Raw genomic sequence first — 576,716 nt, 5'->3', positions numbered from 1 at the left:
GCACCTGGAATGTGAACTTCTTCATGTATAATGCTTCAATCTGGAGCTTAATTTGTACAGAAATATTTTGACTGTTTCTGAATAGGGCTCGTCCTTCCACTGACAATGCCCCAACCGGATTCTGGAGTTGTCGGACGGGAATTAAACTCCAACCCTTCAAGGCTTTAAGCCCAAAACTTCCAGTTAATCTGATGCCTTCACTTGCCATGGAGACAGTCATGGTCATCTGTGGAGAGGAAACACTAACGCCAAGGACAGCCTCTCCTACAGGCCTAATGTCTAGGGATTCTCCAACCTTCTCTGGACAAAGACTGTCAGGGGGTCCCAAACAACCGCAGCGGAACCGCAATCCGATTTTTTGACTGAGTTCTGGCCTGTGCTTTGCCTGACAAACATCGTCATCCTTCATGGATTCTGTGTGGATAGCTGCCTCTACAGGCTGGGGAACAGGAGGTATTTGGGAGGACAGAACCTGGCGTGATGGTTTACCTCTATGCCATGCACGTCAGGACTGCAACTTGAGGTTGGGAAGAGAAGTATTCTGTGGAGCATTGTCTTCCTGTGTGGATTCTGTGTGGGCAGCAGTCTCCTCAGGCTGGAGAGCTGGTGGGCTACCTACACACATCACCCATCGGGACTGCTCCAGGATATTGGGAAGGGAAGCTTTAGCAGAAGCTTCAAGGTTAGGGTCATCGAAGAACATTATAAAGGCCACCAGGAAGGCCTGCAGGTCAAAGACGATAGGATCCCTTGCTTCCCATAGGGGGGTGATCCAATTCAAGGCATCACCCGCTAAGTAGGACATCAGAAATGCTACTTTAACCCGATCAGTGGGAAAATAGTGAGCATAGAGTTTGAAATGCAGCATGCATTGCTCCACAAATGCACGGCTTTGTTTTTGATCCCCATAGTACCGTAGTGGATCCGCAGGAACGAGTGCTGATAGCTCCATTTGGGCTGCTGTGTAAATCGCCTGGACCTCAGTTTGAGGAAAAAAAAAAAATTTCTTGGTGTACGTATTCGCCAGACAAGGATTCAAATGTCTCCGGGAGCGAAGGGCCGTGGGGCTCAGCGAGGACCATGGCCTGAGCAAACTGTTACACATGCGCCTGGACTGACTGGCGTGAGCATGGTTAGTGATTCCACTGGACCATGAACAGAGGAGTGCCTGGAGGAGCGTGACTAAGTATCAACTCGGTCTGACCAAGGTCGCACGGCGGCTCAGTCGGCTCCCTGAACCAGGGAGGACCCGAGCAGAGGAACCAGGTGCTACTCCCGGTCAGACCCCGGTCACAGCTGTTGACCCACACCGGGGAATGCAGGAACAGGCAGGTTAGACTGGCATACAGACAGGTGGGTACTGGCAGGCATGGCAGGTATGCAGACAGGTGAGTACTGGCAGGCACGGCTGGTATGCATACAGGTGGGTACTGGCAGGCACGGCTGGTGTGCAGACAGGTGGGTACTGGCAGGTAGAAATGCAGCCAGGATATGGAACAGTACAGACTGGGATACAGGAACAGAGCTGCTGGTGCGGTTGACAAGCAGAGCAGAGCAAAACCTGCAGGTGCAGTAGACAAGCAGAGAAGAGCAAAACCCCCAGGAGTGGTAGTCAAGCAGAGCAGAGCAAAACCCACAAGTGCAGTAGACAAGCAAAGAAGAGCAAATCTGCAGGTGTGGTAAACAAGCAGAGCAGAGAAAAACCCACAGGTGTGGTAGACAAGCAATGCAGAGCAAAACCCGCAGGTGCGGTAGACAAGCAGAGCAGAGCAAAACCCTCAGGTGCGGTGGACAAGCAGAGCAGAGCAAAACCCGCAGGTGCGGTGGACAAGCAGAGCAGAGCAAAACCCGCAAGAGCGGTGGATAAGCAGAGCAGAGCAAAACCTGAAGGTGCGGTAGACAAGCAGAGCAAAACCCGCAGGTGCAGTAGACAAGCAGAGCAGAGCAAAACCCGCAGATGCAGTAGACAAGCAGAGCAGAGCAAAACCCGCAGGTGCGGTGGACAAGCAGAGCAGAGCAAAACCCGCAAGTGCGGTGGATAAGCAGAGCAGAGCAAAACCTGAAGGTGCGTTAAAAAAGCAGAGCAGAGAAAACCCGTAGGTGCAGTAGACAAGAAGAGCAGAGCAAAACCCGCAGATGCAGTAGACAAGCAGAGCAGAGCAAAACCCCCAAGTGCGGTAAACAAGCAGAGCAGAGCAAAACCCGCAGGAGCGGTAGACAAGCAGAGCAGAGCAAAACCCGCAAGTGCGGTAGACAAGCAGAGCAGAGCAAATACACGCAAGGTACTTACAATGAGGTAGTGAGTGGAAACTAAACTCGCAAGGAGAAATACAGAGACAATGAGTTGGAGCTAGGTGCAGGTTCAGACACTGCAGGAAAAGGGAAGATATGGACATAGAGACAAACAAGTAAAGGGCTAGGACACTGTTCAGACAGGAACTGAACCAGGAACAAGATACAGGAATGAGCCTGGGAACTCAGCCCCCAGGGTGGCGGAAACAGACTAGAAGTCACAGATACAGGTAACGGGCCTGGGTATACAGCCCCCAGGTTGGCATAACAGACTAGAAGTCACAGATACAGGTAACAAGCCTGGGCATACAGCCCCCAGGGTGGCGGAAACAGTTAAGATACAGAACAGAACTTGGCAATTCTGTTGCACAGAACACACTGAAAGAAAGTGTTGCTCAGGCACCTCCTACTGGGTGGAGGGGGTTTAAATATCCAGTGACTCACAGCAATAGGCTTGGGACGCATTAGGACTGTGCACACAGTAACTATAAAAAACAGGCAGTAACCGCGCCGCCGCCCTAAGCAATCAGATAAGAGACATACACACAGCAGGTACTGGAGCAAAGTGTGCAGCCTGGACTGATAGGTAAGATGGCAGTCTTGCATGGTGGGAGGTGGAAAGCTATGCCAGCACGCCACCAGGGAAGTTACAATGGGATAAAGAAATTGTCCAAAATATCAATGTAAACTTGGGCATTTATTGAAGATGTAATGACAGCCATCTCCCCAGTGCCTTAACCTGAGATGCAGTCAAATATCCTCAATGACTGTGGAAATTTTCATGTTCTCTTCATGTAGTCATCTTTATAAACCTCATTGGAACGGCCCCAAACAAAAGTTCCAGCATAATCACCTTGCTCAATGCAGATTCGAGATTCATCACTGAATAGGACTTTCATCCCGTCATCCACAGTCCACGATTGCTTTTCCTTAGCCCATTGTAACCATGTTTTTTTCTGTTTAGGTGTTAATGATGGCTTATGTTTAGCTTTTCTGTATGTAAATCCCATTTCCTTTAGCCGGTTTTTTACAGTTCGGTCACAGACATTGATTCCAGTTTCCTCCCATTCATTCCTCATTTGTTTTGTTGTGCATTTCCTATTTGGGAGACATATTGCTTTAAGTTTCCGGTCTTGACTCTTTGATGCCTTCCTTGGTCTTCCAGTATGTATGCCTTTAACAACTTTCCCATGTAGTTTGTATTTGGGCCAGATTTTAGACACAGCTGACTGTGAACAACCAACATCTTTTGCAACATTGCATGATGATTTACCTTCTTTTGATTTGATAATCCTCTCCTTTGTTTCAATTTACATCTCTCCTGTTGGAGCCATTATTCGATTCATGTCAGTCCACTTGGTGCAACAGCTCTCCAAGGTGTGATCACTCCATTTTAGATGCAGAATAACGAGCAGATCTAATTTCATGCAGGTGTTAGTTTTGGAAATGAAAATTTACAGGGTGGTTCCATAATTTTTTTCTCAGAATTGAGTGATTCCATAATTTTTTCTCTCTGCTTGGTCTGAAAAAAATTACCCTTACTGAGTACAACATTTTTAATCTTGATTTCTTTTAGTGTTTCTTAAAGCCCTAAAGTTGCCATTTGAAATGACTTTAGTTTTGTGCCATGTCTGTGATCTGCTTTTTTTCAACAACATTAAACAACTGAATGAACATCCTCCAAGCCAGGTGATGCCATAATTTTTGCCAGGGGTTGTACTAACAAAAGATTTATTATATGTAATTAACATCATGTAAGCCACATATTTCAATGGGGATGAATCATGTCTTCAAATATCACGCAGCTAAAATAAATCTTTGAAAAAAAGAAGAAAAAGTGTAATTAAAAATTCTGTCTATACATTACACCAAGATTGACAGAGAGAGTCATCAAAAAAGAAATATTAGGCAAACAATCACTCCTAAAGAGTCACACTCAATTTATCATCAACATTTAGACCATATGGTTTCAAAGTATTAAGTTTCTGGGATCCATTCCAGCTCTAAAATCTTAAGTAAATGTAATCTATCCCCCCCCTCGCCTAAGTGGTAGTATCTGATCAGGTCTGGAACGTACCATGGGGGCTTTGCACCTGACTTCTTTGTGCTGCTTTTGGATTTTATTTGTTTTTTAGTCAGATAGATAGATATGTGATAAGAAAGATATATAATTGTATTTACTTTTTTTTACAATTTGTCCCCAAAAAACTTATAGCAGATCCTGGGGGACTTAAAATTCTTTTTTCTTTATTGTACATATTTTCCATTGTAGCTGACGCATCCCTAGAAGCCCCGGCTACAGGGAAAACATCTGGGTCAGCTGTTCTGGGTGAGCTAGGACCCGGTAAGTCTGTGTCAGGCAAAGACCCAGTGATCTTGTGACCGTAGGGTATAATAGAAGCCAAGGCTGTGTGTAAGTTTCTATTCAGTACAGGACACTTATTTAGCACTTTGTGTCTGAAGGAAAGAAGACAAAGAAAGGAGATAAACCGCTTTTGTCATCTCAGGGGACACTCAGCACTGCGCATTGTGAGCTCAGCGTGTCAATGTTCATGCTGCGTAGCACTATTCTAACGAGCGCAGGAGGGGCATTTGGATCACCGCCTGGGAACAGAGACCCAAATTCGGGACTGTCCCGTTGTATCCAGGACGGTTGGGAGCAATGCTTTTTATGGTTAATAATTGCAAGTAATGTTGACTCATACTAGAAATTCTGAAACTACGAGCCACGACAGGTGTTACCATAGCTCCCTTGTTATACAAGATATTGCAGCTGTAAGTTTCTCTACCAAGCTACCCCAAGTAAACAACTACCAATTAATTAAAAACTGAATCAGGAACTAGATTATTAATGAGTAATTAAATAGAGATTAAAGATCTATTAACCTGAGGTTCTGTCGTGGTGATTTAGCTGTCAGAAGATGCAGAGACTGGCTGTTCTGAAGGAGTTGATGAATTCAGGCTCATGGGAGGCTGTCAGAATGATGAAACAAGCAGAAAGCAGGCTAATAGATTTATCTATTTCTACCTGGCAGATTATAATAGGATATGGAGTCATCCTGCTGATCTGTGGGTATCTGCAGAAAGTATGCTATACAAAGAATGTCATTAGGCGAGACGAGGAGAATTCTCAACTGCAAATTTAGACAAGGAGGTTAGTTGACAGAAGTGCATCTAACCTGGTTGCTAAGAGCAATATGCTGTGTACTTGTATTGCTGTCGAAATTGCTTCAGGCACCCATATAACTTCATTTTAATAGAAGAAAACAGTGTGTCTCAGAATGATTTAATTTGCATTTAATAGTTTAGCCTGTTTCTATGCAATGCACAAATACTAGAGTGAATTAAACAGCAGCGATCCAAAACATACTTGTAGACGTTTATAAAACATAATATTGTTTACTTTACTTGTAAACCCCTAAATCATTATATATATATAGTAACTAAATGTATGTATTTATTACATTTAAATAATTTTATTTTGAATTACATCATTAAAAGAAATATGTCACAACGTTTTAATTACCCAATCTGACAGCAGCATGAGACTCCAATTCCATAACTGTCACTTACACTGTGAATAGGGAGAAATTTTCAATTCAGTGTTGTGGGGACTGGGCCAGTTTTCGACAATGTGGGGCCATGGGCAAAAATTAAAAATGGGACCCCAAAAGCTAACAAGTTACACCATCACCCAGAGATATTTAGGCTGCACTTATATGAGCTGAGTTCAGAACGTTAAACGAGCGCAGTTGACAATATTCAAGTGGTTTGGTGCTTGTTTACTGGCCTTGTTACATGGGCTAATGAAGAATTATGGGCACACAATGATTGCTAATAGATCAATCTGTCCTATGCAGAATCATAGTATTAAAAGTGCACCTCCAATTTACACCGGACAATATGCTGCAAAGAGCAATATTTTGTGATCCAGAAAAAAACAATCCAATCATAATTTTTCTTGTTTGTTGGACAATTGTCGACATATTTACGACTATGAACTTTTGTCTGCCTTGCGGGTATTTGTAAATGTGGATGCTACTCATATACACAGACAGTTTGTGACACAATCCCTGCATGTACTCAGAGGCTCGTACTCAACGAGTGATAATAAATGGTTACACATCTAATTGGAAGAGTGTTTCAAGTAGGGTACCACAGGGCTCTGTCCTGGCCCCATTGTGGTCCAATATTTTTATATATGATATAGAAAACAAAACTGAAGGTAAGCTAATCAAATTTGCAGACAATGCAAAGCTAGGAGTAATAGCTAACACTAGAAAAGACAGAGAAAGGATTTAGAAGGATCGAGATAAGCTTGAACAATGGACAGTGACAAACAGAATGATATTTAACGGAGAAATGAAAGATTCTACATCTGAGCAAGAAAAAGTAAAATGACATCAACAGAATGGGAGGGATAGAACTAAGTAACAGTACATGTGAAAAAAAGACTTGGGTATACTAATAGATCACATACTGCACATGAACCAACAGTGTGATGCAGCAGAAAAAGGCAAACACAGTTCTGGGATGTATTAAGAGAAGCATACAGTCTAGATTACGTGAAGAAAGTTCAGAGCAGAGCTACCAGGATGGTGAGCAGACTGCAAGATATGTTCTACGAGGAACAGTTAAAGGATTTGGGAATATTTAGTTTGCAAAAAAGAAGCCTAAGAAGAGACTTTATACCTGTCTACAAGTATCTGAAAGATTGTCTTAGTGTAGAGGGGTCATCCTTACTCTCATTTGCACATGGAACCACAAGAAGCAATGGAATGAAACTGAAAGGGACAAGATACAGAGATACAGCTTAGATATTAGAAAAAACATTTTGACAGTGAGGGTGATCAATGAGTGGAACATGTTGTTATGAGAGGTAGGGAGTTCTCTTTCAATGCAAGTCTTCAAACAGAGGCTGCACAGATATCTGTCTCAGATGGTTTAGTGAATTCTGCATTGAGCAGGGGGTTGAACACAATGACCCTGGAGATCTTTTCCAACTCTAACATTCTATGATTCTATGTTACACACACAAATACACATACTATGTTGCACACACATACTGTATATATATATATATATATATATATATATATATATATATATATACAGATAGCGAACACACACATGTAATCACAGAGAACATACTGTAGATACACACATATATGTATACATAAATATATTCACAAAGCATATATATTAAACACATAAACATGTATATACAAAGCACATATGTAAACACATGAAAACACAGAGCACATACATACGTACACACACGGTATAAGGATTTTTATCTATTTTTTACATGTAACAGTTATTATGCTATGGAGTTTGGAAATAATCCAATCTGTAAAAAGGGACATTCAATCAAATTTGTCAGGATATAGCCTCTAACAGGCAAATTCAAATTTTGCCAGATCTGCTCATTTTAAATACACACATACTGTATTTATATACGTAGAGCACATATACAGGCATACAGTTAGGTCCATATATATTTGGACAGAGACAACATTTTTCTAATTTTGGTTCTAGACATTACCACAATGAATTTTAAACAAAACAATTCAGATGCAGTTGAAGTTCAGACTTTCAGCTTTCATTTGAGGGTATCCACATTAAAATTGGATGAAGGGTTTAGGAGTTTCAGCTCCTTAACATGTGCCACCCTGTTTTTAAAGGGAGCAAAAGTAATTGTACAAATTTAATAATTGCAAATAAAATGTTCATTTCTAGTACTTGGTTGAAAACCCTTTGTTGGAAATGACTGCCTGAAGTCTTGAACTCATGGACATCACCAGACGCTGTGTTTCCTCCTTTTTGATGTTCTGCCAGGCCTTCACTGCGGTGGTTTTCAGTTGCTGTTTGTTTGTGGGCCTTTCTGTCTGAAGTTTAGTCTTTAACAAGTGAAATGCATGCTCAGTTGGGTTGAGATCAGGTGACTCACTTGGCCATTCAAGAATATTCCACTACTTTGCTTTAAAAACTCCGGGGTTGCTTTGGCTTTATGTTTTGGGTCATTGTCCATCTGTAGTATGAAATGACGACCAATCAGTTTGGCTGCATTTGGTTGGATCTGAGCACACAGTATGGCTGAATATATCAGAATTCATTTGGCTGCTTCTGTCCTGTGTCACATCATCAATAAACACTAGTGACCCAGTGCCACTGGCAGCCATGCAGGCCCAAGCCATCACACTGCCTCCGCCATGTTTTACAGATGATGTGGTATGCTTTGGATCATGAGCTGTACCACGCCTTCGCCATACTTTTCTATTTCCATCATTCTGGTAGAGGTTGATCTTGGTTTCATCTGTCCAAAGAATGTTCTTCCAGAACTGTGCTGGCTTTTTTAGATGTTTTTTAGCAAAGTCCAGTCTAGCCTTTTTATTCTTGATGCTTATGAGTGGCTTGCACCGTGCAGTGAACCCTCTGTATTTACTTTCATGCAGTCTTCTCTTTATGGTAGATTTGGATATTGATATGCCTATGACGCACCCCTAGGCCTGTGTCGCGCTGCGTTGCGCACGCGGGAGCTTACCCGGAGCCGGATCTTTTGAGGGTTGTAGTCTCGTGGCGGTGATCCGGTCCGTGCCCAGGGAGTCAGACTAAGTGGCGCTGTATCAGCGGTAGATGTTGGATGACTACGCCACCCGTTGAATGCAGCTTTGGAGCTGCCGCTGCAGAGCAGACCGCTGAGGCCGATGGAAGGATGGTGCAGCGGGGATGGTATAACCCCCAACGGGAGGGGTATGGCCTCAGGGCAGCCGACGTGGATGATGGGGGTAGCAGGAACCACTCGGAGACAGTACGGTGTAGTTCAGGGTCTTTACTGGTGACAAAGATAGACCCTCCCGGAGTACTGGCTAGCGATTGGGGCCTGGTCAGTCCTTGAGCAGATGGGATCTCCCCTGGCCAGGCGGAGTTGTAGGCCTCCCAAACTAACTGTACTCTTCTGGCTACCTTGCTAGAGGCGGGTATAAGTAGCCCACGTCCCTGAGTGTACCGTGTGGTGCTCACCCGTATGGCCGGTGACTCGGGGCCTTCTAGTAGCTTCCGCTCCACGACGGCAGTGCTGGTCCCATGCGTGTGACCGTGCGTTCGGGTTTCTTGGCCAGAGGACCTGAAATCCCCTGCCTGACGGATTCTGCTGCTGGGTAGGAGTTAGTCCCCACAGCCTCGGACTCCGGGTCCGGTAAGAAATCTTCTCAGTCAGGGCGAGCTCTGCAGCTGCCAGCCCCTGACTCCTTGTAACACTGCTCCCACAGAGCTCCTGTTGTTTCTTCCCATAGCTGCTTCTCTTCTCTGTCTCTACTTCTGGCATGGCCCAGGAGCTGGGCCCAGCCGGAGCCACAGCTCCCTGTCAGCCCTCCTGGCTGAACTCTCCCTCTGAACTCTCTAACCCTGCCTCAGCCCCAGGTTTATATAGGGGAAGTCCTTCCCCTCCCAGGACTGGGCAGGAGGTGTGGCATGCATAGGATTCCTGACCAAGAGACCTCCCACCTGCTCTCAGACGTAATATCTCTATCACTGTGGAAACCAGACCCCTGGGGTGCCACATTCCCCCCTAGTGAAATTTAGTACTCCGGGACTAAACATATTTTTAGAAAAACATAACAAGGTATAAACAATAATAATACAATAAGAAAAACACATAGAGATGGTTACGGCGTGTCCGCAACCGGGTGCAGTCTTTGAAGAAAACAAAGGTGTCCATTTCACCAAAACAGGGAGACGTAACCAGGTAGGGGTCTGTCCTGCCCCGAGTCCTTAACAGTCTTTAGTCCATTAATGGGTTACGCTCCAACCATGTACAAAGGATTCCCGGTAAATCCACCAAAGACTCCCATAAATTACTAGAAACACATAATTATTTACAGGATATGGCCGCTCTCAGTCCTCGGCCAGTGGGGATAAGGAATGGCTGCTCACAGTCCTCAGCCTGGTTTAAGATAGGGGCACATGGGGAACAATTCACTAATCCCAACGGGGACCATATTTTAATTAGCAGCAGTCCTTGTACCCTTACGGGTAACTATTTACAGCTCTTTATTCACGCTACTTCCCTTCAGTAGCTATGTCCTCTTTGTGCTCCCTCCTGAGGGTAGTCCTCAGACCCGTCCGGGTCCTCTTGGCTTTCCTCGTATTGGTAGTACTGCAGCTCCTCCTCGGTTAGCTGGGTTAGTATCTCTGCGACAGTCCTCCTCCCAGGTGGCCAGGACTTTACCTCCCTTTGGGCTGCCCCGGTTAATTGGGCCACCAGGATGCTCACTTTTTGCTCCTCTGTGAGGGGGTACACCTGGAAGAGGCTATCCAGCTTTTCTCTAAAGTCATGCAGGGTATGTGACTCCCCTGAGTACTGGGGTAGCCAGGCTGCCCCCGGGATATAGGGCATGGTGAAAGGCATGACCGCAACAGCGGTGGCGCTGGCGGGGGTTGAAGCGGTGAAGCTCTCCTCCGTATCTGACATCCTTCTCCCCCCTAGTGGACCGTGGCCTACCTTGCGATGATCCTCTTCCGTAGGCCGCGGCTCCGCAGTGGATCGTCAGGGTTGAGGACCTTCCGTCGCGCTCCTGTGATGTCGGCGTCTGCTGGGCTCCTTCCAGGACCTTATGCAACGTCCGGACGTGAGGCGGGGCTTCAGTTGTCGCGTGCTTTCGGAGTCCACGCCCCTCTTCTTCCCGCGCGGCGTCCTCAAGATGGCGTCCAATGGTGGGAAAACTCCACGTATGGCGGGAAGAAGGCTGAAGATGGCGCCGGATGGCGGGAAAACTCCACCGATGGCGGGAAAGAAGCGGAAGATGGCGCCGGATGGCGGGAATCTTCACCACAGGTAAGTTTGAACAGTCTTTTTCAGGCACGCAGTACCCGGTGGTTGCGGGCACGAAATCCTGCCGACTACGCCAAAAGTTGACGCACCCCTAGGCCTGTGTCGCGCTGCGTTGCGCACGCGGGAGCTTACCCGGAGCCGGATCTTTTGAGGGTTGTAGTCTCGTGGCGGTGATCCGGTCCGTGCCCAGGGAGTCAGACTAAGTGGCGCTGTATCAGCGGTAGATGTTGGATGACTACGCCACCCGTTGAATGCAGCTTTGGAGCTGCCGCTGCAGAGCAGACCGCTGAGGCCGATGGAAGGATGGTGCAGCGGGGATGGTATAACCCCCAACGGGAGGGGTATGGCCTCAGGGCAGCCGACGTGGATGATGGGGGTAGCAGGAACCACTCGGAGACGGTACGGTGTAGTTCAGGGTCTTTACTGGTGACAAAGATAGACCCTCCCGGAGTACTGGCTAGCGATTGGGGCCTGGTCAGTCCTTGAGCAGATGGGATCTCCCCTGGCCAGGCGGAGTTGTAGGCCTCCCAAACTAACTGTACTCTTCTGGCTACCTTGCTAGAGGCGGGTATAAGTAGCCCACGTCCCTGAGTGCACCGTGTGGTGCTCACCCGTATGGCCGGTGACTCGGGGCCTTCTAGTAGCTTCCGCTCCACGACGGCGGTGCTGGTCCCATGCGTGTGACCGTGCCTTTGGGTTTCTTGGCCAGAGGACCTGAAATCCCCTGCCTGACGGATTCTGCTGCTGGGTAGGAGTTAGTCCCCACAGCCTCGGACTCCGGGTCCGGTAAGAAATCTTCTCAGTCAGGGCGAGCTCTGCAGCTGCCAGCCCCTGACTCCTTGTAACACTGCTCCCACAGAGCTCCTGTTGTTTCTTCCCATAGCTGCTTCTCTTCTCTGTCTCTACTTCTGGCATGGCCCAGGAGCTGGGCCCAGCCGGAGCCACAGCTCCCTGTCAGCCCTCCTGGCTGAACTCTCCCTCTGAACTCTCTAACCCTGCCTCAGCCCCAGGTTTATATAGGGGAAGTCCTTCCCCTCCCAGGACTGGGCAGGAGGTGTGGCATGCATAGGATTCCTGACCAAGAGACCTCCCACCTGCTCTCAGACGTAATATCTCTATCACTGTGGAAACCAGACCCCTGGGGTGCCACACCTACCTCCTGGAGAGTGTTGTTCACTTGGTTGGCTGTTGTGAAGCGGTTTCTCTTCACCATGGAGATTATTCTGCGATTATCCACCACTCTTGTCTTCTGTGGGCACCCAGGTCTTTTTGCATTGATGAGTTCACCAGTGCTTTCTTTCTTTCTCAGGATGTACCAAACTGTAGATTTTGCCACTCCTAATATTGTAGCAATTTCTCGGATGGGTTTTTTCTGTTTTTGCAGCTTAAGAATGGCTTGTTTCACCTGCATGGAGAGCTCCTTTGACCGCATGTTTACTTCACAGAAAAACCTTCCAAATGCAGGCACCACACCTCAGATCAGCACCAGGCCTTTTATCTGCTTAATTGAGCATGACATAACAAAGGGATTGCCCACACCTGTCCATGAAATAGCCTTTGAGTCAAGTGTCCAATTACTTTTGGTCCCTTAAAAACAGGGTGGCACATGTTAAGGAGCTGAAACTCCTAAACCCTTCATCCAATTTTAATGTGGATACCCTCAAATGAAAACTGAAAGTCTGAACTTCAACTGCATCTGAATTGTTTTGTTTAAAATTCATTGTGGTAATGTCTAGAACCAAAACTAGAAAAATGTTGTCTCTGTCCAAATATATATGGACCTAACTGTATATTCACAAAGCACAGCCACACAGATATGTATATACAGAAGACATGTATACAGACATATATGCATACAATAAGCAAATGCATGCATACAGTTATATGAAAAAGTTTGGGCACCCCTATTAATCTTAAGCTTAATGTTTTATAAAAATTGGTGTTTTTGCAACAGCTATTTCAGTTTGATATATGTAATAACTTTTAGACACAGTAATGTTTCTGCCTTGAAATGAGGTTTATTGTACTAACAGAAAATGTGCAATCTGCATTCAAACAAAATTTGACAGGTGCATAAGTATGGGCACCTCACCAGAAAAGTGACATTAATATTTAGTAGATCCTCCTTTTGCAAAAATAACAGCCTCTAGTCGCTTCCTGTAGCTTTTAATGAGTTCCTGGATCCTGGATGAAGGTATTTTTCACCATTCCTCTTTACAAAACAATTCCAGTTCAGTTAAGTTTGATGGTCACCGAGCATGGACAGCCCTCTTCAAATGATCCAACAGATTTTCAATGATATTCAGGTCTGGGGACTGGGATGGCCATTCCAGAACATTGTAATTGTTCCTCTGCATGAATGCCTGAGTAGATTGGGAGCGGTGTTTTGGATCATTGTTTTGCTGAAAGATCCATCCCCTGCGTAACTTCAACTTTATCACTGATTCTTGAACATTATTGTCAAAAATCTGCTGATACTGAGTGGAATCCATGCGTCCCTCAACTTTAACAAGATTCCCAGTGCCGACATTGGCCACACAGCCCCAAAGCATGATGGAACCTCCACCAAATTTTACTGTGGCTAGCAAGTGTTTTCTTGGAATGCTGTGTTTTTTGCCCCCATGCATAACGCTTTTTTGTATGACCAAACAACTCAATCTTGGTTTCATCAGTCCACAGGACCTTCTTCCAAAAAGATATTGGCTTCTCCAAATGTGCTTTTGCATACCTCAGCCGACTCTGTTTGTGTTGTGCTTGCATAAATGGCTTCTTTCGCATCACTCTCCCATACAGCTTCTCCTTGAGCAAAGTGCATTGTATAGTTGACCGATGCACAGTGACACCATCTGCAGCAAGTTGATGCTGCAGCTCTACGGAGGTGGTCTGAGGATTGTCCTTGACTGATCTCACCATTCTTCTTCTCTGCCTTTCTGATGTTTTTCTTGGCCTGCCACTACTGGCCTTAACAAGAACTGTCCCTGTGTTCTTCCATTTCCTTACTATCTTCCTCACAGTGGAACCTGACAGGTTAAATCTCTGATACAGCTTTTTGTATCCTACCCCTGAATAACTATGTTGAATAATCTTTGCTTTCAGATCATTTGACAGTTGTTTTTAGGAGCCCATGATGCCACTCTTCAGAGGAGATTCAAACAGGAGAACAGCTTGCAAGTGGCCACTTTAAGTAGCTTTTCTCATGATTGCATACACCTGGCTATGAAGTTCAGAGCTCAATGAGGTTACAAAACCAAAAAAAGTGCTTTAGTAAGTCAGTAAAAAGTAGGTAGGAGTATTTAAAACAAGAAAATGATAAGGGTGCCCATACTTATGCACCTGTCAAATTTTGTTTGAATGCAGATTGCACATTTTCTGTTAGTACAATAAACCTCATTTCAAGGCAGAAACATTACTGTGTCCAACAGTTATTACATATATCAAACTGAAATAGCTGTTGCAAAAACACCAATTTTAAGAAAACATTAAGCTTAAGATTAATAGGGGTGCCCAAACTTTTCCATATAACTTTATATACATAAATGTATACATAGAGCACATACACACATATGTGTATAAACAGAGCACATGCATATATACATATATTTGTATAAACACATCACTTACATACAGAAACATCTTTTGAAAGTATTACACCTTGTAAACGCTTTTTGTAGCCAGCCAAGAGTCTTTCAGTACTTGTTTGAGGGATTTTCATCCATTCTTCCTTGGAAAATTCTTCCAGTTCTTTGAGAATCCAGGGTTGTTTATATGCACTGCTACTTTGAGGTCTAGCTACAGATCTTCAATTTAAAACCTTTAGGTTATGCCTTTGAGGTAGTATATTGTTAATTGTGATGTGTGTTTAGGATCATTATCCATTTGTAGAAGCTATCCTCTTTTCAACTTTAGCTTTTTTACAGATGGTGTTACGTTTGCATCAAGAATTTGTAGAAATTTCATTGAATCCATTCTTCCCTCTACCTTTGAAATGTTTCCCATGCCATTGGCTGCAACACAACCCCAAAACATTATTGATCCACCACCATGCCTAATGGTTGGCCAGATGTTCTTTTCCTGAAATTCCGTGCCCTTTTCTCTCCACACATACATTTGATAATTGTGGCCAAAGAGTTCTATTTTAACTTCATCGATCCATAGGACTTCATCCAAAATGCATCAGGCTTTTTATATGTTTTTTTGCATACTTATGATGTTTAATTTTATCGTGAGGATGCAGTAGAGTTTTTCTTCTGATGACTCTTCCATGAAGGCCATATTTGTGCAAGTGTCTCAGAACAGTAGAACAGTGCATCATAACTCCAAAGTCTGCTAAATCTTTCTGAAGGTATTTTGTAGTCAAGCGGGGGTTTTGATTTGCCTTTCGAGCAATCCAATGAGTAGCTCTCACTGAAATTTTGCTTGGTTTTCCAGATTTTATCTTGACCTCCACTGTTCCTATTAACTGCCATGTCTTAATTACATTTCGAACTGAGGAAAGGGCAACTAGAAAAAAACGCTTTGCTATGTTCCTGTAGCCTTCTTCTGCTTTGTGGGCCTCCACCATTTTCATTTTCAAAGTGCTAGGCAGCTGCTTATAAGAACCCATGGCTGCTGTGTTTTGGCACAAGGTTAGAGGAGGCTGGGTTTTTATAAAGCTGAAAAATTTGCATCACCTTACCTTTACTAAAGAGAGTGAGCAAGCCACAACCCTTAACAAGCTAATTAAGGTCTGAAACCTTGGTCAAAGTTATCTGACCACAGAAATCTACAAAGGTGCACAAACTTTTACATGACCTCATTTTCCCTTTTTGTAATTTTTAAAATGGCAAATATTTAAAAAAACATATATATATACAGTTGTGCTCAGAGGTTTACATACCCCGGCATAATTTTTCCTTTCTTGGCCTTGTTTCAGAGAATATGAATGCTAACAAAAAAACTTTTTCTCCACTCATGATTACTGGTTGGGTGAAGCCATTTATTGTCAATCTACTGTGTGTTCTCTTTTTAAATCTTAATGACAACCAAAAACAACCAAATGACCCTGATCAAAAGTTCACATATCCTGGTGATTTTGGCCTGATAATATGCACAGAATTTGGCACAAATGGGTTTGAATGGCTAATAAAGGTAACATCCTCACCTGTGACCTGTTTGCTTGTAATCACTGTGTGTGCATAAAAGCTGAGTGAGTTTCTGGGATCCAGACAGATTATTGCATCTTTCATCCAGCCACTGACATTTCTGGATTGTGAGTCATGGGGAAAGCAAAAGAATTGTCAATGGATCTATGGGAAAAGGTAGTTGAACTGTATAACACAGGAAAGGGATACAAAACAATATGCAAGGAATTGAAAATGCCAGTCAGCAGCATTCAAACTGTGATTAACAAATGGAAAATCAGGGTTTCTGTAAAATGCAAACCACAGTCAGGTAGACCAACTTAAATTTCAGCCACAACTGCCAGGAAAATTGTTCGTGATGCAAAGAAAAACCCACAAATAACATCAGCTGAAATTCAGGACTCTCGGAAAACTAGAAGTGTTGCTGTCTCAATATACACAATAAGGAGGCACTTGAAGAAAAATGGGCTACATGATTGAGTTGCCAGAAGAAAGCCATTACTGCACAAATGTCATAAAGTATCTTGCCTACAATACGCCAAACAGCACAGAGACAAGCCTCAAAACCTCTGGAACAAGGTAATTTGGAGTGATGAGACCAAAATGGAACTTTTTGGCCACAACCATAAACGTTACCTTTGGAGAGAGGTCAACAAGGCTTATGATGAAAGGAACACCATTCCTACAGTAAAACACGGAGGTGCATCGCTGATGATTTGGGGATGTGTAAGCTACAAAGGCACAGGAAACTTGGGAAAAGTTGAAGGAAAGATGAATGCAGCACATTATCAGCAAATACTGGAGGCAAATTTGCACTCATCAGCCAGGAAGCTGCGCATGGGACGTACTTGGACGTTCCAACATGACAACGATCCAAAACACAAGGCTAAGTCGACCTGTCTTTGGCTACAGCAGAACAAAGTGAAGGTTCTGGAGTGACCATCTCATGCTCCTGACCTCAATATCAATGAGCCACTCTGGGGAGATCTCAAGCATGCAGTTCAAGATAGACAGCCCAGGAATTTACAGAAACTGGAGGCTTTTTGCCAAGAAGAATGGGCAGCTTTACCATCTGAGAAAATAAAGAACCTCATCCACAACTACCACAAAAGACTTCAAGCTGTCATTGATGTTTGAAGGGGCAATACACGGTATTAAGAACTGGGGTATGGAACTTTTGATCAGGGTCATTTGGATGTTTTTGGTTATCATTAAGATTTAAAAAGAGAAAACACAGTAGTTTGACAATAATTGGCTTCACCCAACCAATAATCATGAGTGTAGAAAAAGTTTTTTTGTTTGCATTCATATTTTCTGAAACAAGGCCAAGAAGGAAAAAATGGTGCCGAGTGTGTATGGTGCCGGAGATCCCAGTATGCGTAGACACTGAACGCATACCGCGATCTCCGGCGCCATACTTTCATACTTACCTTACCGGGAGGAGCGTTGCCGTGGCGCCTCTCTTCGCCGGAGTTCGGAGCAGGGTGAGGCGTCGGAATTGGCGCATGCGCATAGCGCTATCCGGTGCCTTTTTACTGAAGACACATTTGCAGTGTGTCTTCAGCAAAATGGCACCGGACAGCACGGTATGGGCTTGCGCGTACTTCGGCGCTGCACTCCTTCTCTGTCCTCCAGCAGAACAGGACACAGCAGCGCTGGAGCACAGCGAAGAAAGGTGAGTATAAATGTTTATTTTTTTGTATGTGTGCAGCGTGAAATGGATGAGGGGTGCCATACATACCAGGCTTGGGGGGTGAGGGAGCCACCCATACCAGGATTGGGGGATGAGGGGTACCATACATACCAGGCTTGGGGGGTGAGGGGTACCAAGATTAACAGGATTGTGGGGATGAGGGGTACCATGCATACTATGATTGTGGGGTGAGGGGACCATGCATACCAGGATGAGGAATGGGGTGTCATGCATACCAGGATGAGGGGTACCACACATACAAGGATTGGGGGGTAAGGGGACCATGCATACCAGGATTGGTGTAACATACCTGGCGGCGTCCTTGCATGGTGGTCCATCTCCCACTGTGCAAGAGGGCGCACTTGATCTCCTGTCCAGAATGTCTCTCTGGCTTCCCTCCATGCTGTCTGTTTGTGTCTGTTTCTGCTGCTTAAGGGCGGCGCCCGATCACTTCCTGCCTTTTGTACCTGCTGTGGGTCACACCCCTTGTGCGTCCTCAGCCTATTGCTGTCTGTCACTTGGTATATAGCTCAGCAGCTCCCTTCTATCCCGGCCTGAGCATAGTGTTTCCTTCAGTGTGTGCTTGCACTCTGAAGGTGCCAGGTCCCGTCTCTTGTCTCCTGCTTTTTGTATCAGTTCCCGTGTCTGAACTGAGTCCTGTATGTCTCCTGCTTTGCGGTATCAGCTCCCGTGTCTGAACTGTGTCCTGTATGTCTCCTGCTTTGCGGTATCAGCTCCCGTGTCTGAACTGAGTCCTGTATGTCTCCTGCTTTGCGGTTTCAGCTCCCGTGTCTGAACTGAGTCCTGTATGTCTCCTGCTTTGCGGTATCAGCTCCCGTGTCTGAACTGTGTCCTTTTTGTGTTCTCTGGTCTGTCCTGTCTGAACACGCTCCTTGCCTGTTCGTTCCGCCTTCTAGTGGCCGATTTCCTGCATACCCGCCTGCCTGCATACCAGTCGTGCCTGCCTATACCCACCAGTCTGTGTGCCAGCCTACCAGCCTGTTCCTGTATTCCCCTGTGTGGGTCAACAGCCGTGTCCGGGGTCTGTCCTGGAGTAGCACCTGGTCCCTCTGCTCGGTTCCTCCTTGGTGCACTGGCGTCGTATGCCGTCGTGCGACCCTGGTCGGATCGGGTGAATACTTAGTCACGCCCCTCCAGGCATTCACTCTCCGGCACGGTCCAGTGGAATCACTACAATCACACGCACACGCCGCTTAGCCCGGGCGTGTGCATAACAGCTTGCTCGGGCCATGGTTCCCGTTGAGCCCCACGGCCTTCGCTCTTTGAGAAGTTTTTCCAGCGAATACATGCATTAAAATAAAATAAATAAATTTTTTTCCCCCTTTAGCTGAGTTCCAGGCGAATTACGCACCCGTCCAGATGGATCTATCAGCCCTCGTTCCTGCGGATCCGCCACGTTACTATGGGGATCCAAGACAGTGTCGTGCATTTGTGGAGCAATGCATGCTACACTTTAAGGCCTACCCTCTCTATTTTCCTTCCGATTGGGCTAAAGTGGCCTTTATGATTGACTACCTAGCGGGTGATGCCTTGAAATGGGTCACCCCCCTATGGGAAGCATGGGATCCTGTCATCCTTGACCTGCAGGCCTTCCTGGTGGCCTTTCGTATGGTCTTCGAGGACCCTAACTCTGAAGCCCCTGCTGAAGCTTCACTTCCCAATATCCCGGAGCAGCCCCGACGGGTAATGTGTGTGGGTAGCGCAATAGTCCTCCAGCCCAATGAGACTACTGCCCACCCTGAATCCTCACAGGGTGACTACGCTTTCCGGAATACTTCTCTCAACCTCAAGAGGCAGCCCAGACGTGCTAGACTTAGAGGCAAGCCGTCACGCCAGGGTCTGTCCTCCCTGAGACCTCCTGACCCCAACCTTGAAGTCCCTACTGAAGCTTCATCTCCCTGTATCCCGGAGAAACCCCAATGGGTAATGTGCGTGGGTAGTGCACCAGTTCTCCTGGCCGAAGAGACTTCTGCCCATCCAGACTCCACACAGGAGAACTTCCTGCACCCGGCATCAGATGCTTCTTTCTCTTTAACCGGTGTGCATGTCCAAGGATGCTCCAAAGCTGTGGTTACCTCAGAGTCTGTGCACCTCTACTACCTGGCGGAGGATCCCCTGTTGCCTCCTGAACCCTCCGGGATACCACTCGATGACAAATGGAGAGAGACTTCTCTACACCCGGTACTCAATACTTTGTCCGCTTCGTCCTGTGAGCCTGACAATGGGTACCCCAAAGTGGTAGTTACCTCCGAGTCTCTACACCCCTCCGACCAGGCGGAGGATCTCCAGTTGTCTCCTGAACCCTTCGGGGTGCTACCTGGTAGCGAAAGGACAGAGACTCTCCTATACTCTGTACCTGATACCTCGCTCGCTTCGTCCAGTGAGTCCAACTTAGTGTACTCCGAAGCAGAGGTTACTCCTGAGTCTCTACACCCCTCCGACCAGGCGGAGGACCTCCAGTTGTGTTCAGAATCCTTCGGGGTGCCACCTGGTGGTGAATGGACAGAGACTTTCCTATATCCTGGATCTGATACCTCGCTTGCTTCGTCCAGTGAGTCCGACCTAGTGTACTCTGAAGCAGAGGTTACCCGTGAGTCTCTACACCCCTCTGACCAGGCGGAGGACCGCCAGCTGTCTCCAGAACCCTTCGGGGTGCCACCTGGTGGTGAATGGACAGAGACTTTCCTATACTCGGTACCCGATACCTCGCCTGCTTCCTCCAGTGAGTCCGACCTAGTGTACTCTGAAGCAGAGGTTACCCGTGAGTCTCTACACCCCTCTGACCAGGCGGAGGTCCGCCAGCTGTCTCCAGAACCCTTCGGGGTGCCACCTGGTGGTGAATGGACAGAGACTTTCCTATACTCGGTACCCGATACCTCGCCTGCTTCCTCCAGTGAGTCCGACCTAGTGTACTCTGAAGCAGTTGTTTTCTCTGAGCCTCTGCACTCTTCTGACCCGGCGGAGGACCTCCAGTTGTTTCCTGAATCCTCCGGGATATCACCAGATAACAAAGAGACAGTGACTTTTCCTCATTATGTACCTGATAACCCGTCTATTTCTTCCTGTGAGCTTGACAAGATGTACCTCGAAGCAGAGATTACCCTTAAGTCTCTGTCCCCCTCCAACCCAGTGAACGACTGGCCCTCGAATTCCCTGCGGAAGATTCTGGCAGGCCTGAAGAAGAGGGGGCGTAAGGGGGGAGGTACTGTAACATACCTGGCGGCGTCCTTGCATGGTGGTCCATCTCCCACTGTGCAAGAGGGCGCACTTGATCTCCTGTCCAGAATGTCTCTCTGGCTTCCCTCCATGCTGTCTGTTTGTGTCTGTTTCTGCTGCTTAAGGGCGGCGCCCGATCACTTCCTGCCTTTTGTACCTGCTGTGGGTCACACCCCTTGTGCGTCCTCAGCCTATTGCTGTCTGTCACTTGGTATATAGCTCAGCAGCTCCCTTCTATCCCGGCCTGAGCATAGTGTTTCCTTCAGTGTGTGCTTGCACTCTGAAGGTGCCAGGTCCCGTCTCTTGTCTCCTGCTTTTTGTATCAGTTCCCGTGTCTGAACTGAGTCCTGTATGTCTCCTGCTTTGCGGTATCAGCTCCCGTGTCTGAACTGTGTCCTGTATGTCTCCTGCTTTGCGGTATCAGCTCCCGTGTCTGAACTGAGTCCTGTATGTCTCCTGCTTTGCGGTTTCAGCTCCCGTGTCTGAACTGAGTCCTGTATGTCTCCTGCTTTGCGGTATCAGCTCCCGTGTCTGAACTGTGTCCTTTTTGTGTTCTCTGGTCTGTCCTGTCTGAACACGCTCCTTGCCTGTTCGTTCCGCCTTCTAGTGGCCGATTTCCTGCATACCCGCCTGCCTGCATACCAGTCGTGCCTGCCTATACCCACCAGTCTGTGTGCCAGCCTACCAGCCTGTTCCTGTATTCCCCTGTGTGGGTCAACAGCCGTGTCCGGGGTCTGTCCTGGAGTAGCACCTGGTCCCTCTGCTCGGTTCCTCCTTGGTGCACTGGCGTCGTATGCCGTCGTGCGACCCTGGTCGGATCGGGTGAATACTTAGTCACGCCCCTCCAGGCATTCACTCTCCGGCACGGTCCAGTGGAATCACTACAATCACACGCACACGCCGCTTAGCCCGGGCGTGTGCATAACAATTGGGAGGTGAGGGGACCATGCATACCAGGATTGGGGGTGAGGGGACCATGCATACCAGGATTTGGGGATGAGGGGTGCCATGCATACCAGGATTGGGGAGTGAGGGGACCATGCATACCAGGATGAGGGGTACCACACATACCAGGATTGGGGGGTGAAGGGACCATGCATCCCAGGATTGGGGTGTGAGGGACTATGCATACTAGAATTGGGGGGTGAGGGGTACCATGCATACCAGAATAGGGATGAGGGGTACCATACATAGCAGGATTGGAATGATGGGTGCCATGTATACCAGATTTGGAATGAGAGGTGCCATGCATACCAGGATGAGAGATGGGGTGCCATGCATACCAGGATTGGGATGAGGGGTGCAGTGTATACCAGGATTGGGGATGAGGGGTGCCATGAATACCAGATTTGTATTGAAGGGTGCCATGCATAGCAGGATTGGAGATGAGGGGTGCCATGCATACCAGCATTGGGGGGTGAGGGGACCATGCATATCAGGATTGGGATGAGGGGTGCAATGTATACCAGATTTGGAATGAAGGGTGCCATGCATACCAGGATTGGGTATGAGGGATGCCATGCTTGCCAAGATTGAGGATGAGTGATGCCATGCATGCAAGGATTGGGGATGAGGAGTGCCATGCATACCACTTTTGGTTGGTGAGGGGACCATGCATACCAGTATGAGGGGTACCACACATTTCAGAATTGGGGGGTGAGGGGACAACGCATACCAGGGTTGGGGGGTGAGGGGACCATGAATACCAGGATTGAGGGGAGAGGGGTGCCGTGAATACCAGAATAGGGATGAGGGGTACCATACATACCGGGATAGGAATGCGGGGTACCATGTATACCAGGATGAGGGATGAGGTGCCATGCATGCCAGGATGATGTGTACCATGCATAGCAGAATAGGGATGAGGGGTACCATGCATAGCAGAATAGGGATGAGGGGTACCATGCATACCAGGATAAGGGATGGGGTGCCATGCATACCAGGATAGGGATGAAGGAGCCATACATAACAGAATTGGAGATGAGGGGTGCGATGCATACCAGAATGAGGAATTGGGTGCCATGCATACCCGGTTTCTGGGAGGAGGAGGCCATACATACCAGAATTGGAAATAGGGGTGCCGTGTATACCGGGATAAGGGGTACCATACATACTAGAATAGGAATGCGGGGTACCATGCATACCAAGGTAAGGGATGGGGTGCCATGCATACCAGAATAGGGATGAGTGGTACCATGCATACCAGGATAGGAATGCGGGGTATCATGCATACCAGGATGAGGGATGGGGTGCCATGCATGCAAGGATTGGGGGATGAGGGGTGCCATACATTCCAGAATAGGGATGAGTGGTACCATGCATACCAGGATGAGTAATGTGGTGCCTTGCATACCAGGATGAGGGGTACCATACATACCAGGATAGGGATGAGGGGTACCATACATCCCAGGATGAAGGATGGGGTGCCATGCATACCAGGATTGGGGGATGAGTGGTGACATGCATACCAGGATGAGGGATTGGGTACCATACATACCAGGATTGGGGGATGAGGGGTGCAATACATACCAGGATTGGGATGAGGGGTGCCATGTATACCAGATTTGGAATGAGGGGTGCCATGCATACCAGGATCAGAGATGGGGTGCCATGCATACCAGGATTGGAATGAGGGATGCTATGTATACCAGGATTGGGGATGAGGGGTGCCATGTATACCAGGATTGAGGATGAGGGGTGCCATGCATACCGGGATTGGGGATAAGGGGTGCCATGTATAGCAGGATTGGGGATGAGGGGTGCCATGCATATCAGGATGAGAGATGGGGTGCCATGCATATCAGGATTGGGATAAGGGGTGCAATGTATACCAGATTTGGAATGAAAGGTGCCATGAATACTAGGATTGGGGATGAGGGGTGCCATGCATACCAGGATTGGGGATGAGGGGTGCCATGCATAGCTGGATTGGGAATGAGGGGTGCAATGCATACCAGGATTGGGGATGAGGGGCCATGCATACCAGGATAGGAATGAGGTGTACCATGCATACCAGGATAGGGATGTGGGGGGCATGCATACCAGGATAGGGATGAGGGGCATCATGTATACCAGAATAGGGATGAGGGGTACCATGCATACCAGGATGAGGGATGGGGTGCCATGCATACCAGGATAAGTTTGAGGGGTACCATCCATAAAAGTATGAGGGGTACCATGCATATCAGGATAGGGATGAGGGATGAGGTACCATGCATGGAAGGATAGGGAAGTGGAGTGCCATGCATACTAAGATGTGGGTGAGGGGCCCATGCATACCAGGATTGGGTATGAGGGAGCTATGCATACCAGGATGAGGGATGCGGGCTGTCATGCATGCCAGGATTGGGTTAGAGGGGTGTCATGCATACCAGGATTGGGGGTAAGGGGTGCCATGCATACCAGGATTGGCGGTGAGGGGTGTCATGCATACGGGGATTGAGGGTGAAGGGTGCCATGCATACCAGGATTGGGGATGACGGGTGCCATGCATACCAAGATAGGGATGAGGGGTGCCATGCATACCAGGATGGGGGTGAGGGTCCCATGCATACCAGGATTGGGTATGAGGAAACCATGCGTACCGGGAGGAGGGATGAGGAGTGCCATGCATTCCAGGATTGGAGGTGAGGGGAACCATGCATACCAGGATTGTGGGTGAAGGGTGCCATGCATATCAGGATTGGGGGTGAGGGGTGCTATGCATACCAGGATTGGGGATGAGGGGTACCATACATACCAGGATGAGGGATGGGGTGCCATGCATACCAGGATTGGGGGATGAAAGGTGCCATGAATACCACGATGATGGATTGGGTACCATACATACCAGGATTGGGAGATGAGGGGTGCCATACATACCAAGATGAGAGATGGGGTGCATGCATACCAGTATTGGGATGTGGGGTGCAATGTATACCAGATTTGGAATGAGGGGGGCATGCATACCAGGATGATAGATGGGGTGCCATGCATATCAGGAATGAGATGAGGGTGCAATGTATACCAGATTTGAAATGAGGGGTGCCATGCATACCAGGATTGGAGATGAGGGCAGCCATGCATACCGTGATTGGGGATGAGGGGTGCCATACATACCAGGATTGGGGGATGAGGGGTGCCATGCATACCAGGATTGGGGGATGAGGGGTGCCATGCATACCACGATTGGGAATGAGGGGTGCAATGCAAACCAGGATTGGGGATGAGGGGTGCATATATTCCAGGATTGGGGATGAGGGGTGCCATGCATACCAGGATTGGGGGTGAGGGTGCCATGCATTTTATGAAAACTATAACAGACAGTAAGTGCAACATTGTTAAAATCAGGGACTCTGTGCATTGTGCTGATCTCAGATTAGATGGCAAAATTCTTGTGACAAATTCCCTTTAAGAGAAAAAGATAGTAGAATTTTACACTACATTTCCATACACACAGGTTTGAAATATTAAGCATGAGTCAAATGGGTTTACCAAGTTATCAGAATATATTTTAACCTTTTCTCCATGCCTTTCTGTACTTTTTTTGGTCCTGGTGGATGGATATAATTCCACACAATAGAGTAAATGGGAAATATTGCAAAGATGTAGGCACCCTCCAATACTGGCCTTTTAACCCCATAAAATACTATAGTCAAAATTGTTTGTTGGGCTTGTATCGTTCTAAAAAGGGAAAGAGCTTCCTCTGCAAACCCATTAGCACACATTAGGGTTAGTGACACCCTGGTAAGATACTATGGTTTGCAACAGCTTAGCAAGGGGATCTAGGTTTGTCATGAACCTGAGCTAGACATTTACCACAATATTTTTCATTCCTGTATATGCAATGAAAAACCAATTCCATAGTAGTAAAATAGTAGCAAAGAAACAAGACCTCATACTGAAACAACACGTCCATTTTGAACTGTCCTCCCACCTTTCCTCCCGCTTCCTCTTCGACCGTTACTACTGCAATCTTCTGCTTTGTGGTCTTCCCTCTTACACTCTCGCACCTCTCCAATCTATCATAAACTCTGCTGCCTTTGGACTCTACCAGTTACTGCACTTTCTCATTTTCCCATCAATTTGTAAGTTCTGTTCAAGCCCCTCAATGACCTGTTGAGTAACGTTATAATGTTACTTATACCACATAGTATTTGAAACAAAAACAATCCTACCACCCCAAAAAAAAGTTAGAATTGTTTAAAAACATCTATGCTTTATTCATCCACACCAGGTCCATTAATGGTACAAGTTATCAGCTTTAGCAGAGTGGCTGACCTCACATATTTGCTGTAGCATTGTCAATGTGATGTCATCACTATAGTTAAAAACAGACACTGTTTGCAGTGACAGAGACTCAGTGATTGTCCTGAGGAGGATGAGAAAAGAACAGTTTTTTTTTAAAGCAAACTGCGCCTTGGTACAGAGGTTTTGTGAAAATTGAACACATATTTATGTCTTAAATCTTAGGAGACTTCAAAAGTTATACCCATCTTCACTTTTAAAAAGCACAATTTCCCCTGCCAGGCCAAATTCCTAGTTGCTTGCAAAGTGAGTACTTCAGCTTGAATAATATTTCTGGGCAGCATGCATGCTTGCTCCTAGGGGTAGAGTGATATGAGCAGCACACAAGCCATTCTATAAAGTACAAATCTTGATAGATGCAGAAAGGTGGCTGAGAATAGGGGCTAAGGCTGTGTGTCCACAAGGTGTTTTTTAAGCGTTTCCACAGCGGCAATTCCGCTATAGAAACGCTTAAAAAACACTTAGTAGGGGTCTGCCATGTTCCCCAATGACAATCCACATGTGCTGTGCACATGCTGCGGAAATTTCTGCTGCGGATTATCATTGCAGAAAAAAACGCATCAATACCAATAATTTTGCGGAAGCGGTGCATTTTCACCGCCATTGACTTGCATTGGAACGCATGGATTACGCATCACTGGATCTGTACATGCGGGTTACTTGCGTTTCAATGTGCGGAAGGTACCCGGGTCTGGAGAAGAGGAGACTCTCCTCCGGACCCCGTTACCATAGAACCTGTAAAAAAAAGAATAGAATAAAAAATACACATTATACTTACCTTCTGATGGCCCCCGGTGTCTTTGTCCTGGCTTTCCGGCAGATCGAGGTGGACTCAAGGACCTGCCATGACGTCATTTAGTCATGTGACGGGTCACTCGACCGCTGACGTCGGCAGGTCCTTTCAGTGTACCGCGAGCTGCCGACAAGCCGAGACGCATCGAATAAAGTCTCCGGGGGCCATCAGAAGGTAAGTATATATTTATTTTTTATTTTTTAGCATTCTTTCGGTCACACTATATAAATCCATGCCGGCTGCAAGGATTTATATAGCGTGACCAAGTTGTCAAGCACTTTCCAAGTGATGCTAAAATCGCTTGGAAAGCGCTTGTCAACCCGCATGCGGAAATGCATGTGAAGAACGCTTCACATCCGCCTTTCCCTGGCAGGAAAAACGCATGTACAATCCGCATGCATTTTTTCTGCCTGGGAGCTGCAGAAACGCTCAGGAAAAAATCTGGAGCATTTCTGCATCGTGGGCACATAGCCTAAGGCACACTCCTTAGGTCCTGGCTTTCTCTGTATAACAGCAATATAGTGACAAGTGATATAGTGGGAGAACTGGAAACCTGGGGGTGGATAAAAAAGTTAAGTAATATGCAAAGTTGCCTATTTTTTCAATTACTACATAAACAAGATATAACCCATTAGGGTTCACTCCTCTCCTTTCTCAATGTTGCATGAAAGTCTGCCTTTAGCTGGTGAAAAGGAGTCATTTCTCTCTATCACTATGGCAAGTATTAGAAGAAATGAACCTGACAATACAGTGATCAAATGTGACATTATGCCCATGAGCTCTGTATATAATATATAGTATATAATGTAAGTGTACAGGTGATACAGCTACTTAACAGTAGTAGTTACTTGTCTGTAGTTGAAGTCATTCATATCCGCTTTCCTTCTTCATCCGGCACAGACAACTATCACTTCTTCCAACCAGTAGTAGTCTCTGCACAAAATAACAGACAGTCATCTTTAGCTGATAGCTTCTATAACACATTCTCCATTTTTGCCCCTACTTCTACACTGCGCCAAACGAAGATAAAAAGTGACATAGTGCCATCCTGCACATTAAAAGGGCTTTCCTTTTGTTCCCCTCATTTCATAATGTCCTCTATCCTGGGTATCTTTATTTAATATTTTTCATGTCCGCCATCATGGGGCCCTTTCTGTAACAATGTTAATGTCCCCCTTCCTGGACCCCTTGATTTAATCATTTCTCCCATCCTGGCTCCTTTATTTAATAATGCCCACATTCTGGGCTCCAATCTTCCCCGATCCTGGCCCCTTTAATTAATAAGGTCCTCCATCCAGAGACCCTTTATTGAATAATTTTAACGTCCCCCATCCTGGGCCCCTTCCTGTAATAATGTTAATGTCCCCCATCATAGACCCCTTTATTTAATAAAGTCCCTCATCCTGGGCCCCTATGTTGCCCCATCCTGGGCACCTTTATTTAATAGTGTCCCCTATTGTGCCCTCTTTATTTAATAATGTCCACCATGTATCATGTAATCTTACTGGTTATGGATTGTTACATCTCTACAGGACAATCAGAATCAATAACAGCACAAGAATACATTACCATAACCACCAGCAGTACAGAAATACAAACCAGAATCAACAGCAGTATAAAAATACATCACTATAACCCACGTCAGTACAGAAACACAACATCTCAACCTACATTAGTACAGAAATACATCACCAGAACCACCAGCAGTACAGATATGCATCACTAGAACCCTCATCAATTCATAAATACATCACAAGAACCACTATCAGTACAGGAATACATCACCAGAGCCATCATCAGTACATGAATACATCACCAAGCATAGAACAGTGATCAATCGTAGTGTCAGGTCAGCCTCATATACATTTCTATTGTATGAACCTTCAACTCCAAGTTAACAATAGCTGTTGTTATCAGTTGACATCAGACTATGGACAATTCAGTTACCACACTACTGGTGAGATGCAGGCTGTCTGAGCAAAAGGTCTGAATACTTATGACCATGCGATATTTCAATTTTTCTTTTTTAATAAATTTGCAAAAATTTCTACAGTTCTGTTTTTTTTCAGTCAAGATGGGGTGCAGAGTGTACTTTAATGAGTAATGGCTGATGGCTGCAATGAAACAAAGAGTGAAAAATTTAAAGGGGTCTGAATACTTTCCGTACCCACTGTATAGTGGGTCCGGAAAGTATTCAGACCCCTTTAAATCTTTCTCTTTGTTTTATTGCAGCCATTTTGTAAATTCTAAAAAGTTCATTTTTTCTCATTAAAGTACACTCTGCATCCCATCTTGACTAATAAAAAACAGAAATGTAGAAATTTATGGAAATTTATTAAAAAAGACAAACTGAAATATCACTTGATCATAAGTATTCAGACCCTTTGCTCAGACACTCATATTTAATTCACATGCTGTCCATTTCCTTGTGATCCTCCTTGAGATGGTTCTACTCCTTCATTGGAGTCCTGCTGTGTTTAATTAAACTGATAGAACTTGATTTGGAAAGGCACACACCTGTCTATATAAGACCTCACAGCTCACAGTGCATGTCAGACCAAATGAGAATCATGCGCTCAAAGGAATTGCCCAAGGTGCTCAGAGACAGAATTGTGGCAAGGCACAGGTGTGGCCAAGGTTACAAAAGATTTTCTGCATTACTCAAGGTTCCTAAGAGCAGAATGGCCTCCATAATCCTTAAATAGAAGAATTTTTGGACCACCAGAAGTCTTCCTAGACCTGGCCATCAAGCCAAACTGAGCAATCATGGGAGAAAAGCCTTGTTGAGAGTGGTAAAGACGAACCCCAAGACCACTGTGGCTGAGCTCAGGAGATGCAGTAGGGAGATGGGAGAAAGTTCTCCAACTTCAACAATCACTGCAGCCCTCCACCAGTCGGGCCTTTATGGCCCTATGGAAGCCTCTCCTCAGTGCAAGACATATGTAAGCCCTCATACAGTTTGCTAAAAAACACAGGAAGGACTCACAGACTACAAGAAATAAGATTTTATGGTCTGATGAAAAGAAGATAGAACTTTTTGGTGTTAATTCTAAGCGGTATGTGTGGGGAAAACAAAGCACTGTTCATCACCTGCACAATACAATCCCAACAGTGAAACATGGTGGTGGCAGCATTATGCTATGGGGAAGTTTTTCAGCTGCACAGACAGGACGACTGGTTGCAATTGAAGGAAACATGAAAGGCCAAGTACAGAGATATCCTGGATGAAAACCTCTTCCAGAGTGCTCTGGATGTTAGACTTGGCCAGGTTCACCTTCCAACAAGACAATGACCCAAAGTACACAGCTAAAATAACAAAGGAGTGGCTTCAAAACAACTCTGTTACCATTAGAGATGAGCGGTGTTCGACTAGAACTGTTCGCCAATCTCAAATTCGAGCTGTTTTGGGCGGTGTTCGAGTTGTTCGACGAACCCGAACGATTTGCAAAAAATTCGGCTGTTCGAGGTTATGTTCGATAACTGTTCGTGCACCAAAAGCTTGTCCTGCATGTCTGGCGCTATTTAGAGCACCAATCATGCAGGGATTGTCTGTCACTCACTGTAATGCCACAGCCATGGTGGTTGTGGCATTACAGTGATTGCCCAAATCGATGGGAACAGTGCTCACAGTGAAACATGAAAAGCCGGCAATTCAGCAGCGGCATACACCGGTACCCGACAATTTAGAACCGAAAGAATAGAGCTTCACACATAGATTAGATAGATATAAACATGTCAGCCACATATATACGAAGTACAGTGAAAGTGCTGCTTACTGTACTTGTCATTTAGCGTAAAGGATTTATCAAAAAAAATAATAGTGTTTTCATGCACCGTCTCTTTAAAAAAGCCGGCCGGCAATTCAGCAGCGGTACCCGACAATTTATAACAGACAGAATAGAGCTTCACACATAGATTAGATAGATAGAAACATGTCAGTCACATATATATGAAGTACAGTGATAGTGTTGGTTACTGTACTTGTCATTTAGTATTAAAATAAAGGATTTATTATTAAAAAAAATGGCGTGGGGTTCCCCTTAATTTTAGGCTCTAGCGGAGGTTAAGCAGACGGCTGGGGCAGATGTTTGAAGCCTGGGAAGGGGGTAATACCCACGGAGCTTCCCAGGCTACTAATATCAGCCCCCAGCTGAATACATAGCCTTTACTAGCTATTAAAATGGGGGACCCCCCAAAAAAAATGACGTGGGGTCCCCCCTAATTTAATAGCTAGCAAAGGCTAGGCAGACAGCTGGGGGCTGATATTAATAGCCCAGGAAGGGAGCCATGAATATTGGCCCCCTCCCAGGCTAGAAACACCAGCCGTCAGCCGCCCCAGAAATGGCGCATTCATAGGATGCGCCAATTCTGGCACTTAGCCTCGCTCTTCCACGCTGCCCTGGTGCGGTGGCAGGGGGTAATAGGGTTGGGGTTGATGTCAGCTTATAATGCCAGCTGACATCAAGCCCAGGTTAGTAATGGAGAGGCGTCTATAAGACACCCCCATTACTAACCCCATAGTCAAAGTTAAAAAAAACACAAACACCCAGAATAAAGTCCTTTAATTGAAATAAAGACACAATCCTTTATTGTTCTAAATTAAACCATACTTACCGTCACGCCCATTCCAGCTGAAGCCAACGATCTCCTGCAATAAAAGAAAAATAATAAAGCAACCTCATCCTTACCTTTCCATGGTTCCCACGACAGCTTCAGCTCTGCTACATCGAGATGACAGGCTGGACCGCAGCAGAACGCTGCCATCCAGCCTCTCATCCCGCAGACACTGAGAAGCGCAGGCTTACTTGCGCTGCTCAGCGTCTCTCTGTGACGACATCCAGATGAGCCGAGTTCATGTCCAATGAACTCAGCTCACCTCCTGCACGTCACTGACAGCGTGGGAGAATTCTCCTGCACTCAGTGCTTCAGCGTGAGAATTCTCCCGCTGAAGCGCTGAGTGCAGGAGAATTTTCCCACGCTGTCAGTGACGTGCATAAGGTGAGCTCATGTCCAATGAACTCAGCTCACCTCCTGCACGTCACTGACAGCGTGGGAGAATTCTCCTGCACTCAGCGCTTCAGTGTGAGAATTCTCCCACGCTGAAGCGGTGAGTGCAGGAGAATTTTCCCACGCTGTCAGTGACGTGCATGAGGTGAGCCGAGTTCATTGGACATTAACTCGGCTCATCTGGATGCCCTCACAGAGAGACACTGTGGAGCGCAAGCAAGCCTGCGCTTCTCAGTGTCTGCGGGATGACAGGCAGGATGGCAGAGTTCTGCTGCGGTCCAGCCTGTCATCTCGATGTAGCAGAGCTGAAGCTGTCATGGGAACCATGGAAAGGTAAGGATGATGTTGCTTTATTATTTTTCTTTTATTGCAGGAGATCATTGGCTTCAGCTGGAATGGGCGTGATGGTAAGTATGGTTTAATTTAGAACAATAAAGAATTGTGTGTTTATTTCAATTAAAGGACTTTTTTCTGGGTATTGTGTTTTTTTTTAAATACTTTACTAGAAATTCATGGTGGTCATGTCTAATATTGGCGTGACCCCATGAATTTCGGGCTTAGGGCCAGCTGATAATGCCAAGCTGGCCCTAACCCCTTTATTACCCAGTGAGCCACCGCATCAGGGCCCTGGATGAGTTGGGTACAGCGCCAGAAGATGGCGCTTCTATGAACGCGCCATTTTCCGGGGTGGCTGCGGACTGCAATTTGCAGCGGGGGTGGCCCAGAAAGCTTGGGCCTCCCTGCGCTGCGGATTCCAGCCCCCAGCTGCCTAGTTGTACCTGGCTGGACACAAAAACAGGGCGAAGCCCCACGTCAATTTTCTTTAAATTATTTCATGAAATAATTAAGAAAAAAAGGGCTTCCCTATATTGTTGTGTCCGGCCAGGTACAAATAGGCAGCTGGTGGTTGGGGGCAGCCCGTTCCTGCCTGCTGTACCTGACTGGACACAAATATAGTGCGAAGCCCCACGTCAATTTTTTTTAAATTATTTCATGAAATAATTAAGAAAAAAGGGCTTCCCTATATTGTTGTGTCCGGCCAGGTACAAATAGGCAGCTGGTGGATGGGGGCAGCCCGTTCCTGCCTGCTGTACCTGGCTGGACACAAATATAGTGCGAAGCCCCACGTCAATTTTTTTTAAATTATTTCATGAATTTCCTGAAATAATTTAAAAAAATTGAAGTGGGGCTTCGCACTATATTTGTGTCCAGCCAGGTACAGCAGGCAGGAACGGGCTGCCCCCATCCACCAGCTGCCTATTTGTACCTGGCCGGACACAACAATATAGGGAAGCCCTTTTTTTCTTAATTATTTCATGAATTTCATGAAATAATTAAAAAAAATTGAAGTGGGGCTTCGCACTATATTTGTGTCCAGCCAGGTACAGCAGGCAGGAACGGGCTGCCCCCATCCACCAGCTGCCTATTTGCACCTGGCCGGACACAACAATATAGGGAAGCCCTTTTTTTCTTAATTATTTCATGAATTTCATGAAATAATTAAAAAAAATTGAAGTGGGGCTTCGCACTATATTTGTGTCCAGCCAGGTACAGCAGGCAGGAACGGGCTGCCCCCAACCACCAGCTGCCTATTTGTACCTGGCCGGACACAACAATATAGGGAAGGCCTTTTTTTCTTAATTATTTCATGAATTTCATGAAATAATTAAAAAAAAAGTACGTGGGGCTTCGCCCTATTTTTGTGTCCAGCCAGGTACAACTAGGCAGCTGGGGGCTGGAATCTGCAGCGCAGGGAGGCCCAAGCTTTCTGGGCCCCCCCCCGCTACAAATTGCAGTCCGCAGCCACCCCGGAAAATGGCGCGTTCATAGAAGCGCCATCTTCTGGCGCTGTACCCAACTCATCCAGGGCCCTGGTGCGGTGGCTCACTGGGTAATAAAGGGGTTAGGGCCAGCTTGGTATTATCAGCTGGCCCCAAGCCCAAAATTCATGGGGTCACGCCAGTATTAGACATGACCGCCATGAATTTCTAGTAAAGTATTTAAAAAAAACACAACACCCAGAATAAAGTCCTTTAATTGAAATAAAGACACAATTCTTTATTGTTCTAAATTAAACCATACTTACCATCACACCCATTCCAGCTGAAGCCAACGATCTCCTGCAATAAAAGAAAAATAATAAACCAACCTCATCCTTACCTTTCCATGGTTCCCACGACAGCTTCAGCTCTGCTACATCGAGATGACTGGCTGGACCGCAGCAGAACGCTGCCATCCAGTCTGTCATCCCGCAGACACTGAGAAGCGCAGGCATGCTTGCGCTCCTCACTGTCTCGCTGTGACGGCATCCAGATGAGCCGAGGTCATGTCCAATGAACTCGGCTCACCTCATGCACGTCACTGACAGCGTGGGAAAATTCTCACGCTGAAGTGCTGAGTGCAGGAGAATACTCCCACGCTGTCAGTGATGTGCATGAGGTGAGCTCATGTCCAATGAACTCAGCTCACCTCCTGCACGTCACTGACAGCGTGGGAAAATTCTCCTGCAATCAGCGCTTCAGCGTGAGAATTTTCCCACGCTGTCAGTGACGTGCATGAGGTGAGCCGAGTTCATTGGACATGAACTCGGCTCATCTGGATGTCGTCACAGAGAGACGCTGAGCAGCGCAAGCAAGCCTGCGCTTCTCAGTGTCTGCGGGATGACAGGCTGGATGGCAGCGTTCTGCTGCGGTCCAGCCTGTCATCTCGATGTAGCAGAGCTGAAGCTGTCGTGGGAACCATGGAAAGGTAAGGATGAGGTTGCTTTATTATTTTTCTTTTATTGCAGGAGATCGTTGGCTTCAGCTGGAATGGGCGTGATGGTAAGTATGGTTTAATTTAGAACAATAAAGGATTGTGTCTTTATTTCAATTAAAGGACTTTATTCTGGGTGTTTGTGTTTTTTTTAACTTTGACTATGGGGTTAGTAATGGGGGTGTCTTATAGACGCCTCTCCATTACTAACCTGGGCTTGATGTCAGCTGGCATTATAAGCTGACATCAACCCCAACCCTATTACCCCCTGCCACCGCACCAGGGCAGCGTGGAAGAGCGAGGCTAAGTGCCAGAATTGGCGCATCCTATGAATGCGCCATTTCTGGGGCGGCTGACGGCTGGTGTTTCTAGCCTGGGAGGGGGCCAATATTCATGGCTCCCTTCCTGGGCTATTAATATCAGCCCCCAGCTGTCTGCCTAGCCTTTGCTAGCTATTAAATTAGGGGGGACCCCACGTCATTTTTTTTGGGGGGTCCCCCATTTTAATAGCTAGTAAAGGCTATGTATTCAGCTGGAGGCTGATATTAGTAGCCTGGGAAGCTCCGTGGGTATTACCCCCTTCCCAGGCTTCAAACATCTGCCCCAGCCGTCTGCTTAACCTCCGCTAGAGCCTAAAATTAAGGGGAACCCCACGCCAATTTTTTTAATAATAAATCCTTTATTTTAATACTAAATGACAAGTACAGTAACCAACACTATCACTGTACTTCATATATATGTGACTGACATGTTTCTATCTATCTAATCTATGTGTGATGCTCTATCTTTCTGTTCTAAATTGTCGGGTACCGCTGCTGAATTGCCGGCCGGCTTTTTTAAAGAGACAGTGCATGAAAACACTATTATTTTTTTAAATAAATCCTTTACACTAAATGACAAGTACAGTAAGCAACACTATCACTGTACTTATTATATATGTGACTGACATGTTTCTATCTATCTAATCTATGTGTGAAGCTCTATTCTTTCTGTTCTAAATTGTCGGGTACAGATGCTGAATTGCCGGCCGGCTTTTTTAAAGAGACGGTGCATGAAAACACTAATATTTTTTTTAATAAATCCTTTACACTAAATGACAAGTGCAGTAACCAACACTGTCACTGTGCTTCTTATATGTGTGACTGACATGTTTCTATCTATCTAATCTATGTGTGATGCTCTATTCCTTCTTGTCTAAATTGTCGGGTACCGGTGTATGCCGCTGCTGAATTTGCCGGCCGGCTTTTTTAAAGAGAGTGTCTTCTGAGCAGTTTGTCAGCTTTTGGACACCTTTGCAGGTGTTTTCTATGTGTTTCTATGTGTTTTTGTTTGCCTGCCATTGGTTTTAACGGTGTTCGACGGTGTTCTAAGGTGTTCGACGAACAGTTCGACGAACAGTTCCTCGAACATCCCGGTGTTCGACGAACCGAACCGAACCCGAACACTACGGGGGTGGCTCAACACTAGTTACCATTCTTGACGGGACCAGCCAGAGCCCTGACCTAAACCCAATTGAGAATCTCTGGAGAGACCTGAAAATGGCTGTCCACCAACCTTCACCATCCAACCTGGCGGAACTAGAGAGGATCTGCAAGGAAGAATGTCAGAGGATCCCCAAATCCAGATGTGAAAAACTTGTTGCATCATTCCCAAGAAGACTCATGGCTGTGCTAGCTCAAAAGGGTGCTTCTACTCAATACTGAGCAAAGGGTCAGAATACTTATGACCATGTGATATTTCATTTTTATTTTTTAATAAATTTGCAAAAATGTCTACATTTCTGTTTTTTTCCAGTCAAGATGGAGTGCAGAGTGTACTTAAATGAGAAAAAAAAGAACTTTTTAGAATTTACTAAATGGCTGCAATGAAACAGAGTGAAAAATTTAAAGGGGTCTGAATATTTTCCTTACCCACTGTAAGCTGGATCTCCGGGGGGCTTACAATCTTGTTTGCATCAAGGAGAGGGATGAGTGGAAAACGGCCTTTATTACCCCCGAGGATCATTATGAGTATTGTGTCTTGACCTTTGGGCTCTGTAACACTCCAGCTGTGTTTCAGATGCGTGTGAATGATATTTTCCATGATCATTTGGGGTTTTTGTCATTGCTTACATTGATGATATCCTCATCTTATCCAGAGACCATGTGTGCACCGTCCTGAAAAGATTGAAGGATCATTTTCTTTATGTCAAAAAATAATACTTTTTTCAAAGTGCAGGAGTAGGGGTTCCTAGGACTCATTCTGTCCCTCACAGGGTTTCAGATGAACCCTGAGAAGGTAAGGGCTGTGTAGCGGTTGGCACAACTGGCTAACCTCAAGGGATTGCAGTGTTTTTTTGATTTGCCAATTATTACTGGAGGTTTATTAAGGGCTTTTCCAAGGTGGTGAAACCACACACTGATCTTACCCATAAGGGGGCAGACGTGTCTAACCTCGGACTGAGGGCCATTAAGGCCTTTAATACACTTAAGAAGGCCTTTTCCTCCTTTTCCTCTTTTCCTCTGCTTCCTCTGCAGTTTTGGTCCAGCCTGATGTCAATAAGCTTTGTGGTGGACACTTCTGAGGTAGGGGTGCTCTCCCAGGGTTTCACCACTCTAACGCATTTGAGGCCTTGTGCGTTTTTTCTCTGAAATTCTCTTCACCAGAGTTCAATTATGACATCAGCAATCATGAACTTCTTGCAATAAAGTTAGCTCTGGAAGAGTGGAGACATCTCCTTGGGGGAGCTAGTCACCGATTCACTGTGCCTGCTGACCATAAGAATCTGTTGCAAAACAGTTGCAAATCATGCACACGGGAGTGATTCAAACATATCACCGAGCAGCTGTAAATACTCGGAGCTCGGCCCGAGCATACTCAGAACAGAACATACTCGCTCAACACTAATTATTAAAGAAGGTGGCTACCCCACTTGTGACCCAGTATACTCCTCTTCCTATTCTGAGAGATAATACTGAGGAATTTGAGATAGAAAGTATTGTGGACTCTCTTAGAGTTGGGAACTCTATTCAGTATTTGATGTATTGGAAGTGTTGGAAGGGGTACAGTCCGGAGGAGATGTCATGGGTCTCAAGAGGTAATATACATGCCAATTTATTATTTCAATAAGAGGTTTCCAGACAAGGTGGGCAATGAGAGCCCAGAGGTCTCTTCTAAGGAGAGACTTACAGTTAGTAACCATGGTTCTGTTCTCCTACCTGGGAATGGAGCAGGTCCAGTGCTACACCACTCCAGTCACAGGTGCCACCACTGTCCTGACTCTAAAGGTGGAGCTACTACGCGTGCATGGACACTGGCCCAATCTTATGGAGCATCTCCTTTTGGTTTTGTAGATTGTGTGAGGACACGGGACGCTGTGCCGCTCACTGATTTCTCCAGTTGCCAGACAACACAGAAAGCTGTGGTGTCTGACACTATGCAGTGGTTTGATGTTATCCATTCTGCTGTTCAAACTAGCAGGTAGTGGCTGTCTGGGGATGATTGGGAGGTATTCAACACTTGATAATTAGGCGGGCTATTTATTCCTGCTCCCTGCTCAGTCATTTGCTGTTTATTGCAGTTCCTATGTGTTGGGGTGGTGAGAGGTCCTAGCATTAGTTTTTCTATCTTTTCTGGGGTTTTCTCATTTTCTCTCTAATTACACTTCCTGATGTTATTGCAGAGGTACTCTGGTACTGGTTCTTGACTAGACACCGACCGTGTCACCAGACGCCAGCTGTCCGGCAACAGTGGACCTGGTAAGGGCCCTGTCAAAGTCCCTCTTCAATTTACTGAGAGCTGGGTAAACAGTATTCCCGGACCTCAAGGGCTCACCTAGCTTGGCAGCTTGTGCCAAGTGCATTAGTGGCTGCCCATTTGCTGGTTTGATGCCAGTCTTGCTATGTCCCCCTGGAAAGTGCAAAACAGGAACTAGCCTGATTTCCGTATGTGTAGTTAGGAAGCATTTTTTCCATTAATATGGGGCAATTAGCTTCTGCCTTATGGGTTTTTTGCTTTACTCTGGTCAACCTGTTACATTATATCTTGAACTTAATAGACTTGTGTCTTCTTTCCACCTTAACCCTCCATCAGAGGCAGCTTATCTGATAGGCATAAATTAGTTTTGTTTCTCTCTCCTCTCCAAATTATCAGAAAATCTCCCCCTTCCTTTTTATTTTCTGTCTTTACATGCTCTTTAAAAGCTGATCTCACAGTGTTACAGCAGACCTTCTGGAGAGCAGATCTGACCTTTGTGGCTTCTCACTCATCTCACATTTGAAGGTTAGTATTTTCTCTTTTTAGTCATCACAATAGTTTGTTTAGCTTGTTTATGAATGAATAATGTGAAGTTTGTGGAAATAAGCAGGATTTTCTTATAAAAAGAGGATAGGCTCTAAGGCTCATTGCTCACTAACATGTCCCCTCTCTCTCTCACTTCAGATTCTCTGCTGAAATGTAGAATCTGCATTAGCCGAAAAGTTTTTGTGTTAGCCGAAACACCAAGCACTGGCCAATGGTCATCTTCTTTGCGATGTTCAATGTGGGTGATATCAATTCACAAGTGATTTACCTTGGCAATCAACTGGAACAACAGAGTAGAAGAATTTACCTGAAAACATTGGTTAATGAACTGGTGAGTGGAGAGTTACACCGAAGAAGTCTGAAAATGAGTGAAAGCTGCTAGCCTGATTGAAAGCTGTAAGAGTTAGCTGTTAGAGTGAGAGTGAAGGCTGCTAGCCTAGAGTTAAGGTTGCAAGCCCCTCTAGCCTGCAAGTCCGACTGAAAATATTTCATCCCAAAGATGATTGAGAAAAATCAAAACCTCTCCCACCTCCCAAAAGAAGTAGATGCACCACCTGCACCGTTGAATCTAATGACACAAGGATGTCAAATTATGAGTGCAAAAATGTCACAATGAGATCTGCCTGTCCCATGAAAATATGATCTGCCTGCCTTTATTCTCTAAGTAAGTGTAACTGTGTTTTTTCTGCTGAACATGTAACCTCTGAATCTGAGTGAATAGTAATCAAGTAGCATATAAGTACATTGCCATAAAGTTTTTTTTCCTAATTTTAATGTTTAGTAATACTTTTTTCTTGAAAACTGGATGCTATTTGGCAGTATTTGGCAGTAGTTTGATACTTTTTGTTTTAATATGTTTATGATTATTCAATTTTTTTGCCATCTGACTTTGTGTACTCTTTTTAATACATCTCTATGAAGGTCACTGATTACTTTAAGAGTTCTGAAATTGAGATAATTAGATATTATAGATGGTTTTATAATCTGTGCCTGTCAGGCACACTGCACCTGAACTTGGGTGTGCCAGAGGTGCGTCTGGCGGAGGGTTAAAACTATGAATCCAAAAATATATGGTGAATAGTTCCCATTCCTTTTGATATCTCAGAAATAGTTGGGAAACATTTATGCAATAAGACTGTTGTATCATACCAATGTGTGATGATCTTATATTGATATTCTTTATAGTAAGCTTCTACTGCTCAAGACCAGATGGTCTGCCTGACAGGAAAGGGAAGCTCCCAAATCAAATAGTACTCCCACTTAGACATGACTGATGACTGATTTATTTTGCAGGTGGGTTGGTCAGTAACCAAGACTCTCATGGAGGGGTTCTTTTCTTAAGCTACTGGTATTTAGTCTAATTTAGTAAGTTCTTTTTCACTTGAAGGACCAGAAAGGTAAAACATTCTCTGGAAAGTGGATCCACAATGTCTGCAAAATAAAATTGATGAGCATTGTATGTCAGGTCATGGCTGACATCAGGCTATCAGATAAGTATGGCACGAAGAAGACAGAGGTCATTGCCAACTTTGGAGAAGATCAACATGTATTTATTATAACTGACCAACAAGATATCTTTGGTAAGCGCTGTTGGGCCTAATATCTGTATTGGTGGGCTGGCTGAGGCCATCAACCATAATTAATGAATAAGGATTGAAGGAGGCCATCCACAAGTTCTCGATCTCAGACCACTTTTTGTACGCCAATAATGAAAACCAGTATGTGATCTGACGATGATTGACTGCTAAATAGAAGCAATAGACAACTGCCACAGATAACCCACCATGCGATTTTTTATCCCTAATGAGTAATGACCTTTTTGTGACACTATGGTTTTTATCGATATCAATAACATTTAATAGATAAGACAGAAATTTTACTAGATCGGTCCAATGCAGTAGGACAGCTACCTCCCTCCCAAAAATATAAAATACTAGGAGAAATTAATTTGAACAACAAAGTTTTAGTCTCCTGAAAAAGCGGAGTGAAATTTAGTATAAGGTGACACACAAGTAGGTTGGATATGTCAGCATTGTGGCTCTGTGGTTAGCACTGTTGCTTTGCAGTGCTGGGTTCCCAGGTTCAAATCCCACCAAGAACAATATCTGCTAGGAGTTTGCATGTTCTCCCTCTATTTGTATGGGTTTCCTCCCACACTCCAAAGACATCCTGATAAAGAATTTAGATTGTGAGCCCCAATAAGGACAATTAAGCTGATGTCTGTATAGTGCTATGGAATAAATGGTGCAGATAAAGTGAATAAGAAAAATAAAATAAATAAATGTGTCCCTAAACACTTTAAAATTAATTCTTACCAGAAATAATTATTTGACTAATGCGGATTTTTCAAATGTGGGGTAGGTGAGTTTTATGAAAAGATCATTTGGTTTTGCTTGTGTTCATTTTCTATCCAAATAATAAGCTATTCTTCTCAATTCTGTAAATGTGAGCTTAAATTTGGAAAGGGAAATTTTAGATTGCACAGAGTCAATAGTATGTCTTCATCAGAGAGTAAAAATTTTAACTTGTGGTCATGCACAAATATACTGTGCATATCAGGGTGATTCCTATTCGAGAAGCCAGTAACTCTATGTAAAGCACAAATAAGAGGCAAGAGGAGGTATCCCTGCCTAGTTCCTTTAAGAATTAGGATTCTTAGTGTAATTTAACTACAGCAATGGGGAGGAATAAAGGGCCTGTATGACCTGGAGAAAAGTGCATAAAAACCAAAGCGTTCAAGGGTTGCCAGTAGGAAAGACCAACTTAGTCCGGGAATACCTCCTCAGTGTCGAGGGGCTGAAGTACTGAGAACTTAGCTCTATTCACAATCACTATATTCTTACTGATATTGTTGTCTGTGTGTTCATGCATCACAAATCATCATGTTTGTTTCTTAAATTCAGAAGGTTAGAGACCAATATTTTTACCAGCATATTCATGAATACTTACAAATTTGCAGTAAGGAAAAATACAAATAATTAGCTAAATCCTTATGATGCTTGGGTATCCCTTTAATGCATGAATTAAAGAGTAACTACTGTACATTTTTTTTAAATAATTTTTACTAGCACAGAAAGTAGTTACCAAAAATAAAGTTTACATAGGGTAATGACAGTGTGAGAAGAACGAATATTCCTTGATAATGGGATTTCAATGTAAGGTAATGACTTCAGATCAAATTCCCAAATGTTATAGCCAGTCTTTACAAATCTCGTGATGGAGGACCAAGTTTGTGAGATTGCCTATAACATTTGGAAAAAAAAACATATTGAAATCCTTCAAAAAAAGAACAGTAAATGGTTGAAGACGACTATGTAAGAAAAATTAAATGGAAAGAGTTTGGAGAAAATATGTTACAAAGAATAATGGTTATGTTCTGTAGGAACTTTGTCAGAATGAAGAAACCACCATTAGAATCAGGTATTGAGGAAGTTATCTATAATGAACAGTTATACAAAATCATAATCACAATTGATGCTTTCTTCCTTTCCTACGTCACCACATAGACTATATGAAAGCTTTTCAGTACTAATTTCAATGACCCAGACCTTGCATGGTGCTTCTACTGAAGTAAAATTATATTTGCCTTTAAAGAGGACCTTTCACAACTTTACAGGAATGTACAGTTTATAAGGTCAGAAGTTGAAAAAGGTCCTCTTCAGAAGCCTTCAAAACTCAAGGAACCAGGCATGAATATATATTAGAATTTACTACCTTGACACTGCAAATAACCAGCTGTACCATGGTAGGTTTTAGAATCACTAGGTGAAGTGGATCATCCAAGCCCAAGGTCTGGGTAGGTATACGGGCCAAGGGTGTCGATGCAGGAGCTAGGTGGAGCACACTGAATACGATCAACTGAGGGACTGGAAGCTGCAGGTAGACAGATGAAATGCTAAAAACCCGCAGGGAAGCAAATGGAAAACATTCAGTGGACTGCAGGCAGGCAGGTGGTAATGCTGGAAACCTCTGATAGGCGAGAGATGTGGATTCTGGCAGCCTCCGTACCTTAACCCCTCAACCCCCAGCCTGTTTTCACCTTCCTGACCAGGTCATTTTTTTTAATTCTATCCAGTGTCACTTTATGAGGTAATAACTCTGTAATGCTTCAACATATCATAGTGCTTCTAAGAGTGTTTTAGTGACATATTGTACTTCATATTAGTGGTAAATTTAAGTCGGTAAGACTTGCGTTTATTTCTGAACTTATAAAAATTTTACATAAATTGTGAAAATTTTGCAATTTTCAAAGTCTACATTTTTATGTCCTGAAACAAGATATTTATTATCTATTTTTTGGGATATTACTAACATTTGCAATATGTCACTTTTAGTGATCAGCGAGCATGTTCGCTACTGCTTGGTGCTTGCCCAAGCATCTCACTGCTTGACATTCCTTGGAATGCAAGCGCAAGTATGCAGCCAGCCACCCACCCACCCACATGCTGCAATACTATATTGCCAAATTTTTGACAGCTGCTTGCACTTGAATTGAATGACCCCACTTTCAAAACTACACCCTTCAATGAACTTATCTAGAGCTGTGTTGAGCACCTTATACCCACAGGTACTTCACAGAATTTTATAATGTTGAGCCATGAAAATGAAAAAAATATATTTTTCCCTCAAAAAGGTTGATTTAGCCCCAGGTTGTTCCTTTTCACAAGGATAACAGGAGAAAATGGAAGCCAAAATATGTTGTGCGATTTCTACTGAGTATGCCGATACCCTACATGTGGTGGAAAATTACTGTTTGGGTACATGGCAGGGCTCAGAAGGGAAAGAGCACCAAATGAATTCTGGAGTGCAATTTTGGCTGAAAAAGATTGTGGATGCCATGTCAAATGGAAAGAGCCCCTGATATGCCAAAACAACAGAAAACCCCACACGTGACCACATTTTGGAAATTACACCTCTCGAGGATTTAATCTGGGTGTATATTAAGCCTTTTTACACACAGGTGATTCACAAAATTTTATTACATTAGGCTGAGTAAATGGAAAATGTTTCATTTTCTCCACTAAAATGTAGCTTTAGCCCAAAGTTTTTAATTTTTAAAAGGTATAATAGGGGAAATGGACCATACAATTTGTTAGATAATTTCTCCTGAGTACGCCATTACCCATTATTTGGTCAAAAACTACTTGTGAGGCACCGTAGAAAGCTCAGAAGGGAAGGAGCGCCATATTGGAGTTCATAGTTTGCTTGAATGGATTGAGGGTGCCATGTCACATTGTCAAATACCCTGAGATGCCATAACAACAGACCCCCCTACGAAGGACCTCATTTCATAAACTGCACCCCTCAATGAATTCATCTAAAGATGAAGTGAGCATATTGACATCACAGGTGCCTCACAGAATTTTATACCATTGGGTGGTGAAGAAAGAATACTTACATTTTTATCACCAAAATGTTGTTTTAGCACCAAGTTTTTAATTTTTAAAAGGGCTAATATGAAAAAATGGACTTCACAGTTTGTTGTGCAATTTCTTCTGAGTGTGCCAATGTAATTGGGAACTACTTTTCAGGCAGAATGCAAAGCTCAGGAAAGCCATATTGTATTGCAGACTGGGCAGTTTTGTTTTTCGTGTGCCATGACACCCTGAAAGAGCCCCTGAGGTGGCAGAATAGTAGAACCCTCTCAAAAGTGAACCCATTTTACAAACGAACCCTCTCAATGAATTCATCTAAGAGGGTTGTGATTATATTGACACCACGGATGTGTTACAGAATTTTATACCATTGGGCAGTGAAGACAAAATTATTAAATTTTTACCAAAAAATTTTGTTTTAGCCCCATATTTTACATTTTCACACAGGGAAATGATTAACACTGGCAACAAAATTGGTCACTCAATTTCTGCAGAATGTGGCAATACCCCATATATGGCTGTACAGTACTGCTTAGCCACACGGCAAAACTCAGGATGGAAGGGGTGCTCTTTGACTCTTGGAGAACAAATTATCGTAGAATTGTTTGCAGACTCAATATACAGAGCCCCTAAGTGCCAGAAGAGCAGAATTCCTCCTCAAGTGGCCCCATTTTGGAAATGACACCTCTCTTGGAATTTTATCTTCAGGTGTAATGAGGATTTTGACTTCATGGATGTTTTCCAGAAACAAGCAGTAGTGGATATTACAGAGAGAAAATTGCAAATTTGTCATTGTAGTGCCCGTAAATTGTAGTGCCCAGTATATTGTTGTGCCCAGTACATTGTTTCCAGCTTGTGCTTCTGGAGACATGGACCCTCTAGATTAGGCGGGCTCTAATCACTTCAGAAATGCCAAATATGTGGATGCTTAGTGTAGTTAAGGCACACTCTGGGGCTCAGAAGGGAAAGGAGTATTTTGATTTTGGAGCTCAGAATTCGCTGGATATCTTTTGGGGGGCAAATAGATTTGGAGCTTTCCAGATCCTTTGTGGTACCAGTAGCATGGTACCAGGCTATTAAATGCTGCAATCAATAATGATCATGGAATTTAGGGAGTTAAAATGCCCGGGGGTTGCAGGCATCTCTCCTGGCAGTGACAGTCAGGTCTTGGCTTTTACTTAAGCTGTGCTTCTGGTGGTGATACCTTGGGCGCAGCTCCTGGCCCCGCAAGATCGCCATGATGTACTTTACCCACATGTCAAAGATCGGGAACCCATATCCAACCAGTATGTATTGGTACGTCAAAGGTCGTGAACGGGTTATAGTTAAGATGACGTCAAAATTCTCTAGTAGGTATTGATCACAAATTGCAATGTGCTGCTCTGCAACTGTAGATAGAAGCTTGGAGACTTATTTATGTGTTGCGTCATGGTCATTCTCTAAAGTGTCACCTCTTTTAGAAATGTGTTGAAAGTCCTGTCACTATCTGTATAAAACAAATGTCCTTACCTTCTATAATAGAAGATTTGAAATATTCTTTGAAAGTGAGTTTTTTCATATGAAAACACCAAGTGGTTTTATTAGGGATAGCATTATCTATGTCAGAGTCTGAAGCTGATGTAGCAAGCCATGTGCAGTATGTCTATTAGGGCATAATTGAGAAAAGTTAAGGGTGCTTAGCAAAGGGTGCTCATCATGTTCAGAGTGAAACCAAGTAACTGGTTTAGATTTTGGCTAGTTAGAAGTATGAGGTTCTTCCCTTCTGTCTCTGTTCTTTTGTGGATAAAGGAGCTGGTATATGTGAAGTGTTTTGCCATCCTTGTGTGTTTTATTAGGCTATGTGCGCAAGTTCAGGATTTAAAGCAGAGATTTCTCCGTTTTTTCTGCATGTCTTTGGCAGGAAAAATGCTTGCTGAGGAAAAAAACACGCATTTTCTTGATTTGTTTATGTGTTTTTGATGCATTTTTTAATGCGTTTTTTGAAGACTTTTTGTACTGAAACGCATGCTGTTGGGAGCTAAATAAAGTTATTTGAAAAAAGAAATGTGAGACATTGCGTTAACCCTTGGATTACCATCACAACTGGGGTAAGTATATTAGTTAATTTAAGAATGTGTCTGTTGTATTTAAAATAAAGTGCTTGCTCTGTGTGTTTATTTAACTTTTTACTTTATTTTAATTAGGTCTGGTAATGAAAAGGTCTGATTGACACCTTGTCATCACCAAATAAAAGAGCTGGATGTCAGCTAATCCCATATACTCAATCTCATTAGCATTTCCATTCATGTAATTTCTGGGGCAGCTGAGAACTGCTATTTTTAGCACAGGAAGGTGCCATTAGCCAAACATGGTCCCTGGCTATTATTAACAGCTCACAGCTGTTTCGTTAGCTGCTAAATCCCCACAAACAGCAACAAGAAGCGCTTTGGATGCATCGTAATTTTGCTGCATTCAAAACGCGGTGTTCTATTACTTCACTTTTGTTGTTTATGCAAGTGAATCCACTGCATATAATGACACTTCAATCTGTCAAAATCTGCAGCTGAGACTAGCATATCCGCTACAGAAATTGACATGCTACGGGTGAGCTTGGGTTCGTGGCCACGATCAGGAGCCACTGTAATCTTGAAGCTGTGTTTTTGTACATCGTCAAACCTCCAGCATCCAGATGGTAAAGCATAGTGGATGGTATTTCGAGAAATCCCATGTCCATTATGCATGCATCTGAGGCTGCGCATCCGTGGACACTGACATTCAGGGCATCTTTCAGGACCGCATCATGTCAAATTTTCTTGCGGAGTCGCTAGTCTCTGCAACATAAATTTGACCACTAGAATGTATAGAATGAGTTAAATCCGCATGGTTCAGTGAACACACGTGGATTTACCTGCTTTTAATAAAATGCAACGTTTTGGACGCAGCAAAAATATGTTGAATCCAAAGCGCTGCTACATCCAGATTGTGGGCACATAGCCTAAAATTAAAAAAAAAATGGCGTGGGCTCCCGCGTAATTCTTATAACCAGCAGAGGGAAAGCTGACTGCTGGGAACTGATATTAGTAGCTGGGGAAGGGGCCATTAGCCAAAAATGTTCCCTGGCTACTAATAACAGCCCACAACTGTTTGCTTAGCCTTTATTGGGTAGATTGCAGGGGGACCCTAGAAAAAATTTGATGCAGGGTCCCCCTATAAAATCTTACCAGAAAAGGCTAAACAGAACGCTACGGGCTGATATTAATAGCTAGAGACAGGGCCATGGATCCTGGCCTACTCCGCGGCTAATAATATCACCCCGCAGCAGACCCAAATCTGTCACTTAGCCTCCGCTCTTCCCGTTGCCCTATAGCGGTGGTGAGTGGGGTAACGGGGTTGAAGTTCATGTCAGCCGTGTTTTGGCAGCTGACATGAAGCATTACTGTGGCCCAGCTCTGTGTGTCTTTAAATTCTTAGTGGGGTTTTTCCTAAAATTGGTAAGCCGTTGGACTCACTGCATACCCTATAACTGTTTAGCAGACTCTCTCCTTTCTAATGGGTACATGTCGTACTTGTTACTGTGGCCCTGCTCTTTGTGTCTTTAAATTCTAAGTGGGGTTTTTCCTAAATTTGGTCTGCCGCTGGACTCACTGCATACCCTATAACTGCATATCAAACTCTCTCCTTTCTAATGGGAATTTGTCATTGTTGTGGCCCGGCTCTATGTGTCTTTAAATTTTTAGTGGGGTTTTTCCTAAAATTGGTCAGCCATTGAACTCACTGCATACCCTTTAACTGTATAGCAGACCCTCTCCTTTCTAATGGGAACATGTCGTACTTGTTACTGTTGCCCTGCACTATGTGTCTTTAAATTGTTTGTGGGGTTTTTCCTAAATTTGGTCAGCCGTTGGACTCACTGCATACTCTATAACTGTATAGCAGACCCTCTCTTTTCTAAGGGGGACATGTCGTACTTGTTACTGTGGCCCTGCTATATGTGTCTTTAAATTCTTAGTGGGGTTTTTGCTAAATTTGGTCAGCCGTTGGAATCACTGCATACCCTTTAACTGTATAGCAGACCCTCTCCTTTCTAATAGGAACATGTCATACTCAATACTGTGGCCCTACTCTATGTGTCTTTAAATTGTTAGTGGGGTTTTTCCCAAATTTTGGCAGCCCTTGCAGTCACAGAATGGGCATTGCCACTATAGGAGACCCACTTCTTTATAATGGGAACATTTTTTTTACTGAGACCCTCCTCTGTGTCTCTTCAAAGGGGTATTGGGTTGCGTCCGAATTTTTGGCAGCCCTTGATGTCATTGAATATGAAATAAGAGTATAGGATACCCACTTGTTAATAATGGGAACAACAAAGCAAAGCCGGCTGATGGCTAACAATAGCGAGGGCCGACTACTGGCCTTTTAAGAATAGTAAGGGCCGCCTGATGGCCCTATAAAAATAGGCTTTGTGACTTTCAGAGTCCCTCCATCATAAATGAAACAGGATGTGTCTGATGATGTGTCACACACCACTTTGCCAGATAAGGTTGCAATATGTTAAAATGACATTTTGCGGTGAATGCATTTGTCTTAAAAAATAACGTAAAAAAAAAAACCAGTAGGATCTTTCTTAAGTACAAAAAATAGAGTCGCCAATGTTACCTCAATGTAATCACATTATTCAGCTCCTGTACCTCCTCCATCTTGGAAATAACCATGTCAGTCACAACTAGAGATGAGCGGTGTTCGACTAGAACTGTTCGCCAATCTCAAATTCGAGCTGTTTTGGGCAGTGTTCGAGTTGTTCGACGAACCCGAACGATTTGCAAAAAATTCGGCTGTTCGAGGTTATGTTCGATAACTGTTCGTGCACCAAAAGCGTGTCCTGCATGTCTGGCGCTATTTAGAGCACCAATCATGCAGGGATTGTCTGCCACTCACTGTAATGCCACAGCCATGGTGGTTGTGGCATTACAGTGATTGCCAAAATCGATGGGAACAGTGCTCACAGTGAAACATGAAAAGCCGGCTATTCAGCAGCGGCGTACACCGTTACCCGACAATTTAGAACCGAAAGAATAGAGCTTCACACATAGATTAGATAGATAGAAACATGTCAGTCACATATATAAGAAGTACAGTGACAGTGTTGATTACTGTACTTGTCATTTAGTGTAAAGGATTTATTAAAAAAAATATTAGTGTTTTCATGCACCGTCTCTTTAAAAAAGCCGGCCGGCAATTCAGCAGCGGTACCCGACAATTTAGAATAGAAGGAATAGAGAATCACACATAGATTAGATAGATAGAAACATGTCAGTCACATATATAAGAAGTACAGTGACAGTGTTGATTACTGTACTTGCCATTTAGTGTATAGGATTTATTAAAAAAAATATTAGTGTTTTCATGCACCGTCTCTTTAAAAAAGCTGGCCGGCAATTCAGCAGCGGTACCCGACAATTTATAACAGAAAGAATAGAGCATCACACATAGATTAGATAGATAGAAACATGTCAGTCACATATATATGAAGTACAGTCACAGTGTTGATCACTGTACTTGTCATTTAGTGTTAAAATAAAGGATTTATTTAAAAAAAAATTGGCGTGGGGTTCCCCATAATTTTAGGCTCTAGCGGAGGTTAAGCAGACAGCTGGGGCAGATGTTTGAAGCCTGGGAAGGGGTAATACCCACGGAGCTTCCCAGGCTACTAATATCAGCCCCCAGCTGAATGCCTAGCCTTTACTAGCTATTAAAATGGGGGACCCCCCAACAAAAAATTGACGTGGGGTCCCCCCTATTTTAATAGCTAGCAAAGGCTAGGCAGACAGCTGGGGGCTGATGTTAATAGCCCAGGAAGGGTGCCATGAATATTGGCCCCCTCCCAGGCTAGAAACACCAGCCATCAGCCACCCCAGAAATGGCACATCCATAGGATGCGCCAATTCTGGCACTTAGCCTTGCTCTTCCTACTGCCCTGTAGCGGTGGCAGTGGGGTAATAGGGCTGGGGTTGATGTCAGCTTATAATGCCAGCTGACATCAAGCCCAGGTTAGTAATGGAGAGGCGTCCAAGCGCATACTTGCGCTTGCATTCCAAGGAATGGGGTAGGGACAACTGAAAGCTTCACTGGGACAAGGACGAGGATGGTGATTGTTGCAAGTCTGCAATGACAGGTGCATGGCGGGAGGCATCTTCGCATGTGCCAAGGATCACTTATGATGGGCACACTCTTAGGCAGTGACCTGTGAGTCAGAGATGCTTCCATAGGTCTTCCCCAAGCTGTTCCCATGTCTTTTCAGCACTGTATGCATGTGTCTGATGATGTGTCACCCATCACATGGCCAGATAAGGTTGTAAAATGTTAAAATCACATTTCCCAGTGAATGCATTTGTCTTGGTTGAAAGCATTGCAAAAGTGCAAAAACGCATCAAAAACGCTATGTGTGAACATAGCCCAAGGTGTGAAGGAGTATTTTTGGTTTTGGTTATTTATTTTGTCTTATATACAAATCATTACCCTGGAAAGGATGTTCCTTAACATATTTCCCAGAAAAATCCATTTTGATTTAGTTTTTGTATGTTTTATTGTGCGTCCGTAAAAGTGGCATAATACTCTGACAACGTTGTTGACAGCAGTGACCTGGGAGTCAGAAATGCTTCCAGGGGTCTTCCCCATGCTGTTCCCATGTCATTTGAGCACTGCTCCCGTCTATTTGGGCAATTTGTAGGTCCTCTGCAGACCGCTGGGGAAAGCCACCAGAAAAATACTCGAGTTTCCCATAGACTTACAATGGGCTCGTTGCTCGTGTTGAGCACCCGAGTACTCCAATTTGCTCAACCCGAGCAACGAGTTCCCAAGCATTTTAGTGCTCGCTCATCACTAGTCACTTCACATCAGCATAATTTTTAAAACATATTTTTTTGTGTTAGAAAGTTAAAAGGGTTAAAAGATTAGTAGCAATTTCTCACTTTTCCAACACAATTTGCAAAAAATATTTTTTTAGGGACCACAGCCCTTTGAAATGACTTTGAGGGGCTTCTGTGACAGAAAAGACATAAATGTTACACCATTTTAAAAACCACACCCCTCAAAGTGCTCAAAACCATATTCAATAAGTTTATTAACCCTTTAGGGGCTTCAACAGAATTAAAGCAACAAGGAAGGAGAAAATGAAAATGTAACTTTTACACCACCAAAATTTTGGTTAAGCCCCAAATTATGCATTTTCAATGGGGTAACAGGAGGAAATTGACCATACAATTTGTTCTGCAGCATCGCTGATACCCCACATGTGGTGGAAAACTACTGTTAGGTTACATGGCAAGGCTTGAAAGGGATGGAGCACCCTTCAACTTTTGGAGTGCAAAACTGTCTGGAATAGCTAGCAGATTTAATATTTTGGTTGCAGATCCTCTAATATGCATAAACAGTGAAAAAAAAACACAAGTGACCCTATTGTGGATTTAAACCCCTCAAGGAAGTTTTCTAGAGGTGTAATGTTCATCTTAAACCTGCTGATGCTTCACAGAATTTTATAACAATGAGCTGTGAAAATAAAAAATCACATTATCCCCAAAAATATGTTGTTTTAGCCCCAAATTATTCAATTTCATAAGGGTCACGGGAGAAAATGGATCATCCAATTATTTGTGCAAATTCTCCTGAGTAGACAGATACCCCAAATGTGGTGGAAAACTCAGAAAGGCTCGGAAGGGAAGGAACACCATTTGACTTTTGGTGTGAAAAATTGGCTGAAATTGATAGCGGACATCATGTCGCATTTGCCGAGCCCCTGATGTGGCTAAACAAAGGAAATCTCCCACAAATGACACCACTTTCGAAACTACACCCTTCAAGGAACTTACCTAGTGCTGTGTTGACCACCTTATACCCACAGGTGCTTCACAGAATTTTATAATGTTGAGCCATGAAAATGAAAAAAATATATTTTTCCCTCAAAAAGGTTGATTTAGCCCCAGGTTTTTCCTTTTCACAAGGATAACAGGAGAAAATGGAAGCCAAAATATGTTGTGCGATTTATACTGAGTATGCCGATACCCTACATGTGGTGGAAAATTACTGTTTGGGTACATGGCAGGGCTCAGAATGGAAAGAGCACCAAATGAATTCTGGAGTGCAACTTTGGCTGAAAAAGATTGTGGATGCCATGTCACATTGAAAGAGCCCCTGATATGCCAAAACAGCAGAAAACCCCACACGTGACCACATTTTGGAAATTACACCTCTCGAGGAATTAATCTGGGTGTATATTAAGCCTTTTTACACACAAGTGATTCACAAAATTTTATTACATTAGGCTGAGTAAATGGAAAATTTTTCATTTTCTCCACTAAAATGTTGCTTTAGCCCTAAGTTTTTAATTTTTAAAAGGGATAATATGGAAAAATGGACCATACAATTTGTTACATAATTTCTCCTGAGTACGCCATTACCCATTATGTGGTCAAAAACTACTTGTGAGGCACCGTAGAAAGCTCAGAAGGGAAGGAGTGCCATATTGGAGTTCATAGTTTGCTTGAATGGATTGAGGGTGCCATGTCACATTGTCAAATACCCTGAGATGCCATAACAACAGACCCTCCCTATGAAGGACCTCATTTCATAAACTGCATCCCTTAATGAATTCATCTAAAGATGCAGTGAGCATATTGACATCACAGGTGCCTCACAGAGTGTTATACCATTGGGTGGTGAAGAAAGAATACTTACATTTTTATCACCAAAATGTTGTTTTAGCACCAAGTTTTTAATTTTCATAAGGGCTAATATGAAAAAATGGACTTCACAATTTTTTGTGCAATTTCTTCTGAGTGTGCCAATGTAATTGGGAACTACTTTTCAGGCAGAATGCAAAGCTCAGGAAAGACATATTTTAGTGCAGACTGGGTAGTTTTGTTTTTCGTGTGCCATGACACCCTTGAAGAGCCCCTGAGGTGGCAGAATAGTCGAACCCTCTCAAAAGTGAACCCATTTTACAAATGAACCCTCTCAAGGAATTCATCTAAGAGGGTTGTGATTATTTTGACACCACTGATGAGTTACAGAATTTTATGCCATTGGGCAGTGAAGAAAAAACTATTAAATTTTTACCAAAAAATTTTGTTTTAGCCCCATATTTTACATTTTCACACAGGGAAATGATTAACACTGGCAACAAAATTGGTCACTCAATTTCTGCAGAATGTTGCAATACCCCATATATGGCTGTACAGTACTGCTTAGCCACACGGCGAGACTCGGGATGGAATGGGTGCTCTTTGACTCTTGGAGAACAAATTATCATAGAATAGTTTGCAGACTCAATATACAGAGCCCCTAAGTGCCAGAAGAGCAGAATTCCTCCTCAAGTGGCCCCATTTTGGAAATGACACCTCTCTTGGAATTTTATCTTCAGGTGTAATGAGGATTTTGACTTCATGGATGTTTTCCAGAAACAAGCAGTAGTGAATATTACAGAGAGAAAATTGCAAATTTGTCATTGTAGTGCCCGTAAATTGTAGTGCCCAGTACATTGTAGTGCCCAGTGCATTGTTTCCAGCTTGTGCTTTAGGAGACATGGACCATGTAGATTAGGCAGGCTCTCATCGTTTCAGAAATGCCAAATATGTGGATGCTTAATGTAGTTAAGGAGTATTTTGATTTTGGAGCTCAGAATTCGCTGGATTTCTTTTGGGGGGCAAATAGATTTGGTGCTTTCCAGATCCTTTGTGGTACCAGCAGCATGGGTGTCCACCTCTGTCCCAGGCTATTGAATGCTGCAATCAATAATGATCATGGAATTTAGGGAGTTAAAATGCCCAGGGAGTTGCAGGCATCGCTCCTGGCAGTGACAGCCAGGACTTGGCTTTTACTTAAGCTGTGCTTCTGGCGGTGATCACTTGGGCGCAGCTTCTGGCCCCGCATGATCACCATGATGTACTTTACCCACATGTCAAAGATCGGGTGCCCCTATCCAGCCTGTATGTATGGGTACTTCAAAGGTCATGAACGGGTTGTAATTAAGATGATGTCAAAATTCTCTAGTAGGTATTGATCACAAATTGCAATGTGCTGCTCTGCAACTGTAGATAGAAGCTTGGAGACTTATTTATGTGTTGCGTCGTGGCCATTCTCTAAAGTGTCACCTCTTTTAGAAATGTGTTGAAAGTCCTGTCACTATCTGTATAAAACAAATTTTCTTACCTTCTATAATAGAAGATTTGAAATCTTCTTTGATAGTGAGTTTTTTCATATGAAAACACCAAGTGGTTTTATTAGGGATAGTATTATCTATGTCAGAGTCTGAAGCTGATGTAGCAAGCCATGTGCAGTATGTATATTAGGGCATAACTGAGAAAAGTTAAGGGTGCTTAGCAAAGGGGGCTCATCATGTTCAGAGTGAAACCAAGTAACTGGTTTAGATTTTGGCTAGTTAGTGTAACGGGTCTGTGAGGTGGAACCTCTGAGCAACTATACAAAGGGGCAGTCCTTGTAAGGAAGCGGGTGGCTCCCAGGGAAGGCGGGGAGGTAGTCACGGCAAGTGACAGTGACAGTCTCTGGGTAGAAGGGCAGGAGGTCACGGCAAGTGACGGGGACAGTCTCTTGACAGGCGGATGGTCACGGCAAGTGACAGCAGGGTAAGAGTCTCTAGACGGGCAGGTGGTTACGGCAAGTGACAGCAGGGAAAGAGTCTCTAGACGGGCAGGTGGTCACGGCAAGTGACAGCAGGGAAAGAGTCTCTAGATAGGCTAGCAGGCAGGTGGCAGGTGAGTGCTCCCAGGTGAGCGGGCAAGAGTCTCTGGACAGGCAGGTGGTCACGGCAAGTGACGGCAGAGCCTCCAGGTAGGCTAGCAGGCAAGTAGCAGGTGAGCGCTCCCAGGTGAGCGGGCAAGAGTCTCTGGACAGGCAGGTGGTCACGGCAAGTGACGACAGAGCCTCCAGGTAGGCTAGCAGGCAGGTTGCAGGTGAGCGCTCTAAGGTGAGCAGGCAAGAGTCTCTGGACAGGCAGGTGGTCACGGCAAGTGACAGCAGAGCCTCCAGGTAGGCTAGCAGGCAGGTAGCAGGTGAGCGCTCCCAGGTGAGCGGGCAAGAGTCTCTGGACAGGCATGTGGTCACAGCAAGTGACGGCTAAGCCTCCAGGTAGGCTAGCAGGCAGGTAGCAGGTGAACGCTCCCAGGTGAGCGAGTAAGAGTCTCTGGACAGGCAGGCAGGTATCAGTCAGGTATCTGGCAGGTACTTCCTGGTCCGCAGGCGGACTGATCCATAGACTGACTGGCAGGTGCTGGTAGGCAGACTGTCGGACCACAGGATAGCAAGCAGGTAAGCAGATATCAGGCAGGTATCAGGCAGGTATCAAGCAGGAATCTGGCAGGTGACTGGCAGGTAACTGGCAACGGGACATTAGGGCTGAAGCAGAGTTGAAAGGCTTTGCAACAACATTGCTCGGGCACCTCCATTTTGGAGGAGGCGCCTTATATATGGTGAGGTCCTCCGGCCATTGGCCGGGGACTCCTTAGGATGGCGTGCGCGGCTCCTTTAAAAGAGGGGAAGCGCGCGCGCCCTAAGCACAGGGGCCGGGAAGCAGCGCACGCTGCCAGCAGAGCGGGAGGAAGACGCCGGGCACGGAGCGGAGAGGTGAGGGAACGGCGTCCCTGCCTAGCAGGAGGCAGGGTTGCCGACGCTACAGTACCCCCCCCTTTAGGCCCCTCCTTTTTTAGGCCAGACAGAAATTTATCAAGGATGAGCGGGGTTTGGATGTTCTCCCGGGGCTCCCATGTTCTCTCCTCATGACCAAACCCCTTCCAATCCAGTAGAAAAAATGTCCTTCCTCTTACCCTTTTAGTGGCCAGAATGTTCTCTACCTCAAACTCATTTTCAGCGGAAACCGGAGCAGGAGGCGTACCTGTAGACTTGGAAAAAGAGTTAAGTATCACAGGTTTGAGTAGAGATACATGGAGTTAGGAATCCGCAAATTGGCCGGGAGTTTCAATTTATAGGCCACTGGGTTGATTTGTTTGATAACTTCCAGTGGGCCGATGAACCGAGGCCCTAACTTCTAGGAAGGAATCTTGAGCCGGACATATTTGGACGAGAGCCAGACCTTATCTCCAGGACGGAATTGTGGTGGATCCAGACGTCTCTTGTCAGCCTGTTTTTTCATCCGCTCGGATGACTGAAGAAGTGCGGATCTGGTACTTTCACAAATGGAGGAAAATTCGTTAACGAGAGATTCCGCAGCCAGATTGTCCACCGAGGCGGAGACGGGAAACGGGATCCGAGGATGCTGACCGAAGACTACAAAAAACGGGGATTTGGAGGAAGATTCACTCTTGTGATTATTGTAAAAAAATTCGGCCCACGGTAAAAGATCCACCCAGTCGGAATGGTGAGCATTAACAAAGTGCCGGAGGTAACTGGTTAAAATTTGGTTGATCCGTTCTACTTGGCCATTGGACTGTGGTTGATAAGCAGAAGAAAAGTCCAAGGTGACCCCCAGCAGTTTACACATGGCTCGCCAAAAACGAGAGGTGAACTGAACCCCTCGGTCGGATACGATGTGGAGAGGAAGACCATGAAGACGGAAGACATGATGAATAAAGTCTTTAGCTAACTCTGATGCTGACGGGAGACCTGGCAGGGGAATAAAGTGAGCCATTTTGGAGAAGCGGTCAGCGACCACCCATATGTCCGTACAACCGGCAGAGACAGGGAGGTCCGTAATAAAGTCCATAGCTATATGCTGCCACGGGGCAGCAGGTACAGGAAGAGGAAGGAGATGGCCGGCTGGCAGATGTCTCGGAACCTTGTTGCGGGCGCAGGACACACAGGCTGAAACAAAGTCTATTACGTCCTTGTGCAGGGTAGGCCACCAGTAATGCCGGGTAATAAGCTGGAGGGTCTTTTTCTGACCAGCGTGGCCAGCTAACTTGGACGAGTGTCCCCAGTGTAGAACCTTCTCACGATCAGGAACAGTTACGAACTTTTTACCGGGTGGAAGACGATTTAGATTCACGGGTGCCACCTGCATTACTTTGGCAGGGTCGATGATGTGTTTAGGCTCCTCCTCAAGATCAGAGAAAAAAAAGGATCGGGATAAGGCATCAGCTTTGATGTTTTTGTCAGCCGGGCGAAAATGAAGAATGAAATTAAAGCGAGCGAAGAACAAGGACCACCGAGCTTGGCGCGGGTTAATTCTCTGGGCACTCTGGAGGTAAGCCAAGTACTTGTGGTCCGTGTAAATTATTACCGGGTGATGAGCCCCCTCGAGCAGGTAATGCCACTCCTCCAGTGCCAGCTTAATGGCCAACAATTCTCGGTCTCCTAGAGAATAATTGCGCTCCGAAGAGGAGAAGAGTTTGGAGAAGAAGCCACAAGTTACCATTCTTCCGGAAGACGACTTTTGGGTAAGCAGAGCTCCGGAGGAGGAGGAGGAAGCGTCGACTTCTAGAAAGAATTGTTTGTTGCCATCCGGACGATGCAGCACAGGGGCGGAGGAAAAAGCTCGTTTTAAGGAAAGGAAGGCCTCCTCTGCTTCGGGCGGCCATTCTCTGGGATTAGCGCCCTTACGGGTGAGCGCCGAGATAGGGGCAGTCCGGGAAGAGAAGTGTGGAATGAAGAGGCGGTAGTAGTTGGCGAAGCCCAGGAACCGCTGAATAGCCTTCAACCCCTCTGGTCGGGGCCACTTCTCGATGGCAGACAGTTTCTCAGGGTCCATTTGTAGGCCGGTCTGAGAGATTATGTAGCCCAGAAACGGAAGCGAGGTCTGCTCAAAGAGCCACTTCTCATATTAAGTGTAGAGGTGGTTCTGCCTGAGCAGGACCTGATGAACGTCCCTGCGGTGAGTGAGAAGATCCGGAGAGAAGACCAAGATGTCGTCCAGGTACACCACCACGCAGGAGTAGAGAAGGTCACGGAAGATGTCATTGACCAACTCTTGAAAGACGGCGTGAGCGTTACAGAGACCGAAGGGCATTACAAGATATTCATAGTGGCCATCCCGGGTGTTGAATGCCGTCTTCCATTCATCCCCCTGACTGATACGGACCAGATTATATGCCCCACGGAGGTCCAGCTTGGTGAAGATTCTAGCCACCCTCAGACGGTCAAATAATTCAGGAATGAGCGGAAGGGGGTATTTATTCTTCACTGTGATCTGATTAAGGCCTCTATAGTCTATACAGGGACGGAGTGAGCCGTCCTTCTTTTTGACGAAAAGGAAGCCTGCTCCCGCCGGGGAGGTAGATATCCGGATAAATCCCTGGGCCAGATTCTCCTCAATATATTCAGACATGGACCGGGTCTCAGCAGCGGACAAAGGGTAAATACGCCCACGGGGAGGAGTAGCGTCGGGCATCAGGTCAACTGGGCAGTCGTATGGTCTATGAGGGGGTAATGTCTCTGCTTCTCTTTTATTAAAGACGTTGGCAAAAGACCAATAGGGAGCCGGTAGGCCGGGTAGATTGGCTGGGGTAGGAGATGGACGAGCAGGATGAACGGGAACTAAACAAGTCTTATGGCAGTCCTGTCCCCAGCGAAGAACTTCTCCGGTCTGCCAATCAAGCACGGGTGCGTGTCTCTGGAGCCAAGGTAGGCCTAGCAAGAGGGCGTGAGAGAGTCCAGGCAGAACATGGAAGCAGATGCTCTCAGAGTGCAGCACTCAAACCTGCAGAGTTATGGATTCGGTGATGAGTTGGATGGGATGTGGTAAGAGGCCCCCATCCACGGCGGCGACAGACTAGGGTACAGCCATAGGTTTGGTGGGAATGCGGTATTTCTCTACCAGGGACTGAGAAATGAGTTTTCCGGCAGCTCCAGAGTCAAGTTGAGCCAGTTCAAAATAACGGTTCTCCCTGCAGATGATAGAGACCGACAGCATTAGAGATGGAGAGGGTTTATTTCTGTCTAGGGTGACCTCTCTGAGCGATCCTAGACACAGGTGTTTCCCGACCTCTCCGGGCAGGAACGGATCCGGTGCTCCTTACTGCCACAGTAGAAGCAGCTCCCCTCGGCACGGCGAAATTCTTGATGGGTCTTAACCGTCTTGGTCTGGTCGACCTGCATAGGCTCGGGTGAGTGCGCCGGAGGAGTAACGGAGGAAGTGACGGATCTCTGGAAGGTAGGGGCAAGGCATGGAAACCTCCTCTCACGGGTGACCTCTTTGGTGCGCTCCTGGAACAAAATGTCAATCCGGGTGGCAAGTGTAATTAAGTCGTCGAGAGTGGTAGGAATGTCCCGAACGGCGAGTTCATCTTTAATACGGCCAGACAGACCCTCCCAGAAGACGGACACCAGGGCGTCGTTATCCCAGGCAAGCTCCGAAGCAAGGGTACGGAACCGTATGGCATATTGGCCCACGTTGAGACTTCCTTGGCGGAGGCGTAGCAGAGATGAGGCGGATGAAGTCCTCCGTCCTGGTTCGTCGAAAACCTTCCAGAAAGCCGAGAGAAAGGCTGGCAGATTGGACACCAGGGGGTCTCCTCTCTCCCATAGAGGAATTAGCCAGGCCAGCGCCTCCCCCGTGAGATGGGACATGATGAAGGCTACTTTGGCTCAGTCGGTGGAAAGCTGGTGTGCCAACAGTTCGAAGTGCAGAGTGCACTGGTTAATGAAGCCCCGTGCCTGACTGGGATTTCCGCCCAAACGAGGCGGGGCAGTGAGGCGGGGACCGGGAAGAGATACCATGGAATTGATGGGCAGCGGTGCTGCCGGGGTAGGAGTCGTGCGACTGGAAGCTGGTCCCGAAGATGTAGTCAGTGTGTCCAGACGGGAGTTAACACTACGCAGGTGGCTCAGGATGGACTCCTGTTGGGACCTCTGATGGGACAGTTCATGGCATAGGTCCGAGAGCGAGGGAGCTTGGGTGCCACCGGGTTCCATGGCCCGAGCAAACTGTAACGGGTCTGGGAGGTGGAACCTCTGAGCAACTATACAAAGGGGCAGTCCTTGTAAGGAAGCGGGTGGCTCCCAGGGAAGGCGGGCAGGTAGTCACGGCAAGTGACAGGGACAGTCTCTGGGTAGAAGGGCAGGAGGTCACGGCAAGTGACGGGGACAGTCTCTTGATAGGCGGATGGTCATGGCAAGTGACAGCAGGGTAAGAGTCTCTAGACGGGCAGGTGGTCACGGCAAGTGACAGCAGGGAAAGAATCTCTAGACGGGCAGGTGGTCACGGCAAGTGACAGCAGGGAAAGAGTCTCTAGATAAGCTAGCAGGCAGGTAGCTGGTGAGCGCTCCCAGGTGAGCGGGCAAGAGTCTCTGGACAGGCAGGTGGTCACGGCAAGTGACGGCAGAGCCTCCAGGTAGGCTAGCAGGCAGGTAGCAGGTGAGCGCTCCAAGGTGAGCGGTCAAGAGTCTCTGGACAGGCAGGCAGGTATCAGGCAGGTATCTGGCAGGTACTTCCTAGTCTGCAGGCGGACTGATCCATAGACAGACATGTCAGGTGCTGGTAGGCAGACTGTCGGACTACAGGATAGCAAGCAGGTAAGCAGATATCAGGCAGATATCAGGCAGGTATCAAGCAGGAATCTGGCAGGTGACTGGCAGGTAACTGGTAACAGGACCTGAGGGCTGAAGCAGAGTTGAAAGGCTTTGCAACAACATTGCTCGGGCACCTCCATTTTGGAGGAGGTGCCTTATATATGTTGAGGTCCTCCGGCCATTGGCCGGGGACTCCTTAGGACCGCGCGCGCGGCTCCTTTAAGAGAGTTGAAGCACTCGCGCACCCTAAGCACAGAGGCCAGGAAGCAGAGCGCGCTGCCAGCAGAGCGGGAGGAAGACGCCGGGCACGGAGCGGAGAGGTGAGGGGAACGGTGTCCCTGCCTAGCAGGAGGCAGGGACGCCGACGATACAGTTAGAAGTATGAGGGATTTTTTCCTTCTGTCTCTGTTCTTTTGTGGATAAAGGAGCTGGTATATGTGAAGTGTTTTGCCATCCTTGTGTGTTTTATTAGGCTATGTGCGCAAGTTCTGGATTTGAAGCAGAAATTTCTCCGTTTTTTTCTGCATGTCTTTGGCAGGAAAAATGCAAGCTGCGGAAAAAAACACGCATTTTCTTGATTTGTTTATGCGCTTTTGATGCATTTTTTAATGCGTTTTTTTTTAAGCCTTTTTGTACTGAAACACATGCTGTTGGGAGCTAAATAAAGTTATTTGAAAAAATAAACGTGAGACATTGCGTTAACCCTTGGATTACCATCAGAACTGGGGTAAGTATATTAGTTAATTTAAGAATGTGTCTGTTGTATTTAAAATAAAGTGCTTGCTCTGTGTGTTTATTTAACTTTTTACTTCATTTTAATTAGGTCTGGTAATGAAAAGGTTTGATTGACACCTTGTCATCACCAAATAAAAGAGCTAGGTGTCAGCTAATCCAATATACCCAATCTCATTAGCATTTCCATTCATGTAATTTCTGGGGCAGCTGAGAACTGCTATTTTTAGCATAGGAAGGTGCCATTAGGCAAACATGGTCCCTGGCTATTATTAACAGCTCACAGCTGTTTCGTTAGCCGCTAAATCCCCACAAACAGCAACAAGCAGCGCTTTGGATGCAGCGTAATTTTGCTGCATCCAAAACGCGGTGTTCTAATACTGCACTTATGTTTTCTATACAAGTGAATCCACAGCATATAATGACACTTCAATCAGTCAAAATCTGCAGTTTAGCGTGTACAGAAATTGACATGCTACGGGTGAGCTTGGGTACATGGCCACGATCAGGAGCCACTGTAATCTTGAAGCTGTGTGTTTGTACATCGTCGAACCTGCAGCGTCCAGATGGTAAAGCATAGTGGATGGTATTTCTAGAAATCCCATGTCCATTATGCATGCATCTGAGGCTGCGCATCCGTGGACACTGACATGCAGCGCATCTTTCAGGACCGCAGCATGTCAAATTCTCTTGCGGAGTCGCTAATCTCTGCCACATAAATTTGACCACTAGAATGTATAGAATGAGTTAAATCCGCATGGTTCAGTGAACACACGTGGATTTACCTGCTTTTAATAGAATGCAACATTTTGGACGCAGCAAAAAAATGCTGCATCCAAAGCACTGCTACATCCAGATCATGGGCACATGACCTAAAATTAAAAAAAAAATGGCGTGGGCTCCCGCGTAATTTTTATAACCAGCAGAGGGAAAGCCGACTGGGAGCTGATATTAGTAGCCGGGGAAGGAGCCATTAGCCAAAAAATGTTCCCTGGCTATTAATAACAGCCCACAACTGTTTGCTTAGCCTTTATTGGCTAGATTACAGGGGGACCCTAGAAAAAAATTGATTCAGGGTCCCCCTATAAAATCTAACCAGAAAAGGCTAAACAGATCGCTACGGGCTTATATTAATAGCCAGGGACAGGGCCATGGATCCTGGCCTACTCTGCGTCTAATAATATCACCCCGCAGCAGACCCAAATCTGGCACTTAGTCTCCGCTCTTCCCATTGCCCTGTAGCGGTGGTGAGTGGGGTAATGGGGTTGGGGTTCATGTCAGCCGTGTTTTGGCAGCTGACATGAAGCCCAGGTTAGTAATGGAGAGGCGTCTATAAGTTTTCGACACTTTTTCAATAAAAGGCACGGCCAGAATAAAGTATTTTAAGTAAAATGACACACTGTTTTAAAAATTTTTTATTATACACCCAGTCCCCGAATCCCTCAATCTTCTGTAAAAAAACAAAAATAAAAAACAACCATATCCCTTACCTGTCCGCTGTCACGTATTAATCCAGATTGTCCCTCGGCAATCCGGGTCACTTCTAAAACAGTCAGATCAATCACTGATGTGACTGCTGTAGAAGACAGCAATGTACACAGACAGGAGTGTAAAATCACTCCTGTCAGTATACATTGCTGCTGTAGGAGTGAGTTCACCTGAGTCCATCAGTTGAAGATGAGCTGATCAGCTCTGGTGACCTCATACTGTATCAGTGATATGTGTGAACATTTTCAGAAATGTTCCCACGCTGCACCGGTGCCGTAAATTGAGGTCCTGGAGCTCATCAACTGACCTTCAGCTGATGATCTCATGTGAACTTAGTCCTAGCAGCAGTGATGTACACGGAAGTGTACCCCCGGCCGCCGGGTGGTCAGGACACCGGGGAACATTGCGAGGACATCGGCAGGAAGTCGGAGGATGCCGTACAGGTGAGAATAGTGTTCTTTATACTTTTTTACATTTTTTTTTAAACACAGCGCACACAGCCCCGGCTCGGCTGAGGAGACTACTGGTCCCCTCAGCTGCGCCGCTTTCGCTGTAATCAGAGGGAGCGGCGGTCGGATGATGAGAGAAGTAGTCTTCCCCAGCCGAACCGGGGCTGTGCGCGCTGTGCGTAAATTGTATTGTATGTGCGTTTTTGCAGCATATTTGACCCATTGACTAGTCAAATACGCAGCAAACAACAACAGCAAATCCGCAAATATATTTATACCCGCAGGTTTGCTGCGGGTCAATTAAAGTCAATGGACGGGAAACGCTGCAGAATCGCTGCATACAATGGACACTCTTTGTATTTAAACACAATGACAATTCAGAGTGGAAAATTCCTCATCATGTGCACAGCACATCAGGATTGTCATTGCATTAACTGGCAGACGGATTACATAGTGTTTTTGATGCATTTCCAAGCGGAAAAAACGCAGGGAAAATGCACCAAAAATGCTACATGTGCACTTAACCTAAATGTGAAGATATATTGAGAAAAATCATTGCCCAATTGTAATAGTCATACTGGAAATCTGCATCAAGAGATAGGGCTGCCTTAGCCAGAGAGGGGATTACTGAAGTTCGTAATTAAATAAGTCTTCTATTTTCTGTGGTATCGTTCTGGAAATTCCCTTCAGTTGTGGCATGGATTTAATTTACTTTCTCTTCGCCTCTAGTGAGTTTCTGGTGGCTGTGTGGTTGAAGATATTCTTTTGATCTGATGAGCCACATGTCTAAAGGTTTAATAATAATGCCAGCTGAAGTCATATGCACACTTTGAAGATTTGTTTCATTTTTGTTGTGGTTTTTTTTTGCGTAGATTTGTCAACATTTTTAAAGGATTTCCTAGTGCCAGCAAAGTGAATGAGAGTTCAGAAGTCTCATACACACGGTTATTTTTGACATGCAGATTTGATGCAGATTTACTTCTGCAGAATGTCAATTCTTTTAGCATTTTTTCTGCAGATTTAACTCATACTAGTTAGTGGAGAAAAATCTGCCACAAAAACGCATGTAAAAAATCTAAGCAAAAATGCTCTTATTTTACGCTGCGCTTTTCCTGCCAAGAGATGAAAAATGGGTGCAAAAATATCTGCACTAATTACTTAACATATGCACGTACTCTTCCAATTACTAGGCACCTCGGCCTTTAAATAAGTATTGAGTCAATCCACGATAGTGTGAACAGAATGAAGGAGTAGATGTCATGCAGCAGTTGACTGCTATGTAAAACAGTGAGGTAAAGGATCTCTGCAAGGCTCATTTTATTTCACTGGATTCTGGGAACGGGCCCTCCCCCTTAAAGGGAATCTATCAACAGGTTTTTGCTATGTAATCTGAAGACAGCAGGAGATAGAGGCTGAAACACAGAATTCAGGGATGTGTCACTTGTCAAAGTGTGTGCTGTTCTTTACTAACTGTAAAGGATTTCTCACTAAAAGATTAACATTGCCAGACTACATTTGTCTGGCAATGCCCCCTTCTGTGATAAGCACTTCACTGTCTATAAACATTGTATATACAGCTCTGCTTCGTTCTAAATCTAAAAGCTCTGATTGTGTCAGAACGACTGTACCCAGTAATCTAAGTGATACATCGTTGGATTCAGCTTCTCTTTGCCTACTTCATGCTATTCTTAGATGAGGTAGTGAAAACCTGCTGACAGTTACCCTTTAAAAAGTGGCATATTTTAAAAATCCATATGAAGACCAAAAAACAGAAACAATAGCAGCATTTTAAGGACAGAACAAAAACATATGGAATAGTGATAAAGCATATGCTCTTGTGAATGTTGCCTTAGGAATTGATTTGAAGGGGTGCAAAAGGCCACACTTATGAGCTTAACTGAGACAGAAACTGTCTATTCAGGGCTTTTGTTTGAATATGTATGAGTGCAAACACATTGTTAGGAAAATTCAGATAGTTTAAGTGAGTGCAAGTTCTGTTCCTTATCCCCAAACAAATCATAACAGTCTTTTATAGTGTAATAAAAAATGTATTGCTCCCATGATAACATAACTTATTATACTTTCATGCCCTGCTCCCTTGTCATTGCAGAGACTTGCATTGGGCTTCTACAATTTAGCTTGCTTTTCGTGTGTCATGGTCTCTTGTTTCCTATCCTGGGAATTGAAAACATTCTGTGTGCTTTACTAAGAAACACAGAATGGAAAGCTTGTCAGTGCTTAGGCAATATATATAGCCTTAATGAGCATAAAAATATGGTAATGAACATGTCAGTTTATCAGCACTTCTATTTAAGTCATCCAGTTCCATCTCTTTTGAGAAGTAGAGGTTTTCAGTGTTAACATATTTAGAATGTGCATGAATAATAAATGCCTGGAGTATGGAGGAAAATGAAATCTGCAGTTTAAATATTTGCTTCATTCCATTTTACAGAAGAGATTACTTCTAACATAAAGTTAAGCCATCTGCATTGTTATGATGCCTAACATCTAGCACCAAACAATTGATGAGTGTAACTAATGTTCAGTTTATTTAAATTTAGAAAATGCAATATTAGCTATACAAACTTATACTTATTTTATGGATAAATGCAATCAATCAATCAGATATTGATCTATATACTTTGAGTTATAATCTGCAGATGCTGTTTTTTTTTTAATAACATAGTAAATTCTTCACCTCAATGACTTGCAGTCAAAAAAAAGTAAAGGAAAAGATGTACCAATAGTGTTGTAGGATGCATAAATTAACATATTGCAGCAATTTGTGACAAATTTATCAAAATGACTATCAATATGTTCACAAGACATACAGTACATTAAATGTTCAGGCTAAGATCATGTTGTTCAATGACTTAAAGGGAATCTGTTATTAGGATGAATCCTCCTAAATTGTCTATATGGGCACGTAGAAATTTGGAAGCTGAATGAAACGATACCTTGATATCTGCGATCTGATGTCTTATTCCAGAGACATCCAGGGTTTGTTTTATATGTAAATGAGCTATTAAGATCTATGGGCTGCTCACTGACCTACATGAGATTATGCCTCCAAAGTTTATTTTTTAATAAAAGGGGATATTACTAGTGTGAGATATGTAACTAACATAGAACAGGAGCAATAAAATTTGTCTCCTTATAAATAGTGATGAGCGAGCGTGCTCTGCACTGCTCATTACCCGATTGAGTATTAGGCTGCTCAGGCACGTTCGTTACTCAAAATGCAAGCCACAAAAGAAAGGTATAAAGGGACTACAATATTATCAAGTGTAATTCATATATTTTATTACATTCAAATACAGACAAATAAAAACAAGATAAAGATTTAAAAATGTATAAAACATAAATAAAATTCAGCTCTGGAGGGGGAGGGGGATGCTCACAATAAATATTGCACATGGATCTCCTATATAAAGAAGTATAGATATTTGTATGCCAGCCATAATTGATTAACAGTAATTCGATATATAGTAATTAAATATACATGATCACCTCTAATAGCAGCGAAAAATAAATAAATATATTGTAAAGAACATCAAGGAATATCAAAAAAATCAATATATATAAATAAACATAAAGTGCTTGTGCAATAAATATATATATGTAAATTGATTATCAAGTGTATAATTACCATAGAAAAAAGAGGGATATAATGATTAGATGCTGCTGGAAGGATGGAACCTTAATAAGACGTTTTGGCTGCAAAGAATTAAGTCATATCTGAACCCCAAAACAGGGGGTTACATAGATAATATATCAAACAAAGAAGACCATGATAATAAAGGTAAGATTGGATACATACCCCGGCCCCCTCACACAACTCCAACGCCATTTCGCTCCTCTCTTCGTCAGGGAGTGTGTTGTGAGGGGGAGTGATTGAATATTCAAGGCATGCCGCTGCTGGCCATAATTAATAATTGCAAGCGCCTTATTATCGAGTGCCGCCAGTCGCGCATGCGCCCTCGCAGACACTTCCGGGGCAGAGGGTCCGGAGCGCGTCTCTGAAGGACGTGTTGCCATTCATGACATGCTCACGTCCCCAACCACTCCGGAGGTCCGCAAGGCGCATGCGCGCTGTGGCGCAGGATGCTCACAGCAGCCATGTTAACGTGTGGCAAAAAGCCATAGCGATGCCCAAGCACAAGGTTACAAGAGGTAAAAGGAAAGAAAAACAAAAGTACATGTACATGTTTTTTCAGAACATATATAATAATAATAATAATAATAATAATAATAATAAAGAATCAAGGACTCAGTGGGCACCTGAAAAAAATAAAAAAGGAAATATCCAGTGCAAAGACAAAGCCAAAGTGAAAGGTAAGTATAAAAAGTATGTATATATATATATATATATATATATATATATATATATATATATAATTATTATGAAAACAACCAACATAAATTGTACAGAAAGAATAATGAGGAGAAGGAAGGAAAAGAGAAAGAAAGGAAGGGAAAAAAGGGGAATAAAAGAAAAGAAAAATACTGAGTATAGAAAAAAATAAATATACCCATAGATGAATATATATACACATATATGTAAATGCAAATGTGTATTGAGACTAAACATGTGTAGTGCAAAATTTATGCAAAATAAAGTGCTTATTGTCATAAAGCCATAAGTAAAGTACAAATCAGTAAAAATATATACATATATGTAAATACAAATGTGGGTTAGAAATAAAAATATATAAAACAACATTTATGCGTAATAAAGTGCTTGATGCATAATATCACAAATAAAGTGCATATAATATGATAGGTATTCAAGAAGACACAAAAGAACCATAAAAAAGCAAAAAAAAAAGGGGGGGAAGGGGTAGGGGAAGGAGGGGGGATGGGAAAAAGAGGGGATGAACAAGAGAAATGAAAAAAAAAAATGGGAGGGGGCGAGGAGTTTTGGAAAATAATAAAATGACAAGGAAAGTCAGAACGTGCTGAATAACCGATGAAGCAAAACTATTATAATTTATTGAAAAATTCATACACACCAAATAAAATCATGACCATCCACATATATCCAAATGACCGATTACATACATACTAAAAGAGAAGGAACAAGGAGTAAATAAAAAAGACAAAATGTGAAAACATGTGCATAAATGCACTGCGCTCACATTCATGCTTCCACCAATAAACATCAGAATGCACACATCCCAGATACAAAACTCATACATCCATGCACACACCAAAACCAACCATAACCCATAACTCCAAAACAACAATCACTACAGCCATAACCACACATGTCCATGTACCTAATGGAACAACCTTAACTTCACGAATTGGAAAAATACAAACTCCTGTCCACACCTCAACAGGAAAATGCATGCGTAAATATATCTATATATAGATATGTAATGCCATGCATATATAACAGCACTCCGCCCATCAAAAAAGAAAGCCAATAATGCACAAACAAAAAACTGGATGAAAAATAAATATGAAAAATAAAAAATATATGTAAAGGACATTGGCCACAGTAGAGTCACCTATATCTCAAAGCAAGAACGATTGACTTATAAAAAACTCCCAAAGCCCCATTGATTATTTAGACCATCTGGTCTCATACTCAATACAATAATCCATTTACATTCCATCTGTAACATTTTTTTGGCAAGATTTCCCTTTCTGATACTTGGATAAAGTCGATCTATTCCTCTGAATTTTAGTAGCTGTTCCTGATGCGGATGATGTTCTCTGAAATGTCTGGCCACAGGTTTCAATTTGGCAATGGCTTCCAAGTCCTCTGGTTGTAATTTCATAGCTGATTTAATGTCCTTCATGTGTTCCAAAATACGGACTCACAATTTTCGTGTTGTCATTCCAACATAATACAATCTAAAGGGGCAGATGGCCAAATAGATGATATATGATGTCCGACAATTTATATAATGCTGGATTTTATACTCCCGAGTGCCTGTTGAATCAGAGAAGTTGTTAGTCCTCTCCAAATATCTACATGCCTTACACCTCCCACATTGCCAACATCCCCATTTCGGGCCCTTGGAATCAAAAATAAATTTAGAAGGTGGTATTCTGTGGTGACTGTGAACCAGCATGTCCTTGATTTTTTATTAGTCAATTGCTCTTGCTTTGAGATATAGGTGACTCTACTGTGGCCACTGTCCTTTACATATATTTTTTATTTTTCATATTTATTTTTTATCCAGTTTTTTGCTTGTGCATTATTGGCTCTCTTTTTTGATGGGTGGAGTGGTGTTATATATGCATGGCATTACATATCTATATATAGATATATTTACACATCCATTTTCCTGTTGAGGTGTGGACAGGAGTTTGTATTTTTCCAATTTTTGAGGTTAAGGTTGTTCCATTAGGTACATGGACATGTGTGGTTATGGCTGCAGTGATTGTTGTTTTGGAGTTATGGGTTATGGTTGGTTTTGGTGTGCGCATGGATGTATGGGTTTTGTATCTGGGATGTGTGCATTCTGATGTTTATTGGTGGAAGCATGAATGTGAGCGCAGTGCATTTATGCACATGTTTTCACATTTTGTCTTTTTTATTTACTCCTTCTTCCTTCTCTTAGTATGTATGTAATCGGTAATTTGGATATATGTGGATGGTCATGATTTTATTTGGTGTGTAAGAATTTTTCAATAAATTATAACAGTTTTGCTTCATCGGTTTTTCAGCAGGTTCTAACTTTCCTTGTCATTTTATTATTTTCCAAAACTCCTCGGCCCTCCCATTTTTTTATTTTTTATTTTTACTTCTCTTGTTCATCCCCTCTTTTTCCCATCCCACCTCCCTCCCATTCCTCCCTTCTTCCCCCCCCTTTTTTGCTTTTTTATGGTTCTTTTGTGTCTTCTTGAATACCTATCACATTATATGCACTTTATTTGTGTTATTATGCATCAAGCACTTTATTACGCATAAATTTTGTTTTATATATTTTTATTTCTAACGCACATTTGTATTTACATATGTATATATTTTTACTGATTTGTACTTAACTTATGGCTTTATGACATTAAGCACTTTATTTTGCATAAATTTTGCACTACATACAAGTTTAGTCTCAATGCACCTTTATATTTACATATATGTGTTTAATATTCATCTATGGGTATATTTATTTTATTCTATACTCAGTATTTTTCTTTTCTTTTATTCCGCTTTTTTTCCTTCCTTTCTTTCTCTTTTCCTTCCTTCTCCTCATTATTCTTTCTGTATAAATTATGTTGATTGTTTTCATAATAAGTATATATATATATATATATATATATATATATATATACACACATTTTTTATACTTACCTTTTACTTTGGCTTTGTCTTTGCACTGGATATTTATTTTTTTGATTTTTCAGGTGCCTACTGAGTCCTTGATTCTTTATCATTATTATATATGTTCTGAAAAAACATGTGCACGTACTTTTGTTTTTCTTTCCATTTACCTCTTGTAACCTCGTGCTTGGGCATCACTATGGCTTTTTGCCACACGTCAACATGGCTGCTGTGAGCGTCGTGCGCCGCAGCGCGCGTGCGCCTTGCGGACCTCTGGAGTGGTTGGGGACGTGAGAGTGTTATGAATTGCAACACGCCCTTCAGTGACGCTCTACGGACCCTCTGCCCCGGAAGTGTCTGCGAGGGCGCATGCGCGACTGGTGGCACGCGATATTAAGGCGCTTGCAATTATTAATTATGGCCAGCAGCTGCATGCCTTGTATATATTCAATCACTCCCCCTCACACCACACTCCCTGATTAAGCGAGGAGCGAAACGGCGTTGGAGTGGTGTGAGGGGGCCGGGTATGTCTCCAATCTCACCTTTATTATCATGGTCTCCTTTGTTTGATATATTATCTATGTAACCCACTGTTTTGGGGTTTAGATATGACTTAATTCTTTGCAGCCAAAACCTCTTATTAAGGTTCCATCCTTCCAGCAGCATCTAATCATTGTATCCCTCTTTTTTCTATGGTAATTATACACTTAGTAATCAATTTACATATATATATATATTTATTGCATAAGCACTTTATGTTTATTTATATATATTGATTTTTTTGATATTCCTTGATGTGCTTTACAATATATTTATTTATTTTTTGCTGCTATTTGAGGAGATCATGTATATTTGATTACTATATATCCAATTACTGTTAATCAAGTTTGGCTGGCATACAAATATCTATACTTCTTTATATAGGAGATCCATGTGCAATATTTATTGTGAGCATCCCCCTCCCCCTCCAGAGCTGAATTTTATTTATGTTTTATATATTTTTAAATCTTTATCTTGTTGTCTGTGTTTATTTGTCTGTATTTGAATGTAATAAAATATATGAATTACACTTGATAATATTGTTGTCTCTTTATACCTTTCTTTTGTGGTTTGCATTTTGAGTTTGAGGTATTTGGATTTATTTTTTGAAATTTGTGGTATTTCCTTCTCTTTATTGGATTTATTAAACGTTCGTTACTCAGCCCAGTATCGGGGGTGCACGAGCGCAATGCTAGAGTCCCTGTCCTGCATGTTTTGCAGCTGTTAGACAGCCACTCAACATGTGGGGATTGCCTGTCATACACAGTAATGCAGTAGCAATGTTGGCTACTTTCATTACTGTGACTGTCCAGCCGCATTGCATCTTTGGGCCTATTTAAGGCCATTGGACCTGATGATTTGCCCACTGACCTCTAAAATTAGAGAATAAAATTAGTAGTGAATATTCATTAAGCATTTACACCTGCTGAACTCAAATATAAGTTATTTAAAAACAAAAAAGCACACACAAAAGTAACTTATTAAAAAAAAGCACCCCCGACAATTCCCCTCATTTACCGATTTATTAGAAAGTAAAGTTCCCGCAAAGGTCTGATATAGTCCACGGCACCACGATTACTGCTCCGACTTCCTCAGCATATGAAGCTTCATTTGCAGAATGAAGCTTGAAATCCTGTAGTAGCCACTGCCGCTTTTCACACTGAGGGTAAAGCAAGATCCGGCCTCTGTGATGAGCGGTGACATCAGGAAGGTTACCACCAGTCACAGACACTGTGTGACAGTGTGGAAAACAGCATCTGTGGCCGGCCGTAACCTTACTGATGTGACTGCCAGACACAGACACTGCCGAGTATCGCGGAGAGCTGCGAGATCTGGCAGTGTGTGCTGGTATGTCAGCCTATGAACCCTGTTCTCTGAATGGGGCTCCATATGTTGGAATTTTGGATGGGGCACGTCGTAGGACATCAATGTGGATTACGGTGCATCCATTGGACTGCGATGGACCGGCATGGAATTTTTTTGGGAAAATAGATTGGTGAAAGAGGGTGTCTGTAATTTTTTTGTTAAAATAAAGGAATTTTCTGTGTGTGTATGTGTGTTTTTATTGATTTTTACCTACAGGGTTAGTAATGGGAGTGTCTGACTGCTACCTCTACACTACTTACCCCAGGGCTTGGTGTCAGAACCAGCTGATGACTTAAACCCCTAATCCCAATAACCCAATTGTGATCACACCAGGGCCATCGGGAAGAGCTAATAAAAGGCTGACAGAATTGATGCATCTAATGCGATGTGCCAGTTTGGGTGGCTGAGCACTGATATTTTAGGCTGGGAAGGGGCAAATAACCATGGCCTTTCCCAGGCTAGTAATATCAGCCCACAGCTGTCTGCCTTGGGAGGACCCCATGCCATTAATTTATTCATTTATTTATTCCTAGAAATATATGCTGGCTATTTCTCTATCTCTCTGTATCATCTATCTAATTTACCTATACATTACTCTATCTCTTTAACTATGCCTTTTTCCTTATTTTCAAATAGCTTTAAACAGCATTCATTGCTGTACAAAAACGCTGGTAAAGAAAGCAATAAAAAGTGGTAAAAATGCAATGTATGCACAAGCTGGGGAGTTCCCAGCTATTGTGACACCTGGAGGCTGTGGACAAAAATTACAAAAGTTCACAGCCTCCAGGTGTCCCAGTAGCTGGGAACTCCAGTAAACTTAATGTCTCTATTAAAGGCTCCCTTAATATTTCCGGGCCTTACAGCTGCTGCGAAACCCAGTGGCTGTGAACTCTGGTAACCCTACTGGAGTTCACAGCCACTGAGTTTCCCAACAGCTGTGAGGCCCGAAAATCTTAAGGGAGCCTTTAAGGGAGTCTTTAAGGTTACTATAGTTCCCAACTGCAGTGACACCTGGAGGTTGGGAACTAATGTGATGTGCCAGTTCTGGGGCAGCTGTGGGCTGGTATTTTAAGGCTGGGTAGGAGCCAATAACCATGGACCTTACCAGCCTGATAATATCAGCCCGCAGCTGTCTGCTTTGCCTTGGCTGGTTATTAAAAATAGGGGGACCCCATGTCATTTTTTAAAAAAATTTATTTAATGATAAAAATGACAAGGAAATATGGTGAGAGATGGTGTTTTTTTGCCATTATACAGGAAAAAATGTTTCCTAACATTTTTTCCTGTAAAATCCATTTATCTTCAGTTTTGTAGTTTTATTTTCTGTTCGTAAAAGTGGCATATTACTCTGACAACATTGTTCCCAGCAGCGACCTGGGAGTCAGAGATGCATCCAGGGGTCTTCCCCATGCTGTTCCCTTTCAATTTCAGCAGTATTTCAATCTATTCAGCGATTTTCCGCCCCCCCTCCCCAGACCTGATGGTAGGGTATGTCAGAAAAATGCTCAAGTTTCCCATTGACTTCCATTATGCTCATTACTCAAAATGAGCACCCCAGCATTCCATAGAATCATAGAATCATAAAATGGTAGAGTTGGAGGGGACCTCCTGGGTCATCTGGTCCAACCCCCTGCTCAAAGCAGGATTCACTAAATCATCTCAGACAGATATCTGTCAAGCCTCTGTTTGAAGACGTTCATTGAAGGGGAACTCACCACCTCTCGTGTCAGCCTGTTCCACTCATTGATCACCCTAACTATCAAAAAGTTTTTTTCTAATATCTAATCTGAGTCTCCTCCCATTCAGTTTAATCCCATTGCTTCTAGTCTTTCCTTGTGCCAATGAGAATAAAGATGATCCTTCTACAATGTGACAGCCCTTGAGATATTTATAGACAGCTATTAAGTCTCCTCTCAGTCTTCTTTTTGCAAGCTAAACATTCCCAAATCCTGTAACCGTTCCTCATAGGACATGGTTTGCAGACCAGTCACCTTTCTGGTTGCTCTTCTCTGAACTTGCTCCAGTTTGTCGATGTCTTTTTTAAAATGTGGTGCCCAAAACTGGACGCAGTATTCCAGATGAGGTCTGACCAAAGAGGAGTAAAGTCCGATAATGACTTCATGTCATCTGGACTGTATGCTTCTGTTAATACATCCCAGAATTGTATTTGCCTTTTTTGCTGCTGCATCACACTGTTGACTCATGTTCAGTCTATGATCTATTAGTATACCTAAGTCTTTTTCACATGTACTGTTGCTTAGCTCTATTCCTCCCATTTTGTATATGCTTTTTTCATTTTAAGTGCCCAGATGTAGTACTTTGCATTTTTCCCTGTTAAAAAGCATTCTGTTAGTTACTGCCCACTGCTCCAGTTTATTTAGGTCTTTTTGAATACTCTCTCTCTCTCTTCTCTAGTATTAGCTATCCCTCCTAGCTTTGTGTCATCAGCAAATTTAATCAGTTTACCCTCAATTCCTTCATCTAAATCATTGATAAAGATGTTGAACAATACAGGTCCCAGAACAGAGCCCTGTGGTACCCCACTTGAGACATTCATCCAACTGGATGTGAAGCCATTTACGACCACTCTTTGAGTCCGATCACTAAGCCAGTTATGAATCCACCTAACAGTTGCCTTGTCCATTCCATACTTGGTAATTTTTTCAATAAGGATGGTGTGAGATACTTTGTCAAATGCTTTGCTGAAGTCAAGATATACTATATCTACAGAATTTCCCTGATCCACCCAGTCAGTGATTCTGTCATAGAAGGAAATTAAGTTAGTCTGACATGACTTGTTAGTTACAAACTCATGCTGACTCTGGTTAATCACTTCATTCTTATCCAGGTACTTACATACATGTTGTTTAATAATTTGTTCAAAGATCTTTCCTGGTATAGAAGTTAGACTCACCGGCCTATAGTTCCCTAGGTCCACCTTCTTCCCCTTTTTGAAGATAGGAACAATATTTGCTCTTCTCCAGTTTTCTGGGACTTCTCCTGTTCTCCAAGAATTTTCAAAGACTATGGAGAGTTGTTCTAAAATTTCTTCTAAGATCTCCTTCACTACTCTGGGGTGTAATTCATCTGGACCTGGAGACTTGAACTCATTTACGATTTACTTGATTTGAATAACATGCACCCATGCATTTTAGTGCTCGTCCATCACTACTTATAAAGACATTTGTTTTTGCTCTCTGAGCTGTGCTCTATCTCAACAATATTGCAACCCTACCTGCCTGTGAGCTGGAAGCTGAAGCTAAGAGGAACCTGCAGATGTGTCAGGTATAATCACACACAGCTCTGCAGTGAGGTCAATTGATCAGAGAGTGGCCATTACTCATCACACTGGTAATGCTCCTTTTAATTTAAAATAAGCTCTGGAGGCAGATTCTCAGGGAATCTATGTCCAGCCCATAGTCCTGAACAGCGCATTGCATATAAGAAAAACATAGATTTCTCTAGAATAGGACATTGGATTACAGATATTAGGGTACCATTTTATTAAGCTTCCCATGACCTATATGCCCATAAAGATGGCTTAGGATTGATGATTTTACTGACAGATTTCCTTTAAATGATATTTCTTAAGCATGTGTTTAATTTCAATAGGTGGAAAAACTTCATCATAATTTCCAATCTGCAAAATATATAATTGGAGCACTGCAATCCACCAACAATTATCATAAAATTGTTTTTATTTTATTCAGTACATTACATTCAGTACATTAAAATAATTTTTCCTAGCACACCAAAGATACTCGGCTAGGACTTAAGTGTGCTCCGATAATCACTTAACCGAGCACATTAGCGCAACACTGGTAACCTTGACTATGCATATCAGCAACATTAAGCAGTTAAACTCACATTAGTAAATTATATTGAAATTACCCATAAGAAAGTGCAAGTGCTAGACCCAAAGTTGCCCCCAAAACACATTTTGTGTGTGATTTTCAAGGGATTCGAATTACATATGCCTTGCTAATAATATATAGTGAAAACAAGAAGCATCAGCTGATTAGCACATACAAGCAGGGACCCATCATGGATGTAGTCACTTTGCTTTTGGCATTTAAGATGGAGCCCATTGGAGTCCTGGGAGAAAAAATCCATTTGACATCACCAATATGTGCACACCACAGCAGCAACCTTCAGGGAAGCGACCTGGCGTCTGGGTCACAGTGCGCAAGCACATGCCGATGGTCATGTTTTAGAAGTTCCCTGGAAGGCGTCATGGTGGATATATTAATTCTATGTGTTAAATATCATATTAGTATGATCTAAGAAGAGTGAAGAACTAACAGAGAGAACAGCCCCTTAATGTGCTAATATTGGTGAAAAAAGCGGGATTAATAAGTATCCTAACTGCAAAGAATATGCTAAAAGAATACCGGCATAAAGCGCTAATAGTGCTAAAAAAGGGTGATAATAAGTTTATGCTATCAACACCATAATGTGCTAATAGTGCAAGAAATAAAGGGTACATAAGTGTTACAATGGCAAATAATATAATGAGAAAATGTGAAAGTGAATTATTAGTACATGTAACTATAATTGATCATAATTAGTCCTATACAGTTTATTTACTATTGACAGACAGTCTTTCATGATACAATCATACTAAAAATAAATGAAGACAATACAAAAATTAAAATCCAAAACAAAAAGAATATCATTTGTATAGGAATGCAACAAACAACATTTTTAACTGAGCCCATTTGATACCATTGTATCAACGATCACAATCCACCAGCATTCTAATCCAATCGCCATTCACTGGCAGTCTCCACAGAGGTAACATCTTGGTTCCTTTTTATCTACTGTATTGAGAGGATTCACCATTTTTGTCACACAGTGGCTTTTAAATGTTTGCCATTCTTTGCAGTCAATACGGTGTGTCAGAAAGAGTTGATGCTAATGTTGCATCAGTCTTTAGAATAGTCCAATATATAGATAATATTTTTCAATTCATTGCCCATTGTCAAGTATGAGTGGATTGAAATCTGAATTTGTAGTGACTGTATTCATGTTTTGTCGCCTCATTCTTTGCTTCCAAGACTATAACCCGTTGTTATAAATCTTTCCATTTGATCACATGCCTATCATTCAAATCTGTCTTCAGGGGATCAGATTCACGTCTTCCTGAGAAATTGACCAACTGGGACAGCCTTTATAGTGTAGTATATGAGGTTGGGCTGAGGAGGCATATTGTATATTTAAAAAATGTATCCTGAGACTGTAGACTGACTGTAGACTGAGGTCTAACATTACCCCTTAGACCTCAGTCCAGAGCCTCTCATCTAGCCAAATCAGTTCTCATACTTTGCACTGAAGAGGGCCAACAGCCTAAAACACCATGTCTGCAAATTGAGATTCTGATTTGGCTTTTATCCTAAGTCATCTTGCACGACTCGTTAAAGGGTTGATTGTGACTTTTAGAATTGCTGCTTCCAATATGTGGCGCTATAGAGTTCAAGTGCTCTTTTTATCTGAAGAAGCAATTTGCATATCCTATATTTATTGAGACAATTTGATATAAAATGGTTTCTGATTTAAACTGTTTATAAATGAACATACTGTACATCAGCATCTCTTCCTTGCCAAATTATTAAAAGACGGCTCACATAGGACCATATTTGAAGAAAAATCTCACAGAAAAAGGCTTGTAAAGGGCTCCAGTCACACATATGTATAATGCACAGTGTTCGGCTAACAGCCTATTAGTGATGCCCATTAGTCATGAGCGAGCACTAAAATGCTCGGGTACTCGCTGCTCGAGTGGTTGGTCCAAATTCACTGTAAGTCTATTAGAAACTTGAGCATTTTTCCGGTGCCCCCCCCCCGGCAATCTGCAGAGGGTCTAAAAATTGCCCAAATCAATGGGAACAATGCTCAAATTACATGGCAACAGCATAGGGAAGGACCCTGGAAGCATCTCTGACTCTCCGGTCACTGCTGTCCACAACATTGTCAGAGGTATTATGCTGCTTTTACCGACTTACAATAAAACATACAAAAACTAAATCGAAATGGATATTCCTGGGAAAAATGTTAAGGAACACCCTTTCCAGGGTATTGACTTGTACATAAGGCAAAATGAATAACCAAAAACAAAAATGCTCCTTCAAACCTTGGGCTATATTCACGCGTAGCGTTTTTGATGCATTTTTGCACTATTGCATTGCTTTCAATGGTGAAAAATGCATTCACGGGGAAATGTCATTTTAACATTTTACTACCTTATCTGACCATGTGGTGTGTGAGACATCATCAGACACATCCTGTTTCATTTATGAAAGAGGGACTCTGAAAGTCACAAACACTATTTTTATAAGGCCATCAGGTGGCCCTTACTATTCTTATAGGGCCAGCAGTCGACTATACTTTGATGTTCCCATTATTAAAGAGTGGGTCTCCTATACTGTTATTGCGTATGCAGTGACTGCAAGGGCTGACAAAAATTTGGACGCACCCCAATATCCCTTTGAAGAGACATAGAGGAGGGTCTCATTAAAAAAAATGTTGCCATTATAAAGGAGTGGGTCTCCTATAGTGGTAATACCCATGCAGTGACTGCAAGGGCTGCCAAAATTTGGGAAAAATCCCAATACCAATTTAAAGACACATAGAGCTAGGACACAATTAGAAAGCAGTGCGTCTCCCATACTGTTTGCCTATGCAGTGAAGGCAACAGTTGCCAAAAATTTGGAGGAACTCCAATGTCCCTTTCAAGAGAAGTAGAGGTTGGAGGGCCTCCTGAAAATGATGTTCCCATTTTTAGGAAGTAGGTCTCCCATACTGTTTGCCTATGCAGTGAATGCAACGGCTGCCAAAAATTTGGAGGAACTCCAATGCCCCTTGCAAGAGACGTAGATATGGTGATATTGTAGATATTGTGGTGATATGGTGGGGGAGGATGAGGAGAAGGAGGAGGACAAGAGCAAATAGACAAAATCAGGAAGCCTATACCCATGTCTGGGTGTGAAGATAGAGGCCACCCAGAAAAACTCACCAAGCTTGTCGAGCACCGTGATGCTCGGGCGATCATCAAGCAATGACGAGCATGTTCGCTCATCACTAATGCCCATACTATTAGATCAGGCAGGCTGCCCAGTAACATTTAAGTGCAACCCACAAAGACAGACACCTCAGCACACTAAACCAACACTGAAGGATCTGACTGTATCATGTTTAAAAATGCAAAAATTAGAAATGAGAAGATGAAAATTGATGTATAAAATATCTGAGCTTTTGGTTGATATTTTGGCCAAAATACGCAATTTCGCAACCCACGTCAAGGGTCCTGATTAGAGATGAGCGGTGTTCGACTTGAACTGTTCGCCAATCTCAAATTCGAGCTCTTTAAGGCGGTGTTCGAGTCGTTCGACGAACGCAAACGATTTGCAAATAATTCGGCTGTTGGAGGTTATGTTCGATAACTGTTCGTGCACCAAAAGCGTGTTCTGCATGTCTGGCATTTAGAGCACCAATCATGCAGGGATTGTCTGCCACTCACTGTAATGCCACAGCCATGGTGGTTGCCCAAATCGATGGGAACAGCGCTCACAGTGAAACATGAAAAGCTGGCAATTCATCAGCGGCATATACCGGTACCCGACAATTTAGAACCGAGAGAATAGAGCATCACATACAGATTTGATAGATAGAAACATGTCAGTCACATGCAGGGTGGTCCAAAAGTAGGTGGCCAGAAAATAATAACATTTATTTTGATTTATATATAAAATTATATTTACCAACACAAGCATAACATTGACAATTAAATTTTATTCTGAACAACAATACAAAAGCCCTTAAATTTTATCAACGCAGGTGCTCAAACTGTTTTCCATTACAATTTGCACAGCTTTGAAGTCTGCCTCTTACGCTTCGACAAACTTTTTTGCACAAGTCTCTTTGGGTATTAATTTCTTGAAATGCATCTCTTATGTAATTTTTCAAATCACTGACACTTTTTGGTTTTCGACTATAAACTTTTTCCTTGAGTACTCCCCAAAAGAAAAAATCCATTGGGGTCAAGTCTGGTGAATGTGCCGGCCAATCAAGTGGGCCACTTCGGCCAATCCATTTATTAGGAAATGTTTCATCAAGATACTTGAGGACTACTCTTGAATAATGTGCAGGGGCCCCATCTTGTGGGAAATAAAGGTCATTTGAATTAGGCTGTTGCTGTAACTGGGGAACAACTTGATTCATTAGAATTTCGAGATACTTATCTCCTGTGACTGATCCATCAAAAGATATTGGTCCTAAAAAACTAAAACTTGAAATACCACCGAAAACATTGACACCAGGCTCATTTAGTTGCTGCTCTAATGTTAAATGCATGTTCTCATTATACCAGCAAATACAATTATGTCTGTTAATATGGCCGGATAATTTGAAAGAAGCTTCATCACTCCACATAATGTTATCTAAAATTACTGGATATTGTTTGATAAATCTCCCCCTTCAAAACCTTATTACACTTTTTGTCCACCTACTTTTGGACCACACTGTATATATGAAGTACAGCGATAGAGTTGATTACTGTAGTTGTCATTTAGTGTAAAGGATTTATTTAAAAAAATAATAGTGTTTTCTTGCACCGTCTCTTTAAAAAAAACGGCCGGCAATTCAGCAGCGGTACCCGACAATTTATAACAGAAAGAATAGAGAATCACACATAGATTAGATAGATAGAAACATGTCAGTCACATATATAAGAAGTACAGTGATAGTGTTGATTACCGTACTTGTTATTTAGTGTTAAAATAAAGGATTTATTAAAAAAAAAATTGGCGTGGGGTTCCCCGTAATTTTAGTCTCTAGCGAAGGTTAAGCAGACGGCTGGGGCAGATGTTTGAAGCCTGGGAAGGGGGTAATACCCACGGAGCTTCCCAGGCTACTAATATCAGCCCCCAGCTGAATACCTAGCCTTTACTAGCTATTAAAATGGGGGACCCCCCAAAAAATGACGTGGGGTCCCCCCTATTTTAATAGCTAGCAAAGGCTAGGCAGACAGCTGGGGGCTGATATTAATAGCCCAGGAAGGGTGCCATGAATATTGGCCCCCTCCCAGGCTAGAAACACCAGCCATCAGCCGCCCCAGAAATGGCGCATCCATAGGATGCGCCAATTCTGGCACTTAGCCCCGCTCTTCCCACTGCCCTGTAGCGGTGGCAGTGGGGTAATAGGGTTGGGGTTGATGTCAGCTTATAATGCCAGCTGACATCAAGCCCAGGTTAGTAATGGAGAGGCATCTATAAGACACCCCCATTACTAACCCCATAGTCAAAGTTACAAAAAAACACAAACACCCAGAATAAAGTCCTTTAATTGAAATAAAGATACAATTCTTTATTGTTCTAAATTAAACCATACTTACCATCATGCCCATTCCAGCTGAAGCCAACGATCTCCTGCAATAAAAGTAAAATAATAAAGCAACATCATCCTTACCTTTCCATGGTTCCCACGACAGCTTCAGCTCTGCTACATTCACATGACAGGCTGGACCGCAGCAGAACGCTGCCATCCAGCTTGCCATGCGGCAGACACTGTGATCCATGTGACGGAGAAAACACAGTCTTAAATAGCTGGATTTCTAGCACTCTAATATGGAAAGGACCTGGCTGTATTCTGCAGTGCCAACAAGCAAATGGCACAGAAAAACATTGTTCTCTGGATTGCTTTTTAAGCAAATAATGAGGGTTAAGATCCAAAAAAAAGTATTCCTGGCTCCTGACACCTGAGCCTTTGTATAGAAATATCTAACAGCAGCAGAAGGCAGAATTAGAAAGGTGCCTCTTGTGCTATATGCACTACAGTCTGCTATATACACTGTCTGCCTATAAACACTGCCTGTCTGATATCTCTGCAGATGGATTAGTCCTCAGAAGGACTGTTTGTTAAGATGGATATGTGTAATTTACGTTTTTTCTCCCTATACTACCTAATACACAAGCAAATCTCTCCCTGAAGTAGCAGCACCTCTCCCTACTCTGCCTGATTCCGGAGTGACTGTGACGAGCACAGCTACGCCCGGTCTGATATAGACCTGATGACGCTGTGCGGCCAGCCTATCACTGTAATGCTACAACCACCATGGCTGCGGCATTACAATGAGTGGCAGGCAATCCCTGCATGTTGATTTGCGCTCTAAATAGCACCAAACATTCAGGGAGGGTCCGCGAGCATCCGCCTGAGCATCTCGCAAGTACTCGGCGAGCTCCGAGCATCTCGAGTACTGAGATGCTGGGGCGAGTACTGAGTACTTTTGAGTATGCTCACTCATCGCTAGTAATTGGTACCAGGGCCGGCTCCAGGTTTTTGTGGGCCCTGGGTGAAAGAGTCTCAGTGGCACCTTTAACACATACCACGATTCATGATGCACAGATACCGCAGAGAAATATATATATAGTACAATACCGAAGATTTCACTTCTTACATTACATGAGCGATATCTATTGTAAATTCTACAATAGCTCAGAAACCAGCGAAGCCTCACAGAGCACAGTTCAGATTGGACATTATAGTCCTCCATACAGTATTATGGGCCCCATATATTGCTCCATGCAGAATACTGGTCCCCATATAACTCTCCATACAGGATACTGGCCCCCATATAACGCTCTATACAGGATACTGGCCCCCTTATAACACTCCATAGAGGATACTGGCCCCCTTATAACGCTCCATACAGGATACTGGCCCACATATAACGCTCCATAGAGTATTCTGGCCCCCTTATAAAGCTCCATGCAGAATATTGGCCCCATATATTGCTCCATACAGGATACTGGCCCCTATATAACGCTCCATACAGGATACTGGCCCCATATAACGCTCCATAGAGTATACTGGCCCTGTTTTAACACTCCATATAGGATACTGGCCCCCATATAACACTCCATACAGGATACTGGCCCCCATATAACGATCCATAGAGTATACTGGCCCCCTTTTAACACTCCATACAGGATACTGGCCCCCATATAACACTCCATACAGGATACTGGCCCCCATATAACGCTCCATGCAGGATACTTGCCCCCATATAACGCTCTATAGAGGATACTGGCCCCCTTAGAACGCTCCATACAGAATACTGGCCCCCAAATAATGCCCCATGCAGGATGTCACCCCCTTTAAATTCCCCATGCCGGATGTCACCTCACCCCCAAATATAATGCCCAATGCAGGATGTCACCTCTCCCCCCCATATAATGCCCAATGCAGGGTGCCACTTGTTCCCCCCATATAATACCTCATACAGGATGTCACCTTTCCCCCCCATATAATGCCCCATGAAGGATGTTACCTTTCCCCCCCATTTAATGCCCCATGCAGGATCTCACCTCCCCCCCATATAATGCACCATGCAGGATGTCAATTCACCCCCCCATATAATGCCCCATGATGGATGTCACACCCCCCATTTAATGCCCCATACAGGATGGCAATTGTTCCCCTCTATTTAATGTCCCATGCAGGATGTCACCTCTCCCCCATATAATGCCCCAAGCAGGAAGTCACCTCCCCATATAATGCCCCATGCAGGATGTCACCTCTCCCCCATACAATGCTCCATGCAGGATGTCACCCCCCATATAATGCCCCAAGCAGGATGTCACCCCCCCATATAATGCCCCATGCAGGATGTCACTAGTTCCCCCCATATAATGCCCCATGAAGGGTGTCACCTCTCCCCCATATAATGCCCCATGCAGGATGTCACTTGTTCCCCTATATAATGTCCGATGCAGGATGTCACTTGTTCCCCCCATATAATGCCCCATGCAGGGTGTCACCTCCCCCCATATAATGCCCCATGCAGGATGCCACTTGTTCCCCCATATAATGTCCCATGAAGGATGTCACTTGTTCCCCCCATATAATGCCCCATGCAGGATGTCACCTCTCCCCCCCATATAATGGCCCATTCAGGATGTCACCTCCCCCCCCATTTAATGCCCGATGCAGGGTGTCACCCCCCATATAATGCCCCATGCCTCCATACATATAAAAAAAAATCAAATACTCACCTCCCTTCTCCTCACCTGCTGCCGCTGCTCCAGAGCCCTCACCCACGTTGGCGTCTTCTCGCTCTGCGCTGTGACGGCTCAGGAGAGGATGTGATGTAAAGACGTCACCGTACCCTCTGACCTCAGACGTCACAGTGCAGCAGACGCGGAGGAGACCGGAGCTGCTGCAGAGGCACGAGGAGTGGTAAGTATTTTGCCGTGGCCCTGAGCAAGCGCGGGAGAGCGGGTGCTGACACCGGCATCGTACCACTCACGGGTCACATAGCGCGCCGGGGTGCCCAACGGAGAGTGGACCCCCCCGCCTGCTCACGGCCCCAGCACTTGTCCGGGTCCACCGTGTGCTGATGCCGGCCCTGATTGTTAATTTTGTGTAGGTTATTTGTAAATTTGTTAATTTTCTGAAAGAAAATTGCAATTATGAAATTAAAAGAATTTGTTTTTTAAAATGTTAATTTATTACTTTCTGATAATTTTTCCTTTATGTCCTGCCCTGCGCAAGAACTGAACACTTGGGGAAGTTTTGACTTTACAGGGTGTGTATAGTGGTCACCTAGTCATACCTGCTGTTGGCAACTGAACATTGTGTGAAAGGTTCTGTGTTTAGGCCACACCTATTTTCTTAGTAATATAGCAATTCTTCCAACCCAAATATTATTGAACAATAATGGAAAAAATAGAAAATTTTGGTATATCGATTAGGGAACATATACAGTATATATATTTATATATATATATATATATATATATATATATATACATATATATATATATATATACATATATACTGTATATATATATATATATATATATATATATATATATATATATACATATATACAGTACAGACCAAAAGTTTGGACACACCTTCTCATTTAAAGATTTTTCTATATTTTCATGACTATGAAAATTGTACATTCACACTGAAGGCATCAAAACTATGAATTAACACATGTGGAATTATATACTATATATGTTCCCTAATCGGTGAAGCTTTTTCCCAATAAATGTTTGGGGACCATAACCAGTCCCTGGAAAAGTCAAACACTTTTTCACACCACTGTGTATGTGTGTGTATACAGTGGTGGCCAAAAGTATTTGCACCCCTGCAATTCTGTCAGATAATACACAGTTTCTTCCTGAAAATGATTGCAATCGCAAAATCTTTGTTATTATTATCTTCATTTAATTTGCATGCAAGGAAAAAACACAAAAGAGAATGAAGCAAAAATCAAATCATTGATAATTTCACACAAAACTCCAAAAATGGGCCAGACAAAAGTATTGGCACCCTCAGCCCAATACTTGGTTGCACAACCTTTAGCCAAAATAACTGCGAACAACCGCTTCCGGTAGCCATCAATGAGTTTCTTACAATGCTCTGCTGGAATTGTAGACCATTCTTCTTTGGCAAACTGCTCCAGGTCCCTGATATTTGAAGGGTGCCTTCTCCAAACTGCCATCTTGAGATCTCTCCACAGGTGTTCTATGGGATTCAGGTCTGGACTCATTGCTGGCCACCATAGAAGTCTCCAGTGCTTTCTCTCAAACCATTATATAGTGCTTTTGGAATTGTGTTTTGGGTCATTGTCCTGCTGGAAGACCCATGACCTCTGAGGGAGACCCAGCTTTCTCAAACTGGGCCCTACATTATGCTGCAAAATTTGTTGGTAGTCTTCAGACTTCATAATGCCATGCACACAGTCAAGCAGTCCAGTGCCAGAGTCAGCAAAGCAACCCCAAAACATCAGGGAACCTCCACCATGTTGGACTGTAGGGACCGTGTTCTTTTCTTTGAATGCCTCTTTTTTTTTTCCTGTACACTCTATGTTGATGGTTTTTCCCAAAAAGCTCTACTTTTGTCTCATCTGACCAGAGAACATTCTTCCAAAATGTTTTAGGCTTTCTCAGGTAAGTTTTGGCAAACTCCAGCCTGGCTTTTTTATGTCTCGAGGTAAGAAGTGGGGTCTTCCTGGGTATCCTACCATACAGTCCCTTTTCATTCAGACGCCAACGGATAGTACGGGTTGACACTGCTGTACCCTCGGACTGCAGGGCAGCTTGAACTTGTTTGGATGTTAGTCGAGGTTCTTTATCCACCATCCACACAATCTTGCGATGAAATCTCTCGTCAATTTTTCTTTTCCGTCCACATCTAGGGAGGCTAACCACAGTGCCATGGGCTTTAAACTTCTTGATGACACTGTGCACGGAAGACACAGGAACATTCAGGTCTTTGGAGATGGACTTGGAGCCTTGAGATTGCTCATGCTTCCTCACAATTTGGTTTCTCAAGTCCTCAGACATTTCTTTGGTCTTCTTTCTTTTCTTCATGCTCAATGTGGTACACACAAGGACACAGGACAGAGGTTGAGTCTAGAGATGAGCGTTGTTTGACTCGAACTGTTCGCCAATCTCAAATTCGAGCTGTTTTGGGCGGTGTTCGAGCCGTTCGGCGAACACGAACGATTTGAGAAAAATTCGGCTGTTCGAGGTTATGTTCGATAACTGTTCGTGCACCAAAAACATAACTGGATTTTTTCTCAGTAATGATGAAAATTAATGTTAATACGCAGTTTGAGTGTACAGCGGGGTGGGGGGATGGGCAGGAGATGGATCTCTGCAGGAATAATGAAGATCTCCATTTTTTTTTCTCTTTCCCGCATTTACAGTGGGGAGGTGCAATCTGTCAGCCTATCAGCAGCGCACACACGGAGCGAAGTGCTTTATTTCACACAAGCAAGGGCATGTGTCATTGGCAGTGTATGTCACATGTCCTTGCCCTATAAGACCAAGCCATTTTCCCCGTCGCCACCATTTTCTCACTGCTGCAGCTGCGTGTTAGACGGCACCGCTGTTGCTGTGTGCGCTATACCTTGTTAATTTCAAGCCAATTTTCACACAAATCTACAGATAGCTTGGGAGTAGGGAATAGTTGTAAATGCAGTCCTTTTAAGGACTAGGTTACAGCATTTCCTGCGACTTTTATCAGGCAGGTCTGTGCTCTTAAATAGATAGATTGTGGGAGTAAAGATTAATTGTAATTGCAGTCCTTTTCAGGACTAGGTTACATCAGTTCCTATCAGTTTTTGCCAGGCAGGTCTGTTCCAGTGCTGTGCAAGTTTTTTTCACAGCATTTGGATGAATCTAGCAAAGCTAATCCTTTTTGGCCTATTGCAGAGTGTGCTAGTCAGTGGATTAGCCTATCTGTGTTGCAAGATATACCACCTGTGTATAGAATACCAATTTTTTTACTGCACCTAGTGAAGTAAAATCTTTTGGGCATAGCATCATTCTATTAGTCCATCTATACTGACCTCCATCAGGTTGCAAATTGAATATAATTTTTTTCTGCATCTAGCTCTGAAAAAATATTTGGGCTTCTAGCAGTACGTGGGACTTGTTCTATTAGTCCATCTATACTGACCTCCATCAGGTTGCAAACTGAATATAATTTTTTTCTGCATCTAGCTCTGAAAAAATATTTGGCCTTCTAGCAGTGTGTGGGACTTGTTCTATTAGTCCATCTATACTGACCTCCATCACGCTGCAAATTCAAAATAATTTTTTGTCTGCATCTAGCTCTGAAAAAATATTTGGCCTTCTAGCAGTGTGTGGGACTTTCTCTATTAGTCCATCTATACTGACCTCCATCAGGTTGCAAATTAAAAATAATTTTTATCTGCATCTACCTCTGAAAAAATATTTGGGCTTCTAGCTGTGTGTGGGACTTGTTCTATTAGTCCATGTATACTGACCTCCATCAGGTTGCAAACTGAATATAATTTTTTTTCTGCATCTAGCTCTGAAAAAATATTTGGCCTTCTAGCAGTGTGTGGGACTTTCTCTATTAGTCCATCTATACTGACCTCCATCAGGTTGCAAATTAAAAATAATTTTTATCTGCATCTAGCTCTGAAAAAATATTTGGCCTTCTAGCAGTGTGTGGGACTTTCTCTATTAGTCCATCTATACTGACCTCCATCAGGTTGCAAACTGAATATAATTTTTTTCTGCATCTAGCTCTGAAAAAATATTTGGCCTTCTAGCAGTGTGTGGGACTTTCTCTATTAGTCCATCTATACTGACCTCCATCAGGTTGCAAATTAAAAATAATTTATATCTGCATCTAGCTCTGAAAAAATATTTGGCCTTCTAGCAGTGTGTGGGACTTTCTCTATTAGTCCATCTATTCTGACCTCCATCAGGTTGCAAATTAAAAATAATTTTTTGTCTGCATCTAGCTCTGAAAAAATATTTGGCCTTCTAGCAGTGTGTGGGACTTTCTCTATTAGTCCATCTATACTGACCTCCATCAGGTTGCAAACTGAATATATTTTTTTTCTGCATCTACCTCTGAAAAAATATTTGGGCTTCTAGCTGTGTGTAGGACTTGTTCTATTAGTCCATCTATACTGACCTCCATCAGGTTGCAAACTGAATACAATTTTTTCTGCATCTACCTCTGAAAAAATATTTGGGCTTCTAGCTGTGTGTGGGACTTGTTCTATTAGTCCATCTATACTGACCTACATCAGGTTGCAAATTGAATATAATTTTTTTCTGCATCTAACCCAGCCAATAGTTTTGGCCTAATACCACAGTTTGGCCACTCTGCTCGGTTCCCATCCATTGTTTTTTTGTGCAAACAACTCCAGAGTTGTGAATTAGTTAACCACCAAAATGAGTGGAAAAAGGCCTGCTGCTGGTGGAAAGGGGAATAGGCGTGTTGGGAAGGGGAAAAAAGGTTGTGTCCATGGGGTAGGTGTTAAAGCAACAGTAACATCTGCAGAAGAAAGACCATCTTCCAGCCAAACTAAAATGTCTACTTCTTTTAGCGGACAATGTGATAATATCCCTTTCTTATGGCCACGCCAATTGCTACAAATTCCAGATGAGGCACAAAAACAGCAGGTGCTTCAACGGATATCAAGTGCTCCTTTAAGTGGGCTCTCCTCCACATCAACTTCAACATCACAAATACTCCAGTCCTCAAAGGTGTCACCCCAATCGCACTTGCTTCCTCACAGCTCCCAAATCTCCAGCTGCCCGTCTGAGTATGAGGTAGAACAGATGGTTGAGTCTGCAGAGCTGTTTACTCATACTATAGCCTGGGAATCAGAGGTCGACTCCAGCACTTCTGTGAATCCAGACGAGGAAATGATCTGCACTGATGCCCAGAATCTTTATGAGTCGGATCCAGGACCAGACGCAGAAGGTTCTGACCATAATGTAGACCCTCATTCCCAAACTGTAACTCCTGTTGGTGGAGACAATGAGGAAGACGATGATGAGACTCAAATACCTGATTGGAGCGACAACTTTAGTTTTTTGTCAGGGCAGGAACAGGTTGGCTCTGAGGACGACGGGTGTGATAACGCACAGGGTGATGATGATGAGGTTGGAGATCCCACTTACTGTCAACCCACAGTCAGCCAAGAGATGAGGTCAGCAGAGGAGGTGGAGGAAGATGCTAGTGACGACGAGGTCAGGTTGCGCCTTCCTGGACAGAGACGTAGTACTGGAAGCACGTCAACAACTGCATCCTCAAACACAACTCTGCCTCTCACCACAAGTCGTGGTGGCTCTTCAGGTCGCATGGGTGCTAAGCCTTGCATAGCCTGGGCATTTTTTCAGATCGATAAAGATGACCCAACTCATGTTATCTGTAACATTTGTCAGCAAAAGCTAAGTAGAGGCCAAAAAATACATAGTTTGAGTACTTCATGCATGAACCGGCACAGGGACATGAAGCATAAGTTGCAGTGGGAAGCTCAGTGTGCTACAATGCGGCCTAGCCGGCCGGGCCAACCACTGTCTGCCATATCTTGTGCATCCGCGGCCTCTTCATCCTCTGTGACTGGGGGGACAGCAGTCACACCTGTTTTGGGGCGCAGACCTGCCACCTCTTTACCCGCAACAGCCAGCGTGATTGGCAGGTCATCATTTTCTTTGGAGGTGGTAACACCAGCTGGTGTTGAGCGCTGTCCGACATCGATAGCACCACCTTTGGATCAAGGCAACCTAACATGTCCGCCTGCATCTTCCTCACAGACCGGCAGTTTGCCGGGGACACCCTTATCAACCCCGTCTAAGCACAATAGCCAGCCCTCGGTCCCTCAGATGTGGACAAGTAAAAGACCATTTCCTCCTAGCCATGAGAAAGCTAAGAGGTTGAATTTCACCATCTGCAAGCTCTTGGATACAGAAATGCTGCCTTTCCGCCTGGTGGACACAGAGGATTTTCGAGACCTTATGTCCATCGCAGTGCCCCAGTACCAGATGCCCAGTCGGCACTACTTCTCAAAGAAAGTGTGCCTGCGCTCCACCAGCATGTCGCACACAACATCACCGCTTCTTTGAGAAACTCTGTGTGTGACAGGGTGCATTTCACCACAGACACTTGGACGAGTAGGCATGGACAGGGGAGTTACATGTCGCTGACTGGGCACTGGGTAACTATGGTGACAGCAGGACAAGGGGCTGCTGTCCAAGTCTTGCCATCCCCACGAGTTGTGCGTCAATCCTCTTTATGTCAAAGTTCCTCCACTGCTTCTGCCACCTCAACCCCCTCTTGGTCTTCCACCTGCACCCAAAGCCTGTCTGGTCATGCCACAAGCTTTCTAACTGCGCAGAAGGGATCCTGCACACCTCCTTACTATGCTGGCAGTAGGGCTCAACGTCATCAGGCGGTTATTACTTTGAAATGTCTGGGAAATGTGAGTCACACAGCTGAGGAGTTGTGGTCAGCTCTGGAGAACCAATTTCATGAATGGTTGTCTCCACTGGACCTGAAACCAGGGAAGGCCGTGTGCGACAATGCTGCAAACCTGGGTGCGGCCCTTCGCCGGGGCAATGTCACACACGTGCCTTGTATGGCTCACGTGTTGAACCTGGTTGTCCAGCAATTTTTAGCCCACTATCCCAGACTAGATGGCCTTCTGCAGAGGGCACGGTCGCTGTGTGCTCACTTCCGCCGTTCGCATCCCGCAGCTCAGCGACTTACATCTCTACAGAAGTCGTTGGGCCTGCCACTTCACCGGCTAAAATGCGATGTGCCTACCCGGTGGAATTCAACTCTGCACATGTTGCAGCGACTGTGGCAGCACCGACAAGCCCTGGTGCAATACGTTCTGACGTATAGCCTGGGCCAACGAGATCCAGAGTTGGGGCAAATCACGCTGGAGGAGTGGTCTCAGATCAGGGACCTATGCACCCTTCTGCACAGTTTTGAAATGGCGACGAAGATGTTTAGTGCTGACGATGCCATTATCAGCATGACTATTCCGGTGATTTACATGCTGGAGCACATGTTAAACAGAATTCGGAGTCAGGTGGTGGCACAAGAGGAGGTGGAGGAAGTAGAGGAGGAGGAGTTGTATGCGGAAGGGCTAAAATCTGCAAGGTCCAGACGGTCGGCAGCACCAAGGCGGCAGGCATGTGAGGGTGGGGGACATGGTTTTACCAGGGCACATGGTAGCAGCCAAACTAGTGAGGAAGGTGCAGGAGCCCAGGAAGAAGTGGAGGACGAACTGATGGAAGACTCATCAGATGAGGGAGACCTTGATCACATTTCTGTTGTGCGAGGTTGGGGGGAGAGGACAGAGGAAGGAAGCATGATTGTTACCTCGCCACCAACACAACAGGGACTTGGTGCTCCTGGATGCGCAACACACATGAGTGCCTTCTTGCTGCACTACCTGCAACATGACCCTCGAATTTTGAGAATTAGAAATAATCCTGACTACTGGGTTGCCACACTGTTAGATCCCCGGTACAAAAGTAAATTTGCAGAAATTATTCCTGCCATAGAAAGGGATGCACGCATGCAGGAGTATCAGCAGAGACTGTTGCAGAATCTTACATGTGCTTTTCCACAAAACACCAGTGGTGCACGTAGTGAATCTCACAGTTCCAACTTGCCAACCATGGGACCGTCAAGTGTTCAGCACTCAAACCGTAACAGAACCACAGTATCTGCTGGTAACATCAATTTTGCGGAATCATTTCACCACTTTTTTAGCCCATCCTTTGCAAGGCCACAGGAGACAAGAAGTCTGACACATAGTCAACGCCTAGAGACGATGGTACAGGAGTATCTCCAAGTAAACATTGAAGCCATGACTGTGTCACTGGACCCTTGCTCTTTTTGGGCTTCCAATCTGGATAAATGGCCAGAGCTAGCCACTTACGCCTTGGAGATCTTGTCATGCCCCGCAGCCAGCGTTCTGTCTGAACGTGTGTTCAGCGCTGCTGGTGGTGTGCTGACAGATAAGCGCACGCGGCTCTCCACTGATAATGTAGACAGACTCACGTTCATAAAGATGAACAAATCATGGATCCGAAACGACTTTTCTACCCCTGTGTCATCCTGGGGAGAGTAAAAGCTTGATGATTGGTTAAAATCACCCTACCAACCATTTTAAGCTTTCAAATTACTAATCATGTTTATCTGTATCTTGGCTGGAAAATAATTTGGGCTTTGTAGCAGTGTGCAGCACTGATTCTCTTAGGCCATCTATAATAAGCTCCACCAGATTTAAAATTACTAATCATGTTTATCTGTATCTTGACTAGAAAATAATTTGGGCTTTGTAGCAGTGTGCAGCACTGATCCTATTAGGCCATCTATACTAAGCTCCACCAGATTTAAAATTAATAATAATTTTTAGCTGCATCTAGCCCGGAAAATAATTTTGGGGCTCCGAGATGCGCAAGACACATAAGTGCCATCTTGCTGCACTACCTGCAACATGACCCTCATATTGTCAGAATTCGAAGTAATCATGACTACTGGGTTGCCACACTCTTAGATCCCCCAAACTTTTTGATCAACCTTTTCATTTTAATAAAGACCAAAAAAATGGTCATTTTTGAAATTATAAGCATTAGCAGGTTATTAGAAACTGAAATCCAACAGTTTTCAACTCAAAACTTTATTCTAGGTGATGTTACATTTTCACATAGGACCCCTTGTTCGAAAGGAGCTTCTGAACTCTCTCGTCCATTGAATTTGTCAGGTTTTGGATGGTTTCTGCTTCAATTGTTTTGCATGAGGACAGAATACCCTCCCAGAGCTGTTGCTTAGATGTGAACTGCCTCCCGCCATCATAAACACTCCTTTTGATGATGCTCCAGAGGTTCTGAATGGGGTAAAGGTCAGGGGAGCATGGGGGTCACACCATAAGTTTGTCCCCTTTTATGCCCATATCAGCCAGAGATGCAGATGTTTTATGTGCAGCATGAGATGGTGTATTATCATGCAAAAAAATGATCTTGCTGTGAAATACACGGTTCTTCTTCTTGAACCATTGCAGGAAGTGCTGTTTGAGAAAATCCACATACATTATGGAGTTCATCTTTAGCGCCTTCAGGGATCCTAAAGGGGCCGACAATCTCTCTCCCCATGATTCCAGCCCAAAACATTACTCCATCTCCTCCTTGTTGGCGCTGTAGCCGTGTTTGCATGGGGTGTCCATCAACCAGCCATCCTCCACTCCATCCATCTCGACCATCGAGCGCTGCACGGCACTCATCCGTGAACAAAACAGTTTTGAAATCAGTCGTCATGTAATGTTTGGCCCACTGGAGCCGTTTCTGCTTGTGTGAAGTGGATAGAGGAGGTCGACAGGATGGCGTATGCACAGCTGCAAACCTCTGAAGGATCCTGCATCTTGTTGTTCGGGGGACGTTGGAGGCACCAGCAGCTTCAAAAACTTGTCTGCTGCTATGACAAGGCTTTTTTGCCGCGGCTCTTTTAACCTGACGTAATTGCCTGTAGGAAAGAGTCCTCAATTTGCCCTTATCAGCACGCACACGTGTGTACTGTGAATCAGCTACATACTTCTTGATTGCCAAGACACTTCATCCTGATCATCGCACAATGTTGATTGTAGTCATGCCTTGACCTAAACACTCCACAATTTGTTGCTTCTCAGCAGCCGACACATCCTTTTTCTTTCCCATTTTGGCAGAAAATGTAGGCTGCTTAATAATGTGAGACAGCCTTCTTAAGTAGTCTTGCCTTTCATTGGACACACCTGCCAAACTAATTAGCACAGGTGTCTGCAATTGCTTACAGTGATATAAAGAGCCCTGACACACATCACCATCAATGAGTTTAACTGACAAAGAAACAAATTCTTCCCTTATCACTCCTAAACACTTTTTGCATAATAATTTGGAACACAGTGTAAATGTGCTTTTCCACAAAACACCAGAGGTTCACGTAGTGAATCTTACAGTTCTAACTTGCCAACCGTGGTCTGTATGGAGTTGTTCAATAAAGGGCCCAAAATTAAGATAACATAGATGGGAGAGGTCTCTATGAATAGGAATTCCTAAGTATTTGATACCCTGTGTGGGCCAGGCAAAGGGAAAGTTGGACTGGATGGAATCCTATATGGATTTGGGGAGGGAGACATCGAGGGCCTCAGACTTCGCTGCATTGATTTTAAAATTTGACCATGTAACAAAGTGATCTATTTCAGCCATAACTGCATGGATGGATATATGTGATTGAGTGATATATACTAGGACATCATCAGCAAATAGAGAGCACTTGTACTCGGTGCCTCCCACCTCAATCCACCTAATATTGGGGTTATGGCGAATTGATGAGAGCAGGTGCTCCGTCACTAGGATGTATAAGAGAGGGGACAGAGGACATCCCTGCCTTGTCCCATTGGTGATTGTGAAAGGTGATGAAAATGTTCTGATGCACCCCCTGGGCCTTGGGACACCCGGAGCCGGACCCTTTTTGGTGGATGCTGGTGGTTGTAGTCTTCGTGGCGGCGACCCGGTTCCGTGGCTCAGGGTGGTCAAACCAGTGGCGGAACTATTTATGTGGTTTTGATGTTTAAATGTCCGACTACGCCACCCGTGGATTGAGGTCAGAGTGAACCGCCGCTGCAGGGCAGACCGCTGAGGCTGGTGTTGAGGGTGCAGCAGAGCGTAGCATAACTCCCCACGGGAGGAGTATAGCCTCAGGGCAGTGTATGCGGAGGATGGGGGTGATGGTGCAGGGCAGCAGCAGTAACGACATGGAGTCAGTGATGCAATCCAGGGCCTTTACTCACAGTTCTTATTATCCAGACCACGTCTGCAGGTAACGGCTGCCCACGTCGTACTGTGCTCACCAGGTGAGGGGCTCAGACAACTCCCAGATAACTTTGGAGCGCTTCACATGACCCCCTTTGTGTGTCCTTTGTCTGGCCTTTCTCACCAACCCTTCTGTCCGGCTGCCTCGGGCCTCCTCTTGGTAAATTTGGCGCCAGTTTCCCTGACCCTATGTGGTGCCTTCCTAGCGGGTGTAGCGAGGGGCTGCGCCATATAAAATGTCTCCCCCTTTGGCCTGACCCCTCCACGCAGGTGGATTCGGGCGTGCGGTGGCGACTCGCTCGTCTACACCCCTGGGATCCCTTCATTCCTCGTTCCTGGAGCCTTCTCCGCTCCTCTTCCTTCCTTCTCCCTCTTCCAGGCCTGGGCCTCTGTTACTAGGCCCGCCTCCGGAGCAGAGCTCATGCAGAGCCCCTGCTCCCTGCCACTTCTGCTCAGACTTCTCTGCACTGAACTAAGATGGTGCCCACCTTTTATACTCCCTTCTTCTGCTTCCTCCCTGCTCCTGCACTACAGGGTTCCCCTTCCTCAGTGTTCCCTCCCCCCACTCCAGCCAGGGACAGAGACTGTCGTGCCCATCTCAGAGGCATATTGGTCGCCCTGCCCCACGGCAATGTGGTGTAATGCATGCAGGTGTCGGGTCCTGATCCACACTCCATCCTTACCTGAGAGTGAGATATCACACCTCTGGGTGAGGTGCAATACCTCTGTAGCAACTGAGCCCTCAGGGTGCTACAGTTCCATTTATCTTCAGCCTAGGTGACGTATTGTGATACAGGGCCGTGATTTTGGCTATAAAAGGGTCCCCTAGACCCCTACCCCAAGCTTTTTAAGAGAATCATATATGGCGTGCCAGGAGACTCTATGGAATGCTTTCTCAGCATCCAACGAGAGTATCTAATTACAAATTTTTAACTGCATTTAGCCCAGGAAATACTTTGTGCTATTAGCAGTGTCTGCTAGTCAGCGGATTATCCCGGCTGTTAAGCAAGCTACACCACCTGTAGTTTGGACACTTAATTTTTTCAAAGGAAATGCTTCGGGACCACGGGATACTCAGTGAAGAGCATCAGGAGGCACCCCAAGGCATAGGGGCTGGGACTGGCAGTAGGATGCCTTGCGGTGGACAGCCAAGCTCGATCCTTATAAAAGCTTTTTAACTGCAGCAGCTTTAGTGGACGCTACTGGAGCTGGAATTACGCGGCTGCTGGCATGAGACTTGCCCTCCAATAGATCCTTGTAAATGGATTTAAAGTGTATTCATTCAAATTAGAGAGACAATTTAAATTAAAAAGCTTAGAGCTGCCTCCACCACAGGGGGGCTCGCTCGACCCACCAGCGGACAGGCACCAGTATTGGGAGAGGGGGGCTGGCCGTCAGGGTTCACCGCGGCTCTGGCACAAACCCGGCGACACGGAGGTGGCACGGGCAGGAGCGGACTGAACGTGTCGGCTTCTCACTTTTTGGATTTTAGAAGGGCATGACATGCCTATATCTGTGTCTCCCCCTCCTTTTACTCCTCCACCTCTTTTCTTTTTGCATGACTATATGTACTTGTCACTTTTCCATGTGTTAGTTGTGTCTTCTGAGCAGTTTGTCAGCTTTTGGACACCTTTGTAGGTGTTTTCTATGTGTTTCTATGTGTTTTTGTTTGCCTGCCATTGGTTTTAATGGTGTTCGAAGGTGTTCGACGAACAGTTCGACGAACCGAACCGAACTCGAACACTACGGGGGTGGCTCAACACTAGTTGAGTCAACTTTAATCCATGTTAACAGGCTGCAAGTGTGATTTAGTTATTGCCAACACCTGTTAGGTGCCACAGGTAAGTTACAGGTGCTGTTAATTACCAGAATTAGAGAAGCATCACATGATTTTACAAACAGTGCCAATACTTTTGTCCACCCCTTTTTTAGGTTTGGTGTGGAATTGTATCCAATTTGGCTTTAGGACAATACTTTTTGTGTTTTTTCATTGAAGACAAATTAAATGAATATAATAATACCAAAGAATTTGTGATTGCAATCATTTTCAGGAAGAAACTGAGTATTATCTGACAGAATTGCAGGGGTGCCAATACTTTTGGCCACCACTGTATACCCCTGTATACCCTTATATACTACAACTTGGTTATTATTGCCTTGTTATCCATTTATATGGAAATATGTGATTTAATGTTATTTTTGACGTTACCCTCCTCATGAAGTTACTGGTGTGTTTTTTATCTAATTTTTTTAGAGCTGTGACTTTATTCAATAAAAGTTAGATTTTATGATCTGATATACTCATTTCCTTGTTTTTTGGATTAATATCCTATATGCAAGTAGTTGTTATATATTGTTGGAGTTTTGTGTGATCAATATCACTATATATAATGGATACCATTGTGGGACTTTTGTAAATTAATATTTAATATTCTGTTTTATAACAGATTTAGTTCCAGGATAATGGTCCTCAAAGCCAGGATGCAGTGCTGGCAGGATAAGGCCTCTGATTTATTTAAACCCAGTACTTCATCTGCTTTTAATGCTACACAGAATGAACATAAAGAGCTTTTTAAAAAATATAAAAATTTACCACAGAAAAAGACCAAAATATGGTGGACCAAAGCTTCTTTGGACAATTACCTTAAACAAAAAATTATACCGAGAGGGTTGAGAATCCAGCTATTTCCCACATTTGGTCTTGATGATGTTGAACTTAACAAGAAATGGGAAATGGCAGCTTCATCTTGCTCATTGATATTTTTTGCAATTATCAACGAAAAGAATACTACTATATTGGGAGAAATAGATCAAGAACTAGATCAAATCCATAAACAAATGTCTCGTGATATTTCAGCTGAATTGTTGGACAAATTCTTTCTGGATATGAACAAAGAGATGGAAAAGTGGGAGGATAATACTAGTAAAATAAAATATAAAAAATACTTACGTGATGTTGGTGATTATGAGAATAAGAGAGTATTCCGCTCGCAATATAAAAATGTGGAGGACAAAAATAAGATGATAAGAAATTCCTCTATGTCGTCTATTTCATCAATAGCCAGTAATGCTACTTCTGCCTTTGAGAATGAAATTTCCACCAGTCGACCTATCCGGACAAGATATGGTGGAAAGAACAAATCACGTGAAGACTATGGATCTATTCATAGCCACAAACGTAACAACCAACCGAAGGTAATAAACCTATCCACCCATATCCTTACACAATAACAAATTCATGTGTTGGAAAAAGGCCTAATGTTTTCTCCTCCTCAACCCTTAGATGCCTTTACGGCCATAAAGGATGTGCATCTTTTTGCAAGAAAGCTCATATTTAAAAGATTTCATGAAAAAATGACCTTGAGTCTCACGTTAAATACTGAGGAAGAGGGCCTCCTGAAGAAGGTCGACGAAACGTGCTTCGGAGCGGTGGGTCGTCTTGTTTATTCACTCTTTCTTTCCATCAGGTAATGGACATTTTGGCCTATCCTGTGTAACTATATGTGATTATATGCAGCTCGGGTTTATTCTAAATCATGGATGTGAGCTAATAACACCAATTTCATCCTAAAAGATTGCTATGCAACTTTATGTATTTGCTTGGTATGTTATAGCCACTGGATTTGATGTATACCCCTGTATACCCTTATATACTACAACTTGGTTATTATTGCCTTGTGATCCATTTCTATGGAAATATGTGATTTAAAGTTATTTTTGACGCTACCCACCTCATGAAGTTACTGGTGTGTTTTTTATCTAGTTTTTTTAGTGCTGTGACTTTATTCAATAAAAGTTAAATTTTATGATCTGATATACTCATTTCCTTGTTTTTTGGATTAATATCCTATATGCAAGTAGTCGTTATATATTATTGGAGTTTTGTGTGATCAATATCACTATATATAATGGATACCATTGTGGGACTTTTGTAAATTGACATATATATCTATGTATATATTTAAAAGCTATTGAACCCTTTTTATGCCTGGGTGACGAGCATTTTTATTGGAACATTCTTATGCTATGTTAAAGGGAACCTGTCACCAGTAGTGTTGAGCCACCCCCGTAGTGTTCGGGTTCAGTTCGGTTCATCGAACACCGGGATGTTTGTGGAACTGTTCGTCGAACACCTTAGAACACTGTCGAACAGAGTCGAACACCGTTAAAACCAATGGCAGGCAAATAAAAATACATAGAAAACACCTTGAAAGGTGTCCAAAAGCTGACAAACTGCTCAGAAGACACTCTCTTTAAAAAAGCCGGCCGGCAATTCAGCATAGGTACCCGACAATTTAAAACAGAAAGAATAGAGCATCACACATAGATTAGATAGATAGAAACATGTCAGTCACATATATAAGAAGTACAGTGACAGTGTTGGTTACTGTACTTGTCAGTTAGTGTTAAAGGATTTATTAAAAAAAATAATAGTGTTTTCATGCACCGTCTCTATAAAAAAGCCGGCCGTCAATTCAGCATCGGTACCCGACAATTTAGAAAAGAAAGAATAAAGCATCACACATAGATTAGATATATAGAAACATGTCAGTCACATATATAATAAGTACAGTGATAGTGTTGATTACTGTACTTGTCATTTAGTGTTAAAATAAAGGATTTATTAAAAAAAAAAATTGGCGTGGGGTTCCCCGTAATTTTAGTCTCCAGCGAAGGTTAAGCAGATGGCTGGGGCAGATGTTTGAAGCCTGGGAAGGGGGTAATACCCACGGAGCTTCCCAGGCTACTAATATCAGCCCCCAGCTGAATAACTAGCCTTTACTAGCTATTAAAATGGGGGACCACCCAAAAAATTGACGTGGGATCCCCCCTATTTTAATAGCTAGCAAAGGCTAGGCAGACAGATGGGGGATGATATTAATAGCCAAGGAAGGGTGCCATGAATATTGGCCCCCTCCCAGGCTAGAAACACCCGTCTTCAGCCGCCCCAGAAATGGCGCATCCATAGGATGCGCCAATTCTGGCACTTAGCCTTGCTCTTCCTACTGCCCTTTAGTGGTGGTACTGGGGTAATAGGGCTGGAGTTGATGTCAGCTTATAATGCCAGCTAACATCAAGCCCAGGTTAGTAATGGAGAGGCGTCTTTAAGACACCCCCATTACTAACCCCATAGTCAAAGTTAAAAAAAGCACAAACACCCAGAATAAAGTCCTTTAATTGAAATAAACACACAATCTTTTATTCTAAATTAAACCATACTTACCATCACGCCCATTCGAGCTGAAGCCACCGATCTCCTGCAATAAAAGTAAAATAATAAACCAACATCATCCTTACCTTTCCATGGTTCCCAGGATGGCTCTAGCTCTGCTACATCGACATGACAGGCAGGATCGCAGCAGAACGCTGCCATTCAGCTTGCCATGCTGCAGACACTGAGAAGCTTCTCAGTGAAGCTCCTCAGTGTGTGGCTGTGATGGCATCCAGATGAGCCGAGTTCATGTCCAATGAACTCAGCTGACCTCATGCACGTCACTGACAGCGTGGGAGAATTATCCTGCGCATGCGGTGAGCGTGAGAGAATTCTCCTGCGCTCAAGGCAAGTGCAAGCACAGGAGAATATTCCCACGCTGTCAGTGACATGCATGAGGTGAGCTGAGTTCATTGAACTCAGCTCACCTCATGCACGTCACTGACAGCGTGGGAAAATTCTCCTGCGCTTCCCGTGAGCGCAGGAGAATGCTCTCACGCTCACCGCAAACGCAGGAGAATTTTTTCACGCTGTCAGTGACATGCATGAGGTGAGCCAAGTTCATTGGACATGGATTCGGCTCATCTGGATGCCGTCACAGCAAGACACTGAGGAGCGCAAGCATGCCTGCGTCATGGCAAGCTGGATGGCAGCTTTCGGCTGCGATCCATCCTGTCATGTGAATGTAGCAGAGCTGGAGCCGTTATGGTAACCATGGAAAGGTAAGGATGATGTTGGTTTATTATTTTACTTTTATTGCAGGAGATAGTTGGCTTCAGCTGGAATGGGCGTGATGGCAAGTATGGTTTAATTTAGAACATTAAAAAATTGTGTGTTTATTTAAATTAAAGGACTTTATTCTGAGTGTTGTGTTTTTTTTAAATACTTTACTAGAAATTCATGGTGATCATGTCTAATATTGGCGTGACCTCATGAATTTCGGGCTTAGGGCCAGCTGATAATGCCTAGCTGGCCCTAACCCCTTTATTACCCAGTGAGCCACCACACCAGGGCACTGGATGAGTTGGGTACAGCGCCAGAAGATGGCGCTTCTATGAACGCGCCATTTTCTGGGGTGGCTGCAGACTTCTATTTGCAGTGGGGGGTGGCCAGAAAGCTTGGGCCTCCCTGCGTTGCGGATTCAAGCCCCCAGCTGCCTAGTTGTAACTGGCTGGACACAAAAATAGGGCGAAGCCCCATGTATTTTTTTTTTTAATTATTTCATGAAGTTCATGAAACAATTTAAAAAAAATTGACGTGGGGCTTAAGCCTATTTTTGTGTCCAGCCAGGTACAGCAGACAGGAATGGGCTGCCCCCAACCACCAGCTGCCTATTTGTACCTGGCCGGACACAACAATATAGAGAAGCTCTTTTTTTTAAATTATTTCTTGAATTTCATGAAATAATTAAAAAAAAAAATACGTGGGGCTTCGCCCTATTTTTGTGTCCATCAAGGTACAACTAGGCATCTGGGGGATGGAATCCATAGTGCAGGGAGGCCCAAGCTTTCTGGCCCCCCCCACTGCAAATTGCAGTCCGCGGCCACCCCATAAAATGGTGCGTTCATTGAAGCGTCATATTCTGGCGCTGTACCCAACTCATCCAGGGCCCTGGTGCGGTGGCTCACTGGGTGATAAAGTGGTTAGGGCCAGCTTGGTATTGTCAGCTGGCTCTAAGCTCGAAATTCATGGAGTCATGCCATTATTAGTCATGACCACCATGAATTTCTAGTAAAGAATTTAAAAAAAACACAACACCCAGAATGAAGTCCTTTAATTTAAATAAACACACAATTCTTTAATGTTCTAAATTAAACCATGCTTACCATCATGCCCATTCCAGCTGAAGCCAACGATCTCCTGCAATAACAGTAAAATAATAAACCAACATCATCCTTACCTTTCCATGGTTCCCAGGACAGCCCCCGCTCTGCTACATTCACATGACAGGCTGGATTGCAGCCGAAGGCTGCCATCCAGCTTGCCATGCCGCAGACAATGAGAAGCGCAGGCATGGTTGCGCTCCTCAGTGTCTGACTGTGACGGCATCAAGATGAGACTAGTTCATGTCCAATGAACTCAGCTCACCTCATGAACGGCACTGACAGCGTGGGAAAATTCTCCTGCACTTGTGCTTGCCGTGAGCGCAGGAGAATTCTCCTGCGCTCACCACTTGCGCAGGAGAATTCTTCCACGCTGTCAGTGACGTCCATGAGGTAGGCTGAGTTCATTAACCTCCACTAGAGACTAAAATTACGGGGAACCCCACGCCAATTTTTTTTTTTAATAAATCCTTTATTTTAACCCTAAATGACAAGTACAGTAATCAAGACTATCACTGTACTTATTATATATTTGACTGACATGTTTCTATCTACCTAATCTATGTGTGAGGCTCTATTCTTTCTGTACTAAATTGTCGGGTACCGGAGTATGCTGCTGATGAATTGCCAGCCGGCTTTTTTACAGAGACGGTGCATGAAAACACTATTATTTTTTAAATAAATCCTTTAACACTAAATGACAAGTACTGTAACCAGCACTGTCACTGTACTTCGTATATATGTGACTGACATGTTTCTATCTATCTAATCTATGTAAGATGCTCTACTCTTTCTGTTCTAAATTGTCGTGCACCGGTGTATGCCGCTGCTGAATTGCCAGCTTTTTATGTTTCACTGTGAGCACTGTTCCCATCGATTTGGGCAACCACTGTAATGCCACAACCACCATGGCTGTGACATTACAGTGAGTGCCTGACAATCCCTGCATGATGTGAAAAAATCCAGTTAGGCATTTGGTGCACGAACAGTTATCGAACATAACCTCGAACAGCCGAATTTTTTGCAAATCGTTCACGTTCGTCGAATGACTCGAACACCGCCCAAAACAGCTCGATTCTAGTTCTAGTCTAACACCGCTCATCTCTAGTCACCAGTAGAGATGAGCGGTGTTTGACTCGAACTGTTCGCCAATCTCAAATCCGAGCTGTTTTGGGCGGTGTTCGAGCCGTTCGGCGAACACGAACAATTTGAAAAAAATTTGGCTGTTCGAGGTTATGTTCGATAACTGTTCGTGCACCTAAATCATATCTGGATTTTTTCTCAGTAATGCTGAAAATTAATCTTAATACGCAGTTTGAGTGTACAGTGGGGTGGGGTGAGGGGCAGGGGATGGATCTCTGCAGAAATAATGAAGATCTCCATTTTTTTTCTCTTTCCCGCATTTACAGTGGGGGGGTGCAATCTGTCAGCCTATCAGCAGCGCACACACAGAGCGAACTGCTTTTTTTCACACAAGCAAGGGCATGTGACATTGGCAGTGTATGTCACATGTCCTTGCCCTATAAGACCCAGTCATTTTCCCCGTCGCCACCATTTTCTCACTGCTGCAGCTGCGTGTTAGACAGCACCGCTGTTGCTGTGTGCGCTATAATTTGTTCATTTCAAGCCAATTTTCGCACAAGTCTACAGATAGCTTGGGAGTAGGGAATAGTTGTGATTGCAGTCCTTTTAAGGTCTGTGCTCTTAAATAGATAGGTTGGGAGTAAAGACTAGTGTTGAGCCACCCCCGTAGTGTTCGGGTTCGGTTCGGTTCGTCGAACACCGGGATGTTCGAGGAACTGTTCGTCGAACTGTTCGTCGAACACCTTAGAACACCGTCGAACACCGTTAAAACCAATGGCAGGCAAACAAAAACACATAGAAACACATAGAAAACACCTGCAAAGGTGTCCAAAAGCTGACAAACTGCTCAGAAGACACTCTCTTTAAAAAAGTCGGCCGGCAAATTCAGCAGCGGCATACACCGGTACCCGACAATTTAGACAAGAAGGAATAGAGCATCACACATAGATTAGATAGATAGAAACATGTCAGTCACACATATAAGAAGCACAGTGACAGTGTTGGTTACTGCACTTGTCATTTAGTGTAAAGGATTTATTAAAAAAAATATTAGTGTTTTCATGCACCGTCTCTTTAAAAAAGCCGGCCGGCAATTCAGCATCTGTACCCGACAATTTATAACAGACAGAATAGAGCTTCACACATAGATTAGATAGATAGAAACATGTCAGTCACATATATAATAAGTACAGTGATAGTGTTGCTTACTGTACTTGTCATTTAATGTAAAGGATTTATTTAAAAAAATAATAGTGTTTTCATGCACTGTCTCTTTAAAAAAGCCGGCCGGCAATTCAGCAGCGGTACCCGACAATTTAGAACAGAAAGATAGAGCATCACACATAGATTAGATAGATAGAAACATGTCAGTCACATATATATGAAGTACAGTGATAGTGTTGGTTACTGTACTTGTCATTTAGTATTAAACTAAAGGATTTATTATTAAAAAAATTGGCGTGGGGTTCCCCTTAATTTTAGGCTCTAGCGGAGGTTAAGCAGACGGCTGGGGCAGATGTTTGAAGCCTGGGAAGGGGGTAATACCCACGGAGCTTCCCAGGCTACTAATATCAGCCCCCAGCTGAATACATAGCCTTTACTAGCTATTAAAATGGGGGACCCCCCAAAAAAAATGACGTGGGGTCCCCCCTAATTTAATAGCTAGCAAAGGCTAGGCAGACAGCTGGGGGCTGATATTAATAGCCCAGGAAGGGAGCCATGAATATTGGCCCCCTCCCAGGCTAGAAACACCAGCCGTCAGCCGCCCCAGAAATGGCGCATTCATAGGATGCGCCAATTCTGGCACTTAGCCTCGCTCTTCCACGCTGCCCTGGTGCGGTGGCAGGGGGTAATAGGGTTGGGGTTGATGTCAGCTTATAATGCCAGCTGACATCAAGCCCAGGTTAGTAATGGAGAGGCGTCTATAAGACACCCCCATTACTAACCCCATAGTCAAAGTTAAAAAAAACACAAACACCCAGAATAAAGTCCTTTAATTGAAATAAACACACAATTCTTTATTGTTCTAAATTAAACCATACTTACCATCACGCCCATTCCAGCTGAAGCCAACGATCTCCTGCAATAAAAGAAAAGTAATAAAGCAACCTCATCCTTACCTTTCCATGGTTCCCACGACAGCTTCAGCTCTGCTACATCGAGATGACAGGCTGGACCGCAGCAGAACGCTGCCATCCAGCCTGTCATCCCGCAGACACTGAGAAGCGCAGGCTTGCTTGCGCTGCTCAGCGTCTCTCTGTGACGACATCCAGATGAGCCGAGTTCATGTCCAATGAACTCGGCTCACCTCATGCACGTCACTGACAGCGTGGGAAAATTCTCACGCTGAAGCGCTGATTGCAGGAGAATTTTCCCACGCTGTCAGTGACGTGCAGGAAGTGAGCTGAGTTCATTGGACATGAGCTCACCTCATGCACATCACTGACAGCGTGGGAGAATTCTCCTGCACTCAGCACTTCAGCGTGAGAATTTTCCCACGCTGTCAGTGACGTGCATGAGGTGAGCCGAGTTCATTGGACATGACCTCGGCTCATCTGGATGCCGTCACAGCGAGACAGTGAGGAGCGCAAGCATGCCTGCGCTTCTCAGTGTCTGCGGGATGACAGACTGGATGGCAGCGTTCTGCTGCGGTCCAGCCAGTCATCTCGATGTAGCAGAGCTGAAGCTGTCGTGGGAACGATGGAAAGGTAAGGATGAGGTTGGTTTATTATTTTTCTTTTATTGCAGGAGATCGTTGGCTTCAGCTGGAATGGGTGTGATGGTAAGTATGGTTTAATTTAGAACAATAAAGAATTGTGTCTTTATTTCAATTAAAGGACTTTATTCTGGGTGTTGTGTTTTTTTTAAATACTTTAATAGAAATTCATGGGGGTCATGTCTAATACTGGCGTGACCCCATGTATTTTGGGCTTGGGGCCAGCTGATAATACCAAGCTGGCCCTAACCCCTTTATTACCCAGTGAGCCACCGCACCAGGGCCCTGGATGAGTTGGGTACAGCGCCAGAAGATGGCGCTTCTATGAACGCGCCATTTTCCGGGGTGGCTGCGGACTGCAATTTGTAGCGGGGGGGGGCCCAGAAAGCTTGGGCCTCCCTGCGCTGCAGATTCCAGCCCCCAGCTGCCTAGTTGTACCTGGCTGGACACAAAAATAGGGCGAAGCCCCACGTACTTTTTTTTTAATTATTTCATGAAATTCATGAAATAATTAAGAAAAAAAGGCCTTCCCTATATTGTTGTGTCCGGCCAGGTACAAATAGGCAGCTGGTGGTTGGGGGCAGCCCGTTCCTGCCTGCTGTACCTGGCTGGACACAAATATAGTGCGAAGCCCCACTTCAATTTTTTTTAATTATTTCATGAAATTCATGAAATAATTAAGAAAAAAAGGGCTTCCCTATATTGTTGTGTCCGGCCAGGTACAAATAGGCAGCTGGTGGATGGGGGCAGCCCGTTCCTGCCTGCTGTACCTGGCTGGACACAAATATAGTGCGAAGCCCCACTTCAATTTTTTTAAATTATTTCATGAAATTCATGAAATAATTAAGAAAAAAAGGCCTTCCCTATATTGTTGTGTCCGGCCAGGTACAAATAGGCAGCTGGTGGATGGGGGCAGCCCGTTCCTGCCTGCTGTACCTGGCTGGACACAAATATAGTGCAAAGCCCCACTTCAATTTTTTTAAATTATTTCAGGAAATTCATGAAATAATTAAAAAAAAATTGACGTGTGGCTTCGCACTATATTTGTGTCCAGCCAGGTACAGCAGGCAGGAACGGGCTGCCCCCAACCACCAGCTGCCTATTTGTACCTGGCCGGACACAACAATATAGGGAAGCCCTTTTTTTCTTAATTATTTCATGAAATAATTTAAAGAAAATTGACGTGGGGCTTCGCCCTGTTTTTGTGTCCAGCCAGGTACAACTAGGCAGCTGGGGGCTGGAATCCGCAGCGCAGGGAGGCCCAAGCTTTCTGCCCCCCCCGCTGCAAATTGCCGTCCGCAGCCACCCCGGAAAATGGCGCGTTCATAGAAGCGGCATCTTCTGGCGCTGTACCCAACTCATCCAGGGCCCTGATGCGGTGGCTCACTGGGTAATAAAGGGGTTAGGGCCAGCTTGGCATTATCAGCTGGCCCTAAGCCCGAAATTCATGGGGTCACGCCAATATTAGACATGACCACCATGAATTTCTAGTAAAGTATTTAAAAAAAACACAACACCCAGAAAAAAGTCCTTTAATTGAAATAAACACACAATTCTTTATTGTTCTAAATTAAACCATACTTACCATCACGCCCATTCCAGCTGATGCCAACGATCTCCTGAAATAAAAGAAAAATAATAAAGCAACATCATCCTTACCTTTCCATGGTTCCCATGACAGCTTCAGCTCTGCTACATCGAGATGACAGGCTGGACCGCAGCAGAACGCTGCCATCCAGCCTGTCATCCCGCAGACACTGAGAAGCGCAGGCTTGCTTGCGCTCCACAGTGTCTCTCTGTGAGGGCATCCAGATGAGCCGAGTTAATGTCCAATGAACTCGGCTCACCTCATGCACGTCACTGACAGCGTGGGAAAATTCTCCTGCACTCAGCGCTTCAGCGTGGAAGAATTCTCACACTGAAGCGCTGAGTGCAGGAGAATTCTCCCACGCTGTCAGTGACGTGCAGGAGGTGAGCTGAGTTCATTGGACATGAGCTCACCTTATGCACGTCACTGACAGCGTGGGAAAATTCTCCTGCACTCAGCGCTTCAGCGGGAGAATTTTCCCACGCTGTCAGTGACGTGCATGAGGTGAGCCGAGTTCATTGGACATGAACTCGGCTCATCTGGATGTCGTCACAGAGAGACGCTGAGCAGCGCAAGCAAGCCTGCGCTTCTCAGTGTCTGCGGGATGAGAGGCTGGATGGCAGCGTTCTGCTGCGGTCCAGCCTGTCATCTTGATGTAGCAGAGCTGAAGCTGTCGTGGGAACCATGGAAAGGTAAGGATGAGGTTGCTTTATTATTTTTCTTTTATTGCAGGAGATCGTTGGCTTCAGCTGGAATGGGCGTGACGGTAAGTATGGTTTAATTTAGAACAATAAAGGATTGTGTCTTTATTTCAATTAAAGGACTTTATTCTGGGTGTTTGTGTTTTTTTTAACTTTGACTATGGGGTTAGTAATGGGGGTGTCTTATAGACGCCTCTCCATTACTAACCTGGGCTTGATGTCAGCTGGCATTATAAGCTGACATCAACCCCAGCCCTATTACCCCCTGCCACCGCACCAGGGCAGCGTGGAAGAGCGAGGCTAAGTGCCAGAATTGGCGCATCCTATGAATGCGCCATTTCTGGGGCGGCTGACGGCTGGTGTTTCTAGCCTGGGAGGGGGCCAATATTCATGGCTCCCTTCCTGGGCTATTAATATCAGCCCCCAGCTGTCTGCCTAGCCTTTGCTAGCTATTAAATTAGGGGGGACCCCACGTCATTTTTTTTGGGGGGTCCCCCATTTTAATAGCTAGTAAAGGCTATGTATTCAGCTGGGGGCTGATATTAGTAGCCTGGGAAGCTCCGTGGGTATTACCCCCTTCCCAGGCTTCAAACATCTGCCCCAGCCGTCTGCTTAACCTCCGCTAGAGCCTAAAATTAAGGGGAACCCCACGCCAATTTTTTTAATAATAAATCCTTTATTTTAATACTAAATGACAAGTACAGTAACCAACACTATCACTGTACTTCATATATATGTGACTGACATGTTTCTATCTATCTAATCTATGTGTGAAGCTCTATTCTGTCTGTTATAAATTGTCGGGTACAGATGCTGAATTGCCGGCCGGCTTTCTTAAAGAGAAGGTGCATGAAAACACTATTATTTTTTTTGATAAATCCTTTACGCTAAATGACAAGTACAGTAAGCAACACTGTCACTGTACTTCGTATATATGTGGCTGACATGTTTCTATCTATCTAATCTATGTATGATGCTCTATTCTGTCTGTTATAAATTGTCGGGTACCGCTGCTGAATTGCCGGCCGGCTTTCTTAAAGAGACGGTGCATGAAAACACTATTATTTTTTTTAATAAATCCTTTACACTAAATGACAAGTACAGTAAGCAACACTGTCACTGTACTTCATATATATGCGACTGACATGTTTCTATCTATCTAATCTATGTGTGATTCTCTATTCCTTCTATTCTAAATTGTCGGGTACCGCTGCTGAATTGCCGGCCGGCTTTTTTAAAAAGACGGTGCATGAAAACACTATTATTTTTTTTGATAAATCCTTTACGCTAAATGACAAGTACAGTAAGCAGCACTTTCACTGTACTTCGTATATATGTGGCTGACATGTTTATATCTATCTAATCTATGTGTGAAGCTCTATTCTTTCGGTTCTAAATTGTCGGGTACCGGTGTATGCCGCTGATGAATTGCCGGCTTTTCATGTTTCACTGTTGGCACTGTTCCCATCGATTTGGGCAATCACTGTAATGCCACAACCACCATGGCTGTGGCATTACAGTGAGTGGCAGACAATCCCTGCATGATTGGTGCTCTAAATAGCGCCAGACATGCAGGACACGCTTTTGGTGCACGAACAGTTATCGAACATAACCTCGAACAGCCGAATTTTTTGCAAATCGTTCGGGTTCGTCGAACAACTCGAACACCGCCCAAAACAGCTGGAATTTGAGATTGGCGAACAGTTCTAGTCGAACACCGCTCATCTCTAGTAAAGACTAATTGTAATTGCAGTCCTTTTCAGGGCTAGGTTACATCAGTTCTTATCACTTTTTGCCAGGCAGGTCTGTGCCAGTGCTGTGCAAGTTTTTTTCACAGCATTTGGCTAAATCTAGCAAAGCAAATCCTTTTTGTCCTCTTGCAGTGTGTGATAGTCAGGGGAGAAGCCTATTTGTGTTGCAAGCTACACCACCTGTGTATAGAATACAAATTTTTTTGCACCTAGTGAAGTAAAACCTTTTGGGCATAGCATCATTCTATTAGTCCATCTATACTAACCTCCACCAGGATGCAAATTCAATATAATTTTTTTCTGCATCTAGCTCTGAAAAAATATTTGGGCTTCGGCTTGTAGCAGTGTGTGGGACTTGTTCTATTAGTCCATCTATACTAACCTCCACCAGGTTGCAAATTCAATATAATTTTTTTCTGCATCTAGCTCTGAAAAAATATTTCAGCTTGTAGCAGTGTGTGAGACTTGTTCTATTAGTCCATCTATACTAACCTCCACCAGGTTGCAAATTCAATATAATTTTTATCTGCATCTAGCTCTGAAAAAATATTTGGGCTAGTAGCAGTGTGTGGTACTCATTGTATTAGGCCATCTATACCAAACTCCACCAGCTTTGAAATTAATAATAATTTTTAGCTGCATCTAGCCCTGAAAATAATTTTTCTTCCCAATAGTGGTAGCAATAGAAATATGGGGCGCGAGCCTGGCTAACAAAAATTTTCGCTTCATAACAAAAGACACCAGCCTAGCGCACTGCATTAATAAGATGGCATCATCGTCTCTCCCAGTGCTAAGCCTACTACGCCGGCTAGCATTCCTGTGCCCAAAACACAATGTATGGGTCCGCGCTAGCGACGATGCTGATGGGTATAAAGCTGCTGCTAACGCTTTATCACAATTCAATTGGCAGATTTTCACAGAGCTCTTCCCCAATGCCCACCCAACGGGCAACAGTTGCCCACCCTCCTTATGGGATCTTGTGGCGAATAGTTGATGCCATTAATCAGAGCGTCAGTTGCCCAGTCGACGCATACGGTAAGGCATGGGAAGAGTGGACTCGACTAGTAGCAGGCAGACGGGTTGACCAATGTGAACAAGCCAGATCACAAGTCACCATAGAATTTCTCCACCAGCTAATGATGAGGGGCATATCAGGGGCGTCAGCGCAGCGGTGTCTGACCGGAGTAGCATTTCACTTCCAACTACTGAATTGGGGAGATGAGACAAAGATTCATCATCAGACAATCCATAAAAGGGTGGAAAAGGGGTCAGCCAAGTCAGGAGTGTAGACGTCCCGTCCCGTGTCACTAAAACTGATTTCTCACATCATATCCCTAACACCATTAACATGACACTCACAATTTGAAGCAACACTACTGTCTACTGCATTTGCGATCGCCTTCTTCGGGGCACTATGCATAAGCGAATTAGTCCCTCAATCCAAAATTACCACCAGTGGAGGCTTATTACACCAGGACGTAGTCAGAGACAGTAATGCAATACGTCTACGCATACGCCAATCGAAAACGGTTCCAGCAGGCAGGGGCACTTGGGTACTTTTACAGCCCACAAACGGTACACTGAGTCGGGTAACAATAGTAAAAACATATATAACCATCAGATCACAAAGTAATTTCTTCCTATCACACATTGATGGAACGCCATTATCAAGATTCCAGATCCAAGCTATATTTAATAAATGCATAACATCGGCAGGGAACCACCCCAAAGATTACGGGACAGACTCATTTAGCATAGGCGTGGCCATGGAAGCAGCAAGAGCAGGACTGTCAGAAACGGAAGTTCAGAGGATAGGGAGATGGCGATCCATGTGTTTGGCGAGATACATAAGACTGGACTTGTTATCCTAACGTGGTTTGTTTCTTTTACAGGTGATGCTAAGCCAACAGTGTGGGTGATAGGCCACTCGTATATATATTGGGCAGAAAAAAGGGCGAAAGTCTGCCCAGGCGGGAGGAAATTAGAGTTTCATAACACATATTTCAACTGGAGAGGTTTTAGAGGCCTGCTATGGCCACAGGTTCTAATGGAGGTAATCAAGGTAGGGAGAGCGGCAAGAGGTCTGGTCATCTTAGTTATACAGGCTGGGGGAAACAACCTAGGTCATCACAAGAGCGCATAACTAATGGCAATAATGAAACTAGACACTGAGCACTTCAGAGAATTTTTCACAAAACTAACTATAATATCGTCAGAGATTGTGCCGATAGCTGCATGGCAAGGTGCGCGAGACATCACGGCCATTGAACGGACAAGGCGGGTAATAAATATTCGGATGGCAAAATTTAGAAGAGACAGAGGCGGTGTAGTGATACGACACCGACAACTGGAAGGAGATGAAGCAGGCCTCATACGGCCCGACGGTGTTCACTTAATGGATATTGGACTGGACATACTCCTGTCAGGACTCCAGGACGGAGTGGAACAAGCGTTAAGAGTGATGGGTGGGGGTCAGAGTCCTGCATACGAGTACGCAGGATTCTCCGTGGCCTGGAAATAGAAAGGACATGTTGGAGAGTTACACTTGTTGGCCAACTTTCTGGAGTGGAGACCCAGGGCATGCTGCAACAAGCTGAATTATTTTAGAAATAAAATGACTTTCTAATGGAATGAGTATAAAGAGTTAATAAAGCTGTGACCGATCCTCACCCATCCAGTTGTAAGAGTTACATTATTGTATTGTCAAGGAAAAGGGGGCGGTAGGGGGCTGAGCGTCTGGGTTTGGTTGGGGGTCCCCACAGTCTGCCTAGGCTAGTTGCATTTGAAAATTCTTATTAGACACACAGGCGGTGCAGCTTGCTTCGGAGCTGGGCTACTATGCCCAAAGTATTGCCTAGGCTAGATGCAGTTAAAAATTCTACGCTGACTAGCAGACACTGAAGCTTTGAAGCAGACCTCTGAGTAAACAGCTCTTCAGACTCAACCATCTGTGTTTCCCTAAGCCATAGTGTACGTAGTTTCTTACAGTTAAAAGGGGGTTGGGGAGCGACCCAACCCACCTGAAATTGACGATGCCAACGTCACGTAAGACACAGCACGGGGACTCCAAAAAGAGTCTCCATTTTTTCCCAAAATTGTGGCACAGACACCACTTAACCCTAGAACGCATACCTGTGGCCTCGCAGGCCCGCCCTGTTAATTGTTTTCTATTTTCTGCAAGATTACTTTAGTTAGAATTTTGAAACTCTAGGTATTCTTCATGAATATAGTTGCTTGTCATTTGAGTTTGAGCTATTCCATGTAATTTGCACATGGTCCTAAAAGGCCCCAGGTATGTAAAAGCGTAGATTTTTATGGTCATGCATTCTAGGGTTAAGTGGCATCAATTGCCCCATAGTTGCTTAAAATGGTTGGTGAGGTGATTTTACCAAATCCTCAAGCTTTTAGTCTCCCCAGGATGACACAGGGGTAGAAAAGTCCTTGCGAATCCATGATTTGTTCATCTTTATGAACGTGAGTCTGTCAATATTCTCAGTGGACAGCCGCGTGCGCATATCTGTCAGCACACCACCAGCAGCGCTGAACACACGTTCAGAGAGAACGCTGCAGCGCATGACAAGATCTCCAAGGCGTGAGTGGAGAGCTCCAGCCATTTTTCCAGATTGGAATCCCAAAATGAGCAAGGGTCCAGTGACACAATCATGGCTTCGATGTTCACTTGGAGATACTCCTGTACCATCCTCTCTAGGCGTTGACTATGTGTCAGACTTCTTGTCTCCTGTGGCCTTGCAAAGGATGGTCTAAAAAAGTGGTCAAACGATTCCACAAAATTGCTTTTACCAGCAGATACTGTGTTACTGTTACGGTTTGAGTGATGAAGACTCGACAGTCCCACGGTTGGCAAGTTAGAACTGTGAGATTCACTACATACACCACTGGTGTTTTGTGGAAAAGCACATGCAAGATTCTGCAACAGCGTCTGTAGATACTCCTGCATGAGTGAATCCCTTTCTATGGCAGGAATTATTTCGGCAAATTTACTTTTGTACCGGTGATCTAAGAGTGTGGCAACCCAGTAGTCGGGATTACTTCGAATTCTGACAATCCGAGGGTCATGTTGCAGGTAGTGCAGCAAGAAGGCACTCATGTGTCTTGCGCATCCAGGAGGACCAAGTCCTTGTTGTGTTTGTAGCGAGGTAAGAATCATGCTTCCTTCCTCTGCCCTCTCCCCCCAACCTCGCACAACAGAAATGTGATCAAGGTCTCCCTCATCTGATGAGTCTTCCATGCCCATCGCCAGTTCGTCCTCCACTTTTTCCTCGGCTCCTGCACCTTCCTCAACAGTTTGGCTGCTACCATGCGCCCGGGTTAATCCCTCTCCCCCACCCTCCCATGCCTGCCGCCTTGGTGCTGCCGACCGTCTGGACCTTGGAGATGTTATCCCTTCCGCATACGACTCCTCCTCTACTTCCTCCACCTCCTCTTGTCCCACCACCTGACTCTGAATTCTGTTTAATGTGTGCTCCAGCATGTAAATCACCGGAATTGTCATGCTGATAATGGCATCGTCGTCAGCACTAAACATCTTCGTCGCCATTTCAAAACTGTGCAGTAGGGTGTGTGGCGCCCCTGAGGGTTCAGTCGCCACAGAGTTACTGCATCTCACCCAGAGGTGTGGTATCTCACTCTCAGGTAAGGAAGGAGTATGGCTCGGGACCTTAACACCTGCATCCAACACATACCCGCAGTGGGGGTAGGGCGAGATTGCTCCTAAGGGAGAGCACAGTCCCAGGTCCCTAGCTGGCGGGAAGGTCCTATGTAGTGGGTGTGGGTGGAGAAAGAAGCTTAGGGGAGCACTTGACAGGGAGAGAATAAATAGGAAGCCATCTTAGAAAGAGCAAGTCAGTCAGAGGAGGAGAAGTTACAGGAGCAGAGGTTATGCATGAGCTCTGCTCCGGAGGCGGGCCTAGCCTGGGAGGCCCAGGACTGAAGGAGAGAAGAGAGGAGAGGGAGCAGGAAGGCTCCAGGGACAGAAGGGACCCTAGGGGTACGGGCCGTGCAGAAGGCCACCCGTACGCCTTCTGCTACCAGGAGGTAGAGGGGTCAGGCCAGATAAGGGGAACCGGTCCCTCAACTAGCGGAGAAACAGCAAGGCTCAACTAGAAACCAGAGGCTGCAGCATTTCATGTACTGCAAGTCAAAGTCCACACCAGTCTCACTAAGAAGGTAGCCACATAGGACCCAGGGTACGGAACACACGTCGCCCGCCAAGGCCCGAGGATACTGGATAGAAGTGTCACTGGGTGTGAGGTGCAGGGAGAAGGCCAGAGAAAGGACACACAGAAGGGGGTCCTGCTAAGTACTCCGGAGCTATCTGGGGGTGGACTGAGCCCTCACTGAGTACGCACAGCACGACGGGGGAGTTTGCTCTGGTACCTGTAATCAAGACGGCAACAACTGTGAGAAAAGATCTTGGGACTGCATCACACGGACTCTGTGTTCATTACTGACTCCCTGCACTACAACCACCATCATCCACCCACAGTGCCCTGAAGCTTCACTCTTCCTGTGGGGAGTAATAATACCATTGCTGCAAAACCACCAGCTTCAGAGGACTGTTTGCCCCTTTGACCGCACTCCACAGGTGGCGTAGTCGGACATTATAAAACACATATATACAAATTACCCTTGGATTGACCGCCCTGGGTCACGGACTGGGTCATCGCCACAGTGACTACAACCCCCAGCGTCTACCGGCCAGGCTCCGGGTACCCCACGGCCCAGGGGGCGCGTCAACTTCATAGATCCCTGATCTGAGACCACTCCTGCAGCGTGAATTGCCCCACCTCTGGATCTCGTTGGCCCAGGCTATACGTCAGAATGTATTGCACCAGGGCTTGTCGGTGCTGCCACAGTCGCTGCAACATGTGTTGAGTTGAATTCCACCGTGTCGGCACATCGCATTTCAGCCGGTGAACTGGCAGGCCAAACGACTTCTGTAGAGATGTAAGTCGTTGAGCTGCGGGATGCGAACGGCGGAAGTGAGCACACAGCGACCGTGCCCTCTGCAGAAGGCCATCTAGTTCGGGATAGTGGGCTAAAAATTGCTGGACAACCAGGTTCAACACATGAGCCATACAAGGCACGCGTGTGACATTGCCCCGGCAGGTTTGCAGCATTGTCGCACACGGCCTTCCCTGGTTGCAGGTCCAGTGGACACAACCATTCATGAAACTGGGTCTCCAGAGCTGACCACAACTCCTCAACTGTGTGACTCACATTTCCCAAACATTTCAAAGTAAACACCGCCTGATGCCGTTGAGCACTGCTGCCAGCATAGTAAGGAGATGTGCAGGATTCCTTCTGCGCAGTTAGAAAGCGGGTAGCATTACCAGACAGGCTTTGGGTGCTGGTGGAGGACCGAGAGGAGGTTGAGGAGGCAGAAGCAGTGGAGGAACTTCTAGATAAAGAGGATTGATGTACAACTCGTGGGGACGGCAAGACTTGGACAGCAGCCCCTTGTCCTGCTGTCACCATAGTTACCCAGTGCCCAGTCAGCGACATGTAACACCCCTGTCCATGCCTACTCACCCAAGTGTCTGTGGTGAAATGCACCCTGTCACACACAGAGTTTCTCAAAGAAGCGGTGATGTTGTGTGCGACATGCTGGTGGAGCGCAGGCACACCTTTCTTTGAGGAGTAGTGCCGACTGGCTATCTGGTACTGGGGCACTGCAACGGACATAAGGTCTCAAAAATCCTCTGTGTCCACCAGGCGGAAAGGCAGAATTTCTGTAGCCAACAGCTTGCAGATGGTGAAATTCAACCTCTTAGCTTTGTCATGGCTAGGAGGAAATGGTCTTTTACTTGTTCACATCTGAGGGACCGATGGCTGGCTGTTGTGCTTAGACGGGGTTGAGTAGGGTGTCCCCAGCAAACTGCCGGTCTGTGAGGAAGATGCAGGCGGACATGTTAGGATGCCTTGATCCAAAGGTGGTGCTCTCGATGTCGGAGAGCGCTCAACACCAGCAGGTGTTTCCTCTTCCAAATGAACTGACGACCTGCCAATCAAACTGGCTGTTGCGGGTAAAGAGGTGGCAGGTCTGCGACCAAAAACATGTGTGACTGCTGTCCCCCCAGTCACAGAGGATGAAGAGGCTGCGGATGCACAAGATGGGGCAGACGGTGGTTGGCCCGGCCCGCTAGGCCACATTGTAGCACAGTGAGCGTCCCACTGCAACTTATGCTTCATATCCATGTGACGGTTCATGCATGAAGTACTCAAAGTATGGATTTTTTGGCCTCTACTTAGCTTTTGGTGACAAACATTACAGATAACACGAGTTGGGTCATCCTTATCGATCTGAAAAAATGGCCAGGCTACGCAAGGCTTAGAGCCCATGCGACCTGATGAGCCACTACGACTTGTGGTCAGTGGCAGAGTTGTGGTTGAGGATGCAGTTGTTGCCGTGATTCCAGTACTCCGTCTATGTCCAGGAAGGCGCAACCTAACCTCGTCGTCAATAGCATTTGTGATGCCCCGCTGCGCTTGGTATCACAGATCATAGAAGAGTTCATTGATGGAATCCTCCACCAGAGCCCCCCATAAACATTCACACATCTCCACCTTCCACCTCAGACCAGCAGAGGGAGCCCGTTAGGGATATAAATAGGGAAAGTGGAGCTAGGCAGTTCAGTTCCTCTGAAGAGTTCCTGCAGTAGAGAAGCCTAAGAGAGGTCAGTCTGCAGTGGAGCTCAGTCTAGTCTAGAGAACTCAGTTAAAGCACGAGGCTCCTGCTAGCTAGATGCAGGGAGCCCAGTTAGAGCTTAAGGTGTACCGGCGCCATAAGATCGGTGAAGCGCGGCAAGCTGCCTTTAGTGTGTCTAGCCTAGTGAGGGCCCGAGTAGGCCGAAGGCGAGTAGCGACTTAGTACATAAGGGGCAGAGGAGCTTAACCAGATCACCCCGAAGCATTTACGAGACACCGGATCCGAGCTTACCGGGATCTCTATGACCCAGTAAGGCATAACCAGAACCCCTGGAGAACTACAAGTCCCAGGATCGCTAAGGTGCTGATACATAATAGAGCCAGGATACACTTAGGCCCCGCATACTGCGAGTGTGAACTCCAAGACAAGGCCCTACCATAAGGTCAGCCAGCGCAGGACAGAGACAAAGTTAGGCCTAGCTCCAGGCAGGTCAGAAACTTACTACGCAGAGGCAAGAAACAGGAGGCCCTACACCCACTCATTGTGGAGGATCCTGATATGCACCCTTCACCGTACAGTGCTCCGGAATGTGCCTGAATTTCCACCAGTAAAAGGTACTGAAGTGACTACCGTGTCCGTTCCCGTTCTTGCTCTGACCAAGCTGGGTCTCGCCTGTCCTGCATTCCCCCTGCATACGCTTTTCTGAGGCCTAGCTCCACCTGAGCTATACCATCGCGCTGCCTTATCACCGGCCTCAGTGGACTGCTGCAGCGCTGGTGCTTCTCACCAGATACCACAGGTGGCGTCACGAACTCTTATAAAATTAACAATTATCCACCCTTTTAAAGAGTGACCCCAAGGTATGGGCCCGGGAGCCGACCACCGCGACATATCCAAGGCCAGGCAAAGGCCCGGGTACCGAGTCATCCCCATCCCCTGGGCTAGTCACATCCTAGTCACATCCTCCTCCACCTCCTCTGCTGACCTCATTGACTGGCTGACTGTGGGTTGACAGTAAGTGGGATCTCCAACCTCGTCATCATCACCCTGTGTGTTCTCACACCCGTCGTCCTTAGAGCCAACCTCTTCCTGCCCTGACCGAAAAGTCAAGTCAGGTATTTGAGTCTCATCATCATCTTCATCATTGTCTCCACCAACAGGAGTTACAGTTTGGGAACGAGGGTCTACATTATGCTCAGAACATTCTTCATCTGGTCCTGGATCCGACTCCTAAAGATTCTGGGCATGAGTGCAGATCATTTCCTCGTCTGGATTAACAGAAGCTCTGGTGCAGACCTCCGTTTCCCAGTCTACAGTATGAGTAAATAGCTGTGCAGACTCAACCATCTGTGTTACCCCATACTCAGACATGCAGCTGGAGACTTCTGAGCTGTGAGGAAGCAAGTGCGATTGGGGTGACACCTCTGAGGACTGGAGTATTTGTGATGTTGAAGTTGAGGTGGAGGGGAGCCCACTTGAAGGAGCACTTGATATCCGTTGAAGCACCTGCTGTTTTTGTGCCTCATCTCGAATTTGTAGCGATGGGCATGTCCGTAAGAAAGGGATCGTATCATATTGTCCACGAAAAGAAGTAGACATCTTAGTTTGGCTGGAAATGGTCTTTCTTCAGCAGATGTTACCCCCCCCCCACCGCGGGGGGGCTCGACCCACCAGCGGACAGGCACCAGTATTGGGAGATGGGGGCTGGCCGTCAGGGTCCACCGCGACTCTGGCACAAACCCGGCGACACAGAGGTGGCACGGGCAGAAACGGACTGGCCGTGTCAGCTTCGCACTTTTTTGGTTTTAGAAGGGCATGACATGCCTATATCTGTGTCTCCCCCTCCTTTTACTCCTCCACCTCTTTTATTTTCGCATGACTATATGTACTTGTCACTTTTCCATGTGTTAGTTGTGTCTTCTGAGCAGTTTGTCAGCTTTTGGACACCTTTGAAGGTGTTTGCCTGCCATTGGTTTTAACGGTGTTCGAAGGTGTTCGACGAACAGTTCGACGAACAGTTCGGCGAACATACGGGTGTTCGACGAACTGAACCGAACTCGAACACTACGGGGGTGGCTCAACACTAGTCACCAGAAATAACACTGTTAATCTGCAGATTAATCATAAAAATGGCGCTGGACATCAGGCTGTGCGCAGGCGCATCCTCCAGCCTTGGCCTCCTCCCGGTTACCTTGAGGCACTTGACAGTTTATTAACTCTTGATGAGTCCTTTGACTCTGGCCACACTGCGCAGGAACAGCCTAATCCAGCTTTGGACAGAAGAATGCAACCAGCATTATATTACCGAAACAGCAAAGTCTGCACGTATGTATATGACAGATGAGGCTTATGCAATGATCTGTTCTGATAAAAACAGCGCTAGTGAGACAGACGACTAGTTTTAATTAGTTCTAGCAATGACAAGTCTCATGAACAGAGCACGGGTGAGAACATGCTAGTGCTAGTGCCACTGTAAGTGACTGCGTATCCAAGGAATCCTACACTCCGTGCGTGACAGAATTTATGTCTGCCACGGGCGTCCTTGTGGACATTTCAGGATTTAGGGGGGGTCTATTTCTTACACATTCCTTGCATATATTAAAGCTGTCAAAGAGTCTCAAATCAGGCACATGGGTGTGATTCAAACATAACTCTGAGCAGCTGTAACTACTCGGTGCTCGCCCGAGCATACTCGGTGAAAGGGTTAACAAAACATACTCACTCATCACTAGCAATGGCCCGGCGATGATTTGAGAGTATTCTGTGAAACCTACACTTCTCAGAACTCTGTAGATACTCTGTGCTCGCCCGAGCATGCTCGCTGAAAGGGTTAACAGAACATACTCGTTCATCACTAATAATGACTAGTGATGGGCGAGCACTAAAATGCTCCCGTGCTCGATGCTTGGGTCGAGCTAATTGGAATGTTCGGGTACTCTACCCAAGAAACGAGCCCAATGAAAGTCTATGGGAAACTCGAGCATTTTTCAGGCGGCTCTCCCTGGTGGTCTTCAGAGGGCCTAAAAATTGCCCAAATGTATGGGAACAGTGCTCAAATGACATGGGAACAGCATGAGGAAGACCCCTTGAAGCATTTCTGACTCCCAGGTCACTGCTGTCTACAACGTTGTCAGAGGTATTACGCCACTTTTACGGACTCACAATAATACATACAAAAACAAAACCAAAATGGATTTTCATGGGAAATATGTTAAGGAACATCCTTTCCAGGGTAATGACTTGTATATAAGGCAAAATAAATAACCAAAACCAAAAATACTCCTCCATACCTTGGGCTATGTTCACATGTAGCGTTTTTGATGCTTTTTTGCACTTTTGCATTGCTTTCAACCGTGACAAATGCACTCACCGGGAAATGTCATTTTTACATTTTATAACCTTATCTGGCCATGTGGTGTGTGAGACATGATCAGACATATCATGTTTCATTTATGAAGGAGGGACTCTGACAGTCACAAAGCCAATTTTTATAGGGCCATCAGGCGTGCTTTACTATTCTTAAAGGGCCAGCACTCGGACCTCGCTATTCTTAGGGAGCCATCAGCCGGCTATGCTTTGTTGTTTCCATTACTAAAGAGTGGGGCTCCTATACTGTTATTGTTTGTGCAGAGAGCGGCAGGGCTGCCCAAAATTCGGGTGCACCCCAATACCCTTTTGAAAATTTGGACGCACCCCACTATTCCTTGGAAGAGACTTAGAGGAGGGCCTCCTGAAAACAATGTTCCCATTATTTGGAAGTGGGTCTCCCATGCTGTTTGCCTATGCTGTGAATGCAAGGGTTGCCAAAAATTTGGAGGCACTCCAATACCGCTTGGAAGAGACGTGGAGGTCAGAGGGCCTCCTGAAAACAATGTTCCCATTATTAGGAAGTGGGTGTGCTTGCCTATGCAGTGAATGCAAGGGATGCCAAAAATTGGGAGTGTAACGGGTCTGGGAGGCGGAACCTCTGAGCAACTATACAAGGGGGCGGTCCTTGTAAGGAAGCGGGTGGCTCCCAGGGAAGACGGGCAGGTAATCACGGCAAGTGACAGGGACAGTCTCTGGGTAGAAGGGCAGGTAGTCACGGCAAGTGACAGTGACAGTCTCTGGGTAGAAGGGCAGGTAGTCACGGCAAGTGACAGGGACAGTCTCTGGGTAGAAGGACGGGTACTCACGGCAAGTGACAGGGACAGTCTCTGGACAGGCAGGTGGTCACGGCTAGTGAAGGCAGAGCCTCCAGGTGGGCTAGCAGGCAGGTAGCAGGTGAGCGCTCCTAGGTGAGCAGGCGAGAGTCTCTGGACAGGCAGGTGGTCACGGCAAGTGACGGCGGAGCCTCCAGGTAGGCTAGCAGGCAGGTAGCAGATGAGCGCTCCCAGGTGAGCGGGCAGGCTGGTCCATAGACAGACTGACAGGTGTCGGAAGGCAGACCGTCGGAGCGCAGGCTTGCAAGCAGGTAAACGGATATCTGGCAGGTATCAAGCAGGAATCTGGCAGGTGACTGGCAGGTAACAGGCAGGAATCTGGCAGGTGACTGGCAGGTAACTGGAAACGGGACCTGAGGGCTGAAGCAGAGTGAAGGCTTTGCAACAACATTGCTCGGGCACCTCCATTTTGGAGGATGTGCCTTATATATGGTGAAGTCCCCCGGCCATTGGCCGGGGACTCCTTAGGACGGCGCGCGCGGCCCCTTTAAGAGAGGGGGAGCGCGCGCGCCCTAAGCACCGTGGCCGGGAAGCAGCGCGCGCTGCCAGCAGAGCGGGAGGAAGACGCCGGGCACAGAGCGGAGAGGTGAGGGGAACAGCGTCCCTGCCTAGCAGGAGGCAGGGACGCCGACGCTACAGTACCCCCCCTTTAGGCCCCCCCTTTTTTAGGCCACAGAGAAATTTATCAAGGATGAGAGGGGCATGGATGTTCTCCCGGGGCTCCCACGTTCTCTCCTCAGGACCAAACCCCTTCCAATCTACCAGAAAAAAGTTTTCTCCTCTTACCCTTTTGGTGGCCAGAATGTTCTCTACCTCAAACTCGTTCTCAGCGGAAACCGGAGCAGGAGGCGTACCTGTAGACTTGGAAAAAGAGTTAAGTACCACGGGTTTGAGGAGAGATACATGGAAGGAGTTAGGGACCCGTAAGTTGGGCGGGAGTTTTAATTTATAGGCCACCGGGTTGATCTGTTTGATAACTTCCAGTGGGCCGATGAACCGAGGCCCTAACTTGTAGGAGGGAATCTTGAGCCGGACATATTTGGACGAGAGCCAGACTTTATCTCGAGGACGGAATTGTGGAGGATCTAGGCGTTTCTTGTCAGCGTGTTTTTTCATCCGTTCGGACGACTGAAGGAATGCGGATCGGGTACTCTCCCAAATGGAGGAGAATTCGCGAACGAGAGATTCCGCAGCCGGATTGTCCACCGAGGTGGAGACGGGAAATGGGATCCGAGGATGCTGACCGAAGACTACAAAAAACGGGGATTTGGAGGAAGATTCGCTCTCGTGATTCTTGTAAGAGAACTCGGCCCATGGTAGGAGATCCACCCAGTCCGAATGGTGGGCATTAACGAAGTGCCGGAGGTAACTGGTCAGGTTCTGATTGATCCGCTCCACTTGACCATTGAACTGTGGATGGTAAGCGGAGGAGAAGTCCAGAGTGACGTCAAGCAACTTACATGTGGCTCTCCAGAAGCGTGAGGTGAACTGAACCCCGCGATCTGACACGATGTGGAGGGGCAAGCCATGGAGACGGAAAATGTGGCGGATAAAGTCTTTAGCCAGTTCGGGTGCAGACGGGAGACCCGGCAGGGGAATGAAGTGCGCCATCTTGGAGAAGCGATCAGCGACCACCCAAATGACCGTACAACCGGCAGAGACAGGAAGATCCGTTATAAAGTCCATAGCAATATGCTGCCATGGGGCAGCAGGTACTGGAAGAGGAAGAAGGCGACCGGCTGGCAGGTGTCTCGGAACTTTGTTGCGGGCGCAGGACACACAGGCAGAAACAAAGTCTATTACATCCTTGTGCAGGGTAGGCCACCAGTAATGCCGGGTAATGAGCTGGAGGGTGTTTTTCTGACCGGCGTGGCCAGCTAGCTTAGACGAGTGACCCCAGTGTAGGACCTTCTTCCAATCAGGTACAGTTACAAACGTCTTACCGGGAGGGAGACGATTTAGATTCACGGGAGCCACTTGCATTACTCTGGCGGGATCAAAGATGTGCTTAGGTTCCTCCTCTAGATCAGATACCAGGAAGGATCGGGACAAGGCGTCAGCTTTGATGTTTTTGTCTGCCGGGCGAAAATGAAGAACAAAATCAAAGTGGGCAAAAAACAAGGACCACCGGGCTTGGCGCGGGTTAAGTCTCTGGGCGCTCTGAAGATAAGCCAAGTTCTTGTGGTCCGTGTAAATTATTACCGGGTGAAGAGCCCCCTCGAGCAGGTAACGCCACTCCTCCAGTGCCAGCTTAATGGCTAACAATTCACGGTCTCCAATAGAATAGTTGCGCTCAGAAGAGGAGAAGAGTTTGGAGAAAAAACCGCAGTTTACCATTCTTCCGGAAGATGACTTTTGGGTAAGTACCGCCCCGGCTCCGGAGGAGGAAGCGTCAACTTCTAGGAAGAATTGTTTGTCGCCGTCCGGACGATGCAGCACCGGGGCGGAGGAGAAGGCCTGTTCTCAGGAAAGAAAGGCCTCCTCAGCTTCGGGCAGCCATCTTCTGGGATTAGTACCCTTACGGGTGAACGCAGAGATAGGGGCAGTCTGGGAAGAGAAGTGCGGTATGAAGAGGCGGTAATAGTTGGCGAAGCCCAGGAACCGCTGAATAGCCATCAACCCCTCTGGTCGGGGCCACTTCTGGATGGCAGACAGTTTCTCAGGATCCATTTGTAGGCCGGTCTGAGAGATTATGTAGCCCAGAAATGGAAGAGAGGTCTGCTCAAAGATGCACTTCTCATATTTAGCGTAGAGGTGGTTCTGCCTGAGCCTGAGCAGGACCTGACGAACATCCCTCTGGTGAGTAGGAAGGTCCGGAGAGAAGACCAAGATGTCGTCCAGGTACACCACCACGCAGGAGTAGAGAAGGTCACGGAAGATGTCATTGACCAACTCTTGAAAGACGGCAGGAGCGTTACAGAGACCGAAGGGAATTGCAAGGTACTCATAGTGGCCGTCCCGGGTGTTGAATGCAGTCTTCCACTCATCCCCCTGACGGATACGGACCAGGTTATACGCCCCACGGAGATCCAGTTTGGTGAAGATTCTAGTCCCCCTTAGGCGGTCAAATAATTCAGGAATGAGCGGGAGGGGGTATTTATTCTGCACTGTAATCTGGTTAAGGCCTCTAGAATCTATACATGGACGGAGTGAGCCGTCCTTCTTTTTGACGAAGAAGAAGCCTGCTCCCGCCGGGGAGGTAGATTTCCGGATAAATCCCCGGGCCAGATTCTCCTCAATATATTCTGACATGGACCGGGTCTCCGCTGCGGACAAAGGGTAGATACGCCCACGGGGAGGAGTAGAGCCGGGTATCAGGTCGATTGGACAATCATATGGTCTATGAGGGGGTAATGTCTCCGCTACTTTTTTATTGAAGACATCCGCATAAGACCAATAGGGAACCGGTACACCGTGTAGACTGACTGGGGTAGGAGAAGGACGAGCAGGATGAACGGGAACTAGACAAGTCCTATGGCAGTCCTGTCCCCAGCGAAGGACTTCTCTGGTCTGCCAGTCAAGCACGGGTGCATGTTTCTGGAGCCAAGGTAGGCCTAACAAGAGTGCGTGAGAGAGTCCAGGCAGAACATGAAAGGAGATGCTCTCAGAATGCAGCATTCCCACCTGCAGAGTTATGGATTCGGTGATGAGTTGGATGGGATGTGGTAAGAGGCCCCCATCCACGGCGGCGACAGATAAAGGTACGGCCAGAGGTTTGGTGGGAATGCGGTATTTCTCTACCAGAGACTGAGAAATGAGATTTCCAGCAGCTCCTGAGTCAAGTTGAGCCAGTTCGAAATAGCGGTTCTCTCCGCAGGTGATAGAGACTGACAGCATCAGAGATTGAGAGGGTTTACTTTTGTCTAGGGCGACCTCTCTGAGCGATCCTAGACACAAGCGTTTCCCGACCTCTCTGGGCAGGAACGGATCCGGTGCTCCTTACTAGAGATGAGCGGTGTTCGACTAGAACTGTTCGCCAATCTCAAATTCGAGCTGTTTTGGGCGGTGTTCGAGTTGTTAGACGAACCCGAACGATTTGCAAAAAATTCGGCTGTTCGAGGTTATGTTCGATAACTGTTCGTGCACCAAAAGCGTGTCCTGCATGTCTGGCGCTATTTAGAGCACCAATCATGCAAGGATTGTCTGCCACTCACTGTAATGCCACAGCCATGGTGGTTGTGGCATTACAGTGATTGCCCAAATCGATGGGAACAGTGCCAACAGTGAAATATGAAAAGCCGGCAATTCAGCAGCGGCATACACCTGTACCCGACAATTTAGAACCGAAAGAATAGAGCTTCACACATAGATTAGATAGATATAAACATGTCAGCCACATATATACGAAGTACAGTGAAAGTGCTGCTTACTGTACTTGTCATTTAGTGTAAAGGATTTATCAAAAAAAATAATAGTGTTTTCATGCACCGTCTCTTTAAAAAAGCCGGCCGGCAATTCAGCAGCGGTACCCGACAATTTAGAATAGAAAGAATAGAGAATCACACATAGATTAGATAGATAGAAACATGTCAGTCACATATATATGAAGTACAGTGACAGTGCTGCTTACTGTGCTTGTCATTTAGCGTAAAGGATTTATCAAAAAAAATAATAGTGTTTTCATGCACCGTCTCTTTAAAAAAGCCGGCCGGCAATTCAGCAGCGGTACCCGACAATTTATAACAGACAGAATAGAGCTTCACACATAGATTAGATAGATAGAAACATGTCAGTCACATATATATGAAGTACAGTGATAGTGTTGGTTACTGTACTTGTCATTTAGTATTAAAATAAAGGATTTATTATTAAAAAAATTGGCGTGGGGTTCCCCTTAATTTTAGGCTCTAGCGGAGGTTAAGCAGACGGCTGGGGCAGATGTTTGAAGCCTGGGAAGGGGGTAATACCCATGGAGCTTCCCAGGCTACTAATATCAGCCCCCAGCTGAATACATAGTCTTTACTAGCTATTAAAATGGGGGACCCCCCCCAAAAAATGACGTGGGGTCCCCCCTAATTTAATAGCTAGCAAAGGCTAGGCAGACAGCTGGGGGCTGATATTAATAGCCCAGGAAGGGAGCCATGAATATTGGCCCCCTCCCAGGCTAGAAACACCAGCCGTCAGCCGCCCCAGAAATGGCGCATTCATAGGATGCGCCAATTCTGGCACTTAGCCTCGCTCTTCCACGCTGCCCTGGTGCGGTGGCAGGGGGTAATAGGGTTGGGGTTGATGTCAGCTTATAATGCCAGCTGACATCAAGCCCAGGTTAGTAATGGAGAGGCGTCTATAAGACACCCCCATTACTAACCCCATAGTCAAAGTTAAAAAAAACACAAACACCCAGAATAAAGTCCTTTAATTGAAATAAAGACACAATCCTTTATTGTTCTAAATTAAACCATACTTACCGTCACGCCCATTCCAGCTGAAGCCAACGATCTCCTGCAATAAAAGAAAAATAATAAAGCAACCTCATCCTTACCTTTCCATGGTTCCCACGACAGCTTCAGCTCTGCTACATCGAGATGACAGGCTGGACCGCAGCAGAACGCTGCCATCCAGCCTCTCATCCCGCAGACACTGAGAAGCGCAGGCTTGCTTGCGCTGCTCAGCGTCTCTCTGTGACGACATCCAGATGAGCCGAGTTCATGTCCAATGAACTCGGCTCACCTCATGCACGTCACTGACAGCGTGGGAAAATTCTCACGCTGAAGCGGTGAGTGCAGGAGAATTCTCCCACGGTGTCAGTGACGTGCATAAGGTGAGCTCATGTACAATGAACTCAGCTCACCTCCTGCACGTCACTGACAGCGTGGGAGAATTCTCCTGCACTCAGCGCTTCAGCGTGAGAATTCTCCCACGCTGAAGCGCTGAGTGCAGGAGAATTTTCCCACGCTGTCAGTGACGTGCATAAGGTGAGCTCATGTCCAATGAACTCAGCTCACCTCCTGCACGTCACTGACAGCGTGGGAGAATTCTCCTGCACTCAGCGCTTCAGTGTGAGAATTCTCCCACGCTGAAGCGCTGAGTGCAGGAGAATTTTCCCACGCTGTCAGTGACGTGCATGAGGTGAGCCGAGTTCATTGGACATTAACTCGGCTCATCTGGATGCCCTCACAGAGAGACACTGTGGAGCGCAAGCAAGCCTGCGCTTCTCAGTGTCTGCGGGATGACAGGCTGGATGGCAGCGTTCTGCTGCGGTCCAGCCTGTCATCTCGATGTAGCAGAGCTGAAGCTGTCATGGGAACCATGGAAAGGTAAGGATGATGTTGCTTTATTATTTTTCTTTTATTTCAGGAGATCGTTGGCTTCAGCTGGAATGGGCGTGATGGTAAGTATGGTTTAATTTAGAACAATAAAGAATTGTGTGTTTATTTCAATTAAAGGACTTTTTTCTGGGTGTTGTGTTTTTTTTAAATACTTTACTAGAAATTCATGGTGGTCATGTCTAATATTGGCATGACCCCATGAATTTCGGGCTTAGGGCCAGCTGATAATGCCAAGCTGGCCCTAACCCCTTTATTACCCAGTGAGCCACCGCATCAGGGCCCTGGATGAGTTGGGTACAGCGCCAGAAGATGGCGCTTCTATGAACGCGCCATTTTCCGGGGTGGCTGCGGACTGCAATTTGCAGCGGGGGTGGCCCAGAAAGCTTGGGCCTCCCTGCGCTGCGGATTCCAGCCCCCAGCTGCCTAGTTGTACCTGGCTGGACACAAAAACAGGGCGAAGCCCCACGTCAATTTTCTTTAAATTATTTCATGAAATAATTAAGAAAAAAAGGGCTTCCCTATATTGTTGTGTCCGGCCAGGTACAAATAGGCAGCTGGTGGTTGGGGGCAGCCCGTTCCTGCCTGCTGTACCTGGCTGGACACAAATATAGTGCGAAGCCCCACGTCAATTTTTTTTAAATTATTTCATGAATTTCCTGAAATAATTTAAAAAAATTGAAGTGGGGCTTCGCACTATATTTGTGTCCAGCCAGGTACAGCAGGCAGGAACGGGCTGCCCCCATCCACCAGCTGCCTATTTGTACCTGGCCGGACACAACAATATAGGGAAGCCCTTTTTTTCTTAATTATTTCATGAATTTCATGAAATAATTAAAAAAAATTGAAGTGGGGCTTCGCACTATATTTGTGTCCAGCCAGGTACAGCAGGCAGGAACGGGCTGCCCCCAACCACCAGCTGCCTATTTGTACCTGGCCGGACACAACAATATAGGGAAGGCCTTTTTTTCTTAATTATGTCATGAATTTCATGAAATAATTAAAAAAAAAGTACGTGGGGCTTCGCCCTATTTTTGTGTCCAGCCAGGTACAACTAGGCAGCTGGGGGCTGGAATCTGCAGCGCAGGGAGGCCCAAGCTTTCTGGGCCCCCCCCCGCTACAAATTGCAGTCCGCAGCCACCCCGGAAAATGGCGCGTTCATAGAAGCGCCATCTTCTGGCGCTGTACCCAACTCATCCAGGGCCCTGGTGCGGTGGCTCACTGGGTAATAAAGGGGTTAGGGCCAGCTTGGTATTATCAGCTGGCCCCAAGCCCAAAATTCATGGGGTCACGCCAGTATTAGACATGACCGCCATGAATTTCTAGTAAAGTATTTAAAAAAAACACAACACCCAGAATAAAGTCCTTTAATTGAAATAAAGACACAATTCTTTATTGTTCTAAATTAAACCATACTTACCATCACACCCATTCCAGCTGAAGCCAACGATCTCCTGCAATAAAAGAAAAATAATAAACCAACCTCATCCTTACCTTTCCATGGTTCCCACGACAGCTTCAGTTCTGCTACATCGAGATGACTGGCTGGACCGCAGCAGAACGCTGCCATCCAGTCTGTCATCCCGCAGACACTGAGAAGCGCAGGCATGCTTGCGCTCCTCACTGTCTCGCTGTGACGGCATCCAGATGAGCCGAGGTCATGTCCAATGAACTCGGCTCACCTCATGCACGTCACTGACAGCGTGGGAAAATTCTCACGCTGAAGTGCTGAGTGCAGGAGAATTCTCCCACGCTGTCAGTGATGTGCATGAGGTGAGCTCATGTCCAATGAACTCAGCTCACCTCCTGCACGTCACTGACAGCGTGGGAAAATTCTCCTGCAATCAGCGCTTCAGCGTGAGAATTTTCCCACGCTGTCAGTGACGTGCATGAGGTGAGCCGAGTTCATTGGACATGAACTCGGCTCCTCTGGATGTCGTCACAGAGAGACGCTGAGCAGCGCAAGCAAGCCTGCGCTTCTCAGTGTCTGCGGGATGACAGGCTGGATGGCAGCGTTCTGCTGCGGTCCAGCCTGTCATCTCGATGTAGCAGAGCTGAAGCTGTCGTGGGAACCATGGAAAGGTAAGGATGAGGTTGCTTTATTATTTTTCTTTTATTGCAGGAGATCGTTGGCTTCAGCTGGAATGGGCGTGATGGTAAGTATGGTTTAATTTAGAACAATAAAGGATTGTGTCTTTATTTCAATTAAAGGACTTTATTCTGGGTGTTTGTGTTTTTTTTAACTTTGACTATGGGGTTAGTAATGGGGGTGTCTTATAGACGCCTCTCCATTGCTAACCTGGGCTTGATGTCAGCTGGCATTATAAGCTGTCATCAACCCCAACCCTATTACCCCCTGCCACCGCACCAGGGCAGCGTGGAAGAGCGAGGCTAAGTGCCAGAATTGGCGCATCCTATGAATGCGCCATTTCTGGGGCGGCTGACGGCTGGTGTTTCTAGCCTGGGAGGGGGCCAATATTCATGGCTCCCTTCCTGGGCTATTAATATCAGCCCCCAGCTGTCTGCCTAGCCTTTGCTAGCTATTAAATTAGGGGGGGCCCCACGTCATTTTTTTTGGGGGGTCCCCCATTTTAATAGCTAGTAAAGGCTATGTATTCAGCTGGGGGCTGATATTAGTAGCCTGGGAAGCTCCGTGGGTATTACCCCCTTCCCAGGCTTCAAACATCTGCCCCAGCCGTCTGCTTAACCTCCGCTAGAGCCTAAAATTAAGGGGAACCCCACGCCAATTTTTTTAATAATAAATCCTTTATTTTAATACTAAATGACAAGTACAGTAACCAACACTATCACTGTACTTCATATATATGTGACTGACATGTTTCTATCTATCTAATCTATGTGTGATGCTCTATCTTTCTGTTCTAAATTGTCGGGTACCGCTGCTGAATTGCCGGCCGGCTTTTTTAAAGAGACAGTGCATGAAAACACTATTATTTTTTTAAATAAATCCTTTACACTAAATGACAAGTACAGTAAGCAACACTATCACTGTACTTATTATATATGTGACTGACATGTTTCTATCTATCTAATCTATGTGTGAAGCTCTATTCTTTCTGTTCTAAATTGTCGGGTACAGATGCTGAATTGCCGGCCGGCTTTTTTAAAGAGACGGTGCATGAAAACACTAATATTTTTTTTAATAAATCCTTTACACTAAATGACAAGTGCAGTAACCAACACTGTCACTGTGCTTCTTATATGTGTGACTGACATGTTTCTATCTATCTAATCTATGTGTGATGCTCTATTCCTTCTTGTCTAAATTGTCGGGTACCGGTGTATGCCGCTGCTGAATTTGCCGGCCGGCTTTTTTAAAGAGAGTGTCTTCTGAGCAGTTTGTCAGCTTTTGGACACCTTTGCAGGTGTTTTCTATGTGTTTCTATGTGTTTTTGTTTGCCTGCCATTGGTTTTAACGGTGTTCGACGGTGTTCTAAGGTGTTCGACGACGAACAGTTCGACGAACATTTCCTCGAACATCCCGGTGTTCGACGAACCGAACCGAACCCGAACACTACGGGGGTGGCTCAACACTACTCCTTACTGCCACAGTAGAAGCAGCTCCCCTCGGCACGGCGTAAGTCGTGACGGGTTTTGACCATCTTGGTCTGGTCGACCTGCATAGGCTCAGGTGAGTGTGCCTGGGGACTAACGGAGGGAGTGACGGGTTTCTGGAAGGTGGGGGCTAGACGTGGAAACCTCCTCTCACGTGTGACCTCTTTGGCGCGCTCCTGGAATCGGATGTCAATCCGGGTTTCAAGTGTTATTAAGTCGTCGAGAGTGGTAGGAATGTCCCGACCGGCGAGTTCATCTTTAATACGGCCGGACAGACCCTCCCAGAAGACAGACACCAGAGCGTCGTTATCCCAGGCCAGCTCCGAAGCAAGGGTACGGAACCGTATGGCATATTGGCCCACGGTGAGATCTCCTTGACGGAGGCGTAGCAGAGACGATGCGGATGAGTTCTTCCGTCCGGGTTCGTCGAAGACTTTCCGGAAAGCCGTGAGAAAGGCTGGCAGGTCGGACACCTGCGGATCTCCTCTCTCCCACAGAGGATTTAGCCAAGCCAGAGCCTCCCCTGTGAGGTGGGACATGATAAAGGCTACTTTGGACCGGTCGGAGATAAACTGGTGGGACAAGAGTTCAAAGTGCAGGGTGCACTGGTTTATGAAGCCCCGAGCTTGAGCGGAGTCACCTCCGAAACGAGGAGGTGCAAAAAGCCGGGGTCCGGGACAGGATACCATGGTATTGGTGGGCAGCAGTGCTGCCGGGTTGCGAGTCATGACACTAGCGGTGGTTGCAGGTGGAGCAGACAGAGTGTCCAGGCGAGAGTTGACATTCCGCAGGTGACTCAGGATGGACTCCTGTTGGGACCTCTGACGGGACAGTTCATGACATAGGTCCGAGAGCGAGGGAGCTTGGGAGCCACCGGATTCCATGGCCCGAGCATACTGTAACGGGTCTGGGAGGCGGAACCTCTGAGCAAATATACAAGGGGGCGGTCCTTGTAAGGAAGCGGGTGGCTCCCAGGGAAGTCGGGAAGGTAATCATGGCAAGTGACAGGGACAGTCTCTGGGTAGAAGGGCAGGTAGTCACGGCAAGTGACAGGGACAGTCTCTGGGTAGAAGGGCAGGTAGTCACGGCAAGTGACAGGGACAGTCTCTGGGTAGAAGGATGGGTACTCACGGCAAGTGACAGGGACAGTCTCTGGACAGGCAGGTGGTCACAGCTAGTGACGGCAGAGCCTCCAGGTAGGCTAGCAGGCAGGTAGCAGGTGAGCGCTCCTAGGTGAGCAGGCGAGAGTCTCTGGACAGGCAGGTGGTCACGGCAAGTGACGGCGGAGCCTCCAGGTAGGCTAGCAGGCAGGTAGCAGATGAGCGCTCCCAGGTGAGCGGGCAGGCTGGTCCATAGACAGACTGACAGGTGTCGGAAGGCAGACCGTCGAAGCGCAGGCTTGCAAGCAGGTAAACGGATATCTGGCAGGTATCAAGCAGGAAACTGGCAGGTGACTGGCAGGTAACAGGCAGGAATCTGGCAGGTGACTGGCAGGTAACAGGCAGGAATCTGGCAGGTGACTGGCAGGTAACTGGAAACGGGACCTGAGGGCTGAAGCAGAGTGAAGGCTTTGCAACAACATTGCTCGGGCACCTCCATTTTGGAGGAGGTGCCTTATATATGGTGAAGTCCTCCGGCCATTGGCCGGGGACTCCTTAGGACGGCGCGCGCGGCCCCTAAGCACCGTGGCCGGGAAGCAGAGCGCGCTGCCAGCAGAGCGGGAGGAAGACGCCGGGCACAGAGCGGAGAGGTGAGGGGAACAGCGTCCCTGTCTAGCAGGAGGCAGGGACGCCGACGCTACAGGGAGGCACTCCAATGCCTCTTGAAAGAGACGTGGAGGTCAGAGGGCCTCATAAAAAAATGTTCCCATTAGAAAAGAGCGGGTCTCCTATACTTGTAATATCCATGCACTAAGTGTATGGGCTGACAAACATTTACCCCTGGGGGGTATACATGAGCATTCTGTATAAAAAAAATTTTTTTACGGGCATCATAAACACCCTTTAAAAAAATTAGGTGGGTGTTGCATCACCCTGGTGATATTGTGATGGAGGATGAGGATGAGGAGAAGGAGGAGGACAAGAACATTTAGACAAAATGAGGAAGCGTATACCCATGTGTGGGTGTGAAAAGATGCATGGGAATACACCTCTCCAAAAAAGACTGGATTTGAGTTTATTTTATGCTGCAATCATTTGGTGTTGTTGAGAAGTCAGGCCCAATCCAGCCCTTGTTCATTTTTACAAGAGTCAGCCTGTCATCATTTTCAGTTGACAGGTGGATGCGCTTATCAGTTATAATTCCACCAGCGTCACTAAAAACTCACTTGGATAAAATGCTAGCAGCAGGTCAAGGCCAGGACCTCCAAGGCGTATAGAGCCAATTCATTGCACGTATCTAGCTTGGATACCCAATAATTAAAAGGCACAGAGGAATCACGGAAGACGTTGGTACGGTCGGCAAGGTACTCTCTCAACATCTTCTCAAACTTTGCACTCCTTGTGAGAGTATCCCTCAGGGCTTGGGCAATGGGTGGGGCTGATAAAACTCTTCCAGAACTTTGACAGTGTTCCCCTGCCTCTGCTGGCAGGAGGACATCGGTAAACCAGGGGAGGAGTCCTGAAGAGATAATTTACATATTCCTATTGCATTTTGGGATAAGTGAAGAGTCTCCGTGAGCTCAAAGAACACTGGATTTTGGCCGTTGGAGCTGAAAGGAGGACATCGGTAAACCAGGGGAGTAGTCCTGAGTAGATAATTTGCATATTCCCACTGCATTTTGGGATAAGTGAAGAGTCTCCGCGAGCTCAAAGAACACTGAATTTTGGCCGTTGGAACTGAAAGGAGGACATCGGTAAATCAGGGGAGGAGTCCTGTGGAGATAATTTGCATATTCCCACTGCATTTTGTGAGAAGGGAAGAGCCTCCCCGAGCTCAAGGAATACTGGATTTTGGCTGTTGAAGCTGAAAGGAGGACATCGGTAAACCGTGCGCCTACTGGCGCACGAATTTTGGAGCGTTTTTCACTGTTTTCATAACAAATTAACAATAAGAACATGGAAGAGTCCAGGAGCCATTTGGTGAGCTGCCTATTCTGCTACATGTTCACAGACATGCCAGTGGAAAAGCCAAACTTCACATGCCAGAAATGCAAGCTTGTGTCCCTGTTGGAGGAAAAGTCGCGAAATCTAGAAGAGTGGTTAACTACCTTGAAAATCATTAAGGAAAGTGAAGAGTTGTTAGACAGAGCAGAATTATCTCTTCATGATACAGAAAGAGAAGAAATTCGAACTGCACCTGACGAAACAGAGGAATGGAAGCATGTAACCAAGAGAAGCAGGGGGATCGAGAAGCAGTCAGCACTCATACTGCTCAGGAACCAGTACCAGGCTCTCACGCAGGAGAACCACGAAGAAATACAGCAAGATAAGACTTTACCCACAATAAATAACCTTGTAAGCCCTTAGAATCCTCCTGGATGGAGAAAGAAAAATGTTGTGAAGAAAAAACGGAGAGTAGTGGTCATGGGGGATTCCCTGTTGAGAGGAACAGAGGCCTCTATCTGCAGACCACAATATATAAAGTCCAGGCTCAACCAATGGAGTGAAGGTGCCAGGAACTCAACAAGACTGAATAATATCTACTAAGGTTCTGGCACTCGAATAATGATGGAGAGTCAATTGATGTGTTTCAAACAGGTGGATGCTTTATTAGATTCTCCAAGTTAGAGGTAGCTCAAACAGGTGCCCAAAGTTTCAACCCCACTGGGGTTTTCATCAGGGGCTTCAAAGGAGCTTGAAATTGGAGCATAGACATAAATATATACATGAGTATTAGTAAAACAAAAAATATACACATGAAAACATATCAAAAAGTAGTGTGTCCCTGTCGGGAAAAAAGAAAACAACGAAGGAACAAAAGGGAGAAATATGTACCGTAATACCAGGTTGGACCCTACTTAATCAACAAAAGGAAAGAACTGGAGGGGAACCGGGACTAAGATAGTGATGGCAGTACCTATGTGGTAGAATCCACAGCGTTCCGTGGGATCCTGGAAAATAGCGTGGTGTAAACCGGCCTCTTAGGTGCAATTTGCTAGAACAGAAGGGGATCCCACGGAACGCTGTGGATTCTACCACATAGGGTCCAACCTGGTATTACGGTACATATTTCTCCCTTTTGTTCCTTCGTATGTATTTATGTCTATGCTCCAATTTCAAGCTCCTTTGAAGCCCCTGATGAAAACCCCGGTGGGGTTGAAACGTTGGGCACCTGTTTGAGCTACCTCTAACTTGGAGAATCTAATAAAGCATCCACCTGTTTGAAACACATCAATTGACTCTCCATCATTATTCGAGTGCCAGAACCTTAGTAGATATTATGCTATCTGCAGACCAGACATAACCTCAAGAGAAATGTGCTGTCTTCCAGGTGCAAAAATTAAAGATGTGTCTGACAGGATATCAAGACTCTTCAGACCTACAAATCACTACCCATTCCTGCTAATACATGTGGGGACAAATGACACGGCAAGAAAGGACCTGGAAACCATCTGCAGTGACTTTGAAAACTTAGGCAAGAAAGTGAAAGAATTGGGAGTGCAGGTGGTCTTCTCATCCATCCTCCCAGTGGATGGCCATGGAACAATGAGGTGGAATAAGATTCTACAGGTGAACAACTGGCTAGGTCAATGTTGCCATCAACAAGGATTTGGATTTCTGGATCACGGAATGAATTACCTATATGATGGACTACTTGCTAGAAATGGGGTGCACCTTACAAAGACTCGAAAACGTGTATTTGGAAGTCGCCTTGCTACACTCATCAGGAGAGCTTTAAACTTGAACAATGTGGGAAGGGAAGCAAAAGGCCAGAAAAAGCTATACAGCTGACAAATACTATTGAGATCTCTGCTATTGGAAGTGGAAAGAAAGAACAAAGACAAAAAAATCTAAATAATGAAAATATGGGAAGAAGAGAAACCAATCACAAACTAAAATGGTTTTATACAAATGCACAAAGCATGGGCAACAAACAAGGAGAATTGGAACTACATGCTATTATAGAATTTTGGATAACTAGAGGAGGAAGCCATGTGGAGACTCAAACTTCAAGGTTAGATTTCAGAAAGGCAGATTTTATGCGACTCAGAAAGCGAATAGGAGGGATCCAATGGCTGGATGTCCTTAAGGACAAAAATGTCCTGGAAGGATGGGAAATTTTTAAAAATGAGATTCTCAAAGTACAATCGTTAACAATCCCGAAAAGTAGGAAGAATGAGTGGCATTTAAGGAAACCAGGATGGATGAACACAGAACTTAAACACATGCTAAAAAGAAAGAAAGAAATGTTTATCAAATGGAAAGAGGGAGGCATATCTAAAGAAGATTATAATGCAGTCTGCAGAGCCTGGAGGGCACGTATCAGCTTAGCTAAAGCTGACAATGAATTAAGGCTTGCAAGAGATGTCAAAAGCAATAAAAAAGGATTTTGGGGGTATGTCAAAATTAAAAGAAAAGTCAAAGATGCTATAGGCTTTTTACAGGATGAAAATGGTGAAATGGTAAGAAAGGATGTTGAGAAGGCCGAACTTTTTAATTCCTATTTTGCATCAGTTTTCTCTCAGAAAGAAAATGTAACATCAACTGATCTTCACTGTCCTATTAAAGGAATAGAAGAATCCAGGTTATCCGTAAACAGAAAGATTGTGCGGGAATATTTAGCTAACATAAATGAGTTCAAGTCTCCGGGTCCAGATGAATTACACCCCAGAGTGCTGAAGGAGATCGTAGAAGAAATTTTAGAACCACTCTCCATAATCTTTGAAAATTCTTGGAGAACAGGAGAAGTTCCAGAAGACTGGAGAAGATGTTGTTCCTATCTTCAAAAGGGGGAAGAAGGTGGACTCAGGGAGCTATAGGCCGGTGAGTCTGACTTCTATACCAGGAAAGATCTTTGAACAAATTATTAAACAACATGTATGTAAGTGCCTGGATAAGAATGAAGTGATTAACCAGAGTCAGCATGGGTTTGTAACTAACAAGTCATGTCAGACTAACTTAATTTCCTTCTATGACAGAATCACTGACTGGGTGGATCAGGGAAATGCTGTAGATATAGTATATCTTGACTTCAGCAAAGCATTTGACGAAGTATCTCACACCATCCTTATTGAAAAAATGACCAAGTATGGAATGGACAAGGCAACTGTTAGGTGGATTCATAACTGGCTTAGTGATCTGACTCAGAGAGTGGTCGTAAATGGCTTCACATCCAGTTGGATGAATGTCTCAAGTGGGGTACCACAGGGCTCTGTCCTGGGACCTGTATTGTTCAACATCTTTATTAATGATTTAGATGAAGGAATTGAGGGTAAACTGATTAAATTTGTTGATGACACAAAGCTAGGAGGGATAGCTAACACTAGAGAAGAGAGAGAGAGGCTTCAAAAAGATCTAAATAAACTGGAGCAGTGGGCAGCACCTAACAGAATGGTTTTTATCAGGGAAAAATGCAAAGTACTACATCTGAGCAATAAAAATGAAAAAAAGCATATACAGAATGGGAGGAATAGAGCTAAGCAATAGCAATGAGCGAGCATTAAAATGCTCGGGTACTCGTTGCTCGGGTTGAGCAAATTGTAATACTCGGGTGTTCGACCCGAGCAACGACCCCAATGTAAGTCTATGGGAAACTCGAGCATTTTTCAGGCACCTCCCCCCGGCGGTCTGCAGAGGGCCTAAAAATTGCCCAAATCGATGGGAACAGTGCTCAAATGACATGGGAACAGCATGGGGAAGACCCCTGGAAGCATTTCTGAGTCCCAGGTCACTGCTGTTAACAACGTTGTCAGAGTATTGCGCCACTTTTACGGACTCACAATAAAACATACAAAAACGAAACCAAAATGGATTTTCCTGTGAAATATGTTAAGGAACATCTTTTCCAGGGTAATGACTTGTATATTAGGCAAAATAAATAACCAAAACCAAAAATACTCCTCCACATCTTGGGCTATGTTCACACATTGCGTTTTTGATGCATTTTTGAACTTTTGCATTGCTTTCAACCAAGAGAAATGCATTCACCAGGAAATGTAATTTTAACACTTTTCAACCTTATCTAGCCATGTGGTGTGTGACACATCATCAGAAACATGCATACAGTGCTGAAAAGACATGGGAACAGCATGGGGAAGACCTCTGGAAGCATAACTGCCAAAAAGTGTGCCCATCATAAGTGATCCTTAGCACATGCGAAGATGCCTCCCGCCATGCACCTGTCATTGCAAACTTGCAACAATCACCGTCCAATTCCTTGTCCCACTGCAGCGTTCAGTTGTCTGTACCCCATTCCTTGGAATGCAAGCGCAAGTATGCAGGCAGCCAGCCACACACCCACAGGCTGCAATATTATACTGCCAAATTTTTGACAGCTGCTTGCACTTGAAATGTGGCCTATTAAGCTCGTGGAGGGGGAAGCTTTTCGCAACCTCATGCCGGCGGTGGCCGGGGGTTTATATACTCGGTCCCCAGCCGCCACTATATTTCCCAGTATCGCCTCCTCCTTCCACAAGCATGGGTCTCACAACATTACCCGTGCCCTCCCCAGTGCACTTACTGGGAAGGACCGCCTAACCACAAACACGTGGACAGGTGAATGTGGCCACGGACGGTATGGAGCCAGTCCACAACTTTTTTTGCTGACAGTTGTATTTAGCTCGGTGAAAGGACTGGCATAGAGGGAAACCCTATTTAGCCTGCATGTCATTTCTCACAGGAAGTCCTCTAAAGCTGCGTGCACATGAAATGTGGCCTATTAGGCTCGTGGAGGAGGAAGCTTTTCACAACCACATGCCTCATGCCTCGTGTCCATACTTGGTCCCCAGCCGTCACTATTTCTCCCCGTGTTGTCTCCGTCTTCTACAAGCACCGGTCCCTGAACATTACTGCTGGTACTTTTCTGTGGGAATTTGCTTGCCTTCTACCAGCCTGGAATATTTCCAGTAAACTATGGTATTAGCACTGCCCCCAGTACCAGTAGCTAAGCCATCCCCAGTTTCCTTCTCAGGAATTTTATTTGGTAGACTGAGTGGCTGCCCAAATATATTTTCTCACAAAGGAGCCGAAGATAGAGTGGCAGTAGGTGCAAGTTTTTCCAGCCTGCTAGATATTAGAGGGTGAAAGGCAGCACATTGGATCAGTGGTTAGCACTGAAGATTTGCAGTGCTGGGATCCTGGGTTGAAATCCCAGCAAGGACAACATCTGCAAGGACTTTGTATGTTCTCCCCGTGTTTGCGTGGGTTTCCACCTCAGTAAAAAAGCAGCCATAGAGTGTCCGGGAACCTGTCCACACACTTTTCTTAGCAAGGAATGCTTCTCGGCAGGGTTGGACGGTCCCACCAGAGAATACTCTGGTGTGCCTTGGCTTCTACCTCAGGAGAGTTCATGATAGCGCTAACTTTGCAGTGCTATGGGGCTCTTGAGCGGGGGAGAAAGGTTAGCCCTCAGAATCTAATCCTCTGGTGGGAACAATGTTTTTCAATCTGAAACAGCTTATCAGTGGGAATTATATTTCACCACAGCCATATTCTTTAGCTCAGTGAAAGGACTGGCATAGAGGGAAACCGTATCTACCCCGGCTGTCATTTTTCCGTCACAAGGTTCTGCCCATTGTCACACACGACCATGCCTGGCTGTATTTTCAGCGGTGAGAGCCACAGATCAGGCTGCTGTGTTACAGCTTTCAACAACTCTGCAACGCTGGGCGGTTTGTCACCTAAGCATTAGGCATTTCATCTTCAGCACAGCCAGTTGCCGCTTGGCCAAGGCAGTGCTGCAGTGCTGTCAGCTTGTGACTGATGTGGCCTTTTCGGAGATGGAGGAGGAGGTGCATGAGCTGAACAATGTGATTACAAATTTACATGTTGTTAAATTTGTGATGCTGTTTTTTATACTAAAGAAAGATCCTATTGTTTTGTTTTTTTAAAGTTTTTTTTTAAGACAAATGCATTCACTGGGAAATGTCATTTTAACATTTTACAACCTTAGCTGGCAATGTGGTGTGTGACCCATCATCAGACACTTCCTGTTTTATTTATGATGGAGGGACTCTGAAAGTCATAAAGCCTATTTTTATAGGGACATCAGACAGCCATTACTATTCTTAAAAGGCCAGCAGTCGGCCCTAGGTATTGTTAGAAAGACATCAGCCCGCTATGCTTTGTTGCTCCCATTATTAACAAATGGATCTCCTATACTGTTATTGCGTATCCAGTGACTGCAAGGGCTGCCAAAAATTTGGACGCAACCCAATACCCCTTTGAAGAGACATAGAGGAGGGTCTCAGTAAAAAAAATGTTCCCATTATAATGGAGCGGGACTCCTATAGTGGTATTGACCATGCTGTGACTGCAAGAGCTGGCAAAATTTGGGAAAAACCCCTCTAGGAATTTAAAGACACACGGAGCAGGGCCACAGTAACAAGATGCGGCATGTTCCCATTAGAAAGGAGAGGGTCTGCTATACAGTTATAGGGTGTGCAGTGAGTCCAACGGCTGACTAATTTTAGGAAAAACCCCACTAAGAATTTAAAGACACATGGAGCAGGGCCACAGTAACAAGATACGACATGTTCCCATTAGAAAGGAGAGGGTCTACTATACAGTTATAGGGTATGCAGTGAGTCCAATGGCTGACTAATTTTAGGAAAAACCCCACTAAGAATTTAAAGACACACGGAGCAGGGCCACAGTAACAAGGTACGACATGTTCCCATTAGAAAGGAGAGGGTCTGCTATACAGTTATAGGGTATGGAGTGAGTCCAACGGCAGACTAATTTTAGGAAAAACCCCACTAAGAATTTAAAGACACACGGAGCAGGGCCACAGTAACAAGGTACGACATGTTCCCATTAGAAAGGAGAGGGTCTGCTATACAGTTAAAGGGTATGCAGTGAGTCCAACAGCTGACTAATTTTAGGAAAAACCCCACTAAGAATTTAAAGACACATAGAGCAGGGCCACAGTAACAACAAATTCCCATTAGAAAGGAGAGATTCTCCCATAATGTTGGCCTATGCAGTGAATGCAAGGGCTGCAAAAAATTTGGAGGCACTTCAATGCCCCTTGGAAGAGACGTGTAGGAGTGCCTCTTAAACAAAATGTTCCCATTAGAAAGGAGCGGGCCTCCTATGCTAGTAGTGCATATGCACTAAGTGTATGGGCTGACAAACATTTTCCCCTGGGGGGTATACATGAACATACTGTATCGTAAAAAAAAATTTAAATCATAAACACCCTTTAAAAAAAATTATGTGGGTGTCGCATCACGGACCACAGTCACCCTGTTGATATGGTGGTGGAGGATGAGGAGAAGGAGGAGGACAAGAGCAAATAGCCAAAATCAGGAAGCGTATACCCATGTGTGGATGTGAAAAGGTGCATGGGAATACACCTCCAAAGAAAAGACACTGGATTTGAGTTTATGTTATGTTACGCTGCTATCATTCGGTGGTGTTGAGAAGTCTGGCCCAATCCAGCCCTTGTTCATTTTTATAAGAGTCAGCCTGTCAGCATTTTCAGTTGACAGGTGGCTGCGCTTATCAGTTATAATTCCACCAGCGGCACTAAAAAACCCACTCTGATAAAACGCTGGCGGCAGAGCAGGCCAGGACCTCCAATTCCTAAAGAGCCAGTTTATTCCACATACCCAGCTTGGATACCCAATAATTATAAGGCATAGCGGAATCACGAAGGACGTTGGTACCGTCGGCAAGGTACTCCCTCAGCATTTTCCCAAACTTTGCACTCCTTGAGAGAGTACCCCGCGCCCCAGGGCCTGTCCAATGGGTGGGTCTGAGAAAACTCTCCCAGAACTTTGACAGTGTTCCCCTGCCTCTGCTGGATTGAAGTTGTGTCTCTCTCGCTTGTACTCCTTGGTTGTCCAACGAAGTGTGCCCTCTGCCGCCAGCGTTTTCAGATGGGAATTTTTTTAATAGTTCCACAACAAGGGCCTTCTGGTACAGCCCCATTTTTGTAGACCTGTCCGCCTCAGGAATAAGAGATATAAAGTTCTCCTTGTAGCGTGGGTCTAGAAGTGTCACCACCCAGTAATGGCTGTTACCCAAAATTTTGAGAACGCGAGGGTCATGGGAAAGGCAGCATAACAGAAATTCAGCCATGCGTGCCAGACTACTAACAGGCAAGACTTCCGTGTCCTCACCAAGAGGATGACTGACCATGCTCTCCTCCTCCTCCTCTCTGTCCTCTGTCTTTCAGAAGACAGAGAAGCGGGATGGTGATGCTAATTATGGCGTCATCGCCACTCACCATCTTTGTGGAGTCCTCAAAGTTTTGGAGGATGGTACATATGTCTGACATCCATGTCTACTCCTGAGGTCTTATGTGTGAAGTCTGAACTGAATACCGTTGGCCTTGTTGATGCTGGTACTTAAAAACTGCCCTCATTTGCTCACAAGTCCTTCCCAACATCTGCAGTGTAGAGTTCCAACGCGTGGGGACATCACACACCAGTCTGTGAGTCGGAAGATGCAAACGCTGCTGAAACACAGCAAGGGTGGCGGAAGCTGTAGCTGACTTTCTAAAATGGGCACACAGGCAGCATACTTTAACAAGCAGATCCGGCAGCTCCCGGTAGGATTTGAGAAACCGCTGAACCACGAGGTTAAGCACATGGGCCAGGCATGGTACATGTGTGAGCTCGCCTTGCCTCAGAGCCACCACCAGGTTCCGGCCATTGTCACACACGACCATGCCTGGATATAGGTTCAGCGGTGTGAGCCACAGATCTGCCTGCTCTTTCAGAGCTGTCCACAACTCTTCAGCATTGTGCGGTTTTTCACCTAAGCATATTAGCTTCAGCAGAGCCTGTTGCCGCTTGTCCGAGGCAGTGCTGCAGTGCTTCCAGCTTGTGACTGATGTGGTCATTTCAGAGATGGAGGCTGAAGATAAGGAGGAGGCTGAGGAGGATGAAGTGAGGATCTGTAGACCATGGGTTCAACCCTGATTGACCTAGGGCCCGCAATGCTTGGCGTCTGGAGGACGTGTTCCGTCCCAAGGTCCGACTGGTTCCCGGCTTCCACCATGTTAACCCAGTGTGCCGTCAGCGAGATGTTTCATCCCTGCCCACAAGCACTTGTCCACGTGTCCATGGTTAGGTGGACTTTACCAGTAACTGCATTGTTGAGAGCACGGCTAATGTTTTGGACACGTGCTTGTATAATGCGGGGACGGCACACACTGAGAAATAGTGGCAGCTGGGGCCGAGTACCGAGGGACAGCCGGCACTATCAGGTTGTGGAATGCTTCCGTCTCCATGAGCCTAAAAGGCAACATTTTGAGCGCAAGCAGTCGTGAAATGTAAGAATTTAGTAGTGTGGCCTGTGGGGCGTTGGCTGCATATTTGCGCTTGCGTTCCAAGAACTGGGGTATGGACAACTGAATGCTGCACTGGGACAAGGACAACGATGTGCTTCCTGATGCTGCTACTTAAGAGTGTGCAACGACAAATGCAGGGCAGGAGGCATCTTCGCATGCACCATCGACAGCGGATTGGCTTGTATCCACAAAAGTGGAAGGAGCAATGGTGCTACCCGCAGACACTATTCCTGGACCCTGGGGTTCAGCCTACAAAGTCGGGTGCTTTGCTGCCATGTGCCTGATCATGCTGGTGGTGGTCAGGCTTGTCGTTTTGCCACCCCTGCTGATGCTGGCCTGGCAGGTGGTGCAAATGGCTTTTTGAGGTTATCGACAGAGTCTTTAAAAAACAACCAGAGTAGGGAAGACCTTACAGTTTTACTGGCAACTTCCTTCGTGTTGGTGTTACGGGGAACGGTTTCCTGCCTTCTGTCTGCGGCCACCACACTACTTCTTCCTGCCTGTTGGGGTTCCTCCCTCTGTGTGCTGCTGTCCTCGCTATGCACGTCCTACTGCCAGGTTGGGTCAGTTACTATATCGTCCACCACCTCGTCTTCCACTTCCACACTCTGGTCCTCCTCCTGACTTTCTGGCAATTGTGTGTCATCATCGTCCACCTCTTGTGACACTTTCCCACAGTTGCCTTCGTGTGACCGTGGCTGCTCAAATATTTGGGCATCACTACACGAGTTCTCCTCTTGCCCCGCTTCAAGTGGACCGGGCGAGAGGCCGAATCTATAAATGGAAAAGTGAACAGCTCTTCAGAGTGTCCAAGTGTTGGATCAGTTGTCTCTGGGTACTCGGCATGGTGGGAGGAAGGAGTATCAGGGTGAGGAACATGCAGTCTAGACTCACGGCTACTGAGACTTGACCGTGTGGAAGATAGGGTGGTGGTGGTGGTGGCTAAGTGACTGGAAGCATTATCCGTTATCCAACCAACAACCTTTTGACACTGCTCTGGGTTCAATAGTGGTGTGCTGCGGTCCCAAAGAAATTGGGACAGGAAGGTCAGGCGAGGAGATGTGGGTGTTTGTTGTGGCACAATTTTGGCTTGCCCACGGCCTTGTCTTCCGTCTCTGCATGCACCATTACCATCACGTACAGTTCCCCGTCCCTTGCCACGTGCCTTGCCCATTTTAAATGGAGGACAGTATCTTCCACGCTCACTACAAATGACTGAGTTTGGAGCAAACTTATTTGTGAGCCATTTGACAGAAAAAACACAGTTTTAAATACCTGGCCTGTAGGTAAGTAGTTTGAATAGCAAACTGCTGTGAATTGCTTCACTGACACACTGAAATTTTTTTTTTATTGAGGCCAGAAATGGCAATATTTTCTGAAAACGTATATGTGAACCGTGTGACGCAGAAAACACAGTTTTAAATACCTGGCCTGTAGGTAACTATTTTGAACAGCATTCTGGTGTCAATTGCTTCACTGACACACTGAAAATTTTTTTAAATGGAGGCCAGAAATGGCAGTATTTTGAGAAAACGTTTATGTAATCCGTGTGACGGAAAAACACAGTATTAAATACCTTGCCTGCATGTAAGTAGTTTGAACAGCAAACTACTGTGAATTGCTTCACTGACACACTGAAATTTTTTTTAATGGAGTCCAGAAATGGCAGTATTTTCTGAAAATGTATATGTGATCCGTGTGACGCAGAAAACACAGTTTTAAATACCTGGCCTGCATGTAAGTAGTTTGAACCGGAAACTGCGGTGAATTGCTTCTCTGACACACTGAAAACATTTTTTAATGGAGGCCAGAAATGGCTGTATTTTCTGAAAACGTATATGTGAGCCGTGTGACGGAGAAAACACAGTTTTAGATACCTGGCCTGTAGGTAACTATTTTGAACAGCAATCTGGTGTCAATTGCTTCACTGACACAATGAAAAAAATTGTTAATGGAGGTCAGAAATGGCAGTATTTTGTGAAAACATATATGTAATCCCTGTGACGGAGAAAACACAGTTGTAAATACCTGACCTGTAGGTAACTGTTTTGAACAGCAAACCAGTGTCAAAAACTTTGCTCACACACTGAAAGAAATTTTTAATGGAGGCCAGAAATGCCCGCAGTTTCTGACAACGTATATGTGAGCCGTGTGACGGAGAAAACACAGTTTTAAATACCTGGCCTGTAGGTAACTATTTTGAACAGCAATCTGGTGTCAATTGCTTCACTGACACACTGAAATTTTTTTTTAATGGAGGCCAGAAATGGCAGTATTTTGTAAAAACGTATATGAAATCCGTGTGATGGAGAAAACACAGTTTTAAATACCTGGCCTGTAGGTAACTGTTTTTATCAGCAAACCCGTGTCAAAAACTTTGCTGACACACTGAAAGAAATTTTTAATGGAGGCTAGAAATGGCAGTATTTTCTGACAACGTATATGTGAGCCCTGTGACGAAGAAAACACAGTTTTAAATACCTGGCCTGTAGGTATCTATTTTGAACAGCAATCTGGTGTCAATTGCTTCACTGACACACTGAAATTTTATTTTAATGGAGGTCAGAAATGGCAGTATTTTGTGAAAACGTATATGTAATCCATGTGACGGAGAAAACACAGTTTTAAATACCTGGCCTGTAGGTAACTGTTTTGATCAGCAAACCGGAGTCAAAAACTTTGCTCACACACTGAAAGAAATTTTTAATGGAGGCCAGAAATGGCAGTATTTTCAGACAACGTATATGTGAGCCGTGTGATGCAGAAAAGACAGTTTTAAATACCTGGCCTGCATGTAAGTAGTTTGAACAGCAAACTACTGTGAATTGCTTCACTGACACACTGAAAACATTTTTTAATGGAGGCCAGAAATGGCAGTATTTTCTGACAACGTACAGTACAGACCAAAAGTTTGGACACACCTTCTCATTTAAAGATTTTTCTGTATTTTCTTTACTATGAAAATTGTACATTCACACTGAAGGCATCAAAACTATGAATTAACACATGTGGAATTATATACTTAACAAAAAAGTGTGAAACAACTGAAAATATGTCTTATATTCTAGGTTCTTCGAAGTAGCCACCTTTTGCTTTGATGACTGCTTTGCACACTCTTGGCATTCTCTTGATGAGCTTCAAGAGGTAGTCACCGGAAATGGTTTTCACTTCACTTGTGCCCTGTCAGGTTTAATAAGTGGGATTTTTTGCCTTATAAATGGGGTTGGGACCATCAGTTGTGTTGTGTTGAAGTCTGGTGGATACACAGCTGATAGTCCTACTGAATAGACTGTTAGAATTTGTATTATGGCAAGAAAAAAGCAGCTAAGTAAAGAAAAATGAGTGGCCATCATTACTTTAAGAAATGAAGGTCAGTCAGTCCGAAAAATTGGGAAAACTTTGAAAGTGTCCCCAAGTGCAGTTGCAAAAACCATCAAGCGCTACAAAGAAACTGGCTCACATGAGGACCGCCCCAGGAAAGGAAGACCAAGAGTCACCTCTGCTTCAGAGGATAAGTTTATCCGAGTCACCAGCCTCAGAAATAACAGGTTAACAGCAGCTCAGATTAGAGACCAGGTCAATGCCACACAGAGTTCTAGCAGCAGACACATCTCTTCAACAACTCTTAAGAGGAGACTTTGTGCAGCAGGCCTTCATGGTAAAATAGCTCCTAGGAAACCATTGCTAAGGACAGGCAACAAGCAGAAGAGACTTGTTTGGGCTAAAGAACACAAGGAATGGACATTAAACCAGTGGAAATCTGTGGTTTGGTCTGATGAGTCCAAATTTGAGATCTTTGGTTTCAACCACCGTGTCTTTGTGCGACGCAGAAAAGGTGAACGGATGGACTCTACATGCCTGGTTCCCACCGAGAAGCATGGAGGAGGAGGTGTGATGGTGTGGGGGTGCTTTGCTGGTGACACTGTTGGGGATTTATTCAAAATTGAAGGCATACTGAACCAGCATGGCTACCACAGCATCTTGCAGCGACATGCTATTCCATCCAGTTTGCGTTTAGTTGGACCATCATTTATTTTTCAATAGGACAATGACCCCAAACACACCTCCAGGCTGTGTAAGGGCTATTTGACCAAGAGGGAGAGTGATGGGGTGCTACGCCAGATGACCTGGTCTCCACAATCACTAGACCTGAACCAAATCGAGATGGTTTGGGGTGAGCTGGACCGCAGACTGAAGGCAAAAGGGCCAACAAGTGCTAAGCATCTCTGGGAACTCCTTCAAGATTGTTGGAAGACCATTTCCAGTGACTACCTCTTGAAGCTAATCAAGAGAATGCGAAGAGTGCACAAAGCAGTCATCAAAGCAAAAGGTGGCTACTTTGAAGAACCTAGAATATAAGACATATTTTCAGTTGTTTCACACTTTTTTGTTAAGTAAATAATTCCACATGTGTTAATTCATAGTTTTGATGCCTTCAGTGTGAATGTACAATTCTCATAGTCATGAAAATACAGAAAAATCTTTAAATGAGAAGGTGTGTCCAAACTTTTGGTCTGTACTGTATATGTGAGCCGTTTGACGGAGAAAACACAGTTTAGAATACCTGGCCTGTAGGTAACTATTTTGAACAGCAATCTGGTGTCAATTGCTTCACTGACACACTGAAAAGATGTTTTAATGGAGGCCAGAAATGGCAGTATTTTGTGAAAACGTATATGTGATCCGTGTGACGAAGAAAACACAGTTTTAAATACCTGGCCTGTAGGTAACTGTTTTGAACAGCAAACCAGTGTCAAAAACTTTGCTGACACATTGAAAAAAAAAATTTGTGTAGGGCACAAATGCATTATTTTCTGAAAACGTATATGTGATCCGTGTGATGGAAAAAACACAGTTTTAAATAGCTTGATTTTTAGCACTGTAATATGGAAAGGACCTGGCTGTATAGTGCAGTGCCAAGAAGCAAGTGGCGCAGAAAAACGGTATTCTCTGGATTGCTTTTTAAGCAATTTATGAGGATTAAGATGCAAAAAAAATTATTCTTGGCCCCTGAGACCTGGGCCTATTTCTAGAAATATAACAGCAGCAGAAGGCAGAACTGGAATGGAGCCTCTTGTCCTATGTGCACTGCAGTCTGTTATATTCCCTGGCTGCCTGCCTATATACACTGCCTACCTGATATCTCTGCTTATGGATTAGTTAGTCCTCAAAAGGACTGTTTGTTAAGATGGATATGTGTAATGTACGGTTTTTCTCCCTACACTTCCTAATACACGATTAAATCTCTCCCTGACACAGCAGCAGCTCTCCCTACACTGTCTGATCCGGAGTGACTATGACGAGCATGGCGGCGCCAGGTCTTATATAGACCTGATGACACTGTGCAGCCAGCCAATCAATGCAATGCCCACAATCAACATGGCTACGGCATTAAAATGCATGGCAGGCAATCCCTGTATGTTAATTGGCTCTCTAAAGAGCGCCTAACATGCAGGGAGGGGACCCGAGTTCCCGCCCGAGCAACCCGGAATAACTCACCGAGCGCCGAGCTTGTCGAGCACCATGATACTCGGGCGAGTACCGAGTAGTGGCGAACGCGTTCGCTCATCACTACTAAGCAACAGTACGTGTGAAAAAGACTTAGGTATACTAAGAGATCATAGACTGAACATGAATCAATAGGGTGATGCAGCAGCAAAAAGACAAATACAATTCTGAGATGTATTAACAGAAGCATACAGTGTAGATCACGTGAAGTCATTATCGCACTTTACTCCTCTTTGGTCAAACCTCATCTGGAATACTGTGTCCAGTTTTGGGCACCACATTTTAAAAGAGACATTGACAAACTGGAGCAAGTTCAGAGAAGAGCGACCAGAATGGTGACCGGTCTGCTAACCATGTCCTATGAGGAACAGTTACAGGATTTGGGAATGTTTAGCTTGCAAAAAAGAAGTCTGAGAGGAGACTTAATAGCTGTCTACAAATATCTCAAGGGCTGTCACATTGTAGAAGGATCATCTTTATTCTCATTTGAACAAGGAAAGACTAGAAGCAATTGGGATGAAACTGAATGGGAGGAGACTAGTGATGAGCGAGCATGCTCGCCACTGCTCGGTATTCGCCCAAGCATCTCAGTACTCGAGATGCTCGGAGCTCGCCGAGTACTTTCAAGATGCTCGGGCGGGAGCTCGGGTCCCCGTCCTGCATGTTTGGCGCTATTTAGAGCACCAATCATGCAGGGATTGTCTGCCACTCACTGTAATATCACAGCCATGGTGGTTGTGGCATTACAGTGATTGCCCAAATCGATGGGAACAGTGCTCACAGTGAAACATGAAAATCCGGCAATTCATCAGCGGCACACTCCGGTACCCGACAATTTAGAACAGAAAGAATAGAGCATCACACATAGATTAGAAAGATAGAAACATGTCAGTCATATATATAAGTAGAGTGACAGTGTTGGCTACTGAACTTATCATTTAGTGTTAAAATAAAGGATTTATTAAAATAAAAAATAATGTTTTTGTCTCTTTAAAAAAGCCGGCCGTCAATTTATCAGCAGCATACACAGGTACCAGACAATTTAGAACAGAAAGAATAGAGCATCATGCATAGATTAGATAGATAGAAACATGTCAGTCACATATATAATAAGTACAGTGATAGTGTTGATTACGGTACTTGTCATTTAGTGTTAAAATAAAGGATTTATTAAAAAAAAATTGGCGTGGGGTTCCCCATAATTTTAGTCTCTAGCGGAGGTTAAGCACACGGCTGGGGCAGATGTTTGAAGCCTGGGAAGGGGATAATACCCACGAGCTTCCCAGGCAACTAATATCAGCCCCCAGCTGAATACCTAGCCTTTACTAGCTATTAAAATGGGGGACCCAAAAAAAAATGATGTGGGGTCCACCCTATTTTAATAGCTAGCAAAGGCTAGGCAGACAGCTGGGGGCTGATATTAATAGCCCAGGAAGGGTGCCATGAACATTGGCCCCCTCCCAGGCTAGAAACACCAGCCGTCAGCCGCTCCAGAAATGGCGCATCCATAGGATGCGCCAATTCTGGCACTTAGCCTCACTCTTCCCTGTGCCCTGTAGCAGTGGCAGTGGGGTAATAGGGCTGGGGTTGATGTCAGCTTATAATGCCAGCTGACATCAAGCCCAGGTTAGTAATGGAGAGGCGTCTATAAGACACCCCCATTACTAACCCCATAGTCAAAGTTAAAAAAAAACATAAACACCCAGAATAAAGTCCTTTAATTGAGGATTAAAATTGAGGATTAAAAAAAATGAACTCAGCTCACCTCATGCACATCACTGACAGCATGGGAGAATTCTCCTGCGCTTGCCGTGAGCGCAGGAGAATTCTCTCACGCTCACCGCAAGCGCAGTAGAATTCTCCCACGCTGTCAATGACGTGCATGAGGTGGGCTGAGTTCATTGGATATGAACTTGGCTCATCTGGATGCCGTCACAGCCAGAAACTGAGGAGCGCAAGCATGCCTGCACTTCTCAGTGTCTGCGGCATGGCAAGCTGGATGGCCGCTTTCGGCTGCGATCCAGCCTGTCATGTGAATGTAGCCGAGCTGGGGCCGTCCTGGGAACCATGGAAAGGTAAGGATGAGGTTGGTTTATTATTTTATTTTTATTGCAGGAGATCGTTGGCTTCAGCTGGAATGGGTGTGATAGTAAGTATGGTTTAATTTAAAACATTAAAGAATTGTGTATTTATTTCAATTAAAGGACTTTATTCTGGGTATTTGTGGTTTTTTTTTAACTTTGACTATGGGGTTAGTAATGGGGGTGTCTTATAGACGCCTCTCCATTTCTAACCTGGGCTTGATGTCAGCTGGCATTAAAGGCAGACATCAACCCTAGCCCTATTACCTCACTACCACCGCTAGAAGGCAGAGGGAAGAGCAAGGCTAAGTGCCAGAATTGGCGCATCCTATGGATGTGCCATATTTGTGGGGCGGCTGACGGCTGGTGTTTCTAGCCTGGGAGGGGGCCAATATTCATCGCACCCTTCCTGGGCTATTAATATCAGCCCCCAGTTGTCTGCCTAGCCTTTGCTAGCTATTAAAATAGGGTGGACCCCACGTCATTTTTTTTTTGAGTCCCTCATTTTAATAGCTAGTAAAGGCTAGGTATTCAGCTGGGGGCTGATATTAGCAGCCTGGGGAGCTCGGTGGGTATTATCCCCTTCCCAGGCTTCAAACATCTGCCCTAGCCGTCTGCTTAACCTCCGCTAGAGACTAAAATTACGGGGAACCCCACGCCAATTTTTTTTTTAATAAATCCTTTATTTTAACACTAAATGACAAGTACCGTAATCAACACTATCACTATACTTATTATATATGTGACTGACATGTTTCTATCTATCTAATCTATATGTGATGCTCTATTCTTTCTGTTCTAAATTGTCTGGTACAGGTGTATGCCGCTGATGAATTGCTGGCCGGCATTTTTAAAGAGACAGGTGCATGAAAATTGGAGGGCACTAGTGTCTTCCAAGTGCCCTGCTATGTTTTTCATGCACCCTCCTATATACCCTGCCTGTCTGCCTATATATTCTGCCTGCCTGACGTTTAATTGAGCACCGTTCCCATCGATTTGGGCAATTTTTGACCTTCTGCAGACCGCCGGGGGGACCACCAGAAAAATTTTTGAGTTTCCCATAGACTTACATTGGGCTCGTTGCTCGGGTCGAGCACTCGAGTATTCCAATGCGCTCGACCCGAGCTTCGAGCACTCGAGCATTTTAGTGCTCGCTCATCACTAGAGGAGACACAAATTAGATATCAGAAATAATTTTTGACAGTTAGGATGATCAATGAGTGGAACAGGCTGCCATGAGAGGTGGTGAGTTCTCCTTCAATGGACATCTTCAAAGAGAGGCTGGACAGACATCTGTCTGAGATGATATAGTGAATCCTGCTTTGAGCAGGGGGTTGGACCTGATGACCCAGGAGGTCCCTTCTAACTCTACCATTATATGATTCTATGATTCAATGCCGCTTGGAAGAGACATGAAGGTCAGAGGGCCTCCTGAAAACAATGTTCCCATTATTACGAAGTGGGTCTCCCATTGTGTCAACCTATTCAGTGAATGTAAGGGTTGCCAAAAATTTGGAGGCAATCCAATGCCCCTTGGAACAGACGTGGAGCCAAGAGGGCCTCCTGAAAACAATGTTCCCATTATTAGGAAGTGGGTTTCCCATTGTGTTTGCCTATGCAGAGAATGCAAGGGATTCAAAAAATTGGGAGGCACTCCAATGCCCCTTGGTAGAGACGTAGAGGGCTTCATGAAAAAATGTTCCCATTATTAGGAAGTGAGTCTCCCATAGTGTTGGCCTATGCAGTGAATGCAAGGGCTGCCAAAAATTGGGAGGCACTCCAATTCCCCTTGAAAGAGAGGTAGAGGAGGGCTTCATAATAAAATGTCCCCATTAGAAAGGAGCGGGTCTCCTATACTTGTAATACCCATGCACTAAGTGTATTGGCTGACAAACATTTACCCCTGGGGGGCATACATGAACATACTGTATAACAATTTTTTTTACGGGCATGATAAAAACCCTTTAAAAAAATTATTTGGGTGCTGCATCACTGACCACGGTCACCCTGGTGATATGGTGGTGGAGGATGAGGATGAGGAGAAGGAAGAGGACAAGAGCAAATAGCCAAAATCAGGAAGCGTATATCCATGTGTGGGTGTGAAAATGTTCATGGGAATACACCTCCCAAAAAAAGATACTGTATTTGAGTTTATGTCACCCTGCTATCATTCGGTGGTGTTGAGAAGTCTGGTCCAATACAGCCCTTGTTCATTTTTATAATAGTCAGCCTGTCAGAATTTTCAGTTGACAGGCGAATGCGCTTATCAGTTATAATTCTACCAGCGGCACTAAAAACCCTCTCTGATAAAACGCTAGTGGAAGGGCAGGCCAGGAGAGAGCTAGTTCATTTTACATATCCAGCTTGGATACCCAATAATTATAAGGTGCAGAGGAATCACGGAGGACGTTGGTACTCCCTCTGCATCTTCCCAAACTTTGCACTCCTTGTGAGAGTACCCAGCGCCTCAGGGCCTGTGCGATGGGAGGGGCTGAGAAAACTCTCCCAGAACTTTAATAGTGTTCCTCTGCCTCTGCTGGATTGGAGTTGTGTCTCTCTCGGCTGTACTCCTTGCTTGTCCAACAAACTGTGCACTCTGCCGCCAGCGTTTTCAGATGAGAATTTTTTTAATAGTTCCGCAACAAGGGCCTTCTGGTACTGTCTCATTTTTGCAGACCTGTATTCCTCAGGAATAAGAGATATAAAATTCTCCTTGTAGCGTGGGTCTAGAAGTGTCACCAACCAGTAATGACTGTCACCTAAAATTTTAGAAAGCGAGGGTCATGGGAAAGGCAACGTAACATAAACTCAGCCATGCGTGCCAAACTGCTAACAGGCAAGACTTCTGTGTCCTAACCAAGAGGATGACTGAACATGCTCTCCTCCTCCTCCACCTCCTCCTCCCTGTCCTCAGACCATCCACGCTGAACAGACTATATGACAGTTGTGCAGGTAGTACCGTCTATAGCGCATGAAATTAGCTCCTGTTCTTTCTCCTCCTCCTCTTCCTCATTGTCACCCAATCCACGTTGGCATGAGATGAGGCTGGGCTTTGTGTAATCACCCTGTATGGTTCCTTTCTCCATCTCATCGTGCTCCGACTGCAATTCATCCTATTTGATTGTGAGCAGAGAGCATTTGAGAAGACAGAGAAATGGGATGGTGACGCTAATTATGACATCATAGCCGCTCACCATCTTGGAAGAGTTCTCAAAGTTTTGGAGGAAGGTACATATGTCTGACACCAATGTCCACTCCTGAGGTCTTATGTGTGGTGTCTGAACTGAATACCGATGGCCTTGTTGATGTTGGTAGCCAACAACTGCCCTCTTCTGCTCACAAATCCTTCCCAACATCTGCAGTGTAGAGTTCCAACGCGTGGGGACATCCCACACCAGTCTGTGAGCCGGAAGCTGCAAACGCTGCTGAAGCACGGGCAGGGCGGCGGAAGCTGTAGCTGACTTTCTAAAATGGGCACACAGGTGGCGTACTTTGACAAGCAGATCCAGCAGCAGTGGGGAGCTTTTGAGAAACCGCTGAACCACGAGGTTAAGCACATGGGCCAGGCATGATACACGTGTGAACTCGCCTCGCATCAGAGCCGCCACCAGGTTCCGGCCATTGTCACACATGACCATGCCTGGCTGTAGGTTCATTGGTGACAGCCACAAATCTGCTTGCTCTTTCAAAGCTGTCCACAACTCTTCAGCATTGTGTGGTTTGTCACCTAAGCATATTAGCTTCAGCACAGCTTGTTGCCGCTTTGCTGAGGCAGGACTGCAGTGCTTCCAGCTTGTGGCTGATGTGGTCATTTCAGAGATGGAAGCTGAAGACTGTGGGGGCAACTCTGATTGACCTTGGGCCCGCAATCCTCGGCTTCGGGAGGATGTGTTCCGTCCCAAGGTCCGACTGGGTCCCGGCTTCCACTATGTTATCCCAGTGTGCCATCAACAAAATGTACCGTTCCTGCCCAAAAGCACTTGTCCATGTGTTCGTGGTTAGGTGGGCTTTCCCTGTAACTGCATTGTTGAGGGCACTGCTGATGTTGTGGGACACGTGCTTGTGTAATGCGGGGAAGGCACACCGGGAGAATAGTGGTGGCTGGGGACCGAGAACCAAGGCACGGCCGCCGTCATCAGGTTGCGGAAAGTTTCCGTCTTCACAAGCCTATAAGGCAACATTTTGAGTGCAAGCCGTGGGAATTTAGTAGTGTTGCCTGTGGGGCATTGGCTGTGTATTTGCTTATTTGGGGTTTGGACAACTGAAAGCTGCACTTGGACAAGAACATGCCTGCTGATGGTGCTAGTTGAGAGTGTGCAATGACAGGTGCAGGGCAGGAGGCACCTTTGCATGCACCATGTACAGGGGATTGGCTTGCGCGCACAAAAGCGGAAGAAGCAGTGGTGTCACCCACAGATACTGTTCCTGGACTACTGTTCCTGGAACCTGGGGTTCAGCCCACAATGTCGGGTTCTTTGCTGCCATATGCCTGATCTTGCTAGTGGTGGTCAGGCTGGTAGTTTTACTACCCCTGCTGATGCTGGCCTAGCAGGTGGGGCAAATGGCCTTTTTGGGGTTATCGGCAGAGTCTTTAAAAAACAACCAGACTCGGGAAGACCTAACAGTAGCACTGGCAACTTCCATCGTGTTGGTGTTACGGGGAACGGTTGCCCGCCTTCTGTCTGCGGTAGAGATGAGCGTTGTTCTACTCGAACTGTTCGCCAATCTCAAATTCGAGCTGTTTTGGGCGGTGTTCGAGCCGTTCGGCGAACACGAACAATTTGAGAAAAATTCGGCTGTTCGAGGTTATGTTCGATAACTGTTCGTGCACCAAAATCATAACTGGATTTTTTCTCAGTAATGATGAAAATTAATGTTAATACGCAGTTTGAGTGTACAGCGGGGTGGGGGGAGGGGCAGGGGATGGATCTCTGCAGGAACAATGAAGATCTCCATTTTTTTTTCTCTTTCCCGCATTTGCAGTGGGGAGGTGCAATCTGTCAGCCTATCAGCAGCGCACACACGGAGCGAAGTGCTTTTTTTCACACAAGCAAGGGCATGTGTCATTGGCAGTGTATGTCACATGTCCTTGCCCTATAAGACCAAGCCATTTTCCCCGTCGCCACCATTTTCTCACTGCTGCAGCTGCGTGTTAGACGGCACCGCTGTTGCTGTGTGCACTATACCTTGTTAATTTCAAGCCAATTTTCGCACAAATATACAGATAGCTTGGGAGTAGGGAATAGTTGTGATTGCAGTCCTTTTAAGGACTAGGTTACAGCATTTCCTACGACTTTTATCAGGGAGGTCTGTGCTCTTAAATAGATAGGTTGTGGGAGTAAAGAGTAATTGTAATTGGAGTCCTTTTCAGGACTAGGTTACATGAGTTCCTATCAGTTTTTGCCAGGCAGGTCTGTGCCAGTGCTGTGCAAGTTTTTTTCACAGCATTTGGCTGAATCTAGCAAAGCTAATCCTTTTTGGCCTATTGCAGAGTGTGTTAGTCAGTGGAGTAGCCTATCTGTGTTGCAAGATATACCACCTGTGTATAGAATACCAATTTTTTTACTGCACCTAGTGAAGTAAAATCTTTTGGGCATAGCATCATTCTATTAGTCCATCTATACTGACCTCCATCAGGTTGCAAATTAAAACTAATTTTTATCTGCATCTACAGTACCTCTGAAAAAATATTTGGGCTTCTACCTGTGTGTGGGACTTGTTGTATTAGTCCATCTATACTGACCTCCATCAGGTTGCAAACTGAATATATTTTTTTCTGCATCTACCTCTGAAAAAATATTGGGCTTCTAGCTGTGTGTGGGTCTTGTTCTATTAATCCATCTATACTGACCTCCATCAGGTTGCAAACTGACTATAATTTTTTTCTGCATCTAGCTCTGAAAAAATATTTGGCCTTCTAGTAGTGTGTCGGACTTTCTCTATTAGTCCATCTATACTGACCTCCATCAGGTTGCAAACTGAATATAATTTTTTTCTGCATCTAGCTCTGAAAAAATATTTGGCCTTCTAGTAGTGTGTCGGACTTTCTCTATTAGTCCATCTATACTGACCTCCATCAGGTTTCAAATTAAAACTAATTTTTATCTGCATCTACAGTACCTCTGAAAAAATATTTGGGCTTCTAGCTGTGTGTGGGACTTGTTGTATTAGTCCATCTATACTGACCTCCATCAGGTTGCAAACTGAATATATTTTTTTCTGCATCTACCTCTGAAAAAATATTGGGCTTCTAGCTGTGTGTGGGACTTGTTGTATTAGTCCATCTATACTGACCTCCATCAGGTTGCAAACTGAATATATTTTTTTCTGCATCTACCTCTGAAAAAATATTGGGCTTCTAGCTGTGTGTGGGTCTTGTTCTATTAATCCATCTATACTGAACTCCATCAGGTTGCAAACTGAATATAATTTTTTTCTGCATCTAGCTCTGAAAAAATATTTGGCCTTCTAGTAGTGTGTCGGACTTTCTCTATTAGTCCATCTATACTGACCTCCATCAGGTTGCAAATTAAAACTAATTTTTATCTGCATCTACAGTACCTCTGAAAAAATATTTGGGCTTCTAGCTGTCTGTGGGACTTGTTGTATTAGTCCATCTATACTGACCTTCATCAGGTTGCAAACTGAATATATTTTTTTCTGCATCTACCTCTGAAAAAATATTGGGCTTCTAGCTGTGTGTGGGACTTGTTGTATTAGTCCATCTATACTGACCTCAATCAGGTTGCAAACTGAATATATTTTTTTCTGCATCTACCTCTGAAAAAATATTGGGCTTCTAGCTGTGTGTGGGTCTTGTTCTATTAATCCATCTATACTGACCTCCATCAGGTTGCAAACTGAATATAATTTTTTTCTGCATCTAGCTCTGAAAAAATATTTGGCCTTCTAGTAGTGTGTCGGACTTTCTCTATTAGTCCATCTATACTGACCTCCATCAGGTTGCAAACTGAATATAATTTTTTTCTGCATCTAGCTCTGAAAAAATATTTGGCCTTCTAGTAGTGTGTCGGACTTTCTCTATTAGTCCATCTATACTGACCTCCATCAGGTTGCAAATTAAAACTAATTTTTATCTGCATCTACAGTACCTCTGAAAAAATATTTGGGCTTCTAGCTGTGTGTGGGACTTGTTGTATTAGTCCATCTATACTGACCTCCATCAGGTTGCAAACTGAATATATTTTTTTCCTGCATCTACCTCTGAAAAAATATTGGGCTTCTAGCTGTGTGTGGGTCTTGTTCTATTAATCCATCTATACTGACCTCCATCAGGTTGCAAATTCAAAATAATTTTTTTCTGCATCTAACCCAGCCAATAGTTTTGGCCTAATACCACAGTTTGGCCACTCAGCTCTGCTCGATTACCATCCATTGTTTTTTTGTGCAAACAACTCCAGAGTTGTGAATTAGTTAACCACCAAAATGAGTGGAAAAAGGCCTGCTGCTGGTGGAAAGGGGAATAGGCGTGTTGGGAAGGGGAAAAAAGGTTGTGTCCGTGGGGTAGGTGTTAAAGCAACAGTAACATCTGCAGAAGAAAGACCATCTTCCAGCCAAACTAAAATGTCTACTTCTTTTAGCGGACAATGTGATAAGATCCCTTTCTTACGGCCACGCCAATCGCTACAAATTCCAGATGAGGCACAAAAACAGCAGGTGCTTCAACGGATATCAAGTGCTCCTTTAAGTGGGCTCTCCTCCACATCAACTTCAACATCACAAATACTCCAGTCCTCAAAGGTGTCACCCAAATCGCACTTGCTTCCTCACAGCTCCCAAATCTCCAGCTGCACGTCTGAGTATGAGGTAGAACAGATGGTTGAGTCTGCAGAGCTGTTTACTCATACTACAGCCTGGTAATCAGAGGTCGACTCCAGCGCTTCTGTGAATCCAGATGAGGAAATGATCTGCACTGATGCCCAGAATCTTTATGAGTCGGATCCAGGACCAGACGCAGAAGGTTCTGACCATAATGTAGACCCTCATTCCCAAACTGTAACTCCTGTTGGTGGAGACAATGAGGAAGACGATGATAAGACTCAAATACCTGATTGGAGCGACAACTTTAGTTTTTTGTCAGGGCAGGAACAGGTTGGCTCTGAGGACGACGGGTGTGATAACGCACAGGGTGATGATGATGAGGTCGGAGATCCCACTTACTGTCAACCCACAGTCAGCCAAGAGATGAGGTCAGCAGAGGAGGTGGAGGAAGATGCTAGTGACGACGAGGTCAGGTTGCGCCTTCCTGGACAGAGACGTAGTACTGGAAGCACGTCAACAACTGCATCCTCAAACACAACTCTGCCTCTCACCACAAGTCGTGGTGGCTCTTCAGGTCGCATGGGTGCTAAGCCTTGCATAGCCTGGGCATTTTTTCAGATCGATAAAGATGACCCAACTCGTGTTATCTGTAACATTTGTCAGCAAAAGCTAAGTAGAGGCCAAAAAATACATAGTTTGAGTACTTCATGCATGAACCGGCACATGGACATGAAGCATAAGTTGCAGTGGGAAGCTCAGTGTGATACAATGCGGCCTAGCCGGCCGGGCCAACCACCGTCTGCCATATCTTGTGCATCCGCGGCCTCTTCATCCTCTGTGACTGGGGGGACAGCAGTCACACCTGTTTTGGGGCGCAGACCTGCCACCTCTTTACCCGCAACAGCCAGCGTGATTGGCAGGTCATCATTTTCTTTGGAGGTGGTAACACCAGCTGGTGTTGAGCGCTGTCCGACATCGATAGCACCACCTTTGGATCAAGGCAACCTAACATGTCCGCCTGCATCTTCCTCACAGACCGGCAGTTTGCCGGGGACACCCTTATCAACCCCGTCTAAGCACAATAGCCAGCCCTCGGTCCCTCAGATGTGGACAAGTAAAAGACCATTTCCTCCTAGCCATGAGAAAGCTAAGAGGTTGAATTTCACCATCTGCAAGCTCTTGGCTACAGAAATGCTGCCTTTCCGCCTGGTGGACACAGAGGATTTTCGAGACCTTATGTCCGTCGCAGTGCCCCAGTACCAGATGCCCAGTCGGCACTACTTCTCAAAGAAAGGTGTGCCTGCGCTCCACCAGCATGTCGCACATAACATCACCGCTTCTTTGAGAAACTCTGTGTGTGACAGGGTGCATTTCACCACAGACACTTGGACGAGTAGGCATGGACAGGGGCGTTACATGTCGCTGACTGGGCACTGGGTAACTATGGTGACAGCAGGACAAGGGGCTGCTGTCCAAGTCTTGCCGTCCCCACGAGTTGTGCGTCAATCCTCTTTATGTCAAAGTTCCTCCACTGCTTCTGCCTCCTCAACCTCCTCTCGGTCTTCCACCTGCACCCAAAGCCTGTCTGGTCATGCCACAAGCTTTCTAACTGCGCAGAAGGGATCCTGCACACCTCCTTACTATGCTGGCAGTAGGGCTCAACGTCATCAGGTGGTTTTTACATTGAAATGTCTGGGAAATGTGAGTCACACAGCTGAGGAGTTGTGGTCAGCTCTGGAGAACCAATTTCATGAATGGTTGTCTCCACTGGACCTGAAACCAGGGAAGGCCGTGTGCGACAATGCTGCAAACCTGGGTGCGGCCCTTCGCCGGGGCAATGTCACACACGTGCCTTGTATGGCTCACGTGTTGAACCTGGTTGTCCAGCAATTTTTAGCCCACTATCCCAGACTAGATGGCCTTCTGCAGAGGGCACGGTCGCTGTGTGCTCACTTCCGCCGTTCGCATCCCGCAGCTCAGCGACTTACATCTCTACAGAAGTCGTTGGGCCTGCCACTTCACCGGCTAAAATGCGATGTGCCTACCCGGTGGAATTCAACTCTGCACATGTTGCAGCGACTGTGGCAGCACCGACAAGCCCTGGTGCAATACGTTCTGACGTATAGCCTGGGCCAACGAGATTCAGAGGTGGGGCAAATCACGCTGGAGGAGTGGTCTCATATCAGGGACCTATGCACCCTTCTGCACAGTTTTGAAATGGCGACGAAGATGTTTAGTGCTGACGATGCCATTATCAGCATGACTATTCCGGTGATTTACATGCTGGAGCACATGTTAAACAGAATTCGGAGTCAGGTGGTGGCACAAGAGGAGGTGGAGGAAGTAGAGGAGGAGGAGTTGTATGCGGAAGGGCTAACATCTGCAAGGTCCAGACGGTCGGCAGCACCAAGGCGGCAGGCATGTGAGGGTTGGGAAGATGGTTTTACCAGGGCGCATGGTAGCAGCCAAACTAGTGAGGAAGGTGCAGGAGCCCAGGAAGAAGTGGAGGACGAACTGATGGAAGACTCATCAGATGAGGGAGACCTTGATCACATTTCTGTTGTGCGAGGTTGGGGGGAGAGGACAGAGGAAGGAAGCATGATTGTTACCTCGCCACCAACACAACAGGGACTTGGTGCTCCTGGATGCGCAACACACATGAGTGCCTTCTTGCTGCACTACCTGCAACATGACCCTCGAATTGTGAGAATTAGAAATAATCCTGACTACTGGGTTGCCACACTGTTAGATCCCCGGTACAAAAGTAAATTTGCAGAAATTATTCCTGCCATAGAAAGGGATGCACGCATGCAGGAGTATCAGCAGAGACTGTTGCAGAATCTTACATGTGCTTTTCCACAAAATACCAGTGGTGCACGTAGTGAATCTCACAGTTCCAACTTGCCAACCGTGGGACCGTCAAGTGTTCAGCACTCAAACCGTAACAGAACCACAGTATCTGCTGGTAACATCAATTTTGCGGAATCATTTCACCACTTTTTTAGCCCATCCTTTGCAAGGCCACAGGAGACAAGAAGTCTGACACATAGTCAACGCCTAGAGACGATGGTACAGGAGTATCTCCAAGTAAACATTGAAGCCACGACTGTGTCAATGGACCCTTGCTCTTTTTGGGCTTCCAATCTGGATAAATGGCCGGAGCTAGCCACTTACGCCTTGGAGATCTTGTCATGTCCCGCAGCCAGCGTTCTGTCTGAACGTGTGTTCAGCGCTGCTGGTGGTGTGCTGACAGATAAGCGCACGCGGCTCTCCACTGATAATGTAGACAGACTCACGTTCATAAAGATGAACAAATCATGGATCCGAAACGACTTTTCTACCCCTGTGTCATCCTGGGGAGAGTAAAAGCTTGATGATTGGTTAAAATCACCCTACCAAACGTTTTAAGCTTTCAAATTACTAATCATGTTTATCTGTATCTTGACTGGAAAATAATTTGGGCTTTGTAGCAGTGTGCAGCACTGATCCTATTAGGCCATCTATAATAAGCTCCACCAGATTTAAAATTAAAAATAATTTTTAGCTGCATCTAGCCCGGAAAATAATTTTGGGGCTCCGAGATGCGCAAGACACATAAGTGCCTTCTTGCTGCACTACCTGCAGCATGACCCTCATATTGTCAGAATTCGAAGTAATCATGACTACTGGGTTGCCACACTCTTAGATCCCCCAAACTTTTCGATCAACCTTTTCATTTTAATAAAGACCAAAAAAATGGTCATTTTTGAAATTATAAGCATTAGCAGGTTGTTAGAAACTGAAATCAAACAGTTTTCAACTCAAAACTTTATTCTAGGTGATGTTACATTTTCACATAGGACCCCTTGTTCGAAAGGAGCTTCTGAACTCTCTCATCCATTGAATTTGTCAGGTTTTGGATAGTTTCTGCTTCAATTGTTTTGCATGAGGACAGAATACCCTCCCAGAGCTGTTGCTTAGATGTGAACTGCCTCCCGCCATCATAGACACTCCTTTTAATGATGCTCCAAAGGTTCTGAATGGGGTAGAGGTCAGGGGAGCATGGGGGTCACACCATAAGTTTGTCCCCTTTTATGCCCATATCAGCCAGAGATGCAGATGTTTTATGTGCAGCATGAGATGGTGCATTATCATGCAGAAAAATGATCTTGCTGTGAAATACACGGTTCTTCTTCTTGAACCATGGCAGGAAGTGCTGTTTGAGAAAATCCACATACATTATGGAGTTCATCTTTAGCGCCTTCAGGGATCCTAAAGGGGCCGACAATCTCTCTCCCCATGATTCCAGCCCAAAACATTACTCCACCTCCTCCTTGTTGGCGCTGTAGCCGTGTTTGCGTGGGGTGTCCATCAACCAGCCATCCTCCACTCCATCCATCTGGACCATCGAGCGCTGCACGGCACTCATCCGTGAACAAAACAGTTTTGAAATCAGTCTTCATGTAATGTTTGGCCCACTGGAGCCGTTTCTGCTTGTGTGAAGTGGATAGAGGAGGTCGACAGGATGGCGTATGCACAGCTGCAAACCTCTGAAGGACCCTGCATCTTGTTGTTCGGGGGACGTTGGAGGCACAAGCAGCTTCAAAAACTTGTCTGCTGCTATGACAAGGCTTTTTTGCCGCTGCTCTTTCAACCTGACGTAATTGCCTGTAGGAAAGAGTCCTCAATTTGCCCTTATCAGCACGCACACGTGTGTACTGTGAATCAGCTACATACTTCTTGATTGCCAAGACACTTCATCCTGATCATCGCACAATGTTGATTGTAGTCATGCCTTGACCTAAACACTCCACAATTTGTTGCTTCTCAGCAGCCGACACATCCTTTTTCTTTCCCATTTTGGCAGAAAATGTAGGCTGCTTAATAATGTGAGAGAGCCTTCTTAAGTAGTCTTGCCTTTCATTGGACACACCTGCCAAACTAATTAGCACAGGTGTCTGCAATTGCTTACAGTGATATAAAGAGCCCTGACACACATCACCATCAATGAGTTTAACTGACAAACAAACAAATTCTTCCCTTATCACTCCTAAACACTTTTTGCATAATAATTTGGAACGCGGTGTACATGTGCTTTTCCACAAAACACCAGCGGTTCACGTAGTGAATCTTACAGTTCTAACTTGCCAACCGTGGTCTGTATGGAATTGTTCAATAGAGGGCCCAAAATTAAGATAACATAGATGGGAGAGGTCTCTATGAATAGGAATTCCTAAGTATTTGATACCCTGTGAGGGCCAGGCAAAGGGAAAGTTGGACTGGATGGAATCCTATATGGATTTGGGGAGGGAGACATCGAGGGCCTCAGACTTCGCTGCATTGATTTTAAAATTTTACCATGTAACAAAGTGATCTATTTCAGCCATAACAGCATGGATGGATATATGTGATTGAGTGATATATACTAGGACATCATCAGCAAATAGAGAGCACTTGTACTCGGTGCCTCCCACCTCAATCCACCTAATATTGGGGTTATGGCGAATTGATGAGAGCAGGTGCTCCATCACTAGGATGTATAAGAGAGGGGACAGAGGACATCCCTGCCTTGTCCCATTGGTGATTGTGAAAGGTGATGAAAATGTTCTGACGCACCCCCTGGGCCTTGGGACACCCGGAGCCGGACCCTTTTTGGTGGATGCTGGTGGTTGTAGTCTTCGTGGCGGCGACCCGGTTCCGTGGCTCAGGGCGGTCAAACCAGTGGCGGAACTATTTATGTGGTTTTGATGTTTAAATGTCCGAATACGCCACCCGTGGATTGCGGTCAGAGTGAAACGCCGCTACAGGGCAGACCGCTGAGGCTGGTGTTGTGGGTGCAGCAGAGCGTAGCATAACTCCCCACGGGAGGAGTATAGCCTCAGGGCAGTGTATGCGGAGGATGGGGGTGATGGTGCAGGGCAGCAGCAGTAACGACACGGAGTCAGTGATGCAGTCCAGGGCCTTTACTCACAGTTCTTATTATCCAGACCACGTCTGCAGGTAACGGCTGCCCACGTCGTACTGTGCTCACCAGGTGAGGGGCTCAGACAACTCCCAGATAACTTTGGAGCACTTCACAGGACCCCCTTTGTGTGTCCTTTGTCTGGCCTTTCTTACCAACACTTCTGTCCGGCTGCCTCGGGCCTCCTCTTGGTAAACTTGGCGCCAGTTTCCCTGACCCTATGTGGTGCCTTCCTAGCGGGTGTAGCGAGGGGCTGCGTCACATAAAATGTCAGAGCCTCCGGTTTCTAGCTGAGGGTCGTTTCCTGCCTCCACTAGTTCGGGGACAGGTCTCCCTCTTTGGCCTGACCCCTCCACGCAGGTGGATTCGGGCGTGCGGTGGCGACTCGCCCGTCCGCACCCCTGGGATCCCTTCATTCCTCATTCCTGGAGCCTTCTCCGCTCCTCTTCCTTCCTTCTCCCTCTTCCAGGCCTGGGCCTCTGTTACTAGGCCCGCCTCCGGAGCAGAGCTCATGCAGAGCCCCTGCTCCCTGCCACTTCTGCTCAGACTTCTCTGCACTGAACTAAGATGGTGCCCACCTTTTATACTCCCTTCTCAATGCACCCAGGAACTGCTTCCTCCCTGCTCCTGCACTACAGGGTTCCCCTTCCTCAGTGTTCCCTCCCCCCACTCCAGCCAGGGACAGGGACTGTCGTGCCCATCTCAGGGGCATATTGGTCGCCCTGCCCCACGGCAATGTGGTGTAATGCATGCAGGTGTCGGGTCCTGATCCACACTCCATCCTTACCTGAGAGTGAGATATCACACCTCTGGGTGAGGTGCAATACGTCTGTAGCAACCGAGCCCTCAGGGTGCTACAGTTCCATTTATCTTCAGCCTAGGTGACGTATTGCGATACAGGGCCGTGATTTTGGCTATAAAAGGGTCCCCTAGACCCCTACCCCAAGCTTTTTAAGAGAATCATATATGGCGTGCCAGGAGACTCTATGGAATGCTTTCTCAGCATCCAACGAGAGTATCTAATTACAAATTTTTAACTGCATCTAGCCCAGGAAATACTTTGTGCCTAGTAGCAGTGTCTGCTAGTCAGCGGATTATCCTGGCTGTTTAGCAAGCTACACCACCTGTAGTTTAGACACTTAATTTTTTCAAAGGAAATGCTTCGGGACCATGGGATACTCAGTGAAGAGCATCAGGAGGCACCCCAAGGCATAGGGGCTGGGACTGGCAGTAGGATGCCTTGCGGTGGACAGCCGAGCTCGATCCTTATAAAAGCTTTTTAACTGCAGCAGCTTTAGTGGACGCTACTGGAGCTGGAATTACGCGGCTGCTGGCATGAGACTTGCCCTCCAATAGATCCTTGTAAATGGATTTAAAGTGTATTCATTCAAATTAGAGAGACAATTTAAATTAAAAAGCTTAGAGCTGCCTCCACCACAGGGGGGCTCGCTCGACCCACCAGCGGACAGGCACCAGTATTGGGAGAGGGGGGCTGGCCATCAGGGTTCACCGCGGCTCTGGCACAAACCCGGCGACACGGAGGTGGCACGGGCAGGAGCGGACTGGCCGTGTCGGCTTCTCACTTTTTGGATTTTAGAAGGGCATGACATGCCTATATCTGTGTCTCCCCCTCCTTTTACTCCTCCACCTCTTTTATTTTCGCATGACTATATGTACTTGTCACTTTTCCATGTGTTAGTTGTGTCTTCTGAGCAGTTTGTCAGCTTTTGGACACCTTTGAAGGTGTTTTCTATGTGTTTCTATGTGTTTTTGTTTGCCTGCCATTGGTTTTAACGGTGTTCGAAGGTGTTCGACGAACAGTTCGACGAACAGTTCGGCGAACACACGGGTGTTCGACGAACCGAACCGAACTCGAACACTACGGGGGTGGCTCAACACTACATGGGATACTTAGTGAAGAGCATCAGGAGGCACCCCAAGGCATAGGGGCTGGGACTGGCAGTAGGATGCCTTGCGGTGGACAGCCGAGCTCGATCCTTATAAAAGCTTTTTAACTGCAGCAGCTTTAGTGGACGCTACTGGAGCTGGAATTACCGCGGCTGCTGGCATGAGACTTGCCCTCCAATAGATCCTTGTAAATGGATTTAAAGTGTATTCATTCAAATTAGAGAGACAATTTAAATTAAAAAGCTTAGAGCTGCCTCCACCACAGGGGGGCTCGCTCGACCCACCAGCGGACAGGCACCAGTATTGGGAGAGGGGGGCTGGCCGTCAGGGTTCACCGCGGCTCTGGCACAAACCCGGCGACACGGAGGTGGCACGGGCAGGAGCGGACTGGCCGTGTCGGCTTCTCACTTTTTGGATTTTAGAAGGGCATGACATGCCTATATCTGTGTCTCCCCCTCCTTTTACTCCTCCACCTCTTTTATTTTCGCATGACTATATGTACTTGTCACTTTTCCATGTGTTAGTTATGTCTTCTGAGCAGTTTGTCAGCTTTTGGACACCTTTGAAGGTGTTTTCTATGTGTTTCTATGTGTTTTTGTTTGCCTGCCATTGGTTTTAACGGTGTTCGAAGGTGTTCGACGAACAGTTCGACGAACAGTTCGGCGAACACACGGGTGTTCGACAAACCGAACCGAACTCGAAAACTACGGGGGTGGCTCAACACTAGTATGCGGCCACCACACTGCTTCTTCCTGTCTGTTAAGGTGCTCTTCCTCCCTCCCCCTGTGTGCTGCTGTCTCACTCTTCATGTCCTACTGCCAGGTTGGGTCAATTACTATATCATCCACCACCTCGTCTTCCACTTCTGCACCCTGGTCCTCCTCCTGACTTTCTGGAAATTGTGTCGTTTCATCGTCCACCTCTTGTGACACTTTCCCACCGTCACCTTCGTATGACTGTGGCTGCTCAAATATTTGGGCGTCAATACATGCGATCACCTCTTGCCCCACTTCAAGTGGACCAGGCAAGAGGCCGGAATCTATAAATGGAAAAGTGAACAGCTCTTCGGAGTGTCCCAGTGTGAAATCAGTTGTATCCAGGCACGTGACATGGTGGGAGGAAGGCGGATCAGGGTGAAGAATATGTGGTCCAGACTCACGGCTACTGAGACTTGTTCGTGTGGAAGACAGGGTGGTGGTGGTGGCTAAGTGACTGGAAGCATTATCTGCTATTCAACCAATAACCTATTCACACTGCTCTGTGTTCATTAGTGGTGCTGTGTGGTCTCCTATTAATTGGGACAGGAAGGTAGAGTGAGAAGATGTGGGTGTTTGTTGTGGCACAATTTCAGCTTGCCCACGGCCTCTGCATGTACCATCACCATCCATCATGTCCAGTTCCCCGTCCCATGCCACATGCCTAACTACAGTTTTAAATAGCTTACCTCTAGGTAACTATTTTAAACAGCAAACTGGTGTCAATAACTTCACTGACACACTGAAACAAAATTTTAATGGAGGCCAGAAATTGCAATATTTTCTTCTCAGTTATATGTGATCCATGTGACAGACAAACCACAGTTTTAAATAGCTGGCCTCTAGGTAACTATTTTTAATAGCAAACTGGTGTCAATAACTTAACTGACACACTGAAGCAAAATTTCAATGGAGGCCAGAAATGGCAATATTTTCAGGGCAATTATATGTGATCCGTGTGACTGCCAAAGCAAAGTTTTAAATAAGTGGCCTGTAGGTAACTATTTTTAACAGCAAACTGGTGCCAATAACTTCTCTGACTCACTGAAACAATATTTCAATGGAGGGCAGAAATGGCAATATTTTCAGCACAATTATATGTGATCCGTGTGACGGACAAACCACAGTTTTAAATAGATGGCCTGTAGGTAACTATTTTTAAGAGCAAACTGGTGTCAATAACTTCACTGACACACTGAAACAAAATTTCAATGGAGGCCAGAAATGGCAATATTTTCAGCGCAATTTTATGTGATCCTTGTGACAGACAACCACAGTTTTAAATAGCTGAATTTTTAGCGCTGTAATATGGAAAGGAACTGGCTGTATTCTGTAGTGCCAACAAGCAAATTGAGCAGAAAAATGGTGTTCTCTGGATTGATTTTTAAGCAAATAATCAGGATTAAGATAAAAAAAAATATTCCTGGCCCCTGATACCTGGGGCTATTTATAGAAATATCTGAAAAGGCACCAGCAGCAGACAGAACTGGAATGGACCCTCTTGCTATGTGCACTGCAGTCTGTTATACACCCTGCTTGCCTGCCTAGCACAAATATCTGTGCAGCTGGATTAGTCCTCAGAAGGACTGTTAGTTGAGATGGATATGTGTCTCTAATATAGCCTGGTATACCTACACTAACTAGAACAAGCAAATCTCTCCCTAGCTCAGCAGCACCTCTCCTGCCTGATTATGGAGTGACTGTGATGAGCATGGCAGCGCCAGGTCTAAAATAGACCTGATGACGCTGTGTAGCCAGCCAATCACTGTAATGCCACAGCTAACATGGCTGCGGCATTACAGTGTATTCCTTTGCTCTCTAAAGAGCGCCAAACATGCAGGGAGGGGACCAGAGTTCCCGCCCGAGCAACCCGGAAATACTCGCAGAGCATCGAGCTCGTTGAGCAAGTGATGCTTGGGCGAGTACCAAGCAGTGGCGAGCAAGTTCGTTCATCAATAAAGAAGACGTTATTAGATAATGAGCATCCTCTGCCAAATCCCAATTGATTAAAAGTCCCTGACAGTACCTTATCCCACCTTTCAATTCATCTCGAGCAGTGAGATGCTCGGGTAAGCACCGAGCAGTAGCGAGAATGCTCACTCATCACTAATAATGACATCTAGATACATAACTCCAATGGACAGTACAAAATATCTTTATCTTAATCTGTAGTGTTATTTTTTGCAATTTACTAACATAACTCAGACAAGAGAGGGTAATCAAATTAGGAATTGATCCCTGAGTCTACATTTCCTGTTGTCTGGACTCAACAGTAGACACAGAAAGCAACATACAGTATAAAGTTGATCGTACAGACAGTGACATAAGAATCAAAATGTTGCTTTTTCTTTTTTTTTTTACTTTGCGTGCCATAAATTCAATCTTAAACTATTTGAAATAGCATGAAACCGAAAATGTTGGGAAATTTGTCTTTAACTCGATCCTCCATGGAAATATCCACTGATCTATTTCTATGAATTTCTATTAATTTATATAAATAAAATAGCATCTATTATTCATATATCTTATATAATCTATAGAATTTATCTTATCTTATGCATCAGAGCTACCTCTCTAAAAATCATGAACTTTAGTTTACATAATGTCCTTTGTCCCTTATTCTGTCTATTGTTGGAATGCACATCAAGAACATGTTCACATATCACTGTATTTTTACATATTCAATCAATTTGCTTCCGAAATGCTAAAAATAATTTAAAACAGTTGAAAAAGCTTAAACAACATTTAAAGGGATGGCCAAGTCCACTAATATAATTTCTCAAATGCATTTCTAATTTATTTTAATCTCTTGTAGCATACTGATATCCCTGGAGCTTTGTAGGCACAGAACAGTCTACCACAATGTCACCTGATTTGCAATTTTGCGACGCACTGGAATTCAATACTGCATATGTTGGAGCATGTCTATAAACAGCGTAAGGTGATGATGGACTATATAATGCAACATAAGAACTGGAGTATGAGTTACTTTGAGATTTGCACTGGCAGCTGATGAGGGACGCAGGTTACATAATGAAACCCTTCAAACAGTTGACAAAATTTGTCAGTAGGGACAACTCTGGAATCATATATGTAATCCCCCTAAAATGTATCTTGGAAAAAAATGCTTACTGGAATGCAAGAGGGAATGGAGGAAGAATAGCAACCTGCACATGTTCATTGCTACTTTGTGTCATTTTGGGGACCCTCAAGGTCCATGTTAAATGCTGTAGGATGTGGAGAAGGAAGAGGAGGAGGAAGCAGAAGCAGATGGATGTGGAACAGGAAATAGAGTTGACACAGGTAGGGGAAAAAAGGTTGACAAGTATCTGAGGCAGGAAGAGCTACAGTATATTTGGCATGATCAACCAGGTGTTTTATCTTCCATTCCCCTACCTGACACATCGGCGTACAGAGTTGGACTGACTAAAAATTCAGGCTCAGCTGTACTTAGATTGCATTCTTTCCCCAATAGATACCCTGAGCTCTGATCCCATGGAATTCTAGGTCAGCATATTGGACTAGTGGCAAGATGTGGTTCAGGTTGCTATGGGTGTACTGTCAGAGAGTCAGAGGGGGTTTTCAGCACTTTCAGTGACTTTATCACACTCAAGAAGAACTTGTTATCAGTTGCAAATATGTAAAACCTGACATTTGTCAAAATGAATCAGGCATGGATCCGTTCTGACTTTCATTCACCTATGGCTGATGCTAATGATTAAATCGGCCATATTATCTGCCTTCCAGAATGTCAGTTGTCTGTTTTCTACATAGTTCTGGTATTGCCAGTGCTAATGGCCAATGATTAGCATCTAATTCCTGTCCATTATGTCATCTATACTGTAGTACTGATCCTGCCAGAGCTGGTCATGAACTGCCAGACATCTCCTTGCCTCATATCTTTCCGCCATGCAGCTTGTGCTGTTTCTATTGCCCTAGATGCCTACACACATCTCCTGCACTTTACCAGTGTGGTTTCTAAGTATATTGAATTGCTTATATTGCAAGAGTAAAATCTTCAGGGTATACAAACATAAAATAGATCCCAAAATAGGGTTTCATTTTTTCATGGCTTGTTGACAAGTCATTGCTTATTTACTTTGAAAACAGCTTTATTTATTATTTATTTTGCTTTGTTTATATTGCACAATCATATTTCACAGTGCTTCACATACATTATTATTGCTGTCCTCATTGGTGCTCACAATCTAAATTCCCTATCTGTATGTCTCTGGGGGGTGTGAGAGGAAACCGGAGTACCCAAAGGAAACACACACAATCACTGAGAGAACATGCAAATTGCTTGCAGATTTTTTCCTTGGCGGGATTTGAACCTAAGACTCCACGCGATGAAAAGCAACAGTGCTAACCACTGACCACCATGCATCTTTATAACTGCTTCCTTAAAAAAATAGATACATTTTGGACAAAATGATAAAATGCCCTTCTAAGTGTCTAATCATTTGGAGAATAGCAAACCTGTGGCTGATCTAAATAATAGGACATTTTTTCTCTTCTTGTCAAGAAGCCATTACTTTCTCGCTTTGAAAGTACTTACTGCTTTTGATTCTTAACAATAAGGATTATTTTGGGGTGGCTTGTTAAAAAGCTATCCCTACTTTGTTTAGCAGAGAAAAAAGCTTATGGAACTCCTTAAACATGGATAATTTTGCACCACTTGGTTTAAAAAAGGCTTCTTCCATATGCACTACCGGTGTATAAAACAACAGCAAGTCAAGCAGCTTGCCTCAAAAGTAAATATTTTTGGATTGTATATACAATTTAAAGAAAGAAATCAGCCTAAAAAGTCTACTAGTGCAGTGTATTATTTCATAGTCTTTTGGTTTCTACCAGTTACCATCCGTTTTCTTTAGCCCGATAGCTAAGTTCAAATGATCTTAAACTAAGCCTGTGTTTGCTTACAAGTGCCCAATAGGGGTTCAATATAGTCCTAGCAGACCTCAGAGTGTTAAAAAAACATTTTCTAGGTGATTAGAGTCTTTAGAGTATTGAGATTCAAATCAAGTTTTAGGGGAAAATTTGGCAAAGCTGACAAATTTGAATTTCTAAAGATTTGTTCATCTCTAGTGGTAGGAATTACCGTAATTAGTGAGATGAGGAATAAAGCACAAAATATTATAGAATTAATTTATCAGGTTTGATGCTCACAGCTAATCAGAGTGATCTATGTTTTGGAGAAGCATTGGTGTGCAGACAAAGGTTTTTATAGAATACTCATTTCATGGCAACATCTGTTTTTCTAATGTATAATGCCAAGTGTTAAATACTTGTACTAATGTGTAATTTTTCCATTCTCTGCATTTACTTTTTAAAACCAATTCTGACGCTCAAAGATTGACCTGACTTAAACTAACTAATTTGATTATAATTTGTTTCATGTAGTTATAATTAAGGCAATATTTGAAGCTTCACTTATTCATGGAGCTTCAAATCTGGACTCAAATGCAACAAAAAGCTAGTAATGTTTCTTTCCAATTGTCTAAAACTACAAAAGACATTCGTTATGTTTCACAAATTAATTGCATTTAGTCTATTTTTGAATGTCCTATCTAACAAAAAGTATTAGAAGAAGAATGTTTTGAACTATGATAAAAGAAAAAAAATGTTAGCTATGTATTATTTTGATCCGTAATTTTTCTTAAGAAAAAAAACAAAAAACTATATCTGAATAATTTTTTAATTTGCTGTTCGGTGCCAGCCGCAGTTTCCACAATGGTTCTTTGTAATGTTAAAGATAAGCAGAAAAACCTCATAAATGCAGATTTTTTTTGGCAGTCAACTATTGCAGTGTTTAGAGGAAGCTCGGCTGAATTTGTCACATTGTATAGTCATATATATATGTCAACTATGCAAATATAGAGAAAATAACCAGCTCACCTATCAACTGAGTACAGGGATCAAGGCTCCACGATAATAGCAATCCAGAGATAGTAGGTGCTCCAACACTTCAATAAAGACAGGCTTTTATTTGAAATGTTAAAATATATATGACATGACAAGTAGTGTTGAGCCACCCCCGTAGTGTTCGGGTTCGGTTCGGTTCGTCGAACACCGGGATGTTCGAGGAACTGTTCGTCGAACTGTTCGTCGAACACCTTAGAACACCGTCGAACACCGTTAAAACCAATGGCAGGCAAACAAAAACACATAGAAATACATAGAAAACACCTGCAAAGGTGTCCAAAAGCTGACAAACTGCTCAGAAGACACTCTCTTTAAAAAAGCCGGCCGGCAAATTCAGCAGCGGCATACACCGGTACCCGACAATTTAGACAAGAAGGAATAGAGCATCACACATAGATTAGATAGATAGAAACATGTCAGTCACACATATAAGAAGCACAGTGACAGTGTTGGTTACTGCACTTGTCATTTAGTGTAAAGGATTTATTAAAAAAAATATTAGTGTTTTCATGCACCGTCTCTTTAAAAAAGCCGGCCGGCAATTCAGCATCTGTACCCGACAATTTATAACAGACAGAATAGAGCTTCACACATAGATTAGATAGATAGAAACATGTCAGTCACATATATATGAAGTACAGTGATAGTGTTGCTTACTGTACTTGTCATTTAGTGTAAAGGATTTATTTAAAAAAATAATAGTGTTTTCATGCACTGTCTCTTTAAAAAAGCCGGCCGGCAATTCAGCAGCGGTACCCGACAATTTAGAACAGAAAGATAGAGCATCACACATAGATTAGATAGATAGAAACATGTCAGTCACATATATATGAAGTACAGTGATAGTGTTGGTTACTGTACTTGTCATTTAGTATTAAAATAAAGGATTTATTATTAAAAAAATTGGCGTGGGGTTCCCCTTAATTTTAGGCTCTAGCGGAGGTTAAGCAGACGGCTGGGGCAGATGTTTGAAGCCTGGGAAGGGGGTAATACCCACGGAGCTTCCCAGGCTACTAATATCAGCCCCCAGCTGAATACATAGCCTTTACTAGCTATTAAAATGGGGGACCCCCCAAAAAAAATGACGTGGGGTCCCCCCTAATTTAATAGCTAGCAAAGGCTAGGCAGAGAGCTGGGGGCTGATATTAATAGCCCAGGAAGGGAGCCATGAATATTGGCCCCCTCCCAGGCTAGAAACACCAGCCGTCAGCCGCCCCAGAAATGGCGCATTCATAGGATGCGCCAATTCTGGCACTTAGCCTCGCTCTTCCACGCTGCCCTGGTGCGGTGGCAGGGGGTAATAGGGTTGGGGTTGATGTCAGCTTATAATGCCAGCTGACATCAAGCCCAGGTTAGTAATGGAGAGGCGTCTATAAGACACCCCCATTACTAACCCCATAGTCAAAGTTAAAAAAAACACAAACACCCAGAATAAAGTCCTTTAATTGAAATAAAGACACAATCCTTTATTGTTCTAAATTAAACCATACTTACCATCACGCCCATTCCAGCTGAAGCCAACGATCTCCTGCAATAAAAGAAAAATAATAAAGCAACCTCATCCTTACCTTTCCATGGTTCCCACGACAGCTTCAGCTCTGCTACATCGAGATGACAGGCTGGACCGCAGCAGAACGCTGCCATCCAGCCTGTCATCCCGCAGACACTGAGAAGCACAGGCTTGCTTGCGCTGCTCAGCGTCTCTCTGTGACGACATCCAGATGAGCGGAGTTCATGTCCAATGAACTCGGCTCACCTCATGCACGTCACTGACAGCGTGGGAAAATTCTCACGCTGAAGCGCTGATTGCAGGAGAATTTTCCCACGCTGTCAGTGACGTGCAGGAGGTGAGCTGAGTTCATTGGACATGAGCTCACCTCCTGCACATCACTGACAGCGTGGGAGAATTCTCCTGCACTCAGCACTTCAGCGTGAGAATTTTCCCACGCTGTCAGTGACGTGCATGAGGTGAGCCGAGTTCATTGGACATGACCTCGGCTCATCTGGATGCCGTCACAGCGAGACAGTGAGGAGCGCAAGCATGCCTGCGCTTCTCAGTGTCTGCGGGATGACAGACTGGATGGCAGCGTTCTGCTGCGGTCCAGCCAGTCATCTCGATGTAGCAGAGCTGAAGCTGTCGTGGGAACCATGGAAAGGTAAGGATGAGGTTGGTTTATTATTTTTCTTTTATTGCAGGAGATCGTTGGCTTCAGCTGGAATGGGTGTGATGGTAAGTATGGTTTAATTTAGAACAATAAAGAATTGTGTCTTTATTTCAATTAAAGGACTTTATTCTGGGTGTTGTGTTTTTTTTAAATACTTTACTAGAAATTCATGGCGGTCATGTCTAATACTGGCGTGACCCCATGAATTTTGGGTTTGGGGCCAGCTGATAATACCAAGCTGGCCCTAACCCCTTTATTACCCAGTGAGCCACCGCACCAGGGCCCTGGATGAGTTAGGTACAGCGCCAGAAGATGGCGCTTCTATGAACGCGCCATTTTCCGGGGTGGTTGCGGACTGCAATTTGTAGCGGGGGGGGGGGCCCAGAAAGCTTGGGCCTCCCTGCGCTGCAGATTGCAGCCCCCAGCTGCCTAGTTGTACCTGGCTGGACACAAAAATAGGGCGAAGCCCCACGTACTTTTTTTTTAATTATTTCATGAAATTCATGAAATAATTAAGAAAAAAATGGCTTCCCTATATTGTTGTGTCCGGCCAGGTACAAATAGGCAGCTGGTGGTTGGGGGCAGCCCGTTCCTGCCTGCTGTACCTGGCTGGACACAAATATAGTGCGAAGCCCCACTTCAATTTTTTTTAATTATTTCATGAAATTCATGAAATAATTAAGAAAAAAAGGGCTTCCCTATATTGTTGTGTCCGGCCAGGTATAAATAGGCAGCTGGTGGATGGGGGCAGCCCGTTCCTGCCTGCTGTACCTGGCTGGACACAAATATAGTGCGAAGCCCCACTTCAATTTTTTTTAATTATTTCATGAAATTCATGAAATAATTAAGAAAAAAAGGGCTTCCCTATATTGTTGTGTCCGGCCAGGTATAAATAGGCAGCTGGTGGATGGGGGCAGCCCGTTCCTGCCTGCTGTACCTGGCTGGACACAAATATAGTGCGAAGCCCCACTTCAATTTTTTTTAATTATTTCATGAAATTCATGAAATAATTAAGAAAAAAAGGGCTTCCCTATATTGTTGTGTCCGGCCAGGTATAAATAGGCAGCTGGTGGATGGGGGCAGCCCGTTCCTGCCTGCTGTACCTGGCTGGACACAAATATAGTGCGAAGCCCCACTTCAATTTTTTTTAATTATTTCATGAAATTCATGAAATAATTTAAAAAAAATTGACGTGGGGCTTCGCACTATATTTGTGTCCAGCCAGGTACAGCAGGCAGGAACGGGCTGCCCCCAACCACCAGCTGCCTATTTGTACCTGGCCGGACACAACAATATAGGGAAGCCCTTTTTTTCTTAATTATTTCATGAAATAATTTAAAGAAAATTGACGTGGGGCTTCGCCCTGTTTTTGTGTCCAGCCAGGTACAACTAGGCAGCTGGGGGCTGGAATCCGCAGCGCAGGGAGGCCCAAGCTTTCTGGGCCACCCCCGCTGCAAATTGCAGTCCGCAGCCACCCCGGAAAATGGCGCGTTCATAGAAGCGCCATCTTCTGGCGCTGTACCCAACTCATCCAGGGCCCTGATGCGGTGGCTCACTGGGTAATAAAGGGGTTAGGGCCAGCTTGGCATTATCAGCTGGCCCTAAGCCCGAAATTCATGGGGTCACGCCAATATTAGACATGACCACCATGAATTTCTAGTAAAGTATTTAAAAAAAACACAACACCCAGAAAAAAGTCCTTTAATTGAAATAAACACACAATTCTTTATTGTTCTAAATTAAACCATACTTACCATCACGCCCATTCCAGCTGAAGCCAACGATCTCCTGAAATAAAAGAAAAATAATAAAGCAACATCATCCTTACCTTTCCATGGTTCCCATGACAGCTTCAGCTCTGCTACATCGAGATGACAGGCTGGACAGCTGCAGAACGCTGCCATCCAGCCTGTCATCCCGCAGACACTGAGAAGTGCAGGCTTGCTTGCGCTCCACAGTGTCTCTCTGTGAGGGCATCCAGATGAGCCGAGTTAATGTCCAATGAACTCGGCTCACCTCATGCACGTCACTGACAGCGTGGGAAAATTCTCCTGCACTCAGCGCTTCAGCGTGGGAGAATTCTCACACTGAAGCGCTGAGTGCAGGAGAATTCTCCCACGCTGTCAGTGACGTGCAGGAGGTGAGCTGAGTTCATTGGACATGAGCTCACCTTATGCACGTCACTGACAGCGTGGGAAAATTCTCCTGCACTCAGCGCTTCAGCGGGAGAATTCTCACGCTGAAGCGCTGAGTGCAGGAGAATTCTCCCACGCTGTCAGTGACGTGCAGGAGGTGAGCTGAGTTCATTGGACATGAGCTCACCTTATGCACGTCACTGACAGCGTGGGAGAATTCTCCTGCACTCACCGCTTCAGCTTGAGAATTTTCCCACGCTGTCAGTGACGTGCATGAGGTGAGCCGAGTTCATTGGACATGAACTCGGCTCATCTGGATGTCGTCACAGAGAGACGCTGAGCAGCGCAAGCAAGCCTGCGCTTCTCAGTGTCTGCGGGATGAGAGGCTGGATGGCAGCGTTCTGCTGCGGTCCAGCCTGTCATCTCGATGTAGCAGAGCTGAAGCTGTCGTGGGAACCATGGAAAGTTAAGGATGAGGTTGCTTTATTATTTTTCTTTTATTGCAGGAGATCGTTGGCTTCAGCTGGAATGGGCGTGACGGTAAGTATGGTTTAATTTAGAACAATAAAGGATTGTGTCTTTATTTCAATTAAAGGACTTTATTCTGGGTGTTTGTGCTTTTTTTAACTTTGACTATGGGGTTAGTAATGGGGGTGTCTTATAGACGACTCTCCATTACTAACCTGGGCTTGATGTCAGCTGGCATTATAAGCTGACATCAACCCCAACCCTATTACCCCCTGCCACCGCACCAGGGCAGCGTGGAAGAGCGAGGCTAAGTGCCAGAATTGGCGCATCCTATGAATGCACCATTTCTGGGGCGGCTGACGGCTGGTGTTTCTAGCCTGGGAGGGGGCCAATATTCATGGCTCCCTTCCTGGGCTATTAATATCAGCCCCCAGCTGTCTGCCTAGCCTTTGCTAGCTATTAAATTAGGGGGGACCCCACGTCATTTTTTTTGGGGGGTCCCCCATTTTAATAGCTAGTAAAGGCTATGTATTCAGCTGGGGGCTGATATTAGTAGCCTGGGAAGCTCCGTGGGTATTACCCCCTTCCCAGGCTTCAAACATCTGCCCCAGCCGTCTGCTTAACCTCCGCTAGAGCCTAAAATTAAGGGGAACCCCACGCCAATTTTTTTAATAATAAATCCTTTATTTTAATACTAAATGACAAGTACAGTAACCAACACTATCACTGTACTTCATATATATGTGACTGACATGTTTCTATCTATCTAATCTATGTGTGAAGCTCTATTCTGTCTGTTATAAATTGTCGGGTACCGATGCTGAATTGCCGGCCGGCTTTTTTAAAGAGACGGTGCATGAAAACACTATTATTTTTTTTGATAAATCCTTTACGCTAAATGACAAGTACAGTAAGCAGCACTTTCACTGTACTTCGTATATATGTGGCTGACATGTTTATATCTATCTAATCTATGTGTGAAGCTCTATTCTTTCGGTTCTAAATTGTCGGGTACCGGTGTATGCCGCTGATGAATTGCCGGCTTTTCATGTTTCACTGTTGGCACTGTTCCCATCGATTTGGGCAATCACTGTAATGCCACAACCACCATAGCTGTGGCATTACAGTGAGTGGCAGACAATCCCTGCATGATTGGTGCTCTAAATAGCGCCAGACATGCAGGACACGCTTTTGGTGCACGAACAGTTATCGAACATAACCTCGAACAGCCGAATTTTTTGCAAATCGTTCGGGTTCGTCGAACAACTCGAACACCGCCCAAAACAGCTCGAATTTGAGATTGGCGAACAGTTCTAGTCGAACACCGCTCATCTCTAATGACAAGATCCGAGATAGAGGAAAAACATCCCACAAAAGGCTTTTATGGTTGACACGTTTAGAAGTTACACTTCTTAGTCTGAGGTTTTTCCTCTTTCTCTAATCTTGCCATCTCTGGATTGCATTTGGATTGCTATAATGTACAACTATGTTTTCTATTTAATGGCATTTTAGAGTTAAGTTTTATATGCTTATGTACATAGCACAGCAAAAAGTATGTGTCACAGTACAAATCTTGCATAGTTATAGACACTCCATGTACAGCCGACACTGTCCTAGCTGCAGGCGGGGCATGCACAGGTTGATCTCCTGGTATTCTTCAGGAAAATGGCACCAGCATGCGCAGATTGTTCAATGCCACCGACGCCATTTTACTGGAGCCCACGATGAGATCAAGACAGCGCCTGCGCAAAATGTAAAACAGAAGACTGATCAAGACCAAATGTAGTGGAGGGGCCACATCATAGTTGAAGATCCTACCCACAGTCCCACCTCACAGTCTCACCCTGATGCACAAATATATGACTATAAGAAAAATTCGAACACAAATTAAACTAAATGCACAAAAAGGATTTCTTCACCATAGTTATCATTTTAATCAATGTAACAGCTTAAATATGGTTATGTCTGCACTGTACTTAGTAAAATCCTGCACACAGTTTCTCTTTAAGTTCTGTGGTCACTTTACATCAAGGGTGAGTCATGCTCTCCCCATCAGCTATTAGTAAGGCTTAATTTTTTCCTATCTGCCATGTTTATAATAAAGGTGTTAACTTTCATATGAGATTATATGAAACACAAAATTAAATTGTTTGAGTGTAATTGTGCAAAGATACATTGAAACTGAATCAATCTTGATGAGTACTGTTACTAGAAACACTGAAAGAAGAAGGTAGGGAAAGGATGAAAGCAATAGTATTAGCAAGATAGAAGTTGTCTTTATAAGAATTAATGAGTCTTTCAAAATAGCTCAGTTAGGATAAAGTGATGAGCACACCTGCCACAATCAATAAAAATATCCTTATTTTTCCTCAAGAGATAGATAGGAGGAAGATCTCATAAAAGCTTTAAAGAATATATTTAGCAACATTTGACTTCTAAGAAGGCAATAAAGAATAGAAACAATATTGTGTCTTCGATGATTATTTTAATAGATCTCTAATTTTCTTTTGCTCATAGTTTATATTATGGATTGTTATACCGAAAAATACTAATTGCTTATCAATAAAAATATAGATTTTAAATATTTTCTGTCCTTTACAGTACATCAGTAAACTCATCCCTGTTCGCTCCACTGTCAGAGGAGCCTCTCTCAGCCAGCCACATTGATAGATTCAAGAAAAATATCAGAGCTGCATGCAAACTTATTTTTCTTGTCTAATAGATGAAAAACACAAAGTAAACCAGGTGACCCCCTTATATGTTAATACTTAGATGGCAAAAATCATGATTTTTATTTACAAGGTTATACAGGCAATGTTCAAGCCAGATTATTCAGAGCAGAAGCACATCCTTACAGTTCAATGGTACCTAAAGGACCTTATTGCTCAGGCGAGGATCGATAGGGGAAGTGTCCTCAAAAACTTGTGATGACCAGTCATAGGCAACTATGCTGAATTATTGGTATGCACTGACACTTATCAGTGTCAATATCACACATGTTAGTGATTCAAGAACGAATCAAAAAAACAGATTGCATATGCTACAAAAAGATTGAAATGCCAACTGGTAGTAGAAGCAAGGAGATGGATGGGAGTAGGATAGCCCAGAGAAGTTAACATAGCTTAAACATTTATTTCATGTTTTGACAAAGCAGGCACACATCTCAAAAATGGAAAAAAAGAAATTGAATCCAAGCAGAAAGATTAATTTTTAGCCAAAGGAAAAAATTGTGTCACATATTTGTAATTTTTCTGGACCTGGCAAATTCAGACAGTTTGCCATTCACTTCACACAAATCTCCAAAAATCCCCCCACCAATTTGAACCATGCAGAAGACTGCATTAGCCAAAGGAAGGCTTATATAACCTCAGAAATGACAGGGCAGGCTAATGCATAATGCTTTGCCGCTATCACATTACAAGATATAGCACAGCTAATCAGTGGTTGCCTGCGTAGCCTGTATTAAAGCTAAGGCAAGAAATGCAGTAGACATTTTAGGGTGAAAGTGGATAGTGAGAAGACATTACAGCTTAACAATAGGGATAGTGATGAAAAGCCATAAAATGTTGTCATGTACTACAGATTGTGTGTGTTGTACAACTCCAGTATTGAAAAAATTAGGGCAATATAATGAAAATAAAACAAAGATTCTATTGATCGAAGGAGATAAAAGTGGGAGCTTGCAGCATTTCAACAGTGATTAATCTCAGTGATATAGTAAACCTACAAAGAATACTTCCAGAATATAGTGTAGCTTGCTGTTGCTGCATGTCAGTTACACATTCTTTTTCATTCTTCATGCCGAAGCAAACAGCAAGCTTATACAATATTTGCTAAAGAAAAAATCTAAAGTCTCTGTCTCTGCCAAGTGTGTGTGTCACAAGTTACTGTACTGAGTTTTGCATTTCACATTTATTCCATTTTGGGAAAGAAGGGGGGCTGTGTTAATAAAATGCAAAATAACATTTTAAAAATCCAGATATATTATTAAAATTGTCTTCCTCATAAAGTGTATGTCTCGCAAAGTATTGTTTTTTCGCATACATGTTACATGTTCTAGTAGTCAAATATGACATCCGTACATGCCACACCAATACTGCAGTCTCTTACTGCTGCTAGGTTTTTGGACACATACCTGGTATTTTTTTACTCAGTTCTTTCTGGAAATAAGGAAATTGTAGTTGAAAAAGTGACAAAAGTCCCAACAGACCCAAGGCTTCGGTATTTCTGTTTTCCATTAGGTCTATGACATCATGTGATTAAAAACTGACTCTCTGAAACCTTCTAAGCTCTATGTAGAAACATGAAGTCAGTTTTCCCTGCATGACTCATAAGTCACTGAAAAAGTCCCTGGCAGTGAGGAGTAGCAGAGCAGCTTGGTCAAGAGTTGAAGAGGGGAAAGATTTCTGCAGTGAAAAGAGACTTCCATTTTTACATAGAGCAGAGAAAAGAAAAGCATTAGCTGGGTAGAAAGGCAAAATGAGCAATTATAAGTACACAGTGCCATATAATACAATGATTGCAATATTTAAAAAATAAAAACTTTAATGGAAGTGCTTCTTTAAGCTTTTTAAGCTTATTTAGGGTGACTAATTCCACAATGCCACTCAGTCTCATATTATTTCATGTTTTGTAGTCGTCTAGATCACACACACTTCTCAACATTGAAATTACAACATCAAGAACAAAAAGTCATAGAGTTATGGAGATTAGAAGATCAATAGACGTTAGCTAGAGATGAACGAATCGATCCATGGGGGATCAAGGTTGAGTCAAACTTCCTGAAATTCCCAGTTTTTCTCGAATTCGAGCATTTTGAGATTTGATACGTTGTGCACCAAAAAAAATTGCTGGCACCATTTCCCACACTGCTGAAGAATCAGTTAGTCAGTTAATGTCATTAATGTTATTTTTTCCTGTAAAATGCTGGTCATTACCTTAGCCATCACAGATTATCAGTTCCTAGGGGAAAGCAGTTTTAATGGCAGAGTCATTTTCTGTCTCCAAAGGTATGGAGTAAGTCTCTCTCTCCTGTAGAATGTAAGCTCTTATGATCAGCAGGGTCCTCTTCTTATAGCCCATGGGGTTCTCTTTCTTTTGTAGCGTGTAAGCACTCATGGTTAGCGGGGTCCTATCTTTATAACCTTAATGATGTCCTGATAATAAAAAATTGAAACAAACTTTTCAAACCATTCTGTCCTGCAAGCCTAAGGCATCAGTGGCTGCACAAACTATCAGAGGGCTTTTACAAGACATTTGAGTATGAGTCAGAGTACAGGTGGAAAAGGGGTTCTGAGCAGTACACCAAGTACATATAGGTGCATTTCTTAGGTGGTTCATAGTCAACTTAAACAATCAATCAAGTACAAGTTCATTATAACCAATTTGCAATAGTATTAATAGTTCATTAAAACAAATATGCAAAAGTATTAATAGTTCATACAAGAGAAAAGCTAAAGAAAAGCCTCACCGTGTGTTGAATGATACAGCAGCTCCTAAATTAGCTCACTTGGAACCTGATCTGTTGACCACCGGCAAAAACGTAGAAAAAACAAAAGGATCCATGCGTCATAAATTCAGAAAAAGTTCAATCTTTATTCCATCTTGTTAAGAAAGGTATAGGACATCCATACTAGAGATGAGCGGTGTTCGACTAGAACTGTTTGCCAATCTCAAATTCGAGCTGTTTTGGGCGGTGTTCGAGTTGTTCGACGAACCCGAATGATTTGCAAAAAATTCGGCTGTTCGAGGTTATGTTTGATAATTGTTTGTGCACCAAAAGCGTGTCCTGCATGTCTGGCGCTATTTAGAGCACCAATCATGCAGGGATTGTCTGCCACTCACTGTAATGCCACAGCCATGGTGGTTGTGGAATTACAGTGATTGCCCAAATCGATGGGAACAGTGCTCACAGTGAAACATGAAAAGCCGGCAATTCAGCAGCGGCATACACCGGTACCCGACAATTTAGAACAGAAAGAATAGAGAATCACACATAGATTAGATAGATAGAAACATGTCAGTCACATATATATGAAGTACAGTGACAATGTTGCTTACTGTACTTGTCATTTAGTGTAAAAGATTTATTAAAAAACATAATAGTGTTTTCATGCACCGTCTCTTTAAAAAAGCTGGCCGGCATTTCAGCAGCAGTACCCGACAATTTAGAATAGAAGGAATAGAGAATCAAACATAGATGAGATAGACAGAAACATGTCAGTCACTGTACTTGTCATTTAGTGTTAAAATAAAGGATTTATTTAAAAAAAAATTGGCGTGGGGTTCCCCATAATTTTAGGCTCTAGCGGAAGTTAAGCAGACGGCTGGGGCAGATGTTTGAAGCCTGGAAAGGGGGTAATACCCACGGAGCTTTCCAGGCTACTAATATCAGCCCCCAGCTGAATACCTAGCCTTTACTAGCTATTAAAATGAGGGACCCCACAAAAAAATGATGTGGGGTCCCTCCTATTTAAATAGCTAGCAAAGACTAGGCAGACAGCAGGGGGCTGATATTAATAGCCCAGGAAGGGTGCCATGAATATTGGCCCCCTCCCAGGCTAGAAACAACAGCCGTCAGCTGCCCCAGAAAAGGTGCATCCATAGGATGCTCCAATTCTGGCACTTAGCCTCGCTCTTCCCACTGCCCTGTAGCGGTGGCAGTAGGGTAATAGGGCTGGGGTTTATGTCAGCTTATAATGCCAGCTGACATCAAGCCCAGGTTAGTAATGGAGAGGCGTCCAATGAACTCGGCTCACCTCATACACGTCACTGACAGCGTGGGAAAATTCTCCTGCACTCAGCGCTTCAGCGTGAGAATTCTCCCACGCTGTCAGTGACGTGCATGAGGTGAACTGAGATCATTGGACATGAACTCACCTCATGCACGTCACTGACAGCGTGGGAGAATTCTCATGCTGAAGCGCTGAGTGCAGGAGAATTTTCCCACGCTGTGAGTGACGTGCATGAGGTGAGCCGAGTTCATTGGACATGAACTCGGCTCATCTGGATGCCGTCACGGCGAGACACTGAGGAGCGCAAGCATGCCTGCGCTTCTCAGTGTCTGCGGAATGGCAAGCTGGATGGCAGCGTTCTGCTGCGGTCCAGCCTGTCATCTCGATGTAGCAGAGCTGAAGCTGTCGTGGGAACCATGCACCATCTTCTGGCGCTGTACCCAACTCATCCAGGGCCCTGGTGCGGTGGCTCACTGGGTAATAAAGGGGTTAGGGCCAGCTTGGCATTATCAGCTGGCCCTAAGCCCGAAATTCATGGGGTCACGCCAATTTTGGAAATGACCACCTTGAATTTCTAGTAAAGTATTTAAAAAAAACACAACACCCAGAAAAAAGACACCCCCATTACTAACCCCATAGTCAAAGTTAAAAAAAAACACAAACACACAGAATAAAGTCCTTTAATTGAAATAAACACACAATTCTTTATTGTTCTAAATTAAACCATACTTACCATCACGCCCATTCCAGCTGAAGCCAACGATCTCCTGCAATAAAAGTAAAATAATAAAGCAACATCATCCTTACCTTTCCATGGTTCCCACGACAGCTTCAGCTCTGCTACATCGAGATGACAGGCTGGACCGCAGCAGAAAGCTGCCATCCAGCCTGTCATCCCGTAGACACTGAGAAGCGCAGGCATGCTTGCGCTCCTCAGTTTCTCGCTGTGATGGCATCCAGATGAGCCGAGTTCATGTCCAATGATCTCGGCTCACCTCATGCACGTCACTGACAGCGTGGGAAAATTCTTCTGCACTCAGCGCTTCAGCGTGAGAATTCTCCCACGCTGTCAGTGACGTACATGAGGTGAGCTGAGTTCATTGGACATGAGCACACCTCATGCACGTCACTGACAGCGTGGGAAAATTCTCACGCTGAAGCGCTGAGTGCAGGAGAATTTTCCCACACTGTCAGTGACGTACATGAGGTGAGCTGAGTTCATTGGACATGAGCTCACCTCATGCACATCACTGACAGCGTGGGAAAATTCTCACGCTGAAGCGCTGAGTGCAGGAGAATTTTCCCACGCTGTCAGTGATATGCATGAGGTGAGCTGAGTTCATTGGACATGACCTCGGCTCATCTTTATGCAGTCACAGCCAGACACTGAGGAGCGCAAGCATGCCTGCGCTTCTCAGTGTGTGCAGCATGGAAGCTGGAAGGCAGCGTTCTGCAGCGATCCAGCCTGTCATCTCGATGTAGCAGAGCTGGAGCTGTCCTGGGAACCATCGAAAGTTAAGGATGATGTTGCTTTATTATTTTTCTTTTATTGCAGGAGATCGTTGGCTTCAGCTGGAATAGGCGTGATGGTAAGTATGGTTTAATTTAGAACAATAAAGAATTTTGTGTTTATTTCAATTGAAGGACTTTATTCTGGGTGTTTGTGTTTTTTTTTAACTTTGACTATGGGGTTAGTAATGGGGGTGTCTTATAGACGCCTCTCCATTACTAACCTGGGCTTGATGTCAGCTGGCATTATAAGCTAACATCAGCCCCAACCCTATTACCCCACTGCCACCGCTTCAGGGCAGTGGGAAGAGCGAGGCTAAGTGCCAGAATTAGCGCATCCTATGGATGCGCCATTTCTGGGACGGCTGACGGCTGGTGTTTCTAGCCTGGGAGGGGGCCAATATTCATGGCACCCTTCCTGGGCTATTAACATCAGCCCCCAGCTGTCAGCCAAGCCTTTGCTAGTTATTAAAATATTGGCGACCCCACGTCATTTTTTGGGGGGTGGGTCCTCCATTTTAATAGCTAGTAAAGGCTAGGTATTCAGCTGGGGGCTGATATTAGTAGCCTGGGAAGCTCCATGGGTATTACCCCCTTCCCAGGCTTCAAACATCTGCCCCAGCCGTCTGCTTAACCTCCGCTAGAGACTATAATTACGGGGAACCCCAAGCCAATTTTTTTTCTTAAAAATCCTTTATTTTAACACTAAATGACAAGTACAGTAACCAACACTGTCACTGTACTTCTTATATATGTGACCGACATGTTTCTATCTATCTAATCTATGTGTGATGCTCTATCTTTCTGTTCTAAATTGTCCGGTACCGCTGCTGAATTGCCGGCCAGCTTCTTTAAAGAGACGTTGCATGAAAACACTATTATTTTTTTAAATAAATCCTTTACACTAAATGACAAGTACAATAAGCAACACTGTCACTGTACTTACTATATATGTGACTGACATGTTTCTATCTATCTAATCTATGTGTGAAGCTCTATTCTTTCTGTTCGAAATTGTCGGGTACTGCTGCTGAATTGCCGGCCGGCTTTTTTAAAGAGACGGTGCCTGAAAACACTAATATTTTTTTTAATAAATCCTTTACACTAAATGACAAGTACAGTAACCAACACTGTCACTGTATTTCTTATATATGTGACTGACATGTTTCTATCGATCTAATCTATGTGTGATGCTCTATTCCTTCTTGTCTAAATTGTCGGGTACCGGAGTATGCCGCTGCTGAATTGCCAGCCGGCTTTTTTAAAGAGAGCGTCTTCTGAGCAGTTTGTCAGCTTTAGGACACCTTTAAAGGTGTTTTCTATGTGTTTCTATGTGTTTTTGTTTGCCTGCCATTGTTTTTAACGGTGTTCAACGGTGTTCTAAGGTGTTCGACGAACAGTTCGACGAACAGTTCCTCGAACATCCCGGTGTTCGACGAACCGAACCGAACCCGAACACTACGGAGGTGGCTCAACACTAATCCATACATTAAAAACATGTCCATTCTTCTGACGCGTTTCTGGCAAAAAGTCCTTAGTCGTACAATATAAATTAATAGTTCACCAATATGCAATATTTCAGCTTGTAACTCAGCCTTTTTTAAAGCATGATATTGGACTATCAATGCATTTACTAAGGTGGTAGCGCTATCTCCTTTCATTTTTTTGTCCAGTTATAGGTGTTCTTATGATCTCATAAACCACTCTCAATGGCTATCATGGTGGAGAGCTATACAGCAATGGAGGCTGGAATAGAGGCCTAGCCTCTTCAGCTTTAAATCTTGCTTTTGTCTTAAACTTAGTGATAGGCAGAAATTGGCCTGTGTACTATGTGAATTACACCATGAAAAGGCCTTCATAATGGAATGTCACACCAGTCCTTCTTCCAGGATTAGTGTATGGGGTGGCATACTGTATGCTAGCCTAACTCCTCAGATCTTCATTCTAGGCAAATTAACAGTTCGGCTTTACATTGATTTGGTGGTGGAACCATTGTGTATGTATTTAGTCAGCCACCAATTGTGCAAGGTCTCCCACTTAAAAAGATGAGAGAGGCCTGTAATTGACATCATAGGTAGATCTCAACTATGAGAGACAAAATGAGAAAACAAATCCTGAAAATCACATTGTCTGATTTGGAAAGAATTTTTTTTCAAATTTTGGTGGAGAATAAGTATTTGGTCACCTAAAAAAGTTCATCTCAATACTTTGTTATATATCCTTTGTTGGCAATGACAGAGGTCAAATGTTTTCTGTAATTCTTCACAAGGTTGGTACACACTGTTGCTGGTATGTTGGCCCATTCCTCCATGCAGATCTCCTCTAGAGCAGTGATGTTTTGGGGCTGTGGCTGGGCAACACAGACTTTCAACTCCCTCCAAAGGTTTTCTATAGGGTTTAGATCTGGAGACTGGCTAGGCCACTCAAGGACCTTGATATGAAGCCACTCCTTCTTTGCCCTGGCGGTGTGTTTGGGATCATTGTCATGCTGAAAGACCCAGCTACGTTTCATCTTCAATGCCCTTGCTGATGGAAGGAGGTTTGCACTCAAAATCTCTTGATATATGGCTCCATTTATTATTTCATGTACACGGATCAGTCGTACTGGTCCCTTGGCAGAGAAACAGCCCCAAAGCATGATGTTGCCACCCCCATGCTTCACAGTAGGCATGGTGTTCTTTGGATGCAATTCAGCATTCTTTCTCCTCCAAACACGACGAGTTGTGTTTCAACCAAACAGTTCTACTTTGGTTTCATCTGACCATATGACTTTCTCCCAATTCTCTTCTGGATCATCCAAATGCTCTCTAACAAACTTCAGATGGGCCCCGACATGTAATGGCTTAAACAGGGGGACACGTATGGCACTGCAGGATCTGAGTCCCTGGCGGCATAGCGTGTTACTGGTGGTAGCCTGTGTAACGTTGGTCCCAGCTCTCTTCGGGTCATTCACTAGGTCCCCCGTGTGGTTCTGGGATTTTTGCTCACCGTTCTTGAGATCATTTTGACCCCTCGGGGTGAGATCTTGTGTGAAGCCCCAGATCGAGGGTGATTATTAGTGGTCTTGTATGTCTTCCATTTTCTAATTATTGCTCCCACAGTTGATTTCTTCACACCAAGCTGCTTGCCTATTGCAGATTAGGTCTTCCCAGCCTGGTGCAGGGCTACAATTTTATTTCTGGTGTCCTTCGACAGCTCTTTGGTCTTCACCATAGTGGAGTTTGGAGTGTGACTGTTTGAGGTTGCGGACAGGTATCTTTTATACTGCAAACAAGTTCAAACAGGTGGCAGTAGTGCAGGTAATAAGTGCAGGACAGAGGAGCCTCTTAAAGTATAAGTTACAGGATTGTGAGAGCCAGAAATCTTGCTTGTTTGTAGATGACCAAATACTTATTTTTCACCAAAATTTGAAAAAATGTTTTTTTTCCAAATCAGACGTGATTTTCAGGATTGGTTTTCTCATTTTGTCTCTCATAGTTATGGTCTACTTTTGATGTCAATTACAGGCCTCTTTCATCTTTTTAAGTGGGAGAACTTGCACAATTGGTGGCTGACTAATTACTTTTTTTCCCCACAGTAGCTCTTTCTTCAAAGCGTCCCATGAGCCATTTTTAAAATTGACAACAAAAAGTTATATGCTGCTGGTGCTACTCCACCAGACTGCATAACTGAGGAATGCAATCATGGCCTGCAGCATCGCCAGACTTGTCTCCCATTACATTTTTGGCACATCCTTGCAAAGGGAACTGCCAGCAGCAGACTTGATAACTTGTCTGCTCAAGTTCATTCACAGTGACAGAACAGTCTTCAGACAATAATTAGTAACCACAATGATAGAATGCCAAGGTGCATAAGAGCTTGTATGTCTGCACATTGCTCTCATATTAAAAATAATGAATAAATCAAGATGCTTTGAAAATTATGTTTTCAATTTTTCATAATTTGAATATCATTATCAGGTGCATCAAACCTGTTGTTTTCACAATTCTATGACTTTGCTTTCTTTGTGTTGCAATTTAATTGTTAACAAGTGTAATTTAGTTGCCAGATGTGGTAGTTTAGCTTCCAAAGCAATATTGGAACCTATAAGTTCATTGAGGAAAAGGAAGCAAACTTCATATTTCTGTCTTCTATGTGGAATTTCTCTTTCCCAATTTCTTTATTAATATTTCCAGCCATTGCCACCATGTCTTTTTGCAGGGAATATCATTTGAAACAAGGAAGCTTTTCATAGTGGAAGTTGTTTATGGAGGTTCAAGAGAGAAGGGCTCTTGAGGCTAAATCAGAATTCATACTTAGTAATTATTTAGAGCATATGAGTTACAAAGGCCTCCTGATGTAAGCCATTACCAGAGTATGACTACTATTGCACCAACTCAGTGAGTTTGGAAGGACCTTGGCATTTTATCTCTTTCTCAAACATAAGGAAAGCTCATTTGTAGCTTTATTAGAGGACTTTTTGAGTAAGTGATGATGATATGAACTGGAGATGAGTAAATTGATTAGATGCAAATTGAATTCTCAGAAATTCACTTGTCCTGGTAAACTCAAAGAATTTGTCATTCGATTTGCATGAATCTCTAAAAACTACCTGCCGTCATTTTACATGTTGCAGTATATTGCATCAGCCAAAGAAGTTTCACATGACCTCAGACTTGGCTGCACTTGGCTTCCTTATGATGTCTTTAAGCAATCACATCACATGGCATAGCACGGTCAATCAGGAAGAACTATCATAGCCTGTTTACAAGCCAAGGCAGAGAATGCCGCAGACATTTTGAAATTATTCAGGATGATGAGAGGATATCAGAGCTCACAGCTCCACAATAGTGATAATAAAAGAAAGCCATAAAACACTGCACAAATAATCCAGACAATATGTGTTGTACATCTGAAGTACCAAAGAAGATGAGTGTAGTAGTCTGTGAATATTAGCGAAATTCAATCACCTAACAATTGGAGGAAAGGGAGATAGGATCGGTGACAGCAGCAATATTAGTGTTATAGATCAGTGATGTAATATAGATAGCCTGGTAGCTTGTCCATCTGCATTTGAATTATATATTATAAATTATATATCTCAAATTTGAGCTGTTTTGAGCGGTGTTCGAGCCGTTCGGCGAACACGAACGATTTGAAAAAAATCCGGCCGTTCGAGGTTATGCTCGATAACTGTTCATGCACCAAAATCATAACTGGATTTTTTCACAGTAATGCTGATAATCAATGTTAATAAGCAGTTTGAGTGTACAGCGGGGCTGGGGGAGGGGCAGGGGATGGATCTCTGCAGAAATAATGAAGATCTCCATTTTTTTTTCTTTTTCCCGCATTTACAGTGGGGAGGTGCAATCTGTCAGCCTACCAGCAGCGCACACACGGAGCGAACTGCTTTTTTTCACACAAGTAAGGGCATGTGTCATTGGCTGTGTATGTCACATGTCCTTGCCCTATAAGACTCAGCCATTTTCCCCGTTGCCACCATTTTGTCACTGCTGCAGCTGCGTGTTAGATGGCACCGCTGTTGCTGTGTGCGCTATACTTTCAGTGTTAATTTCAAGCCAATTTTCTCTGAAATCTACAGATAGCTTGGGAGTAGGGAATAGTTGTGATTGCAGTCCTTTTGAAAACTAGGTTACAGCATTTCCTACGACTTTTAGCAGGCAGGTCTGTGCTCTGAAATAGATAGGTTGGGAATAGGGACTAATTGTAATTGCAGTCCTTTTGAGGACTAGGTTACAGCATTTCCTACGACTTTTAGGAGGCAGGTCTGTGCTCTGAAATAGATAGGTTGGGAGTAGGGACTAATTGTAATTGCAGTCCTTTTGAGGACTATTTTACAGCATTTCCTAGGACTTTTTGCCAGGCAGGTCTGTGCCATTGCTGTGCAAGTGTTTTTCACAGCATTTGGCTAAATCTAGCTAAGCAAATCCTTTTTGGCTTCTTGCAGTGTGTGTTAGTCAGTGAAGTGGCATATCTGTGTTGCAAGCTACACCACCTGTGTAAAGAATACAATTTTTTTTACTGCACCTAGCCAAGTAAAACCTTTTGAGCATAGCATCATTCTATTAGGCCATCTATTCTAAGCTCCAACAGCTTGCAAATTAGTAATAATTTTTATCTGCATCTAGCTCGGAAAATAATTTTTTTGCATAGTAGTAGTGTGTGGTACTCATTGTATTAGGCGATCTATACCAAGCTCCACCAGCTTTGAAATTAATAATAAATTTTAGCTGCATCTTGCCTGGAAAACAATTTTGGGCATAGTAGCAGTGTGTGGTACTCATTGTATTAGGCCATCTATACCAAGCTCCACCAGCTTTCAAATAACTAATAATTTTTAGCTGCATCTTGCCTGGAAAATAATTTTGGGCATAGTAGCAGAGTGTGGTGCTCATTGTATTAGGCCATCTATGCCAAGCTCCACCAGTTTTGAAATTACTAATAATTTTTAGCTGCATCTTGCCTGGAAAATAATTTTGGGCATAGTAGCAGTGTGTGGTACTCATTGTATTAGGCCATCTATATAAAGCTCCACCAGGTTTGAAATTAATAATAATTTTTAGCTGCATCTTGCCTGTAAAATAATTTTGGGCATATTAGCAGTGTGTGGTACTCATTGAATTAGGCCATCTATACCAAGCTCCACCAGCTTTCAAATTACTAATAATTTTTAGCTGCATCTTGCCTGGAAAATAATTTTGGGCATAGTAGCAGTGTGTGGTACTCATTGTATTAGGCCATCTATACAAAGCTCCACCAGGTTTGAAATTAATAATAATTTTTAGCTGCATCTTGCCTGTAAAATAATTTTGGGCATATTAGCAGTGAGTGGTACTCATTGTACTAGGCCATCTATACTAAGCTCCACCAGCTTTCAAATTACTAATAATTTTTAGCTGCATCTTGCCTGGAAAATAATTTTGGGCATAGTAGCAGTGTGTGGTACTCATTGTATTAGGCCATCTATACTAAGCTCCACCAGCTTTCAAATTACTAATAATTTTTAGCTGCATCTTGCCTGGAAAATAATTTTGGGCATATTAGCAGTGTGTGGTACTCATTGTATTAGGCCATCTATACCAAGCTCCGCCAATTTTGAAATTAATAATAATTTTTAGCTGCATCTTGACTGGAAAATAATTTTGGGCATATTAGCAGTGTGTGGTACTCATTGTATTAGGCCATCTATACTAAGCTCCACCAGCTTTCAAATTTCTAATAATTTTTAGCTGCATGTTGCCTGGAAAATAATTTTGGGCATAGTAGCAGTGTGTGGTACTCATTGTATAAGGCCATCTATACCAAGCTCCACCAGTTTTGAAATTAATAATAATTTTTAGCTGAATCTTGCCTGGAAAATAATTTTGGACATATTAGCAGTATGTGGTACTCATTCTATTAAGCCATCTATACTAAGCTCCACCAGCTTTCAAATTACTAATAATTTTTAACTGCATCTTGTTTGGAAAATAATTTTGAGCATAGTAGCAGTGTGTGGTACACATTGAATTAGGCCATCTATACCAAGCTCTACCAGTTTTGAAATTAATAATAATTTTTAGCTGCATCTTGCCTGGAAAATAATTTTGGGCATATTAGCAGTGTGTGGTACACATTGTATTAGGCCATCTATACTAAGCTCCGCCAGCTTTCAAATTTCTAATAATTTTTAGCTGCATCTTGCCTGGAAAATAATTTTGGGCATAGTAGCAGTGTGCGGTACTCATTGTATTAGGCCATCTATACCAAGCTCCACCAGTTTTGAAATTAATAATTTTTAGCTGCATCTTGCCTGGAAAATAATTTTGGGCATATTAGCAGTGTGTGGTACTCATTGTATTAGGCCATCTCTACCAAGCTCCACCAGTTTAGAAATTAATAATAATTTTTAGCTGCATATTGCCTGGAAAATAATTGTGGGCATAGTAGCAGTGTGTGGTACTCATTGTAATAGGCCATCTATACCAAGCTCCACCAGTTTTGAAATTAATAATAATTTTTAGCTGCATCTTGCCTGGAAAATAATTTTGGGCATAGTAGCAGTGTGTGGCACTCATTTTATTAGGCCATATATACAAAGCTCCACCAGTTTTCAAATTAGTAATAATTTTTAGCTGCATCTTGCCTGGAAAATAATTTTGGGCATAGTAGCAGTGTGTGGTACTCATTGTATTAGGCCATCTATACTAAGCTCCACCAGCTGTCAAATTACTAATAATTTTTAGCTGCATCTTGCCTGGAAAATAATTTTGGGCATAGTAGCAGTGTGTGGTACTCATTGTATTAGGCCATCTATACCAAGCTCCACCAGCTTTGAAATTAATAATATTTTTTAGCTGCATCTTGCTGTAAAATAATTTTGGGCATATTAGCAGTGTGTGGTACTCATTGTATTAGGCTATCTATACTAAGCTACACCAGCTTTCAAATTACTAATAATTTTTAGCTGCATCTTGCCTGGAATATAATTTTGGGCATAGTAGCAGTGTGTGGTACTCATTGTATTAGGCCATCTATACCAAGCTCCACCAGTTTTGAAATTAATAATAATTTTTAGCTGCATCTTGCCTGGAAAATGTTTTTGGGTATATTAGCAGTGTGTGGTGCTCATTGTATTAGGCCATCTATACCAAACTCCACCAGTTTTGAAATTAATACTAATTTTTAGCTGCATCTTGCCTGGAAAATAATTTTGGGCATAGTAGCAGTGTGTGGTACTCATTGTATTAGGCCATCTATACCAAGCTCCACCAGCTTTCAAATTACTGATAATTTTTAGCTGCATCTTGCCTGGAAAATAATTTTGGGCATAGTTGAAGAGTGTGGTACTCATTGTATTAGGCCATCTATACAAAGCTCCACCAGTTTTCAAATTAATAATAATTTTTAGCTGCATCTTGCCAGGAAAATAATTTTGGGCATAGTAGCAGTGTGTGGTACTCATTGTATTAGGCCATCTATACCAAGCTTCACCAGCTTTGAATTTAATAACACTTTTTAGCTGCATCTTGCCTGTAAAATAATTTTGGGCATATTAGCAGTGTGTGGTTCTCATTTTATTAGGCCATCTATACAAAGCTCCACCAGCTTTCAAATTACTAATAACTTTTAGCTGCATCTTGCCTGGAAAATAATTTTGGGCATATTAGCAGTGTGTGGTACTCATTGTATTAGGTCATCTATACTAAGCTCCACCAGCTTTCAAATTACTAATAACTTTTAGCTACATCTTGCCTGGAAAATAATTTTGGCCATAGTAGCAGTGTGTGGTACTCATTCTATTAGGCCATCTATACTAAGTTCCACCAGCTTTCAAATTGCTAATAATTTTTAGCTGCTCTTGCCTGGGAAATAATTTGGGGCATATTAGCAGTGTGTGGTACTCTTTCTATTAGGCCATCTATACTAAGCTCCACCACCTGTGTATGTAATAAAAATTTTTTACTGCATCTAACCCAGCCAATCCTTTTGGGCTAATACCACAGTTTGGCCACTCAAGTCTGCTCGGTTCCCATTTTTTGTGCAAACAACTCCAGAGTTATCAATTAGTTAACCACCAAAATGAGTGGAAAAGGGCCTGCTGCTGGTGGAAAGGGGAGTATGCGTGTTGGGAAGGGAAAAAAAGGTTGTGTCCGTGCGGTAGGTGTTAAAGCAACAGTAACATCTGCAGAAGAAAGACCATCTTCCAGCCAAACTAAGATGTCTACTTCTTTTAGCGGACAATGTGATACGATCCCTTTCTTACGGCCACGCCAAACGCTACAAATTCCAGATGAGGCACACAAACAGCAGTTGCTTCAACGGATATCAAGTGCTCCTTTAAGTGGGCTCTCCTCCACCTCAACTTCAACATCACAAATACTCCAGTCCTCAGAGGTGTCACCCCAATCGCACTTGCTTCCTCACAGCTCCCAAATCTCCAGCTGCCCGTCTGAGTATGGGGTAGAACAGATGGTTGAGTCTGCAGAGCTGTTTACTCATACTATATCCTGGGAATCAGAGGTCGGCTCCAGAGCTTCTGTGAATCCAGACGAGGAAATGATCTGCACTGATGCCCAGAATCTTTATAAGTCGGATCCAGGACCAGACGCAGAAGGTTCTGACCATAATGTAGACCCTCGTTCCAAAACTGTAACTCCTGTTGGTGGAGACAATGAGGAAGACGATGATGAGACTCAAATAACTGATTGGAGCGACAACTTGAGTTTTTTGTCAGGGCAGGAAGAGGTTGGCTCCGAGGACGACGGGTGTGAGAACACACAGGGTGATTATGACGAGGATGCAGATCCCACTTACTGTCAACCCACAGTCAGCCAGTCGATGAGGACAGCAGAGGAGGTAGAGGAGGATGCTAGTGACGACGAGGTCAGGTTGCGCCTTCCTAGACAGAGACGTAGTACTGGAAGCACGTCAACAACTGCATCCTCAAACACAACTCTTCCTCTGACCAGAAGTCGTGGTGGCTCTTCAGGTCGCATGGGTTCTAAGCCTTGCATAGCCTGGGCATTTTTTCAGATTGATAAGGATGACCCAACTCGTGTTATCTGTAACATTTATCACCAAAAGCTAAGTAGAGGCCAAAAAATCCATAGTTTGAGTACTTCATGCATGAACCGTCACATGGATATGAAGCATAAGTTGCAATGGGAAGCTCACTGTGCTACAATGCGGCCTAGCGGGCTTGACCAACCACTGTCTGCCGCATCTTGTGCATCCGTGGCCTCTTCATCCTCTGTGACTGGGGGGACAGCAGTCACATCTGTTTTGGGATGCAGACCTGCCACCTCTTTACCCGCAACAGCCAGTGTGATTGGCAGGTCATCATTTTCTTTGGAGGTGGAAACACCAGCTTGTGTTGAACGCTCTCCGACATAGATAGCACCACCTTTGGATCAAGGCAACCTAACATGTCCGCCTGCATCTTCCTCACAGACCGGCAGTTTGCCGGGGACTCCCATCTCAACCCCGTCTAAGCACAACAGCCAGCCCTCGGTCCCTCAGATGTGGACAAGTAAAAGACCACTTCCGCCTAGCCATGAGAAAGCTAAGAGGTTGAATTTCACCATCTGGAAGCTCTTGGCTATAGAAATGCTGCCTTTCCACCTGGTGGACTAAGAGGATTTTCGAGACCTTATGTCGGTCGCAGTGCCCCAGTACCAGATGCCCAGTCGGCACTACCTCTCAATTGAAAGGTGTGCCTGCGCTCCACCAGCATGTCGCACACAACATCACCACTTCTTTGAGAAACTCTGTGTGTGACAGGGTGCATTTCACCACAGACACTTGGACGAGTAGGCATGGACAGGGGGGGTTACATGTCTCTGACTGGGCACTAGGTAACTATGGTGACATCAGGACAAGGGGCTGCTGTCCAAGTCTTGCCGTCCCCATGAGTTGTGCGTCAATCCTCTTTATCTCGAAGTTCCTCCACTGCTTCTGCCTCCTCAACCTCCTCTCGGTCCTCCACCTGCACACAAAGCCGGTCTGGTCATGCCACATGCTTTCTAACTGCGCAGAAGGGATCCTGCACAACTCCTTACTATGCTGGCAGCAGGGCTCAAAGTCATCAGGCGGTTTTTACTTTGAAATGTTTTGGAAATGTGAGTCACACAGCTGAGGAGTTGTGGTCAGCTCTGGAGAACCAGTTTCATGAATGGTTGTCTCCACTGGACCTGAAACCAGGGAAGGCCGTGTGCGACAATGCTGAAAACCTCGGTGCGGCCCTTCGCCGGGGCAATGTCACACACGTGCCTTGCATGGCTCACGTGTTGAACCTGATTGTCCAGCAATTTTGAGCCCACTATCCCGGACTAGATGGCCTTCTGCAGAGGGCACGGTCGCTGTATGCTCACTTCCGCCGTTCGCATCCCGCAGCTCAGTGACGAACATCTCTACAGAAGTCGTTGAGTCTGCCACTTCACCGGCTAAAATGCGATGTGCCTACCCGGTGGAATTCAACTCTGCACATGTTGCAGCGACTGTGGCAGCACCGAAAAGCCCTGGTGCAATACGTTCTGACGTATAGCCTGGGCCAATGGGATCCAGAGGTGGGGCAAATCACGCTGGAGGAGTGGTCTCAGATCAGGGACCTATGCACCCTTCTGCACAGTTTTGAAATGGCGACGAAGATGTTTAGTGCTGACGATGCCATTATCAGCATGACTATTCCGGTGATTTACATGCTGGAGCACATAATAAACAGAATTCGGAGTCAGGTGGTGCGACAAGAGGAGGTGGAGGAAGTAGAGGAGGAGGAGTTGTATGCGGAAGGGCTAACATCTGCATGGTCCAGACGGTCGGCAGCACCAAGGCGGCAGGCATGTGAGGGTGGGGGAGATGGATTTACCAGGGCGCGTGATAGCAGCCAAACTAGTGAGGAAGGTGAAGGAGCCCAGGAAGAAGTGGAGGACAAACTGATGGAAGACTCAACAGATGAGGGAGACCTTGATCACATTTCTGTTGTGTGAGGCTGAGGGGAGAGGGCAGAGGAAGGAAGCATGATTGTTAACTCACAACCAACACAACAGGGACTTGGTGCTCCTGGATGCGCCAGACACATGAGTGCCTTCTTGCTGCACTACCTGCAACATGACCCTCGAATTGTCAGAATTCAAAATAATCCTGACTACTGGGATGCCACACTCTTAGATCCCCGGTAGAAAAGTAAATTTGCTGAAATAATTCCTGCCATAGAAAGGGATTCACGCATGCAGCAGTATCAGCAGAGGCTGTTGCAGAATCTTACATGTGCTTTTCCACAAAACACCAGTGGTGCATGTAGTGAATCTCACAGTTCTAACTTGCCAACCGTGGGACTGTTGAGTGTTCAGCACTCAAACCGTAACAGAAACACAGTATCTGCTGGTAACAGCAATTTTGCGTAATCATTTCACAGCTTTTTTAGCCCATCCTTTGCAAGGCCACAGGGAACAAGAAGTCAGACACATAGTCGATGCCTAGAGACGATGGTACAGGAATATCTACAAGTAAACATCGAAGCCATGACTGTCACTGCACCCTTGCTGTTTTTGGGCTTCCAATCTGGATAAATGGCAGGAGCTCACCACTTACGCCTTGGAGATCTTGTCATGCCCGCAGCCAGCGTTCTCTCTGAACGTGTGTTCAGCGCTGCTGGTGGTGTTCTGACAGATAAGCGCACGTGGCTGTCCACTGAGAATGTAGACAGACTCACGTTCATAAAGATGAACAAATCATGGATCCGCAAGGACTTTTCTACCCCTGTGTCATCCTGGGGAGAGTAAAAGCTTGAGGATTTCGTAAAATCACCTCACCAATTGTTTTAAGCTTTCAAATTACTAATAATTTTTAGCTGCATCTTGTCTGGAAAATAATTTTGGGCCTGTAGCAGTGTGCGGTACTCATTCTATTATGCCATCTATACTAAGCTCTACCAGATTGCAAATTACTAATAATTTTAGCTACATCTTGTCTGGAAAATAATTTTGGGCCTGTAGCAGTTTGCGGCACTCATTCTATTATGCCATCGATACTAAGCTCCACCAGATTGCAAATTACTAATAATTTTTAGCTGCATCTTGCCTGGAAAATAATTTTGGGCCTGTAGTAATGTGCGGTACTCATTCTATTATGCCATCTATACTAAGCTCCACCAGCTTTCAAATTACTAATAATTTTTAGCTGCATCTTGTCTGGAAAATAATTTTGGGCCTGTAGCAGTGTGTGGTATTTATTCTAATATGCCATCTATACTAAGCTCCACCAGCTTGCAAATTACTAATAATTTTTAGCTGCATCTTGTCTGGAAAATAATTTTGGGCCTGTAGTAGTGTGCGGTACTCATTCTATTATGCCATCTATACTAAGCTCCACCAGCTTTCAAATTACTAATAATTTTTAGCTGCATCTCGTCTGGAAAATAATTTTGGGCATAGTAGCAGTGTGTGGTACTCATTCTAACCAACCGTTTTAAGCAACTCTGGGGCAATTGATGCCACTTAAGTGGTGTCTGTGCCTCAAATTTTTGGAAAAAATGGAGTCTCTTTTTGGAGTCCCCTTGCTTTGTTTTACGTGACGTTGCCATCGTCAATTAGAGGTGGGTTGGGTCCCCCCCCCTTTTAACCGTAAGGAAATACATACACTTTGGCTTGGGGTATCACAGATGGTTGAGTCTGAAGAGCTGTTTACTCAGAGGTCTGCTCCAAAGCTTCAGTGTCTGCTAGTCAGCGTAGTAACCCAGCTGCGAAGAAAGCTGCATCGCCTGTGTATCTAATAATGATTTTTAAACGCATCTAGCCTAGACAGACTGTGAGGACCCATAACCAAACCCAGACGCTCAGCCCCCTAACGCCCCCCTTTCATTGACAATACAATCATGTAACCCCTACAACTGGATGGGTGAGGATTGGTCACAGCTTCATTAACTGTTTATACTCATTCCATTAGAAATGCATTTTATTTCTAAAGTAATTCAGCTTGTTTGAGCATGCCCTGTGTCTCCATTCTCCACAACGGCAAGTTGGCCAAAAAGTGTAACTCTCCAACATGTCCTTTCTATTTTCAGGCCACGGAGGATCCTGCTTACTTGTATGCAGGACTCCGACCCCCATCCATCACTCTTAACGCTTGTTCCACTCCTTCCTGGAGTCCTGACAGGAATATGTCCAGTCCAATATCCATTAAGTGAACACCGTCGGGCCGTATGAGGCCTGCTTTATCTCCTTCCACTTGTCGGTGTCGTATCACTACACAGCCTCTGTCTCTTATAAATTTTGCCATCCGAATATTTATTACCTGCCTTGTCCGTTCGATGGCCGTGATGTCTCACGCACCTTGCCATACCGTTCTCGGCACAATCTCTGACCATACTATAGTTAGTTTTGTGAAAAATTCTCTGAAGCGCTCAGTGTCTAGTTTCATTATTACCATTAGTTATGCGCTCTTGTGATAAGCTATGTCGTTTCCTCCGGCCTGTATAACTAAGATGACCGGACCTCTTGCCTCTCTCCCTACCTTGATTACCTCCATTAGTACCTGTGGCCATTGCAGGCCTCTAATACCTCTCCAGTTCAAATATGTGTTATGAAACTCCAATTTCCTCCCGCCTGGACGAACTTTCACCCTTCTTTCTGCACAATATATATACGAGTTCTTAATCATTGCATAGCAAAAAAACAGCAAGGAAGTGGTATTTATATGTCATGTCCTGCTATGCACCTGTTCAAGGCTGAGTTAATCAGAAATTTAAACACACATACCATGTTAAAATCGTAAAGCATAGAAACAATGCATATAAATGTAAATAAGCAAAAAGAAAAAGAAAAGAAGAAAAAAGGAACATATATAATAATAATCTATAAATGATCACTCATAATGATACATCAAATCATGTCTGATGTTTAAACCGGCTGGTACACGTGTATTTAAAGTATAAATCCACCAACTTTCTCTATTAAGGAGCTTTCTCCTATAATCATCCACCAAATCTCCACCAATCGCCACGGCCCAGGGAGGGGCCACCACAGTCAGTGAATCCTTCCTTATTTAGTAAAGAGTCTACCAATACTTTGGGCGTATTAGCCCAGCTGCGAAGCAAGCTGCACCGCCTGTGTATCTAATGCGAATTTTTAACTGCATCTAGCCTAGGCAGACTCTGGGGACCCCCAACCAAACCCAGACGCTCTGCATGTAACCCAGCCAATCATTTGATAGTAGCAGAGTCGCATGGGCGCTAAACCTTGCATAGCCTGTGCATTTTTTCCGATCGCTAAGGATGACCCAACTCGTGTTATCTGTAACATTTGTCACCAAATGCTAAGTAGAGGCCAAACAATCCATAGTTTGAGCACTTCATGCATGAACCGTCACATGGATATGAAGCATAAGTTGCAGTGCGAAGCTCACTGTGCTACAATATGGCCTAGCTGGCCGGGACAACCACCATCTGCCCCACCTGTGTCATCCTGGGGAGACTAAAAGCGACTTCGTAGTCTTTTCCAAAAATTTGAGGGAATTACCAGGGTAATGGTTTGGAAGAGGTATAAGTGTTTAGGTAGGACGTTCATTTTTAGTATACTTATTCTGCCGAACCAGGAAAAATCCTTCACGATCTAAGAAGTAAGATCTTCATGGAGTTGTTCAATAAAGGGCCCAAAGTTAAGATAAAATAGACGGGAGAGGTCTCTATGAATACTAATTCCTAAGTATTTGATACCCTGAGAGGGCCAGGCAAAGGGAAAGTTGGACTGGATGGAATCCTGTATGGATTTGGGGAGGGAGACATCGAGGGCCTCAGACTTCGCTGCATTGATTTTAAAATTTGACCATGTAACAAAGTGATCTATTTCAGCCATAACAGCAGGGATGGACATATGTGATTGAGTGATATATACTAGGACATCATCAGCAAATGCAGAGCACTTGTACTCGGTGCCTCCCACCTCAATCCACCTAATATTGGGGTTATCGCGAATTGATGAGAGCAGGTGTTCCATCACTAGGATGTATAAGAGAGGGGACAGAGGACATCCCTGCCTTGTCCCATTGGTGATTATGAAAGGTGATGAAAATGTTCCATTTATCTTCAGCCTAGCTGACGGATACAGGGCCATGATTTTGGCTATAAAAGGGTCCCCTAGACCCCTACCCCAAGCTTTTTAAGATAATAATATATGGCGTGCCAGGAGAATCTATGGAATGCTTTCTCAGCATCCAACGAGAGTATCTAATTACAAATTTTTAACTGCATCTAGCCCAGGCAATACTTTGGGCCTGGTAGCAGTGTCTGCTAGTCAGCGGAGTAGCCACCGCCTGTAGATCTAATTACAAATTTTTAACTGCATCTAGCCCAGGAAATAATTTGGACCTAGTAGCAGTGTCTGCTAGTCAGCGGATTATCCCACCTGTTAAGCAAGCTACACCACCAGTAATTTGGACACTTAATTTTTTCAAAGGAAATGCTTCGGGCCCCCGGGACACTCAGTGAAGAGCATCGGGGAGGCACCCCAAGGCACAGGGGCTGGGACTGGCGGTAGGACGCCATGTAGTGGACCGCCAAGCTCGATCCTTATAAAAGCTTTTTAACTGCAGCAGCTTTAGTGGACTCTACTGGAGCTGGAATTCCCGCCGCTGCTGGCATCAGACTTGCCCTCCAATAGATCCTTGTAAAAGGATTTAAAGTGTACTCATTCAAATTACAGAGACAATTTAAATTAAAAAGCTAAGACCTGCCTCCACCGCAGGGGGGCTCGCTCGACCCACCAGCGGACAGGCACCAGTATTTGGTTGGGGTGGCTGGCCGTCAGGGTCCACCGCAGCTCTGGCACAAACCCGGCGACACGGAGGTCGAACAGGCAGGAACGGACTGGCCGTGTCAGCTTCGCACTTTTTTGGTTTAAGAAGGGCATGACATGCCTATATCTGTGTCTCCCCCTCCTTTTACTCCTCCACCTCTTTTCTTTTCGCATGACTATATGTACTTGTCACTTTTCCATGTGTTAGCTGTGTCTTCTGAGCAGTTTGTCAGGTTTTGGACACCTTTGAAGGTGTTTTCTAGGTGTTTCTATGTGTTTTTGTTTGCCTGCCATTCGTTTTAATGGTGTTCAAAGGTGTTCAACGAACAGTTCGACGAACAGTTCGAAGAACATACGGGTGTTCAACTCTAATTATTAATTCATCATGCTCTAGAAAACAGCAAGTCAACACAATTATTAAAAAAAAATCTGAACTCATTGTCAGAGAAAGTGCACTTATCACAACAGAGTCACAGTACTGAGTTTTGGTGTGTTTTGTGAAGCGTTTCTGCATCTCCCTGGCAGAAAAAAACCATGCGGATTTTAAATGCGTTTTTTCAGCCAGAAACAAGGTTTAGTCACGTGTTTTGCTCATGCAACTTCTCATGCGGGTTATCAAGCGCTTTCCAAGCGATTTTAGCATCACTTGGAAAAGTGCTTGACAACTTGGTCACACTATATAAATCCATGCAACCGGCATGGATTTTATATAGTGTGGCCAAGTTAGTTAAAAAAAAGAATAAAAATGGTAAAACATTATACTCACCTTCCGATGGCCCCCGGTTTCCTGTTCCGATGCTTCCGGGCTCCCCGGTGTCTCGCGGTGGTGTAAAAGGACCTTCCATGACATCATTTAGTCATGTGACAAGTCACGCGACTGCCGACGTCAGCAGTCGCGTGACCTGTCACATGACTGAATGACGTCATGTAAGGTCCTTTTACTACATCGCAAGCCACCGGGGAGCCAAGACGTACCGGATAGAAGACCGTGGGCCACCAGAAGGTGAGTATAATGTGTCTTTTATTTTAAATTCTTTTTTTTTTACAGGTACTATGGTACCCGCGTCTGGAGGAGAGTCTCCTCTTCTCCAGACCCGGGTACCATCCGCATATTGAATGGCTTAATATCCGCATGGGCAAATGTAGTCATGCGGATATTAAGCGATTCAATGCAAGTCAATGGCGGCAAAAATGCCGTGCTTACGTAAAATAATTGGTAATGCTGCGGATTTTTCCACAATGATAATATTTTCTCAGATTTTCCCAAATTACCTATATGAATTGCAGTCATTGTAATTTTCCAGTCAAATAACAATTAGAGTACAATTGAAAAGTTTTTGTACAAACTGCCTATGATAACAGTATATTTTTAAAAAAATAAAAAAACTCAAACTGCACTCAAAATGCATGTTCCAAATTATTATGCACAGCAGAGTTTTCAACCTTTTCATTTTAATAAAGAACAAAAAAATGGTCATTTTTGAAATTATAAGCATTAGCAGGTTATTACAAACTGAAATCAAACAGTTTTCAAGTCAAAACTTTATTCTAGGTGATGTTACATTTGTACATAGGACCCCTTGTTCGAAAGGAGCTTCTGAACTCTCTCGTCCATTGAATTTGTCAGGTTTTGGATGGTTTCTGCTTTAATTGTTTTGCATGAGGACAGAATACCCTCCCAGAGCTGTTGCGTAGATGTGAACTGCCTCCCGCCATCATAGACACTAGTTTGATGATGCTCCAGAGGTTCTCAATGGGGTTGAGGTCAGGGGAGCATGGGGGCCACACCATAAGTTTGTCCCCTTTTATGCCCATAGCAGCCAGAGATGCAGATGTGTTATGTGCAGCATGAGACGGGGCATGCAAAACAATTAAAGCAGAAACCATCCAAAACCTGACAAATTCAATGGACGAGAGAGTTCAGAAGCTCCTTTCGAACAAGGGGTCCTATGTGCAAATGTAACATCACCTAGAATAAAGTTTTGAGTTGAAAACTGTTTGATTTCAGTTTGTAATAACCTGTTAATGCTTATAATTTCAAAAATGACCATTTTTTTGTTCTTTATCGCAATGAAAAGGTTGAAAACTGCTGTGCATAATAATTTGGAACATGCATTTTGAGTGCAGTTTGAGGTTTTTTTTTTTTCTAAATATACTGTTATCATAGGCAGTTTGTACAAATACCTTTCAATTGTACTCTAATAGTTATTTGACTGGAAAATTACAATGACTGCAATTCATATAGGTAATTTGGAAAAATCTGAGAAAATATTATTTGCATAATAATTTGGAACACAGTGTTTGCCACACAAATATAACGGACTGTATCAGTTGCTGGGATTTTGGTTGTGAACCCAAAAACGTTGCGTTTCTTGCTACAAACTTTGTGGAATGTGGAGAATAACAAACATGTTGCACAAAAATTCAGACATTTAATGGTGCATGTCTGTTTTTCACAATTGTTTTACTTTTCCAATTTGACACCAGTACATGCTATGCCAGTACAATATTCTGTTGCAGAATGATTTTTGGATAAGTACCTACCTAGAAATTTTAGTGACATCCTTTTTATGAAGGGTCAACATTTTTTTTTAAAAAATAGTAATCAAAAATATAATACATAGATTTAATTGTGCATTAAAACACACTACTCAGAAAAAGTTAAAATAAATGAGTGCAAAATAGTCTATCCAAAAATAGAAATCTTTATTTAAAAGTCCTTTATTTAAAAAACAAAATGACAAACAAATATGTACAAAAAAATTTCTGCAAAGTAGCTACAGTGGTGGCCAAAAGTATTGGCACCTCTGCAATTCTGTCAGATAATACTCAGTTTCTTCCTGAAAATGATTGCAATCTACCCTTTCTCCTGGCGCTTGTTTTTCTAGTAGCCAGGCCACATCCTCAAGTAGTATTTTGTTGATGCTGCCCTCAGCCTCAAAAGCTACTACCATTCCTGATTGTGTGTCAAACCACAAAAGAAAAATACAAAGTGTGCAAAAAAAAAAGTCATGTGAAGAGAATTTAAAATTATATAAGTAACACGGCAAGAAGATTTACTTATTGCTAAGGAAAAGATGTTCTCCGTGTCCCCTCCAATCCAGAAAGGCTTTGTTAGCTAATTCAAAAAAATCTAAAAAAAACAAACACTGAATACTTCAGAATTTGTGAATATTCCATTTAAATTGAAGTTAAATTAGGAAATTCCTACTTGGCAGGCAGACAGTTATGCCACAAGTTAGACAATTTGAGTGGACTTCAGACAGGCAATTTATAATGTTTTTTTAATGGCTTGCCTAGAGGAGGAAATAGCACATATTGTTATAATTTAATAATGTTGCAGGCTGTACCTGTTCTTGAGACTTGAGCTATCCTATTGTTGTAGGTATAAATTTATAATCAACACTACTGCTGGTGTAAACAGGATCCCTGAAGAGCTCCGTTTGGCTGTATGTCATCAATGCTAATAGTTTAAGAGTTTTCATTTCTGGAATGATGTTGCTGAAGAAAAAGACCAACAGTCCGTGGGTACAGTTAGAGGTCTGGAGGCTTAATCTTTGCAGATGGCTGCTTGCTGTTGGTAACTCATTATCAGTTTTGTAGTCAGTTCTGTAGCTTTATTTTCTCTGTAATTTTATAATACTTCTAGGCTGATGGTTTTTGGCTATTTTAAACCCTATGTACCTTCACTCACAGAATTAGTCTCCCACTTCTACTTCATTGGGTAAAAGTTCAAATGTAAGCATTAGCAAATAAACAAGAGTGGAAGGACCATACTAAACTACCTTATTTAATATTATGATTCTTGCCCAATAGATGCTCACCAGATAGAAGCTGTGTGACTAAAGTTCCTGTTTTTTTTTTTATTTGAAGACTAGAACTTAAGGGTAACTAGGTTAATCCACATTGGTAGCCACAATAAACCAAACTTTTGCCAGAAAAAAACAAAGTAAAGCTAAACTTGTGCACCTTGCAGCATTTGTGTCACAAAGATTTTACCACTCACATACTAAATATGCTGTCAGTGACAGCTTAGCCACCCTATAGGATCAGGGGCATGCTGGGTTGTCAGTATTATGAGTTACAACTCAGTCTTCCAATCAAAGGCAGGGGTATGCTGGGCTGAAAGTATTGTGATTGATATCTCAGCTGCCCAATCTGGCTGGACCAATGGGGTTTCCTTTAAGTTTAACCCATTCAGACTGATTACCTGTGTCAAAGATTGCAGCCAAGGGGGTCATTGCTTAACCACCCATACTTAATCTTTGAAGCAAACAGCTCTCTGCTGCTCTCTATCATCCGTACAATTACATAATTGGCTGACGATTAGCGGAGGAGGCCATAGACTGTTTGTACTAACAGGTCAATTATCAGGAAACTAACAGTGAGCATATGGTATATACACTTCCAGATTCCAACACATGAAATCTGTGTATATACTCCCTGTACGATCACTGCTAACTCAACAATAACCCCAGACAACTCGCTGCCTCCACCAGTCATTATTTTACACAAAATCCAGGCTGACTGGATGACTAATAGATAGCCTAAGGCTTTGAGGCATGGTTACAGAACAAAATGAACAGAACTATAAAATTTTATGTTTAATCCAAAGGGAGGCAGTGTTTATAAAAAATATGCAAAAGATTTTACAAAGGGGACAAAACAATACAGCATCTAGTTACATAAAATAAAAAGTACTAAGCAAAAGAAACTTACTACACCGATCACAGATATGATTCGGCCAAGCGAAGCTGAGCGCTTCATTTGAAGGACATCTAGTGGACCAGAACCATGCATACACCAAAATTTATCTCTCTACAGGAATACAGATCATAATGTGGCTTGACATTTTATCAGTCCTTGATTTCCAACCACACACTCTCATATGATGACCTCACGTGGACAGGGTTGTGGGCTGTCCTCAGCCCTTCAGTATTTTATGAAATTCCAAATTCTGCTATAACTTCACTCCTGATGGTCACAGAAGCTCGAGATTGACGTCATATTTTCCATTGATTTTACCTTTCCATAGATAGTAAAATGGTATAGCTGTTGTTAGTTATCTAGGCACTGTGGATTTGTGGCTCATATGCAAGGGTTACTGTTATGAAAAATTATGCATCTTCTTCCCCTATTAGCCCCAGTGCCAAAAATTTATGTTTAATCAATATAGGATTTATACAATTTTCGCTATTCAATATTTTCTTTCGGAGACATATATCTGTTGCAGGTGCAACACCTCTTACAGGGACGAAGGTGTCTAGTGTAAATGTAAAATATTTCCCTTGAATGGACAATGTATGTTCTGTGGACAAAAGGTTTCTTGCACTGCCCTGTTTATGTATAAACACATGTATCCTTTTGTTGTACAAGTCTTTGAAAAGAGTTCTATATTTTAAATCTCTTTGTCTATCTCACATCGGGCATCTTCTTCCAGTCATTTGTGCATCAAAAAGACTTCATGCATTTTAACTTAGATGGTTCACATCTCTTTGTTTATTGTACATCTACATCTGCATCAGACAGAAGTGAGGAGGGAGAGGAGAGAATGACCCTCTCCCGTGGGGCTACAGCTGCTAATATTTTCTATGGCAACCTGGATATTTACCTGGCTGGCAATTGGCAGACCATTTCCAGTAATAGCTTTGCACAGTGATGTGTTTTTCTCTATGCTCTGTGTTCTAATTTTCTGATCTTCGTTGCTAGACCTCGGATTTGTCTTTTTGACTATTTTCCTAAAAAAAACAAGACCAATTCACAAGAAAAATAGCCACATTTTAATAATTTTAATATTAATCTTTATTAGAGATATATAGTAAAGAGGCTCAAATATAGGGAAGGTACAGTGAATAACACTAATGAGCCAATACAGCAAGAGGATATGAAAACACACACTTAAATATAATAAGACAGTATTGAAAATTAGCAAAAGAATAAATAGCCATGGAGGCATAAATAGATACAATGTAGATCATGTCTCCATCAGGGCCAGTATGCCTAAAAAATTATGCATCGTAGCCAAAAAAATACAAAAGTATTATTATATGGTACAGATACCTGTGGCCATCTCCTCCTGCTGGACTGGCGCCAGGTCTCAAGACATGTTTCAGCATCTAAACCTTTGTCAGGGGGCATAGCGTCAGACCAGCAGCAGGCACATTAAATTCTGCTCCAGACCAATGCACAGCCACCATGTAAAGGGGCTTTTTGACTATTTGTTTGACTTATCCCTTTTATCTTTGACGTACTCTTCTGGCATTTTCTCTCAGGCTCTTTGACTTCTCCACCTCAAGGCTTGTCCCTGAGGAGAGACTCAGCATCATAACTTGTTTTTTTCTTTTCAAAATAAGTACTGACTTGAAAATATTTGTGATGTTAATTATTGTTGATGTTGTGATTGTAAGTCTATTTGAGATGTAGGTTCTTTATGCCAGTGGTGCAGGGGGGACCCTTGCAGGGTGGGTAATAATGAGGGCAATCTGGCCAGATTCTCGAAGCACAAGGCTCCCGGGGGCCCATGGCAAGATTGCCCTCATCCTATGCGGTGGGCCGGGAGCGATCCCTGCAGCTCCTCTGCCTTTAGGAGAAAATAGCAGCGAGATACAGAAATACGTCCTTTGATTCCTGCCCAACTGTTTGACACAGATGCGTGCTGCTTGATGACATCAAGAAAGAGAAAGCTGCTTGTGAGGACAATGCTGCAGGGGAGCGGGCTGAGAGGTAAGTTGTTGTTTTTTTATTTTACCCAGTACACTGGGGCAATGATGGGGGACAGCAATGATGAGTATGATGGGGGACAGCATTGATGAGGATGATGGGTGGGCAATGATGGGGGGAGAGAAATGATGAGGGTGATAGGGGACAGCAATGATGGGGGAGAGCAATGATGGGGACAGTAATGATGAGGATGATGGGGGAGAGAAATTATGAGGGTGATGTGGGGACAGCAATTATGAAGATGATGAGGGGGAGAGCAATGATGAAGGTGATGGGGGGAGAGCAGTGATGGGGGAGTGCAATGATGAAGTTGATGGGGGACAGTAATTATGAGGATGATGGGGGAGAGCAATGATGAGGATGATGGGGAGAGCAATGATGGGGTGATGGGAGAGAGCAATGATGGGGGAGAGCAATGATGGGTTGATGGGGAAGAGCAATGATGAAGGTGATGGGGAGAGAAATGATGTGGGTGATGGAGGGAGAGCAGTGATGGGGAGAGCAATGATGAGGGTAATGGGGGGAGAGAAATGATGAGGGTGATGGGGAGAGCAATGATGGGTGTTAAGGGGGAGAGCAATGATGGAAGTGATGTGGGATAGCAATGATGGAGGTGATGGGGAGAGCAATGAGGGAAGTGATGTGGGATAGCAATGATGGGGGTGTGGGACAGCAATAATGAGGTGGTGTGGGACAGCAATCATGGGGGTGTGTGGGACAGCAAATATGTGGGAGTGTGGGACAGCAGTGATGGAGGTGGTGTGGGAAAGGACACTGAGGTGTGGTATGGAAGAATAAAGATGGGAGGAGAGCAATGATGGGGGTAAGATTCATAGGACACTTTATAATGAATTGAAAGGTGGGATAAGACGCTGTCAAGGACATGTAATTAATTGGGATGTGACAGAGGATGCTCAGTACCTGATAACGTCTTCTGCAGTGATTAGTGATGAGCGAGCATGCTCGCCACTGCTCGGTACTCACCCGAGCATCTCAGTACTCGAGATGCTCGGAGCTCGCCGAGTACTTTTGAGATGCTCGGGCGGGAGCTCGGGTTCCCGTCCTGCATGTTTGGCGCTCTTTAGAGCAGCAATAATGCAGAGATTGTCTGCCACTCACTGCAATATCACAGCCATGGTGGTTGTGGCATTACAGTGATTGCCCAAATCGATGGGAACAGTGCTCACAGTGAAACATGAAAAGACGGCAATTCAGCAGCGGCATACACCGGTACCTGACAATTTAGAACAGAAAGAATAGAGCATCACACATAGATTAGATAGACAGAAACATGTAAGTCACATATATAATAAGTACAGTGACAGTGTTGGTTACTATACTTGTTATTTAGTGTTAAAATAAAGGATTTATAAAAAAAAAAAAAATAATAGTTTTTTCATGCATCCGTCTCTTTAAAAAAGCTGGCCGGCAATTCATCAGCGGCATACCTCGGTACACGACAATTTAGAACAGAAAGTATAGAGCATCACACATAGATTAGATAGATAGAAACATGTCAGTCACATATATAATAAGTACAGTCACAGTGTTGGTTACTGTACTTGTCATTTAGTGTTAAAATAAATTTATTAAAAAAAAAATTTGCGTAGGGTTCCCCGTAATTTTAGTCTCTAGCGGAGGTTAAGCTGATGGCTGGGGCAGATGTTTGAAGCCTGGTAAGTAGAGATGAGCGTTGTTCTACTCGAACTGTTCGCCAATGATCGAGCTGTTTTGGGCGGTGTTCGAGCCGTTCGGCGAACACGAACAATTTGAGAAAAAATCGGCTGTTCGAGGTTATGTTCGATAACTGTTCGTGCACCAAAATCATAACTGGATTTTTTCTCAGTAATGATGAAAATTAATGTTAATACGCAGTTTGAGTGTACAGCAGGGTGGGGGGAGGGGCAGGGGATGGATCTCTGCAGGAACAATGAAGATCTCCATTTTTTTTTCTCTTTCCCGCATTTGCAGTGGGGAGGTGCAATCTGTCAGCCTATCAGCAGCGCACACACGGAGCGAAGTGCTTTTTTTCACACAAGCAAGGGCATGTGTCATTGTCAGTGTATGTCACATGTCCTTGCCCTATAAGACCAAGCCATTTTCCCCGTCGCCACCATTTTCTCACTGCTGCAGCTGCGTGTTAGACGGCACCGCTGTTGCTGTGTGCGCTATACCTTGTTAATATCAAGCCAATTTTCGCACAAATCTACAGATAGCTTGGGAGTAGGGAATAGTTGTGATTGCAGTCCTTTTAAGGACTAGGTTACAGCATTTCCTATGACTTTTATCAGGCAGGTCTGTGCTCTTAAATAGATAGATTGTGGGAGTAAAGACTAATTGTAATTGGAGTCCTTTTCAGGACTAGGTTACATCAGTTCCTATCAGTTTTTGCCAGGCAGGTCTGTGCCAGTGCTGTGCAAGTTTTTTTCACAGCATTTGGCTGAATCTAGCAAAGCTAATCCTTTTTGGCCTATTGCAGAGTGTGTTAGTCAGTGGAGTAGCCTAACTGTGTTGCAAGATATACCACCTGTGTATAGAATACCAATCTTTTTACTGCACCTAGTGAAGTAAAATCTTTTGGGCATAGCATCATTCTATTAGTCCATCTATACTGACCTCCATCAGGTTGCAAATTGAATATAATTTTTTTCTGCATCTAGCTCTGAAAAAATATTGGGCTTCTAGCTGTGTGTGGGACTTGTTCTATTAATCCATCTATACAGACCTCCATCAGGTTGCAAACTGAATATATTTTTTTCTGCATCTACCTCTGAAAAAATATTGTGCTTCTAGCTGTGTGTGGGACTTGTTCTATTAATCCATCTATACAGACCTCCATCAGGTTGCAAACTGAATATATTTTTTTCTGCATCTACCTCTGAAAAAATATTGGGCTTCTAGCTGTGTGTGGGACTTGTTCTATTAATCCATCTATACAGACCTCCATCAGGTTGCAAACTGAATATTTTTTTTTCTGCATCTACCTCTGAAAAAATATTGGGCTTCTAGCTGTGTGTGGGACTTGCTCTATTAATCCATCTATACAGACCTCCATCAGGTTGAAAACTGAATATATTTTTTTCTGCATCTACCTCTGAAAAAATATTGGGCTTCTAGCTGTGTGTGGGACTTGTTCTATTAATCCATCTATACAGACCTCCATCAGGTTGCAAACTGAATATATTTTTTTCTGCATCAACCTCTGAAAAAATATTGGGCTTCTAGCTGTGTGTGGGACTTGTTGTATTAGTCCATCTATACTGACCTCCATCAGGTTGCAAACTGAATATATTTTTTTCTGCATCTACCTCTGAAAAAATATTGGGCTTCTAGCTGTGTGTGGGACTTGTTGTATTAGTCCATCTATACTGACCTCCATCAGGTTGCAAACTGAATATATTTTTTTCTGCATCTACCTCTGAAAAAATATTGGGCTTCTAGCTGTGTGTGGGACTTGTTCTATTAATCCATCTATACAGACCTCCATCAGGTTGCAAACTGAATATATTTTTTTCTGCATCTACCTCTGAAAAAATATTGGGCTTCTAGCTGTGTGTGGGACTTGTTCTATTAATCCATCTACACAGACCTCCATCAGGTTGCAAACTGAATATATTTTTTTCTGCATCTACCTCTGAAAAAATATTGGGCTTCTAGCTGTGTGTGGGACTTGTTGTATTAGTCCATCTATACTGACCTCCATCAGGTTGCAAACTGAATATATTTTTTTCTGCATCTACCTCTGAAAAAATATTGGGCTTCTAGCTGTGTGTGGGACTTGTTGTATTAGTCCATCTATACTGACCTCCATCAGGTTGCAAACTGAATATATTTTTTTCTGCATCTACCTCTGAAAAAATATTGGGCTTCTAGCTGTGTGTGGGACTTGTTGTATTAGTCCATCTATACTGACCTCCATCAGGTTGCAAACTGAATATATTTTTTTCTGCATCTACCTCTGAAAAAATATTGGGCTTCTAGCTGAGTGTGGGACTTGTTCTATTAATCCATCTATACAGACCTCCATCAGGTTGCAAATTGAATATAATTTTTTTCTGCATCTAACCCAGCCAATAGCTTTGGCCTAATACCACAGTTTGGCCACTCAGCTCTGCTCGGTTCCCATCCATTGTTTTTTTGTGCAAACAACTCCAGAGTTGTGAATTAGTTAACCACCAAAATGAGTGGAAAAAGGCCTGCTGCTGGTGGAAAGGGGAATAGGCGTGTTGGGAAGGGGAAAAAAGGTTGTGTCCGTGGGGTAGGTGTTAAAGCAACAGTAACATCTGCAGAAGAAAGACCATCTTCCAGCCAAACTAAAATGTCTACTTCTTTTAGCGGACAATGTGATAAGATCCCTTTCTTACGGCCACGCCAATCGCTACAAATTCCAGATGAGGCACAAAAACAGCAGGTGCTTCAACGGATATCAAGTGCTCCTTTAAGTGGGCTCTCCTCCACATCAACTTCAACATCACAAATACTCCAGTCCTCAAAGGTGTCACCCCAATCGCACTTGCTTCCTCACAGCTCCCAAATCTCCAGCTGCCCGTCTGAGTATGAGGTAGAACAGATGGTTGAGTCTTCAGAGCTGTTTACTCATACTATAGCCTGGGAATCAGAGGTCGACTCCAGTGCTTCTGTGAATCCAGACGAGGAAATGATCTGCACTGATGCCCAGAATCTTTATGAGTCGGATCCAGGACCAGACGCAGAAGGTTCTGACCATAATGTAGACCCTCATTCCCAAACTGTAACTCCTGTTGGTGGAGACAATGAGGAAGACGATGATAAGACTCAAATACCTGATTGGAGCGACAACTTTAGTTTTTTGTCAGGGCAGGAACAGGTTGGCTCTGAGGACGACGGGTGTGATAACGCACAGGGTGATGATGATGAGGTTGGAGATCCCACTTACTGTCAACCCACAGTCAGCCAAGAGATGAGGTCAGCAGAGGAGGTGGAGGAAGATGCTAGTGACGACGAGGTCAGGTTGCGCCTTCCTGGACAGAGACGTAGTACTGGAAGCACGTCAACAACTGCATCCTCAAACACAACTCTGCCTCTCACCACAAGTCGTGGTGGCACTTCAGGTCGCATGGGTGCTAAGCCTTGCATAGCCTGGGCATTTTTTCAGATCGATAAAGATGACCCAACTCGTGTTATCAGTAACATTTGTCAGCAAAAGCTAAGTAGAGGCCAAAAAATACATAGTTTGAGTACTTCATGCATGAACCGGCACATGGACATGAAGCATAAGTTGCAGTGGGAAGCTCAGTGTGCTACAATGCGGCCTAGCCGGCCGGGCCAACCACCATCTGCCATATCTTGTGCATCCGCGGCCTCTTCATCCTCTGTGACTGGGGGGACAGCAGTCACACCTGTTTTGGGGCGCAGACCTGCCACCTCTTTACCCGCAACAGCCAGCGTGATTGGCAGGTCATCATTTTCTTTGGAGGTGGTAACACCAGCTGGTGTTGAGCGCTGTCCGACATCGATAGCACCACCTTTGGATCAAGGCAACCTAACATGTCCGCCTGCATCTTCCTCACAGACCGGCAGTTTGCCGGGGACACCCTTATCAACCCCGTCTAAGCACAATAGCCAGCCCTCGGTCCCTCAGATGTGGACAAGTAAAAGACCATTTCCTCCTAGCCATGAGAAAGCTAAGAGGTTGAATTTCACCATCTGCAAGCTCTTGGCTACAGAAATGCTGCCTTTCCGCCTGATGGACACAGAGGATTTTCGAGACCTTATGTCCGTCGCAGTGCCCCAGTACCAGATGCCCAGTCGGCACTACTTCTCAAAGAAAGGTGTGCCTGCGCTCCACCAGAATGTCGCACACAACATCACCGCTTCTTTGAGAAACTCTATGTGTGACAGGGTGCATTTCACCACAGACACTTGGACGAGTAGGCATGGACAGGGGCGTTACATGTCGCTGACTGGGCACTGGGTAACTATGGTGACAGCAGGACAAGGGGCTGCTGTCCAAGTCTTGCCGTCCCCACGAGTTGTGCGTCAATCCTCTTTATGTCAAAGTTCCTCCACTGCTTCTGCCTCCTCAACCTCCTCTCGGTCTTCCACCTGCACCCAAAGCCTGTCTGGTCATGCCACAAGCTTTCTAACTGCGCAGAAGGGATCCTGCACACCTCCTTACTATGCTGGCAGTAGGGCTCAATGTCATCAGGCGGTTTTTACATTGAAATGTCTGGGAAATGTGAGTCACACAGCTGAGGAGTTGTGGTCAGCTCTGGAGAACCAATTTCAAGAATGGTTGTCTCCACTGGACCTGAAACCAGGGAAGGCCGTGTGCGACAATGCTGCAAACCTGGGTGCGGCCCTTCGCCGGGGCAATGTCACACACGTGCCTTGTATGGCTCACGTGTTGAACCTGGTTGTCCAGCAATTTTTAGCCCACTATCCCAGACTAGATGGCCTTCTGCAGAGGGCACGGTCGCTGTGTGCTCACTTCCGCCGTTCGCATCCCGCAGCTCAGCGACTTACATCTCTACAGAAGTCGTTGGGCCTGCCACTTGACCGGCTAAAATGCGATGTGCCTACCCGGTGGAATTCAACTCTGCACATGTTGCAGCGACTGTGGCAGCACCGACAAGCCCTGGTGCAATACGTTCTGACGTATAGCCTGGGCCAACAAGATTCAGAGGTGGGGCAAATCACGCTGGAGGAGTGGTCTCAGATCAGGGACCTATGCACCCTTCTGCACAGTTTTGAAATGGCGACGAAGATGTTTAGTGCTGACGATGCCATTATCAGCATGACTATTCCGGTGATTTACATGCTGGAGCACATGTTAAACAGAATTCGGAGTCAGGTGGTGGCACAAGAGGAGGTGGAGGAAGTAGAGGAGGAGGAGTTGTATGCGGAAGGGCTAACATCTGCAAGGTCCAGACGGTCGGCAGCACCAAGGCGGCAGGCATGTGAGGGTGGGGGAGATGGTTTTACCAGGGCGCATGGTAGCAGCCAAACTAGTGAGGAAGGTGCAGGAGCCCAGGAAGAAGTGGAGGACGAACTGATGGAAGACTCATCAGATGAGGGAGACCTTGATCACATTTCTGTTGTGCGAGGTTGGGGGGAGAGGACAGAGGAAGGAAGCATGATTGTTACCTCGCCACCAACACAACAGGGACTTGGTGCTCCTGGATGCGCAACACACATGAGTGCCTTCTTGCTGCACTACCTGCAACATGACCCTCGAATTGTGAGAATTAGAAATAATCCTGACTAATGGGTTGCCACACTGTTAGATCCCCGGTACAAAAGTAAATTTGCAGAAATTATTCCTGCCATAGAAAGGGATGCACGCATGCAGGAGTATCAGCAGAGACTGTTGCAGAATCTTACATGTGCTTTTCCACAAAATACCAGTGGTGCACGTAGTGAATCTCACAGTTCCAACTTGCCAACCGTGGGACCGTCAAGTGTTCAGCACTCAAACCGTAACAGAACCACAGTATCTGCTGGTAACATCAATTTTGCGGAATCATTTCACCACTTTTTTAGCCCATCCTTTGCAAGGCCACAGGAGACAAGAAGTCTGACACATAGTCAACGCCTAGAGACGATGGTACAGGAGTATCTCCAAGTAAACATTGAAGCCACGACTGTGTCACTGGACCCTTGCTCTTTTTGGGCTTCCAATCTGGATAAATGGCCGGAGCTAGCCACTTACGCCTTGGAGATCTTGTCATGCCCCGCAGCCAGCGTTCTGTCTGAACGTGTGTTCAGCGCTGCTGGTGGTGTGCTGACAGATAAGCGCACGCGGCTCTCCACTGATTATGTAGACAGACTTACGTTCATAAAGATGAACAAATCATGGATCCGAAACGACTTTTCTACCCCTGTGTCATCCTGGGGAGAGTAAAAGCTTGATGATTGGTTAAAATCACCCTACCAACCGTTTTAAGCTTTCAAATTACTAATCATGTTTATCTGTATCTTGGCTGGAAAATAATTTGGGCTTTGTAGCAGTGTGCAGCACTGATCCTATTAGGCCATCTATATTAAAGCTTCACCAGATTTAAAATTAATAATAATTTTTAGCTGCATCTAGCCCGGAAAATAATTTTGGGGCTCCGAGATGCGCAAGACACATAAGTGCCTTCTTGCTGCACTACCTGCAGCATGACCCTCATATTGTCAGAATTCGAAGTAATCATGACTACTGGGTTGCCACACTCTTAGATCCCTCAAACTTTTCGGTCAACCTTTTCATTTTAATAAAGACCAAAAAATGGTCATTTTTGAAATTATAAGCATTAGCAGGTTGTTAGAAACTGAAATCAAACAGTTTTCAACTCAAAACTTTATTCTAGGTGATGTTACATTTTCACATGGGACCCCTTGTTCAAAAGGAGCTTCTGAACTCTCTCGTCCATTGAATTTGTCAGGTTTTGGATGGTTTCTGCTTCAGTTGTTTTGCATGAGGACAGAATACCCTCCCAGAGCTGTTGCTTAGATATGAACTGCCTCCCGGCATCACAGACACTCCTTTTAATGATGCTCCAAAGGTTCTGAATGGGGTACAGGTCAGGGGGTCACACCATAAGTTTGTCCCCTTTTATGCCCATATCAGCCAGAGATGCAGATGTTTTATGTGCAGCATGAGATGGTGCATTATCATGCAGAAAAATGATCTTGCTGTGAAATACATGGTTTTTCTTCTTGAACCATGGCAGGAAGTTCTGTTTGAGAAAATCCACATACATTATGGAGTTCATCTTTAGCGCCTTCAGGGATCCTAAAGGGGCCGACAATCTCTCTCCCCATGATTCCAGCCCAAAACATTACTCCACCTCCTCCTTGTTGGCGCTGTAGCCGTGTTTGCGTGGGGTGTCCATCAACCAGCCATCCTCCACTCCATCCATCTGGACCATCGAGCGCTGCACGGCACTCATCCGTGAACAAAACAGTTTTGAAATCAGTCTTCATGTAATGTTTGGCCCACTGGAGCCGTTTCTGCTTGTGTGAAGTGGATAGAGGAGGTCGACAGGATGGCGTATGCACAGCTGCAAACCTCTGAAGGACCCTGCATCTTGTTGTTCGGGGGACGTTGGAGGCACAAGCAGCTTCAAAAACTTGTCTGCTGCTATGACAAGGCTTTTTTGCTGCTGCTCTTTCAACCTGACGTAATTGCCTGTAGGAAAGAGTCCTCAATTTGCCCTTATCAGCACGCACACGTGTGTACTGTGAATCAGCTACATACTTCTTGATTGCCAAGACACTTCATCCTGATCATCGCACAATGTTGATTGTAGTCATGCCTTGACCTAAACACTCCACAATTTGTTGCTTCTCAGCTGCCGACACATCCTTTTTCTTTCCCATTTTGGCAGAAAATGTAGGCTGCTTAATAATGTGAGACAGCCTTCTTAAGTAGTCTTGCCTTTCATTGGACACACCTGCCAAACTAATTAGCACAGGTGTCTGCAATTGCTTACAGTGATATAAAGAGCCCTGACACACATCACCATTAGTGTTGAGCCACCCCCGTAGTGTTCGAGTTCGGTTCGGTTCGTCGAACACCCATGTGTTCGCCGAACTGTTCGTCGAACTGTTTGTCGAACACCTTCGAACACCGTTAAAACCAATGGCAGGCAAACAAAAACACATAGAAACACATAGAAAACACCTTCAAAGGTGTCCAAAAGCTGACAAACTGCTCAGAAGACATAACTAACACATGGAAAAGTGACAAGTACATATAGTCATGCGAAAATAAAAGAGGTGGAGGAGTAAAAGGAGGGGGAGACACAGATATAGGCATGTCATGCCCTTCTAAAATCCAAAAAGTGAGAAGCCGACACGGCCAGTCCGCTCCTGCCCGTGCCACCTCCGTGTCGCCGGGTTTGTGCCAGAGCCGCGGTGAACCCTGACGGCCAGCCCCCCTCTCCCAATACTGGTGCCTGTCCGCTGGTGGGTCGAGCGAGCCCCCCTGTGGTGGAGGCAGCTCTAAGCTTTCTAATTTAAATTGTCTCTCTAATTTGAATGAATACACTTTAAATCCATTTACAAGGATCTATTGGAGGGCAAGTCTCATGCCAGCAGCCACGGTAGCAGGAAGTGGAGGAGGTGTGGCCTGTGTTCCTAGCTGAGTGAGAGCTGTGTGGAGGAGCTCCTGGGAAGCTCCAACTAGGACTTTTTTCTAAGCCCGACCCTTGCCTCTTCGTTTTCCCAGGACCGAGGCAGGGGTGTCGGGGGGTATCCCCGGGCTCCGGCCCTCCCGGTCTGGGCCGGGTGGGGTCGGAGGACTGAATATGGATCCATCGGAGGACTCTGTGAGGAGGTCTGGGAGGCTGTCCCAGCGTGAAACGGCTACGGTGAGCATGCCGGCATCGGCTAACAAGGTGACTGGCAAGCCCAAGGGAAGCAAGGGGAGTGCCCCATGGGCCGAGAGGGGCCCGGACGAGTCAGCGGAGGCTTTCTCCCAGCGGGTGGTGGAGATGTTGCGGTGCCACGAAAAGGGGAAGGTGGCACTGGCGAAACTCCTGCTGGACTTGCGGCAGGCCAAGGCGCTATATAATGCAGCAGCCCAGAGGAAGCGCCCGGCGATCGCCACGCAAATCCAGAGGGTCAAGGATAGGATCGCCGAGGTGGAGCAGAGGCAGGCAGAAATAGAGAGGGCTGCGGGTCCCTTTCTGGAGAAATTCTCTAATGATCGGCGGTTCTCGGGCCAGGAGGGGTTAACCACGCAGCAAGGAAGGGGGGCGTGTGAAGGGGGCCTGCCGGCCAGTGAAGGCACTCCCAGGACTACGCATGGCAGCCAGGAGCCTGGAAAGGAACGTTTGTCTGGAGCCCCGCCCCCTGTCCCACCCACCACAGCTCTGGGTGCTGCCCCGGGGGTTACCCCAGCCATGGAGGAGGAGAAGGTGGGGGGTGGAGGAAGTGGCGCGCTGTTAGTGCGAGCAGAGGATAGTGTGGGTGCGGGCACAAAGGCCGGGGGATCGCGGTCCGGGGCTCCGCCCCTTGCCCCACCCACCTCAGCGCTCGGCGTGGCCACCATGAGAGACACACGTAGAACTGCAGAGCCCAGCGGCACCCGGTCTGCTGGCCCGCCCCTAGCCCCGCCCACCTTGGCAATCGGCGTGGCCACCATGCGAGACACACGTGGAACTGCAGAGCCCAGCGGCACCCGGTCTGGCAGCCCGCCCCTAGCCCCGCCCACCTCGGCGCTCAGCGCGGCCACCATGAGAGGCACACGTGGAACTACCGAGCCCAGCGGGCCCCAGTCTGCCAACCCGCCCCAAGCCCCGCCCACCTCGACATTCGGCGTGGCCACCATGAGAGAGACACGTGGAACTGCAGAGCCCAGCGGCACCCGGTCTACCAGTCCGCCCCTAGCCCCGCCCACCTCGGCACTCAGCGCGGCCACCATGAGAGGCACACATGGAACTACCGAGCCCAGCGGCCCCCAGTCTGCCAACCCGCCCCAAGCCCCGCCCACCTCAGCGCTCGGCGCAGCTACCATGAGGGCCGCGAGTGGAACTGCAGAGCCCAGCAGTTCCCGGTCTGCTGGTCCGCCTCTAGTCCTGCCCACCGCAGCTCTCTGCACTGCCTCTGTACAGTCTGTGGGCGGAGGGAAGGAGGGAGGCAGGAGGGACATGAAAGAAAAAGCAGCAAGCAATGCTTATAGTACCAGAAGGCTCAGCAAGCCTTGCGCCAGTGCCCCGCCCCTCGTCCTGCCCACCACAGCACCTGGAGTTACCCAGAAGAAACCTGCGGCTGGGAGGGAGGCAGCAGGGAAAACAGCAGGGAAGACAGAGACGGATCCAGGAACAGTGTCCCAGGAGGTGGCAGTAACCCCGGTCGAGCAGCCTGCCGGCGTTACTGGGGAGCCTCCTAAATCTTCCGGTCTGCGTCCTGAGCAGGTGGCGCTGCCTGCCTCCAGCACATCAGAGGAGGAGGACATGGAGGCGTCTTCGGGGTCCGGGGGGCTCATGGCGGCCATCCGGTTGCTGGAGTCCCCGGTGAACCTCCAGCATTTTTGTTTCGGGGACGAAGATCCGGGACCTGGAAAGAAGAAGGGGCGCAAGAAGAAGGCACAGGAGACGGTGAGTATGCGTTACGTGTTTAATGATGATACTGATGCTGCTGCTGTCTCCTGTGTAACCCCCACCGGTCAAGGGCGCCCGAATCATGAAGTTGGTCCTCGGCGCAGGTCCGGTGGGGAGAGTAAAGGCAAATGTAAGGCGAGTGGTGATGGTGTGGCGATCCCTACGGAGGACAGTAGGGATGGCAAAGGGTCATCGCTGGCAGTGGCGCCAGACATATTCAGTGTGGTGGAGTTCCCGTCTCTGTCTCCCATGGCCTCTGGGTCTCGGGCAGAGGAAGGTGGGGGTTGTGGCGGTGGAGCCGGAGCAGCTTTTTCAGAGATCTTGGCTGAGGTCCGGAGGATGGTGGGGGAGGAGAGAGACACTGCTTCCATATCTGGCCAGAGGGTTGAGGGGCCGCATGCTGGGGACAAGGCTGCCGGGGGTAAACCGGCTGGGGTGTCTGCACCTGTGAGGTTGGTAAAACCCGGCGCCCAAAATCCCGGCCCCTGTGATACCCAGCGCATGAATATTAGAGGGTCCAAGGTGGCAGAGGGGGAGAAGGGGAGTAAGGACAATGCTGCGGATGTGGTGAGTGTCCTGAAACCCCCCCCCAGTGATGCCAGGACCTTGGGTAAAGCGGTTAGTACCCCACCTGTTCTGGCTAGCATGGATGGGGTGCATGAGGTGGGGATGAATGGGGTACATGAAGGAGGTGAGGATGGAGGTGAGGATGCAGGTATGGAAGTGGTGAGTGGTACGGCTGGTGGTGATGGTAGTGGTGCAGGGGCGGTAGGTGAGGCTGTGAGGCAGAGTGTGAGTGTGAATGAGGGGCCAAGTGTGAGGCCAAGGAATCCCAGCTCGTTGGCGGCCTCGTTAGAGGGCGGTTCACATGTCCGCACCTTTGCGGCGGCCGCTGCCGCGGGTAGTGGAGGGTCCTTGTCAGGGGACACTGGGCAGGGTTACTTGCAATGGCGTCTCCTGGACGCCCTGAAGAGGGGAGAGCAGTCCATTACAGTGGAGGGTAGGGAGGTAGATTTATCGTTCTGGATAGACCGACATGGTCTGTCCGCCTTCCGAGAGTTAGGGGCAGAGAACGTTATGTGGTCTCTGCCGACAGCAGGGCAGGGTGGCGTCCGTAGGAATGTGGTCCGTCTCCGGTGGGAAGGCAATGAAACTTGCCCCTCTAGGGACAAGGTGGTGGAGCTTTTCCTGGGGATGGGCTTCAGGGCTGATGACATCTATGCCCTGATTCATCCCTATGGTGCCACCTTTTTCGACGTCAGCTTTGTGAGATCGGAGGGCCTAGAGCTCTTCTGGTCTCAGTATGAGCTGGCTCGGATTTGCCCTGAATGGCGAGGGTTTATAGTCCAGGCTATCTCTCGCCAAAACTCAGTGAAGAAAGTGACCGTGCTCACCAGTAACGAGTCACTTTCTGAGATGGACATCATGACCTGGCTGAGCAGGTATGGGGAGGTGGTCCAGATTCCCAAAAAGAATCTGGACAAGCATGGCATCTGGTCAGGGGCCTGGACCTTTATGGTAAAACTGAAGGTCTCGGGTTACTCGGTTACCCACATTCCCACTTCAACATTCTTGGGAAGGGACCGAATCCTGATCTTTTACCAGGGGCAGCCGAAGTTGTGCCACAGGTGCGGCAGCCCCTCTCACTTCAGCGCGGGGTGTACGGTGGAGAAGTGCGCAATGTGTGGAGGGGTGGGTCATCTGGCCGCAACCTGTAGGGACATTCGGTGTAACCTGTGTGGTGTCTTGGGACACCCGTTTAGTCGCTGTCCGCGCTCCTATGCCAATGTTGGCCTGAATCCGGGAGGTGCTGGTAGGGAGGAGGCGAGGACCAGACCAGCCGGTGAAGGGACTAGCGGCGGCGTAGGAAGTAAGGGACCGGTGAGGAGCAGAACTCCCCCTGAGGCGGGAGGGAAAGAGCAGCGTCCGAGGAGAGTGGTGGAGAGGGACCAGGGGATTATGTCCCTGCCTCTGGTCCCTAGTTCGGGGGAGCTTGCAGCTGAGGTCCCGGACAGTGAGATAGACGAAGAGGTCAGGAGGATGGTCAGGGAGGATGGGGCCACCTCTCCCTTATCCTCATCCAGCGAAGGTGTGGATGAGGGGGGGAATGAAGAGTGGCAACAGCAAAAGAAAAGGGAGAAGAAAAGGGTGAGGAAGAAGGGTAACTCGAAGGAGAAGGCAACCCGGGGCCAGGTGCCAAAGGAAGGCTCTTCCTCCCTTCCTCCGGTGGAGCTCTCCAACCAGTACCAGGCCCTAAGCGAGTCTCCCTTGTCTTCAGATGGGGGGGAGGAGGGAGGTCTGGTGCTGGGGGTTGCGGACAAGGATGTAGGGGCTAAAGGGGGCGCCAGGCCCTCAACATTGGGGGTTGGGGAAACCGGGCCTCTGGTGGGGAGGGTCGACCCAGGGCCTCCTGACAAGGGCAAGGGTGCGCCTGAAACAGTTGTGCCCGTTAAAGTTGTGTGTGGAACAGCAGGTATGGATGTGTCGGTGTGCCTGAAACGTGCTATATCATCCTCTGAGGAGGAAAATGGAGCACATGTAAAGGGTAAGGTGGGTGGGAAGAAGGTCGCTGTCCAACCTGATCACTCATGATGGCGGCACTCACCCCGTTGACGCTGGCGACCATTAATGTTGCCAGCATAAAGTCTGATGCGGCTAGGTTCACGGCCTTCCATTTTCTCGGCCAGCTTGATGCCGACATTTTGTTTTTGCAGGAGACCAGGTTGGTCGATCTCACGTCCCTTAAAAAAGCTAAGAGGGAGTGGGTACACGGGCCTTCCTATTGGTCTCTTGCGGCTGAGCCGTATAGCGGTGTGGCGGTCCTTTTCAAGACCGCAGATGTAGTATGCCGACGGGTTATTGAGTTGGAAATGGGGAGGTGCTTGATCTTGGATGTGTTCATAAGGGGACAAGAGCTTCGGCTCATAAACATCTATGGTCCCCAGACTAAGTGGGACCGCAAGTGTCTCTTTATGAGTATTAAACCCTTTTTGTTTTGTAGCCGACTGGTGGTCTTTGGAGGGGACTTCAACAATGTCTCGAGGCCCCAAGACAGAGGAGGTTCCAGAGACCGGTTGGCCTACGACAGCGTCGCCTTGAATAGCATAGTTAGTGAGGCTCGCCTAGTGGATGTCCACATCCGGAACACCACGGGCCACGCGGGTTACACTTATTTCAGAGGTAGTCAGACTAGGTCTAGAATAGACAGGTTTTATTTGAAGGAGGAGGCAGTCTCTTCACCTTTATCGGTGGTAGAGGTTGAATTCTCCGACCACTGCCTGATTATGTTTTCTCTGAATGTTACAGAGACTCCTCGGATGGGAAGAGGTTTTTGGAAGCTGAATTCGTCACTCCTGAAGGAAGCAGCTGTAAGACAGTCCTTTGAGGATTTCTTTCAAAGTCAGGTACCGCTACTGGGCCTTGGTAACACTAAGTCAGAGTGGTGGGAGATCTTCAAACATCGGGTGGCGAGATTCTTCCGCCAGCTTTCTAACCTCAGAAGCCTGAACAGGGATCTCCTGTATCGGGGCCTGAGGAGGAAACTCGAGGAACTTGTCTCGACTGGGGGTGGCCGTGAGGACATCACCAGGGTGAAAGCCTTACTCAAGAGATGTCAGTATGATAGGCACACATCTTTGGTTTTTGAGAGGGACTTCGGGAAGTATCGCTCACCCGACCCCTACAGAAACTGCAAGATGTCAGTGAGTAGTAAGATAGTGGCGGGTCTGAGGGACAGTACAGGATCCCTGACCAGGTCCAGGTCAGGGATCTTGGAGGTCGTCAGATCCTTTTACTCACATCTCTTGGGGAGGAGGGAGCTGGATCGAGATGAGACGTCGGCTTTCCTGGCTGAGGCCATTCCTGAATCAGGGGTAGACCCCTCGCTCGATGTCTTGGTGGATGAGATCAAAGAAGAGGAAGTTAGACTGGCGATTGACGGGCTCCAGCTCAAAAAATCACCAGGTCCGGACGGCTTAACGTCGGAGTTCTACAAGACCTTTAAGGACCTTTTGGTCCCCTTATTGACTCAGGTTTTTAATGAGTGTCTCTCCTCGGGCACTCTTCCGAGATCAATGAGGAGGTCAGCTTTGATCCTTCTTTCTAAGGGAAAGGATCCGTCGCACATTGAGAACTGGAGGCCCATAGCGCTTCTCAATGTGGACAGGAAGGTTTTGGCTAAAGTACTCTTTAATAGGTTGGTGAAGTTTGCGCCACGGCTCCTTTCTGAGTCCCAGCACTGCTGTGTTCCTGGCCGTAGCACTTTTAGTGCTGTTCTCGGTGTCCGGGAGGCTGTGGAACAGGGTAGGGCTGGCCTCTGGAAGGGGTATCTGCTGTCCTTGGATCAGGCCAAAGCCTTTGACCGGGTTGATCACGAGTACCTGTGGTCCACTCTTCTGAGGTATGGTCTGCCAGGGAGGTTCGTGGACTGGCTGAAGACATTGTACAGAGGGGCGGAGAGTTTCCCACTTGTGAATGGTTGGATTGGACAGGCCTTTGCGGTGGGCTCCGGCGTTCGTCAGGGATGTCCTCTCAGTCCCCTGCTGTATGTGTTCGCGATTGATCCCTTCATAAGGAGGGTGGATCGTGGACCAATAGCGGGGGTGAGGATGGACCAGGCGGGCGAACGGGAGGCCGCCCTGAAGGTAGTGGCCTATGCTGATGATGTTTCTGTTTTTGTCTCCTCAAAAGAGGAGGTGCGGGCAGTGATGTCTGAGGTGGAGGGCTACTCCAGGGCCTCTGGTTCCATTGTCAATCGGAGCAAGTGTGGGAGTCTTTGGCTGGGGGGAGGAGATCCCAGGTTTGATCTCCCGGACACCCTCCCAGAGCCCCAAGAGTATGCCAAGATCCTAGGCGTTGAATTTGGCCAGGGTGATTACCCAACCAAAAACTGGGAAAGTAGACTTAAAACTGCCGCCCAGAGAGTGGACCAGTGGAAGGGTTGGTCTTTGACCCTGAGGGAAAGGGTGAGCTTGTGCAAAGGTTTCCTGCTTCCATTGTTAATGTATCTAGGCAGCATTTGCATTTTGCCAGAGCCTCTCTGGACGCGGGTCTATGGCCTGTTTTTCCAACTGTTGTGGGGAAACAGGCTGAACCTAGTCAAGCGGGAGGTTACTTACCGTACGAGGAGACTAGGGGGGTTGAATATGGTCAACCCCGTGGTGTTCTTGGTTTGCACCTTTCTTAAGCTAAATATATCAAACCTCTGGAAAGAGAGGGCTCCTCTGTGGGTATTCTCCTGTAGGGGATGGTTGCAGTCCTTCTTCCAGGATTGGGAGACAGGAGGGCGTGTGAAGGATCTTCGCACACCGCACGGGCATCTCCCGGCTTATGTTACCCCGGTTTTGAAAGTAATACGCCGGTGGGGTTTGGGAGTGTGGGAGGTGAGGACTCTCACGAGGAAACTTCTCGAGGGGAGGATCTTATCGACCCATTTTCAAAAGCCACTGGCACTCAGGGACTGCCCAAGTCGGGATCTGGAGGTGGGGTTGCGTCTTTTAAATTCAAAACGGATCCCCGCGAAGTATTGGGACTTGACTTGGCGCTGCTTTCAGGGTAAGCTGTATGTGAGGGACAACTTGAAGTACAGGAACTCCGAGGATAGGAATTGTCCTCGTGAGAGTTGTGCTGACACGCTTGAGAGCATGGAGCACTTCCTGCTTCAGTGTCCCTTTAATGCAGAGGTATGCAACAGGGTGGGCGCTTCCATTGACTGGCCTAGGCTGGCGGGCCTCTCCTACGCTGAGTGGGCCTATGGAGCGTTCAGAGACCTTGGTGGACGGGACCAGTGCACTCTTTTTCTAGTTAGCCTAGTGGTTAGGTTTTTCACATGGAATGCACGGTGTTTAGTGTCGACGGGCAGTAAAATCCTCCCAGTGGGTGAGGTATGTAGCAACATCCTTGGTGACCTGGTGAAGATGCGCTCCTTGGAGTATGAAAGGCTGGGTGCATCGGGGGCCTCCCGTCTCTGGAGGGGTTTCTCCTTCCAGGTGCCTTAGTTCTGGATTGCTCCAAGCCTCCTGGTGGTGGGCTAAGTTCTCACCGTAGCTTTTTGTTTTGAGAATGGTATCATGAAAAGGGTTTACAAGCACCGAACCGGTGCGGATGGTATTTTTGTTATTGTTCTTGTTGTTATTATTATTGTTGTCTTATTGTTCTTTTACTTTGGGGGTTAGTTAGGTGGGGTGGGGGTTTTGAGGGGGGTTAAGCATGAACTTGGACTGGCCCGGGCCCAAAACTGTCGGGGTTCGCCCTAAGTCCGGAAGGACTTTTTCGGAACTTAGAGGCCGGTTCGGGTTGGGGGTATAGTGAGAGTTGGGGTAGTGTATGTGTTATTATGTGTTACTCATGATTTAAGTGTTGTGTGTTATTTCATATGGTTTATGTGGTTTATATTTTGTTATATGTATTTTGCTTCTGCATCTCTGGTTTTTGTTACGGCAGAATCAGGTGTAAGTGTGGAGGAAGTTTGAGGTATGTTTGGATAGGCTGTGGTTGTATGGTGGTTGTCAGGCAGGTGGGGTCCCTTGTATATACATTGTTTATGTATCGGTTATATTGCTGGAAATTGTTTTCATTACTTGTACTAGTTTGTGTTCTTACATTTATAATAAAATAGAGTTCCAGCTCCAGTAGCGTCCACTAAAGCTGCTGCAGTTAAAAAGCTTTTATAAGGATCGAGCTCGGCTGTCCACCGCAAGGCATCCTACTGCCAGTCCCAGCCCCTATGCCTTGGGGTGCCTCCTGATGCTCTTCACTAAGTATCCCATGGTCCCGAAGCATTTCCTTTGAAAAAATTAAGTGTCTAAACTACAGGTGGTGCAGCTTGCTTAACAGCCGGGATAATCCTCTCACTAGCAGACACTGCTACTAGGCACAAAGTATTTCCTGGGCTAGATGCAGTTAAAAATTTGTAATTAGATACTCTCGTTGGATGCTGAGAAAGCATTCCATAGAGTCTCCTGGCACGCCATATATGATTCTCTTAAAAAGCTTGGGGTAGGGGTCTAGGGGACCCTTTTATAGCCAAAATCACGGCCCTGTATCGCAATACGTCACCTAGGCTGAAGATAAATGGAACTGTAGCACCCTGAGGGCTCGGTTGCTACAGACGTATTGCACCTCACCCAGAGGTGTGATATCTCACTCTCAGGTAAGGATGGAGTGTGGATCAGGACCCGACACCTGCATGCATTACACCACATTGCCGTGGGGCAGGGCGACCAATATGCCCCTGAGATGGGCACGACAGTCCCTGTCCCTGGCTGGAGTGGGGGGAGGGAACACTGAGGAAGGGGAACCCTGTAGTGCAGGAGCAGGGAGGAAGCAGTTCCTGGGTGCATTGAGAAGGGAGTATAAAAGGTGGGCACCATCTTAGTTCAGTGCAGAGAAGTCTGAGCAGAAGTGGCAGGGAGCAGGGACTCTGCATGAGCTCTGCTCTGGGGGCGGGCCTAGTAACAGAGGCCCAGGCCTGGAAGAGGGAGAAGGAAGGAAGAGGAGCGGAGAAGGCTCCAGGAACGAGGAATGAAGGGATCCCAGGGGTGCGGACGGGCGAGTCGCCACCGCACGCCCGAATCCACCTGCGTGGAGGGGTCAGGCCAAAGGGGGAGACCGGTCCCCGAACTAGTGGAGGCAGGAAACGACCCTCAGCTAGAAACCGGAGGCTCTGACATTTTATGTGGCGCAGCCCCTCGCTACACCCGCTAGGAAGGCACCACATAGGGTCAGGGAAACTGGCGCCAAGTTTACCAAGAGGAGGCCCGAGGCAGCCGGACAGAAGTGTTGGTAAGAAAGGCCAGACAAAGGACACACAAAGGGGGTCCTCTGAAGTGCTCCAAAGTTATCTGGGAGTTGTCTGAGCCCCTCACCTGGTGAGCACAGTACGACGTGGGCAGCCGTTACCTGCAGACGTGGTCTGGATAATAAGAACTGTGAGTAAAGGCCCTGAACTGCATCACTGACTCCGTGTCGTTACTGCTGCTGCCCTGCACCATCACCCCCATCCTCCGCATACACTGCCCTGAGGCTATACTCCTCCCGTGGGGAGTTATGCTACGCTCTGCTGCACCCACAACACCAGCCTCAGTGGTCTGCCCTGTAGCGGCGGTTCACTCTGACCGCAATCCACGGGTGGCGTAGTCGGACATTTAAACATGAAAACCACATAAATAGTTCCGCCACTGGTTTGACCGCCCTGAGCCACGGAACTGGGTCGCCGCCACGAAGACTACAACCACCAGCATCCACCAAAAAGGGTCCGGCTCCGGGTGTCCCAAGGCCCAGGGGGTGCGTCAGAACATTTTCATCACCTTTCACAATCACCAATGGGACAAGGCAGTGATGTCCTCTGTCCCCTCTCTTATACATCCTAGTGACGGAGCACCTGCTCTCATCAATTCGCCATAACCCCAATATTAGGTGGATTGAGGTGGGAGGCACCGAGTACAAGTGCTCTCTATTTGCTGATGATGTCCTAGTATATATCACTCAATCACATATATCCATCCATGCTGTTATGGCTGAAATAGATCACTTTGTTACATGGTCAAATTTTAAAATCAATGCAGCGAAGTCTGAGGCCCTCGATGTCTCCCTCCCCAAATCCATATAGGATTCCATCCAGTCCAACTTTCCCTTTGCCTGGCCCTCACAGGGTATCAAATACTTAGGAATTCCTATTCATAGAGACCTCTCCCATCTATGTTATCTTAATTTTGGGCCCTTTATTGAACAACTCCATACAGACCACGGTTGGCAAGTTAGAACTGTAAGATTCACTACGTGAACCACTGGTGTTTTGTGGAAAAGCACATGTACACTGCGTTCCAAATTATTATACAAAAAGTGTTTAGGAGTGATAAGGGAAGAAATTGTTTGTTTGTCAGTTAAACTCATTGATGGTGATGTGTGTCAGGGCTCTTTATATCACTGTAAGCAATTGCAGACACCTGTGCTAATTAGTTTGGCAGGTGTGTCCAATGAAAGGCAAGACTACTTAAGAAGGCTGTCTCACATTATTAAGCAGCCTACATTTTCTGCCAAAATGGGAAAGAAAAAGGATGTGTCGGCTGCTGAGAAGCAACAAATTGTGGAGTGTTTAGGTCAAGGCATGACTACAATCAACATTGTGCGATGATCAGGATGAAGTGTCTTGGCAATCAAGAAGTATGTAGCTGATTCACAGTACACACGTGTGCGTGCTGATAAGGGCAAATTGAGGACTCTTTCCTACAGGCAATTACGTCAGGTTGAAAGAGCAGCGGCAAAAAAGCCTTGTCATAGCAGCAGACAAGTTTTTGAAGCTGCTTGTGCCTCCAACGTCCCCCGAACAACAAGATGCAGGGTCCTTCAGAGGTTTGCAGCTGTGCATGCGCCATCCTGTCGACCTCCTCTATCCACTTCACACAAGCAGAAACGGCTCCAGTGGGCCAAACATTACATGAAGACTGATTTCAAAACTGTTTTGTTCACGGATGAGTGCCGTGCAGCGCTTGATGGTCCAGATGGATGGAGTGGAGGATGGCTGGTTGATGGACACCCCACGCAAACACGGCTACAGCGCCAACAAGGAGGAGGTGGAGTAATGTTTTGGGCTGGAATCATGGGGAGAGAGATTGTCGGCCCCTTTAGGATCCCTGAAGGCGCTAAAGATGAACTCCATAATGTATGTGGATTTTCTCAAACAGCACTTCCTGCCATGGTTCAAGAAGAAGAACCGTGTATTTCACAGCAAGATCATTTTTCTGCATGATAATGCACCATCTCATGCTGCACATAAAACATCTGCATCTCTGGCTGATATGGGCATAAAAGGGGACAAACTTATGGTGTGACCCCCATGCTCCCCTGATCTCTACCCCATTCAGAACCTTTGGAGCATCATTAAAAGGAGTGTCTATGATGGCGGGAGGCAGTTCACATCTAAGCAACAGCTCTGGGAGGGTATTCTGTCCTCATGCAAAACAATTGAAGCAGAAACCATCCAAAACCTGACAAATTCAATGGACGAGAGAGTTCAGAAGCTCCTTTCGAACAAGGGGTCCTATGTGAAAATGTAACATCACCTAGAATAAAGTTTTGAGTTGAAAACTGTTTGATTTCAGTTTCTAACAACCTGCTAATGCTTATAATTTCAAAAATGACCATTTTTTTGGTCTTTATTAAAATGAAAAGGTTGATCGAAAAGTTTGGGGGATCTAAGAGTGTGGCAACCCAGTAGTCATGATTACTTCGAATTCTGACAATATGAGGGTCATGCTGCAGGTAGTGCAGCAAGAAGGCACTTATGTGCCTTGCGCATCTCGGAGCCCCAAAATTATTTTCCGGGCTAGATGCAGCTAAAAATTATTTTTCATTTTAAATCTGGAGAAGCTTTAGTATAGATGGCGTAATAGGATCAGTGCTGCACACTGCTACAAAGCCCAAATTATTTTCCAGTCAAGATACAGATAAACATGATTAGTAATTTGAAAGCTTAAAACGGTTGGTAGGGTGATTTTAACCAATCATCAAGCTTTTACTCTCCCCAGGATGACACAGGGGTAGAAAAGTCGTTTCGGATCCATGATTTGTTCATCTTTATGATCGTGAGTCTGTCTACATTATCAGTGGAGAGCCGCGTGCGCTTATCTGTCAGCACACCACCAGCAGCGCTGAACACACGTTCAGACAGAACGCTGGCTGCGGGGCATGACAAGATCTCCAAGGCGTAAGTGGCTAGCTCCGGCCATTTATCCAGATTGGAAGCCCAAAAAGAGCAAGGGTCCAGTGACACAGTCGTGGCTTCAATGTTTACTTGGAGATACTCCTGTACCATCGTCTCTAGGCGTTGACTATGTGTCAGACTTCTTGTCTCCTGTGGCCTTGCAAAGGATGGGCTAAAAAAGTGGTGAAATGATTCCGCAAAATTGATGTTACCAGCAGATACTGTGGTTCTGTTATGGTTTGAGTGCTGAACACTTGACGGTCCCACGGTTGGCAAGTTGGAACTGTGAGATTCACTACGTGCACCACTGGTATTTTGTGGAAAAGCACATGTAAGATTCTGCAACAGTCTCTGCTGATACTCCTGCATGCGTGCATCCCTTTCTATGGCAGGAATAATTTCTGCAAATTTACTTTTGTACCGGGGATCTAACAGTGTGGCAACCCAGTAGTCAGGATTATTTCTAATTCTCACAATTCGAGGGTCATGTTGCAGGTAGTGCAGCAAGAAGGCACTCATGTGTGTTGCGCATCCAGGAGCACCAAGTCCCTGTTGTGTTGGTGGCGAGGTAACAATCATGCTTCCTTCCTCTGTCCTCTCCCCCCAACCTCGCACAACAGAAATGTGATCAAGGTCTCCCTCATCTGATGAGTCTTCCATCAGTTCGTCCTCCACTTCTTCCTGGGCTCCTGCACCTTCCCCACTAGTTTGGCTGCTACCATGCGCCCTGGTAAAACCATCTCCCCCACCCTCACATGCCTGCCGCCTTGGTGCTGCCGACCGTCTGGACCTTGCAGATGTTAGCCCTTCCGCATACAACTCCTCCTCCTCTACTTCCTCCACCTCCTCTTGTGCCACCACCTGACTCCGAATTCTGTTTAACATGTGCTCCAGCATGTAAATCACCGGAATAGTCATGCTGATAATGGCATCGTCAGCACTAAACATCTTCGTCGCCATTTCAAAACTGTGCAGAAGGGTGCATAGGTCCCTGATCTGAGACCACTCCTCCAGCGTGATTTGCCCCACCTCTGAATCTCGTTGGCCCAGTCTATACGTCAGAACGTATTGCACCAGGGCTTGTCGGTGCTGCCACAGTCGCTGCAACATGTGCAGAGTTGAATTCCACCGGGTAGGCACATCGCATTATAGCCGGTGAAGTGGCAGGCCCAACGACTTCTGTAGAGATGTAAGTCGCTGAGCTGCGGGATGCGAACGGCGGAAGTGAGCACACAGCGACCGTGCCCTCTGCAGAAGGCCATCTAGTCTGGGATAGTGGGCTAAAAATTGCTGGACAACCAGGTTCAACACGTGAGCCATACAAGGCACGTGTGTGACATTGCCCCGGCGAAGGGCCGCACCCAGGTTTGCAGCATTGTCGCACACGGCCTTCCCTGGTTTCAGGTCCAGTGGAGACAACCATTCATGAAATTGGTTCTCCAGAGCTGACCACAACTCCTCAGCTGTGTGACTCACATTTCCCAGACATTTCAATGTAAAAACCGCCTGATGACGTTGAGCCCTACTGCCAGCATAGTAGGGAGGTGTGCAGGATCCCTTCTGCGCAGTTAGAAAGCTTGTGGCATGACCAGACATGCTTTGGGTGCAGGTGGAAGACCGAGAGGAGGTTGAGGAGGCAGAAGCAGTGGAGGAACTTTGACATAAAGAGGATTGACGCACAACTCGTGGGGACGGCAAGACTTGGACAGCAGCCCCTTGTCCTGCTGTCACCATAGTTACCCAGTGCCCAGTCAGCGACATGTAACGCCCCTGTCCATGCCTACTCGTCCAAGTGTCTGTGGTGAAATGCAGCCTGTCACACACAGAGTTTCTCAAAGAAGCGGTGATGTTGTGTGCGACATGCTGGTGGAGCGCAGGCACACCTTTCTTTGAGAAGTAGTGCCGACTGGGCATCTGGTACTGGGGCACTGCGACGGACATAAGGTCTCGAAAATCCTCTGTGTCCACCAGGCGGAAAGGCAGCATTTCTGTAGCCAAGAGCTTGCAGATGCTGAAATTCAACCTCTTAGCTTTCTCATGGCTAGGAGGAAATGGTCTTTTACTTGTCCACATCTGAGGGACCGAGGGCTGGCTATTGTGCTTAGACGGGGTTGATAAGGGTGTCCCCGGCAAACTGCCGGTCTGTGAGGAAGATGCACGCGGACATGTTAGGTTGCCATGATCCAAAGGTGGTGCTATCGATGTCGGACAGCGCTCAACACCAGCTGGTGTTACCACCTCCAAAGAAAATGATGACCTGCCAATCACGCTGGCTGTTGCGGGTAAAGAGGTGGCAGGTCTGCGCCCCAAAACAGGTGTGACTGCTGTCCCCCCAGTCACAGAGGATGAAGAGGCCGCGGATGCACAAGATATGGCAGACGGTGATTGGCCCGGCCGGCTAGGCCGCATTGTAGCACACTGAGCTTCCCACTGCAACTTATGCTTCATGTCCATGTGCCGGTTCATGCATGAAGTACTCAAACTATGTATTTTTTGGCCTCTACTTAGCTTTTGCTGACAAATGTTACAGATAACACGAGTTGGGTCATCTTTATCGATCTGAAAAAATGCCCAGGCTATGCAAGGCTTAGCACCCATGCGACCTGAAGAGCCACCACGACTTGTGGTGAGAGGCAGAGTTGTGTTTGAGGATGCAGTTGTTGACGTGCTTCCAGTACTACGTCTCTGTCCAGGAAGGCGCAACCTGACCTCGTCGTCACTAGCAACTTCCTCCACCTCCTCTGCTGACCTCATCTCTTGGCTGACTGTGGGTTGACAGTAAGTGGGATCTCCGACCTCATCATCATCACCCTGTGCGTTATCACACCCGTCGTCCTCAGAGCCAACCTGTTCCTGCCCTGACAAAAAACTAAAGTTGTCGCTCCAATCAGGTATTTGAGTCTTATCATCGTCTTCCTCATTGTCTCCACCAACAGGAGTTACAGTTTGGGAATGAGGGTCTACATTATGGTCAGAACCTTCTGCGTCTGGTCCTGGATCCGACTCATAAAGATTCTGGGCATCAGTGCAGATCATTTCCTCGTCTGGATTCACAGAAGCGCTGGAGTCGACCTCTGATTCCCAGGCTATAGTATGAGTAAACAGCTCTGCAGACTCAACCATCTGTTCTACCTCATACTCAGACGGGCAGCTGGAGATTTGGGAGCTGTGAGGAAGCAAGTGCGATTTGGGTGACACCTTTGAGGACTGGAGTATTTGTGATGTTGAAGTTGATGTGGAGGAGAGCCCACTTAAAGGAGCACTTGATATCCGTTGAAGCACCTGCTGTTTTTGTGCCTCATCTGGAATTTGTAGCGATTGGCGTGGCCGTAAGAAAGGGATCTTATCACATTGTCCGCTAAAAGAAGTAGACATTTTAGTTTGGCTGGAAGATGGTCTTTCTTCTGCAGATGTTACTGTTGCTTTAACACCTACCCCACGGACACAACCTTTTTTCCCCTTCCCAACACGCCTATTCCCCTTTCCACCAGCAGCAGGCCTTTTTCCACTCATTTTGGTGGTTAACTAATTCACAACTCTGGAGTTGTTTGCACAAAAAAACAATGGATGGTAACCGAGCAGAGCTGAGTGGCCAAACTGTGGTATTAGGCCAAAACTATTGGCTGGGTTAGATGCAGAAAAAAAATATTTTGAATTTGCAACCTGATGGAGGTCAGTATCGATGGACTAATACAAATAGTCCCACACACTGCTAGAAGCCCAAATATTTTTTCAGAGGTACTGTAGATGCAGATAAAAATTATTTTTAATTTGCAACCTGATGGAGGTCAGTATAGATGGACTAATAGACCAAGTCCCACACACTGCTAGAAGCCCAAATATTTTTTCAGAGCTAGATGCAGAAAAAAAATATTTTTAATTTGCAACCTGATGGAGGTCAGTATAGATGGACTAATAGACCAAGTCCCACACACCGCTAGAAGCCCAACTATTTTTTCAGAGCTAGATGCAGAAAAAAATTATATTCAATTTGCAACCTGCTGGAGGTCAGTATAGAAGGACTAATAGAACAAGTCCCACACACTGCTAGAAGCCCAAATATTTTTTCAGAGCTAAATGAAGAAAAAAATTATTTTTAATTTGCAACCTGATGGAGGTCAGTATAGATGGACTAATAGACCAAGTCCCACACACTGCTAGAAGCCCAAATATTTTTTCAGAGCTAGATGCAGAAAAAAATTATTTTTAATTTGCAACCTGATGGAGGTCAGTATAGATGGACTAATAGACCAAGTCCCACACACTGCTAGAAGCCCAAATATTTTTTCAGAGCTAGATGCAGAAAAAAATTATTTTTAATTTGCAACCTGATGGAGGTCAGTATAGATGGACTAATAGACCAAGTCCCACACACCGCTAGAAGCCCAAATATTTTTTCAGAGCTAGATGCAGAAAAAATTATTTTTAATTTGCAACCTGATGGAGGTCAGTATAGATGGACTAATAGACCAAGTCCCACACACTGCTAGAAGCCCAAATATTTTTTCAGAGCTAGATGCAGAAAAAAATTATTTTTAATTTGCAACCTGATGTAGGTCAGTATAGATGGACTAATAGACCAAGTCCCACACACCGCTAGAAGCCCAACTATTTTTTCAGAGCTAGATGCAGAAAAAAATTATATTCAATTTTCAACCTGCTGGAGGTCAGTATAGAAGGACTAATAGAACAAGTCCCACACACTGCTAGAAGCCCAAATATTTTTTCAGAGCTAAATGAAGAAAAAAATTATTTTTAATTTGCAACCTGATGGAGGTCAGTATAGATGGACTAATAGACCAAGTCCCACACACTGCTAGAAGCCCAAATATTTTTTCAGAGCTAGATGCAGAAAAAAAATATTTTTAATTTGCAACCTGATGGAGGTCAGTATAGATGGACTAATAGACCAAGTCCCACACACTGCTAGAAGCCCAAATATTTTTTCAGAGCTAGATGCAGAAAAAAATTATTTTTAATTTGCAACCTGATGGAGGTCAGTATAGATGGACTAATAGACCAAGTCCCACACACCGCTAGAAGCCCAAATATTTTTTCAGAGCTAGATGCAGAAAAAAATTATATTCAATTTGCAACCTGCTGGAGGTCAGTATAGAAGGACTAATAGAACAAGTCCCACACACTGCTAGAAGCCCAAATATTTTTTCAGAGCTAAATGAAGAAAAAAATAATTTTTAATTTGCAACCTGATGGAGGTCAGTATAGATGGACTAATAGACCAAGTCCCACACACTGCTAGAAGCCCAAATATTTTTTCAGAGCTAGATGCAGAAAAAAATTATATTCAGTTTGCAACCTGATGGAGGTCAGTATAGATGGACTAATAGAATGATGCTATGCCCAAAAGATTTTACTTCACTAGGTGCAGTAAAAAAATTGGTATTCTATACACAGGTGTTATATCTTGCAACACAGATAGGCTACTCCACTGACTAACACACTCTGCAATAGGCCAAAAAGGATTAGCTTTGCTAGATTCAGCCAAATGCTGTGAAAAAAACTTGCACAGCACTGGCACAGACCTGCCTGGCAAAAACTGATAGGAACTCATGTAACCTAGTCCTGAAAAGGACTCCAATTACAATTAGTCTTTACTCCCACAACCTATCTATTTAAGAGCACAGACCTCCCTGATAAAAGTCGTAGGAAATGCTGTAACCTAGTCCTTAAAAGGACTGCAATCACAACTATTCCCTACTCCCAAGCTATCTGTATATTTGTGCGAAAATTGGCTTGAAATTAACAAGGTATAAGCGCACACAGCAACAGCGGTGCCGTCTAACACACAGCTGCAGCAGTGAGAAAATGGTGGCGACGGGGAAAATGGCTTGGTCTTATAGGGCAAGGACATGTGACATACACTGCCAATGACACATGCCCTTGCTTGTGTGAAAAAAAGCACTTCGCTCCGTGTGTGCGCTGCTGATAGGCTGACAGATTGCACCTCCCCACTGCAAATGCGGGAAAGAGAAAAAAAAATGGAGATCTTCATTGTTCCTGCAGAGATCCATCCCCTGCCCCTCCCCCCACCCCGCTGTACACTCAAACTGCGTATTAACATTAATTTTCATCATTACTGAGAAAAAATCCAGTTATGATTTTGGTGCACGAACAGTTATCGAACATAACCTCGAACAGCCGAATTTTTCTCAAATTGTTCGTGTTCGCCGAACGGCTCGAACAGCGCCCAAAACAGCTCGAATTTGAGATTGGCGAACAGTTCGAGTAGAACAACGCTCATCTCTAATCACCATCAATGAGTTTAACTGACAAACAAACAAATTCTTCCCTTATCACTCCTAAACACTTTTTGCATAATAATTTGGAACGCAGTGTACATGTGCTTTTCCACAAAACACCAGTGGTTCACGTAGTGAATCTTACAGTTCTAACTTGCCAACCGTGGTCTGTATGGAGTTGTTCAATAAAGGGCCCAAAATTAAGATAACATAGATGGGAGAGGTCTCTATGAATAGGAATTCCTAAGTATTTGATACCCTGTGAGGGCCAGGCAAAGGGAAAGTTGGACTGGATGGAATCCTATATGGATTTGGGGAGGGAGACATCGAGGGTCTCAGACTTCGCTGCATTGATTTTAAAATTTGACCATGTAACAAAGTGATCTATTTCAGCCATAACAGCATGGATGGATATATGTGATTGAGTGATATATACTAGGACATCATCAGCAAATAGAGAGCACTTGTACTCGGTGCCTCCCACCTCAATCCACCTAATATTGGGGTTATGGCGAATTGATGAGAGCAGGTGCTCCGTCACTAGGATGTATAAGAGAGGGGACAGAGGACATCACTGCCTTGTCCCATTGGTGATTGTGAAAGGTGATGAAAATGTTCTGATGCACCCCCTGGGCCTTGGGACACCCGGAGCCGGACCCTTTTTGGTGGATGCTGGTGGTTGTAGTCTTCGTGGCGGCGACCCGGTTCCGTGGCTCAGGGTGGTCAAACCAGTGGCGGAACTATTTATGTGGTTTTGATGTTTAAATGTCCGACTACGCCACCCGTGGATTGCGGTCAGAGTGAACCTCCGCTGCAGGGCAGACCGCTGAGGCTGGTGTTGTGGGTGCAGCAGAGCGTAGCATAACTCCCCACGGGAGGAGTATAGCCTCAGGGCAGTGTATGCGGAGGATGGGGGTGATGGTGCAGGGCAGCAGCAGTAACGACACGGAGTCAGTGATGCAGTCCAGGGCCTTTACTCACAGTTCTTATTATCCAGACCACGTCTGCAGGTAACGGCTGCCCACGTCGTACTGTGCTCACCAGGTGAGGGGCTCAGACAACTCCCAGATAACTTTGGAGCGCTTCACAGGACCCCCTTTGTGTGTCCTTTGTCTGGCCTTTCTTACCAACCCTTCTGTCCGGCTGCCTCGGGCCTCCTCTTGGTAAACTTGGCGCCAGTTTCCCTGACCCTATGTGGTGCCTTCCTAGCGGGTGTAGCGAGGGGCTGCGCCACATAAAATGTCACAGCCTCCGGTTTCTAGCTGAGAGTCGTTTCCTGCCTCCACTAGTTTCGGGGACCGGTCTCCCCCTTTGGCCTAAGTAGTAGTAAGAAAAAACGCAGCACTACTGGACCTGGGTGCTTGAGTTGGGTCCAAAGCCTTGAGATATAGTGATAACCTCAGCACACCAAATGATATAAAAGGTACTTTTATTAGCAGTCCACAGTAAAGACGTTTCGGTCAACACGACCTTCATCAGTGTACTGCATGTAAACAGAAATATACAGGAATAGAAACATTATAATGATTGTGAGATTACAATTCATATATATTACACATATATAAAAAATATATAAAAGGAGGTCTATGTGTCTATGTAACCTTTATCCAGCAAATAAAGCAAGAAAAACGGAGCAACCTACCAAGTTACTGGGATGGGAGCAGGAGAAAGGAAGGAGATGGGACCCAATACTGGGATTCCTATGGAAAGAGTGCATGCTATGAAGTCATGTGAAGCTGAGATAGGGTGAGGGCTATAGGAGAGCTAAACATACCGTATTTGTCACGAAGTTGGAAATAAGTGCTGCCTGGATCGCGGTATCCACCGCTGAATGTATGCAGGGTGCACATTTAGAGGAACTTGCTATAAGTATGGGTGTAGGAGAGGAGGGTTTAGCTGTCAGCCAATAAGGGGAGTGGATGTACCGGTGAATCGCGTTACATGCGGTGACGTCACAGGAAGTGACGTGGAACGAGGAAGTGCCGGCTTATGATTGGTCCGGTGCCGCGCATGCGCACGTGCGTGCGTGTCAGCCGGCGTGCAGGTGCGTTCCAGGGACCAGGAAGTGGTTTCTGTATTGGAGTATGTGATACACTGCCGGAAAAGAGGAGCAGGAAGCGTTCCACCATCGGGAGAGGGGGTTGTAGAGTACAGGAGAGGTATGGGAGGATGAGGGTGGGTACGGATCCATTATCTGTAACATGAAATATAATGTCAGTTGAAGTTATATGACACAACACAGTCAAAACACATCACAATATTGTTATGATATCCTTGTGTGGTCAAATTACCATGTAATAGGTAGGTATGCATCAATCATGGTCCTCATGATAAATGACAAATAGATATTAAATTCCAGGTATTAACTCATTATGGAGTAAGAGGGATATACACATAAAAGCTGAGGTCCCTACTTGAACACTTTGGGATCAGGTGGGTTTAAATGAATGAGTGAAGATCATAATCCTTGTTGAGCCCTTTGGGATGAAGGGACTGCAGTTCATGAATCCAGAATGCCTCTCTCTGTTTGAGGGTCTGGATTCGATTACCCCCACGGCGGGGCGGTCTGATCTGCTCTATGACTTGAAATCGTAATTGGGACACATTGTGTCCTGCTGCTGTGAAGTGTTGGGGAAGAGGTAGAAGTAAATTTTTGCATCTGATGGTAGATTTGTGTTTGGAGATTCTGTCTTTGATGGGTTGAGTTGTTTCTCCTACGTAGACCAGGCCACAAGGGCATTTCACTAGGTATACAAGAAAATTTGTGTCGCAGGTGTAGTAATCCTTAATTGTGTATTTCTTGCCTGTTTGTGGGTGATGGATAGTATCACCTCTAAGGATGTTATGGCACTGATGGCAATGTAGGCATGGGAAGGTTCCTTTCTTAGGGGTTTGTAGGAATCTTTGCCGGGGACCGAGGGACGTTGTCCCTATGTCGGCTCGGACTAATGAGTCTCTGATATTTGGTGCTCTTTTGAAGCAGGGTAGGAAGGGTTGATGAAAAGATTTGATGGTAGGGTAACCTGTTTGGAGAATATTCCAATGTTTGCGTATCGTGCGATGTATAGTGTAAGCTAGAGGGTGATATGTGTGTACAAATGGAATACGATCGGATGTGTCTTGTCGTGGTTGTATGCGGTGGTACTGTGATTCGTATAGAAGATCCTGAGGGTATCCTCTTTCTACAAATTTCTGTGTCATTTCTTGTAGTCTGACTTCACGTAATGTCGTGTCTGTCACAATGCGTTCGACCCTCCGGAATTGTGATTTGGGGATAGCATGTTTCATAGGGGTTGGGTGGTTGCTTGAAAAATGTAGGAGTGTGTTGCGATCTGTGGGTTTCCTGTAGATGTCAGTAGTTAATAGTCCTGAACCATCTTTGATAACTAGAGTATCTAGAAAATTGATCTGATGTGGGTGGTGGTTAAGGGTGAAATGTAAACCAGGACAGGAGGTATTAAGAGCCATGAAGAATTCATCTAAGGTGTCCTGGGAACCTGTCCAGATGCAGAAGATGTCATCTATATATCGCTTCCATAAAATGGAATGTTCTTGAAACAGTAAATTACTGTATACAAACTGTGTCTCAAAGGTGGACATGTAAGAGTTTGCATAAGGGGGGGCTACATTGGAGCCCATTGCAGTCCCCTTGGTCTGTACGTAAAATGTATCCTGAAAGAGGAAGTAGTTATGTGTGAGAACTATTGTTAGTAGTTCTACGGTTAAATCAATTATTGATGGGTTGGTATCTGAGTCCCTCAGCATTTGTGTGACTGCTTGGATACCCCGGTCATGGGGAATCGAAGTATAGAGACTGGTGACGTCTAGGGACACTAAGATGGCTTCTGAAGGAACTTGTTTGAGTGTTTTGATAATCTCAAGAAAGGCACCTGTATCTAATAAATAAGATGGACTTTTTTGGGTAAGTGGTGTGAGGATTTTTTCTAAGAAAATTGCCAGAGGTGATAAGATGGAATCCGTGGAGGCCACAATAGGGCGCCCAGGGGGTTGGGTAAGACTTTTGTGGATTTTGGGTAGGACATAAAATACCGGTATAATTGGATGTGGATTGATTAAGTATTCGTACGTTTTCAAGTCAATGACATTGGCTGTTAAAAAGCGTTGTAGTGTCGAGATGATGAGTGTTTGTATTTTAGTAGTCGGGTCCGTAGATAGTTTACGGTATGTGGACTCATCATTAAGTTGTCTCAAAATTTCCGTGATGTAATCACACTTGTTCATGACCACTACTGCTCCACCTTTGTCAGCTGGCTTTATAATCAAATCTTTGTCCTCTTGCAGGCTCCGTAGGGCCTGTCGATCAAGGGGAGAGAGATTCGTCTGATAATGTGCTCTGCCCTTGTCGATATTGGAGCGCAATTTTTGAAACGCCCCATCCACGAACCCTATGAAGGTTTCAAGTGGATGTGTGCCTCGAGGAGGCCTATATTTGCTCTTGGAGCGGAGACCTAAGTCTTGGGCTGTAATATCGGTCGTAATGACTGGGGGAATGACGCTAAAAGGGTTATGAGCAAAATGGGTTTTCAAACGTAAGGTACGGTAAAAGCGTTGTAGCTCCATATCTAGTTTAAAGGTGTTGTATTTGTATGTGGGGCAGAAAGAGAGTCCCTTTTGGAGAACAGATGTTTGTGCAACGTTGAGAGTTTTGGAAGAAATATTTACCACCAGTTGTGGGTCTGTGATCGAGTGATTCGTGTGAAGTCCAGATTTCCCCTTGTTCCTATTGCCTCGCCTCGTCTTCTTCTGTTGGGACGTCTTCGTGTTTGACCTAAAAAAGGAACAGACTGAATAATAGGCTGTCTTTGGTCCATGTCGGACCCGGAGGAAGTATAGTCGGTTGATGACTTGGCTGTACGGTGGGTATATTTGTTTGTAGAAGGATTGTTTCGCCATCTGTGGGCGGGACCTGGAAAAAGAACGCAGACATCTCACTAATATTGAGTTACACTGCGCAACACTCACAGAGTATTTAAGAGTCCAGAGGATCCCTAGGGGATTGAGGGTACCAATCCGTCCTACTCTTTTTTCTGACATTCCCGACTATCGTAACAAATTTGAACTTATCCTTAATAAATGTTCTTTTGATTTGATGCTACTAACAGTGGACTTTTTACATAAGGCAATCACCACAACGAAGGAACAGATCAAAAACATCGAATCCCAATTGACGACCTCGATCAGCCCTGAGGATCTCCAGGCACTTCAAAGTAAAATCCAGACCAACATTGATCTACACAAACGTGATACCGAAACTAGAAAAAGGAATAAATTCGCTAGAGATCTCCAGGACTACGAACAGAACCGAGTATACAGATGGCGAGACAATCCCTCTACAAACAAATATACCCACCGTACAGCCAAGTCATCAACCGACTATACTTCCTCCGGGTCCGACATGGACCAAAGACAGCCTATTATTCAGTCTGTTCCTTTTTTAGGTCAAACACGAAGACGTCCCAACAGAAGAAGACGAGGCGAGGCAATAGGAACAAGGGGAAATCTGGACTTCACACGAATCACTCGATCACAGACCCACAACTGGTGGTAAATATTTCTTCCAAAACTCTCAACGTTGCACAAACATCTGTTCTCCAAAAGGGACTCTCTTTCTGCCCCACATACAAATACAACACCTTTAAACTAGATATGGAGCTACAACGCTTTTACCGTACCTTATGTTTGAAAACCCATTTTGCTCATAACCCTTTTAGCGTCATTCCCCCAGTCATTACGACCGATATTACAGCCCAAGACTTAGGTCTCCGCTCCAAGAGCAAATATAGGCCTCCTCGAGGCACACATCCACTTGAAACCTTCATAGGGTTCGTGGATGGGGCGTTTCAAAAATTGCGCTCCAATATCGACAAGGGCAGAGCACATTATCAGACGAATCTCTCTCCCCTTGATCGACAGGCCCTACGGAGCCTGCAAGAGGACAAAGATTTGATTATAAAGCCAGCTGACAAAGGTGGAGCAGTAGTGGTCATGAACAAGTGTGATTACATAATGGAAATTTTGAGACAACTTAATGATGAGTCCACATACCGTAAACTATCTACGGACCCGACTACTAAAATACAAACACTCATCATCTCGACACTACAACGCTTTTTAACAGCCAATGTCATTGACTTGAAAACGTACGAATACTTAATCAATCCACATCCAATTATACCGGTATTTTATGTCCTACCCAAAATCCACAAAAGTCTTACCCAACCCCCTGGGCGCCCTATTGTGGCCTCCACGGATTCCATCTTATCACCTCTGGCAATTTTCTTAGAAAAAATCCTCACACCACTTACCCAAAAAAGTCCATCTTATTTATTAGATACAGGTGCCTTTCTTGAGATTATCAAAACACTCAAACAAGTTCCTTCAGAAGCCATCTTAGTGTCCCTAGACGTCACCAGTCTCTATACTTCGATTCCCCATGACCGGGGTATCCAAGCAGTCACACAAATGCTGAGGGACTCAGATACCAACCCATCAATAATTGATTTAACCGTAGAACTACTAACAATAGTTCTCACACATAACTACTTCCTCTTTGTAACGGGTCCGGGAGGCGGAACCTCTGAGCTACTATACAAGGGGGCGGCCCTTGTAAGGGAGCGGGTGGCAGTCTCTGGGTGAACGGACAGGGAGTTACGGCAAGTGATCAGGGCAGTCTCTGGGTAAGGGGTAGGTACGACCTGTGATGGCAGAGCCTCCGGGTAGGCTAGCAGGCAGATGGTAGATGTGTGCTCCCAGGTGAGCAAGCGAGAGTCTCTGGAATAGCAGGTGGTCACGGCACGTGACGGCGGAACCTCCGGGCTGGCAGGCAGGTAGGTAACGGAGAAGCGCTCCCAGGTGAGCGGGCAAGAGTCTCTGGAATAGCTGGTGGTCACCGCACGTGACAACGGGACCTCCGGGCTGGCAAGCAGGCAGGTAACGGAGATGCGCTCCCAGGTGAGCGGGCAAGAGTCTCTGAGATAGCTGGTGGTCACGGCACGTGACAACGGAGCCTCCGGGCTGGCAAGCAGGCAGATAACGGAGAAGCGCTCCCAGGTGAGCGGGCAAGCTGGTCCATAGACAGACTGACCGGAGTAGTAAGGCAGACCGTCGGACCTCAGGCAAGCAGGCAGGTAGCTGATATGCGCTCCCAGGTGAGCGGGCAGGCTGGTCCTTTAGACAGACTGACAGGAGTAGTAAGGCAGACCGTCGGACCTCAGGCTGGCAGACAGGTAACAAGTATTCAGGCAGGAATCAGGCAGGTAACTAGCAGGAAACTGGCAGGAAACTGGCAGGTAACTGGCAGGTAACTGGCAACGGGACCTGAGGGCTGAAGCACAGGTGAGACACAGGTGCAAACAACATTGCTCGGGCACCTCCATTTTGGAGGAGGTGCCTTATATATGATGAAGTCCTCCGGCCATTGGCCGGGGACTCCTTAGGACGGCGCGCGCGGCCCCTTTAAGAGAAGGGGAGCGCGCGCGCGCCCTAAGCACAGGGGCCGGGAAGGAGCGCGCGCTGAGAGCAGAGCGGGAGGAGGACGCCGGGAAGGAGCGCGCGCTGACAGCAGAGCGGGGAGAGGACGCCGGGCACGGAGCAGAGCGGTGAGGGGAGCAGCGTCCCTGCCTAGCAGAGGGCAGGGACGCCAGCGCTACACTCTTTCAGGATACATTTTACGTACAGACCAAGGGGACTGCAATGGGCTCCAATGTAGCCCCCCCTTATGCAAACTCTTACATGTCCACCTTTGAGACACAGTTTGTATACAGTAATTTACTGTTTCAAGAACATTCCATTTTATGGAAGCGATATATAGATGACATCTTCTGCATCTGGACAGGTTCCCAGGACACCTTAGATGAATTCTTCATGGCTCTTAATACCTCCTGTCCTGGTTTACATTTCACCCTTAACCACCACCCACATCAGATCAATTTTCTAGATACTCTAGTTATCAAAGATGGTTCAGGACTATTAACTACTGACATCTACAGGAAACCCACAGATCGCAACACACTCCTACATTTTTCAAGCAACCACCCAACCCCTATGAAACATGCTATCCCCAAATCACAATTCCGGAGGGTCGAACGCATTGTGACAGACACGACATTACGTGAAGTCAGACTACAAGAAATGACACAGAAATTTGTAGAAAGAGGATACCCTCAGGATCTTCTATACGAATCACAGTACCACCGCATACAACCACGACAAGACACATCCGATCGTATTCCATTTGTACACACATATCACCCTCTAGCTTACACTATACATCGCACGATACGCAAACATTGGAATATTCTCCAAACAGGTTACCATACCATCAAATCTTTTCATCAACCCTTCCTACCCTGCTTCAAAAGAGCACCAAATATCAGAGACTCACTAGTCCGAGCCGACATAGGGACAACGTCCCTCGGTCCCCGGCAAAGATTCCTACAAACCCCTAAGAAATGAACCTTCCCATGCCTACATTGCCATCAGTGCCATAACATCCTTAGAGGTGATACTATCCATCACCCACAAACAGGCAAGAAATACACAATTAAGGATTACTACACCTGCGACACAAATTTTGTTGTATACCTAGTGAAATGCCCTTGTGGCCTGGTCTACGTAGGAGAAACAACTCAACCCATCAAAGACAGAATCTCCAAACACAAATCTACCATCAGATGCAAAAATTTACTTCTACCTCTTCCCCAACACTTCACAGCAGCAGGACACAATGTGTCCCAATTACGATTTCAAGTCATAGAGCAGATCAGACCGCCCCGCCGTGGGGGTAATCGAATCCAGACCCTCAAACAGAGAGAGGCATTCTGGATTCATGAACTGCAGTCCCTTCATCCCAAAGGGCTCAACAAGGATTATGATCTTCACTCATTCATTTAAACCCACCTGATCCCAAAGTGTTCAAGTAGGGACCTCAGCTTTTATGTGTATATCCCTCTTACTCCATAATGAGTTAATACCTGGAATTTAATATCTATTTGTCATTTATCATGAGGACCATGATTGATGCATACCTACCTATTACATGGTAATTTGACCACACAAGGATATCAAAACAATATTGTGATGTGTTTTGACTGTGTTGTGTCATATAACTTCAACTGACATTATATTTCATGTTACAGATAATGGATCCGTACCCACCCTCATCCTCCCATACCTCTCCTGTACTCTACAACCCCCTCTCCCGATGGTGGAACGCTTCCTGCTCCTCTTTTCCGGCAGTGTATCACATACTCCAATACAGAAACCACTTCCTGGTCCCTGGAACGCACCTACACGCCGGCTGACACGCACGCACGTGCGCATGCGCGGCACCGGACCAATCATAAGCCGGCACTTCCTCGTTCCACGTCACTTCCTGTGACGTCACCGCATGTAACGCGATTCACCGGTACATCCACTCCCCTTATTGGCTGACAGCTAAACCCTCCTCTCCTACACCCATACTTATAGCAAGTTCCTCTAAATGTGCACCCTGCATACATTCAGCGGTGGATACCGCGATCCAGGCAGCACTTATTTCCAACTTCGTGACAAATACGGTATGTTTAGCTTTCCTATAGCCCTCACCCTATCTCAGCTTCACATGACTTCATAGCATGCACTCTTTCCATAGGAATCCCAGTATTGGGTCCCATCTCCTTCCTTTCTCCTGCTCCCATCCCAGTAACTTGGTAGGTTGCTCCGTTTTTCTTGCTTTATTTGCTGGATAAAGGTTACATAGACACATAGACCTCCTTTTATATATTTTTTATATATGTGTAATATATATGAATTGTAATCTCACAATCATTATAATGTTTCTATTCCTGTATATTTCTGTTTACATGCAGTACACTGATGAAGGTCGTGTTGACCGAAACGTCTTTACTGTGGACTGCTAATAAAAGTACCTTTTATATCATTTGGTGTGCTGAGGTTATCACTATATCCCCCTTTGGCCTGACCCCTCCACGCAGGTGGATTCGGGCGTGCGGTGGCGACTCGCCCGTCCGCACCCCTGGGATCCCTTCATTCCTCGTTCCTGGAGCCTTCTCCGCTCCTCTTCCTTCCTTCTCCCTCTTCCAGGCCTGGGCCTCTGTTACTAGGCCCGCCTCCGGAGCAGAGCTCATGCAGAGCCCCTGCTCCCTGCCACTTCTGCTCAGACTTCTCTGCACTGAACTAAGATGGTGCCGACCTTTTATAAACCCTTCTCAATGCACCCAGGAACTGCTTCCTCCCTGCTCCTGCACTGCAGGGTTCCCCTTCCTCAGTGTTCCCTCCCCCCACTCCAGCCAGGGACAGGAACTGTCGTGCCCATCTCAGAGGCATATTGGTCGCCCTGCCCCACGGCAATGTGGTGTAATGCATGCAGGTGTCGGGTCCTGATCTACACTCCATCCTTACCTGAGAGTGAGATATTACACCTCAGGGTGAGGTGCAATACCTCTGTAGCAACCGAGCCCTCAGGGTGCTACAGTTCCATTTATCTTCAGCCTAGGTGACGTATTGTGATACAGGGCCGTGATTTTGGCTATAAAAGGGTCCCCTAGACCCCTACCCCAAGCTTTTTAAGAGAATCATATATGGCGTGCCAGGAGACTCTATGGAATGCTTTCTCAGCATCCAACGAGAGTATCTAATTACAAATTTTTAACTGCATCTAGCCCAGGAAATACTTTGTGCCTAGTAGCAGTGTCTGCTAGTCAGCGGATTATCCCGGCTGTTAACCAAGCTACACCACCTGTAGTTTAGACACTTAATTTTTTCAAAGGAAATGCTTCGGGACCATGGGATACTCAGTGAAGAGCATCAGGAGGCACCCCAAGGCATAGGGGCTGGGACTGGCAGTAGGATGCCTTGCGGTGGACAGCCGAGCTCGATCCTTATAAAAGCTTTTTAACTGCAGCAGCTTTAGTGGACGCTACTGGAGCTGGAATTACGCGGCTGCTGGCATGAGACTTGCCCTCCAATAGATCCTTGTAAATGGATTTAAAGTGTATTCATTCAAATTAGAGAGACAATTTAAATTAAAAAGCTTAGAGCTGCCTCCACCACAGGGGGGCTCGCTCGACCCACCAGCGGACAGGCACCAGTATTGGGAGAGGGGGGCTGGCCATCAGGGTTCACCGCTGCTCTGGCACAAACCCGGCGACACGGAGGTGGCACGGGCAGGAGCGGACTGGCCGTGTCGGCTTCTCACTTTTTGGATTTTAGAAGGGCATGACATGCCTATATCTGTGTCTCCCCCTCCTTTTACTCCTCCACCTCTTTTTTTTTCGCATGACTATATGTACTTGTCACTTTTCCATGTGTTAGTTATGTCTTCTGAGCAGTTTGTCAGCTTTTGGACACCTTTGAAGGTGTTTTCTATGTGTTTCTATGTGTTTTTGTTTGCCTGCCATTGGTTTTAACGGTGTTCGAAGGTGTTCGACGAACAGTTCGACGAACAGTTCGGCGAACACACGGGTGTTCGACGAACCGAACCGAACTCGAACACTAGGGGGGTGGTTCAACACTACTGGTAAGGGGGTAATACCCACTGAGCTTCCCAGGCTACTAATATCAGCCCCCAGCTGAATACCTAGCCTTTACTAGCTATTAAAACCGGGGACCCAAAAAAAAAATGATGTGAGGTTCCCCCTATTTTAATAGCTAGCAAAGGCTATGCAGACAGCTGGGGGCTGATATTAATAGCCCAGGAAGAGAGCCATGAATATTGGCCCCCTCCCAGGCTATAAACACCACCGTCAGCCGCCCCAGAAATGGCGCATCCATAGGTTGCGCCAATTCTGGCACTTAGCGGTTTCTGGGCATCTGTCTTCCACCTCATTCCCTTGCAAATGAGGTATGCAGTCTGAACCACAAGTAAAGCAGCAGTCACTTATCCTTTGTGATGACTCTGCTGGCTGTGGGTCTTTGGGGATTGAATGCACTGATGCCCAACCGCTTGCTCTGTTTGAGGAGGAGTACGTGGGAGGGTCAGCCGGCCACCACAGCACATCTCTGGTGATGAGGATGAAACACAGTTGCCAATTGCTGCTGTTTTCTGCTGTGTGTAGACCGGCAAAGAGGGCAGGGATGAGGACTGGGTAGAACATCATGAGGAGGTTTATTTTTTATATTTATGTTTAGAGCACCATTGATTCTTTGAAAAAAAGAGAACATGGACCGCACCTCCAAAAAATCACATGTTGATCTAATGCCTCTCGGCAAAAATTTATGTAACTGAACATGAAGTTCTTAGTTTAACATTCTGATCAGACTGTATGAAGCCCACAGCCACATCATGGCCAACCACCAGAGGTTCGCCATGACGTGGCAGTCATACAGTCTGATCTGAATGTTAAACTATGAACCTCATGTTCAGTTTGTAAATTTTTACCGAGAGGTGTTAGATCAATGTATCATTTTTGGAGGTGCTGTCCATTATCTTTTTTCAGCATATTGATTCTATGATGTTGTACATGAGTAGGGGTTGCATACAAAACACTAATAGAAATGACAATAAACCGACTAATAGTCACAGACAGGTACAGAGGGGAGAAGACCATGCCCTTGCTGCCTAACATTCAACAGGATAATGAGGAAGAAGACAATATGTTCGGGGGTGCAGCAGCTCCGATGTTACTGAGGTAGCAGCTCTAGTAGTGGTGAGGGGACAGCGGGGTCATTGCAGGATGTAAGCTGTTCTGAAGAAATGGATTTTCAAGTTACATTTGAAAGTTCCGAATGTAGGGGATAATTGGACATGTTGGCCCACAGAATTATACAGGATGGGAGCTATCGGAAGATTAGTTCAGAGATATATGGGGGAGGCAGATTATGGACGGCTGTATTGCCAAGTTTTTAGCAATAAGGTTCAGATACGGCTTTAAAGAAGGCAACCACTTGTTATATAATGCAATTTTATATATAACAGTTAATTTGAAAGATAAAATACAGAATCAAACGAATAGTATGATATTATGATATTGCGCACACTTTTGTAGATTAAAGGTTAAATACATATAAAGGTTACATACTTACTATTAGATAGAAGAAGAAAAAGATTTCCCTAGTAGCATGTACATCATCCGTCTGGAAACTTCAGCTGGAGAAACGTTCAGCGATGGGTAGAGAATGAGTCCTAGGTTGTACACGGTGAAGAGTGTCCTCTTCATAGGTCCACAATGCTTCTGCCATAACTGAATTCTTCAACAGCTTTTATATTTTAGAAAAAGGCTTACCCAACCTAATATTACTTAAGCATGAAAGTACATAGGTTGTTGTCCAACATTCCAATCCCGTGACCGTGGCCAGCTATCACAGATAAGCAATGCCGGACAAGACCTGTTCACGGACCATTCTACTTCTGTCATAATGTTTACATATAATAAGAGAAAATCCTACACTGGGTTATAAATCAGAACAAGGTTTTCTTCCCAGATAGTATATTGTGTTAAGAAGCTATGTATCAGTGAGATACATTCACAGATTCATGGATACCTTAACACAGAAAATATAATCAGAATATTAATTAAAGGTTGGATACATCATAATGGGTTTCAGATAGCCACTTAAATTTTTGCTACTACAATAAGCTTCTCCATCTTAAGCCATATGCCTGTAGTCTTATTTACAATTTTGTGCAATCGTCTGTGTCTGGTTCTACCTCGGATCACTCATGGCGTATACAAAGGCTAATTCTCTTCAGTAATAAAGATTGTAATAAAATAAAGTAATAAAAAAACCTCTGATTGTTAGCAAATGCAACCTAAAGCCATGTTTAAGTATGTCTGGAGTAATGACCCCTAGTCTACTGAGGTAGGATACCTACAAATGCTGACAAGTCCAATTCCTATTTTTTCAATATGGATTTGAAATATAAAATAGCCATTTTTCATGTTTATACTACAACGGCTTTGTAGGTCAGTGTTAGTAGCTTCAAGTGGATACGTTGTGGATTTGGGAGACAATGAAGAGATTTGTATAAGGGAGAATTGGAGGAGTAGCGATGACAGAAGTGGATTAGTAGGGCAGAAAAGTTAAGGACAGGCTGGAGATTTGCTATGATATGATAAAGGATGATGAGGTCTAAGGCTGCGTACCCAAGAAGCATTTTCCAAGCATTTATGCTGCGGAATTTACACAGCGTAAACGCTTGGGAAACGCTTGGTAATCTGTCCCCAAAGACAAGCCGCAATGTCAATGCCCATGCTGCGGATTTTTCCACAGCATTTATGCTGCGCTCAAAAGTCCGCAGCATGTCCATTAATTTTGCGGACACGCAGCGTAATCGCCGCCATTGACTTGCATTGGACCGCCTGACAATCGCATCACTACATGTGGATAAGCGGATATCACACGGTTCAATGTGCGGATGGTACCCAGGTCTGGAAGAGAAGAGACTCTCCTGACACATGACTGAATGACGTCACCGCAGGTCCTTCACACCACCACGGGCAGTGCAAGAGACCGGACGGAGCGGACAAAACACCGGGAGGACATCAGAAGGTAAGTATAATCTTTATTTTTTATTTTAAATTCTTTTTTTTACAGTTTCTATGGTACCCAGGTCTGGATGAGAGACCGGACGTGGCAGAGATAACACCGGGAGGACACCGAAAGGTAAGTATAATCTTTTTTTTTATTTTTTACAATTCTTATTCTTTTTTTTTTAACTAACATGGTTACACTGCGGTTGCATGGATTTATATAGTGTGAACAAGTTGTCAAGCACATTTCCAAGTGATGCTAAAATCATGCAAAAACCCCATGCGTTTTTCCTGCCAGGGAGAAGCGTAAAAAATATGCAGCATTTCTGCATCGTGGGCACATAGTCTAAGACTCCACGTGGAGTAAAGGCCATCCGGGTGATGTGGGCAGTTCGGAGGAAGAGGTGGTAATCATGCTGCCCCAGCTACACAGCAAAAGAGGGAGCAGGGTGCAAAAGCGCTGAGGCCGGCCCCTAGCCAATATATCGACTGCTATTGCGCACCATGGCTGGCCCCTAACAAGTACATAGGCTGCTCCTGCGCAGATGGCCCATAGCAATTACGTCGACAGCTGTTGCCCACCATGCCGACATACTTACCACACCAAAGCCAGCTCAAAGGAGCTTCCTGACAAGTAATGGATGGATTGCATGATGTGCCGTCAAAAGCGATGGCATAAATGTTCTTAACCTGAGCACCACCTACATGACAAAGCATCTGTATGCAAAGCATGAGATGCAGTTGAGTATACACCAGAAAAACCAGGATAGATCTGAGCCTCCTCCTGCTACCTTTTTTGCTGTAGTCTCGGACTCTTCCTCCCACTCCCGAGCAACAGGGCCACTTGGCTCCACTCAAAGAGAGGATGTGATATCATATCACCTCCACCAACAGTGTAAACAAGCATCTCCACACCATCCCATTGAAGTGTTCAGCTGTACATCCCCCAAAGGCTACGGCCCCACTGTCAGTATTTGGTCAGTATTTGGTCAATATTTTTCCTAAGTATTTGTAAGCCAAAACCTGGAGTGGGTTAAAAATGCAGAATTGGTGCATTTCTTTCTATTATACCTTTTCTCTGATTGTTCTTCATCTGGTTTTGGCATACAAATACTGAGGAAAATTACTGACCAAATACTGATAGTGACTCCTTAGCCAAACACAAGATCCTATATTCTACATGTGGCATCAAAAGTTAAGTGATTTTTCAAAGGCTAACAATATGTTGGGATCATGGGTACGTGTTTCCCAACAGTCATTATTTTTCCAGGAGGGCCATCCCTGCCTTGCACGATCATGTTGCTAACAAAATCATATGTGCACTGTGCAACGTCATCAGTATAAAGGTCCACATAGCCAACCATATGTGGACTAGTAAGCATGGCCAGAAATATTATTTCTCTCTAAATGCCAAATGGTTAATTATTGTAGTGACTAGAGATGAGCGTTGTTCTACTCGAACTGTTCGCCAATCTCAAATTCGAGCTGTTTTGGGCGGTGTTCGAGCCGTTCGGCGAACACGAACGATTTGAGAAAAATTCAGCTGTTCGAGGTTATGTTCGATAACTGTTTGTGCACCAAAATCATAACTGGATTTTTTCTCAGTAATGATGAAAATTAATGTTAATACGCAGTTTGAGCGTACAGCGGGGCTGGGGGAGGGGCAGGGGATGGATCTCTGCAGGAATAATGAAGATCTCCATATTTTTTTCTCTTTCCCGCATTTGCAGTGGGGAGGTGCAGTCTGTCAGCCTATCAGCAGCGCACACATGGAGCGAACTGCTGTTTTTCACACAAGCAAGGGCATGTGTCATTGGCAGTGTATGTCACATGTCCTTGCCCTATAAGACCAAGCCATTTTCCCCGTCGCCACCATTTTCTCACTGCTGCAGCTGCGTGTTAGACGGCACCGCTGTTGCTGTGTGCGCTATACCCTGTTAATTTCAAGCCAATTTTCGCACAAATCTACAGATAGCTTGGGAGTAGGGAATAGTTGTGATTGCAGTCCTTTTAAGGACTAGGTTACAGCATTTCCTACGACTTTTATCAGGCAGGTCTGTGCTCTTAAATAGATAGATTGTGGGAGTAAAGACTAATTGTAATTGCAGTCCTTTTCAGGACTAGGTTACATGAGTTCCTATCAGTTTTTGCCAGGCAGGTCTGTGCCAGTGCTGTGCAAGTTTTTTTCACAGCATTTGGCTGAATCTAGCAAAGCTAATCCTTTTTGGCCTATTGCAGAGTGTGTTAGTCAGTGGAGTAGCCTATCTGTGTTGCAAGATATACCACCTGTGTATAGAATACCAATTTTTTTACTGCACCTAGTGAAGTAAAATCTTTTGGGCATAGCATCATTCTATTAGTCCATCTAGACTGACCTCCATCAGGTTGCAAATTGAATATAATTTTTCTCTGCATCTAGCTCTGAAAAAATATTTGGCCTTCTAGCAGTGTGTGGGACTTTCTCTATTAGTCCATCTATACTGACCTCCATCAGGTTGCAAATTAAAAATAATTTTTATCTGCATCTACCTCTGAAAAAATATTTGGGCTTCTAGCTGTGTGTGGGACTTGTTCTATTAGTCCACCTATACTGACCTCCATCAGGTTGCAAACTGAATATAATTTTTTTCTGCATCTAGCTCTGAAAAAATATTTGGCCTTCTAGCAGTGTGTGGGACTTTCTCTATTAGTCCATCTATACTGACCTCCATCAGGTTGCAAATTAAAAATATTTTTTTTCTGCATCTAGCTCTGAAAAAATATTTGGCCTTCTAGCAGTGTGTGGGACTTTCTCTATTAGTCCATCTATACTGACCTCCATCAGGTTGCAAATTAAAAATATTTTTTTTCTGCATCTACCTCTGAAAAAATATTGGGCTTCTAGCTGTGTGTGGGACTTGTTCTATTAATCCATCTATACAGACCTCCATCAGGTTGCAAACTGAATATAATTTTTTTCTGCATCTACCTCTGAAAAAATATTTGGCCTTCTAGCTGTGTGTGGGACTTGTTCTATTAATCCATCTATACAGACCTCCATCAGGTTGCAAACTGAATATAATTTTTTTCTGCATCTACCTCTGAAAAAATATTTGGGCTTCTAGCTGTGTGTGGGACTTGTTCTATTAGTCCATCTATACTGACCTCCATCAGGTTGCAAACTGAATATAATTTTTTTCTGCATCTAGCTCTGAAAAAATATTTGGCCTTCTAGCAGTGTGTGGGACTTTCTCTATTAGTCCATCTATACTGACCTCCATCAGGTTGCAAATTAAAAATAATTTTTATCTGCATCTAGCTCTGAAAAAATATTTGGCCTTCTAGCAGTGTGTGGGACTTTCTCTATTAGTCCATCTATACTGACCTCCATCAGGTTGCAAATTAAAAATAATTTTTATCTGCATCTACCTCTGAAAAAATATTTGGGCTTCTAGCTGTGTGTGGGACTTGTTCTATTAGTCCATCTATACTGACCTCCATCAGGTTGCAAACTGAATATAATTTTTTTCTGCATCTAGCTCTGAAAAAATATTTGGCCTTCTAGCAGTGTGTGGGACTTTCTCTATTAGTCCATCTATACTGACCTCCATCAGGTTGCAAACTGAATATATTTTTTTTCTGCATCTACCTCTGAAAAAATATTGAGCTTCTAGCTGTGTGTGGGACTTGTTCTATTAATCCATCTATACAGACCTCCATCAGGTTGCAAACTGAATATATTTTTTTTCTGCATCTACCTCTGAAAAAATATTGGGCTTCTAGCTGTGTGTGGGACTTGTTCTATTAATCCATCTATACAGACCTCCATCAGGTTGCAAACTGAATATAATTTTTTTCTGCATCTAGCTCTGAAAAAATATTTGGCCTTCTAGCAGTGTGTGGGACTTTCTCTATTAGTCCATCTATACTGTCCTCCATCAGGTTGCAAATTAAAAATAATTTTTATCTGCATCTACCTCTGAAAGAATATTTTGGCTTCTAGCTGTGTGTGGGACTTGTTTTATTAGTCCATCTATACTGACCTCCATCAGGTTGCAAACTGAATATAATTTTTTTCTGCATCTAGCTCTGAAAAAATATTTGGCCTTCTAGCAGTGTATGGGACTTTCTCTATTAGTCCATCTATACTGACCTCCATCAGGTTGCAAATTAAAAATAATTTTTTTTCTGCATCTACCTCTGAAAAAACATTGGGCTTCTAGCTGTGTGTGGGACTTGTTCTATTAATCCATCTATACAGACCTCCATCAGGTTGCAAACTGAATATAATTTTTTTCTGCATCTAGCTCTGAAAAAATATTTGGCCTTCTAGCAGTGTGTGGGACTTTCTCTATTAGTCCATCTATACTGACCTCCATCAGGTTGCAAATTAAAAATAATTTTTATCTGCATCTACCTCTGAAAAAATATTTGGGCTTCTAGCTGTGTGTGGGACTTGTTCTATTAGTCCATCTATACTGACCTCCATCAGGTTGCAAACTGAATATAATTTTTTTCTGCATCTAGCTCTGAAAAAATATTTGGCCTTCTAGCAGTGTGTGGGACTTTCTCTATTAGTCCATCTATACTGACCTCCATCAGGTTGCAAATTAAAAATAATTTTTATCTGCATCTACCTCTGAAAAAATATTTGGGCTTCTAGCTGTGTGTGGGACTTGTTCTATTAATCCATCTATACAGACCTCCATCAGGTTGCAAACTGAATAAATTTTTTTTCTGCATCTAGCTCTGAAAAAATATTTGGCCTTCTAGCAGTGTGTGGGACTTTCTCTATTAGTCCACCTATACTGACCTCCATCAGGTTGCAAATTCAAAATAATTTTTTGTCTGCATCTAGCTCTGAAAAAATATTTGGCCTTCTAGCAGTGTGTGGGACTTTCTCTATTAGTCCATCTATACTGACCTCCATCAGGTTGCAAACTGAATATATTTTTTTTCTGCATCTACCTCTGAAAAAATATTTGGGCTTCTAGCTGTGTGTGGGACTTGTTCTATTAGTCCATCTATACTGACCTCCATCAGGTTGCAAATCGAATATAATTATTTTCTGCATCCAGCCCAGCCAATAGTTTTGGCCTAATACCACAGTTTGGCCACTCAGCTCTGCTCGGTTCCCATCCATTGTTTTTTTGTGCAAACAACTCCAGAGTTGTGAATTAGTTAACCACCAAAATGAGTGGAAAAAGGCCTGCTGCTGGTGGAAAGGGGAATAGGCGTGTTGGGAAGGGGAAAAAAGGTTGTGTCCGTGGGGTAGGTGTTAAAGCAACAGTAACATCTGCAGAAGAAAGACCATCTTCCAGCCAAACTAAAATGTCTACTTCTTTTAGCGGACAATGTGATAAGATCCCTTTCTTACGGCCACGCCAATCGCTACAAATTCCAGATGAGGCACAAAAACAGCAGGTGCTTCAACGGATATCAAGTGCTCCTTTAAGTGGGCTCTCCTCCACATCAACTTCAACATCACAAATACTCCAGTCCTCAAAGGTGTCACTCCAATCGCACTTGCTTCCTCACAGCTCCCAAATCTCCAGCTGCCCGTCTGAGTATGAGGTAGAACAGATGGTTAAATCTGCAGAGCTGTTTACTCATACTATAGCCTGGGAATCAGAGGTCGACTCCAGCGCTTCTGTGAATCCAGACGAGGAAATGATCTGCACTGATGCCCAGAATCTTTATGAGTAGGATCCAGGACCAGACGCAGAAGGTTCTGACCATAATATAGACCCTCATTCCCAAACTGTAACTCCTGTTGGTGGAGACAATGAGGAAGACGATGATGAAACTCAAATACCTGATTGGAGCGACAACTTTAGTTTTTTGTCAGGGCAGGAACAGGTTGGCTCTGAGGACGACGGGTGTGATAACGCACAGGGTGATGATGATGAGGTTGGAGATCCCACTTACTGTCAACCCACAGTCAGCCAAGAGATGAGGTCAGCAGAGGAGGTGGAGGAAGATGCTAGTGACGACGAGGTCAGGTTGCGCCTTCCTGGACAGAGACGTAGTACTGGAAGCACGTCAACAACTGCATCCTCAAACACAACTCTGCCTCTCACCACAAGTCGTGGTGGCTCTTCAGGTCGCATGGGTGCTTAGCCTTGCATATCCTGGGCATTTTTTCAGATCGATAAAGATGACCCAACTCCTGTTATCTGTAACATTTGTCAGCAAAACCTAAGTAGAGGCCAAAAAATACATAGTTTGAGTACTTCATGCATGAAACGGCACATGGACATGAAGCATAAGTTGCAGTGGGAAGCTCAGTGTGCTACAATGCAGCCTAGCCGGCCGGGCCAACCACCGTCTGCCATATCTTGTGCATCCGCGGCCTCTTCATCCTCTGTGACTGGGGGGACAGCAGTCACACCTGTTTTGGGGCGCAGACCTGCCACCTCTTTACCCGCAACAGCCAGCGTGATTGGCAGGTCATCATTTTCTTTGGAGGTGGTAACACCAGCTGGTGTTGAGCGCTGTCCGACATCGATAGCACCACCTTTGGATCAAGGCAACCTAACATGTCCGCCTGCATCTTCCTCACAGACCGGCAGTTTGCCGGGGACACCCTTATCAACCCCGTCTAAGCACAATAGCCAGCCCTCGGTCCCTCAGATGTGGACAAGTAAAAGACCATTTCCTCCTAGCCATGAGAAAGCTAAGAGGTTGAATTTCACCATCTGCAAGCTCTTGGCTACAGAAATGCTGCCTTTCTGCCTGGTGGACACAGAGGATTTTCGAGACCTTATGTCCGTCACAGTGCCCCAGTACCAGATGCCCAGTCGGCACTACTTTTTAAAGAAAGGTGTGCCTGCGCTCCACCAGCATGTCGCACACAACATCACCGCTTCTTTGAGAAACTCTGTGTGTGACAGGGTGCATTTCACCACAGACACTTGGACGAATAGGCATGGACAGGGGCGTTACATGTCGCTGACTGGGCAATGGGTAACTATGGTGACAGCAGGACAAGGGGCTGCTGTCCAAGTCTTGCCGTCCCCACGAGTTGTGCGTCAATCCTCTTTATGTCAAAGTTCCTCCACTGCTTCTGCCTCCTCAACCTCCTCTCGGTCTTCCACCTGCACCCAAAGCCTGTCTGGTCATGCCACAAGCTTTCTAACTGTGCAGAATGGATCCTGCACACCTCCTTACTATGCTGGCAGTAGGGCTCAACGTCATCAGGCGGTTTTTACTTTGAAATGTCTGGGAAATGTGAGTCACACAGCTGAGGAGTTGTGGTCAGCTCTGGAGAACCAATTTCATGAATGGTTGTCTCCACTGGACCTGAAACCAGGGAAGGCTGTGTGCGACAATGCTGCAAACCTGGGTGCGGCGCTTCGCCGGGGCAATGTCACACACGTGCCTTGTATGGCTCACGTGTTGAACCTGGTTGTCCAGCAATTTTTAGCCCACTATCCCAGACTAGATGGCCTTCTGCAGAGGGCACGGTCGCTGTGTGCTCACTTCCACCGTTCGCATCCCGCAGCTCAGCGACTTACATCTCTACAGAAGTCGTTGGGCCTGCCACTTCACCGGCTAAAATGCGATGTGCCTACCCGGTGGAATTCAACTCTGCACATGTTGCAGCGACTGTGGCAGCACCGACAAGCCCTGGTGCAATACGTTCTGACGTATAGCCTGGGCCAACGAGATCCAGAGGTGGGGCAAATCACGCTGGAGGAGTGGTCTCAGATCAGGGACCTATGTACCCTTCTGCACAATTTTGAAATGGCGACGAAGATGTTTAGTGCTGACGATGCCATTATCAGCATGACTATTAAGGTGATTTACATGCTGGAGCACATGTTAAACAGAATTCGGAGTCAGGTGGTGGCACAAGAGGAGGTGGAGGAAGTAGAGGAGGAGGAGTTGTATGCGGAAGGGCTAACATCTGCAAGGTCCAGACGGTCGGCAGCACCAAGGCGGCAGGCATGTGAGGGTGGGGGAGATGGTTTTACCAGGGCGCATGGTAGCAGCCAAACTAGTGAGGAAGGTGCAGGAGCCCAGGAAGAAGTGGAGGACGAACTGATGGAAGACTCATCAGATGAGGGAGACCTTGATCACATTTCTGTTGTGCGAGGTTGGGGGGAGAGGACAGAGGAAGGAAGCATGATTGTTACCTCGCCACCAACACAACAGGGACTTGGTGCTCCTGGATGCACAACACACATGAGTGCCTTCTTGCTGCACTACCTGCAACCTGACCCTCGAATTGTGAGAATTAGAAATAATCCTGACTACTGGGTTGCCACACTGTTAGATCCCCGGTACAAAAGTAAATTTTCCGAAATTATTCCTGCCATAGAAAGGGATGCACGCATGCAGGAGTATCAGCAGAGACTGTTGCAGAATCTTACATGTGCTTTTCCACAAAACACCAGTGGTGCACGTAGTGAATCTCACAGTTCCAACTTGCCAACCGTGGGACCGTCAAGTGTTCAGCACTCAAACCGTAACAGAACCACAGTATCTGCTGGTAACATCAATTTTGTGGAATCATTTCACCACTTTTTTAGCTCATCCTTTGCAAGGCCACAGGAGACAAGAAGTCTGACACATAGTCAACGCCTAGAGACGATGGTGCAGGAGTATCTCCAAGTAAACATTGAAGCCATGACTGTGTCACTGGACCCTTGCTCTTTTTGGGCTTCCAATCTGGATAAATGGCTGGAGCTAGCCACTTACGCCTTGGAGATCTTGTCATGCCCCGCAGCCAGCGTTCTGTCTGAACGTGTGTTCAGCGCTGCTGGTGGTGTGCTGACAGATAAGCGCACGTGGCTCTCCACTGATAATGTAGACAGACTCACGTTCATAAAGATGAACAAATCATGGATCCGAAACTACTTTTCTACCCGTGTCATCCTGGGGAGAGTAAAAGCTTGATGATTGGTTAAAATAACCCTACCAACCGTTTTAAGGTTTCAAATTACTAATCATGTTTATCTGTATCTTGGCTGGAAAATAATTTGGGCTTTGTAGCAGTGTGCAGCACTGATTCTATTAGGCCATCTATAATAAGCTCCACCAGATTTAAAATTACTAATCATGTTTATCTGTATCTTGGCTGGAAAATAATTTGGGCTTTGTAGCAGTGTGCAGCACTGATCCTATTAGGCCATCTATACTAAGCTCCTCCAGATTTAAAATTAATAATAATTTTTAGCTGCATCTAGCCCAGAAAATAATTTTGGGGCTCCGAGATGCGCAAGACACATAAGTGCCTTCTTGCTGCACTACCTGCAACATGACCCTCATATTGTCAGAATTCGAAGAAATCATGACTACTGGGTTGCCACACTCTTAGATCCCCCAAACTTTTCGATCAACCTTTTCATTTTAATAAAGACCAAAAAAATTGTCATTTTTGAAATCATAAGCATTAGCAGGTTATTAGAAACTGAAGTCAAACAGTTTTCAACTCAAAACTTTATTCTAGGTGATGTTACATTTTCACATAGGACCCCTTGTTCGAAAGGAGCTTCTGAACTCTCTACTCCATTGAATTTGTCAGGTTTTGGATGGTTTCTGCTTCAATTGTTTTGCATGAGGACAGAATACCCTCCCAGAGCTGTTGCTTAGATGTGAACTGACTCCCGCCATCATAGATACTCCTTTTGATGATGCTCCAGAGGTTCTGAATGGGGTAGAGGTCAGGGGAGCAGGGGGGTCACACCATAAGTTTGTCCCCTTTTATGCCCATATCAGCCAGAGATGCAGATGTTTTATGTGCAGCATGAGATGGTGCATTATCATGCAAAAAAATGATCTTGCTGTGAAATACACGGTTCTTCTTCTTGAACCATGGCAGGAAGTGCTGTTTGAGAAAATCTACATACATTATGGAGTTCATCTTTAGCGCCTTCAGGGATCCTAAAGGGGCCGACAATCTCTCTCCCCATGATTCCAGCCCAAAACATTACTCTACCTCCTCCTTGTTGGCGCTGTAGCCGTGTTTGCGTGGGGTGTCCATCAACCAGCCATCCTCCACTCCATCCATCTGGACCATCGAGCGCTGCACGGCACTCATCCGTGAACAAAACAGTTTTGAAATCAGTCTTCATGTAATGTTTAGCCCACTGGAGCCGTTTCTGCTTGTGTGAAGTGGATAGAGGAGGTCGACAGGATGGCGTATGCACAGCTGCAAACCTCTGAAGGACCCTGCATCTTGTTGTTCGGGGGACGTTGGAGGCACCAGCAGCTTCAAAAACTTGTCTGCTGCTATGACAAGGCTTTTTTGCCGCTGCTCTTTTAACCTGACGTAATTGCCTGTAGGAAAGAGTCCTCAATTTGCCCTTATCAGCACGCACACGTGTGTACTGTGAATCAGCTACATACTTCTTGATTGCCAAGACACTTCATCCTGATCATCGCACAATGTCAATTGTAGTCATGCCTTGACCTAAACACTCCACAATTTGTTGCTTCTCAGCAGCCGACACATCCTTTTTCTTTCCCATTTTGGCAGAAAATGTAGGCTGCTTAATAATGTGAGACAGCCTTCTTAAGTAGTCTTGCCTTTCATTGGACACACCTGCCAAACTAATTAGCACAGGTGTCTGCAATTGCTTACAGTGATATAAAGAGCCCTGACACACATCACCATCAATAAGTTTAACTGACAAACAAACAAATTCTTCCCTTATCACTCCTAAACACTTTCTGCATAATAATTTGGAACACAGTGTACATGTGCTTTTCCACAAAACACCAGTGGTTCACGTAGTGAATCTTACAGTTCTAACTTGCCAACCGTGGTCTGTATGGAGTTGTTCAATAAAGGGCCCAAAATTAAGATAACATAGATGGGAGAGGTCTCTATGAATAGGAATTCCTAAGTATTTGATACCCTGTGAGGGCCAGGCAAAGGGAAAGTTGGACTGGATGGAATCCTATATGGATTTGGGGAGGGAGACATCGAGGGCCTCAGACTTCGCTGCATTGATTTTAAAATTTGACCATGTAACAAAGTGATCTATTTCAGCCATAACAGCATGGATGGATATATGTGATTGAGTGATATATACTAGGACATCATCAGCAAATAGAGAGCACTTGTACTCGGTGCCTCCCACCTCAATCCACCTAATGTTGGGGTTATGGCGAATTGATGAGAGCAGGTGCTCCGTCACTAGGATGTATAAGAGAGGGGACAGAGGACATCCCTGCCTTGTCCCATTGGTGATTGTGAAAGGTGATGAAAATGTTCTGATGCACCCCCTGGGCCTTGGGACACCCGGAGCCGGACCCTTTTTGGTGGATGCTGGTGGTTGTAGTCTTCGTGGCGGCGACCCGGTTCCGTGGCTCAGGGTGGTCAAACCAGTGGCGGAACTATTTATGTGGTTTTGATGTTTAAATGTCCGACTACGCCACCTGTGGATTGCGGTCAGAGTGAACCGCCGCTGCAGGGCAGACCGCTGAGGCTGGTGTTGTGGGTGCAGCAGAGCGTAGCATAACTCCCCACGGGAGGAGTATAGCCTCAGGGCAGTGTATGCGGAGGATGGGGGTGATGGTGCAGGGCAGCAGCAGTAACGACACGGAGTCAGTGATGCAGTCCAGGGCCTTTACTCACAGTTCTTATTATCCAGACCACGTCTGCAGGTAACGGCTGCCCACGTCGTACTGTGCTCACCAGGTGAGGGGCTCAGACAACTCCCAGATAACTTTGGAGCGCTTCACAGGACCCCCTTTGTGTGTCCTTTGTCTGGCCTTTCTTACCAACCCTTCTGTCCGGCTGCCTCGGGCCTCCTCTTGGTAAACTTGGCGCCAGTTTCCCTGACCCTATGTGGTGCCTTCCTAGCGGGTGTAGCGAGGGGCTGCGCCACATAAAATGTCACAGCCTCCGGTTTCTAGCTGAGGGTCGTTTCCTGCCTCCACTAGTTTCGGGGACAGGTCTCCCCCTTTGGCCTGACCCCTCCACGCAGGTGGATTCGGGCGTGCGGTGGCGACTCGCCCGTCCGCACCCCTGGGATCCCTTCATTCCTCGTTCCTGGAGCCTTCTCCGCTTCTCTGCCTTCCTTCTCCCTCTTCCAGGCCTGGGCCTCTGTTAATAGGCCCGCCTCCGGAGCAGAGCTCATGCAGAGCCCCTGCTCCCTGCCACTTCTGCTCAGACTTCTCTGCACTGAACTAAGATGGTGCCCACCTTTTATACTCCCTTCTCAATGCACCCAGGAACTGTTTCCTCCCTGCTCCTGCACTACAGGGTTCCCTTTCCTCAGTATTCCCTCCCCCCACTCCAGCCAGGGACAGGGACTGTCGTGCCCATCTCAGAGGCATATTGGTCGCCCTGCCCCACGGCAATGTGGTGTAATGCATGCAGGTGTCGGGTCCTGATCCACACTCCATCCTTACCTGAGAGTGAGATATCACACCTCTGGGTGAGGTGCAATACCTCTGTAGCAACCGAGCCCTCAGGGTGCTACAGTTCCATTTATCTTCAGCCTAGGTGACGTATTGTGATACAGGGCCGTGATTTTGGCTATAAAAGGGTCCCCTAGACCCCTACCCCAAGCTTTTTAAGAGAATCATATATGGCGTGCCAGGAGACTCTATGGAATGCTTTCTCAGCATCCAACGAGAGTATCTAATTACAAATTTTAACTGCATCTAGCCCAGGAAATACTTTGTGCCTAGTAGCAGTGTCTGCTAGTCAGCGGATTATCCCGGCTGTTAAGCAAGCTACACCACCTGTAGTTTGGACACTTAATTTTTTCAAAGGAAATGCTTCGGGACCACGGGATACTCAGTGAAGAGCATCAGGAGGCACCCCAAGGCATAGGGGCTGGGACTGGCAGTAGGATGCCTTGCGGTGGACAGCCGAGCCCGATCCTTATAAAAGCTTTTTAACTGCAGCAGATTTAGTGGACGCTACTGGAGCTGGAATTACGCAGCTGCTGGCATGAGACTTGCCCTCCAATAGATCCTTGTAAATGGATTTAAAGTGTATTCATTCAAATTAGAGAGACAATTTAAATTAAAAAGCTTAGAGCTGCCTCCACCACAGGGGGGCTCGTTCGACCCACCAGCGGACAGGCACCAGTATTGGGAGAGGGGGGCTGTCCGTCAGGGTTTACCGCGGCTCTGGCACAAACCCGGCGACACGGAGGTGGCACGGGCAGGAGCGGACTGAACATGTCGGCTTCTCACTTTTTGGATTTTAGAAGGGCATGACATGCCTATATCTGTGTCTCCCCCTCCTTTTACTCCTCCACCTCTTTTCTTTTCGCATGACTATATGTACTTGTCACTTTTCCATGTGTTAGTTGTGTCTTCTGAGCAGTTTGTCAGCTTTTGGACACCTTTGAAGGTGTTTTCTATGTGTTTCTATGTGTTTTTGTTTGCCTGCCATTGGTTTTAACGGTGTTCGAAAGTGTTCGACGAACAGTTCGACGAACAGTTCGGCGAACACACGGGTGTTCGACGAACCGAACCGAACTCGAACACTACGGGGGTGGCTCAACACTAGTAGTGACGGGGCCTGAGGTAGAAAGCGTTTTGGCCCATGTTCTACCAATACTGAGGATTGGTGGATGATTTTTGTATTTTTCTCTGTCCAAGTTGCCTCTTTCACCTACTCCAGCATATCTTCAAACAGTCAGCATAACACTTCAGCAGAGCTAGGGGAAAACAACAGCAGGCTGCTCTGAAACTCATCTGTTTGGGGGAAACATCCCACACCGCATAGGAGCTGTGGATAGCAATCAAACAACAGACCCATAAGTGGTTGGTGCTGCTGAACCTCAAGCCCAGCCTGGTGGTGAGAAATAAAGGGCAAAATATTGTAGCAGCTCTGGGCCTTACTGATTTGATGCACATACCCAGCCTGACACATGAGCTTAATTTGGTGGTGCAGAATTTGCTGAAAAATTACCCAAAAATGTCAGAGCTGCTGCAGAAAGTGCATGCTATCTGTGTGTGCTTTTGGCATTCTCACCCTGCTGCTGCTCTTCTGTCTAACATACCCACAAGGTAGAACACCTTACATATGCAGGAGAGACTGTGCGAGCAGCAGCAGACGATAGTGGAGTTTCAGCTGCAGCATGCATGGGTGAATAGCTCTGCGGAACAACACCATTTCACCAACAATGAGTGAGCCCCCATGTGGGAAGTGTGTGCTATGTTGCACTGCTTCGAGTACTCCACCAACAGGCCAGTGCTGATGACACCATCATCAGCTTTACTATTACACTTCTATGCTTCCTAAAAAAAATGCTTCACTCAATGATGAATGAGGTGGCATAGGAGGAAGAGGATGAGGAGCAGGGACCATTCACACCATTAGCAGGCCAGTCATCCACATATGGCTCAGAGGTTGGTTTCCTGTACCAACAGCGGCCAGGTACACAACTGTCCAGCCAGGGGACATTTTTGGAGGATGATGAAGAGGAACTGTGGTCAAAGGAGGGTGTCACTAAAAGCAGCTCACAGGCATCACTGGAGTACGGCTGAGTGGATACAGAGGACCCAGATGATACAACTCCAACCGAGGACAGCTTGTCATTGGCTCTGAGCAGTCTGGCACACATGAGCCAATATATGCTGCTTTGCCTGCGCAACAACTGCCGAGTTGCCTGGATTGTTGCAAGTGCTGATTACTGGGTAGCCATCCTGCTGGATCCCCGCTGCAAGCACAAAGTGCCATCCTTACATCCATCACTGGAGCGTGATTGAAAAATGTGGTAACACAAGCACACGCTGGTAGGAGCACTTCTGACAGCTTCAACCGCTGACAGTGGGGGCTCAGAAGAAGCAGAAGACAGAGAAGGAGAAAGTCATCAATGTAGCTCGGTCACTGGCATTACCTCAGAAGGGATGGTTAGCATAACCGAAATGTGGAAAACCATCCTCCACACACTGCAACATCTAGCACCACCATCTCATACAGTCCATATTAGCAGGAGGCAGTATTTCAGTTATGCTTGTGTAGCAACTCACTCACAATTAATAGGTTATACACAAAAAAAGCAACTGACCCTGCTGGTTCCTGTACAGACTATATATCCTGACACCACAGTCCCTAGTGGTGCCTGCGGGTACTGAGATAGCCATAACTACAGAGCTAGTAGATGACATCTTCGACTGAACCTGCCTAAACAGCTATCGAGTTGCTTCACATTCCTCCTAAAGAACCGGAGGTCAGAGCAGATTGTGAATAGACTACAAGAGGAGAAGTGTGCTGAACAAGGGAAAGATATCAGTGTAAGAAAAGTAAATAACAAAATACCAAATAAAGTAGAAAGAAATTACTGTTAAAAAATATGCAGCCTACTTAATAAAGAAGGTGCAAAGTATAGCAAAGAAACAGAAAGGCAAAAATCCTTTGCTCAAAGCTCACAGCCTGGCTCCAAACATCAATAGAATGTCAAAACTTCTAAATGAATATTTCACTAGAGATGAGCGAACATGTTCGAAAACGTTCAGTTTTTTCAAATTCAGCACGAACATTGCACATTCGGATTCGTGATCTGACCCCCGGATCGGAGCGTTTTTACTGAAATCGTCCCAAATCGGCAAAAGTGTGAGAAACGATCTCGTTTCCACTACCATATTTATTAGGACTTTGACTAGGGTAGTGGTGCTTTATGATGAGCAGGGGAACGTGTTTGATGAGGGGAGTGGGTGGGAGAGTTCAGAGTAGCGGCGGGCTGTTAATCTTGTTTTCTTTCTTAACTTAATGTGTGCTGATCTCGGCAAGCTAACCTGGGCGCAGGAACCATCCACAACGTCCAGACACAAGGGCTTCTGTCATTGACTGCTGAGGTCACATGTCCCTCTCCATATAAAGAACGGACATGTTGTTTCAGAGCTATTTTGTCAGTGTAACAGCGCAGAGAGGCTACTCCTGACGCTGCTCCAGGATACTGAGAGATTTGAGATAGTTAGCTAGGCGGTTGCTTCTAAGTCAGATAGTATAGATAGATAAGAACCTGTGTTACTGTGAAATCGACCTTCCAGCAGATCAATCGTTTTTGCTATTAGTGTGATCCAGACAGAGACAGCAGGCCACATTTCAGCATAGAAATCTGTTGTCCACTGCTGATATTGTGCTGCATGCAGGAGTACACCTTTGAAACTCAATTTTTTTCTGTTACTACCATGATACATACAGCAGTCCGCATCTCAGCTTGTATTATTTTGTGGAGAAATTCATCTATATCCAGAGCTTGTCCACAATAAAAATTCTAACTTTTTCTGTTACCAATGTGATAGAGCAGGCCACATCTCAGCTTGTAATTTTCTGGCGGTGAAATTCAGCTGTATCCAAAGCTCAAAATTGAATTTCTTCTGTTACTAATGTGATACAGCAGGCCACATCTCAGCTCGTAATTTTTTTGCGCATATATTCTGATCTTTCCAGGCCTCGTCCACAGTAAAAAATCCAATTTCTTCTGTTACTAATGTGATACAGCAGGCCACATCTCAGCATGTCATTTTTTGGCGGTGAAATTCAGCTGTATCCAAAGCTCTTCCACAGTAAAAAAATCCAATTTCTTCTGTTACTAATGTGATACAGCAGGCCACATCTCAGCTCGTAATTTGTTTGCGCATATATTCTGCTCTATACAGGCCTCATCCACAGTAAAAAATCCTATTTCTTCTGTTACTAATGTGATACAGCAGGCCACATCTCAGATTGTAATTTTCTGACGGTGAAATTCAGCTGTATCCAGAGCTCATCCACATTAAAAAAATATATTTTTTTCTGGTGCTAACGTGATACAGCATGCCACATCTTGTAATTTTTTTTATACTGATATTGATCTCCATACAGGGGTTCACATGATAAAATCTAAATTTGTTGCCTTAGAACTAAGCTATAGAAACCATGTCACATTTGAGCTTTTAATTCTTTGGTGCTGATATCCATCTAATGGTTCACATGATAAAATCTAAATTTGTTGTCTTACTGCTGTGTCACAGAAACCATCCAATATTTGAGCTTTTAATTCTTTGATGCTGATATTCTGCTCAATCTAGGGCATTACTGAATCTCAATATTTGCTGCTACTACCGGGCTAAACAAACTAGTTCACATTTGAGCTTTTAATTCTTTAGTGCTGATATTCTGCTCCATTCAAGGGTTGACATTATAAAATCTATTTTTTTCTACTACTACCGTGCTATATAAATGAGGCAACATCTGAACTTGTAATTATTTTACCCTGAGATTCTGCTCTATCCAGGGCTCCACAGTAGAAAATTTAATATTTTCTGGTACAACCGAGCTACAAAAACCATGCCAAATTTCAGCATTTAATTATTTTGTGCTAGTATTGTACTCCAGCCAGGAGTCTACATTTCCCAATCTAAATTCATTGTGCTAATAGCATAGTCCAGAAACCAGGCTACATTTCAGCATATAAATATTTTGTGCTAATATTGTGCTCCAGCCAGGAGACCACATTTCACAATCTAAATTCTTTGTGCTAATAGCGTAGTCCATAAACCAGGCCATATTTCAGTATATAAATATTTGGTGCTAATATTGTGCTCCATCCAGGAGTTCAAATTTCAGAATCTAAATTGGTTGGGCTAATAGCGTGGCCATGAAACCAGGCCACATTTCAGCATGGGTCAGGGCTTGGAGCAGCATTTTTAGCTTAAACTTTGATCAGTAATAGGTGGATGAGTGACAGGTGTAGGCCTGGTGCTCTGAGAGCTCAGCCAAATTCAGGCACCACACATGAAGGTGACCCAACTTGGAGACCAAACATTTTCAAGAATTATGGGCAGATACCACAAAGTGGCATCGATTTTTATTTATTTATTTTACTCACATATAGCACAATTAATTCTATAGCGCTTTACAGACATTATCAATTTCCCCAGATTAGAAATAGTAAAATGGGGCTCTGACACCCCTTCCACTACAGGCAACCAACCAGATGGAGACCCAACTTGGAGTCTCCATATTTTGAATTTTTTTTAGTAACATTAGCAGCACTAGCAACAACGGGCACAGAAGCCACAACAAAGGTGTTGAAGACTGCAATAATAATACAAGATCAATGCAGCACACTAAAAACTACACCATCGCCTAGTCTGCCCAATCTACGACTGGGGTGCAAAAGTCATTGGAGATCCATGACTTGTTCATCTTGATGAAAGTTAGGCGGTCTACCCTGCACTCTGCTGGTTCACGGGCAGGTCTAAAAAATGTGTGAAACAGCTCACAGAAATTGCTTCTGCCATTTACACTGCTGCTGCTAATGTTTTTGAGTTGACAGCTCGATGTGCCCGAGGTTGGAAGTCAATAACTGTGATGCACACTGTGTGCCTCTCTGCAGTCTTGGGGAAAACAACTCTCATGATTTTCTTCATGCATGTTTTGATGCTCTTGCATGGGAGCGTTCCTTTCCAGTTGGGTAAGTATAAAGGAGGGCGGACACCACCAAAAATATGTATAGAGATCAATTTATTGCATACATAATGAACTAGATAAGAACTCTAGACAAAGCGTATGTAACACACAGGGATCTCTAATTTGTCATACATTTTATTGATACAAAAAGGCTAAAGGTTATCAATAAAAACATTTAAAAAGCCCAAAGGCTATACAAAACATGTCAAACAGCTTATAATAAAGGTGCAACCCCCTAGTCCACTATGAGGCATAAGAATTAGAAATACCCTACCATGAAACTTTCCTAATATGACAATAATTACCTCAGAAATACACCAAAAGGCACACAAGTTGATCAAGAATTATGCAGTACCAAGATTCCAAACATTTATAACAGAATCACATGTGTATACAATATTAAAAATGAAAAACTGAAATATCACATGATCATAATTATTCAGACCCTTTGCTCAGTATTGAGTAGAAACACCCTTTTGAGCTAGTACAGCCATGAGTCTTCTTGGAAATGATGCAACAAGTTTTTCACACCTGGATTTGGGGATCCTCTGCCATTCTTCCTTGCAGATCCTCTCCAGTTCCGTCAGGTTGGATGATGAACGTTTGTGGACAGCCATTTTCAGGCCTCTCCAGAGAAGCTCAATTGGGTTTAGCTCAGGGCTCTGGCTTGGCAAGTCAAGAATGGTCACAGAGTTGTTCCGAAGCCACGCCTTTGTTATTTTAGCTATGTGCTTAGGGTCATTGTCTTGTTGGAAGGTAAACCTTCGGCCAAGTCTGAGGTCCAGAGCACTCTGGAAGAGGTTTTCATCCAGGTTATCTCTGTATTTGGCCGCATTCATGTTTCCATCAATTGCAACAAGTCATCCTGTCCGTGCAGCTGAAAAACACCCACATAGCATGATGCTGCCACACCACCATGTTTCACTGTTGGGATTGTGCTGGGCAGGTAATGAGCAGTGCCTAGTTTTCTCCACACACACAACTTAGAATTATCACCAAAAAGTTCTACCTTTGTCTCATCAGACCAGGAAATCTAATTTCTCATAGTCTGGGAGTCCTTCGTGTGTTTTTGAGCAAACTCTATGCGGACTTACATATGACTTGCACTGAGGAGAGGCCCAATTGGTAGAGGGCTGCAGTAATAGCTGACTTTGTGGAAATTTCTCCCATCTCCCTACTGCATCTCGGGAGCTCAGCCACAGTGATCTTACAGTTCTTCTTTGCCTTTCTCACCAAGGCTCTTCTTCCACGGTTGCTCAGTTTGGCTGGACGGACAAGTCTAGAAAGACTTCCGGTGGTCCCAAACTTCTTCCATTTAAGGATTATGGAGGCCACTGTGCTCTTAGGACCTGGAGTAATGCAGAAATTCTTTTGTAACATTGGCTAGATCTGTGCCTTGCCACAATTCTGTCTCTGAGCTCCTTGGGCAGTTCCTTTGTGCTCATGATTCTCATTTGGTCTGACATGCACTGTAAGCTGAGAGGTCTTATATAGATTGGTGTGTTCCTTTCCAAATCAAGTCCTTTCAGTTTAATTAAACACAGCTGGACTCCAATGAAGGAGTAGAACCATTTTAAGGAGGATCACAAGGAAATGAACAGCATGTGACTTACATACGAGTGTCTGAGCAAAGGGTTTGAATACTTATGACCATGTGACATTTCAGTTTTTCTTTTTTAATAAATTTACAAAAATTTCTACATTTCCCTTTTTTAGTCAAGATGGGCTGTAGAGTGTACTTTAATGAGAAAAAAATGAACTTTTTAGAATTTATCAAATGGCTGCAATGAAGCAAAGAGTGAAAAATTTATAGGGGTCTGAATACTTGCCGTACCCACTGTATGCTCAATTATAATACACTATTTTAGAATTATGCAAAATGTAACACAACTAGAGAGTCTTCAATATAGCAAATAGTCCAAAAGGACATTGTGTTCATTCAGAACCTGTGCCAAAAAAAAAGTGGATAAGGGAAGCGGACCCCATGCGTATCGCCACAGGTGTGGCTTCCTCAGGGGCAGAATGCATACTCATATTCATGTTGACACTTTAATAATGTATACACCTGTGATTCTGTGTTATTAATTTTTGTAATCACTGTGTAATTCTTGATCAACTTCTGTCTATTTTTGGAGTATTTCTTAGATAATTATTGTAATATTGGCAAAGTATCATGGTACTATGTGTTAATGGAATAACTACTTTGATCTTGTGAGGGTATATCTAATTCTTATGCCGGATTGGGGGTCGCAGCTTTATTATAAGCTGTTTGACAAGTCTATTTTTAGAGATTCCTGTGTGTTGCATACTCATTGTTTTGAGTTCCTATCCCTTTCCAGGGGAAGAAGCATCTGTCAAAATTTTCTCTTGTACCATGGATCGAACAGAGTAATAACCCAGTAGTCAGCACTATTTCTAATCCTAACAATAAAGGCAACAATCATGTTGCAGATAGTGCAGCAAGAAGGAACTCATGGGTTGGTCTCTTCCATGAGTTCTATGTCCATAGTGTGTTGGTGGCAGGATAACACTCAAGCTCGTTTAATCCATCCCCTCCCGCCAACCTTGGACAACAAATAGGGGATCATTATCCTTTTCATCTCCTAATTGTTGCTCACCCATCACCTCTTCCTCTCCGTCCTCCTCTATTTGTTCCTCAGCTCCTACACCATCACTAACAGTTTGTCTTGTACCATGAGCCCCCCTTGATCACTGCATTTCACCCTCCCATGGCAACCGCCTGTGTGACGACTGTCCGGAACTTAGAGTTATTGTGATATTTATATGAGAATTCATTCAATCAAATTGTGCATAATTAACAATAAAAATAAATTAATACAAACAAAAATACATACCAGATATGTTTTAATTCCCCCAAAAAGAGATAAACACCTATTGTATCCACCTATTATTTTCCTACATGTTAATAAATGTTACTTATATAATTTAATTTTTAATATTCAACAATATATTTCTTTACTCTTAATTTTGTTTATTATTTTTTTATATTTTTATTTTTTCATATATTTTTTAATGTTCATTATTGAATTATTTTTATTATTCACCCAATGACAAACCTGGTGGATCTACACCACTATATCAATAATTCATACACCAGCTTATTCCTTCTTAGAGATATTTATATCGTATACCCACAAATCTACTTACTTCTCAATGATAATACGATCCATACAATCAGTATTTTTTTCCCTTATTAATCTCTACTGGATATCCAATAATCTAATCATAATCTCAATCATTATATTCCTTATGTTATATGGACGATTAAAACCCCAAACCGTTATACATACATAAGGAGAAGGCGCACATTCCAAGTTTCCCATTTCATATTCATATCGTGGTTGTTCAAAGTCTTAATTATTCAAAGTTTATTCAAAATTTATTTTGACTTATATATTCTACCTATACTCATAAACATGTATGTCCACAATTCAACATATATATGTTAGTGACCTCACACAATGCTTAAATTCTGGGGAGCAATTAAAATCACCGCGTCTGCAATGTCTGAAAAAATAAAGTGGAGAAATTGATAAAGTTTAATGGAAATTATTAATAAATTCCCTCCAATATATCAGAATCTAAATCATTTGACTAACATTATAATCCTTGTTAAGGCCATTCGGCGATAAACTGTTCAAGGTGAATATCCACAATGCCTCTCTCCGCAACAAAATCTTTTTAACACAGCCCCCTCTTCTAGGTACGTTCACTTGCTCTGTAACCTGATATTTTATTTGTGGTACAGAGTGATTTTTTTCTTTAAAATGCAAATGTAAAGGTAATGTAGTATCACTACTAGTGATGAGCGAACATGATTGCCACTGCTCGGTACTCACCCGAGCATCACGGTGCTCGATGAGCTCAGCACTCGGCAAGTATTCCCGGGTTGCTCGGGCGGGAACTCGGGTCCCCACCCTGCATGTTTTAGAGAGCCAATGAACATGCAGGGATTGCTTGTCACGCACTGTAATGTCGTAGCCATGTTGGTTGTGGGCATTACAGTGATTGGCTGGCCGCACAGCGTCATCACGTCTATACAGTATAAGACCTTGTGCCGTGATGCTCATCACAGTCTACCCCGCAATCAGGCAGAGTAGGGAGAGCTGCTGCTGAGTCGGGGAGAGATTTGCTTGGTTAAAGTTAGTATAGGTGTTCCACAACATATATCTATATATCCATCTGAACTAACAGTCCTTCTGAGGACTAATCCAGGTGCATATTTTCAGTTGTGAAGGTGATAGCAGGAGTTAGGCAGGTAGGCTGTGTATGTGGCAGACTGCAGTGCATATAGTGCAAGAGGGTCCATAGCACGTTCCTGCTGCTGCAGTTCTTACAGATATTCATAGACATAGCCCCATGTATTAGGGGCCAGAGCAATTTTTTTATCTTAATCCTGGTTATATGCTTAAAAAGCTATCCAGAGTACACCATTTTTCTGCTCCATTTGCTTGTTAGCACTGCAGAATAAAGCCAGATCTGTTCCATATTTCAGCGATGAAAATCCAGAAATTTCCATTCTGTTGCAGTGTGTCGGTCAAGCTATTCACAATAGGTCTCTGTGTAGAATAATATTAGTAAATTACAGGCCTACTATTTAAAACCGTAGTTCTCTGTCAGACGTACAGTATCTCACATGGAACTGTGTTCCAAAATAAGCCATTTCTGCCTTCCATTTCGTTGCAGTGTGTCAGCCAAGCTATTCACACTAGGTCTGTGTGAAGAATAGTATTAGTAAATTTCAGGTCTGCTATTAAAAACGTGGTTCTCTGTCAGACGTATCACATATAACTGCTTTCCAAAATCAGCCATTTCTAGTGAAAGTAGAAAATAATGTCCTCCATTTAAAATAGGCAAGGTGCATGGCAAGGGACGGGGAAGTGGACGTGATGGTGATGGTGCATGCAGAGGCCGAGGCCAAGGCCATGGGCAAGCTGAAATTGTGCCGCAAAAAAAACACCCACATCTTCTCGCCCGACCTTCCTGTCCCAATTGCTAGGGGACCGCAGCACACCACTATTGAACCCAGATCAATGTCAAACGGTTGTTGGTTGGATAGCAGATAATGCTTCCAGTCACTTTGCCGCCACCACTACCACCCTGTCTTCCACACGGTCAAGTATCAGTAGCCGTGAGTCTGGACTACATATTCCTCATCTGGATCCTCCTTCCTCCCACCATGCCGAGTGCCCGGAGACAGCTGATTCCACACTTGAACACTCTTGTTCACGTTTCCATTTGTAGATTCAGGCCTCTCGCCCAGCCAGCTTCAAGCGAATCAAGAGGAGAACATGTGTAGCAATGCCCAAATATTTGAGCAGCCATGGTCACATGAAGGCAACGATGGGAAAGTGCAATTACTGTCACAAGAGGTGGATGATGATGAGACACAATTGCCAGAAAGTCAGGAGGAGGACCAGGGAGTGGAAGTGGAAGACATGGTGGTGGATGATATAGTAACAAACCCAACCGGGCAGGGGGACCTGCAGAGCGGGGACAGCAGCACACAAGGGGAGGGAGGCGTAGCACCACAGTAGGCAGGAAGAAGCAGTGTGGTGGCTGCAGACACAAGTCGGGGATGCGTTCCCCGTAATACCAACACAACGGAAGTTGCCAGTACAACTGTTAGGTATTCCGAGTCTGGTTGTTTTTAAAAGACTCTGCCAATAACCCTAAAAAGGTCATTTGCACAACCTGCCAGGCCAGCATCAGCAGAGGTAGCAAAACTAGCAGCCTGACCACCACCAGCATGATCAGGCACATGACAGCAAAGCACCCTACGAAGTGGGCTGAACCCCAGGTTCCAGAAACAGTGTCTTTGGGTGACATCACTGCATCTTCCGCTGTTGTGCGTGCATGCCAATCCCATGTCCATGGTGCATGCAAAGATGCCTGCGTCGTTGCACACTCTCAACTAGCAACATCAGAAAGCACGTCCATGTCTGTGTGGACAAGTGCTTCTGGGCAGGGAAGGTACATCTCGCTGATGGCACACTGGGTTAATATAGTAGAAGCCGGGAACCAGTCAAACCTTGGGACGGAACATGTTCTCCCGACGCCGAGGATTGAGTGCCCTGGGTCAAACAGGGTTGCCTCCACATTGTACAGCTCCTGCACCTCCTCCTCCTTTTTAGTCTCCATCTCCGAAGTGACCACATCAGTTAAAAGCTGAAAGCACTGCAGCACTGCCTTGACTAAGCGGCAACAGGCTGTGCTGATGCTAATATGCTTAGGTGACAAACCGCACACCGCTGAAGCATTGTGGACAGCTCAGAAAGAGCAGCCAGATCTTTAGCAAAAACTGCTGACCCTAAAGCCAGGCATGGTTGTATGTGACAATGGCCGGAACCTCGTGACGGCTCTGAAGCGAGGCGAGCTCACACACGTACCATGCCTGGCCGATGTGCTTAACCTCATGGCTCAGCGGTTTCTCAAAACTTACTCATATCTGTCTCATCTGCCAAAGTACAGTGCGTGTGTACCCATTTTAGAAAGTCAGCTACAGATTCTGCTGTCCTTGTCGTGCTTCAGCAGCATTTGCAGCTTTAAGCTCACCGACAGGTGTGCGATGTCCCACCGCATTGGAACTCTACATTGCAGATGTTGGGAAGCATTTGTAAGCAGAAGTAGGCAGTTGTTGACTACGAGTATCAACACGGCGGTCGGTATTCAGGTCAGACTCCACACATAAGACCTCAGGAGTGGACATGGATGTCAGACATCTCTACCATACTCAAAAACGTTGAGGAGTCAACCAAGATGGTGAGTGGCGATGACTCCATAATTAGAGTCACCATCCCGCTTCACTTCTTATGAAACGCTCTCTGATCACAATTAAGAGGATGCATTGCAGGCGGAGCACGATAAGATGGAGCAAGGAACCATACAGGGTGATTCCACACATTCCAGCCTCATCTCATCCCAACATGGATTGGGTGACAATGAGGAGAAGGAGGAGGAAGAACAAGAGCTGGTTTCCTGCGCTATTGATAGTACTACCTGCACAACTCTCATACCGTCTGTTCAGCTTGGATGGCCTGAGGACAGGGAGGAGGAGGAAGAGGAGGAGGATGAGGACGAAAGCATGGTCAGTTGTCCTCTTGGTGAGAACACGGAAGTCTTACCTCTTTGCAGTCTGGCACACATGGCTGAGTTTATGTTATGCTGCTGTTCCCGTTATCGTCACGTGGTGACACTTCTAGACACACGCTACAAGCTGAACTTTCTGTCTCTTATTCCCTTGCTGGAAAGGCCAAATAAAATGAAGCAGTACCAGAATGCCCTTGTTGTGGAATTATTTAAAAAAATTACATCTGAAAACGCTGGCGGCAGAGGTCACAGTTCGTTGGACAACCAACGAGTACAGGCGAGAGAGACACAAATGCAATTGAGCAGAGGCAGGGAACACTGTCAAAGTTCTGAGAGTTTTCTCATACCCTCCCATCATACAGGCCCTGCGGCGCGGGGTAGTCTCCCAAGGAGGGAAAAGTTTCTGAAAATGCTGAGGGAGTACCTTGCTGACCGTACCACCGTCCTCCGTGATTCCTCTATGCCTTATAATTATTGGGTATCCAAGCTGGATACATGGCATGAACTGGCTCGCTATGCCTTGAAGGTGCTGGGCTACCATGTCGATAGCGTTTTGGCAGAGCGTGATTTTAGTGTCGCTGGTGGAATTATAACCGATAGGCGCATCCGTCTGTCAACTGAAAATGCTGACTGACTGACTCTTATAAAAATGAACAAGGGCTGGATTGGGCCAGACTTCTCAACACCACCGAATGATAGCAGCGTAACATAAACTCAAATACAGTATCATTTTATTAGGCGGTCTAACTCTATTCTCATGCACCTGTCTTCACACCAAGACATGGGTATAAGCTTCCTGATTTTGTCTATTGGCTCTTGTCCTCCTCCTTCTCCTCATCCTCATCCTCCACCACCATATCACCACAATATCTATCACATCACCATATCTACGTTTCTTGCAAGGGGCATTGAAGTTCCTCCAAATTTTTGGCAGCCGGTACATTCACTGCATAGGCGAAAAGTGTGGGAGACGCACTTCCTAATAATGGGATCATTGTTTTCAAGAGGCCCTCTGACCTCTACGCCTCTTATAAGGGATATTGGAGATGCTCCAAATTGCTGGCATTTGTTGCATTCACTGCATAGGCAAACAGCATGGGAGACCCACTTCCTAATAATGGGAACATTGTTTTCAGGAGGCCCTCTGACCTCTACGTCTCTTGCAAGGGACATTGGAATTCCTCCAAATTTTTGGCAGCCGTTGCATTCACTGAATAGGTATACCTAGTGTGGGAGACCCACTTCCTAAAAATGGGAACATTGTTTTCAGGAGGCCCTGTGTCTTTAAATTGTTATTGGGGTATTTCCTACATTTTGGCAGCTGTTGAACTCTCTGCATATCCTCTATCTGTATAGCAGACCCGCTCCTTTCTAATGGGAACATGTTGTTACTGTGGCTCAGCTCTATGTGTCTTTAAATTGGTATTGGGGTTTTTCACAAATTTTGGCAGCCCTTTCAGTCACTGCATGGGCGTTACCACTTTAGGAGACCCACTCCTTTATGTCTCTTAAAAAGGGTGTTGGGGTGCGTCCACATTTTTGGCAGCCCTTGCAGTCACTGCATACACAATAACAGTATAGGGGATCCACTCTTTAATAATGGAAACAACAAAGCATAGCCGACTGCTGGCCCCTTAAGAATAGTAAGGACTGCCTGATGGCCTTATAAAAATAGTGTTTGTGACTTTCAGAGTCCCTCCTTCATAAATTAAACAGGATGTGTCTGATGATGTCTTACACACCACATGGCCAGATAAGGTAGTAAAATGTTAAAATGACATTTCCTGGTGAATGCATTTTTCACCATTAAAAGCAATGCAAAAGTGCAAAAACGCATAAAAAACGCTACGTTTGAACATATCCCAAGGTGTGGAGGAGTATTTTGGCTTTTTATTTTGCCTTATATACACGTCATTACCCTGGAAAGGATGTTCCTTAACATTTTTCCCAGGAAAATCCCTTTTGGTTTTGTTTTTGTTTGTTTTATTGTTAGTCCGTAAAAGTGGCGTAATACCTCTTACAACGTTCTTGACAGCAGTGACCTGGGAGTCAGAGATGCTTCCAGGGGTCTTCCCCATGCTGTTCCCATGTCATTTTAACTCTGTTCCCATCGGATTGTGCAATTTTTAGACCCCCTGCAGATCGCCGTGGGGGGGGGGGCACCGTAAAAATACTTGAGTTTCCCATAAACTTACATTGGGCTCGAAACTCAGACTGAGCACTCGAGCATTCCAATTTGCTCGACCCAAGCAACGAGTACTCGAGCATTTTAGTGCTCGCTCATCACTAATCACTACAACTGATCGTGGACTTGTGCTTGCTGATACATGTGCCCCTGCCTGCATGGTTTCTCCAATGTATATAGAGCCATATGGGCATCTTATCAAGTAAACCACATTAGTGGATTTACAAGTATAAAAGCCCTTAATTTCAAACTTCTTTCCAGTGAGTGGGTGTCTAAAATATTCTCCTTTAATAACATTACTGCATTGTGCGCAGCCTAAACATGGACATGTTCCTTTATTTCTTGCAAACAAAAAGGTTTGTCTGGGGACTGGTGAACTACTCCTAACTAGAGATGAGCGTTGTTCTACTCGAACTGTTCGCCAATCTCAAATTCGAGCTGTTTTGGGCGGTGTTCGAGCCGTTCGGCGAACACGAACAATTTGAGAAAAATTCGGCTGTTCGAGGTTATGTTCGATAACTGTTCGTGCACCAAAATCATAACTGGATTTTTTCTCAGTAATGATGAAAATTAATGTTAATACGCAGTTTGAGTGTACAGCGGGGTGGGGGGAGGGGCAGGGGATGGATCTCTGCAGGAACAATGAAGATCTCCATTTTTTTTTTCTCTTTCCCGCATTTACAGTGGGGAGGTGCAATCTGTCAGCCTATCAGCAGCGCACACACGGAGCGAAGTGCTTTTTTTCACACAAGCAAGGGCATGTGTCATTGTCAGTGTATGTCACATGTCCTTGCCCTATAAGACCAAGCCATTTTCCCCGTCGCCACCATTTTCTCACTGCTGCAGCTGCGTGTTAGACGGCACCGCTGTTGCTGTGTGCGCTATACCTTGTTAATTTCAAGCCAATTTTCGCACAAATCTACAGATAGCTTGGGAGTAGGGAATAGTTGTGATTGCAGTCCTTTTAAGGACTAGGTTACAGCATTTCCTACGACTTTTATCAGGCAGGTCTGTGCTCTTAAATAGATAGATTGTGGGAGTAAAGACTAATTGTAATTGGAGTCCTTTTCAGGACTAGGTTACATCAGTTCCTATCAGTTTTTGCCAGGCAGGTCTGTGCCAGTGCTGTGCAAGTTTTTTCACAGCATTTGGCTGAATCTAGCAAAGCTAATCCTTTTTGGCCTATTGCAGAGTGTGTTAGTCAGTGGAGTAGCCTATCTGTGTTGCAAGATATACCACCTGTGTATAGAATACCAATTTTTTTACTGCACCTAGTGAAGTAAAATCTTTTGGGCATAGCATCATTCTATTAGTCCATCTATACTGACCTCCATCAGGTTGCAAATTGAATATAATTTTTTTCTGCATCTAGCTCTGAAAAAATATTGGGCTTCTAGCTGTGTGTGGGACTTGTTCTATTAATCCATCTATACAGACCTCCATCAGGTTGCAAACTGAAAATATTTTTTTCTGCATCTACCTCTGAAAAAATATTGGGCTTCTAGCTGTGTGTGAGACTTGTTGTATTAGTCCATCTATACTGACCTCCATCAGGTTGCAAACTGAATATATTTTTTTCTGCATCTACCTCTGAAAAAATATTGGGCTTCTAGCTGTGTGTGGGACTTGTTCTATTAATCCATCTATACAGACCTCCATCAGGTTGCAAACTGAATATATTTTTTTCTGCATCTACCTCTGAAAAAATATTGGGCTTCTAGCTGTGTGTGGGACTTGTTCTATTAATCCATCTATACAGACCTCCATCAGGTTGCAAACTGAATATATTTTTTTCTGCATCTACCTCTGAAAAAATATGTGGCCTTCTAGCAGTGTGTGGGACTTTCTTTATTAGTCCATCTATACTGACCTCCATCAGGTTGCAAACTGAATATAATTTTTTTCTGCATCTACCTCTGAAAAAATATTTGGCCTTCTAGCAGTGTGTGGGACTTTCTCTATTAGTCCATCTATACTGACCTACATCAGGTTGCAAATTAAAAATAATTTTTATCTGCATCTACAGTACCTCTGAAAAAATATTTGGGCTTCTAGCTGTGTGTGGGACTTGTTCTATTAGTCCATCTATACTGACCTCCATCAGGTTGCAAATTGATTATAATTTTTATCTGCATCTAGCTCTGAAAAAATATTTGGCCTTCTAGCAGTGTGTGGGAATTTCTCTATTAGTCCATCTATACTGACCTCCATCAGGTTGCAAATTGAATATAATTTTTATCTGCATCTAGCTCTGAAAAAATATTTGGCCTTCAAGCAGTGTGTGGGACTTTCTCTATTAGTCCATCTATACTGACGTCCATCAGGTTGCAAATTAAAAATAATTTTTATCTGCATCTACAGTACCTCTGAAAAAATATTTGGGCTTCTAGCTGTGTGTGGGACTTGTTCTATTAGTCCATCTATACTGACCTCCATCAGGTTGCAAATTAAAAATAATTTTTATCTGCATCTAGCTCTGAAAAAATATTTGGCCTTCTAGCAGTGTGTGGGACTTTCTCTATTAGTCCATCTATACTGACCTCCATCAGGTTGCAAATTAAAAATAATTTTTATCTGCATCTACCTCTGAAAAAATATTTGGGCTTCTAGCTGTGTGTGGGACTTGTTCTATTAATCCATCTATACAGACCTCCATCAGGTTGCAAACTGAATATAATTTTTTTCTGCATCTAGCTCTGAAAAAATATTTGGCCTTTTAGCAGTGTGTGGGACTTGTTCTATTAGTCCACCTATACTGACCTCCATGAGGTTGCAAATTCAAAATAATTTTTTCTGCATCTAGCTCTGAAAAAATATTTGGCCTTCTAGCAGTGTGTGGGACTTTCTCTATTAGTCCATCTATACTGACCTCCATCAGGTTGCAAACTGAATATATTTTTTTTCTGCATCTACCTCTGAAAAAATATTGGGCTTGTAGCTGTGTGTGGGACTTGTTCTATTAATCCATCTATACAGACCTCCATCAGGTTGCAAACTGAATAAAAAATTTTTCTGCATCTACCTCTGAAAAAATATTTGCGCTTCTAGCTGTGTGTGGGACTTGTTCTATTAGTCCATCTATACTGACCTCCATCAGGTTGCAAATTGAATATAATTTTTTTCTGCATCTAACCCAGCCAATAGTTTTGGCCTAATACCACAGTTTGGCCACTCAGCTCTGCTCGGTTCCCATCCATTGTTTTTTTGTGCAAACAACTCCAGAGTTGTGAATTAGTTAACCACCAAAATGAGTGGAAAAAGGCCTGCTGCTGGTGGAAAGGGGAATAGGCGTGTTGGGAAGGGGAAAAAAGGTTGTGTCCGTGGGGTAGGTGTTAAAGCAACAGTAACATCTGCAGAAGAAAGACCATCTTCCAGCCAAACTAAAATGTCTACTTCTTTTAGCGGACAATGTGATAAGATCCCTTTCTTACGGCCACGCCAATCGCTACAAATTCCAGATGAGGCACAAAAATAGCAGGTGCTTCAACGGATATCAAGTGCTCCTTTAAGTGGGCTCTCCTCCACATCAACTTCAACATCACAATTACTCCAGTCCTCAAAGGTGTCACCCCAAACGCACTTGCTTCCTCACAGCTCCCAAATCTCCAGCTGCCCGTCTGAGTATGAGGTAGAACAGATGGTTGAGTCTGCAGAGCTGTTTACTCATACTTTAGCCTGGGAATCAGAGGTCGACTCCAGCGCTTCTGTGAATCCAGACGAGGAAATGATCTGCACTGATGCCCAGAATCTTTATGAGTCGGATCCAGGACCAGACGCAGAAGGTTCTGACCATAATGTAGACCCTCATTCCCAAACTGTAACTCCTGTTGGTGGAGACAATGAGGAAGACGATGATAAGACTCAAATACCTGATTGGAGCGACAACTTTAGTTTTTTGTCAGGGCAGGAACAGGTTGGCTCTGAGGACGACGGGTGTGATAACGCACAGGGTGATGATGATGAGGTTGGAGATCCCACTTACTGTCAACCCACAGTCAGCCAAGAGATGAGGTCAGCAGAGGAGGTGGAGGAAGATGCTAGTGACGACGAGGTCAGGTTGCGCCTTCCTGGACAGAGACGTAGTACTGGAAGCACGTCAACAACTGCATCCTCAAACACAACTCTGCCTCTCACCACAAGTCGTGGTGGCTCTTCAGGTCGCATGGGTGCTAAGCCTTGCATAGCCTGGGCATTTTTTCAGATCGATAAAGATGACCCAACTCGTGTTATCTGTAACATTTGTCAGCAAAAGCTAAGTAGAGGCCAAAAAATACATAGTTTGAGTACTTCATGCATGAACCGGCACATGGACATGAAGCATAAGTTGCAGTGGGAAGCTCAGTGTGCTACAATGCGGCCTAGCCGGCCGGGCCAACCACCGTCTGCCATATCTTGTGCATCCGCGGCCTCTTCATCCTCTGTGACTGGGGGGACAGCAGTCACACCTGTTTTGGGGCGCAGACCTGCCACCCCTTTACCCGCAACAGCCAGTGTGATTGGCAGGTCATCATTTTCTTTGGAGGTGGTAACACCAGCTGGTGTTGAGCGCTGTCCGACATCGATAGCACCACCTTTGGATCAAGGCAACCTAACATGTCCGCCTGCATCTTCCTCACAGACCGGCAGTTTGCCGGGGACACCCTTATCAACCTCGTCTAAGCACAATAGCCAGCCCTCGGTCCCTCAGATGTGGACAAGTAAAAGACCATTTCCTCCTAGCCATGAGAAAGCTAAGAGGTTGAATTTCACCATCTGCAAGCTCTTGGCTACAGAAATGCTGCCTTTCCGCCTGGTGGACACAGAGGATTTTCGAGACCTTATGTCCGTCGCAGTGCCCCAGTACCAGATGCCCAGTCGGCACTACTTCTCAAAGAAAGGTGTGCCTGCGCTCCACCAGCATGTCGCACACAACATCACCGCTTCTTTGAGAAACTCTGTGTGACAGGGTGCATTTCATCACAGACACTTGGACGAGTAGGCATGGACAGGGGCGTTACATGTCGCTGACTGGGCACTGGGTAACTATGGTGACAGCAGGACAAGGGGCTGCTGTCCAAGTCTTGCCATCCCCACGAGTTGTGCGTCAATCCTCTTTATGTCAAAGTTCCTCCACTGCTTCTGCCTCCTCAACCTCCTCTCGGTCTTCCACCTGCACCCAAAGCCTGTCTGGTCATGCCACAAGCTTTCTAACTGCGCAGAAGGGATCCTGCACACCTCCTTACTATGCTGGCAGTAGAGCTCAACGTCATCAGGCGGTTTTTACATTGAAATGTCTGGGAAATGTGAGTCACACAGCTGAGGAGTTGTGGTCAGCTCTGGAGAACCAATTTCATGAATGGTTGTCTCCACTGGACCTGAAACCAGGGAAGGCCGTGTGCGACAATGCTGCAAACCTGGGTGTGGCCCTTCGCCGGGGCAATGTCACACACGTGCCTTGTATGGCTCACGTGTTGAACCTGGTTGTCCAGCAATTTTTAGCCCACTATCCCAGACTAGATGGCCTTCTGCAGAGGGCACGGTCGCTGTGTGCTCACTTCCGCCGTTCGCATCCCGCAGCTCAGCGACTTACATCTCTACAGAAGTCGTTGGGCCTGCCACTTCACCGGCTAAAATTCGATGTGCCTACCCGGTGGAATTCAACTCTGCACATGTTGCAGCGACTGTGGCAGCACCGACAAGCCCTGGTGCAATACGTTCTGACGTATAGCCTGGGCCAACGAGATCCAGAGGTGGGGCAAATCACGCTGGAGGAGTGGTCTCAGATCAGGGACCTATGCACCCTTCTGCACAGTTTTGAAATGGCGACAAAGATGTTTAGTGCTGACGATGCCATTATCAGCATGACTATTCCGGTGATTTACATGCTGGAGCACATGTTAAACAGAATTCGGAGTCAGGTGGTGGCACAAGAGGAGGAGGAGAAGTAGAGGAGGAGGAGTTGTATGCAGAAGGGCTAACATCTGCAAGGTCCAGACGGTCGGCAGCACCAAGGCAGCAGGCATGTGAGGGTGGGGGAGATGGTTTTACCAGGGCGCATGGTAGCAGCCAAACTAGTGAGGAAGGTGCAGGAGCCAAGAAGTGGAGGACGAACTGATGGAAGACTCATCAGATGAGGGAGACCTTGATCACATTTCTGTTGTGCGAGGTTGGGGGGAGAGGACAGAGGAAGGAAGCATGATTGTTACCTCGCCACCAACACAACAGGGACTTGGTGCTCCTGGATGTGCAACACACATGAGTGCCTTCTTGCTGCACTACCTGCAACATGACCCTCGAATTGTGAGAATTAGAAATAATCCTGACTACTGGGTTGCCACACTGTTAGATCCCCGGTACAAAAGTAAATTTGCATAAATTATTCCTGCCATAGAAAGGGATGCACGCATGCAGGAGTATCAGCAGAGACTGTTGCAGAATCTTACATGTGCTTTTCCATAAAATACCAGTGGTGCACGAAGTGAATCTCACAGTTCCAACTTGCCAACCGTGGGACCGTCAAGTGTTCAGCACTCAAACCGTAACAGAACCACAGTATCTGCTGGTAACATCAATTTTGCGGAATCATTTCACCACTTTTTTAGCCCATCCTTTGCAAGGCCACAGGAGACAAGAAGTCTGACACATAGTCAACGCCTAGAGACGATGGTACAGGAGTATCTCCAAGTAAACATTGTAGCCATGACTGTGTCACTGGACCCTTGCTCTTTTTGGGCTTCCAATCTGGATAAATGGCCGGAGCTAGCCACTTACGCCTTGGAGATCTTGTCATGCCCCGCAGCCAGCGTTCTGTCTGAACGTGTGTTCAGCGCTGCTGGTGGTGTGCTGACAGATAAGAGCACGCGGCTCTCCACTGATAATGTAGACAGACTCACGTTCATAAAGATGAACAAATCATGGATCCGAAACGACTTTTCTTCCCCTGTGTCATCCTGGGGAGAGTAAAAGCTTGATGATTGGTTAAAATCACCCTACCAACCGTTTTAAGCTTTCAAATTACTAATCATGTTTATCTGTATCTTGGCTGGAAAATAATTTGGGCTTTGTAGCAGTGTGCAGCACTGATTCTATTAGGCCATCTATAATAAGCTCCACCAGATTTAAAATTACTAATCATGTTTATCTGTATCTTGACTGGAAAATAATTTGGGCTTTGTAGCAGTGTGCAGCACTGATCCTATTAGGCCATCTATACTAAAGCTTCACCAGATTTAAAATTAATAATAATTTTTAGCTGCATCTAGCCCGGAAAATAATTTTGGGGCTCCGAGATGCGCAAGACACATAAGTGCCTTCTTGCTGCACTACCTGCAGCATGACCCTCATATTGTCAGAATTCGAAGTAATCATGACTACTGGGTTGCCACACTCTTAGATCCCCCAAACTTTTCGATCAACCTTTTCATTTTAATAAAGACCAAAAAAATGGTCATTTTTGAAATTATAAGCATTAGCAGGTTGTTAGAAACTGAAATTAAACAGTTTTCAACTCAAAACTTTATTCTAGGTGATGTTACATTTTCACATAGGACCCCTTGTTCGAAAGGAGCTTCTGAACTCTCTCGTCCATTGAATTTGTCAGGTTTTGGATGGTTTCTGCTTCAATTGTTTTGCATGAGGACAGAATACCCTCCCAGAGCTGTTGCTTAGATGTGAACTGCCTCCCGCCATCATAGACACTCCTTTTAATGATGCTCCAAAGGTTCTGAATGGGGTAGAGGTCAGGGGAGCATGGGGGTCACACCATAAGTTTGTCCCCTTTTATGCCCATATCAGCCAGAGATGCAGATGTTTTATGTGCAGCATGAGATGGTGCATTATCATGCAAAAAAATGATCTTGCTGTGAAATACACGGTTCTTCTTCTTGAACCATGGCAGGAAGTGCTGTTTGAGAAAATCCACATACATTATGGAGTTCATCTTTAGCGCCTTCAGGGATCCTAAAGGGGCCGACAATCTCTCTCCCCATGATTCCAGCCCAAAACATTACTCCACCTCCTCCTTGTTGGCGCTGTAGCCGTGTTTGCGTGGGGTGTCCATCAACCAGCCATCCTCCACTCCATCCATCTGGACCATCGAGCGCTGCACGGCACTCATCCGTGAGCAAAACAGTTTTGAAATCAGTCTTCATGTAATGTTTAGCCCACTGGAGCCGCTTCTGCTTGTGTGAAGTGGATAGAGGAGGTCGACAGGATGGCGTATGCACAGCTGCAAACCTCTGAAGGACCCTGCATCTTGTTGTTCGGGGGACGTTGGAGGCACCAGCAGCTTCAAAAACTTGTCTGCTGCTATGACAAGGCTTTTTTGCCGCTGCTCTTTCAACCTGACGTAATTGCCTGTAGGAAAGAGTCCTCAATTTGCCCTTATCAGCACGCACACGTGTGTACTGTGAATCAGCTACATACTTCTTGATTGCCAAGACACTTCATCCTGATCATCGCACAATGTTGATTGTAGTCATGCCTTGACCTAAACACTCCACAATTTGTTGCTTCTCAGCAGCCGACACATCCTTTTTCTTTCCCATTTTGGCAGAAAATGTAGGCTGCTTAATAATGTGAGACAGCCTTCTTAAGTAGTCTTGCCTTTCATTGGACACACCTGCCAAACTAATTAGCACAGGTGTCTGCAATTGCTTACAGTGATATAAAGAGCCCTGACACACATCACCATCAATGAGTTTAACTGACAAACAAACAAAATCTTCCCTTATCACTCCTAAACACTTTTTGCATAATAATTTGGAACACAGTGTACATGTGCTTTTCCACAAAACACCAGTGGTTCACGTAGTGAATCTTACAGTTATAACTTGCCAACCGTGGTCTGTATGGAGTTGTTCAATAAAGGGCCCAAAATTAAGATAACATAGATGGGAGAGGTCTCTATGAATAGGAATTCCTAAGTATTTGATACCCTGTGAGGGCCAGGCAAAGGGAAAGTTGGACTGGATGGAATCCTATATGGATTTGGGGAGGGAGACATCGAGGGCCTCAGACTTCGCTGCATTGATTTTAAAATTTGACCATGTAACAAAGTGATCTATTTCAGCCATAACAGCATGGATGGATATATGTGATTGAGTGATATATACTAGGACATCATCAGCAAATAGAGAGCACTTGTACTCGGTGCCTCCCACCTCAATCCACCTAATATTGGGGTTATGGCGAATTGATGAGAGCAGGTGCTCCGTCACTAGGATGTATAAGAGAGGGGACAGAGAACATCCCTGCCTTGTCCCATTGGTGATTGTGAAAGGTGATGAAAATGTTCTGATGCGCCCCCTGGGCCTTGGGACACCCGGAGCCGGACCCTTTTTGGTGGATGCTGGTGGTTGTAGTCTCCGTGGCGGCGACCCGGTTCCGTGGCTCAGGGCGGTCAAACCAGTGGCGGAACTATTTATGTGGTTTTGATGTTTAAATGTCCGACTACGCCACCCGTGGATTGCGGTCAAAGTGAACCGCCGCTCCAGGGCAGACCGCTGAGGCTGGTGTTGTGGGTGCAGCAGAGCATAGCATAACTCCCCACGGGAGGAGTATAGCCTCAGGGCAGTGTATGCGGAGGATGGGGGTGATGGTGCAGGGCAGCAGCAGTAACGACACGGAGTCAGTGATGCAGTCCAGGGCCTTTACTCACAGTTCTTATTATCCAGACCACGTCTGCAGGTAACGGCTGCCCACGTCGTACTGTGCTCACCAGGTGAGGGGCTCAGACAACTCCCAGATAACTTTGGAGCGCTTCACAGGACCCCCTTTGTGTGTCCTTTGTCTGGCCTTTCTTGCCAACCCTTCTGTCCGGCTGCCTCGGGCCTCCTCTTGGTAAATTTGGCGCCAGTTTCCCTGACCCTATGTGGTGCCTTCCTAGCGGGTGTAGCGAGGGGCTGCGCCACATAAAATGTCACAGCCTCCTGTTTCTAGCTGAGGGTCGTTTCCTGCCTCCACTAGTTTCGGGGACCGGTCTCCCCCTTTGGCCTGACCCCTCCACGCAGGTGGATTCGGGCGTGCGGTGGCGACTCGCCCGTCCGCACCCCTAGGATCCCTTCGTTCCTCATTCCTGGAGCCTTCTCCGCTCCTCTTCCTTCCTTCTCCCTCTTCCAGGCCTGGGCCTCTGTTACTAGGCCCGCCTCCGGAGCAGAGCTCATGCAGAGCCCCTGCTCCCTGCCACTTCTGCTCAGACTTCTCTGCACTGAACTAAGATGGTGCCCACCTTTTATACTCCCTTCTCAATGCACCCAGGAACTGCTTCCTCCCTGCTCCTGCACTACAGGGTTCCCCTTCCTCAGTGTTCCCTCCCCCCACTCCAGCCAGGGACAGGGACTGTCGTGCCCATCTCAGGGGCATATTGGTCGCCCTGCCCCACGGCAATGTGGTGTAATGCATGCAGGTGTCGGGTCCTGATCCACACTACATCCTTACCTGAGAGTGAGATATCACACCTCTGGGTGAGGTGCAATACCTCTGTAGCAACCGAGCCCTCAGGGTGCTACAGTTCCATTTATCTGCAGCCTAGGTGACGTATTGCGATACAGGGCCGTGATTTTGGCTATAAAAGGGTCCCCTAGACCCCTACACCAAGCTTTTTAAGAGAATCATATATGGCGTGCCAGGAGACTCTATGGAATGCTTTCTCAGCATCCAACGAGAGTATCTAATTACAAATTTTTAACTGCATCTAGCCCAGTAAATACTTTGTGCCTAGTAGCAGTGTCTGCTAGTCAGCAGATTATCCCGGCTGTTAAGCAAGCTACACCACCTGTAGTTTGGACACTTAATTTTTTCAAAGGAAATGCTTCGGGACCACGGGATACTCAGTGAAGAGCATCAGGAGGCACCACAAGGCATAGGGGCTGGGACTGGCAGTAGGATGCCTTGCGGTGGACAGCCGAGCTCGGTCCTTATAAAAGCTTTTTAACTGCAGCAGCTTTAGTGGATGCTACTGGAGCTGGAATTACGCGGCTGCTGGCATGAGACTTGCCCTCCAATAGATCCTTGTAAATGGATTTAAAGTGTATTCATTCAAATTAGAGAGACAATTTAAATTAAAAAGCTTAGAGCTGCCTCCACCACAGGGGGGCTCGCTCGACCCACCAGCGGACAGGCACCAGTATTGGGAGAGGGGGGCTGGCCGTCAGGGTTCACCGCGGCTCTGGCACAAACCCGGCGACGCGGAGGTGGCACGGGCAGGAGCGGACTGAACGTGTCGGCTTCTCACTTTTTGGATTTTAGAAGGGCATGACATGCCTATATCTGTGTCTCCCCCTCCTTTTACTCCTCCACCTCTTTTCTTTTCGCATGACTATATGTACTTGTCACTTTTCCATGTGTTAGTTGTGTCTTCTGAGCAGTTTGTCAGCTTTTGAACACCTTTGAAGGTGTTTTCTATGTGTTTCTATGTGTTTTTGTTTGCCTGCCATTGGTTTTAACGGTGTTCGAAGGTGTTCGACGAACAGTTCGACGAACAGTTCGGCGAATACACGGGTGTTCGACGAACCGAACCGAACTCGAACACTACGGGGGTGGCTCAACAATACTCCTAACATCCGCGTGAACCAATCTATCCCTTACACTGGGTAGTCTTTTATTACATATTTTTAGGGAGGGATATGAAATTCAATCACATCTGGATATGCTTGTTGCAGGATATACCAGTGTTCCCTTACTATTTCATCAATTTTAATATTTATGGGATAATATTCTCTTACAAATGCAATACGAGGTTTATCATCTCTAGTTGTTTCTCTCTCAACCAATGCATCTCTGATCTAAAATATGTGGAGGATATTTCTTGGATTCAAAATTATTCCTCATCTCACCCACACACTGGAAAGAAGTTTGAAATTAAGGGTTTTAATACTTGTAATCCACTATTGTGGTTTACTTGATAAAATGCCCATGTGGCTCTATATACATTGGAGAAACTATGCAGGCAGTGGGCTCACGTATCAACAAACACAAGTCCACGATCAGGTGTGGTGATACTACACCCCCTGGTGTCTAATCTTTGAGCTTTCCTCGAGGACTTCCGGAGGGTTTTCGATGAGCCTGGCAACGCGTCCTCTACAGCCTACTCTCTCCTCCGTTTGCACCAGGGAAACCTCACAGTGGACCAATACACTGTACGTTTCCGTACCCTCTCGTCTGAACTCGCCTTGAATAATGAAGCTCTGGTGGCTACCTTTTGCGAAGGCCTTTCTGGGTGAATAAAAGATGACCTGGCCGGTGGTGACATACCCTCCTGTTTGGATGACTTAGTGTCTCTGGCCATGCAGATTGACATTAGGTTCCAGGAGCGTTCTAAGGAGGCGGTCCGTGCGAGAAGACCTTTACGCCTAGCACCTACCTTTCAAAAACCTGTCTCGCAACAAGCCTCTGCGTCGGCATCTATCCCTGAAGCTATGCAAGTAGACCAGGTGACGATGGTCAAAACTTGACAGGAGGTCAGCCGCGTTGATGGAAGATGCTTTCATTGTGGAATTTCGGAGAATGTAATCCGCTCCAGTCATAAGAGGCCTAGAAACTCCAGGGTTAGGATCATTTGGAGAGGTCATCCTGGGCAAGAATCTTTTCTATCCATTCCTTATGCTGTCAGTAGCCGTATCCTGCGGCAACATCCATTTTGTCAAGACTGCCTATCTGGATTCCGGCGCTGTTGGGAACCTTATCCAACAAGCCATTGTGGAGCCATTCCAGATTCCTTATCCAACATCTCCCGGATCCGTTGGTGGTTTCTTCGGTGGATGAGAGACCCTTTCTGAGTCCATCCTGTTCGTCACTGAGCCTGTGGTTCTTCAGATAGGAATGCTGCACTCGGAGAAAATCTCCTTCTATGTGCTGACTGGTCTCTCCCATTTCCTATTGCTAGGTCTGCCATGGCTACAGAGACAAGAGCCGGCCATGAAATGGAGTTCGGGAAAAGTGCTTCGCTGGGGTCAGGAGGGTCAGAAAACCTTTCTATTCATCCTGCTCGACCTCCATTCACTCCATCTAATCTCCCTGGCTTGCCCGCACCCTACTTGTCATACGCGGATGTCTTTGACAAGAAAGAGGCTGGGACACTACCTCCTCATAGGCCGTATGATTGTCCCATTGACCTCATCTCCGTGGTCGAATCTACCCCTTTTTGTTGGCCAAGACCCATGCCATATCCAACTACATTGAGGAGATTCTTGTTAAGGGATTTATCCAGAAATCCATCTCTCCGGCTGGAGCAGGATTCTTCTTTGTCAAAAAGAAGGATGGCTTTCTTCAGACTTGTATCGACTATAGGAGATTAAATCAAATAACTATAAAGAACAAGTATCCACTGCCTCTCATTTCTGAGTTATTTGATCGCCTCAATGGCGTAATAATCTTCACTAAACTTGATCTCCGTGGAGCATACAATCTGATCCAGATTCGCCAGGGTGATGAATGGAAGATGGCATTCAACACTCGGGATGGCCACTACGAGTACCGCGTGATGCCCTTTGGACTCTGCAACTCACCTGCAGTCTTTCAGGAGCTGGTGGATGACATCTTCCGAGATTTTTTATACACTTGTGTGGTGGTGTACCTGGATGATATCCTGGTGTTTTCTCCAGATCTGCCCTCACATCGGAGAGACATTCAACAGATATTGCAAAGGCTCAGGAAGAATCATTTATTTGCCAAATTCCAGAAATGCGTTTTTGAGCAGACTTCTCTTCCATTCCTGGGATACATAATCTCGAAGACCGGCCTTAAGATGGATCCCGAGAAGGTATCTGACGTTTTAAAGTGGGCCCAACCTGAGGGATTGAAGGCTGTTCAGAGGTTTCTGGGATTTGCAAATTATTACCGCCTGTTCATTCCTCACTTCTCTTCCCAGACTGCTCCCATCTCTGCCCTGAACCGCAAAGTGGTTAATCCCAAGGAATGGACTTCTGAGGTGGAAAGTGCCTTTGTATCCTTGAAACAAGCTTTCTCTTATGCTCCAGTGCTGCATCGTCCTGACTGTAACAAGCAGTTCTTCCTGGAGGAAGATGCTTCTTCCTACGGGGCCGAAGCAATCCTCACCCAGAAATCCTCGTCCGGGAGAATGGTTACCTGTGGCATCTTTTCCAAGCTCTTTTCTTCCTCGGAGCGAAATTATTCCACTGGAGATCGGGAACTGCTTGCAATCAAACTGGCGCTAGAAGAATGGCAATTCTTACTAAAGGGGGCCCTGCATCCGGTGGTCATCTACACGGATCATATTAATCTCGCCTACTTGCAGTCCGCTCAACGACTTAATCCTCGTCAGGCCAGATGGTTTCTGCTCTTTGCCAGCTTCAATTTCATTCTTCGCTTCCAGCCGGGGGATAAAAATATCTAGGCAAACGCGCTCTCCAGATCATTTTTGTCGACCAACCAAGAGGAGGAGCCTCAACATATCATTGAACACTCCAGAATAATTGCAGTTGCTTCATTTGATCTGTCTCATCTTACCCCAGGTAAAACTTTTGTGGCGGCTCCGGATAGGAAGAGGGTCCTACTCTGGGGTCATTCATCTAAATTGGCAGACCATGCCAGACAGAAGAAAACGGTTCTGCTTATCTCCCAACATTTTTGGTGGTCGACCGTCAGCAAGGATGTTGCAGATTTCGTCTCTGCCTGCTTTTCCTGTGCTTGAAATAAGACTCCTAGGCAACTTCTGACAGGTTGACTGCTTCCTTAGCCTGTGCCTTCCGCTCCTTGGCAGCATATTGCGATGGATTTCATCACAGATCTCTCTGTATCGGCTGGTTGTACAGTCATTTGAGTGGTAGCTGACCGCTTCTCAAAGATGGTTCACTTTATTCCTCTGTCTCGTCTACCCTCTGCGCCAGTGCTGGATAAAGAGTTCATTCTTCACATCTTCTGTCTCTACAGTTTATCTCTTCATAATGTCTCCGATAGAGGGGTCCAGTTTACCTCACACTTCTGGAGAGCCACGTGCAAGCTTGAGAATGTCGCAGTGGATTTCTCATTGGCTTATCATCCACAGTCTAATGTCCAGGTTGAGCGGATAAATCAGACCGTCACTAGCTTCCTCTGTCACTTCGTCACCGCTCACCATATCAACTTGGTGGAACTCCTGCCTTGGGCCGAACTTTCCTACAATAATCATGTGAGCAAATCCTCAGCCAAATCTCTTTTTTTTGTGGTATATGGTCAGTATCCAAATAATCCATTTCCCGTTTCTACTTCTGTCGACAATCCTGCTGCAGAGTCTCTTGTTAAGAACTTTTCTGAGATCTGGGAGGACACAAAGTCTGCGTTGCTGCAGTTCTCTGAACAAATAAAGAAACATGCGGACAAGAGATGTCTGGATCCGCCTCTATTCCATCTGTGGGAAAAGGTCTGGTTGTTATCCAAGTATGTTCGTCTCAAAATACCTACATATAAGCTGGGTCCAAGGTTCTTTGGCCCTTTCGACGTTTTGAGACAAATTAACTCTGTGGTGTACAAACTGAAACTCCCTGCCTCTTTGCGGATCCCAAATTCCTTTCATGTGTCTCTCCTCAAGCCTGCTGTCCTCAATCCTATCTCTGATGATCTGGGTCCCACTCAAGCTACAGTCTGCGCTGAGGACGTTTTTGAGGTAGAGAACATTCTGGTTACCATGAGAGTAAGAGGAAAAACTTTTTTTCTTTTGGATTGGAAGGGGTTTGGACCTGAGGAGAGGTCTTGGGAGCCCAGGGAGAACATTCATGCTTTTCTTCTTCTGGGAAAATTTCTTGCGGGCTTGTAGAAGAGGGGGCATAAAGAAGGAGATACTTTAGCACCGGTGTCTCTGCCTCCTGCCCGGCAGAGACTCCGACCCCCTTACCGCCACGGCCCCCGGCCAGGATCTTTAGTGCCGCCGGCTGCCTCTCACGCTGGTTGTGCCCGGGGTGCTTGCGCTCCCTGTCTCTTAGAGGGGCCGAGCGCACTGTTCTAAGATGTCCCCAGCCAATGGCTGGAGGACAGGTATTACTTAAGGCACCTCCCCCAATATGGAGGTGCCTGTGTAACATTGTTAGTTTGGTTCCTAACCTCACTTGTCAGTTCTCAGGTCCTTGCCATGCCTGTCAGCCTGTCTATCAGCTGTGCCCACCAGCCTGTTCGCCAGCCATGCCCGCCAGCCTGTCCATCAGCCATGTCCACAAGCCTGTTCATCAGCCATGCCCGTCAGCCTGTCCATCAGCCATGCCCCCCAGCCTTTCCATCAGCTGTGCCCGCCTTCCTGTCCATCTTCAGTTCTTGTCTGCCTGCCTATCAGCCATGGTCATCTGCTCGCCCATCTGCCGTGCCTGTCGCACCTGCCTTCAGTCCCATGGGAGTCGCCAGCTCTCACACAAGGTCGGTCCCGGAGTAGCACCTGGTCCACCTTCCTGGTCCCTCCTTTGTTCACAATGTCGATTAAGCCGCTGTAGAACCAAGGTTGGTTCAAGTGACCCTAGTTACGCCCCTCTGGTCCTTCCTTGTACCACGGCACAGTGGCTCCACCATCCAGCAGTGTAACATACATTAGCTTTACCATTGCATTTTAAATAAAAAAAATCACTCTGTACCACAATTAAAATATCAGGTTATAGAGCAGATGAACGTACCTAGAAGAGGGTTAAAAAGATTTTGCTGCGGAGAGAGGCATTTTGGATGTTCACCTTGAACAGTTTATAATCCTTGTTAAGGCCATTTGGGGATAATGTTAGTCAAATGACTTAGATTCTGATATGGTCCACTAACTGCATTGTTGAATTGTCCAATATATCAGAATCAGAAGGAAAACATGACAAGATGAACAAGGAGGAGTTCAAGGAAATTGTGCTGCAGGAGCTGTCAAACATCATGACTTTCACATCGAACAAGGAATTGATCAACAAACATTTGATCATATAATAGTCCCTTATCTCATAGATAGTCCCTTATATCATGTCCCAAATGCAAAGACAGTCTGATATCATATTATTATTGTCGCAATATATAGACTTGGGTCTCCTTAAATGCATATCTATGATGAATTGTCGGCTTCTTAATCTGTACATTCACTTTTCTCTATCTTTTATTCACGATTGTGGTTTTTTAAATATAAAGATAGATATTTACCAGGGATATTAGGGACACCGACGTTGAGCGGGGGCGCCACGGAGCAAAAATTAGGGTGCCAACCTCCGCTGTCAGGAAGGGAGAGAATTTAGGGACAAAATAGGGACATATAGAGCCCGTAATCCTTCCTGACTGATGTGTGACTTATCCCTGTTCCCTGGCACTTTGTCTTGTTTTTGTGTTTGTTGTTATGGTGACTACTGAGTCCTTTTTAGCATATTCAAATAAAAGTTATATTTTAGGGGTCTAATCTTCTGTTGGTTGTCTAGTTTTGTAATTGGGCCCCGCTTATACATTCCTTGTTCAGGTGTTTAATCAGAGTCCATCAGTTCACCTTTTCTGCGTTGTACAAAGACACGGTGGTTGGAACCAAAGATCTCAAATTTGGACTCATCAGACCAAAGCACAGATTTCCACTTGTCTAATGTCCATTCCTTGTGTTCTTTAGCCAAAACAAGTCTCTTCTGCTTGTTGCCTGTCCTTAGTAGTGGTTTCCTAGCAGCTATTTTACCATGAAGGCCTGCTGCACAAAGTCTCCTCTTAACAGTTGTTGAAGAGATGTGTCTGCTTCTAGAACTCTGTGTGGCATTGACCTGGTCTCTAATCTGAGCTGCTGTTAACCTGTTAACCTGCGATTTCTGAGGCTGGTGACTTGGATAAAATGATCCTCAGAAGCAGAGTTGACTCGTGGTCTTCCTTTCCTGGGGCAGTCCTCATGTGAGCCAGTTTCTTTGAAGCGCTTGATGTTTTTTGCAACTGCACTTGGAGACGCTTTCAAAGTTTGCCCAATTTTTCGGACTGACTGACCTTCATTTCTTAAAGTAATGATGGCCACTCCTTTTTCTTTACTTAGAATTTGTATTATGGCAAGAAAAAAGCAGCTAACAGTCTATTCAGTAGGACTATCAGCTGTGTATCCACCAGACTTCTGCACAACACAACTGATGGTCCCAACCCCATTTATAAGGCAAGAAATCCCACTTATTAAACCTGTCAGGGCACACCTGTGAAGTGAAAACCATTTCCAGTGACTACGTCTTGAAGCTCATCAAGAGAATGCCAAGAGTGTGCAAAGCAGTCATCAAAGCAAAAGGTGGCTACTTTGAAGAACCTAGAATATAAGACATATTTTCAGTTGTTTCACACTTTTTTGTTAAGTATATAATTCCACATGTGTTAATTCATAGTTTTGATGCCTTCAGTGTGAATATACAATTTTCAAAGACATGAAAATACAGAAAAATCTTTAAATGAGAAGGTGTGTCCAAACTTTTGGTCTGTACTGTATATATATATGTATTGCTGTGGATGTGGAATACCTATACCTAACTAATAAACTGCCAATTCTCTCCCTACGTCAGCCGCACCTCTCCCTACTCTGCCTGTCTGAAGGGTAGACAGTGATGAGCATAGGGTAACAAGGTCTCAAACAGACTTGATGACGCTATGGAGGCAGTAGCACACAGAGAGGCACTGCATGGAGCAGACCTGTGCAGAAGTCCTTCTTATCAGCTGGCTGCTGATTATACTTCTAGCTGCACTGTTTACAAAGCAGGACTGGGGGTTGAGATTTAGAGTGTCAGCCTGAGCGCTGGGGAGAGATAGCACTAAGTGCACATAGCTCACTTCCCCTTGATGCTAGGTATCATGCCACAGTGAGACCAGCAGAGCAGGGGAGCTTGGGAAGTCCCCCTGGAGGCAACTTCAGCTGAAGTTGGCTCATTTGACTGAGAAGTTCACACTATGAAGAGGATTTTTTCTCATGTTTGGTGTATGCTTTGCTTATAATTTTTTGGTGAAATCATTAATAATATTACATCAGCTTTTAAAATAAATAACAACAATTTTAGTGATAGGTCACTTTAAACTTTACAAGTGAGACAGAGAGACATGAGACCCTGCTGACCATAAGAGCTTGCACTCCGCAGGAGAAAGAGAGGACCCTACTGACTATTATAAGTTACAATCTATAGAAGAGAGGAAGATACTATAGCTTAAATACAATTTACAGTATAAAGAAAGATACAGCCCCATTAACCATAAGTGCTTACACACTACAGGAGAGAGTGGACTCACTGATTATAAGAACTTACAATTTATATGATAGAGAGAAAGAGATAGAGGACACTGCTATCTATGAGAGCTTACACACTATAGAAGATAGAGACTTGCCTAGAGATTCTGGAGATGGAAAACTGAGTATGTATTGCAAGTTCTTCAGCTATAATTACAATATTGCAATTCTTCACTACATCACCTTCATTTAGCAGAGTCATTTGTTGGTACTGAGTCCGATGGATTATTATGGAACTACTGTAGCTAGTTTGGTGCCTAGATCACAGTTCTCAGAGAGGTTACACAGGACATAGCAGTGATGATGGACACTAGAGAGAGAAGTCAAGAAGAACAGTGGGTTAGAATCAGAAAATCAATTGAGTATGAAAATACAGAGGCGGAGTTTAGGCCAGGAATCAAAGCGAGAAAATACTCAAAAGAGCATAAATAAGCAAGGCAATAGACATTGTATGGTTGAAGGAGCTAACAATCTACATGTAAACGCATTTAAATTTTATAAATAATATATATTTTTTGTAAAAATGAAGTCAGATAAAACTCATGATGCATAATGTATTTCTACATAAGTTTAGTTAAATGTAGTTTTTCATTGCTTCTAAGCCCTGGTAGCATGACCATTGTCTGTGAATTTATCCAACATAAATCATATCCATGTACCATGGCATTGAAATGTAGATTTCATTTTTTTGCCCTAAAGCAGGAAAGTGTGGAGAATTGTTTTTGTACTCATTTGCTCAAGGCTTGAGTGAGTTCATGGAATTACCGGGGATTATAGTAAAGCTGAATACCGCTTAAATTGCTTACTGTAGTTGTAATGTAGAAAATTGCTATAGTAGATAATGCACTGTCACAAACATTGACGTACATGCTTGTAATGCATGAGTAAATTGGTCTGGAGGCAGCACTTTATTGTGAATGTGCTACATGAAGGATTCTGTCTTTACAGCTAAATTATCATTGCCAAGATGAGAACATTCATTCCTAGTAAGCTATTCTGTAAAATGTCAAACCTAAGGTAGTGGCCTACAGCATTATAAGAAGAAAAACAATTGGCTGGGTTTTCATCTACTGTGCATTAGTTCCACACAGTGTGTAATGTGAGGAAAATTACTGTTTGCTTCTTGTTACTTTGAAATGTTACACACTTTGCAATCAAGAGAGTTTTATCATTAATACAGAAATATTCTAATTGAAAATACCAACAATGAAAACATTTGTATTAAAGTTATTATGATGTAACCTTGAGACAGTTTTATAAATATGCAAACTATAAGCATACCTTATGTACTTTAAGCATGGTTGTTAAAGATAAGTGCATAAATCCGAGTAGAAGTGAATTCTACTCAAATTTTACAAAAATTCATATTCGACAAAATTGGAATTTTTTTGTAATTTGCAGGCCGCCATGTTTTGAACCATAATAGGTCATCAAAACTTAAAAAACATTTTTAAAAATTGTTATACTCACTTTACTGGTCACCTCTTTGACTACTTCAATACTAACTGCCATATGTCTTGTCTTCACCACATCATTTGATCCCTCATTGTTCACAATGGAATGTTCGAGAATCTTGCAGTGTGCAGGACTTCTGGTTGTCATGTCATCTGAAAGGGTCCTGTGCAGGCTCACAGAAGGTCATAGTGTGCATTGGGACATCATGGCGCTGCTGACATCACGCATGTTTGCGTAGAACCATCCCGGAAGCCATAACATGTGGAAGTCTGGCACAGTGCGAGAGGACCGAAGATTTCAAAGTGAGAGATGGTTGATCAGAAGATGCAGTGAGGATCGAACTGGTGGTGTTGAGTAGTGGAGGGTCCAAAGTGGTGAGTATATTTGTATACTATATAATAATTTTAAATTATATTAATATACAGAATTATATAGATTTATTTTCTTTTGTACATGTTACGTTTATTTGGTACTTGGGTCTGGAGAGACCCCAGAACATATTAAGGGAAATTAAATTTGCAGAGAATAACCAGGGCAGAAAACTGTGTGAACAGGTGAATTCAAATTTTGTTTGACCTGCTCATCTGTAATTCTTGTACTCAATATCTGTTTAGAAGCACAGCCTAATTGGCTAGTGGTCAAAAAAATCAACTAAAAAATTATGTTAGTGACCTATGATACACATCTTCTACCTGAAATTAAAGGTTTTTGCTTGGATTGGTAATGGAATGGTAAGTAAAGGTGCATGTCACTTTCTCCTCTCTACCCATCCTTCTTACCAAATCCTGGTGCAGCATGGATTGGAGAAGCACATTAAACCTGGCTTGACTGATGTTTATGATTATTTGTGACACCTGTGTATAGCTCAGTTTGTGAATACAGGGCCGGGCAGTAGTCTGTTTTCATCAAATTATTCTGGAGCTGCAGCTTCCCTGGACCACAAGAATATGCTCCAAAAAAAAGATTAGGTCCAATATTTCTCTTCTTGTTGTTATTCTGATAAATGCCTATAGGTGACCGTTATGTAATAGTGGGGAAGGGCTTAGCCTTCCCTTGGTACTGAGATAGTTAAAGGGAGTGTTCCTGAAGTCAGACCTCTCTAAACTGTTGGTAGACGAAGCTAAGGGGTTTGCTTTACTGGTCCAGTCAGTAGAGTAAAGGGGGTACTTAGTGCCCGGATCAAGCCTTGAGTGATATAGAGCTTGTTCCTGGCATAATTCGTTGTGGGCTGCAGTACCTGTAAACGGCCACAAGATGCCACTGTTCTGAGTGCAGATGTCAGGTTGAGTCTGCAAGCAGGGTTGCAGGCAGTGATGAGTTAATGCTGTGTGATGACAGCTCACAGGGGGTGGGCACATTGACAAAAAAGCCTCGGTTTTAGTGTCCAGAGGCCATTAAGAGACAGTACAGGGAATCGTGCGGGCAGCCTGACTATAGTGGCTGCTTGGGTAGACGGGAGCTCTACACCCTCAGACAGTGGGATCAGCACTGTTCAAGTCTCCTCACGCAAGAGCAAGAGTCCTGTTAGCTGGTCGGAGAAACTCATCAGAGCTAGTGAGGACCCGAGGCACTTCTAGTCTGCAGGAAGCAGAAGAAGATAAATAGGACTCCAGGCTAGGATGTGGGGGATATATTTGATCCAGGTCACTGTTAATGTTACAGAAGAGTCTCGTGGATTAGAGATAGAGTCACAAGAGATGCTTCACTTAAAGAGGGGACCAGGGCTGAAGATGTTGTCAGTGCCTGTGAGAGAGATGATAGCCTGTCGGGCCTTATCCATTATATCTGCCTGTAAATATTGTATATATCCCTCTTCCCCAAGTAAAGTTCAAGTTCTGGTTAAGAACCTTGTGTCCTCTGAAGTTCTAGATGCCCTGGTCCCAGAAGAGAAATGCCTGGAGACAGCCGCGATCGGATGGCTTGAAGTAAGTGAAGAGCAACACATACACAGCAACACTTCAGAGAGAGGACACGTATTGTCTGTAGGGTGCCATAGCGAGTGGGGACTACAGCTCGCCCACGACTACCTCCCTGCAGCACCTTACAGTTACGTGCCATAAACATCTAGATAACCACCTGGTATTAATTCTATCAGTGCTGTAAGGTATTTCACAGACACATAGTTAATGGGAGGTATGTATCAGAGATTGTTGTCATCTGTGATGTAATCCTGGAATGTTGCTCTAGTGTACATAAGCACTAAGAGGATTATTTGAGGCACCTGAGCCTGGTTTTACGGGTAGCCAGAGAGACGGGCGAGTCTGGCTATCCACATACCTCACCTCTGGGTGTGGTTAGCAACTTAAAATGGAGGCCATTGTTTGGCATATGGTCTGTGTATGGAGGAAGACGGCCTCCTGTGTGTTGTTATCTCTAGACTGAGCCAGTGTACTGAATACTATCCAGTCTGTGTGACCAAAGGACTGGTTAACCAAAGACTTTGCCTAAAGGACTGTTTTCTTTGTTTTGCCTGCATTGAAGGCTGTTTTTTTTCCTTTTGCTGTGGACGGTTTATAAGGCAATAAACCGACATGGACATTTAAGCAGAAACGCTTTCTGCTTTGCCTCCCGGTGCATTCAAGTGAGTAGAAACCCCACAGTGCATAGAAGATTACCTATTTTACGCGTCATTTCCCTCAGACTTTAGATCTGTGTTGTAATAATGCAAAATGGTCAAAAAAAATTTTTGGGGTATAAAATGTTTTCAACCTTCTTGATGACTCCTGAAATTACAAATTACTAAACTTAAATCCCAGTGACCTCCCATTAAAATTAAAAGAGGCTAAAATCTTTGAAGAGAAGGAAACATATAAGAGAAACTCTATTACATCTCTATTTTCTTTGTTTACTAGAAAGGAAAAAGGAAGATTCCCCATTAGAGCAAAAGTAAAACTTAAATTCCAGAAAGGCACAAAGATTTTTTTTTTCAAAAAATGCATGAAACAGGTAAGATAGTATCTGATCACTGTTGGTAAAAAGTGAGTCAGGTCATCTCACCATTTACCTCTACATCCCCTCTCGATCAACCATCTGTTCCTTGTCGAATCCGATTGCTGTGAGCCTGAATTCCGACTCTAGGCCAGGATTTTTAACTCTAGGCCAAGACTTCTGTCTCTGATGAGGTCAGGGACGTTTTGGTGCAAGTGCACCTAAGTTTTCAATGTTTTGACATCACATCACAAAGGCGCAAAATTGTCCTGGCCTCATCAGAGCCAGAATGAAGAGCCTAGGATGAAGAGGCCTAGACTGAAAAACCTGAAATGGGAAAGATATTGTCTCTCCCTAAGTTTGATCCAATGTAAAAATGAAAACAAAACATGGTTATCCCAAAAGGTTTTTTTTTTTAGATGCTATGGAGTTAAATGCAATATGTGCATTGGAACCAAGAAGACAGAGATTTTTCAATCCATTGATCACAAACAAACTTTTAAAATTCAGTCATTTATAAATTGTGACAGTCATCATATAGTCTGCAGCATCTGAAACAACGGATACTGGAAGCCTGTACTAGCATTTCTTCTGCAGTGTTGCTATCAGTGGGTCAAGAGTGGTAGAAGAGGGTTGCATTGACAATCCAACACAATGGGCAGCACTTTGAACACATTTTATAAGTGGTCATAAACTTGTAAAATACTCATGAAAGAATAAAGTTACGTTAAAACCAAGCACATCATTATTTTTCTCATGAAATTCTCAATAAGTTTGATGTGTCACATGACCCTCTTTCGATTGAAAAAAATAAAGTTGGATCCAAAATGGCCAACTTCAAAATGGCCGCCATGGTCACCACTCATCTGGAAAAGTTTTCCCCCTCCCATATACTAATGTGCCACAAACATGAAGCTGATATCACCAACCATTCCCATTTAATTTAGGTGTATCCATATAAATGGCCCACCGTGTACATTGAGTGAACCATTCGCAAATTAAAGACCCGAATATCAGAACATATGAATAACAATGACCATAAAGCGTCAGGAGTGTCTAAACATTTAGTTTTGAAACATAATGGAGATTAAAAGCACTTAAAATTTTTTGGCATAGAGAAAGTAAAGAAACATCTCAGAGAAGGTAATTGAGTCAATCGTGTATTGACCAGAGAAGCATATTGGATATAACATTTGGAGATTAGAATACTGCTAGACTAAAATTATCAAAACGATTTACTTTATATTTATTAAGTAAATCATTATTTTTCAATATTGCATATTTATACAGTTTTTCTTTTCTGTTTTTTTTCCTGTGTTATTCATGAGTTGGGATTTTTTTTTGCAATGGATGACCATGTGCTAATAATGAATTTTAATTTTCTGCAGGTTGTGACCATGTGATAAAAAATAATTTGAATTTTCTGCAACGTGTGCCCTTGTGCAATTAATACAATGGAGTTTTCTGCAATGTACGTGTAATGCCAGTGATGCACTACTCTGCCATAGGTCACACACTTTACTAAGGCAGGAAGAAAAGTAAAATAAAATGTAGTTCATGACACCAGGGTGCACTTTATTAACTTCGGTTTCCCGGTGTGATGATATGTTGTGCACCCGATTGTCCAGAAAACAGAGAGATGGATAGGCTATTGATAAACTTTACTTCTTGCAAACAAATACAGGTAAATCCAGACAGATGATTCAGCAGAAATTCTATTTCAATGCAGCAAGCACAGTTACTTTCCAGTATGATAATGCAGATAAATAAACGGTGCAGTGACTCCTGAGTCCTAGCTTCTGCTTATCTGTACAGGCTTCCATACCTGTTCCTTAGCTTATCACAGGCAAGACCAGACACCACACCATGTCTCCTTCTCTCTCAGCACACAGCACTAAGTTCAGGACCTTGGCAATGTGGTCTTACCTTGTGACCTTATTGCCATATATGGAAAGCAGGGTTAAATCATTAACTCTTGGTAATCTCTTATTGTGTTCTGCTAAGTACATCACTCTCTGCATAAATAAACCATTGTATACTGTATACTGGATCATCATGTACATTATCTGCAAAGGGAATATACACATTGTGCAGACATAATGAGATAGCTGCTGGCTCTGCTACATCCAAAAGGGGCATACACATACAACTTTAGGGCACAACATATGTCCCTGTTTTAATAATGAATTGGAATTTTCTGCATTGTGTGTCCATGTGCTAATAATAAGTTAGAATTTTCTGCAATGTATGTTCATGCGCTAATATTGAATTGGAACTTTCTGTAGTGTGTTCTAATAATAAATTGGTATTCTTGCAACCCACAAATGGTTAACAGCCAATGTTGTTTTTAAGGGTGTGTCTCTCTTCCTATAAAAGGAAATAGTATGCAGCATCAAACATATCCATCCTATCATGATTAAGAACTATATTGTTCAAAATGCATAGATTTAAACTGTTGTTGAATATTTCCTCTAGTCCATGATTTATTGGTCATTTTAACCAATAAATCAGGAATTTTTACTCATACATATGCTGGATTACGTTTTGAAGTCTCCCAGGATCGTAGATGCTTCCTCCCTCTTTCTAGTTTCACCTGCAAGCTGGCAGGCTTCTGTACACTGTGCATGAGTGGGAAGTCTAAGGAGTTAAACTGATGAGTTATATTCTTTTTTTTGGAATTTGCATAATTCCATAACTATTACTTCTTGAGGAGCATGTGTATATATATATATATATATATATATATATATATATATATATATATATGTACAGTGGGTACGGAAAGTATTCAAACCCCTTTAAATTTTTCACTCTTTGTTTCATTGCAGCCATTTGGTAAATTCTAAAAAGTTAATTTTTTTTTCTTATTAAAGTACACTCTGAATCCCATCTTGATTGAAAAAAAACAGAAATGTAGAATTTTTTGCAAATTTATTAAAAAAGAAAAACTGAAATATCACATGGTCATAAGTATTCAGACCCTTTGAGTAGAAGCACCATTTTGAGCTAGTACAGCCATGAGTCTTCTTGGGAATGATGCATCAAGTTTTTCACACCTGGATTTGGGGATCCTCTGCCATTCTTCCTTGCAGATCCTCTCCAGTTCTGTCAGGTTGTATGGTGAACATTGGTGGACAGCCATTTTCAGGTCTCTCCAGAGATGCTCAATTGGGTTTAGGTCAGGGCTCTGTCTGGGCCAGTCAAGATTGGTCACAGAGTTGTTCTGAAGCCACTCCTTTGTTATTTTAGCTGTGTGCTTAGGGTCATTGTCTTGTTGGAAGGTGAACCTTCGGCCAAGTCTAAGGTCCAGAGCACTCTGGAAGAGGTTTTCATCCAGGATATCTCTGTACTTGGCCGCATTCATGTTTCCTTCAATTTCAACCTGTCGTCCTGTCCCTGCAGCTGAAAAACACCCCCATAGCATGATGCTGCCACCACCATGATTCACTGTTGGGATTTTATTGGGCAGGTGATGAGCAGTGCCTGGTTTTCTCCACACATACCGCTTAGAATTATCACCAAAATGTTCTATCTTCATCTCATCAGACCACAGAATCTAATTTCTCATAGTCTGGGAGTCCTTCTTGTGTTTTTCAGTAAACTCTATGCGGGCTTTCATACAGTACGGACCAAAAGTTTGGACACACCTTCTCATTTAAAGATTTTTCTGTATTTTCATGACTGTGAAAATTGTACATTCACACTGAAGGCATCAAAACTATGAATTAACACATGTGGAATTATATACTTAACAAAAAAGTGTGAAACAACTGAAAATATGTCTTATATTCTAGGTTCTTCAAAGTAGCCACCTTTTGCTTTGGTGACTGCTTTGAACACTCTTAGCATTCTCTTGATGAGCTTCAAGAGGTAGTCACCGGAAATGGTTTTCACTTCACAGATGTGGCCTGTCAGGTTTAATAAGTGGGATTTCTTGCCTTATAAATGGGGTTGGGACCATCAGTTGTGTTGTGCAGAAGTCTGGTGGATACACAGCTGATATAGTCCTACTGAATAGACTGTTAGAATTTGTATTATGGCAAGAAAATAGCAGCTAAGTAAAGAAAAATGAGTGGCCATCATTACTTTAAGAAATGAAGGTCAGTCAGTGCGAAAAATTGGGAAAACTTTGAAAGTGTACCCAGGTGCAGTTGCAAAAACCATCAAGCGCTACAAAGAAACTGGCTCACATGAGGACCGCCCCAGGAAAGGAAGACCAAGAGTCACATCTGCTTCTGAGGAGAAGTTTATCCGAGTCACCAGTCTCAGAAATCGCAGGTTAACAGCAGCTCAGATTAGAGATCAGGTCAATGCCACACAGAGTTCTAGCAGCAGACACATCTCTACAACAACTGTTAAGAGGAGACTTTGTGCAGCAGGCCTTCATGGTAAAATAGCTGCTAGGAAACCACTGCTAAGGACAGGCAACAAGCAGAAGACACTTATTTGGGCTAAAGAACACAAGGAATGAACATTAGACCAGTGGAAATCTGTGCTTTGATCTGATGAGTCCAAATTTGAGATCTTTGGTTCCAACCACCGTGTCTTTGTGCGATGCAGAAAAGGTGAACGGATGGACTCTACATCCCTGGTTCCCACCGTGAAGCATGGAGGAGGAGGTCTGATGGTGTGGGGGTGCTTTGCTGGTGACACTGTTGGGGATTTATTCAAAATTGAAGGCATACTGAACCAGCATGGCTACCACAGCATCTTGCAGCGGCATGCTATTCCATCCGGTTTGCGTCTAGTTGGACCATCATTTATTTTTCAACAGGACAATGACCCCAAACACACCTCCAGGCTGTGTAAGGGCTATTTGACCAAGAAGGAGAGTGATGGGGTGCTACGCCAGATGACCTGGCCTCCACAGTCACCATACCTGAACCCAATCGAGATGGTTTGGGGTGAGCTGGACTGCAGAGTGAAGGCAAAAGGGCCAACAAGTGCTAAGCATCTCTGGGAACTTCTTCAAGATTGGTGGAAGACCATTTCCGGTGACTACCTCTTGAAGATCATCAAGAGAATGCCAAGAGTGTGCAAAGCAGTCATCAAAGCAAAAGGTGGCTACTTTGAAGAACCTAGAATATAAGACATATTTTCAGTTGTTTCACACTTTTTTGTTAAGTATATAATTCCACATGTGTTAATTCATAGTTTTGATGCCTTCAGTGTGAATGTACAATTTTCATAGTCATGAAAATACAGAAAAACCTTTAAATGAGAAGGTGTCTCCAAACTTTTGGTCTGTACTGTATGTCTTGCACTGAAGAGAGGCTTCTGTCGGTCCACTCAGCCATAAATGCCCGACTGGTTGAGGGCTGCCGTGATGGTTGACTTTGTGGAACTTTCTCCCATCTCCCTACTGCATCTCTGGAGCTCAGCCACAGTGATCTTGGGGTTCTTCTTTACCTCTCTCATCAAGGCTCTTCTCCCACGATTGCTCAGTTTGGCTGGATGGCCAGGTCTAGGAAGACTTCTGATGGTCCAAAACTTCCATTTAAGAATTATGGAGGCCACTGTGCTCTTGGGAGCCTTGAGTAATTCAGAAATTCTTTTATAACCTTGGCCAGAGCTGTGCCTTGCCACAATTCTGTCTCTGAGCTCCTTGGGCAGTTCCTTTGAGCTCATGATTCTCATTTGGTCTGACATGCTCTGTGAGCTGTGAGGTATTATACAGACAGGTGTGTGCCTTTCCAAATCAAGTTCTATAAGTTTAATTAAACACAGATGGACTCCAAAGGAGTAGAACCATATCAAGGAGGATCACAAGGAAATGGACAGCATGTGACTTAAATATGAGTGTCTCAGGAAAGGATCTGAAAACTTATGACCATGTGATATTTCAGTTTTTCATTTTTAATAAATTTGCAAAAATTTCTACATTTTTTTTTCAGTCAATAAGGGGTGCAGAGTGTACTTTAATGAGAAAAAAATGAACTTTTTAGAATTTACCAAATGCTACAATGAAACAAATAGTGAAAAATTTAAAGGGGTCTGAATTTTTTCCGCACCCACTGTATATATGAAAAATATATATATATGTATATACATATATATATACATATTCTATGCATGTTGGTTTATCTAGTACGAAGTGATAAGAATTTTTTTTTCCTTTCCTCGTTTCCCTTTTGTATCATACTTCTGCTTTGATCTATATGTAGGGACATCCAATGAAAATGCAGATCTTTGTCTGAATTAATAGAGGCTTGGGAAAGAAGCGGAAAAATTTATTCTTATTTAGAGCAATAGATACAAAAGATACATCTTCCAGGCATGCTTATTAGAAATGCATCTGATTAAAGAAAGGCTTTCAATGCTTGTGAGAATTTGTATTGAAAGTCAATTGCATTTTGTATTCTCTTCCTTTTCAACACGGGTAAATGTGATATAGACAATGATGTTAAGGATAATGTTCCTTCAAACTGGATTGACATGAAGGAAAGATATGGGTTTTTTTTGTTGTTTTTTTGTATGCAACTGGAAGGGCATTTGATTGTGCTAGCTTAACATTTATCTACATCTTTCCTATTTTAATGAATTGTCCTATTGGACTAAAATACTAAAATATTGTGATATTCTTTGTGAATGGTTGTGGTAGGTCAAAATAATTATCTAATGAAGAAAAGAGATACCAGGCTAAGGCTGCTAATGAGGAGCATGGAGTAGACATGTCTCAAGTTTTGGAAGCACCTGGCTCTTTTTAATACCCAATCCACAGCTTCAATCCCCTAACCTCCATTCCAGTCCACTGCAAGAGGCACCTCTGGAGCAACACAGTACTAAGGCCTGAAATCTGCAGTATGACAGCCGAACACAACTGTGAGTACTTTAGGGACTCATTCATCATTCATCCAGTGACTTTTACATCTTAATGTATGGAGGCTTTAATATGGCCATTATTTATGATCTGGGGTTGAAAGGTAGCAACTAGTGTTGAGCATTCCGATACTGAAATATCGGGTATCGACTGATATTCGCGGTATCTGATTTCCGATACTGAGTTCCGATACTTTTAGAATATCGAATACCGGAATCGGAAGTTCCCTTAATGCCTGCGCTCTGCAGTGTCTCTGAAGGATGACAGGCTGGATGGCAGTGCTCAGCTTACTGTACTTGTCATTTAGTGTTAAAGGATTTATTTAAAAAAATAATAGTGTTTTCATTCACCGTCTCTTTAAAAAAAACGGCCGGCAATTCAGCAGCGGCATAAACCGGTACCCGACAATTTACAACAGAAAGAATAGAGCATCACACATAGATTAGATAGATAGAAACATGTCAGTCACATATATAAGAAGTACAGTGACACTGTTGCTTACTGTACTTGTCATTTAGTGTTAAAGGATTTATTTAAAAAAATAATAGTGTTTTCATGCGCCGTCTCTTTAAAAAAGCCGGCCGACAATTCAGCAGCGGTACCCGACAATTTAGAATAGAAAGAATAGAGCATCACACATAGATTAGATACATAGAAACATGTCAGTCACATATATAAGAAGTACAGTGATAGTGTTGATTACTGTACTTGTCATTTAGTGTTAAAATAAAGGATTTATTAAAAAAAAAATTGGCGTGGTGTTCCCCGTAATTTTAGTCTCTAGCGGAGGTTAAGCAGATGGCTGGGGCAGATGTTTGAAGCCTGGGAAGGGGGTAATACCCACGGAGCTTCCCAGGCTACTAATATCAACCCCCAGCTGAATACCTAGCCTTTACTAGCTATTAGAATGGAGGACCCCCCAAAGAAATGACGTGGGGTCCCCCTTATTTTAATAGCTAGCAAAGGCTAGGCAGACAGCTGGGGGCTGATATTAATAGCCCAGGAAGGGTGCCATGAATATTGGCCCCCTCCCAGGCTCGAAACACCAGCCGTCAGCCGCCCCAGAAATGGCGCATCCATAGGATGCGCTAATTCTGGCACTTAGCCTCGCTCTTCTCACTGCCCTGTAGCTGTGGCAGTGGGGTAATAGGGCTAGGGTTGATGTCAGCTTATAATGCCAGCTGACATCAAGCCCAGGTTAGTAATGGAGAGGCGTCTATAAGACACCCCTATTACTGACCCCATAGTCAAAGTTAAAAAAAAAGCCACAAACACCCAGAATAAAGTCCTTTAATTGAAATAAACACACAATTTTTTAATGTTCTAAATTAAACCATACTTACCATCACGCCCATTTCAGCTGAAGCCAATGTCTTCTGCAATAAAAGTAAAATAATAAACCGACATCATCCTTAACTTTCCATGGTTCCCACGACAGCTTCAGCTCTGCTACATTGACATGACAGGCTGGATCACAACAGAACGCTGCTATCCAGCTTGCCATGCCGCACACACTGAGAAACGCAGGCATGCTTGCGCTCCTCAGTGTCTCGCTGTGACGGCATCCAGATGAGCCAAGGTCATGTACAATGAACTCAGCTCACCTCATGCACGTCACTGACAGCGAGGGAAAATTCTCCTGCGCTCAGCGCTTGAGCAGGAAAATTTTACCACGCTGTCAGTGACGTGCATGAGGTGAGCTGAGTTCATTGGACATGAGCTCACCTCATGCCCGTCACTGACAGTGTGAGAAAATTCTCCTGCGCTCAGCGCTTCAGCAGGATAATTCTCTCACGCTCACTGCAAGCGCAGGAGAATTTTCCCACGCTGTCAGTGACGTGCATGAGTTGAGCTCATGTCCAATGATCTCAGCTCACCTCAAGCACGTCACTTACAGCGTGGGAAAATTCTCCTGCGCTCAGCTCTTGAGCAGGAGAATTTTCCCACGCTGTCAGTGAAGTGCATGAGGTGAGCTGAGTTCATTGGACATGAACTCGGCTCATCTGGATGCCGTCACAGCCAGACACTGAGGAGCGCAAGCATGCCTGCGCTTCTCAGTCTCTACGGCATGGCAAGCTGGATGGCAGCGTTCTGCTGCGATCCAGCCTGTCATGTGAATGTAGCAGAACTGGAGCCGTCCTGGGAACCATGGAAAGGTAAGGATGAGGTTGCTTTATTATTTTACTTTTATTACAGGAGATCGTTGGCTTCAGCTGGAATGGGCGTGATGGTAAGTATGGTTTCATTTTGAACAATAAAGAATTGTGTCTTTATTTCAATTAAAGGACTTTATTCTGGGTGTTTGTGGGTTTTTTTTAACTTTGACTATGGGGTTAGTAATGGGGGTGTCTTTTAGACGCCTCTCCATTACTAACCTGGGCTTGATGTCAGCTGGCATTATAAGCTGACATCAACCCCAACTCTATTAACCCACTGCCACCGCTACAGGGCAGAGGGAAGAGCGAGGCTAAGTGCCAGAATTGGCACATCCTATGGATGCGCCATTTCTGGGGCGGCTGACGGCTGGTGTTTCTAGCCTGGGAGGGGGCCAATATTTATGGTACCCTTCCTGGGCTATTAATATCAGCCCCCATCTGTCTGCCTAGCCTTTGCTAGCTATTAAAATAGGGGGGACCCCACATCATTTTTTTAGGGGTCCCCCATTTTAATAGCAAGTAAAGGCTAGGTATTCAGCTGGGGGCTGATATTAGTAGCCTGGGAAGCTCCGTGGGTATTACCCCCTTCCCAGGCTTCAAACATCTGCCCCAGCCATCTGCTTAACCTCTGCTAGAGAATAAAATTACGGGGAACCCCACGCCAATTTTTTTTTTTAATAAATCCTTTATTTTAACGCTAAATGACAAGTACAGTAATCAACATTATCACTGTGCTTCTTATATATGTGACTGACATGTTTCTATCTATCTAATCTATGTGTGATTCTCTATTCTTTCTATTCTAAATTGTTGGGTATCGCTGCTGAATTGCCGGCCGGCTTTTTTAAAGAGACGGTGCATGAAAACACTGTTATTTTTTTAAATAAATGGTTTACACTAAATGACAAGTACAGTGAGCAACACTGTCACTGTACTTCATATATATGTGACTGACATGTTTCTATCTATCTAATCTATGTGTGATGCTTTATTCTTTCTGTTTTAAATTGTCGGGTACCGGTGTATGCCGCTGCTGAATTGCCGGCTTTTCGTGTAATACATTCTACATTATTCTTAGTTATTTTCCTTCATGTAGAATTAACCTACAAGGAAAGAAAGGGTTTACTTTTATTCCGATATTTGTGTCCCATTGACTTGCATTGGTTTCCGGTATCGGAATCGCCGATTTCCGATATTTTTTGGGTATCGGTCCGATCCAATCCGATCCGATATTTCCCGATATCGGAAGGTATCGCTCAACACTAGTAGCAACACATTACCACACCTGACGCTTTTGAATTTTTTTTTCACCAACAATAAGTAGAATCTATTTCTTTGTTTTCAACCGCAACTTCCAGTGAGATAAAGAACTCAATCTGCCTACTCGGGGTATCATTCCAACTTATCAAACAATTTTGACAGTGGTTTATCAGTGCACCACACATCTCCAGACTTTAAAATACAGACATTACCTAAGAGGCCTTGCATTAATTAAAGGATAAGCCCTGAACCTAATCATTTCTATCAATATCTACTATTTTTATAACTTAAATTTGTTTGCACAAATCGAAGTTCAAACTATAGGGCAGCTTTCACTTTGTACGTAATGTTAACCCCCAAAAAAAACTCTGCATAAATAAATATTAACAGTATATAAAAAATACATATATTTGCTTCATAAAACTATAAGTTAAGAAAGATGCAAATTTGAGACTCTAATCCTAACCCAGTACTTCTAATAGTAATTTGTAATAATAAAAATTGTATTTAGCGTATTTTTCGGACCATAAGACGCACCTAGGTTTTAGAGGAGGAAAAAAAAAAAAAATGAAAACCAAAAATGTGTTCATGATGCACTTTTAAGAGGGAGAGGGTCTTCTGCTGACATTGGTATAGGGGTAATATCCCCCAATTCTGACAATATCCCCCATCCTGGTATATATGCCCCCCCTTCCTTTTATACGTGGTTCCCATATCCTTCCTGGTATGCATGTCACCAGGGCCGTATTTTGAGTTTCTGCTGCCCTAGGCACTGTCACTGGTCGCCCCCCCCCCGGTCACGCCCACCCTCACCCCCCGTCACGTTCCCCCCACGTCGTGCCCCCCTCGCATCCAATATCTTTCCCCCCGTCGCGGCCGTTTCCCCAAGTTTCATGTAGCTTCCCCCCCATTCCATGTAGTGCATATAAAAGGTTGGGGTGGGGGGGGGTGGGAGCGGCCCGCACAGACCACAGGGCTGCAGCATTGCATATGGGGGTGGTGGGGGGGATGGGAGAGGCCCACACAGAACTGGACTGCAGCAGGCACTGCAGCATTGCATATGGCCCATATGCAATGCTGCAGTGCCTGATGCAGCCCATGTCTGGGATTCAGACCCCACTGTGTCCCTCCCTGCTGCTGCCTGCCATCATGTCTGACCAGTGACAACAGTCACAGACTAGTCAGACTCCCCAGAGTCTGAGACTAGTCAGAGACTCAGGCAGTCTGGGCTCTGTCAGGCTGGCACTGCTGCCCGCTGGCTGTACTGTCTGTGCACAGCACAGAACACAGTACCGGCAGCAGCTACTGGCTGCTCGTCTGCGCATAAACTATGATCCCGCCGCCCGCCTCGCTCCTGCCGCCCGCCATCATCAATTATGCTGCAGAGCAGACTGTCTGCAGAAGCTCCTCAGTCAGCATCATGCACCGGCACCACGGCCCGGGTGGCAGTGTCGGTGCAATGGCACATCACAACAGGACACAATTACCGGCGCTGCCTGCTGAGATGAGCCACTGCCAGCAATGTGCTGCCCATGCCTCCGTGGGAACTTCAAGTGCCCGGGCTCCTCCTCTTCTTTCCAGATCGCAGCAGCAGAGCAGACTAGAGAGGTGAGGTGGGTGGGCGTGATCGGAGGGTGAGAGGGCGTGATCAGGGGTGGATTAAGAGTAGCAAGGGCCCCGGGCAGTTTAGAAGACGTGGCCCCCCCCACACACACACACACACACACACACCTGATGTATCACATGTCACATGATCCCCTGTGACAGATCATGTGATAGTTCACGTGAAATTAAGTTGGCACAATATTAATTGTAATAATTTTTTTTAGGCTGTGTGCCCACTATGCGTTTTTTAAGCAATTCCGCTGCTGAAACGCTTAACCCTCCATCACATACAATTGGCCTGACAGGCACATCTCTTTTACTTTAATTTCTCCTTCCTCACCAGATTGTGAGGAAATCCCCTCCCTCCAGGTAGTCTCCTGTCTCTAACAGCTCTGTGAAACCTCATACCACAGTTGGATTGCAGAGCTTCAGGAGGACAGATATAACTGCGCTAATCTCTCAGGCTCATTGTATGTGAACACGTCACACTTAATAAGGTTGGTATTTTATGTTTTTATTCATCACAATTGTTTATTTAGCTTGTTTTATGAATGTATAGCACAAAGTGTGAGGATATTTCATAGAAATAAGGCAGATTAAAAAAGAAAGTGTGCTGCTCAGGCATATACAGTAGTTCCCTAACACATATTCCTTCTCTTGCTTCAGATTATCTGCTGAAATGGAGAGGAAAATGTACAATTTATAAAAAAACCTTGATGTTGAGGAAGTAACAAACATGCTGTTAGATGATGCAGACCCCACACTGAATGAGGATTTAGGAGAGGAAAGTGAGATTGATTCTCATGATGAGGTGGAAGTATGTGAAGTGGATTCTGAAACAGAGCAAGATGGTGACAGTGATGAGGATGAAGATGTAGAATCTTATTATATGGGAAAAGATAAAAAAAAAACAATGGAACAAGAAGCCACTCCAGAAAAAACGTAGGGAACCTCAAAACATTATTACTCACCTTCCTGCAGTTATAGGAACTGCAAGTAATGCAAAAACTGCAGTTGAATGCTGGAATAGTTTATTCACAGATGACATTCTGGACTCTATTGTCACATATACCAACCAATATATAGACATTATAAAGGACAAGTTCATCTGCAACAGAACCATCAAGGCCACAGATGAAATAGAACTGCGTGCTTTTTTTGGATTATTATACCTTGCAGGAGCTTATAGGGCAAATAGACAAAGTTTGGAGGAACTTTGGAGTAAAGATGGGGATGGAGTTGAAAAATTTGGCCATGTTATGTCCATAAACAGATTCAAGCTTCTAATTCGTTGCCTGCGGTTTGACGACAGAACTACCCGAACCGAACGTAAAACACATGACCGACTTGCTCCAATTCGTGATATATTCCAAAAATTTGTTGAAAACTGTAAAAAAAAGCTATTGCCCTGGGGAGAATCTCACTATTGACGAAATGCTCCCTGGTTTTCGTGGTAAATGTGCCTTTCGTCAATATATTCCATCAAAGCCTAACAAATATGGAATAAAAATGTATGCCCTTGTTGATGCCAGTAAGACCTACACTTACAACCTGGAAGTTTATGCAGGAAAACAACCAGAAGGTCCTTACTGTGTCAGCAACAAACCCAGTGATGTTGTAAAAAGACTGGCTGAGCCCTTATTTGGATCAGGTCGCAATATAACAGCTGACAATTGGTTTTCAAATTGTGATCTGATTGATTATCTGAAAATGCAGAAGCTTTCATATGTCGGAACTGTAAGAAAAAATTAAAAAGAATTGCCTACACAGTTTGTAAGTGTGAAAGGGAGACAACAGTACAGCAGTATGTTTGCATTCCATAATGGAAATGTTTTGGTTTCCTATTTACCACAAGCAAAAAAAATTGTACTTCTTCTATCAACACTTCATGATGATGATGCCATCGATCCTGGGACTGAGGCACAAAAAAACCCGGAGATAATTACATTTTATAATGCAACCAAAGGGGGTGTTGATACAGCTGATCAGATGTACTCAACTTTCAACGTCAGCAGAAACACCAAACGCTGGCCAATGGTCATATTTTTTGCTATGTTGAATTTGGGTGGTATAAATTCACAAGTCATTTTCCTTGAAAACAAGCTTGAACCACTCCGTAGACGATTCTATCTGAAAAAATTGGCCCATGAACTAGTGCTTGGAGAGCTACGCAGGAGAAGTATGAAAACAATCGGTATCCCCTCTCGCCTTCAAGTTCAGCTCAAAAGATTCCGCCCAGAAGATGATAGTGAAAATTCACCACCTGCACCACCTCCCAAAAGAAGGAGATGCACCTCCTGCACCACGGAAAGCGGAATCAGAAGGCTTTCTAATTATGAATGTCACAAATGTCATAATGCAATCTGCCTGACACATGCAAAAATGATGTGTAATTCTTGCACTTTGCTCTGCAAGTGTAATTTTTCTGGGGAAACTTCAGGATCTAATTCTGAATATGTGTTCAATAGTACTTAAGGTACCTTAAAATTAAGTTTGTTTCCATAAATTTTCTTTGTAGAGTTTTTTGAGTCGAACTGGGGACTATTTGGCGGGAGTTTTGAAATATTTGTATTTCAGAGTTATTAGTTTTATGTTAAGTAAATGGCTTTTTTTTCACCTGATTATGTGTAGTCTCTTTTATTACATCCCTATGAAGGTCACTGATCACTTTTAGAGCACTGAAATTGCAAACATTAGATATTATAGGTATTTTTCTAGCCTGCGCCTGACAGTCACATTGTATGTGAACTCGTTAGAACCGATATTGTATGTGACGGAGGGTTAAAAAACGCTTGGTAGAAGGTCTGCCATGTTCCCCAATGATAATCCGCATGTGCTGTGCACATGCTGCGGAACTTTCCGCTGCGGATTATCATTGTGGAAAAATCCACAGCACTACCAATTATTTTGCGGAAGCTCGGCGATGTAATCCGCATCACTGCATCTGTACATGCAGAATCCATTGGTTTCAATGTGCGGATGGTACCCGGGTTTGGAGAAGAGGAGACTCTCCTCCAGACCCAGGTCCCCTAGTACCGGTAAAAAAAAGAATAAAATAAAAAATAAATATCATACTTACCTTCTGATGGCCCCCGGTGTCTTTATCCGATGCGTCCTGGCTTGCCGGCAGCTCACGATGGTCTGAAATGGATCTGCCGTGACGTCATTTAGTCATGTGACGGGTCACGCGACCGCTGACATTGGCTGGCCATCAGAAGGTAATTATATATTTATTTTTTAATTTTTACCATTCTTTTACGGTCACACTATATGCCGGTTGCATGGATTTATATAGTGTGACCAAGTTGTCAAGCACTTTCCAAGTGATGCTAAAATCGCTTGTCAACTCACATGCGGAATTGCAAGTGAAGAACGCTTCACATCCGCATGTCCCTGGCAGGAAAAACGCATGTAAAATCCGCATGTGTTTTTTCTGCCAGGGAGATGCAGAAACGCTCAAAAAAAATCCGAAGCATTTCTGCATCGTGGGCACATAGCCTTATATTAATTGTATGACTCAATATTGAGCACACGTAGCCATCTATACACGGCGGGAGGCCACATGGCGCCATCTATACACGGCGGGAGGCTGCACGGTGCCATCTATACAAAGCAGGAGGCCGCACTGCGCCATCTACACACAGCAGGAGGCCACATGTAGCCATCTATACACAGCGGGAGGCCGCACGTAGCCATCTATACACAGCAGGAGGCCGTATGTAGCCATCTATACACAGCGGGAGGCCGCACGTAGCCATCTATACACAGCAGGAGGCTGCACGTAGCCATCTATACACAGCGGGAGGCCGCACGGCGCCATCTATACACAGCGGGAGGCCGCACGTAGCCATCTATACACAGCGGGAGGCCGCACATAGCCATCTATACACAGCGGGAGGCCGCACGTAGCCATCTATACACAACGGGAGGCCGCACAGCGCCGTCTATACACAGCGGTAGGCTGCACATAGCCATCTATACACTGTGTTCCTAATTATTATGCAAATAATATTTTCTCAGATTTTCCCAAATTACCTATATGAATTGCAGTCATTGTAATTTTCCAGTCAAATAACTATTAGAGTACAATTGAAAGGTTTTTGTACAAACTGTCTATGATAATGTTACGGGTCCGGGTGGTGGAACCTCTGTGCCGAGGTGCAAGGAGGGACCCAGAGGGGCGTGACTAAGTATCAACCCGAACCGACCCTGGTCAGACGGCGGCTAACGACTCCGTGACCAGGGGGGATCCGGGCAGAGGGACCAGGTGCTACTCTGGGGACGACCTTGTAAGAGAGCAGGTGGCTCCAACGGGTCAGATGGCTGGGACTGACCGGTATGACGGATGGACACGGCAAGCAGGCGGAAGTCTCTGGTAGCAGATAGGTGGTCATGGTGCGTGACAGCAGGGCAAGTAGCAGTCTCTAGCTTTACCAGGCAGGTGGTCACAGCAAGTGACGGCAGAGTCTCCAGGCAGGCTGGCAGGAAACAGGCGGGTGCTCCCAGGTGAATGGGCAGACAGACAAGGCAGGTAACAGGCAGGTAACAGGTGGGCACTCCCAGGTGAGCGGGCTGACAGACACAGCAGGTAACAGGCGGGTGCTCCCAGGTGAGCGGGCTGACAGACACAGCAGGTAACAGGCGGGTGCTCCCAGGTGAGCGGGCAAACAGACAAGGCAGGTAGCAGGCAGGAAACAGGTGAGCGCTCCAGGTGAGCAGGCTGGCAGGCTCGGCAGGAAATGGGCTGATAACAGGCTGGCAGGCAGGACGAGGAGTCAGGCTAGCAGCGGGACCTGAGGGCTGAAGCAGAGATCAGACACTGTGCAACAACTTTGCTCGGGCACCTCCATTTTGGAGGAGGTGCCTTATATAAGGGAGGTCCTCCGGCAATTGGCCGGGGACTCCTTAGGATAGCGCACGCGGTCCCTTTAAGAGAGGGGGAGCGCGCGCGCCCTAAGCACACTGCCGGGGAAGGAGCGCGCGCCGGCAGCAGCGGGGAAGGAAGCGCTGGAGGATGGCGCGCCAGGAGCGGGGAGGTGAGAGGGACGGCGTCTCTGCCTAGCAAGGGGCAGAGATGCCGATGCTACAGATAATAGTATATTTTTAAAAAAATAAAAAACTCAAACTGCACTTAAAATGCATGTTCCAAATTATTATGCACAGCAGAGTTTTCAACCTTTTCATTTTAATAAAGAACAAAAAAATGGTCATTTTTGAAATTCTAAGCATTAGCAGGTTATTACAAACTGAAATCAAACAGTTTTCAACTCAAAACTTTATTCTAGGCGATGTTACATTTGCACATAGGACCCCTTGTTCGAAATTAGCTTCTGAACTCTCTCGTCCATTGAATTTGTCAGGTTTTGGTTGGTTTCTGCTTTAATTGTTTTGCATGAGAACAGAATACCCTCCCAGAGCTGTTGCTTAGATGTGAACTGCCTCCCGCCATCATAGACACTCCTTTTGATGATGCTCCAGAGGTTCTCAATGGGGTTGAGGTCAGGGGAGCTTGGGTGTCACACCATAAGTTTGTCCCCTTTTATGCCCACAGCAGCCAGAGATGCAGATGTGTTATGTGCAGCATGAGATGGGGCATTATCATGCATGAAATGATCTCGATGGTCCAGATGGATGGAGTGGAGGATGGCTGGTTGATGGACACCCCATGCAAACACGGCTACGGCGCCAACAAGGAGGAGGTGGAGTAATGTTTTGGGCTGGAATCATGGGGAGAGAGATTGTCGGCCCTTTTAGGATCCCTGAAGGGGTAAAGATGAACTCCATAATGTATGTTGAGTTTCTCAAACAGCACTTCCTTCCATGGTTCAAGAAGAAGAACCATGCATTCCGCAGCAAGATAATTTTCATGCTTGATAATGCCCCGTCTCATGCTGCACATAACACATCTGCATCTCTGGCTGCTATGGGCATAAAAGGGGACAAACTTATGGTGTGGCACCCAAGCTCCCCTGACCTCAACCCCATTGAGAACCTCTGGAGCATCATCAAAAGGAGTGTCTATGATGGCAGGAGGCAGTTCACATCTAAGCAACAGCTCTGGGAGGGTATTCTGTCCTCATGCAAAACAATTGAAGCAGAAACCATCCAAAACCTGACAAATTCAATGGACGAGAGAGTTCAGAAGCTCCTTTCGAACAAGGGGTCCTATGTGCAAATGTAACATCACCTAGAATAAAGTTTTGAGTTGAAAACAGTTTGATTTCAGTTTGTAATAACCTGCTAATGCTTAGAATTTCAAAAATGACCATTTTTTTGTTCTTTATTAAAATGAAAAGGTTGAAAACTCTGCTGTGCATAATAATTTGGAACATGCATTTTGTGTTTTTTATTTTTTAAAAAATATACTGTTATCATAGGCAGTTTGTACAAAAACCTTTCAATTGTACTCTAATAGTTATTTGACTGGAAAATTACAATGACTGCAATTCATATAGGTAATTTTGGAAAATCTGAGAAAATATTATTTGCATAATAATTTGGAACACAGTGTACACGGCGGGAGGCCGCACGTATCCATCTATACACAGAAGGAGCCCGTACGTAGCCATCTATACACAGCGGGAGGCCGCACGACGCCATCTATACACAGCGGGAGGCCGCACGTAGCCGTGTATACACAGCGGGAGGCTGCACGTAGCCATCTATACACAGCGGGAGGCCGCATGTAGCCATCTATACACAGCAGGAGGCCGCACGTAGCCAACTATACACAGAAGGAGCCCGTACGTAGCCATCTATACACAGCGGGAGGCCGCATGGCGCCATCTATACACAGCGGGAGGCCGCACGTTGCCGTGTATACACAGCGGTAGGCCGCACAGCGCCATCTATACACAGCGGGAGGCCGCATGTAGCCATCTATACACAGCAGGAGGCCGCACGTAGCCATCTATACACAGCGGGAGGCCACACAGCGCCATCTATACACAGCGGTAGGCCGCACAGCGCCATCTATACACAGCGGGAGGCCACACAGCGCCATGTATACACAGCAAGAGGCCGCACAGCACCATCTATACACAGCAGGAGGCCGCACAGCGCCATCTATACACAGCGGGAGACTGCACAGCTCCATCTAGACACAGCAGGAGGCCGCACGGTGCCCCCCCAGTGACAGCGGGAGGCCACATGCAGTCACGCACACACAAACATATACAGACATATACATACATGCATAAACACATTTGAAACACAAAAATACATATAAACAGACATCACACAATGATATCTGCACACACACACACTCAATCACACATACACACACTCACTCTCACACATGCACACTCTCTCACACACACACTCTCTCATACACACACACACACACAATCTCACACACACAGACACACACAGACTCACCATACCCCGGTTCGGCTCCAGTCCTCTCCGGTGGTAAGGGAAGTTAACTGCTGCAGTGCAGGCTCGGCCGGAGAAGAAGCAGCGGCCATGCGCCGCTGCTGGGGGAGCGGTCTGGGCCTCCACAGTCACCAGACCTCAACCCAATCGAGATGGTTTGGGGTGAGCTAAACCACAGAGTGAAGGCAAATGGACCAACAAGTGCTAAGCATCTCTGGGAACTCCTTCAAGATTGTTGGAAGATCATTTCCGGTGACTACCTCTTGAAGCTCATCAAGAGAATGCCAAGAGTGTGCAAAGCAGTAATCAAAGCAAAAGCTGGCTACTTTGAAGAACCTAGAATATAAAATGTATTTTCAGTTGTTTCACACTTTTTTGTTAAGCATATAATTCCACATGTGTTAATTCATAGTTTTGATGCCTTCAGTGTGAATGTACAATTTTCAAAGTCATGAAAATACAGAAAAAGCTTTTTATGAGAAGGTGTGTCCAAACTTTTGGTCTGTACTGTATAGGTACACCCCCCCCCCCCAACATTCGGACTATAAGACGCACCTCCCCATTTTCCTCCAAAATTTTGGAGGAAAAAAGGGCTTCTTATAGTCCGAAAAATACGATATATAGCGCCAACACATTCCGCAGCACTTTATAATTAAGTGGGGAACATGTACAAACAAAAATGATATTACTGAGTAGCACATAGCTCAACAGATAAAGTAAAAGTAAAGGCCTGCTTGCAAGCTAATAATGTATAAGAAAATAGGCGGGACACAATAAGCAAAAAGTACCTGTCATGTATGATCAAACCATTATTATAAAAAATAAAGTATTTCAAATAAAGCAGCATGAACCAGTCAACAGCCCGTACTTGGCTAAATTTAGTTACCAAGTCTTAGTGGGTGGATGTGGCGGTGACAGATAAATTAAAAGGGACCAGATTTTGAGAAAAATTTAGAAAGGGGGAACAGGGAACAGTAAGATTAGCAAAAGTAAAGTGAGGTGATAGGTCGGTCTGAAGAGATGTGTTTTTAATGCAGCAGAAAAAGATACCGCAACTCACGTTTGAAGAATCAATTATTTATTCACATCAGCAAAATGTTTCAGCTCCACCAGAGCCTTTGTCAATTGTAAACAATCACTTTCAATCATGACATACTGTATATATAGAGAAACCAAGGAAATGACATCACAAATCATATTAATAAAGAAACTGCATCATAATCAAAAAGGAATATGCAAAAAATATATTACAAAAAAATATAAAAAAATGTATAAAAATCAAGCAAGAAAAACATATATAAAAGTGTATATATGTAAGCGAAAAAACCTACAAAGAAGGATATATAATTAATGTACCGGAATTGTCACAATAAACGCTAGCTTATCTTAATCATTAGCTGTCTATTTCAGCAGAATTTTATAATTAATTCATAAGAGTCAAATTAACTTCACAAATATTATTCATCTTCCTTTTTTCATTAATCTTTTATTTTTATTTTTTAATACATTTTGTTACATTTTAATATTCTTATAATGCTCTGAATTACAATTAATCACAAACCCATGAGAGCTGAAATTAATGTCATCTGATGATGTACCAATCCAGTGCGGTATAAAATCACCGCATCTGTGAAGTCTGCAAGAAAAAAAAGAAAGAGTACTTATAACTGCTCCCATAGGAACTCAAAAAATCTGAGCCACATTATAGTCTTTATTAAGGCCATTAGGGGATAAGCTATTCAATGTAAAAATCCAATAAGCTTCCCTCCGCAGTAATCTCTTTTTAATGCTACCACCTCTTCTAGGTGCAGTCACTAGTGATAAGGGAGCACTAAAATGCTCGGGTGCTCGATGCTCGAGTCGAGCACATTGGAATACTCGGGTGCTCGACCCGAGCAACGAGCCTTATGTAAGTCTATGCGAAACTCAAGCATTTTTCAGGCGGCTCCCCTCGGCGGTCTGCAGAGGGCCTAAAAATTGCCCAAATCGATGGGAACAGTGCTCAAATGACATGGGAACAGCATGGGCAAGACTCCTAGAAGCATTTCTGACTCCCAGTTCACTTCTGTCAACAACGTCAGAGGTATTACGCCACTTTTACGGACTCACAATAAAACATACCAAAACAAAACCAAAATGGATTTTCCTGGGAAATATGTTAAGGAATATCCTTTCCAGGGTAATGACTTGTATATAATGAAAAAAAATGGCCAAAAACAAAAATGCTCCTCCACACCTTGGGCTATGTTCACACGTAGTGTTTTTAATGAGTTTTTTCACTTTTGCATTGCTTTCAACTGTGACATGCATTCACAAGGAAATGTTATTTTAACATTTTACAACCTTATCTGGCCATGTGGTGTGTGAGATATCATCAGACACATCTTGTTCCATTTATGAAAGAGGGACTCTGAAAATCACAAAGCCTATTTTTATAGGTGGCCTTTACTATTCTTAAAGGGCCAGCAGTCTGCTATGTTTTATTGTTCCCACTACTAAAGAGTGGGTCACCTACACTGTTATTGCGTGTGCAGTGAGTGGCAGGGCTGTCCAAAATTTGGACGCACCCCAATACCCCTTTGAAAAGACTTAGAGGAGGGCCTCCTGAAAACAATATTCCCATTATTAGGAAGTGGGTCTCCCATTGTTCTTGCCTATGCAGTGAATGCAAGGGTTGACAAAAATTTGGAGGCACTCCAATGCACCTTGGAAGAGACGTGGAGGAAGGCCTCATAAAAAATGTTCTTATTATTAGGAAGTGGGTCTCCCATCGTGTTTGCCTATGAAGTTTATGCAAAGGTTGGCAAACATTTGGAGGCACTCCAATGCCCCTTGGAAGAGATGTAGAGGGCCTCATAAAAAATGTTCCCATTATTAGGAAATGGGTCTCCCATAGTGTTGATCTATGCAGTGAATGCAAGGGCTGCCAAAAATTGGGATGCACTCCAATGCCCCTTGGAAGAGACGTGGAGGAGGGCTTCATAAAAAACGTTCACATTAGAAAGGAGCGGGCCTCCTATACTTGTAATGCCCATGCACTAAGTGTATGGGCTGACACACATTTACCCGTGGGGGTATACATGAACACACTGTATAAACATTTTTTTTTACGGGCATCATAAACACCCTTTAAAAAAATTATGCAGGTGTTGCATCACGGACCACGGTCACTCTTGTGATATGGTGGTGGAGGATGAGGAGGTGGAGGATGAGGAGCAGGAGGACAAGAGCAAATAGCCAAAATCAGGAAGTGTATACCCATGTCTGGGTGTGAAAAGGTGCATGGGAATATACCTCCCGAGAAAAGACACTGGATTTGAGTTTATGTTACGCTGCTATCATTCGATGGTGTTGAGAAGCCTGGCCGAATCCAGCTCTTGTTCATTTTTATAAGAGTCAGCCTGTAAGCATTTTCAGTTGACAGGCGGATGCGCTTATCAGTTATAATTCCACCAGCGGCACTAAAAACCTGCTCTGATAAAATGCTGGTGGCAGGGCAGGCCAGGATCTCCAAGGCATGGAGAGCCAGTTCATTCCACGTATCCAGTTTGGATACTTAATAATTTTAAGACACAGAGGAATCACGGAGGAAGTTGGTATGGTCAGCAATGTACTCCCTCAGCATCTTCCCAAACTTTGCTCTCCTTGTGAGAGTACGCCGAGCCTCAGGGCTTGTGCGATGGGAGGGGCTGAGAAAATTCTCCCAGAACTTTGACAGTGTTCCCCTGCCTCTGCTGGATTGAAGTTGTGTCTCTCTCGCCTGTACACCTTGGTTGTACAATGAACTGTGACCTATGCCGCCAACATTTTCAGATGGGAATTTTTTTTATTGTTCCGCAACAAGGGCCTTCTGGTACAGCCCCATTTTTGCAGACCTGTCTGCCTCAGGAATAAGAGATATAAAGTTCTCCTTGTAGCATGGATCTAGAAGTGTCATCAACCAGTAATGACTGTCACACAAAATTTGGAGAACGGAAGGGTCATGGGAAAGGTAGCGTAACATAAACTCAGCCATGCATGCCAGACTACTAACAGGCAAGACTTTCGTGTCCTCACTAAGAGGATGACTGAACATGCTCTCCTCCTCCTCTCTGTCCTATGGCCATTCACGCTGAACAGACGGTATGACAGCTGTGCAGGTAGTACCGTCTATAGTGCATGAAACTAGCTCCTGTTCTTCCTCTTCCTCCTCTTCCTCATTGTCTCCCAATCCACGTTGGGATGAGATGAGGCTGGGCTGTGTGTAATCACCCTGTATAGTTCCTTGCTCCACCTCATCGTGCTCTGCCTGCAATGCATCCTCTTTGATTGCGAGCAGAGAGCATTTCAGAAAACAGAGGAGCGGGATGGTGATGCTAATTATGTCGTTGTCGCCGCTCACCATCTTGGTGGCGTCATCAAAGTTTTGGAGGGTGCATATGTCTGACATCCATGTCCACTCCTGAGGTCTTATGTGTGGAGACTGAACTGAATACCGACGACCTAGTTGATGCTGGTACTCAGCAACTGCCCTCTTCTGCTTACAAATTCTTCCCAAAATCTGTAGTGTTGAGTTCCAACGCGTGGGGACATCACACTCCAGTCTGTGAGCCAGAAGCTGCAAGCGCTGCTGAAACACGCAAGAGCAGCGGAAGCTGTAGCTGACTTTCTAAAATGGGCACACAGGCAGTGTACTTTAACAAGCAGATCCGGCAGCTCCGGGTAGGATTTGAGAAAGCACAGATGGGCCAGGCATGGTACGTGTGTGAACTCAACTCGCCTCAGAGCTGCCACCAGGTTCTGGCCATTGTCACACACGATCATTCCTGGCTGTAGGTTCAGCGATGTGATCCACAGATCAGCCTGCTCTTTCAGAGCTGTCCACAACTCTTCAGCATTGTGTGGTTTGTCAACTAAGCATATTAGCTTCAGCAGAGCCTGTTGCCGCTTGGCCGAGGCAGTGCTGCAGTGCTTCCAGCTTGAGACTGATGTGGTCATTTCAGAGATGGAGGCTGAAGAGGAGGCAGTGCTGTTGAGGGCACGGCTAATGTTTTGGGACACATGCGTGTGTAATGCGGGAACAGCACACTGGGAGAAATAGTGGCGGATGGGGACACTAATGCTTCCGTCTCCATGAGCCTAAAAGGCAACATTTCGAATGCAAGCAGTCGTGAAATGTGAGAATTTAGTAGTGTAGCCTATGGGTCGTTGGCTGCATATTTGCGCTTTGCATTCCAAGGACTCGGGTATGAACAACTGAACGCTGCGCTGGGAAAAGGACAAGGATGTGCTTCCTGATGCTGCTGCTTGAGAGAGTGCAATGACAGGTGCAGGGAAGGAGGCATCTACGCATGCACCATGGACAGGGGATTGGCTTGCATGCACAACAGCGGAAGGAGCAATGGTGCCACCCGCATACACTGTTCCTGGACTCTGGTTTTTGGCCCACAAATTTGTCATGTGCCTGATCATGCTGGTGGTGGTCAGGATGCTAGTTTTGCCACCCCTGCTGATGCTGGCCTGGCAGGTGGTGCAAATGATCTTTTTGGGGTTATCGGCAGAGTCTTTAAAAAACAACCAGACTCTAGAAGACCTAACAGTTGTACTGGCAACTTCCTTCGTGTTGGTGTTACGGGTAACGTTTGCCTGCCTTCTGTCTGCGGCCACCACATTGCTTCTTCCTGCCTGTTGGGGTGCTCTGCCTCCCTCGCCCTGTGTGCTGCTGTCCTCGCTCTGCATGTCCCCCTGCCAGGTTTGGTCAGTTACTATATCATCCACCACCTCATCTTCCACTTCCGCAACCTGGTCCTCCTCCTGACTTTCTGGCAATTGTGTTTCATCATCGTCCACCTCTTGTGACACTTTCCCACCGTCGCCTTCATGTGGCTGCTCAAATATTTGGGCATCGCTACATGCAATCTCCTTTTGCCCTGCTTAAAGTGGACCGGGCAAGTGGCCCGAATCTATAAATAGAAAAGTGAACAGCTCTTCCGAGTGTCCAAGCGTGGGATCATTTATCTCCGGGCACTCGGCATGGTGGGAGGAAGGAGGATCAGGGTGAGGAATATGTGGTCCAGACTCACGGCTACTGAGACTTGACCATGTGGAAGACAGGGTGGTGGTGGTGGTGGCTAAGTGACTGGAAACATTATCCGCTATCCAACCAAAAACTTTTTGACACTGATCTGTGTTTAATAGTGGTGTGCTGCGGTCCCCTAGGAATTGGGACAGTCAGGTCGGGTGAGAAGATGTGGGTGTTTGTTGTGGCACAATTTCAGCTTGCCCACGGCCTTGTCCTCGGCCTCTGCATGCACCATCACCATCATGTCCAGTTCCCCGTCCCTTGCCACGTGTCTTGTCCATTTTAAATGGAGGACAATATCTTCCACACTTACTACAAATGACTGAATTTGGAGCGAACTTATATGTGATCCGTGTGACGGAGAAACCAGTTTTAAATACCTGTACTGTAGATAACTATTTTGAACAGCAAACTGGTGTCAATTTGCTTCACTGACACACTGAAACAAATTTTCAATGGAGGTTAGAAATGGCAGTATTTTCTGAAAACGTATATGTGATCCGTGTGACGGACAAAACACAGTTTAAAATACCTGGCCTGTAGGTAACTCTTTTGAACAGCAAACCAGTGTCAAAAACTGACACAGTGACAAAAATTTTGAATGGAGGCCCAAAAAGTATTTTCTGAAAACGTATATGTGATCCGTGTGATGGAGAAAACACAGTTTTAAATAGCTGGATTTTTAGCGCTGTAATATGGAAAGGACCTGGCTGTATTCTGCAGTGCCAACAAGAAAATGGCACAGAAAAACGGTGTTCTCTGGATTGCTTTTTAAGCAAATAACGAGGATTAAGATCCAAAAAAAAGTGTTCATGGGCCCTGAGACCTGAGCCTTTGTCTAGAAATATCTAACAGCAGCAGAAGGCAGAACTGGAATGGAGCCTCTTGTGCTATATGCACTGCAGTCTGCTATATACACTGCCTTCCTGCCTTTATACACTGCCTACCTGATATCTCTGCAGATGGATTAGTCCTCAGAAGGACTGTTTGTTTAGATGGATATGTGTAATGTACTTGTTTTCTCCCTACACTACCTAATACACAATCAAATCTCTCCCTAGCTCAGCAGCACCTCTCACCTCCCCTCTCCCACCTCTCTGTCTGATTCCAGAGTGACTGTGATGAGCACATTGGCGCCAAGTCTGATATAGACTTGATGACACTGTGCGGCCAGCCATTCACTGTAATGCCACAAAAACCATGGCTGCGGCATTACAATGAGTGGCAGGCAATCCCTGGATGTTGATTGGCGCTCTAAAGAGCACCAAACATGCAGGGAGAGGACCCGAGCATCTGCCCAAGCACTGAGATGCTCGGGCGAGTACCGAGTACTTGCGTGTATGCTCGCTCATCACTAGCAGTCACCTCTTCTAAAACCTGATATTTAAGTTGTGGGAATGTTTTTTTCTCTTTGAAATGAAGTGGCAATGGTAATGTAATGTCACGACATCTAATCGTAGACTTGTGCTTATTAACAAGTGTCCCCACTACCTGCATAGTTTCTCCTACATAAACTAAACCACATGGACATTTTATCAAGTATACCACATTAGTGGACTTGCAGGTAACAAAAACATTTATCTCATATCTTCTTCCAGTATGTAGGTGTTTAAAATAGGGTACTTTAATCACATGTTCCTTTATTCTTAGCAGAAAAAATGTTTGTCGGGGAATTTGTACATCACTCCCAACATCAGCATGTATTAATCTGTCTCTCATGTTAGGCAATCGTTTATTACATGTCATTGGAAGAGAATGAAATTCTGTTATGTCTGGATATGCTTGCTGAAGAATATGCCTATGTTTCCTAATTATATCATCAATTTTAATATTCACAGTACAGGATGATATTCCCTCACAAATGCAATACGCGTTTTAGCATCCTTGACAACTTCCCTTTTCGTTAAAAGTAGTGATGTGCCAGCATGCTCGCTACTGCTTGGTGCTCGCCCGAGCACCTCACTGCTCGAGCTGCTCGGTGCTCGCCGAGTATTTCCTGAGTTGCTTGGGTCCCCTCCCTGCATGTTTGGCGCTCTTTGCAATGAACATGCAGGGATTGTCTGCCACACACTGTAATGCCGCAGCCATGTTGGTTGTGGCATTACAGTGGTTGACTGGCAGCACAGCATCATCAGGTCTATATCAGACCTTATGCTGCCATGTTTGTCACAGTCTACTCTGGAATCAGAGGTGCTGCTGAGCTTGGGAGAGATTTGTTTGTTTCTTAGTTAGTTAAGGTAAACCACAATATATTATACACATATCCATCTCTACTAACAGTACTTTTGAGGACTAATCCAGATGCATAGATATCAGTGCTAGGCAGGCAGGCTGTGTATGTGGCAGACTGCAGTGCATATAGCAAAAGGGTCCATTCCAGTTCTGCTGCTGGTGCTTTTACAGATATTTCTAGAAATAGCCCCAGGTATCAGGGGCCAGGAATAACTTTTTTTTGGATCTTAATCCTCATTATTTGCTTAAAAAGCAATTCAGAGAACACTGTTTTTCTGCTCAATTTGCTTGTTGGCACTTCAGAATACAGCCAGATCCTGTCCATATTACAGCGCTAAAAATCCATCTATTAAAAACGGTGTTTTTTCCTTCACATGGATCATATATATGCGTGCTGAAAATTCTGCCATTTCTGGCCTCCATTGAAATTTTGTTGCAGTGCGTCAGTGAAGTTATTGACACGAGGTCACTGTTAAAAATAGTTACCTACAGGCCAGCTATTTAAAACTGTGATTTTCCATCACACGTATCACATATCACTGCGGTTCAAATCCAGCCATTTGTAGTGAAAGTGGAAAATATTGTCCTCCATTTAAAATGGGCAAGGCACGAGGCAAGGGTTGGGGAAGTGGACATGATGGTGATGATGGTGCATGCAGAGGACGAGGCCGAGGCCGTGGGCAAGCTGAAATTGTGCCACAACAAACACCCACTTCTTCTCGCTTGACCTTCCTGTCTCAATTAATAGGTGACCACAGAACACCACTATTGAACACAGAGCAGTGTGAAAAGGTTATAGGTTGGATAGCAGATAATGCTTCCAGTCTCTTAGCAACCACCACCACCACCATGTCTTCCACACGGTCAAGTCTCAGTAGCCGTGAGTCTGGACCGCATATTCCTCTCCCTGATGCTCCTTCCTCCCACCTTGTTGAGTGCCCGGAGACAACTGATCCCACACTTGGAAACACCGAAGAGCTGTTCACTTTTCCATTCATAGATTCAGGCCTCTCACCCGGTCCACTTGAAGCGGGGCAAGAGGATATTGCATGTAGCGATGCCCAAGTATGTGAGCAGCCACTATCACAGGAAGATGACGGTGGGAAAGTGTCACAATAGGTGGACAATGATTAGACTCAAATTGCCAGAATGTCAGGAGAAAGAAAAGGGTGCAGAAGTGGAAGGCGTGGTGGTGGATGATATAGTAACTGACCCAACCTGACAGGGGGACATACAGAGTGAGGACAGCAGCACAAAGGGAGAGGTAGGCAGAGCATCACAATAGGGAGGAAGAAGCAGTGTGGTGACCACAGACAGAAGGCAGGCAACCATTCCCAGTAACATCAACACAACAGAAGTTGCCAGTACAACTGTTTGGTCTTCCAGAGTCTGGTTGTTTTATAAAGACTCTGCTGATAACCCCAAAAAGATCATTTGCACCACCTGCCAGGCCAGCAACAGCAGGGGTAGCATAACTACCAGCCTGACCACCACCAGCATGATCAGGCACATGTCAGCAAAGCACACGACTAAGTGGGCCAAACCCAAGGGTCCGGGAACAGTGTCTGCAGGTGGCACCACTGCTTCTTCTGCTGTTGTGCTTGCAAGCCAATTCTCTGTCCATGGCACATGCAAAGATGCTTCCTGCCCTGCACCTGTCGTTGCACACTTTCAAGTAGCACCATCAGCAAGCATGTCCACATCCTTGTCCCGGGCAGCATTTAGTTGTCCCTACCCGAGTACTTGAAACACAAATGCAAATGCACAGCCAAAGCCCCACAAACCTCACTACTAAACTCACATTTCGCGAAATGTTGCCTTTTAGGCTCGTGGAGCCGAAAGCTTTCCGCAACCTGATGGCGGCAGCCGTCTCTCGGTTCTCGATCCCCAGTCGCCACTATTTCTCCCAGTGTGCCATCCCAGCATTACACTAGCACGTATCCCACAACATTAGATGTGCCCTCAACAACGCAGTTACTGGGAAAGTCTGCCTAACCACGGACACGTGGACAAGTGCTTGTGGGTAGGGACTGTACATCTCGGTGACGGCACACTGGGTTAACATAGTGGAAGCTGGGACACACTCTAACCTTGGGACAGAACACGTCCTCCCGACGTCAAGGATTGCGGGCCCTGGGTCAATTAGGGTTGCCCCCACATTCTACAGCTCCTGCACCTTCTCCTCCTCCTTCTCTTCAGCATCCATCTCTGAAATGAACACATCTGTCGCAAGCTGGAAGCACTGCAGCAATGCCTCGGCCAAATGGCAACAGGCTGTGCTGCAGCTAATATGCTTAGGTGACAAACCAGACAACGCTGAAGAGTTGTGGACAGATCTGAAAGAGCAGGCAGATCTGTGGCGACACCTCTGAACCTACAGCTAGGCATGGTCGTGTTTGACAATGGCTGGAACCTGGTGGCAGCTCTGAGCCGAGGTGGGCTCACACACGTACCATGCATGGCCCATGTGCTTAACCTCATGGTTCAGCGTTTTTTCCAAAACCTACCCGGATGTGGCACATCTGCTTGTCAAAATATGCCGCCTGTGTGCCCATTTTAGAAAGTCACCTACAGCCGACCTTGCCGTGTTTCAGCAGCATTTGCAGCTTTCTGTTCACCCACTGGTGTGTGATGTCCCCATACGTTGGAACTCTACATTGCAAATGTTGGGAAGGATTTGTGAGCAGAAGAAGGCAGTTGTTGAGTACCAGCATCAACAAGGCCATCGGTATTCAGGTCAGACTCCACACATAAGACCTCAGGAGTGGACATGGATGTCAGACATATGTACCATCCTCCAAAACTTTGAGGACTTCACCAAGATGGTGAGCGGCGATGATGCCATATTTAGCATCACCATCCCACTTCTCTATTTTCTGAAATGCTCCCTGCTCACAATCAAAGAGTATGCATTGCAGGCGGAGCACGATGAGATGAAGCAAGGAACCATAAAAAATGATTACACACAGCCCAGCCTCATCTCATCCCAGCATGGATTGGGTGACAATGAGTAAAAGGAGGAGGAGCTAGTTTCATGCGCTATAGATGGTACTACGTGCACAACTGTCATACCGTCTGTTCAGCGTAGATGGCTTGAGGATAGAGAAGAGGAGGAGGAGGAGGACAGCATAGTCAGTCGTCCTCTTGGTGAGGACACGGAAGTCTTGCCTGTTAGCAGTCTGGCACACATGGCTGAGTTTATGTTACGCTGCCTTTACAGTGGCCCTCGCGTTCTCCACATTTTGGGTGACAATCATTACTGGTTGGTGATACTTCTAGACCAATGCTACAAGGAGAATTTTCTATCTCTTATTCCCAAGGCGGACTGGTCTACTAAAATGGGGCAGTAAAAGAAGGCCCTTGTTGCAGAATTATTAAAAAAATTACCATCTGAAAAAGCTGGCGGCAGAGGTCACAGTTTGTTAAGAATTACAGGCGAGACTGACACAACTCCATTCCAGCAGAGGCAGGGGAACACTGTCAAAGTTTTGGGACAGTTTTCTGAGACCCTCCCATTGCACAGGCTCTGAGGCGCGGGGTACTTTCACAAGAAATGCAAAGTTTAGGAAGATGCCAACCATATTAATGTCCTCCGTGATTACTCTGTGCCTTATAATTACTGGGTATCCAAGCTAGGCATGTGGAATGAACTGTCTCTCTACACCTTGGAGGTCCTGACCTGCCCTGCCACTAGCGTTTTCTCAGAGTGGGTTTTTAGGGCTGCCTGTGGAATTAAAACGGATAGGCTCATTCGCCTGTCAACTGAAAATGCTGACAGGCTGACTCTTATAAAAATGAACAAGGGTTGGATTGGGCCAGACTTCTCAACACCACCGAATGATAGTAGCGTAACATAAACTCAAATACAGTGTCTTTTTTTGGGAGGTCTATTCCCATGCACCTCTTCACACCTACACATGGGTTGTCTATTTGCTCTTGTCCTCCTCCTTCTCCTCATCCTCCATCACCATATCATTCACCACCATATCTACCATAGCACCTCCTCTACATGTCTTGCAAGGAGCATTGGAGTTCCTCCAAATTTTTGGCAGCTTTTGCATTCAGTGCATATGCAAACATTATGAGAGACCCACTTCTTAATAATGGGAACTTTGTTTTTATCAGGCTCCCCGACCTCTATGTCTCTTCCAAGGGGCATTGGAGTGCCTCCAAATTTTTGGCAGCTTTTGCATTCACTGCATAGGCAAACACTATGGGGGACCCACTTCCACATAATGGGAACATTCTTTTTAGGAGGCTCTCCGACCTCTACATCTCCTCCAAGGGGCATTGGAGTGCCTCCAAATTTTTGGCAGCCCTTGCGGTCACTGCAAATGCAATAACAGTTTAGGAGACACACTCTTTAATAATGGAAACAACAAAGCACAGCCGGCTGATGGCTCTCTAGCAATAGCGAGTAGTGTTGAGCCACCCCCGTAGTGTTCGAGTTCGGTTCGGTTCGTCGAACACCCGTGTGTTCGCCGAACTGTTCGTCGAACTGTTCGTCGAACACCTTCGAACACCGTTAAAACCAATGGCAGGCAAACAAAAACACATAGAAACACATAGAAAACACCTTCAAAGGTGTCCAAAAGCTGACAAACTGCTCAGAAGACACAACTAACACATGGAAAAGTGACAAGTACATATAGTCATGCGAAAAGAAAAGAGGTGGAGGAGTAAAAGGAGGGGGAGACACAGATATAGGCATGTCATGCCCTTCTAAAATCCAAAAAGTGAGAAGCCGAGACGGCCAGTCCGCTCCTGCCCGTGCCACCTCCGTGTCGCCGGGTTTGTGCCAGAGCCGCGGTGAACCCTGACGGCCAGCCCCCCTCTCCCAATACTGGTGCCTGTCCGCTGGTGGGTCGAGAGAGCCCCCCTGTGGTGGAGGCAGCTCTAAGCTTTTTAATTTAAATTGTCCCTCTAATTTGAATGAATACACTTTAAATCCATTTACAAGGATCTATTGGAGGGCAAGTCTCATGCCAGCAGCCGCGTAATTCCATCTCCAGTAGCGTCCACTAAAGCTGCTGCAGTTAAAAAGCTTTTATAAGGATCGAGCTCGGCTGTCCACCGCAAGGCATCCTAGTGCCAGTCCCAGCCCCTATGCCTTGGGGTGCCTCCTGATGCTCTTCACTGAGTATCCCGTGGTCCCGAAGAATTTCCTTTGAAAAAATTAAGTGTCCAAACTACAGGTGGTGTAGCTTGCTTAACAGCCGGGATAATCCGCTGACTAGCAGACACTGCTACTAGGCACAAAGTATTTCCTGGGCTAGATGCAGTTAAAAATTTGTAAGTAGATACTCTCGTTGGATGCTGAGAAAGCATTCCATAGAGTCTCCTGGCACGCCATATATGATTCTCTTAAAAAGCTTGGGGTAGGGGTCTAGGGGACCCTTTTATAGCCAAAATCACGGCCCTGTATCACAATACGTCACCTAGGCTGAAGATAAATGGAACTGTAGCACCGAGGGCTCGGTTGCTACAGACGTATTGCACCTCACCCAGAGGTGTGATATCTCACTCTCAGATAAGGATGGAGTGTGGATCAGGACCCGACACCTGCATGCATTACACCACATTGCCGTGGGGCAGGGCGACCAATATGCCCCTGAGATGGGCACGACAGTCCCTGTCCCTGGCTGGAGTGGGGGGAGGGAACACTGAGGAAGGGGAACCCTGCAGTGCAGGAGCAGGGAGGAAGCAGTTCCTGGGTGCATTGAGAAGGGAGTATAAAAGGTGGGCACCATCTTAGTTCAGTGCAGAGAAGTCTGAGCAGAAGTGGCAGGGAGCAGGGGCTCTGCATGAGCTCTGCTCCGGAGGCGGGCCTAGTAACAGAGGCACAGGCCTGCAAGAGGGAGAAGGAAGGAAGAGGAGCGGAGAAGGCTCCAGGAACGAGGAATGAAGGGATCCCAGGGGTGCGGACGGGCGAGTCGCCACCGCACGCCCGAATCCACCTGCGTGGAGGGGTCAGGCCAAAGGGGGAGACCGGTCCCCGAACTAGTGGAGGCAGGAAACGACCCTCAGCTAGAAACCGGAGGCTCTGACATTTTATGTGGCGCAGCCCCTTGCTCCACCCGCTAGGAAGGCACCACATAGGGTCAGGGAAACTGGCGCCAAGTTTACCAAGAGGAGGCCCGAGGCAGCCGGACAGAAGTGTTGGTAAGAAAGGCCAGACAAAGGACACACAAAGGGGGTCCTGTGAAGCGCTCCAAAGTTATCTGGGAGTTGTCTGAGCCCCTCACCTGGTGAGCACAGTACGACGTGGGCAGCCGTTACCTGCAGACGTGGTCTGGATAATAAGAACTGTGAGTAAAGGCCCTGAACTGCATCACTGACTCCGTGTCGTCACTGCTGCTGCCCTGCACCATCACCCTCATCCTCCGCATACACTGCCCTGAGGCTATACTCCTCCCGTGGGGAGTTATGCTACGCTCTGCTGCACCCACAACACCAGCCTTAGCGGTCTGCCCTGTAGCGGCGGTTCACTCTGACCGCAATCCACGGGTGGCGTAGTCGGACATTTAAACATCAAAACCACATAAATAGTTCCGCCACTGGTTTGACCGCCCTGAGCCACGGAACCGGATCGCCGCCACGAAGACTACAACCACCAGCATCCACCAAAAAGGGTCCGGCTCCGGGTGTCCCAAGGCCCAGGGGGTGCGTCAGAACATTTTCATCACCTTTCACAATCACCAATGGGACAAGGCAGGGATGTCCTCTGTCCCCTCTCTTATACATCCTAGTGACGGAGCACCTGCTCTCATCAATTCGCCATAACCCCAATATTAGGTGGATTGAGGTGGGAGGCACCGAGTACAAGTGCTCTCTATTTGCTGATGATGTCCTAGTATATATCACTCAATCACATATATCCATCCCTGCTGTTATGGCTGAAATAGATCACTTTGTTACATGGTAAAATTTTAAAATCAATGCAGCGAAGTCTGAGGCCCTCGATGTCTCCCTCCCTAAATCCATATAGGATTCCATCCAGTCCAACTTTCCCTTTGCCTGGCCCTCACAGGGTATCAAATACTTAGGAATTCCTATTCATAGAGACCTCTCCCATCTATGTTATCTTAATTTGGGCCCTTTATTGAACAATTCCATACAGACCACGGTTGGCAAGTTAGAACTGTAAGATTCACTACGTGAACCACTGGTGTTTTGTGGAAAAGCACATGTACACCGCGTTCCAAATTATTATGCAAAAAGTGTTTAGGAGTGATAAGGGAAGAATTTGTTTGTTTGTCAGTTAAACTCATTGATGGTGATGTGTGTCAGTGCTCTTTATATCACTGTAAGCAATTGCAGACACCTGTGCTAATTAGTTTGGCAGGTGTGTCCAATGAAAGGCAAGACTACTTAAGAAGGCTCTCTCACATTATTAAGCAGCCTACATTTTCTGCCAAAATGGGAAAGAAAAAGGATGTGTCGGCTGCTGAGAAGCAACAAATTGTGGAGTGTTTAGGTCAAGGCATGACTACAATCAACATTGTGCGATGATCAGGATGAAGTGTCTTGGCAATCAAGAAGTATGTAGCTGATTCACAGTACACACGTGTGCGTGCTGATAAGGGCAAATTGAGGACTCTTTCCTACAGGCAATTACGTCAGGTTGAAAGAGCAGCGGCAAAAAAGCCTTGTCATAGCAGCAGACAAGTTTTTGAAGCTGCTTGTGCCTCCAACGTCCCCCGAAAAACAAGATGCAGGGTCCTTCAGAGGTTTGCAGCTGTGCATACGCCATCCTGTCGACCTCCTCTATCCACTTCACACAAGCAGAAACGGCTCCAGTGGGCCAAACATTACATGAAGACTGATTTCAAAACTGTTTTGTTCATGGATGAGTGCCGTGCAGCGCTCGATGGTCCAGATGAATGGAGTGGAGGATGGCTGGTTGATGGACACCCCACGCAAACACGGCTACAGCGCCAACAAGGAGGAGGTGGAGTAATGTTTTGGGCTGGAATCATGGGGAGAGAGATTGTCGGCCCCTTTAGGATCCCTGAAGGCGCTAAAGATGAACTCCATAATGTATGTGGATTTTCTCAAACAGCACTTCCTGCCATGGTTCAAGAAGAAGAACCGTGTATTTCACAGCAAGATCATTTTTCTGCATGATAATGCACCATCTCATGCTGCACATAAAACATCTGCATCTCTGGCTGATATGGGCATAAAAGGGGACAAACTTATGGTGTGACCCCCATGCTCCCCTGACCTCTACCCCATTCAGAACCTTTGGAGCATCATTAAAAGGAGTGTCTATGATGGCGGGAGGCAGTTCACATCTAAGCAACAGCTCTGGGAGGGTATTCTGTCCTCATGCAAAACAATTAAAGCAGAAACCATCCAAAACCTGACAAATTCAATGGACGAGAGAGTTCAGAAGCTCCTTTCGAACAAGGGGTCCTATGTGAAAATGTAACATCACCTAGAATAAAGTTTTGAGTTGAATACTGTTTGATTTCAGCTTCTAACAACCTGCTAATGCTTATAATTTCAAAAATGACCATTTTTTTGGTCTTTATTAAAATGAAAAGGTTGATCGAAAAGTTTGGGGGATCTAAGAGTGTGGCAACCCAGTAGTCATGATTACTTCGAATTCTGACAATATGAGGGTCATGCTGCAGGTAGTGCAGCAAGAAGGCACTTATGTGTCTTGCGCATCTCGGAGCCCCAAAATTATTTTCCGGGCTACATGCAGCTAAAAATTATTTTTAATTTTAAATCTGGTGAAGCTTATTATAGATGGCCTAATAGGATCAGTGCTGCACACTGCTACAAAGCCCAAATTATTTTCCAGTCAAGATACAGATAAACATGATTAGTAATTTGAAAGCTTAAAACGGTTGGTAGGGTGATTTTAACCAATCATCAAGCTTTTACTCTCCCCAGGATGACACAGGGGTAGAAAAGTCGTTTCGGATCCATGATTTGTTCATCTTTATGAACGTGAGTCTGTCTACATTATCAGTGGAGAGCCGCGTGCGCTTATCTGTCAGCACACCACCAGCAGCGCTGAACACACGTTCAGACAGAACGCTGGCTGCGGGGCATGACAAGATCTCCAAGGCGTAAGTGGCTAGCTCCGGCCATTTATCCAGATTGGAAGCCCAAAAAGAGCAAGGGTCCAGTGACACAGTCGTGGCTTCAATGTTTACTTGGAGATACTCCTGTACCATCGTCTCTAGGCGTTGACTATGTGTCAGACTTCTTGTCTCCTGTGGCCTTGCAAAGGATGGGCTAAAAAAGTGGTGAAATGATTCCGCAAAATTGATGTTACCAGCAGATACTGTGGTTCTGTTACGGTTTGAGTGCTGAACACTTGACGGTCCCACGGTTGGCAAGTTGGAACTGTGAGATTCACTACGTGCACCACTGGTATTTTGTGGAAAAGCACATGTAAGATTCTGCAACAGTCTCTGCTGATACTCCTGCATGCGTGCATCCCTTTCTATGGCAGGAATAATTTCTGCAAATTTACTTTTGTACCGGGGATCTAACAGTGTGGCAACCCAGTAGTCAGGATTATTTCTAATTCTCACAATTCGAGGGTCATGTTGCAGGTAGTGCAGCAAGAAGGCACTCATGTGTGTTGCGCATCCAGGAGCACCAAGTCCCTGTTGTGTTGGTGGCGAGGTAACAATCATGCTTCCTTCCTCTGTCCTCTCCCCCCAACCTCGCACAACAGAAATGTGATCAAGGTCTCCCTCATCTGATGAGTCTTCCATCAGTTCGTCCTCCACTTCTTCCTGGGCTCCTGCACCTTCCTCACTAGTTTGGCTGCTACCATGCGCCCTGGTAAAATCATCTCCCCCACCCTCACATGCCTGCCGCCTTGGTGCTGCCGACCGTCTGGACCTTGCAGATGTTAGCCCTTCCGCATACAACTCCTCCTCCTCTACTTCCTCCACCTCCTCTTGTGCCACCACCTGACTCCGAATTCTGTTTAACATGTGCTCCAGCATGTAAATCACCGGAATAGTCATGCTGATAATTGCATCGTCAGCACTAAACATCTTCGTCGCCATTTCAAAACTGTGCAGAAGGGTGCATAGGTCCCTGATCTGAGACCACTCCTCCAGCGTGATTTGCCCCACCTCTGAATCTCGTTGGCCCAGGCTATACGTCAGAACGTATTGCACCAGGGCTTGTCGGTGCTGCCACAGTCGCTGCAACATGTGCAGAGTTGAATTCCACCGGGTAGGCACATCGCATTTTAGCCGGTGAAGTGGCAGGCCCAACGACTTCTGTAGAGATGTAAGTCGCTGAGCTGCGGGATGCGAACGGCGGAAGTGAGCACACAGCGACCGTGCCCTCTGCAGAAGGCCATCTAGTCTGGGATAGTGGGCTAAAAATTGCTGGACAACCAGGTTCAACACGTGAGCCATACAAGGCACGTGTGTGACATTGCCCCGGCGAAGGGCCGCACCCAGGTTTGCAGCATTGTCGCACACGGCCTTCCCTGGTTTCAGGTCCAGTGGAGACAACCATTCATGAAATTGGTTCTCCAGAGCTGACCACAACTCCTCAGCTGTGTGACTCACATTTCCCAGACATTTCAATGTAAAAACCGCCTGATGACGTTGAGCCCTACTGCCAGCATAGTAAGGAGGTGTGCAGGATCCCTTCTGCGCAGTTAGAAAGCTTGTGGCATGACCAGACAGGCTTTGGGTGCAGGTGGAAGACCGAGAGGAGGTTGAGGAGGCAGAAGCAGTGGAGGAACTTTGACATAAAGAGGATTGACGTACAACTCGTGGGGACGGCAAGACTTGGACAGCAGCCCCTTGTCCTGCTGTCACCATAGTTACCCAGTGCCCAGTCAGCAACATGTAACGCCCCTGTCCATGCCTACTCGTCCAAGTGTCTGTGGTGAAATGCACCCTGTCACACACAGAGTTTCTCAAAGAAGCGGTGATGTTGTGTGCGACATGCTGGTGGAGCGCAGGCACACCTTTCTTTGAGAAGTAGTGCCGACTGGGCATCTGGTACTGGGGCACTGCGACGGACATAAGGTCTCGAAAATCCTCTGTGTCCACCAGGCGGAAAGGCAGCATTTCTGTAGCCAAGAGCTTGCAGATGGTGAAATTCAACCTCTTAGCTTTCTCATGGCTAGGAGGAAATGGTCTTTTACTTGTCCACATCTGAGGGACCGAGGGCTGGCTATTGTGCTTAGACAGGGTTGATAAGGGTGTCCCCGGCAAACTGCCGGTCTGTGAGGAAGATGCAGGCGGACATGTTAGGTTGCCTTGATCCAAAGGTGGTGCTATCGATGTCGGACAGCGCTCAAGACCAGCTGGTGTTACCACCTCCAAAGAAAATGATGACCTGCCAATCACGCTGGCTGTTGCGGGTAAAGAGGTGGCAGGTCTGCGCCCCAAAACAGGTGTGACTGCTGTCCCCCCAGTCACAGAGGATGAAGAGGCCGCGGATGCACAAGATATGGCAGACGGTGGTTGGCCCGGCCGGCTAGGCCGCATTGTAGCACACTGAGCTTCCCACTGCAACTTATGCTTCATGTCCATGTGCCGGTTCATGCATGAAGTACTCAAACTATGTATTTTTTGGCCTCTACTTAGCTTTTGCTGACAAATGTTACAGATAACACGAGTTGGGTCATCTTTATCGATCTGAAAAAATGCCCAGGCTATGCAAGGCTTAGCACCCATGCGACCTGAAGAGCCACCACGACTTGTGGTGAGAGGCAGAGTTGTGTTTGAGGATGCAGTTGTTGACGTGCTTCCAGTACTACGTCTCTGTCCAGGAAGGCGCAACCTGACCTCGTCGTCACTAGCATCTTCCTCCACCTCCTCTGCTGACCTCATCTCTTGGCTGACTGTGGGTTGACAGTAAGTGGGATCTCCGACCTCATCATCATCACCCTGTGTGTTATCACACCCGTCGTCCTCAGAGCCAACCTGTTCCTGCCCTGACAAAAAACTAAAGTTGTCGCTCCAATCAGGTATTTGAGTCTTATCATCGTCTTCCTCATTGTCTCCACCAACAGGAGTTACAGTTTGGGAATGAGGGTCTACATTATGGTCAGAACCTTCTGCGTCTGGTCCTGGATCCGACTCATAAAGATTCTGGGCATCAGTGCAGATCATTTCCTCGTCTGGATTCACAGAAGCGCTGGAGTCGACCTCTGATTCCCAGGCTATAGTATGAGTAAACAGCTCTGCAGACTCAACCATCTGTTCTACCTCATACTCAGACGGGAAGCTGGAGATTTGGGAGCTGTGAGGAAGCAAGTGCGATTTGGGTGACACCTTTGAGGACTGGAGTATTTGTGATGTTGAAGTTGATGTGGAGGAGAGCCCACTTAAAGGAGCACTTGATATCCGTTGAAGCACCTGCTGTTTTTGTGCCTCATCTGGAATTTGTAGCGATTGGCGTGGCCGTAAGAAAGGGATCTTATCACATTGTCCGCTAAAAGAAGTAGACATTTTAGCTTGGCTGGAAGATGGTCTTTCTTCTGCACCTACCCCACGGACACAACCTTTTTTCCCCTTCCCAACACGCCTATTCCCCTTTCCACCAGCAGCAGGCCTTTTTCCACTCATTTTGGTGGTTAACTAATTCACAACTCTGGAGTTGTTTGCACAAAAAAACAATGGATGGTAACCGAGCAGAGCTGAGTGGCCAAACTGTGGTATGAGGCCAAAACTATTGGCTGGGTTAGATGCAGAAAAAAATTATTTTTAATTTGCAACCTGATGGAGGTCAGTATAGATGGACTAATAGACCAAGTCCCACACACCGGTAGAAGCCCAAATATTTTTTCAGAGCTAGATGCAGAAAATTTTTTTATTCAATTTGCAACCTGATGGAGGTCAGTATAGATGGACTAATAGACCAAGTCCCACACACTGCTAGAAGCCCAAATATTTTTTCAGAGCTAGATGCAGAAAAAAATTATTTTTAATTTGCAACCTGATGGAGGTCAGTATAGATGGACTAATAGACCAAGTCCCACACACCGCTAGAAGCCCAAATATTTTTTCAGAGCTAGATGCAGAAAATTTTTTTATTCAATTTGCAACCTGATGGAGGTCAGTATAGATGGACTAATAGACCAAGTCCCACACACTGCTAGAAGCCCAAATATTTTTTCAGAGCTAGATGCAGAAAAAAATTATTTTTAATTTGCAACCTGATGGAGGTCAGTATAGATGGACTAATAGACCAAGTCCCACACACTGCTAGAAGCCCAAATATTTTTTCAGAGCTAGATGCAGAAAAAAATTATTTTTAATTTGCAACCTGATGGAGGTCAGTATAGATGGACTAATAGAACAAGTCCCACACGCTGCTAGAAGCCCAAATATTTTTTCAGAGATAAATGAAGAAAAAAATTATTTTTAATTTGCAACCTGATGGAGGTCAGTATAGATGGACTAATAGACCAAGTCCCACACACTGCTAGAAGCCCAAATATTTTTTCAGAGCTAGATGCAGAAAAAAATTATTTTTAATTTGCAACCTGATGGAGGTCAGTATAGATGGACTAATAGAATGATGCTATGCCCAAAAGATTTTACTTCACTAGGTGCAGTAAAAAAATTGGTATTCTATACACAGGTGGTATATCTTGCAACACAGATAGGCTACTCCACTGACTAACACACTCTGCAATAGGCCAAAAAGGATTAGCTTTGCTATATTCAGCCAAATGCTGTGAAAAAAACTTGCACAGCACTGGCACAGACCTGCCTGGCAAAAACTGATAGGAACTGATGTAACCTAGTCCTGAAAAGGACTCCAATTACAATTAGTCTTTACTCCCACAATCTATCTATTTAAGAGCACAGACCTGCTTGATAAAAGTCGTAGGAAATGCTGTAACCTAGTCCTTAAAAGGACTGCAATCACAACTATTCCCTACTCCCAAGCTATCTGTATATTTGTGCGAAAATTGGCTTGAAATTAACAAGGTATAGCGCACACAGCAACAGCGGTGCCGTCTAACACGCAGCTGCAGCAGTGAGAAAATGGTGGCGACGGGGAAAATGGCTTGGTCTTATAGGGCAAGGACATGTGACATACACTGCCAATCACACATGCCCTTGCTTGTGTGAAAAAAAGCACTTCGCTCCGTGTGTGCGCTGCTGATAGGCTGACAGATTGCACCTCCCCACTGCAAATGCGGGAAAGAGAAAAAAAAATGGAGATCTTCATTGTTCCTGCAGAGATCCATCCCCTGCCCCTCCCCCCGCCCCGCTGTACACTCAAACTGCGTATTAACATTAATTTTCATCATTACTGAGAAAAAATCCAGTTATGATTTTGGTGCACGAACAGTTATCGAACATAACCTCGAACAGCCGAATTTTTCTCAAATTGTTCGTGTTCGCCGACCGGCTCGAACACCGCCCAAAACAGCTCGAATTTGAGATTGGCGAACAGTTCGAGTAGAACAACGCTCATCTCTAATAGCGAGGGCCGACTGCTGGCCCTTTAAGAAAAGCAAGAGCTGCCTGATGGCCCTATAAAAATAGGCTTTGTGACTTTCACAGTCCTTCCATCATAAATGAAACAGGATGTGTCTGATGATGTGTCACACACCACATGGCCAGATAAGGTTGTGAAATGTTAAAATGACATTTACCAGTGAATGCATTTGTCTTGGTTGAAAGCAATGCAAAAGTGCAAAAACGCATCAAAAACGATACGCGTGAACATAGCCCAAATAGTGGAGGAGCATTTTTGTTTTTGTATATTTATTTTGCCTTATATACAAGTCATTACTCTGGAAAGGATGTTCCTCATATTTGTTTCAGCTCCACCAGAGCCTTTGTCAATTGTGAACGATCACTTTCAATCATATATATAGAGAAACCAAGGAAATGACATCACAAGTCACATTAATAAGGAATAAATAGAATTAATAAAGAATTAATATGATTTGTGATGACATTTCCACCCATCCATTCTGGGACAACTTAGCAGGTACATTTGAAACACACATTTGAGATCGGTAACCACCTAATCTCCTAAACTCTTGACACTATTTTCCTTGGTGAACCATCACCCTTGGTTGCTCACAACCTCCCCGGACTCCCCTGATCTACTCCTCCTTGCCATCAGGAAATTACCTCAATCTAGTAGCCAACACTCAGTGGACGTACCCTAAGGAGAATTACAGAAGACTACCATTCTCATACCACCATAATTAACCCTATGCTTATTATTAATTATTAGTGTTGAGTCACCCCCGTAGTGTTCATGTTCGGTTCGGTTCGTCGAACACCCGTATGTTCGCCGAACTGTTCGTCGAACTCCTTCGAACACCGTTAAAACCAATGGCAGGCAAACAAAAACACATAGAAACATATAGAAAACACATAGAAAACACTTCAAAGGTGTCCAAAAGCTGACAAACTGCTCAGAAGACACAACTAACACATGGAAAAGTGACAAGTACATATAGTCATGCGAAAAGAAAAGAGGTGGAGGAGTAAAAGGAGGGGGAGACACAGATATAGGCATGTCATGCCCTTCTAAAACCAAAAAAGTGCGAAGCCAACACGACCAGTCCGTTCCTGCCCGTGCGACCTCCATGACGCCGGGTTTGTGCCAGAGCCGCGGTGGACCCTGACGGCCAACCCCCCTCTACAAATGCTGGTGCCTGTCCGCTGGTGGGTCGAGCGAACCCACTTGCGGTGGAGGCAGATCTAATCTTTTTAATTTAAATTGTCTCTGTAATTTGAATGAGTACACTTTAAATCCTTTTACAAGGATCAATTGGAGGGCAAGTCACATGCCAGCAGCCATGGTAAATCCAGCTCCAGTATCATCCACTAAAGCTGCTGCAGTTAAAAAGCTTTTATAATGATCGAGCTTGGCGGTCCACCGCAAGGCGTCCTACCACCAGTCCCAGCCCCTGTGCCTTGGAGTGCCTCCCCGATGCTCTTCACTGAGTGTCCCGGGGGCCCGAATCATTTCCCTTGAAAAAATTAAGTGTCCAAACTACAGGAGGTGTAGCTTGCTTAACAGCTGGGTTAATCCGCTGACTAGCAGACACTGCTACTAGGCCCAAAGTATTGCTTGGGCTAGATGCAGTTAAAAATTTGTAATTAGATACTCTCGTTGGATGCAGAGAAAGCATTCCATAAAGCCTCTTGGCACGCCATATATTATTCTCTTAAAAAGCTTGGGGTAGGGGACCTTTTAAAGCCAAAATCATGGCCCTGTATCGCAATCCGTCAGCTAGGCTGAATATAAATGGAACATTATCATCACCTTTCATAATCACCAATGGGACAAGGCAGGGATGTCCTCTGTCCCCTCTCTTATACATCCTAGTGATGGAGCACCTGCTCTCATCAATTCACGATAACCCCAATATTAGGGGGATTGAGGTGGGAGGCACCGAGTACAAGTGCTCTGCATTTGCTGATGATGTCCTAGTATATATCACTCAACCACATATATCCATCACTGTTGTTATGGCTGAAATAGATCACTTTGGGACATGGTCAAATTTTAAAATCAATGCAGCGAAGTCTGAGGCCCTCGATGTCTCCCTCCCCAAATCCATACAGGATTCCATCCAGTCCAACTTTCCCTTTGCCTGGCCCTCACAGGGTATCAAATACTTAGGAATTCGAATTCATAGAGACCTCTTCCGTCTATTTTATCTTAATTTTGGGCCCTTTATTGAACAACTCCATAGAGATCTTACTTCTTGGCCGGTGAAGGATTTTTCCTGGTTCGGCAGAATAAATATACGAAAAATGAACATCCTACCTAAACTCTTTTACCTCTTCCAAACCATTCCCGTGGTAATTCCCTCAAATTTTCGGAAAAGACTACGCAGTAGCTTTTGCAGATTTATCTGGGCAAGTGGGCGTCCACGCATTCGGGGGGACGTTCTGATCAGACACAAACAAAATGAGGGCCTTAGCCTTCCGGATTGTAGAAGGTATTACATGGCAGCAGTACACGCTAGAATCCTGGACTTCTTCCATCATTCAGAGGGGAAATTGTGGGTCAAAATAGCTCAATCCATTTGTCCTAAAGCTCTTACCACTCTCCCATGGTGCGCCCATTTAATTGTCCCCTCTCTTGGCCTCATGTCATATAGTACTTATGCCACTGCTTTGGCTTTGAGATCCCCAAAAAAAAGCTTATACTCAATCGACCCCCAGGGCCCCTTGCTCCCGATTTCAGATAATCCAGATTTCCCACCAGGACTATCTGCAAATAGATTTCTCGGTTCAAATAAATCCCATCCGATATTATTTTCTCTTGTCATCTCCAATACTTCGCTGCTCCCCCTCAATGACTTGTTACAGGGAAGAGCCACTTCCCCGAAGGCTAATTTTGAATATAGCCAGTTACAACACTTCTATTCAGCTGTGAAGAAGCGCACACATCTTCATAGAGATCTCACAAACTTTGAAAAATTGAGCCTATCATTGTCACCCCCTACACACTCCATCTCCCTACTGTATAATCTCCTCATTGCCCAGGTAACTGACAATAGGCCAAGATTCTGCGGTGCATGGGAAAGGGAACTGGGGAAGTCCTTCTCTGACTCACAATGGGATAAATGTTTCTTCCTAACACATAAAACCTCAATAGGGTCCAAAGCTCAGGAAACCTCCTTCAAAATTATCTCTAGATGGTACCGGGTACCAGCAGTCCTTCATAGATGGTATCCAGTGGTCTCAGATAGATGTTGGTGATGTGGGGAGGGGGAAGGGACAATGTCACACATATGGTGGGCATGCCCTATAATAAATGCATTTTGGGCAAATGTGGTTCCCATGATTGAGAAAATAACTGGTTTGACTATCCCTAATACGCCAGAAGCCCTCCTTTTATCAATGTTACCAATAAGTAAACGTAGTTATAAAAGGTCATCAATAGGCTACCTAATACAGGCGGCTAAGAATGTCATTCCACGACACTGGAAAAGCAGAGACCCACCCACTGTGGAGGAATGGTTTGCGGAGATCTCCCTCCTTAATAGGATGGAGCATCTGATTGCCATCTCACCGTCTGATGTTGATAGATACTGTGTGATTTGGAGGGATTGGATTGATTCGCAAAACTCTGATGCCTACCATCTAGCCCCCAACTAAAGTTATCCGTGATGTCCGCACAACATTGATAATAATCGCACTCTATTGATTGGTGGTCTGCGTGGTCCGCTCCCTCTCTCTCTATCTTTCATATGGAAAAATACATGCTTGATCTGGATATTGATGGAAAACCCTTCCTGTACCCCCCAATGTACTATCGTTATGCACAGATTTATAGTTATACTACCCTTTTACTATGTATATTGTATTTTCTTGTACTTTTTCAACACAAAAATAAAAAAAAACTTGAATTTGAAGAAAAAAATTGTTATTAGATCTACAGGCGGTGGCTACTCCGCTGACTAGCAGACACTGAAGCTTTGGAGCAGACCTATGATTCCCAGGCTATAGTATGAGTAAACAGCTCTTCAGACTCAACCATCTGTGTTACCCCAAGCCATAGTGTATGTAGTTTCTTACGGTTAAAGGGGGGGGGAGAGACCCGACCCACCTGGAATTGACGATGGCAACGTCATGTAAAACACAGCAAGGGGACTCCAAAAAGAGTCTCCATTTTTTCCCAAAATTGTGGCACAGACACCACTTAAGTGGCATCAATTGTCCCAGAGTTGCTTAAAATGGATGGTGAGGTGATTTTCTAAAATCCTCAAGCTTTTAGTCTCCCCAGAATGACACAGGTGGGGCAGATGGTGGTTGTCCCTGCCCGCTAGGCCGCATTGTAGCACAGTGAGCTTCGCACTGCAACTTATGCTTCATATCCGTGTGACGGTTCATGCATGAAGTACTCAAACTATGTATTTTTTGGCCTCTACTTAGCTTTTGGTGACAAATGTTACAGATAACACGAGTTGGGTCATCCTTATCGATCTGAAAAAATGCACAGGCTATGCAAGGTTTAGAGCCCATGCGACTCTGCTACTAGCCATACTATTAAATGGTTGGCTGGGTTAGATGCAGAGCGTCTGGGTTTGGTTGGGGGTCCCCACAGTCTGCCTAGGCTAGATGCAGTTAAAAATTATTATTAGATACACAGGCGGTGCAGCTTGCTTCGCAGCTGGGCTAATACGCCCAAAGTATTGGTAGACTCTATACTAAATAAGGAAGGATTCACTGACTGTGGTGTCCCCTCGGTTGGCCGTGGCGATTGGTAGAGATTTGGTGGATGATTATAGGAGAAAGCTCCTTAATAGAGAAAGTTGGTGGATTTATTCTTTAAATACACGTGTACCAGTGGGTTTAAACATCAGATATGATTTGATGTATCATCATGAATGATCATTTATAGATTATTATTATATATATGTTCCTTTTTTCTTCTTTTCTTTTTCTTTTGGATTATTTACATTTATATGCATTGTTTCTATGCTATACGATTTTAACATGGTATGTGTGTTTAAATTTCTGATTAACTCAGCCTTGAACAGGTGCATAGCAGGACATGACATATAAATACCACTTCCTTGCTGTTTTTTTGCTATGCAATGATTAAGAACTAGTGTTGAGCCACCCCCGTAGTGTTCGAGTTCGGTTCGGTTCGTCGAACACCCGTGTGTTCGCCGAACTGTTCGTCGAACTGTTCGTCGAACACCTTCGAACATCGTTAAAACCAATGGCAGGCAAACAAAAACACATAGAAACACATAGAAAACACCTTCAAAGGTGTCCAAAAGCTGACAAACTGCTCAGAAGACACAACTAACACATGGAAAAGTGACAAGTACATATAGTCATGCGAAAAGAAAAGAGGTGGAGGAGTAAAAGGAGGGGGAGACACAGATATAGGCATGTCATGCCCTTCTAAAATCCAAAAAGTGAGAAGCCGAGACGGCCAGTCCGCTCCTGCCCGTGCCACCTCCGTGTCGCCGGGTTTGTGCCAGAGCCGCGGTGAACCCTGACGGCCAGCCCCCCTCTCCCAATACTGGTGCCTGTCCGCTGGTGGGTCGAGAGAGCCCCCCTGTGGTGGAGGCAGCTCTAAGCTTTTTAATTTAAATTGTCCCTCTAATTTGAATGAATACACTTTAAATCCATTTACAAGGATCTATTGGAGGGCAAGTCTCATGCCAGCAGCCGCGTAATTCCAGCTCCAGTAGCGTCCACTAAAGCTGCTGCAGTTAAAAAGCTTTTATAAGGATCGAGCTCGGCTGTCCACCGCAAGGCATCCTAGTGCCAGTCCCAGCCCCTATGCCTTGGGGTGCCTCCTGATGCTCTTCACTAAGTATCCCGTGGTCCCGAAGCATTTCCTTTGAAAAAATTAAGTGTCCAAACTACAGGTGGTGTAGCTTGCTTAACAGCCGGGATAATCCGCTGACTAGCAGACACTGCTACTAGGCACAAAGTATTTCCTGGGCTAGATGCAGTTAAAAATTTGTAAGTAGATACTCTCGTTGGATGCTGAGAAAGCATTCCATAGAGTCTCCTGGCACGCCATATATGATTCTCTTAAAAAGCTTGGGGTAGGGGTCTAGGGGACCCTTTTATAGCCAAAATCACGGCCCTGTATCACAATACGTCACCTAGGCTGAAGATAAATGGAACTGTAGCACCGAGGGCTCGGTTGCTACAGACGCATCTCACCCAGAGGTGTGATATCTCACTCTCAGATAAGGATGGAGTGTGGATCAGGACGCGACACCTGCATGCATTACACCACATTGCCGTGGGGCAGGGCGACCAATATGCCCCTGAGATGGGCACGACAGTCCCTGTCCCTGGCTGGAGTGGGGGGAGGGAACACTGAGGAAGGGGAACCCTGCAGTGCAGGAGCAGGGAGGAAGCAGTTCCTGGGTGCATTGAGAAGGGAGTATAAAAGGTGGGCACCATCTTAGTTCAGTGCAGAGAAGTCTGAGCAGAAGTGGCAGGGAGCAGGGGCTCTGCATGAGCTCTGCTCCGGAGGCGGGCCTAGTAACAGAGGCCCAGGCTTGCAAGAGGGAGAAGGAAGGAAGAGGAGCGGAGAAGGCTCCAGGAACGAGGAATGAAGGGATCCCAGGGGTGCGGACGGGCGAGTCGCCACCGCACGCCCGAATCCACCTGCGTGGAGGGGTCAGGCCAAAGGGGGAGACCGGTCCCCGAACTAGTGGAGGCAGGAAACGACCCTCAGCTAGAAACCGGAGGCTCTGACATTTTATGTGGCGCAGCCCCTTGCTCCACACGCTAGGAAGGCACCACATAGGGTCAGGGAAACTGGCGCCAAGTTTACCAAGAGGAGGCCCGAGGCAGCCGGACAGAAGTGTTGGTAAGAAAGGCCAGACAAAGGACACACAAAGGGGGTCCTGTGAAGCGCTCCAAAGTTATCTGGGAGTTGTCTGAGCCCCTCACCTGGTGAGCACAGTACGACGTGGGCAGCCGTTACCTGCAGACGTGGTCTGGATAATAAGAACTGTGAGTAAAGGCCCTGAACTGCATCACTGACTCCGTGTCGTTACTGTTGCTGCCCTGCACCATCACCCCCATCCTCCGCATACACTGCCCTGAGGCTATACTCCTCCCGTGGGGAGTTATGCTACGCTCTGCTGCACCCACAACACCAGCCTTAGCGGTCTGCCCTGTAGCGGTGGTTCACTCTGACCGCAATCCACGGGTGGCGTAGTCGGACATTTAAACATCAAAACCACATAAATAGTTCCGCCACTGGTTTGACCGCCCTGAGCCACGGAACCGGATCGCCGCCACGAAGACTACAACCACCAGCATCCACCAAAAAGGGTCCGGCTCCGGGTGTCCCAAGGCCCAGGGGGTGCGTCAGAACATTTTCATCACCTTTCACAATCACCAATGGGACAAGGCAGGGATGTCCTCTGTCCCCTCTCTTATACATCCTAGTGACGGAGCACCTGCTCTCATCAATTCGCCATAACCCCAATATTAGGTGGATTGAGGTGGGAGGCACCGAGTACAAGTGCTCTCTATTTGCTGATGATGTCCTAGTATATATCACTCAATCACATATATCCATCCCTGCTGTTAAGGCTGAAATAGATCACTTTGTTACATGGTAAAATTTTAAAATCAATGCAGCGAAGTCTGAGGCCCTCGATGTCTCCCTCCCTAAATTCATATAGGATTCCATCCAGTCCAACTTTCCCTTTGCCTGGCCCTCACAGGGTATCAAATACTTAGGAATTCCTATTCATAGAGACCTCTCCCATCTATGTTATCTTAATTTTGGGCCCTTTATTGAACAATTCCATACAGACCACGGTTGGCAAGTTGGAACTGTGAGATTCACTACGTGCACCACTGGTATTTTGTGGAAAAGCACATGTAAGATTCTGCAACAGTCTCTGCTGATACTCCTGCATGCGTGCATCCATTTCTATGGCAGGAATAATTTCTGCAAATTTACTTTTGTACCGGGGATCTAACAGTGTGGCAACCCAGTAGTCAGGATTATTTCTAATTCTCACAATTCGAGGGTCATGTTGCAGGTAGTGCAGCAAGAAGGCACTCATGTGTGTTGCGCATCCAGGAGCACCAAGTCCCTGTTGTGTTGGTGGCGAGGTAACAATCATGCTTCCTTCCTCTTTCCTCTCCCCCCAACCTCGCACAACAGAAATGTGATCAAGGTCTCCCTCATCTGATGAGTCTTCCATCAGTTCGTCCTCCACTTCTTCCTGGGTTCCTGCACCTTCCTCACTAGTTTGGCTGCTACCATGCGCCCTGGTAAAATCATCTCCCCCACCCTCACATGCCTGCCGCCCTGGTGCTGCCAACCGTCTGGACCTTGCAGATGTTAGCCCTTCCGCATACAACTCCTCCTCCTCTACTTCCTCCACCTCCTCTTGTGCCACCACCTGACTCCGAATTCTGTTTAACATGTGCTCCAGCATGTAAATCACCGGAATAGTCATGCTGATAATGGCATCGTCAGCACTAAACATCTTCGTCGCCATTTCAAAACTGTGCAGAAGGGTGCATAGGTCCCTGATCTGAGACCACTCCTCCAGCGTGATTTGCCCCACCTCTGAATCTCGTTGGCCCAGGCTATACGTCAGAACGTATTGCACCAGGGCTTGTCGGTGCTGCCACAGTCGCTGCAACATGTGCAGAGTTGAATTCCACCGGGTAGGCACATCGCATTTTAGCCGGTGAAGTGGCAGGCCCAACGACTTCTGTAGAGATGTAAGTCGCTGAGCTGCGGGATGCGAACGGCGGAAGTGAGCACACAGCGACCGTGCCCTCTGCAGAAGGCCATCTAGTCTGGGATAGTGGGCTAAAAATTGCTGGACAACCAGGTTCAACACGTGAGCCATACAAGGCACGTGTGTGACATTGCCCCGGCGAAGGGTCGCACCCAGGTTTGCAGCATTGTCGCACACGGCCTTCCCTGGTTTCAGGTCCAGTGGAGACAACCATTCATGAAATTGGTTCTCCAGAGCTGACCACAACTCCTCAGCTGTGTGACTCACATTTCCCAGACATTTCAATGTAAAAACCGCCTGATGACGTTGAGCCCTACTGCCAGCATAGTAAGGAGGTGTGCAGGATCCCTTCTGCGCAGTTAGAAAGCTTGTGGCATGACCAGACAGGCTTTGGGTGCAGGTGGAAGACCGAGAGGAGGTTGAGGAGGCAGAAGCAGTGGAGGAAAAATGACATAAAGAGGATTGACGCACAACTCGTGGGGACGGCAAGACTTGGACAGCAGCCCCTTGTCCTGCTGTCACCATAGTTACCCAGTGCCCAGTCAGCGACATGTAACGCCCCTGTCCATGCCTATTCGTCCAAGTGTCTGTGGTGAAATGCACCCTGTCACACACAGAGTTTCTCAAAGAAGCGGTGATGTTGTGTGCGACATGCTGGTGGAGCGCAGGCACACCTTTCTTTGAGAAGTAGTGCCGACTGGGCATCTGGTACTGGGGCACTGCGACGGACATAAGGTCTCGAAAATCCTCTGTGTCCACCAGGCGGAAAGGCAGCATTTCTGTAGCCAAGAGCTTGCAGATGGTGAAATTCAACCTCTTAGCTTTCTCATGGCTAGGAGGAAATGGTCTTTTACTTGTCCACATCTGAGGGACCGAGGGCTGGCTATTGTGCTTAGACGGGGTTGATAAGGGTGTCCCCGGCAAACTGCCGGTCTGTGAGGAAGATGCAGGCGGACATGTTAGGTTGCCTTGATCCAAAGGTGGTGCTATCGATGTCGGACAGCGCTCAAGACCAGCTGGTGTTACCACCTCCAAAGAAAATGATGACCTGCCAATCACGCTGGCTGTTGCGGGTAAAGAGGTGGCAGGTCTGCGCCCCAAAACAGGTGTGACTGCTGTCCCCCCAGTCACAGAGGATGAAGAGGCCGCGGATGCACAAGATATGGCAGACGGTGGTTGGCCCGGCCGGCTAGACCGCATTGTAGCACACTGAGCTTCCCACTGCAACTTATGCTTCATGTCCATGTGCCGGTTCATGCATGAAGTACTCAAACTATGTATTTTTTGGCCTCTACTTAGCTTTTGCTGACAAATGTTACAGATAACACGAGTTGGGTCATCTTTATCGATCTGAAAAAATGCCCAGGCTATGCAAGGCTTAGCACCCATGCGACCTGAAGAGCCACCACGACTTGTGGTGAGAGGCAGAGTTGTGTTTGAGGATGCAGTTGTTGACGTGCTTCCAGTACTACGTCTCTGTCCAGGAAGGCGCAACCTGACCTCGTCGTCACTAGCATCTTCCTCCACCTCCTCTGCTGACCTCATCTCTTGGCTGACTGTGGGTTGACAGTAAGTGGGATCTCCGACCTCATCATCATCACCCTGTGCGTTATCACACCCGTCGTCCTCAGAGCCAACCTGTTCCTGCCCTGACAAAAAACTAAAGTTGTCGCTCCAATCAGGTATTTGAGTCATCGTCTTCCTCATTGTCTCCACCAACAGGAGTTACAGTTTGGGAATGAGGGTCTACATTATGGTCAGAACCTTCTGCGTCTGGTCCTGGATCCGACTCATAAAGATTCTGGGCATCAGTGCAGATCATTTCCTCGTCTGGATTCACAGAAGCGCTGGAGTCGACCTCTGATTCCCAGGCTATAGTATGAGTAAACAGCTCTGCAGACTCAACCATCTGTTCTACCTCATACTCAGACGGGCAGCTGGAGATTTGGGAGCTGTGAGGAAGCAAGTGCGATTTGGGTGACACCTTTGAGGACTGGAGTATTTGTGATGTTGAAGTTGATGTGGAGGAGAGCCCACTTAAAGGAGCACTTGATATCCGTTGAAGCACCTGCTGTTTTTGTGCCTCATCTGGAATTTGTAGCGATTGGCGTGGCCGTAAGAAAGGGATCTTATCACATTGTCCGCTAAAAGAAGTAGACATTTTAGTTTGGCTGGAAGATGGTCTTTCTTCTGCACCTACCCCACGGACACAACCTTTTTTCCCCTTCCCAACACGCCTATTCCCCTTTCCACCAGCAGCAGGCCTTTTTCCACTCATTTTGGTGGTTAACTAATTCACAACTCTGGAGTTGTTTGCACAAAAAAACAATGGATGGTAACCGAGCAGAGCTGAGTGGCCAAACTGTGGTATTAGGCCAAAACTATTGGCTGGGTTAGATGCAGAAAAAAATTATTTTTAATTTGCAACCTGATGGAGGTCAGTATAGATGGACTAATAGACCAAGTCCCACACACCGCTAGAAGCCCAAATATTTTTTCAGAGCTAGATGCAGAAAATTTTTTTATTCAATTTGCAACCTGATGGAGGTCAGTATAGATGGACTAATAGACCAAGTCCCACACACTGCTAGAAGCCCAAATATTTTTTCAGAGCTAGATGCAGAAAAAAATTATTTTTAATTTGCAACCTGATGGAGGTCAGTATAGATGGACTAATAGACGAAGTCCCACACACTGCTAGAAGCCCAAATATTTTTTCAGAGCTAGATGCAGAAAAAAATTATTTTTAATTTGCAACCTGATGGAGGTCAGTATAGATGGACTAATAGAACAAGTCCCACACGCTGCTAGAAGCCCAAATATTTTTTCAGAGATAAATGAAGAAAAAAATTATTTTTAATTTGCAACCTGATGGAGGTCAGTATAGATGGACTAATAGACCAAGTCCCACACACTGCTAGAAGCCCAAATATTTTTTCAGAGCTAGATGCAGAAAAAAAATATTTTTAATTTGCAACCTGATGGAGGTCAGTATAGATGGACTAATAGACCAAGTCCCACACACCGCTAGAAGCCCAAATATTTTTTCAGAGCTAGATGCAGAAAAAAATTATATTCAATTTGCAACCTGCTGGAGGTCAGTATAGAAGGACTAATAGAACAAGTCCCACACACTGCTAGAAGCCCAAATATTTTTTCAGAGCTAAATGAAGAAAAAAATTATTTTTAATTTGCAACCTGATGGAGGTCAGTATAGATGGACTAATAGACCAAGTCCCACACACTGCTAGAAGCCCAAATATTTTTTCAGAGCTAGATGCAGAAAAATATTATATTCAGTTTGCAACCTGATGGAGGTCAGTATAGATGGACTAATAGAATGATGCTATGCCCAAAAGATTTTACTTCACTAGGTGCAGTAAAAAAATTGGTATTCTATACACAGGTGGTATATCTTGCAACACAGATAGGCTACTCCACTGACTAACACACTCTGCAATAGGCCAAAAAGGATTAGCTTTGCTAGATTCAGCCAAATGCTGTGAAAAAAACTTGCACAGCACTGGCACAGACCTGCCTGGCAAAAACTGATAGGAACTGATGTAACCTAGTCCTGAAAAGGACTCCAATTACAATTAGTCTTTACTCCCACAATCTATCTATTTAAGAGCACAGACCTGCCTGATAAAAGTCGTAGGAAATGCTGTAACCTAGTCCTTAAAAGGACTGCAATCACAACTATTCCCTACTCCCAAGCTATCTGTATATTTGTGCTAAAATTGGCTTGAAATTAACAAGGTATAGCGCACACAGCAACAGCGGTGCCGTCTAACACGCAGCTGCAGCAGTGAGAAAATGGTGGCGACGGGGAAAATGGCTTGGTCTTATAGGGCAAGGACATGTGACATACACTGCCAATCACACATGCCCTTGCTTGTGTGAAAAAAAGCACTTCGCTCCGTGTGTGCGCTGCTGATAGGCTGACAGATTGCACCTCCCCACTGCAAATGCGGGAAAGAGAAAAAAAAATGGAGATCTTCATTGTTCCTGCAGAGATCCATCCCCTGCCCCTCCCCCCGCCCCGCTGTACACTCAAACTGCGTATTAACATTAATTTTCATCATTACTGAGAAAAAATCCAGTTATGATTTTGGTGCACGAACAGTTATCGAACATAACCTCGAACAGCCAAATTTTTCTCAAATTGTTCGTGTTCGCCGACCGTCTCGAACACCGCCCAAAACAGCTCGAATTTAAGATTGGCGAACAGTTCGAGTAGAACAACGCTCATCTCTATTAAGAACCTTTAGTTCGAAACGCGTTTGCTGTTCTTCTCCATGGTGGACTTTTAAAATATTTTTTGTATGACCCAATAAAAAGTGGATTTTAGAAGATTTGTTCAGCTGGATCTTCCTGGTTCCTCATGTTCGTCTGGTAGCACTCCTGGCTCCGTGCTGTTGATCTTCTAGGTGGGTGAGATGATTTTTTCCTTTCTTTTTCTGCCATGTGGCGATTGGTCATCTACTTTCGCTGCCCCTTACTTAACGAATTCACAAACATCTCCCGTCGGTTTGGAGTCCCATTATGCCCAACCAAAAACATAGGCCCCACAACTAAAAAAATCTTTCTTAGGCATCGAAATCGACACCACAGCAAGGTTGTTCCGCCTCCCATGGGAGAAAATACCAAAACATTACACCTGATATAGGTTTTTTGCGCAGTATGGAAAGTAACACTACAGCAGATGCAAGTATTACTAGGTCTCCTCGTGTTTGCGAGCCGGGGGATGCCAGTCGGAAGGGTATTTTCTCTTCATTTATCGCCCGCAACAAAAGGGGCATCTAAACCGAGTCATACAATCAGAATCAGCAGGCAGCTATGGGCAGACGTAGAGGTGTGGAAAACCTTCTTATAATCATTCAACTGTCACACATTATTTAATGTCAGCAGAACAGTCCAACATTCAACTAAGATTATTTACCGGGGCGGCAGAATCAGGCGGATATGCAGCGATACTAAATAACCAATGGTGGACAAGCTTATGGCCTCCGTATTGGTGCTGACAAAAAACAGACAGTCCTGGAACTGTTTCCAATAGTGGTAGCAATAGAAATATGGGGCGCGCGCCTGGCTAACAAAAATATACTCTTCATAACAAAAAACACCAGCCTAGCGCACTGCATTAATATGAAGGCATCATCGTCTCTCCCAGTGCTAGGCCTACTACCCAGGCTAGCATTCCTGTGCCTAAAACACAATATATGGGTCCACGCTAGCTGAGGGGTCTCATGCTGCTGCTAAAGCTTTATCACAATTCAATTGGCAAATTTTCACAGAGCTCCTCCCCAACGCCCACCGATCGGGCAACAGTTGCCCAGCCTCCCTATGGGATCTAGTGGAGAATAGTTGATGCCATTAATCAGAGCGTCAGTTGCCCCGTCGATGTGGCAAGCATACGGTGAGGCATGGGAACAGTGGACACGACTAGTAGCAGGCAGACGGGTTGACCAATGTGAACAGGCCTGATTACAAGTCACCATAGAATTTCTCCACCAGCTAGTGATGAGGGGCATATCAGGGGCGTCAGCGCAGCGGTGGCTGACCGGAGTAGCATTTCACTTCCAACTACTGAATTGGGGACATGTGACAAAGAGATTCATCATCAGACAATCCATAAAAGAGTGGAAAAGGGGTCAGCCAAGTCAGGAGTGTAGACGTCTCGTCCCGTGTCACTAAAACTGATTTCTCACATCATATCCCTAACACAATTAACATGATACTCACAATTCGAAGCAACACTACTGTCTACTGTATTTGCGATCGCCTTCATCGGGGCGCTATGCATAAGCAAATTAGTCCCTCACTCCAAAATTAACACCAGTGGAGGCTTATTACACCAGGACCTAGTCATAGCCAATAATGCAATACGTCTACGCATACGCAAATCGAAAACGGTTCCAGTGGCCAGGGGCACTTGGGTACTTCTACAACCCAAAAATGGTATGCTGAGTCGGGTAACAATAGTAAAAACATATATAACCATCAGATCACAAAGTAATTTCTTCCTATCACACATTGATGGAACGCCATTATCAAGATACCAGTTCCAAGCTATATTCAATAAATGCATAACATCGGCAGGGAACCACCCCAAAGATTATGGGACACACTCATTCCGCATAGGCGCGGCCATGGAAGCAGCAAGAGCAGGACTGTCACAAACGGAAGTTCAGAGGATAGGGAGATGGCGATCCACGTGTTTTGCGACATACATAAGACCAGACTTGTTATCCTAACGTGGTTTGTTTCTTTTACAGGTGACGCTAAGCCAACAGTGTGGGTGATAGGACACTCGTATATATATTGGGCAGAAAAAAGGGCGAAAGTCCGCCCAGGCGGGAGGAAATTAGAGTTTCATAACACTTATTTCAACTGGAGAGGTATTAGAGGCCTGCAATGGCCACAGGTACTAATGGAGGTAATCAAGGTAGGGAGAGAGGCAAGAGGTCCGGTCATCTTAGTTATACAGGCCGGGGGAAACGACCTAGGTTATCACAAGAGCGCATAACTAATGACAATAATGAAACTAGACACTGAGCGCTTCAGAGAATTTTTCACAAAAATAGTCAGAGATTGTGCCGAGCGCGGTATGGCAAGGTGCCCGAGACATCACGGCCATTGAACGGACAAGGCGGCTAATAAATATTTGGATACCAAAATTTATAAGAGACAGAGGTGGACAACTGGAAGGAGATAAAGCATGCCTCATACGGCCCGACTGTGTTCACTTAATAGATATTGGACTGGACATATTCCTGTCAGGACTCCAGGACAGAGTGGAACAAGCGTTAAGAGTGATGGATGGTGGTCAGAGTCCTGCATACGAGTACGCAGGATCCTCCGTGGCATGGAAATAGAAAGGACATGTTGGAGAGTTACTCTTGTTGGCCAACTTGCCGTTGTGGAGACTGGAGACACAGGGCATGCTGCAACAAGCTGAATTATTTTAGAAATAAAATGCCTTTCTAATGTAATGAGTATAAACAGTTAATAAAGCTGTGACCGATCCTCACCCATCCAGTTGTAAGAGTTACATGATTATATTGTCAATGAAAGGGAGGCGGTAGGGGGCTGAGCGTCTGGGTTTGGTTGGGGGTCACCACAGTCTGCCTAGGCTAGATGCAATTAATAATCATTATTAGATACACAGGCGGTGTAGCTTGCTTCGCAGCTGGGTTACTACGCTGACTAGCAGACACTGAAGCTTTGGAGCAGACCTCTAAGTAAACAGCTCTTCAGACTCAACCATCTGTGTTACCCCAAGCCATAGTGTATGTAGTTTCTTACGGTTAAAAGGGGGGGGGGAGACCCAACCCACCAGTTATTGATGATGCCAACGTCACGTAAAACACAGCAAGGGGACTCCAAAAAGAGTCTCCATTTTTTCCAAAAATGTGGGGCACACACACCACTTAAGTGGCATCAATTGCCCCAGAGTTGCTTAAAATGGTTTGTGAGGTGATTTTAACAAATCTTCAAGCTTTTACTCTCCCCAGGATGACACAGGGGTAGAAAAGTCCTTGCGGATCCATGATTTGTTCATCGTTATTAACGTGAGTCTGTCTACATTGTCAGTGGACAGCCGCGTGCGCTTATCTGTCAGCACACCACCAGCAGCGCTGAACACACGTTCAGAGAGAGCAAAAATTATTAATAATTTGAAAGCTGGTGGAGCTTAGTATAGATGGCCTAATAGAATGAGTATCACACACTGCTACTATGCCCAATATTATTTTCCAGACAAGATGCAGCTAAAAATTATTATTAATTTGAAAGCTGGTGGAGCTTAGTATAGATAGCCTAATAGAATGAGTACCACACACTGCTACAGGCCCAAAATTGTTTTCCAGGCAAGATGCAGCTAAAAATTATTAGTAATTTGAAAGCTGGTGGAGCTTAGTATAGATGGCCTAATAGAATGTGTACCACACACTGCTACAGGCCCAAAATTATTTTCCGGGCTAGATGCAGCTAAAAATTATTATTAATTTGAAAGCTTAAAACGGTTGGTGAGGTGATTTTAACAAATTCTCAAGCTTTTACTCTCCCCAGGATGACACAGGGGTAGAAAAGTCCTTGCGGAACCATGATTTGTTCATCTTTTTGAACGTAAGTCTGTCTACATTGGCAGTGGACAGCCGCGTGCGCTTATCTGCCAGCACACCACCAGCAGCGCTGAACACACGTTCAGAGAGAACGCTGGCTGCGGGGCATGACAAGATCTCCAAGGCGAGAGTGGCAAGCTCCGGCCATTTATCCAGATTGGAAGCCCAAAAAGAACAAGGGTCCAGTGACACAGTCATGGCTTTGAAGTTCACTTGGAGATACTCCTGTACCATCGTCTCTTGGCGTTGACTATGTGTCTGACTTCTAGTCTCCTGTAGCCTTGCAAAGGATGGGATAAAAAAGTGGTGAAAGGATTCCGCAAAATTGCTGTTACCAGCCGATACTGTGTTTCTGTTACGGTTTGAGTGCTGAAGACTCGACAGTCCCACGGTTGGAAAGTTAGAACTGTGGGATTCACTATGTGCACCACTGGTGTTTTGTGGAAAAGCACATGTAAGATTCTGCAACAGTCTCTGCTGATACTCTTGCATGCGTGAATCCCTTTCTATGGCAGGAATTATTTTGGCAAATTTACTTTTGTACCGGGGATCTAACAGTGAGGCTACCCAGTAGTCAGGATTATTTCGAATTCTGACAATTCGAGGGTCATGTTGAAGGTAGTGCAGCCAGAAGACACTCATGTGTCTTGAGCATCCAGGAGCACCAAGTCCCTGTTGTGTTGGTGGCGATGTAAGAATCATGCTTCCTTCCTCTGCCCTCTCCCCCCAACCTCGCACAACAGAAATGTGATCAAGGTCTCCCTCATCTGATGAGCCTTCCATGCCCATCGCCAGTTCGACCTCCACTTCTTCCTGGGCTCCTACACCTTCCTCACTAGTTTGGCTGCTACCATGCCCCCTGGTTAATCCCTCTCCCCCACCCTCCCATGCCTGCTTCCTTGGTGCTGCCGACCGTCTGGACCTTGCAGATGTTAGCCCTTCTGCATACAATTCATCCTCTTCTACTTCCTCCACCTCCTCTTGTCCCACCACCTGACTCCGAATTCTGTTTAACATGTGCTCCAGCATGTAGATCACCGGAATAGTCATGCTGATAATGACAATGTCAGCACTAAACATCTTCGTCACCATTTCAAAACTGTGCAGAAGGGTGCATAGGTCCCTGATCTGAGACCACTCCTCCAGCGTGATTTGCCCGACCTCTGTATCTCGTTGGCCCAGGCTATAAGTCAGATCGTATTGCACCAGGGCTTGTCGGTGCTGCCACAGTCGCGGCAACATGTGCTGAGTTGAATTCCAACGTGTTGGCACATCGCATTTTAGCCGGTGAAGTGGCAGGCCCAACGACTTCGTAGAGATGTAAGTCGCTGAGCTGCGGGATGCGAACAGCGGAAGTGAGCACACAGCGACCGTGCCCTCTGCAAAAGGCCATCTAGTCCGGGATAGTGGGCTAAAAATTGATGGACAACCAGGTTCAACACGTGAGCCATACAAGGCAAATGTGTGACATTGCCCTGGCGAAGGCCAGCACCCAGGTTTGCATCATTGTCGCACACGGCCTTCCCTGGTTGCTGCTCCAGTGGAGACAACCATTCATGAAACTGGTTCCCCAGAGCTGACCACAACTCCTCAGCTGTGTGACTCACATTTCCCAGACATTTCAAAGTAAAAACCACCTGATGACTTTGAGCTCTGCTGCCAGCATAGTAAGGAGGTGTGCAGGACCCCTTCTGCGCAGTTAGAAAGCGGGTGGCATGACCAGACAGGCTTTGGGTGCAGGTGGAGGACAGAGAGGAGGTTGAGGAGGCAGAAGCAGTGGAGGAACTTCGAGATAAAGAAGATTGATGCACAACTTGAGGGGACGGCAAGACTTGGACAGCAGCCCCTTGTCCTGCTGTCACCATAGTTACCCAGTGCCCAGTCAGCGACATGTAACACCCCTGTCCATGACTACTCGTCCAAGTGTCTGTGGTGAAATGCACCCTGTCACACACAGAGTTTCATGTGAGACATGCTGGTGGAGCGCAGGCACACCTTTCTTTGAGAAGTAGTGCTGACTGGGCATCTGGTACTGGGGCACTGCGACTGACATAAGGTCTCAAAAATCCAATGAGTCCACCAGGCGGAAAGGCAGCATTTCTGTAGCCAACAGCTTGCAGATGGTGAAATTCAACCTCTTAGCTTTCTCATGGCTAGGAGGAAATGGTCTTTTACTTGTCCACATCTGAGGGACCGAGGGCTGGCTGTTGTGCTTAGACAGGGTTGAGTAGGGTGTCCCCGGCAAACTGACTGTTTGTGAGTAAGATGCAGGCAGAAAAGTTAGGGTGCCTTAATCCAAAGGTGGTGCTCTCGATGTCGGAGAGCACTCAACACCAGCTGGTGTTTCCCCTTCCAAATGAAATGATGACCTGACAATCACACTGGCTGTTGAGGGTAAAGAGGTGGCAGGTCTGCGTCTCAAAACCGGTGTGACTGCTGTCCCCCCAGTCACAGAGGATGAAGAGGCTGCAGATGCACAAGATGGGGCAGACGGTGGTTGGCCCGGCCCGCTAGGACCCATTGTAGCACAGTGAGCTTCCCACTGCAACTTATGCTTCATATCCATGTGACGGTTCATGCATGAAGTACTCAAACTATGGATTTTTTGGCCTCTACTTAGCTTTTGGTGACAAATGTTAAAGATAACACGAGTTGGGTCATCCTTTTCGATCTGAAAAAATGCCCAGGCTTGTGGTCAGAGGCAGAGTTGTGTTTGAGGATGCAGTTGTTGACGTGCTTCCAGTACTACGTCTCTGTCCAGGAAGGCGCAACCTGACCTCGTCGTCACTAGCATCCTCCTCCACCTCCTCTGCTGACCTCATCGACTGGCTGACTGTGGGTTGACAGTAAGTGGGATCTGCAACCTCATCATCATCACCATGTGTGTTCTCACACCCGTCGTCCTCAGAGCCAACCTCTTCCTGCCCTGACAAAAAACTCAAGTTGTCGCTCCAATCAGGTATTTGAGTCTCATCATCATCTTCCTCATTGTCTCCACCAACAGGAGTTACAGTTTGGGAACGAGGGTCTACATTATGCCCAGAACCTTCTTCATCTGCTCCTGGATCCGACTCATAAAGATTCTGGGCATCAGTGCAGATCATTTCCTCGTCTGGATTCACAGAAGCTCTGGAGGCGACCTCTGATTCCCAGGCTATAGTTTGAGTAAACGGCTCTGCAGACTCAACCATCTCTTCTACCCCATACTCAGACGGGCAGCTGGAGACTTGGGAGCTGTGAGGAAGCAAGTGCGATTGGGGTGACACCTCTGAGGACTGGAGTATTTGTGATGTTGAAGTTGAGGTGGAGGAGAGCCCACTTAAAGGAGCACTTGATATCCGTTGAAGCACCTGCTGTTTTTGTGCCTCATCTGGAATTTGTAGCAATGGGTGTGGCCGTAAGAAAGGGATCGTATCACATTGTCCACTAAAAGAAGTAGACATCTTAGTTTGGCTGGAAGATGGTCTTTCTTCTGCAGTTGTTACTGTTGCTTTAACACCTACCCCATGGACACAACCTTTTTTTCCCTTCCCAACATGCCTATTCCCCTTTCCACCAGCAGCAGGCCTTTTGCCACTCATTTTGGTGGTTAACTAATTGACAACTCTGGAGTTGATAAAACAAAAAACGATGGATGGAAACCGAGCAGAGCTGAGTGGCCGAATTGTGGTACTAGCCCAAAAGGATTGGCTGGGTTAGAAGCAGTAAAACTATTTTATTAGATACTCAGGTGGTGGAGCTTGGTATAGATGGCCTAATACAATGAGTACCACGCACTGCTACAGGCCCAAATTTATTTTCCAGGCAAAATGCAGCTAAAAATTATTAGGAATTTGAAAGCTGGTGGAGCTTAGTATAGATGGCCTAATAGAATGAGAACCACACACTGCTAATATGCCCAAAATTATTTTCCAGGCAAGATGCAGCTAAAAATTTTTAGGAATTTGAAAGCTGGTGGAGCTTAGTATAGATGGCCTAATAGAATGAGTACCACACACTGCTTATATGCCCAAAATTATTTTCCATGCAAGATGCAGCTAAAAATTATTAGGAATTTGAAAGCTGGTGGAGATTAGTATAGATGGCCTAATAGAATGAGTACCACACACTGCTAATATGCCCATAATTATTTTCCAGGTAAGATGCAGCTAAAAATGATTAGGAATTTGAAAACTGGTGGAGGTTAGTATAGATGGCCTAATAGAATGAGTACCACACACTGCTAATATGCCCAAAATTATTTTCCAGGCAAGATGCAGCTAAAATTTTTTAGGAATTTGAAAGCTGGTGGAGCTTAGTATAGATGGCCTAATAGAATGAGTACAACACACTGCTAATATGCCCAAAATTATTTTCCAGGCAAGATGCAGCTAAAAATTATTAGGAATTTGAAAGCTGGTGGAGCTTAGTATAGATGGCCTAATACAATGAGTACCACACACTGCTAATATGCCCAAAATTATTTTCCAGGCAAGATGCAGCTAAAAATTATTAGGAATTTGAAAGCTGGTGGAGCTTAGTATAGATGGCCTAATAGAATGAGTACCACACACTGCTAATATGCCCAAAATTATTTTCCAGGCAAGATGCAGCTAAAAATTATTAGTAATTTGAAAGCTGGTGGAGCTTATTATAGATGGCCTAATAGAATGAGTACCACACACTGCTAATATGCCCAAAATCATTTTACAGGCAAGATGCAGCTAAAAATTCTTAGGAATTTGAATGCTGGTGGAGCTTAGTAGAGATGGCCTAATAGAATGAGTACCACACACTGCTAATATGCCCAAAATTATTTTACTGGCAAGATGCAGCTAAAAATTATTATTAATTTCAAAGCTGGTAGACCTTGGTATAGATGGCCTAATACAATGAGTACCACACACTGCTACTATGCCCAAAAGGTTTTACTTGGCTAGGTGCAGTAAAAAAATTGTATTACATACACAGGTGTTGTAGCTTGCAACACAGATACGCTACTCCATTGACTAACACACACTGCAAGCGGCCCAAAAGGATTTGCTTCGCTAGATTTAGCCAAATACTGTGAAAAACACTTGCACAGCACTAAAAAAGACCTGCAGGGCAAAAAGTGATTAGAACTGATGTAACCTAGCCCTCAAAAGGGCTGGAATTACAACTAGTCACTACTCCCAACCTATCTGTCTATTTAAGAGCACAGACCTGCCTGCTAAAAGTGCTAGGAACTGCTGTAACCTAGCCCTCAAAAGGGCTGCAATTACAAACTAGTCCCTACTCCCTAAACCTTTCTGTCTATTTAAGAGAAAATTCGCTTGCAATTCAGTTACACAATATAGCGCTAACAGCAGCAACAGTGCCGTCTAACACTCAGCTGCATCAGTGAGAAAATGGTGGCGATGGGGAAAATCGCTGAATCTTATAGGTAAAGGACATGTGACATACACAGCCAATGACACATGCCCTTGCTTGTGTGAAAAAAAGCACTTCGCTCCGTGTGTGCGCTGCTGATAGGCTGACAGACTGCACCTCCCCACTGTAAATGCGGGAAAGAGGAAAAAAAATGGAGATCTTCATTATTTCTGCAGAGATCCATCCCATGCCCCTCCCGCCACCGCGCTGAACACTCAAACTGTGTGTTAACATTGATTATCAGCATTACTGTGAAAAAATCCTGTTACGATTTTGGTGCACGAACAGTTGTCGAACATAACCTCGAACAGCCGGATTTTTTTCAAATCGTTCGGGTTCGTCGAACGGCTCAAACACCGCCCAAAACAGCTCGAATTTGAAATTGGCGAACAGTTCGATTCGAACACCGCTCATCTCTATTAATTATCTCTCCCCACCCTATTTTTTTGCATTTTAAAATAACCGGTTTTAATCAATTTTATCAATAAATTTACTTATTTTTATACCCATTTCTGTATTCTTTATCCGTTTACGCCTTGGTCCAGTGCTAGTTATTAACAATTTCAGATTTATAGATGACATATTTTGCATAGGGAGGGGCCAAAGGACACCCTTATGGAACTTTTTGACTATCTTAATGGTGTGTGGTCTGAGTTAAAATTCACCATTTCACATAGTGTACACCAGATTAATTTTTTGGATACAATGGATTATAAGGGAATGGGGGAACATTGGGAGACGGATCTGTATAGAAAAAGCACTGATAGGAATAGTGTTTTACATTTCAATAGTGCTCACCCCTATTCTTTGAAGAAGGCCATTCCTAGGTCCCAATTTCTGAGAGTGTGTAGGTTAGTATCTGACACATTTATTTGGGTTGGACGTATTGCTGAAATTAGAGGTAATTTTGAATACCCTGCATATATTTTGAATCAAGCGGAGAGAGATGTTTTAATTAGTGATGGGCGAGCACTAAAATGCTCGGGTGTTCGATGCTCAGGTCGAGCAAACTGAAATGCTCTGGTGCTCGACCCGAGCAACGAGCCCAATGTAAGTCTACGGGAAACTTGAGCATTTTTCAGGCGGCACCCCCCATCGGTCTGAAGAGGGCCTAAAAATTGCCCAAATCGATGGAAACAGTAGTCAAATGACATGGGAACAGCATGTGGAAGACCCCTGGAAGCATTTCCGACTCCCAGGTCACTGCTGTCAACAATGTTGTCAAAGTATTACGCCACTTTTACGGAATCACAATAAAACATACAAAAACAAAACCAAAATGCATTTTCCTGGGAAATACTGTATATTAAGGAACATCCTTTCCAGGGTAATGACTTGTATATAAGGCAAAATTAATAACCAAAACCAAAAATACTCCTCCACACCTTGGGCTATGTTCACAAGTAGTGTTTTTGATACGTTTTTGCACTTTTGCATTGCTTTCAACAAAGACAAATGCATTCACTGGGAAATGTCATTTTAACATTTTACAACCTTATCTGGCCATATGGTGTGTGACACATCATCAGGCACATGCATACTGTGCTGAAAAGACATGGGAACAACATGGGGAAGACCACTGGAAGCATCTCTGACTCCCAGGTCACTGCCTAAAAGTGTGCCCATCATAAGTGATCCTTGGTGCATGCGAAGATGCCTCTCGCCATGCACCTGTCGTTGCAGACTTGCAACAATCACCGTCCACGTCCTTGTCCCAGTGCAGCATTCAGTTGTCTCTACCCCATTCCTTGGAATGCAACTGCAAGTATGCAGCCAGCCACGCACCCACCCACAGGCTGCAATACTATACTGCCAATTTTTTGAAACCTGCTTGCACTTGAAATGTGGCCTTTTAGGCTCGTGGAGGCGGTAGCTTTTCATAATTTCATGCCGGCGGCGGCCGGGTGTCCATTCTCGGACCCCAGCCACCATTGTTTCTTCCGGTGTCGCCTACGCCTTCCACAAGCTCGAGTCCCACAACATTACCCATGCCCTCCCCTGTGCACTTACTGGGAAGGACCTCCTAACCACAAACACGTGGACAGGTGAATGTGGCCCGGGACGGTACGGAGCCAGTCCACAGCTTTTTTTGATGAGAGTTGTATTTACATCGGTGAAAGGACTGGCAAAGAGGGAAACCATATCTACTCTGGGTGTCATTTCTCCGTCACCAGGTTCCGCCCATTGTCACACATGACCATGCCTGGCTGTATGTTCAGAGGTGAGAGCCACAGATCAGGCTGCTGTATTACAGCTTTCAACAACTCTGCAGCGCTGGGCGGTTTATCAATTAAGCATTAAGCATGTTATTTTCAGCACAGCCTGTTGCCGCTTGGCCAAGGCAGTGATGCAGTGCTGTCACCTTGTGACTGATGTGGTCATTTCGGAGATGGAGGAGGTCATAAATCCTATTTTTAGAGGGCCATCAGACGGCCCTTACTATTCTTAAAAGGCCGGCAGTCGGCCCTCGCTATTATTAGAGAGCCATCAGCCGGATATGCTTTGTTGTTCCCATTATTAACAAGTGGGTCTCCTATACTGTTATTGCGTATCCGGTGACTGCAAGGGATGCCAAAAATTTGGATGCATCCCAATACCCCTTTGAAGAGACATAGAGGAGGGTCTCAGTAAAAAAAATGTTCCCATTATAAAGGAGCGGGTCTCCGATAGGGGTAATGCCCATGCTGTGACTGCAAGGGCTGCCAAAATTTGGGAAAAACCCCACTAAGAATTTAAAGACACATAGAACAGGGCCAGAGTAATGACAAATTTCCATAAGAAAGGAGAGATTCTGCTATACAGTTAAAGGGTAAGCAGTGAGTCCAAAGGCTGACCAATTTTAGAAAAACACCCCACTAAGAATTTAAAGACACACAGAGTAGGGCCACAGTAACGAGTACGACATGTTCCCATTAGAAAGGAGAGGGTCTGCTATACAGTTAAAGAGTATGCAGTGAGTCCAACGGCTGACCAATTTTAGAAAAACACCCCACTAAGAATTTAAAGACACACAGAGCAGGGCCGCAGTAACTGGTACGACATGTTCCCATTAGAAAGGAGAGGGTCTGCTATACAGTAATAGGGTATGCAGTGAGTCCAATGGCTGACCAATTTTAGGAAAAACCCCACTAAGAATTTAAAGACACACAGAGCAGGGCCACAGTAACAAGTACGACATGTTCCCATTAGAAAGGAGAGGGTCTGCTATACAGTAATAGGGTATGCAGTGAGTCCAACGGCTGACCAATTTTACGAAAAACCCCACTAAGAATTTAAAGACACACAGAGCAGGGCCAAACTAACAGGTACGACATGTTCCCATTAGAAAGGAGAGGATCTGCTATACAGTTATAGGGTATGCAGTGAGTCCAACGGCCGATCAAATTTACGAAAAACCCCACTAAGAATTTAAAGACACACAGAGCAGGGCCACAGTAACAGGTATGACATGTTCCCATTAGAAAGGAGAGGGTCTGCTATACAGTTTTAGGGCATGCAGTGAGTCCAACGGCTGACCAATTTTAGGAAAAACCCCACTAAGAATTTAAAGACACACAGAGAAGGGCCACGGTAAAAAGTACGACATGTTCCTGTTAGAAAGGAGATGGTCTGCTATACAGTAATAGGGTATGCAGTGAGTCCAATGGCTGACAAGTTTTAGGAAAAACCCCACTAAGAATTTAAAGACACATAGAGCAGGGCCACAGTAATGACAAATTCCCATAAGAAAGGAGAGGGTCTGCTATACAGTTATAGGGTATGCAGTGAGTCCAACGGCTGACCAATTTTAGGAAAAACCCCACTAAAAATTTAAAGACACACAGAGCAGGGCCACAGTAACAAGTACGACATCTTCCCATTAGAAAGGAGAGGGTCTGCTATACAGACATAGGGTATGCAGTGAGTCCAACGGCTGAACAATTTTAGGAGAAGCCTCACTAAGAATTTAAAGACACATAGAGCAGGGCCACAGTAGTGACAAATTGCCATTAGAAAGGAGAGAGTCTGTACACAGATATAGGGAATGCAATGAGTCCAAAGGCTTACCAATTTTAGGAAAAACCCCACTAAGAATTTAAAGACAGAAAGAGCAGGGCCACAGGAGTTTGCTATACAATTATAGGGTATGCAATTGACTCGCCCCCTGGGCCGTGGGGTACTCGAGACCGGGCTTTCTATATGATGCTGGGGGTAGTGGTGGCAACCTGATCCCGTGGCTCAGGGTGGCCAGACCAGTGGCAGTCTTCTATATGATATGCAATGTCCGACTACGCCACCCGTGGATTGCGGCTATTATAAACCGCCACTACAAGGCAGTCCACTGAGGCTGATGGTGGGTGCAGCTGAGATAGTATAACTCCCCACAGGAAGAGTATAGCCTCAGGGCAGTGTGGTAGGATGCTTGGGTTGATGGTGCGGGGCGTCCCCGCAACGTTAGTGCTGACACGACGAGGAAGCACAAAGACAAGGTGTTGCAGTTCAGGTTCTTTTTCTCTCAGTTGTTATCCAAGTCACTTTTGGGCAAGTAGGACTGCTCAAGCCGTGCTGCGTCCACCAGGTACGGGGCTCGGTCAACCCCCAGGCATTTCAGGAGCATGGCACAGAACTCCCTTCTATCCTTCCTCTAGCCGTGCCCCACCAGTGACCAAACTTCTGTCCGGCTGCCTCGGGCCTTCTCTGGGAGAACTTGGCGCCAGTTTCCCTGGCCCTATGTGGTGCATTCCTAGTAGGTTGAGCGAGGGGTCGCACCAATAAATGATCACAATCTCCGGTTCTTGGCTGAGGATTATTTGCCTCCACCAACTTGGGATCCGGTACCCTTTTCTTGCCTTACCCGTCACCCGTAATCTCCTGGGTCCTTAGGGTCCTTTCTACCTTTGTGTTCCTGGGCCTTTCTATTCTTTGGTTCCTTCTCTTTCTGTTCTGTTCCTTTCTCCTTCTGTTCTGTTCCTTTTTCCTGTCTCCCTCTCGCCCTGCCTGTGTCACTGGGCCTGGCACTGGAGCATAACTCCAGCGGAGCCTCTGCTCCCCTTCTCCTCCTATCTTACTTTCTCCTCACAGACTAGACTGAACTCTAAGATGGTGCCCATCTTTTATACCTCCTCCTCTGTGTCTGAGCCCAGGTGACCTGCATCCAATGAGCTCCTTCCTATGCCCAGAAACCAGCCCCTATCTGCTCCCACATCACTAGGTTCCCCCCTCTCCCCACTCCAGCCAGGGACATAGTCAGTCGTGCCAGCATACTAATGGGAGCACCGTAGAGCTGTCCCCCGGAAATGAGGAGTGTGTATGTGTATGTGTGGAGCTAACTGAGCCCTGGTCCATACTCCATCCTTACCCGGGAGTGGAGTACCACACCTCTGGTTGAGGTGCAATACCCCTGTAGCGGCCGAACCCTCGGGGCGCTACATTCCCCCCTGGTAAACCACAGCACGTCCTCGAGCTGGAAAAGAGTAAAGACATTTGATTACAAGACATGCAAAACTTTTTCAATAACTTTTTACATTAGAACACGGACGACATTGTTCAATTCCCTTTATGGGAAACACTTTTCTCTTTTTCAACATTTTTCTTTATAAGACATTGTTAATACTACCGGAACTCTTTTGTCATATAAAATATTCTCCTTATCATGTAGCAGCATATAAAACTTTTCATATACAACATTTTCAAGTAAAACATTTTCTTGTGCACTGGCCGCGGTGCAACTTGCGACCAGGTGTTCATTCTTTTTAAAGGTGCAACACTCTAGCAAACTTGTCTTGAGGTAGACGTTGCAGTTCTTTTATAAAACCAATAGGGGGCGCTTTAGGAAGCGCAACTATTTACAAGGAAAGCCGCTCTCAGTCCTCGGCCAGGTAGGGAAGTGGATGGCTGTTCTCAGTCCCCAGCCAGATTAGGAGAGGGGGGGGTAACTTTTAATAGTTCCACATCAGTCCCAATGGGGACCACGCTCTAATCTGGAAACAGTCCCAAAACAGTCTCTGTACCCTGACGGGTAACTATGTACACGGGCGCTTCTCCACTTCACTGTAAATGCCGAACTCCATATGCGCCTTGCTCCTGGTAATCTTCAGGCCCGTCCGGGCCCTCTTGATATCCTTGGGCAGAGTGGCGCTGTTCCTCCTTTTCTACCACTCTGTGGACGTGGAGGGCATACCACCCCTTTATGCCTTGATGTCTGGTGTAAGTTACCACGTCCCCAAGATACAGGTCATGCCCTCGATGACACTCCGGCAGGTGGCTCTCGACGTCCCTCCGGGTCACGAACACGTCGCTGATCATGTTCGTGTCTCTGATGAAACCCCAGCCATGCTCCACTTGGAACTTGACGACAGTCCCATTAGAAAGGAGTGGGTGTCCCATAGTGTTGGCCTATGCAGTGAATGCAAGGGCTGCCAAAAATTTGGAGGCACTTCAATGCCCCTTGGATGAGACGTGGATGAGGGCCTCATAAAAAATGTTCACATTAGAAAGGAGCAGGGCTCCTATACTTGTAATGCCCATGCACTAAGTGTATGGGCTGACAAACATTTACCCCTTGGGGATATATATGAACATAATGTATAAAAATTATTTTTTACGGGCATCATAAACACTTTTTTAAAAATTATGTGGGTGTTGCATCACGGACCACAGTCACCCTGGTGATATGGTGGTGGAGGATGAGGAGAAGGAGGAGGACAAGAGCAAATAGCCAAAATCAGGAAGCATATACCCATGTGTGGGTGTGAAAAGGTGCATGGGAATACACCTCTGAAGAAAAGACACTTAATTTGAGCTTATGTTACGCTGCTATCATTCGGTGGTGTTGAGAAGTCTGGCCCAATCCAGCCCTTGTTCATTTTTATAAGAGTCAGCCTGTCAAAATTTTCAGTTGACAGGCGGATGCGCTTATCAGTTATAATTCCACCAGCGGCACTAAAAACCCTCTCTGATAAAACGCTGGTGGCAGGGCAGGCCAGGACCTCCAAGGCATAGAGAGCCAGTTCATTCCACGTATTCAGCTTGGATACCCAATAATTATAAGGCACAGCGGAATCACGGAAGATGTGGGTACGGTCGGCAAGGTACTCCCTCAGCATCTTCCCAAACTTTGCACTCCTTGTGAGAGTACCCCGCGCCTCACGACCTGTGCAATGGGAGGATCTGAGAAAACTCTCCCAGAACTTTGACAGTGTTCCCCTGCCTCTGCTGGATTGAAGTTGTGTCTCTCCCACCTGTGCTCCTTGGTTGTCCAATGAAGTGTGCCCTCTGCCGCCAGCGTTTTCAGATGGGAATTTTTTTAATAGTTCAGCAACAATGGCCTTCTGGTATAGCCCCATTTTTGTAGACCTGTCTGCCTCAGGAATAAGAGATATAAAGTTCTCCTTGTAGCATGGGTCTAGAAGTGTCACCAACCAGTAATGACTGTCACCCAAAATTTTGAGAATGCGAGGGTGATGGGAAAGGCAACGTAGCATAAACTCAGCCATGTGTGCTAGACTAGTAACAGGCAAGACTTCCGTGTCCTCACAAGGAAGGATGACTGGCCATGCTCTCCTCCTCTTTCTCCTCCACTCTGTCCTCTGGCCATACACGCTGAACAAACGGTATGAGAGTTGTGCAGGTAGTACCATCTATAGTGCATGAAACTAGCTCCTGTACTACCTCCTCCTCCTCCTGTTCCTCATTGTCACCCAATCCTCATTGGGATGAGATGAGGCTTGGCTGTGTGTAATCACCCAGTATAGTTCCTTGCTCCATCTCATCGTGCTCCGCCTGCAATGCATCCTCTTTGATTGTGAGCAGAGAGTGTTACAGAAGACAGAGAAGCGGGATGGTGATGCTAATTATGGCGTCATCGCCGCTCACCATCTTGGTGGAGTCCTCAGTGTTTTGGAGGATGGTACATGTCTGACATCCATGTCCACTCCTGAGGCCTTATGTTTGGAGTCTGAACTGAATACCGATGGCCTTGTTAATGCTGGTACTTAACAACTACCCTCTTCTGCTCACAAATATTTCCCAACATCGTCAGTGTAGAGTTCCAATGCGTGGGGACATCACACACCAGTGTATGAGCCGGAAGCTGCAAACGCTGCTGAAACACGCAAGGGTGGAGGAAGCTGTAGCTGACTTTCTAAAATGGACACACAGGCGGCGTACTTTAACAAACAGATATGGCAGCTCTGGGTAGGATTTGAGAAACCGCTGAACGACGAGGTTAAGCACATGGGCCTGACATGGTACGTGTGTGAGCTCGACTCGCCTCAGAGCCGCCACCAGGTTCCGGCCATTGTCACTCACGATCATGCCTGGCTGTAGGTTCAGTGGTGTGAGCCACAGATCTGCCTGCTCTTTCAGATCAGTCCACAACTCTTCAGCATTGTGCGGTTTATCACCTAAGCATATTAGCTTCAGCACAGCCTGTTGCCGCTTGGCCGAGGCAGTGCTGCAGTGCTTCCAGCTTGTAACTGATGTGGTCATTTTGGAGATTGAAGCTGAAGAGGAGGAGGAGGCTGAGGAGGAGGAGGTGCAGGAGCTGTAGACCAGGGGGCAACCCTGATTGACCTAGGGCCCGCAATCCTTGACGTCGGGAGGACTTGTTCTGTCCCAAGGTCCGCTTCCACTATGTTAACCCAGTGTGCCGTCACCGAGATTTACCGTCCCTGCCCACAAGCACTTGTCCATGTATCCGTAGTTAGATGGACTTTCCCGGTAACTTCCTTGTTTAGGGCACGGCTAATGTTTTGGGACACGTGCTTGTGTAATGCATGGACGGCACACTGGGAGAAATAATGGTGGATGGGGACCGAGTACTAAGGGACGACCGCCTCCATTAGGTTGCGGAATGCTTTCGTCTCCATGAGCCTAAAAGGCAGCATTTCGAGCACAGCAGTCATGAAATGTGAGAATTTAGTAGAGTGGCCTGTGGGGCGTTGGCTGCATATTTGCGCTTGCGTTCCAAGGACTGGGGTATGGACAACTGAATGCTATATTGGGAGAAGTACATGGACGTGCTTCTTGATGCTGCTACTTGAGAGTGTGCAACGACAGGTGCAGGGCAGGAGGAATCTTTGCATGCACCATGGACAGGGGATTGGCTTGCATGCACAACAGCAATAGTGCCACCTGCAGACACTGTTCCTGGACACTGGGGTCCGGCCCACAAAGTCGGGTGCTTTGCTGACATGTGCGTGATCATGCTGGTGGTGGTCAGGCTGGTCGTTTTGCAACCCCTGTTGATGCTGGTCCGGCAGGTGATGCAAATAGCCTTTTTGGGGTTATCAGCAGAGTCTTTAATAAAACAACCAGACTCAGGAAGACCTAACAGTTGTACTGGCAACTTCCTTCATGTTGGTGTTACGGGAAACGGTTGCCTGCCTTCTGTCTGCGGCCACCACACTGCTTCTTCCTGCCTGTTGGGGTGCTGACTGCTGTGAATTGCTTCACTGACACACTAAAGGAAATTTTTAATGGAGGCCAGAAATGGCAGTATTTTCTGACAACGTATATGTGATCCGTGTGAAGGAGAAAACAGAGTTTTAAATACCTGGCCTGTAGGTAAGTAGTTTGAACAGCAAACTGATGTGAATTGCTTCACTGACACACTAAAGGAAATTTTTAATGGAAGCCAGAAATGGCAGTATTTTCTGACAAAGTATATGTGATCCGTGTGACGGAGAAAACAGAGTTTTAAATACCTCGCCTGTAGGTAAGTAGTTTGAACAGCAAACTGATGTGAATTGCTTCACTGACATACTGAAAGAAATTTTTAATGGAGGCTAGAAATGGCAGTATTTTCTGACAATGTATATGTGATCCTTGTAACGCAGAAAACAGAGTTTTAAATACCTCGCCTGTAGGTAAGTAGTTTGAACAGCAAACTGGTGTGAATTGCTTCACTGACACACTAAAGGAAATTTTTAAAGGAGGCCAGAAATGGCAGTATTTTCTGACAATGTATATGTGATATGTTTGACGGAGAAAACACAGTTTTAAATAGCTGGATTTCTAGCGCTGTAATATGGAAAGGACCTGGCTGTATTCTACAGTGCCAACAAGCAAATGGCGCAGAAAAACTGTGTTCTCTGGATTGCTTTTAAAGCAAATAATGAGGATTAAGATCCAAAGAAAAGTATTCCTGGCCCCTGAGACCTGGGCTTTTGTATAGAAATATCTAACAGCAGCAGAAGGCAGAATTGAAATGGAGCCTCTTGTGCTATATGCACTGCAGTCTGCTATATACCCTGCCTGCCTGCCTATATACACTGCCTGCCTGATATCTTTGCAGATGGATTAGTTAGTCCTCAGAAGGACTGTTTGTTAAGATGGATATGTGTAATGTACGGTTTTTCTCCCTACACTACCTAATACACAAGCAAATCTCTCCCTGACGCAGCAGCACCTCTCCCTGCACTGTTTAATTCTGGAGTGACTGTGATGAACATGGCGGCACCAGGTCTGATATAGACCTGATGACACTATGCGGCCAGCCAATCACAGTAATTCCACAACCAACATGGTTACGGCATTACATTGAGTGGCAGGCAATCCCTGCATGTTGATTGGCACTCTAAAGAGCGCCAAACATGCAGGGAAGGGACCCAAGCTCCCGCTGAGCAACCCCGGAAATACTCGGCGAGCGCCCGAGCATCTCGAGTAGTGAGATGCTCGAGCGAGCACCGAGCAGTAGCGAGCATGCTCGATCATCACTAATTAAATATTTTAGTTAGATGGGAAGTAACTGCTGAGGACAGAGACTGAAGAAAATGTGAGGGAATATGGTCACTGCTGCAGGTTGGAGGTCAAAAAGATGTGTGGCGCTGCCTGGTAACTTCTCCTTCCGTGAAAAGGCAGAAAGTTAACTTGAGGTGCTGGAAGTAAGGGAATCCAAGCTATGATGGGTTTGGAAATGTAGCATCAGAATCTCTGCCCCCTGCCAGGCAGAGACGCCGTCTCCCTTACTGCCACGGTCCTGCTCCGGCATCTTAGGGCCTCCCTGCAGCTGCTGCTGGTGCACGCAGCTTCCCCGTCCCTGTGCTTAGGGCGCGCGCGCGCTCCATCCCTCTTAAAGGGGCAGCGCACACCATACTAAAAAGTGCCCAGCCAATGGCTTGAGGACTTTCCCTACATAAGGCACCTCCTCCAATATGGAGGTGCCCGTGCAAGGTTGTTGCTTTGTGTTAATTACTTTGCTTCAGCCTCAGGTCCTTTGTCAGTCCTGTCTGCCAGCCTGTTCTACAGTCCAGTCCACTAGTCTGACTACTCTCCAGTCCACCAGTCCACCAGTCTATCTACAGTCCAGTCCGCCAGTCTGTCTATGGACTCTGCCCACTTGCTCACCTGGGAGCACCTGCCTGTTACCTGCCGTGCCCGCCAGCCTGCATTACCTGGAAGCACCTGCCTGTTACCTGCCGTGCCCACCAGCCTGCTTACCTGGAAGCACCAGCCAGCTATCTGTTGTGCCCGCCTGTCTGCTTACCTGGAAGCACCTGCCAGCTGCCTGTTGTGCCCGCCAGCTTGCCTACCCGGAAAACTCGCCTGACTATCTGCCTAATCAGCCTGCTTGTCTACCCAGACCTGCCTGCCTTCCGAAGCTCATCCGCTGTACCTGTCAGTTCCTGTCTTTACGGCTCAGGAAGGAGTGGAAAGTTTTGATGACTTGTTATGGATTATTAGATAGTGATGTGATGAGGGTGGTTAAGTATGATTCTTTGGCCAGAAAGAGAGCAGAGTTAAACGTTTTCAGCACAAAGTGGATGAAATCTGCTGAAAGTGATTTTCTCCATTCCACTGATACTTGGAGCACAACTGGAGAAAAAGTGTTTTCAGTATGTGCCAGGGCTGCTGTCATCTGTGTCGGGTTGTTCTGCGGGTGCTGTCTCCTAAAGGGCATTTTCCAATGTCTTATTATAAAGTGACAATGCTAATTCTGGACAAGAGAGGGAGAAAATTAAAGCTAAAGATGACTGTAGATTGTTCATAACCTGATGGGTATTAATGGCATGTAAATTTCTGAATGTGCAGTCAGTGGAGGTATCCTGAGCGGGGTGACAGTTCTTGACAGAGAAAGAAGATTGTGTTCAGAGAGTGGGAGAGGGGATTTATAAAAATAATACACTGAGCAGAGCCAGGAGAAGACTAGGTCCAGTGTATTCCCATCTTAATGAGTAGAAGGTAGAAGATTTACTAAGCTTGAAAGGCCGAGAGAGGTGCTTAGAGAAAGAAGATATGTAGCGGATAGAGAGAGTGAATTATCAATGTGGACATTAAAGTCCCCTATCAGGAGAGTGGGAATGTCAGAAAATAGAAAGTGTGAAAGCCAGATGGCAAAGTAAACCAGTCATTGGTTGGTTCTGCCAAACACCACTCACAGAGAGAAGGGTATGAAGAGTTCAATGGTATGGACATCAAAAGAAGGAAACATAAGCCAATGATAACCTGTAAGGCACATTGTGATGAAAGAAGCAAACCAACACCTCCACCTTGTGTGCTGTCAGGTCTGGAGGATGTGAAAATTGTAGCCTGCCATATGAGAAAGCAGCAGCCGCAGTGGTGTCCAACTGCTGGATCCAGGTTTCAGTAAGAGCCAGAAGGTTAAGGGTGTTGAAAAGGAAGAAGTAGGGGAACTTCTAACATACTGACCTTGAGTTCAAGAAGGCAACATTAAAAGAGATAGGAAAAGGCATGCATTGAATGTTAATAAGATTAGCAAGGTTTCCATGTGCAGCAGGAAGAAAGTTATATTTATCACTGGAAGGAGGGCCAGGATTAGGGGAATTTTCTGCAGTGACTAGAAGAAGGAGAATAAATAGAATGGCAGGGGGTTCAATGATTTTGCAAAAAGTTTGTGCGCTGTTTCCTTGTAGTGGATGGTTTGGAGTGTTTCTGAAATGTGAGTACAGCACAAGAGCTGTACATGGGAGAGGGGAGGAAAGAGGGACTGATGTGAAGAGAGTGCACAGAATCTATAAAAGTGAAGTAGATGTGAAAGAAGACAGCAGCTAAAACATACCTGCAGATGTAGCAAAGAGTTATAGAAAATACATTTCACAAAATTTAGCAAGAAGCAAGTTTGTTTGAATACAGATTACTTGCATAGCTTACTTGTCTCCTGCCCTGTCCAAATGCCATGCTTAACTGAATATATTCAAACAATATTCCACTTAAAAAAATATTGCACAAGTGCACCAAGCACACATGCTTTCCCTACACTAGATCTGAATATATGGAGACGTATCCTCTAAGGTCTAGGCCCAATTTACCTCATTAAATCTAGACTCAAATACCAACTTATCTGCCCATATTCACTGCATAGCAAAGCTCGCCCATGAGGTGCTTTCATTCAGCAATAAGACCAAACCAAAAACATTATGGAAGTCTCCAATATTTTGATCCAGTTCTTCATCCCCACTGACCAAGAATTCTTTAAAGATGGCTCTGACCATTGAAGAATACTTGCAGAAATTTGGAATAGTGCTCTTAGCTTATCAAACTCAATTACAGAGCTGCTCCGTCTTCTGATAGTGGTCGTGGCAGGGTACTGCAAATCTGCGTCCAATTGGTTTGAAAAGGAGGTGGATGTGCAGTAACCAGCCACGCCAACTATCAGAACATGGAGCAGCTATGCAATCTATCATTGCTGGCCTTGGACACCGAGAATAGCTGATCGGCGGAGGTTCAGATCATACCCCAACCCATTAGACCAACACCCGCCACCTCCACCAATCAGCTGTTAACAGTGTTAGCGGTGGCTGTCGCCATTATGCAGCTTGGGGACTAATGCAAGGTCAATATACAGCTTGGGTACTAATGTGAGGGGCCATTATACAGTGTGGGAGCTAATGTGGGGGGCCATTATACAGCTTGGGAGCTAATGTGGGGGTCATTATACAGTTTGGTAGCTAATGTGGGGGGGCATTATACAGTCAGAGAACTACTGCGGGAGTCATTGTACTGTGTTTTGAGAGAGTAGTGAGGATATGATATTGTGTATAGTGGAGCTGTGAGCTCATTATACTGTGTAAAGGGGAGCTGTGGGCCCACCATACTGTTTATAATGGAAATGTGGAACTACCATACTTTATATAGGGGAGCTGTAGGCCCATTATACTGAGTAGAGGGCAGTTGTAGGAATATCATATTGTGTATAGAGCAAATATGGGTTCATTATACTGTGTATAGGGTAGATGTGGGCCCATCATAATCTATATAGTGGAGCTGTACATTAGAGATCTCAGAGGACATTGTTAGATGTTAAGTGGGCATTATTGTGGTAAGGGTACTCAGAGCACTGTGGGCGTCAAAGATGCACAGGGGGCATTATTACTATCTAGGGGAAAAATGTGGACACTGTTTTCTAGGGCACCGGCACAGGGCATTAATATATTTCACGGGCAAGCTTACTATCTAGAGTGCACAAAGGAGGCATTATTACTATGTAAGGGGTGCAGTGGTGGAAATTATTATGTGAGGCCAATACACAGCAGAAGCAGTAATAGGGATACCGCAATAGTGGCTAAGTATTGGGGTATCAGCAGGATGAGGAGTTTGTGCAGGTTGGCAATAGTTGGGGACGGTACTGGAAATGTGAGAAATCAAAAGTGTACTTGATGTAATCTCTGCAGACAAGTCATGGCTGGAGAAATTGTCATGTCTATCTAAGCCAGATGGAAAAGATGGGAAAAGTGAATTACTCCAAAGAAAGAACATCAGCTGTAAGTCACTATTAGTGTTGAGCATTCCGATACTGAAATATCGGGTATCGGCCGATATTCGCGGTATCGGAATTCCGATACTTAATTCCGATACTTTTAAAATATCGAATACCGGAATCGGAAGTTCCCATAATGCCTGCGCTCTGCAGTGTCTCTGAAGGATGACAAGCTGGATGGCAGCGCTCAGCTGCGATCCAGCCTGTCCCAGCGTGAGAGAATTCTCCTGATTATTTAAAAGCCGGCGGCCGGTAAAAAGCCGCCGGCTTTTAAACAATCACACAGCCCCATACTGCTTCCCCACAGCCTTCCACCCCGATCCTCCGCTCCCCCCATCCTGATCGTAAGTTAGGACCGGGCGGGGAGCACAGCACCAGGGAGCGAGGAGAGAAGGACCCGGGCGGGGAAGCCGCCAGTGAAAAGACTTCACCCCGGCATTCCCGTTCTGTGCTGTGCTTTCCCACCAGTTATTTCAAATGAACAGCTGAGGTATCAGGTGATGCCGATCAGCTGTTCATTTGAAGTAGCCGCGGTGCCCTCAGAGGGTTCATGTGAGTTCATGCTTGACTGCATGAACTCACATGAACTTTCCCACGGCCACACAGGTCAGCCTCACCTCCCAGACCATCAGACCAGTCATGATTGGTGTGTGTGCGGTGTCTGTGCGATGTCTGCGAGTGTGTGCGGTGTCTGTGTGATGTCTGCGGGTGTGCGCGGTGTCTGTGCGATGTCTGCGGGTGTGTGCATGCAGGCAGACACAGGCCGATGTGACACTACTACTCCCATCGGCCTATGTCTGTCCCCCGTCCACTCGTGCCAGCAGGATCAGCTTGATGGGAGCAGTAGTTCCCATCAGCCTGATCCTGCTATTTAAACTGCCCCATATGTTATTTTTGTCCCTATATGTGTTTTATTTTTTAGGCCCCCATATATATTTGTTTTTGGTCCCCAATAAATTTTAAATACATGTCATTGGTGGCCAGTGGTTACCTAAAATAAATTAGTTTATACATTACCTGTCCCCGCCGATCGCCACCTAAAATAAATAAAAAAAAAAATAATACACCTATACTCACCTAGACACCTAATTCCCCGAAGCCATCGATCTCCTGTAATAAAATATAAAATAATAAACCACAACCTTATCCTTGCCCCTCCGTAGTAGTCCACGAGTGTCCCACGAAGATCTCCAGTTTAGAGCAGCCACATAGAATGTGACCGCTCTGAACCGCTGCCGCCGCTAGAATAACGGGGCCGTAAAGCAGCCCCGTCATTGCATAAGCGGGTTCGCCGGAGTTCAGGCAGCGCTGCTCCGGTTAGCTCTTTTATGGCCCCGCTGTACCGTGAGAAATTCCCACGGTACAGCAGTGCTGTAAAGGAGGTCTCTGGAGCTGCGCTGACTGAATGCACTCCGGTGACCTCAGTCAGGGGCTCCCGCTGCCGGGAGCGGACGTGTTCCTGGCAGTGTGAGCTTACAGCAGCCATGCACAGCTGTCACCATCTCCAGATGTGAAAGCTGTGCATGGGAGATCAGCGCAGGAACGTAGACAGGTAACTATTTTTTTTTAGTAAACTAAGAATTAAATAAAATGGTGTGTTTTATTTCAAAGAAATTATTTTTTTCAGGGTGTAGTGAGTGTTTTTTCTTTTTAACACTTTGTAGGTTAGTAATGGGGGTGTCTTATAGACGCCCATCATTACTAACCTGGGCTTCATGGCAGCTGGCGCTGACATGAACCCCACCACTATTACCCCACTGCCAACGCACCAGGGCAGCGTGGAAGAGCGAGGCTAAGTGCCAGAATTGACAAATCCCATTTCTGGGGTGGCTGACGGCTGGTGTTTCTAGCCTGGGAGGGGGCCAATATTCATGGCACCCTTCCTGGGCTATTAATATCAGCCCCCAGCTGTCTGCATAGCCTTTGCTAGCTATTAAAATAGGGGGGACACCACGTCATTTTTTCGGGGGGGTCTCCCATTTTAATAGCTAGTAAAGGCTAGGTATTCAGCTGGGGGCTGATATTAGTAGCCTGGGAAGCTCCGTGGGTATTACCCCCTTCCCAGGCTTCAAACATCTGCCCCAGCCGTCTGCTTAACCTCCGCTAGAGACTAAAATTATGGGGGATCCCACGACAATTTTTTTTTTAATAAATCCTTTATTTTAACACTAAATGACACTTGAGGGGTTAATAAAGATGCAGTCGCTAAATTATTTTTTATTTTTTAATTAATTTTTCCCAAATATTTTGACGTGGGCTTTACCATATTTTTGTATGCCAGCCAGGTACAGCATCCAGGAACGGGCTGCCCCCAACTCCCAGCTGCCTATTTGTACCTGGCCGGATACAACAATATAGGGAAGCCCTTTTTTTTATTATTATTTCATGAATTTCATGAAATAAGTAAAAAAAAAAAAATACTTGGGCCTTTGACCTATTTTTGTGTCCAGCCAGGTACAGCAGGCAGGAACGGGCTGCCCCCAACCACCAGCTGCCTATTTGTACATGGCCAGACACAACAATATAGGGAAGCCCTTGTTTATTAAATTATTTCATGAAATAATTTAAAAAAAATTGACGTGGGGCTTCGCACTATATTTGTGTCCAGTCAGGTACAGCAGGCAGGAACGGGCTGCCACCAACCACCAGCTGCCTATTTGTACCTGGTTGGACACAACAATATAGGGAAGCCCTTTTTTTCTTAATTATTTCATGAATTTCATGAAATAATTTTAAAAAAAATACGTGAGGCTTCGCCCTATTTTTGTGTCCAGCCAGGTACAACTAGGCAGCTGGGGGTTGGAATCTGCAGCGCAGGGAGGCCCAAGCTTTCTGGGCCCCACCTGCTGCAAATTGCAGTCCGCAGCCATCCCGGAAAATGGTGCGTTCATAGAAGCGCCATCTTCTGGTGCTGTACCCAACTCATCCAGGGCCCTGGTGCGGTGGCTCACTGGGTAATAAAGGGGTTAGTGCCAGCTAGGCATTATCAGCTGGCCCTAAGCCAAAAAGTCATGGGGTCAGGCCAATATTAGACATGACCGCCATGAATTTCTAGTAAAGTATTTAAAAAAAAACACAACACCCAGAATAAAGTCCTTTAATTGAAATAAACACACAATTCTTTATTGTTCTAAATTAAACCATACTTACCATCACACCCATTCCAGCTGAAGCCAACGATCTCCTGCAATAAAAGAAAAATAATAAAGCAACATCATCCTTACCTTTCCATGGTTCCTAGGACAGCTTCACCTCTGCTACATCGAGATGACAGGCTGGACCGCAGCAGAATGCTGCCATCCAGCCTGTCATCCCGCAGACACTGAGAAGTGCAGGCATGCTTACACTCCTCAGTGTCAGGCTGTGATGGCATCCAGATGAGCCGAGTCTCTCACGCTCACCGCATGCGCAGGAGAATTCTCCCACGCTGTCAGTGACGTGCATGAGGTGAGCTGAGTTCATTGTCGGCTCGTCTGGATGCCGTCACAGCCAGACACTGAGGAGCGCAAGCATGCCTGCGCTTCTCAGTGCCTGCGGGATGACAGGCTGGATGGCAGCGTTCTGCTGCGGTCCAGCCTGTCATCTCGATGTAGCAGAGCTGATGCCGTCCTGGGAACCATGGAAAGGTAAGGATGATGTTGCTTTATTATTTTTCTTTTATTGCAGGAGATCATTGGCTTCAGCTGGAATGGGCGTGATGGTAAGTATGGTTTAATTTAGAACAATAAAGAATTGTGTCTTTATTTCAATTAAAGGATTTTATTCTGGGTGTTGTGTTTTTTTGTGACTTTGACTATGGGGTTAGTAATGGGGGTGTCTTATAGACGCCTCTCCATTACTAACCTGGGCTTGATGTCAGATGGAATTATAAGCTGACATCAACCCCAACCCTATTACCCCACTGCCACCGCTACAGGGCAGTGGGAAGAGCGAGGCTAAGTGCCAGAATTGGCGCATCCTATGGATGCGCCATTTCTGGTGCGGCTGACGGCTGGTGTTTCTAGCCTGGGAGGGGGCCAATATTCACGGCACCCTTCCTGGGCTATTAATATCAGCCCCCAGCTGTCTGCCTAGCCTTTGCTAGCTATTAAAATAGGGGGGACCCCACGTCATTTTTTTCGCGGGGTCCCCCATTTTAATAGCTAGTAAAGACTAGGTATTCAGCTGGGGGCTGATATTAGTAGCCTGGGGAGCTCCGTGGGTATTACCCCTTTCCCAGCCTTCAAACATCTTCCCCAGCCGTCTGCTTAACCTCCGCTAGAGACTAAAATTATGGGGAACCCCACGCCAATTTTTTTTTAAATAAATCCTTTATTTTAACACTAAATGACAAGTACAGTAATCAACACTATCAGTGTACTTATTATATATGTGACTGACATGTTTCTATCTATCTAATCTAGGTGTGATGCTCTATTCTTTCTGTTATAAATTGTCTGGTACCGCTGCTGAATTGCCGGCCGGCTTTTTTAAAGAGACAGTGCATGAAAACACTAATATTTTTTTAAATAAATCCTTTACACTAAATGACAAGTACAGTAAGCAACACTGTCACTGTACTTCTTATATATGTGACTGACATGTTTCTATCTATCTAATCTATGTGTGAAGCTCTATTCTTTCTGTTCTAAACTGTCGGGTACCGGTGTATGCCGCTGCTGAATTGCCGGCTTTTCATGTTTCACTGTGAGCACTGTTCCCATCGATTTGGGCAACCACCTCCCCCAATACATTCTACATTATTGTTAGTTGTTTCCTTCATGTAGAATTAACCTACAAGGAAAGAAAGGGTTTATTTTCATTCCGATATTTGTGTCCCATTGACTTGCATTGGTTTCCAGTATCGGAATCGGCGATATCCGATACTTTTTGGGTATCGGCCCGATCCAATCCGATCCGATATTTCCTGATATCGGAAGGTATCATTCAACACTAGTCACTATCTATAACTATACTGTAATCTCTTATATGTCCTGCAGGACTGGTATGGCGGTAATATAGATATCGGTCTTTGTAGAGATTTTTTTCCTGTAACAGTGAAATCATCTGCTGAGATTCTCCTATACCCACAATGAGGCTGTGCCACCGTAGTTGTAATCCAGGTTACTGGTTAGCGTCCCACTCAGATGTTTTGTCGCCCTCTTCTCCTCAGATGAATACCTTGCTTCGCTTCTGGTGTAAATGATGATTAGCAGTGGTAACAAGCAGCTTATTTAACCACACTGCAGTTTTAGACTTTTTTTGCTTCTCAAATGGTTCAAAATTTCTTCCTTTTTGGGGACAGATACCGATTACGGGACTGTTGTCTCTCTCCTTTTTTTCACTCACATTAAAATGTTTAAATACTCCATGACACTGCTAACATCACTTCTTATACAATAATAGTAGTCTAGTCATTAGTCATTATTAAGACTGTGTTCGCATTAAATCCTCAAAAGGGGTTCAATTTCTAGGAAACCTCAGAGTGATATTCATTATAGGCAGTACTTAAATTCACTGCAAATTCATTTTCTGTGAATTTAATTTTTTGAGAAAATTGTGCAAAGCTGGTGAATATGAATTTCCAAAGATTCATTCATTTCTAATATTAAGTCTTCAATATGACTCTTCCAAGATTTTCATTGCAAGTTTTTTGAAGTGACCCTCCTGTGATTTTTAATCTCTATGTATTTGACTCCAGAGGGTTGAAATCCATATGGTTTTGAAAAGCCTAGAGATTTTGACTAATATTCGGGTTAAAACAAATCAAAACCTGAAGAGTTTAATTTGGGTAGAGCAAAAGATAGTACATTTTTCAGGATTTTGGGATTAACATTTACCTTATTTCCATTAGATTTACATGTCTAATAATAAGATAACTTAACATTGCATAAACCATCGACCAATGTAACGACATAAATTAATTTACACGTTTTTGTGCCATGATATCCCAGTGCTGTATTATCTGCATTAAAGCACACCTGTCAGCAGGATTGTGCTCAGTAAACTACATACACTGTCAGGTGGGCGACATTACACTGATTAATATGATACCTTGGTTGATTAAATTCATCCTGTGGTTCTTGTGTAATCTTTCCTTTCAGTCTGGAGATAATGATATGCTCGTGCTCCGGGATGGCATCTATATGGTGCTCTGCTTTAATATTCTTCTATATGCTCTTATGACAGGTCACTGATCATTCACTGACCTGCCTCCTATTTTACCTAGCCCCGCACTACTAGATGAATTATATAAAATAGGAGGCAGGTCAGTGAACTATCAGTGACCTGTCATAAGAGCATATAGATGAATATGTAAGCAGAGCACCAGATTGAGCCAACCCCACAAGCTGCCCCGAAGCATGAGTATATCATTATCTCCAAACTGAAAGTAAAGATTACATAAGAACCACAGGATGGATTTCATCAACCAAGGTATCATATTAATCTGTGTAATGTCGCCCATCTGACAGTGTATGTGGTTTACTGAGCACAATCCTGCTGACAGGTACTGTTTAAGGAAAATTTTTCTTCATCTGCAGCTTGTGTGTTGGTGTATTTTTATGATTGGGCCACAGGTTAAAATATTCCTGTTTAGAAACATTTGGTGGTACATAAAATGGTACATAGGCAATCTGACTTTCCAACAAATATTGTAGTTAGTGGATTATATGTGACAAAAGCAAGGTATTACTTTTGCAAAGTTCTTTAGACATGCCTTTTAAACATTATTTCTACTATACATAACTAGCTTTTCACTTTAATTTCTGCTATTAAAGACAGAGTCAAAGGTAATTTTTTTATCAGCTTTTTACTATGTATTTTTTTACTAGTCTTTAAGTTGTCTGAATTGGTACTTCTCCATCTTCTATATTAAATCAAAAGTATATGAAGTGTATTGGCATCAGCTGGTACATAGGGAGATGTATTAAATTTGGAGCTGTATTTTGCAGAAATATCTTCTAAATTATTGGCAGGACATACAAAGTTGAGGAAGGTCGAAATGTTAGAAATCTGAATAGAAGAGATTTGCTACCTCTTACCTGGGATCTTACATAGAGCCTTCATTTTACCTTTATTGAGATTTATCCCAGGATCTAAAAAATAATGGTCAAAATGGTGCTTATTTTCACGGTACCCTTGACAATGAATTCTAACCATGCCAACAGGTAATAATATAATTGAAAAGAAGAAAGACCATTCCTAAACAATAACTATAGAATAAAAGTAAAACATTACTTGTGCTGCACAATGAATGGCATAAATTTAAAACAAAAAAATAATGCAAAATTTGCACTAATAATAATGCACTATTTTAACTACATATTGTAAAACATATGATTTGTCTTACTACAACAATGCCATAATGTTATTTACCATTTCAACATTTTTTCCACTCCCATTAACAAGTTTATATACAGTATAATTGCAGTCTATTAGTATTAGTCACTAATAACTAGACTATATTCACTTGATGAATATGGTATATTTGTATGTTGTTAGCCTTTGTGTAGTGTTATTCATCAATTTGGTGTATATATGCAGTATTTTATGTATATATATATATATATATATATATATATATATACACTGCTCAAAAAAATAAAGGGAACACTTAAACAACAGAATGTACTGTAACTCCAAGTAGATCAAACTTCTGTGAAACCAAACTGTCTACTTAGGAAGCAACACTGACTGACAATCAATTTCACATGCTGTTGTGCTAATGGAATAGACAATAGATGGAAATTATTGGCAATTATCAAGACACACTCAATAAAGGAGTGGTTTTGCAGGTGGGGACCACAGACCACATATCAGTACCAATGCTTTCTGGCTGATGTTTTGGTCACTTTTGAATGTTGGTTGTGCTTTCACATGCATGGTAGCATGAGACGGACTCTACAACCCACAGAAGTTGCTCAGGTAATGCAACTCATCCAGGGTGGCACATCAATGTGAGCTGTGGCAAGAAGGTTTGCTGTGTCTGTCAGCGTAGTGTCCAGAGGCTGGAGGCGCTACCAGGAGACAGGCCAGTACACGAGGAGACGTGGAGGGGGCCGTAGGAGGGCAACAACACAGCAGCAGGACCGCTACCTCCGCCTTTGTGCAAGGAGGAAGAGGAGGAGCACTGCCAGAGCCCTGCAAAATGACCTCCGGCATGCCACAAATGTGCATGTGTCTGCACAAAAGATTAGAAACCGACTCCATGAGGGTGGTATGAGGGCCCAACGTCCACAGATGGGGGTTGTGCTCACAGCCCAACACCGAGCAGGACGCTTGGCATTTGCCACAGAACACCAGGATTGGCAAAGTCGCCACTGGCGCCCTGTGATCTTCACAGATGAAAGCAGGTTCACACTGAGCACATGTGACAGATGTGACAGAGTCTGGAGATGCCGTGGACAGCGATCTGCTGCCTGCAACATCCTTCAGCATGACCGGTTTGGCAGTGGGTCAGTAATGGTGTGGGTGGCATTTCTTTGGAGGGCCGCACAGCCAGAGGTAACCTTACTGCCATTAGATACCGAGATGAGATCCTCAGACCCCTTGTGAGAACATATGCTGGTGCAGTTGGCCCTGGGTTTCTCCTAATGCAGGACAATGCCAGACCTCATGTGGCTGGAGGGTGTCAGCAGTCCCTGCAAGATGAAGGCATTGAAGCTGTGGACTGGCCTGCCCGTTCTCCAGACCTTAATCCGATTGAGCACATCTGGGACATCATGTCTTGCTCCATCCACCAACGTCATGCTGCACCACAGACTGTCCGGGAGTTGGCGGATGCTTTAGTCCAGGTCTGGGAGGAGATCCCACAGTAGAACATCCGCAACCTCATCAGGAGCATGCCCAGGCATTGTAGGGATGTCATACAGCCACGTTGAGGCCACACACAATATTGAGCCTCATTTTGACTTGTTTTAACGACATTACATCAAAGTTGGATCAGCCTGTAGTGTGTTTTTCCACTTTAATTTTGGGGGTGACTCCAAATCCAGGCCTCCATTGGTTAATAAATTTGATTTCCATTAATGATTTTTGTGTGAGTTTGTTGTCAGCACATTCAAGTTTGTAAAGAACAAAGTATTCAAAGAGAATATTTCATTCATTCAGATCTAGGATGTGTTATCTGAGTGTTCCCTTTATTTAGTTATATGAAAAAGTTTGGGCATCCCTATTAATCTTAAGCTTAATGTTTTATAAAAATTGGTGTTTTTGCAACAGCTATTTCAGTTTGATATATGTAATAACTGTTGGACACAGTAATGTTTCTGCCTTGAAATGAGGTTTATTGTACTAACAGAAAATGTGCAATCTGCATTCAAACAAAATTTGACAGGTGCATGAGTATGGGCACCTCACCAGAAAAGTGACATTAATATTTAGTAGATCCTCCCTTTGCAAAAATAACAGCCTCTAGTCGCTTCCTGTAGCTTTTAATGATTTCCTGGATCCTGGATGAAGGTATTTTTGACCATTCCTCTTTACAAAACAATTCCAGTTCAGTTAAGTTTGATGGTCGCCGAGCATGGACAGCCCTCTTCAAATGATCCCACAGATGTTCAATGATTCCCGGTGCCGGCATTGGCCACACAGCCCCAAAGCATGATGGAACCTCCACCAAATTTTACTGTGGGTAGCAAGTGTTTTTCTTGGAATGCTGTGTTTTTTTGCCGCCATGCATAACGCCTTTTTGTGTGACCAAACAACTCAATTTTGGTTTCATCAGTCCACAGGACCATCTTCCAAAAAGAAATTGGCTTCTCCAAATGTGCTTTTGCATACCTCAGCCGACTCTGTTTGTGGCGTGCTTGCAGAAACGGCTTCTTTCGCATCACTCTCCCATACAGCTTCTCCTTGTGCAAAGTGCGTTGTATAGTTGACCAATGCACAGTGACACCATCTGCAGCAAGTTGATGCTGCAGCTCTCTGGAGGTGGTCTGAGGATTGTCCTTGACTGATCTCACCATTCTTCTTCTCTGCCTTTCTGATGTTTTTCTGGGCCTGCCACTTCTGGCCTTAACAAGAACTGTCCCTGTGTTCTTCCATTTCATTACTATGTTCCTCACAGTGGAAACTGACAGGTTAAATCTCTGAGACAGCTTTTTATATCCTTCCCCTGAACAACTATGTTGAATAATATTTGTTTTCAGATCATTTGACAGTTGTTTTGAGGAGCCCATGATGCCACTCTTCAGAGGAGATTCAAACAGGAGAACAAATTGCAAGTGGCCACTTTAAGTAGCTTTTCTCATGATTGCATACACCTGGCTATGAAGTTCAAAGCTCAATGAGGTTACAAAACCAGAAAAAGTGCTTTAGTAAGTCAGTAAAAAGTAGGTAGGAGTATTTAAAACAAGAAAATGATAAGGGTGCCCATACTTATGCACCTGTCAAATTTTGTTTGAATGCAGATTGCACATTTTCTGTTTGTACAATAAACCTCATTTCAAGGCAGAAAGATTAATGTGTCCAGCAGTTATTACATATATCAAACTGAAATAGCTGTTGCAAAAACACCAATTTTTATAAAACATTAAGCTTAAGATTAATAGGGGTGCCCAAACTTTTTCATATAACTGTATATACAGTGGTGGCCAAAAGTATTGGCACCCCTGCAATTCTGTCAGACAATACTCAGTTTCTTCCTGAAAATGATTGTAATCACAAATTCTTGGGTCTTATTATTTTCATTTAATTTGCTTGCAAGGAAAAAACACAAAAGAGAATGAAGCAAAAATCAAATCATTGATCATTTCACACAAAACTCCAAAAATTGGCCAGACACAAGTATTGGCACCCTCAGCCTAATACTTGGTTGCACAACCTTTAGCCAAAAAAACTGCGAACAACCACTTCCGGTAACCATCAATGAGTTTCTTACAATGCTCTGCTGGAATTGTAGACAATTCTTCTTTGGCAAACTGCTCCAGATCCCTGATATTTGAAGGGTGCCTTCTCCAACTGCCATTTTGAGATCTCTCCACAGGTGTTTTTTGGGATTTAGGTCTGGACTCAATGCTGGCCACCTTAGAAGTCTCCAGTGCTTTCTCTCAAACCATTTTATAGTGCTTTTGGAAGTGTGTTTGGGTCATTGTCCTGCTGGAAGACCCATGACCTCTGAGGGAGACCCAGCTTTCTCACACTGGGCCCTACATTATGCTTCAAAATTTGTTGGTAGTCTTCAGACTTCATAATGCCATGCACACGGTCAAGCAGTCCAGTGCCAGAGTCAGCAAAGCAACCCCAAAACATCAGGGAACCTCCGCCATGTTTGACTGTAGGGACCGTGTTCTTTTCTTTGAATGCCTCTTTTTTTTTCCTGTACACTCTATGCTGATGCTGTTTCCCAAAAAGCTCTACTTTTGTCTCATCTGACAAGAGAACATTCTTCCAAAACATTTTAGGCTTTCTCAGGTGAGTTTTGGCAAACTCCAGCCTGGCTTTTTTATGTCTCGGGGTAAGAAGTGGGGTCTTCCTTGGTATCCTACCATACAGTCCCTTTTCATTCAGATGCCGACGGATAGTACAGGTTGACACTGTTGTACCCTCGGACTGCAGGTCAGCTTGAACTTGTTTGGATGTTAGTCGAGGTTCTTTATCCACCATCCGTACAATCTTGCGTTGAAATCTCTCGTCAATTTTTCTTTTCCGTCCACATCTAGGGAGGTTAGCCACAGTGCCATGGGCTTTAAACTTTTTGATGACACTGCGCACAAAAGACACAGGAACATTCAGGTCTTTGGAGATGGACTTGTAGCCTTGAGATTGCTCATGCTTCCTCACAATTTGGTTTCTCAAGTCCTCAGACAGTTCTTTGGTCTTCTTTCTTTTCTCCATGCTCAATGTGGTACACACAAGGACACAGGACAGAGGTTGAGTCAACTTTAATCCATGTTAACTGGCTGCAAGTGTGATTTAGTTATGCCAACACCTGTTAGATGCCACAGGTAAGTTACAGGTGCTGTTAATTACACGAATTAGAGAAGCATCACATGATTTTTCAATCAGTGCCAATACTTTTGTCCACCCCCTTTTTTGGTTTGGTGTGGAATTATATCCAATTTGGCTTTAGGACAATTCTTTTTGTGTTTTTTCATTGAAGACAAATTAAATGAAGATAATAATACCAAATAATTTGTGATTGCAATCATTTTCAGGAAGAAACTGAGTATTATCTGACAGAATTGCAGGGGTGCCAATACTTTTGGCCACCACTGTATATATATATATTGATTTTACTGGCCATATTGTTAGTCAATTAATAGTTGAATCCAACATTCTATCTCTTAGCCACATTATTGGGTAGGTGCCTTGGAGCCAGTTCTCATCTGCCAACCTGTGGTTTATCTTGTCACTTCAACACGTGCCATATATTGCTGCAGTTGCACATCAGCTTTTTACTTTGGAGACCTGTCTCCTGAATGGAGGCCATGTGCATGTGCAGGATAGTCCGTAAGGCTGGGGTGTTCTTAGATGGAGTGATGTGGACAGTGCATGTGCCAATATGATTCTTCTCAGTAAGTTTTTGTGGCCCATGACCTCTCTTTACCTTATATTTTATACTTCTGTGTTATCTTCTCACTCCATGCACCTCCTGACGAAGATAAGCGAAGCACGTGTGAGATAATTTCCCCACCACCATGGTGAATTGCACTAATTTATTGATGTATTATGGAATTTTTCCTAGCTGTGGGAAGAATTTAATTTGTACCTATACTACAATCTAGTGATTTACTGGCAATTATAGTTTTTCTTCCCCCCACTTCCATGCAAGTTTACACCAGTTATTTGCACCAGTACCTATTTAAACAGCTACATTTTATTTTACTGTTGCTAATTTGAGCTTACTCCAGCAGCGTTTTTTTCCTATTCTTTACTGGATTTCTGATATTATTTATGGTTATGAAGCTTTTTGCTACGTTTTTATCAATTATCAATAATAAAAATATGTATTAAGAACAAGCTATTGCTTTTGGGATGTGATAATGAAAAATAAAACCAATGCTATATTCTTAAGACCCAAAATAGACCCAAAATAGGCAGGTACTAAAGCTGTTACTATAAGATAAAAAAATTATAAATTTTGGAGGCCTTGAAAACTGTAAATCCAGGTCACTAAAGTTTTATGTATGTTAAAGTATTATATTTATTTTACTTTAATTATATAACATGATCGCTACTCTCGGCCTCAAATTGCCTTTTCTCAGAGCCATCTGCTTGGGGATGACATGATGACGGTGCTGTCACTATGTGCACCAAGCATCTGCTATTATCTCTTCAGCTAACAATGTAAATTTGGGCATTAAATTATTCAGAACGTTCTGGGGAGAATAGACCTATAAACTTTAAGAGATGTCTTGCAATATGTAACGTAAAGTCCTACATACTGGATGAGTTAAATTACTGGTATGAATGCACAAAGTTTAAAATGTCTTAGCAGATACCTTACATTTTCTAATTTTTATTTGTGTGAGCATGTTTGTGTTGTGTGCTACACGCATTTAAAGGGAATCTGTCAGCAGATTTTGCTATGTAGTCCGCAGGCAGCATGAGGTAGTGGAAGAGATACTGATTTCAGGGATGTGTCACTTGGTAGGCTGTGTGCAGTTGCTTTCAATACAATGAGTGTTTTATCAGCAACAGATTATCACTTTCGGACTACGTGCCCACATGCCTCCTGGTTCAACGGTGACCCCACAATTGATTAGGAGCTTATTGTCAATATACAGTGTACATAAAATTCTGTAAATCAGGGGTGTAGTCGAGGTCAGCTTTCTGAACTCTACTGCATTCTACATCTAAAGACTCTGATTGTATCACAACTGTTGCACCCAGTAAACTAAGTGATACATCATTGGAATCAGGGTCTCTTTTCCTACATCATGCTGCTCTCAGAAGAGGTAGCAAAAACCAGATTCCTTTTAACCCCTTCACATCCCAGCTTGTTTTCACCTTCCTAGTCAGACAAATTTTTTCAATTTTGATCACTGTCACTTTATGAGGTTATAACTCTAGAACACTTCAATATATCCCAGTGATTCTGAGATTGTTTATTTGTGACACATTTTACTTCATGTTAGTGGTAAATTTGGTTAATATGATTTGCGTTTATTTATGAAAATTTAACAATTTTCAAACTTTGAATTTGTATCTCCTGCTTAAACCAGATAGCTATTGTGAGGCAGTTGCTGGACCTGAAATTGGGTCAGAATCATCTGTGGTCCCCCATTCTGGTTCAGCCAGGGAAGATGCTGCTTAACATCACTGTCGGTCCCAACGCCTAGCCAGTGCACGAGAAGTACATGCTGTCTGTCAGGTCCTTGTACCTAGTAGTGTTAAGCATAGGTTGCGGAGGGGAACAAGGGCTGCTACAGCCTAAGTCTAGGATGCACTGCACTGAGCATGCCCGTGACATGGCAGACCGTGATTGGTGCTTTGGTGTCAGCTGATCCGGTGTCCTTGCACCGCCTGATTGGCCACGGGTGATGTCATCAGTAGTGTGACCAATAATGCGACAGTGGGCAGGGCTTGGTCTTTAAATAGGCCGCCCACAAGCATGGCGGTGAGCTCTGATCATTGAGCTAAGGTTGTGATTATGTGTGGACGCTTGTCTGTTTGAGCTCCACGAGCTCTCTTGCTGCTCTAGCTTCGGACAGGCAGGTTTAGCTGGGGATAGGCAGTCTTAGCTGGAGGGAGGCAGGCAGTTCCATTTGACAGTCTGGCTTCGACAAGGGGGTCGCTATACAGCCCGAGCAGACTGCAGACTCCGTATTCCTGGCACCGCCTGTTAGTCACGTGGAGAGTGACTCCGCAGTCCGGTCGCACACCGGCGTGAGTCACACACACTTCTTAGGGTCTGCTGCTCAGCCTCTGTGCAGTTAACAGGGCTACGGCTACGTTATTTGTCGCACATCTCTCGTGCAGTTAACGGAGATAGTGCTAATCCCTTTTCCCGTCTCAGTGTGCAGGAGGGATTTATATATTAGTTGGTTGTTTTACCTTCTTTTCCGGAAGGTGTTCGGCCGCAGTCTTCTAGGCTGCATCGCGGACCCCGGGTTTGGTTGCTTTCCATTATTAATAAAGTTGTTTGGAACCGTCCCCTTAACAGTTATACTGTGCAAAACAGTTAATAAATAACATTTTTCACATGTCTACTTCACATCAGCATAATTTTTTAAACAAAATTTTTTTGGTTAGGAAGTCAGAAGGGTTAAAAGTTTATCATCAATTTCTCATTTTTCCAACAACATTTACAAAAACTATTTTTTTAGGGACCACATCCAATTTGAAGTGACTTTGAGGGTCCTATGTAACAGAAAATACCAAAAAGTGACACCATTTTAAAAACTACACCCCTCAAAGTGATCAAAGTCACATTAAATAAGTTTATTAACCGTTTAGGAATTTAAGAAATATTTTCCCACAAAAATATTATTTAGCCCCAAATTTTGCATTTTCAAAAGGATAACAGGAGAAAATGGACTGCACAATTTGTTGTGCAGTTTCTCCTGAGTATGCCAATACCCCATATGTGGTGCAAAACTACTGTTTAAGTGCACGGCAGGAAGGAGAACCATTAAATTTTTGGAGTGTAAAATTGGCTTTAGTAGATAGCGGATGCCATGTCGCGTTTTCACAGCCCCTGATGTGGACACCCCCCATAAGTGACCCCATTTTGGAAACTATACCCTTCAAGTTACTTATCTAGAGGTGAGGCAAGAACCTTGAACCAGCAGGTGCTTCAGAATGTTGAGCCGTGAAAATTTTCCTACAAAAATGTTGCTTTAGCCACAAATTATTCCTTTTCACAAGGATGAACAGAGAAAAAAAGGCAACTTGAACGTAATTTCACACAAAACCTTAAAAATGAGCAGAACAAAATTGTTGGCATCCTCAATTTAATATGTGATTGCACACCCTTTCGAATATATAACTGCGATCAATTGCTTCCTGTAACAATTAATAATCTTCTTAAACCTCTCAAATGGTGATCTTGGACCACTCTTCTACAAACTTCTCCAGGTCTCTCATATTTGAAAGGTGTAATCTCCCAACAGCAATTTTAAGATCTCTCCATGGGTGTTTAATGGGATTTAGATCTGGACTCATTGCTGGCAACTTCAGAACTTTCCAGGTTGACGAGCTCAGGTTGCCATGGCAACAATCGCGCCCTCGCGATAACTTTGTGGGGGCATTGATTGGGTGGGATAAGGAGCCCCCTCCCTCTCCTAGCCTCCAAAATGCTGCAATCTATATTGATCGTGGCTTTTAGGGGTTAAACAGCAAAGGGCAGTGCAAGCACTACTCCTGGCAGTGACAGCTGGGTTTCGGCTGTCACATAAGCAGAGTTCCCAGCGGCAATCATGCAGGTACAGCTCCATACGTCAAAGGTCTGGAACCCAGATGTATGGGTATGTCATAGTGTAATTGTACATCAATACAGGGCTGAAATGCTGCATACATGGGCAAAATATTATAAACATTTTTTCTTCATTGGACTTGGATTGTTGCATCCATTTTAAATAACTAAAAGGTGATTATTGGATTGTGATTTAGAGACTTGCACCTATTGCTGATTTTCTTTTATGGGTTCACTGCTTTATTGTTCTCTTCTGTATGTCAATAATCTGCCCAACAAATATAGCTTCTGTCTAGTGATAACTAATTTGGTATGCAAAGGGCACATGGAATTGGAGGAGGTGAGTGTGAAATTTTGTTATTTGTTTCTTGTTTTCCAATTCTTTATGTTGAAAGAATTGAAGAATGAGTCATTCATTCCCATTTTTGCATGTATTTTAGTATAGTTCAGAAAGAAGATGGCTTCAGTGATGGAGAGTGGGGTATAATTTAAAGAATATGTCTCATTTAACTTTTATATCTCCATTCAAAGAGTTTCTGAATAAAAAAACAAAAGTGATACTCTAATTACAAGCATTTATAAGAAGCAAATGAGTGCTTAAAGGGATATTATTAGCAGATTTTCACACCCAGACTTTTTATATGTGCATGTATCTGTTTAAAAACAAGTCCAGTAATACCTTTACATGGTTAGTCCACTCTTCCAATATTAAGAAATCAGCTTTTGAATTGATATGGAAATAAGACTGCAGATCTGTAGACTCCCGCTCTATTCCTTGCCCAGAACTGCCTCTTCCTTTTTGATTGACTATTTTCTGAAGACACACAGCATAGAGGCTGTCAGTCAAGCAGGATGAGGCAGCACTGAGCGGATAATAAGGTTGAAATGATAGAGGCATCAAATCTTCAGCCTCATTTTATCAATTCCAATACTGATATCTAGTAATGAAGGATTGGACTGGACATGTAATGTTATAGCTGGATTTGTCTTTCTTGACAGATTCCCACTGCATAGTTGACCAAAGTTTGGCATTAATGTTTCCCACTTCCATATTTGTCATAAAAAAGCATATGGGTCGTGTTTGAGTAAAAACACTCCACTTATAGAGATTTTCTAAAATTAACGTTTCATGACAGATGTGCTGTCAATAGTTTTGAAGTAAATAAGACCATTTGACATCTATTTTCATTGCTTGATGTTTTATATCTAAACATTTCAAACTGTAAACTTACAGGGGTATTCCCATCTCCAAGATCCTATACCAATATGTAGTAGGTATAATAATAATAATATTAGCAAATACCTAGAATTAGAAATGTAGTATAGTATTTCTGATTCGCTATGTCTCTTTCCTCATGTGCATGCATTGCAGGACCTTAGGTATCCATGGTTACGTCCACTGATAAAGTGACAGTTAGTTAGCTAGCTGCTAGTGGTCCTAACTGTGGAAACCTAAGGTCCTGTATTGCCTGCACTTGAGGTAAGTGGCATAGTGAATCAAATATACTATACTACATTTCTAATTGGAGATATTTGCTAATATTATTATTATTATTACACCTACTACATATTGGGATAGGATCTTAGATATGGGAATACCCCTTTAAGATAATTTTGAACTTTTGGATATGAACAACTTTGGGGCATTTAATTCTCACGTACATGTGTGTATTTTGAGTTTCTTATCTTAACATATCCATAAATGGAATGATTAATCAATTTTCACACGGGGTTCATAATATTCTAGAATTTTTGTCAGCCAGATTGACTTTTTTTTGCATTAAAAATCACAGGACCCAAACAAAATAGAAAACTATGGCAGAGTAACCAGAGTTAAACAATTAAATCACATTGAAGTAAATCGCGCATATAAGATTTCAACATCATGACGCCATGATGTGTGCCTTGACCTTGCCTGCGCATGCACAGGAACATCCCAGGCTTCATCAGAGCCAGAATTCTGGCCTAGCGTGAAGCGGCCATGGAATTCAGAACTTTGTGGTGGTGATGAGAAACTTCATCAACGCCACTAAGTCAAAAAAGAAAATATACCGAGGACCAGATAGGTGATTGTGAAGAGTGGCGAGGCTGGAGAGGGGATTGATGAGGTGAGTACCAGTATTTATTTTTATTTTTTACCCTTTGATGGTCCTTTATGATTTAGCAAAATGGCTGCCAGTCAGCCACCATGGTGCTGAATCCATGAGAAAGAGAATTACAAAAGGTTTGTATTTTAGTGAATGGGAATTTTTGTAGTATTTGAATATACATATTCGCTCATCTCTAGTGGAGGGGCTATAAACTTTCTATAAGCCTGTACATCACTCAGCTTGGCTCCCCAAGGTGAGAGTTAAAGATGCACAAATCTCTGCATAGCTAATCAGCACTTTAGTTCTAGGAATCAGTGGCACTATGAGCACTGTAATGCAGCGACTTGCTGGCATTACGGTAATGGTCCAGGATGTGTTTTTCCTGACCATGTACCTTCCCCCTCAGGTGACTGGTCACATGACTGTGACATAGCACAGGTCCTGCACGCACAGAATGTCTGTCTGATCACATGACTGCGACATCAGCAAGGTCCTGTCAGTATGTGTGTGTGTGTGTGCAAGGGATGCATATACAAACCCTGCTTGATGGGAGACAGGTGTGTTCGGTGTGTTGGGCGTGAGGCCTGTTCCCTGTGTGTGTGGGACACCGTGATACCGTGAAGCCTTGCAGCCTGAAAGGTCGAGCCTGGATCTTGTGTAGATGCCAGTGGCCTTGGAAGGCAGCGGCTTGGTGAAGAATCCGGAAAGGCGCTGACTGGATGGGTGTGAGTGAAACATTCCAGTAGCCTTAGACGGGACAACGGCTGGAGACCCCTACCTGGGAAGCAGCAAAGCCACAGTGGTGGCGGAGTAATGGACTGAGACAGCTAAACCCGGCAAAGGTAATACCCTGTGTTATATGGACATTGCTATCTGATTACCTTGCTGAAGGCTGTACCTGGAGCAAGTGGGCCGGTCTGCCACTTGGCTCGTGAACATTATATGTATATGTGTGTCGGCGTGCCACTGAGTTGAACCCAGTGAACTGTGGTTTATGAAGTGAAATAAACTGCAGCATTGTGAAATACCGGAAGGACATTGCTGGTGTGCTTTGATTTACCCGGTGCAGCGAGTATCCCCCATTATTATGTCTAAGGCTGCCTTACAGCACCCACAACACCTTCTTATCAAAACTTCTGACATGTCACTATGTTATTTCAGAAGTTTTTGAAAACAACAGAAACATTTGAAAGGAACCTGTCATCAGACTAATGTTGCCTAAATCACAGGCAACATGAATTAGACTCTGACTGCACAATTGCACCCAGGTATATTTTACTATGAAATGCTGTGGCATTTCAGAGTAAATATACTTTGAGAGTCAGACAAGGACTATTTGCCTCAACTGAACAGTCCGACATGAGTCCCTGACCGGCTTCTCCCCACCCTGCTCCATTTAACTGGCTAGTCTCTCCATATGTGAATAAATAGAGACAGACCTATCAGTCATGTTGAGCGGATTGGTCAGCCGAGACACATTGTCCTTGACCATATTTACTATTAAACACCGCAGCATAAATCTGATGACACGTTCTCTTTAAGTTTATATATTTATATATTTCATTGAATCTTTATATATTACCTATTTTTTGGAATCAGCATATAATATTATTTTCTTTTCAATGAATACGTTTGTTTTTCATAATACAACTTTCAGCTTTTTTTTAGATGGTGGAAATAAACATTTGGAAATCCAGGAAATCAAATCTACATTTACATTTGGAATATGTAAACTTCAAGGCTCCTTCATGCTCAATAAATTATACTGACATGGTATGCAAGTTAAAATGTTGAATAAGACATTTAGATTTCCCATAATCTTCCCATAAACAGATGCAATAAATTAAATTTCTTTCAACGTCTGAAATACAATTAATCTGTCGTAAACACTGCAATGTCAGCTGTAAGAATCTCCACTATTAATTTAAATCTAAATGAGTAGAAATAAATGGGTATTCTTACCAGATTCACTTTAAAAACAAAAAATAATTAAGGTCCCTTCTGAAAAAATTGACATAGTTATGTTTCTCTTTGTTGTGATGTGAATAATGGATTTCAAGAGAAGCAGACAGAACACAATACCCAATGTGAACATGTTGATGTGATTCAAATAAATGATGAAGTATGACGTTTTGATGTCGTAGTGTCACCACAGAGAACATTTTAAAATTATAAAGAAGAGGATTCATTTGAAAGACAAGTGATTGAACTGTGTTTTCAGCAGTCACACTGCATGAGAATTTTAACATCCTCTTCAGTAAAAAATATGTATGATCTAGTGAGATTAGAATTTATGGTACTTCTGAATATACAGCTTATGTATAACAGGTTAAATATTGCAATGTTTTTTTTTAATTGTAGAAAAAAGTTCTTCAGAAATAAAAAAAACTACCTCTTTAGTGCCATTTTGCCTCTATGTCTATAGCAAACCCTTTAAAGAGCTGTAACTTTGTTGAATTGGATTACTGTTAAAACAAAAATCTTTGAAGACAGGATTGTTCCAAAAATAAGTCAGCACAGTGCAAGTTAGATAAAAGACAATAAATATTAATTCTATACTGTACTTAAAAGTATAAGAGCATAACTTAAAGGGGTTTTCAAGCGTTAAGATATTGATGACTTATATATCAGATAGGTCATTAATATCATATCAGTGGGGTTGCTGGCTGCCTGAACAGCTGTTTAAGCTTTGGTAGTGGTGGAACAAAATAGTTCCATTTGCCATGTAGTTGCAATATTTACGAGCTGCAGCACAGCTGGTATTCATTCCTCTTTTGTCTTAGGTAGTGTTCATATTATGAGCTCAATGTGTACAATAAGTGCTTAAAATTAATTATGAAAAAGCACAGTTAAAATCACAATTGATCCTACCTAGAGGTAAAATACGCAAGGTGTCAATAACAATAACAATATTTTAATGTACGAAAAATCATATATGTTCGAAATGTAAATAAGAAATGGCAGGTAAAAGGGATAGTAGATGTCAAAATATGGTCTGGAAGAACAAGCAAAATTTCAGTGAGAGCTGTTCATAGAATTGCTAGAGAGGCAAATCAGAACCCCCACTTAGCTGCAAAAGACCTTCAAAAATATTTAGCAGACTCTGGAGTTGTGGTACATTGTTCTACTGTTTAAAGACACCTGCACAAATATGGCCTTCATGAAAGAATCATAAGAAGAAAACCTCTCCTGCATCCTCACCATAAAATTCAGCATCAGAAGAATTGAAAAGAGCATCTTAACTAGCCTGATGAATTTTGGAAACAAGTTCTGTGGACTGATGAGGTTAAAATAGAAATCTTTGGCCACAATGTTCAAAGGTATATGTGGAGAAAAAAGGGCACAGAATTTCAGGAAAAGAACATCTGGCCAATCATTAAGCATGGGGGTGGATCAATCCTGCTTTGAGGTTGTGTTGCAGCCAATGGCATGGGGAATATTTCACGGGTAGAGGGAAGAATGGATTCAATGAAATTTGAACAAATTTCTTGATGAAAACATAACACCATCTGTAAAAAAGCCAAAGTTGCAAGAGCATGGCTTTTACAAATGGATAATGATCCTAAACACACATCAAAATCCACAATAGAATACCTCAAAATGCCAAGCTGAAGGTTTTACTTTGGCCCTCACAGTCCTCTGATCTGAACATCACTGAAAATCTGTGGCTAGACAGCAAAATAGCAAGCAAAAATCTCATAGAACAGGAAGAATTATCCAAGGAAGAATGTATGAAAATCCCTCAAACAAGAATTGAAAGACTCTTGTCTGGCTACAAAAAGCATCTACAAGCTATGATGCTTTCAAAAGGGGGTGCTACTAGTTACTAACCATGCAGGGTGCCCAAATTTTTGCATTGGTCCATTTTCCTTTTTGTCATTTTTAAAATGTAAAAGATGAAAATATGTATATATATTTTGCCTAAAATACAAAGGAAATGTGTTATCTTTAACTTTAGGCCTTTTAGAGATCATTGCATATTCAACTTGTTTAACTGTTCACAATAGCAGTAATTTTGGCCAGGGGTGACACCATCAGCTGTTCCCATTGCTGTTTGTTGCATTGCTTCATCAATGATATAATGACTACTGCCGGATCCCGAACATCTGCCTCTATGTGGCCCAAAACTGGGCAGATGGGCAGTACCCAGCCTCGGTCACTATACCATTGACTGTGCTGTGCAGCTCTGCACGCAACTCAGCACTTACAGCACTTGCAACAGATGATTCACGAGAGTGCTGGGTGTCACACCCCCACTGATCAGATATGTATAAACTATCAAAAGGATAGGCAATCGATGTAAAAGTCCTGGACAACCCATTTAAGTAAAAATACTAGTGTTTTACGCATATACAGTGGTGGCCAAAAGTATTGGCACCCCTGCAATTCTGTCAGATAATACTCAGTTTCCTCCTGAAAATGATTGCAATCACAAATTCTTTGGTATTATTATCTTCATTTAATTTGCTTGCAAGGAAAAAACACAAAAGAGAATGAAGTAAAAATCAAATCATTGATCATTTCACACAAAACTCAAAAAATGGGCCAGATAAAAGTATTGGCACCCTCAGCCTAATACTTGGTTGCACAACCTTTAGCCAAAATAACTGCGAACAACCGCTTCCGGTAACCATCAATGAGTTTCTTACAATGCTCTGCTGGAATTGTAGACCATTCTTCTTTGGCAAACTGCTCCAGGTCACTGATATTTGAAGGGTGCCTTCTCCAAACTGCCATTTTGAGATCTCTCCACAGGTGTTTTATGGGATTCAGGTCTGGACTCATTGCTGGCCACCTTAGAAGTCTCCAGTGCTTTCTCTCAAACCATTTTATAGTGCTTTTGGAAGTGTGTTTTGGGTCACTGTCCTGCTGGAAGACCCATGACCTCTGAGGGAGACCCAGCTTTCTCACACTGGGCCCTACATTATGCTGCAAAATTTGTTGGTAGTCTTCAGACTTCGTAATGCCATGCACATGGTCAAGCAGTCCAGTGTCAGAGGCAGCAAAGCAACCCCAAAACATCAGGGAACCTCTGCCATGTTTGGCTGTAGGGACCGTGTTCTTTTCTTTGAATGCCTCTTTTTTTTTCCAGTACACTCTTTGTTGATGCTTTTTGCCAAAAAGCTCTACTTTTGTCTCATCTGACCAGAGAACATTCTTCCAAAACGTTTTAGGAATTCTCAGGTAAGTTTTGGCAAACTCCAGTCTGGCTTTTTTATGTCTCGGGGTAGGAAGTGGGGTTTTCCTGGGTATCCTACCATACAGTCCCTTTTCATTCAGACGCCGACTGATAGTACGGGTTGACACTGTTGTACCCTCGGACTGCAGGGCAGCTTGAACCTGTTTGGATGTTAGTTGAGGTTCTTTATCCACCATCCGCACAATCTTGCATTGAAATCTCTCGTCAATTTTTCTTTTCCATCCACATCTAGGGAGGTTAGCCACAGTGCCATGGGCTTTAAACTTCTTGATGACACTGCGCACGGAAGACACGGAAGACACAGGAACATTCAGGTCTTTGGAGATGGACTTGTAGCCTTGAGATTGCTCATGCTTCCTCACAATTTGGTTTCTCAAGTCCTCAGACAGTTCTTTGGTCTTCTTTCTTTTCTCCATGCTCAATGTGGTACACACAAGGACACAGGACACAAGGACACAGGACAGAGGTTGAGTCAACTTTAATCCATGTTAACTGGCTTCAAGTGTGATTTAGTTATTGCCAACACCTGTTAGGTGCCACAGGTAAGTTACAGGTGCTGTTAATTGCACGAATTAGAGAAGCATCATATGATTTTTCAAACAGTGCCAATACTTTTGTCCACCCCCTTTTTTAGGTTTGGTGTGGAATTGTATCCAATTTGGCTTTAGGACAATTCTTTTTGTGTTTTTTCATTGATGACAAATTAAATGAAGATAATAATATCAAAGAATTTGTGATTGCAATCATTTTCAGGAAGAAACTGAGTATTATCTGACAGAATTGCAGGGATGCCAATACTTTTGACACTGTAGATGTTTATCAATATTAACACCTAGGAGAAAAGCATTGTATATGTGTAGCACCCCCTCAAGTGCTTTGCATAATTTGAGTGCATATACAGCAAGTATACACCAAGATTTTTCTACCTCATCTAAGAGTAGCATAATGTAGGTAAAGAGACCCACATTCCAGTGATGTATCACTTAGTTTACTGGGTGTAGGAGTTGTGATACAATTAGAGTTTTAAAATATATCATGTAACAGAACTCAGAAAAGTAATCCCACCCACATCACAACCTTATGTATAAATTGTATATTGACAGTAAACTGCTAATCAGTGCTGGGGGTTTCCATCACAGTTAAGGGTCTGCTGAAGACCACCGTACTTATCAAGATGATTCTCTTGTGAAACAGATAGCAAAAATGACCACATCCAAATCAGTGTGAACAGGATCCCACTAAATTATGAAAGCGCTACAAAATGTACACATGACATATTTGAATTTTTTTCTGGAATAATAATATGAAAACATACAGTAAAAGAAGGTAATTAGCACATAGGTTTTCCAATATATGTGTGCCCAACAACCAGCTTCAAGGCTTCCTTCATTGTTGGGTCCCTGTCCTTATCTGTTATGTCCCCTGGGCTTAAATGAAATCATTTTCGTTATTTGTTTCTAATTCTCTTTTTTGTATGTGCACTCCCATCCTCATCAGTCTCTGGTGATTTTAAGTAGTTAGCTGGTTCAGTCCTGACCCATAAATTGTAGGCTTTCATTTCAGCCCAGGAGAGGTGACAGAGAGGGACAGGGACCCAACAATGAAGGACTTCTTGATGCTGGTTATTTTGCACACATATATTGGCCAATCAATGCGCTAAGTTCCTTCCTTTACGGTAATTTTTCATATTAAAATTACAGAAAAAAAATTGAAATATTTCATGTGTATATTTTGTAGCGCTTTCATAATTTTCTATAATAGCAAAGTAGTTTCTATGTCTTAGAGCAATTACTCTTAGCAATTTAGGATGCAACTTTGACGGTTTTTCCATGATTCTCCTGAAAGTCAGCCTTGTAGCTGGTATTCATAGGAGACAGTGATTTTCATTATATATATATATATATATATATATATATATATATATATATATATATATATATATATATATATATAGTAGAAGCGATCAGTCAATTGTGGCTTCAAGTTCCCAGATAGGACTATTAAATACAGTTTGAAGTGAAAAAAAATTATTTAAAAAAAACCGAAAAAAAAACACAAAACACTAGTGCCAATATCTGAGATTATGGGTTTTAATAATCACCTAGGCAGGTTAATGATGCAACAATATTTTATTCCTTACATCATGGTTTTACAAAATATGCAGGTAAATGGGCAAAATACAATTGTCTCAGTTCACAAGATCCCCTCCCCGGTCAGTAATTCCACTGCCTTTGTGCCAGGCGATACTCCCTGCCCCCCAACTTTTGGTTAACCCACAGATTTTGTACCTCCAGCCAGTATAGTCTGTAGACACAGTTCACGATCCTCCATATGATAAATAAAATGATTGAAGTACAGGTATCCAGTAGCAACAGTCCTTTAAGAAAGTTTATCAAATCCAGATGACAGATCCCACAACTGTAGCACGTTTATCCAGCTCAGTCGGCAGCTGATCTCTACTCCATACGCCATTAATCCATCCATGGTCCAGGTCCTTAGACTAGATCCTATTCTTTCACTGATATTCAACACAACTCCTGACTAAACATGTGGCTTCTTTTTCTCCTTCACTGGGATCAGCCCCTCAAAGCTAAGTGTGCATTAGTGGAGTTATTTTTCCTCAAGCCGAACTCATCACCTGGGAATGCATGTGAGACTCTCTGTGGTGACGCTCCGCAGGATCTACTTTTCCCACCCATACAATGGGCCTAGTCGCAATTTGAATAATGGCTTAAAGCTCCTGAAATACTAATGAAATTACTGGAATGCTGGACACTTTACAAGTAAAATTAAGGTACATAAACTGAGAAGAAATCAGAACATTAATAAAACACAGCAAACAAATCTCTAATAAAACACAATAATAATATTGATGGAAACGGAGCTCAGTGCTGGAAAAGTCTGATAGTCTTTTGTAAGTGGCCAGCTCACAACTAGTTGAAATCACCCAAGTTTTGCCCCACAAAAATAAAATAATTAGAAAAAATAAAAAATACACATACTTGGTATCGATCTGTTTGTAAAAGTCCAAACTATCTAAATATAAAGTAAATTAATCTGATCAGTTAATGGCAAAGCGGGAAAAAAACAAAACACCAGAATTATGGGGTTTTTTTGTCGCCGCAACCTTGCAATAAAATGCAATAGGAGGCAATCAAAATATCGGATCTACCCCAAAATGGTCTTAGTAAAAACATCAGCTCAGAACAAAAAAATAAGCCCCAAAAAAAAACAGTCCCATATTCCGAAAATTGAAAGTGTTACGGGTCTCAAAAAATGGCGACACAAGCAAAGTTTTTTCTTTTGTTTGCAAATTTCAAAATTGTTTTCATCACTTAAATAATAAAAAAAAACTATACATGTTTGGTATCTGCATAAGTTTTACATATAGTGAACCTAATATATAACCCCCCCCCCAAAAAAAAATTGTGAACTTTCACTTTTTTGAAAAATCAGGCATTTGGAATTTTTTTTCCCACTTTCCAGTGCATCATGTGATAAAATAAATGTTGTCATTCAAAAGTACAACTCGTCCTCCAAAAAATAAACCCTGATAAGCCAATGTGGACAGAAAAATTAGAGCTGTTTGAAGAAGGGGAGGAAAAAACAAAAAAACTGAAAATTCTCCTGGGGTGAAGATAGTAAGGGTCACCCATGGTGCTGAACTTTTAACCCTATAACGATGGATGCTGTCTGTGATAGTGTTCTTACTTTACATATTACCTACAAGGCAATCACGCCACTCATGCTTCTACAACTGCTGTGATTAGCTTTCAAGTCTATTTTCAGCATTTTCCTATTGGCACAGTGTAATGGAAGGTTGGAGCTATCTAAGAAAGCATCAATCACTACCAAGTACTTAGGGGTTGTTATTGTGTGCAGACTACCCCACAAGTGCTCTGATTGGCTGGGAGACTGTAGGGGATGTTTAATAACACAAAAAGTGAGTTGGGGTGTTTTCATGGCTATCTTTTCAACAGTTTTTTTGCCCTTTCTTGATACTCCTTGCACCATTGCATCTATTATTTTATTGAGTGCATTTCATCTTTCTTATTTGGCTCTAATATATGATATAATTTATTTGCAGCCTATCAGGTACTCGTTTTGCAACAAGCTACTTGGCGCTATTCTGATATGGTACATCTTATTTGTTATGCTGCATCCTTTCAAATAGCCACTTGGCACTTTCTTTATACTTAACAGACTATCAGATGCAATTTTGAACCACCCTGATAAACTCTTAGAGCTGTTTCAGATTCCTGTTGCATTTGCATGACTGGACATTTTGTCTGTTTACAGTAGTTTATGGTTTTCTGGGAAGATCCTTTTCTTCAGAGATATACAGTCATTACTAGTTGGTGACACTTCTAGACCCACGCTACAAGGAAAACTTTCTGTCTCTTTTTCTCACGGTGGAGAGGTCTACTAAAATGGGGCAGTACCAGAAGGCCCTTGTTGTGGAATTAATTAAAAAATTCCCATCTGAAAACGCTGGTGGCAAAGGTCACAGTTCATTGGACAACCATTGAGTACAGGCAAGAGAGACACAAACCAATCCAGCAGAGGCAGGGGAACACTGTCAAAGTTCTGGGACAGTTTTCTCAGACCGTACCATCGCAAAAGTCTTGATGCGTGGGGTAGTTTCACAAGAAAAGATTGGGAAGATGATGGAGAACCTTGCTGACCGTACCAACATCCTCCGTGATTCCTCTGTACCTTATAATTATTAGGTATCCAAGCTGGACATGTGGCATGAACTGGCTCTCTATGCCTTTGAGGTCGTGGCCTGCTCTGCAGCTAGCGTTTTGTCAGAATGGGTTTTTAGTGCTGCCGAGGGAATTATAACTGGTAGGTGCATCCACCTGTCAACTTAAAATGCTGACAGGCTGACTCTTATAAAATTGAAGAAGGGCCAGACTTCTCAACACCACCGAATAATAGCTGCGTATCAAACTCAAATCCAGTGTCTTTTTTTAGAGGTTTGTTCCCAGGAACCTCTTCACACCCAAACATGGGTATAGGCTTCCTGATTGTTTCTATATGCTCTTGTTCTCCTCATCCTTTCCTACACCACTAAATCACCACCATATCTACCATATCACCATATCTACATCTCTTGCAAGGAGCAATGGAGTGCCTCCAAATTTTTACAGCCCTTGCATTCACTGCATAGGCAATAACAGTATGGGAGACCCACTTCCTAATAATGGGAACATTTTTTTCATGGTGCCCTCCTCTACATGTCTTGCAAGGGGCATTGGAGTGTGTCCAATTTTTTTTTAGCTCTTGCAGTCACTGCATAGGCAATAAAAGTATGCGAGACCCACTACCTAATAAAGGGAACATTTTTTCATAAGGCCCCTCTCTACGTCTCTCTTCCAAGGGGCATTAGAATGCCTCCAAATTTTTGGCAGCTCTTGCATTCACTGCATAGGCAAAAACATAATGGGAGACCCACTTCCTAATAATGGGAACATTTTTTCATGAGGCCCTCCTCTACGTCTCTTGCAAAGGGCATTGGAGTGCGTCCAAATTTTTTTCAGACCTTGCATTCACTGCATACGCAATAAAAGTATAGGAGACTCACTTCCTAATAATGGGAAAATTTTTTCATAAGGCCCCCCTCTACGTTTCTCTTACAAGGGGCATTGGAGTACGTCCAAATTTATGGCAGTCCTTGCATTCGCTGCATAGACAATAATAGCATGGTACACCCACTTCTTAATAATGGGAAATTTACTTTCATAAGGCCCTCCTCTACGTCTCTCTTCCAAGGGGCATTGGAGTGCGTCCAAATTTTTGGCAGCCGTTGCAGTCACTTCATATGCAAGAACAGTATGGGAGACCAGCTCCTTTATAAATGGAACATGTTATTTCTGAGGCCTACCTCTATGTGTCTTTAAATTGGTATTGGGGTTCTTCCCAAATTTAGGCAGCCATTGTACTCACTACATACGCAATAAATGTATAGTAGAAATCCTGTCCTTTCTAATGGGAACATGTCCTTACTGAGGCCCACCTCTATGTCTTTAAATTGGTATTGGGGTTTTTCCTAAATTTAGGCAGCCGTTGTACTCACTCCATACGCAATAACTGTATAGCAGAACCTCTCCTTTCTAATGGGAACATGTCGTTACTAAGGCCAATCTTTATTTATGTCTTTAAATTGGTATTGCGTTTTTTCACAAATTTAGGCAGCCTTTGTACTCACTGCATACGCAATAACTGTATAGCAGAATCGCTCCTTTCTAATGGGAACATGTCGTTACTGAGCATTCCAATTTGCTCAACTCAAACGAGTACCTGAGCATTTTAGTGCTCTCTCATCACTAATGAATACCAATGCTGACAAAGTTCAAAGTAGCCATCCAAATATTTTGGCAGCAATCAGAAAAAATAAAATATAAAAAGTTTAGGACCTGTTAGAGAATCCTCCTTGATCTCATCCATCATCACATTTGCAGCATCAGCATGCAGATGAAAAGCCGATTATGTCAATATTGGGCAATCACATTTTCATCCTACCAAATATTTGGAATAAGTTATTACAAAACATAATCTGAATAGAAGGTAGCCCAAGTAGATACATTTAAAAAGAAAAAAAGCTTTGCGTTATGTTTAGATAAATATATTTCAATAATAGCTCATAAAATACTAAAAACAAGTAGCACACCAGTCCTTGAGCAGCCCTGATTCATCGTACAGCTTTTTTCTGGGGTGAACTGCAAATGTTTTATAAATTTTCACCTTTTTCCTCAAAACAGTTTTAGCAATTTCTATACAGTGGGGAAAAAAAGTATTTAGTCAGCCACCAATTGTGCAAGTTCTCCCACTTAAAAACATGAGAGAGGCCTGTAATTGACTTCGTAGGTAGACCTCAAATATTACAAAATGAGAAAATTAATCCTGAAAATCACATTGTCTGATTTGGAAAGAAATTTATTTCAAATTTTGGTGGAAAATAAGTATTTGGTCAATTACAAACAAGCAAGATTTCTGGCTCTCACAGACCTGTAATTTCTTCTTTAAGAGGCTCCTCTGTCCTCCACTCATTACCTATAGTACTGGCACCTGTTTTAACTTGTTATCAGTATAAAAGACACCTATCCGCAACCTCAAACAGTCACACTCCAAACTCCACTATGGTGAAGACCAAAGAGCTGTCAAAGGACACCAGAAACAAAATTGTAGCCCTTCACCAGGCTGGGAAGACTGAATCTGCAATGGGCAAGCCGCTTGGGGTGAAGAAATCAACTGTGGGAGCAATAATTAGAAAAATGGAAGGCATACAAGACCACTGATAATCTCCCTCGATCTGGGGCTCCACACAAGTGGGGTCAAAATGATCTCAAAAATGGTGAGCAAAAATCCCAGAACCACATGGGAGAACTAGTGAATGACCTGCAGAGAGCTGGGACCAACATTACACAGGCTACCATCAGTAACACACTACTCCGCCAGGGACTCAGATTCTGCAATGCTAGATGTGTCCCCCTGCTTAAGCCATTACATGTCTGGGCCCGTCTGATGTTTGCTAGAGAGCATTTGGATGTTCCAGAAGAGAATTGGGAGAATGTCATATGGTCAGATGAAACCAAAGTAGAACTGTTTGGTAGAAACACAACTCGGCGTGTTTGGAGGAGAAATAATGCTGAGTTGCATCCAAAGAACACCATGCCTACTGTGAAGCATGGGGGTGGCAACATCATGCTTTGGGTCTGTTTCTCTGCCAAGGGACCAGTACGACTGATCCGTGTACATGAAAGAATGAATGGGGCCATGTATCGTGAGATTTTGAGTGCAAACCTCCTTCCATTAGCAAGGGCATTGAAGATGTAATGTGACTGGGTCTTTCAGCATGACAGTGATCCCAAGCACACCACCAGGGCAATGAAGGAGTGCCTTTGTAAGAAGCATTTCAAGGTCCTGGAGTTGCCTAGCCAGTCTCTAGATTGATTGAAAAACCTTTGTAGGGAGTTGAAAGTCTGAGTTGCCCAGTGACAGCCCCAATACACCACTGCTCTAGAGGAGATCTGCATGGAGGAATGGGTCAACATACCAGCAACAGTGTGTGCCAACCTTGTGAAGACTTACAGAAAACGTTTGACCTCTGTCATTGCCAACAAAGGATGTATAACAAAGTATTAAGATGAACTTTTTGTAATTGATCATATACTTATTTTCCACCAAAATTTGATTTGATAAAAATTTCTTTCCTAATCAGACAATGTGATTTTCAGGATTTGTTTTCTCATTTTGTCTCTCATAGTTGAGGTCTTCCTATGATGTTAATTACAGGCCTCTCTCATCTTTTTTTTTATATAATAAAAAACAAGTAAATAGATGTTTATAAAACAAACCATGTGTTATTACTACAATAATCAGATACATACTGTAAACTAGAATATAGAGATATCTGCTAATATTATACAGTCGCGTGAAAAAGTGTTTGCCACTTCCTAATTTCTTCTTCTTTTTTTATGTTTGTCACACTTATGTTTCAAATCACAAAACAAACTTAAATGTTAGACACACAAGTAAACACAAAATGCAGTTTTTAAATGAAGGTCTTTATTAAGGAAGAAGAAATCCAAACCTACAGGGCCCTGTGTGAAAAAGTTATTGCCCCCCCCCCCGCCTTAAAACATAAATTTACTGTGGTTTATCACATCTTTGGGAAGCAGAGTTCAATTTCCTTAGCCACATACAGGCCTGACTACTGTCAAACCTGTTCTCATTCAAGAAATCACTTAAATAGGACCTGCCTGACAAAGTGAAGTACACCAAAAGATCCTCAAAGCTAGCGATTAGTGTTGAGCCACCCCCGTAGTGTTCGAGTTCGGTTCGGTTCGTCGAGCACCCGTGTGTTCGCCGAACTGTTCGTCGAACTGTTCGTCGAACACCTGCGAACACCGTTAAAACCAATGGCAGGCAAACAAAAACACATAGAAACACATAGAAAACACCTTCAAAGGTGTCCAAAAGCTGACAAACTGCTCAGAAGACATAACTAACACATGGAAAAGTGACAAGTACATATAGTCATGCGAAAAGAAAAGAGGTGGAGGAGTAAAAGGAGGGGGAGACACAGATATAGGCATGTCATGCCCTTCTAAAATCCAAAAAGTGAGAAGCCGACACGGCCAGTTCGCTCCTGCCCGTGCCACCTCCATGTCGCCGGGTTTGTGCCAGAGCCGCGGTGGACCCTGACGGCCAGCCCCCCTCTCCCAATACTGGTGCCTGTCCGCTGGTGGGTCGAGCCCCCCCGCGGTGGGGGGGGGTAACATCTGCAGAAGAAAGACCATCTTCCAGCCAAACTAAGATGTCGACTTCTTTTCGTGGACAATGTGATACGATCCCTTTCTTACGGACACGCCCATCGCTACAAATTCCAGATGAGGCACAAAAACAGCAGGTGCTTCAGCGGATATCAAGTGCTCCTTCAAGTGGGCTCTCCTCCACCTCAATTTCAACATCACAAATACTCCAGTCCTCAGAGGTGTCACCCCAATCGCAATTGCTTCCTCACAGCTCCCAAGTCTCCAGCTGCCCGTCTGAGTATGAGGTAACACAGATGGTTGAGTCTGCAGAGCTGTTTACTCATACTATAGCCGCGGGGAAACGGAGGTCTGCTCCAGAACTTCTGTTAATCCAGACGAGGAAATGATCTGCACTGATGCCCAGAATCTTTATAAGTCGGCTCCAGGACCAGATGAAGAAGGTTCTGAGCATAATGTAGACCCTTTTTTCCCAAACTGTCACTCCTGTTGGTGGAGACAATGATGAAGACGATGATGAGACTCAAATACCTGATTGGAGCGACAACTTGACTTTTCGGTCAGGGCAGGAAGAGGTTGGCTTTGAGGACGACGGGTGTGATAACTCACAGGGTGATGATGACGAGGTTGGAGATCCCACTTACTGTCAACCCACAGTCAGCCAGTCGATGAGGTCAACAGAGGAGGTGGAGGAGGATATGACTAGCCCAGGGGATGGGGATGACTCGATACCCGGGCCTGGCCTTTGCCTCTGCCTGGCCTTGGGGATGTCGTGGTGGTCGGCTCCCTGGCCCGTACCCTGGGGTCACTCTTTAAAAGAGTGGATAATTGATAATTTTCTAAGAGATCGAGACGCTACCTGTGGTAACTGGTGAGAAGCACCAGCGCTGCAGCAGTCCACTGAGACCCGTGATAAGGCAACTCGATGGTATAGCTCCCCACAGGTGGAGCTAGGTCTCAGGGCAGCGTATGCAGGGGGAATGCAGGACAGGCGAGACCCAGCTGGGTCAGAGCAAGAACGGGAACGGACACGGTAGTCACTTCAGTACCTTTTACTGGAGGAAATTCAGGCACATCCCGGAGCACTGTAGGGTGAAGGGTGAATATCAGGATCCTCCCCAATGAGCGGGTGTAGGGTCTCCTGTTTCTTGCCTCTGCGTAGTAAGTTTCTGACCTGCCTGGAGCTAGGCCTAACTTTGTCTCTGTCCTGCGCTGGCTGACCTTGTGGTAGGGCCTTCTCTTGGAGTTCACGCTCCCACTATGCGGGGCCTAAGCGTCTCCTGGCTCTGTTACGTATCAGCACCTTAGCGATCCTGGGACTTGTAGTTCTCCAGGGATTCCGGTTATGCCTTACTGAATCTAGCTAGCAGGAGCCTCGTGCTCCACTGCTGAACTATTAACTGAGTTCTCTAGACTAGACTGAGCTCCACTGCAGTCTGACCTCTCTTAGGCTTCTCTACTGCAGGAACTCTTCAGAGGAACTGAACTGCCTAGCTCCACCTTCCCTATTTATATCCCTAACGGGCTCCCTCTGCTGGTCTGAGGTGGAAGGTGGAGATGTGTGAATGTTTATGGGGGCCTCTTGTGGAGGATTCCATCAATACACTCTTCTAGGATCTGTGATACCAAGCACAGCGGGGCGCCACAGATGCTATTGACGACGAGGTTAGGTTGCGCCTTCCTTGACAGAGACGGAGTACTGGAAGCACGTCAACAACTGCATCCCCAACCACAACTCTGCCTCTTGCCACAAGTCGTAGTGGCTCTTCAGGTCGCATGGGCACTAAGCCTTGCATAGCCTGGGCATTAATTCAGAATGATAAGGATGACCCAACTCGTGTTATCTGTAATATTTGTCATCAAAAGCTAAGTAGAGGCCAAAAAATCCATAGTTTGAGCACTTCATGGATGTACCGTCACATGGATAAGAAGCATAAGTTGCAGTGGGAAGCTCACTGTGCTGCAATGCGGCCTAGCAGGCTGGGCCAAACACCGTCTGCCCCATCTTGTGCATCCGCGGCCTCTTCATCCTCTGTGACTGGGGGAAGAGCAGTCACACATGTTTTTGGATGCAGACCTGCCACCTCTTTACCTGCAACTGCCAGTGTGATTGGCAGGTCGTCAGTTCATTGGGAAGTGGAAACACCTGCTGGTGTTGAGCGCTCTCTGACATCGAGAGCACCACCTTTGGATCAAGGCAACCTAACATGTCCACCTGCATCTTCCTCACAGACCGGCAGTTTGCCGGGGACACCCTACTCAACCCCGTCTAAGCACAACAGCCAGCCCTCGGTCCCTCAGATGTGGAAAAGTAAAAGACCATTTCCTCCTAGCCATGAGAAAGCTAAGAGGTTGAATTTCACCATCTGCAAGCTCTTGGCTACAGAAATGCTGCCTTTGCGCCTGGAGGACATAGTGGATTTTCGAGACCTTATGTCCGTCGCAGTGCCCCAGTACCAGATGCCCAGTCGGCACTACTTCTCAAAGAAAGGTGTGCCTGCGCTCCACCATCATGTCACACACAACAGCACCGCTTCTTTGAGAAACTCTGTGTGTGACAGGGTGCATTTCACCACAGACACTTGGACGAGTAGGCATGAACAGGGGCGTTACATGTCGCTGACTGGGCACTGGGTAACTATGGTGACAGCAGGACAAGGGGCTGCTGTCCAAGTCTTACCTTCCCCACGAGATGTGCGTCAATCCTCTTTATCTCAAAGTTCCTCCACTGCTTCTGCCTCCTCAACCTAATCTCGGTCCTCCACCTGCACCCAAAGCCTGTCTGGTAATGCCACCTGCTTTCTAACTGCGCAGATGGAATCCTGCACACCTCCTTACTATGCTGGCAGCAGGGCTCAAGGCATCAGTGTTTACATTGAAATGTCTGGGAAATGTGAGTCACACAGCTGAGGAGTTGTGGTCAGCTCTGGAGACCCAGTTTCATGAATGGTTGTCTCCACTGGGCCTGCAACCTGGGAAGACCGTGTGCGACAATGCTGCAAACCTGGGTGCGGCCCTTCGCCGGGGCAATGTCACACACGTGCCTTGTATGGCTCACTTGTTGAACCTGGTTGTCCATAAATTGTTAGCCCACTATCCCGGACTAGATGGCCTTCTGCAGAGGGCACGGTCGCTGTGTGCTCACTTCCACCGTTCGCATCCCGCAGCTCAACGACTTACATCTCTACAGAAGTCGTTGGGCATGCCAGTTCACCGGCTGAAATGCAATGTGCCTACACGGTGGAATTCAACTCTGACCATGTTGCAGCGACTGTGGCAGCACCGACAAGCCCTGGTGCAATACGTTCTGACGTATAGCCTGGGGCAACGAGATCCAGAGGTGGGGCAAATCACGCTGCAGGAGTGGTCTCAGATCAGGGACCTATGAAGTTGACTCGCCTCCTTGGCCGTGGGGTACCCTGTGCCGGGCCGGTAGACGCTGGGGGTTGTAGTCACTGTGGCGGTGACCCGGTCCGTGATCCAGGGCGGTCAATCCAAGGGCAATTTGTATATATGGGTTTTATAATGTCCGACTACGGCACCTCTGGAGTGGGGCAAAAGGGGCCGCCACTGCGGAACAGTCCTCTGAAGCTGGTGGTTTTGCAGCAATGGTATTATTACTCACCACAGGAAGAGTGTAGCTTCAGGGCAGTGTGGGTGGATGATGGTGGTTGTAGAGCAGGGAGTCAGTAATGAACACAGAGTCCGTGTGATGCAGTCCCAAGATCTTTGCTCACAGTTGTTGCAGTCCAGATTACAGGTACCAGAGCAATCTCACCCGTCTTGCTGTGCGTACTCAGTGAGGGGCTCAGTCCACCCCCAGATAGCTCCGGAGTACTTAGCAGGACCCACTTCTGTGTGTCCTTTCTCTGGCCTTCTCCCTGCACCTCACACCCAGTGACACTTCTTTCCGGTATCCTCGGGCCTTGGCGGGCGACTTGTGTTCCCTCCCCTGGGTCCTATGTGGCTACCTTCTTAGTGAGACTGGTGTGGACTTTTACCTGTAGTACATGAAATGCTGCAGCCTCCGGTTTCTAGTTGAGCCTTGCTGTTTCTCCGCTAGTTGAGGGACCGGTTCCCCTTATCTGGCCTGACCCCTCTACCTCCTGGTAGCAGCAGGAGTACGGGTGGCCTTCTGCACGGCCCGAAGCCCTAGGGTCCCTTCTGTTCCTGGAGCCTTCCTGCTCCCACTCCTCTCTTCTCTCCTTCAGTCCTGGGCCTCCCAGGCTAGGCCCGCCTCCGGAGCAGAGCTCATGCAGAACCTCTGCTCCTGTAACTTCTCCTCCTCTGACTGGCTTGCTCTTTCTAAGATGGCTTCCTATTTATACTCTCCCTGTCATGTGCTCCGCTAAGCTGCTCCCCTAAGCACCCACTACATAGGACCCTCCCACCAGCTAGGGACCTGGGACTGTGCTCTCCCTTAGGAGCAATCTCGCCCTACCCCCACTGCGGGTATGTGTTGGATGCCGGTGTTAGGGTCTCGAGCCATATGCCTTCCTTACCTGAGGGTGAGATACCACACCTCTGGGTGAGATGCAGTAACTCTGTGGAGACTGAACCCTCAGGGGCGCCACACACCCTTCTGCACAGTTTTGAAATGGAGACGAAGATGTTTAGCGCTGACGACGATGCCATTATCAGCATGACTATTCCAGTGATTTACATGCTGGAGAACACATTAAACAGAATTCAGAGTCAGGTGGTGGGACAAGAGGAGGTGGAGGAAGTTGAGGAGGAGTCGTATGCGGAAGGGATAACATCTCCAAGGTCCAGACGGTTGGCAGCACCAAGGCGGCAGGCATAGGAGGGTGGGGGAGAGGGATTAACCAGGGTGCATGGTAGCAGCCAAACTGTTGAGGAAGGTGCAGGAGCCGAGGAAGAAGTGGAGGACGAACTGGCGATGGGCATGGAAGACTCATCAGATGAGGGAGACCTTGATCACATTTCTGTTGTGCGAGGTTGGGGGGAGAGGGCAGAGGAAGGAAGCATGATTCTTACCTCGCTACCAACACAACAAGGACTTGGTCCTCCTGGATGCGCAAGACACATGAGTGCCTTCTTGCTGCACTACCTGCAACATGACCCTCAGATTGTCAGAATTCGAAGTAATCCCGACTACTGGGTTGCCACACTCTTAGATCCCCGGTACAAAAGTAAATTTGCCAAAATAATTCCTGCCATAAAAAGGGATTGACGCATGCAGGAGTATCTGCAGACGCTGTTGCAGAATCTTACATGTGCTTTTCCACAAAACACCAGTGGTGCACGTAGTGAATCTCACAGTTCTAACTTGCCAACCGTGGGACTGTCGAGTCTTCATCACTCAAACCGTAACAGTAACACAGTATCTGCTGGTAACAGCAATTTTGTGGAATCGTTTCACCACTTTTTTAGACCATCCTTTGCAAGGCCACAGGAGACAAGAAGTCTGACACATAGTCAATGCCTAGAGAGAATGGTGCAGGAGTATCTCCAAGTGAACATCGAAGCCATGACTGTGTCACTGGACCCTTGCTCATTTTGGTATTCCAATCTGGAAAAATGTCCGGAGCTCGCCACTCACGCCTTGGAGATCTTGTCATGCCCTGCAGTCAGTGTTCTCTCTGAATGTGTGTTCAGCACTGCTGGTGGTGTGCTGACAGATAAGTGCACGCGTCTGTCCACTGAGAATGTAGACAGACTCACGTTCATAAAGATGAACAAATCAAGGATTCGCTAGGACTTTTTTACCCCTGTGTTATCCTTGGGAGACTAAAACCTTGAGGATTTGGTAAAATCACCTCACCAACCGTTTTAAGCAACTGTGGGGCAATTGATGCCACTTAACCCTAGAACGCATGACCATAAAAATCTACACTTTCATATACCTGGGGCCTTTTGTGCAAATAACATGGAATAACTCAAGCTCAAATGACAAACAACTATATACATGAAGAATATCTAGAGTTTCAAAATTCTAACTAAAGTAATCTTGCAGAAAATAGAAAACAATTAACAGGGCGGGCCTGCGAGGCCTCAGGTATGCGTTCTAGGGTTAAGTGGTGTCTGTGCCACAATTGTGGGAAAAAATGGAGACTCTTTTTGGAGTCCCCTTGCTGTGTCTTACGTGACGTTGGCATCGTCAATTCCAGGTGGGTTGGGTCGCTCCCCCCCCCTTTTAACTGTAAGAAACTACATACACTATGGCTTGGGGTAACACAGATGGTTGAGTCTGAAGAGCTGTTTACTCAGAGGTCTGCTCCAAATCTTCAGTGTCTGCTAGTCAGCGTAGAATTTTTAACTGCATCTAGCCTAGGCAATACTTGGGCGTAGTAGCCCAGCTGCGAAGCAAGCTGCACCGCCTGTGTATCTAATAAGAATTTTTAAATGCATCTAGCCTAGGCAGACTATGGGGACCCCCATCCAAACCCAGACGCTCAGCCACCTTACCGCCCCCCTTTCCTTGACAATACAATAATGTAACTCTTACAACTGGATGGGTGAGGATCGGTCACAGCTTTATTAACTCTTTATACTCATTCCATTAGAAAGGCATTTTATTTCTAAAATAATTCAGCTTGTTGCAGCATGCCCTGGGTCTCCACTCCGGCAAGTTGGCCAACAAGTGTAACTCTCCAACATGTCCTTTCTATTTCCAGGCCACGGAGGATCCTGCGTACTCGTATGCAGGACTCTCAACCCCACCCATCACTCTTAACGCTTGTTCCACTCCGTCCTGGAGTCCTGACAGGAATATGTCCAGTACAATATCCATTAAGTGAACAACGTCGGGCCGTATGAGGCCTGCTTTATCTGCTTCCAGTTGTCGGTGTCGTACCACTACACCACCTCTGTCTCTTCTAAATTTTGCCATCCGAATATTTATTACCCGCCTTGTCCGTTCGATGGCCGTGATGTCTCGCGCACCTTGTCATACCGCTATTGGCACAATCTCTGACCATACTATAGATAGTTTTGTGAAAAATTCTCTGAAGCGCTCAGTGTCTAGTTTCATTATTGCCATTAGTTATGTGCTGTTGTGATGACCTAGGTTGTTTCCCCCGGCCTGTATAACTAAGATGCCCGGACATCTTGCCTCTCTCCCTACCTTGATTACCTCCATTAGTACCTGAGGCCATAGCAGGCCTCTAATACCTCTCTAGTTGAAATATGTGTTATGAAACTCTAATTTCCTCCCACCTTGGCAGACTTTCGCCCTTTTTTCTGCCCAATACATATACGAGTGGCCTATCACCCACACTGTTGGCTTAGCGTCACCTGTAAAAGAAACAAACCACGTTAGGATAACAAGTCCGGTCTTATGTATCTTGCCAAACACGTGGATCGCCATCTCCCTATCCTCTGAACTTCCGTTTCTGACAGTCCTGCTCTTGCTGCTTCCGTGGCCGCGCCTATGCAGAATGAGTGTGTCCCGTAATCTTTGGGGTGGTTCCCTGCCGATGTTATGCATTTATTAAATATAGCTTGGAACTGGTATCTTGATAATGCCATTCCATCAATGTGTGATAGGAAGAAATTACTTTGTGATCTGATGGTTAGATATGTTTTTACTATTGTTACCCGACTCAGTGTACCGTTTGTGGGTTGTAGAAGTACCCAAGTGCCCCTGCCCGCTGGAACCGTTTTCGATTTGTGTATGCGTAGACGTATTGCATTATTGGCTATGACTACGTCCTGGTGTAATAAGCCTCCACTGGTGGTAATTTTGGATTTAGGGACTAATTCGCTTATGCATAGCGCCGCGAAGAAGGCGATCACAAATGCAGTAGACAGTAGTGTTGCTACAAATTGTGAGTGTCATGTTAATGGTGTTAGGGATATGATGTGAGAAATCAGTTTTAGTGACACGGGACCGGACGTCTACACTCCTGACTTGGCTGACCCCTTTTCCACCCTTTTATGGATTGTCTGATGATGAACCTTTGTCACATCTCCCCAATTCAGTAGTTGGAAGTGAAATGCTACACCGGTCAGACACCGCTGCGCTGACGCCCCTGATATGACCCTCATAATTAGCTGGTGGAGAAATTCTATGGTGACTTGTGATCTGGCTTGTTCACATTGGTCAACCCGTCTGTCTGCTACTAGTCGTGTCCACTCTTCCCATGCCTTACCGTATGCTTGCCACGTCGACGGGGCAACTGACACTCTGATTAATGGCATCAACTATTCGCCACTAGATCCCATAGGGTAGGTGGGCAACTGTTGACTGATGGGTGGGCATTGTGGAAGAGCTCTGTGAAAATCTGCCAATCGAATTGTTATAAAGCGTTAGCAGCAGCTTTAGACCCCTCAGCATAGTGCCTAGCGCGGACCCATACATTGTGTTTTAGGCACAGGAATGCTAGCCTGGGTAGTAGGCCTAGCACTGGGAGAGACGATGATGCCATCATATTAATGCAGTGCGCTAGGCTGGTGTTTTTTGTTATGAAGCGTATATTTTTGTAAGCCAGGCGCGCGTCCCATATTTCTATTGCTACCACTATTGGGAAGAAAAATTATTTTCAGGGCTAGATGCAGCTAAAAATTATTATTAATTTAAAAGCTGGTGGAGCTTGGTATAGATGGCCTAATACAATGAGTTCCACACACTGCTAGAAGGCCAAATATTTTTTCAGAGCTAGATGCAGATAAAAATTATTTTTAATTTGCAACCTGATGGAGGTCAGTATAGATGGACTAATAGAGAATGTCCCACACACTGCTAGAATGCCAAATATTTTTTCAGAGCTAGATGCAGACAAAATTATTTTGAATTTGCAACCTGATGGAGGTCAGTATAGATGGACTAATAGAGAAAGTCCCACACACTGCTAGAAGGCCAAATATTTTTTCAGAGCTAGATGCAGATAAAAATTATTTTGAATTTGCAACCTGATGGAGGTCAGTATAGATGGACTAATAGAGAAAGTCCCACACACTGCTAGAAGGCCAAATATTTTTTCAGAGCTAGATGCAGATAAAAATTATTTTTAATTTGCAACCTGATGGAGGTCAGTATAGATGGACTAATGGAGAATGTCCCACACACTGCTAGAATGCCAAATATTTTTTCAGAGCTAGATGCAGACATAAAATTATTTTGAATTTGCAACCTGATGGAGGTCAGTATAGATGGACTAATAAAGAAAGTCCCACTAACTGCTAGAAGGCCAAATATTTTTTCAGAGCTAGATGCAGATAAAAATTATTTTTCATTTGCAACCTGATGGAGGTCAGTATAGATGGACTAATAGAGAAAGTCCCACACACTGCTAGAAGGCCAAATATTTTTTCAGAGCTAGATGCAGACAAAAAATTATTTTGAATTTGCAACCTGATGGAGGTCAGTATAGATGGACTAATAGAGAAAGTCCCACACACTGCTAGAAGGCCAAATATTTTTTCAGAGCTAGATGCAGATAAAAATTATTTTTCATTTGAAACCTGATGGAGGTCAGTATAGATGGACTAATAGAGAAAGTCCCACACACTTCTAGAAGGCCAAATATTTTTTCAGAGCTAGATGAAGAAAAAAATTATATTCAATTTGCAACCTGATGGAGGTCAGTATAGATGGACTAATAGAACAAGTCGCACACACTGCTAGAAGGCCAAATATTTTTTCAGAGCTAAATGCAGATAAAAATTATTTTTCATTTGCAACCTGATGGAGGTCAGTATAGATGGACTAATAGAGAAAGTCCCACACACTGCTAGAAGGCCAAATATTTTTTCAGAGCTAGATGCAGACAAAAAATTATTTTTCATTTGCAACCTGATGGAGGTCAGTATAGATGGACTAATAGAACAAGTCCCACACACAGCTAGAAGGCCAAATATTTTTTCAGAGCTAGATGCAAAAAAAATTATATTCAATTTGCAACGTGATGGAGGTCAGTATAGATGGACAAATAGAGAAAGTCCCACACACTGCTAGAAGGCCAAATATTTTTTCAGAGCTAGATGCAGATAAAAATTATTTTTCATTTGCAACCTGATGGAGGTCAGTATAGATGGACTAATAGAGAAAGTCCCACACACTGCTAGAAGGCCAAATATTTTTTAGAGCTAGATGCAGACAAAAAATTATTTTGAATTTGCAACCTGATGGAGGTCAGTATAGATGGACTAATAGAGAAAGTCCCACAGACTGCTAGAAGGCCAAATATTTTTTCAGAGCTAGATACAGATAAAAATTATTTTTCATTTGCAACCTGATGGAGGTCAGTATAGATGGACTAATAGAGAAAGTCCCACACACTGCTAGAAGGCCAAATATTTTTTCAGAGCTAGATGCAGAAAAAAATTATATTCAATTTGCAACCTGATGGAGGTCAGTATAGATGGACTAATAGAACAAGTTGCACACACTGCTAGAAGGCCAAATATTTTTTCAGAGCTAGATGCAGATAAAAATTATTTTTCATTTGCAACCTGATGGAGGTCAGTATAGATGGACTAATAGAGAAAGTCCCACACACTGCTAGAAGGCCAAATATTTTTTCAGAGCTAGATGCAGACAAAATATTATTTTGAATTTGCAACCTGATGGAGGTCAGTATAGATGGACTAATAGAACAAGTCCCACACACAGCTAGAAGGTCAAATATTTTTTCAGAGCTAGATGCAGAAAAAAATTATATTCAATTTGCAACGTGATGGAGGTCAGTATAGATGGACTAATAGAACAAGTCCCACACACAGCTAGAAGCCCAAATATTTTTTCAGAGGTAGATGCAGAAAAAAATTATATTCAGTTTGCAACCTGATGGAGGTCAGTATAGATGGACTAATAGAACAAGTCCCACACACAGCTAGAAGGCCAAATATTTTTTCAGAGCTAGATGCAGAAAAAAATTATATTCAATTTTGCAACCTTATGGAGGTCAGTATAGATGGACTAATAGAATGATGCTATTGTTATGTTCTGCTACCAAAGCTAAGGAAAGAGAGGAGATCTGTCCCTACTATAAGACTCAGCTGAATCCCTACGATGTAACAGGGAACCTGATCCTGCGATCAGACCTGCTAAAGTCCTAATCTAGTCTGTACGGAGACCTATAGATGTGAGGAGGGAATCCCTACAAGTACTAAGGACTGGGAGGAATATGGGACACCTCCTAACAGAAATAGTAGCAGACAGACGAACAAACAAAATAGATAGAACATAGAGGTCCGTAGACCAAGCAAACTAACAGAGATAGATACAGAGCACAGGCTAGCTAGAAAGTAGATATACAATGAAGTCCAGCAAAGCCAGAAGGGCGGAGCAGGATTAAATAGGCCAACAAGGTCATGTGACCAGCAAAGGAAAAAAAACCTAACAGCAAGGTTCTAACAGCTTTGCCCAAAAGGTTTTACTTCACTAGGTGCAGTAAATAAATTGGTATTCTATACACAGGTGATGTATCTTGCAACACAGATAGGCTACTCCACTGACTAACACACTCTGAAATAGGCCAAAAAGGATTAGCTTTGCTAGATTCAGCCAAATGCTGTGAAAAAAACTTGCACATAACTGGCACAGACCTGCCTGGCAAAAAGTGATAGGAACTGATGTAACCTAGCCCTGAAAAGTACTGCAATTACAATTAGTCTTTACTCCCAACCTATCTATTTAAGAGCACAGACCTGCCTGATAAAAGTCATATGAAATGATGTAACGTAGTCCTTAAAAGGACTGCAATCACAACTATTCCCTACTCCCAAAGCTATCTGTAGATTTGTGCGAAAATTGGCTTGAAATTAACAAGGTATAGCGCACACAGCAACAGCGGTGCCGTCTAACACGTAGATGCAGCAGTGAGAAAATGGTGGCGATGGGGAAAATGGCTGGGTCTTATAGGGCAAGGACATGTGACATACACTGCCAATGACACATGCCCTTGCTTGTGTGAAAAAAAGCACTACGTTCCGTGTGTGGCTGCTGACAGATTGCACCTCCCCACTGTAAATGCGAGAAAGAGAAAAAAAAATGGGGATCTTCATTATTCCTGCAGAGATCCATCCCCTGCCCCTCCCCCCGCCCCGCTGTACACTCAAACTGCGCATTAACATTAATTTTCATCATTACTGAGAAAAAATCCAGTTATGATTTTGGTGCACGAACAGTTATCGAACATAACCTCGAACAGCCGAATTTTTCTCAAATCGTTCGTGTTCGCCGAACAACTCGAATTTGAGATTGGCGAATAGTTCGAGTCGAACACTGCTCATCTCTACTAGCGATCCAAAGAAATTCAGGAACAAATGAGAAACAAAGTAATTGAGATTTATCAGTCTGGGAAAGGTTCTAAAGCCATTTCTAAAGCTTTGGGATGCCAGCGAGCCAGAGTGAAAGCAATTATCCTCAAATGGTGAAGACATGAAACAGTGGTGAACCTTCCCAGGAGTGACCGGCTGACCAAAATTACCCCAAGAGAACAGTGATGACTTATCCAAGAGGTTACAAAAGACCCCACAACAGCATTCAAACAACTGCAGGCCTCACTTGTCTCAGTTAAGGTCAGTGTTCATGATTCCACCATAAGAAAGAGACTGGGCAAAAATGCATCATCAACCATGCTCACCTGTTCCTACTTCAGGCTTTGGAATGCAAAAGAAGCTACCCAGACACCCACCCACAGGGCCAAACATTAAACAAGATCATTGCCAGATTGGTTGCCCTGGAAATGTTGCCATGTAGACTGGTGGACCCTGAGGCTTTCTGCAACCTCATAGCGATAGCCAACCACCCAGTACTTGGTCCCCAGCTGTCACTTTTTTTTCTCAGTGTGACATCCACGCTTTACATAAGCACGTGTCCCATAACATTACCTGTGCCATGACCAACCCAGTTACTGGAAAGGTCTATATAATGACCAACACGTGGACAAGTGCTTGCGACCAGGGTTGCTTCATTTTCCTGATGGCACACTGTGTGAACCTTGTGGAGGCAGTGACCGAGTCGGACCCTGGGACGACATACGTTCTACCGACGCCGAGAATTGCGGACCTTATTTCCTTTAGGGTTTTCTCCACCTCCTACACCAGTTCCTAAACCCCCTCCTCCTCTTTCTCCTGCTCCATTTCCGAATTGTCATCTGTGAGCAATTCATTCATATCAGTCTCAAGCTGGAAGCACAGCAACATTTTCTCGGTGAGGCATCAACAGGCTGTGCTGAAACTACTTTTTTTAGGTGACAAACAGCACATCACAGTACACAGTTGTGGACAGGTATAACAGACCAGACAGATCTGTGGCTCTTGCTACTGAGCCTTCAAACAGACATGGTCGTGTGTGACAATGGCCATAACCTGGTGGTGGCTCTGAAGCTGGACCAGTTCGCACACGTACCATACCTGGTCCACGTGCTCAAGTTACTGATTTAGCAGCTTCTGAAAACCTACCCACATATCCCTGAGCTACTTGTAAAGGTATGCCGCGTGTGCGCCCATTTCTGAAAGTGAGCTACAGCTGCCGCCGGTCTGGCTTAAAAGAGCTTGCAAGTGCCAGCTTACTCAATGGTGTGTGGTGAGACCACGCCTTGGAACTCCACATTACAACTGTTGGCTAAGCTTTGTGAGCAGCAGAGGGCAGTGGTTGAATACCGGCTGCAACATGCCCATCTCTATTGCGGTCAGCCTTCGCACATAACAACGGACGAGTGGGCATGGATGTATGACATCTATGAGGTTTTACAAAACTTTGAGGAATCAACCAAGATAGTGAGTAGCAATGACACCATAATCAGCGTAACCATCTGACTTGTGTGATTACCCAAACCCTCACTGCTCACAATAAATCAGGAAGCTTTACATGTGGACCAGGTGCAGATGGAAGAAGAAAGTAAACAGGGTGATAATACTCAGCTAAGCTTCATCTCATCTTCTCAGTGTGGATTGGGTGATAATGAGGAGGAAGAGGCTGAGGAGGAGGAGGAACTGGAGATGGCTGCCTGCACTAGAGAAGATGCTACCCACACCAGCTTCATCCCGTCTGTTCAGCATGGATGGACTGAAGAGAAGGAGGGTGAGTAAACCGAGGAGAAGGAAGAGGAGAAGGAGAGTTATCCTCCTGGTAGGGACACAGAAGTCTTACCTTTTGGGAGTCTGGCACACATGACTGACTTTATATCCTGCTGCCTTTCCCATGACCCTCGTGTTATACGGATTTTTGCCAACATTGATTGCACTAAATAACAAGATTTTTGTCTCTTGAATAAATTTGGGTGTTCTATATTGCTTTCATGGTCCCGATTTCAGAGATGAAATCAGAATTTCTGTATCACGTAAGGTTTTTGAGATATGACGTTAAACGTACTATTTATTGCTAATATGTTAAAGCAAAAAAATTTTCGGTCGTAGCAAATTTTTAATTTTCCCACCTAACTCATTTGAAAAATATGTTATTGCAGTGTAAATATGTAATATATATGTATATAGTACAAATTCAATAAAGAAATCTTGTCTGGACATGTAACAAACATGCCCAGACCTGTCTATAATCGTGGCATGTTGGCTTAGATACGACATCATTATATATGCGGTATCAGCTGTAGGTTGTCTAATTTCGAGTTTATGAACATTACCGTTTCCACGATCAATCCTCATTGCAATTGCTTGATATATAGCTCTAGTATTTTGTAATAAATAGCAATATTTGCAGATGATACTAAACTTTGTAAAGTAGTTAATACGGATGAGGATAGGGCACAGCTACAGGAGGATTTAGATAAATTGGGGAGTTGGGCCAAAAAATGGCAAATGGGGTTCAATGCCGATAAATGTAAGGTCATGCACATGGGAAAGAAAAACAGCAGTCACCCATACATATTAAATAGGAAACCGTTGGGGAAATCTGACATGGAGAAGGACCTGGGCGTCTTGGTTAATAGCAAATTAAATTGGAGTGCCCAGTGTCAGGCAGCAGCTGTGAAGGCAAATAGAGTCATGGCATGTATCAGAAGAGGAATAGGGGCATATGATGAGAACATTGTTCTTCCTCTGTATAAAGCGCTGGTAAGGCCGCACTTAGAATATTGTGCACAGTTCTGGGCTCCGGTGTTCAGGAATGACATATTGCAGATAGAGAGGGTACAAAGGAGGGCGACTAAGGTAATAAAGGGAATGGAGGGACTAGAATACCCAGAGAGGTTGTCAAAATTAGGCCTATTTACATTGGAAAAGAGATGGTTTAGGGGAGACCTCATAAACATGTATAAATACATCAGGGGGCAGTACAGAGATCTCTCCCATGACCTGTTTATACCAAGGATGGTGACAAAGACGAGGGGGCACACTATGCGTCTGGAGGAAAGGAGGTTCCTGTACAAGCATAGAAGGGGATTCTTTACGGTCAGAGCCGTGAGACTCTGGAACTCTCTGGGAGAGGAAGTGGTGATGTCCAACTCACTTAATAAGTTCAAGAGAGTCCTGGACGCCTTTCTTGAGAACAATAAAATTACATCTTATGCTTAGTGATAGTTAATTAATCCAGGGATTTAATCTGACTGATTGGAGTCGGGAAGTGAATTTTTCCTCAATGATGTAAATTGGCCTATACCGCATGTTTTTTTCTTTGCCTTCCCCTGGATCAACGCTGCGGAATAGCTGCAGTGCACAAGAAATAGGCTGAACTCGATGGACGCTTGTCTTTTTTCGGCCTTATAAACTATGTAACTATGTAACTATGTGACTATGAAATGTCTCGTCAGTGTCGTAACAGCTGTGAGCGTGACTCTTTCTGTTACATTTGTGCTGAGTACACTCTGAAAAGTCAGAGAAGAAACAAGTCTATTCATCAAGAACGCATAGGAACTAAATTTTGGTTGTACAATTGGGGACCAACATAAGTTCTGCGCACCTTATATATGTTTCACTTCTTGCTCTACCAATCTGAGACTCTGGATAACGGGATCGCGATCTTCAATGCCATTTGCTGTCACAATGATATGGAGGGAGCAGAGGTATCACGTTAGTGAACATGACCCAACAGAATGGCGACTCTTTATTGACTAGTCCATCAGAAGTCTGAAGGCAGCTTTATTACACAAAGGCAATATATATCCTTCTATATCAGTCTGATATGCTGTGGATATGAAAGAGACTTATGAAAACATGCAGTTACTGTTGAACCACATTCATTACTGCAATTACAACTGGAATATATGTGGAGATTTGAAGGTAGTGGCAATTCTGCTTGGAATGCAGCTTGGCTATACCAAGTACTGCTGCTTTCACGCTGAATGGGACAATCATGTGAGAGATCAATACTTTGTCAGAAAGAAAAAAAATATATAATATAATTTTGTAAATAATTATATATATTTTATATATTTTTTTACATTTATTTAATTACAGCAGGGTTTATGTTCATTTTGCTTCTTGTAGTTTTTTTACTTTGTCAGAAAGGACTGACCACGATGTGCAAAACTGGTTGCTGGGTAAAAAAAAAAAACAAACATGATGAGCTTGAAGATCCGTCAAAGATATTTCTTCCTCCTCTACACATAAAACTTGGGCTAATGAAGAACTTTGTTAAGGGATAATAAGCAAGCAAAGGCATTTTGTTACTTGCGACAGAAGTTTAATTTTTGTTGGCCCACATATTAGAGAGATAATGAAAGAAAGTCAGTTCGAAGGCCTTCTCCAAGGCACTGAAAAAGTTGCATGGACAGCCTTAAAAAATGTGATTTCTAACTTTATTGGCAATAGAAGAGCACCGAACTATGTCCAACTGGTGAAAAACCTGCTCTCTGCATTCAAATCGATGAACTGCAACATGTCATAGAAAATACATTTTCTGCATTCCCACTTGGACTTTTTCCCTAAAAATCTTGGATCTGGTAGTGATGAACACAGTGAAAGGTTTCATCAGGACATTGCAAAGATGGCGAAACGATACCAGGGCAAGTGGAGTTCTTTGATGCTGTCTGACTGCTGTTGGCAACAGATTCGTGATTCGCCAATGGCTGATTATGAGTAAAAAGGAGCAAAACATTTATAACTCTTTATATTTACTGCTGGCATGGTTTACAGCTCAATATGCTGTCTTTATCATTATGACTTTAATTAAGTCATGCTGTTATATATATCTATGATGATCGAGGAGTAGTGATGATCAAAATTTTTAATTTGATGTATCTGAAAACCCCTATGTGATAGATATTGTTGACTTGCATATTCTTGCTCAGCATTGTGAAATATATATGAATCACCCAAAACTATCAAAGAGACAAAAAAATTATAAAAATTTGTTGTACAGTGTTACTGGTTGTTCACCCTTCACGACCCAGGCTACACAGAAAACTTTCCATCTTTCCTTCTTGCGGCAGAGAGGGCTAGTAAAATGGTGCAATACCAGAAGGCCCTAGTCAAACAATTAGTACAAAAACTCCCATCTGACAACGCTGGCGGCAGCAGTCATAGTTGCTTGGACAATCGAGGAGAGACAATGGAGATTCACAACAGGTCCAATGCAGGGGGACAGTATCAAAGGACTAGGACAGTTTCATTAGACCCTCCCAGCACCCAGGCCCTGATGCGCGAGGTAGTCTGACAAGTAGGGAAAAGTTTTGGAAGATGGTTAAGGAGTACCTAGCTGACCATAACTGCATCCTCTGTGATTCCTCTGTGCCGTACAACTATTGAGTATCCAAGCTGGACATATGCCATGAATTGTCCCTCTACACCTTGGAGGTGCTGGCCTTCCCTGCAGCTAGCTTATTGTCAGACCCTCTTTTTATTTCCTCCGGGGCTGAAAATGCTTACAGGCTGACTCTTACCAAAATGAACAAGGCCTGGATTGTCCCAGACTTCTCAACCCCATCGAATGACAGCAGAAGAACATAAAGAAAAATCAAATGTTCCTTTTTTTCTTTCTAGAGTATTCCCATCCACCCCCTTCTACACAAAAAAGGTTATAGGGTAATGATGTCTACTTTTTATTGTACTTTTCCTCCTCTAATCCAAAGCTACTCCCCCTCTAGCACCTATGCCTACACTAAATGCAGCTAGCAGTAGTATTAATAGGGAATAGAATAGCAATGTGATGATACCTTTAAATGAGTGGTTTATCCATCCCCTTCTGGCTCTTTAATGTCCTTTTGGCGCTGTGTGCATGCGGTCCGTCGGTCCCCCTCGCTTGGCGTGCGCCCGGCTATCTCCTGCCTCCTGCTCATTGCGAAACCACGCATGTGCGGGTGGCATGACGGCCTGGGAGCGCGAGCAATGTGGTACCTATGGCGCATGTGCCTCTCATAGTGCCAGCTCTATGCCTTTGACTGCTACAAATTACATGCGGTCACGTGGTGAGTCACATGACCGCACCGGGTGCGTATTTAAAGGTCCTTGTACTCAAGACTGATTATGATTAAGCCTCTTGAGAAAGCCAACAATTTATAGGCGAAACGCGCGTTGGGGCATCTCCTTCCACGGATTTTTCCTCTCCCAGTGCTCTCTATTAGAGATGAGCGTTGTTCTACTCTAACTGTTCGCCAATCTCAAATTCGAGCTGTTTTGGGCGGTGTTCGAGCCGTTCGGCGAACACGAACAATTTGAGAAAAATTCGGCTGTTCGAGGTTATGTTCGATAACTGTTCGTGCACCAAAATCATAACTGGATTTTTTCTCAGTAATGATGAAAATTAATGTTAATACGCAGTTTGAGTGTACAGCGGGGTGGGGGGAGGGGCAGGGGATGGATCTCTGCAGGAACAATGAAGATCTCCATTTTTTTTTCTCTTTCCCGCATTTGCAGTGGGGAGGTGCAATCTGTCAGCCTATCAGCAGCGCACACACGGAGCGAAGTGCTTTTTTTCACACAAGCAAGGGCATGTGTCATTGGCAGTGTATGTCACATGTCCTTGCCCTATAAGACCAAGCCATTTTCCCCGTCGCCACCATTTTCTCACTGCTGCAGCTGCGTGTTAGACGGCACCGCTGTTGCTGTGTGCGCTATACCTTGTTAATTTCAAGCCAATTTTCGCACAAATATACAGATAGCTTGGGAGTAGGGAATAGTTGTGATTGCAGTCCTTTTAAGGACTAGGTTACAGCATTTCCTACGACTTTTATCAGGGAGGTCTGTGCTCTTAAATAGATAGGTTGTGGGAGTAAAGACTAATTGTAATTGGAGTCCTTTTCAGGACTAGGTTACATCAGTTCCTATCAGTTTTTGCCAGGCAGGTCTGTGCCAGTGCTGTGCAAGTTTTTTTCACAGCATTTGGCTGAATCTAGCAAACCTAATCCTTTTTGGCCTATTGCAGAGTGTGTTAGTCAGTGGAGTAGCCTATCTGTGTTGCAAGATATACCACCTGTATATAGAATACCAATTTTTTTACTGCACCTAGTGAAGTAAAATCTTTTGGGCATAGCATCATTCTATTAGTCCATCTATACTGACCTCCATCAGGTTGCAAATTAAAACTAATTTTTATCTGCATCTACAGTACCTCTGAAAAAATATTTGGGCTTCTACCTGTGTGTGGGACTTGTTGTATTAGTGCATCTATACTGACCTCCATCAGGTTGCAAACTGAATATATTTTTTCCTGCATCTACCTCTGAAAAAATATTGGGCTTCTAGCTGTGTGTGGGTCTTGTTCTATTAATCCATCTATACTGACCTCCATCAGGTTGCAAACTGAATATAATTTTTTTCTGCATCTAGCTCTGAAAAAATATTTGGCCTTCTAGTAGTGTGTCGGACTTTCTCTATTAGTCCATCTATACTGACCTCCATCAGGTTGCAAACTGAATATAATTTTTTTCTGCATCTAGCTCTGAAAAAATATTTGGCCTTCTAGTAGTGTGTCGGACTTTCTCTATTAGTCCATCTATACTGACCTCCATCAGGTTGCAAATTAAAACTAATTTTTATCTGCATCTACAGTACCTCTGAAAAAATATTTGGGCTTCTAGCTGTGTGTGGGACTTGTTGTATTAGTCCATCTATACTGACCTCCATCAGGTTGCAAACTGAATATATTTTTTTCTGCATCTACCTCTGAAAAAATATTGGGCTTCTAGCTGTGTGTGGGACTTGTTGTATTAGTCCATCTATACTGACCTCCATCAGGTTGCAAACTGAATATATTTTTTTCTGCATCTACCTCTGAAAAAATATTGGGCTTCTAGCTGTGTGTGGGTCTTGTTCTATTAATCCATCTATACTGACCTCCATCAGGTTGCAAACTGAATATAATTTTTTTCTGCATCTAGCTCTGAAAAAATATTTGGCCTTCTAGTAGTGTGTCGGACTTTCTCTATTAGTCCATCTATACTGACCTCCATCAGGTTGCAAATTAAAACTAATTTTTATCTGCATCTACAGTACCTCTGAAAAAATATTTGGGCTTCTAGCTGTGTGTGGGACTTGTTGTATTAGTCCATCTATACTGACCTCCATCAGGTTGCAAACTGAATATATTTTTTTCTGCATCTACCTCTGAAAAAATATTGGGCTTCTAGCTGTGTGTGGGACTTGTTGTATTAGTCCATCTATACTGACCTCCATCAGGTTGCAAACTGAATATATTTTTTTCTGCATCTACCTCTGAAAAAATATTGGGCTTCTAGCTGTGTGTGGGTCTTGTTCTATTAATCCATCTATACTGACCTCCATCAGGTTGCAAACTGAATATAATTTTTTTCTGCATCTAGTTCTGAAAAAATATTTGGCCTTCTAGTAGTGTGTCGGACTTTCTCTATTAGTCCATCTATACTGACCTCCATCAGGTTGCAAACTGAATATAATTTTTTTCTGCATCTAGCTCTGAAAAAATATTTGGCCTTCTAGTAGTGTGTTGGACTTTCTCTATTAGTCCATCTATACTGACCTCCATCAGGTTGCAAATTAAAACTAATTTTTATCTGCATCTACAGTACCTCTGAAAAAATATTGGGCTTCTAGCTGTGTGTGGGACTTGTTGTATTAGTCCATCTATACTGACCTCCATCAGGTTGCAAACTGAATATATTTTTTTCTGCATCTACCTCTGAAAAAATATTGGGCTTCTAGCTGTGTGTGGGTCTTGTTCTATTAATCCATCTATACTGACCTCCATCAGGTTGCAAACTGAATATAATTTTTTTCTGCATCTAGCTCTGAAAAAATATTTGGCCTTCTAGTAGTGTGTCGGACTTTCTCTATTAGTCCATCTATACTGACCTCCATCAGGTTGCAAATTAAAACTAATTTTTATCTGCATCTACAGTACCTCTGAAAAAATATTTGGGCTTCTAGCTGTGTGTGGGACTTGTTGCATTAGTCCATCTATACTGACCTCCATCAGGTTGCAAACTGAATATATTTTTTTCTGCATCTACCTCTGAAAAAATATTGGGCTTCTAGCTGTGTGTGGGACTTGTTGTATTAGTCCATCTATACTGACCTCCATCAGGTTGCAAACTGAATATATTTTTTTCTGCATCTACCTCTGAAAAAATATTGGGCTTCTAGCTGTGTGTGGGTCTTGTTCTATTAATCCATCTATACTGACCTCCATCAGGTTGCAAACTGAATATAATTTTTTTCTGCATCTAGTTCTGAAAAAATATTTGGCCTTCTAGTAGTGTGTCGGACTTTCTCTATTAGTCCATCTATACTGACCTCCATCAGGTTGCAAACTGAATATAATTTTTTTCTGCATCTAGCTCTGAAAAAATATTTGGCCTTCTAGTAGTGTGTTGGACTTTCTCTATTAGTCCATCTATACTGACCTCCATCAGGTTGCAAATTAAAACTAATTTTTATCGGCATCTACAGTACCTCTGAAAAAATATTTGGGCTTCTAGCTGTGTGTGGGACTTGTTGTATTAGTCCATCTATACTGACCTCCATCAGGTTGCAGACTGAATATATTTTTTTCAGCATCTACTTTTGAAAAAATATTGGGCTTCTAGCTGTGTGTGGGACTTGTTGTATTAGTCCATCTATACTGACCTCCATCAGGTTGCAAACTGAATATATTTTTTTCTGCATCTACCTCTGAAAAAATATTGGGCTTCTAGCTGTGTGTCGGTCTTGTTCTATTAATCCATCTATACTGACCTCCATCAGGTTGCAAACTGAATATAATTTTTTTCTGCATCTAGCTCTGAAAAAATATTTGGCCTTCTAGTAGTGTGTCGGACTTTCTCTATTAGTCCATCTATACTGACCTCCATCAGGTTGCAAATTAAAACTAATTTTTATCTGCATCTACAGTACCTCTGAAAAAATATTTGGGCTTCTATCTGTGTGCTCGACTTGTTGTATTAGTCCATCTATACTGACCTCCATCAGGTTGCAAACTGAATATATTTTTTTCCTGCATCTACCTCTGCAAAAATATTGGGCTTCTAGCTGTGTGTGGGTCTTGTTCTATTAATCCATCTATACTGACCTCCATCAGGTTGCAAATTCAAAATAATTTTTTATGCATCTAACCCAGCCAATAGTTTTGGCCTAATACCACAGTTTGGCCACTCAGCTCTGCTCGGTTACCATCCATTGTTTTTTTGTGCAAACAACTCCAGAGTTGTGAATTAGTTAACCACCAAAATGAGTGGAAAAAGGCCTGCTGCTGGTGGAAAGGGGAATAGGCATGTTGGGAAGGGGAAAAAAGGTTGTGTCCGTGGGGTAGGTGTTAAAACAACAGTAACATCTGCAGAAGAAAGACCATCTTCCAGCCAAACTAAAATGTCTACTTCTTTTAGCGGACAATGTGATAAGATCCCTTTCTTACGGCCACGCCAATCGCTGCAAATTCCAGATGAGGCACAAAAACAGCAGGTGCTTCAACGGATATCAAGTGCTCCTTTAAGTGGGCTCTCCTCCACATCAACTTCAACATCACAAATACTCCAGTCCTCAAAGGTGTCACCCAAATCGCACTTGCTTCCTCACAGCTCCCAAATCTCCAGCTGCCCGTCTGAGTATGAGGTAGAACAGATGGTTGAGTCTGCAGAGCTGTTTACTCATACTATAGCCTGGGAATCAGAGGTCGACTCCAGCGCTTCTGTGAATCCAGACGAGGAAATGATCTGCACTGATGCCCAGAATCTTTATGAGTCGGATCCAGGACCAGACGCAGAAGGTTCTGACCATAATGTAGACCCTCATTCCCAAATGTTGTTCCTATCTTCAAAAAGGGGAAGAAGGTGGACCCAGGGAACTATAGGCCGGTGAGTCTGACTTCTATACCAGGAAAGATCTTTGAACAAATTATTAAACAACATGTATGTAAGTACATGGATAAGAATGAAGTGATTAACCAGAGTCAGCATGGGTTTGTAACTAACAAGTCATGTCAGACTAACTTAATATCCTTCTATAACAGAATCACTGACTGGGTGGATCAGGGAAATGCTGTAGATATAGTATATCTTGACTTCAGCAAAGCATTTGACAAAGTATCTCACACCATCCTTATTGAAAAAATGACCAAGTATGCAATGGACCAGGCAACTGTTAGGTGGATTCATAACTGGCTTAGCGATCGGACTCAAAGGGTGGTTGTAAATGGCTTCACATCCAGCTGGATGAATGTCTCAAGTGGGGTACCACAGGGCTCCGTCCTGGGACCTGTATTGTTCAACATCTTTATCAATGATTTAGATGAAGGAATTGAGGGTAAACTGATTAAATTTGCTGATGACACAAAGCTAGGAGGGATAGCTAATACTAGAGAAGAGAGAGAGAGGATTCAAAAAGACCTAAATAAACTGGAGCAGTGGGCAGCAACCAACAGAATGGTTTTTAACAGGGAAAAATGCAAAGTACTACATCTGGGCAATAAAAATGAAAAAAGCATATACAGAATGGGAGGAATAGAGCTAAGCAACAGTACATGTGAAAAAGACTTAGGTATACTAATAAATCATAGACTGAACATGAGTCAACAGTGTGATGCAGCAGCAAAAAAGGCAAATACAATTCTGGGATGTATTAACAGAAGCATACAGTCTAGATCACGTGAAGTCATTATCGGTCTTTACTCCTCTTTGGTCAGACCTCATCTGGAATACTGTGTACAGTTTTGGGCACCACATTTTAAAAAAGACATAGACAAACTGGAGCAAGTTCAGAGAAGAGCGACCAGAATGGTGACTGGTCTGCAAACCATGTCCTATGAGGAACGGTTGCAGGATTTGGGAATGTTTAGCTTGCAAAAAAGAAGACTGAGAGGAGACTTAATAGCTGTCTACAAATATGTCAAGGGCTGTCACATTGTAGAAGGATCATCTTTATTCTCATTTGCACAAGGAAAGACTAGAAGCAATGGGATGAAACTAAATCGGAGGAGACACAGATTAGATATTAGAAAAAACTTTTTGACAGTTAGGGTGATTAATGAGTGGAACAGGCTGCCACGAGAGGTGGTGAGTTCCCCTTCAATGGACGTCTTCAAACAGAGGCTGGACAGACATCTGTCTGAGATGATCTAGTGAATCCTGCTTTGAGCAGGGGGTTGGACCAGATGACCCAGGAGGTCCCTTCCAACTCTACCATTCTATGATTCTATGATTCTATGAGACAATGAGGAAGACGATGATAAGACTCAAATACCTGATTGGAGCGACAACTTTAGTTTTTTGTCAGGGCAGGAACAGGTTGGCTCTGAGGACGACGGGTGTGATAACGCACAGGGTGATGATAATGAGGTCGGAGATCCCACTTAATGTCAACCCACAGTCAGCCAAGAGATGAGGTCAGCAGAGGAGGTGGAGGAAGATGCTAGTGACGACGAGGTCAGGTTGCGCCTTCCTGGACAGAGACGTAGTACTGGAAGCACGTCAACAACTGCATCCTCAAACACAACTCTGCCTCTCACCACAAGTCGTGGTGGCTCTTCAGGTCGCATGGGTGCTAAGCCTTGCATAGCCTGGGCATTTTTTCAGATCGATAAAGATGACCCAACTCGTGTTATCTGTAACATTTGTCAGCAAAAGCTAAGTAGAGGCCAAAAAATACATAGTTTGAGTAGTTCATGCATGGACCGGCACATGGACATGAAGCATAAGTTGCAGTGGGAAGCTCAGTGTGCTACAATGCGGCCTAGCCGGCCGGGCCAACCACCGTCTGCCATATCTTGTGCATCCGCGGCCTCTTCATCCTCTGTGACTGGGGGGACAGCAGTCACACCTGTTTTGGGGCGCAGACCTGCCACCTCTTTACCCGCAACAGCCAGCGTGATTGGCAGGTCATCATTTTCTTTGGAGGTGGTAACACCAGCTGGTGTTGAGCGCTGTCCGACATCGATAGCACCACCTTTGGATCAAGGCAACCTAACATGTCCACCTGCATCTTCCTCACAGACCGGCAGTTTGCCGGGGACACCCTTATCAACCCCGTCTAAGCACAATAGCCAGCCCTCGGTCCCTCAGATGTGGACAAGTAAAAGACCATTTCCTCCTAGCCATGAGAAAGCTAAGAGGTTGAATTTCACCATCTGCAAGCTGTTGGCTACAGAAATGCTGCCTTTCCGCCTGGTGGACACAGAGGATTTTCGAGACCTTATGTCCGTCGCAGTGCCCCAGTACCAGATGCCCAGTCGGCACTACTTCTCAAAGAAAGGTGTGCCTGCGCTCCACCAGCATGTCGCACATAACATCACCGCTTCTTTGAGCAACTCTGTGTGTGACAGGGTGCATTTCACCACAGACACTTGGACGAGTAGGCATGGACAGGGGCGTTACATGTCACTGACTGGGCACTGGGTAACTATGGTGACAGCAGGACAAGGGGCTGCAGTCCAAGTCTTGCCGTCCCCACGAGTTGTGCGTCAATCCTCTTTATGTCAAAGTTCCTCCACTGCTTCTGCCTCCTCAACCTCCTCTCGGTCTTCCACCTGCACCCAAAGCCTGTCTGGTCATGCCACAAGCTTTCTAACTGCGCAGAAGGGATCCTGCACACCTCCTTACTATGCTGGCAGTAGGGCTCAACGTCATCAGGCGGTTTTTACATTGAAATGTCTGGGAAATGTGAGTCACACAGCTGAGGAGTTGTGGTCAGCTCTGGAGAACCAATTTCATGAATGGTTGTCTCCACTGGACCTGAAACCAGGGAAGGCCGTGTGCGACAATGCTGCAAACCTGGGTGCGGCCCTTCGCCGGGGCAATGTCACACACGTGCCTTGTATGGCTCACGTGTTGAACCTGGTTGTCCAGCAATTTTTAGCCCACTATCCCAGACTAGATGGCCTTCTGCAGAGGGCACGGTCGCTGTGTGCTCACTTCCGCCGTTCGCATCCCGCAGTTTAGCGACTTACATCTCTACAGAAGTCGTTGGGCCTGCCACTTCACCAGCTAAAATGCGATGTGCCTACCCGGTGGAATTCAACTCTGCACATGTTGCAGCGACTGTGGCAGCACCGACAAGCCCTGGTGCAATACGTTCTGACGTATAGCCTGGGCCAACGAGATTCAGAGGTGAGGCAAATCACGCTGGAGGAGTGGTCTCAGATCAGGGACCTATGCACCCTTCTGCACAGTTTTGAAATGGCGACGAAGATGTTTAGTGCTGACGATGCCATTATCAGCATGACTATTCCGGTGATTTACATGCTGGAGCACATGTTAAACAGAATTCGGAGTCAGGTGGTGGCACAAGAGGAGGTGGAGGATGTAGAGGAGGAGGAGTTGTATGCGGAAGGGTTAACATCTGCAAGGTCCAGACGGTCGGCAGCACCAAGGCGGCAGGCATGTGAGGGTGGGGGAGATGGTTTTACCAGGGCGCATGGTAGCAGCCAAACTAGTGAGGAAGGTGCAGGAGCCCAGGAAGAAGTGGAGGACGAACTGATGGAAGACTCATCAGATGAGGGAGACCTTGATCACATTTCTGTTGTGCGAGGTTGGGGGGAGAGGACAGAGGAAGGAAGCATGATTGTTACCTCGCCACCAACACAACAGGGACTTGGTGCTCCTGGATGCGCAACACACATGAGTGCCTTCTTGCTGCACTACCTGCAACATGACCCTCGAATTGTGAGAATTAGAAATAATCCTGACTACTGGGTTGCCACACTGTTAGATCCCCGGTACAAAAGTAAATTTGCAGAAATTATTCCTGCCATAGAAAGGGATGCACGCATGCAGGAGTATCAGCAGAGACTGTTGCAGAATCTTACATGTGCTTTTCCACAAAATAACAGTGGTGCACGTAGTGAATCTCACAGTTCCAACTTGCCAACCGTGGGACCGTCAAGTGTTCAGCACTCAAACCGTAACAGAACCACAGTATCTGCTGGTAACATCAATTTTGCGGAATCATTTCACCACTTTTTTAGCCCATCCTTTGCAAGGCCACAGGAGACAAGAAGTCTGACACATAGTCAACGCCTAGAGACGATGGTACAGGAGTATCTCCAAGTAAACATTGAAGCCACGACTGTGTCACTGGACCCTTGCTCTTTTTGGGCTTCCAATCTGGATAAATGGCCGGAGCTAGCCACTTACGCCTTGGAGATCTTGTCATGCCCCGCAGCCAGCGTTCTGTCTGAACGTGAGTTCAGCGCTGCTGGTGGTGTGCTGACAGATAAGCGCACGCGGCTCTCCACTGATAATGTAGACAGACTCACGTTCATAAAGATGAACAAATCATGGATCCGAAACAATTTTTCTACCCCTGTGTCATCCTGGGGAGAGTAAAAGCTTGATGATTGGTTAAAATCACCCTACCAACCGTTTTAAGCTTTCAAATTACTAATCATGGTTATCTGTATCTTGACTGGAAAATAATTTGGGCTTTGTAGCAGCGTGCAGCACTGATCCTATTAGGCCATCTATACTAAAGCTTCACCAGATTTAAAATTAAAAATAATTTTTAGCTGCATCTAGCCCGGAAAATAATTTTGGGGCTCCGAGATGCGCAAGGCACATAAGTGCCTTCTTGCTGCACTACCTGCAGCAGGACCCTCATATTGTCAGAATTCGAAGTAATCATGACTACTGGGTTGCCACACTCTTAGATCCCCCAAACTTTTCGATCAACCTTTTCATTTTAATAAAGACCAAAAAAATGGTCATTTTTGAAATTGTAAGCATTAGCAGGTTGTTAGAAACTGAAATCAAACAGTTTTCAACTCAAAACTTTATTCTAGGTGATGTTACATTTTCACATAGGACCCCTTGTTCGAAAGGAGCTTCTGAACTCTCTCGTCCATTGACTTTGTCAGGTTTTGGATGGTTTCTGCTTCAATTGTTTTGCATGAGGACAGAATACCCTCCCAGAGCTGTTGCTTAGATGTGAACTGCCTCCCGCCATCATAGACACTCCTTTTAATGATGCTCCAAAGGTTCTGAATGGGGTAGAGGTCAGGGGAGCATGGGGGTCACACCATAAGTTTGTCCCCTTTTATGCCCATATCAGCCAGAGATGCAGATGTTTTATGTGCAGCATGAGATGATGCATTATCATGCAGAAAAATGATCTTGCTGTGAAATACACGGTTCTTCTTCTTGAACCATGGCAGGAAGTGCTGTTTGAGAAAATCCACATACATTATGGAGTTCATCTTTAGCGCCTTCAGGGATCCTAAAGGGGCCGACAATCTCTCTCCCCATGATTCCAGCCCAAAACATTACTCCACCTCCTCCTTGTTGGCGCTGTAGCCGTGTTTGCGTGGGGTGTCCATCAACCAGCCATCCTCAACTCCATCCATCTGGACCATCGAGCGCTGCACGGCACTCATCCGTGAACAAAACAGTTTTGAAATCAGTCTTCATGTAATGTTTGGCCCACTGGAGCCGTTTCTGCTTGTGTGAAGTGGATAGAGGAGGTCGACAGGATGGCGCATGCACAGCTGCAAACCTCTGAAGGACCCTGCATCTTAATGTTCGGGGGACGTTGGAGGCACAAGCAGCTTCAAAAACTTGTCTGCTGCTATGACAAGGCTTTTTTGCCGCTGCTCTTTCAACCTGACGTAATTGCCTGTAGGAAAGAGTCCTCAATTTGCCCTTATCAGCACGCACACGTGTGTACTGTGAATCAGCTACATACTTCTTGATTGCCAAGACACTTCATCCTGATCATCGCACAATGTTGATTGTAGTCATGCCTTGACCTAAACACTCCACAATTTGTTGCTTCTCAGCAGCCGACACATCCTTTTTCTTTCCCATTTTGGCAGAAAATGTAGGCTGCTTAATAATGTGAGAGAGCCTTCTTAAGTAGTCTTGCCTTTCATTGGACACACCTGCCAAACTAATTAGCACAGGTGTCTGCAACTGCTTACAGTGATATAAAGAGCCCTGACACACATCACCATAAATGAGTTTAACTGACAAACAAACAAATTCTTCCCTTATCACTCCTAAACACTTTTTGCATAATAATTTGGAACGCAGTGTACATGTGCTTTTCCACAAAACACCAGTGGTTCACGTAGTGAATCTTACAGTTCTAACTTGCCAACCGTGGTCTGTATGGAGTTGTTCAATAAAGGGCCCAAAATTAAGATAACATAGATGGGAGAGGTCTCTATGAATAGGAATTCCTAAGTATTTGATACCCTGTGAGGGCCAGGCAAAGGGAAAGTTGGACTGGATGGAATCCTATATGGATTTGGGGAGGGAGACATCGAGGGCCTCAGACTTCGCTGCATTGATTTTAAAATTTTACCATGTAACAAAGTGATCTATTTCAGCCATAACAGCATGGATGGATATATGTGATTGAGTGATATATACTAGGACATCATCAGCAAATAGAGAGCACTTGTACTCGGTGCCTCCCACCTCAATCCACCTAATAGTGGGGTTATGGCGAATTGATGAGAGCAGGTGCTCCGTCACTAGGATGTATAAGAGAGGGGACAGAGGACATCACTGCCTTGTCCCATTGGTGATTGTGAAAGGTGATGAAAATGTTCTGATGCACCCCCTGGGCCTTGGGACACCCGGAGCCGGACCCTTTTTGGTGGATGCTGGTGGTTGTAGTCTTCGTGGCGGCGACCCGGTTCCGTGGCTCAGGGCGGTCAAACCAGTGGCGGAACTATTTATGTGGTTTTGATGTTTAAATGTCCGACTACGCCACCCGTGGATTGCGGTCAGAGTGAACCGCCGCTACAGGGCAGACCGCTGAGGCTGGTGTTGTGGGTGCAGCAGAGCGTAGCATAACTCCCCACGGGAGGAGCATAGCCTCAGGGCAGTGTATGCGGAGGATGGGGGTGATGGTGCAGGGCAGCAGCAGTAACGACACGGAGTCAGTGATGCAGTTCAGGGCCTTTACTCACAGTTCTTATTATCCAGACCACGTCTGCAGGTAACGGCTGCCCACGTCGTACTGTGCTCACCAGGTGAGGGGCTCAGACAACTCCCAGATAACTTTGGAGCACTTCACAGGACCCCCTTTGTGTGTCCTTTGTCTGGCCTTTCTTACCAACACTTCTGTCCGGCTGCCTCGGGCCTCCTCTTGGTAAACTTGGCGCCAGTTTCCCTGACCCTATGTGGTGCCTTCCTAGCGGGTGTAACGAGGGGCTGCACCACATAAAATGTCAGAGCCTCCGGTTTCTAGCTGAGGGTCGTTTCCTGCCTCCACTAGTTCGGGGACCGGTCTCCCCCTTTGGCCTGACCCCTCCACGCAGGTGGATTCGGGCGTGCGGTGGCGACTCGCCCGTCCGCACCCCTGGGATCCCTTCATTCCTCGTTCCTGGAGCCTTTTCCGCTCCTCTTACTTCATTCTCCCTCTTCCAGGCCTGGGCCTCTGTTACTAGGCCCGCCTCCGGAGCAGAGCTCATGCAGAGCCCCTGCTCCCTGCTACTTCTGCTCAGACTTCTCTGCACTGAACTAAGATGGTGCCCACCTTTTATACTCCCTTCTCAATGCACCCAGGAACTGCTTCCTCCCTGCTCCTGCACTACAGGGTTCCCCTTCCTCAGTGTTCCCTCCCCCCACTACAGCCAGGGACAGGGACTGTCGTGCCCATCTCAGGGGCATATTGGTCACCCTGCCCCACGGCAATGTGGTGTAATGCATGCAGGTGTCGGGTCCTGATCCACACTCCATCCTTACCTGAGAGTGAGATATCACACCTCTGGGTGAGGTGCAATACGTCTGTAGCAACCGAGCCCTCAGGGTGCTACAGTTCCATTTATCTTCAGCCTAGGTGACGTATTGCGATACAGGGCCGTGATTTTGGTTATAAAAGGGTCCCCTAGACCCCTACCCCAAGCTTTTTAAGAGAATCATATATGGCGTGCCAGGAGACTCTATGGAATGCTTTCTCAGCATCCAACGAGAGTATCTAATTACAAATTTTTAACTGCATCTAGCCCAGGAAATACTTTGTGCCTAGTAGCAGTGTCTGCTAGTCAGCGGATTATCCTGGCTGTTAAGCAAGCTGCACCACCTGTAGTTTAGACACTTAATTTTTTCAAAGGAAATGCTTCGGGACCATGGGATACTTAGTGAAGAGCATCAGGAGGCACCCCAAGGCATAGGGGCTGGGACTGGCAGTAGGATGCCTTGCGGTGGACAGCCGAGCTCAATCCTTATAAAAGCTTTTTAACTGCAGCAGCTTTAGTGGACGCTACTGGAGCTGGAATTACCGCGGCTGCTGGCATGAGACTTGCCCTCCAATAGATCCTTGTAAATGGATTTAAAGTGTATTCATTCAAATTAGAGAGACAATTTAAATTAAAAAGCTTAGAGCTGCCTCCACCACAGGGGGGCTCGCTCGACCCACCAGCGGACAGGCACCAGTATTGGGAGAGGGGGGCTGGCCGTCAGGGTTCACCGGGGCTCTGGCACAAACCCGGCGACACGGAGGTGGCACGGGCAGGAGCGTACTGGCCGTGTCGGCTTCTCACTTTTTGGATTCTAGAAGGGCATGACATGCCTATATCTGTGTCTCCCCCTCCTTTTACTCCTCCACCTCTTTTATTTTCGCATGACTATATGTACTTGTCACTTTTCCATGTGTTAGTTATGTCTTCTGAGCAGTTTGTCAGCTTTTGGACACCTTTGAAGGTGTTTTCTATGTGTTTCTATGTGTTTTTGTTTGCCTGCCATTGGTTTTAACGGTGTTCGAAGGTGTTCGACGAACAGTTCGACGAACAGTTCGGCGAACACACGGGTGTTCGACGAACCGAACCGAACTCGAACACTACGGGGGTGGCTCAACACTACTCTCTATTTATTTCTTGGTAAGGCATCTGTTATTTACTGACCATGGGCGCATGTTATTGTTATGGCAGATTGTTGTCTATAAGTGTACACTGTTATTGCCCTTAATCTCTGTCTATTTACTTTTTTGCCTTGCCTTACTCTTCCTTACCACACTGTTTAAATCTTTACGCAGTGGTCATGGGGTTGTGAGTTGAGTGCTGTGGTTCCCTGACATTATGCACCTTTGTTTATCTATGCTATGACTAAATTATCTATTATGTTATGCTTATTTATTGTTATTAAGTATGCAGTAACTGCAAGGGCTGCCAAAAATTTGGAGGAACTCCAATGCCCCTTGCAAGAGACGTAGAAGTCAGAGAGCCTCCTAAAAACATTGTTCCCATTGTTAGGAAGTGGGTCTCCCATACTGTTTGACTATGCAGTGAAGCAACGGCTGACAAAAATTTGGAGGTACTCCAATGCCCCTTGCAAGAGACGTAGAGGGAAAAGAGCCTCCTAAAAACAATGTTCCCATTATTAGTAAGTGGTTCTCTCGTAATTTTTGCCTACGCAGTGAAGCAATGGCTGCCAAAAATTTGGAGGCACTCCAATGCCCCTTGCAAAAGATGTAGATATGTTAATATGGTACATATGGTGGTGATATGGTGTTGGAGGATGAGTTTGCAGAGAAGGAGGAGGACAAGAGCAAATAGACAAAATCAGGAAGCGCATACCCAATTCAGGGTGTGAAGACTAGAGATGAGCGTTGTTCTACTCGAACTGTTCGCCAATCTCAAATTCGAGCTGTTTTGGGCGGTGTTCGAGCCGTTCGGCGAACACGAACAATTTGAGAAAAATTTGGCTGTTCGAGGTTATGTTCGATAACTGTTCGTGCACCAAAATCATAACTGGATTTTTTCTCAGTAATGATGAAAATTAATGTTAATACGCAGTTTGAGTGTACAGCGGGGGGGGGGGGAGGGGCAGGGGATGGATCTATGCAGGAACAATGAAGATCTCCATTTTTTTTCTCTTTCCCGCATTTACAGTGGGGAGGTGCAATCTGTCAGCCTATCAGCAGCGCACACACGGAGCGAAGTGCTTTTTTTCACACAAGCAAGGGCATGTGTCATTGGCAGTGTATGTCACATGTCCTTGCCCTATAAGACCAAGCCATTTTCCCCGTCGCCACCATTTTCTTACTGCTGCAGCTGCGTGTTAGACGGCACCGCTGTTGCTGTGTGCGCTATACCTTGTTAATTTCAAGCCAATTTTCGCACAAATATACAGATAGCTTGGGAGTAGGGAATAGTTGTGATTGCAGTCCTTTTAAGGACTAGGTTACAGCATTTCCTACGACTTTTATCAGGCAGGCCTGTGCTCTTAAATAGATAGGTTGTGGGAGTAAAGACTAATTGTAATTGGAGTCCTTTTCAGGACTAGGTTACATCAGTTCCTATCAGTTTTTGCCAGGCAGGTCTGTGCCAGTGCTGTGCAAGTTTTTTTCACAGCATTTGGCTGAATCTAGCAAAGCTAATCCTTTTTGGCCTATTGCAGAGTGTGTTAGTCAGTGGAGTAGCCTATCTGTGTTGCAAGATATACCACCTGTGTATAGAATACCAATTTTTTTACTGCACCTAGTGAAGTAAAATCTTTTGGGCATAGCATCATTCTATTAGTCCATCTATACTGACCTCCATCAGGTTGCAAACTGAATCTAATTTTTTTCTGCATCTAGCTCTGAAAAAATATTTGGCCTTCTAGCAGTGTGTCGGACTTTCTCTATTAGTCCATCTATACTGACCTCCATCAGGTTGCAAATTAAAAATAATTTTTATCTGCATCTACAGTGCCTCTGAAAAAATATTTGGGCTTCTAGCTGTGTGTGGGACTTGTTGTATTAGTCCATCTATACTGACCTCCATCAGGTTGCAAACTGAATATATTTTTTTCTGCATCTACCTCTGAAAAAATATTGGGCTTCTAGCTGTGTGTGGGTCTTGTTCTATTAATCCATCTATACTGACCTCCATCAGGTTGCAAACTGAATATAATTTTTTTCTGCATCTAGCTCTGAAAAAATATTTGGCCTTCTAGTAGTGTGTCGGACTTTCTCTATTAGTCCATCTATACTGACCTCCATCAGGTTGCAAATTAAAAATAATTTTTATCTGCATCTACAGTACCTCTGAAAAAATATTTGGGCTTCTAGCTGTGTGTGGGACTTGTTGTATTAGTCCATCTATACTGACCTCCATCAGGTTGCAAACTGAATATATTTTTTTCTGCATCTACCTCTGAAAAAATATTGGGCTTCTAGCTGTGTGTGGGTCTTGTTCTATTAATCCATCTATACAGACCTCCATCAGGTTGCAAACTGAATATAATTTTTTTCTGCATCTAGCTCTGAAAAAATATTTGGCCTTCTAGCAGTGTGTGGGACTTGTTCTATTAGTCCACCTATACTGACCTCCATCAGGTTGCAAATTCAAAATAATTTTTTGTATGCATCTAGCTCTGAAAAAATATATGGCCTTCTAGCAGTGTGTGGGACTTTCTCTGTTAGTTCATCTATACTGACCTCCATCAGGTTGCAAACTGAATCTAATTTTTTTCTGCATCTAGCTCTGAAAAAATATTTGGCCTTCTAGCAGTGTGTCGGACTTTCTCTATTAGTCCATCTATACTGACCTCCATCAGGTTGCAAATTAAAAATAATTTTTATCTGCATCTACCTCTGAAAAAATATTTGGGCTTCTAGCTGTGTGTGGGACTTGTTGTATTAGTCCATCTATACTGACCTCCATCAGGTTGCAAACTGAATATATTTTTTTCTGCATCTACCTCTGAAAAAATATTGGGCTTCTAGCTGTGTGTGGGTCTTGTTCTATTAATCCATCTATACAGACCTCCATCAGGTTGCAAACTGAATATAATTTTTTTCTGCATCTACCTCTGAAAAAATATTTGGCCTTCTAGCAGTGTGTGGGACTTGTTCTATTAGTCCACCTATACTGACCTCCATCAGGTTGCAAACTGAATCTAATTTTTTTCTGCATCTAGCTCTGAAAAAATATTTGGCCTTCTAGCAGTGTGTGGGACTTGTTGTATTAGTCCATCTATACTGACCTCCATCAGGTTGCAAACTGAATATAATTTTTTCTGCATCTACCTCTGAAAAAATATTGGGCTTCTAGCTGTGTGTGGGACTTGTTGTATTAGTCCATCTATACTGACCTCCATCAGGTTGCAAACTGAATATATTTTTTTCTGCATCTACCTCTGAAAAAATATTGGGCTTCTAGCTGTGTGTGGGTCTTGTTCTATTAATCCATCTATACAGACCTCCATCAGGTTGCAAACTGAATATATTTTTTTCTGCATCTACCTCTGAAAAAATATTGGGCTTCTAGCTGTGTGTGGGTCTTGTTCTATTAATCCATCTATACTGACCTCCATCAGGTTGCAAACTGAATATAATTTTTTTCTGCATCTAGCTCTGAAAAAATATTTGGATTTCTAGTAGTGTGTCGGACTTTCTCTATTAGTCCATCTATACTGACCTCCATCAGGTTGTAAATTAAAAATAATTTTTATCTGCATCTACAGTACCTCTGAAAAAATATTTGGGCTTCTAGCTGTGTGTGGGACTTGTTGTATTAGTCCATCTATACTGACCTCCATCATGTTGCAAACTGAATATATTTTTTTCTGCATCTACCTCTGAAAAAATATTGGGCTTCTAGCTGTGTGTGGGTCTTGTTCTATTAATCCATCTATACTGACGTAAATCAGGTTGCAAACTGAATATAATTTTTTTCTGCATCTAGCTATGAAAAAATATTTGGCCTTCTAGCAGTGTGTGGGACTTGTTCTATTAGTCCACCTATACTGACCTCCATCAGGTTGCAAATTCAAAATAACTTTTTGTATGCATCTACCTCTGAAAAAATATTGGGCTTCAGCTGTGTGTGGGACTTGTTGTATTAGTCCATCTATACTGACCTCCATCAGGTTGCAAATTGAATATAATTTTTTTCTGCATCTAACCCAGCCAAGAGTTTTGGCCTAATACCACAGTTTGGCCACTCAGCTCTGCTCGGTTACCATCCATTGTTTTTTTGTGCAAACAACTCCAGAGTTGTGAATTAGTTAACCACCAAAATGAGTGGAAAAAGGCCTGCTGCTGGTGGAAAGGGGAATAGGCGTGTTGGGAAGGGGAAAAAAGGTTGTGTCCGTGGGGTAGGTGTTAAAGCAACAGTAACATCTGCAGAAGAAAGACCATCTTCCAGCCAAACTAAAATGTCTACTTCTTTTAGCGGACAATGTGATAAGATCCCTTTCTTACGCCCACGCCAATCGCTACAAATTCCAGATGAGGCACAAAAACAGCAGGTGCTTCAACGGATATCAAGTGCTCCTTTAAGTGGGCTCTCCTCCACATCAACTTCAACATCACAAATACTCCAGTCCTCAAAGGTGTCACCCAAATCGCACTTGCTTGCTCACAGCTCCCAAATCTCCAGCTGCCCGTCTGAGTATGAGGTAGAACAGATGGTTGAGTCTGCAGAGCTGTTTACTCATACTATAGCCTGGGAATCAGAGGTCGACTCCAGCGCTTCTGTGAATCCAGACGAGGAAATGATCTGCACTGATGCCCAGAATCTTTATGAGTCGGATCCAGGACCAGACGCAGAAGGTTCTGACCATAATGTAGACCCTCATTCCCAAACTGTAACTCCTGTTGGTGGAGACAATGAGGAAGACGATGATAAGACTCAAATACCTGATTGGAGCGACAACTTTAGTTTTTTGTCAGGGCAGGAACAGGTTGGCTCTGAGGACGACGGGTGTGGTAACACACAGGGTGATGATGATGAGGTTGGAGATCCCACTTACTGTCAACCCACAGTCAGCCAAGAGATGAGGTCAGCAGAGGAGGTGGAGGAAGATGCTAGTGACGACGAGGTCAGGTTGCGCCTTCCTGGACAGAGACGTAGTACTGGAAGCACGTCAACAACTGCATCCTCAAACACAACCTTGCCTCTCACCACAAGTTGTGGTGGCTCTTCAGGTCGCATGGGTGCTAAGCCTTGCATAGCCTGGGCATTTTTTCAGATCGATAAAGATGACCCAACTCGTGTTATCTGTAACATTTGTCAGCAAAAGCTAAGTAGAGGCCAAAAAATACATAGTTTGAGTACTTCATGCATGAACCGGCACATGGACATGAAGCATAAGTTGCAGTGGGAAGCTCAGTGTGCTACAATGCGGCCTAGCCGGCCGGGCCAACCACCGTCTGCCATATCTTGTGCATCCGCGGCCTCTTCATCCTCTGTGACTGGGGGGACAGCAGTCACACCTGTTTTGGGGCGCAGACCTGCCACCTCTTTACCCGCAACAGCCAGCGTGATTGGCAGGTCATCATTTTCTTTGGAGGTGGTAACACCAGCTGGTGTTGAGCGCTGTCCGATATCGATAGCACCACCTTTGGATCAAGGCAACCTAACATGTCCGCCTGCATCTTCCTCACAGACCGGCAGTTTGCCGGGGACACCCTTATCAACCCCGTCTAAGCACAATAGCCAGCCCTCGGTCCCTCAGATGTGGACAAGTAAAAGACCATTTCCTCCTAGCCATGAGAAAGCTAAGAGGTTGAATTTCACCATCTGCAAGCTCTTGGCTACAGAAATGCTGCCTTTCCGCCTGGTGGACACAGAGGATTTTCGAGACCTTATGTCCGTCGCAGTGCCCCAGTACCAGATGCCCAGTCGGCACTACTTCTCAAAGAAAGGTGTGCCTGCGCTCCACCAGCATGTCGCACACAACATCACCGCTTCTTTGAGAAACTCTGTGTGTGACAGGGTGCATTTCACCACAGACACTTGGACGAGTAGGCATGGACAGGGGCGTTACATGTCGCTGACTGGGAACTGGGTAACTATGATGACAGCAGGACAAGGGGCTGCTGTCCAAGTCTTGCCGTCCCCACGAGTTGTGCGTCAATCCTCTTTATGTCAAAGTTCCTCCACTGCTTCTGCCTCCTCAACCTCCTCTCGGTCTTCCACCTGCACCCAAAGCCTGTCTGGTCATGCCACAAGCTTTCTAACTGCGCAGAAGGGATCCTGCACACCTCCTTACTATGCTGGCAGTAGGGCTCAACGTCATCAGGCGGTTTTTACTTTGAAATGTCTGGGAAATGTGAGTCACACAGCTGAGGAGTTGTGGTCAGCTCTGGAGAACCAATTTCATGAATAGCTGTCTCCACTGGACCTGAAACCAGGGAAGGCCGTGTGCGACAATGCTGCAACCTGGGTGCGGCCCTTCGCCGGGGCAATGTCACACACGTGCCTTGTATGGCTCACGTGTTGAACCTGGTTGTCCAGCAATTTTTAGCCCACTATCCCAGACTAGATGGCCTTCTGCAGAGGGCACGGTCGCTGTGTGCTCACTTCCGCCGTTCGCATCCCGCAGCTCAGCGACTTACATCTCTACAGAAGTCGTTGGGCCTGCCACTTCACCGGCTAAAATGCGATGTGCCTACCCGGTGGAATTCAACTCTGCACATGTTGCAGCGACTGTGGCAGCACCGACAAGCCCTGGTGCAATACGTTCTGACGTATAGCCTGGGCCAACGAGATCCAGAGGTGGGGCAAATCACGCTGGAGGAGTGGTCTCAGATCAGGGACCTATGCACCCTTCTGCACAGTTTTGAAATGGCGACGAAGATGTTTAGTGCTGACGATGCCATTATCAGCATGACTATTCCGGTGATTTACATGCTGGAGCACATGTTAAACAGAATTCGGAGTCAGGTGGTGGCACAAGAGGAGGTGGAGGAAGTAGAGGAGGAGGAGTTGTATGCGGAAGGGCTAACATCTGCAAGGTCCAGACGGTCGGCAGCACCAAGGCGGCAGGCATGTGAGGGTGGGGGAGATGGTTTTACCAGGGCGCATGGTAGCAGCCAAACTAGTGAGGAAGGTGCAGGAGCCCAGGAAGAAGTGGAGGACGAACTGATGGAAGACTCATCAGATGAGGGAGACCTTGATCACATTTCTGTTGTGCGAGGTTGGGGGGAGAGGACAGAGGAAGGAAGCATGATTGTTACCTCGCCACCAACACAACAGGGACTTGGTGCTCCTGGATGCGCAACACACATGAGTGCCTTCTTGCTGCACTACCTGCAACATGACCCTCGAATTGTGAGAATTAGAAATAATCCTGACTACTGGGTTGCCACACTGTTAGATCCCCGGTACAAAAGTAAATTTGCCGAAATTATTCCTGCCATAGAAAGGGATGCACGCATGCAGGAGTATCAGCAGAGACTGTTGCAGAATCTTACATGTGCTTTTCCACAAAACACCAGTGGTGCATGTAGTGAATCTCACAGTTCCAACTTGCCAACCGTGGGACCGTCAAGTGTTCAGCACTCAAACCGTAACAGAACCACAGTATCTGCTGGTAACATCAATTTTGCGGAATCATTTCACCACTTTTTTAGCCCATCCTTTGCAAGGCCACAGGAGACAAGAAGTCTGACACATAGTCAACGCCTAGAGATGATGGTACAGGAGTATCTCCAAGTAAACATTGAAGCCATGACTGTGTCACTGGACCCTTGCTCTTTTTGGGCTTCCAATCTGGATAAATGGCCGGAGCTAGCCACTTACGCCTTGGAGATCTTGTCATGCCCCGCAGCCAGCGTTCTGTCTGAACGTGTGTTCAGCGCTGCTGGTGGTGTGCTGACAGATAAGCGCACGCGGCTCTCCACTGATAATGTAGACAGACTCACGTTCATAAAGATGAACAAATCATGGATCCGAAACGACTTTTCTACTCCTGTGTCATCCTGGGGAGAGTAAAAGCTTGATGATTGGTTAAAATCACCCTACCAACCGTTTTAAGCTTTCAAATTACTAATCATGTTTATCTGTATCTTGGCTGGAAAATAAGTTGGGCTTTGTAGCAGTGTGCAGCACTGATTCTATTAGGCCATCTATAATAAGCTCCACCAGATTTAAAATTACTAATCATGTTTATCTGCATCTTGACTGGAAAATAATCTGGGCTTTGTAGCAGTGTGCAGCACTGATCCTATTAGGCCATCTATACTAAGCTCCACCAGATTTAAAATTAATAATAATTTTTAGCTGCATCTAGCCCGGAAAATAATTTTGGGGCTCCGAGATGCACAAGACACATAAGTGCCTTCTTGCTGCACTACCTGCAACATGACCCTCATATTGTCAGAATTCGAAGTAATCATGACTACTGGGTTGCCACACTCTTAGATCCCCCAAACTTTTCGATCAACCTTTTCATTTTCATAAAGACAAAAAAAATGGTCATTTTTGAAATTATAAGCATTAGCAGGTTGTTAGAAACTGAAATCAAACAGTTTTCAACTCAAAACTTTATTCTAGGTGATGTTACATTTTCACATAGGACCCCTTGTTCGAAAGGAGCTTCTGAACTCTCTCGTCCATTGAATTTGTCAGGTTTTGGATGGTTTCTGCTTCAATTGTTTTGCATGAGGACAGAATACCCTCCCAGAGCTGTTGCTTAGATGTGAACTTCCTCCCGCCATCATGGACACTCCTTTTAATGATGCTCCAAAGGTTCTGAATGGGGTAGAGGTCAGGGGAGCATGGGGGTCACACCATAAGTTTGTCCCCTTTTATGCCCATATCAGCCAGAGATGCAGATGTTTTATGTGCAGCATGAGATGGTGCATTATCATGCAGAAAAATGATCTTGCTGTGAAATACACGGTTCTTCTTCTTGAACCATGGCAGGAAGTGCTGTTTGAGAAAATCCACATACATTATGGAGTTCATCTTTAGCGCCTTCAGGGATCCTAAAGGGGCCGACAATCTCTCTCCCCATGATTCCAGCCCAAAACATTACTCCACCTCCTCCTTGTTGGCGCTGTAGCCGTGTTTGCGTGGGGTGTCCATCAACCAGCCATCCTCCACTCCATCCATCTGGACCATCGAGCGCTGCACGGCACTCATCCGTGAACAAAACAGTTTTGAAATCCGTCTTCATGTAATGTTTGGCTCACTGGAGCCGTTTCTGCTTGTGTGAAGTGGATAGAGGAGGTCGACAGGATGGCGTATGCACAGCTGCAAACCTCTGAAGGACCCTCCATCTTGTTCTTCGGGGGACATTGGAGGCACAAGCTGCTTCAAAAACTTGTCTGCTGCTATGACAAGGCTTTTTTGCCGCTGCTCTTTCAACCTGACGTAATTGCCTGTAGGAAAGAGTCCTCAATTTGCCCTTATCAGCACGCACACGTGTGTACTGTGAATCAGCTACATACTTCTTGATTGCCAAGACACTTCATCCTGATCATCGCACAATGTTGATTGTAGTCATGCCTTGACCTAAACACTCCACAATTTGTTGCTTCTCAGCAGCCGACACATCCTTTTTCTTTCCCATTTTGGCAGAAAATGTAGGCTGCTTAATAATGTGAGACAGCCTTCTTAAGTAGTCTTGCCTTTCATTGGACACACCTGCCAAACTAATTAGCACAGGTGTCTGCAATTGCTTACAGTGATATAAAGAGCCCTGACACACATCACCATCAATGAGTTTAACTGACAAACAAACAAATTCTTCCCTTATCACTCCTAAACACTTTTTGCATAATAATTTGGAACGCAGTGTACATGTGCTTTTCCACAAAACACCAGTGGTTCACGTAATGAATCTTACAGTTCTAACTTGCCAACCGTGGTCTGTATGGAATTGTTCAATAAAGGGCCCAAAATTAAGATAACATAGATGGGAGAGGTCTCTATGAATAGGAATTCCTAAGTATTTGATACCCTGTGAGGGCCAGGCAAAGGGAAAGTTGGACTGGATGGAATCCTATATGGATTTGGGGAGGGAGACATCGAGGGCCTCAGACTTCGCTGCATTGATTTTAAAATTTTACCATGTAACAAAGTGATCTATTTCAGCCATAACAGCAGGGATGGATATATGTGATTGAGTGATATATACTAGGACATCATCAGCAAATAGAGAGCACTTGTACTCGGTGCCTCCTACCTCAATCCACCTAATATTAGGGTTATGGCGAATTGATGAGAGCAGGTGCTCCGTCACTAGGATGTATAAGAGAGGGGACAGAGGACATCCCTGCCTTGTCCCATTGGTGATTGTGAAAGGTGATGAAAATGTTCTGATGCACCCCCTGGGCCTTGGGACACCCGGAGCCGGACCCTTTTTGGTGGATGCTGGTGGTTGTAGTCTTCGTGGCGGCGACCCGGTTCCGTGGCTCAGGGCGGTCAAACCAGTGGCGGAACTATTTATGTGGTTTTGATGTTTAAATGTCCGACTACGCCACCCGTGGATTGCGGTCAGAGTGAACCGCCGCTACAGGGCAGACCGCTGAGGCTGGTGTTGTGGGTGCAGCAGAGCATAGCATAACTCCCCATGGGAGGAGTATAGCCTCAGGGCAGTGTATGCGGAGGATGGGGGTGATGGTGCAGGGCAGCAGCAGTAACGACACGGAGTCAGTGATGCAGTCCAGGGCCTTTACTCACAGTTCTTATTATCCAGACCACGTCTGCAGGTAACGGCTGCCCACGTCGTACTGTGCTCACCAGGTGAGGGGCTCAGACAACGCCCAGATAACTTTGGAGCACTTCACAGGACCCCCTTTGTGTGTCCTTTGTCTGGCCTTTCTTACCAACACTTCTGTCCGGCTGCCTCGGGCCTCCTCTTGGTAAACTTGGCGCCAGTTTCCCTGACCCTATGTGGTGCCTTCCTAGCGGGTGTAGCGAGGGGCTGCGCCACATAAAATGTCAGAGCCTCCGGTTTCTAGCTGAGGGTCGTTTCCTGCCTCCTCTAGTTCGGGGACCGGTCTCCCCCTTTGGCCTGACCCCTCCACGCAGGTGGATTCGGGCGTGCGGTGGCGACTCGCCCGTCCGCACCCCTGGGATCCCTTCATTCCTCGTTCCTAGAGCCTTCTCCGCTCCTCTTCCTTCCTTCTCCCTCTTCCAGGCCTGGGCCTCTGTTACTAGGCCCGCCTCCGGAGCAGAGCTCATGCAGAGCCCCTGCTCCCTTCCACTTCTGCTCAGACTTCTCTGCACTGAACTAAGATGGTGCCCACCTTTTATACTCCCTTCTCAATGCACCCAGGAACTGCTTCCTCCCTGCTCCTGCACTACAGGGTTCCCCTTCCTCAGTGTTCCCTCCCCCCACTCCAGCCAGGGACAGGGACTGTCGTGCCCATCTCAGGGGCATATTGGTCGCCCTGCCCCACGGCAATGTGGTGTAATGCATGCAGGTGTCGAGTCCTGATCCACACTCCATCCTTACCTGAGAGTGAGATATCACACCTCTGGGTGAGGTGCAATACGTCTGTAGCAACCGAGCCCTCAGGGTGCTACAGTTCCATTTATCTTCAGCCTAGGTGACGTATTGCGATACAGGGCCGTGATTTTGGCAATAAAAGGGTCCCCTAGACCCCTACCCCAAGCTTTTTAAGAGAATCATATATGGCGTGCCAGGAGACTCTATGGAATGCTTTCTCAGCATCCAACGAGAGTATCTAATTACAAATTTTTAACTGCATCTAGCCCAGGAAATACTTTGTGCCTAGTAGCAGTGTCTGCTAGTCAGCGGATTATCCCGGCTGTTAAGCAAGCTACACCACCTGTAGTTTAGACACTTAATTTTTTCAAAGGAAATGCTTCGGGTCCATGGGATACTTAGTGAAGAGCATCAGGAGGCACCCCAAGGCATAGGGGCTGGGACTGGCAGTAGGATGCCTTGCCGTGGACAGCCGAGCTCGATCCTTATAAAAGCTTTTTAACTGCAGCAGCTTTAGTGGACGCTACTGGAGCTGGAATTACCGCGGCTGCTGGCATGAGACTTGCCCTCCAATAGATCCTTGTAAATGGATTTAAAGTGTATTCATTCAAATTAGAGAGACAATTTAAATTAAAAAGCTTAGAGCTGCCTCCACCACAGGGGGGCTCGCTCGACCCACCAGCGGACAGGCACCAGTATTGGGAGAGGGGGGCTGGCCGTCAGGGTTCACCACGGCTCTGGCACAAACCCGGCGACAAGGAGGTGGCACGGGCAGGAGCGGACTGGCCGTGTCGGCTTCTCACTTTTTGGATTTTAGAAGGGCATGACATGCCTATATCTGTGTCTCCCCCTCCTTTTACTCCTCCACCTCTTTTATTTTCGCATGACTATATGTACTTGTCACTTTTCCATGTGTTAGTTATGTCTTCTGAGCAGTTTGTCAGCTTTTGGACACCTTTGAAGGTGTTTTCTATGTGTTTCTATGTGTTTTTGTTTGCCTGCAATTGGTTTTAACGGTGTTCGAAGGTGTTCGACGAACAGTTCGACGAACAGTTCGGCGAACACACGGGTGTTCGACGAACCGAACCGAACTCGAACACTACGGGGGTGGCTCAACACTAGTCAGAAGGCAGGGACTGACCGGTACAGCACATGAGCATGGCAGGCAGGCTGACGGGTGATCCGGGCAGATGGACTGGCAGACACGGCAGGTAACAAGCAGGAACCTCCAGGTAGGCTGGCTGGTAGGCATAACAGGTAACAGGCAGGTGCTTCCAGGTAAGCGGGCTGGCAGGCACGGCAGGTAACAGGCAGGTGCTTCCAGGTAAGCAGGGCCCATAGACAGACTGGCGGACTGGACTGTAGACTGACTGTCGGGCGGGAGAGTAGACAAGCTGGCGGACAGGGCTGGTAGTCAGGCTGGCGGACTGGACTTGTAGTCAGGCTGGCGGACTGGACTTGTAGTCAGGCTGGCGGACTGGACTTGTAGTCAGGCCGGCGGACTGGACTTGTAGTCAGGCCGGCGGACTGGACTTGTATTCAGGCCGGCGGACAGGACTTGTAGTCAGGCTGGCGGGCTGGACTTGTAGTCAGGCTGGCGGGCAGGACTTGTAGTCAGGCTGGCGGGCTGGACTGGTAGTCAGGCTGGCGGGCTGGACTGGTAGTCAGGCTAGCAGTGGGACCTGAGGGATGAAGCAGAGATTAATACACAAAGCTACAACCTTGCACGGGCACCTCCATTTTGGAGGCGGTGCCTTTTATATGAGAGGTCCTCCGGCCATTGGCCGGGGACTCCTTAGGATGGCATGTGCGGCCCCTTTAAGAGGGAGGGAGCGCACGCCCTGAGCACAGTGCCTGGTAAGCTGGGTGCGCCGGCAGTATCAGAGGAAGGAACGCCGGAGGACGCCAGGCAGGGAGCGCGGCAGTAAGTGGGACGGCGTCTCTGATTGTCACGGGGCAGAGACGCTGATACTACACCCAGCTTCCACTATGTTATCCTAGTGTGCGGTCAGCGAGATGTACCGTCCCTGCCCACAAGAACTTGTCCACGTGTCCATAGTTAGGTGGACTTTTCCAATACCTGCGTTGTTGAGGGCACTTGCTAATGTTGTGGGACACGTGCTCGTGTAATGTGGGGACGGCACACTGAGAGAAATAGTTGCGGCTGGGGACAGAGTACCGAGCGACGGCCACCACCATCAGGTTGAGGAATTCTTCCGTCTCCACGAGCCTAAAAAGGCAACATTTCGAGCGCAAGCAGTCGTGAAATGTGTGAATTCAGTAGTGTGGCCTATGAGACGTTAGCTGTGTATTTGCGCTTGCATTTCAAGGACTGGGGTAGGGACAACTGAAATCTGCGATGGGACATGGACATGGACGTGCTTGCTGATGGTGGTAGTTGAGAGTGTTCAACGACAGGTGTAGGGCGGGAGGCATCTTCGCATGCTCCACGGACAGGTGATTGACGTGCACGCACAACAGTGGAACAAGCAGTGGTGCCATCTGCAGACACTGTTGCTGGGCCCTGGGATTCGGCACACTTAGTCGGGTGCTTTGCTGCCATGTGCCTGGTCATGCTGGTGGTGGTCAGGCTGCTAGTTTTGCTACCCTTGCTGATGCTGGCCTGGCAGGTGGAGCAAATGGCATTTTTGGGGTTATTGGCAGAGACTTTAAAAAGCAACCAGTCCCGGGAAGACCAAACAGTTGTACTGGCAACTTCCATCGTGTTGATGTTCAGGGGAATGGCTGCCCACCTTCTGTCTGTGGCCACCACACTGCTTGTTCTTGCCTATTGTGGAGCTACGCCTCCCTCCCCCTGTGTACTGCGGTCCTTGCTCTGCATGTGACCTTGTCAGATTGGGTCAGTGACTCCATCGTCCACCACCTCGTCTTCCACTTCCACACCATGGTCCTCCTGACTTTCTGGAAATTTTGTCTCATCATCGTCCACCTCTTGTGACAGTTTTACCACCATCGCCTTCGTGTGACCGTGGCTGCTCCAATATTTGGGCATCGCTACATGTGATCTCTTGCCCCGCTTCAAGTGGACCGGGCGAGAGGCCAAAATCTATAAATGGAAAAGTGAATAGCTCTTCGGAGTGTCCAAGTGTGGGATCAGTTCTCTCCGGGCTCTCTGCATAGTGGGAGGAAGGAGGATCAGGGTGAGGAATATGCAGTCCAGACTCACGGCTACTGAGATTTGACCGTGTGGAAGACAGGGTGGTGGTGGTGGCTAAGTGACTGGAAGCATTATCTGCTATCCAGCCAATAACGTTTTCACACTGCTCTGTGTTCAATAGTGGTCTTCTGCGGTCCCCTATTAATTGGGACAGGAAGGTCGAGGAAGAGAAGATGTGGGTGTTTGTTGTGGCACAATTTCAGCTTGCCCACGGCCTTGGCCTTGTCCTCTGCTTGCACTATCATCACCATCAACTCCACTTCCCCATCCCTTGCCACGCGTCTTGCCCATTTTAAATTGAGGATAATATTTTCCACGTTCACTACAAATGGCTGGATTTGAACCGCAGTGATATGTGATACGTGTGACCGAAAACCACAGTTTTAAATACCTGGCCTATAGGTTACTATTTTTCATGCTGACTTTGTGTCAATAATTTCACTGACACACTGCAACAAAGTTTAAATGGAGGCCTGAAATGCGTGAATTTGGAGCACACTTATACAGTGCCTACAAGTAGTATTCAACCCCCTGCATATTTAGCTGGTTTGATAAGATGCAAATAAGTTAGAGCCTTCAAACTGCAAACGAGAGTAGGTTTTATGAACAGAAGCATAAATCTTACAAACCAAAAAGTTATGTTGCTCAGTTGAATTTTATTAAATTTTAAACATAAAAATGTGGGTCAATTATTATACAACCCCTATGTTTAATATTTTGCGGAATAACCCTTGTTTGCAATTACAGCTAATAATCGTCTTTTATAAGACCTGATCAGGCCGGCACAGGTCTGTGGAGTTATCTTGGCCCACTCCTCCATGCAGATCTTCTCCAAGTTATCTAGGTTCTTTGGGTGTCTCATGTGGACTTTATTCTTGAGCTCCTTCCACAAGTTTTCAATTGGGTTAAGGTCAGGAGACTGACTAGGCCACTCCAACACCTTGACTTTTTCCCTCTTGAACAAGGCCTTGGTTTTCTTGGCTGTGTGCTTTGGGTCGTTGTCTTGTTGGAAGATGAAATTACGACCCATCTTAAGATCCTTGATGGAGGAGCGGAGGTTCTTGGCCAAAATCTCCAGGTAGGCCTTGCTATCCATCTTCCCATGGATGCGGACCAGATGGCCAGGCCCCTTGGCAGAGAAACAGCCCCACAGCATGATGCTGCCACCACCATGCTTGACTGTAGGGATGGTATTCTTGGGGTCGTATGCAGTGCCATCCAGTCTCCAAACGTCAATTGTGTGGTTGGCACCAAAGATCTTGATCTTGGTCTCATCAGACCATAGAACCTTGAACCAGTCTGTCTCAGAGTCCTCCAAGTGATCATGAGCAAACTGTAGACGAGCCTTGACATGACGCTTTGAAAGTAAAGGTACCTTACGGGCTCGTCTGGAACGGAGACCATTGCGGTGGAGTACGTTACTTATGGTATTGACTGAAACCAATGTCCCCACTGCCATGAGATCTTCCCGGAGCTCCTTCCTTGTTGTCCTTGGGTTAGCCTTGACTCTTCGGACAAGCCTGGCCTCGGCACGGGAGGACACTTTCAAAGGCTGTCCTGGCCGTGGAAGGCTAACAGTAGTTCCATAAGCCTTCCACTAACGGATGACGCTCCCAACAGTGGAGACAGGTAGGCCCAACTCCTTGGAAAGGGTTTTGTACCCCTTGCCAGCCTTGTGACCCTCCACGATCTTGTCTCTGATGGCCTTGGAATGCTCCTTTGTCTTTCCCATGTTGACCATGTCTGAGTGCTGTTCACAAGTTTGGGGAGGGTCTTAAATAGTCAGAAAAGGCTGGCAAAAGAGATCTTTAATCCACACATGTGAAGCTCATTATTCTTGGTGCCTGAACTACTTCTTAATACTTTTGGGGGACCAAACAGAATTCTTGTGGTTTGAGGGGTTGAATAATAAATGACACTCTGAATTAACTTTTAATGTTTTTAAAAAAAAACAAAAAAAAAAACAAAAACAAAATTTGCTGCAGTGCATTTCCCACTTCCAGGCTGATCTACAGTACAAATGTCACAATGCCAAGTTAATTCCGCATGTGTCAACCAGCTAAATCTGCAGGGGGTTGAATACTACTTGGAGGCACTGTATGTGATACGTGGAACGGAAAATGACAGTTTTAAATAGCTGGCCTGTAGGTTACTATTTTTCACAGCGACCTCGTGTCAATAACTTCACTGACACATTGCAACAAAACTTAAATGGAGTACTTAAATGCCTGAATTTGGAGCACACTTATTTGTGATACGTGTGACGAAAAACCACAGTTTTAAATAGCTGGCCTGTAGGTTACTATTTTTCACAGGGACCTTGTGTCACTAACTTCACTGACACACTGCAACAAAATTTAAATTGAGGCTAATATTTTCCACTTTCACTACAAATTTCTGGATTTTTATCGCTGTAATATGGAAAGAATCTGGCTGTATTCTGATGTGGCAACAAGCAAATAGAGCAGAAAAACGGTGTTCTCTGGATTGATTTTTACACAAATAATCAGGATTAAGATAAAAAAAATAATTATTCCTGGCCCCTGATACCTGGGGCTACTTGTAGAAATATCTGTAACAGAAGCAGCAGACAGAACTAGAATGGAGCCTCTTGTGATATATTATACACTGCAGTGTGCCACATACACTGCCTGCCTAGCTCTGAAATATATGTTGTGGAATACCTAGACTAACCGGACATTCAAGGGACCCTCTTGCTATATGCTCTGCAGTCTGCCACATACACTCCTTGCCTGCCTAATTCCTGCTATCTGGAATATTATATGATTATATGCAGCTTGATTAGTCCTCGGAAGGACTGTTAGTTCTGATGGATATTATAGATATATGTTGTGGAATACCTATACTAACTCTAAACCAACAAATCTCTCCCTGATGCAGAAGAACCTTTCCCTACTCTGCCTGATTCCGGGGTAGACTGTGACGAGCATGGCGGCGCCCTGTCTTATATACACCTGATGATGCTGTGCGGCCAGCCAATCACTGTAATGCACAACCAACATGGCTACGGCATTACAGTGGGTGGCAGACAATCCCTGCATGTTCATTGGCTCTCTAAAGAGCTCCAAACATGCATGGAGGGGACCCGATCTCCTGCCCTAGCAACGAGGAAATACTCGGCGAACAGTGAGATGCTCGGGCGAGTACCGAGCAGTGGCGAGCACGTTCGCTCATCACTAATAGTCACCTTCTTTGATGCAAATTCAAGAACTAAGCTTAATTGCTAGCAGATACTGGCTGTTTTATTCAGCCAGCATCAAGATCTGACATCAGTCACTGGAGCTAAGCTCCGCTTGCTGGTATTAACCTCTAAAATTCCTATATCAATCTCTGACAGCGGAACTTAATGCCTGCAATCCATTGCTGTTCATTGTAACAATGGATTGCTAATAGACATGAGCGGATCTTTCGAAATTCGATTATGCTGACATAGGTGAATTTTCTCCCAAAATTAAATAATACATTTGCATGGATCTCAATATTTGAAAGCTTGGAATTGCTCACTAAATATATATATGGGGGAGAGGAGAAAGAGAGCACCTTGCTGAACATACAACCACTGAGCCACCGTACAGGCAAAATCAGCTCATTTAATGATCATTCACAGTTTCACAGCACCATCTGTGTGTATGTGGTAGCCGTCATACAGGGTTTCAGCTTCCAAAATTTTTTAAATCAAGTCCACTTCACAATCTTTTAAAATGTATCCCAAAATTTTTCATAGGCCAAGTCAAATTCTTGCTTTTTGACATTTTGTTGTCTTTCTTGTTGTCTTTCTTGCTGTGTCATATTGGTATCATCTGCTGGAAATGAGTATTCATTCTGGTCACATACAACTCTTCCACAGTCCATATCTGGATAGCTCTCTTCCATACATTGTTTTAGAGATTAGTGTTTTTTACAGTAATCTGTAGTGAGAAATGTAAATTTATTTATTTTACCTATATATCACCAATAATTCCACAGTGCTTTACAGACATTAACAGCACTGTCCCCAGCAGGGCTGACAGTCTAGATTCCCTATCAGTATGTCTTTTAAGCGTGGGAGAAAACCAGAGTACCCAGAGGAAACCCACGGAAACACGGGGAGAACATAAAAACTCTGTGCCAATGTTGTCCTTGGTGGGATTTAAACCCAGGACCCTAGCTCTGCAAGGCTGCGGTAATAACCACTGAGCCAGGCAAAATTAACTCATTTAATTACCATTCACAGTTTTACTGTACCATCCATGTGTACACAGTAGTAGTGGGAGATTTTAGTGTAGACTCTGGGAGCTGGAACTCTTATTTTATTATAAAAGTACAAAACTACAGAACACATTACATAGAAAACAAACCATAAGCAAAACCCAACATAGCCAAAAGTCCAAAGAAAGTCCAGCAAAAAAAAACCCTCCAGCAAGAAACTAACAGTTTTTCTTTTTCTTTGCTTTGTCCATCTGCTATGTCCAATTTTCTTTCCTTTTCCTCCATCCCAGATTACCACATATATTATTAAATATGACAAAAATCTTTTGGCCCATTGCCGAAAAAATAGGCTTTCTGGTCATAATTTGCACACTTTAACCCATTACCACACACATTTTTTTTTAAAAATTTATATATATTTTCTTTTTTTCTATTTTAAATATATAACAAAACACTAAAAAGACACCAAAACCCTAAACTATACCCCACAGAACCGCAGGCATGAGGTCCATAAAATGTTCATTTCGGCTTGACCTATAAAGATCCATTCACCTTACAGCATCACGGAGGACGTCCATTTTTTAGGAGAAACACCCTCACCCCACCTAAAGCTAAACCCTCCCAACACTGCACATCAAACAATTATTACAGCATTAACAATGTTACACTATAACAGCATTACAATATAACAATCCTAACACTTTATAAAACTCACCATAACCACAATACCAAAAGCTTACCCAGACCCAAGTTTGATGCCTGTAAGCCCTATATCCAAAATGGTATCTGCAAAACAAAAAGCTACATGTGAAGGTAACAGCACACCACCAGGTACTGGAGATTATGGAGGCTCCCACCCTAACTGTCACTTACTTATCTCCCTGTCCCTCTCTGATTAACCATCTGTCCCTGCTACCCTACCACACTTGCCTTATCTATCCCTATCTGTCCCTCACTAACCCTCACTATCTATCTTAATACTTATCTACCTGTCTACCTATCCCTAAAAACTATCCCTCCCTGTCCCTACACATCTACCTGACCCTACCAAACTGCTTTTCTCACCCTACCTCATTCCTCCACTACAAAAACTAACTTTCCCTAGGGCACATTAAAAGAGAACTCCTCCAGAGAAGGGAAGCCCTCCTTGCACCCAGCCTCTCAAACTCCACTTTTTAAGGGCCTCCAGGAAATGACACTGAAAAACACCGTTCCTGGGTCCAGAGATGAGGATGCCCCCCCCGAGCACCCTTTGGAGCCCCAGCTATGACATCCAAAAAATTTCGGGGACTCGCAGCTGGGTGGGCAGATGGACCAGCCCTTTTCCTAAGTACACCTCCCCCACTTTCATCCATACCTCCACTTGTACCCTCACCCACAGACACACTTACACCCCCATTCATACTCCCATTCACACAAGAACCACCACTTTTATTATGATTCTTTCTTTTAACCACCTTGTCACCTTCTGGTGACTGATTCTTTGCTGCTGTGGGGGGATTTGTTTGGAGCACTGCAGTCCCTTTAAGAGCGACGCTGCACCTTCTGAGCAGTGTGCTCTCTGCCAGGGATGCTGCGCTCAGAGCACCACCAGAGCTAGGAGCATAAGCAGGCACGCTTCCCACCCTTTCTCTCTCCACTGCCACCGATGGTCTTGATATTTCTTCAGCTGCTGGGGCCCCTACTGTCCTTCACATCGGTGATGACTTATGCACAGGGGACCCCAGCAGCCCAGCATTCTTTTCACTCCGCTCACCTCACGGAAACCACGCCCCAACAGATCCGACTGTGCCGGGGCCCCCTGGCGCTGACACAGAGCTGGATCTGCGCACAGGGGCCCCCAGTACGGTGGCAGAAGCCCATAAGGACATGGCCGCATCCTGGCACAACACCACCGCTGGCCTTAAGCTAGGCCTTTCCCCCTTGGCATCCACCAGTACCACTCAGTGCTGGATCTATGAACAGGGGACCCCCTGTGACTTCCCGGCACCTGTGTACAAGATCCCTGCAGTACAATGATGAATGATGGGAGGAAGATGTGTGCCTTGTGCAAAAAGTAAAGTGCGCAGACGCAGGATTTGGCCTCCTCAACTGCACGTCACAGGGCACTGTGATATGCAGGGGAAGGAGGAAACATTATAATTTACACAGGAAGTGGGGATTTTTTCCAGGCCCCGGGATTGGAATGCATCAGAAACTTGAATGAATAAAATGAAATTTCACAGCAGCTAGACCTCTAATATCAGGCATAGAGGTATGAATAGATTTACATTTCTATCACTTGTATGCCCATATTAATAGGTCATATAAGTCCCAGGGGGTGACAAATTCTCTTTAATTTCTTATTATACCTATATATAAATATCTCAAGGGTTCAGACATGCTACGAATTCATCCATTTGTGGGTTTAAACTCAGATATTGCTCCCTTCAATCTGAATCCTGATTTATGTAAAGTAAGCAGATGATGGCCACATTTGTGTTATTTCTTAGCTCAGGCAAACAGTGCAATAAAGTTCAAGGTACATTTTACCACTTTTCCTTTGTTTTGTATGTGCAAATTTGTCATAAATGTGACATATTTGTCTAAAAAGAACAAATTTATTTTTTTACTTGCAGTGTATAAAAGTCAAAATACTCATTAAATGCCTATATAAATACTTCAAAGTGTGTAGTTTCAAACTGAGATCAGATATATCATGTTTCTCTTTTTCTGACAGTTTAGCAAGCATGTAGACAGCCCTTGAACTCTTAAATTTTGGCCTTGAAGTCAAATTATGCTCTATTCATTCTTGGTCCCACTCTATGTTTAGTAATCATATAAAGACCACATTGAGGGTATTTCTGATCATTGGAGAAGCAGCACAATAATTTGGAAGGCTTTTCCCTAATTTCCTTATCTTTTTTATGATAAAATCTGTCATAAAAGTGACATATATGAGAAAAAAATGCAAATTTATTTATGTTATATTTGTTTTGCAAAAAATCCATACAAAAACTAGTAGGGTCAAAATGCTCACTAAATCCCAAGATAAATACCTCAACGAGTGTAGTTTTCAAATTGGGGTCCTTCATAGAAGGTCTTTAACATTATACAAGTTTTAAGCCTAACCAACCTTAGCACAGAAAAAAAGATCTCCAGTTATTTCCTGAAATACTCAAACATTTCAGATTTCCAAAGATTGGCAAGGTCATTAACATGCAAACAGGCTTGTGGTTAATCAACACATATTTGTGTTATGTAATAACCATAATCTTTTTGACTTCTTTTATAGGTTTCCTTACAATTTTCTTATTATTAAACCTATTTCTGGATCTGAATTAAATCTTTGGCTTTTTACCGAACTCTTCATCTGAACTTTTTCCATTAGCAAATGTTCCTACTTATCTGAACTTCAAAGATAACACCCCCGTTGTCAGATAATCAGCCTCATGTTCTTCACATAATTTATTTAATAGATTGGAAAAAAGATTATACTCATTGATTTTTACAAAAGAAATATTACATAAATTCTCAACAAAAGCACTTCTTAGCTCTCTCCGAGCTGCTGATAAACTGAATGGTAAAGTCAACGTTTTTATAAAGCTTCCCTGAAGGCTTCATGATTGTAAAGTTCTGTAGATGAGAAGACCAACATCTGTCCCAATAAACCCCCATGGTGATTAAGACTGAAAGCAAAAAAGAACACATAGATAGCTTGCGATGTTTCATTCTGTAGTTTTAAACCACTGTAGTAGTTGCTATTATATATAATTTTCACAATTTAGGACAGAGCACAATTAGCCAAGTAATTTAGCCTATTAGTATATTGTTTCTAACAAGTATAGTAATTTATGTTATGTGCAGTAACTGAAATAATTATTTTCCACATGAAGCAACTAATTGCTATAGATTTAGTTGAAAAGAAACACTCCAGCATGAACACAACTTTGCACCCTTTCTCAGTCTTTTATTTATGTATTCTCATTTCCCTGCAGTTCAGCCTCCTATATACTTCTGACAGGACATCCTTTTGATGATGATTAAATTGCATGACGTCATAATATAGAACCCATAGAAAAAGGATTAAAAAAAATTAAATCTGGCGTGTTTCTGAAGATATTACAATGCTTCTTAAAGGGAGTCTATCACCCCCAAAATGCTAACTAAACCACTTATAGAGGTATATAAAGTGGTATTAGTGATTAGTTTCAATAAAAAAATATTATTTCATATTAAAATGAGGGGATCTTGGTGCATCTTTTATATGACCAAGAGCTAGGTGCACCGCTATGCCCACTAAATTTACAAACTGAGAACAATTCCCTAAGATCTTTCCATATATGTATAAGCGATTTAGTTGGTATTTTGAGTGTGACAGAATGCCTCTAAAGATAATCTGTTACCAGTTTTTTTCTACTTAACCTGAGAGCTATAGAATGTAGAGAAAGAGACCTTGATTCCAGCGATGTATCACTTACTGGTCTGTTTTGTATAGTTTTAGCTCAAAAGTTCAGCACCTAGTTATGTAAGTGATGCATAACTGGAATCAGGGCCTTTTTCCCTACAACTTGCTACTCTCACATGAGGAAGCAAAAGCCTGATGACAGATTTCCTTTAAAAAAAATATGTCATAAGATTTTACATTACAAACTACAAACATGTTTAACCCTGCTGTTTTGTTCGTATTGGCTATACGCTTGAACTGTTCGGGTGACCCGACCTCTTAAAGTCTGTTAATTTTGACATTTAGCTGCTCTAATCATATTATTTGAATACCAGTTGCATTATTTAGATGTATGTGAACAAGGTTGGTCAAAAACAAATGAAAAATGAAAATCAAAACTTCAGTTTGCTTTATTTTTTTTAGAAAAAGGTTGTACATGTTCACTTATATAGAGGATTCTTACATTCTGCACAAGTGCTTTACATAAATATTTACTATGACTAGTACATGTAATATTTATTTTATCACACAAAGATAGCAGGCCCGGACAGGGTTCATGTGGAGAAACAAAGAGTGAGTCCCACACTGGGGGGAATGCAGTTCAGGGGGTGTCAGGCACAAACCTAATTGGCTGCTGACTCCTTTTGGTATATAGAGCACCAGAGGTGGTTTTAGGGCAGTCCTCTTACAAAGATCAGTGTTGTAGGGTCATAGCTGTTTTTTGCTATAGCTAATGGACTCCCTTTTAAAAACTGTCAGAACTTTGGCCCAGGAAAAGTGTCCGATCTGGATACAGGAGCAGCTTCGGACATTAAGTGAGGGGATTGCGGGAGCTGCCCGAAAACCAGCGCATTCAAAATGCTCTAGGAGGATCCAGCCTCCTGAGAAAGAATGTCCGAGGTGACCCAGTGGAGGTTACAACAGAGGAGCCCAACAAGTGACCCACCCTCAAGTGAAGTCCGTCCATGTCGGCGGCAAAGCATGGCACCTGAAACTATCGCAGGTGATGGACTAGGAGCATGTGCTGCATCTTGACCGGTCGAAGGTGGCAGGCAGGGGACAAGCGCTGCGCCTTCACCGGTTGCAGGTGGCAGGCAGAGAATCAGCAAGAGGAAAGCACTTGGGGAAGGACCTATAGAAGTTGAGGAGCGTGCCTACAGAACATTTGTTGGCTGCAGGCATGCAGCCGAAGAACCATGCGCTTCACAGGCAGTGACATCCACAGGACAATGCGGGGACAGAGCTACACCAGCTGAAAGTATCCAGGCAGCTGGGGACAACAGGAGGAAGATGGAGAGCCGTCATCTGAGGAGGAGGCAGATAGAGACCATGGGGGACATATGCAATGGCTGTTGAGGGGGGACCTCGCAGCCAGCCAGGTAAGAAACATGGTCACTGTGCGGCTGAATGTAGTATGAATGTGGAAGTGAGTCATTAGACTGCGGTAGATGGTGTAGGAGTGAGGTTTCAGGCTGATGGGGTTGGGAATGAAGGTCGTAATGGAGAGCGTGCCGTGTTACAACTGTTAAGAGTTTTGAGGGAGCTGATTGTCCCGGGTACGGTTAACCTGGCGGCTTTATGGCAAGGCAGTGGGTCAGCGGTGGTTCCGGCATGGAGTGTAACGGAGTCGCCGTCGGTTGTAGTAGAGGGCACAGGTGTGGAACAAGCGGTTATGGTGTCAGCAGGGAGTACTCATGCAGTGTCGTCCTCTACTGCAGTGGTTATTAATAGAGCTCCCGCAGCGTCTTCTTCATCGACATTGGATTTTGTGCACATGGATGCTAGAGCGTGAAGGGATATATACAGTATGTCTGCTATGCTGGGCCATTGGGGTCACATTTGAAGCAAGAGACAAAAGATAAGATCTGGAATAATGAGTATATAGAGATCTTTTCTTTATTGCCGCTGGAAAAATTTCATTTAGACCGTGTAAAGCCAGACAAGAGTAAGAAGGACAAGGAGGAGCGGCTGAGGTATCGTCTGATCCCTCATACTTTTGTAAATTGGTTGCAGGCTTTCACTGTAATAGCTAATGTGATTGGGGAGAAGGTGCCTGAGAATTGCTCGGGCCTGATCTGCTACCAGGATGCGATTGGTGAAGCTTATCATACATATGGAGGTTTAGGTTGGTTAAGATATGATGAGCAGAGAAAAGCTGTCAGGCCTTCTTTACGATGGGAACATAAGGAAATTAGCTAATGGATGAGGTTGATGAATGTGTGGCACCCCGAGGGCTCGGTTGCTACAGAAGTATTGCATCTCATCCAGATGTGCGATATCTCACTCTCAGGTAAGGATGGAGTGTGGATCAGGGCCCCGACACCTGCATGCATTACACCATATTTCCAGAGGGCAGGGCGGCCGATATGCTCCAGGCAGAGCACGACAGTCCCTGTCCCTGGCTGGAGTGGGGGGAGGGAACACCGAGGATGGGGGAACCCTGTAGTGCAGGAGCAGGGAGGAAGTAGTTCCTGGGTGCACCAAGAGGGAGGTATAACAGGTGGGCACCATCTTAGATCAGGGTTGAGTCTGAGTAGAAGTGACCGGGAGCAGAGGCTCTGCATGAGCTCTGCTCCAGAGGCGGGCCTAGTAACTGAGGCCCAAGCCTGGAGAGGAAGAGAAAGGAAGAGGAGCGGAGAAGGCTCAAGGAACAACAAGGAACGAAGGGACCCCATGGGTGTGGACCGGCTGGTAGCCACCACACGCTCAAATCTACCTGCGTGGAGGGGTCATGCCAAAGGGGGAGACCGGTCCCCGAAACTAGTGGAGGCGGGGAACAGCCCTCAGCTAGAAACTGGAGGCTGTGACATTTTATGTGGCGCAGCCCCTTGCCATACCCGTTAGGAAGGCACCACATAGGGTCAGGGAAACGAAGGCCAAAGTTTACCCACCAAGGCCCGAGGCAGCCAGACAGAAGCATGGTCACTGGTGGGGTATGACAGGCCAGAGGAAGGACACACAAAGGTGGTCCTGTGAAGCGCTCCAAAGTTATCTGGCAGTTGGCCGAGCCCCTTACCTGGTGAGCACAGTGCGACGCGGGACGTTCTGACCAGCTGAAGTAACTTGGATAAAGAACTGTGAGTAAAGATCCTGAACTGCATTTCAGAGTCTCTGAGTCATTACTCCCGCGCACCATCTCTCCCAACATCCCCACTTGCTACCCTGAGGCTATACTTCACCCGTGGGGAGTTATACTACACTCTGCTGCACCCACAACACCAGCCTCAGCAGTCTGCACTGCAGCGGCGGTTCACTCTGACCGCAATCCACGGGTGGCGTAGTCGGACATTCAGAACGAATAGACTATCCCCTCTGGTTTGACCGCCCTGGGCACGGATCAGGTCGCCGCCACGGAGACTACAACCCCCAGCATCTCACAGAGGCCCGGCTCCGGGTATTCCACTACACGCGCGGCCCAGGGGGCGCATCAACTTTGGTGTAGTCGGCAGGATTTCATGCCCGCCACCAACGGGTACTGCATGTCTGAAAAGAGACTGTTTCACTGTATTAAATATGGTGCCCGCCCCAGCAGAATGGATGCCATAATGTGCGTGCCAAAAGACAACAAGAAGCCACCTCCCATCGTGGGCCAGGACACAGAATGGCGCCAAAGAAGGAGCCCACCCCCAACAGACATGAGTGCGGCTGTAGATATGTCCATCAACGTGGGGGGGCTGCCCCTGAGAGTGATTGTCAGCAGGTTGCCCCGTGACCACCCCCAACAGGGGCGAAAGAGAAGAAAACCGAGGGGCAGGGTGTGGTTTGGATCAGTCTCACCAGACCACACCCAGAGATGGAGAGCAGCACCAACTCCAGCACCCTGGCAAGTGGCCTGCTGCAGTCCGAGGTGGCCCCGTACAGCCTCAGGGAGCTGATGGCGCAGCTCCCTGGAGGAGACCCGGAGTTCCTCCAAACGGCGTTGGAGGATTTGGAACAGAGGATGGTCCAGGTGCAGCGGGAAGCAGTAATAGAGTGGAGAGAGGAGATGGCCCGGCGGGTCGCTGCACAGGAGCACAGGACGTCACTAGCACCGACCAGCGAGTCAGCCCCTGAGGACGAGGAGCGGAGGCGGGAAGCTGAGAGCAGCGCAGCCCTGGAAGCAGGTAAGGGGGACACCCCTGCCACCAGCCATAATGCCACAAACCTGCCTCTGGACCCTGTCACGGAGCCAGACGTTCTGGGCGTCGCTGCACCTCCCCCGCTCCCGCCGCCGGTACGCCGGCCCCAAGCTTTGAGCCCCATCGCCGGATCAAGCCCCAGGCCGTGCCCCTGACCCCGGGTGCGGTCGGAAGCAGCCCGCTCCATGCCCGGTCGCAAGGCCTGGCCTCCCCAGGCGCCTCTGAACCGCGTGCTCCCCAGGTCCTGAAGCCACCACCCCTTGGGACCGCCTGTACAGCCAGCTCGCCGGACCCAATGGAGAGCCGGTCCCTGTGCCAAAGGGATGGGTTCACCCCAGTCAGCGGAAGAACATGTCCGCAGAGGCCGAGGCCCCGCTTGCTCCGCTCCTGCCCGTGCCACAGTCAGTCACCATCCCCCAGCTCCCGGAGGAAGAGGTCCAGATCGAATGGGACCAGACTGGGGAGGGACTGATGTGATTTGCGCAGGAGACGCGGGCGGCCGCAGCTTGCAGGCAGGAGTTCTGTGAGCAGCTTGAAAAGGAGGAGCGGGCGCGGCACCAGAAGAGGGAGCAGCTGCTGTCCCGGAGCGCGGAGGAGAAGACGCGGACTCGTCGAAACCCTCAAGCTGCACGCGGTCCTAAAACTGCTGGGACCGTAGTAAAGTTCCACCAAGAGAAAGGGTGGGGGTTTATCCGGGACTCTACTACAGCCACAGACCTCTATGTTGACAGGAGGGATGTGGAGGGTCACCTGCCAGCGGGTAACCCGAAATGGGAGTTGTTCCCGGGAGATCGGGTAATATACACCCGGCATTGAGGCCTGAATGGGTGGTACGCCCTCAATGTCCAGAGGGTAAAGGAAGAGCACTACCGTGAGCTCTGCTATTCAGAGGACCCGGATGGGTCTGAAGAATACTATGAGGAGGAAGAAGGTGCGCAAGGAGGACACCGCTACTGATGAGCGGCAGCGTACAATGTACATAGTTACCCGTCAGGTAAGGAGAAAAAGTTGGCTACTGTTACCTAACTTTTGTCTGATTGTTACCTGTTGTTGTACCTAAAGTTACCCGGAAATGGGTCAGTTAAAGCTTGCTGAGGACAGGGAGCAGCCAATCTCTTCTGTTTTATCCAACCGAGGACTGAGAGCGGTCAACCCTGTAAATAGTTGCGCTTCTTAAAGCGCCCCCTACTGGTTTTATAAAGTACTACATCAACTGACCTCAGAACAAAAACCCGTTTGGCGTGGCAGAAGACGTGGTCCGGATCACCAATGCCCTGCAGCCACGCCCAGGGCCTACGTTGAGGGTTTACGAACGGTTCCCTCCTGTTAAAAGTTTTACATATAGAATTGTTATATACAGTATGCTGCTAGAAGAGTTACATGATAGTAAAAATTTTGTATATCATGCCTACCGAAAGAGTTCCGGTGATATTAAAATGCACTAAAATGTTGAGTAAAGAAAAGTGGCTGAAAATGTTGAAAAAGATAAAGTGTTTCCCATAAAGGGAATTGTATAATGTCGGCTGTTTTCAAAAAAAAGAAAAAAAAAAAAAAAAAAAGTTTTTGCATGTCTTGTAAATCAAATGTCTTTTACTCTGTTCCAGCCCGCGGACGTGCTGTGATTTACCAGGGGGGAATGTGGCACCCCGAGGGCTCGGTTGCTACAGAGGTATTGCATCTCATCCAGATGTGCGATATCTCACTCTCAGGTAAGGATGGAGTGTGGATCAGGGCCCCGACACCTGCATGCATTACACCACATTTCAGGGGGCAGGGCGACCGATATGCTCCAGGCAGAGCACGACAGTCCCTGTCCCTGGCTGGAGTGGGGGGAGGGAACACCGAGGAAGGGGGAACCCTGTAGTGCAGGAGCAGGGAGGAAGTAGTTCCTGGGTGCACCTAGAGGGAGGTATAAAAGGTGGGCACCATCTTAGATCAGGGTTGAGTTTGAGGAAAAGTGACTGGGAACAGAGGCTCTGCATGAGCTCTGCTCCAGAGGCGGGCCTAGTAACTGAGGCCCAAGCCTGGAGAGGAAGAGAAAGGAAGAGGAGCGGAGAAGGCTCCAGGAACAACAAGGAATGAAGGGACCCCAGGGGTGTGGACCGGCTGGTAGCCACCACACGCCCGAATCTACCTGCGAGGAGGGGTCAGGCCAAAGGGGGAGACCGGTCCCCGAAACTAGTGGAGGCGGGGAACAACCCTCAGCTAGAAACCGGAGGCTGTGACATTTTATGTGGCGCAGCCCCTTGCCATACCTGTTAGTAAGGCACCACATAGGGTCAGGAAACGGAGGCCAACGTTTACCATCCAAGGCCCGAAGCAGCCGGACTGAAGCGTGGTCACTGGTGGGGTATGACAGGCCAGAGGAAGCCAGAGGAAGGACACACAAATGGGGTCCTGTGAAGCGCTCCAAAGTTATCTGGGAGTTGGCCGAGCCCCTTACCTGGTGAGCACAGTGCGACGTGGGACGTTATGACCAGCTGAAGTAACTTGGATAAAGAACTGTGAGTAAAGATCCTGAACAGCATTAATGAGACTCTGAGTCATTACTCCCACGCACCATCACTCCCAACATCCCCACTTGCAGCCCTGAGGCTATACTCCGCCCGTGGGGAGTTATACTACACTCTGCTGCGCCCACAACACCAGCCTCAGCGGTCTGCACTGCAGCGGCGGTTCACTCTGACCGCAAACCACGGGTGGCGTAGTCGGACATTCAGAGTGAATAGACTATCCCCTCTGGTTTGACCGCCCTGGGCACGGACCGGGTCGCCGCCAGGGAGACTACAACCCCCAGCATCTCACAGAGGTCCGGCTCCGGGTATTCCCCTACACGCGCGGCCCAGGGGGCGCTTCAAATGCGCCAAGAGCTGGGCCACAATCCTTTCCCGGGATTGCCGGGGGTGCCGCTAACTCAGGGGAATCTTCGGCAAATACTCGGAGGGGGCGGTGTTGGAGATGTAATGAAACAGAATGTAGTTTTGGGACTTCATGTCTGTTCAGGCACGAGTGTGCAGGTTGTGAGGGATCCCATAGTCATTCAAAATATTTTAAGAGCGGAAGAGGGAAGTTTGGAGAAACTGCAAGTAAGAGGTATGACGCTGGTGAAGGTAGAGCGTATGGAACCGTATCTAATTAGGCACTTTAATAAGGAAGTTGCTGTTTTCCTGAGAGATGGTTTTAGTAACGGTTTTAAGATTCCCTCAGTTGTTCAGCACGTCTCCACCCCAGTTCGTAATTTAAAAACAGCTTTAGCTCATCCAGAGATTGTTCGGGAGAAATTGGCGAAGGAGGTGGAATTAGGAAGGGTCGTGGGGCCATTCACAGATTGCCCTTTGCACAATCTAATGATTTCCCCATTAGGTCTGGTGCTAAAAAAGGAGCCCAATAAATTCCGCTTAATCCATCACTTGTCATACCCAGAGGGGTCGTCGGTGAATGATGGGATTATCCCGGATTTATTTTCGGTGTCATATGTTTCTTTCGATAGGGCAGTTGAATGGGTCAGACGGTTTGGTAAAGGTGCCTTGTTGGCAAAAACAGATATCGAAGATGTGTTTTGTTTGTTACCTGTTCGCCGGGAGAGTTTTCACTTGTTAGGCTGTCATTGGGAAGGTAAATATTTTGTTGACTGTTGTTTACCTATGGGATGTTCTATCTCGTGCACATATTTTGAAAAATGTAGTTCATTCTTGGAATGGGTGGTGAAACAGGAGTTGGATGTGGGATCAGTCATGCACTATTTAGATGACTTTCTATGTATCGGTCCTCCCGAGTCCCCTGTTTGTGCTGTACTACTGCAAACAGTAGAGCAGTTCACCAGGAAATTCGGTATTCCTCTGGCCCTTGACAAAATTGTCGGCCTGATGACGGTGTTAAGTTTCCTAGGGATTGAGTTAGATTCTATGTTTATGGAGTCCCGTCTCCCAAGAGACAAGCTGGATGATTTGCTGAGTTGTATCCAAGAGGCTCTTAGAACTAAGAAAATTTGCTTACGACAGTTACAGTCATTGTTAGTGATTGGAAAGTTGAACTTTGCATGCAGGGTGCTGCCAATGGGGCGGATTTTCTGTCGAAGATTAGCAAGGGCGACCTCATCAGTGACCCGCCCAATGCACTTTATACGATTGAAGGTTATTCAGAAAGCTGATTTACGCATTTGGGCACAATTTTTATCAAATTACAATGGTCGCTTGGTGTGAATGGACGAGGTAATCTCCAATGTGGATTTAGAGTTGATAACAGATGCACGCAGTTTTGAAGCATATTTCAGGGGAAAGTGGTGCACGGGGGGAATGGTTTGATAAAAAACTTAACCGTGCTGGAGTTGTTTCCAATAGTGGTGGCGGTTGAGATTTGGGGATAATGATTAGAAAAAAAAAAGTGAGGTTTCTATGTGACAACATGGCAGGGGTGTAGAGCATTAACAGTCTGTCAGCCCAATCTCCCCCTGTGGTGAGTCTGATGCGGCATTTGGTGCTACGCTGCCTGGAGCTGAACATGTGGTTGCGTGCAGTTCATGTACCTGGGGTCACTAATTCCATAGCGGACCCTCTATCTCATTTTCAGTGGGGGCTGGCATCTGATGCAGAGCAACACAGAGCCTCCTGGCCACGGGAACTATTGGATCTGGTCTTCGATCAACACTGAGATTGGTCAGGGAGTCAGTGGCACTGGGCACATGGGCTAAGTACACAGCAGTGTGGGAATGATGGCAGCGTCTGGAGGCGGAGAGAGGTGTGTGTCGGTCAGATGAAGAGAGAGTGGGCCTGTTGTTGCGTATGATAGGTCAGTCAAGGGTGGACAGGGTATCGGTGTCTGCGGTGAAAGGTCTCTTGACTGCCTTAGCATTCCTGTTTAATCTAACCAGGAAAAAGGATGCTACAAAAGATTTCATAGTCAGGCAGGCACTCAAGGGTTACAGGAAAGGCAGAGTGGTTAGAGACTGGAGGAAGCCGGACTCTCTTGAGTTATTGAGCAAACTTTTAGTGGTACTAGGGGAGGTTTGTTCTTCAGGATTCAAAGTTATTCTGTTTTGGCTAGCTTTTACATTAGCCTTTTATGTGGCTTTCAGAATTTGCGAACTAGTCAGTTCTACTGGAGAAATGGGCATGTCGTTTTCTATTGAGAAAATCCAAGATGGATTCTGAGGGGACAGGCCGTGTAATTGAGTACAGAAACAGGCCTGAATGAATGCCCTGTCAAGTGTATGAGAGAATATTTAAATATTCAATGTAACAAAGGAGTGGCCCAGCCAGAGCCCTGACCTAAACCCAATTGAGCATCTCTGGAGAGACCTGAAAATGACTGTCCACCAACGTTCATCATCCAACCTGATTGAACTGGAGAGGATCTGCAAGGAAGAATGGCAGAGGATCCCCAAATCCAGGTGTGAAAAACTTGTTGCAACCTTCCCAAGAAGACTCATGGCTGTACTAGCTCAAAAGGGTGCTTCTACTCAATACTGAGCAAAGGGTCTGACCATGTGATATTTAAGTTTTTCTTTTTTAATAAATTTGCAAAAATTTCTACATTTGTGTTTTTTTCAGTCACGATGGGGTGCAGAGTGTACTTTAATGAGAAAAAAAATGAACTTTTTAGAATTTACCAAATGGCTGCAATGAAACAAAGAGTGAAAAATTTAAAGGGGTCTGAATACTTTCCGTACCCACAGTATGCCCGAGTTTCGTTTCCTCGACAGTTTGGACAGGCCCCCGGATATCTTGCTAATACATGCAGGTGGGAACGACTTGGGCGTTCGGACCTCTAGGTACTTGATCAAGGATATCAAGTTTGACTGCTTGCGCATCATGTCCTCCTACCCGCGGCTAATATTTGTCTGGTCAGACATTGTCGCCCAATTGACATGGAAACACGGCCGGTCCACTGAGCGTTTGAACAAGACTCGGGAAAAGTCAACAGAGAAGTATCTTGCTTCCTTTCCAGGAATGGGGCCATTGTGGTCAGGCACCATGAGTTAGAAGTCCATTCCCGCAAGCATTTGCGTAGGGATGGGGTACACTTTTCTCCCATTGGGACTGATATATGGGCACTAGGATTAAGAGAAGGCCTGGAGAAGGCTGTTAGGGTGTGGAGGGTCATGCATTCATGAGGTGGTCACTCATGCATGCCGTGGAGGGATCGGGTCTTTGGAAAGTTAAGTGGTGGTACAGAAAAAGGTGTGTGATGGGGGGATCCCGTTGTGGGCGGGTCACCTTCCTCTATTTGAGAGAGAATAAGCAGGGTCCCAACAGGGCTAAGGTCTCAAAGGGAAATTGGGTGGGCACCATTCAGCTGGAGGGCCCCCAAATTGGCACATTGCGGTTGAGGGCAATAGAGGAGGAGCTGATGGTCAAAGGTTTCGATGTGGCGGCTTCCAAAGACCCTTTCCTTATTCTCAGGTTATTTTATATGTGTTAAATTTAATGTGTTAATTTGTTTAATAAAGGCTGCTGTGGCCATTTCATCCAAGTCACAGTGTCTGTCGTTTTTGAGGGAAGAATGGAAATGGGGAAGGGGTGGCGGAGGTTATTGGGCGCGGGGTATTGGTCCAGAGGGGCAAAGGTCGGTCATTCAGCAGTAAGGACAAATGCTGCATCTTTTCCTTCTCAGGCTTTTTCCAGTGCTGGTGAAGGCCGTGGGTTCGCTTTGTTGTGCATGCTGCTGGATATGGTTTACTATGGCTGCTGCTCCTTCACTTCAGGGTTTTACTTTTCTCTCTAAAATAGATGGCATAACAAGTGACTTTCCTAATTTTTCCAGAAAGAGTCTTCATTTATGCAGTTCATTGGCATTCCAATCGGAGTTTATTTCACGCCGTAAAACAAACGCATTGAAGACAGATACATCAAGAAAGTTATAAAATAAAACCATTTGCCACAGATTGGTTTTGTGTTTGCTTCTGTACAAGTGCTTCTCACTTTAGAATATCATCAAAAAGTTAATTTATTTCAGTTCTTCATTTCAAAAAGTGAAACTCTTATATTATATAGAGTCATTACAAACGGAGTGATTTATTTCAAGTGTTTATTTCTGTTAATGTTGATGATTACGGCTTACAGCAAATGAAAACACAAAATTCATTATCTCAGTAAATTACAATAATTAACAAAAGACACCAGCAAAGGCTTCCGAAGGTCCTTTAGTCTGTTTCAGTAGGCTCCACAATCATGGGGAAGACTGCTGACTTGACAGATGTCCAGAAGGCAGTCAATGACACACACAACAAGGAGGGTAAGCCACAAAACGTCATTTCTAAAGAAGCTGGCTGTTCACAGAGTGCTGTATCCAAGCATATTAATGGAAAGTTGAGTGGAAGGAAAAAGTGTGGTAGAAAAAGGTGCAAGAGAAACCAGGATAACCACAGCCTTGAAAGGATTGTTAAGAAAAGGCCATTCAAAAATTTGGGGGAGATTCACAAGTAGTGGACTGCTGCTGGAGTCATTGCTTCAATGCTTCCACCACACACAGACATGGGCTACAAGTGTCGCATTTCTTGTGTCAAGCTACTAATGACCAATAGACAACGCCAGAAGCATCTTACCAGGGCCAATTAGAAGAAGACCCTGACTGTTGCTCAGTGGTGCAAGGTGTTGTTTTCAGATGAAAGTAAATTTTTCATTTCATTTGGAAATCAAGGTCCCAGAGTCTGGACGAAGAGTGGAGAGGCACACAATCCAAGCTGCTTGAGGTGTAGTGTGAAGTTTTCACGATCAGTGATGGTTTGGGGAGCCATGTCATCTGCTGATGTAGGTTCACTGTGTTTTATTAAGATCAAAGCCAGCGCAGCCGTCTACCAGGAAATTTTAGAGTACATCATGCTTCGCTCTGCCGACAAGCATTTTGGAGATGGAAATTTCATTCTCCAGCAAGACTTGGCACAAGTCCACAGTGCCAAAAGTACCAATATCTGGATTAAAAACAACATTACTACTGTGCTTGATTGGCCAGTAAAGTAAAACATTGCACTATGCACATATCTTTTACCAAGGATACATTGCAGCCGTTCAGGCTTGCTTTTTTCTTACAGGGCAATCATTGTAAGGTTTCATTTTAGCAACACCAGCCCCAGTTGGTGCCATGTAAAACAGTTGTCACATATCATATTTTGTCTTCTTAGTCTATGCGTCAAATCTGAAATGACTCGCATATCCTGATTCTTTTCAGGTTTTTCTCCAGGCTTTTTTCTGTATATACCTGAGTGTTTAAAGCATATGAACTTCTGCTGTCACAAAGTGTCCATATCTTGATGCCGTGCTTGGTGGCTTACTCTGTATATATTATTTAAACGGGCACCTATCTCGGAATGCCACAAGTTGTTCATCCACAGTGACATTTTTACCAGCATTGTATAATTTTGGAAGAATCTCTATCCATTTATTCCAAACTTCTTTAATAGCAGCTAATTATTAGAGAATTATCTGGTGCTGGCAGAGGTCAATTTTCCTGCCTAGGAAGAAGGCAACAAGTTCCAAATTAGATTTTTGTATCTGACTAGTTGTCTAGGTATTTTGCCTCATCAGATTCAACTTCAGAATCAGAATTCTCATAATCACTTTCCTTGCCACTTACAGTATGTGGTCCTCATCTTCAGACAACTTCTCCAGCTAGGTATCTTCTTCAGATTTTGAGGCATTAGCAAACTTTTACAATTTAGCCTCACTCAATGAATGCCTTCGCCACATTTTTATCCAACTTTCTAAATAATGGACACTTGCAACTTTCACGGGGAAAATCAGTGTTGTGGAATTTAATAGCACTATATAAATTAACAACAACAATAATAATAATGATGCAGCAAACACTAACCAGTTTAGCAACAATAAGAGCTTATATGCTACAGCGAAACAGACCTGTACTCAGAGCCCATGCATATGCAGTAACTTGCAAATGTATCGAGTGCATGGACCTGCAGGAACTGGAGAAATCAATAAACAATAGTAGATACAATAAATAATCCACAATGATGTTATAAATCATTTATGTGACTGAAAATATGGAGGGAAATCAGTATAAAACACTATCGGGTCATATTGAGCTGAACAGTACAGTGTATATACATCATGGTGTTCGCCCGCGCACAGGAGACTGTGCGGCGGCGATCGCCACAGGGTGTCATCTGGTTCTAACAGCTCACATCCGGCTCTCAGTGCCAGGAGAGGTTCCCGCAACACTCCTGTCACTAAAACACGCTAAATGCTGCATTCAATATTGATCAAACCTGGAAGTCTGAACTCAAACGTAAATTGATATGCATGTAATTTGGGTATTTTGCTTGTTTTTGGTTTTGCTCTGTCTAGTGGCCTTGTGTGAACATGCATTTACATTTTGCATGCACATCAATTTACGTTTCATTTCAGACTTCCAGGTTTTTTCATTGTAGTTCAGTGTGCTTCAGTGCATATAAAAGGGTGTGGCCGCCCTCTGTCTGAGCTGAAAGGTTCATTCTGCCTCAGGTCTATGCTTATACTAGGGATTCAGTCTCTCTGCCCTTATCCATATGTACGTCACTTGACAAATGGTAAGGTTTTTAATATTAGAGTTAGGACTGTCCCATAAGGGTTGCCTTGACGTCGCGGGATAGTTTTTACATTATTTTGATCAAAATTATGTTAACTAAATACCCTTTATTATTTATTATTATTTTTGCACTGTGCGATCTATCCATTTACTTCCAGTTATTTGGGTATTTTGCTTGTTTTTGGTTTTTATTCAATATTGATCGCAGCATATAGCAGGCATGCTGATTGAGGGAGACCCCTCTGCCCTCCGATTGGCATCCTCGTGGTTTCATTGCTGGGGACCAAACTTTACCATGGTGACCCAATCTTGTCATGACGACATCTGGGTCACCAGAGCTAGCAGAGCATGGTGTAACAAGTTTATCTGTCAGTGCAGCTCTGACAGTTTCTGAAACATAGCAATGCTCTGCATTGCTATGTTTTACAATCGATCAGACAGCAAAAAGTGAAAGTCCCATAGTGGGACAAAATAAAAAAGGGAAAAGATTGAAAAAAGGGGAAAAAATGGTAAAAAAAATCACAGAATAATAATAAAAAAAATTAAAATATATTGCACCCATAAATAAATAATTTTATGAAAAGAAAAAAGTAAACATATTTGGTATCACTACGTCCTGGATGACCCGACCTAACTGTCCTACTAGTTAACACTTAGTCAACGCTGTAAAAAAAAACAAAAAAACAAGACAATAAACAATATTTTATCAGCATACCGCCAAACAAAAAGTGGAATAAAACGCGATCAAAACGACAAATATAAATAAGTATGGTATCTCTGAAAATGACATCTTGTCCCACAAAAAACAAGCCACTATACAGCTCCATCAGCGGAAAAATAAAAAAGCTTTAGCTCTCAGAATAAAGGGATGCAAAAATAATTATTTTTTCTATATTGTGTAAAACCGCCAAAACATGAAAAAATATAGAAATTTGGTAGCATTGTAATTGTACTGACTAGTGATGAGCGAACGTACTCGCCACTGCTCTGTACTCGGCAGAGCATCATGTTGCTCGACAAGCCTCGCGCTCCACGAATATTTCTGGATTGCTTGGGCTGGAACTCTTGTTCCCTCCCTGCATGTTTATCACTCTTTAGAGAGCCAATGAACATGCACGGATTGCCTGCCAAGCACTGTAATGCCGTGGCCATGTTGATTGTGGGCATTACAGTGTTTGGCTAGCCGCATAGCATCATCAGGTCTATAAAAGACCTGGCACCGCTATGCTTGTCACAGTCTACACAGGAATCAGGCAGAGTAGAGAGAGGTGCTTCTGCGTCAGGAAGAGATTTGCTTATTCATAGTTTCATAGTTAGTATAGGCATTTCACAACATATATATCCAACTGAACTAATAGTCCATCTGAGGACTAATCCCGCTGCATATATTCAGTGGTGATAGTAGGAGTTAGGCTGGGAGTGTATGTGGCAGGCTGCAGTGCATACAGTGCAAGAGGGTCCATTGAACGTCCTGTTAGTATAGGTATTCCACAACATACATATATATATATCCATCTGAACTAATAGTCCTTCTGAGGACTAATCCAGCTGCAAATAATCAGTGTTAGGCATGAGTTAGCCAGGCAGGCAGTGTATGTGGCAGACTGCAGTGCATATAGCGCAAGAGGATCCATTGAATGTCCTGTCTGCTGCTGCTGTAACAATTACAGATATTTGTAGACATAGCCCCAGATATCAGGAACCAGGGCAATTTTTTTTTTATCTTAATCCTGGTTATTTGCTTAAAAAGCAATCGAGAGTACAGCCAGATCTGTTCCATATTTCAGCGAGCAAAATCCATAATTTGAACTGAACCTGGAAAATATTGGCCTCCTTTTCCATTCTGTTGCAGTGTGTCGGTCAAGCTATTTATACTAGGTGTCTGTGAAGAATAGTATTAGTAAATTACAGGCCTGCTATTTAAAACCGTGGTTCTCTTTCAGACATATCACCTATAAGAGTGTTCCAAAATCAGCAATTTCTTCCATTTTCATTTCGTTGCAATGTGTCGTTCAAGCTATTCAGACTAGGTATCTGTGTAGAATAATATTAGTATATTGCAGGCCTGCTATTTAAAACCGCGGTTCTCTCTCAGACGTATCACATATAACTGCAGTTCAAATCAGTCCATTTGTAGTGAACATGGAAAATATTGTCCTCCATTTATAGATTGTAACAGTGTGTCAGTGTACACCATTTTACAGCTACATTTTCTTGTTCGAAGAATACAGCCAGATTTTTTTCGTTTTATTCATATTACAGTGTTGTGGAAGCAGAGGAACTTTTTTCAATCATCAGATGCACGTGATCCATATGACTGTTGTAATAATACAGAAATTTTGTGGAGCGTGTGGAGATGTTTTGTTGAACCAATTGACACTTGGTCGCTGACAAATACAATACTATTAGGTGACTGCCTGAAAACGTGGCCATCAGACAACCCATAAGACTGCCCTAATAATCCAGAAATTTTTGTGAGCGTGTCAAATATTACACTCCATTTAAAGTATTGCAGTTGAGGGTTCAAACCTATTCTCATTTGGTCGCTGACAAATAGCATATCTGTGAACAATGTTGTCAGAGTATTACGCCACTTTTGCTGATTGACAAAAAAATATACAAAAAACAAGCTAAAATGGAAACATTTTTAAGAAACATTCTTTCCAGGGAAATGACTTGTATGTAAAGCCAAGGAAATAAAAAAAAATAAAGTTATGGACTGTGGAAGACATTTATGCCACCAGAATGAACACTCATGTGTAGCTGGTGATGATACCACCTAGCAGCAGCACCTGTTCCTATTGTGAATGCATCTGACACCGTTATATAGAATAGAATAGATTTTAAGTATAAGGCAATTATACCTGGCTGGATCGGTGTAATACGCTATACACACTGCGATACCTCACCCGTAAAAGAATTTCAGATAAGACAGTTATTATTCTGGAACATAGAATCTATTTGAATTGTCCTTCAAATTATTAAGGAGTGTCTTTTCTATACTGTTATTGCATATGCACCAATTTCAAGGGCTCCCAAAAATTAGGACGCACTCCAATACACATTTGAAGAGACGTAAAAAAAAAACCACAGTAGGATCTTTCTTTAGTATAAAAACCAGACTCGCCAATGTAACCTCAATGTAATCACATCGTTTAGCTCCTGCACCTCCTCCTCCAGTTCGGCCTCCATCTCCAAAATGACCACATCAGTCAAAAGCTGGAAGCACTGCAGCACTGCCTTGGCAGCAACAGGCTGTGCTGAAGATAATATGCTTAATGCTTAGGTGACAAACCACCCAGCGCTGCCGAGTTGTTGAAAGCTGTAACACAGCAGCGTGATCTGTGGCTCTCACCACTGAACATACAGCCAGGCATGGTCATGTGTGACAATGGGCAGAACTGGTTGGCGGAGAAATGACAGCCGGAGTAGATACGGTTTCCCTCTATGCCAGTCCTTTCACCATGCTAAAGAATATGGCTGTGGTGAAATACAGCTCTCACCGAGAAGCAGTGTCAGACTGAAAAACAATGGGCCCACAAGATGATTTGATTCTAAGGGCCCACCTTTCTCCCCTGCTCAAGAGCCCCATAGCAGATACAAAGTTAGTGCTATCATGAACTCTCCTGAAAGAGAATCCAGGGCACACCCGAGGATTCTCGGTTGTGCCTGTCTAAGCCTGCCGAGAAGCAGTCCTAGCTAAAAAGGTATGTGGGAAGGTTCCTGGATACTCTATTGCTGCTTTTGTACTGAGGGGGAAACCCACGCAAACACTGAGAGAACATACAAAATCCTTGCAGATGTTGTGCTTGGTGGGATTTGAGCCCAGGACCCCAGCGCTGCAAGGCTTCAGTGCTAACCACTGGGCCACTTTGCTGCCCTCTCTGTTCTCCCTTTGATATCTAACATGCTCTAGAAACTTGCACCTACTGCCACCCAGTATCTTCAGCTCATTTGTGAGAAACTAATGTATTTTGGCAGCCACTCAGTCTACCAAGTAAAATTCCTGAAAAGGAAATTGTGGATGGCTTTCCTACTGGTACTGGGTGCCAATACCAAACCACTGGAAATATTACAGGCTGGTTGGAGTCATGATGATTCCCACAGAAAAGTTCCAGCAGCAAGCTAAGGAGATGGTGGCCTCTATCATCATCACAACCTCACCTCAGCACTATGAACCCTCCTGATGAAGAAGCCAGGGCCCAAATGAGGAGTCTCCGGTTTTCTGTTTGGCCTGTCCAACCCTGCCGAGACGCAGCTCTGGCTAAGAAAAGTGTGTAGGAAGGTTCCCGAGCACTCTATGGCTGTTTTTTTGTACTGTGGACTGGCTCCGTACCATCCTTGGCCACATTCACCTGTCCACGTGTTTGTGGTTAGGCGGTGATTCTCAGTAAGTGCACTGGGGAGGGCACGGGTTATTTTCTGGGACCCGTGCTTGTGGAAGGCGGAGACGATATAGGGAGAAATAGTGGTGGCTGGGGACCGAGTATGGACACCTGGCTGCCGCCATGAGGTTGTGGAAAGCTTCCGCCTCCACGAGCATAAAAGGCCATATTTCAAGTGCAAGCAGTTCAGAAATGTGGCAGTTTAGTATTGCAGCCTGTGGGTGGGTGGCTGGCTGGCTGCATACTTGTGCTTGCATTCCAAGTAACAGAAAACTAAGCAGATGCTGGCCTCCTTGATCATCACGACTTCACCTCGGCACAATGAACTCTCCTGAAGGAGAAGCCAGGGCCCACTGGAGGATTCTCCGGTTCTCTGGTGGACGCATGCAACTCTGCCGAGAAGCAGCCCTGGCTAAGAAAAGGGTGTGAGAAGGTTCCTGGAAACTATATGGCTTCTTTTTTACTGTGGGGAAAACACACGCAAACACAGGGAGAACAAACAAAAAATCCTTTCAGATGTTGTGCTTGGTGGGATTTGAACCCAGGACCCCTGTGCTGCAAGGCTTCAGTGCTAAACAGAGAGCCACTGTGCTGCCCTCTCTGTTCTCCCTCTGATATCTAACATGCTGGAGAGACTTGCACCTACTGTCACTCAGTATCTTCAGCTTCTTTGTGAGAAACTAATGTATTTGTGCAGCCACTCAGTCTGCCAAATAAAATTCCTGAGAAGGAAATTGTGGATGGCTTCGCTACAGGTAATGGGTGCCAATACCAAACCACTGGAAATATTCCATGCTGGTTGGAGCCAAGCTGATTCCCACAGAAAAGTACCAGCAGCAAGCTAAGGACATGGTGGCTTCAATCATCATCACGACCTCACCTCGGCACTATGAACTCTCCTGATGGAGAATCCAGGGCTCAGCGGAGGAGTCTCCGGTTGTCTGTTGGGCCCATCGAACCCTGCCAAGAAGTAGTCCTGGCTAAGAAAAGTGTGTGGGAAGGTTCCCGGACACTCTATGGCTGTTTTTTTTTTACTGAGGACTGGCTCCGAACCATCCCTGACCACATTCACCTGTCCACGTGTTTGTGGTTAGGTGGTCCTTCCCAGTAAGTACACTGGGGAAGGCATGGGTAATTTTCTAGGACCCGCGCTTGTGGAAGGCAGAGATGATACTGGGAGAAATAGTGGTGGCTGGGGACCGACTATGGGCATCTGGCCGCCGCGATGAGGTTGTGGAAAGCTTTCGCCTCCGTGAGCCTAAAAGGCCACATTTCAAGCGCAAGCAGTCCAGAAATGTGGCAGTTTAGTATTGAGGCCTGTGGGTGGCTGGCTGGCTGCATACTTGCGCTTGCATTCCAAGTAACAGAAAACTAAGCAGATGCTGTCCTCTATGATCATCACGACCTCACCTCGGCACTATGAACTCTCCTGAAGGAGAAGCCAGAGCCCACTGGAGGATTCTCCGGTTCTCTGATTCTCTGGTTCTCTGGTGGACCCATCCAACTCTGCCGTGAAGCAGCCCTTGCTAAGAAAAGTGTGTGAGAAGGTTCCTGGACACTCTATGGCTTCTTTTTTTACTGTGGGGGAAACCCACGCAAACACCGTGAGAACATACAAAAAATCCTTGCAGATGTATTGCTCGGTGGGATTTGAGCCCAGGACCCCAGTGCTGCAAGGCTTCAGTGCTAAACAGAAAGCCACTGTGCTGCCCTCTCTGTTCTCCCTCTGATATCTAACATGCTGGAGAGACTTGCACCTACTGCCACTAAGTATCTTCAGCTCCTTTGTGAGAAACTATTGTATTTGTGCAACCACTCAGTCTAAAAAATAAAATTCCTGAGAAGGAAATTGTGGATGGCTTCGCTACAGGTAATGGGTGCCAATACCAACCCACTGGAAATATTCCAGGCTGGTTGGAGCCAAGCTGATTCCCACAGAAAAGTACCAGCAGCAAGCTAAGGAGATGGTGGTTTCTATCATCATCACGACCTCACCTCGACACTATGAACTCTCCTGATGGAGAAGCCAGAGCTCAGCAGAGGAGTCTCCGGTTCTCTGTTGGGCCCATCCAACCCTGCTGAGACGCAGTCCTGGCTAAGAAAAGTGTGTGGGAAGGTTCCCGGACACTCTATGGGTGTTTTTTTTTTTTTTACTGAGGACTGGCTCCGTATCGTCCCTGGTCACATTCACCTGTCCACATGTTTGTGGTTAGGTGGTCCTTCCCAGTAAGTGCAATGGGGAGGGCATGGGTAATTTTCTTTGACCCGCGCTTGTGGAAGGCGGAGATAATATAGGGAGAAATAGTGGCGGCTGGGACCGACTATGGACACCCGGCTGCCGCTGGCATGAGGTTGTGAAAAGCTTCCACCTCAACAAGCATAAAAAGCAACATTTCAAGTGCAAGCAAGCAGTCCAGAAATCAGGCAGTTAAGTATTGCGGCCTGTGAGTGGGTGATTGGCTGCATACTTGCGCTTGCATTCCAAGTAACACAAAAAGCTAAGGAGATGGATGATCCAACCATCATGAATAATTTGGTCTTTGTCTAGGAGAATGAGCACAATATTAACCCAGTGACATGCGTCAGTGAGATGTACCGTCCCTGGCCACATTCACTTGTCCACGTGTTTGTGGTTAGGCGGTCCTTCCCAGTAAGTGCACTCTGGAGGGCACGGGTAATGTTCTGGGACTCACGCTTGTGGTAGGCAGAGACGATACCAGGAGAAATAATGGCAGCAGGGGACCAAGTATGGACACCCGGCCGCCGCTGCAATGAGGTTGTGGAAAGCTTCCATCTCCACGAGCCAAAAAGGCCATATTTCAAGTGCAAGCAGTCCAGAAATGAGGCTGTTTAGTATTGCTACATGTGGGTGGGTGGCTGGCTGCATACTTGCGCTTGTATTCCAAGGACTGTGGTAGGGACAATTGAACGCTGCAAGGGTAAAAGGATGTGGACAGTGATGGTTGCAAGTCTACAATGACAGGTGCATGGCGGGAGGCATCTTTGCATGCGCCATGGACAGGGATTGGCATGCACGCAAAACAGAGGAAGAGGCAATGATGCATCCGCAGACACGGTTTCTGAACCTTAGTGTTCGGTCCAGCTAGTTAGGTGCTTTGCTGTCTTGTGCCTGAGCATGCTGGTGGTAGACAGGCTGGTAGTTTTGGTGCTCTTGCTGATGCTGGCCTGGCAGATGTTTCAAATGGCCTTTTTGGGGTTATCTAAATAGTTTTTAAAAAAGAACCAGACTCAGGAATACCTAACAGTCGTACTGGCAACTTCCATCGTGTTGGAGTTCCGGGGAGCAGTTGCTCGCCTTGTGTCTTTGGCCACCACACTGCTTGCTTCTGTCTGTTGTGGTGCTACGCCTTCCTACCCCTGTATGCTGCTGTCCTCACTCTACATGTTCCCTTGCCAGGTTGGGCTAGTGACTTTATCGTTCACCGCTTAGTTTTCCACTTCTGCACCCTGCTCTTCCTCCTGACTTTCTGTCCATTTTGTCTCATCATTATCCACCTCTTGCAACAGTATATGCACTTTCCCACCATCACCTTCGGGTGACCATGGCTCCTCAAATCGTTACATGTGATTTTCTGCTGCCCTGCTCCAAGCTGGTCGGTTGATGGCCGGTCAATGTATCAATGGAAAAGTGAAGAGCTCTTGCGTTAACCCTGGACTCTAATCTCTCCTTCAAACCACATATCCAAGCTCTTTCCACTTCCAAGTGGAGGGAGTGAGAGGTCAGTATCTATAAATGGAAAGATGAACAAAACAGCTCTTCGAAGTGTCCAAGTGTGGGATCAGTTGTCTCAGGGCACTCAGAAAGGTAGGAGGAAGGAGGATCAGGGTGAGGAAGATGCCGACTCCAAGTAAAAATAATCTCCCGGTTCCGCACATTCCTCAACCACGAATCTACAAAGACACTAGTGCACGAGCTCATCATCTCTCTTCTTGATGACTGCCACCTCCTGCTCTGTGGCCTCCCTTCTAACACTCTCGCATTCCTCCAATCTATCCTAAACTCTGTTGCCAGACTAATCCACCTGTCGCATCACTATTCCCTGCCTCTCCTCTCTATCAATCCCTTCACTGGCTCCCCATTACCAGAGACTCCAGTTTAAAACCCTAACCTTGGAATGCAAAGCTATCCACAACCTGTCTCCTCCATACATCTATGACCTAGTCTCTCAGTACTTACCTGCACGCAATCTCCGATCCTCACAAGATCTCCTTCTCTACTCCCCTCTTATCTCCTCTTCCCACAATCACATACAAGATTTCTCCCATGCATCCCCCCTTCTCTGGAACTCTCTACCCCACCATTTCTGACTCTCGCCTACTGTTGAAACCTTTAAAAGGAAGCTGAAGGCCCACCTCTTGTGACATGCGTACAGCGTGCAGTAACCCTTGCTCCACCATACCAGCTCTATCCTCACCTACTGTATCCTGACCCATGCCTTGTAGAATGAGCCCTCATGGGCAGGGTCCTCTCCTTTCCTCACCTGTACCAGTCGCTGTCACATTTTTGTTCAAGATTATTGTAATTGTTTATGCGATGTATACCCTTTTTTCACATGTAAAGTGCCATGGAATAAATGGCCATAAAGTAATAATATTAATGTGATCCAGACTCACATCTACTGAGACGGGACCATGTGGAACACAGGGTGGTGGTGGTGGCAAAGTGACTGGAAGCATTATCTGCTATCCAACCAACAACCTTTTCACACTGCTCTGGCTTCAATAGTGGTGTTCCGCGGCCTTCTAGAAATTGGGACAGGAAGGTAGTTCGACATGATGTGGGTGTTTGATATGCTCCCTCAGCAGGCACAGTTTCATCTTGTCCATGGCCTCTGCATGCACTATCACCATAACCATAACGTCCACTTCCCAGTCCCTTGACACACACTTTGCTCATTTTAAATTGAGTTTAAGATTTGTCATGTTGCCAAAAATGTCTGTATTATTACCGCAGTAATATAGGATCACTACTGATGAGATGATCACAGTTTAACGCAGTGCCCTGGGAGTCAGAGATGCTTCCAGGAGTCTTCCCCATGCTGTTGCCATGTCACACGGCCAGATAAGGTTGTAAAATGTTAAAATGACCTTTCCCGGTGAATGCATTTGTCTTGGTTGAAAGCAATGCAAAAGTGGAAAAACGCATCAAAAACGCTACGTGTGAACATAGCCCAAGGTGTGGAGGAGCATTTTTGTTTTTGGTTATTTATTTTGCCTTACATACAAGTCATTACCCTGGAAAGGATGTTCCTTAACATATTTCCCAGGAAAATTCATTTTGGTTTCGTTTTTGTGTGTTTATTGTGAGTCTGAAAAAGTGGCGTAATACCTCTGACAATGTTGTTGGTAGCAGTGACCTGGGAGTCAGAAATGCTTCCAGGGGTCTTCCCCATGCTGTTCCCATGTCATTTTAGCACTGTTCCCATTGATTTGGGCAATTTTTAGGCCCTCTGAAGACCACCTGGGGGAGCCGCCGGAAAAATGCTCGAGTTTCCCATAGACTTACATTGGGCTCGTTACTCGGACTGAGCATTCCAATTTGCTCAACCTAAGAAATGAGTACCCAAGCATTTTAGTGTTCACTCATCACTAGTGATGACTAGACCAGTGATGAGCGAGCACTAAAATGCTCGGGCGATCGTTACTCGAGTCTGTGCAAATCGTAATGCTCCAGTGCTCGTTCTGAGTATCTAGTATAATGGAAGTTAATAGGAAACTCGAGCAATTTTCCAACACCCCCCCAGAGGTCTGGAGGGGTCTAAAAATTGCTCAGATAGATGGAGACAGTGCTGAAATAGCATGGGAAAACCACAGGGAAGACCCCTGGAAGCATCTCTGAATTCCAGATCGCCACTGGGAACAATATTGTCAGAGTATTACGCCACTTTTACGGACTGAAAATAAAACACACAAAACCAAAGATAAAATGGATTTTACTAGAAAGAATGTTAAGAAACATTCTTCCCAGGATAATGACATGTATATAAGGCAAAATAAATAAGAAAAAAAAAAAGCTCCTCCAAACCTTGGGCTATGTTCACACGTAGCGTTTTTGCTGTGTTTTTGCACATTTGCATTGCTTTCAATAGTGAAAAATCTTTCACCAGTAAATGTAAATTTAACATTTTAATACTTTATTTGGCCATGTGGTGTGTGAGACATGATCAGACACATCCTGTTTCATTTATGAAAGAGGGACTCTAAATGTCACAAAGCATATTTTTTCAGGTTTTAAGAGCTATCAGGAGGCCCTCACTATTTGTAGAGGGCCATCAGGTGGCCCTTACTATTTTTGGAGAGGCAGCAGTCAGCCCTTACTATTGTTAGAGAGCCCGCAGTCAGCCCTCACTATTGTCAGAGGGCCTTCTGGCGTCCCTCACTCAAATTTTAGAGGTCCAGCAGCTAGCCCTCACTCAAAATTTTTAGCGGGCCAGCAGCCAGCCCTCACTAAGTGTTTTTGGAGGGCCAGCAGCTGGCAATGCTTTGCATAGCCATATATTGATACTGAAATATAATATATCCATCTGAGGTGGTCAGATTTTCTTTTTCATATATATTCAATGAAACTTGGAGAGCCAGCAGGCAGCCCTCACAATTTATCGAGTGCCAGCAGGTGGCTTCCACTCTTTTTAGAAGGCCAGCAGGCATCTTGCGAACAGATGAGACTTGAAGCTTTTTGTTAAAGCACATCATTAAACTGTAAATGGAATGAGGCATATAAATAAAAGAGCACAGTTCTTACAGTCAAAAATGGTGGAGGTTCAAAGATATTTAAGGGTTGTTTTCCTGCCTCTGGCATTTGGTGCCTTGACTCTGTGCAAGGCATCATGAAATGTGAAGATTCCCAAAGGATTTTGGGTCGCAATGTAGTGCCCAGTGTCATAAAGCTGGGTTTGCATCCGAGGTCATGGGTCTTACAGCAAACATACTTCAAGAAGCACCCAGAAATGGATGGAAACAAAGCACTGGAGAGTTCTGAAGTGGTAATTCCAGCTCCAGTAGCGTAAAGTCTTCCACCACTACCTCTTATATAAAGATGCTACAAAGAATCTGAAAATGGACACATTAAATGAGTTAATTTTGCCGGCTTTGATAAATTTCTGAGTACAGATCACTCTAAAAATCACAAATCTGTCAATGAGTTTTTTGAGAAAAACAATCAAGTTATGGCTTGTATTACGCTATCCCTAGTGTGATAGCTCACTGTACACAAATCACAAATAAGAGAGGAAATATTGTGGAATATAGAATAGATTTTAATCGTCCCTGAAAAGAGATTTTTTTGCACGTGGCAGCACCAAACTCTGGAGGAACGCAAGTAACCCTGCCTGCTTTGATGAATTTCTGAGTACAGATCACCATAAAAATCATGAATCTGTCAATGAGTTTTTTGAAAAAGCAATCAAGTTGTGGACAGTGGAACAGATGTATGTGACCACAATGAACATTCATTTACAGCAGATGATACCTAGCATCTATCCCTATACTAAATGCAGCTAACAGTGGTATTAAAAGGGAATAGAAAATACTTTTTTTTTCTGTTGCAGCAGCACAGACTATAAGGCAATAATCACTGACTAGATGTCTGTAATTTGCTATCCCTAGTGCAATAGCTCACTGTACATAAATTGCAGATAAGAGAGATAATATAGTAATATTGTACAATATAAAATAGATTTGAATTGGCACTGAAATTAGCTTTTTTTAACGTGGCAACACCAAACTGTGGAGGAATGCAAGGAATTCTGCCTGCTTTGATGATTTTTTGAGTTTAGATCACCATAAAAATCATGAATCTGTCAATGAGTGCTTGGAAAAAAGCAATCAAGTTATGGACAGTGGAAGAGATGTATGTTACCAGAATAAACAATCTTTTCCAGCAGATGATACCTGGCCCCTATAAATTTACTAAATGCAGCTAACAGTGGTATTTATAGGGAATTGAATAGACTTTTTTTTCTTTTATTTTTTTTCGGTTGCAGGAGCCAGTTTTATAAGGCAATAATCCCTGACTAGATGCCTGTAATACGCTATCCATATTGCAATAGTTCACCCTACACAAATTGCAGATAAGAGCCGTATTATTAGTGAATAGAATCTATTTGAATTAACCCTGAAAAAAGCTTTTAGTTTAACGGAGCACTACCAAGGTCTGTTATTTCATCAACCCTGCTGGGGAATATAGTGGAGCGTTTCGCATCTATTCAGCCTGATATGGAGGAGACTAGGATCTTCTGTACTTATTGTACAAAGTCTCCTGTCCCAGCTGTGAAATCATGTATGCAGGTATGCAGTGTGAGAACTCTCTATGTGATGACCACCTGACAGCCCACAACAAGGCACTGGATCATATACTAATAGAACCCACCAGCTCTTTTGGTTTCCAAAAATGTTTCCAATACTAGAAAGTGGAGCCTCCGAAAAGCATTTCTTCCCAATACTAAGGAGTGGGTCCCTAGACTGGTAAAGCATATGCACTAAGTGCAATACATGCTAAAAATTAGAAAGACGCACTCCAATAACCCTTTGGAGAGATGTAGTGGAGGGCGCTGAAAAAAAATTTGTTCCCATTATTAAGGAGTGGGTATCCTAGACTGGTAATGCCCATGCACTTATTGCATGGGTTAAAAAACATTCACCATTGGGGGTATAGATACATATCAAAGAATATTAGAGGTAGGCTTCTAAAAATTAATAATGCAGGCATCATAAAAACCCTGAACAACCTGTTGATTTGGAAGTGGAGGAGGAGGAGGAGGACGACACAAAAAAGACAAAATCCTGATGTGTATACCCATGTTTGGTGCACTAAAAACCTCACTGACAAAACACTAGCGGCAGGGCATGCCAGGACCACCAAGGCATAGAGAGACAGTTCATGCCACATGCCCAGCTTGGATACCCAATAGTTATAAAGCACAGAGGAAACACCGAGGACACTGGTATGGTCGGCAAGGTACTCCTTCAGTATCTTCCAAAATGTTTCCCTCCTTGTCATAGTATCCTGCACATCAGGGCCTGGGTGGTGCAAGGGTCTGAGAAAACTGTTCCAGACCCTTGATAGTGTTCCAATGCCTTTGCCGCATTTGATGTGTGCCTCCCTCGTGATTACTCCTTGGTTGTCAAAGAAACTGTGACCTCTGTCTCCAATATTGTCAGATGGGAATTTTTTAAATAAATCTTCAACTAGGGCCTTCAGGTACTGCAACATTTTCATAGACCTCTCCGCCACAAGAGATGGAAAGTTATCCTTGTAGTGTGAGTCTAGAAGGGTGACCAACCAGTAATTAGTGTTTGCCAAAATGCATACAGTGTCACGGGAAAGGCAGCATAACATAAAGTCAGCCATGTGTGCCAGACTGCCAACAGCCAAGACTTCCCTGCCCCCACTAAGAGGATGACTGTCCATCTCCTTCCTCCTTGTCCTATTCCTCGGCCTTCCTCTCCTCCTTGTCTTCAAGTCATCCATGCAGAACAGATGGGATGAAGGTGGTGTGGGTAGTACCATCTGTAGCACAGGCAACCAGCTCCTGTTCCTCCTACTCCTCCTCATCATTATCACCCAATCCATGTTGAGAAGATAAGATGAGGCTGGGCTGTGTAGCATCAGCAAGTATAGTTTCTGCTCCATCTCAACTTGCTCCACCTTCAAAGCCTCTCCTTATAAGCTGTGAGCAGCGGGCATTTCAATAGAAGCATTTCTGACTCCCAGGTCACTGCTGTCAACAATGTTGTCAGAGGTATTACTCCACTTTTATGGACTCACAATAAAACATACAAAAACGAAACCAAAATGGATTTTCCTGGGAAATATGTTAAGGAACATCCTTTCCAGGATATTGACTTGTATATAAGGCAAAATAAATAACTCTTTAATGCGCTTTTGCACTGTTGTATTGCTTTCAACCATGACAAATGCATTCAATGGGAAATGTCATTTTAACATTTTACAACCTTATCTGGCCAAGTGGTGTGTGAGACATGATCAGACACATCCTGCTTCATTTATGAAGGAGGGACTCTGAAAGTCACAAAGCCTATTTTTATGGGCCATCAGGCGGCCTTTACTATTCTTAAAGGGCCAGCAGTCGGCCCTCACTATTCTTAGAGAGCCATCAGCCTGCTATGCCTTGTTGTTCCCGTTACTAAAGAGTGGGTCTCCTATACTGTTATTGCGTATGCAGTGAGTGGCAGAGCTGCCCAAAATTTGGACGCACGCCAATACCACTTTGAAGAGACTAAAAGGAGGGCCTCCTGAAAACAATGAAACCATTATTAAGAAGTGGGTCTCCCATAATATTTGCCTATGCAGTGAATGAAAGGGCTGCCAAAAATTTGGACTTACTCCAATGTCCCTTGGAAGAGACGTAGAGGAGGGCCTCCTAAAAACAATGTTCCCATTATTAGGAAGTGGGTCTCCCATTGTGTTTGCCTATATAGTGATTGCAAGGGTTGCCAAAAATTGGGTGGCACACCAATGCCCCTTTGAAAAGACATAGAGGGCCTCCTGAAATCAATGTTCACATTATTAGGAAGTAGGTCTCCCATAGTGTTAGCCTATGCAGTGAATGCAAGGGCTGAAAACAGATTGGGAGGCACTCCAATGCCCCTTGGAAGAGATGTAGAGGGCCTCATGAAAAAATGTTCCCATTATTAGGAAGTGGGTCTCAAATAGTGTTGGCCTATGCAGTGTGAAACATCCCTGGCGGCATGCTTGCATAATGCACCTCCTCCAACTATGCAAGACCGCAATCTTACCCATCAGTCCAGCCTGCAAACCTTGCTCCAGTTCATGCTGTGTGAATGTCTCTTGTCTGACTGCTTAGGGCGGCGGCCCGGTTACTTCCTGATTCTTATAGCTGCTGTGGGCGCACTCCTAATGCGTCTCCAGCCTATTGCTGTGAGTCACTGGATATTTAAACCCCCTCCACCCAGAAGGAGGTGCCTAAACAACTCTAACTTTCAGTGTGCTTCTTGCCTCTGAGTTGCCAGGTCTTGTCTTGTTTCGTGTCTGTTTCTGCCACCCTGGGGGCCGCATACGCAGGCTTATTATCTTTTCTTTTTCTGCCACCCTGGGGGCCGCATACCCAGGCCTGTTATTTCTGACTTCTAGTCTGTTTCTGCCACTCTGGGGGCTGTATATCCAGGCTCGTTCTTGTATTTCATTGCAGTACCAGTTCCTGTCTGAACTGTATCCTAGCCTGTTACCTGTTTGTCTGTATGTCCGTACCTTCCCTTTTCCTGCAGTATCTGAACCTGCACCTAACTCCAACTCGTTGTCTCTGTACTTCTATTTGTGAGTTTTGTGTCCACTCGCTACTTCATAGTAAGTACCTTGTGTGTATCTGGTTCTGCTTGTCCCTTTTCCCTTCCTCCGTATCTTCCTTCTGTGTTCTAGCCATCTTCCTGTATTTTCCAGTATGTTCCATGTGAACAGAGCCCTGTCCTCTCCGCCTGCACCATCAGCCCTGTTCGGCTCGGCTTGCTCACCACGCCAGCGGTTTCTCTCTGCTCTGTCTTGCCCACCGCTCCGGCGGCTTCCCTCCGCTCTGCCTTACCCACCGCTCCGGCGGCTTCTCTCTGCTCTGACTAGCCCACCGCTGCGGCGGCTTCTCTCTGCTCTGCCTTACCCACCGCTCCAGTGGCTTCTCTCTGCTCTGCCTTGCCCACCGCTCCTGGCGGTTCCGCTCTGCTCTGCCTTGATCACCGCAACTGCGGTTTCGCTCTGCTCTGCCTTGTCCACCGCACCTGCGCTTTTATTTTGCTCTGCTTGCTCACCGCGCCAGCGGTTTCTCTCTGCTCTGCCTTGCCCACCTCTCCGGCGGTTCCTCTCTGCTCTGCCTTGTCCACCTCACCTGCGGTTTCGCTCCGCTCTGCTTGCTCACTGCTCTGGCGGTTCCGCTCTGCTCTGCCTTGTCCTCCGCTCCGGCGGTTTCGCTTAACTCTGCTTGTCTACCGTATCTGCGGCTCTGTTCCTGTATCCCAGTCTGTACTGGACCCTATCCAGCCTGTGCTCCAACCTGCTAGTACCTACCTGTCTGCACTCCAGCCGTGCTTGCCAGTATCTCCCTGTCTGCACTCCAGTCGTGCTTTCCAGTACCCACCTGTCTGCATACCAGCTGTGCTTGTCAGTACCCACCTGTCTGCATACCAGCCGTGCTTGCCAGTACCCCCCTGTCTGCATACCAGCCGTGCCTTTCAGTACCCACCTGTCTGCATACCAGCCGTGCCAGCCAGCACCCACCTGTCTGTATGCAAGCCTAACCTGCCTGTTCCTGCATTCCCCAGTGTGGGTCAACAGCTGTGACCATGGTCTGACCTGGAGTAGCACCTGGTCCCTCTGCTCGGTTCCTCCCTGGTTCACGGAGTCGACTAGCCGCTGTGCGACCTTGGTCAGATCGGGTTGATAATTAGTTACGCCCCTCCAGGCACTCCTCGGTTCATGGTACAGTGGGATCACTAATCACGCTCATGCCAGTCAGTTCGGGCATGAGCGTAACACAGTGAATGCAAGGGCTGCTAAAAATTGGGAGGCACTCCAACCCCCCTTGGAAGAGACTTGGAGAAGGGCCTACTATACTTGTAATGCCCATGCACTATGTGATTGGGCTTACAAACATTTAATCCTGGGGGTATACATGAACATACTGTATAATTTTTTTTTTTACAGGCATCATAAACACCCTTTAAGAAAATTATGTGGGTGTTGCATCATGGACCACGGTCACCCTGGTGATATGGTGGTGGAGGATGAGGAGAAGGAGGAGGACAAAAGCAATTAGCCAAAATCAGGAAGCGTATACCTATGTATGGGTGTGAAAAGGTGCATGGAAATACACCTCCTAAAAAAAGACACTGGATTTGAGTTTATATTACATTGCTATCATTTGATGGTGTTGAGAAGTCTGACCCCATTCAGTCATTGTTCATTTTTATAAGAGTCAGCCTGTCAGCATTTTCAGTTGTTAGGCTGATGCACTTATCAGTTATAATTCCACCAGCGGTACTAAAAACCTGCTCTGATAAAACGCTAGCGGCAGGGCAGACCAGGACCTCCGAGGGGTAGAGAGCCAGTTCATTCCATGTATCCAGCTTGGATACCCAATAATTATAAGGCACAGAGGAATCATGGAGGACATTGGTACTGTCGACAAGGTACTCCCTCAGCATCTTCCCAAACCTTGCACTCCTTGTGAGAGTACCCCTTGTCTCAGGGCCTGTGCGATGGGAGGGGCTGAGAAAATTCTCCCAGAACTTTGACAGTGTTCCCCTGCCTCTGCTGGATTGGAGCTGTGTCTCTTCCTTCTGTAGTCCTTGGTTGTCCAATGAACTGTGACCTCTGCCGCCAGCCTTTTCAGATGGGAACTTTTTTTTAATAGTTCCGCAACAAGGGCCTTCTGGTTCTGTCTCATTTTTTTAGATCTGTCCGTCTCATGAATAAGAGATAGAAAGTTCTCCTTGTAGCGTGGGTCTAGAAGTGTCACCAAACAGTAATGACTGTCACCCAAAATTTTGAGAACGCGAGGGTCATGAGAAAGGAAGAGGAACATAAACTCAGCCATGCGTGCTAACAGGCAAGACTTCCATGTCTTCACCAAGAGGACGAGTGACCATGCTCTCCTCCTCTGCCTCCTCCTCCTCCTCTCTGTCCTAGGGCCATCCACGCTGAACAGATGGTATGACAGTTGTGCAGGTAGTATCGTCTATAGCTCATGAAGCTAGCTCCTGTTATTCCATCTCCTCCTCCTCCTCTTCCTCATTGTCACCCAATCCACATTGGGATGAGATGAGGCTGGGCTGTGTCTAATCACCCTGTATGGTTCCTTGCTCCATCTCATCGTGCTCCGTCTGCAATTCATCCTCTTTGATTTTGAGTAGAGAGCATTTCAGAAGACAGAGAAGCGGGATGGTGATGCTAATTAAGGCGTCATCGCCGCTCACCATCTTGGTGAAGTCCTCAAAGTTTTGGAGGATGGTACATATGTCTGACATCCATGTCCACTCCTGGGGTCTTATGTGTAGAGTCTGAAATGAATACCAACGGCCTTGTTGATGCTGTACTCAACAACTGCCCTCTTCTGTCCACAAATCCTTCCCAACATCTGCAGTGTAGAGTTCCAATGCGTGGGGACATCACACACCAGTCTGTGAGCTGGAAGCTGCAAATGCTGCTGAAACACGGCAAGGGCGGAGGAAGCTGTAGGTCACTTTCTAAAATGGGCACACAGATGGCATACTTTAACAAGCAGATGCGGCAGCTCCAGGTATGATTTGAGAAACCGCTGAACCACGAGGTTAAGCACATGGGCCAGGCATGGTACGTGTGTGAGCTTGCCTCGCCAAAGAGCCGCCACCTGGTTCGACCCATTGTCACACACGACCATGCCTGGCTGTAGGTTCAGCGGTGTGAGCCACAGATCTGCCTGCTCTTTCAGAGCTGTCCACAACTCTTCAGCATTGTGTGTTTTGTCACCTAAGAATATTAACTTCAGCACGGCCTGTTTCCACTTGTTGAGGCAGTGCTGCAGTGCTTCTAGCTTGCAACTGATGTGGTCATTTCGGAGATTGATGCTGAAGAGGAGGAGGAGGTGCAGGAGCTATAGACTGTGGGGGCAACCCTTATTGACCTAGGGCCCGCAGTCCTTGGCGTTGGGAGGACGTGTTCCGTCCCAAGGTCAGACTGAGTCCCGGCTTCCACTATGTTAACCCAGTGTGCCATCAGCGAGATGTACCGTCCCTGCCCACAAGCACTTGTCCATGTGTCCATGGTTAAGTGGACTTTACCAGTAAGAGCGTTGTAGAGAGCACGGCTAATGTTTTGGGACACGTGCTTGTGTAATTCGGGGACTGCACTCCGGGATAAATAGTGGCAGCTGGGGACCGAGTACCAAGGGATGGCTGCCGCCATCAGGTTGCGGAATGCTTCTGTCTCCACGAGCCAAAAAAGGCAACATTTCAAGCATAAGCAGTCGCGAAATGTGAGAATTTAGTAGTGTGGCCTGTGGGGCGTTGGCTGCATATTTGCGTTCCAAGGACTGGGGTATGGACAACTGAATGCTGCACTGGGACAAAGACATGGACTTGCTTCCTGATGCTGCTACTTGAGAGTGTGCAATGACAGGTGAAGGCAGGAGGCGTCTTCGCATGCACCATGGACAGGTGATTGGCTTGCATGCACAACAGCGGAGGAAGCAATGTTGCCACCCGCAGACACTGAATCTGGACCCTGGGGTTCCGCCCACAAAGTCTGGTGCTTTGCTGCCATGTGCCTGATCATGCTGGTGGTGGTCAGGTTTGTTGTTTTGCCACCCCTGCTGATGCTGGCCTGGCAGGTGGTGCAAATGACCTTTTTGGGATTATCTGCAGAGTCTTTAAAAAACAACCAAACTCGGGAAGACCTAACAGTTGTACTGGCAATTTCCTTTGTGTTGGTGTTACAGGGAACGATTGCCTGCCTTCTGTCTGCGGCCACCACACAGCTTCTTCCTGACTGTTGGGGTGCTCTGCCTCCCTCCCCCGTTGTGCTGCTGTCCTCACTCTGCATGTTCTCCTGCCAGGTTGGGTCAGTTACTATATCATCCACCACCTCATTTTCCATTTCCACACCCTGGTCCTCCTCCTGACTATCTGGCAATTGTGTCTCATCATCGTCCACCTCTTGTGACACTTTCCCACCGTCGCCTTCGTGTGACTGTGGCTGCTCAAATATTTTGGCATCGCTACACGCGTTCTCCTATTGCCCCGCTTCAAGTGGACCTGGGCGAGAGGCAGGAATCTATAAATGGAAAAGTGAACAGCTCTTCAGAGTGTCCTATTGTGGGATCAGTTGTCTCTGGGTACTCGGCATGGTGGGAGGAAGGAGGATCAGGGTGAGGATTATGCGGTCCAGACTCAAGGCTACTGAAACTTGACTGTGTGGAAGACAGGGTGGTGGTCGTGGTGGCTAAGCGACTGAAAGCAACATCCACTATCCAACCAACAACCTTTTGACACTGCTCTGGGTTCAATAGTGGTGTGCTGCTGTTCCATAGAATTTGGGACAGGAAGGTCAGGCGAGAAGATGTGGGTGCTTGTTGTGACACAATTTCGGCTTGCCCATTGCCTAGTCCTCGGCCTCTGCATGCACCATTACCATCATGTCCTGTTCTCCGTCCCTTGCCACGTGCCTTTCCCATTTTAAATGGAGGACAGTATCTTCCATGCTCACTATGTGACGCCTCGAACGTCCGGTGTAAGCCCTTTTAGTTTACCCTGGGTGTTGGGGGACTCGGTGTCGGGTCCTGTGATGGAAAGATGGGATGCAGCCGTGGCCCGGACCCGACCCGTGCTCAGGGCCATCACATTAAAAGGAGATGGTGTGGGCTCATCCGGGTTGAGTGGCTTATTAATGACTACGCCACCTGTGGTGTCTGGTGAAGGGTCACCAGCGCCGTTGCAGTCCACTGAGGCATGATGTTACGGCGGCCAGATTTCTTACTACTCCCCACAGATGGAGCAAGGCCTCAGGGCAGAGGGACAGGAAGGAAGGGGAGTAGTAGTAGAGAAGAAGGGATCCCGCATCCCCAGTGTGGCACATAAATAACAGTCCGTAGGCCATAGGGATGAACTTCCAAGGCTTTACTCACTTAAATGGCAAAGGAAGGTGACTCCCTGCTCCCCACGGAGTCCTGCGTTCACCAGAGACGGGGGTCCGACAACCTCCGAGTAAGTCCAGCATTCAGTCGCGACCTTACAGCAGAGTGTTCCTTAACTACAGACCAATTCCCTTCCTGTCCGTGTGTGTGCAAATAGGCCGGGTCTCCCTCTGAGCTCCTCTCAGAACAAGGGCACGGGGGCAGCTCCGCTCCGTCCGATACCCGGTGGGATCCTCTGGGCCTAACCGGGCTTTCCCGTCCAGGACATAGAGCAGCAAGGTCGGGTGTCGGGGGCCGGTACCCCTCTTGCAGCCGGAGTTCCTCTGAATATATCAGGTAGGCAAGGACAGGTGGCGTACACCGCTCCGTCTGCATCCTGCCTGGGATCCATTTGCTGTGGAGCCACACTCTTAAGCTCCGGTCCTTCTTGATCATGGTCCTTGGCCGGCGCAGTCCCACACAGGATCTGCGCTCCCTGAGGGAGGTCACATTACACACAGTAGTTGACAGCAACCAAGACAGCTTGACATACCAAAAAGACCAAAAAAAGACCAAGATCAAAGATGGCTTTGAATTAAATATGAAATCTAAAGTGTAACTAACTTGTAAGTCCTTCACCCTCACCCACTAACTGGTTCCTACCACTCTTGGTTCCCCAGTCTCCCTGTAACCAGGGGAGCAGCACCTAGTGCATACTAGCTCCCTCTGGTGGAGAAATGTGGTGTTGGATGCAAGGGCTGGGTCACGACTATCACACTGGCCTTACCTCAGAGGAGGAACACCACACTCCATTAGAGAAGTGCAGCATCCCTGTGGCGGTCGAACCCTCAGGGGCGCCGCAACTACAAATGACTGAGTTTGGAGCGAACTTATATGTGACTCGTGTCATAGAGAAAATACAGTTTTAAATACCTGGCCTGTAGGTAAGTAGTTTAAACAGCAAACTGCGGTGAATTGCTTCAATGACACACTAAAGGAAATTTTTAATGGAGGCCAGAAATGGCAGTATTTTCTGACAACGTATATGTGATCCGCTTGAAGGAGAAAACACAGTTTTAAATAGCTGGATTTCTAGCGCTCTAATATGGAAAGTACCTGGCTGTATTCTGCAGTGCCAACAAGCAAATGGCGCAGAAAAATGGTGTTCTCTGGATTGCTTTTTAAGCAAATAATGAGGATTAAGATCCAAAGAAAAGTATTCCTGGCCCCTGAGACTTGGGCCTTTGTATAGAAATATCTAACAGCAGCTGAAGGCAGAATTGGAATGGAGCCTCTTGTGCAATATGCACTGCAGTCTGCTATATACACTGCCTGCCTGGCTGATATCTCTGCAGATGGATTAGTCCTCAGAAGGACTGTTTGTTAAGATGGATATGTGTAATGTACGGTTTTTCTCCCTACACTACCTAATACATGATCAAATCTCTCCCTGACACAGCAGCAGCTCTCCTTACACTGTCTGATCCGGAGTGACTGTGACGAGCATGGCGGCGCCAGGTCTGATATAGACCTGATGACGCTGTGCGGCCAGCCAATCACTGTAATGCCCACAACCAATATGGCTACGGCATTACAGTGCATGGCAGGCAATCCCTGCATGTTCATTGGCTCTCTAAAGAGTGCCAAACATGCAGGGAGGGGACCCGAGTTCCCGTCCGAGCAACCCGGAAATACTCGGCGAGCGCCGAGCATCTCGAGCAGCGAGATGCTCGGTCGAGCACCGAACAGTAGCGAGCATGCTCGCTCATCACTACTAACCACCTAATCTTTGGCATGGCAACTTTCCTTGTGTTGGTGTTCTGGGGAATAGTTGCTCACCTTGTGTCTCTGGCCACCCCATTGCCTCTTCCTGCCTGTTGTGGTGCTATGGATCCCTCCCCCTCTGCACTGCTGTCTTCACTCTGCATGTCACCTTCCCAGGTTGGGTCAGTGACTTCATAGTCCACCACCTCGTCTTCCACTTCCACACCCTGGTCCTCCTCCTGACTTGCTGACTTAACAGCATCGCTTGTTGGCAATTGTGTCTCATCATCATCCACCTCTTGCAACAGTAATCGCTCTTTCCCACCATTACCGTCTTGTGAGCGTGGCTGTTCAAATATTTGGGCGTCGCTACCTGTGATCTCCTCATGTCCCACTTGCTACGAGCAGGGCAAAAGGCCAGAATCTATAAATGGAAATGTGAACAGCTATTCCGAGTGTCCAAGTGTGGGATTACTTGACTCCAGGCACTCGGCATGGTGGGAGGGTGAGGATTATGTGGTCCAGAATCATGGCTACTGGGACTGGACTGTGTGAAAGACAGGGTGGTGATGGAAAACTGACTGGAAGCATTATCTGCTATCCAACCAACAACCTTTTAACACTGACACTGGCTTTAAGATTGGTGTTCTTTGCCCCTCTGAAAAGCTAAGTTGACAAGATGTGTGTGTTTGTTGTGATCCCGCAGCAGGCACAGTTTCACCTTGCCCACGGCCTCAGCCTCTGCGCTCACCATCAGAATCATGTCCACTTGCGCATCCCTTACCAGATGCCTTGCCATTTCAAATTAAGTATGATATTTCCCTGGTTCAAAAATTTTGCAGGATTTTTATTGCAGGAAAATTTGCCCGCCTCAGATGGACTTGTTACACTGCAGTAGCAATATAGTCATGCTATTGGTAACCGACAAAGTCTAGCTGTATGTTTTTAACGCACAACGGGCACAATTTAAATGGCGTATAATATTTTGATGCTGAGAAATCTGTGCAGTATTTGTTTCACAGCAAATTTAGCACAACTCAGATGGACTTTTTTGACTGCTTGCACTATATAGTGATTCTATTCCAATTAACCAAGTCTGGCTGTATGTTTTCAACGCACAACAGGCACAGTTTAAGTGGCAAGTAATATTTTGGTGCTTCAAAAAATGTGGAAGATTATTATCTCAGGAAAATTTGCTCATCTCAGATGGACTTGTTACACTGCAGTAGCAATATAGTGATGCTATTGTAAACGACCAAGTCTGGCTGTATGTTTTCAGTACACAACTGGAGCAGTTTAAATGGTGTATAATATTTTGATGTGTCAAAAAATTTGCAGGATTATTATCCCAGGAAAATGTGCTCAACTCAGATGCACTTGGTACACTGCAATATCAATATAGCGATGCTATTGGTAAACGACCAAGTCTGGCTGTATGTTTAACACACAACTGGTGCAACACACAAGGACACAGTAAAGCAAACATATAAATACTCTGTTGTAAAAAAGTAACAGTAAACAGCAAGTGCTAGTAAAAAGGTGATGAAAAACAGGGTATTTAGTTGACAGTTTTTTTGCAAAAAATGTATACTAAGCCGCTCTACCAATGTCATGGTAACCCACATCAGAGCTGTCCCTAACTGATGTATTTAAAAACTGATCATGTGTATAGTACCCATTTGAGCAGATCATACAGGTAATGTCCATGTGGACACGCTGCAGAGGACGGCATTTTATGTACATGGCCCACAAGGGAGGGGTGGAGACCTCCCTAATCTTGCAAAAGCAAGAAACAAATTGAAAACAAACACATGGGCCATGCACATGGTGAACAAGTCTGTAGCAGCTTAAATGGAGTATAATATTTTGAGACTGAGAAAACTTTGCAGTATTTGCATCAAAGCAAATTTATCACACCTCAGATGAACTTTTTTTCACTGCTTTCACTATATAGCAATGCTATTCCAATCAGCCAAGTCTTGCTGTATGCTTTTAATGCACAACTTGAGCAGTATGAATGGCAAGGGTGTCAATTAGAGCAGGAGGGAGGTAGCCGCTGGGTCCTAGAGTGAAACAGCTAAGAAGGTGTCTGTAATCCCAAACGAGATCTTATGCAACCAACTCCAGGGCGACTGTCTGTCACATTTGACACACCCATGACAAATATCTCTTTTCACAACAATTTGCAGGATTAAGAGCAAAAAGAATATTGGTAGCAATAAGAAAGGCTTTTGATATGAGTTTCCGCAGTAGAAAGGATGTGCAATGAACCCCATGCTGGCCCACAGTCTGCCTCTGCCTCTGGCACAATCTCTCCCTAGCTACTTCTAACAGCAATATTAATATTGATTATAATGAGCACTAATAAGGGCTGTTGCTGCAGATGGAAGAAATAAAATTGGTGTTGAATCGCAGCTAAACCTCTGTCCCTCGTTCTGCAGCAACTCTCCCTACTCTGCCTGTTTCCGTTGGTGAACTGTGACGAGCATAGGGTCCCAGGGCTTATATAAACCCTATGATGATATGCAGCCAGCCAATCACAGTATTGCCACCACCAATATGGCTTTGGCATTACAGTGACATACAGGCAATCCCCACCAGTTTATTGGCTGTCCAAAAAGTGCCAAATATGCGGAGTCAGGACTTAAGCTTCCGCCCGAGCATTCAAAAAATACTTGTAAAGTATTGAGCATCTCGAGCACACTGATGCTCAATCGAGTAACGAGCAGTGATGAGCACGCTCGTTCATCACTAATACTGACCCAAAGAATAAACCTGCCTTATTAATTTTACTACGGCATAAAAAAAATCCTGAATTGCTGGTTGTTGTTGATCCTGGCTCCTTAAAATCAGAACAGAAAGCGATAAAAAATGTAATGTGCCCGAAAAAGTTACCAATTTCCCAATTTTTTGCGGGAATGTCAACTTGTCCCGCAAAAACAAGCTCTAAAATGACTGTCTGCCGAAATATAGAAAAAATTTATACCACTCAAAAAATGGCGATGAAAAAAATAGTTTTTGAAAAAAAAGCGTCTTTTAGTGTGTGACAGCAGCCAAACATAAAAACCGGATATAAATCTGGTATCGTTGTAATCGCACCAACCCAAAGAATAAAGTTGTCGAATCACTTATACCGCAAGAGGACTGGTGTAAAAAATAAATAAAACCAATTCTTCACCTGCTGTTGATCTTTTCATTCTGACTCCCCAAGATCGCAGTATGGCTCGGCCCACATTTATCCTGTGTTTTGCGCTGAGCGCTTGCATTGGGGTTTCTGTGTAAATCTCTGAAATATGTGATTCATATGGAACCCCCAGCTGAAGATTCCCTTTAATAAGGCAGATGGAGGCACTGTGTATGCAGTCTGGTGTGTGATCCATCAGTGTCCGTCTTTTTAGGCGTGCATAAAAGTGCCATCGGCCACAGTTTTGTGCAACTTTGGAAAAAAGGACACCGCTGAACAGAGGCCAGACCGATTAAAAAGTAACTTTGCTGCCTCATTATAGTGAATGTATTCTTTGGGGGTTTCCTCTGAATCACATCATTCAGAGATTTATACATAAACCCCGATATAAGTGCTCACCGTAGAGCGCAGGATAAATGTGATCCTGAACATTATGTAAAATGTTCCTAAGAAAAGCTTCAAATCAATATACAAAAAAGCAAGTCCCCACTCAGGTCTGTCATCTGTCAATGGAAAAATAGGGGGCTTCTATGTTACTGGTAGTACAAAGGCTCTGCAAAAGCGAAATGGCTCCTCACCCCCAAAAACAAATTCAGCAAATTCTGAGCTTCCAACTCCAAATGCCCCCCTCCCTTCTAAGCCCCAGTGTGAGAAAAACACAGTTAGCATCCACATGTTTGGTATTTCTGTAGCCATGAGGGCCTGCCTAATTTACACGTGTGGGAAAATCTATAAGATTCTGTAGCGTTACATACTGTATATAAGCATTCAAAACAATGGTCACATTGCAGTATATTTACCACTCAATAAGTAATATATTAGTACTTCTATACTGTGCAATAAGCAAAAAAAAGGTTCCAAAACAATCTGGCAGCTACAGCTAGCTTACTGTAGCTGCATAAAATTCCATGCCTGTGGGAGACAGGATATAATAGCTATCACAGAGTAACAATCTCTGATGTCAAGTGTAACCAAAGGGGCATTGTAAACAACGGCTTCTCAGGGAAAAATAACACAATTCTCAGTATCAGGAGATAATTCAAATATAAGCACATACATCAGATGCCCCGCATTCTCCGGTGTGCGCTCTATGGATTTTTTTCTTCTTGCTCACAAGACCATAGCAAGATCATTCTGTTCCTGAGCTTATCAGTGGTTTTATAGATGGCATTTTTAGTCCTCCTGGTTCATGTAATGTGTCTCAAGCTATGCCAGCATCAATAAGTTTTCTGTCTTAACTGTCAAGAAGTATACAGTCTCTAGACAGAATGAAGTGGTGTGGAGAGCTGTTTCAAAGCTTTGCGAAATGGATCAAGTATTATGTAAACCTTTGTTATTTTTTGTAAATTCAATTTTAATCAGAAAGAACTGGTAGAAATATCGTACCCAATTATTCAACAGAACCAGTTTAGGTTCAGCACTTTCAAACATGCAAGGTTAAACGCTAATTAAGGATACATATTCATATATTTGCTGCTCTTGAATATGTGAAAGGTTCAGTATTTCCATAGGAGTAGGATGAGAAAAAGGACCAAAGGTAAGAGGGCAGACAAAGTAAGAGAAATGTTTTATGTTTGATATTTTAAATAAAATATACATTAGTAAAGTGAAATCCTAGCGATACTTTTCATCAGACAACTAATAAAACTTTGACTACAAGAACTAATGTAAAACAATGCATAAGATTTTATAAGTTAACAAAAAATAGGAAAAAACATTCCTCATAGATTTAATTGTTGTAACATAGAAAATATATAGCATGTAACGTAATATAATCTAACACGTTTACTGACTGATAAGACATGAAAAAGTTTGCTACTTTTCTCTTATTTCCCTTTGGTCAAATTTATTCTGCCATGTAAGACATTGAAGACTTAAATATTGATCAATCTTTTATTGAGGAATTATTAATTTTCATGTATAGGCAAATTGACAACAACGTTTGCAGATTTCCATCTTATCTAACATAGAGCTCAATTTACATATCGGCCTTGGGGAAAAGTGACCTGAGATGCACCATGTATTAGAAAAAGAGGTCTTTGGTTTGTTTGCTTTTTTATTCCAGTACAGTTAGAGCTCAATAAGACACTTAAAGGGGTGGTCCAAAACGAACATTTATTTTACTCCTAAATGTCTGTCGATTTAATGTCAGAATTGAATCTCTTTTCCAATATACTTTAACTAAAAAGTCCCTATTAGTATTGAGCGAGCACTAAAATGCTCGGGTGCTCGAAGCTCGGGCCGAGCTCACTGTGATACTCGGGTGCTCGACCCGAGCAACGAGCCCAATGTTAGTCTATGGGAGACCCGAACATTTTTGCGGCGGCTCCCCCGGCAGTCTGTAGAAAGCCTAAAAAGTGCCCAAAACGATAGTGACAGTGCTCAAATGACATGGGGACAGCATGGGGATCGCCCCTGGAAGCATTTATGACCCCCAGGTCACTGCTGTCAACAACGTGGTCAGAGGTATTAAGCCACTTTTACAGGCTCACAATAAAACGTTTAAAAACGATAGTGAAAGTGCTTTCCTGTGAAATATGTTAACCCCTTAACGACCATGGGTCTTTCTGTTTTTGTGTTTTCCTTTTTTGCTCCCCTTCTTCCCAGAGCCAGAACTTTTTTAATTTTCGTTCAATATGGCCATGTGAGGGCTTATTTTTTGCGGGACGAGTTGTACTTTAAAACACCATCACTGGTTTTACCATATCGTGTGCTGGAAAATGGGAAAAAAATTCCAAGTGCAGTGAAACTGCAAAAAAAAAATGCAATTCCACACTTGTTTTTTGGGTCCTTTTTTTACCACGTTCAGAGATTGCTAAAACTGACCTGCCATCATTATTTTCCAGGTCGTTACGGAGCCCCCGCTGAACCGGCCTTCCCGACCTGGTGCGTACTATTACTGACCAGGTCGGAAAGGGGTTAAGGAACATCCTTTCCAGGGTAAAGACTTGTGTATAAGGTAAAATAAATAACCAAAAACAAAAATACTCCTCCACACATTGGGCTATGTTCACAAGTAGCATTTTTTATGCGTTTTTGCACCTTTGTATTGCTTTCAACCGTGACAATTGCATTCACCGGGCAATGTAATTTTAACATTTTACAACCTTATCTGGCCATGTGCTGTGTGACACATGCATACAGTGCTAAAAAGACATGGGAACAGCATGGGGAAGACCCCTGGAAGCATCTCTGACCCCCAGGTCACTGCCTAAAAGTGTGCCCATCAGAAGTGATCCTTGCCGCATGAGAAGATGCAGACTTGCAACTATCCCCGTGCAAGTCCTTGTCCCAGGGCAGTGTTCAATTGTACCTCACCCATAACTTGCAATACAAGCGCAAGTATGCAGCCTGCCACCCACCCACCCCCAGGCTGCAATACCATACTGCTAGCTTGCTTGCACTTGAAATTGGGCCTTTTAGGCATGTGGAGGTGGAATCTGGCCACCACGTCATGGCTGCGTCGGTAGCCTGGTATTCATATTCAGTCCCCAGCCGCCCGGCAGCCGGGTGTCCACGCTTGGTCCCCAGCCGCCAGGGGGCGGCCGGGTGTCCATACTCAGTCCCCAGCCGCCCCGCGGCCGGGTGCCCACACACAGTCCCCAGCTGCGTGGGGGTGGCTGGGTGTCAATAAACGGTCCCAAGCCGCCCCTATTTGTCCCAGTGCGCCTTATACACAAGCGCGCATACCAAGACATTACCTGTGCCCTCCCCAGTGCATTTAGCGGGAAGGACAGCCTAACCACAAACACGTGGACAAGTGAATGTGGCCAGGAATGGTCCATCTCACTGACGCCTTCACACTGGGTTAATATTGTGGAAGCTGGGACACAGTTGGACACTGGGATGCAACACGTCCTCCAGACATAGAGGATTGCGGGTCCTAGGTCAATCAGGCTTCAACACAAAGTTCAGAAGGTAGACAGCAGCAGTGGTCGGCCTCCTACTCAACGAGTAAATTATTCATGATCATGAGGCCATCCACCTCCTTAGCTTTCTGTTCCTTGGAATGCAAGCGCATGTATGTAGTAGCAGCTAGGCCTGAGGTGGTCAGCGTTTTGGCGCATATTCTACCTCCTTCGAGGATTGCTGGATGTTTTTCTGCTACTATCCCAGTTCTATGACTCCCGTTAAAACAAAGCTTCAGGTGATGAATGATGGATGAGGTGGTGGCAAAGGAGAAAGAGCAGGAGGAACAGGGACCATTCACATCAATATCAGACAAGCCAACCACACATGTCTTGTAGGATATGTTACTGTACCAAAAGGAGTGGTTCAGCTACACAGTTAAAAGGCATACAGTGAATGCAATGCCTACCAAAAATTTCGAGGCACTCCAATGCCCCTTGAAAGTGATATGGAGGTCAGAGGGCCTTAACTAAACCGTTTTTTCCATTTATAGCAGCTGGGTCTCCTGTACACTGTTGGCCTAAGCAGGGAATGGAAGGCTTTCCAAAAATTATTAGGCACTGCAATGCCCCTTGAAACAGACGTGGATTACAGCGTATTAAAAACCTTCTACCCATTATTGGGGAGTGGGTCTCCCTTAGTGTTCGCCTATGCATTGAAAAGCAAAAGCTGACAAAAATTAGGAGGAAATGCAATGTCCGTTGCAATAGTCGTGGAGGTTAGAGGTAATTAAAAACAACATGTCAATGCCCCTTGGAAGAGCTGTGGAGTTCAGAGTGGTTTAACAAGACGGTTTTAATGCCCCTTAGAAGAGACGTGGAGTTCAGAGTGGTTAACAAGACAGTTTTAATGCCCCTTGGAAGAGATGTGGAGGTCACAGTAGCTTAACAAGATGGTTTTAATGCCCCTTGGAAGAGACATGGAGTTCAGCGTGGTTTAACAAGACAGTTTTAATGCCCCTTGGAAGAGTGGTGGAGGTTACAGTGGAATAAAAAGACAATATCAATGCCCCGTGGAAGAGACGTGGAGGTCACAGTAGCTTAACAAGACGGTTTTAATGTCCCTTGGAAGAGTGGTGGAGGTCGCAGTGGAATAAAAAGACAATATCAATGCCCCTTGGAAGAGTGGTGGAGGTTACAGTGGAATAAAAAGACAATATCAACGCCCTGTGGAAGAGACGTGGAGGCCACAGTAGCTTTACAAGATGCTTTTAATGCCCCTTGGAAGAGTGGTGGAGGTCGCAGTGGAATAAAAAGACAATATTAACGACCCTTGGAAGAGACGTGGAGGTCACAGTAGCTTAACAAGACGATTTTAATGCCCCTTACAAGAGCCATGCAGTACAGCATATTAAAAACATTATTCCCATTATTGGGGAGTGGGTCTCCCAGAGTCTTTGCCTATGCCTTCCAAGCAAAAGCTGCCAAAAATTAGGAAGGGGGAACTTGCAATGTCCCTTACAAGAGCCATGCAGTACAGCATATTAAAAACATTATTCCCATTATTGGGGAGTGGGTCTCCCATAGTCTTTGTCTATGCCTTCCAAGCAAAAGCTGCCAAAAATTAGGACAGAGGAACTTGCAATGCTGGCAACATGGACCACGGTCACCCTGGTGGTATAGTGCTCGTGGAGGCTGAGGACAAGGAGAAGAGCAAAAAACAGCCAAAGTGAGGAAGCGTATACCCATGTGTGGGTGTGAAGCGATGCATGGGAATACACCTCCCGAAATAACACAGTGGATTTGACTTTATGTTACTCTGCTGTCATTTGGTGGTGATGAGAAGTCTGGCCCAATCCAGCCCTTGTTCATTTTGATAAGGGTCAGCTTGTCAGCATTGTCAGTTGACAGGCGAGTGCGCTTATCAGTTATAATTCCCCCAGCGGCACTAAAAACACGGTCCGATAACAAGCTAGCGGCAGGGCAGGCCAGGACCTCCAAGGCATACAGAGTGAGTTCATTCCAAGTGTCCAGCTTGGATACCCAATAATTAAAAGGCACAGAGGAATCACGGAGGACGCTGGTACTCCCTCACCATCTTTTGAAACTTTCCCCTCCTTGTGAGAGTACCCTTGCCCTCAGGGCCTGTAAGCTGGGCAGGTCTCAGAAAACTGTCCTAGAACATTGACAGTGTTCCCCTGCCTCTGCTGGATTGGAGTTGCGTCTCTCTCGCCTGTATGCCTTAGTTGGGCAGCGAACTGTGACCTCTGCACCTACCGTGTTCAGATGGGAATTTTTTTAATAGTTCTGCAGCAAGGGCCTTCTGGTACTGCCCCATTTTTGTAGACCTCTCCAACTCAGGAATAAGAGAGTGAAAGTTCTCCTTGTACAGGGGGTCTAAAAGTGTCATCAACCAGTAATGACTGTCACCCAACATTTTGACAATGCGAGGGTCACGGTTAAGGCAGCGTAACATAAAGTCAGCCATGGGTGCCAGACTGGTAACGGGCAAGACTTCCGTGTCCTCACCAAGATGACGACTGATAGTGTTGAGCGATCACTAAAATGCTCGGGTGCTCGAAGCTCGGGCCGAGCTTACCGTGATACTCGGGTGCTCGACCCGAGCAACGAGCCCAATGTTAGTCTATGAGAGACCCGAGCATTTTTGCGGCAGCACCCCCGGCAGTCTGTAGAATGCCTAAAAAGTGCCCAAAACGATAGTGACAGTGCTCAAAAGACATGGGGGCAGCATGGGGATCGCCCCTCGAAGCATTTATGACCCCCAGGTCACTGCTGTCAACATTGTGGTCAGAGGTATTAAGCCACTTTTGCGGGCTCACAATAAAACGTTCAATAACGAAACTGAAACGGTTTTCCTGTGAAATATGTTAAGGAATTTCCTTTCCAGGGTAAAAACTTGTGTATAAGGTAAAATAAATAACCAAAAACAAAAATACTCCTCCACACCATGGGCTATGTTCACAAGTAGCATTTTTCATGCGTTTTTGCACTTTTGTATTGCTTTCAACCGTGACAAATGCATTCACCGGGAAATGTCATTTTAACATTTTACAACCTTATCTGGCCATATGCTGTGTGACACATGCATACAGTGCTGAAAAGACAAGGGATCAGCGTGGGGAAGACCCCTGGAAGCATCTCTGACCCCCAGGTCACTGTCTAAAAGTGTGCCCATCAGAAGTGATCCTTGCCGCATCAGAAGATGCAGACTTGCAACTATCCGCGTGCAAGTCCTTGTCCCAGGGCAGTGTTCAATTGTACCTCCCCCATTCCTTGCAATGCAAGCGAAAATATGCAGCCAACCACCCACCCACCCGCAGGCTGCAATTCCATACTGCTAGCTTTCACTTGAAATGGGGCCTTTTAGTTTGGAGGAGGCCGAAGCTGGCCACTACCTCATGGCCGCTTCGGCAGCGAGGTATCCATACTCTGTCCCCAGCCGCCCGGCGGCCGGGTGCCCACGCTCTATCCCCAGCCGCCAGGTGGCGGCCAGGTGTCCATACTCGGTCCCCAGCCGCCCTGATTTCTCCTGTCACCTTCCCCCACACTTTTCTTAGCCTGGCCTGCATTAGGGCAGCATTGGACGAGCCCACCAGAGAACCAGACTCCTCCGGTGGGCCCTGGCTTCTCCATCAGGGGAGTTGAGAGTGCCTAGGTGAGTAGCATGATGATGATGATAGAAGTTAGCATCTGCTTTGTTTTCTTGGAATGCAAGCGCATGTATGTAGTAGTGGCTAAGCCTGAGGTGGTCCGCGTTTTGGCGCATATCCTACCTCCTCCGAGGATTGCTGGATGTTTTCCTGCTACTATCCCAGTTCCATGACTCCCGTTAAAACAAAGCTTCAGGTGATAAATGATGGATGAGGTGGTGGCAAAGGAGAAAGAGCAGGAGGAACAGGGACCATTCACATCAATATCAGGCCAGTCAACCAGATATGTCTTGTAGGATATGTTTCTGTAACAAAAGGAGCGGTTCAGCTACACAGTTATAGGGCATACAGTGAGTGCAATGCCTACCAAAAATTTCGAGCCACTCCAATGCCCCTTGGAAATGACATGGAGGTCAGAGGGCGTTAACTAAACCTTTTTTTCGATTTATAGCAACTGGGTCTCCCGTGCACTGTTGGCCTAAGCAGTGAATGGAAGGCTTTCCAAAAATTATGAGGAACTGCAATGCCCCTTACAAGAGCCATGTGTGGCACCCCAGGGGTCTGGTCACCACAGTAATAGAGATATTAAGTCGGAGAGCAAGTGGGAGGTTTCCTGGTCAGGATCCCTTAAACATGCAACATCCTCCTGCCCCAGTCCTGGGAGGGGAGAATTCTGCCCTTATAAACTGTATCTGGGGCGGGGTTGAGTGAGTCAGAGAACAGTCAGAGTCAGAGTGAGAGCAAGGGAAAGTAACAGCAAGGAGCTCTGTAGGAGCTAGGAGCTAAAGACCAGGGGCTGGAAGCTGAGCAGAGCTCGCCCTGGCAGAAGACAATAGGAACCGGACACAGGAGTCTGAAGCTGTGAGGACTTATATATCCAGCAGCAGAAACCAGCCGGCAGGGGATTTCAGGTCCTCTGGCCATAGAAGCCCGAAGGCTCAGTCACAAGCAAGGGACCAGCACCGCCGTCGTGGAGCGGAGGCTAACAGAAGGCCCCAAGTCACAAGCCATATGGGTGAGCACTACACGGTACACTCAGGGATGTGAGCTACTTCTACCCACTTACAGCAAGGTAGCCAGGAAGAGTGCAGACAGACGGGGAGGCCTACAACTCCACCTGGCCAGGGGAACTCCTGCTTGCTCACAGACTGACCAGGCCTCTTATGCAAGCCAGTACTCCCGGGAGGGTCTACCTTATAATCATCAGTAAAGACCCTGAACTGCACTGCAAAGACTCTGAGTCGTTCCTGATGCGCTCGTGCACCATCACCCCCATCATCCACACTCACTGCCCTGAGGCTATACTCCTCCCGAGGGGAGTTATCCCATTCTATGCTGCGCACACAACACCAGCCTCAGCGGTCTGCCTCGCAGCGGTGGTACTCCCTGACCGCAATCCACGGGTGGCGCAGTCGGACAATTAACCTCAAAACCTAAGAAAGACTGCCACTGGTTTGACCAGCCTGAGCCACGGGACCGGGTCACCGCCACGGAGACTACAGACCCCAGAGACCCGGCACCGGGTATCGCACACACGTGTACACACGGCCCAGGGGGCGCGTGACATGCAGTGCAGCATATTACAAACATAAGTCCCATTATTGGGGAGTGGGTGTCCCATAGTATTTGCTTATGCCTTGCAAGCAAAAGCTGACAAAAATTAGGACGGAGCAACTTGCAATGCCCCTTACAAGAGCCATGCAGTACAGCATATTACAAACATAAGTCCCATTATTGGGGAGTGGGTCTCCCATAGTATTTGCTTATGCTTTCCCAGCAAAAGCTGCCAAAAATTAGGACGGAGCAACTTGCAATGGCCCTTACAAGAGCCATGCAGTACAGCATATTACAAACATAAGTCCCATTATTGGGGAGTGGGTCTCCCAGAGTATTTGCTTATGCTTTCCCAGCCAAAGCTGCCAAAAATGAGGACGGAGCAACTTGCAATGCCCCTTACAAGAGCCATGCAGTACAGCATATTACAAACATAAGTCCCATTATTGGGGAGTGGGTCTCCCATAGTATTTGCTTATGCTTTCCCAGCAAAAGCTGCCAAAAATTAGGATGGAGCAACTTGCAATGGCCCTTACAAGAGCCATGCAGTACAGCATATTACAAACATAAGTCCCATTATTGGGGAGTGGGTCTCCCAGAGTATTTGCTTATGCTTTCCCAGCCAAAGCTGCCAAAAATTAGGACGGAGCAACTTGCAATGCCCCTTACAAGAGCCATGCAGTACAGCATATTACAAACATAAGTCCCATTATTGGGGAGTGGGTCTCCCAGAGTATTTGCTTATGCTTTCCCAGCCAAAGCTGCCAAAAATTAGGACGGAGCAACTTGCAATGCCCCTTACAAGAGCCATGCAGTACAGCATATTACAAACATAAGTCCCATTATTGGGGAGTGGGTCTCCCATAGTATTTGCTTATGCTTTCCCAGCAAAAGCTGCCAAAAATTAGGATGGAGCAACTTGCAATGGCCCTTACAAGAGCCATGCAGTACAGCATATTACAAACATAAGTCCCATTAATGGGGAGTGGGTCTCCCAGAGTATTTGCTTATGCTTTCCCAGCCAAAGCTGCCAAAAATTAGGACGGAGCAACTTGCAATGCCCCTTACAAGAGCCATGCAGAACAGCATATTACAAACATAAGTCCCATTATTGGGGAGTGGGTGTCCCATAGTATTTGCTTATGCCTTGCAAGCAAAAGCTGCCAAAAATTAGGATGGAGCAACTTGCAATGCCCCTTACAAGAGCCATGCAGAACAGCATATTACAAACATAAGTCCCATTATTGGGGAGTGGGTGTCCCATAGTATTTGCTTATGCCTTGCAAGTAAAAGCTGCCAAAAATTAGGATGGAGCAACTTGCAATGCCCCTTACAAGAGCCATGCAGTACAGCATATTACAAACATAAGTCCCATGATTGGGGAGTGGGTCTCCCATAGTATTTGCTTATGCCTTACAAGCAAAAGCTGCCAAAAATTAGGACGGAGCAACTTGCAATGTCCCTTACAAGAGCCATGCAGTACAGCATATTACAAACATAAGTCCCATTATTGGGGAGTGGGTGTCCCATAGTATTTGCTTATGCCTTGCAAGCAAAAGCTGCCAAAAATTAGGACGGAGCAACTTGCAATGCCCCTTACAAGAGCCATGCAGTACAGCATATTACAAACTTAAGTCCCATTATTGGGGAGTGGGTCTCCCATAGTATTTGCTTATGCTTTCCCAGCAAAAGCTGCCAAAAATTAGGACGGAGCAACTTGCAATGCCCCTTACAAGAGCCATGCAGTACAGCATATTACAAACATAAGTCCCATTATTGGGGAGTGGGTCTCCCATAGTATTGCTTATGCTTTCCCAGCAAAAGCTGCCAAAAATTAGGACGGAGCAACTTGCAATGCCCCTTACAAGAGCCATGCAGTACAGCATATTACAAACATAAGTCCCATTATTGGGGAGTGGGTCTCCCAGAGTATTTGCTTATGCATTCCCAGCAAAAGCTGCCAAAAATTAGGACGGAGCAACTTGCAATGCCCCTTACAAGAGCCATGCAGTACAGCATATTACAAACATAAGTCCCATTATTGGGGAGTGGGTCTCCCATAGTATTGCTTATGCTTTCCCAGCAAAAGCTGCCAAAAATTAGGACGGAGCAACTTGCAATGCCCCTTACAAGAGCCATGCAGTACAGCATATTACAAACATAAGTCCCATTATTGGGGAGTGGGTCTCCCAGAGTATTTGCTTATGCATTCCCAGCAAAAGCTGCCAAAAATTAGGACGGAGCAACTTGCAATGCCCCTTACAAGAGCCATGCAGTACAGCATATTACAAACATAAGTCCCATTATTGGGGAGTGGGTCTCCCATAGTATTTGCTTATGCTTTCCCAGCAAAAGCTGACAAAAATTAGGACGGAGCAACTTGCAATGCCCCTTACAAGAGCCATGCAGTACAGCATATTACAAACATAAGTCCCATTATTGGGGAGTGGGTCTCCCATAGTATTTGCTTATGCTTTCCAAGCAAAAGCTGCCAAAAATTAGGATGGAGAAACTTGCAATGCCCCTTACAAGAGCCATGCAGTACAGCATATTACAAACATAAGTTCCATTATTGGGGAGTGGGTGTCCCATAGTATTTGCTTATGCCTTGCAAGCAAAAGCTGCCAAAAATTAGGACAGAGCAACTTGCAATGCCCCTTACAAGAGCCATACAGTACAGCATATTACAAACATAAGTCCCATTATTGGGGAGTGGGTCTCCCATAGTATTTGCTTATGCCTTGCAAGCAAAAGCTGCCAAAAATTAGGACGGAGCAACTTGCAATGCCCCTTACAAGAGCCATGCAGTACAGCATATTACAAACATAAGTCCCATTATTGGGGAGTGGGTGTCCCATAGTATTTGCTTATGCCTTGCAAGCAAAAGCTGCAAAAAATTAGGACGGAGCAACTTGCAATGCCCCTTACAAGAGCCATGCAGTACAGCATATTACAAACATAAGTCCCATTATTGGGGAGTGGGTCTCCCATAGTATTTGCTTATGCTTTCCCAGCAAAAGCTGCCAAAAATTAGGACGGAGCAACTTGCAATGCTCCTTACAAGAGCCATGCAGTACAGCATATTACAAACATAAGTCCCATTATTGGGGAGTGGGTGTCAGATAGTATTTGCTTATGCCTTGCAAGCAAAAGCTGCCAAAAATTAGGATGGAGCAACTTGCAATGCCCTTTACAAGAGCCATGCAGTACAGCATATTACAAACATAAGTCCCATTATTGGGGAGTGGGTGTCCCATGGTATTTACTTATGCTTTCCCAGCAAAAGCTTCCAAAAATTAGGACGGAGCAACTTGCAATGCCCCTTACAAGAGCCTTGCAGTACAGCATATTACAAACATAAGTCCCATTATTGGGGAGTGGGTCTCCCATAGTATTTGCTTATGCTTTCCCAGCAAAAGCTGCCAAAAATTAGGACGGAGCAACTTGCAATGGCCCTTACAAGAGCCATGCAGTACAGCATATTACAAACATAAGTCCCATTATTGGGGAGTGGGTGTCCCATGTTATTTGCTTATGCATTCCCAGCAAAAGCTGCCAAAAATTAGGACGGAGGAACTTGCAATGCTGGCACCCTGGTGGTATAGTGGTGGTGGAGGCTGAGGATAAGGAGAAGAAGATTAAACAGCCGAAACGAGGAATCGTATACCCATGTGTGGGTGTGAAACGGTGCATGTGAATACACCTCCCGAAATAACACAGTGGATTTGACTTTATGTTACTCTGCTGTCATTTGGTGGTGATGAGAAGTCTGGCCCAATCCAGCCCTTGTTCATTTTGATAAAGGTCAGCTTGTCAGCATTGTCAGTTGACAGGCGAGTGCGCTTATCAGTTATAATTCCCCCAGCGGCACTAAAAACACGCTCCGATAACACGCTAGCGGCAGGGCAGGCCAGGACCTCCAAGGCGTACAGAGCGAGTTCATTCCAAGTGTCCAGCTTGGATACCCAATAATAAAAAGGCACAGAGGAATCACGGAGGACGCTGGTACGATCGGCAAGGTACTCCCTCACCATCTTTTGAAACTTTCCACTCCTTGTTAGAGTACCCCGCCCCTCAGGGACTGTAAGCTGGGCGGGTGTCAGAAAACTGTCCCAGAACGTTGACAGTGTTCCCCTGCCTCTGCTGGATTGGAGTTGCATCTCTCTCGCCTGGTTGGGCAACGAACTGTGACCTCTGCCGCTAGCGTGTTCAGATGGGAATATTTTTAAGAGTTCTGCAGCAAGGGCCTTCTGGTATTGCCCCATTTTTGTAGACCCCTCCACCTCAGGAATAAGAGAGTGAAAGTTCTCCTTGTAGCTGGGGTCTACAAGTGTCACCAACCAGTAATGACTGTCACCCAACATTTTGACAATGCGAGGGTCTCGGTTAAGGCAGCGTAACATAAAGTCAGCCATGCGTGCCAGACTGTTAACGGGCAAGATTTCTGTGTCCTCACCAAGATGACGACTGACCATGCTCTCCTCCTCCTCCTCCTCCTCTTCCTCCTCCCCCCTGTCCTCAGGCCACCCACGCTGAACCGACGGTATGACACTTGTACAGGTACTACCGTCTACAACGCATGATAGCAGCTCCTGTTCCTCCTCCTCCTCCTCCTCCTCCTCTTCCTCATTGTCCCCCAATGCACGTTGGGATAAGATGAGGCTGGGCTGTGTGTAATCGCCCGCTACGGCTTCTTGATCAATCTCATCATGCTCTGGCTGCAATGCCTCCTCTTTAATTCTCTGCAGAGAGCGTTGCAAAAGACAGACAAGTGGGATGCTGACACTAATGATGGCGTCATCGCCACTCACCATCTTGGTGGCCTCCTCAAAGTTTGTCAGGATGGTACATATGTCAGACATCCAGGTCCACTCCTGAGGTCTTATGTGTGGAGTCTGACCTGAATATCGACAGCCTTGTTGCAGCTGGTACTCCACAACTGCTCTCTTCTGCTCACAAATCCTTTGCAACATGTGGAGGGTAGAGTTCCAACATGTGGGGACATCACACACCAGTCGGTGTGCCGGAAGCTGCAAACGCTGCTGCAACACAGCAAGGGCAGCGGAAGCTGTAGCCGACTTGCGAAAATGAGCTAACAGGCGGCGTACTTTCACGAGCAGATCTGGCAACTCGGGGTACAATTTAAGAAACCGCTGAACCACGAGGTTAAGCACATGAGCCAGGCATGGTACGTGTGTGATATCACCTCGCCTCAGAGCCGCCACCAGGTTACGGCCATTGTCACACACGACCTTGCCGGGATGTAGGTTCAGCGATCTCAGCCACAGATCTGCCTGCTCTTTCACAGCTGTCCACAACTCACAAGCAGTGTGAGGTTTATCACCTAAGCTTATGAGTAGAGATGAGCGGTGTTCGACTAGAACTGTTCGCCAATCTCAAATTCGAGCTGTTTTGGGCGGTGTTCGAGTTGTTCGACGAACCCGAACGATTTGCAAAAAATTCGGCTGTTCGAGGTTATGTTCGATAACTGTTCGTGCACCAAAAGCGTGTCCTGCATGTTGAGCGCTATTTAGAGCACCAATCATGCAGGGATTGTCTGCCACTCACTGTAATGCCACAGCTATGGTGGTTGTGGCATTACAGTGATTGCCCAAATCGATGGGAACAGTGCCAACAGTGAAACATGAAAAGCCGGCAATTCAGCAGCAGCATACACCTGTACCCGACAATTTAGAACCGAAAGAATAGAGCTTCACACATAGATTAGATAGATATAAACATGTCAGCCACATATATACGAAGTACAGTGAAAGTGTTGATTACTGTACTTGTCATTTAGTGTAAAGGATTTATCAAAAAAAATAATAGTGTTTTCATGCACCGTCTCTTTAAAAAAGCCAGCCGGCAATTCAGCATCTGTACCCAACAATTTATAACAGACAGAATAGAGCTTCACACATAGATTAGATAGATAGAAACATGTCAGTCACATATATAATAAGTACAGTGATAGTGTTGCTTACTGTACTTGTCATTTAGCGTAAAGGATTTATCAAAAAAAATAATAGTGTTTTCGTGCACTGTCTCTTTAAAAAAGCCAGCCGGCAATTCAGCATCTGTACCCGACAATTTATAACAGACAGAATAGAGCTTAACACATAGATTAGATAGATAGAAACATGTCAGTCACATATATATGAAGTACAGTGATAGTGTTGGTTACTGTACTTGTCATTTAGTATTAAAATAAAGGATTTATTATTAAAAAAATTGGCGTGGGGTTCCCCTTAATTTTAGGCTCTAGCGGAGGTTAAGCAGACGGCTGGGGCAGATGTTTGAAGCCTGGGAAGGGGGTAATACCCACGGAGCTTCCCAGGCTACTAATATCAGCCCCCAGCTGAATACATAGCCTTTACTAGCTATTAAAAAGGGGGGACACCCCCAAATAAATGACGTTGGGTCCCCCCTAATTTAATAGCTAGCAAAGGCTAGGCAGACAGCTGGGGGCTGATATTAATAGCCCAGGAAGGGTGCCATGAATATTGGCCCCCTCCCAGGCTAGAAACACCAGCCGTCAGCCGCCCCAGAAATGGCGCATCCATAGGATGCGCCAATTCTGGCACTTAGCCTCGCTCTTCCACGCTGCCCTGGTGCGGTGGCAGGGGGTAATAGGGTTGGGGTTGATGTCAGCTTATAATGCCAGCTGACATCAAGCCCAGGTTAGTAATGGAGAGGCGTCTATAAGACACCCCCATTACTAACCCCATAGTCAAAGTTAAAAAAAACACAAACACCCAGAATAAAGTCCTTTAATTGAAATAAAGACACAATCCTTTATTGTTCTAAATTAAACCATACTTACCGTCACGCCCATTCCAGCTGAAGCCAACGATCTCCTGCAATAAAAGAAAAATAATAAAGCAACCTCATCCTTACCTTTCCATGGTTCCCACGACAGCTTCAGCTCTGCTACATCGAGATGACAGGCTGGACCGCAGCAGAACGCTGCCATCCAGCCTCTCATCCCGCAGACACTGAGAAGCGCAGGCATGCTTGCGCTGCTCAGCGTCTCTCTGTGACGACATCCAGATGAGCCGAGTTCATGTCCAATGAACTCGGCTCACCTCATGCACGTCACTGACAGCGTGGGAAAATTCTCACGCTGAAGCGGTGAGTGCAGGAGAATTCTCCCACGCTGTCAGTGACGTGCATAAGGTGAGCTCATGTCCAATGAACTCAGCTCACCTCCTGCACGTCACTGACAGCGTGGGAGAATTCTCCTGCACTCAGCGCTTCAGTGTGAGAATTCTCCCACGCTGAAGCGCTGAGTGCAGGAGAATTTTCCCACGCTGTCAGTGACGTGCATGAGGTGAGCCGAGTTCATTGGACATTAACTCGGCTCATCTGGATGCCCTCACAGAGAGACACTGTGGAGCGCAAGCAAGCCTGCGCTTCTCAGTGTCTGCGGGATGACAGGCTGGATGGCAGCGTTCTGCTGCGGTCCAGCCTGTCATCTCGATGTAGCAGAGCTGAAGCTGTCATGGGAACCATGGAAAGGTAAGGATGATGTTGCTTTATTATTTTTCTTTTATTTCAGGAGATTGTTGGCTTCAGCTGGAATGGGCGTGATGGTAAGTATGGTTTAATTTAGAACAATAAAGAATTGTGTGTTTATTTCAATTAAAGGACTTTTTTCTGGGTGTTGTGTTTTTTTTAAATACTTTACTAGAAATTCATGGTGGTCATGTCTAATATTGGCGTGACCCCATGAATTTCGGGCTTAGGGCCAGCTGATAATGCCAAGCTGGCCCTAACCCCTTTATTACCCAGTGAGCCACCGCATCAGGGCCCTGGATGAGTTGGGTACAGCGCCAGAAGATGGCGCTTCTATGAACGCGCCATTTTCCGGGGTGGCTGCGGACTGCAATTTGCAGCGGGGGTGGCCCAGAAAGCTTGGGCCTCCCTGGGCTGCGGATTCCAGCCCCCAGCTGCCTAGTTGTACCTGGCTGGACACAAAAACAGGGCGAAGCCCCACTTCAATTTTCTTTAAATTATTTCATGAAATAATTAAGAAAAAAAGGGCTTCCCTATATTGTTGTGTCCGGCCAGGTACAAATAGGCTGCTGGTGGTTGGGGGCAGCCCGTTCCTGCCTGCTGTACCTGGCTGGACACAAATATAGTGCGAAGCCCCACGTCAATTTTTTTTAAATTATTTCATGAATTTCCTGAAATAATTTAAAAAAATTGAAGTGGGGCTTCGCACTATATTTGTGTCCAGCCAGGTACAGCAGGCAGGAACGGGCTGCCCCCATCCACCAGCTGCCTATTTGTACCTGGCCGGACACAACAATATAGGGAAGCCCTTTTTTTCTTAATTATTTCATGAATTTCATGAAATAATTAAAAAAAATTGAAGTGGGGCTTCGCACTATATTTGTGTCCAGCCAGGTACAGCAGGCAGGAACGGGCTGCCCCCAACCACCAGCTGCCTATTTGTACCTGGCCGGACACAACAATATAGGGAAGGCCTTTTTTTCTTAATTATTTCATGAATTTCATGAAATAATTAAAAAAAAAGTACGTGGGGCTTCGCCCTATTTTTGTGTCCAGCCAGGTACAACTAGGCAGCTGGGGGCTGGAATCTGCAGCGCAGGGAGGCCCAAGCTTTCTGGGCCCCCCCCCGCTACAAATTGCAGTCCGCAGCCACTCCGGAAAATGGCGCGTTCATAGAAGCGCCATCTTCTGGCGCTGTACCCAACTCATCCAGGGCCCTGGTGCGGTGGCTCACTGGGTAATAAAGGGGTTAGGGCCAGCTTGGTATTATCAGCTGACCCCAAGCCCAAAATTCATGGGGTCACGCCAGTATTAGACATGACCGCCATGAATTTCTAGTAAAGTATTTAAAAAAAACACAACACCCAGAATAAAGTCCTTTAATTGAAATAAAGACACAATTCTTTATTGTTCTAAATTAAACCATACTTACCATCACACCCATTCCAGCTGAAGCCAACGATCTCCTGCAATAAAAGAAAAATAATAAACCAACCTCATCCTTACCTTTCCATGGTTCCCACGACAGCTTCAGCTCTGCTACATCGAGATGACTGGCTGGACCGCAGCAGAACGCTGCCATCCAGTCTGTCATCCCGCAGACACTGAGAAGCGCAGGCATGCTTGCGCTCCTCACTGTCTCGCTGTGACGGCATCCAGATGAGCCGAGGTCATGTCCAATGAACTCGGCTCACCTCATGCACGTCACTGACAGCGTGGGAAAATTCTCACGCTGAAGTGCTGAGCGCAGGAGAATTCTCCCACGCTGTCAGTGATGTGCATGAGGTGAGCTCATGTCCAATGAACTCAGCTCACCTCCTGCACGTCACTGACAGCGTGGGAAAATTCTCCTGCAATCAGCGCTTCAGCGTGAGAATATTCCCACGCTGTCAGTGACGTGCATGAGGTGAGCCGAGTTCATTGGACATGAACTCGGCTCATCTGGATGTCATCACAGAGAGACGCTGAGCAGCGCAAGCAAGCCTGCGCTTCTCAGTGTCTGCGGGATGACAGGCTGGATGGCAGCGTTCTGCTGCGGTCCAGCCTGTCATCTCGATGTAGCAGAGCTGAAGCTGTCGTGGGAACCATGGAAAGGTAAGGATGAGGTTGCTTTATTATTTTTCTTTTATTGCAGGAGATCGTTGGCTTCAGCTGGAATGGGCGTGATGGTAAGTATGGTTTAATTTAGAACAATAAAGGATTGTGTCTTTATTTCAATTAAAGGACTTTATTCTGGGTGTTTGTGTTTTTTTTAACTTTGACTATGGGGTTAGTAATGGGGGTGTCTTATAGACGCCTCTCCATTACTAACCTGGGCTTGATGTCAGCTGGCATTATAAGCTGACATCAACCCCAACCCTATTACCCCCTGCCACTGCACCAGGGCAGCGTGGAAGAGCGAGGCTAAGTGCCAGAATTGGCGCATCCTATGAATGCGCCATTTCTGGGGCGGCTGACGGCTGATGTTTCTAGCCTGGGAGGGGGCCAATATTCATGGCTCCCTTCCTGGGCTATTAATATCAGCCCCCAGCTGTCTGCCTAGCCTTTGCTAGCTATTAAATTAGGGGGGACCCCACGTCATTTTTTTGGGGGGTCCCCCATTTTAATAGCTAGTAAAGGCTATGTATTCAGCTGGGGGCTGATATTAGTAGCCTGGGAAGCTCCGTGGGTATTACCCCCTTCCCAGGCTTCAAACATCTGCCCCAGCCGTCTGCTTAACCTCCGCTAGAGCCTAAAATTAAGGGGAACCCTACGCCAATTTTTTTAATAATAAATCCTTTATTTTAATACTAAATGACAAGTACAGTAACCAACACTATCACTGTACTTCATATATATGTGACTGACATGTTTCTATCTATCTAATCTATGTGTGATGCTCTATCTTTCTGTTCTAAATTGTCAGGTACCGCTGCTGAATTGCCGGCCGGCTTTTTTAAAGAGACAGTGCACGAAAACACTATTATTTTTTTAAATAAATCCTTTACACTAAATGACAAGTACAGTAAGCAACACTATCACTGTACTTATTATATATGTGACTGACATGTTTCTATCTATCTAATCTATGTGTGAAGCTCTATTCTTTCTGTTCTAAATTGTCGGGTACAGATGCTGAATTGCCGGCCGGCTTTTTTAAAGAGACGGTGCATGAAAACACTAATATTTTTTTTAATAAATCCTTTACACTAAATGACAAGTGCAGTAACCAACACTGTCACTGTGCTTCTTATATGTGTGACTGACATGTTTCTATCTATCTAATCTATGTGTGATGCTCTATTCCTTCTTGTCTAAATTGTCGGGTACCGGTGTATGCCGCTGCTGAATTTGCCGGCCGGCTTTTTTAAAGAGAGTGTCTTCTGAGCAGTTTGTCAGCTTTTGGACACCTTTGCAGGTGTTTTCTATGTGTTTCTATGTGTTTTTGTTTGCCTGCCATTGGTTTTAACGGTGTTCGACGGTGTTCTAAGGTGTTCGACGAACAGTTCGACGAACAGTTCCTCGAACATCCCGGTGTTCGACGAACCGAACCGAACCCGAACACTACGGGGGTGGCTCAACACTACTTATGAGTTTCAGCACAGCCTGTTGCAGCTTGGCGGAGGCAGTACTGCAATGCTTCCAGCTTGTAACTGATGTGGTGATATCTGAGATGGAGGCTGAACATGGAGGAGGAGGTGGAGGAGGATGCGCAGGAGCTGTACACTGTGGGGGCAACTCTGACTGACATAGGGCCCGCAATCCTCGGTGTGGGGAGGATGTGTTCCGTCCCAAGGTCCGACTGGGTCCCGGTTTCCACTATGTTTACCCAGTGTGCCGTCATAGAGATGTACCGTCCCTGGCCACAAGCACTTGTCCACGTGTCCGTTGTCAGGTGGACTCTCCCAGTAACTGCGTTGTTGAGGGCACGGCAGATGCTTTGGGACACGTGCTTGTGTAGTGCGGGGATGGCACACCGGGCAAAATAGTGTCGGCTGGGGACCGAGTACCGAGGGACGGCCACCGCCATAAGATTGCGGAAGGATTCCGTCTCCACCAGCCTAAAAGGCAGCATTTCCAATGCAAGCAGTCGTGAAATGTGCAAATTTAGGACTGTGGCCTGTGGGGCGTTAGCTGTGAATTTCCGCTTTCGTTCAAAGGTCTGGAATATGGACAATTGAATGCTGCGGTGGGACTTGGACGTGGACGTTGATGCTGTTTCTTGAGAAACTGCCATAACAAGTGAAGACTGAGAGGAGGGGGCATCTTTACATGCAGTAAGGGCAGGGGATTGCCTTGCACAAACAACAGGGGGTTCTATTGCACGCACAACAGTGGAAGAAGCAGTGGTGACACCCGCTGACACTGGTCGTGGATCCTGGGTTTCGCCCCACAAAGTCGGGTGCTTTGCTGCCATGTGCCTGATCATGCTGGTGGTGGTCAGGCTGGTAGTTTTGTCACCCCTGCTGATGCTGGCATGGCAGGTGGAACATATGGCCTTTTTTGGGTTATCAGCAGAGTCTTTAAAAAAATTCCAGACTCTGGAAGACCTACCGCTTGAACTGGCAACGTCCCTCGTGTTGGTGTTACGGGGAACGGTTGCCTGCCTTCTGTCTGCGGCCACCACACTGCTTCTTCCTGCCTGTTGGGGTACTCTGCCTCCCTCCCCCTGTGTGCTGCTGGCCTCACTCTGCATGTCCTCCTTCCACGTTGGGTCAGTTACTAGATCATCCACCACCTCCTCCTCTTCCACTTTCGCACCACGATCCTCCTCCTCACTTCCTGGCAATTGTGTCTCGTCATCGTCCACCTCTTGTGACAGATTGCCAACGTCGACTTCCTGTGGCCGTGGCTTTTCAAATATTTGGGCATCGCAACATGGGATCTCCTCTTCCACCACTTCAAGCGTATCAGGTGAGGGTCACAAATATGGAAATGGACCAGTGAACAGCTCTTCAGAGTGTCCAAGTGTGGGATCACTTGCTGTCTGACGACACTCGGCATGGTGGGAGGAAGGAGCATCAGGGTGAGGAGGAGTATGCGGTCGAGACTCACGGCTACTAAGAGTTGACCGTGTGGAAGACAGACCGGAGGTGGTGGTGCCCAGGTAACTGGAAGTATTGTCTGCTATCCAATTAATAACCTGTTCACACTGATCAGTTCTCAATACTGGTGTTGTTCTGTGCTTCCCTAGTAATTCGGTCAAGAAGTGGGAGCGAGAAGATGTGGCTGTTGGTTGTGGCACATTTTCACCTTGGCCACGGCCCCGTCCTCTGCACGAACCATCACCAGAACGTCCACTGCCACATCCCTTGCCACGCTCCTTGCCCATTGTAAATGAAGTTCAATAGCTTACACTTGCACTATCAATGGAAAAAGGGTAATAAAGAGTAGATTAGAACTGTGGAAGAGGAAAACCACAGTTATTGTTTACTGGGGTATACCACACTTTTTTAAATAGAGATATTTGCGGCTGAACAGTGAGCGACACACTCAAACTGCTTTTTTTTTAGATACCAAAGGCCCAAAACTGGATAGTACAGCGATTTGACCCGTGGAACTGCGAAACCACACTGGGATGTCGGGCCTACACAAGACTATTTTCAACAGATATATTTTTGTGTCACAACAGTCAGGAGACACTACTGTTTTTCTTTACGGAAAAAACTACCAAAACCTGAATAATAGAGATTTTTTACCGTGGGATGGCAAAACCACAGTTATTGTTTACTGGGGTATACCACACTTTTTTAAATAGAGATATTTGCGGCTGAACAGTGAGCGACACACTCAAACTGCTTTTTTTTTAGATACCAAAGGCCCAAAACTGGATAGTACAGCGATTTGACCCGTGGAACTGCGAAACCACACTGGGATGTCGGGCCTACACAAGACTATTTTCAACAGATATATTTTTGTGTCACAACAGTTAGGAGACACTACTGTTTTTCTTTACGGAAAAAACTACCAAAACCTGAATAATAGAGATTTTTTACCGTGGGATGGCAAAACCACAGTTATTGTTTACTGGGGTATACCACACTTTTTTAAATAGAGATATTTGCGGCTGAACAGTGAGCGACACACTCAAACTGCTTTTTTAGATACAAATGGCCCAAAAGTGGATAATACAGAGGTTTGAACCGTGAAACTGCAAAGCCACACTTGTATTTCTCGGGCCTACACCAGACTATTTTCAACAGATATATTTGTGTCTGAACAATCAGGAGACACTATTTATTTTTTACGGCAAAAAATGTCAAAAGCAGGATAATAGAGATTTTTTACTGTGGAACAGCAAAACCACAGTTATAATTTACTGGTGTATACCAGGCTTTTTAAAATATATATATATTTGCGGCTGAACAGTGAGCGACACACTCAAACTGTTTTTTTTAGATACAAATGGCCCAAAAGTGGATAATACAGAGGTTTGTACCGTGGAACTGCAAAACCACATTTGTATTTCTCGGGCCTACACCAGACTATTTTCAACAGATATATTTGTGTCTGAAAAATCAGGGAGACACTATTATTATTTTTATACAGCAAAAAATGCCAAAAACAGGATAATAGAGATGTTTTACCGTGGAACAGCAAAACCACAGTAATAATTTACTGGTGTATACCAGACTTTTTTAAATATATATATTTGCGGCTGAACAGTGAGCGACACACTCAAACTGTTTTTTTAGATACAAATGGCCCATAGAACTGCAAAACCACACTTCTATTTCTCTGGCCTACACCAGACTATTTTCAACAGATATATTTGTGTCTGAAAAATCAGAGGCACACTTTTTTTTTTTTTGGGGGGGGGACACCAAAAGGTTAATAAGATGGGTATTTGTACATTGTGAAGGAGGAAAAAAAAAAGAGGATTTAGATAAAAAAAAAGGATTTTTCCTGGCCCCCGGGACCTGGAGCTAAGTCCAGCAATTTCAGGAACAGGAGCAGCACACAGGACTGTAATGCAGCGTTTGCTGGTATAACCACTGCGTCTCCTATACAGCCTGCCTGCCTGCCTGATATACCTGGGATGGATATTAGTCCTGAGAAGGACTGTTTGTTTGATCTGGCAGCCTTTACAGACCCTACACTAACTATTTTGCAGGATATATCTCTCCCTAAATCAGCAGCGCTGTCCCTACACTGTCTGATCCGGAGCGACTGTGTCCAAGATGGCGGCGCCCAGTTTTAAATACTCGAGGTGACGCTGTGCGGCCAGCCAATCACTGTAATGCCCACAAACAACATGGCTGTGGCATTACAGTGACTGGCTGGCAATCCCTGCATGTTCATGGCTCTGTAAAGAGTGCCAAACATGCAGGGCGGAGACCCGAGCTCCCGCCCGAGTAACCCGGAAATGCTCGGTGCTCGCCGAACATCCCGAGTAGCGTGATGCTCGGGCGAGTACCGAGCAGTGTCGAGCATGTTCGCTCAACACTAGTCCCTATCATTTGCTTACTACGCTATCAAACTGCTTTATTTTTTTATTTACTTCATGTTTGATGATGTTTTGTGTGACAATCCCATTGCATGATGGAATACTGAAACAAGATGTTATCAGGGGGCAGAGGCTTTGGTCACTGCCACAGCCTCTGCCCCCTCCCTGAAATGAAGTGTCATCAGTGACGTCCATTTCTGGGACTGGTCAAGTCCATGCTCTACTGAGCATGCATCGGTTGTCAATTCCAATGTATGCTCAGTATGAGCTTGTCACTGTGCAATATTCTTTTTATTGCACAGTGACAGTATACTAACTCACCAGCTCTAATGAGAATTGATGAGCCGGCAAAAGAGCACACTGTCAGTGTGCATTAAAAGGAGATTATCCGGTGTGCATAGATCAGTCCCATCTCCACAAGTGACATCACTTGTGGGGGCGGGACTGGTCTGTATTTCCTGCTTGCTGGATAATCTCCCTTCAATGTGCACTGACAGCACACTCTCTTGCCGGCTTGTCACTTCTCTTTAAAGCCCGCAAGTTAGCGCACTGTCACTGTGCTGTGCATTAAAAAGAATATTGCACTGTGACAAGATCCTACCATGGCTGTTAAATCAACCATCATATGTGGGGAAAGATGCAGGCTCGAAATGCAAGCAAGCATCAAAACCAGGGACACGACATATGACGTAAATGTGTACATCATATGCCGTGAAGGGGTTAAAATAAGAAAAAAAAAAAGCTTAGCTAAAATCTAAATATTTTGTGGTCAGGCACACCATTTTGTTGTTGCCTGCAAGTCCATGAAAATAACTGAAATTTCTTGCACTGGGGACAACTCAGAATTCACCTACCGAGTTCTGTGCTGTACAGAAAACCTAATTTAGCATGAATTTTATAACTGATGCACACATGGTCATGGTGTTTAAAATAGCCATCCAAGATTTGAGCAATGACACCATGTCTATGTGTACAAACAAATTTGAACACTACTTTGTGTGTAACATAGTGTCCAGACCACGTGAAACCAAGAATTAAGGGTCTATTCCTAGATTGAGCATCCTTTCCATTCATGTCACTTAGTGCCAACAAATGGCACTGTTGAATGAAGAACATGTGTTGGAGAATTGTGGTGTTTTAGCTAAAAAACTGGCAATATCTACTCCATCACCAGATGAAATAGCCATTCCTAATTCAAATTAAATCCTGTTAAAACTTGAAGAAATGAGTCTTCTTAAGATAACTTTTAAATATAGATTTGCAACCTCTTAATGATGTATCCAACATTTCATAGCGAATACAGAGAACATAAATAAACAATTCCAGAGCCTTTAATGTTCCCATACCTGTGTAGGAGCATAATCCCATGCAAGACTCTACCAGGAAACCTTACACCAAAAAAATTATTTAAACAAAATTGAAAATTTTGTTCAAGGAAATTGCAGTAACAAAAGACTATGAATTATAGTTTGCTCACATGTAGAAATGTTTATGTTTGTACTACTCCTGCAGAGGGCCCAATTTGTGCAGGAACCTACTGGATGACTTAACAACAGTTTGTTCCCCAAGAGAAATGTTTTTTTCACTGAAAATTAGGAAGAAGGTGAGATCAAAAGAAATTTGGCAATCATCAAAGCCTAATAATAATCTTCATTTTTATATAGCGCCAACATATTCCACATTGCTTTACATACATACATTACAGCCCATTGGAGCTCACAATCTAAATTCCCTATCAGTATATCTTTGGAGTGTGGGAGGAAACTGGAGAACCTGGAGGAAACCCACGCAAACAAGGGGAGAACATTCAAACTCCTTGCAGATTTTGTCCTTGGTGGGATTTGAACCCAGGACCACAGTGCTGCACTGCTGCAAGGCTAACCATTGAGCCACCGTGCCGCCCATTTTTTTTATGACAAATGTTGAAATTTGTAACCTTTCTTGAGCAGAGGCCCAATCCTGGGAAGAGTTCTACCAGACAAGTTTTTCCAAACCAAGAAATCATTTAATATTGACACAAAAACTGAGATTTTTGCTAAATAACTTTTTATTAAAGTACTACCAATAATTTTTGTTTGCAAGTTTGCAATAATTGTTGTCCTCTGTAACCATCCATTTACAGAAGCCCAATTCTGCACTTGGTCCTACTAGGGGAATTTAACCAAGATGCTACCCCCTCCCCCAGAAAAATAAAATTTACACTAAAATTAATGGTGAAGCAAAGAACTAAAGAAATTCCGGAGTCATAGAAGCCCAACAATATTGTTGTAACAATATTTTTCCTTTGAGCTAATTCCTGAGTAAGGGGCCAAATCTTGTGGAGGTTCCGACACTAAGAATTTACCTCAGATGCTAACACCCCAAATTTTATTTTTATCAAACAAATAAGAACTCTAAGACATACCAAAAACTAAGTCATGATAATCGAAGAATTTTCCTTTGAAAACTTTTTTGTGCACCTGGACTACCTGGATAATGCGACTCAGATGCCTCCCCCAAAATATAAATTAAGAAAAAAATGAAGAGGCACACTGAAAATTTGAGTCATGGAAGACAGAATTTTAGACCCTCTTTCAAAGGTTCAGTAAATTATTTGCAACGAACATCAAATATCAATGGCTTAAAATTGAATGTTGTATAATTTTATTCATTACCTTACCACCTGATCACATTTCATTTTCGCAAATCAGCCATGGCTTAGTTTAACCCATCTGTCGCTGAACATTCTGGTGGTCATTCATCACCATGTAAGAATGGTTGAAGTGCCCACTCACTCTTCAGACAATAAGCACAACTTTGTTAAAGTGGGTATGTTTAAAAAATGTCGCACAATGAAATTGAGGATGTGTTCTATGCAGAGAGCATATCCGGTTCCTGTACAGGCTATAGTTTCCAGTAATGCCAACACAGTGGATCAGTGGACAGAGACACAAACAGAAGAGCACAGGACCGCTGTATTGAATCCCGAGGCATGACAGTGGCTTATTGGTTGCCCAGTTGTAGTTAATGAAGGGTCATGCTGTATGGCATTTGATACAATGTTATGCACTATTGCTGGTGGGGATGTAGATGTGTCCATTGGAGGATGCAGAGGACGCTTATACATGTAATGCTCTTGGCCATAACTGCTGCTATCAACGGTGGAGTGCAACTAGCAGCACATTGTCAGTTCCAAAGACCAGACCATGGTCTCTTCCATGTGAATGTATAAAGCATAAAGAATAAAGAAGAGTTGGCTTTATTCAATAAATTATGGTGGCTAAGTATCATCCATTGATGCTGAACACATGGTTTGTCTGTAAAAAGCAGCACATTCCAAGTGTTTTGATGAACATGGAAGTATACAACTTAAATTTCCACAGAAATGTAAAAATTTACTACATATTTCCTGGTAACGCAAAAGGCTAACTGATGACTCAATGGAGTACGGAAAGCAGTAGATGAGGATCATGATGAGAATGGTGACATCGAATAGAAACTTCTTGCGGATGTGAACTGGCTAGAATGGAAGATGATCATGAGGAAAATAAGGAGGACAGCTTGAGCTTTGTTTATTTTGCTGCTTAATTTTCTTTCCCAATGTTGGCAGTTGATGTTTCATGATTGAGAGATGTAGTTTATAGTCAATAGATGTACACTGTTTAGTTTAAAACAGCAGAGCCTGCACACTGCAATAGATTGCTCCTGTGGCAATTTGGAAAAGAATTCCCACATCTGAGATGCTCCTGCACCTGAGATGCCCCCACATAGACTCACCACCCGAAAACCACCACCAGCGCTCTCATGCACTGTTGAGTCTCATACACCAACATCAGTCACAACTTCACCTACTCCTGAGCTGAAAGCAGAGGAAGCAGATCTTCCCACACAAGATCTTTTGTCCGGACATCAGCTCTGTTTTTTAATACTGACCCACCAAACTCCCCCTCTGAGGTCAACTCCTCAGCAACCCTATCTTTTTTCCCAATCTTTATCAGGATTATCCATGACTCTCCTCACATTTGCCTCAGTGTGGGTAATGTCCTAAACTCCAGTCAGCGATGCCTGATTCTCACCCCTAGATTTAATCTCACAAAGAGAGCCTCTATCACTGCCAGTGCCCCTACCACCATGGCTTGCAAAGCGAGCAACATGGCTAGGCATTTGAAGAGAGTTTCCATTTCCTCCAGACAAAAATAGTTGATGCAGCATCAAACGCCTGGAGGTAGGTAGACAACTTCCAAATGTAGAAACTGCCCACATTATAGTTGTGGGGTGCATAGTTGATGACTTGAACTAGTAAAAAAGAAAGGGTAAAGGGAATCTGTCAGCAGGTTTTTGCTATTTAATTTGAAGACTGCATGAGGTAGGGGCTAAAACACAGATTTCAGTGATGCCTCCCTCATCAAGCTGAGAGGTTTTGTTTGCTGTTTGCTTACAATAATTGTTTTAGGACCAGTAGCTTATCATTGCTGTGACTAGCTGGTCCTGTAAGCCCTGGTACAACACGCCCCCTTCTGTGATAAGCAGTCTATGGACTTTGTAAATACATAGACTGTTGTTGGCGAGATTAGCTTTTCAGCTCTGCTTCATTGCTAACATTGCTAAATATAAAAGCTCTGATTGTGTGAGAACGACTGCACCCAGTAATCTAAGTGATACATCGATGGATTCAGCTTCTCTTTGCCTACATCAGGCTGCTCTCAGAGGAGGTAGCAAAAACCTGCTGACAGATTCCCTCTAATATTGTGCATACCTGTTTTATTTTCTTTATTTTTATATATTTTTGTTTATTATCCGCTCACCCTTAATAAAAATTGTGTAACACTCTAAAGATATGTTGTTAAGTAAGTACAGAAAGGAAGATGCATTAAAAACTAGCAGTTTTGTGCATATTCTTAAATTAGACTAGTAAAACAGTAATGTAAAATGCTAATGTGGCACCCCAGGGGTCTGGTTTCCACAGTAACGGCAATGTTATGTCTGAGAGCAGGTGGGAGGTCTCTTGGTCAGGGATCCTGTGCATGCCACACCTCCTGCCCAGTCCTGGGAGGGGAAGAACTTCCCCTATATAAACCTAGGGCTGAGGCAGGGTTAGTGAGTAGAGAAGAAGTAGAGACAGAGAAGAGAAGCAGATATAGGAAAGAACATCAGGAGCTCTGTGGGAGCAGTACTACAAGGAGTCAGGGGCTGGCAGCTGCAGAGCTCGCCCTGACTGAGAAGTTATCTCCGGACCCGGAGTCCGAGGCTGTGGGGACTAACTCCTATCCAGCAGCAGAAACCGACCGGCAGGGGATTGCAGGTCCTCTGGCCCAGAAACCCGAAGGCACGGTCACACGCGTGGGACCAGCACCGCCGTCGTGGAGCGGAAGCTACTAGAAGGCCCCGAGTCACCGGCCATACGGGTGAGCACCACACGGTACACTCAGGGACGTGGGCTACTTATACCCGCTTCTAGCAAGGTAGCCAGAAGAGTATCGTTAGTTTGGGAGGCCTACAACTCCGCCTGGCCAGGGGAGATCCCATCTGCTCAAGGACTGACCAGGCCCCAATCGCTAGCCAGTACTCCGGGAGGGTCTATCGTTGTCACCAGTAAAGACCCTGAACTACACCGTACCGTCTCTGAGTGGTTCCTGCTACCCCCATCATCCACGTCGTCTGCCCTGAGGCCATACCCCTCCCGTTGGAGGTTATACTATCACGCTGCACAATCCTACCACCGGCCTCAGCGGTCTGCCCTGCAGCAGCAGCTCCTTAGCTGTACTCAACGGGTGGCATAGTCGTCCAACATCTACCGCTAATACAGCGCCACTTAGTCTGACTCCCTGGGTACGGACCGGATCACCGCCACGAGACTACAACCCTCAAGAGATCCGGCTCCGGGTAAGCTCCCGCGTGCGCAACGCAGCGCGACACAGGCCCAGGGGCGCGTCAACTTTTGGCGTAGTCGGCAGGATTTTTTGCCCGCAACAACCGGGTACTGCGTGCCTGAAAAAGACTGTTCAAACTTACCTGTGGTGAAGATTCCCGCCATCCGGCGCCATCTTCCGCTTCCTTCCCGCCATCGGTGGAGTTTTCCCGCCATTGGACGCCATCTTGAGGACGCCGCGCGGGAAGAAGAGGGGCGTGGACTCCGAAAGCGCGCGAGAACTGAAGCCCCGCCTCACGTCCGGACGTTGCGTAAGGTCCTGGAAGGAGCCCAGCAGACGCCGACGTCACAGGAGCGCGACGGAAGGTCCTCAACCCTGACGATCCACTGCGGAGCCGCGGCCTACGGAAGAGGATCATCGCAAGGTAGGCCACGGTCCACTAGGGGGGAGAAGGATGTCGGATACGGAGGAGAGCTTCACCGCTTCAACCCCCGCCAGCGCCACCGCTGTTGCGGTCATGCCTTTCACCATGCCCTATATCCCGGGGGCAGCCTGGCTACCCCAGTACTCAGGGGAGTCACATACCCTGCATGACTTTAGAGAAAAGCTGGATAGCCTCTTCCAGGTGTACCCCCTCACAGAGGAGCAAAAAGTGAGCATCCTGGTGGCCCAATTAACCGGAGCAGCCCAAAGGGAGGTAAAGTCCTGGCCACCTGGGGGGAGGACTGTCGCAGGGATACTAACCCGGCTGAGGGACACCTTTGATACCCGCACCTCAGCCGAGATCAAGCTTAGATTCTACGGGTGCAAACAGCGGGCACATGAGAGTATAAGGGACTATGCCCTGAACCTACAAGAGGCCCTGAGAGCCATTAAGCAGACCGACCCTGACGGCGTGGGAGACGAGGACAGGCTGTTGACTGAACAATTTATAGAGGGTTTATATTGCAATGCCCACCGAACCCAGTTGCGGGCAATGGCCTTACAGGACCCTCATCTGGGATTTGCACAGTTCAAGGACAGAGCCATCCGGGTGCTTCGAGAACCGGCACCAGGTGGCGTTGAGACCCCCAGACGCCCCACTACCACTTACCACCAGGAGGCGGCGCCCTTGTCGGCAGGGCCTGTGGGAGCTGATGCGCAGGCTTTGAACAATGACCCGGCTCCAGACCTGCACCATCAGGTCCAAGAGCTAGCTAAAAGCGTTGCTGCGCTAACCCGAACTGTGCAGTCTTTACAGGTTTCCACTCAAGGGAAGATCCAGCTGGCATCCGGACCGGAGGACATCCCGTGGCGTCGACCAAGGAGGACCCCACCGGCCAGAGGAAGACCCAGCGACCGATACAACGAGGACGGACGACCCATCTGCCGCCGCTGCAATCAACCCGGACATATGGCAAGGTACTGTCCTTTAAACTGGCACAACCTGGGGTAGAGGGCCAACCCCCAGGAAAAAGATCACCAGGCCCATCGAACTGGCGCGACAAATATGTGGGAGGACGTCCAGTCTTACCCGTGGTACTGGATGGCATTCCTCTGAGTGCCCTACTGGACACCGGGTCACAGGTCACCACCATCCCGTACGTGCTCTTCAAGCAGTACTGGAATGACTCGGATGTCACCCGCTACCCTGACGACGACTTGAGTATCATCGCCAGCAATGGTCAGCCCGTGCCACAGATTGGATTTAAAGAGGTGACCATTAAAATCGGTAGAGTCGAACTGGCAGCACAGGGACTGATCATTGTAGACATTGACAAACACGAGAGTCACCCAAAGATAACTCTAGGAACTAATGTAATTGAAAATTGTCTTGCAGAGGTGATTTTCCTTTTACAGCAGGTTGCCAAGAACGCCAGCTCCGGCCAGCAGCGAGTGCTCCAGAAAGAGATCCGGGCACTGATGCGACGGCAACAGCTAGAACTCTCCGGTGGTGAGATTGGTAGCGTAAGAATGTGTGACCCTTTCCCTATTGCCATGCCCCCAAAAAGTGAAATGATGATTTGGTGCCGGGCAGCTATTGGTCTGAGAGGTAGAGATTACCAGGCAATGGTAGAACCAGTTTACTCAGACAGTAGGCCCACCATTTTGACAGCACGGGGGGTGGTCAATGTATGCCATGGGAGGGTGCCCGTTCGCATAATAAATATCGGGAAGAGGGAAGTGTACCTGCCCCGGTATGCCACGCTAGCCAAATTGTATACCATCAATCAAAATTCCATACAGTCCGTAGAACCCTTGCCTCCATCTTCCCCGGAGGAAGGTAACGGCTCTAAAGAAACAATAGAGGACTGATGTCAGCAACTACATTTGGGTACTGACTCCACTCCCTCACACCAGAAACAGGGAGTCTATCGGGTGGTTCAAGAGTACGAGAGAGTGTTTAGTAAACACCCGTTAGACTTCGGGCGAGTCAAGGGGGTAGAACACCACATCCCCACGGGAGACCATCCTCCCATAAAAGAGAGGTATCGACCCGTACCCCCTGCACACTACCAACACGCCAAGGGGATGCTTAGAGACATGAAGGAGGCTGGGGTGATCAGGGATAGCTGTAGCCCCTGGGCAGCTCCACTAGTCTTTGTCAAAAAGAAAGACAACACCATGAGGATGTGTGTAGATTACCGGAAAATCAACCGTATCACACACAAGGATGCGTACCCCTTACCAAGGATAGAGGAGTCTTTGGCTGCTTTAAGATCTGCTAACTTCTTCTCTACCTTGAATCTCACTAGTGGGTACTGGCAGGTTCCTGTAGCAGAGGCGGACCGGGAGAAGACCGCATTCACCACCCCGATGGGACTTAGCGAGTTTACTTGCATGCCGTTCGGACTCTGCAATGCACCAGGAACCTTCCAACGATTAATGGAGTGTTGTCTGGGCCACAGAAACTTTGAGACGGTCCTGTTGTACCTGGACGATGTCATCGTATATTCCAAGACGTATGAGGACCACCTGAAACACCTGGCGGAAGTGTTCGAAGCTCTGGCAAGCTACGGCCTAAAGGTGAAACCCTCCAAGTGTCACCTCCTGAAACCAAAGGTGCAGTACCTGGGACACGTGGTGAGCGCTGATGGAGTGGCTCCCGACCCTGATAAGATCACCGCAATTAAGGAATGGCCAAGTCCCTCCAGTGTAAAGGAAGTGCGGCAGTTCCTCGGGTTGGTAGGCTATTACCGCAGATTCATCCCCGGTTTCACCAAAAAGGCAGCTCCTATGCAGGACCTCCTGATAGGCCAGTCCCGGAAGGCCAAGAACCAGAAGCCACCCTTTAGATGGGAGAAGTTAGAAGAAGAGTCCTTCCGCCAGCTGAAGATGGCCCTCACGGGGGATGAAATCCTGGCGTACCCTGATTACAGCCAGCCCTTTATCCTCTACACCGACGCAAGTAACATCGGGCTAGGAGCCGTACTGTCCCAGATACAGCAGGGGAAAGAACGAGTAATCGCTTACGCCAGCCGAAAACTGCGACCCACCGAAAGAAACCCTGAGAATTATAGCTCATTTAAGCTAGAGTTCCTGGCAGTGGTGTGGGCAGTCACCGAACGCTTTAAGCACTACCTCGCTTCTTCCCGGTTCACCGTGTACACGGATAACAACCCGTTGACACACCTGGACACTGCAAGACTCGGTGCCCTAGAGCAGAGATGGATGGCCCGTCTGTCCAACTACGAGTTCACAATCAAATACCGGGCAGGACGCTCCAATACCAACGCGGACGCCCTGTCCAGGATGCCAAACCTACCGGACGTAGGAGAAGATCCAGAGGGACTGGAAGAAGTCGAACTCCCCGCGTTCCACCGTCATGGGACTATCCAGTATTCCCATCGGGTAAGGAGTAAGCAAGCCGCTACGTTTAACCCCTTGCCTCACTACAACTGGGAGGAAACGCAAGACAGTGACCCTGCCGTCCGGCTGGTGAAGGAGATGCTGACTCGGCCAGAGGCTCGCCTTGACCCAGACGCTCCGGAGGAAGCCAAGCAACTGTGGGCTGAGAAGAGTCGACTGTTCCTTTACAAGGGGAAGTTGTGCCGCAGAATGGTTAACTCCCGGACGCATGAACTAATCTGGCAAGTAGTGGTGCCACGGAGAGACGCAGCCATGGTGATGGAAGCATACTACGACGGGGCTGGACACTTCGGATGGAAGAAGCTGGAGTTCCTGCTGCGTGGGCAGTTCCACTGGGTAGGCATGAGGGGAACCATCGAGAGGTGGTGCAGAGACTGTGGCCCGTGCAACCTAAGAAGGAAGGACCGTGCCAGCCAGAAGACTCCCCTGCAGTCCATCGTCACCCGGCAGCCGTTGGAACTGGTAGCCTTGGATCATGTAAAACTGACCCCAAGCAGAAGTGGCTACGTCTACGCGTTAACCATTGTGGATCATTACTCCCGGTTCTTGGTTGTCGTCCCCGTTAAGGACTTAACAGCTCAAACAGCAGCTAGAGCCTTCCAGCAGCACTTCTGCCGTCCACACGGGTACCCGGACCAAGTGCTGACGGACCAGGGACCTGCCTTTGAAGCGGAGGTCTTCCAGGAATTCTGCAAACTGTATGGCTGCCGGAAGATAAGGACGACACCCTATCATCCGCAAACTAATGGACTTTGTGAGAAAATGAACCAGGTGGTAATGGATCTCCTGAAAACGTTGCCCCTGGAAGAACGCAGTCTGTGGCCTGAGAAGCTGCCCAATCTAGTGGACCTATACAACCACATCCCGGTAGGTTCCACCAACTGTACCCCGGCTTACCTAATGAGGGCGAGACCTGATAAGTTACCTGTTGACCTGGAAATAGGAGTCCTGACACCCGAGGACACTTCACCAGAAGCAGACTGGGACACAGAGAGGCAGCAGCAGTACCGGAAAGTACAGGAGAGCGTGGAGCGAAGTCTCTGTCAGGCTAGGGAAAGACAAGAGAAAACTTACAACCAGTATGCTCCCGCTGTTCCCCTGGTACCCGGAGAGCAGGTCTTGAAGAGGAAAAGACGGCTCCACAAGTTGGACGACCAGTGGGAGAAGGACCCGTACACCGTACTGCCCTCAAGCCACGAGAACCCGAAAGTCTGTACCATCAGTAAAGACGGAGGGGAGACCATAGCCATTGTATCCCGGGATCACCTGAAGAAGTGTCCTGAACAGCTAAGGAACCCTGAAGAGGAACAAGAAGACCATCGACCCGTAGAGGAAAGGGAAGATATGGTTAGTACTGTGCTCGGAGACTTCCCTCGGTCCTGGACTCAAGTCAATGGTGCAGTTGTGGTACCCGTCCTCACGTTCCTCCAACCAGCATCCCAAGTGCCTACGGAGCAACAGGTAGAGCTGGAAGAGCAGCCGGTCCAGGAGGCAGAAGACTCCACACAAGCAGAACAGGAGGATCAACCCTCTGCTTATAGTGAGCCTGCCGTACCCCTAGTGAGTCAAAGAGCCGGTAGACAGCTGCCCAGTTTACCCTTGACAGCTCCTACACCCTGTAGTTCAGGGCTAGACAGTCAGCTCCGTAGGTCCACTAGGGCCACTAGAGGCCAGTTACCCGCACGTTGGAGGATTTGAAGTGTATAAATTGTTTTATTTGTGGTTACCTGTTTTTCTTGTTGCTTGTGTATAATTATGTGTTTCTAGTTATTTATAGGAGTCCTTGGTGGATTTACCGGGAATCCTTTGTGTATAGTTGGAGCGTAACCCAGGACGGACTAAAGACTGTTAAGGACTCGGGGCAGGACAGACCCCTACCTGGTTACGTCTCCCTGTTTTGGTGAAATGGACACCTTGCTTTTCTTCAAAGACTGCACCCGGTTGCGGACACGCCGTAACCATCTTTATGTGTTTTTCTTATTGTATTATTATTGTTTATACCTTGTTATGTTTTTCTAAAAATATGTTTAGTCCCGGAGTACTAAATTTCACTAGGGGGGAATGTGGCACCCCAGGGGTCTGGTTTCCACAGTAACGGCAATGTTATGTCTGAGAGCAGGTGGGAGGTCTCTTGGTCAGGGATCCTGTGCATGCCACACCTCCTGCCCAGTCCTGGGAGGGGAAGAACTTCCCCTATATAAACCTAGGGCTGAGGCAGGGTTAGTGAGTAGAGAAGAAGTAGAGACAGAGAAGAGAAGCAGATATAGGAAAGAACATCAGGAGCTCTGTGGGAGCAGTACTACAAGGAGTCAGGGGCTGGCAGCTGCAGAGCTCGCCCTGACTGAGAAGTTATCTCCGGACCCGGAGTCCGAGGCTGTGGGGACTAACTCCTATCCAGCAGCAGAAACCGACCGGCAGGGGATTGCAGGTCCTCTGGCCCAGAAACCCGAAGGCACGGTCACACGCGTGGGACCAGCACCGCCGTCATGGAGCGGAAGCTACTAGAAGGCCCCGAGTCACCGGCCATACGGGTGAGCACCACACGGTACACTCAGGGACGTGGGCTACTTATACCCGCTTCTAGCAAGGTAGCCAGAAGAGTATCGTTAGTTTGGGAGGCCTACAACTCCGCCTGGCCAGGGGAGATCCCATCTGCTCAAGGACTGACCAGGCCCCAATCGCTAGCCAGTACTCCGGGAGGGTCTATCGTTGTCACCAGTAAAGACCCTGAACTACACAGTACCGTCTCCGAGTGGTTCCTGCTACCCCCATCATCCACGTCGGCTGCCCTGAGGCCATACCCCTCCCGTTGGGGGTTATACTATCACGCTGCACAATCCTACCACCGGCCTCAGCGGTCTGCCCTGCAGCAGCAGCTCCTTAGCTGTACTCAACGGGTGGCGTAGTCGTCCAACATCTACCGCTAATACAGCGCCACTTAGTCTGACTCCCTGGGCACGGACCGGATCACCGCCACGAGACTACAACCCTCAAGAGATCCGGCTCCGGGTAAGCTCCCGCGTGCGCAACGCAGCGCGACACACTAACCTTTGTATTTTTTTTATATATGAGTTCTTGTATATACAATACTGTCATCAAAGAATCTGTTCTTCTAGGTATACTTGTGTATAGTTTTTGAAGGAACAGGAGAGTTGTTCCAAACATCTTGTAGAGCTAACCCCATATCTTCCGTAAACTTTCCCACATCCTTCTGTCTTTTATGTAAAACTGGATTCACACTTGAACAAAGCAGGATTATCTCTGAACTTTTCTTCAAGTTTAAAATCAGGTAAAAAAAATAGACTATAACATTGACATGTATTTTCTAAAAAAAATATTTGAATGAACAGATTATCCCAAAAAGTATTCCTATTGAATCAGCATTTAAGAATAATAAAGTCTTCACAGAAGACTACATGGAGTACTATCCTAAAGGTATGCTAGTCTTTTGAAGTAGCTATAGGTGCAACCATACACAATGTCGGTTTTTTATTTCATATTTTTATTTTTTTTTATTTTTGTTTCATATTGCTTTATTAATTATGTTGTCTTTTTAAATAAATCACTTGTAAAATATACATGTATGTCTTATTTTCTTTAATAATGGAATAAATCTTTTATGGTTATATCATTTTGGTCTACTTGCTCCTTTTCAATATGGAATTACTTTTTGGTATATTCTTTAGGTATATACAAAATGTCAGTGTTGCCATGTTGTCATCCAAGGGAAGAAATAATTTGTATCACATACTCTAAATAATAAACAAGGGTCCACTAACATTCGCCCTGGGCCTAACCCTCCAGTTGGTGAAAAGTCTATACCATAGGCATGAGAAGAAATAGCTATACATATTTAGTATATATGGAAAATAAAACCAAGAAGGAATAGTAATGGAATCATGTAAATCCCAGGACTGGAGATGAGTATATCAAATTTCATAGGATTGACATTGAGTTGCATTTCCTGAAATTTGAAGTTTATGATGCATGCAAATCATCAAGATTCGTTGCTTGAAGCTCTCTGTGCAATTGCCGAACAATGCTATTGGAGATGTGCTCAATGGGAGGCAAGACGTGAGAAGGCCATTGCCGCACGTTTAGGCCATGCACATCTCCAATAGCATCAGCAACATGCGGTTTAGAATCAGGTGTCTCACTGGCTCCAAGTTTATTCTGAAATACAGCACCAATACAGCCAATGTAAAAAACAAATATGGTATCTGAATTGTAAATGCAAACAAGCAGTCGTGGAAGTGATGATATGGCCCCACAGTACCCAAGCTCAACATCATCAACTTTGTCTAGGACCACATGAAGAGACACAAGGATTGGCACAAGTCTACATCCACAGAAGATCTGTGGTTAGTTCTACAAGATGTTTGGAACAACTTCCCTGCCAAGTTCCATTAAAAACTTTGTGAAAGTGTGTCTATAAGAATTGATGCTTTGATTCTGTTTCGAAGATAAATTTTGGTCAAATGAAATATTGATTTGCTTTATCTTTCTCTTTTGCCAACACACTTTGCATTTTGTTAATTGATAAAAGTAAACTTGCAATTCTTCTATCTTTAAAGTATATTTTGCAGCATTTGTTTCCATATTTTTGGACATTGACTCTCATCAAATTAAATCAATAACAAAATAATAATACATAAACAAAAAGTAGTCCCAGTAAACTAGCAAAAACAATAGGTAAAAAGTAGGATTTATATCAAATGAATATAGCTAACAGAATAATACATTACATAGTCATGAAAACACAAAAATGCAAATGTGACAATTTGCATTTTGCTTTTGAAAACTACTATATAAGAAGGGAGTGTTTCTAATTATTTTATAATACCTAGCATTTTCAATGTCATATTGTCTGTTGTTATAGCAACTGAAGAACTAGCTGATTTCTAACCATTTCCTTTATTCTGGAATCCTATTATGTGAAGACCACTCACAGAGCAAATATGTAGCACAGTTACTTTTCTATTTTAAGAAAAATGAAAAAATATAGACAGATAGACATAGTATTTAACAGTAGCTGTAAAGAGCATAAAGACATTATTTGACTAATCACATAAGCATTTTTTGTATTACTTTCTTTGCTTTTTTCTGTAAAACAAATGGAACTCAGCCTGAAATGTTCCATTAAATTTAAGCGAAACAGCTCACAGAACCAGACACTCAAAGAAAGTATCATGCACATGGATGTATTGTCTGATCTCTGTTTGGAGCCATAACAGGGCTATAGTGGAGATGTATGTGGCCTTTCCTAAATCTCCAGATGCCTCTAAATTCAAATAATACAATGTAGAAGTGTATCTTTTTTCTTCTGGATTTTGTATGACTCCAGCAGAAAAGTGCCATGTTTCTTTGGATGGCATATGTATAAAATGTGCTCACATAGATGTTTGCTTCCATTGGAGAACATTTATGTGTATAATGTACTCAACAGATTCTCTTATTAAGGATGGTTCTGCATCCTTAATTAGCACATGTGTGGTGCCCCTGAGGGTTCAGTCACCACAGGGGTACTGCACCTCAGACCGAGGAGTGGTATCTCCTCTCCGAGGTAAGGAAGGAGCACCTCTCAGGACTCAGCCATCCATCCAACACTACACCTCTCCCACCTGTGGGGGACTTATATGCACCAGGGTGCTGCCCCAGCCGGGATAAGAGGAGATGGGGGGTAACCAAAAATAGGGGGAACCATGTAGTTGGTGAGGGTGGAGGACGCACTTTAGGTTACACCACAAAATTCATATTTAATAAACTGCCATCTTGGGCTTATGGTCTTTGATTGTGATCTTCATCACTGAATGTGGCTTTCTGTGTGAACCTGCAGCTGATTGAGGATACACGGTCCTCGTCCTCTGGCCTTGAGGCGAGGTGCGGGCTAGAGTTAACGGCTGTCTCTACCCGGTCAAGGTCCCTACCTAAGAAGGCCTGGAGGGGAGCAGAGGAGACAAGCTCCACAGGCAAAAGGATCCCAGGGGGATGCAGACAGAGCGGCATACGCCACCTGTCCTCACTATTTTGGCCTAGTCAGAGGGATTCCTGCTGCAAAAGGGGTACTGGCCCCCGATATCTGACTCTGTCACTTCAAGTCTTAGTCAGAGAAGCCCGGAGGCTCAGTGGATCTAACCGGGTAACGGACGGAGGGGAGTCGCCACCCTTACCCTTGTTCTGTGCATAGTCCAGAGGGAGACCCTGCCTTAGTACACGTACCACATACGGACAGGAGAGGACCTAGTGGGAAAGTCTAGGAACACCCTGGTGCAGGGGGTTGTGTTTGATACCCCCGAACTACCCGGAGTGTGCTGAACCCCTTCCTGGTGGCCGCAGCGCGCCGTGAGGAGCAAAGAGAAGCCTTGCAGCTGACACCTAACAATGTGAGTAAAGCTTGGAAGACTGCATCCATTGCCTCCGGTCCCTTCAGCGCGACACCACACCGCACCACCCACTACGACTCCCCTGATCCGTTTAGTCTGCCCTGAGGCCCTGCTCCTCCTGTGGGGAGTAGTACCATCTTCTGCTGCCACTACATCCCGCCTCAGAGGACTGCCGCAGTGCTGGTGGTGAATCATCAGACTCCACAGGTGGCGTAGTCATCAAATCCACTCGATTACCACCGTCCCTTCTAGCCCCTATTTTTATGATTGTGACAACCCTGGTCACGGGCCGGGCCTAGGCCACGACTGCATCCACCCTACACCTGGAGGCCCAGTTCCGAGTACCCCCCATCTCTCAGGGTGGGCTAGCTAGCGAGCAGGCGTCACACATGCTTCACAATGTATTAGTAAAATTATAAAGACTTAAATCTCCCATATATATTAATGTTCGTTATACCACAATTTTGGCAGGGACCAGCCAAACAGCTAACGTGCAAGGGAACCACTAAGGTCCCCACTGATAAACCTCAAAACTCTTCTCTGATTTTTTAGCAATTAGCTTTCTGCTGACAGCTATTTTTCTGAATTGTAAAGGGTGGCCAAAAAAAATCTGTGTTCATCCACTGTAGACCTCATCCAGTCCTTTGCACATGTATTCTACTTCCTTTTTGGCTTTTTCCTCATCTCTATTAAGGAGTCCGGCACTGATTAGGCTTCAGAAGTCACAATATGCATTGTGGCCTCATGACATCATGATGCATGTCATCCAATGCCTAGTCAGTGCCTCATGCGATAAGAGTTGGCACATCAAGATGTCACATCATGCATTTCCTGAGGTGATAATTAGTGTCATGATGTCTGAGACCTACTTAGCCAAAGAGGACATACGGAGAACCAAGTGAGGGGCTATGGTGGCGACACAGTTGACAGATGAGAACACTATTTTTCTTTTCATCCTATTATTATTATGCCCTGGGGTCTACAAAGTTCCCTGAGTATAATTACAAACATTCTATTTATGTCAAATAACTTTGATGTGAACTTAATTTCCACAACAAATTTGAGAAAACTGCAAAAATAGAATTTTGGCACATTCACTTACTGTATCACTGTTAAAATGTTTACCTGCTGAAATATCTAGATGTAGCTGTGTTCTTGTGATTATCATGTTTAGTGTGCATTAACAATGATTAAAGAGTACCAGAATCTTTGGAATTTTTTTTCATTATATTTCTGTGCTCTTTTAGTTGCAAGCAGATCAGTGGTAGTGTGGGTTTTGACACCGCTAGTAAAATCCTCCCTAACTATATGCTGATCAGGAGACGAAAGTGCACAGCTAATGCCAGAGAGCAGACACAATATGGAGTAAGGATACAACAGAAAATGGGATTTCTCTTGTATCCGTATTCTGTGTGCATGTTTAGGAAAGAGCTATGTGTTTCCATCACATGAACTACACTCTTCTCGTGTTGGGAGGAATGGGGTTTTTCTATTTCATCCATACTTTGCTCTGTGTGTGTGCTTAGGAAGGAGCTGTGTGCTTCTGTCTCATAAGCTGCACACTTCTCAGGGATTTTTAGAGAAATTTTTAGACATTTTTTGAGTAATCAGTTTGGGTCTCAGGTTGGGACTGGCACTAATCTGCTGCAGAAAAAATAGCACACAAATATAAAAAACATATCCTAAAAGTTTAGTTATTCCATAATTAGCCGTTTTATAATCATAAAAATTATAATACTACTGAATGCTACTCTACTCAAGGTTTATTAACTTTTTATGCTTCTTAAACTGTAAAAATTGGTTCAAAATGCATTCCTTCTTTAGACTGATTAACAGATGCAAATAGAAGAAGCCTTTTTAAAAGTCATTTTGTTAAAATTGATCACTATTTGGGGAGTATCAAAAGCTTTTGTTTTTCCTGAATGAAGAAGGGATAGCTTTTCACAAGGCATATAAAAATTGCCATTTTATTTAGGGAGCAGAAATAAATTTGCCATCTTGAAATAGAAGAAGTAATTGATTCTCTGGTATGTAAAAAAATATATACCTTTTTTGCAATTTGGAACAGGTTTGCTATACTCAAAATGACTAAAAAACTACAAAGGCTTTTTATCAAGCTGTCAAAATTGTCCCATAATTTAGGAACAGGCTAGCTCTTTTCAAAATTCAAAAGAAATAGATTCTTAAAAGCTCAAAAATATCTCTATTTTGGGAGCATATTCATGATTGTGTAGCATGAAGAGGGTATGTATCCCAGGAGCAGTACAGTATAGCTATACAACAGACTGGAAAAGGGAAGGAGATATATTTTGGTGTCTAGTGGCAATAACTGCACAATTTAGAAAAAGATAAGGAACATGGACAGTACACTGGAGGCTGTACATGACAATACAGCCATAAAAACTAGGTCAATTCTAGTCCAAAGCTGTAAATCATGTACCAGGGTGTGCTCTTCAGGGTACAGTGAAGTCACGGGAGAGAAAATCGACTCCTACAACGTTCACTCACTGTAATTATTTTGCTTAGTTATGTGGATGACTTAACCAGAAATGAAAAATGTTCAAAACATTATACAGACCCTTGTACAGTGTGGCACCCAAACATTCTGTACCTGCTATAGTTTCTATAAATCTATCTACTGGCATGTCTGTCTAAACCAGCCGCCAGTTACCTAGCACCCTGTGAGCTGGGAAAATTATATCAGTGTAACGTACAGGCTCGCCTGTGGTACAGCACAACAGTGTATAATCTTACAATCAATTACCTCTATCCCTCACATAAATATCCTATCCCCATCCGGATGTGACTTCAATGAACTCAGAGGAATAGTCTGTCCCCAACTAAACTTAAAATACCCTGACACTTAACCAACTGTGATGAGTTTCTAGCTGTAAACTAAGTCTACTGAAGGTGAACCATTATCCCATACTTTAATAGTCCTCAGAAACTCTCTCCTGAAACAAAAAGGAGTTCAAGTTTGGTTTATAGTCCGTTGCGTAACTTGTCGGCATCTAGGCATGGATTAGGATTATTAATTACGGAACAAACTGGAAGCGTGGCAGCAAATCCGGAAGTTCCGGACTCTGATTTTGGCAATAAACATGGTCTGAAATAGTCAATATGCCTATCTATCTAACTACAGGCTCTCTCACAGCCTTGAGTATTTTGCCGCCATTGCGGCAACACAGTGCGCCTTAGTTTTCTTACAGACCTGGGTCTGCTCTGGACGGAAGCGGGGCCCCTCCAGAAGTTGAATGGTACCATTGATGACTGTGAATTAACTGCTTAGCAGTGTTCAACACGTCTCATGCTAGGTCCCGGCCTTTTCTATCTCTCAGCAGCATTCCTTGCAGAAATCTCCTCACATCTGGACAGGTTCTGGTCACGGACACAATCAGCTCCAATCTGCCGCTGCTCTGGTCTCAGTGGGATGCTTCCACAAGAGGATGTCATTGGGTTCCTCTCAAGCAAATCATCTCCCTTATCTCAATAGCTGCAGACTGTCCTTAAGATGGTCACACTTCAACTTCCTGTTTTTCACATCATGTCAGATTGTTACTCCACCTCTGACCTTCATTTTTCATCTTTTTACAGTCTTTCAGTAATGCTTAGGCAACAGCAACATTTTGTGACTGATTAACAACATTATTGCAAAGAATCAAATCTATTTACAACAGGTACAATATTATACTGATGCTGACACAGTTATATACATTTATACCACCCTGGTGAGCTGACACACATTTCACCGAGTCATCATTGTTTTAATTATTTTAACACTGTCTGATAGTTCTGTTCAACAGAACTCTCACAAACGAGATACTCACATGATGATTTATCATTACCAAGAACAGAGCTTTGAGGCACTTTTGAGCCTTACCATCAACAGTAAGTGCAGCATCACCTGTTACGTACATGTCTGCTGAAGAAGTAGATTTCCCCCTAGAGAATGTACTAGCTGCACGTCAATTCTGCTCTTTGTTGCCAAGGCCAATACCCTCTTCCTCTGATGTCATTGTCTCTTCTGCACCCTTATCTGGTTCTCAGGTCGTGTCCACCAAAGAAACATTATTACTGGTCTGAGCTTCTTGTTCCCCCTCTACATCGCCTGATTCCCACTTCATGATTTGCACTGGTTTACAATGATACTACCACAGCTGGTTTACAGCGCTCCTACCACAATGGTTACACAGATAATAACAAGGTTAGGGATTAGAATAGCGTCCTCCGTCTCTCCCAGATTCATGTCATCCAATTATAAAGGTTGACTGTTCATCTCTTTCAAAGAATCAATAGGAAGGGGCTTGATCAGACACAAGTCTCATTGACATAACTGATACAGCAGTATCTGTAATAGTAGCACAAAAATACAGCGGCATTGAAAGAGTATACATGATAAAATTAATAAAAGAATATTAAGCGGTATTAAATACATCAGTTATACATAGGCAAAATGTGAAACATTAGTGACAATAGGTCATAGGAGAGTAGAGCGTATGTGAGTCTTATTGTATTGAGGAGTTTTTTTATATATACAATATTTCATATATCATTGTATAGGTCCATAAGTCCATTAACTATTTATCTCTATTCCATTATTCCTTTGTTAATATACAATGCATTGTAAAAGTATTTGGCCCCCTTGCACTTTTCTACCTTTTGCCACATTCTGGCTTCAAACATAAAGATGTAAAATTCTAATTTTTTTTGGGAAGAATCAACAACAAGTGAGACACAATCGGTAAGTGGAATGAAATTTATTGGATATTTAAAAACTGTGTTTTCTGCGTCACACGTATCACATATACGTTTTCAGAAAATACTGCCATTTCTGGCCTCCATTAAAAATTTGTTTCAATGTGTCAGTGAAGCAATTGACACCAGATTGCTGTTCAAAATAGATACAGTGCATTGTGAAAGTATTTGCCCACTTTGAACATTTCTACATTTTGCCTCATTTCTGGCTTCAAACATAAATATATAAAATTCTAATTTTTTGGGGAATAATCACCAACAAGTGGGACACAATCGTGAAGTGGAATGAAATGTATTATATTTTAAACTTTTTTAACAGATTAAAAACTGAAAAGTGGGGCGTGCAATATAATTCGGCCCTCTTGAGTTAATACTTTGTAGCGCCTCCTTTTGCGGCGATTACAGTTGCAAGTCGCTTGGGGTATGTCTCTATCAGTTTTGCACATCGAGAGGCTGAAATTCTTGCCCATTATTCCTTGCAAAACAGCTCGAGCTCATTGAGGTTGGATGGACGGCGTTTGTGAACAGCAGTTTTCAGCTCTTTCCACAGATTCTCGATGGGATTCAGGTCTGGGCTTTTTCTTTGCCATTCTAACACCTGGATAAGTTTATTTTTCAACCATTCCATTGTAGATTTTGCTTTATGTTTAGGATCATTGTCTTGTTGGAAGATAAATCTCCGTCCCAGTCTCAGGTCTTTTGCAGACTCCAACAGGTTTTCTTTCAGAATGGTCCTGTTTTTGGCTCCGTCCATCTTCCCATTAATTTTAACCATCTTCCCTGTCCCTGCTGAATAAAAGAAGGCCCAAACCATGATGCTGCCACCACCTTGTTTGACAGTGGGGATGGTGTTTTGAGGGTGATGAGCTGTGTTGCTTTAACGCCAAACATTTCGTTTTGCATTGTGGCCAAGCCAAAAAGTTTGATTTTGGTTTCATCTGACCAGAGCATCTTATTCCACATGTTTGGTTTTTCTTCCAGGTGGCTTGTGGAAAACTTCAAACAAAACTTTTTATGGATATCTTTGAGAAATGGCTTTTTTCTTGCCACTCCTCCATAAAGGACAGATTTGTGCAGTGTATGACTGATTGTTGTCCTATGGACAGACTTCTCCCACCTCAGCTGTAGATCTCTGCAGTTCATCCAGAGTGATCATGGGCGTTTTGGCTGCATCTCTGATCAGTAGTGTTGAGCATTCCGATACTGAAATATCGGGTATCGGCCGATATTCACTGTATCGGAATTCCGATACTTAATTCCGATACTTTTATAATATCGAATACCGGAATCGGAAGTTCCCATAATGCCTGCGCTCTGCGGTGTATCTGAAGGATGACAAGCTGGATGGCAGGGCTCAGCTGCGATCTAGCCTGTCATCAGAATGCCATCCCAGCGTGAGAGAATTCTCCTGATTGTTTAAAAGCCGGCGGGCGGTAAAAAGCCGCCGGCTTTTAAACAATCACACAGCCCCATACTGCTTCCCGGCAGCCTCCCACCTCGATCCTCCGCTCCCCTCACCACCTCCAATCCCAATCGTAAATTAGGACCGGGCGGGGAGCGCAGCACCAAGGAGTGAAGGACCCGGGCGGGGAAGCCGGCAGTGAAAAGACTTCACCGCCGGCTTTCCCGTTCTGTGCTGCGCTTTCCCGCCGGTTATTTCAAATGAACAGCTGAGGTATCAGGTGATGCCGATCAGCTGTTCATTTGAAGTCGCCGCGGTGCCCTCAGAGGGTTCATGTGAGTTCATGCTTGACTGCATTGCATGAACTCACATGAACTTTCCCACGGCCGCACAGGTCAGCCTCACCTCCCGGACCCGTCATGATTAGTGTGTGTGCGGGGTGTGTGTGTGCGGGGTGTGTGTGTGCGGGGTGTGTGTGCGCGGGGTGTGTGTGCGTGGGGTGTGTGTGCGGGGTGTGTGTGTGCGGGGTGTGTGTGTGCGGGGTGTGTGTCTGCGGGTGTGCGCGGTGTCTGTGCGATGTGTGCGGGTGTGTGCGTGCAGGCAGACATAGGCCGATGTGACACTACTACTCCCATCGGCCTATGTCTGTCCCCCGTCCATTCGTGCCAGCAGGATCAGCTTGATGGGAGCAGTAGTTCCCATCAGCCTGATCCTGCTATTTAAATTGCCCTACTGTGTCCCCAATAAATGTTAGATACATGTCATTGGTGGCCAGTGGTTACCTAAAAGAAATTAGTTCATACATTACCTGTCCCCGCCGATCGCCACCTAAAATAAAGTAAAAAATAAAAAACTACACCTATACTCACCTAGACACCTAATTCCCCGAAGCCATCGATCTCCTGTAATAAAATATAGAATAATAAACCACAACCTTATCCTTACCCCTCCGTAGTAGTCCACGAGTGTCCCACGAAGATCTCCAGTTTAGAGCAGCCACATAGAATGTGACCGCTCTGAACCGCTGCCGCCGCTAGAATGACGGGGCCGTAAGGGTTCACCGGAGTTCAGGCAGCGCTGCTCCGGTTAGCTCCTTTACGGCACTGCTGTATCGTGAGAAATTCCCACGGTACAGCAGTGCCGTAAAGGAGGTCTCCGGAGCTGCGCTGCCTGAATGCACTCCGGTGACCTCAGTCAGTGGCTCCTGCTGCCGGGAGCGGACGTGTTCCCGGCAGCGTGAGCTTACAGCAGCCATGCACAGCTGTCACCTTCTCCAGATGTGACAGCTGTGCATGGGAGATCAGCGCAGGAACGTGGACAGGTAACTATTTTTTTTTAGTAAACTAAGAATTAAATAAAATGGTGTGTTTTATTTCAAATAAATTATTTTTTTCTGGGTGTAGTGTGTTTTTTCTTTTTAACACTTTGTAGGTTAGTAATGGGGGTGTCATATAGACGGCCATCATTACTAACCTGGGCTTCATGGCAGCTGGCGCTGACATGAACCCCACCACTATTACCCCCTGCCACCGCACCAGGGCAGCGTGGAAGAGCGAGGCTAAGTGCCAGAATTGGCGCATCCTATGGATGCGCCATTTCTGGGGCGGCTGACGGCTGGTGTTTCTAGCCTGGGAGGGGGCCAATATTCATGGCACCCTTCCTGAGCTATTAATATCAGCCCCCAGCTGTCTGCCTAGCCTTTGCTAGCTATTAAAATAGGGGGGACCCCACGTCATTTTTTTGGGGGGGGTCCCCCATTTTAATAGCTAGTAAAGGCTAGGTATTCAGCTGGGGGCTGATATTAGTAGCCTGGGAAGCTCCGTGGGTTTTACCCCCTTCCCAGGCTTCAAACATCTGCCCCAGCCGTCTGCTTAACCTCCGCTAGAGACTAAAATTATGGGGGATCCCACGCCATTTTTTTTTTAAATAAATCCTTTATTTTAACACTAAATGACATTTGAGGAGTTAATAAAGATGCAGTCCCTAAATTATTATTTATTTTTTAATTAATTTTTCCCAAAACTTTTGACGTGGGCTTCGCCATATTTTTGTATGCCAGCCAGGTACAGCATCCAGCTTCTATGAACGCGCCATTTTCCGGGGCGGCCGCGGACTGCAATTTTCAGCGGGGGGGGGGGCAGAAAGCTTGGGCCTCCCTGCGCTGCAGATTCCAGCCCCCAGCTGCCTAGTTGTACCTGGCTGGACACAAAAATAGGGAGAAGCTCCACGTTTTTTTTTTTTTAATTATTTCATGAAATTCATGGAATAATTAAGAAAAAAAGGGCTTCCCTATATTGTTGTGTCTGGCCAGGTACAAATAGGCAGCTGGTGGTTGGGGGCAGCCCGTTCCTGCCTGCTGTACCTGGCTGGACACAAATAAAGTGTGAAGCCCCACGTCAATTTTTTTTTAATTATTTCAGGAAATTCATGAAATAATTAAAAAAAAATTATGTGGGGCTTCGCCCTATATTTGTGTCCAGTCAGGTACAGCAGGCAGGAACGGGCTGCCCCCAACCACCAGCTGCCTATTTGTACCTGGCCAGACACAACAATATAGGGAAGCCCTTTTTTTTTTAAATTATTTCATGAAATAATTAAAAAAAATTGACGTGGGGCTTCGCACAATATTTGTGTCCAGCCAGGTACAGCAGGCAGGAACGGGCTGCCCCCAACCACCAGCTGCCTATTTGTACCTAGCCAGACACAACAATATAGGGAAGCCCTTTTTTTCTTAATTATTCCATGAATTTCATGAAATAATTAAAAAAAAAAATGTGTGGCGCTTCGCCCTATTTTTGTGTCCAGCCAGGTACAACTAGGCAGCTGGGGGCTGGAATCTGCAGCGCAGGGAGGCCCAAGCTTTCTGGGCCACACCCGCTGCAAATTGCAGTCCGCAGCCGCCCCGGAAAATGGCGCGCTCATAGAAGCGCCATCTTCTGGCGCTGTACCCAACTCATCCAGGGCCCTGGTGCGGTGGCTCACTGGGTAATAAAGGGGTTAAGGCCAGCTTGGCATTATCAGCTGGCCCTAAGCCCGAAATTCATGGGGTCACGCCAATATTAGACATGACCTCCATGAATTTCTAGTAAAGTATTAAAAAAAAACACAAACACCCAGAAAAAAGTCCTTTAATTGAAATAAACACACAATTCTTTATTGTTCTAAATTAAACCATACTTACAGTCACGCCCATTCCAGCTGAAGCCAACGATCTCCTGCAATAAAAGTAAAATAATAAACCAACCTCATCCTTACCTTTCCATGGTTCCCACGACAGCTTCAGCTCTGCTACATCGAGATGACAGGCTGGACCGCAGCAGAACGCTGCCATCCAGCCTGTCATCCCGCAGACACTGAGAAGCGCAGGCATGTTTGCGCTCCTCAGTGTCTGGCTGTGACGGCATCCAGATGAGCCGAGGTCATGTCCAATGAACTCAGCTCACCTCATGCACGTCACTGACAGCGTGGGAAAATTCTCCTGCACTCAGCGCTTCAGCGTGAGACTTCTCCCACGCTGTCAGTGACATACATGAGGTGAGGTCATGTCCAATGAGCTCAGCTCACCTCATTCACGTCACTGACAGCGTGGGAAAATTCTCCTGCACTCAGCGCTTCAGCGTGAGAATTTTCCCACGCTGTCAGTGACGTGCATGAGGTGCGCCGAGTTCATTAGACATGACCTCGGCTCATCTGGATGCCGTCACAGCCAGACACTGAGGAGCGCAAGCATGCCTGCGCTTATCAGTGTCTGCGGGATGATAGGCTGGATGGCAGCGTTCTGCTGCGGTCCAGCCAGTCATCTCGATGTAGCAGAGCTGGAGCCGTCGTGGGAGCCATGGAAAGGTAAGGATGAGGTTGCTTTATTATTTTACTTTTATTGCAGGAGATCGTTGGCTTCAGCTGGAATGGGCGTGACTGTAAGTATGGTTTAATTTAGAACAATAAAGAATTGTGTGTTTATTTCAATTAAAGGACTTTTTTCTGGGTGTTTGTGTTTTTTTTAAATACTTTACTAGAAATTCATGGTGGTCATGTCTAATATTGGCGTGACCCCATGAATTTCGGGCTTAGGGCCAGCTGATAATGCCAAGCTGGCCTTAACCCCTTTATTACCCAGTGATCCACCGCACCAGGGCCCTGGATGAGTTGGGTACAGCGCCAGAAGATGGCGCTTCTATGAACGCGCCATTTTCCGGGGCGGCTGCGGACTGCAATTTGCAGCGGGTGGGGCCCAGAAAGCTTGGGCCTCCCTGCGCTGCAGATTCCAGCCCCCAGCTGCCTAGTTGTACCTGGCTGGACACAAAAACAGAGCGAAGCCCCACGTCAATTTTTTTTTAATTATTTCATGAAATAATTTTTTTAAAAAAGGGCTTCCCTATATTGTTGTGTCCGGCCAGGTACAAATAGGCTGCTGGTGGTTGGGGGCAGCCTTTTCCTGCCTGCTGTACCTGGCTGGACACAAAAATAGGGCGAAGCTCCACGTATTTTTTTTTTAAATTCATGAAATTCATGGAATAATTAAGAAAAAAAGGGCTTCCCTATATTGTTTTGTCCGGCTAGGTACAAATAGGCAGCTGGTGGTTGGGGGCAGCCCGTTCCTGCCTGCTGTACCTGACTGGACACAAATATAGGGCGAAGCCCCACATCAATTTTTTTTAATTATTTCATGAATTTCCTGAAATGATTTAAAAAAAATTGACGTGGGGCTTCGCCCTATATTTGTGTCCAGCCAGGTACAGCAGGCAGGAACGGGCTGCCCCCAACCACCAGCTGCCTATTTGTACCTGGTTGGACACAACAATATAGGGAAGCCCTTTTTTCTTAATTATTTCATGGATTTCATGAAATAATTAAAAAAAAAAAAATACGTGAAGCTTCTCTCTATTTTTGTGTCCAGCCAGGTACAACTAGGCAGCTGGGGGATGGAATCTGCAGCGCAGGGAGGCCCAAGCTTTCTGCCCCCCCCCCCCGCTGAAAATTGCAGTCCACAGCCACCCCGGAAAATGACGCGTTCATAGAAGCTGGATGCTGTACCTGGCTGGCATACAAAAATATGGCGAAGCCCACGTCAAAAGTTTTGGGAAAAATTAATTAAAAAATAAATAATAATTTAGGGACTGCATCTTTATTAACTCCTCAAATGTCATTTAGTGTTAAAATAAAGGATTTATTTTAAAAAAAATTGATGTGGGGCTTCGCCCTATATTTGTGTCCAGCCAGGTACAGCAGGCAGGAACAGGCTGCCCCCAACCACCAGCTGCCTATTTGTACCTGGCCGGACACAACAATATAGGGAAGCCCTTTTTTAAAAAAATTATTTCATGAAATAATTAAAAAAAAATTGACGTGGGGCTTCGCACTATATTTGTGTCCAGCCAGGTACAGCAGGCAGGAATGGGCTGCCCCCAACCACCAGCTGCCTCTTTGTACCTGGTTGGACACAACAATATAGGGAAGCCCTTTTTTTCTTAATTATTCCATGAATTTCATGAAATAATTTAAAAAAAAAATGCGGGGGGCTTCGCCCTATTTTTGTGTCCAGCCAGGTACAACTAGGCAGCTGGGGGCTGGAATCCGCAGCGCAGGGAGACCCAAGCTTTCTGGGCCACCCCCGCTGCAAATTGCAGTCCGCAGCCGCCCCAGAAAATGGCGCGTTCATAGAAGCGCCATCTTCTGGCGCTGTACCCAACTCATCCAGGGCCCTGGTGCGGTGGCTCACTGGGTAATAAAGGGGTTAAGGCCAGCTTGGCATTATCAGCTGGCCCTAAGCCCGAAATTCATGGGGTCACGCCAATATTAGACATGACCACCATGAATTTCTATTAAAGTATTTAAAAAAACACAAACACCCAGAATAAAGTCCTTTAATTGAAATAAACACACAATTCTTTATTGTTCTAAATTAAACCATACTTACCATCACGCCCATTCCAGCTGAAGCCAACGATCTCCTGCAATAAAAGTAAAATAATAAAGCAACCTCATCCTTACCTTTCCATGGCTCCCACGACAGCTTCAGCTCTGCTACATCGAGATGACAGGCTGGACCGCAGGAGAACGCTGCCATCCAGCCTGTCATCCCGCAGACACTGAGAAGCGCAGGCATGCTTGTGCTCCTCAGTGTCTCGCTCTGACGGCATCCAGATGAGCCGAGGTCATGTCCAATGAACTCAGCTCACCTCATGCACGTCACTGACAGCGTGGGAAAATTCTCCTGCACTCAGCACTTCAGCGTGAGAATTTTCCCACGCTGTCAGTGACGTGCATGAGGTGAGCTGAGTTCATTGGACATGAACTCGGCTCATCTGGATGACGTCACAGAGAGACACTGAGGAGCGCAAGCATGCCTGCGCTTCTCAGTGTCTGCGGGATGACAGGCTGGATGGCAGCGTTCTGCTGCGGTCCAGCCTGTCATCTCGATGTAGCAGAGCTGAAGCTGTCGTGGGAACCATGGAAAGGTAAGGATGAGGTTGCTTTATTATTTTTCTTTTATTGCAGGAGATCGTTGGCTTCAGCTGGAATGGGCGTGATGGTAAGTATGGTTTAATTTAGAACAATAAAGAATTATGTCTTTATTTCAATTAAAGGACTTTATTCTGGGTGTTTGTGTTTTTTTTTTTAACTTTGACTATGGGGTTAGTAATGGGGGTGTCTTATAGACGCCTCTCCATTACTAACCTGGGCTTGATGTCAGCTGGCATTATAAGCTGACATCAACCCCAACCCTATTACCCCACTGCCACCGCTACAGGGCAGTGGGAAGAGCGAGGCTAAGTGCCAGAATTGGCGCATCCTATGGATGCGCCATTTCTGGGGCGGCTGACGGCTGGTGTTTCTAGCCTGGGATGGGGCCAATATTCATGGCACCCTTCCTGGGCTATTAAAATCAGCCCCCAGCTGTCTGCCTAGCCTTTGCTAGCTATTAAATTAGGGGCGACCCCACGTTATTTTTTTGGGGGGGTTCCCCCATTTTAATAGCTAGTAAAGGCTAGGTATTCAGCTGGGGGCTGATATTAGTAGCCTGGGAAGCTCCGTGGGTATTACCCCCTTCCCAGGCTTCAAACATTTTCCCCAGCTGTCTGCTTAACCTCCGCTAGAGCATAAAATTAAGGGGAACCCCACGCCATTTTTTTTTTAAATAAATCCTTTATTTTAACACTAAATGACAAGTACAGTAATCAACACTGTCACTGTACTTCATATATATGTGACTGACATGTTTCTATCTATCTAATCTATGTATGATTCTCTATTCTTTCTATTCTAAATTGTCGGGTACAGATGCTGAATTGCCGGCCGGCTTTTTTAAAGAGACGGTGCACGAAAACACTAATATTTTTTTAAATAAATCCTTTACACTAAATGACAAGTACAGTAAGCAACACTGTCACTGTACTTCATATATATGTGACTGACATGTTTCTATCTATCTAATCTATGTGTGAAGCTCTATTCTTTCTGTTGTAAATTGTCGGGTACCGGTGTATGCGCTGATGAATTGCCGGCTTTTCATGTCATTCTACATTATTCTTAGTTGTTTTACTTCATGTAGAATTAACCTACAAGGAAAGAAAGGGTTTATTTTCATTCCGATATTTGTGTCCCATTGACTTGCATTGGTTTCCGGTATCGGAATCGGCGATATCCGATACTTTTTGGGTATCGGCCCGATCCAATCCGATACGATATTTCCTGATATCGGAAGGTATCGCTCAACACTACTGATCAGTCTTCTCCTTTTAGAGATGAAAGTTTAGAGGGACGGCAAGGTCTTGGTAGATTTGCCGTTGTCTGATACTCCTTCCATTTCAATATGATCGCTTGCACAGTGCTCCTTGAGATGTTTAAAACTTGGGAAATCTTTTTGTATCCAAATCTCGCTTTAAACTTCACCACAACAGTATCTCGGACCTGCCTGGTGTGTTCCTTGGTCTTCATGATGCTCTCTGCACTTGAAACAGAACCCAGAGACTATCTCAGAGCAGGTGTATTTATACGGAGACTTGATTACACACAGGTGGATTCTATTTATCATTACCAGTCATTTAGGACAATATTGGATCATTCAGAGATCCTCACTGAACTTCTGGAGTTAGTTTGCTGCACTGAAAGTAAAGGGGCTGAATAATATTTTATGCCCCACTTTTCAGTTTTTAATTTGTTAAAAAAGTTGAAAATATCCTATAAATTTCATTCCACTTCACGATTGTGTCCCACTTGTTGTTGATTCTTCCCAAAAAAATTAGAATTTTATATCTTTATGTTTGAAGCCAGAAATGTGGCAAAAGGTAGAAAAGTTCAAGGGGGCCAAATACTTTCACAATGCACTGTATATTATGTCATGTATTATCAATGGGCAATCTGTACAGTGACTGGAGATTGTTAGTTTTGTGACCGGTAATATGTCTTACTCAGAATTTTCTGTTATCTCTCCTTTAAGGCATGCATTCCTCCCTCCATACCACAGTCCATTGTGTGCACCTACTGAGCATGCGCTGCTCTGGTGCTGTGGGCCAGTGTTTTTTAGTGTGACGCGTCTGCAAGGCAACTAATCATGTGACCTGACATTGTCATGTGTCCGCGTGATGAGTGTATTGAGTGCCGACCCCACTGCGTCTTGGCAACAAGACAGGAATGTGAAACTGCACAAACGTGACATACAGCTGTCAATCTTTTGCACTATAAAATGTCAGCTCAAATGTGCTAAATTACTTCCTGACAAAACAGCAGGTGGTGGTGAAATGCGCATCAAGATCTTTTTCAGACCATTTTTACATCATGGCCACAGGTAATTACTACCCAAAGAGATATATGCTAACTATTTCTACTCAGGTGTGTATGTAGCCACTGTGGTGGTATGGTTATGTTGGTTATTAGGATCAATTAATATCTCTGTTCCTTTACATATTTGTCCGTAGATATATACACTGCTCAAAAAAATAAAGGGAACACTTAAACAACAGAATGTAACTCCAAGTAAAACAAACTTCTGTGAAATCAAACTGTCCACTTAGGAAGCAACACTGATTGACAATCAATTTCACATGCTGTTGTGCAAATAGAATAGACAATAGATGGAACTTATTGGCAAATCTCAAGACACCCTCAATAAAGTAGTGGTTCTGCAGGTGGGGACCACAGACCACATCTCAGTACCAATGCTTTCTGGCTGATGTTTTGGTCACTTTTGAATGTTGGTTGTGCTTTAACACTCGTGGTAGCATGAGCCAGACTCTACAACCCACAGAAGTTGCTCAGGTAGTGCAGCTCATCCAGGATGGCACATCAATGCGAGCCGTGGCAAGAAGGTTGGCTGTGTCTGTCAGCATAGTGTCCAGAGGCTGGAGGCGCTACCAGGAGACAGGCCAGTACATCAGGAGATGTGGAGGGGGCCGTAGGAGGGCAACAACCAAGCAGCAGGACATGTATCTCCACCTTTGTGCAAGGAGGTACCGGAGGAGCATTGCCAGAGCCCAGCAAAATAACCTCCAGCAGGCCACAAATGTGCATGTGTCTGCAGAATCGGCTAGAAACTGACTCCATAAGGGTGGTATGAGGGCCCGACGTCCACAGATGGGGGTTGTGCTCACAGCCCAACACCATGCAGGACGCTTGGCATTTGCCACAGAACACCAGGATTGGCAAAGTCGCCACTGGCACCCTGTGCTCTTCACAGATGAAAGCAGCTTCACACTGAGCACATGTGACAGACGTGACAGAGTCTGTAGACGCCATGGAGAGCGATCTGCTGCCTGCTACATCCATCAGTATGACCGGCTTGACAGTGGGTCAGTAATGGTGTGGGTGGCATATCTTTGGAGGGAAGCACAGCCCTCCATGTGCTCGCCAGAGGGAGCCTGACTGTCATTAGGTACCGAGATGAGATCCTCAGACCCCTTGTGAGACCATATGCTAGTGCGGTTGGTCCTGGGTTCCTCCTAATGCAGGACAATGCCAGACCTCATGTGTCATTCAAGCTATGGACTGGCCAGCCCATTCCCCAGACCTGAATCCGATTGAGCACATCTGGGACATCATGCTTGTCCAGGAGTTGGTGGATGCTTTATTCCAGGTCAGGGAGGAAATCCCACAGGAGACCATCCGCAACCCCGTCAGGAGGTTGTAGGGAGGTCATACAGGCACGTGGAGGCCACACACGGTACTGAGCCTCATTTTGACTTGTTTTAAGGATATTACATCAAAGTTGGATCAGCCTGTAGTGTGCTTTTCCACTTTAATTTTGGGGGTGACTCCAAATCCAGGCCTCCACTGGTTAATAAATTTGATTTCCATTGATGATTTTTGTGTGATTTTGTTGTCAGCACATTCAACTTTGTACAGAACAGCGTATTCAATGAGAATATTTCATTCATTCAGATCTAGGATGTGATATTGGAGTGTTCCCTTTATTTTTTTGAGCAGTGTATATATGTGGTTCATGGGACTATAGTTGTATACAGAGTAATAACACTGGACACTCTATATGTGTCACCTGATTCAATATATCTGTTGCACTATAGATTTTTTTGCACATTGTTATATAGACCATTTTAGTTTTATCTTTTCTAACTGCATAATATCCACCATTTGGCATTACGTAATGCCTTAGGGCTTACAGTTTCTGTATTTGTGTTTGCGTCGGTGTCAGACTTATATACCCTCTACTCTCTTGTGACCTATTGTCACTATTGTTTCTCATTTTAACTATATTATAACTATGCATAGCTGATGTATTTAATAAACATTGATATTCTTTTATTAATTTGATTGTGGGTACTCCTTCTATGCTGCTATAGGTTTGTGTTCTATTTTAAAAGGGATTTATTTTTTAATTTAGGGGAATTCTTTGTGTTTTTATCTATAATAGTAAGTGTTAAGGCAGCAGAGGAAGTGAACTGAGCAGAGCATTGATACAAGCTAATGTTGTCACTGTCAGAGATACCGTCATACTGCTTTGTCTGAAACGACAGATATGACATAAATTCTATTATGCTCTCCACTTTTTCTTCACTAATACTCTTGCCAGAGGCAAATTAGGGTGCTTTCGCATTGTGTTCTGTGTCCCCGTCGAGACATACATTCGAAATCCCCTGCATAACATGGTCCAGACTTATGCTCGGACGGGGCCATAGATTATAATGATTCAGACAGAGCGAACATGCGCTCTGACGTGCATCATTTCAGGAGTGTCCGCCTACTGCAGGTGGACATCTAGACACAGTCTACTAATGTCTCAGTGTCTGACTCCAGTAGGTGGAAACTCCTGAAAATAATGCACATCACAGGGCACGTTCGCTCTGTCTGCATAATTACAGTTTATGCCCCCATTGGCTCATTAATTCGGACCCCGTTTTGCGGGGGATTTCGGATGTATGACCAAACGGCGACACAGAACGCAACGTGAAAACACCTTTAGGCCAACTGTGACTTGCATTAAGTCTGGTACCACAACTGCTAGGACTGCTGGTGCCAAAAGTGCTGGTTCTGCTACATGTGGGTTTTATTTTCTCTCATGCTACCACATGCATTGCCAATGACATTTTTCATTTAGCAGACATTTTGGACACTTGTATAACATTTATAAAAAAAAGTTTTTCCACACTTATTTCAACCCTGGAAAAATATGGAATAAACCAGTGATTCTAGTTAGGGTACACATGACAGCCAAATCCACTAATGCAACAACAGCCTGCACATAGTATCAGCATGGCATTTATTGTTTTCAATTTTCCTGCTTAAACAGATGTGCGTAAACGTACTCAGTTTAATGTCACAATTTGCTGTAATCATTTACTTTATGAATATTTGTTAAGCAGATCAATTCCCTCTATCCAAAAGGTATAGTTGTGTATGGCTACCAAATTAGACTTGGAAAACTATTTCATTTTTATATTACTTTCAACACTTTTTCCCCCACCCGACTATTGTTGTGTTGTGTACGATTGTTAAATTGGACTACTAAAATAAATATTCAAAACGTTAAGGATTTTTTTGTCAATGAGATAAATAGAATTTAAAAAATAATACATAAAAAAAAGTTTTAACACTAAAACTCTACTTTGCTAGGTAGATACAACCCCATGGAAGCAATATGAAGCAACAGTGTGCCATTTTTGGCTGCATATTGTTCTTAAATTAGATTTGCAAACCAATAATGCAAAATGTTAAACTTTTTTGGTATTTTTTCATATATTTTTTACTTGTTTTTGTTTTAAACTGTATCCCTTTGGCAAAAAATTGCTGTAATCCAAAAAAGTTACTTTGCTAGGTAGGTAGACTTAGGTCCTTGTCCATAAAAGAACATGAGGCATTGGTAGGCAGTATGTTAATAAGGTGTTTGGTTGTTAAGTTGGACAAGTTAAACAGGTATGCTAAAAGTAAAATGTGTCCTTTTTTTCAAGATTATCCCCCCCCCCATGGCTTTACAAAAAAGGATGCAGCAAGAAAAGCTTGGTAAATTCACATCCCTAAAGCATCCACGACATGCCATGTGTACAGGTGTAACATTGGACTTTTAACCCCTTAACGACCGTCGTTACATTTTAAAATGGCAGTCTTTAAGGGGCCTTATTCCCTCATTGCCATTTTAAAATGGCGATCAGGAAAAAAGTTGAATTGCCCCCCAGAGTCTGAAAATCTCCAGGGTTTCAGCTACCAGGGATAGCTGAGACCCTGGAAAACAGGATCAGGGCCGGTATTTCCAGTCCCCGATTACGTGATCGATGTTATTCAATGAATACTGGCGATCAAGTAAAAAAAAAAAAAAAGTGTGCCATTGTCACAATCATTTCTCTCTCCTCTGACATGATATGCATATCAGAGGAGAGAGAAATTATGTCCCCCAAGCCCTCCCAGTACGTCCACCATCCCCCAGTCCTTCCTAATCCATACCTCAGCCCTCAGCATAATCTTCCTGTAAAAAAGGACTAGGGTTTTGTTATGGTTAGGGTTGGGGTTAGGGTTGGATTAGGGTTGGGTTTGGGGTAGGATTAGGGTTGGATTAGGGTTGTGTTTGGATTACGATTGGGGCTAGGGTTGTGTTACTGTTAGGGGTGGGGTAGGGTTGTGTTAAGATTAGGGATGAGGTAAGGTTGTGTTAGAGATAGGTTTAGGATTGGAGTTAGAGTTGGGCTTAGGGATGGGCTTAGGATTGTTTTTTTATGCAAAGTTAAAAAAATGACAACTATATGACGACTAGTGATGAGCGCAAGTGCTCGCTTCTCGAGTTTACATCGGGTGCTCGGGTATGCACCAAGTATCACAGCTGCTCGATATAAGTTATAGTGAAAATAATTTGTGTAAGTTATTTCAGCCTCAAAAAATTCATGGATTATTTTTACAGACTGACTTCGAATTTCTGAACTGTTGGCAACCATGATTGGCACTATAAATAACAGTAAGTGTGAAATCCTGATAAGCAGTTTCATAGGAATTAAATTGAATAATGAGATTTGAGTCAATGCTGTGTATATATGTTTAGTGTGGATTTTTACCAATTTAACAACCGTTACTTATCCAGTGGTTCAAATTGTAACTCAAAGCCTTTGTCTTAGAAAAGAACAGGGCTGGGTCCTTACTAGTAATTCTACAGTACATCTTGACCTGTTTGCATATTACTGCATAATCATTGTAACGCAACAGACTTTTGTCTAGATTATAAACACATAGAAAATCTTTTTTCTAGGACGCTGTAAGTTAGTAAATAATTTCACCTTTTTCTTGTATCATTCTGTATAAACTGCCACAAATCTGCCAGCAACTGTTTTGTGCCTCTGGCTCATGACCAAATTATTTAAGAACAAGAACTAGAAACAATGTTTTAAACTATTCTCTTGGACAAAGATCAACCACAGCATCATCAATTAGCTGCACAGTTATACCCAGAAGAATTGTTTTCCTATTAATGCTTTTATACTGGGATTTCTAAGTAGAGTTGGACACAAATGGTAATTTCCATAATCAAGAATTCCATTCATAAATGGGTCATTGTATGGCTAGAAGTAAAAAGTGACACAGTTTTAGAAAAAAACAGAGCTGTTTCCAGATACATTTGAGAATGTGTCATTTGGGCTAAGACACCAGCATATGCTGAGACACAGCTGCATTTTATCAGTTTTTAATGCATTCAGGGAACACAGATGCTGTTTGCAAAGACCGAGAACAATAGTTATACTGATAAATTATTTGCATATGTTAGCTTTGAAAAAATGACATTGGCATGGAAATTCTACTATGACATATAAAGTTTAGGCACATGTTAATTGGATACTTTTAAAAAAAAGATGACTGATTGTCTCTGATCATTCGTTTAGACCCTACATTGTTCTTCAGTGTTCTCCTTTTCTTGCTGCGGCAATGCTGACGAAAAAAAATTTGCATTAGGAGAAGTTGTTATAATATGTTTAGGATAGATTTTACAGCAACCAAACATATCTAATACAGAACTTGCATGTGCTTTCCCATGCCTCCAAAATTCTCTGTAAAATTACAAATAAATGTAACTATTACAAAAGTATGTAGTTTATCGATTCTAGGGCCATACATTTGGTTAGATCTAGAGAAGAGGGGAACTTTTAAAATTTGAATAACTGCAGCTGATTTTCCCCAAAAATGAGTAAATAGATTTGCATGAATCTCAAAATTGAAAAGCTTGTAAATCTTCAGAGAATACGCATAGAGGAGAGGAGAGAAAAAGAGAACCATGCTGACCTAAATTGCTTACAACTTGCAAGAAAGAAACAGAGACTCACCCCGTGACTCTGTAGATGTAAAACAACTTTACCACACAAACTGTGCTCCAGTGGGAACCGCTGATCTATAATGGCCTAGGTACTGACCACTACTGTACAATTTATAACAATCCGTTAGATGTAATAGCTGCAGGGCATTAAGGAAAGACACACGCATCAACACAAAATGGCATTAGCCCACTTTCTGATGCTTCAGCAGTGTGGGAAACAGTGCCAGGCAAGTGTTTTTGCATACGAATCTCAAAATATTTGTAAACACATGACATTTCAGGAAATTCTACTCAAATGTAATCCTCTGCTTATTGATCCACTCATTTCTAGTTGGAACCCCATAAATCTGTCTGTGGATAAGTGATAACCCTTATGGACATGGAGAGGATTGCATAACTGGTATTCAATTGCACAATTCTGATAGTATAAGTGCCATAACACCATAATCTAGTATCTTTACAAGTTCAGGGTTTTTTTATACAGTTTTTGAAGACAAGGTTAGAAATAGATCATATAAGCAATATACGCACATGGTCAAAATTGTTGGTACCCCTCATTTAATGAATGAAAAACCCACAATGGTCACAGAAATAACTTGAATCTGACAAAAGTAATAATAAATTAAAAATCTATGAAAATGAACAAATGAAAGTCAGACATTGATTTTCAACCCTGCTTCCATAAAAAATTTTAAAATCATGAAATAGGCCTGGACAGAAATGATGGTACTCTTAACTTAATATTTTGTTGAACAACCTTTTGAGGCAATCACTGCAATTAAACGATTCCTGTAACTGTCAGTGAGACTTCTGCACCTCTCGACAGGTATTTTGGCCCACTCCTCATGAGCAAACTGCTCCAGTTGTCTCGTGTTTGAAGGTTGCCTTTTCCAGACGGCATGTTTCAGCTCTTTCCAAAGATGCTCAATAGGATTTAGGTCAGGGCTCATAAAAGGCCACTTCAGAATAGTCCAATGTTTTCCTCTTAGCCATTCTTGGGTGTTTTTAGCTGTGTTTTGGGTCATTATCCTGTTGCAAGACCCATGAACTGCGACTGAGACCAAGCTTTCTGACACTGGGCAGCACATTTCTCTCTAGAATCCCTTGTTAGTCTTGATATTTCATTGAACCCTGTACAGATTCAAGACACCCTGTGCCAGATGCAGCAAAGAAGCCCCAGAACATAACAGAGCCTCCTCCATGTTTCACAGTAAGGCCAGTGTTCTTTCCTTGATATGCCTCATTTTTCCATCTGTGAACATAGAGCTGATGTGCCTTGCCACAAATTTCCATTTTTGTCTCTTCTGTCCATAGGACATTCTCCCAGAAGCTTTGTGGCTTGTCAACATATAGTTGAGCAAGTTCCAGTTTGGCTTTTTTATGATTTTTTTTCAACAATGGTGTTCTCCTTGTTTTTTTTCTCATGAAGTGTACTTTGGATTAAACAACAACAGATGGTGCGATCAGACACTGATGTTCCTTGAGCTTGAAGTTCATCTTTAATCTCTTTAGATGTTATCCTGGGCTCTTTTGTTACCATTCATATTTTCCGTCTCTTTGATTTGTCATCAATTTTCCTCCTGCGGCCACGTCCAGGGAGGTTGGCTACAGTCCCATGGATCTTAAATTTCTGAATAATATGTGCAACTGTAGTCACAGGGACATCAAGCAGCTTGGAGATGGTCTTATAACCTTTACCTTTAATATGCTTGTCTATAATTTTCTTTCTAATCTCTTGAAACAACTCTTTCCTTTGCTTCCTCTGGTCCATGTTGAGTGTGGTACACACCATGTCACCAAACAGCACAGTGAGTATCTGTAGCCCTATATAGAGGCCCACTGACTGATTACAAGATTGTAGACACCTGTGATGCTAATTAGTGGACACAACTTGATTTAACATGTCCCTTTTGTCACATTACTTTGAGGAATACCATCTTTACTGTCCAGGTCTATTTCATGAGTTTAATATTTTTTTTTAATTCTTTAGAAGCAGGGTTGAAAAGCAATGTCTGACTTTCATTTGTTCATTTTCATAGATTTTTAATTTATTATTACTTTTGTCAGATTCAAGTTATTTCTGTGACCATTGTGGGTTTTTCTTTCATTAAATGAGAGGAACCAACAATTTTGACCACGTGTGTACCTGTGAATGAAAATCACTTATGACTGTTGGCTTTAAAAACTGAAACAAAAATCTTTATATTGGGAGCACCACTTAAAGCTGGTACCAACATGATCTGCAAGATCCAACTTCATCTCCTGTTCCCTGCAAATCTCGTGCATGCGCGCAGCTCTATTTGGCAGTGCTGTTGCCCCTCTGAAGCCAAGTGTACTCTTCTTGGCTTCAAAGGCGCACTGCACATGACGGACAGTGCAGAAGTTGTGCGTGAGC

Source organism: Phyllobates terribilis, unplaced genomic scaffold (assembly GCF_046119375.1).
Source record: "Phyllobates terribilis strain yellow unplaced genomic scaffold, ASM4611937v1 Scaffold_5__5_contigs__length_657084704, whole genome shotgun sequence".
Taxonomy (NCBI): Eukaryota; Metazoa; Chordata; class Amphibia; order Anura; family Dendrobatidae; genus Phyllobates; species Phyllobates terribilis.
This window is presented reverse-complemented; position numbering follows the sequence as displayed.